Here is a 563,883-nt window from a genome sequence, read left to right as displayed (position 1 = left end):
TTTCTTACAGAGGCATTTTTGCCAACGCAATCAATAATAAAAGGTTACTCTGAACAATATTTACTTTGGCATGTAATAAATTTTAGTCTTCTGCGGGAACCATTTAAATACATATTGATGGCGATGAATAAGTTGGAATTTTGCAATGGCAACAAAACAACAAAAAAAATCCACAAAAGATATTCTAAAACGAATTAGGAAGTAAATTTAAGAAATGACTCTTCCAACAATTTATTAATAAATATGTATTGAAATATCAGTTGCAAAAGAAACTTAAAATGATTTATAACACTTCGGAATTATGCTATAAAAAGAGGAATATAAAAATAATGTAATTTAAAAGGACTGAAAAAGTGAAAATAAAATAGCATGTAACTAAGACTAATCTGTTTTAATTTAACATAACATATATTTTACCCTTCTGAGAAGTAGCAATCCTACTATAATATAATGATTCAATATTTTGATTCTTTGATATTATTTTTATTTTTATGTATTGATTATTTATTATTTGATTATGTATTGTTATCAAGTTTTTTCGGCTACAAAAAGCTTTATCTCAATGATGCTTTCAAAGTTTTAACTATTTTAAGAGAAAATCAAGCATAGAAAAGTCTCTTCAAAAGATTTCGTCATTTTATTACTAGCGGTATTTCTCTCATTTTGTAATCATCAATTTTATATTTAATAAACTTTTATTCCGTTTGGATGTCAAAGATAAGAATTGATACTAAAGGAAACCTCATTATAAAAACTATATTCGAACTCAAAAAGAGATTTCTTAAACTAATTTGGATTTTCCTTAAAAACTTGGAATTGAATAAGAATTTTGAATAGGGGTACTTTTATTTTTATTATATTCTTCATGCAGTTTAGGAAAGGTAATATTAGAATTTGATGTGAAAGAAAAAATCCAATGAAAATTCTTTTCGATCTTCTGAAAGTATGATAAGGGCTTTGGAACGGAAATTAAATGTATGCTTCAAAGAAACTGACATGATGTAACTTGGAATAGAGATTGTTCAGGTAAAAAAGTTTTAATAACTTTCCTTCTATAAAGCTGATGCTAATGTAAGTTATAGTAGGATACAAAAGCTAAGATTAGATACACAGAGAGAAGTCAAAAGAGATTCCCAAGTATGCAAAATAATTCAGACCCTTGTCACGCAGAAGAAAGTATTCTTTCCGGAACTTTCGACACTCTGTATACGTCAGTTCTTTGAATTTTTTTCGGTTCTCATCTTTCTCTCCCAAAGTTATTATTAAATAATTCAAAAAAATTTCCACAAAGCCTTTTCATATTAGTGTATTAAAACATAGAACGTTTTATTTAAATTATTTTCTTCTTTTCAAAATTTAACTTATTATTCTTTATAATAAATATTATGTAAACGTGAAATCAATGTTTCCTCAAACATACGGTTAGGTGGCGCCACTCGCATGGAATGAAGTTAAATTAAATTTCCTAATTAAGTTTTAAAAATATTAAAGTACTGAATTGTCGTTGAGATATTACGCAAGTGTATAAAATTTCAAATGCTCTCACACCAGAAAGTGAATGATTGTTATCTAATACTTGAATTATAGAGTCCTGTAATTATTATGTAATATTAGAATCCTTTTTTTATTATGTAATCCTGTAATTTTCTTCCTGTTCTTTCTTTATGGTTCATCAGCAGAAAACAATTAGTTTCTTCGAAACTAAAGAGCAGAAAATTTAATTTCGTGGAAGAAGATGAAACACATGCCTTTTTTGAAGTCTTTTTTATGAAAACTACTTTCAAGAGTTATAGCTACTTGCTTAAAAATTACGATATTTGATTGCAGAATCATTCATTAGTTAAACTGGCGACAAATTTTACTATATCAGATTTTTAAAGACTATTTATCTCAAATTTTGAAATATTGTTTCTTAACATATGAAGATTAGTATTATTTAGTATTATTAGTATCATTTTCACAACATATTCCAAGGAAATGTTTTTTCCTAGTACAGAAGTTGAATTGATACGTTTAACGTGAAAATTGTGGAAAACATATGTGGACCATTCAGTTTAATACCAATGACTGATGAAATGTTCATTTACTAGTAGAACAAAAACAACAAATGAAATCTATTAAGGTTAAGAAAACCTTTCGAAGATATTTTATCCAAATTAAAGAACAAGCAGAGTTATTCAAAAAAAGGAGCAGAACTAAAATATTTATTTCTCATGAACGATAACATATAGAAACACATATGATATATCACTGGGTAAAAGAAAGTTAAAAGCTTTATTTTATGCATTCAACGCGAGCTTCATTTGTTATGCAACACAAACATCGAATAGGAAGCTCACACATGAAGCAACTGCACTCTGGTTCATTGCAGTAATAATTCGAATTCGCAGATCTTGAAGTGTAGTTGTCATAAGAAATACATGCATGCTTTCATGCACTCTCACAGATCGGGTTATGTACAAAAGCAATTCGGACACCCTCAACATTTTTATATGACATGCGAGAGTGACTAGTGTTTTTCCCTTTGTATACGCAACCCTCTTCCACGAATTTTTATGACCAATATAAATCTGCTTGTGGTGAGATGGCTCTTTGTGAAACTTACATTGAAATGCATTGCACTCCAACAGTGGACAACTCTTTACATGCCGCAGCACAGTAAATACCTCCTCCTGAAACGTCACCATTTTTTAGTAAACAAACAGCAGCATTGCTTTTACTGGGATTATTCAAATATATAAAATAAAACTCTGAAATGTCCTCTATTCAGTTATGTATCGTGCATGTCTCTATTTATTGCTGTTCATTAGAAATAAATATTTTAAATCTGCTTCTTCTTTTTGAATAACGTTTGTATAAAAAGAAGGCATACTTTGGTGAATGCTGCTTTGATAAATATGGTGATCACATAAACGTTATTAAAGCCATAGATTCTATGTAAGTCATATCAGAAGTACCATTCCAAAGAGAGTGATTATCAAAAAGAAAATATTATCGTAGTTCAATATAGATCATCAGATTATACTAAAATGTAGGCTCAAGGAAAGTACAAAGGGGGTGAAGGCTGATATAGTTTTCATGAAATTATCTAGCACAAGTTTACATCAATTCTTATCAAGCAGTTGTTTTAAACTTTTACGCCTTTGTAACAAACCTTTAAGCAAAATTTGTGATTTTAATTCCTTAAAAGCTAAGTTATTTTTTGATAATATTTAACAAAAACATTTTTCCTCATTAAAAAGCATTTTTTTTTTTTTACAAATTAATTTGGAATTGAATTTTTCAGAGAGCAATTTTGCTTATAAATTTAAGTTTGAATTTATATTCATAACTTTTAAAGCACCTTTTATTTTTTTATTAAATATAAGACAGTAAATTTCATCTTATTAAAAAGAAAAAGAAATCATCCGAATGGCTTTTTAATGGAGGTTACTAACCCTAATAATGCATGCCAATACACATGCAACATTTATTTTGCTGCTTATACATTCTTCAGTTACAAGAAAATGGCATACTTGAGCGAATTAATTAAATAATACATAGAAAGACAGAAAAATCTTTAAAGGAGAAAAAAATGGTTATTAAAGCTTTTTTATGTATAATTAGTACCAAATGAATTATTAATTTAGTTTAGATTTCATTGCACTTTTTTCCATTACATAAAAATAAAAAATAAAAAAATGTCAGAAATGTTTATTAGTGCATAAAGAAAGCATGAAACATTTTTACGAATAAAATTAGAAGCTCCTTCAAATATTGCATTAATATAACTTGTTCCCCGCGAATTCCGAAAAAAGTGAGCGCTGAGAATGGAAAAAAAGCTTCAATTACATTTGAAGGGTCCACTTAATTTTAATTAAATAATGGCACTCACACTTAAAAAAAGAAGTTAAGTGCTTTTCCCAAAAAAATAAAAACGATCACAAGCCAAATTAAGTTTCGATTCCAATGAAAAAAAGGAAGAAAAACTGAAAATATGTTACCGGAATAATTCTGAATATTTTCCATAAATTTTAATTTCCTTTTAAAGCATTTTATTTGTCTTCATATATAATTGAGAATTCTCTTCTACAACACATCAAAAATAAAGTAAATCAAATTATAAGATCATATACACGGATTTAAGGGATTACAAATTGAATTAACTTACTTCACCGTAGTGTAGGTTTTTTTATGACAAATAAAAATTAATGAATTGAGCAGTTAAAATATGAATGAAAAAGTAAGCTTTTATACAAAAATAAGTAAATTTATTAAATACTTATATCTGAAAATTTTATGGATTTAATCCTGCATTTTAATTAACAAAAAGGGTTAAAGGATTTAGTTTAATTTATATCACAATTAACACAACCGAAAAATTAAGTAAATCCGAATCTGAATCTTTAGACCATTTATAAAACAGTGTAGCATTCAGTTTACACAATTTTCATTTCAGAGGGATTGAAATTTTATTTCCGTATAACTTTTTTGCTTTCGAAAATAGAGTGATAATTAGGTGTAGTATTATCTTGTACAAATAAATAACTTTTCTATTAAAGGATTTTCAGTAGCTGCAATTCTCAGTAGTTAATGGTTGAAATTAAATTCCACTGCTTTTGAACTTCAGCATATGAAACTTTGTTGGAAAATTACATTAGTTGTATGCTTTTCCAGCTCTGACTCCTATGACATCAGAAGCCTTGGAACTTCTATCTCTTGGAATAAGGAAACAAATTTTGATAGAATTGAACATATTATCAATGAAGAGACATGAAAAGAAAATCCTTATCCTCCCCAATAGATGTTAAGTTCTTTCGAAATGTAGTTATTATGGCAAATAGAATGTTTTTAATTTTTGTGAACAATTTTTAATAATAAATTAGTATCAGCAGAAGAATGACACTGTTCAAATTTTACATATTACTAACTCATGTTGTGACAAAATAAATTATCGATTAATATGAAGCGGAAAACTTTCATAACCGAAATGAAATCTACTATCTAGAAATACTTGAAATTTTACATGAATTGGAAACGTATATCAAAATTATCATCAATTAACGTTCCATTTACTTATTTGTTTTCAATTTGAAATTTTTAAAAAAGCACTGGACTTTGGTAAAAAGGACTTCATTGTCTTGAGTCTGTGGATGGAATGCAGACCGAATATTTATTGTACGTCATTGGGAGAATAAAACAGTCAAAAGATGATCATAAGAACGGCTTACATAAAAGAAAAGTCCTTTCAAATGGATTTTTATATTAGGAGCAAAAGGAAATAAATTTCATATTGAAAATATCTTTATGGTCTCTTTTTATATTTTTAAATGAGAATATCAATAAAAATATTGAAAACTGAAGAAAATATCAATGAAAATATTGAAAACTAAAGAAATATCAATGAAAATATTGAAAACTAAAGAAAATTCAAAATGAGAATATCAATGAAAATATTGAAAACTAAAGAAAATATCAAAATGAGAATATCAATGAAAATATTGAAAACTAAAGAAAATATCAAAATGAGAATATCAATGAAAATATTGAAAACTCAATGAACAGAGAAAATAACAATGAATGAAATGAACAATGAATGAACTCAAACAATGAAAATATTGAAAAACTTAAATGAGAATATCAATCAAAATATTGAAAACTGAAGAAAATATCAAAATGAGAATATCAATGAAAATATTGAAAATTCGTCGTACAAATATTCACAATCTTATTTTTTATTTGTTTGTTTGTCTTATAATAACAAAAACGATTTTTCTCATTTTCGGTGGGTTTCACGTCAGCTGAATAATTTTCTAGAATTTTGTGTGATTTGAAAAATGACGCTTACGGAAAACAATGCTTGCGTTACCTTCTAATTAACCTTTTCTGATATGCTCAGGTTAGTTTCTTTCTAATACAACAAAACCTGTAAATGTCCGTTGATATTTCGCTTTTGTTCCTCACACTACGCAATAAATAGAAAATGTGAAGAACCTGTCAAGTGCCACACCCAGGACCACGTTTTTTGGGTACCTTTTAATTTCTTTATACTGAGCTCCCGCTATTGACAGCTTTCTTTTTCTACCTGCCCGAATATCTCGGGTGAAGAAAGGACATTCAATAGACACGCTTTCGATTGGTGCTTCAAATAAGAACGGTGGAAATAGAATGGATAAGAAGAAGAACATTACTGCTGGATAAGAAGAAGAACATTACTGCTCAGATGTAAAAAGAAATGCCGTATTTTTCTCTGTACTGTTGTGAAAGGAAGAAAGCTTTTGATTGCGTCTCGAAATTATAAGCGAATAATTTTTCCTAAAAGTAACATATTTAAAGTAATTCGCTTATTTTAAAATTTAAGATGCTCTTCGTCAATAAAATTTTACATTTCTTCTTTAAAAAAAGTGATATTTTTGAATTTATTTTTTCTTTTTCGTGAATTTTAAACATTTCAGCTTTGGTATTTGCAACATTAAAGTTAAGCTACCATTGGTATTAGCTACATTAAAGTTAAGCGACATTCGGTGTTGGCTACATTCAAATTTGCTTGTCTTTATTACATTAAAAAATTAATATTAATATGTAAAGTATTTTCACAGTTTAAAAAAATAATTTTTTTTTATGTATTTGGAGGAATTGGGATTTAGATTGATTTTAACACATTTGGCAAATTTGCACCGTTTTCAAGGTAACTTTGCGAAGTGTGTGTGTGTGTGTGTGTGTGTGTGTGTGTGTGTGTGTGTGTGTGTGTGTGTGTGTGTGTGTGTGTGTGTGTGTGTGTGTGTGTGTGTGTGTGTGTGTGTGTGTGTGTGTGTGTGTGTGTGTGTGTGTGTGTGTGTGTGTGTGTGTGTGTGTGTGTGTGTGTGTGTGTGTGTGTGTGTGTGTGTGTGTGTGTGTGTGTGTGTGTGTGTGTGTGTGTGTGTGTGTGTGTGTGTGTGTGTGTGTGTGTGTGTGTGTGTGTGTGTGTGTGTGTGTGTGTGTGTGTGTGTGTGTGTGTGTGTGTGTGTGTGTGTGTGTGTGTGTGTGTGTGTGTGTGTGTGTGTGTGTGTGTGTGTGTGTGTGTGTGTGTGTGTGTGTGTGTGTGTGTGTGTGTGTGTGTGTGTGTGTGTGTGTGTGTGTGTGTGTGTGTGTGTGTGTGTGTGTGTGTGTTATTAGAATGTGAAACTGCCAATCGAGATTAAAAACATGATTTTGATATATTTTATACATTTTCAATTTACGAAGCAGTTGAGAAAAAAAAAATGACAAAATTCCCCCAATTATGAAAAGTTATTGGTACTAGTGATTAGCATTAGATTTTAATATAGCCTCCCTCGTCTTTAAAAGGAAATAGTTTAAATATTTATATATCCATTTTCTTATTGAATGAATTATTTCTTTTGAAAAAGCAAATGAATGTAAATACTGCGTAAAATTTTTCCTGATACTAATTTTCGGCTGAAGAAAATTTTATAATGAAAATTATAATTCATTCATTGACAAAATTATCATTAAAAACAAATATATAATTATCCTTTTTTAGCTATTCTTGAATTAATTCTGAAGAAATATTATTTATTTCATAATTACCATTTAAATTTTACTAGAAATATGATTTATTTTTCTAATGTGAATGACATATAAAGAAAGTAAAATGACATGCGAATTCGTCGGTTTTTGTGAAATTTGCTTTACATGCTTAGAATAAAGAAAGTAATAAATAAACTATAGAGTCCAAAATTTATTTATAAATAAGGATATGGATAAAAATGTTCTTATTATTATTCATTTTTTTTATTTCTCTGTCCGAAAATAAGCGTGAAATTAAAAATATGCGATTTTGGGATCATATTTTGATGACATCTATAAATACCAGTGATAAAAGATCGAATCAACCAGTAAAACGTCAAAGAGAAAGGAAACAGTTATAAATATGACCTATATTCTGTACTTGTGCAATGAAATAGTCTCCAAATCTTTTTTTTTTCTATATCTCGGGTTTTTTAATGTCAAATTCCTAAAATTTCATATAAGGAAGATTGTAAATATCAGAAATCATTTAAAAGAACACAGAATTTCCATTTAGAAAAATTGAACATATAAAAATATAGATAAATCAAGTTCCTTATGGAAATACAGCTTGCATATTTTTAAAGAAGATACATTACTAAATGAAATGACGCATTTTGTTTGATTTTTTTTACACATTTGTCAATTGCGAAAAGTAAGAAATGTTCAAATACTTCTTTGCCACACAGCCCCAGCTTTTACAACTCTTTCAAAAATTTCTTCCTTAATTGACCCTTTTTCTATTGGATTCCACAGAAGTAACTTTTCTCCTACATATAAAAAAAAAGAGAGAGGGTAGTTTTTTCGCATTATCGAAACTCTTTGAATGTCTGAAAAATGCTTTTAGTATTTTATTCTATAAACTAACAAAGAGAACATGATATATTTTTTTATTTATATTTCTTTACCACCTAATTAAAAAATTGCTCTTTGTTAGACGACTTTTTCTGTGAGATTCGACTAAAGATAAATTCATCCAAAGTTTTAGATCATATTTACTTATTATTAGTCTTTTATAATTCTTAAGATGGCTTTTGGGACAAACTTTGAATGAATTTTTTGCAAACATTACATTAGCAGGCAATTAAAACAACTTCTTTTCAATGAGACCGTTTATTCCTAGTTCCTTTACAAAACTAGGAATTAATGACATTCTTTTTTGCTTTTCCCCGGATGATAACAAAGACACGTAATTACAGATCCCCATGAAAACTCATCAAATCTTGTTCAATTCTCTTGAAGGCACTTAACGGAAATTCTTCTACGCACCTATTCATTGCTTTTCGGAATACGGATGTCCTTTTACAAACATTCTTTCGAGAAATGTTTCATTAAAAGAATAATAAATGTAATGCAATTAATCAGAGATGTGAGAACCATTGAGAAGGGACTTCAACAATGTCATTTGGCTCTGTTAAGTTGATGCATACTGTGAAGATTTGGATTAAGTTACCCTTTTATTAATGTATTGCGTTGGGCGATATTTTCTTTCACAAATAAGCTACCTATTCCAAAGGGGTTTGGAGAAAATGTATTCGATCAGAGCTTGCAGACGATAGATTATTTGTTGCAACCCGCAAGAGATTGAATAGACTCCTATCTTTTCTATTACAATAGAGTGGAAGATAAAATTAAATTGCTCCAGATTATTCAAGGTGACCTTCACTAGTTTTAATAGTTTATTTAAGTATTTCTGAAGCTGTATATTCATTTCTTGACATTTTCCTGCCATTTATATCACTATTCTTCTGGTCTCTTGAAAAGTAAAAAAGGGAGAAAACGAAAAGAAAGAGAGAAAAATACTGTAATTTTTCCTTCATGTTCAAAGATATCTAACAACTCTTAAGTCTTGTATCCTTATGAAACTAGTTAATAATCTATTACATTACAGAATTCATATAAACTTCGTGCACTAGATAATGAACTTAGCCAGAGAGACAATGGGTTTATTGTTTTTAATTTGGTCTTTAATATGTTTACTTCCAAAAGTTATTTAGTTTACCCTACTGCATAAGATGCCATTATCAAACAGGTTTGAATATTTTTTTATTCAATCAATTCTTGTTATTTATTAGAAGTGTTTTCTTTCGTTTTAGTTACATTTCAGCTCTCTTAGGGACCACGGTGGCCTGGTGGTAAAGTCTCGGCTTCGGAACCGGAGGGTTTCAGGTTCGAGATCCGACTCCACCGAATAACCGTCATGTAAGTGTGTCCAGTGCACGCCAAATCCGTTGGAGCCAAACGTCCTCCCACTGGTGTGACGTGGAAGCTTGGAGAGGGGGTGCCAGTCCAAGTGTCATTCTCATCATCTAACCGCGCTCAAAATTACGAGGTCCGTCCCAAAATAGCCTTAGTGTTGCTTTAAAACAAGACGTTAATATAACTAAACCAAACTAATTTAGCTCTCTTAGATAAAAAAAAAAATACTTAATCATCTTGTCCATTTCTTTTGAACAAATAGATAAGCTACATTTCATTTTAACAAGCTGTATATGTTCTTTCTTTCATTGGTTTTATGAAAAATTGCATATTTTTATTTTTCAATAATTCGCAAGGAATGAGATGAGATTCACGAAAGTAAGTGATCTTTCTATTTAAAGAGTAATAAGCATAAGAGCAATTGTAATATGTTTTGCATTTCATTCAAAGTACAATAATTTGTTATTCAAACGTCATTTTGGTGAAGAAATGCGTTCAAAGAGAGCTGCTGTCTAAAATTTTAAAATCTTTGAAGAAAATTCTTCCATTTATTAAGCCCAATATTGTTTCCAGGATAAGAATGTATCTAATGAAGCAAAGATAAAATAGATTAATAGAATAGGAAATCTATACTTTTTTATATATCGTTAGGAAAAAAATAATAACGAAAACTAAAAGCCTCAAAACAAATTTTCATTTATGGAAGCTTATAAGCAACTTCTTTGAGTGTGCAACTAAATATAATAAGGAAAATGCTCACTCTGCCATGCTACACGGAAATACCTCAATTTTTACTTTTAGCAAACTAGATGAGCTGTTCGAATTACTGTGCATCGGTTACTCAAAAATAAATCGATGAAGTGTCACAGACAATATCATCATTTGTGTGTAGAGAACATAAAAAATGAAAGAGCAATATATAAATGAAAATATTATCAAGCAATAAAAGTATATAAAAATAAATAAATACTATAAAATTCCTGAAAACTGGCCATTTACAATGTAAAAAAAGTGTTCAACTTTTCGGTCATCAACCGCACCTCAAGCTTTACGTTTGCGCACCAAAGAATCAGAAACAAATAAACTGGGCGTCTCTTTGATGGCGAAAACAAGATCCTACTCTCTGTTCACTTATCGTATACCAGTCTTTTGATATGACCTTAGAAAAAAAGTCTTATAATAGCACCTGTTCAAACGAACCTAAAATATATGTCTTTTAAGTGGTACCCTCATAATGCCGTGATGACTCTGATAGCAAAGCGAGTGTTTACATCAAGTGCAATGAAGCATCATTCCTTGATGAAAACCTCTTCTATACAGAATCCTTCATACAGCATCATGAGTATGTGGCTAAGAAGTTACCTGATAAATAAGCAGGTTCCTGCTTCTCAGGAGAATAAAATATTGGTGGTATATTCTTATTGCCTTCATCCCAATGACAGGTCATACCTCCTATGGGAGGTACTGGTGCATCGACAGGTAATTGCTGTTTTGTAACTGATCTTAAAAATTTAGTTTACTGTTCTCAGCAGTCGATCCTTCAAATACAACAAAAAGCTTGAGATTCCAAGGGGTGAGATGAAAAAATTACTCGTTTACAGACCCCATTGTGCATAAGCAACAAATTGTGAGTAATCATGAGTTTGCAATAGCATTCTTCTCTTCAAACGTCTGTGCCATTCATATCACAAAGAGATCCGTTTCTCACAATCTTTGAGACCACCACGTAATTCTCGGCTTACCGGAACTCGAGGGTTTCAGGTTCGAGACCCAGAGAAAAGTCATGTAAGCGGGTCCAGTGCACGCTGAATCAGCTGGAACCAAACGTCCTCCCACTGGTGTGGAAGGTTGGAGAAGGAGTGCCAGCTCAGGTGCCATCCTCATCATCTGACTGCGGTTCAAAATTACAAGGTCCGTCCCAAAATACTCCTAATGTTGCTTTAAAACGGGACGTTAATAGAACTAAACTAAACTTCTCACAATCTTTGATGCAGCATTGAAAAATCTGCTGCTCGAAATACACAGCATTATATACCACTCGCTCATTTTAATCAGCAGCTTCATTACAGGCATATCTGCTAAATCAGCATTTGCAGAATCTTTCGTCCTTTTCCTTCTGAGGATGATGTCGATCACGGGCGCTTCATAGGCTACCTTAATAATTCCTGTTTTAGTAACCACCTTTTTTTTTTTTTTTTTGTAAAGGTTGCACACACAGCAGCGAATCATTTTATCAAATAAAAGAAAATAGATTTGTAAAGTTAAACAACTTACTCAAGCAGTTTTGCTTACAAAACAAGATATTGCATTTATGGATAAGCAGTTGTGTTTTTAATTGGAATATTTCTTTTTTTTTTTTCATTGTTTTTATGCTATACAAAATGTTTTTTTTTATTATACGACATAATTTACTCAACTTAAAGCTCTGAGTCTCTCTCTTTAAGGAAATATAATTCGTAAAATTATAATTTAAAAGTTCGGTTATGCTTAATAAATGAGAAGAATTTTGATATCAATGCTTCAGGACAAAGGCAAATCTGTATTGTGTAATTCTGCTTAAGAGAAATATTTCTGTCTTTAAACAATGCTTCTTTATTGGAGTTCCATTTTCCTCTGCAAAAGTAATCTATTATTTACCCTTATTCAGTTCTAAAACTTGCACTCGAAATATCTTAAAGAATTGATCTAATCTTATTTTCCAAAGTCTCCAACGCCTATAAAATAGGTACAAGAAACTGAAATGAAACTTTCACGTCGGTATTATGAGGCAATGCGTGAAAATGTTCTTTTTGTGCTCTTTGATTCAAAATTACATTTGCTGAGCGTGAAACAGAAAGAGTCAAATCTTGGATCGAATTTCCTCAACCAAGCCTTTATAGTCGCCGTGAGTTCTAAATATAGCTCAACTTGAGAATATTTATTGTACAAAGAAGGTAAATGCTTGTATAGGATATAATGCGAAAGAGAAGAGAAAGACTTCATGAAAAATTTACATTTTCTCTTTCTGCAACTTAAATCGATTTTCAGTTGCAACTAATGGAAATTAGCTTAATCTTATTTATCATAATATACAATCTTAGAAAAAAAGCATAAATAAAAGAGCGTCAAATGATATCTTTTAGATAGAAATAATAGAGATAGATGAAACAAGATAAAAAAATAAATAAGAAAACATACTTTTTGATTGTTGTAGTGTCTCATTATTACTGTATTACATTAACGATCAAATTCTAGATTGTTAAAATCAATTATTAGATAAGATTGTTGCACTTTGGATTATTGTTTTTTTCGTAGAATGAAAAACAACAATTTACATTCTCATTTTAGTTTTAACCTATTTTATGTAACATTTATCCCACTTCAGTTCACTATTTGTAAACAGTCAGATAACTAAGATCACTTTTAAAATATTGTAATTGTATATTAAGGGATTTATGGCTTTGGATTATTAACTCCTTGTAATTTGAATCATACTGCTGTTAATACTTTCTCCTCTTGACTCCAGATGTGATGAGGAGGAAAAGATTCTAATATCAATTATACGTCATCGAGGTATTTAAAGAATGTTACAACATTGAAATTTTATTACAATTGACAAAAATATCATACTGCAAAATTATCAAATTTCTAACTACTAATTTTTCACCGTGTTTTGCCAGAAATAATCTAAACCCTTCTCCGGCTATTTTTTTTTTTTCCTTTCCCCTTGAAAAGTCGATTCTTATTATTTACCAGTGGAAATGTATATCTACTTATGAGGCAGCTCGTCCAAATTCATAAGACTTTGAATTCCTTTCTTCACCAATTCTTTCTTTGCCATTTTGTTTATACATTTTACTAAACAGAACTTGTCTTCCTTTTTTTTTCTAGTGACATGCCAAACATCATATTTGAATTACTAGACAACTCCTCCGAATTTATATGACTTCGAATTCCTTTCTTCGCCAATCTATTGTTCAACTTTGCCCTTTTGATTATACTGAACTTACTAAACAAAACTCGTCTTTTTTTTTTTTTTTTCAGGAATCTTTTTTTTTTCTAGTGACGTGTCAAACATCATATTTGAATTTCTAGACGACAACTCCAAATTCATAAAACTTCGAATTGCTTTCTTCGCCAATCTATTGTTCAGATTTTCCATTTTGATTATACAATCTAAAAAACATAACTGGTCTCTTCTTTTTTTCAGAAATCTTTTTTTAGCGACGTATCAAACATTGTATTTGAATTTCTCTTTGTCAGACTTCTTAAAAGCCTTCAAATGTTGAATAAATGTAAATTTCAAAACATTACATGACTCTCTAATTGAAAATTTCTCTTCACCTTCATCACATACAGCTTAATTTATTATTTTTTTATGTCTTCAGGATCTATATTTTTAAGATTCTTACTCCGTGCCAAGTAAGTGATATATATTTCCACCTCTGTGCAGAGAAAATTGAGTTTTTTTTTTTCTATCCTGCTCCCCCCCCCCTGTTTTACTCGAAAGTGAAGTTGAATTTTCCCCTTCTGCTTCTCCCTTCGGCCATCTGGAAGTTAATTTGAGTTGAGGAGATTTATCAGAATCTCACAGACAAATTTTTTGGCAATTACAGTGCTATCGCTGAGTATACTTCGAATATGAGAAAATAAAAGATAAATTAAGAGTTCAGGATTTAATATTGGAGGATACTCTCTGTTGGATGAGATAAACAATTTCTTTCATTTTAAGAACATATATTATTAAGAGTTACTTCTTAAACTATAATTCGTAAGGTTTTTCTGTGGCGCCTGTAAAGGGTGACGTTTTCCTCTTTTGTATATTATACTAAAACTCTTGTGAATAAATTTCTCTTGAGAAATGGCTAATAGCTCATGACACGTAAAAATAAGTTTCAGAATGACAACCCACAATTTCTGGGGGATATCAGGCAGTTTTACATTCTTCTTGATGCGACTCGGTGCTTGGCCATTCACCTCCCCTCCTAATGTTGAAAATGGTTCCCCGATTTTCAATTAGGATTCTTGACCAAGAAATTTTTGAACAAATGGTACTAGATTCGCTTTTGCCATTAACATGAAAATTCTGGAATTGGATATTTAGTTCAACTCCTTCAAACTAAACACAGAGACATAGTTGCAGAAATAAAGTTGAAATAAAAGAAATATTGTTACCAAACAAGAGTTAATATTCTTTCTAATTGTTCATCAATCGCAATGTCATGATTAATTGTAGAAATATAAACAAATCCCATATTCCTATAAAAAGTGCTCTTCATTGTAGAGCATAGATTTGATTATATAACAGAACTAAATTGTACCTAGAATAAAAACTATGTAAACCATCTAAAAGTTCCAAAAGGTGAAACTAGAGAAACTCAGAATTTTCTTGAGAATTTTCGAAGCAATATAAGCCTAAAAACTTAAAATACATATAATAATAAACTCTGCCATGTTGACTAGATCAAATTTTACAACCATGTTTTCACACTATTATGTGAATGCAACAGCTGTTGCTAGTTAACACGGGGTACATTGTTAAATTCGAATTTTAAATTAACCATCGACTGAATTTCACTTTTTTCTTGCTGTATAGTAACTAATTAGTTTAGTTACCTAGACGATCACTTAAGTGGTATGTTTTGATTTTTTCCGTAGTTATGAACATTGATAATCGGATTATGCTATATTCGACGAATTCTGTTTTGGATATAATTTATAATTGATGATGATGCTTTTTATACCTGTTATAAACAGCACTTATTCAAACTATAATCAATAAATTTAGCAACGACAATAAGTTTTAATATCTTTTTCTCCAACATGACGTAGTTTGATTATTAAGAAAGTTTTCCTCTTTGTTAAAGAGTTTTCTTAAGTCGACTGACTTGTAGGAAAAATATCTCGAACAATGCTTTTTAAGTAGAAGTAATTAATTAGAAAATTAATGAAAATTCCTTCTTTAACGTATTGTTAATTTCATTTCCAGTTGTTAAGTTCCTCTTAAGCATAACTAATTATCCTTCTGATTATCACAGAAGTAAAATAAAAACCGTCAAGGAAATTAAAAAGAATCGGATTTTAAAAAGATAATTTACGATTTTCTGCCATAAATAGTTTACAATATGACTAAATATTTTAAATACAGTACACTCCCGATTATCCGCGGAATTGGGTGGCGCGGCCACCGCGGATAACAAAAATCGCGGATAATCCGAAAAAAAGCTAAAAACGGGTATAGCAAAAAAGAAAACAGTCATCCCAACTTTAAAAAATTGTTTTATGTACAATAAAACATAAAATAAATAGCAGGGAATGTTTAACTAACGCTTAATATTTTAGTATATCACTCAAAACTAACCTAAAATGCATTTTGTTAATGAAAACAGAAAAGTGCTTTGTATTTACGAGAGGCGTCAAGGATACACAGAAAAATTAATACATATGTACTGTTTTAATACTGTAATGTATTATGTAATTACAAGAGCATAACTGTGAAACTGCACCTTTTTGAAAAAAATCAGTCAAAAAAAAAAAAAAAAAAAACTTTGTGCGGCAGGCGCGGATAATCCGCACCGCGGATAATCGGGAGTCTACTGTACAGTTTTATTGCACAAAATTTCTATGATTAGGAATTTAAGCTATTCTAGTTCGATGATATTAATTTCTTTAAAGCGCATTAAAATCTTGTTCGGCACAATTTAACAAGGCCTAATGACGCTTGACTCAACTTCATTTGTTTGTGATTAGGGATTAGTCAAAAGGATTTCTGAAGTATAAATATTAATATCTATGTTTTGATTGCATGTATACGAAACAGAGTACAGATACCATGAATAACTGAATGACAACTCGCTTTATTTATTGTATAGTTTGGTTGGAAAGGTATAATTAAGGCAAATAATAGATACGTTTCAGCTCTACGAAACTAAACCATAAAAGCCATACTGAGGTCCAATAAATCATGCATCAACAAAGTATTTTGTCGGTCTTTGGAGTTTTAGAACGGGGATCAAGTTCTGAAAAGTTTATCTATATCTCGAAACAATTTTAATTTTTGATACAACTCTCCTTGAAAATTTGAATTTATAAAGCCTCCATTCTTGATTTATAAAATAACCAACGATAGTTATTGTCATTTACGTACATTTACGTCCAAGAAACTAATGTTCTTGCGCAAAATTAATTAGATAATTCGAATTATAAATTTCTTTTCTGCGCATTTCGAATTATTTTATGATCAAATTTGAAAATGTTCGTTTAGAGGAAATATTAGGAAATATAAGAATAATGAAAAAATAATAAGCTCTTTGAATTTAATACTCATTATTGCTTCCCTGATATAGATATCATGTTTGAAATTCTCAAATTGTGATCGAATACTAGTAATTATCACATATAATAATCATCCCCAAAGCGATTACTTTCTGAAATTTGAAATTATAGAATTTCTCACTCTCAATCACAAATTTCACAATTTTTTTTTTTAATTTCAACACTAAAATAGATTTAACAACATGAATTCGTATCTCTTATTAACATGATTCTGTTTCAAATAATTATTTTCACACAAAAATTCGTGCTATAGTTATTCTCACTAAATTTTTATGTTCAAAATATGTGACCACAGATTTCCATATTCAACATGAAAAATTTTAACTAACAAATAATAAGTAGTTTATAATCATTGTCTCCAGACATCTCCTACTTTATCTACATCTCCAGACTTTACTCCTATAATCTACATCTCCAGACTTTGATCGAATTTGAAATGCAGGAATCATTTGTCCTTCCCTTCCATTATAAGCGAGTGTAAGTATTAATAAAAGGCTTCTCTCATTTCAGCTAACTATCCCCTTCTCATGATTACGCCTCGAAGGTAGATTTTCACCATTAGAATCGAAACTCTAGAGTTTGTGCGTCATTTCGTAGTCTGAATGAATATATCACGATGGAGAGATAACGCGAATTTATCCAATTATTTAATGGACTCCCTTACTTTTAAATTGTATAAATGAATGCACCTTTTTCTAAAAGTTTTTATTTCGTGAATTATAAAAGTAAAAAGATAAAATTGATTTCTGAAGTTCGAATTAAAATTGAGTTTCCTCTTTTATCAGTAAAATATTTATTTTATTTCACGTAATCTTTATATAAAAAATTTTTATTGGCCAATTAATCGATAAAGGGCAGTGATAATATTATCTCTTTAAATTAAGATGCGTTGGATTCTAAATTAGGATATGTGTGATTTAAATACTTTTTCTGTGTTCTGACACTGGAAACTTCGAAAACTCCACTCATGTGGAAAAAAAAACATTAATAAATTAATCATGCCGCCGATGCTCTTACTTTATTTCTTAAAGTGAAATAAATTTTGTAAAATGTACGACTTAAATAAAGTTAGCTTGTATAGAAATTTAGAATTTTGAGATGACTTTTTGCCATTATCGTAGTTAAGAATAATTTTGAAGTGAAACAGGAGATTTAAAAAAATCAACGAAGTCTTGATAAACAAATATATGAAACAAACGATTAAATGAATAAAACGTCATTAGAAATAATTAAATTCTATAAAGGAATTTAACAAAATACTTTTTTGAGCATGATAAAATCTGGGGTTTTTTTACTTTTTCTATGGCAGTACGAAATATACTTACCAACAAATTAATTTGCAAATGTGCATTGTAAATTATTTTACAATCTCTAATTAGGACTTCTATCTCTTCAGAGAAGAACTTAATAAACAGTTAACCGTAACAGTTTATAATAAACAGTTTGACCGTATAATATGATCTTCGCAATCAAATTAATTACTTTAATTACTTAGAGATAGGAACATAATATTTTAAACTTAAAAACAAGCTGTCATAAGCTCCAGGCAAATTTGTGATGAAACAAAAATCCATATATTTTAGTTTCTTATATCAAGCCATAACGAAATCTTCTGATTTCTTAGTTAAATATTTACTAATCTAATTCAAAAGGTCATATTAATTTAATTAATAAGCTATTTTCCTAAATTATTTTCTTAAATCAATCTCCTTCCCAACAGTTTCTTAATGCACCATTACTGGAAAAGCTTGGCCATTTTAAAGTTAATGTTAGTTATTTTTAGACAGAAATCGGAGAAATTCATGATCAAGAAATTAATAGAATGACAAACTCATATAATTTGTACTAGATTAAGACAGCTTTTACTCAATAGAGTGGCTTACGAAGATAACGGTGTATTTCATATTATTAAATATAAAACCTCTTTTCCTATTTTTGAGAAATTAAAGGTTGTTTTCTATTGTTACTCTTCGAGCTCATTTATGTTAAGGGTCTCTTATAAAATATTTTTCTCATTATACTAATACATACAATCATATTGCATACTTTGTATCATTATAATGAAATAACAATCATACTGCACACTTTGTATCATTATAATGATAGAAACTATAATACTGCACACTTTGTATCATTATAATGATACAAACAATCATATTGCATACTTTGTATCATAATAAGACACAAAGTATCTAATTAAAAAGATATTTTGCATCATTTATTGGTTCCAACTAAATTTTGCATTAATGTTTTGCATCTGCCGTCAATTTTCAGTTGCAGAATTTGATGAAAAGGAGAGGAATTTGATACAATTTGCTAAGTTCAAAAAGAAAAGTCTTTTCTCAAATAAAAGTAGTAAAATTAAATTATATGAAAAAAGAAAGAAAGATTGGAGAAATATATTCCTCAAATCAAATCAAAATCGTAGAAGGAAATCAGAAGAACGCATTTTATTTTTCATATAATTATTAAAGATGTCCACTAAAAGTTCGATCGTAAAAGCGCATCGAAGTCCTCAGAGATGATTTGTTCTCTTTTTTTTTACGAAATGTTTTCTCATTTTGACTTACTTCGCAAAAGGTAATAAAAGGCACTTTCTTTCACTTTTTGCTGTATTGGCTAAGAGGATTTATCAAGCGAAAGAATTCCCTGAGGTGCTTTAAGAACATTAAAGATATCGTTAGTTAAGTGAGAGAGATGTGGTGAAAATGCAATTTATTTTCTCTTTCAAGTGTTGTTCGCACCAACTAATCGCAGCTTTCCTAGGATTCTCGAACTGAAAATTGATGATAGTACTTTTGAAATTTTTGTCTTTCCGAGTTTAAAAATTCAAATGCCATAAATTATGAATATGCGCAAATTTGATCTTAAGTTTTATTTGCGATGCTATTGAAAATATGAGTATTAGAAAAGTCATCAAAGCTACATATTAATTAAAGAACATTTGCACATAGTTATTATTATAATATAAAATTCGAGACAATAAGTTCTAAGTGCATATTATTATCATAAGTTCATATTAACGTGAATTTATTCCAATAAAAAAAATAATTATACAGGGTGTTTATAAAGTCCCGGACCCATTTTGATGTTTAATAACTCGTAAAATAATAAAGATATAAACAAACTTATGGCATTTATTGATGGAATAACTCATATATTTTCCTTTTCAGGTTTGAATATTTTTACTTTTGTAAATATCGTCTGCACGTGTGGTTATTTTCAGATAATTTCATTTTCCAATCTAAATATCTGTACTTTTCTAAATATTGTCTGCTTATTAATTGCATTTTTCTCTCTTTTGTTTTTGGCAACTATTGCATTGTTATGTTTACTTTTGATGTGTTTGTTCTATGTAGTACTTTTGTATGTGATGTTTTATTCGAGTGGATATTAAGGAGAATGCGTACACCACAAGAGAAAGCACAGATTTTATGGTGGTTCATAGAAATGAAATCGATAGTGCAAGCACAGAGAAATTTCAGAAGAATTTACCAAATTCCTCCATCCAAAAACAGCATCTTACGGTGGAAAAAGAATTTTCTAGAAATTGGAAGTATCGGAGATAAGAAACGTTCCAGACGTCCTTGCACAAGTGATTTTGATGTTGAGCGTGTCAGAGAGACATTTTTACTCAATCCTAGAATATCTGTGAGATCAGCGGCAACAGAATTGGATATGCCAATTTCGATGGTGTACAAGGTTATTAAGAAAAAATTGACAGCATGCATACAAAGTTCAAATTGTTCAAGTTTTGGAACCGAACGATAGGCCTAGGAGGATGGCCTTTGCAACAGATATGCTAAGGAGGATAGAAGATGCTGCTGATTTTCTGAAGAGCATAATGCTCTCCGATGAAGCATCCTTTCATGTTTCTGGCATTGTTAATCGCCATAATGTGCGCAAATGGCTCTGTGGATGCCGACATGCTTGTCGCTACCTGGCGTGAAATTGACTATTGACTTGATATTCTCCGTGCGACGAAGGGGGCACACGTGGAAGTTCATTGACAAGGGTCATGAAACTTTTTGAGTCTATTTAACCATTTATGTTATTAATTTTAATCTATCATTATTATTTTATGTGTTATTAAACATCAAAATGGGTCCGGGACTTTATAAACACCCTGTATGATATTGCATAGTAATGTTATGCTAATTTATTATATAGCAGCAAGCTAACATTTAATTTATTTTCGATTTTATACTTCTAAAAAGTTACATCAAGCAGAAAGAAGTTTAGTATTCCTTAAACTTTTCTATGGTATACATCTTTCATGTAGTATCGTAAGAATTTGTTAAATTCCAAATTTATTTTTTACTTTCCGATGAATATTTTAAATTTTCAGGTCTAATAACTAGCATCAATATAGCTTAATCGATTACTGATATAAGAAAAATATATATAAAATACATATATATAAGAGTTGTTATTAATTGGTTTATATCTCCAACTAAAAAAAGATTTTAAATATAATACACGATTCTTTTTATGTTGTTTTGAGTCATTAAATCCATTGTAGAAAATAAGTACGAAATATTAATTTTTATATATTCCTATTACTTGTACTTAATTAAACCATCTCGACATACTAAAATTTTAACTAAAACTCTTTTGTGTCTGAAATATATCAGTTTCCTTATTGTTAAACAAGGAAGCTTTATATGGATAAGTAATTAGGATACGATTGCATGATGCAAGGAATATTTTGAAAAAATCCTATTTCCAAAGAATTTATTTATTATTTATTAATCTAAGAAATAAGTTGGATTATTTATTGATTTACATTAATACTTAGCTTAGATTAATTTATATTTCACTAACGCTATGCTAATAGATATTTGGTGATTCAATTGATAGGAAGCTTAAGGAGATAGTGACAAAGTGAATTGGTCAGATGATGTAATAAGTCACCTGACCTGGCACTACCTTCTCGACTATATAAATGGAGAGATTGCGCACAGGGCCATATTTAGCCAGCACCAACCGTCATGCATAATGGATGCTTGGAATTCAACCCCACAGAAGGGAAAGACTACAACTGACATCCATACCCTGCGTTTCAAACGCTGTATAAACTATTATTTTTCAATCATTTTTTAATACAAGCTGTGTATCTGCTTTATGTTTGTCTATTAATTTTTTTAAAAAAATAGGAAAAATAAAATAAAATATTAAAATATTTTTGGTCTGGATTATTATTATTATTATTGTTATTATTATTATTCTTTTTGCAAAAAAAAAACAAACTTATAATTGTTTTATGAATTAAATTTGTATAGTATCCTCAATTTTCAGCAAAAGAATTTTTTCAATTTTAAGCAACTATTTATGCCTTGAACAGTTTCAATCTTAAACGATAGATTTTTTTTCCTTATTGCTTTGTCAAAATTGTTTTAAAAAATAGAACTAATAGTATCGATAAAAAAAATTAGATTTCGTAATTTTTATTCAACAAACCATTTATTTTTGAAGGAACAAAAAATTCTTTACTTTATTTAAAACATTTTCCTAATTCGAATAAAACGTCTACGACTCAAGCAATTAATTAGCTATTAGATTAATTCGAATTAATTAATTACTAGATATTGGATTAATTTCAATTAACTGTTGGATGAATGAGCTATTGGCCATCAAACTGATTCTCTCTCTCTCTCTCTCTCTAATAAAAATAATAATAGTTTAATAAAATAGTAGGCAAATCTTTCGTTTACAACTCTTTTTCGTTTCATAGGCAACATAGTTTCTTAGATTTAGTCATAACTCAAGAAATAACCGAATTCTAAAAATTCTCTAAAGAAGGAAATAAGATTTGTTTTGGTGAAGAGCTCAAAAATTGTCACCTAAAAAGACAAATATTATTTGTAAAGACTAATTAAAAGAATTAAATTCTTACAGAAATGAATATTTTTTATCAAGAACAGGAGAAAGCTTAACTACTGCCCAATTCATTAACTGTAAATTAATGGAACTAAATTTTTTAAACCCCAAAAATAGACCCAGCGCTTTCTTAACATACAGTAAAACCGGAGAGCAATAACACGGATACTGTGGTCAACATAAAATAGCATGCATTATGAGCAATACCTTAAAGAGGTAAATCCCTCCTTCATATGTACAGTCTACTACCCCGCCACCACTGAACGAAGCAGTATCGACAGGATTTGTTGTGACTGACTGCTGTAGGTAAGTCCCTCCATCGGCAAAAGGCCTAAACCAGGTAACACATCCTATACTGTATCTCCAAAAGAACCAAGCATCTGCGGCAACTTCTCATCCACAATTTTGATATGCCTCCCCTTCCCGGGGAGGAGGAAGATTAACCTTTTTCTTTTTCTTTTGTTAGTCTTCCAATATCTATTGCTGTAACTTTTGTACTTAAAATGTAATCATGTTTACAAGATATTTTTTATTATTATTTCTGTGAAATTTCCAATTGAAATTATCATTTCAAACTCTCTCCAGTGGAGTGTGTTATGTCAAAAATTGTTCAGTTGGGGAACTCATGGATTAAAGATGCTTTTATAGCTGCTAAGTAAAGGATTCATTGATTTATCATAAGAAAATAGCTCCTGAGCTGTTTTGCAAAAATAACCATCTACAGCCCGTTTACATTTCATTTGCAACTGCTTGTTTATTATTACAGCCTTCGAATTTTAAATCTGATAAACCTTTGGATTGATATTCAATGCTATTTGCCTTTAAATTGCCTCTTTCGGGTAGAACTTTGTAGCTAGAATCAAAACCCCGCATCTTTTTTCTGATTTCTTCTTTTCAACGGATTTCTTTAAAATGGTTGAGTAATTCTAATCGCAATTAGCTATCCGGAATTTGTTGTGAAATGTAAATTTCTAGGAAAAATTTTTACTAGGAATAAATCCTCACAACCATTGGCTCTCTTCATTAGGACTCTTTCATTAGTCAAACACTCTCATTAGGACTACAGAACTTCAGCATCCACTGAAATTACTTTTAACAATTTTGCGTACTGTATTCGTTTAACAGTTCAATGATCAACAAAAAAATATTTTTAAAAAAAATTTAAGACATAAAAGTAAGAGAAGAAATGAATCTACAATCAAGACAAACGCAAATCGGGGCTGCTTTGCGAGTAACCCTCAAAGGCTTCCAAATTATCCGTAACTTCGTCATTTATCTTCAGACCAAAAGCAATCCTCTTTCCCTTTATTGAATTTAGAAGCACTAGAATTGGAGAAAGACCAAACCTGGCTAACTGATTCGCTCCCTCTTTTTCTACCCCCAAAGTTCAAATTTGTTCTCTTAAGGCCTTTTTTTTTTTTTTTTTTTTTTTTTTTGTTGTTGTTGTTTGGGGGTGGGGGGCATTTTTTACATTATCTGTTTACGAATTTCGATTTCAATTTTTATAGCATCGAGAGAAACATATCTGGTTTATTAAATATTCATTCTCTTCCGTTACTGGTCACACTCCGAAAAAAAATTACGTGGGTAATTTTCTTGAATGTTATTGAAATGAAATTCTTATCAGAAATTCGATTATTTTCAATTGCTACATATAGTAGATGCTTGCATGTATTTTAATCAACGACATCTATTGGTAAACATACGAAATATCTATATAAACGACAATGGTTTTGGGTTTTATTAATTTACTATTACTTTATTGTTATCATTGTGAAAGTTTTCCATTTAATATTATTGAGTTATTCAGTGTATAAAGACCCAAATCATGGAACGCTCCGAATTGCATTTTCGACATTCATTGCTTTGTTATGTTTGATTTGAAGAAATCTACTGCCGAAGCCCATCACTTTTAGAAACTTATGGTGCTGCTGCACATCCCAGTGATAGGTTTTGATTTCAACAATTTAAGAGTGGTGATTTCGAAGTCAATGACAAAAAATAGCCTGGAGGCCTAAAAAAAATTCGAAAACAGTTTCAAGACTTATTGGACGAAAATTGTGAAAAGTTGTAGAAAATGATGAAAATATTTTGATTGATATATATTGTACCAATTTTTCTCAATAAATGCCTTTTAAAGTGAAAAAAATAATCAAAATACATGCAAGCACCAAATATCAAAAATGATGAACATTGTAGATCATTTATTTCATATGTAATTTGATATTCTGCTTTGGACAAGCACTACCGAGCTGACGTGGTGCAGATGTGCAGATGAAGGGAGGGAGGTTCAGATGTAGGAAGGCTCTGATATTTTAGAACATCCCAATTTTTTATTGCCATTAACCACAAACAGTTACTCCGGCCCATCCGAAGGCCCCCGGATAAATCTGAATGGCCCTACTCTATGACAGCGTTAGTGGGAACTAAGGTTGAGTCCTAAGGACCATCACCAGGGGATAGCTGACCCCACACCATTTATGTACCCACCAAGGTGGCGAGAACCAACCACCTAACGAAAAGTTATTCATCCTCAGGTTTGAGGTTCCCTCCCATGAAATTAAAATTTTCTATTAAAAAAACTACAAGAAATTTATATATTGACTATTTAATGCAACAAACTTCGTATAAATGAAAATAACAATCTGCTTGCGAGTTACGTAGCTTAATATAGCGGAATTTTTTATTCTTTCTGTATTTTTGGAGACATTTCCGCAACCAAAATACTTTTCAAAGCTGTGTTATCTTCATTTAATAAAGGATATGTGACAAGTAACAGATTGATATAATATAATAAATGAAATCAAACTTTAAGTTATATTAAGAAAAATTCATTTCCGAATACTAAATATCTCTGATACAAGATTTACATAACTTAGAATGAGAAAAAATTATTGTATCCGTCATATTTTTAGTGAGACACGCATCATATAAATCTAGCAGAATCCGAGTAATTTTTTTTCCAATCACCCCTAACTCTGCTCGATACAGGTATAGAAAAAAAAAACTTGTACCTATATCGAGATATTTGATCTACTTTGTAAATAGGAAAGTGTAAATGGTTTTTTTTTATTATTATTTCGCATCAATAACTTATGCACAGAGTTGTGAAAGTTATCTGGGGTCCGAAAATAGATGGAATCATTTTATATCTTTGGAATTGGATTGGGAAAAATAGATTCGATTTGAGGACAATTTGGTTTTCAAATGATCTTCAGGAAATTCGTGAACCCAGATTTATGTGCATAAATATATAAACATTTGTAAACATCTGCCAGAAAGTCAAGCTTGAAAGGAAAACAACCGTGAGTTTTTATAGCTGAATCACGTGGATTTAATTAAGACTGAATGTTTGTTTTTTCAGGAACATTATATTATGTGCTTGCATGTATTTTGATCATTATTTCACTTTAAAAAGACATATATTGAGAAAAATTGGTACAATATATATCAAAGTACTTTCCATCCTTTTCTATAACTTTTTCCCATTTTCGTCCAGTAAGTCCTGCAATTGATTGTCTTCGAATTTTTTTGGTCCTCCAGGCCGTTCTTTGTCAATGACACCGAAATCACCACCCTTAAATCATTGAAACCAAACTCGACAATTGAGATATGTCAGAGCAGCATCACCAAAAGTTTCTAAAAGTGTCTGATGGGCTTTCGAAGCAGATTTCTTCAAATCAAACAAAAAAAAAGAGCAATGAATGTCGAAAATGCAATTTGGAGCGTTCCATGATTGGAGTCTTTATACACTGAATAACTCAATAATACTAAATGGAAAACTTTCAAAATGATAACAATAAAGTAAGAGTAAATTGGTAAAACCCAAAACCATTGTCGTTTACATAGATATTTCGCATGTTTACCTATAGAGGTCGCTGATTAAAATACATGCAAGTACTTAATACATACAATTCTTCAAGTGCGTGAGAAGAATTTGCATTTTATTCCCTAAAAAGGAAGGTGTGATTTTTTTATTCAATATTGGGCAAGTAATTCTAATATCTGCTTCAAAGGAATTTTCGGCTTGATTATATACGAGTGGAATTTCTCAACAGAAATAAAATCTGTCTATCTGTTTTGAAACACTTAATGTTTGTTTTCACTTGTCATAGGTGCAAAAACATCTAATGCCTGAATTGTTTTCTACAAGATATATGTTTAATCCGGAACAAGTCATCATCATTTTCAAATTCATTCTCAAAATCGTATTCAATATTTCTTGATGCTTACAAACTAATGCTGTTCTTGGCGTTTGCTTCGTTTAATGGAAAATAGCAGTTACTAGTAAAAAAATCCCAAACGAAAATTATCTGCATAATTTGAGTTAAAGTCTCTACTGCTATAGAACTGATAACTGATTAAAGATTATATGATCAACTTATGTTTGAATGTATTATAAAAGTGAGTGTTTGAATGTATTATAAAAGTGAGTGTTTGAATGTATTATAAATTATAAAGTATTATAAATGCCATCTATGAATTGCTTGAACTACCACGGAAACTTATTCAAAATTTGCAATTTGATAGGAATTTTATGATTGTATGAAAGTAAAATTCTACCCACTTGTTAGTTTCATATGAAATGTTTAAATCTGTTGCATACTTTACGTTCATAACTCAAATTGAACAAAAATTCGATCATCTTTGAGGAATATTTTGCATTATTATCTTAAATTCTCTATTATTTGCTATGAAAGAATCCTGATTGCAGTACAAACTTTTGTAATTAATATTGCTTTAATTTTTGTTCAAGAGCTTTGATAATTGTATGAGTATAGAAACTACATTGTCTGATCAAAAGTATTGGGAGACTTTCGGATTTACAAATCTTTTTTCTAGAAAGAACTTCTAAAAAAAGCGAACAACTCCTGAAAAGAATATGCACACATGAAAAGGATGCCTATTTTTTTAACGAGCATTTTACAATGAAGATTCAGTCATATGGGCATTTAGGGGACAGAGCACAGAAATTGATGAAGGAAGAAAAGTTTTGAATTTATCCCATTTCAATATGGTAATTATTTGAAATATGGTAATTTTCATAAAAGATCTTCTTTAATGTGAGAAATATCTATATGAATTTCCGTATACATAGCATGCAAATCTGAGAAGATGTAAAGGATTTATTAAAAAATCTAAATTTTACCTCATAGGTTTTGCCTATAATATACATAGTAGTTCTAAACCGAATTTAAACCTATTCATATATTAAAATTAAATATTTTAAATGTCCTAGGAAACATAAGTGTCTGTAGCAAATAATTTTTAACACGTATGTTCGAAACAAAATATGTACTTTTCTTTAAACTTCTAAGCCAATTATATTGGGCAACTTATATGAAAATTCCAAAAGAGATTCGGATAGATATTGCCATCGCAACGAGCTGAAATCCAATTGCTCTCCAGAAGAAACTAAGAAATGAGGGATTTTCCACAAACTGATATTTTTTTAAACCTGAATCTTTGAATATGCGAGTTGAAATGTATAAAAGTCAGAGATATGTTAAATACATATACTTCATATTTTTTAAAATATAAATACTTCATATTTTTAAACTAGGTACTTAATGTAAACTGCAGAAAACTAGGCTTCATTTATAGCAGTAACATTTATTACGTTATTCATATTATTAGCACAAGCATTAGAATTTTAATATTTTGTAACTTGCTATTCTCTACATAATTAAAAGCATCCGGATACCTTTATGCTTTTTTAATTCTACAGATGCGTCAATTTCCAATATGAAGAGAAAATTATTCAAAGAATAATTTATTCTTCATATTGGAAAGATTAATCTAATGTGCCTAATTCATCTCACAAACATTTGTGGTATTCTCAAAGTATTAGAAAACACAACAAACCTTTATGGGATGAATTAGAAAATCGAATTCGAGCTAGGCCACATCACCTATCTTCAGGAACACAGGTAACCAGTTTTCTTTTACAAGAATGATAAGTAATTCTAGCAGAAATATTCCAAAAATTTATGAGTAGCCTTTCGTATGGAATAGCACCGTCTTAGCAGGAAAAAGCCCCCACCTTATAGAATAAATAGAAATAATAAATAGAGATAAACTATAGATTTGCTTCCTCTAGGCTATTCAGAACTTGTGTCATTCCATATTTTAAGATTTAAGTTTCTATTCTGTAATTCTAAAAATCGAAAAAAATTCGTAAAATTTATCATTTGATAGGAACCGAAAGTTTCTCTTTTTACTTTAGGGACTTCACATGATTTTGTGTGGAAAATATGCACTTGCATTTCATTTTTGAAAAAGTTATGCAACTATTGAAACCAGGTTTTTTTTTTTTTTTTTTCTCTTTGGCAACTAAGCAATTTTTTTTTATTCCTGAAATTTATATAGGTTGAATGCTAACTAAAAAATCCATTACGTGGAATTATATAATAAATGCTCTACGCAAGCATTCTAATCTGTTCTGCTGTATTAAAACCGAAAATATTTATTTCCAGCCCAAAGCCTATCACTAAACTAGGCTCTTTTTGACTTTCCAATAATTTCATTTACTGTTGAAATTCAGATCGGTTTAAGGAATGAAATATAGCATCTACTTCCGAACTTACCAAGATAAATTCCATAAAAAAATGTTAAACTTTCACACATCTCTGTTCAAGTAAAAGCATAACTTTAAATGCTCGAAATACTTTTACCCCATAAAAATAGGCTTCACGCTTTTGATTTCCACTTACAGTCCAAATAATTCTGATTGCTAAAAAAGAAACCGAAAATAGACGCTTCTGAAACTTGTATGCAGGTAATTTGCCAGTAACAAAGAAAAAGTATTCCATTGATTCCGAAAATTCTTAGGAGGAATAACGAAATCATATTACTTTAATATAAACTACTTTTAAATAATAAGCATGGAAGACTTCACTTCAATGTTCACTTTCTTTTCATCTTAAATATAGCAATAGAGTGATTCTGTTGATCTTTGAAATTCTTGAAGGAAAAATGAAGCCTCTTGGGGATCATTTACATTGATCTTTGCCTTGCAACTAGAAGCAGGGATAAAGACAAAGTAATAAATGCACTAATTTTTCCTTTTTTCAGAGAAGACAATAAAAAAAAAATCACTTTCGAAATTAGGTGGATCGAAAAGAGGTTTACCCATGGCATATTGGGCTTGCTCAAAGTATCGACGAGATGCGTTTTTTAACTGTTGAGGATCCGCGTGCGTCTTGCCATCAGCATCTGTTGAGTGACGTAAAAGCTTGTTGCATCGATCTCGTGCCGGCAGAAAGACGCTGGCATCCGTTGGAGCAGGCACACCATCCAGCGGGCGGGCTTCCGCGTGCAACACTAAACTTGCGCTACCTCTTGTCACAACTAAGTTATTGTTTTGCAGATTTCAAGGGCTGCAGAATTTGTGGAGTGCCGTCTCTCTGAATGATACCGAACGGTATATCCGATGCAAACAAATAAGGTATTAACTAAGCACTTTTTATTTTATTTTTTTAAATTCTTAATTTTGGAAGGAAGAGTATAATCTTTTGCTGTAAGTTTTAAAATGTGTATTTATAAACTGGAATTTGTTTATTTATTGGTGTTTGAACTAATCAATTATTAAGATCTAAAGTGTTTGAGTGCTTGTATTTTGCAAAATGAATTTTATTGAAGAGTTCCAACCATATGCCCATGTTATAAAATTAATAAGATAGAACAAAGAACTTCTTTGAAAATTTCGAAGTTTCAGGAACCTAATATTTCATTTCTTTCTGCACATTTGAGAACTTCTCGTTCTAATTTAAATTAAAATAAGAGGTTTTTTTATTGCTTCTTTTTAATGTAATAAAGGCTAAAAATGTGTATTAAAATGTAATGAGTTTTTTTTATTATTATTACAAGATATTTCATAAATTCTATTTTTTTTAGGTCCATTTAGAAATGCTATTTTTTTTATAGATTTTAAGAAATATTGTATAATTTTTTTCCATGCTAATTATCAAAAATATTCGATTCACACAATTTCCTATTAAAGTAATAAAATTTTTTTAATGTTTCCTATTCCTTTCTTTAAGGGTTAACTAATTTTTCATTTTTTCTGTTAACTTAATGTAAAAAAAAAATTGAAGCTATTCAGGCATTTTAAATTTTTTTGAAAATGTGCAATTTGGAAAGTCAAGATTAATTCAAATGATCAACTTTTTTCAATGAAGGGAGACCTTGCTTTGTGTAAATAAAAAAATAAAATGATACTTTAACTTAATTTGGAAATGTAACACATTTATCAAACTTAATACCCCTCTTGCAACATATTGCAAGAGGGATATTAGGGGAATACTATTTTCGTTTTTATAATTTTGTATTTTGAAATAAAAAAAAAACATGCTGAAGAATACTAGTAATTAATATAGATAGTTTAAAAGAATGGCTTCAGTGTTCCGCATCAATAATATCTAGACATTTAGCAGTTTATAATTTCTTTTAATTCCACTCCTCAAGAAACGCAATTATTCAAAAAAAAAAATTCTGCACAATTCAAACATGCAGAAACAATTGTTGTAACGCTTTTTCTCCCACATTTCTAGAGCTTCTATAGGGAAAATCTTATTCGTAAATTATTTTTCAACATCCATCCCCCCTCCTTCCCATTCTGCATTTTTATTTCCATCCTCTACTTGGGATTTCAAATAGTATTGTATTCCAATACATTTTAATGGATATTGTTTCACTATAGAAAATATATTTCTCAAATGAAACTATAGTTATTTAATTGAATATTCAGAAAATGTATTGTGCCGAAAATTGCTTGTAAAAATTATTAGATTATGCTTGATAATAGCCTCCATGTAAGCTGCAAGTTTTCTAAGAAATAAGGTCTCAAATTTTTTCTTCATTTTATTAATGAAGACGAGCAAATTTGTTAAAATTTCAAAATGAGAATAACGCGATCCTTCATTAAATTTATTATAAATTGATTTTTTAATAAAAGGCAAATAAAGTAAAATTCTGGATAAATGATGGTTGTTGCTATCCCAGTAACTTAGCATTAAGTTCATTGAATAATGTATTTTTTCATGATTTATCGTGTTTTTACTAAAGAATCTATTGCTGTTCTAAAATACAGGGTATCAGAGAAATTTCGGACAGGCTACAAAATTATCTAAAACAAAAACTATAAGGTATAGAAACAAAAATATCTTTGTTTACTTATATTAAAACTACTGAAGTAAATAAATTTCAGTGTGAAATCCTTTGATTGAGTATACAATGCGCAATCAAAGGATCAAAACCAAGATCAAACCAATCAATGTTCAGTTTTACGCAATACATTTATAAGCGCATGAGGAGTTATAGCTTGAATAATAATTGTGATATATTGCATTAAACCCTGAGAATTTCTGCAAGGCACCTAATACACACAATCTTTTCACAACCTCACATGAGAAAATAATCTAAGGAAATTAAGTTTGAAAATTACTTTATACGACTGCTAAGTGAAATTTTCTCATCATCGAACAAGCATAACTCCATTTATTGATTTTTGAGAAGAAAAAAAACAATGCTGTGAAATAAAATATTATGAGCCATGATAATATAACGCGTCGAAGAAACGCCATCATTCCTAGTTAATTTTTTAAATAATTTTGTAAAGTATCCAAGAATTCTCTGACACCCTGTAGGTTATATTTTTATTGTGTTTACTTACAATTTTTTATTCTTTGTTTCTATATTGCTTTTTCAAGAAGAAATTAGAACCGTTAAAAGTTTTAATGATAACCTATATTTAACCTCACAGCGATTTTTCATTACATTTAGACAAATGGGGACTATAAATATACATCGAAAAGTATTTTAATAATAATTGTTTTCAGCAAAAAATTATAATTGTGAAATATATTCGATTTGACATAAGCATGAACTCCGATGCTGAATTATTTTATTGATTGACTGATTATTCTTATAAATTTTATGAAATTGTTTCAGGTCTGCAAACAAGCTATTAGGTTATAATTTTAAACCTTTCCAACTTCAGATTAAAGTTCAAATTTTAGGTTAGATGATAGAGAGCACAGCACAGCACAGGACTTTGAGCAGAGCAGATGTAAGGTTACCAAAATTGCACAAACTGTTTGTCTATCAAAATTTTAAATTTAAAAATATATTGCTAGAGGAAGAATGACGACTAAGCTACATACAATAGATTTTACTGAATCTTTTCACATGTAATTACTCCCAACGAATCAACTTGTCGCCGAAAACGGCTAGTGTACAATATATCACATCAATTCCGGTATTATTCTTAATAAATTTGCAAATCATTTTAACTTCCACATGTGATTTTTCCTCCTTTGTAATATATAAAACCTACAAATCAATTAAAAATCAATAGAGAACTGGAAAAAATTTAAGAATAAATTTAAACTGTCATAAACAAAATATTTATATTAAAACTTTAAAGTTATTGCATTACATTTATTTATTTTTAATTAACTATATACTAAAGATTTTGCTTTAAAAAAAATACACATTGAAATGTAAAACGATTTGGCATAAATTCCTTTTTAAGCATCAATCCCAATTTAATTTTCTCAGGTGCTATTTAATGCAGATTCTTTTTCTGTAACTCGATTCATAAATGAATACTTGCAAAGGACTTTCATATCAAAAATTTCCCTCTCTGTTTTGACAAAGTAATATTTAATAATTTATCTTCAACTTCTTGGACTGCAAAGTGTAGTTCATAACTTCAAGATTTGAAGTTTAATTCTGTAATTGTTATGCTAAATATAAATTTTAATCAGGACAGTATAGATAACCGAAAAGACAAATTTCATCTAAGTTTTCTAAAAAAATTCTTTACTTATAAATAGTACGAACAAAAAAAATGTAGGAATTTTTCATAAACATTTTAATTATAAATACTGTGATTAAATTCCTTCAACAAATTTTAAAGCCATTCCAGTTAGAATTAGTAATAACCCTAGTATGCTGGAAATCTCTTTTCTAATTAGACAATTTCATTTTTAATAACTCTTTGCTACAGTTTTTATTCCAAAATAGATTGCGCAGATTATCATTGGCTACGAAGTGATTTGTAACAAAGATATAACAGATTGATAAATATAGAATAAGAGACTCAAAATTTCTAAGGATATATCAATTTTATGCCAATAAATATTTTGAATCAAAAAAGTGTTAGTAAAATATCTGCGAAATTTGTTTTTTAGAAATAAACATTAATCAGTTAAACTCCATAACAGTTAAAAATAATGAAAATAATTTTGAACTTATGTACTTTTGCTTCGATATTGAAATATCTGAAAAATAGAATAAGATTTACTACATAAAAAAATTATTTTTGTACGAAAGCAAGAATAAGTATTAATAATGTACGTTTTTAAATCTTGAAAATACCGAGACCCATAAATTACTTACCAGTTAAAAATATACTTTAAAAAATTTTTGAGACACCTTTATAAATCAATTGCTCCAAAAGTTTAAATTTCGTGCATGGAAAATACGGAAACTATTTTTGATTCTTTTTTCATTGAAATTCCATATAATAATGAAAATCATTGTTGTTTGCGCCACTGATAATGTTCATTTTAAAGTGCATTTAAAATTTTTATGGTATAAACTACTTTTTAGAGAAGAAAGCTTTAAATTGCTAAATGAAATCCTGTATTAATTGCTTTTTAATCATTTCCCCCACACTCTTTTGTAACAACTCTGTATCAACAATCACTGGTAAAAGAATAAATACGTAAAAAGTGGGGCAAATGGTAGGGCAAAGATAAAATTTGATGAAATAGAATTTAAGTTAAATTTCCTTTAAATAAAACATAAAGGAAGTTCAGTTCATTTTAATATGAACATCTTGTTTGAAGAGAGAGCACCGTTGTTTCTTGTAGGTTATGAAAATTAAATCTTTTCGTTGTTTCTAAGTACGAAATTAAAACTAGTTGAACTAAGGCAATTGTCGATATAAAGGTACCTTGTTTAAACAACGTCTTATTGAAATTTTTTTGATCCGTGAATAATGTATGAATATTCGATGAAATACTGTGAATAATTCTTAAATTATTCACAGTATTTCATTCCTTTCATTTGTGTTTCTTCTAAGCAATGGTTTGACTTAAATCCAGAGCAATTAATTTTTCGTAAGAAGACTTTTTATAATCTTATTTATTGCTTTAACATTTTCTATACATTTTTATAAGGGAAAAATCAAACAAAAACAGGCTGATGATATTTTTAACATTATAAAACAAATTTAAGAAACCAAACTGCTTCAAAATTAAAATATTCTTTCATTGTTCTTGAGAAAAATACAAAAATTCAGAAGACATTTGTGCTGGATCCCGTAAAGATTTTTCTTTCTACTAAAAAATTACAAGGAATGCAAAGAGAATTAATTTTTATAATTCGAGTAAGATGCATTATTTTATACAAAACTGGAATAAAAATGGTGGTGATATATTGCGATGACACCTGGCGAACAGTACACTTATTCTGAAATTTGAGTTTCAATAATGTCTTTTTTTTTTAATCGAAGTGGAACAAGAATTATATAAGATGTGACTGAAAAACATTCATTCTGAAGTACATCATTGCCGTGTTTTCTCCTTTTATCAATTTGAAACAAAACTGAGCTTCAATGAAATCAATCCATTTCTATCTTATCTTTCACAAAACTTGCTCCCTTATTCATTTATCAGGAAATATTTTTCCCCAAAACCACATTTCTTTGTCTCAGAGCTGCGAGATAAAAAAGAAAACGAATCTTTCTTGATGAGTGTTTGCTGCTGATTCAATTTCTTTTTTATTTGAACTCCTTGAGATTTCATCCTTTGATGTACTTCAGAAAAAGACATTTTCATTGCAATAGCTTAAATATCCTCTCTTTTGAAGCAGGTTATTCTTGGAATCAATAAATCATTTCAAGTTCAAAGTATTCATATCCTCGATGCCCAATACTTAAGTCACGTTTTTGCATCACTTTAGCGACATCATTCATGGTGCGGTTCAAATAACTCTAATTTATACGTATTTAATTGGATAGGATCACTCGTCTGTAAATGATGAAATATTACAATCTGATGCAAAGAGCCTGGCGAGTTCAGGATATGAATTATATTCTGAAGCGCTGAAATGATGACTCAGACTCGAAGATCGATGCGCCCATTTAATGATGAAACAAAAGCCTTGAATATTGTATAACTTCTATGATCTGATAAATGAATTGAAAATGGAAATTACTATGAATTATAAGCCAATGAAACGAGATAAGAAAATTCTGGATATTTAATCAAAACGTAGGCGGATCAGTAGCTCCTTGAAGGTTCTTACTGGAAATTTGCTCTGAAAACGTTACAGTCAAGAATAGCAACGTATCGTTTCGAAACTAATTTTGAGAGTATAATTCTCATCTTGACAATCATAGAAAAGAAGTCATAGTTTAATTGTGTCTGTGTATATGATTTGCGTTGGCTATGTATATAGAGATGAATAAAACACCAGTGTTTACTCAAAAATGATACACTTTGACATATATATATGAAGTTATAAATGTCTGGAGCTGTAGCTACGCAATTTTAAAATATATGTGATCAGTTCTATCTCTAATTATTGAATGTATTGAATTCGATATCCATTATTCCTAAGATTTTGCTTCTTCTTACAATTCGTAGGGAATCTTCATATGGGGTAATTAACGAATTCTGGTATTTACCATTGTTCGCTTAATCTTCATTCTCTGAGGCTCAAATGTGTAGACAAATGTAGTCGTCACAAAAGCAAAATTGCACTAACTATATCATTTGCAATTCATAATTGATCAAATGAGACTTTTTAGTAATGGCATTGTGTTTGGTTTCGGTGTTAGTTTCACATTTCAAAAATAATCAATGGATTGATTTATTGGAATTTTATGAGGCAAAATCCAGGTTCGAAAATTCTGCATCAAACACATGGTATGATCAATGGAAAAAAATATGTTGATTTCACAGAATGTTTGAGACAATTTCTGAAAAGCTGCTTCAATAAAGAACTTCACAAAAATTCAATTTTTTTTATCATTATTTACCAAATGCTCGAGGATGATGACGAGAAAATAAAATCGTATATTTTATTAAAAATATATTTCATTCGCTTAAAAGCAAAACTCCACAAAACGAAATGTTCAGGGCGCTGGAGAAAGGATGCATGGCTGCAAATCACAGTTTAGTTATATTAACTTCCCCTTTTGAAGCAACACTAGGGCTATTTTGGGACAATCGTAAGTCTGAACCATGGCCAGATGAGGAGGACGACACCTGAGCTGGCAATCCATCTCCCAACTTCCACATCACACCAGCGGGAGGACGTTTGGTCCCGACAGATTCAGCGTGCATCAGACCCGTTTTCACGAAGGCTTTTCGGTGGAATCGGGTCTCGAATTTTAAACCCTTCAGTTCCAAATCCAGAATTTACCACCAGGCCACCATGGCCTTCAAATCACAGATATTTCTTTGAGATAATGACACAATTTTAGTTTCTGTATTTACACTGAAGATAGTAGTCTTAGAATACAATAAAAGTTGTAGTGTAAGATCACATTACGAAAATATACAAAGTTCAAATGCATCTCCAGCAACATATTAATGTTTCGCATCGTGACCATCTTCTTCAAAATGTACGATATTTCATTTGCCGATATTAAGATAAATATAACTACAATCAAGTTCTTCCAGTAATAACACGTTTTGTTTTAAAAAGAAACTAACGAAATTCATAGATAGTCGTTCAATTTCTCCCTGTTAATGGTTCTTTACATAAATTTCAGTATATTCCTTTTAAATAATCACAAAAAAAATTAAAACCCAGGGTAAAGTGATCGGAATAAAGATAAAAAAAAACATATGCCAGATTAAGGAAAAGAAAATGTACGAATCCTTTAATTGCAAATGAGTCATCGACGTAAATGGATTGACCAAAATACACAAAAATTAACGTCTTTTATTTTTAAGGTGACATGTTATTTCATGTTCAGTCCATGATTTTTATTTCTAATTAAAAATAAAATAAATTAAACATTTTTTTATCCAGATACTTCCAAAGCAAAGAAAGTAACTTTGTCAAAAGCATCAAAATAACAATTTGAAAATTAGAAACCTTTTATCAATAACATCAATTCTGTAGTTCTGAATACTATCTCTTCCTAAACATAAATATTTTATTAAGTTAAACTTTTACGTACACAACATTTATTTTCTACCAATATTTTTCTTCCACTCTGACTTTTCAAAAAAGCACTCGAAATAACTTTCTCCAATATTTGCTCTGATTTCTACTGAAGGAATGAGGTATTAAATCGATGCGAAAGCATTGCATTTCATCCCTGTTTGTAGAAACTGTATCTTTTTATAGTTTTGCCTCTCCTACGCTGTCAGAAACATTTTCTCCAAAGTTATATCCGCAAGTGGATTTCAAATACTCAAAAAAAAAAAACCTTTGTTTTACTCTGAATTATATTGAATTCAGTTGAGGGAAGACAAAATGGTTCATCTTTTTTCTTCTAGAGTTGAAGGGTACGATGTCTTTTTTTTTTTTTTTTTTTAATCGATGCACTAGGTATGGTTTTGGGTTTAAAAATATACAGGAGTAAGCTTCAACCGAAAAATGAAAAAATTCCAAACAAAAAGAATGCTACTGGTTTACTGACGAATAAAATTTAATGTCTGAATTTAATTGTTTATTTTTATCGAAAAAGAATAACATCAGCTTATATCTCCCGGAATCTTTTTAAATTATGCTTCTTGCAAAGGATTTTCTTACTTGTCTAAATCATTAAGATTTGCTTTTCGTTCTTTGTCCTCACAATTAGTTAATAACAATGAGTTAATGGCAGATTAAGATTCGTAGTAGAAAATGTAAGAAATTTGGTCGCACATTTTTCAATAAAATAGTTTTATGCAGGCTTCATTGAATGTATTATAACTTAAGCATCTTGGTCCTCTTGTACGCTGAGAATAGACATAAAATTTATGTATTTTAGATCCATAATTTTAGTCAGAAAAAATTTTTACTTAATTATTAACCCCTTCCTGTAAGATATAATAATGAAAAATTTTGCATGAAATAACAATTAATTTTTATTTAAGAAAACTTAGTTTATTTTATAATTCTTACATATTGTTAATTAAAATTATATTATTTATACTAGCCACCTTTGGCGATCAGCCGGTTCGCCAATCTTAATGCTCGTTAAAATATTAATAATTAACTATTTTATGTAATTCCTACTTTAATAGCTTCTTCATTAAAATATTTTAAAATTTCAAATTTCAATTCACTCAGAATATTATAAAGGCCTTCAGTCATAACGTAATCTGTAACTCTCCAATTTTCTGTTAGCTCCCGTAGAATTTATGCTTTAAAATAAAGTGGAAATGATTAATCTGCAATTAATATAATAATATTTTTTACTGAAACAAAGATTTTTTTTTTTTGTAATATGATTACTGAAAACAGAGTCACTGAGGATTTAAACCTTATGGGCACTAAAGAATATCTTTCTTAATTTATGTAATATCTCAAGAATTTGTCAACAAAGTTTTTTCAGATTCATCTTGAGCAGGTATATTAATTAACAATGTTTAATTTTAAATGCATCAAACACTAAGAAAATAAACAGAATCGTTTAAAATAATCGGTCGAAAACAGGTTAAAAAAATTACTTAAAAAACGATGAACATATATACAATTTAATTACAAAAGCATACAACTAACCTAAAAATAATTTAAATCGAGTCCGCTTCCGTTGAAATGTAAACAATCAGAATACAATGCGCATGCGTGAATTTTCAACGCCAGTTACGGTAACGCAAATGCGTGAATTCTACGCCAGTTGTGGTAACGCTATGTAGATTAGAAATTTTTAATTTCCTTTAATCTGTTTTATTTTAATTCAAAAGTACTTCAGAATGAATCTGAAAGATCGATTAATTAACAATGTTTAATTTTAAATGCATAAAACATTAAGAAAATAAATAGAATCGTTTGAAATAATCGGCCAAAAAATGTTAGCCCAAGCCTCATTGCTGTTGGGAAAAAAAAACTGAAGCCTTACTCATTTGGCGGTGGGGAAAATGAAAGGATATTTTTGGCTGGAAAGTTAGATTTTTAATTATTAATTAAAAACTAATTAAAATTTCAAAAAAAAGGGACCCCAGGTGCACATTCCCGACCTCCAAGGTATACATGTACCAAATTTGGTAGCTGTAGGTCAAATAGTCTTTTCTGTAGAGCGCCAACACACACACACACACACACACATTGAGCTTTATATATAAGTATAGATGGATATAATTGTAATTCTTGAGTTCAGATTCAACACTTTTTCATAAACTTCGAATTATTGCCTAATTTACGCTAGGCACCCTCGTAATTTTTTTTTATTTATTTCAGGCATATTATCTTATTTCCTTTCAAATCCATTCTTCTGATGTTATGTCTATGACTCCAGAGCGAGCATTCTCTAAAATCACTTGTTAGTCGGCAAGTGCGTTTTCGTCTTCTTACTAATAGTTTCATTATGAGTATCAAGTAAATGTATGCTTATTTCTTTTGATTTTTCTGAATCCCTCCAGTAACCTTGATCTTCATAGTGTGCACTACTCATATTCGTTACTGTTTTTAATTCACAGTGTGCTTTTCTTTATCAAGACAGATGTTCGCGCTAAATGTTTATAAGAATGAAATCCACCGACTAACAACATGCACAACAACAACAACATTGGTCCTAACTTCTACCAGGACAGTCTAACGGTAAACAATGCGGGATAGTGATCTGTGATATCGACAATATCGAGATGAGTAGAAATTTTAAATTCACTAGAAATTTTGTACCAAATTTGTTATTTCATTCAACAGTAAATTTAGTCGTATGACGAGTTTAGCTCGTCTTTGTGCTATATGACATGAAAAACCAATGACGAGTTATACTCGTCATTTTACTGGATGGGGTTAATAAAGGTTAGTAAAATTTCATGAAATTCCGTCGCATTTTGCTTGTATACAGAGAAGGGAAAAAAATCATAGTGGGTTCTAAGAAATGCCTCAAATGATTGATAATTTTCTAAACTTATGAAGTTTGATAGATAGTTTGTTAATCCTATCTCGTATTGCAACCAAGTAAACATTTCTTTCTATTCAACCATAATTTAGCAACTAAGTTGCTAATGGAACTTTTCCATTGCCAATACGAAGAGTTAAATTTCGCTGCATTTTCGCCTAAGTTGGAAGAGAGGGGAAAAAATATTTCTCGAGTGGTGGAAAATTTGCGAATTAGGAAGAAATAAAATGAATAAAATTGTTTGATATCGTCCGCATAAACTGTTGAATATCTTAAAGAAATCGATTGGTAATTTCCGGTTGCACATTTCTCCAACGTTAGCAAAAATGTGTACAATTACTTTAATACATATTTTAGATATCACCTAATCACTTTTATGTTCTTCATACATAGCCTTGCTAATGAATAACAGCAGTTCAATATGAATGCAGTAAAAAAAGTTATTTAGGTCTTTAAATATCAACATTTAGTATCTGTGTTTGTGGTAACACGTTGCAAACCCGAGATTCAATATTGCAGTATTATTTGTTTATTAAGAAACAAACACGGAAAGTTTTAAAAATTAAATGACCATTTAGAAACACTTCTACTATGGTTTCCTTTATTATGAAGTTAGACATGCAGCAGTGGTCCTATGTTAAACATAGGAAATACTTCACGGGGGATACAAAATACATGTTTTAATATTGAAACAAGTTGTTATCTCCGTAGAGAGCTTAAAATTATTGACCTTGTAAATGCATTTTTTTCCCCATTCTGAAAATTTGATGACAGGCAGGATATGACACTGGATGAAAGAAAACACATTAAACAAATTTTAAAACAGGCAATTGATTGAAAGTTTCAAACCTCAATTTTGATTCTACGGAATGCACAAAAATTATTCATTGGAAATGCTATAGATTTACCTCCTTGTTAGATTTTGTCCTCAGGCTGTTACAAGACATCAGAGATAATCAAACCAAATATTTATTCAGTTCTATCCCTGCAAAATTCAGCATAAGCTTTGGGGAAAAAATCTCATGTCTGTATAGAGAAGCAAATTGTATGCTTGGTTAATGGGGCTTATCCATATGCGTCGGCCGGAATTATTAATAGTATATTTAAAATATTCCTGTTGCACATAACGTTGAACTCGCACATATTGATCAATTTGACAACACTGTTTTGTTTGGTGTACGATAAAAAATTTTCTTTAATAGGAAAAATGAGTCATATGTTAATATCGTAATTTCTTTTCTTTAATGAGAAATAACACTCACCAAACGATAAAATCTTTCTTATTTACCCCCCCCTCCATCCCTTCTTCAATATTCTACCGGAATCTAATAATTCAAAGAACAGTGCTGATTAGAAGCATCGCGAAAAATATTCGATTTTATCCAGAGACGGTTTCGCCAAAATGACTCTTTTTGAAGATCAGTAATGCTCAAGTTCAACCATAAATCAGGCTTTCAAGTATAATAGAGTGAGCTATGAGAAATTAACCAATATTTTCCCTTTTTTTTTCGACATAATCATTCTAAAAATGATTTTCATCATTTTTTAATTAAATGTTTTATTTTTCTAACGATATCAGCTTCATTTATATGCAATTTATCTTTCAATTGTCATTAATTCTTAAGAAAATTTAATGTAGATGATTCTGGAACAAAGAAGTTTATAGGTACTACTTCGATAGGTAACATTAAAACTTTTAACTATTATAACACTATTTTTTTTATTGCAATAGATATATATTTAAAAAGCGTTTAACATATGATATTTTATACAAGTAATTTCTACCTTAAAAATATTATAAATGAAAGGATTTTAATCCCACGCCGGATATATCAAGTAGTTGCTTTTACAAACTTTAAATGTTCTCTGAAGAGAATATTCTGACCTAACTATTTAATTTTGCCTATGTCTCTTGTAAATTGCTATTGAAGGAAAACAATTATTTTCAAAGAACAATGTTAAATTTCCACTCCAGGCCTGATTGGCTGCGTTTGCGTTTAAATCTTGAAATGTTCTTACTGAATAACCGTGGAACCTTTAACATTACTAAATACAACAAATTATAATCTGGGCTATTTTATTAGATAAAAGTAATTTGCAAAGACAGAACTCAATAAATGACGTTTATGAACTTTTGGGTGTATTTCAACTCTTGAAAAACGTCATCTTTCATTTCTGATCGCCTCTACAATAATTTTACTTCTGATAATTATTTCTCAGATCTTTCGTTTTATAATTACTCTTCGAAGTAGAAGCGTCTTATTGCAAATACCACATTAGTTACTTTTCGGCATAATCTATGGATACCAATTAAAGAGCAGCGCAGGAATTCAATATTTCTGATTGCACAAATATTTATTCATGCAACAATCGTCTGCGAAATAATTTAGATGAAATTTTATCGATTGGTATTTTCTGCTACATGTTTATACTGTTTTCTTTCGGTCTGTTTCCAATGTTTAAATTTAGAAATAAATTCAGAACTCATTAACCTACAAAATCTGGAAATGCATCTATCGATTATTTATTACAATGATTGCTTCGAGAATTCTATTAAGCTCTGAGAAAGGGTTCTCGGCTTCTGTCGCCAAAGATTTCAATATTGTTGAAGAATCTTATTAAAACTTTTACATTGCGCCATTAGCATCTTGTATCACGATGTAGTTGCTTAGGTTATTATCACATTAAGTCTCTTAGATCTTCGTTGTCTAAGAGGATTTAAAAGCTTCCTCACTAATTATCGCTCCTGGAAATATGGAGATTTAATTTTGTTTAATAAGCACGAAAATACTTCTAGAAGCGAGTCAAAATGCTTGAATTATACAAATGATATTCTGTATTACAACTACAGAGACTTTATTGTAAGCATACATTGTATTGGTTTTCATTGAGCATACATTGTTGAGACTGAAGATGAAATAGGCTTTATAAAATATGTTGTAATTTTGTAGTTTTTCTTCTGTTTTAATATTGTAGTATAAACACTTTTTCAATTTACATGCATTATAACTTGAAGTAGAATGATTCAATTAAATTCAGGCTTATCAGTCTCATCAAATATTAAGTACTTGAATGTATTTTGATCATTTTTTCATTTTAAAAATGCATTTATTGAGAAAAATTGGTGCAATATACATCAATCAAAATATTTCCCATCATTTTCTGCAACTTTTTCCCATTTTCGTCCAATAAGTCTTGTAATTGATTGTCTTCAATTTTTTTTTTTTTTTTTTTTTTTTTTTTTTTTTTTTTTGTCCTCCAGTCTGTTTTTTGTCATTGACATCGAAATCACTACTCTTAAATCGTTGAAACCAAAATCGACAATTGGGATATGACGGAGCATCATCATAAGTTTTTAAAAGTGTGATAGGGTTCGGCAGCAGATTTCTTCAAATCAAACAAAAAAGCAATGAATGTCGAAAAGGCAATTTGAAGCGTTCCATGATTGGGTCTTTATACACTGAATAACTCAATAATACTAAATGGGAAAACTTTCAAAGTGATAAAAAATTAATAGCTAATTGGTAAAATTCAAACCCATTGTCGTTTATATAGATACTTCGCATGTTTACCAATCAATGCCACTGATTGAAATACATGAAAGCACCTAATAACATGGCTAATTTTCTTTAAAAAAAAACCATTCCATAGAAATAGCTTTACAGCCTAAATAGTAGATAAAATGAGGAAACAGGTTGAAACGAGTATTGATTATCTTGTACATTTTACCTTTCATACATTTTATATTTTGAATATCATGGGATCTAAAATTAATATTTATCATGGCTCCTGTGTGAAAATAGTTAAAAATAAATTGATGTATTGAATAATAATTAAGAGTTCTAAAACTGTTAAAATATTTTATTTTCATCAAGAACGATCAATAACTATACAAAATTTCATAACACAAGTACACGAGGAAGTGAGTAAAAAAACAGATTACAAATTTCACTTTTTACAAACAAAGCATGCGAAGTAAAAGCATACACATTTCAAATAAGCGAAGGACATCGTTTTGCAATTCCCTTGGGAGCCATTTTTCGGACGGATCGTCATTACCTGTAAGCTGTAACTCATATCACTGACTCTCCAACCCGCCCGAAGGCATAAGGATAAAAAATTATTGAATGACCTAACCGACGCAACAGCAACACTGGCGGGAACTGTGGTTTAGTTCTAAAGACCATCACCGGCCACGGCACAACCCTTCCCTAAGGAAGTACGTCTCTTCATCGATGGGAGGAGCCAGACACCGCCTTTTTGTGCACCCTCCAGGGTGGCGAGAACCAACCACCATGATGGAAGCTTTTCATCCTCATTTCGAGGTGCCCCTCCCGGGGGGAAACTGTAAACTGTAAATGAAACTCTTAATCTTAATTTTTCTTTTTGTCCCCCTTTTAAATTATTAAATCACTAAAAAGCAGTCATTTGATGGAATTGCATTTACTGGTTTCATTTGCTTCATTATGGAATTCATGCAATTCCATTATGTTGAATTAAATCTATTGCTACTCCAGAGGTGATTATGGATTACCCGATTACCGATTTTTACTTTCTCGTAAATTAAATATACAAAGAGAATGTATTGTAATCATCAAAAAATTCGAACTCGAGTCTTTGATAAATCTCCATATTGCAGACCTCCCTAAGTGGGGAAAAACACATTTTTGGAATTATGTCTATCTTTTCATCCGACTGTTTGTCAACAGGATAACTGAAAATCACATTGAGCTAGACGAATGAAATTTGGTATATGAACTTAAAGCCAAGGTTGTAAATTTCTGTCATAGTTTGAACGAAATCCATTCGGAGGAAATCTGGCTGGCTGTATATTACACTATTAATACAAAATTACTGTCTGTATATTACACCACTAATATATATTACACTATTAACTACAAAATGTTACAAGCATAAAATTTGGTACAAGTTTTACCATCTAAAGTGCAGATCCTCATCAAATTTTGAACCAAATCCTTCAAAGGGTTCACCTTCTGTCGGTCTGTACTTTCACAAGCATGTAAACGATGTCACCCAAAAACACAGAGATTTAAATATATGGAATTTAGTATGTTATTTTGTGACTACATTTGTAATTCTCTGCCAAAATTTGATTACATTAGGTCGAAAAGAAGGCTTCTTAAATATACTATTAGTGGTTGCATATTAACCTCATTCCAATGATTAATCGCCAAAAAAAAAAAAATCACCAACGATCGTACGCTTACAGACTCTTTCGTAATTATTGTTCGCAAGCGGCATATGGTTAATAATACCGAAGTACATTTTTTTAAATAAAAAAAAAAGGTATACGAAAAAGATTCGAGAATTTCCTACCCACTAGTTTGCTTTCAAATCCGGAATTGGAGAATTTGTGAAATTTTTTGACAGCTTGCTTGTTTGGTGTTATTATGACAGAACGTAGACTATCTATAAAGAAAATAGACTAAATACAATGCAAATTGTAAAATATTATATCTTCTCTTTTTAAAAAATGCATGGAGTTTTTCGCATCAAAAAGTTTCTCTTAAAATTCTAATTGCATAGATTATAAATAATTTTTGAATAGTTGGGCAGCTTTACCGTTAGGTGTTCTTTGACGACCGCCTTGGAGTATCGAATGCATTGTGAGGGGTATATCCGTCAAAGGAAACTGCCGTTTTTTCATCGAAACTTCGCCTTTGAGACATGAAAGAGACTGAACATTCGGAATCTGTTTGATTCCTGGTCGATTTTCGAGCCTTTCTTAAATTTTGAACAGGACTGAATAGAATTCGTTTGTCATCCATTGGGACTCGATCATTGTCATCTGACCAGTAGCATAACAAGGGCGAATGCCCTGGACGCCATTACCAGGGGACGAAGAATTCAAGTATCATTCAGTTGCATTCAGGAAAGGAAAAGTTTGCTTTTGAACTTTTATTCTATAGATTCTGAAAATTTCATCAGTTATTTTCAAGTTCGGAGAGCGTACAGAACAAGTTATTTTCAATGAGCACAGAAAAGTGAGAAATACTTCTATATATTTTCAGAGACGTATTAAAGTCTGTAGGAGTTTTAGGCAATTCAGATTTGGGAGTTCCTTTTTTGCTTTGCAAAACAGAATTTTTTTTAATTTTAATTTATTATCTATATTATAATTAGTAGTTTTTAAGTAACAAATATTATGAGAAACTAACAAAAAATAATTTAATTCTTTCTACCTTTAAGAGAGTTGGTTTCAGTATAAAAATAAAATCAACAATTACAAAAATTCACGGGGGAAAAAAGTTAAATGTAAGCATAACTAAGTAAACTTACATTATGGGAATCTCGCTTGTGCTTCACTGTGAATTTGTGATTCTCTCTTCACCAAAAGGAAACATTGTGCTCGTGCATCTTCCCATTGACATGAAATGTTGCTTCATCAATGAAAACTAAGTGATTGGCAAAATCAGCATTTTCAAAACACTGCATATCGGCACAAAATTCAAATAGCTTTTGTTTAACCAAATTATTCAGATTTTGTAACACTTGCACTTCGTTTGGAATCATTTTCAACTTCTATCTCGAAATTCTCCAGATGGTGGACTGAGAAATCTAGACTTCACGACTGCGTTGACTTTTCCAGGCTTCGTTGAATGACGACTTCTTGCGATACAGTCAGTCATTAAGGACTTGTATCTTTGCACAAAAAGCCAGTAGTTATACATTTTTCATGCCATTGATTGATAAATTTTCTAATAAGAACTTATTTTCCAAATCGTGATTGAAAATGCCATTGCACAACAGTGGCAGATTCCGTTTTTCCAAATTGAAGAACACACAAAGCGGCCATTTCGACTGATTATTCACATTACACACATGCTACTGCCTATGCGACTTCTGTCAAGGGCGAGACACAAACTTTAAGAGTGCATCTGCTTTACGATTCGCTAAGTTGATTCGTGTTTTTGATTGTTATTGTTTTACAACATCTGGAAAGTGTATACAATACACATCTGAGTACCCGGCCTAATGTGGCAGAAAGACTGGCTTGATAACAAAAAAGCCGGAGTTCTATGAATTCATTTCTTTGCCCACCAATACCAGAAGACAAAGTTTTTATCCAAAACTCACTGTTATAATACGTATTTTTTCACTTCTTATTGAGCACTAAGCCCTCCATTGATCTCAATGTGAACGCAGCCGCGGCCCGGTGAATCATAGAAGCAGTTGCTGGTAAAGTATCGACTTAAAATAGAAGGCTTTTTACAGGTAGTTTATATACTGCACTACACGTTTCAAGAATTTATTAGTGAAAAAATAAGTGAAAGGATACAAACTGTTAATATTTTAAAATAATTTCAGTAATACCTAAATTAAAATGCAGGAAACATAAACAAAGCACTAACATAAATCACAGACCTAATTCTTAAGAAAATTGGGTCAAACTGATTTCATTTTTCACTGATAAAGAATTATACCGATATGAAAAGGTAAACCTAAAAGAAGAGTCAAAACAAACAGTTCTTAGGTTTTGAAAAACTCTTTAATAGATGGCTTAATAGACGTCTTGCCTTACTCATTTAATTACGATAAAAGAAAACTAGGGCGGATAGTCGCGAACCGGATACTCCGGAGTGTACTGTACTTCTTTATTAATCACCCTGTATTTCAAAAATAAGAAAGAATCTCCGTCCTAACATAATAAATAATGTCGTTTGTAAATACTTCCTATTGAACCATTTTAAAATCTTATGGCATCCTTTCTGTGATGGGAATGCGATTTTGAAACTTTCATCTCCCTCACTTCACCTTTCAAGAAGGAGAAAATTTATCATTAACATTATTTTATTAAAATGAGCATTCAGTGAACTTTTCAGTCCTTAAAAAGTCGATATCAGCAACAGAAATCCCCTGTTGGTTGTAAAATTTACCAAATGCTAGCACAAATATAAATTTATACGTAAATTCTGGTGATAATGAAGAGTAAAATATTAGGTGAATAAACACTAATGGTGAAAATGGTGTGAGTTGCAAACATTCCTAAGGCTGTTATTCGATTCAATTATCGAATTGCAAAGTTTATAGGAGAAAAAACGGTTTTTCTCCCGTATTATGTAAAATTATTTTATAGCTATCATATTCATGGTTAGATGCTCTTACTTTTATTTAATACTAAATATTTCTCCAAGACATTTACTTGAAATCTTTTTTTTTTAATTAACATATTCTGAAAAACCTCATTTCGAATAAGATATAATGTACAAAATCTTGAGAAACAAAACATTTTTACATCCGCATTGAATAAACCTTCTTGTTATGATTTGAATAACAATGGATCAGGATGAACTTCAAACAAAGCTAAACACAAACAAAGAAAATCTCCAAGAATGTTTCAGAATTCTAAATGAAGCTGTGAAAGTTCTAGAAAAGGCTTAAAACAAAAAAGACAGAAATCGAAAGAATAAAAAAAAGAACTCGAGTAAAATATTCTCGATTGCTTTAAAACATAAGTGAAAGTTAGTTTGAATCAAGGCAATAATGAACTAACATCTGAAAATTCTAAACCGTTAAGACTAATTTAAAACCAAAGTTTTCTGGATCAAATCAGTGAGTCTTCTTTTCTGTTAACTCAGAAGATATAAGTTGAAACTTTAATTTCCGCGCTCTGCAGATATCTGTGTTTATTTTTTCACGAATCATAGAAAAGGTAATTTTATTTCAAAATCATATTTAGACATTAGTTCAGTTTCTAAAAAGTAGAAAAGTGAAACGGTTTTAGTAAAATTTAACATTACGTAAAAAAATTAATGAAACGCTTATTTTGACTGAAATTTGTCTTGAAATTGATGATCAGTAAGATCCGAAATCAAAACAAAACTAATTTGTTGATATTTTTCTTGATTATTTGTTAAATTCACATTGTTTAAAAATGAAGTATTTGGGTTGATTTCTGTTTCTTTAAAACTTTAAGTTGCCTTCCTTTAAATCTAGCTCGCGGTCTCCCTCGACATTTAAATTAATCTTACACGTAAGGTATTTACATTGCTTTAATGTAACCCTTAAAATATTTTGATAAGGGAAACTTAGGAGCATTTATTAATAGGAAGAAATTTTTTGGTTTTGTTTTGTTTTATATCGTATTTTATACTTTCAGTCACCGGCGATTGTCGAAGTCTCTACGGAAAATTTAACATCAGTCACCAGTCATTGAGGTTGCCCGAACGGAAAATTCAGAGTCAGTCATTAATAACTGACTTGGCACTTACCATGTTAATAATGACTTCATTAAAGTATTTCAAACTTATTTCAAAAACCTTGTCTTAATTTCTGAACAAAAAAGTTGTATGCCACAATTTTTATAATTACTTATTTTTAAACTGAAGCGATTTATTTGAAATACCGATAGATCATCAGACAGTACTTAACATGCTTACCCATCTGTCATGATGCACATAATCCCTCAAAATTTCTACCCATGGAAGATATTTTTTGCTTTAAAAGTAGCAATTGCATCCTTTAAAAACACGATGACTAAGAACGACATTGAAATCGATAACACCTGAAAATATTGGTTTTAAATTACAAATCAGAATGCAATTTCTTGCACTTTCCCTTTTGAAATTAAAGTTACAGAATCTATTGTATTTATTTACTTCTTTTGTTCGTCATATTTTCTTTTTAGAAGTGTATTGTTTTAATTTTATTTAAAAAATGAATTCTTTTTAAAGGTTTTAATGCTTGCTGAAATAGATTGTCCCAGAAAGATAGAAATGCCCATTAGCTTTTTACCTATTCATGATAAATTTACATTTTAATTTGCAATAGTGTCCAAAATAAGATAGGAAATAAGATTAAATTAATGAAATATTTCTGCTAACAAATTTTTAAACTATAAAGTTTTAAATATTTTTTTTCAATTCCTCAAAATAAAATTTGAAATTTAAAATATTTCCTCTTTATTACAACTAAATCAACGCAAGAAAACAGAATATTTATATTTTCAAAATTAACTAAATCATGCTTATCAGAATACTGACCGTTAAAAAAGGGGACCATAAATCAAACTACAAATCTAACTATCCCGAATATTGAAAACAAAAAATTTATCGCCTAAAAGATAGCCTTGAGAATTGTGCCTATATTTATAGTGTATCCAGGGAATTTCCCACGATAACATCACACTTTTTGTCACTGCATCGTCTTACATAATGATGCATGAAGTGAGATTGCCTATACTGAATCTCATTGAAAAAGAATCTGCTATCGCACACTTTGTAACAACTCTAATAAAAGTGTGTGTTTTTTCTCGTTTATATGTATTTTTGGCCAAAAGATGCAAGTACTTGTTTACATACATATGTTTTTAAATACATGTAAAGACTTACCATTTATTCTTATGTTTAATGCACAATTAATACCTGGCTTTTCATTAAAACACCCTTCAAAATTTCCAGCCAAGGTTTGTTTTTTATTGCTAATCTCTTTTGCTGGAGAACTATGTTCGATTTTCGGCATTTTGTTGTCAGTTCCTCCTGCTAGAGAATGCCAGTCCAACTTATCTGTACTGAAATCGGCGGCTGCTGATGACGTCAAAGGCTGTGAATGCGCTGTCTGGTGATGAAATGAAGAATCAGTTCCACCAAACTTGTAAAAAGTTACAGAATATTCTTTTTTCACTCACTCAATGCGTAAAAGTAGAAAGATTCTATCACAAGAAAACAGACATATTCCAGTAATTGTAGTCAACACACAACGATTTATTTGGAATGATTTTAAACCAAGGGTGGTTTTACTTTCTACCATGAACTTATTCATTTTATTTTAAACCAGCTGGTTCTCGGCTGTTTGCTGTCGAGAAGAAATAGTTTTGGAAATATTGTTTGAAATAGCTATCTTGTTTTATTAGGGATGATAAAAAGAACGATATTTATCTTCTTGTCGACAATGAATGCATTCAATGAAATTGAATGATGTACAGTGGCTCCCAAAATTGAGTATACACTATAGTCTTTCTTTTTTAATTTTATTCTTTTTGATCTTAACATTCCTATTTATGGCTAATATTTATAAGAACGACAAAATATACATTAACAAAAGTATTAGGCTAAAAAACAAAACGGAGAAATCAATAATATTTTTATTACAGTCATTTTTATGTCAAAGTTACAAATTCCAAAGTCACAAAATTGAGTATACGCCTTATAAAATATGCGACTTGACTACTATTATTTATTTTAAAATGAATAAGTAAAATAGTTTTGTTACTTTAATTGGCAATCATTGTTTTCCTAGTGAAAACAAACGTTTTGGTTATCATAATGAGCTCCAGAAATGAAACATATGCTGAAATTCGGAAACTTGTTATTCGATTATCTGAAGATGGTAAATCTCTAGGAGAAATTGCAAGAGAAATTCAACGCAGTCACGGATGCGTTCAAAAAATTATCCAGAAGTATAAAATGTATAGCCGAATTATTAATAAACCTGGAAGAGGAAGAAAAGAAATCCTCAATGTCACGACCAAGAGAAGAGTTATTCGAGAGGTAGCAAACAATCCTAAGGTGAATGCTACAAAAATTGCTACATTTACTTCAAGAACAATTGGAAAGTGTGTTTCTGAAGAAACAATTCAAAGAGTAATCTGAGAAGCAAATTATAATGGTTGCGTAGCCAGAACAAAACCATTCATTTCCAAAGTAAATGGAGAGAAAAGAATATTATTTGCTAAAAGTCATATTTCAAAACCTCTGGACTTCTGGAATCAAGTAATATTCAGTGACGAAGTTAGTTCAATGTTTTTGGTAGTGATGGTCGATGTTATGTTTGGAGAAAGCCCAATTTTGAGCTTCCTCCCCAAAACACCAATGCTTCTGTCAAGCATGGAGGTGGTTCACTTTTTGTATAGGACTGTGTGTCTGCAAAAGGAGTGGAAAATTTAGTATTCATTGATGAAATCATAGACAAAATAAAATATTTGGATATATTGAAGAACAATTTAAAACAAAGTGCCCAGAATTTGGGTTTAGGGTCAAGTTTTCTGTTTCAACAAGATAATGACCAGAAGCATACAACTAAAATAGTTAAGTTATGATTGTTGTATAATTGTAAATTGCAATTGCACACCCCTCCTCAATCTCCAGATCTCAATATGATTGAAAATTTGTGGGCACAATTAGGAAAATCGGTTCAAAAACACAATATTAGGGGCAAGGAACACTTAAAAAGAGTATTAGAAGAAGAATGGTCGAAAATATCCGGCCAAACAACTCAAATTCTTGTCAACTCAATGCCACACCGTTTACAAGCTATTCTAAATGCAGAAGGATATGCAACAAAATATTAATTTATCTTTTTCTCATTTTGTTTACAGATTTTGCTAGATGTACTCAATTTTGCGACTTTGGAATTTATAACTTTGCATAAAAATGACTGTAATAAAAATATTATTGATTCCTCCGTTTTGTTTTTTAGCCTAATATTTTTGTTAATGTATATTTTGTCATTCTTATAAATATTAGTCATAAATAGGAATGTTAAGATCAAAAAGAATAAAATTGAAGAAGAAAGAGTATAGTGTATACTCAGTTTTGGGAGCCACTGTGTAAAGGAGAAGTATAAATAATATTTATTCTATTATTTTATTTTATTATTCAAGTATACATTAGGGTAGACAATATTTTTTTGTTTTTCCGTCTTCAGCAAAAACAAATTCCCTGGCTGTCTGACTCGTGAGCATCCACCATACAATTCGTCATGTGAAAAATGTAGATTTTCTAGGCTCAAAGCAATAAGTTGGCAAAGTATTATAGCCATCGGATGAACGGTAAGGCAGAACATAAAATACAAAGAAGCAAAAATTCATTTTTATATATTAGCTATAATAATTGTACTATGCCTATAACCTTCGCACAAGTGCAAGCAATAAGTTGGCAAGGTTTTATCGCAATTAGAAGACCGGTACGACAGCGCTTAAAATACGAACAAACAAAAATTCATTTTTATATATTAGAAGATACTTCAAAGTTCCCAACATTCTACAGTATCCTTACGTGTTGCTATTGTTTTTGTTTGTGGGTGGCTGGGGGTGAAAATTCCATCTTATCAATTTCGGAATAGGCCAGTGACCCGGCAATATAAATTGGAACAAATTTATTAGTTAAGTTTTATTGCTTTAATCACTTCAGTCAGAGTTCATTATCACAATTCTACGTTTGCCCTCTCCGATGAAGTCAGCTTTAGCTGCAATGTGGGAAAGGTGAAGGGTTTTTTTTTTCTAAATTACTCGAAAGATGGGCATTTATTCCGAAAAGTAGTTTCCATAAAAGTTGTAGAGCATAAAAATTTGCTTGAAATTATTAAGAGGATGGTATATTTTTCTATCCAAAAGCGATTCTTATTAAAGTCGCGATTAATTTCCAATTAAAAAAAAAGCATTCGTCTTTCTTCCCAAGAAGCTCAGGTAGCAAGAGAAATTGTCTAAATTAAGATACGACGCAAAAATACTTTCTTTTATGTGCATTTATATATTAACGTTGGTGCACCAATACCAGAACGCTAGCGTGGTGTAAAAATTTAGAGAGAGGGCTCAAGATGAGATTGTGTCCTATTTAAACGAACATGTTTCAAAATTATAAATTCCATTCCAAAATAGCTTCCACGGAGCTTCTAAACAGAACATTAATATAACTATTGAACTAGTACTTCATATAGAACTAGTACCAGACCTGGCAAATATCCATGAATGTAGTATTAGTTTTATCCATGCAAAAAAATCACTTCCTTAAACCAAATATATGTAGTATATTTGAAAGGACACATTGAAAATGAGAAATAGGGTTAAGGGATTTTTCGTCTTTAATATTTCTTATAATTATATGTTATTGTTGCATAATTTCATCACAAACTATTCATCACCGCTAATAGCAATATACAGTCATAACCTTTCATGCGTGCTATTATTGAAGAGAAACGTATCCTTAATAATGATAAAAAATAATTAATAAAACATTTTCCAATTGTCACTTAAGGATGTAGTGGATAAAGAAAATGTGAAAAAACGAATGCGAGTATGGTTTTTTCAGTTCCAATCAATTCCTTAAAAAAAAGTGCTGCCATTAGCCAAAAAAAAATAATGTGTGTAATTTATATCTTTATCTAATAAAATTTTTCTTTTCTCGTAAATACAACCAATTGTGTACATTTCGATTACTGCAGAAAACAAAATACTTATCAACTATGCTTAGATATATTCCATACGAGGCAGATTTTTAGTCATAAAAAATCTTTATATTTACTGCTTACCTAATATTTTTAGAAATATATCGTTTATCAATATCGCTTTTTCCTGTAAGGAGCTTTTTCACTGCAATATTTTCTGAAAATCTCTTCGAAAAATAAAAATTACAATTTTAATCACATCAAAACATAGTAAAAAACTTAAATGTGCATTAAAAAAATCTTAATAAAAGAATGTATATTAGATTATAATGCACTTGAATCATTTTGAATTGTTGAAGTTTTGTAATGCTATAAAAATTAGTGCATTTTTTACCAATTAAATCAAAACCTAAGAGCACACTTCTCTGAATTTTTTTTAAATGAGGCATTAATGTACTACGATTACAGCGAAATTTCACAGCAGTTGCTTTAAATTCAGAAATTCAAATAGGAAAATTCAAATTGCTAAAATATTTTTCCAAGCGTTTTAAGCACCTTTCGCTTTTTCTAAGGTTTCTGAATTTTCTTGTAATTAATTTTCTTTCCCCTTTTCCTGTGAAAATGAAATTTACATAGCAAGATTAAGCGATGATTTTAGATTTTTTTTTTAATATCTTTCCTCATTATTTAAAATAAAAAGAAAATTTTCCACTCAATAACGTTCTTCCTGTTTCACAATAATTAGTCTTAGAAAAGATTTTTTTTTTCTCTCCAGAAAGATAAAAACATAAAAAGGTACTCTCAGTTCTCTTATGAAGAAAAGATCAAATTATTTTCAAGAAAGTTCCTGCTTTTTAAGCTTGCTGATTTTTAAATACAGTTGAGTCACTTATACAATATATTTTATTTTTCACTATTTATGGTTCTCTTTTATTTGAAAATTCACTGAAAAAGCTTCAGTGTTCTTTTTTGAAAAAATAACATCCTTCGATTCTTATTTGTAAAAATTATATCGCATTATGCATTATTAAAAAATATTATCAATGATATGCTGTAAACATTTTATTTTTCAATAAATAATACAGACATTTACTTTTTTTTGTCAGCGTAGTATATACTAAGTATGGTAATCGCCGAAAATGAAATCGAGATTTTGTCGAATCTCCACGTTTAAGTCTTCTCTGAATATGAACACATAATTAATTCCAAAACATTTCTTAGAATTAAGTGTGTTTTTCTATGAACACAATAATTCAAAAACACTTTCAGCTAGAATGACAAAATTTGCCATAGGTTCTCCATTCCAAAGTTGTTGATATCTAGGTTCATACAAAAATCGACTTTTTGAAAAACCGGTTTTCGAATTCAATATTTCAAAGACGGTTTTAGCCAATTTTCGAATTTTTGTCAAAAAAAAATAAATAGAATAGGCAAATATATTTAATTTATATAAAATAACAAAAAACGAAATCAATATCAAAGTCAAAATATTAAAAAAAAAATAATGAGGATTACATATACATATTACTTACAGAAAATAACGACAACTCAAAAATTTCAAATAATATTCATATTACTTTCACTTATTTTAATTTTTCCTAAGAAAATGTTATTTTGAAAAACATCAAATATCCGCTGAATGGTGACTAAGTCTTGTTCTTATTTTGGACACAATAGTGTCCTGAAATTGAAAATACTCGTTCACTAACTACTGAGCTTAGTTTTATAGTTATCATGGCATCAAATAACAAATCTAAGTTTTTTTGTTCTTTCATTCGTTGCCTCAAATAATGAAAATTAAACTTTCAGTGTCTTTGGATTTGTAAGTTTTTCTTCGGGCTCTTCAAGAAACTTATGAATTGATTTTTCCATGACTTCTTTTAAATAAGGATTACTCTGATGAGTAGATTCGATTTGTCCTCATCAGAATCAGTTTCCAAATAAGAATTTAGAAATATTTTAGACAATATCTTTCCAGATAACTTAATAATTACAGTTTTTTGAAGCAAAAGGAGGTACACTATATTTCTTCTCTGAACCAGAAATGTTTTGTGGATATTGCAAATACAGCAAAAGAATTACTAATTCTACTTGTCTTCTTTCTTGAATTCATTCTTCTAAAGCATATAATAATTTTAAACTTGCTTCAGTGTTTAAATTTTTTAGTTCATTTAACATAAGTTAATCATTAGTCATTTAGTTCATTAACAGAAATTAATTAAAGAAATCAAATAAGTTTAAAATTATTTTTTTCATAAAAATATTAATTGTTTAAACTGGTTTTCTTAATTTAAAAACCGGTTTTCTAATGTAACAAATTTACTTTAAAAAACCGGTTTTTTAAAACCGCGTTTGAAAAATTCATTCGAAGTCTGTCTGTTCGGCTTAACGAGTACAAGTGAACACGATAACTTCAAAATGTAAAGAGCTAGATAGATAAAGTTTGGTATACAGATTAAGCATCAATAACATAGATCCGCAACAGATTTGAAACAAAGACCGTCAAGAAACCGATGGTCTGAGTGTCTGTACTTTCAGAAACATGTAAATTCGATAGCTCAAAAACGTAATGACTTGAATAAGGGAAATTTGATTAGTGATCTTGTGGATACATTTGTCATTTTTTTTTATTTTAATTGGTTAGAAAAAGGCATTCAAAATATATATTCTATTTTCTGGTACTCGTATACTAACCGTTACTGATCGGTAAATATCACAAGTTAAATTCATGCTAAAGATCGATATTTCGTAACTGTTGCTAACCAGTAGCATGCAGTTGATACACAAGTACTGGTCTCCTTTATGATACTACAAACATACAATTCTCGAGTGTGAAAAGAAAAATTTAAGCACTCGTGGAGTCCAAGGATCGCAGTTTTATGAGGGGAATAACACTTATGCTAGAAAGTTAAGGCAGAACTTTTCCACCAGTTTTTGTATGAAAATTTCTTGCTCTCGGAAGGTATTATTACTCTCACTCCGAAAGAACAAAACTTTATTGAGGAGGATTTTATCATTACTTTGTCAAATTTAACTTCCAAAGTATCAAGCAATATCTCACCAATAAAATATTTTATAATTTGCTACAGAGTTTAAATAAGAATGTCTTTCGACGAAGAGATGGTATATTTTCTTCTACTGGTAAAATGTTTATGATACCACACTGGAAAACGTTACGAGTAACAAATATCTTTAGGAGACAATTTTCGATAGATCAAAATTGGTTCCAAAATTGAACTAAACTCAGTAATACGTCCATTAATATGGGGCAAGGGCTAAAAGAAATCGATTAAGGTTCTTATTCTTAAACTGTGATCTATGGACACTAGATAACTGTGCAGTAGAACTGCGAGGTGCATTAGGTACAGGCACACGTTAGATGCCCCGGACTCAAGGATGGCAAAATGATTTTAAGCTCAAAGAAAATGGCATTTTTTTTTTTTTTTTTTTTTGTAGCAATAGATTGGGATTTTTCAAAACTCTAGACTCACTTTCTCACAAAGCTAGCATTTCAATAATCAGATAAAATGATGCGGTTTCGTTTTCAATGATTATTGAATCTTTTAGTCATCATTAATAATAATGAATCATTTCAGTTTTTAGAAACTATCAACCAAAAAAAGCAATTATTAGGAAATTTAATTAAAAGTAAATATTTCCTGAACCAAAATTGTTAAAAGATGCATTGTATTTCGAGAACGCTAATGCTGCTACAACTAGTAAAACACAAATAAACTTAAACAAATTAGAAATAAATATTAAATTAAATGCAAAAAAGGAACAAAAAAGAAAAGATTAATTCAGTCTGAAGACTTATTCAAGGGTCACTCTCAGGAAGGGATTCAAACTAGAGATTTTTTTCTGTGGGGGATCCGACTTTCCCTCAAAAAAATTCCAAACTAATGATTTCTCGTGACCCGAAAATTAAAAGAAATTGAGGTTTTGGGGATAAAAATTAATATCATAAAATCAAAGACAAATTATACAATAATAATCAGAATATTATTTCAAAAATTTAAATTTAAGCAAAACCACATCAAAATTGAATCAAACCAAACTACAAAAAGACCATTTTATCATAAAACCAAAAAACATGAAAATCCCAAGAAATCGACAATAAATTACACAATAACAAGCAAAATATTATTTCAAAAATTTTGATCTAAGCAAGACCACAGCAAAATGGAATCAAACCAAACTACAAAGAAGATCATTTTATCATAAAACCAAAAAACATCAATAAAATATAAAAGCAAAGAACATACCAATTGAAAGTAAAAATTTCAAACACTTTGTGAAGAAAATAAATCTATCAGTGCAGAGTCACAACGTTAAATTAAATTAAATTAAATTAAATTTCCCGCGTTTAAAGCTGCACACGCTTGTAACATTTGGTGAAATGCCTCGTCACCATAAGAAATAAATTGAAGGATCTCAGCGCCATCTATTGAGTTAAAAAAAACCAAAATGAATAAACTAGCAGTGAAAAAATAGAATATGTTAGAAAACAGATAAACATTCTCTTATTAAAACTTTTACATTGCAAAAGTTTTGGGGAAAATTACTAGAAGTTAAGATTTTAATGAGATTGTTTGTTGCAAAATTACCAGAAGTTAAGTTTTTAATGAGTTTGTTTGTTGCTTCAATATAAGAAATTTTATATTAAAAATTTTTTTAATCCTGTTAAATTGTGAGAAAATCAAATTTTTGGAAGCTTTAGAGTTTAAATTAGAATGTTAATTACTAAGTTTAATTACTTTGTAGTTAAATTCATCCCTTTTAACGTAAATATCTTCTAAAGTTTTTCCATCAGAAATTTCTGTTTTTAAATCCTGATAAGTGGATGTTGATTTTCGTTCGTTTCACTTAAACTTAATCATTTGCACTCTGAAAAGTAGTTAGATGCATAACTATGCACTCAATACAAGAACTTGTTTATTGTTCCAAAAAATTAATTAATATATAATTGTTTTAAGTTGAATTTCCCCGAAAAATTAATCTACGTCTTTTTACCATTCTGTAGGCATTTTTAACAATCAAAATTGAAAAATAAATAAATAAAGAGTCAAAATGATGCACCATTTTGAATGGTGCCTGAGAAAAATAATCAGAGTGCTAAGGGTTAAATCTTCTGGATAACAATCAAGAACAACATTAGCATTATCCATGCTTAACAAAAGTAAGTCATCAATATATCTCCAACCGTATATTAAATTATTTTTAATTATTCTTTTCTCATAGTAATGTAGAAAAATATTGGCTAAAGCTCTTGAAAAAGCTGTTCCCATTGGAATTCCCTTTATTGGTTTATAAAAATTTATTCCATTAAAAACATAATTTTTGGAAATATTAAATTTACATAATTCGAGCCAGTTATTTTTTCTAATAATATCTCTATTTAAATATTCGTCATATATAAAAGACGATTACTATCAGGCAGGCATCTATTAACTTTTTATGAGGTAGATTTGTGTACAAATTTTCAAAATCATAAGTATTGAGTTTCTTAATATTGTTATCTTTTAGAAAATTCAGAGCTTTATGCTACAAGGGGTCAATATTTTGAACGAAAGTCAGACCCCTCACAGAAAAAATCGCTGGTTTGAATCCCTGCCTGAGGATGATCCTTGAAAAAGTCTCCCGGCTGGATTCATCTTTTCTTTCCTTTTGGTTCCTTTTTTGCATTTCACTTAATATTTATTTCTAATTTAGTTCAGTTTATAGAAATAATCTATTTTCAGCATTCGGCTAATTATTTTCGACAGTTGGCAGGATGGACGTGAGGAATCAAATATTTTACGATTCTCAGTAATTTATGTTTAAATTTCTTGTTTAAAATGCCGTCTCAGACTGCTTTTTTCTTGTTTCAAAAGATTAATAAATCGGTTCATTTTTGTCAAAATCAGATAATCAAGATACAGTTGCGAGGGGAAAGGAGTCATTCAACTTTATTCTGACGTCATTCATCATGAAATCATAAAAACGGTGTCACTCGAAAAAAATTAGAAACTTTTCAAAATCTTAAAGATTTTTTAATTAAAAATTTCATGAGGGGCTGTCAATATATTGAAATAAGAACAAGCTTCAAAATTTCTAATAGCAACACCCATTTTCCTCATCACATTTTAAAACTATATCAAAAGTTCTTCCCAGAAATCAAATTTCATTAGTTTAAGTATATTCGCTTCGAAATTATAAGCTAGCCAAATTTTTTCCCGCTATTGATAAAATTTTTGACTCTTATTTAAATCTTAAAAAAATAATACAGTAATCGACCTAAACTCTTTTTCTACGAAAATATAAAGTATTCTTTCGACATATTTTGTACAAATATTTATCATTAAAAAGTAATTTTTAATATGGGAAAAAAATTCAAAATTAAAGTCTAAAAAATATTTTGTACAAATATTTACCATTAAAAGGTAATTTTTAATAAGTGAAAAAAATTCAAAATTAAAGTCTGAAAATTCTTTAAAAGGCAACACACTTAAATTTGGGCATAAATCAAAAGACAAGGCAATTTCATGGGGTCTTACAAAATTTCAAATTACATTTGGGAGTAGATTTTCCGTTACATTAAGTTTTCTATATTGCGCTTAAAACGATGCATTTAAAGGCGCACTCACAAATTTCAAACTGTCAACAGCTTTTTATTTGATATTTAAATGCTACTAACGAAGCCAATATCCTTTTCCACATTATTGTACTCTAAGAAAATATTTTTAAAATTTCCTCAGTAGCAAGAAATATGAAATCAAAGCAAAAAAAAAAAAAGTACTTCACATTGCCAAAATATTTTATTAATAACTGCTGCGTTTAAATATGGAGGATAGTCTCTGCTCTTGGGGCAAATTAAAATTTTAATCATCGGCTCATATAAAGTCATTTCTACTAGAACACAAGAAATTACTGAAAAAGGAGAATTTTATTTCCTGATAAATACTATGTAGCGCAGTAACTATTTAACTTTACAAACATGCTAACCAAATTATTTTTCTTTATAATTAATACATAACGAATTCCATATTTTGTAACAAGAAAAGGGCCATTCGTGTTTGTTTAAATTTGTTGATGTTTGTTTATATATTCAATGTTTCTTACAAAAGTTTAAAAATTCATAAAATTAATCTGCCGTTATTGAAATTATTATAATGTCGTATATAATCGTAAATGTAATAAAAAAATCGGGTATCAAAATATTATCAGATAATGCATTTATTACTATCTTGGGGGGATGTAAAATACATCACTATTTTTTTTACTTCATATTTAAATGAAGGCAGAAGCAGATCAACTAAAATTCTTAAATAATAAATTTCAGTTTACTTGAATTTCGAAATGAATAAACATCTTGGAAAATTCAGTTTTATAAAAATTTCTCTTATAAGCAAAAATATTTTAAGATAAAAAGATTACACAAAATTTCAAATGAAGTTCATTTTTAAATTATTATTGTTTTAAAGTTTCGATACTTACAAAGAATACAAGAGATTATACATGACTTATTTATAAAATGTTTGCAGCTATTTTGTATTTAACCTCAATTATATGAATAATCATGAATTGTGAAATAATTCTGCTGTTCTTATATCGCTTTGAAAAGAATTTAAGCTTTTAAGAATGAGTGCAAAAATTAAGCATCTATCTATTCTCTAAGATATAATTATGTTGCTTTTGATAAATTACTTTTATAATTATTATTAGGATTTGTAACTCTTTTTTATTAATTTTATTATCCATTTAATATATTTGGTTGATGAATGTCAATTTAAATTAATTCATTTTGTTGTATTTAATCAAAAAAAGTTCTAATATATATGTTCAATTATTTAACTGTATACTTCTTAAAGACATGCTAGGAAATAATTATTCTCATTATATATATATATATAGTAAATGCAAATCCATGCTTTAACTCTTCCTTCAAGTACACCAACCCAGTTAAATTAAAACTAATGATCTCAAAAACTACAGCGTCTTTGATTCTATTTTGTAGAAGTAATACTGTGGAGGTGGTCACATTTCTTTTGGTATGTCTTAAGCAAACATTACATTATGATAGTATTGATCTAACAGTTTTGGTAGCATTCAAAATCCAATAATGTTCACGTTAAACATTCAAGAACATTTACAATTCTTTTCTTTTCGATTCTGCTTGAATTCTTTTTGTATTCCGTCTTTATTAGACTCTCGACAACTTTATGATGAGATGATAAAATGAGAAGATTCTTGAAACCTGAATCCTTTTGACATGTTATCATTGCTTTTTCTCTCTAAGGGTTCCTTCCCTATCTTTTATGTTGTTAAAGAATCCAGTTTTTTTCTGTTGACATCAGGAATAAAGTATTTGTCTGGTATCATCTTGAAAATACTTAATTCTGCTAGCTTTACTTCTTAATATGTAGCATAAGAAATTGAAAAGTGGAATTTCTATAATTAAAAATCACTTTTTTCATTAATAGGGCATTCGTAACATTTTATCATAACTCTTAAAATAATAAAAGTACCAATCCAAATTATAATTATTAGTTTTATAACTACATTCATTATTTTCTCTTTGGTCCAAGGAGCAAATTATTAGAGGAGTTTTAGAAACTGGATTCAGATATCTCCATTATTTTAAAACATTTTTTTAAATCGAAAGCAGATTTTTGTAAGAGAACTTTTTCTTCCCTTACCACCAGCATGCGGGCCCTTACCACCAGCTACTACATGAGAACTGGTAGACAGAATTAGGCTCTTGATAGTAAATTGGTTGAATTTTGTTGCTATAGGAAGTGTCTTGCAAAAAGACACTCCCTTAAAAAAGTTTTAAGAAAAAATATTACGAAACATTTGTTAACCCTTTAAAGGGCCAGTTTTTTCTTGTCATATTATGTTAAAATATTTTTAGGCTTGAAATTAGAATAAGAAAAAGGATTCATTTAGCTTATTAGATAAATTTAATTTGATTAATTAATTAATTTGGTTAATTAATAATTAAGTAACAAATCAAGACACATCCTTTTGTCTGAGATAAAGAACTGAAGCATCTAAGTTTCTGTTTACTAAAAAAAATTTTCAGAACTTATACCAACCTACATAATTTCATACAAAGATTGATAAATTTGGTGGGATGCATACTTCCCACGGCCTTAGAAAGGGTTAAATCATGGATCCAGAAAATTCAGGATTTCAACAAGAAAGTTATTGCAACATCTTTCACTAAAATCTGTATTTCAAATACATTCTTATAGTTCATTAATTCAGTCCTTCATATTCATAAGTTTTACATATTCACTAGCATGAAATTTGATGCAATGGTTAAGTAGACAATTTGATCTCTTTTTGCTAATTACGTTATCTCGTATGTTATCTGAACTTGTTAATCACCTTACGATTTCACTCTTCCATTCGGTTCGCCTACCCAAAATGCCCTTACAGTGTAGGCTCTCTGTAAATTCTGGTTTTGTGAGATTTTTACATGGATGTTTATGTAACTAATCACACCGAATACAGAGAAATTTCGATGTTCTCATTTAACTTAATTCTATGGATGCAAGGTTAAAGATGAAACCTTTAATATCCTGCAATTTTTGTTTTCTCAAGGATCTATTTTTATAAAAAAATTATATAGATTGAATATTATGTTGCTTAAATCTTACATGCATCAAATGCTTCACCGAGACTAAAACGTTTATGAAATCTATGGCTTTCTAAAAATAATATTTCTCTTTTGATAACTCATTAACTTGTTATATACTATGATGTTAAAAGCATCTGAATGCTTTTAATGTTTCATTTACTCCGCAAATGTGTGAATGATTAAAATAAGGAGGAAAATTACTAATATGGCGTGAATATCGTAAATGCTTGAATTACAAATCTCAGTATCGATTTTGAGCTAAACCACGATATTCCATTTCCAGCAATAAGCAAAATCTAGAAATCTGAAAATCATCTCCCGAAATTTTTACAATTTTTGCTTTTTTTTCCCGATATATAGTAATGGCCAAAATTATGGAAATCTTTTAGTAAACGTGCATTATTAACATTTTAATGGTTCATAACAGCAATAATATTTACAGAAATACCATAAATTCATACCATACCATATCATTTAAAAGATAATTTAACCAAGAATGTAATTCATTAAATCATGTTCTCTAATCAGCATTGTTTTTAAGTTATAGCGAAACAACCAGAAAAAAATTTACATATCTTGTTTCAATTGATAATAAATAGCTTTTGTTCATTTGAATGTAGCCAATGAGAACGATTGCTTAGACTTCCAATATTGCAGTAACTTGATTTTAATAGAATTCAGTATTTGATGCCATGTTTTGGGGCTAAAAAAATTCTGGGTTTTTTTTTTTTTTTCATTTCTCTCTCTTTCTCTCTCTCTCTCTCTTTCTGCCTGTGTGTGGGAGGGGTCACTTTTTCTTGTGTTCCTTCCATTTTGTAAGTTTTTATGTAATGTAAAGTTTTATGTAAAAAATAAAAGAAATGGTACAAAATGTTGATTGGTCACCCAAAAACCGATGAAAATTTGCATTAACAAGGAGTTACTTATAATGACATTAGTTTAAAAAATGGTGGAAATCTAACTAAAGGCAGTGTTTCTAAATCCATAAGGAAACTCAGTCACTACAAAGCCAAATGGGTAAAAGCAGGAAAAGCACCAAATGATGATAGAATAATTAAAAGAATGTGCCTACTTTATAGAAAAAAATCATATAGAAAAATTCAAAGGGAAATGGTGCAATGTAATGTGAAGTTAAGTGCACTGACCATCTGACGCTGATTCTAGGAATCTGATCTAAATGGAAAAATTCTAGTGAAAAAGAATTTTTTTAATTCGAAACAAAGTTGAAAAGATTCAACTGGATAAAACTCATTTTGAGTGAATAGCAAAGAATAGGACTGTGTGATTTGGTGTGACGAAACCAAAATCTCTCTAGTTGGTAGCGATAGCATAAAATATGTATGGAGAAGAATACGAGATTTCCATCCTAATTATATAGCACCTATTGTTAAACAAACAATTACTATTACGATCTGGGAATGTATGACAGCAATTGGAGTAGAATTTGTATGATTGATGGTAATATAAATACCCAAAAATACATAAACAAAATATTTATTCCAAAATTGCTGCTTTCCGCAAGTGATCATTTCCCAGATATTGAAGAATTTATATTTCAACTGAATTTAGCTTCATGCCATGTTGCCATACAGAAAAACGGGTTACAAGACAATCATATTTCAATGGTCTGGGGATAGTCTAGACCTTAAACGAATCGAAAATCTATGGAGCAGGCTAACAAAATTGATATATAGAAGCAACCCAGCTGTAAAACCCAATTAATTAAAGCGATAATATAATAGAGTATCAAATAATAATACCTGAGAAGCTAAAATCATTTATGAATTCCTTGGAATGGCCTTGCAAGTTGTAATTATTTTATTAAACTATTAATTAAATTACCCTTTAAATGATATCTCACTTTAATGTATTTCTCTTAATAAAATTGTTCCTTTGAACTATCAAATCTCAAAAATGTTCTTTCTCCAAAAGTTTCCTACAGTTTTGGCCACTATTATAAATGACAGCCATTAAAAGGTAGGATTCTACTGAAAAGCCTTAAGATATTTTCTTTAGAAAATATAGCTAAATAATTATGGTATAAAATATTAATTCAATGCTTTTCAGATAATTTTTTCATGAACAAAATAACAAATATCTATTAAAAACAATTTAAAAATAGCAACATAAAATTCTACAAAATAACAGTTTTAATCACAAGGACATTATATTATTAAATTTTAAATTTCCAATAAAAATTTATGTTTGTAAAATTTTGGGAAGTCTTTCTAATATTTAAGACTTTTGGCCTAATTCTCATTTGATTTCATAATCCTATTTAAGAAAAAATAATGCATTAAAAGTTATTTCACGCAAGTAAATAATTTGAAAATGCATTTTAAAAAATTCAGAATTGGCTTAATTAAAGTCAAGAAAACTTTTCTTCCATCATCTCAAAAGTCTAAGAAAATATTACTTAATGAAGATTACCAAAAGTGTTTGTCACCAATAAAAATAGAACAGCTTTCAAATGCTCTTCCATAGCCTTTTAACTAAGAAAACGATTTTATGAAACAGTAGATAGTCGCAGATCGACTGACAACCAAAAACTCCTTTGTGTTATATATTATTTTAATAATCCAATATTTATGTTCCATTTTAACCAAAAGATATCATTGAAAACTGCATATTTTCTTCGAAAACAAATCTGAAGAAAACTTGATATAAGATTTTCATCCTTATTCTAGAAGAGATATTTGATTTAAACTTACAAGCGAATATATTTAATATTTTCAAAAATTATTTTCATCACAATCAAATTTCAATAGACACGTGAACTAAGTACTTCTGTGAATATGTGATGGTAATTCCTCTAATTGGTTGAAAAGACGTTCATATGTAAAATTTCAATCTATTGTAAGGGAAAAAGCAAGTTGAGATATTGAAAATATTGTTATATATTGAAAAGTCTTGCACTTTTTTCAATGTGATTTGTTCATTCATCTTTAGTAATGTATATCATTAAGATTTTTCTGCAAATATTCACAATGATTATATTTTACTATTCCAGGAACATTCTTGACAACCATGACGATGAGTAACTTCAGTGACGTTTACGACAATCTAACATTTGACACGGTTCTACTTTTCAATGGAACTGAAAATAACAACTCCCAGGATGCAGCCTCAAACATTGTGTCCACTGCAGCCCTTTCGACAGTTCTTTCTCTGTTAATTTTGTTTACAATAATCGGTAATGTATCAGTGATAATTGCTATAACTCGTGAAAAGACTCTTCAAACGAAAGGCAATTGCTTGGTGCTGTCTCTCGCCGTTGCAGATCTTCTAGTTGCATGTTTGGTTATGCCCTTAGGAGCAGTATATGAAGTAAAACGAGAGTGGAACCTTGGCAAAGAATTGTGTGACATCTGGACATCTTGTGACGTGCTATGTTGCACAGCCTCAATTTTGCATCTAGTAGCTATCGCTGTGGACAGATACTGGGCAGTCACAGATATCGATTACGTTCGTCAAAGACAATCATGGCACGTGGGTCTTACAATAATAATTGTTTGGTTAGTTGCTCTTTCTGTGTCAGTCGCACCTCTTATTGGTTGGAAAGATGAGCACCACGAGGAAAGAGTGCTAAACGAAAAAAGATGTTTAATCAGTCAAGATCCTGGTTATCAACTTTTTGCTACTTGTGCTACGTTTTACGTTCCTTTAATAGTGATCCTGTTTTTGTATTGGAGAATATTTCGAGTGGCTCAAAAACGAATTCGTCGTAGACCAGGAACACGTGCAGAGTCCCGATTGGTATCTGCTACTGTCATGGCATCACTAGTCACTGAGATGACTTTAATTTCGACCACAACTTCTTCATCACACCCAAGTGAAGCAAGTCGATCTGAGGATTACTTATGGGATCAAAGCAAAGAACATGTTTTGAAAAAACGAAGAAGAGTTAACTTGAGATCAAAACGTGAAAGAAAAGCAGCTAGGACACTGACAGTTATAACCGGAGTTTTTGTTATTTGTTGGCTTCCTTTTTTCATTATGGCGTTACTTATGCCATTATGCGAAGACTGTCAACCAAGTAATGCCCTTTTTAGTTTTGCATTGTGGCTTGGTTATGCCAACTCTATGCTCAATCCAGTTATTTATACTGTTTTCAGCCCGGATTTTCGAATGGCTTTTAAGCAAATTTATTTAAATTCTTGCCGTTTTTAACCGAATGCACTTAGTGATTTAAATATCACTGTTATTAAAGTACAAATGCTTTTGTGCATACACTTTCTTACAGAATGGATTCAATGCAATGATCTGTGCAAATGGTTTAAAATTCTTGATAATTTTTTAAAAGAATTTTTTTTATATATATTAGTATAAAAAGATTTTTAAAAAGAACCAACGCGGGGCATTTCAATCCGTATAAGCATGATTTCCCTTTTCACAGTTATGAAGCTATTTGAAAAAAAATTGCCTCAGTCTAGTGTTTTTTTTTTTTTTTTTTTTTTTATGTTATCTTAAAAAAACTTCTTTTTAAAAAACTTATTTCATAAATAACTTCATCAAAAGTGGCACATCAATTTGCCTGTAAAATTTATAAAAACTTTTTAAACTATTGCATTCACTCTATAGGTAATAACAGAATTTTGCGAACAACATTTATTTATTTTTAATAAAATATACGATTATTCAACTATTATTTCTTAAATTTATCTATGGGTATTATCAAACCAATCATAGTCATCGGTCTCAAAGTGAGATTGCTTCAATAAGTCAATTTTATTACAATTAATTAAATCTGTTCAAGGCTTGCTTTTTAGCAAAGAACAACTATAAAATCAAACACTTTGTTTGGTAACTGAAAATCCTTTTTAACTAAAATAACTTGTTATTAAAATATGAGTTGTAAAAATTACAAAGTGGATAAACATTGTATTGTACTTCTTTTTGTGGAAACTATTGTGTATCTTCCTTGTACTGTTATCGCTGATTGTGTTTCTTCATATGTGTCTCTTTCCTGTTTAAAAGTTGCACTTTTTCTTTTTAGTTTTTGATGCAATTGAGAACTGTTTTCTGTAATAACTTGTGTATTTTTACAATATCATTGAAAAAAATTTGTGAACATAAACTTCATAAACTTGTCATCTATGCACATTTTAAAATTATATGCAGGCTTTTTTTTATATCATTGCGCATCTATTATGTGTAATTTAATAGTTGCATAGACACTAAACTTTTATGACAGGTGCACTACTGCATGCTATGGGGTTCATTAACCTGTACAGAAATAATTAAGAGGTGGTAAGGTCTATCAAGTACATGTCTAAAAAACACCCTTACTTGCGAGCTGCAACTGGTACATGCACATTTATGTACTGAATGTCCAAGATAATTTCGTATTACTGCACCACCGCGTTCTTCCTATGCAACATTCTAGTTTCAAATTGTTCTAATTGGTATTATTTTTTTACAAACTTACAAATAACACCCTTCATTAATCGCTAATCCAGCTTCAGGGCACAATCTTCTATCATGATCTAACGAACCAACACATAAAATTTGCACACAACCTGTCGAGGCATTATGTATGCAGCATTGACTAATGCTATTTTGATCAGTTCACAAAATATTAGTGCGACAATAAAATTGACATGCGTAGTTTTCCCAATAAATATACGCAATAATTCCCTAGGCTGGTGTTGAGATGATGTTTGCTAATGTGCACTGTCTGATATATTGCCGGAGGATCTACAGGAGCGTCAGTAACCTTCAGATCACTGAAACTACTTATGTTTCCATCATTCTTTTCTTTTTTGGAATCCATCGTTTTTCTACTTTTTCTGTAGTATTCTGCTTGTTGCTCTGGTCGAAAAAGAGAAAAAAACTCAACATCAAAATTTTGGCAAAGGTTAGGAAAAAAATATTCAGGACATTTATAAATGGTTGTGAAAAAGGCATACTTCTTAGTAAAATAAACTTTTTTATTATTTTGGTTCAGTTATTTATTGGACAGACTTCGCATACTTCACACTATAATAATTTTTCGAATAAATATAAAAGTTTTTTACGATAGATTTAGTTTCATCTTTAAAAAATAAAACAATTGCAATTTTTTATGAGTTTTCTTGCAACAGCGTTAAATGTAATTTTTAAACTTTGCTAAAATATTATGTTGTGAAATAATGCTCAGGTTGTCTGAGGAGGAGTAAATATCCGTATAGGCTTCTTTCGTTAATTAGGAGAGATAAATCTAAAACCAAAATTAACAAGCTTTGTATTTGGAATCAAAAATCAAGAATAGGTAACAATGTAGACTCAAAATGCATACTGGTACCCAAAAATCAGATTACAAACACAAAGCATGTAATATCCTAAATGTAATTGGTTTATTAAGACGTTTGAATACCGTTGCTAAATATTATGAGACATCTAATAATAAACTAAAAAATTAAAATGGAATAAATTTTTTCAAATATTTAAATGAGATTAAAAATGGCTAAAAGATGGTTTCAGAACCATCTGGTTAGGAAAGAGTGCAGCCACCATACATAGATTTTCAAGCCTTACAGAAAGTTATGATGTTTAAAATCAAGTTGCAAGTTTGTGGCGACAAATTCCATTCATCTAATAGAGAAAACTTTAATTCTGGAAAATATTGGGAGTACATTGATGCAATGCGATGGCTCTTCTTAAAGTATCCCATACATACTATGGGATTAGGATCTAATGAGTTGGCTAGTGTGTTTTCTCTGAAAAACCAGGAAATGGCCTCCTCCTCCAGAAAATCATCCACAGTTGGAATAAATCTGCCTGACCTTTTTGTCATCTGTAAAAATAATATCGTCGCAAACTGCTTCTCGGAAAACTATCATTAAGGTTCTGGGGCCTCATCTTTGTACAGTTGTGTAGTCATAGAACCCTCTCTATAGACATACACAGATATACGGCCGTCTAGTCTAACATGATTCCTCTTCACAGAAGAATTTCACTTTCACCAAAGCGAAGCACTTCTTTTTTATTCATGCGATGAAAGCGGACAATATATTCTCTCCAAATAAAGATTCTGCGGGAATAATTCCAAGAATGAAGTTCCTGGTTCTTCCAAAACTGCTTGTTTCTTGTTCTGTCTTGAAGGAAAGGCGTATTCCCAAATGTCTGGCATAAAAACTCTTCTCAGCTACAACGTGTTCCCAGTTTGCTTAGAAATTATTTTTTCAATAGCAACAGCGAGGTTCCAAGCGAGTTCTGCAATCTTTGACTCTCTATGCTGTCGCACATATAATAGCATGTATTAATTAGCTCAACGTAACTCTTGGGCGATATAGAATAGCCTTCTTGGTGATGATGCCAAGAATGACTTGAATGGGCAACATGACTTGAATGTTACTATTCGAGACAATCCTAAGCGTTGAGCGACGCCCGCTTGAGATCAATCAGTTCCAAGCCTACCGAATACTTTACGTCTTAATTCATGGTTTAAACGATTCTGTAAATTCATTTTTGATGCAATTAATTAATCATGAAACTTTTCTATTCAAAGTCACATTTTTATTGAAAAAATTCTAAATAAGAAAATTGTCCAGCTTTATGTTCTCTCGAATTGCGTGAGTTTTTAAAACATGTGAAAGGCATTTAAAATATCACAGATTATAAGGAGTATTTTGCTTAACATCAATCTCTAATTATAAATGACATCAATTTTTAAAATATTAATGATAGAATAATTTCAAAAAAATATGTGTTGTAGCTTAACTTTGGTCGCCAATGCACGTAAAAATAACATATCTGAAACCACTGAAATTTTATTATCGTTATCTAAGAAAGATTGTAGTACATGCAACTTAGAATAAACTGTTTACCAAATGTGAATTCAATTTTTAGTGTGTATGTGTTTTAAGATTTTAAGTGTGTGTTAAATGCACTCATATAGTGAACTGAAGAGATCTTAAATATGTGTATTTACCATTTTGTGAATATATTTATTGTAAACATTTCAAATTTGTAATTGCGCATTGACATGAAATTTCTGTTACTTCTCTGAATAAATCATGCACTTCCTTCGAGTGACTAAACAGCAGTTGTTCTTGCTTTCTTCTAAAATAAATTACCTCCATAAAATTGCCTATCTGTCTATCGCCTATCAATACCTAACGATATTGAATCAATAAAACTTTATCATCAAGTCAGATGAATAGTCTTTGTACTGCATCTTTTCAACTATAACTGCTGGGTACCAGAAAAATCTTTTAAAAATCATTTGAATTACATTAATACATATAAGTTAATATTTTAGAGAGATTTAGTAATTTAACGTAATATTCCATTCACTTTCATTGAAGAATATATTTCATAATGCATATTCAATGGTTCTAGTTTAGTTATATTGACGCCCTCTCTGGAAACAAAGCGCTGATTACTTTCGGGCAGATTTCAGAGTTTTAAAAAGAGGTCAAATAATGAAGACGACACTCCGATTCCAAAAATCATCACCACAAAAGCAAGAGAGCCCTTGATCCTAGATTTAACATTAGATCAGATTTAATATGCATGTGGTGAACATGTTCGGCGTATTTCGTGTAGAATTTGTATCCGAACCCGAAATCTTCCAGCTTCTCAACACAGAACAATAATGGAAGGCTATATCAACCTTACTCATTAAATGGAATTCACCATTTAATTTTATCGCAGTTGTCCTTCTAAAAAAATCGTTTGAGAAAAGGTCATCATTTTTCTTCTCTGTTTCTAACTGCAATACAATTTTATGATATAGATGATATTTTGAATTCGCGCATGTGTTCAGTTTGTGAAGTATATATCCATGAATCATGTATAGGTCTTGCGAAGCAACACAAAACCCTTTTTTATAAGCTCAGATTTGATATGTAAGCAGCGTTTCAGCCGTTTGCACTCTTGTAAACATTTTAGAATTATTTGGAATTTTTAGAATTTATATTCGCTTGTCAGATAAAAGTGAATAAATTATATTCGTAAAAATAATGACGTTTCATTTTTTATCAGTGATAGTCTTACTTAAATAAAGTAAAATTCAGTCGAAATGCATTTATTCAGAAAAATAGTAAAAGGCTGAATTGCTTTTACTTGCCATACTATTAAAAAAGCTGTTTTTACAAAATTTTAAATTTGAAAATGAAAATCAGAAATCTCATTTAAAAGAGATTAGATAATATTAATAACAGCCTATTTTTCACTTTTTTGCAACTGAAACCTTTTTCTTACCTTATTTCTCCTCACCTTACTTTTTACACAAATATTGTGAAAAGTCAAACTACATTAATGTGACACAAAGTAATGTTAGACAAAGTTACAACTTTAAATAACGAATACTATAATAAAGTGAAATAAAAAAGTACTTTTCTGATAGTCATCCTTCAAAGGAATTAGTTTCAGTATAAATGAATCTAAACTCAGTGGCGCGACAGCCCATGTGGGCCACGGCCTACAGTACCCATACCTGTTTTTTTGTTGTTGTTGTTGTTTTTACCGAGGGCCCAGGAGTGCAAGACATGTGTCCCAGCTAGACGGCCAGCCTAACGCGGAACCCCCAGTTTTTAGTTCCCAAGCATGGTTGGTTTTCAGTTTATCGACCCTTTGAAGGGATGAAAAGCTGCGTCGACCTTACCCAGCCCGAGGATGGAACCTCAGACCTGTGCGTTGGGAGCACGTAGCGCTACCACTACGCCATCGAGCTTCATTAGCTTCAGTATATCGCTTGAAAAATTTGACTTTAAAGAAATTTTAAATGAACTGGAAAAAATGTAAAGCCTTTTTAATCAATTAAAACTCACTTATACAAAATGTTCTAGGATTGTTGACTTTTGAATCAGTCTGCTCAACAATAGATAATCAAGAAGGCAAAGTAGGCAGCCTTTTAAGGGTTCCAAAATCTTGGAAACTCCCGAAACCTTGAGATTCTTTTTGCAGCAATTTCAGCGAAATCTAATTTTGTGCTTTCATTTGATTCACAAAGTCTATTTATTGCAACATATTCAATTTAAAATTAAGCAACATTTAAATTTCAGAAAATTATTCTTGAGATATTTTTCAAATTTTTTTCACATATTTTATTGATTCACAAGTCTGAAAATATGATAAATAAGACATTTGAGTATTTAGAATGCGAAATATGTTCATTATTTCTAGAATATGTTTTGCAATTTATTTAACATTTTGAGCAAAATCACTAAATGTTATGTCTTGAATTCACCTTTCTTAAATATGCTCGCAATTATAAGGTTTGTTATTTCAGTTTGTTGCAAAATTTCTTATTTAAAAGTTACTCATGCAGATATTAAATTAATGACTATAAAAAATATCTGGTTCTCGAAGTTTGGAAAAGAAATTCAAAGAAGAAAGTTGTATTGCCGAATATATTCTTTAATACATATCTTAATATAGCTCTAAGCCATCCAACTGCAAAATAAAGTGGACCACATTTATCTGCAAATGAAATGAAAAATATCTCAAAAATGGTGTTACGAATTACAGTATCAAAAGCGCTTACTCAAGAAAAACAAATCGAAAAGTGCCCATGTAATTGCTGCATTATCCTAACAGTCAAATCTTGCATAATAATAATACTCCGGTTTTCTCTAATAATTCCACCAACAAGTGATCAAAGCAATCCATGAAAGTAAGAATTCATATAAATCTTTATTCATTGTGTTGATTTCTTAGCTTACCAACCTAAAATAATTTTTTATAGAAAATATTTTGTAACTTGTTTAACATTTTATACAAAATTATTATAAAATATTCTGGATTCAGCTCTCTTAAATATGATCGGCAATTATAGTCGGTAAAATGTGACAACTGATTCATTCGTCACCATGGCGGTTATTCTGCCAAATGTAGTGCTAATTATGTGAATGGAAGACAACTGATTCAGATGTTTGACTTCTGCCGACGTGACGTCGTTTGCACCAATCGCATTGATTATTTTAAGCGAGCGATTAAAAACAGTCGGAAAAATATCACATCAAATTCACTTATCACCATGCCGGTTATTCCGGTAATGAAGTGCAAATATAGGCGGATGGACAACCACCGAATTAGATATTCAATATTCCGCTGACTTAACCGTTATTAACCATGTTGCCAAATTCGGGAAAAATTCGCATATTTCGAATGTTTACTATATAATAACCTGAAGATGGAACTTAATTATCAGATTCATTGACATGTAACTCTCTACACCTCCTTCAGAAACAATAAATTTTTTTATCGACGAAACTTTTAATTTCTCGCAGACGGAAAGACAACTGCCCTCTTTGCCCTTTTAGTGTCACCGCCTCTGCCCATACTCATTTAATTGTTTAGGAGATGAGATAACCATAACTGTTTTAAAATCATCAAACAAAAGATTATTTCTCTTGAAGGCCACTTCTGTCACGTCTTTTTCATAAAAATGAAATCAGAAATTAAGCCTGATAAAATAAATAATAAATTTACTTCCTTAACAGTTAAAAAATAGATATTTTTGTAATCCATGTTTAAAAATAAAATATAGTGAATAATTTGCTTATAATCGTTTTATTTAATTATATTTTTTCGTACTAAGCTCTATATGACGTTAAAAGCTTTGGATGTCATATTTTGACCTAACAGGACCAAACAGGAAACGAAAAAAAATTCATTCTATTAAAGTTCATAAAGCTGTTTTAATTATTAAGAAAATGATCAACTATATGTTTAAAAAATATGGAAAATGTTGCGATAAACACTAAAGGCAGTTGCTTCGTTGTTGCCTGTTGTCCTGGGATCCAATAGTTATGGCACTGTGGAAGAAAAATCTAAATCGAATAATTTTCCTTGTGCGAAGCCATTATTGCAAATACAAGCCCTAGACGACAGATAATAATTAATGATACGATTTTTTCCCCCCCTGAATCGTTGGTGCCTGGTTCGTTGTGATAACAATTTTAACGAACGGCTCATACAGGTATACGTGCTTTAGTTAGAATCTCAAGGGAAACATTCAGTTTCAATCTAAGAATATTATGTTTGGTTTTATTAACAAATAATTTTCTTAAAAGGAAATTTGTTAAATATATTTCTTTTAAGTTCCAAAAGTTAATTTATTTGCAGTAAAACTAAATTTGCTTGTGAATCTGAATAGAACTGTTATAAATCTATTGTTTAATGGGGGTTTTTTTACTTCGTTTGGATTTTAATTTTTTTTTAATTGAATAATTTGACATTATTTAGCGTGAAATGACTTTCAATTGCTTTTCTCTTATGAATGTTTTTTTTTGTTGTTTGTTTTACTGACTAACTTACCAAGTAAAATGCCATACATTAGCATCTAATTACAAAAAATTTTAAATTACAAACAATTTTAAACTTTAGGATCTAAATGAAACATCTTAAAAGCGATCTTAATTTTACTCTAATTTAAAAGATACTCTGTTTTAAATGCAACTGAAGTAAATTAGATTTTCATCGTAATAATTAGAATATTTATAAACATAGGTCTGTTTTAAATGTAAAAAAGTTACTGGAAATAGAATATAGTTTTTATAGTGAAAATGTTGTCAGAATTAGTGATTTAAACAAGATCAGATAATTAAAGGGAAAGAAAATAAGATTTTTTTTTTTAATTATTACAATATTAACAGGGAATTTTATTTTATTCTTTAATTTTTTATAAGAAACCGTGTTTTCGAATTTATCGAAATTAAAATCCAAGTATCATTCAAATTTTAGAACACTATTCGTTGGTGTTTCACTCACTGTAGCTGGCCTGCATATCACATTATACCTTATTAAAAACGTACAAACTCAAGAGCTTTCATACTCATATGCTAATTGGTGAAGATATTTTACGAGAGTGAGAACCATACAAGTAAAGAGTATGAAGTTATATAAATAAAAAAAGAAAATACCAACAGCGCCATCTTTTCTTTTGATACTGTAATTCGTAACACTATTCTTGTAATATTTTTCATATTCGCTTGCAGATAAATGTGGTCCACTTTATTTACAGTTGGCTAACTTACAGCTATATTAACATATGCAGAAACCCTTTGGCAATGCAACTTTCTTCTTAGAATTTTCTTTCTAAACTTCGAAAGTCAGATATTTTTTATAGTGATTAATTTAATATCTATATGAGTAATTTTTAAATAACAAATTTTACAACAAATTAAAATAACAAAACGTATAATTAATAATAAACGTATAATAGGCATATTTAAGAGAGGTGAATTCAAGATATCACTTTTGAAGTAATTTTCCTCAAAATGTTAAACAAATTACAAAATATTTTCTATAAAAAATTATTTTGGGTTCGTCGGCTAAGAAATCAACACAGTGGATGAAAATCTGTATGGATTGTTACTTTCATCGATTCGTTTGATCACTTGTTGGTAAAAATGTTAGAGAAAATTACCATATTATTATTATACAGTATACCCATTAAAATCCCTTGACACTATCTTAAATTGCTTAACTACTGCTCGGCCTACGGTGCCACCTGGAGGAAAACTGGAGAGTTAGAATTTATATCTCGAAAGCAGAACGAAATAGGTGAAAGAGTGATTTACAAAGATGTAGAGCACCATCGATTTAGTGCAAAAATTCACCTTATGGGCATTAATGAAAAGAAAAGAACGGTTAACACGCGCATTTGTTTTTTCGTGATTTCTTATACTGTAACTTCACAAAACTTGAAAGGAAGAAGTCTTGAATTACCTTTCAAGCGAAGCATGCACCCCAATGTGGCACAGTGGTATCGCTTGTGATCCCCAAACAAAAGAACTGAGGTTGAAACCCTCAGAGTTGCATCGTTGTAGTGATTGTTTTTATAAACAGGGCAGATAATATGTAGATTGTATAAAATAGTGTGTATCAACTCAACGCAACTTGCGCTCGGCGTTCAAACTTTTTGCAGTATACAAATACGTAAGAAACCTCATCTGAAACCTTCACCTGAGACAGTTTTAAAAGAGACATATTTTTGGGGTTGTAGTATGTTGATGTTGATGGCCATGGGGCGATTTTTCAAAGCTGAGAATTGTCAGATGGTTTTATTGTACTGTGAATGTGGACGTAAGGCACGATTAACCGCAAGATTATACCGGCAACGTTCTCCGCAGTCCCGCATTCTTCTCATCAAATCATCCTAACTCCCGTGAAACATTTAAGGGAGACAGGCTGCGTGACTAGTCGGGCTCGATCTGGCAGACCAGCTAAGGTAGGATGGTAAGTTCAATCGGTTGATGTATTAGCATAAGCCCTCGCATATCCGATATGCAGCACAAGAGAGAACAGTGAACACTGTGGCCTCTCAAAAAGTCAGGTTTGGAAAATCCTAAGTGAATTAGGCACTCATCCATATCGACCACCGCATCAACAAATTTTACTGGACAGGGATTCTGAGCGACACTACGCATGCTGCAATTTCGTCATAAATCAGACGCAGGTCCAGCCAACATTCTGCTTTGCACGGAATGGTATGTACAATAGGCAAAGGACCCATTACTGAGCGCTGGAAAATCCTAAATGATTTACTGATGTTGACATCAAATGTGATTTGCTATTAACGTTTGGTGTGCGATTTACAATAGCAAACTTATCAGTCCAATATTTTACGATCACGCGTTAACGGGTGCACGATATTTACAAATACTACAGAACGTAAAACACGATTTTGTAGAGAACTTGCGGTTGTTTAACCTGTTAATAGGCTATGACGAAATATTTCGTCATACACGAACTACTACTGTAATGGGCATGACGACATTTTTCGTCATGGAAATTTGCCTTAATATTTTGAACGCTGCGTTGTCCCCGTTGTGAAACAAGTTGAACAAAAGTTTATTCCCCAGTTAACAGGTTAATCTCATTAATCTACAGTTTCAACATGACGGCGCACCTGCTCACAAGACATCTCCAGTGAAACAGTACCTCATCAAGGAATTCGGGAACCAAATAATTGGGAGTGGCGGTCTCGAAGAATGGCCTCCACGTTCGCTTGATTTGATTCCACTGGATTCTTTCGTGTGAGGATATCTGAAACAGCAGCTGTATATGACCCCTCCACAAACATTACAGGAGTTTAAATGACACATTGAGGACGCTTGTGCTAACGTGTCACCCTCTATGCTCCAAAGTTTTCAATATGAAATTCAAACGAGGATCCAAATGTGCATTTCTGCTGACGGTGAGAAGTTTGAATATCGCAAATAAGGGTATATTGCTATAACTAGCTGTTTTTTCTCAGTTCGTTTTGTCACTTCAGAGTGTAGGAAATCATGAAAAACCAAATGCACGTTTTAACTGTTCTATTCTTCTCAATAATATCCACAATGTGAATTTTCGTACTAAGTCGATGATACTGTAAATCTTTGTAAATCCCTTTTTTCCCGTCTCTTTTTGTTTCCGTGATAGGAATGCTATCTCCGCAGTTTTCTACCAGGTGGTCCCTTAGTTAGGTTCGTTTAGTAGCGCATGGCTACTGTACTATACCTAGACACCAATTTTCTGAATATAGCAGCAGCCATTCCGAAGTTAAGAGAGTGGCAAGGGACTTTAGTGGGCATACCGTATAGGAATTGAATGCTAGGATAATGCAACGATTACACGGGAGCCTTTCGAATTGTTTTTCATAATTAAAGTTTTATTGAACCCATCAGAATAGGAAGAAAAAATTTTACTTTTTAACGCTCGTCAAAATCAAGGGAAAAACCTTTTATGTTGCTTGGAGAATTGAAGAGATTTGAATAAATTTTGCAGCATGTGAATATTTCCTCTCTTTGTTCACTATAATCTTACCTTTTAAAAAATTTATTGAAGTTACAGTTTCAGGAATTGAAAAATATAAGCTCATAAGTATGTGTATATATATATATATATTATAATCGAGAAATTATCCATTGGTAAACAATTCAACTTTTAAAAGAAAAGTTCTTTGAGAATTGATTTGATTGATTCCATTTCATATAGCTAAAATAGTCATATAGTTAATTTCATATAGCATAAACTAAATAAATTTTAATTCATTTAGTTTAAAATATCGGTCAATAATTAAGTTTTATAAGGTAATAATTATTTTCACATGTCTTAGCTACCATTTTATATTGTTATAAGATTTAAATATTAATGTGAAAATTTGTGTCCAATATCATTTTGTTTTATTTCATTTGATATTATGTTATCTATATATTTAAAATAATAACGAAAGCCAATGAATTAGCCATCCAGTCCCAACTATTGGTCCGATTTTGCCAATTTTTGTTTCATATGCAAAGTTATGTTCTCTAAGATATACCGTTAATAATCAGTTTTCCTCTTCCATCCTCCATTTGCGAAAGAAAATGGAAAAGCTTTATTTCACGGTATATTGTCTATGGGGAAAATCCACAACAAAGTTCCCTTTCACAACAATTGTATTAATTTCGAAGTTATTGGTGTCTTATTAATGCTTGCGACTCCTCGATACGTCATCAAAGGTTATCTAGCGCCTTCCCCTACATTTCGAGAGATATTGCAAAATAAAACTTTGACGTAGTCTTCAGCCGAAACAACTCAACCGATTTCGCCAATTTTTTAATCCTAATAAATTTGCTGCCTTCAACGTTAAATAATTATTTTCTGAAACTGAATCAAAAAAGCAACAAGATTTATTTTTCCTTTTGGATCATGAATAAAAATCATAGCAGTATTAAGCAACCCTTTGCCAATAGAATCGCTTTTGGAAGCCAAGGCCACTGACGATTCAGACGCTTCGCTCTCTGCAGGAAAATTTATTTTTTGATTATAAATACATTTGTCTTCACATAGTAAGATATTACGTTAATATTTTTGTTTTTGCAGTTTATGCAGAAAAAAGAACAGGGGCAATTATTAGAATGATTTGTTGATAGACAGCGATTACATACCTGGTTTAATTTAAAATTTTCCTTCCTTCCAGGAATTGAAAGATTTTTTAATTTATCATATTTATATAAGAGATGATAAAAAGTACATTCATTCATGACGCATATCCAGCATTTGGCCAACACCCTGTGCATTGCTGATTCCAGTGTGACTGTCAATCTGTTCTTGTAATGCTGTAGCCACATCTTCCACTGCCACAGCGAAACTGGTTTCCTTCCTCTACCCCGTTTCACGTCAAATGAACCGGTCTCTTCGAATTTAGCAATCATTTTTCGGAGACCATGTGTGGTTATTGAACCCGATTTTATGGATTTTAATGTCCGAAACTTCCTGATAGCTGTAAGTGCACATTCATCGTTCTTATAAAAAAGCTTCAAGAGCAGAGCACAATCCTTCATAGTCAGAATCATGATGAAGCATTCAGGCAAAGAGTTGCACTCTGCATTTTTATGGCAGCTATGTCTGTGGTGCGAATGCAACGTATAAGTACCCAATTCCACCGAAGAACCGTCGTGAAGCAGGTCTGGTGCACGGTAGGGCCAAACGTCCTCCTACTGGTCTGATGCAGAAGTTTGGAAAGGGGGTGCCAGCTCAGGTGTCTTTTTCGTCATCTGATCGTAGTTTGAGATTACGAGGTCCGTCCCCAAATATCCCTAGTGTTGCTTTAAAACGGGACATTAACATAATTAAACTAACTGAATTCTGCAGTTTAAAAAGCGTCTCTTCACTTCGTCCTTTTTTATTTTAAATCATTTAATGTATCAGCTATGTGTTTCCTTTTCTAATGCTTTCCACTATTTTGAGATAGCAAAACTTTGTCCATTTTTACGACATATTTAGAGCGGACATTTACCTGATAGTATAGAAGTTCTTTTATGATTTGAAAAAAAGTTTTTCGACCTCAAAATCTTTATTTAAGAAAAATTCCCTTTCAACTATAAACTGGCCATAGTATTGTATCATCAGAATCCTAATTACTTCCCACAATTTCTAATAAAAATTTTGACCTTTTCAAATTTTGATGAAAACATCAATTCGATTTTTGGATACTTCGAATTCCTCAAATTCTACTAAATTGCAAGCCATATCATTAAAAAAGTTGTTCAACCATTAAAATAGAATCATATTATTTTTCTAGCATGCGTTTGCAATTTAGAAGAACAAAAAGAATAGCTTTCATTTTGTTATAGCAGGGTCTGTTACACTATACTCCTTGGATATGAACACTAACACTTCTGCAAGTATTTAGTTGAAAAGAAAATTATCCAAAACTAGAAGATTGAAGGTGCATTCTAAGTTCTGACGTACATGTTTCAAATCTGTTAAATGTTTTTCCTAAAAATTTTTGATTTTTTTTTTTTTAAGAATTATCCCTAAAAAAATCTATTAACTCTTGTGATATCGATATTTGAATATTTAAATGAAAAATCAAATAAATACTATTTAAGAAGAATGTGAAAAATGATAGGATAATTTTTATCAATGATGAGAAAAAACTGTGTCTAACATATAGGATCTTTGCTGCATTTGGTGTTATAAATTGGCCTTTTTAACATATAACAAATTGCTGCTCATTTCGATTGCTCGCTGAACAATAGCTGCATTCTCTAAACACCTGGTTTTCCAAAAATTCTTAAGAAATTTTCCATTTTCTAAATATGTGAAGTATAATCTTCTCTTCTTGCTGGCGAACTTTTGAATAAAGAATACGCATTAGATAAAAAGAGGTTCATATATCCACACACTTATTAAGCAAGAAGAAAATAAATTCTTTTTAAATTTCATTGATCAATAAGTCAAAACTTTCCCATTTATTGATGAACTATCCATCGAGATAAACACAAATCTGTCTCAAATCCAATTTTTTCATAGTACAAAAGTCTCGTAAAATATCGTTGGCTATGGAATGACCCATTACTTCAATCTTCTTGTTTTTTTCCATTTCAAAACAGAAAGTGTAAATTCATTTGCCTTGCTTCCAAGAATTAGTTTAATGGTCATCGAGCATTAGACTATGCAGAGTGTTTTTGAATCCCACGTATAAACTTGGAGGAAAGGTACAAAACATCAACAGGAATCATAATCACAAAAGAAAGCAGGATCCCAAACGTGTAGGTGGTGCTGTAAGGGAGCTCTCGAAGTCACCACACGTGGGTCTCCCATTATAACTAGCAACTGAATGAAGTGACCATAAACCTTTCCACTAAAGCCGAATTAGCCGATATTCACTTCGTTTATAGTCTAGCTAATGGAAATGGGCGCGCTGCAATACGACTGTTTCTGAGAAAGATTTCCAACGAGGCAAATATCAAATTACCAAATATCATGTGCGTCAGAACTTGTGCAAATGTGAATTCTTCAGAATTCCAATGCAGAACACCGGACGGATGCGACTATCACAAATAATCGATTTCAAAGAGGGAATCTTGAATGATGTGGACCGAGCTCTCGGCACCAGTGTACATGCACTTGCCGCTGCAACAACTATATGGTATGTTTTGCACAGCGAAGACTTACATCTTCTTCATCTTTAAAGTGATCAAGTTCTTCAGGTGGAAAATCATCCACGGAGGTTTGCGTTTGTTCAGTGGTTTCTTCAAAAAAGGCATCCGACCAGCATTTCCCATATTCTGTTTGTTCACTGACAAAGCATTCTTTAAACGCAAGGGGGGGGGGGGTATTCCGATATTCAGAACACGCACATATGGATCGTAGACAATCCGCACAGAACCAGACCAGGTGCAGCACAACACCGCTTTCATATTAATATATAGGAGAGAATCGTGATTGACTGTTTGATCGGCCCATATATCCTACCAGGTCGAATGAACGCTCACAAGTACTCATCCCTTTTGAGGAGGTCCTTCTGGAATTGCCAACCGAGGTTCCTTCACAAGTTCGAAGCCGAATATAATTTCAATGCGATGGGGCTCCATCTCATTATGGAATTTCCGTACGTGACATATGGACAGGGCATTTGGTGGTAGATGGATAACTCCCGGAATCACCTGATTTATCGCCTATTGATTTTTATTTGTGAGATGCCATGAAGGCAACTGTCTACACAACGCCAGTAGATTCTGAAATGGACCTTATTGCAAGAATCGTCATCTCTGCTGCTATGATTTGCAAAACGATCGGTATTTTTGAAAGTGATCGCTAATCCATGCATCGTAACTGTCAATCGTGCATGAATGCCGATGGGCAGAATTTCGAATTCCGCCTCTTCCGCTTCTAACTATTGTACTATTGTGTGTTTGTGTAATAAAGCACGTTGTACTGATTTCTGTATTATGTCCTAGCATTGTTTTTATGTCACCTTACCACTTAAGGACGGCATTTGGAACCCTGCTTTCCTATGTGATTCCGATTCCTATTGGAGCTTTCTACATCCCCTCCTAGTTTGTTTGTGGAGTTCAGAAACAACACGCATATATTAAGATCAACCAGAATTTTAAATAGAATACATGAATATGTTGAACATATAAATGCATTCATACACGTGTTATACGAAAACTCTTTCCAAACTACAAAGGCCATTTCAGTTCTGCACCTACGAAGAAATAATATTATCTCCAACTACTATACCTGTTGAATATTCCTTCCTTCTGTGGTAATCATGCTTGCTGCATCCGCTTTCCCCTTCCTTCAAACGACACAGAGAAAAAATATTGGAGATTGACAGCTCTCTCATAGCAACACCTCTTTTCAGCTAGTGGAATTCTCAAAGGAAAACCAAGTGCAGTCGAATTCTTATGAAAAGGTCAAAATGTAGGGAAAAAATACATAACAGTTATTATATTGGTATAAGCTGTTGAGTTGGCACTTGAAAATAGGTTCAAAGTTTGGACCCGAATATGCTACCAGATAAGGGATGGAAGGAGTGATGTGAGAAAATTGGTGTTTTTCTCTTCAAATAAAGGGCTATTAAACCAAGGGGAAACATTTACTGATAAAAAAAATATCTGTATAATGAGCTATCGAATGTTAAGATAACTTAATTATATCAGGAATAAATTTTTAAAAAGATTAAATTAAAAAAAAATATTTCTATCAATTTGAGTGGATATTTTTTATAATTCCATCAAAATTATGTTAAACAGGAGGAAATGACGAGAAAAAATTTTAGATCGATATCTGCATTACTTTTCGAAAAAATCACTTTTTTCAAAACAAAAAAAAATTGTCGAAAAATTATTATGTTTCTAGGACTGAAAAAAAAAGCCCTATTCAAAAAATGTCGTTCTATAATTTCATATGTATAACATTTGTCAGAAAAAAGTGTAGAAAATAAGATCTAAAGCAGAAAAAAAAAATCTTACTTATTATCGGCTGGTTTTAGAAAAACAGTGTTGAAAAATAGTGTTATAGTCTGTGTATTTTCTGTAGGCGGTTCAAGGTAACATTTTCTATCTACCTCGTTACTAGTTTTCTGCCTCGCAACGCTGAGGCAGATAACAGTGTCACTCCTTTTTTTTACACAGCTTTTAAGGTATTCCCGAAACGTACTGGCGTGGAAAAAAACAAGTTTTGTCGAAACCATGGCAACGACGAAGGTGAAAGAGTGAAGAGTTGAGAAAACGAGTGTCCTTGTAACGCCTGCAAAAATTACACAGACTATAATAAACATTTAAATAATATTGTTTCCGAGCGTAACAGCCATCGGAAAATATGCTAGTCTAATAAATGTATCAAAATGCTAATTTTAAATTTAATTTTCACTTTTTTTTTAAATAAAAATTGCCTCGTAAAAAATTTCCTAGTTTTGTTTAAAACAGAAGGCCTGATTTTTAAATAAAAATCGTAGAGCAACATTTTTTATAATGTGTCCTTTTTTGTGTGTGTGGTTCACGAATCGAATTAATTGGTTGCAAATTTCTCTTATTTTTCAATGACTTTTCACGACCTAAAACCAGCTAAATACTTTTTTGGAGTCCCCAGTAGAACAAAAAAAAAAAAAAAAAATTCAGGGAATTTCCAAGGTTTTTAAATGACCCTAAAGAATCCTGACAGTACATTTTCGAATACCATATTTTAAAAAGAAAATAAATCAAAGATGATTCTTAGGGAATCTTACATTTCCATTTCCCATACCTTTTAAATTTTTCTTCAGTTCAATAAAATTTAGCAAACAATTGATAATAAGAGAATATATCCAAATACTAGCAAAAACTAATAAATGAAAATTTGTAAAATATTATTGTGGATGAGTAATATGGGTAAAGAGCAATATATATATATATATATATATATATATATATATATATATACAGTATGAATACTATAGTTAATCAAATGTCAAAAGACAGTAATATATTCCGAAAACAAATTATTACTAACTAAATTTTCTGGTATTTTTTTTTCGGTAGTAAAAAGATGAAAGAATTTTAGAATAGCTTCTAATTTAAATGAACGATGCAATTGAACTAGAAAGAAAAGTAAATGAAATTATTTCAGCACAAATCTGTATACAATATATATATATATTACTTCTTATTTTTAAGAATAAAATTATTTCTTAACAAAAGTAGAAACATAAAAATTTAAGCAGTTACACAAATTTTTTTTAATTAATATAGCAAAAATTGAATATTTTCTTATGAATAATCATTTTGGTTTTATATAGTTTTATCTATAGAATAATTGAAAAACGATATAAAAGTACATAAGAAACCATTATAAAAGAATTTTAACCTATTTCCACTGTGCAATGCCATAGCCAGGCGAGGGCAAACGGGCAGGAACGTAGATGCTCTAGGGGTAAGTCCAAAAGGGATTTGCTATGGCAATATATTTGCTTATATTTAACATGTTTAAGCACAAAAGTCAATAGTTCAGTTGGCAAGCGGTAAAAATTAAACATTATGAAGCAGGTGTCGTTTATTCTCAATATTCCACTGTTCCTATGATTTAACTTGCTATGTTCTTGGGAGGATAATCAATGTACTATTAGGTTACCTCATCATTAAAAAGAATAGTCAAATAATGGTGTGAAAATACTTCAGGTGGCAATGCAATCACCAAATTTTGGCATGAATTCAAAATATGGATTAAATCATTTCAAGATCTGAAATGAAAAAATTTCAAATACACAACTCTCTTGAAAGGATCTAAAAATCAAACTAGTATCTCTGGCAATGAATGATAAGTGAACCACTGCGATATACACTTTAATTCTATTTCAAATATTTAAAAAATTATAAAATGAAATTAAATATCAAAAACTGTCAATATCACTTAAAAATTTTGCAAAGTTTTGGAATAATTAAATAAAAATGTCATGCAAGCAGATGTTAAATATTTCAGTTCATTATATATGTTATTAACATTACATAAGAAAGATGTCAATAGGTGTTATTACTATAATCATCTTGACTCAAGATCTAATACACAAAAATATATGTGTAATTCTTAATGAATGAATGCTTGTAATTATAAAACAGTTTTAAAAAAATATCTTCAATGGCTTGGTTTGTAAATAACTGAAGACTACTTTATTCAGACAAGAGCGTATACAAGAGAAGAATTTTAATGTCATAAAGAATTATTGTAATATATTATACATATTTATACATCACATTCCTTCTGATGAGATGAGTAACAAGCATATAAGATAAATTAGCACAAATAAATAATTTAAATATATTTTTACATGCACTACTTTTAACACTTAAACATTTTTTTTAATAGCGCAAGTAAATTAAATAACCACAGTCAAACGAATGAGACACTTAATGAAAGTAAACTTTTCCTCAGGAAACCTAAATATACAGGGAATCCATACATTCTTCAGCGAATAACAAAATTAAATCGAAATAAAATTTTACACAGGATCAGATAATGATTTATATTGGCATAATCTTTCATTTAACAAACTTCATTTCTTCAAATTTTTGTGTATGACAACCGGAAAACTTGTTTGTTTATATAAAAAATTGACCATCATTAGCACAAGCCAGTAAAAGCATTCTTCAATTTCAAATAGCAGCATGTGGTGAGAAAACGATGTTCTTTCTCTGGTTATGGAAAATGAAACCTCCAAAAACGGTTCCAAGTCGATTCAGACATGAATTTAATAAACATCTGACGATAAAATTAAATCAGAACTATTTAAATCATCAATTAAAGGATGGTTTAAACAGTTATCAAAAGCAAGACATGCTTTGCATCAAAGAATAGCAGGCAGGCTAGACATCAATGAAGAAAATACTTCCATCATTAGAGAGTACTCAAGCACAGTCCCAATTAATCCCTTCACAAAGAAGGATTACCAAATCAACTATGTATATAGTTAGTTGTTCATGAACTGTTTGAACTTACTGTATATAAATTGCAGATTTGTCAATAAATGAGATATACTGACCAAGTAATTCATAAGGGATTTTCTTTAGACATTCTTAATCACATCAGTGATGATGATCAATTTTTTCAGAAAACGGTTTCAGTGACAAAGCAATATCATGTTTCTAAAGAGGTTAATTATCATAAATGCAAGATTCGGAAGTCAGAAAATCTATTTATTTATGGGATGTATATATGACATAACCCTAAAGTTAATATATGACGCTCACTAACTAATTATAAAGTGATTGGTCCCTTCTGTCACTAGGAGTATTAATTCGTTCAGATATTTGCGTGAATATTATAAATTGCATGCTGTACCTCAATTATATAAAATTCAGCCCAAAAGTTATTTTTCCAAAAGAGTGAGGCCTCCTCTAATTAAGTTATAAATGTGTGTTATTTCCTTGATGATATATTCTCAGATTGGTGGGCTGATAGAAATTGACCATTTTTAAAGCTTGCATGTTCTCTCAAAAGCCCACTAGCTGACTTCTTTTTCTAGAGATACCTAAAGAATGGAGTTTATGCTGCATAGGGTTCAGTATCAAAGATTTAAAAAATTGAATTGCTACAGAAACAACTACTGACTCTGCAAATACTTAACAATATCTGAAATAAAAGCAATAACAGGGTTAATATTCTCAAAGCAACTAATGGTGCTAGTGCTGAAGTATATTAATATTGAAAAAAAATTGAATTGCCAAATAAAATCCAGTGCATCTTTTTTCCTATCTCTTATTCTATGTTATTTATCACAGATCTGGGAGATCTGGGGAGTAATTTATAGACATTGTTTAGAAACAGAAGTCTAACATTTGCATTCCTTTGAAAAACTTTTCAATTATATTCAAATCATATTAGTGAAATCTGCTGTTTCTGGTTACATTTTCTTGTTTATTTGCCTAAAAAAGGTGAAAAAAAAACATTTAACTAAATTATTTTACACACAAATCATTCTGTTTCCTTACGACAATTAAGAGGAGTTACTTCTTTCCACCAAGAATATGGAAACAAATATTTTTGAATTTCAATTCCATCACGGGGTGCAGGTACAAAGACATCACCAAATGATATTGTAGGAATAGGTGAAGCTATGAGTTCTGGAGGGAAACAATTCAACTCTTCACAAGAATTTGGAGGAAGCATTCGGTGAATAAAGCCTACTCTTCTCATTTGGTTTGTAATAGAATCTTCTTCAAATACTGTAATAGTAGCAGAAGGAACTAATTCATTAAACCTAGAAATTCTGTAATAACCACCAGCAGAATTATATACGATATTTAAACTATGGCGCTTAAAAGTTCGAATTAGAAAACCCTCATCAATTGCGGCAACTTCCTTGTTTAATACACATAAATCTACACTATTTTGCCAAGGTAAAGGCCCTTTCACTTTTAAAGCCCCCCATAAACTGTTATAGCACAAAAAATATGTTAGCCTTAATTCTTCAAGAGGTTTTTGTACCATTTCCAAGAAATGTTCAACTTTTTTAAGTGCTTCTTTGGACATGAAACAATCTGTAACTTCTTGGCTATTATTCCAAAACACATACATGACAACAAAAAATATTATGATAGATGATAAGATTAAGAAACGTTTTTGCTGGAATCGAACTGTCTTCATCTCTATTCACCAAAGGAGTCACGCATGATGTAGAATCTGAAATCATAAATAAAGCATAAATTATAATTATAAAAAGTTGGAAATATATTACATCACTAACTTTTTTTAAAAAGAGCAACACTCAATATCAAATACTCTTTTTAAAAAATTAAATGCTATCTAAAAAACCAATTTAAATTTAAATTTATATTCCTGAATAAAAATAAATCCTTTTTCAAAAAGATGTGCAAATAAGTGCAATGAGCAAGTAGGAAGCATTATAAAAAAATGCATGAAGAATTTTGCTTCTCAAAAACTTATAATAAACCAACACTTATGAAGCAAGATGTGTCAGAAAATACTATCTATAGAATAAATAGTTCTTTTAACTCCTTTTCATAAAAATAGTGGTTACACAGAATAGTTTCAAAAGCAAATTTAAAATAAACAACAGAAAGTGTCTTATTTCAAATATTACTGATGCTTAATAAGTGTGGAATGTTTAAGTAGAGTTGAGACAAAATATATTAAACAGAATAATTTTTTGAAAAAAAGATGAGAACAATTAATTAAATTTATAAATGTCAGGAAAAAGATAATTTTATGATTAAAATTTTGCAAATAAAATTTACAGCTAAAATATGATCAAAAACTATAATTTAATTCCCATTAATAATATAGAGAATTTATGGCATATATCAATACACCTTGCTAAATAGCCCTGAATATTTTCAGAGTCAATTACAGTTCATAAACTCAAAAAAGAATGATGACACACACAAAAAAAGACTGCTTTTAACTTTAATATACCAAAATATTTACATTCAGAATAAAATGTTATATTTTATATATTTAAACATAAAATAAGTAGAATTTAATGTCTGTGTGCCAATTATGAACATTAATATAGGAATGTTGTTCTATACTTCAAAATGTGATTATTTTCCTATCTGGAAATTATTTATCTGAAAAGTTAATGTATAAAAAAAATAAAGAAAAAATTAATACATAAAATGCAAGAATAATTTCTTCATGTGAATATTAAGCTAAAATGATAAATAAAAAAAACAGTAAAAACAATTTATAAGAGAGTAGGAGAAAAGGGCAGGATGATAATGGAAAAGTATAAATTTCTGATTTCCTCTATGGTCTGGAATAGGCATCTAAGCTCTGCAATTCAAAATGTGACACAGAAATCCAAATTTTCACTATTTAACCTTTATTTTGTCACAAATTATTAGTTTTAGGTACCCATCATTATCACTTTTGGATGATTTTAACCAGTAGAGGAGTGATACTCTGTAAGAATAATGAGCAAATTTTTAGAGTTCATCCTGTTATACATGTTTTCTGTCAGATTTTTTTTTTTTTTCTTTTCAATTTGTTATTTTGAATTTACTATTTTATTTGATATTGAAACTGCTTATTGATTGTTCATATGGTTAGTTCAATTTTGTGGATTTTTCATACTTGCTATCCTTATTATTACAAGATAATGCATGATATCTCCACAAACATCTCTTCCTCCATCTTTCATTTTACCCCTAAGTTGATGAAACAAATGCCTTCTAGAGCATGTGCAAAAGCATGGAGAGTTTCTGTATCACACAGCAGATATAAATAGTTAAAAATACACTTCTGACTTCAATTCAGATTTTAATGAATAGCAGTAAGTTCCACTTGCAATCACATTGCTGTTGCAGAATGCGATTAACAAATAATTTCAATTTGTTATTGCAAGATAACGTCAAAGTTTATTTAAGAAACAGTCAAAAACACATTCTTGAAAAAAACTGAATGATATGCTGAAACTGCATTCCTTAATGGATAAACTACCACTGATTTTAATACATTTAAAAGTGATGGATAAATCGAGAGGTTTAATTTACAAATGCTAATAATCAATAAAATGTATAATGAAACATTATATTTAAAATCAAAGCTGTTTATTTCCTCCCATATCCTTAAGAAGCATAGATACACATATAATATGATTTAACATTGAAGCAGATAATTGTAATTTTTTTGAGAATGAGAAATGTACAAATGAGAAATGTTCCCCAATTATACAAATCATAAAACTAAATTATGAAATATATGAATTATGTAAACATACTAAAATTATGAACAAGAATCAAACATTCAAAAGTACTAACTGGTACTCAGATAAATTGTATGTTGAGTAATCATTCAATATATAACAATAATGTACAAATTCAAAATTCTAATATACTACTGTCCTTCTTAACCACCCATACATTTGACAGCTTTGATTGTTAAATAGTTATCAGCTTTAAAATTCACTGAAACAGGATTTATTATTTCTCTATAGCATAGCATTAAAATAAAAGTAACCTTTGTAGCTTTTGAATATTTCTTCCTAAATAAATAATAATAATAAATAAATAATTTGAAAGCAAACTGTGACAGAATAAAGAAGCTCTGAGCACCTGAATTATTCATAGTTTTGCATGATCATAACAGAAAATGAAATATGAAATTAATTGGGAATTAAAGTATCTATTATTCAATAATATATTTCAAAATATTAAATTTTATCTTTAAAAAGGTATACATGAAACAATGATAAAAATATATTTAGAGAATCCATGAATGATTAATGTTAAACTAGTTTATTCTCTAAGAATTTATGAAATCAAATAAAATATCTAATATGTTTTAAATAATAAATTTTTTAAAGAAATATTTAAAATACTTTCAAAAAAATTTTTAATGAAGATTTCACAAATCTATAAAATAGCATTATTTTTTAGTTCAGTAATACCAGAAATTCAAGCAATTGTTTGATTTATATAGGATTTCTACAAAATTCCGCAAAAGTATTTTAGAACTCATAAAAAAAATTATACATTTTTTATCAATACTCTCTGCTTCAAAATTAATTAATTCAGAAACTACTACTGTAAAACTTAAAAATAATTATTAAAATTTCAATTTATATTTAAATTAACTGAATTTCTGAATTTGAGTTTAAAAAAATTAAAAATGCTATCTTCAAAACTCAAGATATTAGTTCAAAATTAATATTTTCCAAATTTTTGCAGTAAAATTTCCAGAAGATATAAGCACAATATACATTTTCAAATCTTCAATATAAAGTGAAACATCACTACACACAAGGATTAAGCTTTTAAGATAAGGAAATACTGTATGTATTTGAAAAATAGAGGATTACATGATATTAAGTATATGAATCTCTACTTCTGTAAATATTGTGACATTAACTATAAAGAATTCTATTAACTTTAATGAAAGAAAATATTACATCATTGTGAATGTTTTTATTATTAGGGGAGAGTTGAGAGGAATGAAACATCCACATTTATGTTTAAATAAAAGATTAGAATCCATTCTAGTTTCTCCATAAGATAGAGCAGCTATAGCTCCTTGCTTAATCCTAATTGCCATACTAGCTATAATATTAGTTGCGTTTAAAACAGAAAGCCTGATTTTTATGCCTCAGAAGTAAATGCATATTCTTATTTTTTCAATTATTTTTTTTCCAGTCGTATTATTTGTAAAACAAAAATATTTTAAATGTACAATAAAAAAGATGTAGTATTTACAAATTAAAAGTCAAATTAAGCTTAAATGTAGCATGCTTTATGTGATATGCATTTTGAAAGAAAATTCTGCAGAGGGAGGAATGGGATATGCTCGATTACAGCACATAGCTTAATATTCTAAATAGCTTAATATGCTAAAGTTTTTAATTTTTCTTAATGTTTATTAAAATTAGCTGTTGGCATTCCACACTGCAATAGTGAGTTGATGATTTTATTATTATTAATATATATGGTAATATATATTATTATGTTATAAAAAGCAATAATATATAACAATAAAGAAAAGGCTGAGATTCCATTAACCAAAACAAAAAGCATAAAATAAAATTTCATTCTTTATCAAAAATTTACTTAAGAGAACCAGTGAATCTAAACATGTTTTTTTTTGTTGTTGTTGTTGTTAATAATTGCATGATATGTAGTATGAATATATAAAGTAGATCATTCAATATCATTTCACATAAAAAAAAATATATTATTTTTTACCTAAAATCATGTTTACCACTTAATTTCAGTTAAGGGAAATTCTACTGTAAATATAATAATACAATAAGCAATATAATAAATAACAAGCAATGAAAAAAATGAAACTAAATTATGAAAGTTATTTATTAAAGCTTTTGCCATTCTAAATTAAAAAGAATACTAATTTTATATTTATTATATAAAAATGCCACGAATATGGAAGAAAAAGCATCCAGAAAGAAAAAAATATATTAAATAATAACATATTGCAATCAGTGGAAATGAATGTAAAAGAAAAGTTTTTGAGATGGCAGTACCAATGAAGATTTCAAATCAGCTTTTGTTTCGGAAGTTCAAAACCATAAATCATTGAATGAAAAGCATATTAAAAATATAATATTTATAATTTTAATTTTCTCAAACCTTGTCCATACCTCCCTCATATGTATCCCATACCTTCCTCACCCTCATGTAAGGGAGGTGTGGGACAAAAACGTTACAATATTAAACTCAATATTGGTTTGTTTGTTTTTTTTTTCAAATAAAAGTTAATTATTTGTATTTTGCAGTTTTTATATTTTTTTAAAATAAATTAAAGAACATACTATTAGATTTTTATAAACTGCACTCTTAAATTCACTAAACTAGTAAATTCAATTATTTTTGTGAAATCTGTCCCACTCCTCCCAACTCTCTCCGATAACTAATTTAGTCTAATAAGTATTAAATAAAACTAACTCAACTTGAGATTTCTTAATTCAAAGAAAATGATCACTGTTAATAATAAGTCATTTTCATGTCAAATAAAGAATTTTATTGTAATATATTGAATAAAGAATATTATTGTAATATATTGAATAAAGAATATTATTGTAATATAATATTTTTGATTATTTTGATGGAGATAATATCACTAAAAATAGTTCTAATTACTCAGCAAACTGTGTGGCAGTTTGAAATTATATTTCTCCAACAAACATATACAGTCAAAAATTAATAAACACATTTAATACTACTTCATTTCAGGACTAATTTACAGAAATCTACTAATACCGCAGACAGTGGAATGAATTTACAGTTTCACTTACAAGCTTAAGCAAATTTGATATGTTTATAATATCCAGTTTGGAGAGCAGATTAAAATTCCTGCCCTTCTCAGGATATTGTCAATAATGCTCGCAGATGAATCTGAAGTGTCACTTTTTACCTACCTTTTATGCACTTATCGTTTTGTTTACTTACGATTTTTTTTTTTTTTGCCTTTCCATTTTATAATACATTTTTCTTTTTTGTCTTTGACTCATGATAAAGTAATATACGACATTTAATCCCATTACAAGGGTTTTTTGAAGAAACTGATGAATCAGATGTCAATCTTATCAAGTAGTAAACGAAAATACGATAATGGTAAAACAGAAGAAAACACTGCTGGCAGTTGTAGTAAAACATATAAATCTGTGAATAGTTTTCATAATCTGAAAACAAAGATAATTTAGAGGTGCTTGACCAATCATCTCTGATTCACTCAGCTGCATAAAAAATCACCAGGGTGCGTAGTTGGAAATTGTTGCAAAAATTGAATACTTTTAAGCACCTTAGCCAAATAAATGAAGCCCTTTTGTACATGTACACATACATAAACCTGCATATTTTCTAAGCATAGGTTATTTTTTGTTTTATAATAATGCATAGTTTTTATTGAAATTTTTTTAATTAATTTTAAATGTTTATTTTTGAAATTTTAATATTTATTTCTGCATTTGCACAATATCAGCACAATGCCTTCTATCGTAAATCAAATTATGTCTTTCTGGTTTCGACAAAAACAAAAAAAGGATCATAAAAATGAAAAAGCTGTCAATACCAAAAATTTAAGTGTACTTTTATAAGATTAACAATCAAGATCTGTGATCTTTATTTAAATAACGAATTACCAACTAATATAGATAGATACATCATTTCTGAAAATGTCATCATTGTTGTAGAAGCATAGTATGATCAAACAGTTTGTATTTTATTTTAGAAAGTGTAAATTTCCTCCTACACTAATTCACTACATTTAAAAAACTTAGTTGCAATCTTATACAGCTAACTAAGCATTCCAGAATGGACAAAATCATAAGACTGGCAAAATAGCCACAAAATTGGCGATAGATCAAATCATGTTCTAAATAAGCTTTTTAAATCATTTTTAATAGAAAAGAATAGCAGCATTTAGAAATGGTCAAACTATTACAAAAAATACCTTATTGCTTCTATCTTCTGAAATTTAGTAAAGGCCTTTTTTTTTTTTTTTAACATTTAAGGTATATTACTATGTCTGGGATGGATTTTTTGAAAAATATTCAAATGCATTTTTTGAATATTTGCATAAAAAAAGATTGGAGAAACATCTATAAACCAAATTATGTCAGTTAAGCAAAAAAAACTAGGGAAAAAGAAATGCTTTTTCTTAAAAAAGAGGTATAAGGCAAAACATCTTCTAATTTAGAAATTTATCAAATGATTTGCTTAAAATTTTGCAGCTAAAGATCTATATTATCTAGTTCCTGAACTAAAAAATACATTGTTTTTTTGTTTTTTGTTTTTTTTTTTTATCTTTTCTTTAAATATTGGGATTCAATTTATAAATAAGATTTTTTTTTTTTTTACATTGTGAAGAAATAAAACAATTATAAAATATTTCTTAATGAATAGATTACTTGCATTCTAGTTCACAAACTGTGAAACAAATCAAGGAATTTTTATAATAATTTGAACAAAAATTACATATTGGATTTTAATTTATGAAGATTTTCATATGAAATTTCTATCAAAGATTAGAATTTGAGAAAATACCATCTGAAGATGTAAAATAGAATTAAAATGTATATAAATGCAAGTATAAAAATCAATGTAACAAAATGGACTTAGAAACAAAATTCTTATGATTTTACAAAGAAACTTGTTCAAACATTAAGAATATTAAATAAAAAAATGAATAGTTTGGAAAAAATCAACTTTTTATGTAATCATTCACTTTAACATTCTAAAAATATAATAAAAACTTGTTTTTCATCTTATACATTTATATAAAATTTACTTCAGCTTTAAAAAAATTATTTTAAAAATATGATTATATATTTTGTGAAAAAAATGAATATAATTTAACTTCTAATTTCCTTAAATAACAGAAACAAATTCATGAAGTTAAAAATGAGCTAGCTCAGTAGTTAGAAGCAAAAGGAAAATAAAAAGTACTGATAGAAGCATTTCCTAAGAGTATTTTTTGAAGCCAGGGCAAGACAATATATTGGATTGCTTTGAAATTTAACAAAATTCATGAAATGAAGAATTTTATTCAATGAACAGTTTTAAAAATTTTAAAGTTTAAATTAAAGAAAAAATGAACTTTATTTTTCTTTTATCATGACATTAACAGGGATAAAATAATATGACTCAACGATTTGAAGAAACAATGATGTTGTTTTGAATTTCATTATAATAAAAATCATTATAATAATATATTATAATGTTACAAATTATGTCCAAAACTAATGGAAAAAATGAATTCATTCACACAAAATTTATTATAATTCAAAATAACTATTTTTCAAACCTTTAAAACAGTGTAAAAATAATTTTCACATGATGATGCTTTAATGTTACAGTGACAAAATATTAAAATTCTATTTTTATTTTTTTAATTAAACTTATAATTAAAATTCTGAAATATTCATATTTTTTTAATATATCTGAATGTTATGGAATCTGAATGTCAACAAGCATGGTACAGTAAGTATTTTTTACTGCCCCTTCCAGATAACTATTTCAATATTTCTATTTCTATTTCAACTATTTACTATTTCAACTTCCAGATACACATTCAATAAACGGCAATGCACATTGTTGAAGAAAAAGGAAGTGGGAATAAAGTCTTATGAGTGTTATCTTAATATGTACTGACATCTTTGGATTGCTTGTCCAAATTTTTCCCTTTTCTTAATATTCTTTCTTGATACATCTAATAAACAAGCTTTTACGATTATGCTTTCGAACTATCATTTCCAACGTGTGGAAAAACCAAAAGCTGTATTTGCACTTCTCATAAAAATTAAAGACTTTTTTCAAAATTAAGCACTTTTAAGGTGCTTAAAAATGATTTTCAAATTTAAGCACATTTCATGATGCTACGCACCCTGATCACGTACAGTTTGATTATCCAAAGATTTGCAGAAGAGGGATTTTTTTTTATTAAAGTTACAAGCATCAAAAACTTATTGACTAGTGAGAAAGAAGGGAAAAAAAATCTAAAATATTGAAAAAAAAAGAGAGAATACACATATAACAAAAAAATATATAGTGAAAAAGAAGTGTATGCTTCAGTCAATAGTGAAAGAAAAATCAATTACAATCTTTTCCCTAAAGTTAACCTGAAATATTTATGCAGTAGCTTCAATGATGACAAAATAATTGCGATAAATAAACAAATATTAGCACACCGTAAATACAAATTCTAAATGATGATATTTAAGTAATTTAATAAATGCTATAGATAAAGATACAAAATAAAATCATATGCATTACAGAAAAAAAGATACTTTTACATGAAATAAAAACTAATGACTTTTTGAATATTCATTACATTCAAGAAAGAAAGAAATTAACTCAACATTGTCTAAGAAGATGGCAGAAGGAAGGATTAAAAAGAATATTGAAATTATGCTGTGTAACCAGAAATAAAGGATACATTAATTCTCATTAGCATCACCTTGCATAGGATGCTCAGGAAATATCTGACAAAATTTCAAGAATTGGCAGAGAAAACCAAAATAAGTATTTCTTGTTGTGAATCAAACATTCAGAAATTGCATGTTTAAGAGATGGTAATCAAGGAAGAGGTGAAATGAAACATAGGTTAAACAACGTTTAACAGTTTAATGAGAACTGTTTATATAGATGATGCCATCACAAGCAACCATCAATACTAACTTCTCAATGTCAACACATAGATGATCATGCATTTTCATAGGTCTAGGTAGTCTTAAACATCTCCAATAGAATAAAACAGTCAAGTAACAAGGTCTTGTTCAGATTCCATAGGTATGTCGAATACATTTTTTTCTTTAATCACCCACAAAAAGAAACTGAAACCTGACAGTCATAAAGGTCAAGGAACCATTCCATCTCAACTTTTATCCAGTGGTTTATATATACGATGTCAAAGCAATTCCTAACATCAGTTAAAAAAAATGTGCAAGAGCAATATCATGCTGAATCAAATTCTTTATTGTATAAATGTAGGGATGTCAGCCAGCAATTTTAGGATTATCTTTAACAGGAAGTCAGCATTCTTGTCTCCGTCCAAGCAATGAGGAGGTAAAAAACTAGTTTATTTGATGGCCTCTACTTTGTTTGAATAGATTTAATAAATATTTCTATGTATAGTTATTTATGATTTATTCATCTATGGTTAGGCTTTCACTGCATGCTAAATTAATTTTACAAGTACAATTCAGTTTTTAACATAATACTTTAAATTACATTTCTTTCAGTGTGGTATTTAAGAATGTAGCTTTAATATTATTTTACAGGAAGCATGAAGCATATTATAAAAAAAAAATTACATCAAAAATGTTTCTATTGCATTATTTAGTAAAACTTTATATATATTCTGACAAGTTTTTTAAAATATATTTTTAAATTTAGTTCTGCACTTTTTAATGCAATGCTTTACTATTTCATTTCTTTTGTCATTTACAATATGGGAATTTAGTAAAGCTAATAATAGATTATTAACAAATATCACATTATTAATACTATTTTAATATTTTTGTAAAATAAAAATATTCTTAAAGGTACAATAAAAGAAATTTACTTAAAAAACTGTCTTCGTTTTCATTTATGCATTCATAAAATTTTGAAGATAAAATCAATTAGCAATAAGCTCACAAAATTCAGCATACGGCATTAGATGTAAAGGAATATGAACCAAACATAAAATCTGATTATCCTCTTATCTTCAATAATTTTTTAAAAAATAACTAATTGTAGGTGAAATACACTAAATTATTTAAAGAAAAAGAGTAAATAACAAAAAAAGAAATAAAATGAATTATTCTGCACCAAAACTTCCCACAATAATATCTATTTAGAACACATTCTATTTAGAATAAAAAAACAGAAATAATACATTAAAATTAAATTAGAAGCAATTCATAGGCTCTCCAAAAAAAAAAAAAAAAAAACATCTTTGTAGACAGTAATGTTTAACATTTAGCCAACAAAAAGTCATTGGCAAAAACAAAACTCATTCATTCATTTTTATTAACTCAAAATTTAAATAAAGGAACTTGGTGTGCATAAAATGAGTATTAGATCAAAAATGCAGAGAATTTTCTTCTCTTAATGACAGCAATTTCTTTTCATAGAATCAACACCAGAAATCCCAAATGAGGGAGACAAGAATACTTGATTCAATATTGATTTTTTCAGTTTACAGTAAAATAAATCATTCAAAGCAACAGATGAAAATAAATAAATAAAATTTTGTACTGAGATGAACGCCATAACTAAAATTCATTGAGAACTAGAAAGGAAGTTTTAAAAAATTTTTTTATCAAGTGATACAATTTAGATACCGAGATAACTAAAAAAGACTTACCAGAATTTCCAGCTCATCGCCAAGCATTACTGCCAAGTAGTACCCAAAGCGACCAAAATCGTGCAAATGTGGTAAATTCTCTTATTTGATCCTCTTGAAGAGTAAGAGCTTCTCTTGACCAACCGATTCTCTTGTTATGTGTTAACCAATTAGTGTACTGTAGCGCCTATTGCATCACTCAAAGTTCCATCAACAGTTAGAAACATTCGTTGATTAACGGTCGACAACAGCGTGACGAACGAAAAGGTCCAAACGAATGGTTCATCTAAATGAACGAACAGAGCCGCTCACCATTTTCTGAATATATCGTTTATTTGTTTGGATTTTGCAAATAGCGAATAGATGAAATGATCCTTGAACTCAGCCGAGGAAATTCACGCGAGATCGCGCGGGAGCATGATGTCAGAGAGAGGTAAAACTCAAAAATAAGAGGATGTAGAGGACTTTGTAGTGAACATTATTAAATCATAATCTATCTATGGTTTAAAGGTAGATTATAATATTATAATTACATTAATTATAATTAAATTAAAATTCATTTAGCAACAAACAAAATATGAAATCCAATTGCATAGTTTCTATTTGCCAATTTTTTTGAAGAACTTTGCCTATTCCTTAAATGAAACACTAAATTTATATAAATTATACAGATTTATAGTAAACACCTATCCGCAAGAACAATCTGGTTTAAGTCCATTATTTTTTGACAGCTGAAAGATTGTTTTGAACCTATTTTCAATTAATTCTAAGTATGATTTAACTATTTATATGATTAATTTAACATCAAAAACGATCTGGTAGCAGCCGTTCTTTTTTATTATTATTAATGTTAAATATTAATAGTAATTGTAGTTTCTATTGGAAATATTTTGAATTTACTTTCGATTATTTTTAAGCATGACAGAAATGTGAATGTATATGATTAATTAAAAATGTTATTGTGTGTTCATATTTATACTTTGTTAATGAATAAAATCCAGCATCAAAAGCCTTAATAATTTAATATTAGCAATTCGAAATATTTTCATTTATTAATAAAGGCAATTATAGTACACATTTGAAAAAGTATTATCTTTCAATCATTTACAAATATTGATTGCAAAATGCAAGGATCAAATAAAATAAATTATTGTTGCCCTGCCAGTATCAAAATGTTTGAATCTTCTGAAGGAAAATGTACAGCTCATTTTATGAATAAGCATGTGCGACATAGAAATGAACTCTTTCTTGTTACTCTTTCAACGAAACAGGAATAAATAATTACTGCTAAGATACCCCTGATGTTATCGTAGATGAAATACAAGATAGCGTATCTAATTCTAAACTGGAAAATCTACATCTCTCAACCTGGAGAGACTTATATAATATTGGAAAAATATACAATTTACAATCATTCAAGCAAAAGCGCATCAATAATGTTGTCAGTGCTGATGCCTGGGTCAGAGAAATTTGAAACATTGATAAGGATAATTATGTGTTATATTACAAACCACAAAATTGTGCAAGTGGGGGATTTTTAAAGTATGAAGATTTTGTTTTGATAATTGACAGAAGTGACAAAGTGAAATTTTAAAAAAATTTGTATCGGATATAATATGCATGGATGGAATGAGTAGTTACACCTTTGAAATGCTGACTTTGTTAATCGTAGATGATTTTACAAGAAAGGTTTTCGGCAGCATTTTGTATTTCAAATAGAATTATTGAGGACATGATGGCACTGTTTTTGTCCAAGCTCAAAGAAAATATAGAAGCCATAAAAGCAAATATTTTTATGTCTAATATGGGACATTCTTTCTATAATGCATGGCAGAAAGAGGTACATGCTCCAAAAAAACAATTGTTTTGCACTTGGCATGTTGACCAAGCATAGCGTAAAAACCTTAACAAAATTAAAGACATGCAAAAACAAGCTGAAGTATATAAGATCGTAAGAAGCCTTTTAACACAAAAAGATAGTGAAATGTTTGAAATACTCTTACAAAATGCAAGGATGTTTTGTCAAAAGATGTTGCAACAGCAGATTATTCCAAAATGTACACGTATTTGAATTGTTGTACGTCATGGACATATTGCTTTAGAATTCATCTCAGAATAAATACAAATATGCATCTAGAAAGGATGCATAAAACAATAAAATCCATTTACTTGAAGGGGAAGCATGTGAAAAGATTGGATAAAGCTGCACATGCCATTATGAATTTTATCAAGAATAAAATATTTGATAGAATAATTAGGCTGCATAAAGCGAAATTGCATTTAAAGAGCTTAGAAAAAGGCATAATCTGAGTTTGAGTTATCTATAGAGATATGTATTTACAATGATGGCTTCATTTTGCCATCATCAACTTATGAAGAATTATATAAAATTCAAAAAGTAAATCAAAATTGCAACTGTTCTGTCTGATGTAAAGATTGTGATTGTTGCATTCATAATTATATCTGTAGTTGCATTGATTCTGCAATCAGATGGAATATATGAAAGCATATTCGATACGTATGCATGTACAATAAGAAAATAAATAATGTTCCCAATGACGAAAATTTGATAACTGATGAAGCTGCAGAAACCTATAACCTTAATGAAAATATTGCATCAATTTCTTCTCCCAGACCAACCACTAAAACAAATAATTTAATGTTCAATGAATCGGATTTACTTGTAAAGCATGTAAGTAGCAATGAATCAGCGATACCTTCATTGCAACAACGAGAAAAACTGAGAGAATATTATAATAATATGATAGATTCCCTTGTTACTGTAAATTAAATCAAAGTTGCTCAAACACAAATTTCTTCAATGATGCCCATTGTGGAAGCTTTAAGATGTAATTCTAAACCACGTTCTTCTACTTTTTAAACCAAAAGTCATACTCCTGCCAATAAACATCTTGAGCAGCAGAGCTGCCTTTTTAATACAAGAAGGAAAAATTCCATCACAACAAATTGTCTATGTCCCTTCTATTAATGAATCTATAGCAACAGCTTTAAATCTTTTAAGGCAGAATACTTATTCAGCAAGCCAATAAAAAACTAATGTTGTAACTATCCAGCATAATTTTATATTAATATTTTGTTAATGCATTAAGTCCAGCATCAAAAGCCTTAATAATCTGAAATATTTTAAATATATTATCAGTTATTTATAAATAAAATTAGTATACAATTGAAGAACTATTATCTGTTTATGGTCATTTACAAATGTAATTAGTATTTTGTGAATTTGGAAAATTTTGAAACTGTTTCCAATTAATTATAAATATTATTGTAGTGCATATTCAAAATATTTTGAACTTACTTTTAATTCATTTTAAATGTGATTGTAGTATGTATTTGAAATATTTTAAATCTACTTTTGATTATTTCTAAATATGATGATAGCATGATTATATATGATTAATATAAAATGTTTTTAGCATTAATTGTTTTAATAATCTTTTCAAATCTTAATTTTAGTTGCATTTCAGAATTATATAAATATACATGTATGTTACAATTAATTGCTGTATTATCAATGTGCAGAACTTTTAAGTACTATATTATGGATGCAAGGATTGTAATCTGTGCCTGAAACCATGCTGCTACAATATTCAAGTCCTTTCAAATGTGTATAATTCGTGACCCATTTCTATTTGTGAAATTGTTCCTGTCTAGTAAGCAGGTATAAAATTAGATGCTAATTATAGCTAATATTTATCTTTATTTACAAAACTTCCTATGATTCCTCCATGTCACTTATTTTTTCAGATTATTAAACATGTAAGTTGTATTTAAAAAGTTTACTTTATTTACCTGAAATATTGTGCCCACATATCTTCACAAGTTTATATATGTTGATAATAAAATTTATGTATACAAATTTCTATAATATAGATGTGCATTTCATTGGAAGTTGATATAATACATTATTTGTAATTTTTAAGCAGTTGGTAAGCATGACATTGAATTTGAGCAAAGGATTATCATCATATGTATATGTAAATCCCACATCAAACTAGGAATTGAACGCATGTCTTGCATTTAGTTATGTAAACACATTTATTAAAACACATGATATAAATAAATTAAATTAATCTTGTTTTTTTCATTTCTGTAAGATTTTTAAATTGTATTTTCTATTGAGATATGCAAATTATTCAAGTATTTTTATTATTACTGAAGTCTAATACAATGGTCTTTTCATTAAAAGAATTTTTTCTTTGTGTAAATTTTAAAGAAAATTTCTTATTTTCAATCAAAGGTAAAAATCTTTATAAAAAATCTGTTATGGTGAATGAGAATATATATTTAAAATTACTTTTCTTTTTATTCTGTAACAGAAATGTTTTCATTGTATGCTGAAAAGAAAAGCACTGAAAACATTGTTTATAACATCTGAACAGAAAGTGAATATTATATATATATAATTTGCATTATTACTTCTTTTTAACTTAAAATTTTATATTTAATGTCTTTTAAAATACTATCATCATTTCATGTCATGAAGACTTATTTGTATATACATATAGTTAGTCATTTTCCAATAATAAAATTCCACTTCACTTTTTTTATGTGTGATTGATTTGATTTTTAATTCAAATACCAGCTTTTTTTTTTGTATAATGAAATTATTATAAAGGCCAGTTAAATATTCCTAATGTAATATGCACCCACACATATACACATTAAATGTTTAAATACAATTATGTAGATTAACCCTCTTAGAATTAATTCTGCCATAAATATTAGAGATTTGACAACCTTCAAGAATCAGAGGTTAAATTTATTAAACTATTTACTATGTTTACATTACATATTTATACTTTATTTACAATATATATAGTGTTATTTTGTGCAATCAGTTTCACTTACATTCTTCTTTAAGTATCCTTTAGGAATCATTTAAAAATAATCATTTAGGTATCATCAAACCAACTATTATTTAATTAAAAGGATATTTGACCCATGGATTCAATAATTTGTTTAAAATAGTTGCAAAAATAAAATCTTGCTCTTATTGCATTAAAAAAAATTTCATAAACTCCTCCCCTTTTTGCAGCAAAGATGTCAAACTGAAATGCTAGTTTGAACAAAATAAGTTGGATCTAAGTTTATATAGGGGATTTAAAAAAAAAAAAAAATACTTTTTAATGGAAATGTTAGTTAAAAATGTCATTAAAAAAACTAAGGACAAAAGTAATATCAATGCTTCCTTTCTTGCATGTGGAATCTTATTATCATTATTACTATCTCCAGGAATACAAATCTACAATGATTAATTTTAAAATAATACAAGGTGAATATCAGTAGTTCTGAATCTCACACAAAACATGTTTCATGTCATAAGCAAAAATAATTACTCGTGCCTATAAATACTTCCAAATATGGAAATAATTTCATATCTCTGTTGAGAGATATTTCTAAAATTCTAGCATTTCAACTTAACTGAATTTTACCTTAAAATCAGAACAGCATCATATTGATATACTGCATATGGTTAAATATCAATTCTGTGTGTATGGAGAAAATTGAGAGCAATGAATACAGCTGTACATCCAAGGACTTTCAAACCTCAAACTTGTTTCATATGCAGTTCTCAGCTCTAAAAAAATTTCTATATATTTTTGATGCCTAACAGTTTTTCTTGAAATTAATCTGTTAAAGACTGTAAATAGGGAATTTTAAAATTATAGTAAAAAAATTAATTAAAATTTTATTATATATTATGATTACTAGACCATTATTATATTTACTGCGATTCATACTTCTATTTTGAGGGATAAGATATGTGGTAGAGATGTAAGATTATTTAAGTACCATAGCTTTAACAACTATAATAATAAGATAATTAAAAATATTTTATCATGGACATAAATCATGAATATAAATTTATGTCTTAAGAGATTTAATTGAAATTAAATACAACCAATATCCTGACAAACCAGCCATGTGGGCAGACAGCTAATAAATAACAAAGTTGATAATTTTAAATTCTAATTCAATTTTTTTATTGGCTATATTGCTATACTAAACTTTGATGAACAAAATCATGACTTTTGGCATTTATATTTTATCTTCTACTAACACTAGTTATTTAGATGGGCTTGATTTTATAATGATCAAATTTTTATTATATCTTAGTATTTTAGAGTTCTAAAACATCATCATAAGATCCTATGATTTACAAACTTTTTCAGCAAATCAAAAAAATTAAAAATTATTTTTATTAATAAAAACTAGTATTTACATTTCACATCATAAAATCTCAATTTTATATGTTAGTAAATGTTTATATTTCAATCATAAACCATAATAGGTCAAAGAACACTCAAAAGGCATGGAGTTGACTATAACAAAAGTTTAATAAAATATTATTAAAGAAAAAGGGATCATTTTTTGAACATGAAAAATAAACAGTATTATTTCAAATTGTTAGTTTTTCACAATTCTTTTAATACAAGTATATTTAATATTTTCAATAAGCAATTATATAGAATATTTCTAATAATTAAATCATATGAAAATTTAAATTAGATAGTAATTGTTAACTTTTGTTCTCATTGAGATATGAATTAGGATCTCATTTTAAGTAACTTATTTAAAAAAAAAAAAAAAAAAAAAAAAAAAACTAAATTCAAAACTTAAAAGAAAAGGTAAAAAGAACCATCAAATTATGTTTGAACTAAAATACATTCTTATGGCAGGATAAGCAATTAACTGCTTCATAAGCATCAGTTTGATAATAACTGATTTAACACTAATTTAATAATGTGGCAGTCAAATGAAATATGAAATAAAATTCAATGATACAGATATCAAGTCTAAATATGTATGTATTAAAAATGTTTAATGTTATTTTATTGTTTTTCTGCAAAATGATAATTTGAATAACTTTTTTTAAAAAATTTAACACTATTTAATAGAGTTTAACAAAATTCATTTGAATTATGCAACAGATATATATGTATTTTAATATACAAACTTATTTCTTCATAATTACATTGCCAGATCTATGTAATTAGTAACATCAATTACTTAACTATAAGTGTTTAAAAATATTCCTTAAAATGTATACTGGCACTGAAGTACAGTAGACTCCCGATTATCCGCGGGCGGGTTATCCGCGATGCGGATTATCCGCGCCTGCCGCACAAAGTTTTTTTTTTTTTTTTTTTTTTTTTTTGACTGATTTTTTCAAAAAAGTGCAGTTTTACAGTTACGCTTTTGTAATTACATAATACATTACAGTATTAAAATAGTACATATGTATTAATTTTTCTGTGTATCCTTGACGCCTCCCGTAAATACAAAGCACTTTTCTGTTTTCATTAACAAACTGCATTTTAGGTTAGTTTTGAGTGATATACTAAAATATTAAGAGTTAGTTAAACATCCTGCTGTTTATTTTACGTTTTATTGTACATAAAACGATTTTTCAAAGTTAGAATGACTGTTTTCTTTTTTGCTATACCCGCTTTTAGCTTTTTTCGGATTATCCGCGGCGGCCGCGCCACCCAATTCCGCGGATAATCGGGAGTGTACTGTATATATAACAATACTTTAATCAAATCATATTTTTCTCTAAATAAATACAAAAACTTTCAGGGTTGCTTATTGATAATATAAAACAAAAAATACTTGTCTGTTATCACAAAGACTCCATCTAAACAAATAACATGGCACAACATTTGGTATTCCAGGATATGTTTGCAAGTAAATTGCACTGTTTTCAAATTAATTAAGGTATTTAATTAAATAATAAAAAATAAGCCAATAATTTGGTTGGCACAGACGAGAAATCTTTAATGTATTCTTTATTTGAGCCATAATTTTTTCTAGCATCATACTTTTCATATAAATAATGTCATAACTTTCATAGAAAAGAGCATTATAATCTATCAATACATTCTGTCTATAATTAACTGTAATAATCTGTCAATAATTAGGACAGTTCAATAACACTGTCCTAAAAATCAAAGGTATCTACATTTCAGAATTCCAAAGACACATTTCAAATTATTTTTGAATATGCAGCATTTAACAATACAGCTCAGGAATCTGACAGATAAATCATGTAGACTGAAAAAACTTCATTTTCCCAAGCGTTAGAAAATTCCTATGTTTCTCGCTATGAACAAAATTTTGGTACTGGCCCTAGAGCCTGGTGTGGGGTAGTTCCATCAACAAACAAATTTATCTTAACAGTGTTATTTAAGCTATTTACCTCTTAAGTGTAATTTAAAATGAATAGAGAGCAAATTCTAGCTTTATTATTATTTTGTCATTGAATGAAGTGGAAAAGAAAAAAAAAATTGACTAATTTGGATTTATCCAATTAATTAAAAAAAGAAAGGTGTTTGGAACTTTTTGCATGTTATTTGAAGATTAGAAGCAAGATATTCTTCAATTACTTCAGAATCTTGATGAAGGATTATATAGGCGTTTGAAGGATATCATTCAGCACAAAAATACCAAAATGAGGAATTGCATGCAGCCTGAAGAAATGCTGGCAATAACATTGAGATAAGAAAATAACTTTTGAAATCTATAAGGTGGAGTATTAAATTATATACAATCAGTATTATACTAATTATATAATTAATACCACCATTCAGTTGTGCTAATGGGTATTACTGACAGTAAATACTGTCTTTTTTTTTTTTTTTTTTTAATATTAGCAACTATGGAAAAGACTAACTGAACGATTTTTAGGTAAACTCAACTGGGAAAATCAATAGAATGTAGTTCAAAAAATCCTTCCAATAAGGAGTGCTTGTCAGGCACCGAAAGTTCCAGACTTTTTTGTTGGTAATACAGCATTTGGGCTGCATAAAAATTTGCTAAAGCCGTATGCTGGAACACATATTACAATCGAAAAAAGAATCTTCAAACATTGATTTGTCGAGTAAGAAGGTACACAGAATGCCCTTTTTGTATTCTCAGCAAAAAATGGTGAATATCCATCGATCTATTGATGTTCAACCTCAATTAGCCAATGATATTGTTAAAACCTGTATTATTCTTTGTAATTATGTTAGGAAGCGAGATGGATGCACGATCGAGGATACATTGCCAATTATAGGATTGAAAATATTCAAGGAAAGAATGTTACAAGAGGAGGCCTCAAAGCAAAAACATTCTATGTAGACATTTTGTTTCAAATACAGACATGGTTTCCTGGCATATGTTTAAAATATAAAAAAATTCTCATCGCTATGATATCAACGACAGATAACTATAAAACATGCTACTGTCTTATTTGAAAAAAGTATTCCGAGAAAAAACGTTTTCTTTCTATGATTCTTACTTACTTGTCAAATATTTTTGTTTTATTAGAATTAGTAAGTTAAAAACATAATGAAACTTTTTGTGAGAAAAAAAAAGGTGATACTACTACTTATTTTCCGATTATGTTTATATTTTTAGAAAGAAAAAAAAACCGTTTGCTAATTACAGCCAGCGCAGAAATAAAAAGTATCGATAATTAAATCCAGACACAATATTGCACTGTAAATAAAAATTCTATGGCACTAGAGAGTGTTACTATTGTCATTCTAGACTCTTAAAATCAGATTTTTTTTTTTTTTTTTTTTTTTTTTTTTTTTTTTATGAATCCCTCTTTCTTCTAGTAAGTTTACATAAAAAAAATATGGATTTACCGAAATAATTTCTCACTTTTTCTTCCAATAAATTAAAGTCGTTACAAATTTCATGTCAACCACTGCGTTTTGGTCTTTAAAAGCCCATAAAACAGGCTTTTCTTGGAATTAAAACAATTAAAATTTCATTATCAATATTTAACACACTTATGGTCGTAGTAGATAAAAATCTATTGATGCTAAAAAAAAATTGTGTTTCACGCAGGAAGGTAAAACTCACTATGGAGAATCAACTCTAGACATTAAAAAAACGCACTGTGTGTAAGTTTGCATTTGATTACATGCGCCAGTACTTGGACAGCGACGGTAAAAGGCAGCCGCCGTCTGCACAGCGTCCGCCAAAGGCAAATTAACCGCCGTGTATGTAATCAACCTACACTCCTATGAGCAAACCCTTTCCTTTTCGATCCCAGCCTCTTTTTCTGAGGCTTTGTTTGAAAATATTTGTTACTGGATTTTTTTTAATGATCCAGTAGCTTTTGACACACTCGCAATAAAATTTAATGCGCAGCAATCTAACGACATGGAGTAAGCTTCTTTTTTTATCACTAGCGCGGAAAGGCCCGCGCTTACTGGATATGATTTCATTGTCTTTGTAACAAGTCTTCGATGAGAGGCTTGAGGCTTTTCAGATTTCTTAAATTTAAATAAACTCATCTTTATTATAAATAGTAGTACTTCATCTGAAAGATTTATTTTTTATTTCCATGGTAAATCAATAGCAGTTTAGAAATTTTAACTTGTGTACTTCGGCTTCAACTAAAAGCCACATATGACTGTAAATAAAAAAATTTAATTACATTTTGTATTTTTAAAAGCAATTAATTCTTCTGATTAGGAAAAGGTCACATTTTGCCGCAGTTCAGCCCCTACACCAATGCGGGTATAGTTGACATTTGCTAGTGCTGAGAGGGCGCTAACAGCGATTCTATCTGCAGTAGTTAATAGGAATTGCTTTTATTCAATTAAAATAAGCTTACAAATTTAAAACACGTCGATGTTTTATTAGTTTTCCTTTGGCAATTATAAAGGATATTAATTCTCAACATTCTATTTTATTTTTAATCTTTTTGAATTGATAGACTTCTGAAACATTCCATATTATTTTTCCTCTACTACTATCAATCTCAAGACGAGTTAAAGTGTTAAGGCGCTATGGTCCTTCGCAAAACTAATGCAATTGTTTTAAAATTAGAAAAAAAAATAAGAACAAAACATTATTTTATAAGATCATTTTAAGATTCGAGAAATTAAATGATATAGCTAGCATATTTCCGGAACACTATTTTTCTATAAATGATCACTTAAAAAATTGGTTAAGTGTATGTAACATTATTTCTATTTTTGTGGTGCTAATTTCAATCTGTCTCAGAATTAAAAATCTTCCAAGTGATTCTACCATAAACATGTCCAACATTACAATTTCAAATTATGTTAAAATAACAAAATGCTATAATTTCAAGTTCCAATATGAATGTCGGTTAATATTTTATAACAGAATTGCAAAATCAAAGGTAATGCAAAATAATGCAATTGGCTTAGAGGCGCTCTTGTCGTCTCCGACCATTTCCTTCTCTTTGGACAGGCGCTGCAGCGCCTCTCGGTCTAGAAAGTTAATTCTAAATAATTTCCTGAAGAAATGTAGAGATTAATGCATCACCTCCGGAAGTATTTCCTATCAAAATAAACAAACAATACTAAAGCTTCACAATAACTTTACATGGTTTCGAATTCTTGATTAAGTTCGGTCAGAAAAATGGACTGAATCATATGCACTCGCATCGTATTAGATGCAGTTTAAGGTCGATAAATTTTGGATATCATTTAATAGAAAATAAAAGTAATTTAATATTTAACAATTTTTTAATAAATAAATGTCCCTGGTATAACCATACAAATCAATTACAATATTAATTCTTTTAAACTAGAAATTCTTCTGTAAGGCAAGATATTTTATTAATGACTTCTATCTGCAAACAAAAATGCCACTACAGTAGTGGTTCTTAACCTTTTTAAGCCGCTACCCAAATTTGAGAAATATGTTCATGTCGCGACCCAAAAAAAAGTCAAAATTTTTTCATTGCTTTATTTTAGATCGTATTTTTAAAAAATCTTCAATCCTACGATGAGGATTTTTTTTAACTTACAAATTTTTTATTTATTTTTTTAATAATAAAGATAAACAAAAGTACTTTTCGATCCAAGGAAAATTTAATTAATAATCAAGTGTTTTTAATAATTTTTATTGACCAAATTAAAATATATTTATAACTTTTTGAAAATAATTGACATTTTAACTTATTCCTAAAAAAAAGAAATATCAATGCATATGTTAAGTCTTTTAAATTTTAAATGCAAGTCATACAGTTTTAATGAGAACCTTCTGCTTGAATACATTTTCAAAGATCTTCAAACCTCGGTTGAATGCTTGTCAAGGAGTTGAATGCTTGTCACCTTATATCTATTTCAGGATTTAACTTGTTCCAGTAATTGTTTTTGATTACACACAGAGCCGAAAAACCAGCCTCACACATATATGTTGTTGCAAAGGGCAATAATACTTTTAGGGCTTCTTTAACAATTATTGGCTTTTCGGTTTTTAATTTTAACCAGAAAGCACTTTGTATTTCTATTAATTGTTCTTGAAATTGATTAATATTAACAAATTCCTCATGCAAATCACTTACATCAAAATTAAATGGCATTCAAATATTTGGAGCGCTTCTCTTGTACGCCCTCGCCAGCTTTGTTCCATTTAGTTCTCACCGTTATTATCATCACACGTACTTTTTTTGCTCTCGCTTTTTAATCAGCTGATATTTTTTGATCTTGTTAATCACATTCATTTTCGATTGTTGATATTTATTCAAGTCGTCATTTCTAAAATGTCTGAAATTTGGTGTATTACTAACTTTTTTGGTTTGACTCAGCGCGACCCAAGAAATATGCTTCGCGACCCAATTTTGGGTCGCGACCCATAGGTTAAGAACCGCTGCTCTACATAATTAAAAGCATCCGGATACCTTTATGCTTTTTTAATTCTACAGATGCGTCAATTTCCAATATGAAGAGAAAATTATTCAAAGAATACATCCAATAACTTATTACATTAAGGACATTTCCTTGTTCCATTAAACAATTATTTTCTCATTATCCAAATATAAGCAATGTAGATACATGAATAGGAGGAAAGATCGATAGTAAAATATATTGGTACAGAAATACTAATATAGATTAAAAAAAAACAACAACAATATTACTTTGTTGTCATGTTGCTGTTGAAATTTTAATTTAATGATTTCTCTGAAAGCTTTATTTAAGATTTCTAAAATAGCTCCCAAACCACTAATATAATTAGGAGTACTTGCATAGCTCGTAACTTGATAAATATTAGCAAAATCAGAACCAGAAACATAAAATAAAGCTATTAAATTATATTAATCGGTAACAAAAAACAACAACAATTTTACACGTTTATTTTTTATTATTATTATTATTATTATTTATAAAGATATTGCTTAGTGAACAAATGTAATATACATACATACACATACATTTCCTTTTATGAGAAAAGATTATAGCGATTTTGAAGAAAACGTATTCAGAAATATGAGAATATTCAAATATTAGTAAATACAAGAGGATATAGATTTTCTTATATCTTACCACCCTTTAAATGAATTTAATTCCTGTAATTATTTTTCTGATGAAATCAATATTACTTTTCCATTTAGAATAAAATTTACTATCATTTATTACAAAATATATAAAACATTGATAAAAAAAAAGTAGGCAAAATAGCAACGAATTATATACAAAAAAAGTACAGTTATAAAAGTGACCAGAGAACAAAAAGCTTCAAAAACATTCTTATTGTGCTTTCTCCTTTTTTTTTTTTTTTTTTTTTTCTTTTTCTTTTGGACCTCTATAATAGCAGAAGATCCCGAATTTTCATTGATCTCGAATATCTGGGATCAACAAATTCTGGCAACAAACAGTCAAAATAAAAGTAGGTCAATTTTTTTCTCCATTTTTTTGATGCCAAAATATTGGATCACGAATTATTTTCTCTGTTTTTTGCCCCTTCTCCGTCCACATTGCAAATAAACAAAAGAATCTTTGTGTAATATGCAGCTGGCTCTGCACTTGAAAATAATACTTATGGTTTTTATTTACAATTGTTGTTCCATCTTTGTTTAATTTCCAGAATGGGAATTTTTTTTGCTTTTATTGCCTCATCTGGAGAAATATTTTTGCAGGATGCTAAGTTTTGTCCCATTCGCTTTTTCCAATTTGCCGACGAGAACAATCTTGTCTTTTTACCTCTTCGATAATCCATATTCAGTTAATTTCCCCTCAATATTTCAAACATGTGAGTAAGAAAAATAAACGATTTGCAAATTTACAGATAGATATAATCATATACTTGAAAATAGTCTACTAAATTTGTTTACAAGGATGCAGTAGCATTCGCAGAAACAAGTATGGGTTGTGAAGACCACAGTTGTGATGGTAAACAAAATAAAAAGAAAGAAAGAAAGGAGGAAAGAAGAGAATGCTGAGGGGGAGATTTTAAGACCTAGTGAAGACCAGATAATAAATCAGATTGTAAAGGGTGGGTTTATAGTGTATTCCTCCGCGAATGGGAGGGGTTAAAGGAGCATTGGAGGGGAGTGCAAATTATTTTTCCAATTTTAGGACTAAAATACTGCTTTTACACATTTTTTTTAAAAAAAATTAAATATGCATCGGAAAGAAGATACCAATATTGATGTTGCTATTATGCTATTTTTATTTTATTTACGATAGAATTTTGTATAGAATTATTTAAATGTCCGAAGTTGAAATTTTGGGACTTTTAATAAATATTTAAAAATACTTTGAGAAATCCGAGAAAAAATTCGTTTGGCTGAAACCTGTATTTTTATTCTTTCTACTGATTGCAGTTGGCTTCATAAGAAAGAAACCGCAATAGCAAACTTAATAGTCTAAAAATATTTCTCCATAGGATAACATTACGTTTGAAAATTGTAGGTGGCGTGTATACGGCACCCTTAAGAACCGCTGCACTACAGGAATACGAATAAAAGGTGTAATCATTTTCTTCATCCAAGCACTTTTTAGAAATGTTTCCAGATTATTTACTAATCCAGTAAAGCGTGCGACCTCCCCGCGCAAGTGATAAAAAGGGAAGTTTAGTCGATGCCGTTAGTTTGTAGAGTATTACATTTTATTACTATCTGTCATTCCCAACATTCATCCCTATGTTTTGAGCGAATCCATCGCAAACCTTATTTTCACAGGTAGGAACGTTTCAGAGAGAGGGGCACCTGGTATAAGTGTCATTTATATGTCGAGTTGTATCACAACGCTTTTCCCGGTGGGTTGGAAATGAATGCTTTTTTTTTTTTTTTTTTTTTTTTTTTTTTCAAGACGATGTATTGACATATTAGCTTAAAACATATTTTTCTGTTCCGTAACCTTTCTAATTATTTAATGGATATTTAATACAAATTCCATTTACTCATATTTAAAAAATGATTCATTAATATAAATTCCGTTTCATCCTTTATTCCATTCTTATAAGCGTCCTTTGTACATTATTTCATTACAGCGAGTGCTGGATAAAAATAACATAGTGTTTGTTAATCGTTCAATGCAAACGAAAAATTTCAGGCTATTTATTTTCTTTTGGTGGCTTTAACTTGTTTTCTACTGTTTTATTATTATTATTATTATTTCTATTGCTGTTTTTATAGGGTTCCTAATATTAATGAACGTCGAAATTATTTAAAAGTGCTTTTTGCCTGACGAATATTTCCATTGATAAATCTTCAAAGCAGGCGATTTGCTGATTTTGGAAAAAAAAAATGTAATTGCAATGTCAATTTATATTCCTTTACAGAAACACTTCTGAATAATATAGAGACATATTGTTCATTAACATCTAATGTGCACTGTTTCTGCAAAAAAAAGTGCCTTTTAAAACTTTATATGATTGTATGAATACAATATCTTTGTTGTCAAAGAAAAATATTCTGCTAATGGTTATATTTCCCTTCACATTCCCAGAACAGCTTATGTCTTGTTTTTTGTTTTTTTTAATTATTCCTATGCTCAACATTTTTATTTGTTTTATTTTGTCTTAATATGTTACCATGAACTGAAATAAATAAATAAAATTGTATTCTGCTATTGCTAATTTAAGTTATGATGCGAGAGCATTTCAATTTTGTAAAATAAATTTTGATTTTACTGAAAGTTGGATTTTTAAATCATAGCTAATTACAAAATGCATTAATGAATTGAAACGTACAGAATATTTAAAAAAAATAGAATAAGCTTCTTGATATACACTTTATGTAGAAGTATTTTCTATAATATGATTAGAATTAAGAGTAGATGTTGAATCAGAATTTAAACTCAAACATTTTGCACTGATTCTCATTGTCCAACATAACAATTTCAAATTATGTTAAAATAACAAAATGCTATAATTTCAAGTTCTAATATGAATGTCGGTTAATATTTTATCACAGAATTGCAAAATCAAAGGTAATGCAAAATAATGCAATTGGCTTAGAGGCGCTCTTGTCGTCTCCGACCATTTCCTTCTCGTTGGACAAGCGCTGCAGCGCCTCTCGGTCTAGAAAGTTAATTCTAAATAATTTCCTGAAGAAATGTAGCGATTAATGCATCACCTCCGGAAGCATTTCCTATCAAAATAAACAAACAATACTAAAGCTTCACAATAACTTTACATGGTTTCGAATAAATTTTATGACATAAAAATCCCATTCCCAAAACTATCATGTTCTCATATCATAAATACATACACATTTAAGATACTGTCAGGGAATTTCATACGTTTTGCATTTATTTTTCTTTAGACAATTTCAGTTTTAAAACTTCTAAAAATAATTATGCAATGGAAAATTCTTTTTAAAAAGAAAAAAAAATATGTGTAAAATATTTTAATATTTCATACATAGTTTCATGGAGTCAATTTTAAAATGTACCAAGAGTTCAAAAATTAATTATTCCAAATTAATTATTCCATTCATTAAAATTTTACACTCTAAATTATAGCAAAATATAACAATTCAACAGACATATAAAAATTTCATATTAGTATTTCAATTTAGTTACATGTTAAGCAATTTGCTTTTTTATTATTTGATTATTGAAAGTTATTTAGTAAAATATTCTACATCCAAGCCATCTCATATTATGCAATGTCAATGTTTGTTGGACTAAGTCAGAGAAATATTCATATGTAAATGTTTTAAATTCTTATTTTTATAAATTATGAAAGTTGCATATATAATTCAGTAAATAAATAGCAGATTGTAGTTGCTATTTTTTTAATTGCTAACCACTTACCAAAAGAAATGTTTAGCAAGCATTCAGCTAAGTGAAGCCCTAAGGAAGGGGTGGCGAACCTTTATGGATCAGCGTGCCATTTTTTCTAAAGAAATGTCTAATGAGGTATAGACGTGCCGTCAAATAATTTTGGCCTGTGATTATTGGGAAGATAATAAAACTAAATACTCAAAACTCTTTATTAACTAAGAAAAAATACATTTTGCATTGTATAATAATAAAGGTTTTAGTTATACGAGTAATTCAAATTAAAGTAACGTTAATGTGATTTATGTTGTTGCAGATTAGATGACAAATAACTTATATTAAGATTGTAAGATGTTCAGAATGCACGCTGGAGTCATCTGTCAAACAGTTTCTAAGCGAGTCTTTAATGTTATTCCTCTCTGAAAATGTCTCTCAAGCAGAGATGAAAATATGCTTAAAATAGAATGAGCCAGCTTCTTCAAACAGTTAAATGTTTGAATCGAATTCCATGTTTGCAAAATTTCGTTACTGGCATTTTTATTTATGTTACTTGTTAACCTTTCTGTTTCAATCAATTCCAACTTTTTCCTAGTTTCAATAAATTTTTGAATCCATATTGAACTAGACTGGAAATCAATCAGTTGCATTTCATATTCTTCGATTTTCAGCTAATCGAAGTGGGAAAAATTCAGTTTATAAAATGAAACACATACAATCCGTTTTGCAAACCGTAAAATGCACACCGTTTTGATTGGCAGCGTACCCGAAATATTGTGTCGCGTGCGATCAATGGCACGAGTGCCATTGGTTCGCCATCCCTGCCCTAAGGATACCAATCTGTAAACATTCTTATTCTATTCTTTAACACTGTAACATCCCTATATTTTATGTGAATAAATATTTATCCTATATCTATAGCTGAGCATGCTCACTGATCCCTATGTTAACTGAGATTACATTACAAGTTCTATGCTTAGCAGCCATTCATACCTTGGTTTCCTTAATGATTTCCAAGCAAACCGAATGAAAACAAATAAATCATTTTGTTAACCATCTCTCAAAAATCAGCTGGTATATAAATATTTAAAACAACTTTTAATCAAAATACTTTCATTTATGTCTACTTTGTTTACTTGACTTTTGAGACTTGATACAACTTTGTGTCCACCAAAACTTATTTTGCGTTCATTTTTTTTAATCAAATAATAATATAAAATTATAGAAATATATTTCTGCTCTTGGGAAAGAACATATTTTTGTATAAATACTAATAAAAAATTTAAATGACTATTTTCATTGTATTCTTTTAATATATTTTATTAAAATTTGTATCAAATACTATTTAATACTATTTAAAGCTGTATTTCTTAACATTAATTTGATTTTTCCCTCATAAGGTAAGTAGCAGCATATTACTTAAAATTGTAAATATGTGAGCAGTTTAATTTTTTTTATTTTTGGATGCTGTTCATGTGATTTTCTACATGTCAGGTTTAAAAAAAGATGTGCAGGGTCAACAAAGTGAATGATTCTATAGAAAATAAAATCATTTCATTTATTGCTGTCTACAAATTAATAACAGTAAAATTTGGGCAATTTTATTCTTAACAACCTTCAATTTGTATCTAACATTTTTTTATATTGTTGTATTCAAAATATTACTGAAATTGGATATGTACAAAATAATATAAGTTCAACTGAAGTGGGGAAGTGTTTCTTATATAAAATTTGTGATGTATTTTTTAAAAAAAATTTTGTGGTTTGATTATACGATTTTGTGACTCAAGGCATATGTTATTCTAATATTGTGTATAAAAAAATCATCTATAGTGATATATGTTGTAATGTGATAAATGAAAAGCCAAACAAATATTTATATAAAAATGTACTGGTAATATCTGATCACTAAGATTTTATTTTAGAATTCCCAATAACTTTCCTGGCAAGATCCATTATATTAAAGCAACTTGTTCTGAATATTAAGGAAAATAATAGAATTCTATCAAAATTAGTAAAACTAATTAAACTGCGTTTTTTTTTTTTTTACATCATGAAAAACATTTTATTTTTTTCATATTACATATATAATATAGATCCAATATAAATCTGAAAAAAGAAACTATATAAGAAATTATTTATTCTTTGAGAGAAAGATTAGTTTTAAAAATATCACAAGTGTGTTTTATTATTGTTAGTATTATATAGCTAAGTGCAGATTTTTTTTTTTTTTCCTACTACTTCATTTGTTTATCTAATGAAAGACATTCACACTTATATTCAATTTTTTGTTGTATAATTTATTTACTAGTTATATGTTAGCCATTATTCATGGTCTAATATAGTACAAAATTCTTTTCATGCATTTTTTTTTTTTTGAATATATGTATGTGGGTGTGTTATACTCTTTTTTCTATGTTTAATATATTATTAGTATTAATAATATTTTTAAAACTGAAATATTGTCTTTTCTATGATATCAATTTAATTCTTTTTACTATTTGCTTTTTAACATTTATAAGTTTTTAAACATATTTTTATGCATCATTTGCATTAACTATAATAAAGGACAAAAAAATTGAATTATAAATATGTCTAACTGTATACTTCTAGTTTTAAAATATTGAAAATGCTACTAATTCTTTCTTATTTTGACACATTGTCCTTGTGATTTTTCTGCTTTAAGTACAAATCATTATGTGTTGTAAGATATAAAGTTTTTCATAAATTTTCTACTATACCTTTTTTTTTTTTTTTTCCTTTGTCTTTTATGACTTTCTGTAGTCTTTGATTATAAATTGCGCATGTTTGTTTTCATAATAAACTTAATACTAACACATATTACACTTATTATTGTATAGAAAATCATATATATATATATATATATATATATATATATATATATATCTTTCAAGTTAGCTATTAAGAGACCAATTTACATAAAATATATAATTGAAAATTTTAGAGATCTTTTATGCTGGCGAACCGGCTGGTCGCCAAAGACGGCTAGTTTCTAAATAAAGATGTTGCTTAGTGAACTATTATAATATACATACACACATATACATTTTTTCCCCTTTTATGAGTATAGATAATAGCGATTTAGAAGAAAACTGATTCAGAAACATGAGAATATTCAAATATTAGTAAATAAAAAACATAGATTTTCTTATATCTTACTTCTCTTTAAATGAATTTAATTCCTCTAATTATTTTTCTGATAAAATCGATATCATTTTTCTATTAATAATAGAATTAATTATCATTTATTGCGAGATATATGAATAAGATAAATGTATATACAAGATCTCATAAATGCACGATCAAATAGAGTTTTTACAAAAAAATACAAACAAAATAGCACTGATTTCTGAATTATATTATATTTATATATATATATAACGTACATTTATAAAAATATTCAAAAATATTCATTCAATACATATATAAATATATTTTCTCCTTTTCTTTCTTTTGGGCCTCTATAATCGCAGAAGGATCCCGAATTTTCATTGATCTACAAGTCCTATCAATAAACAGTCAAAATGAAAGAATCTCAATTTTTTCCCCATTTTTTTTACTGTCAAAAGTTTGGATTACAAATTATTTTTTCTGCCCTTTCTCCGTACCACTTTTTTTGTGTGTTATATGCAGCTGGCCCTGCACTTGAAAATAATATTTGTGATTTTTATTCATGGTTGTTTTTCCATCTTTAATTAATTTCCAAAATGGAAATTTTTTAGCTTTGATTGCCACATCTTTTTACTTTCATCATTTTACTTCTGCAATTCCATCATCACCAATTAGCCCGTCCGGAGATGTAGCTAAATATGCAAAATTTGAGTTTACCAAAAAACCGCAGCATTGGGCTTCCAAATTTTTTACCAAACTCTATAAAATTTGTTTCCAGGGGTGCGAGAGTATTTCCTGAAACAAGTGTGGATTGTGAAGGCGCAGATAACCACAGCTGTGATGGTAAACAAAACTATAAGCAGAAAGAAAATAATGCTGAGGGGGAGATTTTGACGTAGTGAAGACCAGATAATAAAAGTGACAGTCAATCAGATTGTAAAGGGAGGGTTTATAGTGTATTCCTCCGCGAATGGAAGGAGTTAAAAGAGCATTGGAGGGGAGTGCAAATTATTTTTCCAATTTTAGGACTAAAATACTGCTTTTACACATTTAAAAAAATTTAAATATGCATCGGAAAGAAGATACCAATACTGATGTTGCTACTTTGCTATTTTTATTTTATTTACGATAAAAAATTTTATAGAATTGTTTAAATGTGCGAAGTTGAAGTTTTGTGACTTTTAATAAATATTTAAAAATACTTTGAGAAGTCCGAGAAAAAATTCCTTTGGCAGAAGCCTGTGTTTTTATTCCTTCTACTGATTGCAGTTGACTTCATAAGAAAGAAACAGCAATAGCAAACATAATAGACTTAAAATATTTCTCCATAGGATAACATTACGTTTGAAAATTGTAGGTGGCGTGTATACGGCACCCTTAAACTCTTTGCATTTGTCTTTAATTATAGTTATGTATTGTTAAACTTCACAAAAAATATTGTATCATTTTGTCTATTGAAAGCTATAAAAATCAGTGATTTACTACTTCTTCTTACCTGTATTGCTATTAGTTGCTAATATTAAATTATCCATTTTTCAAACAAAATTAACTATGATAATCTTCGATGCATGAAATAAAACAAATGTAACCACATAACTCTGTCACTTATGTCGATGGAAATTAGTCTTATTCCACTTTCATAATCCTTTATTATGTAGTTTCTTTTATTATCCAATATTAAAATGAAAAGGTATTGCCAGTTTTTAAAATACTAAATATGAATCAAGTTAAAATTTAAAGAAATTATCCTAAAATTAATCGCAAATTGTGATATCTCCTTTCTTTTTCTATGGATTTGTACCACTTTCAAAATAAACAGTTCGTATATCGATTGCTTTGTTCATAATTAATAACAAGATGGGCTTTCAATAACATCTGATATTTCTTCAGATAAGGTAATGAGATCATAGGCATTCATTTTCTGGCTCTCCTTACACAAATATTCCATCGGCTAGCTAATTCGTATTACTTATCAAATAATGTTTCAAAATACAGGACTGCAAAAATATTCAAAGAATAATTTATATTGTATGACATTTTTTCATAATGCTTTAAATATTTATAGCAGTAAACATTATAAAAAAACAAGAATTCATTATCTTATATACAAAAGCAAAAATAATATTTAAAAAAATTTAATTAATTTATTTTATTTATTAATTTATTGTTTTGTTCCTTTAATTCATCCTTCATAAGAATTCAGGGCCCATTTTACAACTCTTAGCTCAAACAATCTTAAATAAAAGGAAATCTCGAGGAATTTTGTCGATGTAATATCGATTTCCTTCTCCCATCACAATTCATCTTAATTGTCATAATTTGCTAATATTATAATAAATCGCTTAAGAAGATTTAATTTGTGTGGATGAAAAATGGTAGAAAAGTACCGTAGGCTGTAGTCCCCGATTTAAATAAAATTTTCGCTGTAATATTCATTAATAAAATTACAGTACTCTTATTAAAGCAGCTAGTTCCAATTTAAAGTGATGAGGGCGCTTCGGTCTCTTATCGAACCTTGCATCATTGAAATTTTTAGTTCCCAAATAAATAAAGAAGATTAGTATCAGAGTAGCAGCTGTTAATAAACTGAAACAATTTGACACTAAAAAAACTAATACTAATTTTTCGAGTCCATTTAATTAAAATAGAAAACAACATCTACAATTTAGAAATAATAAACTTCATGATTGGGAAACGCAGAAAATGCATGAGAAAAGTAGTTGCATACTTTTTTTCGAGCAAGAACTTTGCAGATCATACTTTGAGCTGCAATACATGTTCATTGCGTGCATTGCGCTGAAAGTCACGACTCAAGCCAATACCTAAACATTGGAGCTGAAAATTTTGTACTCGAGTTACATACCACTATTAAAATTTAGTGTCTATTTGTTAATATTTATACAAAGCATTGATACTGTTCCTTCGGGTTGGTTAGCAGTGGCTGATTCAGACGGTGGTCCTTGTCCGCTTAACCGCGGCAATTCTTAGTCCGCTTTAAAACGGCAATACTCTGCTGCCTCGTGTAGCAACTCTCCGCGTCATGTAGATAACCTTCGTTATTTCAACATGACAAAAAGTTCTGGTTGTTTATCTCATATTCAATCGGAACTCAATTATTAAGATTTATCACAGCATACATGAAAATAACAAATAAAATGACAAAAAAAAAGAAAACACCCTACAAACCGTAGAATCAATAACCGCAGCTGACCAGCCTTTTGCTACAAAAAAGAAAATTTTTAAATTATTCTTAAAAATTACTGACTACTATATTTAAAATTCAAATTGCGTATTACAAGTTTGACATTAGAAATCAAAAACTTTACACATATCATTTTGTTTTGAAAAACCTATTATACAATTAAATTTTTCATTAAAATCTCTATAAAACTGTTATAAAAAATATTCATTTAATATTAATTATGATTCGTTTTCGTTTCTCTAAATATGTTCTCCGAATTAGCAAATGAAAGAATCACTGAAAAATAATTACTTAAAAACTGAAAGTAATCTGTTCGATAATATTTTATCTGTTTTCTTGAAAATTACTTCTTATTACTTTCTCATATACGAAGTATGTAACGAAGAAATACAATAATCGTCAAAACTAAATAATTAAGTAAATTAAGCGAATTTGAGATTTCGATGACGTCCCTGTTTCTAAGCTTTCGAATTTGATAAACGCATTTTTGGTATCATGTCTGTCTATCTGCGAACACGATATTTCGAAAAAATTTTGAGCTAGATGAATTGAATTTGGTACGGACATCCCGCCGTCCAAAAGAAAATTAATATTAATGATGACATGTTGGTAGTCAGTGTCCGTTATTTAATTTTTATGGTTTCCTGCACTACATTCCCAAGTTCTTATTTTGATTGAAAATTGTAAACATCAGCATGTATATTGCATTTATTGTCTTTTGATACTATAGAAATTTTATGCAAGATGGAGAGGAAATAGTTACTCTCGAAATCCTCTGCTCCTGCTATTCGAATCTTCTCGAGAATGTTGGGTTGAAATTATTTCAAAACTTTTATCATAGATGATTTAAATGAATAATTTTTTTTTAATTTCAAAAAAATTATTCTATCATCAGTATATATAATAATTTTCTTATCCTACAGTTGCTGTTGAATTTTCAACTATTTATATTATATTCTGACAGAATATTCATTTGTCCTTGAATATTTCAGTATTCCTCTATTTTCATAGATTTATTGTTGTTTTAATATTTCAAACTGCGATAAGAATTATAAGTTTCAGATAATTTTTCAGTCCAACCCAAATATTTAAAGAGTGGATAGAAATACAGCTTATTTTTAGTTCATGAACTAGATAATATATTTCTTGAGTTATAAATTTCTGAACTAATTGCTTCAGTTTGAAAAAATGGTCTTTTTTTCTAATTTTTAAATAATTTTTATTGTTCAACTGATATACTTTAGTTTTAAAGATTTTTTTCAATGTTTTTTATGCAAAAATTCAAAAATTTAAATTTTTTAGATCGTTTTTCAAAAAAAAAAAAAAAAAAAAAAAGTAAAATTCAGCGTGACTACGTATTACAAAATGCATGAGAAAATTAGTTACATACTTTTTTCGAGAAAGAAATTTGCAGATCAAACTTCGGACTGCAATACATGTTCGTTGCATGCATTATTCTGGAAACCACGACTCAAGCCAATACCTAAACACTGGAGCTGAAAATTTTGTACCCGAGCGTGCAAATTTGTTGAGGTCGAGTACAATTACAGATCGATTATAAATCTCAGAGAAATAGATAAACGATCGTACATTTAAAGTGTTCATTCATGAAAATATTAAAACACAATGGCCAGTCAATTTCGAGAAAATGGTCCTCAGACTTTTGGTAAAGCTTATATGCTAATAACTTGACTCCCATTCCGATGATTCCGATGGCATGGTTGTTTAGGTAACCGACTATTCTGCGGAAGATCAGGGTTCGAACCTGGCTAGGAATTTTTTTTTTTCTTTTTTAATAACTTTTATTCAATTCAAAAATTACAAATACTCTTAATTAATATGTTTTTAATTTTTTTCATCCAAAATAAATATTTATTATCAAAATACGTAATAATAAAATTAAAATTTTAAAAGAAAAAAAATTATAAATACAGATGCATCTTTTAAACAAAATAAAATTATTTAAATTTAATTAACTATTTACAGATAGTTTTAATTAATACGCTACTTATTTTTATGCAAGTTTAAATGTCTTATATTTTAATACCTAAGTTGTAATTTAATATTTAAAAAAATAGTAATAAATATAACATAAATGATGATAATTATTAATTATAAATAGTGGCATCGTTAAAAAATTATTCAATATTTCTAAAAAATTATCCTATATGCATTTATTTTCGATTATATACAAGAACCAGAATAACTATAGTAAAAACATTGGAAACAAAATATATTTCGACATCTTGCCCAACTGATAAATGATTATTGTCCACAAGAGCAAGGTTTCTTCAAGAGATCTATGAGAAAACAACTTCATTTGCATTTAAAAATATCTCTCTTTCATCAGAAAGTTTGGCAGCATACCATGCATACCTTATCATCTTATTAGAAATTGGTGATGACAATTGATGGTGTAGAATTGATTGAATTTTTACACTACTTTCGTAAGAATTTATTTCTTGATCATGTTCGATTAAATAAGAATTTTGTATACGCTTAATACGTTTTGAACCATCTGCCTAGACATTCAATAAATTAACACCTGCTCTCTACTATTTCTTTTCATTACTGCAGTTGGGGAACTTTGCTTACATATTCAACAAATATCAGCTGCTCCTTTCAATTTTTGATATAAATACAGCTTCGTTGAGTTAGAATTGATAATTTATTATTATTAAAATCCAAGAATATGAAAATTAATTGTTTGAAATTGATACAAGCAAGTTAAATTATCTGTAGCCATTAATGTTGCGTTTTAAATTATTTTTCCTTTAAACATTAAATTACAATTTAAGTATTAAAATAATAAACATTTATACTTGCATAAAAATAAGTAGCGTATTAATTCAAACTATCTGTAAATAGTTAATTAAATTTAAATAATTTTATTTTGTTTAAAAGATGCATCTGTATTTATAATTTTTTTTCTTTTAAAATTTTAATTTTATTATTATGTATTTTGATAATAAATATTTATTTTGGATGAAAAAAATTAAAAACGTATTAATTAAGAGTATTTGTACATTTTGAATTGAATAAAAGTTATTAAAAAAGAAAAAAAATCCTAGCCAGAATCGAACCTTGACCTTTCTTATAATAGTCAGTTACCTAAAGAACCATGCCATCGGGATTATCAGACCTTGAGTGAAGTTATCAGAATATAAGCTTTACCAAAAGTTTGAGGACCATTTTCTCGTAATTGATTGGCCATTGCGTTTTAATATTTTCATGAATGAACATTCTAAATGTATACTATCATTATACTAAATCTCATCCAGATCTCAGATTTCAACCCCGTGACCTCCCCTTGTTAGATTTGCAATTTTGTTTCAATTCTCTTCTGAGTTGTGTGTTTTCGTTGTTGTTGGGTTTTTTTTTTTTTTTTTCCAGAAACAATGACATGGATGCAAAAGGCGAAACTGGCAGGAAAATGGAAGGGGCTTAAGTCGAAAGAAGAAAGTGAAATACTCGGTTTGTAAAAATCTGGACGTACGTTATTCGGGGATAACGGCCTCTGTACCCATTTCAATCAATCAATTTTGAATGAAAATAAGTTGATGTTAATTTGGTAATATTATTTATGATGTAGCGAGATTTCGTTTAATAGTAAGTTTGCATTTCAGTTTTGTTGACACACGAATGACTAGCGTCTCAATCGCAACGTAATCCCTATGGGATGGGCGAATCCATCATGAACCGTACTTTTCACAGGTAGGTACGTTTGCCCGAGAGGGGCAGCAGGGATAAACGTTGGCTTTTAAATGTTGAGTTGTAGTTCAACGATTATCCTGGTTCAGTTGAATCGTTTTTCACTAGCGTCTCACTCGCAACGTTTATCCCTATGGGATGGGAGAATCCATCATAAACCGCACTTTTCACAAGTAGGCTCGTTTGAGTGAGAGGCACACCAGGGATAAGCGTTATCTTTTAAATGTTGAATTGTAGCTCACCACTTTTCCCGGTTCAGTTGAATCGTTTTTCGATGAGCATGCGGGGGAAACGTTGTCATTGCTTTTGTACGTGAATCGGGATCGGGTTTTTTTTTTATCTAATAAGTGTGCGTAATTAATCATAAATTTCCCTTAATTAATGTCTATTTTTAAATTGCCATTTCTTATCTTTGTAAGTGATGTTTTTGCTGTTAACAAATTTGTTCTTGTGATGCATTTCATAAACAGATCATATAAAATTTTTAGAAATGTATAAATTACATTGTAAATGTAGAGGTGATGTGATATTGATATTACAGTATATGACCTGTTTATATCCATGTATCTTCCATATATGTTACTTTTTTTATTTGGTTATTATATTACTATTGTGCTTTGTAGTTTTAAGCAAATGCATGTTAAATTTTTGTAACTTCTAAATAATTTAAGGTATAAACAGGAATTCACATCTGTAGTTATAATCAAATAACACATTTTATGAGTGGAAGATGTATATCCAAAACTTAATGATCTAAGTTACCTTTATTTTTTTTAAATGAGTAGAGCAACATTAACATAAATTTTAAAAAAATAATTTAATAATAATTTAGAGATTTTTTTTTTTTAAGTGCTCGCTGTAAAATCAAATTGATATCACAATTAACTACTCAGTGAAGGTATTTAGATCTTCCTCTCTCTTTATTTTCAATTATATCTAAATTAATTTATATCTTCAATTTATATCTAACTTAAATGAAGTTGACTAAACAAAACACAAAAGCTAAGCAATAGTATTCAAATCATAGTGGTATAATAAACATAGCATGTAGAGTAAGTAAGTATATATTGTAATTTTCATTGTATATCAAGGGAAGCCTTTCTTCAAGAATCAGTTTTCTGATCATGTATTCTGATTTTATTTAAAGTATTTTGAGATTTATTATTTTAATTTATTCAAAATTAATGTTTGAAATTTACCTTACTATATTCCAATATAGTGTAATATATTAAAAATTTCAAAAGTTTTTGAATAAAATTTTTGTTACTGCAAGTTATTCTCTTCATCTATACAAATAAAGCAAACTACTTTTTTACTTAACATATAAATCTCAATAAATGAGCTATAAAAACAAGAGGAACCTTTTTAATGCATGATATAAAACTATATTTCAATTCATGTTTTATTGGTAATTTAAGTTTTTTGTGACAAATTAATCATTTATAAACTTTAACATAATTGTAAATATACTTAAAATGTTTACACTTGATAAAGTTATTTATCAGCCTAATTAGTGTTATTTGAAAATAAGTTGCAGCTGTTAATGATTAAAGTTGCAAATAATTGTATTTTATAGTCATGTGTTTTTAAACATAGAACTATTTAAATCCAATTTTCTAATGACAATTCATATAAGGCTATATTCAGTTATATAAAATTATTTAAATGTAATTTTCTGCTAATGTATCGGAGGATATAGGTTTTATTAATAGTGTTTTTCTAGCTGTTAAGTCATTTTATGAAGAATTTCATGTCCATACTTGAACCTTTCCCAGTATGTTTCAAAATATAAAAAATAATGAAAGATTAATAACAATGGTTTTGTTGATTAAAAGTTAAGAATATTCATAACATTGCAGCCTGTCATTGAAACTCTGAATATAGAAAAAGAAAAAACCTCTACTTTAAAAAAATAAAATTACTACATTTTCCAATTAATAATTTAAACAGAAGTGACACTAATTAAAACAAAATGTTAGACATTGAACTAATATATTATACAAATATAGAAAGCTTGACTGTTCAGCATGGTTGTAATTTCAATATATATATAAACTGCCATTTTTCAATTGAATAATATACTTTTTGCAACATAGCCAAACATGGCTGTTGAATCAATCAATCCTAAACAAGAATGGCAATAAAGTAAATTTCCTTGTTTGGAAACAACTGTGAACTAAAGAACAGAATGGAACTAAATTGCATACGTAGACTGTGGAAGACACAGGGAACAAAATTTCACACAAAAAAGTTGACAGTACAGTATATTGCATAAATGGAAGAGCACCATATTGAAAATGTTCCACATGAACCTTGGGATCCTAATGTTTTAGTTTCAGAAGAGCTAAAATGTCTCTATTTGATTTTTTTTTTTTTTTTGTCTTTACTGGAATTTGGCTTCATTCTATTTATTAGTTTTAACTGTAAATGCTCTAAATAGGCAAAGTTATTTTATGGTCACCCTATAGTTTCATTATATAAATTTTTTGAAATGAGATAAAAGGAAGTTCTAAGAATTCATATAAGAAAAAGAAAAATTAGAGCAAATAAATTATATTTTGGGAAGAATTAATTTTACTTGCTAACTCTTGCAGCAGTTGTTTTTTTTCATGTTAAGGGGAATGAATATAATATCCTGATAAGTCTATAGTTAAGTAACAAACTAATGCTGGATTTTGAATGAAGCAATAACACTTGGAAAATAAAAATGTAACCAAATATCAAGTGCCACATTCTTATTGGTTTGACAATGTAATATAAATAATTAAATGGCGAACAAATGAATCAACATATGAATATATTTCTTATCAAGAGAACAAATTTTACTTAATTTGTCATAGTGCTGCATATTTACAAAATGCATAACCTGAAACATCCAAATTGCCAGCAAACAAAAATATTACTGAACAAAGGAAATTCACAATAAAAAAAGAAAAATACAAAACCAAACTAATTGTAATATAATGAATTTATTTCTTACTGAAATTTATCAGAGAAATATGTCATAAGTATCATTGATATTTAATATGTTTATTTGTACATTAATAAAATAAATTTCTCGGTTTCAACAATATATTCTTGCATAATTATTTACAGAAGATTTAATGCATTGTAAATTTCAACAATAGTATAAATATAAGAATTAAGGTATCACTAACAGGTAATGAATATTTATTTTGTTTTTAATTATGTTCAACTAGAAATTATTGCATGATTATTTAAAAAAAATGTTTAAAGGCATCTGTGTATTAGTAATCATATAAATAATTAAGCAGAATTTAATTACAATTATTGAATTGATAATTTTACTGAGAAAAAGAATTTTTTTTCCAAATTAATGAATATTTCTTTTAATTTGGATTCCAGTTAAATATAGAAATAACTAAAAAAATTTATACAAGTAATATAATAAATGAGTTTTTTTTATAGTTCTGTTTTATGGATTAGATAATACAAAGATATTTACATAAATACTACTGATGACTTACAACTCTACGCATTATTTGATTAAATACTGCATATCGTATTATGGCTCATGTATTAAAATTATACTAAATAATCTAGTGAATCTGCAGAACTACATCTTTCAAGAATTGAGAACGTGGTATTAGCTCAATGATAGTTAATAGATATTTTTAAGAAACTTTAATAATAATGATGTTCTATAAAGTATTCTATTTCAATCAACTTTTTTTATTATCATTATGGAATATAGCATAAGAAATAAAATACTTTTTTAACTTAATTTACACACAAATCTTAAATTTTCAGAGGATTTTTTTTATTCGATGGCAGTTTAATTTTTTATTGGTTTACTGTATCTAATTATTAAAAATTTTAGTTTTGCAGCTATATTGGAAACAAAGCATTTTGCAAAAGCATATAATATATTTCAGCATTTCATAAACTTAATTTATGGTATTTGACTTTTTGAGACTGAATAAACTTATGTAATAAAATATATTAAAAGACTACAATGAAAATTTTTTTTCCATTTTTTTTATTAGTATATATACAAAAATATGTTCTTTTCTATGAACAGAAATATACTTCTATAATTTTATATTATTACTTGATAAAAAAAAATGAACACACAATAAGCTTGGATGAACACAAAATACGAATGAAAGTATTTTGATTAAAACTTGTTTTAAATATTTATATACCAGCTGATTTTTGTGAGATGGTTAAGAAAATTATACATTTGTTTTCATTCTGTTTGCTTGGAAATCTTTACCGAAACCAAGGTATGAATGGCTGCTAAGCATAGAACTTGTAATGTACTCTAAGTTAACAAAGGAACCATTGAGCATGTTTATTTATAGATATAGGATAAATATTTATTCAAATAAAATGTAGGGATGTTACAGTGTTAAAGAACAAAATAAGAATATTTACAGATTGTTATCCTTAGATTTCGCTTAGCTGAATGATTATTTAACATTTCTTTTGATAAATCGTTAGCAATTAAAACAAAAATAGTAACTATCATCTGCTGTTTATTTACTGAATTATATATAAGTCTCATAATTTCTAAAAATGACAATGTAAAACATTTACATATGAATATTTCACTGAGTTAGCCCAACAAACATTGACACTGCATAATGTGAGATGTCTTGGATGTAGATTTTACTAAATAACTTTCGAAAATCAATTGATAAAAAAGCAAATTGCTCAGCAAGTAACTAAATTGAAATATTAATATTAAATTTTTATATGTCTATTGAATTGTTATATTTTGCTATAATTTAGGATGTAAAATGTTAATGAATGGAATTAATACTATCAAGAACAATGAATAAAGATACATATTAAATGAACAAACTGCATAGAAAAATGCTATGCAAAATTGTATACTTTATGAAGACTAAGAAAATAGATAATATAAAAAAGATATTTCAATTGAAAAATATGACTACCATAATTACAATCTGAGAATCAAAAATCAATAAAATACAGGAAGATGTAAGAAGGAATTATCTATCTAAGTAGTTGGAACACTATTATATTTTCTCACAAATCATAGTCTGTTCCTTTTTATAATTAAAAAAATGTTTAAGATTGAAATTGCAAATGTTTATACTGCAATACTGCAAATGTTTTAGAATAATCAATTTTTGAACACTTGGTACATTCCAAAATAGATCCCATGAAACTATTTATGAAATATTGCAATATTTTACATAGATTTTTTATATATATTTTTAAAAAGAATTTCCCATTTCATAGTTATTTTTAGAAATTTTATAACTGAAATTGTTTAAAGGAAAATAAATGCAAAACATATAAAGTTCTCTGATAGTGACTTAAATGTGTATGTATTTATGACATGAGAACATGATAGTTTTGGGAATGGGATTTTTATGCCATAAAAGTTAGCTAGCTATAAGTATTTTTAAATTGGAACTGCAGAAAATGCAAAATATCACTTCAAAATGTTTGAGTTTAAATTCTGATTCAACAACATCTACTCTTAATTCTAATCATATTATAAAAAATACTTCTACAGAAAGTTTATATCAAGAAGCTTATTCTATTAAATATACATATATATATTCTAGATGCTTCAATTCATCAATGCATTTTGTAACTAGCTATGATTTAAAAATACAACTTTCAATAAAACCAAATTTTATTTTATGTTCTCACATCATAAATTAAAATTAGCAATAGCAGAATATAATTTTATTTTTTCAGTTCATGATAACATGTAAAGACAAATAGAAATGTTGAGCTTAGAAATTATTAAAAAAATAGACATAAGCTGCTCTGGGACTGTCAAAAGAAATATAATCATTAGCAGAATATTTCTCTGACAACAAAAATACTGTATTCATACAATCATATAAAGTTTTAAAAGGCACTTTTTTTTTTTTTTCAGAAACAGTGCACATTAGATGTTAATAAAAAATATGTCTCCATATTATTCAGAAGTCTTCTGTAAAGGAATATAAGTTAAGACATTAATGTTAATTTAAAAAAAAAAAAAAAAAAAAAAAAAACATCAGTAAATCACCTGCTTTGAAGATGCATCAATGGAAACATTCGTTAGGCAAAAAGTACTTTTAAATAATTTCAAGATTCGTTATCAAGAAATTCAAAACCATCTAAAAACAGCAATAGAAATAATTTTAAAAAAAAGTGGAAAATAAGTAAAAGCCACCAGAAGAAAATAAATAGTTAAAAAATTTTCGTTAATTCAGTTTAATTAAAATGTATATTTAATTAAACTGAACAATTAACATTGTCATTTTTCTCGGGCATTCCCTGTAGTGAAATAATATACAAAAGAACACTTATAAAAGACGAAAAGGAATTTTTATTAAATAAGTACAAAGATTACTGCAAAAATATGTTTTAAGCTAACATGTCGACACATCGTTTGGAGAAAAAATACCATTCCTTCCCAAACCATAGGGAAAAGCTTTGTTACTTTGTAATATAACTCAACATATAAATGACAACACTTATCCCTGGTGCCCCTCTTACTCAAACGGAGCTATGAAAAGTACGGTTTGCGATGGATCCGTCTATCCCAAAGGGATAAAAGTAGTGATTGAGACGCTAGTTCAGCATCACACACGTACGCGACGTTGGTAACTAACAACCAAGTAACATTTCTTTTTTATGTTAGTAGTCTCACACTTGGGAGGACCCAAGGAGAGCCTACTGTCATGATAACGGAATTCCTATTGTTCAATCAACTACTCTATTAGTAATTTTATATGTAATTTTTCTTTCTATTAAAAGTGGTAGATTATTTTAAACTTAAATTGAGTAGATTTTAAAGTTTTGAGAACTAAACAAAAGTATTTTATACACCAACTCAAAATTTTATATCTTCACATATTTTAAACAATCATACTTTGATGATATTCTAGTCTTAATTTTGAAATAGTTATGTTTATTTATTTAAAAATATTTAGACTTAAATATTGTTGGGATGTTATTTCCTTTCAAATAGTATCTTTTTATGAAATGTAGCATAAAAAAATTCAAAATTATTGATTAGTTGGGGATTTTTTCGTCATCGGCGACTGTAGTATATATTAAAATATAATACAATTTTTCTTTTTAAATTCCCTGTTGGTATGGCGGCGCTGCGTAACCTCTCATGAAGGGATACTTCTTGTGTACAGTCGACCGAACGACCCTCCCGGTAGGAAAACTATCCAGACCGGTGACGAAGTTGTCCGTGTCAATCATCCTGGAGGAGGCGTGGCTATGCTTGAGGGTTCGTATAATAAGTAAAAGTGACGAAGTTGTCCTCTTTTCTGCGCATGCGTAAGGATTGAGGGTTCGTATATATCTTTATAAAATGTAAAAATAGGTCACTTCTTAAGTAAATAATACTTATTTTAACAAAAAAAAAAAAAAAATACCGGAAAGCGAGATGAAGCCAACAGTAGTTAAGCCAAATGGATGAGTGATATTATTGTGAATTTAATGAGGACTTTTTTTTCTTTTAAAAAAATAATTGGAAAGTCAGAATAAGTTGAAATTTTACACGCCGGGCAGAAGATTTCGATGATTTAATTCGAGATAGAAATTTTGATACTCAGTTTTTTCCAATTTAATTTATAATCATGTGATTAATTCAAACAATAAAATAACTCATAATCAATTAATTTTAACTTTTTAATGAAACTAAAAATAAATTCCTTAAATTTATAATTTCTTTTAAAAAATTAATGAATAACACATGCAAAAAAAAAAAAAAAAGCATAGATCGTCAAAGAAACAATTGAATGTCGACTTTTAATCAAAAATATCTAATATTTTTAACATCTACTTTGATAAAGTTTTATCTATTAAATTATTTATAGACAAGAAACAAAGTTTTTAAAACTAAAAATTTCAGCGAACTCCATTAGTTTAGAACAATATCTTTCGATGACAATAAATTAATATTTTTGATTATACTAATAATTATATGTATTATTTCAATACTTGTTTTGTAACTGACTCTTTAAATAGAAACATCAAACATTTTCATTTATTAATTACTGATTGTTACAATATTTGTTTAAAATAACGCTGAAAATGAAGGTAAACATATGAAAATGTAATCTGCAACATATTTTAAAACTCTCCAAATAAATAAATACTTCAAAATATTCTATTTTTCCAATAATTTTTAAAAACCAAGTTTTTGCTTCCGAAATATAAAAAATGTATTTCGGAATTATCCCAAAATTAGGACATTTACATTTGTGACTTTTTTGAGGACGAGGATGGGGGGGGGGGGGTATTTAGTAAGGAAACATTACAATGTCTTTCAGATAATCGGGTAAAAAGTAATTTTAAAGTAAAGGTAAAAGTATGGAAAGTTTGTAATACAATCTGAGTATTGGACTTAAGAATACTAGTAAACTATATAGACAGGGCCCTGGCTAATAAAAAACATTCTTTTAAATTAAATCTTATTTTGAAATTAAATAAGCCAGCTGGAGTGATCTTCCCAAAACTTCATCGTTATGCTTTAATAAGGGTGTCATCTCTTTCCCTATTCCCACATAAAATTGCGGATCTTGGATAAAGGCTTGTATTTTTATTATAATATTCGCAAAGAACGGTTATGAAATATAAATCTTTGGCGTAAATTTAGTGTTTTTACTGAATCTATCGAGTGATTTTCGACGGTTTTTTTAGAAGGATTACTCCATAGCATGCTGTTAATAGAAACCGAAAACTAAACTTGGGTTTGAGACGAATTTTTTCCAAAATCCATTGAAAACAAAATTTTATACAAAACTACAATTGTTGTCACAAATTCATAGAGTGCTTGTGAAAATTCTATTTTTAATATATGGAAAAACAGACGGTCAACCCCTTGACTGATTTGGTTTCGAATGAGATAGATATCTAAACATAAAATGTTAAATCTATGTACCAAATTTTATCCATCTAGCTCTATTCCTTTTATCATGTTAATTTATATTAGCGCAGCTGGACAGATAGACTATATCTGAATGGATTTCGATCAAAATTTGGTAGAAAACAAATTTGGTGTAAATATCATGAACCAAATTTCATTTGTCGAGCTCAAAGCGCTATTGAGTTATCGCGTTCCAGGACAAACAAACAAACAGTGAAACTTTATACCAATTTTTTTTCTTTTGTACTTATTGAGGTTTAAAACGAAGACATTCGTCAAAATCTCAAGTCAAATGTTTTAAAGATTATAATACTTACTCTTTATTTCGTTAATGAGAAAAAAAATTTTAATTAAAAAATAAATAAATATTTTATTGTTGTTGTTTTAATGTTGGCTATTTGTTTATTGCTAGTGTTTAAAACCTGATTTCGTAGGATTTTGTTTATGTTTGTGATGTACAAAGAATTATATTTTAGGTACTTTAATAAAACCTTATTATCTAACTCTTAACGCTTTTTTACTTATTATGTTCACCTGTACTCAAGTAGCCCTACAGACTTCCTAAGAATGGATTGCGTTCAAAATTTTAATGAAATCTTCAAATTTAGCATAAAATTCATGCACCAAATTTCGTACATGTAGCTCAAATCATTTTTCACTTATAATGTTCTCAAAACATGTTTTCAAACTCGGGAAGATCTGAAACATACACAGTAATCAAAATCATGACTTTCAATTTACTTAAATTTTATTTTATTTATTTATGTATTCTTTCGAGAATTATAATTGTATGTACTATCTACATGTACAAAATTTGGTGCATGGTTTTTATACTAAATTTGTAGATTTCTATCAAATTTTGAACGAAATTCATGCACAGGAAGTCTGTACGGCTATTTCTGTACAGATGAACACGATAAATACAAAACGTAGAGAGATAGATTATAAGATTTTATAGAAAGCACCTAAAATATAGTTCCACGTCATATTTTAAATAATATCTAAATGCGATAACTGAAATCAAAATAAATGAAATTTGGTAGGTAATTTTGTTACTAAAATTGCAATCCTGTTTTTCTGTTATATTTGGGATTCGGGGTACAATCGGTAGAAGAAACCGTTCCTAAAATACATACGCAGTTTGCATAGCTATATTAAGAAGTACAATGGTCACATTTACGGGGCTCTGAAGATAAAAATTTGAATACTCGTGATGTATACGACCTTTATTAAGGTCCATTTTTGTGGTAGGAGGAGGGATGATAACATCATTATTAGAGAGTATATGAAAAAGTTTCAGGGAGACTATTTCTGTTAACATTAAGTTTAGCTGCGTTTTTTATTTTTATTTTAAAGTTAAGATTGCAACTTAAAAAAATATTTTGATTAGTATGAATATTACAGTGAAAATCGACAAAATTCCTCGAATTACAATAAAATATCTCCATTTATATGATGTGGAAGTTTGAAGAAATCGTAATACTTGAAAACCACTGATAAGACTTTAAATTAATACTTTAAATTGCCTATATGCAAATATTTGTCTCTTCAGAAAAAAATTTCACTTTCCATTTGACAGGTTATGAAGAGAATATTTGCAAAGATGCGAATTTTAATTTTCTCATTTTTGGTTTTTAAAAATTTCAGTTGGTAAACTAGAAGACGTTGAAAAATTTTGTTTACTAAGCAATAAAGTAATAAAAAATACAGCTCTTCCGTCATTTTCCCACCAACTTTATAAAAATAGAGCTACGAAAATGAAAGAAGATGAGAGAGAATGTAAATAGTATGAATATTCTAAAGAATTGTCACAAGCAAGGCTTAGAAAATTTAAAGAATATTCATACTTCTAATTCAAAAACTGAGTGCATGACAATTTATTAAACTTGATTAGTTATTATTTTGAAAATTTTCTCCTTATTAAAATAAATAGCAATGAATATGTACGAAAATAAATGTATTTAGTATAGTCACTAAGTGCCTGAAAATAAATAAAATGACTGAAGTAATAAAAAGTATTACTATAACATTAAAATCTTGAAAAATTAAAGAATTGACTGGAAATAAAATTGATTTTACTGAAAGGTGCAGGTGAACACGATAATTCAAAACATAAAAAGCTAGATAGATGAATTGTGATAGAAAGATTCAGCACATAAAATATAGATACGTATCATATTTAGAACTGAGTCCATCAGGAAATTAACTATCTGTCTTTACTTTAACATACATATAAATGCAATACGTTAAGTCGCAACAATTTAAATAAATTTGATAGATTATTTTATTACTAAAATTGTAATCCTTTCTTTTTTATGTTATAATTCGAATTCTGGTTTCAATCGTTAGAAGAAATTATCTCCAAAAATGCATATACGGTTTCTCATTACTTTCATATACGGGCCTCTGAGAATAAAAATCTGAGTTTTCGTGATGTTTATGACTTTTTATGTTATATTTGGTGTCGATGAAAATTATTCAAGAAAACAAGTTTATATAGGTCGAAAAAGTAATTAATAAAGATGATTAACATAGTGTTAGTATCACGGAATTTTTCCATTACGGAAACAGATTTTTCAAAATTTTGGGCCCAATATGCCTTTATATATAAGTGAGTGTCAAATTCCATTCCGAAATTTTCAGTAGTTCTTGCGTTATAAATTAATTTTGTTTGCTTAAATTATGCAATAATTAAGTAATAGTTATTCAGTAACAGTTAATATTACTATGTGTTCCCTGTTTTAAATTCTTATATAAAGATAATTTTGAAATTAAAATTATTTTTCTGAAATTCTTATTCTATTGTAGACTTTATAAATAGAAAATTTTATTTTGCATAAAAAAAGTATTTTTACACAACCCTGTAGTTTTATCCTTTCACAACTATCTTAGTCATAACTTCAAGGTTAAATTTATTAAAATATTTGATGCGTTTAAATTATATGCTTATACTTTACAATACATATACGCACATATGATATTTTGCATTACCAGTTTTACCTACAATCTGCTTTAATCCTATGAGTCCTGACCGCCCCAGTCGATAGGCGCCTGAAGAAGGCGCCTATCGAATGGGGCGATATCGGGCGGGCAGGGCTCATAGGGTGAAATATTTCTTTGGAATCAACATTCAAAAATTTTAACTCGTACATAATAAAAAACAATGAAATATGTAATTAGCAGAAATCAAATTATCAGTATCAGTTAGGTGACATCAAATTATAGGTATCATCAAACCAACATTTATTTAATTAAAAGGATTCTTGATTCATGGATTCAATAATTTATTTGAAATATTTATACAAAATCTTGTTCCAATTGCATTGTAAAGTGATTAACTCTATCATAAATTCCACTCATTCTTTATAGCAAATATATCAAACTCATATTAAACAAGGTTTATATAGAAGACAAAAAAAAAAAAAAAAATTTCTGGAAATGTTGGCCTATTTTAAAAATGTCATATAAAAGAAGAAAGACAAACTGATATCAATGCTTCCTTCTTTGCACGAGGAATCTTCAACTACCCTCATTCCTATTTCAGGAAATAAGTTGTGAATAGTATTAATTTCAAAATGATACAAGGTGAATATCAGTAATTCTCTATCTGACAGTGAACTTATTTCATGTCAAGTGAAAATAAGTGCTCATATCTATAATTACTTCAGAAGGAAATAATTTTATATTTCAAGTTTCAAATCTGTCTGCGAAATATACATTCTATGTCTATGGAAAAAATTTTAAGAAATGAATAAAACTATGATTCCAAGGATTTTAAATCCTGAAACTTGTTCCATATACAACTCTCAGCCTTAAAATGTTTTTTCCCCCTGTATATTTCTGATACCATGCAGTTTCTACTGAACTTGATCTGTTAAAAGAGTTTAATTATGAATTTTAAAAATTACAGTAAAAATGTATTATTTACAATTTTATTATATAGTGTTATGGCCACTGGACCATTAACATATTTACTGTGGATCAGACTGTTGTTTTGAGGAATAAGATATGTGATAGCTTAAAAATGAATAATTTTTTTCACATTTTCTTCCCTCAAATTTCTAAAATCATTCAATAATATAATTATAAACTTGTATGATAAATGTATACTTGTATATTTCTAAAAATTCTCATCAAAAATGGTATTCAAAGCAAATAAAATTATTGTAATGATTATCACTACCACTGCTTTTGCCATACACAAAAATTGTTATTACTAATAATGTTCTATATTATTTAATGGTGTTTCTCATCCTGAGTGTTGAAAGAAATTAAAAAGTAATGAACATATATATATATATGCAGTCTCTTTCTTAGTGATTTTATTAAAATTTTATGTTATTAATATAAACATTTTTACAAGACAATTATTGATAGATGTGCTTATGAGAATATATTTTCTAAAATTAAGTCCCATTTCTGTTATTTGTTAGCATGTGTGCAGAAGTTTTCTCTTAATATTTCACCTTTCTTATTTCATGCCATACCATTTAGAATAGTACAGGCATATAAACTTAGTTACATTATACAGAAATAAAAGAGGAGTAATGATTTTTTGCCAATCTTCCTTGCATACTTTAGCAAAACATATACTGATATAAATCTTTAAATAAAGTATTTTATGGATTTTAAATTTAAAAAAAAAAGACACCTCTCATAATCATAAAGATACATTTCTTTCTTTTTTTTATTGGTTCTTTTATAATATATAACTAAGTATCATTTGATGTAAAGTAAACATTTTTTTCATTTAATATATTATATATTTACATACTATTAAAATTATTTTACTGTCAGATAAGGAGGAAACACAAGATTTATCACTTTTGATCCCTTTTTTTAAAAAAAAAAATAATATCTATTATAATAATAATAAAGATGAATGAATGTGTGTTAACTCTCTACAGCCCACATCATTTGACCTACAGTGTCAAATATGAGATATAATTGAAATTAAGTACAACCAATATCCTGACAAATCAGCCATGTTGGCAAAGACATCAAATAAATAATAAAGTTGACAATTTTAAATTCCAACATGATTTTTTTATTGGCTAATTTATTACTAAATTTAGATGAATAAAATCACACCTTTTGGCATTTATACTTTATTTACATGTACTTGATTTTACAATGATCAAATTCTTATTATACATTAATATTTAGAGTTCTAAAACATTATCATTTCAAATAATAAAATCTCAGTTTATATATCAGTAAATATTTATATTGCAATCATAAACATTAATAGGTCAAAGAAAACTCCAAAGGTATTGAGCTGACTATAACTATCAAATTAATAAAAGATATTTTAAGTTACAGAAATCCTTTTCTTGCATTTGTTCTTCTAAAAAATATGTTTCATATTTTATTTCATAGATACATGTTAAGAATTACATTTTCCTAGATTTAGTTTTTTTGTGAGAGTTAACCTATTAATTTCAGCTTTTGTTAACATGATAACAAAACATAGAAAGATCATTTTTTTTCATACAAGCATAATGCATTTTTGCATGTTATATGGCTTGTATGTGTGTGTGTATGTATGTACACAAACATATTGTTGAAACACATGTTTAAATTATTTAAGAACTGACTGAAGATTGAAAACAATTATTTTATGTTGTAGTAATATTCAAAGGTTATTGCCAAAAACAAAGACAACAACAACAAAAAAAATAAAATATCTAGAAATAAGATTAAGAAAGTGAATAAGGCTTTTAAGTTAGCTGTTAATTAATAAGTTTATAAATAACAAAAAAAATGCAACAATTTTAATAAAAAATGATTACATTTTTAATTCCTATAAGAGGATTATTTCAGATGCAAATGCAAAACACTTTTAATTGAATTTTCATTTCCTATTACTCAAAAAAATTTACAGTACATTTCAGCTTACATTAAATAAAGCTTTGCATATTTAAAAGGTTCTTGAACATCCATGAAAATTAGTTCTCCATTCCAATTTCAATGCAGAATTGATTACTTCAGCTGAATCTAAAATATTAAAAAGAAACTTTCCTAAAAGTTAAAAGCTTAAGAGAAAGCTAGAAAATATCTAGGCAATCACTTAAACCTAACCATTGGGAATGTTATTCCTTTATTAGAAGACAAAATAAATAAAATGGGATTTTTAATAATATAAGCAACAACATGAATAGTTAACAATTTTTTAAACCCTTCAAAGCACACATTTCAATATCTAGAATTCACACCATAATCTTTTAATTTATATTACAGATTTAAATTTCATATACTTACTAGGAAGTCAGGTTCTCCATTCTTACCCCAATGCAACATTGATAATTCGCATTTGATTGTTACTGAAACTGAAATAAGCAAGGAATTTTCCTAAAAGTTAAGAGCTTAAATAAAAGCCAGAAAATGTCTAGACAATCACCTAAACCTAACCATTAGGAATTTTATTAATTTAAAGTTAAAGTTAATGGTGTACAGTTCAATTCCCATTTTTTAAAAATTCCTAAAGAAATGTAGTGAGCATACAATGCTGAAAATGTGTATTCAAAACAAAACTAACATTTTAAAAATTTAAGCCTGCAGTTATTTGTACAAGCATTAATGCTCTAAAAGCAACTATATCAAAATTTTCAGTCAATGATAAATTGTTTAATTTTTGATACACATAGTAGCTAATATAAACACCACAATTAAAATCATCTATTTGTTTTACATGAGGTGGAAAAACAATCTGCCAGTGGCTATTTGAATTAAGCGAATTATTTAATACTGTACACCAACGGTTTATTAATGTTGAGGTATCCTTATCTGGCTTATAACAAAGTGGGTCAAAATATTCAAATATTTTATTTTTCAAATCAGCTATAATTAAAGTCCAATGGGAATTTAAATTTACAGGAATTATAAGAAAATCAAAATTTGCTATTTCTTGAATCCAAGGAAATTGAAGAATGTTTTTTTGATTAAAAATCAAAAGAGAGTGTAAAGATTCTACAGCTTTGAAATTTGTGAATCTTCTGGTTAATACAAAATTAAATGCATCAATGACTGAATCGTATAGCCAACCTTTTTTGAAATTTGACGATATTGATTTAAGATATTTTTCTTCTTTGATAGTAACAAATGGATCTAAAGATTTTAACATATAAAATGAAAGATCAATATTATTAATAGTTAATATTGTAGCAGTAGGATTTGTGACATTAAACTTATTAAATCTATGAAACACATCAATATTAACACATTCAGAATTTTTAACATTAAAGGATTTTAAATCTGTCTCTTGCTCAGAAAGATTATTAGGTTCATCAAGAAGTGCTTCATTTAATTTTTGCTTCTTATTGCAATTTTCACGGGTCGAGCAGTTCCTTTTTTTCTATGAGAAGTTTTAAAAAACTTAATCTGTAGATTAATTTTTTGATTAGGTGCAACATATAATTTAGGTGTAACAGAAGCCAGATTATTTTTAAGATTCAAAACCCCACGCATACCAGCTAATAAATTATTCAAACAACTAACTACATTATTTAACATGATTTTTTTAATCTGTGGAATTTCTATTAATTCTAATATTTCCGAACATAACTTTTTGCACTCTGCCTCCTTCAATCTGCATTTCTCATTAGTAGATAACATGTTGGGATTTAATTTTTCACTCAAAATATCAGAATTAATTGTAATACTATTTTCTTCATCAAATTTATAAAAATCATCAGTTGTGTACATATTAGGTTTGGCAGACATTAAATGAATTTTATGTATGTGCTTGCACAAATTGCTGCAGTCTTCACAAGAGCAATGATACAAATGACTGCACAATGCCGCACAATTAATATTTGTACATTTAAAGCTGCAATGATCCAATAAAATACAAGCATCTGCAATTTTTCTTACTACATATATCTTTCCTTTTACAGATTGAGATTTAACCTCCCAATGATTGTCATATTCAATGACATCTGTATTCTGAATCTTTACAGCCCTGTCATGTTTCTCTTTAACAGTTTTAGTGAACTTGGAATGAGTTGGAATATTATTAACAACATTACAAGAATATTTTAAAAATCGATCCTTTCCATTTCCAAAAGAGTTGAAACAAGATCATCTATTCGCCTATTATACTTACGCTCAAGATATATTGTTTTTAACTGATTGTGAAAAGATTCGCAATAATTGTTAGTATTAGTATTACCATGTTGAAATTGTCTAAAACAGGTTGCCCATAATTCTTTTCTCCCAGAATAATTTCTAACAAAATAATCAATAAAATTTTCACATTCATTTGAATTGCTGTCGATAAACATTAAAAGTTTATTTTCAAAATTTATTTCAGACACTTCCTTTATTATTTTTAATAACTCGTCTAACATTTTTTGACGGAGAAACTTATCACATACTTTTGAAGATAACTGCCTTTTCCAAGCGCGAAAAACGTGCCATTGGCATAGTAGATGCTTTATATTTGGACCAAATACAGAATTAAATACTTTAAAGGAATAACCATCATCATCAGTCATTACAGTATTTACATTCAGGTCAGGAATTCGACAATGTAAACTTAAAAATAAAGCAATTAAGGTATGGTAATCTAAATCATTAGTGATAAAATGTGCAACTGGATAACCTTGACCATACTCATCCTGAACATGCAGAGAAAGAAGATAAAAGTCATAAAAGTTTGTGCCATGAGTTGCATCAATACAAAGAATTTTATCTGAATGCTTAACTAACATATCTTTTTGTGCTTTAATCTGTAAACCTAATGCAAAAGAACTTTCATAGTTTTGCAAATTATCTAAATGTGCAGGGCCCCAAATTGTTTTCGACTTTTGCAATTTAAAAATTAAAATAGGATTGTATGGCTCTTTCCTTAATTCCTTTACTATATAAGAAACAGACATAGCATCATTGGCTGGCTGAATTGAATTGCATAAGCGCCTTAAATAATTCTGTATAGTTTTACGAGATATGAAGGCTTCCTTTGTAGGAAAAAAATTTCTATTATCTCGACATCCAACTTTCATCAGTACTTAAAAATATATATTATTATAAATTGCATATAAACAATAATATTCATACATACCTTTCGAGATGCATTATCTGAAGAAATGCATTTCTTTAAAAACCTACAGAAATAATTGGCCAAGCGAAGATCACCACTTTTATTAGGATGTAAACCATCTTTTCCCAGGAAACCAGACCAGGATGGCTTGTTAGAACTGCAAAAGATAAAAGCATCTTCATAATGGCACAACTTTTCTAAAGCTTTATTTACAGCTTCAATCTTATGGTTTAAGATTTTTATATGTTCAACAGTTTTCCAGTAATCGTTTTCAAAGTAATTAAAATCTCTAGGAATGATACTGGAGAAAATTCTTGCCTTTGGATTGACTCGTAAAATCTCATTAGCCAGTGACCTATACTTTTGAAGTATTATTTCTACACTATCAACTGATATGTTATTGGTGCCCACATGCACTAAAATCCAATCATAGTGTTTCTTTATTTTAGAAATTCTACTGGTTAACCTCTCAATGGTTGTTCCTCGGTAAAAAATAACATCCAAATCCTCAGATAAATGCGCTTCCAAGCGTTTAATCATCGAATCTCCAATCAAAAGAATATTCATTGTGACACAGTTATATATTCTAAACTGATTTCCTTATAACAAATGACTAATAGCAATAAATATCTGAATAATATGCACACAGATAAGCTAATCCAAGATCAAATAGAGCAAAGTCAATACAATACTGAGATATTTCCAAATTCTGCTAGCTACCACATAAATGATACACTTTCTACTGTAAGACAATAAATAACTAGTCACTAAAAAACATTTCTATACAATGTACTCAAAAAAATTTATGAATGACAATAAATAAAATGACAAAAGCACTAGTAAAATTCCTCTCACTATTTAACCCTAATTAACACTATAATTAAACAGAAAAATATGACAAACAATCAATGAGAAATAAATATTTAAGGCTATGCAATTAAATTTAGATACACTTATTACATGAAAAAACAAAATATCAAATAACACTCATCAAACTCCTCGTTTACTCTTAACCCTAATTAGCACTATCTTAAAAACAACAGTTTTAAGTAAACGAAAAAAATTATAACAAATTTTCTTAAAGAGATTAAATAAGAAAATAAATAAAAATAAGGCCTGTAAGAGTTTTCTTCAAAGTGAATCACTCGCTGACAATCGTTAATCCTTCTTTCCTCTTGAAACAAAGAACGAATACTAATGAATCGGCACACTCAGTGACAGAATGATTAACACGTTATGATGACGATAACAAACTGCGACTTCGTTTTATAACCTCGGTAGGACAACTCCGTCACTTTTGGCAGCGTGCCAATAGACTTACTACCGGGAGTAAAAACCCAGTCGACCATCCCGCCACCACTGAAAGTAGCAGTACCACGAAGGAATACTAATGGCTCGAGAGAAACACAGCGGGAATGTGACGAACGATTTTTTTTTTTTTTTCCTTCTTTTGCAGGTTAACAAGATAATGAGTAGAGGGGAAAGTTCCGATAATGAGACAAGTACGATTTGGGACGCATATTGTTTTTTTGTAGAGTTTGAGTGTTTGTCTGTTTCTTTTAAGGTCTTATTTAGCGATTTTTTTGCTTTTGCCTACTGCTTCAGCATCATCGCAGAAAGTGTAACTACTAACGGACTCATTACCTACGGAAAATGTGCGATATCATTTAAAGTGAGAAAAAAATTTTATAAACACTATAATTTATTAATTTTTCATGAAATTTTTTCAGGATATCAAAATGAAAGGAAACAATTGTATGTATTATGCAATTGTACATTTTATGCAATAGCTCTTTTACATCAGGATTTAGAAAATCGGCATTCCGTTAGTCTTCAGTATATCAAAGAAACTTCTTATTCCGAAGACGAATTTTTGAATTGGAAAATGAGAATTGAGAAGGGGACTAAGTCATCTTTTGTGCTTCGCAGAGGCAGCGATAGGAAAGGAGCAGGTAAAAAACTGCCATGTTAGATATGTCATCGCAGTGGATGCTTCAAACCTAAATGTGAAAATATTCATCGTCTAAATGATCCATCAAATCAGATTCCACTTGTTCTGTAATCATAAATATTTTATCACAAGTTGTTGATGGAATTATGGAAATAAATGTTCGTTATCAGTCTGCTCACATACGACATGAACAAGAAATTGGAAAGTTGCGACTGCATAAAAATGAAAGAACAAATCTTGCTGCAAGTTTACAGTTTGGCATTCCTATGGCCAAAATACTAGAAAAAACAAGGGAGAACTTTTTACCAACTACTAAAGAAAAGCCTCATTGCAAGAAAAGATCTGCACAATATAAGCAGAGACTTTGGAAATGGAAGAGGGACTGTTCAGCATCAGGACGATGCTACGTCTGTGGATATCCTTGTTAAAAAAAATGAGGGGCGAAATTAATAAACCGGTACTTATTTATAAAGCTGTTGGTGAGGTCTTAACAAATTATCCGTCAATTTATCAAGAAAACTTTTGGTTAGGTTTAATGAATGACGCTCAAGAAAGCTCTTTCAGTTTTCTGGGAATTTATGCATAATAAAGCCTGCCTTTTGTTAACATTTTCTTCAAGAATAGGAAGGGACATTCTCTTGACTGTTTTTGAGAATATTAAGAAAAGAATTCCAAATTTGCAAATTAGGATTTCGATGGCAGGTGTCAAATATAGCAACCTATATATTTAGCCACTCAATTAGTGTAGTATTATTTTCTTTAGTTTTGTTTTGAGTGGTAACAGTTTTTGTAATTTAAGCTTGTTTTGGTATTGTTTCTAAGTTTGCAGATAATGATTAGGTAGAATAAAGAAAATGAATGGTCAAAATGGTGAACATTTATTGTCGTATCTGACAGCAGATGATGCAAATGCATTTGTCAACGCATGGGAAAAAACATTTTCCAATAAACCAATCATCTACTTTGTACAAGGCATATAAACAAAAATTTTAACTGTAGCATTAATTTTAAAGTTAAAAATTCAGATAATAAAGGAATTATTAAAGTTCAAATGCAAGAAATTTTGACAGAAAGTGATGAAACTACATTTCAAGTACCGATGAAGAAATTTATTGAAAAGTTTGAAGAAGGAGAAAGTATATTCATCTAGTATTTTAGAAACACATATGAAAGCAGGACAAAAAAAGGGGTGGGGGAGGGGACATATTGCTGCAGAAAAGGACTATCCATCAATACAAATGCGAAACTTGAGCAATGGCACCGGCAAATAAAATATGAAGAAAGTGGTGGCACTGTGAGGAAACAGCTAGGCAAAATTATATCTGTAATTACAAATGCTGTTTCAAAAAAAATCCATTCCCATCTGATATCAAATGTTAAAGGGCAAGTTGACCCATAGGTTTGGGGCAATTCGAAAAAGCCACAATCAATTTTAAAAAAATGTTAGAAGATTATAGCTTTGTTCAGCTGAATGAAACTAGTTATTTTGTCACGAAACAAGTCGAGCCATTGAGTCGAGTTACTGAGTCTTGTAGCTGCAGTCTTAAATGTGATCAGTGCAGAATGCACTCGGCGCATACATTCAGTGTCATGCACCTGCACTGATTACTGTGTAAAATTTTTGATGTGTAAACACATAATTAAATTTGTTATAATTCTGGGGAAAATACCGATTTTAACTCTTTAACATCCAAGCACTTTTCAAGCGGCACTCTTTTTATCTTCCAGAATTTCTGAGCATCTCGCTGGGAAACATGGACTCTTCCAATCTCAGGGGCAGTTACTCTCCGTGGGCCGAAGTAATAAATCTGCCATCGTTCTACTTGGAGCAATTGCCTTGCTTTTTTCCGACAACGAGTTGCCTGTACTACCGGCCTAAGTGTTTCATTCTAATGCACTGATATTTTTTAGTGTGAAGCAAGTTTTATCCTAGATTTCCAAACCATTTAAATCATTGAAATAAAAACTGCCTTAATATAAATCCCAAAAACATCTTTATTTTTCATCTAATTTTCAACTGACTTTTAGAATATAAATTCATTTTTTTTTTGGAAAAATTAAATAATGCATCATATATTAGTATGTATTTTTTTTACATAATATATGACATACATAGTGCATATATCAATGCTTTAGGATATTTTTTACATAGTATAGATGTCAATGCAATTCAGCAATAGACGAAATAATGTTTTAAATCTTCATTTAATACTGAAATAAAAACATCCGTTGAATAAAAAAAATAAAAAAAAAAAAAAATGTGAAAACAGCACCTTGAAAGTCATTTCGAAAATAATACGCTCTTTTAACTCAGTTAAGAATTTTTTTTATCTTCAATATTACATTTTTTAAATATAAACTGTTATGTTCATTGAATTTTTGAATATAAAATATTGTTTTGAATTTCCGATCGTAATGCAAAGATATTTTTTAGATTAGTAAATTTTTAAAGAAGTAATACATTTTCTTTCCAAAAACTTACGAATTCTTATTTTTACTTAAATCATTGTAAAAGAATGCGAGATAAATATATATTCCAAAAATATCTTTATTTTGCAACTCAGTTTTACTTATCTTTTAAAATTTTTGTCAAACCAAGAGACTACATTGCGTCAAACGTTATATATCTCATCTATCAAAGCAATTCGGTAAATGAAATAACATGTTTTAAAAATTTCTTTTAATATGGACGTACAAAGAATTGTTCAATAAAATAAGGGAAAAAAATTACTCAGCGAAATATATTTCGCATATACATTCCTTCAGTTTTCAACCTTAACATTTTACTTTAGTTCATCATAAATATTACTTTTTTAGTATAAACCGTCATGCTAAATTTTTCAAGCTGAATTTCTGATTTTAAAATGTTATTTAAAGTTTTCTATTGTATTGTTAAGACAAGATCTTATTACATGAAATAAAATGAAATGTTGAACGAAAGTCCCATATTAAGTTTTCACAAATTTACGCATGAGTGAATCACGCGTGAATTTGTAGTAAATCATTTTTCGATCATTGAAATAAAAGTTGTGACAAATATCTACACAAAAATATCCTTATATTTCCACTTAATTTTATTAAACTTTTAAAATGTTATTAAAAATCTTTTGTCAATCGTAGATATTATGCCATATATTACTGCTTATTTTTTTTTTTATTTTTTTTTGTACATCAGTATAATTCAGAAAATAGACGAGATGATTTTAAAACTTCATTTTACAATGAAATAAGAAAAATAAATGAAATCTGAGAAAGTGTTTCAAACGATTAGCTAAAACATGCTTTCACCAACCATCATCTTCGCTTGACAGATTACTGTCGCTTTCATCAGTATCTGGTAAAGTTGTTTTAATTTTTTCATCAGTGAATTCACGTTTACTTTCATACATAATGTACAAATAATAAGCGCTTAAATAAAAAAATATTACTTTGATAATACAAAAACATATTCATAAAATAAAGAGTAGAAATTTAAAACTGAAGAGTAATTTTCAGAATAGCATTCGTACAAGGAACGCGGCATTTACATAACTTATCTCATTCTATGAAGGAGGGAAAAAACAATCTTTTTGGGGTCTTTTAATGCTATTTGAAAGCCGTAGTTTGTACTCGGCATCAAAAATTCCGACTGTCCTTTGATGATAGAATAAGATGCTGGGAATATAAAACCACTTCCCTCCACAGTAACAAGAGTCGCTGCCCATTTTGTGAGAAAATTGCGATGTGAATAGGCCGCAGTATCAGTGCTTTATATCATTACAATAGTCTTAATATTGAACAGAGCTATTATCTATTTACGATTCGCTAGGATTTATCACACCATTTACTGTTAGATTAAATTTTTTGTAGAGAATTATAGTTAATGAAAGTACCGCGGGATGATGAGCTCCCATCTGATTTAAAAGACGAGTGGTCTCATTAGTATTGCAAGTTTTCAGAAATGAGCAAAATTAAAGTCCCAAGATTTATTTTGGATTCAACCAACAAAGAAATTCCCGTTTTCTTCGATGTCAATCGGAAATCTTATGGAGCAGCTGTATATGTCAAATTGAAAAATTGTGAGCAAGTTTATGCAAATTTGATGACGTCTAAAAATAGAGTTGCAGAAGGGAAGAAAATTTCCTTGCGTCCTTTAGAATTACTGGATACACTGATTACCACAAGATTAGGAAATGAAACCAAAAAAGTTCATGTTCGTAAAGCATGAATTAATATCTTCTTTTGGTATGATTCAAAAGTTGCGTTATACTGGATTAAAGGATCTAGCAGAAAATGGAACTCATTCGCTCAAAATCATGTGAACAAAATCCAAGAACTGACTAACCAAGATTCTTGGTATTATTGTCCTACCAAAACCAACCCTGTTGATCTCCTGACGTTTGGAGTTACTGTTGCTTCCTTGATGAATAGCGACAAGTGGTAAATTTCTGCAGAATTTTTTATGGAGATACAAGTTTTCAGCCAGCATTCAGAGGTGGCGGTAGAGATTTGCCGCCGGGGGGGCAAGACAAATCCGACAGGGGGGGCAAACACCATATCTCTAATTTGGCATCAAAATAACTCTTAATAATTAATTTTACATTTAATTAAAGAAAATCAAGTATTATTTAATTAATTTTTATTCAGATGCTGATCCTTTTTTTCATTGTTAAAACTTTATAAAGGTATTTGTAAGAAAAAAGAAAAAAAAAAAAAAAACGGTTCTCACTTTCTTTTATTAACCGTCAAAAAATTGTCAATATTTGAGTCTATTTTTTATGAGACTCTTGAGATTTAATTTCTCTGCGATCTAATTTTAGAAAAAAATATAGTCATATTCTACTCTAGATTGTAGTATATAGATAGAAACACAGATTGTACCAGAATGACGTGTCATGCTAAATGGACAAATGCATACTCTTACTATTTTATATCAGAAGCTATATAAAATGAATGTTGAAACAAAAAGTTTTATAAAAGTAACTGTTTTCGAAATACAGAATAATAAATAAAAAATATTTGATGTTTTCCTCAAAAACAGATTTTTCTGTTTAGTCCCCTACCTAAAATATTTGTTAAGTAAGAATTGCAACAACGAGCAAGAATTAAGATGTGTTTCGAATCCGAGGAGAATAAGTGCGCGCACTCAATAAAAATTTACTATAGTTCGGACACGAACAATATAGAAAGCAGAAAGCATACAATATGTTGTTTTTTAAGAAGGCCGGAGAAATATTTTGTAAATATATGTACGAACTTACTATTTTATGTAAGATATGAAAAATATTCTTATGAAAAATGGACTGCTTAAACGTTAGATCCCCCTTGGATTTATTTTTATATATATATTTAGGCTTAAAAAATCAATGCATTTTATTTGAAAAAAAATTAGATCTTGAACATGAATTCACCTATCTTCATTTTTATTTATATACTTTCTGACTATTCTATGTATTATTAAGTACCTTCTTAATTCGAAGTTATTACAAGCTAATATTCCTACCAAAAGGTGAGTTTATCCCCTCAGTTGCATGCATAGGCTTTTTTTAACTTCATATACAATGGCGAGTCTAACTCGCGTATGGAATTATTTAATTTTTAATTTTAAATCTGCAATTAAGTGAAAGTATTAAGTAATTTAAAACGCTAAAATCACCTGAAAACGCATCATTACCTCAAATGGCCTTATATTTTTCTGGGGATTAAGATAACAATAATTATCCCAAATGAGATCTGCCATCTAATTAGGAAGTTAAATAAATTCGTATGTCAAGGGGTTAAAGTGTTATTTATGAATATTCCAAGAATAACTATTTTAATCATCTTTATTCAAAGTCTATTAAAAATTTAGGAGCAGCTGAAATTATTGCCGATAATAGTAATTGAAAGAAAAGTATATATAAATGATACGTTCTCCGATTACATAGTCATAATATTGAATGCAGAGCCTTAAGCATTTAGGTAATAATTTATTTAAAAAAATTAGTGCATACTTGGATAAACTCTTTTAGTGTAGCTAAAAAGCTACCATACCAAAAATATTTTTTTTTTGGCGTCAACTGCAGTCGGTAATATTTCTTTAGTGTAATAATTGTAGCCTGGTAAATTAGAATGCAAAAGAAAACAGATATTTTATTGTTGAATGGATTTAATTTACAATTATACAATTTACTTACTCCAGTGATTTATAGGGTGTTCATTAATTATTGTCGGGGTTTCCGTACCTCATAACTTTCGAATAAAAAATATTACGCAAAAACCGATTACATATTCGTAAATTACAACTCAAAGAATTTTATTAATGATATTAAAGTGTAAAGCTTGCACAATTTGCACTTTGTAGACATTCAGCTGAAGGCGATTATGTATTCGTAAATTCGCTGCACAAATTTTGACTCGAATTGAGGATGATGAAAATTACCTTCGGAAATGGTTCTTCAGCGACGAATCCACTTTTCATGCGTCAGAAAAAGTGAATAAACATAACTGTAGAATATGGGGCTCGGAAAACCCGCACGATTATCAAAAGTCAAAATTTGTTCAGCGAATTTAGGAATACATAATCGCCTTCAGCTGAATGCCTACAAAGTGCAAATTGTGCACGCGTTACACTTTAATATCATTAATAAAATTCTTTGAGTTGTAATTTACGAATACGTAATAGGTTTTTACGTAATATTTTTTATTCGAAAGTTATGAGGTACGGAAACCCCGACAATAATTAATGAACACCCTATATAATGAATTCACATAATTTGGTTACAGCAAAATAACTCTTCTTAGCATGCATTCTCACAAGAGTGTCAAAAAGAAAACAGTGTTTTTTTTTAAATTTAGTTTAACCAATAACTAGATTTTAGTCAGACAATTCTCATAGTGAAACGAATAAAATAAATTTATCAATTCGTTACGGAGGAAGTAATAATTATATGAATAAGGTGATGATTAATTTTAGAACTTGGATTTGAACTATGGAAAAAAAACTCTATCGTCCTATTCATGAATAATATAAAAGTTTCAATTTCTCTAATTCCACTGGCAAGTAATCGAAGTGCCCGGTGAAAACATTTTTTTTTTTTTTTTTTTCATAATCTATGATAAAATCTTAGCCGAAGGATAATCGGAAAAAATGTGACGCCTTATTCATTTGCCAGATTATTGACTATTCTGCTAAACATAGTATAAATTATATGCTGAATGAACATTATGACATTTAAATAAAATGACTGAGAATTTGGACTCGTCGACATCCCTTCGTATTGAATTCTTAGTCAACCGATCAACATTTTTTGACAAAATGAGACATGTCTTATGTTTTATACACATGTCGTCTTGTCGGTTATATTACCAAAAGTAGTGCAAATTAAAAGATTCATTTGAATCAAATGTCTGAAAATTCTGTGGATATATTTTTCGACATTCATCATATTTAGCTCATAGTCGGCCGCCCAAAAGTTATCGGCAGAATGCGGTATCTTATTCACTTGTCGGATATATTGCCAAATAATTTAAATTATAAGCTAAGTGAACGACAATACAATCAAATGTCCGAAAATCTGCAGATTTAACATCTTCGGCACTCACCGCATTGAGTTTAGTCGACCGATTGCTAGCAAAATGAGAATATCACCTTGTCAATATCTTATTCACTTGTTACCTTGTCGTTTATATTGCCACAAGTAGTACAATTACAAGCTTAAATAAAGACATTTGAATCAGATGTCTGAAAATCTGCGAACTTAACGTCTTCGACATCCATTGCATTCAGTTCTTAGTTTGGTGTATCAAAACTTGTCCGTAAAATACGGCATATTATTGACGTACCACTCTATCGATTATTGACCTACCCCCAATCGATTTTGCCAAATATAGCCAAACACTTTAACCATTACCTGGATATTTCGATTGTTTACAATATATTAACTTTAAGGTGGATTTTAAATAATCATATTGATAATGCTCAACTTTCTACAACCATTTTGAAATGGTGAACACTTTTGCCGACGAAACTCTGAATTTCTCGCCGACGGGGGGGCAAGAGGCTGCCGACAGGGGGGCAAGAGGCTGCCGACAGGGGGGCAATTGCCCCCCTTGCCCCCCTGCTACCGCCGCCTCTGCCAGCATTTCCTACCTGTGGTTCACGAAACTCATTGTCTGTCACCAAGCGAGAAAGAATTCTGTATGGACGACAGGAAACCTTTTAATGATACCTTTGATTTTTTGAGAGAACTATGATGATCTACGAGAACTCTGACATTTTCAATGAACTCTTATCTATTAGTAATAATTATGATAAAATAATTAATGTTCTTTTTTTATATTCTTAAATTTATGTATAACTGCAGAAATACTAATAAAAATGTTGGACCTCTTAAGCTTCAAGAAGTTGTAGCAGAAATGTTCTTTCTTTAATATGAGCAGAGGTACCTTTCAGGTAAAAAGAATATAAAAGATTTTTAAAATTTTGATCCCTTTTTTGATCAAAAAGGCATTCGTGTTGATGGATGGCTTAGAAAAGCATGTTTGTCATTTTCTCATAAACATCCAGCCATCTTGCCTGAGAATTGTAAGTCAAGTCAAATTTATTTTTCTAGTGTACATAAAAAAAATTATTGCATATTGGACATCGAAGACTACTAAATGTTGTACGTTTGAAATTTTGGCAACTAGGTGGCAGAGATTTAACACGAAAAACAGCACATCTTTGTGTGACATACTTCAAGTGTGAACCCGTCTTATTGTCACAGATAATGCGAAATCTGCCATATGAACGAGTAAATAAGTCGCCTCTATTCAGTGTAACTGAGTAAGATTTGTGTGGTCCATTTTTAATTGCTTATAAAAACCAAAGAAAGGGTATACTTAACACATTTCATGTATTTGTGTGTATATGTTTTGTCACCAAAACTATTCATTTTGAGATTTTGTCAGATTTAACTTCGAATACTTTGATTGCCCCTCTAAAACGTTTCATAGCTAGACTTGGTAAATGTTCAAAAATATTTACAGATAATACGAATAATTTTGTGAGAACTTATTGTCAATTGAAAAAGTTTAATAAATTACTTATTTTCCCTGACAAAAATATAGTCTCATATTTTACTTCTGACAGAATAAATTGTAATTTTATCCCTCCCAAGTTCCCTCACTTCGGTGGATTGTGGGAGGCGGAGGTAAAGTATGTAAAGCATCCTTTTAAAAGAATGATAAGAGATATACTAAAAAAAAGATATACTTCAGTAAGGTTCGCATATGAAAAGAGTTTGAAATAACAATATTACAAAGTGAAGGAATAACTTTCCACCGATAGATAATCTTCAGAAATAACTTAATCCATGAAAATTGGTAGAATTAAAATAAAAACAAAAAAAACATCTATTATATGACGTCATGTGTAAAAATGACGCTGCAGTGGACTGATTTCCTTCAGATGCGGTAAAAAAAAATTAATTTTCACAAACAATCCATGATACTGTGATAAAAAATTGAAAAGAACAATTTATAAAATATCGTTCAATCACATTAGGCGTAGGAAGCTCTCATATAGTAACAAATTACATTTGGGAATTATTGATAAGTCTATTAAAAAGAGACGCTGCGATCGCCTACGAAATTCGAAATAAATGCCTTTTTTCCCCTAATAATTAATTTAGATGAAAACATATATTTTTACATATATATATATATATATATATAAAATATATACATTTTTTTATGTAATAAATATCAAATAAATAAAGTTGCTACCCTTTATTTTTTATTCTATTTTTATATTACAAAAGGAAAAACTGACTGTGGTTTCTTTTTGACTCTTTTTATTTTCTAAATAAGGCGGACATTACAGTATCCAAACATTCAAATTTTGATGAAAGAAAAAGAACACGAGAAATTATTCTTGACAAATACGTCATTTTTGTTTTTCTTAATTTCGGTTTAAAAAAGGGAAGTTATTCAACTAAAACATTTGAAAACAGAAAAGAAATATATTCTTTCTTTATATACTGAGCACTTTTATGATAAACACATAATCATTAAACAAGATTTAAAAAATATTTTAGGTACTTTCATAAAATTCCATGAGCGGAGAATTACAAAAAGTATAACTTTGAAATGTGCTCTCATGATTATGCAAAACTCTACAGATATAAATTCAAAAAAATAAAACAGAATGTTTAAAATTTATTACTCTAATAATTACAGAGAGAAACTAATAAAAAACAAGAAAGTATTCATAATTTCGTAATCTTATTTTGGCTGAATTAACGCGGTTTATACTTAATCCTGTTTTTGAAGCTGATGTTATTGAATGTAAGAATGGTTGCTTTTAGCGTCCTCTACGATCTAGAAAAGTCGTGGAACTGACAGAAATTCAGCCTTATATTTTACTTCTGAGAGAGCAAATTGGAATTCTATCCCTCCCAAGCCCCCTCACTTTTGTGGATTGTAGGAAGTGGGGGTAAAATCTGTAAAACATCATTTAAAAAGAACGATAGGAGATATGCGCTTCACATACGAGGATTTTGGAATAATAATAATACAAATTAAAGGGATGCTTAACTCGAGACCCTTAATGACATCGACTCTAAAGATTTTTTTTCTTTTTTGCTTATAATTTTCACTATAATCGAAACTTACGCATTATTGTGAATAAAAAGAGTGATATTTATTAAATTTTCAAACTTATTAGGGTGTACATGGATCAGAAACATTAGATTGTTTGCAGTTTGTACATACCGCTTCAATTACTGAATGTTCTCGACATATATTTCTTTCACACTTCAAACACGTAGTTTTTGATTTCTTGTCCCTTTCTCTTGGACACAAGTAGCATCTACGGTAGCTTAATTTTTGCTTTTTTGCTTGTGGTTCATCCAGAAACTATTGTTGTTTTTGCCTTGATTTCATATGAGGTTCTGAAAGTGAAAACGCTAAATCCTTCAAGAAATCCCTCCTGTTTCTGAATTTTTCAGGTGGGGTTTTGGTCGATAACAGCAAGATCCTTGAATTTATTCCCGTAATGTTTAGAAGTGAAAAGAATATCACCATAGGCCACCGGTTAGATATTCTAGCAACAGAGTAAGATCCTCCCATTTCATCGACAACATCTACTGCTCCTTTCGTCATGTTATAGAATGTTATTACCTCCGGTTTTTTTAAATCTTCTGTACTTTCGTCAATGTGATTATCATCATGCATGGTTGACAGAAGATTTACACAATTGTTCTTTTTCGTCATGTAAGAAAGAATCATTATATTCTTTTGAAACCCGAAGAGAGTTGTATGCGCTTCTCTATTTTTATGCGAGGCAAATTCAGGTGGGATAACTTTTCTATTCTTACGTATTGTTCCAACAATAGAAATTTTTTGTTTTTGTAAAAATTTGGCTAATTCATAACTGGTATACCAATTATCTGTGGTGACATTTCTTCCAGAATTGTATAATGGAGCTAGCAAGCGTTTAGCTATTTCACAGGAACTGTTATCTGTCTGTAATTAAAATTTTAATACAAGAAATAAAATTATATAACTACGAAAATTTGGAGAAAATAATTCAAAATAATATTTTTTTAAAAAAATCAGAAGTTTTTAATAATTGATCGGCTAGCGTAACATTTACTAAACAATGGTTTCATCAATGTTATCGGCAGACATCCCGACACGCGCAGAACGGTTTGTTTGGTACCTGACACGTGACCGTGAATTGACCCCATTAATAAGGATGAGCTTAATAATCACTCATTTAACACTAATTTAATTATTCGGTAGTCCAATGAAACATCAAATATTTCAATAATACAGATATCAAGGCTAAATATGCATGTATTCAAAACTGTTTAATGTTATTTTATTGTTTTTCTGCAAATTAACGATATAAATAACTTAAAAAATTTAAATGACATTTCAATGGAATTTAACAAAATTCACTTGAATTAGGCAACAGAGATATATGTATTTTAATATACAAATTTATTTTTCATTCCTGAAATCGAAGTATTAGACTCGTATGTATCCATATTTCTTCATAATTACATTTCCAGATCTATGTATTTAATTGCTCCAATTACCCAACTATATGTGTTTCAAAATAATCCTTAAAAATGCATACTGGTGCTAAAATATATATAACATTAAATTGATCGAATCATATCTTTCTCTGAATAAATACAAAAACTTTCAAAAGCTACTTATTGATTATATATCTAAAAAAAATACTTGTATATTGTCATTTGTACCTAACTGCTCTACTTTTGCGTTAATTACGGTATTTAATTAAATAATAAAAAAAATAAACCAATGATTTCTTTAACACGGGTCAGAAGTCTTTAATATATTCTTTATTTGGACAGTAATTTTTTCCAACAGCTTCCTTTTCATAAAATGTCATAACTTTTATATAAAAGAGCGTTATTATGTTTTGTTCAATAACACCGTCCTAAAATCAATCTAAATTTCAGAATCAAAGGACACATTTCAAATCATTTTTGAATATGCTTGCCGCTTTAGCAATACAGCTGGGGAATCTGATGAAGAAATGACGTGGATTGAAAAAAACTCCATTTTCCCTAAACATCAGAAAATCCCTATGTTTTTCTCTATGAGCAAAATTTTGGTGCCGTCCTTAGTTAGTGTTTAATGCTAGTCCAAATAGCTATAATCCCTATTTTAGCGACAGACCACAATAGGCTGCTAAGCGCTAAACCTCTCTACAGCAACTAACTGGAACCGTGTTGCATCCGCTGTTAGTTAGAGGGAGAAAAAATACGTCCTGCGGTTAACGCTACTCTCTCAATTACTGTTTATAACACACCGTAACCGAGAGAAATTGAATTAAATTGAAATACGTATAACTATTACGATCAAATAAGACCTGATTTCGGATCATCGCTTTCATTTTATGGATTCGGATCGGAAGTCCGTTCTGGAGGGGATGATGCATTATTTTATTTTTAAGATTTTGGACCTTGCGGTGTAGGGAATTATTACTGCTTGCATTTGTTTTATAATTTTGGATATATTCTCTTCAGTTTGCTGTGCGAAATGAAAGAAGTATATGCTGTATATTTGGATTGGAACTTGAACTCCTGTTTTGGGTATGTACAATAAACGTAACCATAAGCAAAAATTTTCAATGGAACCAAAATAATGACAATCATTTTCAAAGTGGTTATATGAATGGATTATATTACTTTGTGAAAAATATCATTGAAAGCACTTGTTATTGAAATTCATATAAAAAGTAATAATTATAAATATTGAAATTAAATTTACTGTTGAAAAATACATGATGTTGAATTAAATATATCTCATAAAGTTCAGAATGATTAATACAAAAATAAATCTTGTATTTTTATTAAGTATGTGAGTATGACTTTGTACTTCGTGTAGATTAAAGAATTTCTGAAGTGACAGGAAAACCAATCGGATAACAAATGGATTTTATGAAGCAAGAAATCTGGTTGTTTTGAACAGAATGTGTAGTGTCATTGGAATTCTTTAAAAACTACTTATTTGTGATGATCTTTATATAAGGGCCTTAAAAGCACTTATTTTTTTTTTATCCAGGTGCATAAATTTTTTTTCTGTTGAAAAAAAAATCATTTCACCACGTTGCATTTATCCTATTATAGGAAGTATTTTCTTTGCAATGTCGATTCCTTCTTTGTTTAACAGATTTAATTCATTCATAGGCCAAAGTTTTTATCTCAATTTAAAGGACACACTGATAGATTGGGGAAAATATATCCTTTTTATTTACTTGATTCTTCTTTCATCTCCTTTTACAAAAGGGAAAATACTTTCTTTTTAGAAATAATTTTATGTATTCATGTCATGTTTTTAACAGTAACTTCAGCTCATCTTTTATTTTCTGCATGTGATTATTTGTTAGTTTTATTTCAACATCATTTAGTGACTTTACATTTGTGAATTATTTACATATATTTCTTTCAATTAATTTTTGTACAAAAGTTTAAAACTTTTTACCAATATGCTGGAAAATGTGCATTTGATTCATTACGAATTTCTAAAAGTGAATACACTTAATGATTTAAGGCTTACAAAAAGAAAAAGTAAGTAAAATGAACGTGATGCACAAAAGTGACTTGTAGGTCATTTGCAAAAAGATACCAAAAATAAATTAATGCTAATAAAACTCTTTTTAAATTTTTTTATACAAACTATTCAAAGTGAAAGAATTGTAATCACCAGAAATTCAAACATGAGATTTTGTCCTATCTCTGTGATTTAAATCTCCGAATAGGACATTTTTGGTATTATGCCTATCGGTGAATACAATGACTTGAAAAACACTTGGAGCAGGAATTTGAGTACAATTAAAGAGGATAACTTCAAAACACAAAGTGCTACATTGGTCAAATGTAGCACACAGTTTTAGCATCTAAAGTAATATCAAATCAAAATTTTGGAACTAAATCCATTAAGGAGTTGACTATCTGTCAGTAGGCATGTTCTTATGCATGTAAATACTGTATTAAAAAGAAACTTACATAAATGAAATTTTGTAAGTTATCTTGTTTCTAAGATTGTAACTCTGTCATAAATTTTGGACTTAATTGGCCAGACAAAAAGTTTTGGAGCATGCTTGGTTTCCTCCCCCCCCCCCTTTTTTTTTTCCTTCTATACTGGTCCTCTGAAAATAATAATCTATGTATTCATGGCATCACAGTCTTGTTTAAGATCTCTAATTTTTATGGCTGAAGGTGGGGAGATAACCTTCATTAGGAAGTATGGTATGAAGCAGTGTTAACACTCTCAACTGGTTTCACTTGTACTTCAGATGTATTGGTGGTGACCCACTTTTTCTTTTTTATGTATGTGATATATGTAAGTTAGTGAAACAACAGTTGTGCTTTTTAAAGTTTTGAAAGAAAAGTTCTCAGTTAAAATTATTTCTTCAGTAAATTGCTAATGTTAGTATGATTTTTCTAACAATGTATCTTGTTCTGCAATTGGTAAAGTGAATGCAGACATAAGAAAGGACAAATTATTGAAAGACTCGCATTCCACAAATTAATATCTGATAACATTATATGTTTTTCAGGTATGAATTATCAGTAGCTTGTTTTGAAAATATTGGAATGCATAATGAACTCAGTAAAAAACGTTGTTTGACAGAGAGTGAGTGTGAAAAATGATTTATATTTTGTGTTGTACATTTATCAGAAAAGATGAAAAATGGTGAAAAAATGGTTTTTTTTACAGATTTTCGAGTCAAATCACCTTTACTGGATTTTGATATTTTCATGTCAGATGAGATTTTTTTAAATTTTTTATTTCAAGATCATAAATGTAAAAAAAAAAAAAATGTGGAGAGTTTTGAAAAGAGGAGAGGATTTGGCATTAATTAATTAAAATACTGAAGTGGGAAATTTAAATGAACAATATGATGTTCCACAACATATAGTCTATGACCACATAAAGCAGTATGGGAGAATCCACTCAGTAAACATTATTAAAGAATTGAGAAAGTTAGCAGTATCAGCCCATTCAAAAGATTGCTTATTTTTGGGGAAACAAATTCCAAATGAAATGATTATTAATGATATTGAGAAAGATAGATTCTTGATCACTTTATGGAAAAAGAAATTTCTATTAGAAAATGAAATTACTGAAATTTAATATAAAGCTAATACTCTTACTTGTTCGACAAGCCAGAAACTTTTTATTACTAATGAAATTTATTAGTTGGGAAAGTTATTAATGAAAAAATTGAAAATGTTTGGGAAAATATCTAAAGAGAAACAATGTTTTATTTACATATTTAATAAAAGTTGTTACTTATGTTCTTAACCTTTTTCAAGGAGTTGGAATGTTAATGAAATAACAGTATAACCTTTTTTTCTCCTTATACTACTAACTGCAGTGTAATTAAATAATTTAAGATATGCTACAAAAGTCTTTTAATAAGGTTTTACAAGCAAAACTTGTATTAAAAAATATTCAGTGATTTCCTAATAAAATTTTACATGTATATTTGTATAAAATTGGACACTTACTTAGTTAATACCCAAATTAAAGTATTTCATTCAAACTTATACAGGATGGCCAGCTGACTGGGAATGATCAAAGAATTCCAGGAGTTCAGAAAAACTCGGGAAAATTTATTATAAATATAGAAACTTTTTTATATACCGGTAATTTTTATCAAACATAATAATTCGCTGATATATTTTCATAAATAGAATGAAACATCATTAGCAACTAATGAAAATGAAACTCTTACTCATAGTCTAAAACAGACTATGGAAGAGAAATATTAACCACCATATCTAATTTATTTGCATATATGTATAAATATATAATGTTTTTACTGAATGTTTTTGTTTGCTTTTTTCAGAACAAGTTATCAGCAAAATTAGTGAAAAGGGTTTTGCGTACTATGGGAAAAGGCAAGCCTAACTAAAGCCCAGTTCCTGTTACTGTTATGATTTTAAGCTTTAATGGGTCTCTTTTATTTAAAGAGATATAAATGGAGCTATCCCATCTTTTCCTGCCTTCAAACATCAAATCGATCATACTTTGTGTTAAGAGAGCTCAAGTATGAATTTGGGGTTTTAATATTCAAAATGTAAAATATTGAACTATTATTATAATTCCAAAAAAAATTATTTTAATTAAATAAGTATTTTGCAGTATTTTTTTCTCCTCTTTTCAGACATTTTTTTGTTGAATTATGAAGTATTGGATGTTATTGCTATTATTTATGTAAAACTTTATTTTATTTTATTTTTGAACATTATGAACATGAATTATTAAATTCTTTATATGAATTGATGGTAAGGATGGCATTAAAAGGGTATTATTTTATTTTAACATTTTTTTTAAAAAAATTTGTGTTTAAAATTTCCCATACATTCAACAAAATGCCCTATAATTTAAAAATAATATTAAATATGTGAAATTAATTTATTTGATACATTATAGGTACATGTGCCTCTTGTCATTTTTTCAAAAATTTTAAAAAAAGAGAAGGCATTATTTTTTCTTATAAGGTTTGGTGTATATGAAACTGTTTGTTACAAAAATTTACAAAATTCATTCATACTATCTTTTTTGAAATTTATACCTCTGAAACATTTTTTTTTCTTTAATGAAATTAAAAAAAAAAAAAAAAGGGCCAATTTTTCACTCCCCCCCCCCCCCATATTTTATAGGTTAAGTATTGAGTCAGCGTGCAGGCGAGTTTTTTTTAAATTATAGTTGATAAGCTAAAAGTCAATGCAATTTTAATTTCATTGAAGAATTTTTCTTATTTTGATGCTGAGATTTCATTTGTATTTGTCAACAATTTTTTTCTTTTTTTTCTTTTAGTAAAATTATTATTCAGTTCTGATTGGCATGTTGGTAAACAGTATGGATAGGGGAGACCCCTAAGGGAGGAAATAAATCATTTCATTCTTAAGCACTCCACCAATGTGCACATATTTTTATATTGCATTTTTGCTGGATGAATTTGACAAAGCGCTCTGAGATATGACTGGTTGGTTAAAAGACGGCTTAGATGGGCATGTATCTTCTAGTGTTGATTAATATATTTAAAAAAAAGAAAAAGAGGGGGGGGGGGTGCATAATTGAAACTTATCTGAAATTCAATAATTAAAAATGTTTATTGGGGGGGGGGTCTACAAAATAAATTTTATTTTACATTGATTTTGTATAAAAACTAGAACAATTTTAATAGTGAAGTGAAGAACATATTGTGCAATAATTGAAGAGAATAAAATAAAACAATATCATTCTTAAGACACTGGAAACATTCTTAAAATGTTAGGGAAATTTCTTTAAAAACCTGGAAAAGTCAAGGAAATTCAAACAGCAGAAATGCTGGCCACCCTGTTATCTATACTTATAATAAAGCTCAATGTATGTGTGTGTGTGTTGGCGCTCTACAGGCCAGGTCATTTGACATACAGCTATCAAATTTGGTACATGTATACCTTAGAGGTCGGGAATGTGCACCTGGGGTCCCTTTTTTTCAAATTTTAATTAGAATTTTAATTATTAATTAAAAACTAACTTTCCCGCCAAAAAAATCTTCCATTTTCCCCACCGCCAAAAGAGTAAGGCTTCAGTTTCTTTTTTCTCCCAACAGTAATGAGGCTAGGGTTAATATTTTTCGGTGGATTATTTTAAACGATTCTGTTTATTTTCTTAATGTTTTATGCATTTAAAATTAAACATTGTTAATTAATCCATGTTTCAGATTCATTCTGAAGTACTTTTGAATAAAGAATAAAGGAAATTAAAAATGTATAATATGCATAGCGTTACCCCAACTGGCGTAGAAAAATTCACGCATTTGCGTTAACGTAACTGGCGAAGAAAATTCACGCTTGCGCATTATGTTCTGATTGTTGTCATGACAACCAACGGATGCTTTAAATTATTTTTAGGTTAGTTGCATGCTTTTGTAGGTAAATTGTATTTATGTTAGTTATATATTTTTTGTATATGCTTATAGTTTTAAGTACATCGTTTTTTAAAAAGTTTTTTTTAACCTGTTTTCAATGATTTAAATTATTTTTAGGTTAATTGCATACTTTTGTAATTAAATTGTATTTATGTTAGTTATATATTTTTTGTATATGCTTATAGTTTTAAGTACATCGTTTTTTAAGTAGTTTTTTTAAACCTGTTTTCGACCGATTATTTTAAACAATTCATTTTATTTTCTTAGTGTTTGATGCATTTAAAATTAAACATTGTTAATGAATCGATCTGTTCATGATGAATCTGAGAAATTTTTGTTGACAAATTCTTGAGATATTACATAAGTTAAGAAAGATATTCTTTAGTGCCCATAAAGTTTAAACGCCCAGTGACTCTATTATCACTAATCATATTATTAAAAAAAATGCTTTGTTTCAGTAAAAAATATTATTATATTAATTGCAGATTAATCATTTACACTTTAATTTAAACCATAAATTCTACGAGGGGTAACAGAAAATTAGAGAGATACATATCACGTTATGACTGAAGGCCTTTATAATATTATGAGGGAATTATATGACTATCAAAATTTGAAGTTTTAAAATATTTTGCTGAAGAATCTATTAAAGTTGGAATTGCGTAAATTATTTAATGGTACGACCGGAGTTTAACCCCTGCTTGGCGCAATTTTTAAAAATCGCCAACAACGGCCTTGCGAAATGTTGAAAAGCAAAGGAGCAGATGTTCAATTATAGTGCATAATAAAGATTGCCAACTTTGGCGCGTTATCGCAACTTGGCGAAGAAGGGGGTTAAACTCCGGTTCAACCTATTTAATTATTAAAATTTAAACGAACATTAAGATTGGCGAACCGGCTGGTCGCCAAAGGCGGCTAGTAGTTCTATAATAAAATATATATATATATATATTTGATTAAGGTTGTTTCTTATTTTTTCTCTAAAAGTGCTTAAAAAGTATTTAGAAAGTGCTTGTTTTTTTAAATAAGTATGTACCCTGTTGAAACAATTTCATCAGCAAATGATTTATTATTATTTTAATATTCTCTTTCGAAAAATTAACCATTCTTCAGTCAGACTCTCTCGTTCTTTACTCTGTATTGAGTAAAGTGGATTGCAATTTGAAGCAATAGGTAGAAAAGCATATCTTTACCAAATGTTTCTAGAGTTTTTTTATTGGTCCTGCAACAATATAATGATCATTGCCGTATTGGAAATTAGCCTTGTTGCATATAGAAATGTATACTTCAGTAGCTCATGCAAATTGATTAGTTCTTGTTTCTAATTTCTAGATTCAAAAAATTTATTGTAGATTACAGTCATTTGTTCTACAAAATAACACTTTATTGATATGAAGGTTCTACTTCAATATTAATGAATCTGTCTGTTGTAATTAATCTGCCTGATTTCTTCCAATGTTAGAATTCTTTGAAATATTTTTTTAAACATGAAATAAAGGTGCAAACACAATTTTCAAAAAAACTTATTGTGTCTTTTTATTTACACAGTTTAATTCTATATTGTCATATCAACAAATAATCTTTGCCAAAAACTAGTTGGCAGAAATTCATTATAACATAGTTATAAGAGCGACCATGTGCGAGGGTTTATTCATCATTTGATTGTAAGAATGAACTTATTTATATCTCCTAAAAAAATTCAGTACCATTTTTTTTTTCTCAAGCAGCTGTTCATATAAAATTCTTTTGTATTCCATGCTACTTTTTTTCATTTAATGTGGAGTATATCTCTCATGCTTTTGAATATAGTTAAGCTGTTGTAAAATATATAGTTTGGTTACAATATTCCATGCAGTAATTAATTCGAACTGTGTTTCATAGGGATTGTCATCAATTAAGGCTTTTTGTTCTTTTTCCCATGTAGTGGAATCCCTCTTTGTAAATTAGATGCAGTAGATCTTATTTTTTATAAATGTACAAGTAAAAGTATAAAGTTTTCTTTTGGAATGAGAATAATGACATAGCACTGCATAAAATATTCTTTATTTGGCACAATACTCAGCATTTTTAGTAATATAAAACTGGTTATTACTTTTTAAATAAATGTTGCATACTAATTATTAAAGGTTGCTATCACATTTTTGAAATATAAATTTTCCTAGATTCAATTATATATAAGCAATATTTCCTTTATTTTTTTAAAAAATATTGTTGGGATGAAAGAAGAAAGCTAGTATTATTTATACATTCAATACAGACTAAAACACAAATTTTTTATTACTGTAAGTAATTACCTGAATAGGATTTCACATAAATTTATATATGATTCTATATATCTTTTCAAATTTAAGGGCGTTAAATGTATATTCGGTACTGTATATAAATAGAGCCAAGAAGGGATTGTTTGATAGAGAAATTCAAAAATATTGCATTGATTTAAAAAAAAAAAAAAAAAAAAAAAAAACCTCATAACTTCTTTTCTGTGACAATGATTCCATCACATCATCCAAACTCAGCATCTTTGCTCTCTAGCAGTAAAACTACTAAAGTTATATAAATGCATCACATACAACTTTCTTTGTGGCACTAACCAGTTACGTAACAAATTTATTATTTAAAAATCAGTATATGTACAGCATGGTTCAAAATTCTATATATAGATTGGAAAAGGAGATAGGAAAATATTAAATAGCCAAAATCTCAGAGAAATATTACCCAAAATGCTGTCCGCTCAAATGAGCTATAAAGTACTGTTTACCATCAAGCCTGTTGGATTTCATTGCTAGTTCTTTAAAGTTCCAATTGTATATGAAAAACTATAACAGTTAATTCATACTAAGATTCTAAATATATTCATCTCATTTCAAAATCTTTAATATTATTGCAAATATCCTTAAAATACCAGGTATTTTTTAAAAGGATTTGCTTGTCAATGCACTATCATTATGAATTATATAATTTTTTTTAATAATGTAAAACATTTGGGTAATTTTAAATTTATTGATATTACTAAAATGTCTATAGCATTTAGAGGTACTCCTTCTATAATAGGTGTTTTAACTGTTTGAATGTATTTAAGAAGTAATTGAAGAATTGAGTTTGTAAATTTATGTAATATTTTGTACTTGTCAAATCTCAAATATTATTTAATGATTGGCCCTGTTTTTCATAACAAACAAACTTATTTTAGTGAAAAAAAATGGTTAATTGAAGTTTTCTTTAAAGAAAGTAGAAAAATGCTTACTGCTTATAAGATAAATCAGTTATTATTATCCAAGTTACTTTGCTAAATCTCACTGTGCAAAAATTGTTGGCTTTTTAGCTTCTAGTAATGAAGATATAGATGTATAGCATAGGAAATATTGATATTTTTTATCCCCATTATGTAATTAATACTAATATTAGTAGTGGTGCAAAAACATTACTACATTTGAGAAATAAACTTGCATCATATGAACCTTGACCAAATCTAAAAGATATTCATTTAAGCATATTGATAAAATAAGGTTTTCCAAACTTTTTGAACTGTTGCATTTAGATGTTTGCAAACCTCTACCTTCAAACTCAGTTTTGGTCATTATTACTTTTTGACTATTACAAATGATCATTTATGGGTATGTAACAAATTTTCTCATGAAATGGGAAAAGTTTTATCCAATTTTACAAAATATCAAAAAAAAAAAGTTGAGAGTTTTACTAATTTTTAAATTATAGTATTAGAACAAATAGCAATCTTCTGCTTTGCAGAATTTGACAAATTTTTAAAAGATCAGAGAATTCATGCTGATTGAGCTCTCTATTCATACAAACACAATGTTGTTAGTGAATGCTTTATTTATACATTGATGAAGGCTATTCTTGAAGATAGTGTTCTTGGCAATGGTTTCTGAGTAAAAGCATTATGGTATTTCACCTATGTTTGAAATACAATGTTTTTACAAAAATAAATTTAAAGCATTTTCTGCTGAACTATTTGATTTTAAAAAAAACTATTAAATATACTTAAATTTTCAGTACAACAGCATATATAAATATCACCTGACAAATTCAAAGTATACTTTAGATGCATCCCAAAAAACGAATTGTGGTAGGTTATATCTTACAAATTTGTTTGAATTGTATTCGAATTCCTAATGGACAAAGCATGGCAGAAATGTGGCCTTTCAGAAAGCTAAGTATGCAGTAGAGCAGTTGCAAATCCTAAAAATTTTAATAAAAATCAATATTATCTTTCCTATCCAGAAATAGACAGTGAAATCTTAGATAATGAAAGTAAATATTGAAATAAAAAGGAAATAGAATGCAAAATAACAAAAGAGGTAGCTCCATAATCTATGATTGAAATAAAAATGGAAGATTTTGAGAGAGTGGAAAGTCTTCAAACCTTACTTAGCAAAGTTAATAGTTACATGATTAAGGGATACAGTATCTAGAAGAGACAAACTTGGAACTGATATTAGTTGTAAAGCTCAGGGAATCAATTTTAAATTTAGGTCAAAGAAAGTCATTGAATCATATTACAAAACTAGATACTACTTTATCTTTTTTTTTTTTTTTTTAATTCAGTGGGAAAACACATTTTCTGTTTTAATCAAAGAAAGAACAGAAGGTGACGAAGTTAGCTTAGGACCACTAAGGAAGATTGATGCTAATAATACAGAGACAAAATCAGTTAATATGGATATTCCACCTCATTATAACATGGCAATAAAATTTCAAAAAAAAAAAAAAAAATTGGCTAAAAGCTATAGAAAAAAGAAATTGATGTGGTGTGTATTAGAAAAGTACGGGAATTTATCCCTAAACCTGAGAATGTATAAATGTTGGACAGTAAGTAGATTTCTACAATTGAAAAGGATGAAAAAGATTAGAGATAAAGTGAACCTTAGTGCAATCAACAAAATGGAGAATATTATGAAGATGTGCTTAACCCTGTTGTAATTTTTTTTATTATTATAAGAATATTTTTCTGAATTTTAGAATGTTTCTAGAAATGGAAGCCCTGTCTGATTGCTTTAAAATGAGCTTGTTTATAAGCTTTTATATTTTATGAAACGCTCATAAGAATTTTATCGGTTTAGATAAAGCAAATCATTTATGTTTACTGAATTATGCACTTTATGATTTAAATGAGAGTACCTATGAATAGTTTTATGAAATTCATCTTGTTTTAGAAAACCTGAATTTTCAAACATTGGATTGAGTAAGTTGTGTATATGTGTGCAAAATTAACATATTACTTCAATATGTTTATAACATCATAATGTTTGGTAGAACTGAGCTACTCATTAATAATATAATACAACTTTTAAGTAAAAAAAGTCATATATTACTTGTTGAATTTCGGGAAACAGACAATAAGTTATTTATTCGCAAAAACGATAAAATTTGTAAAACAATTAAAAATTTTAAATTTAGATAATGTTTCTTGCCATTGCCCTGCATATTGTTCTTTCAAAGTTGCAGTGTCCAAGTGATAGTGAAGAAATGGTGGAAATAGAAAAATTACCAAATAAGATAATACATTGCCAATTCAACTAGGCCAGATATCTTGTGTGCTTTCAACATTTTAGGCCATTTCAATCATTATGGAACATCACTCTGGAAGCAGTTTTAAAGTTCTTAGAATATTTTAGTTACATCTAAAACAAAAGAACTATGAATCAATAAATTGAATCAACCAATCTATTTAAATAAATTCCTGTAGTCTTGCAAATCATATTTGTAACCACGATATTTGAATATCCATGGGAAGAATTATATTACTTATATATAATTTACCCATGACGTGGAAAACAAACAGAAGTATGTAATTTTATCTATACCAAAATATGAATACATGGCACTCTCACAAGTTTCAAAGAAATACTTTTTGTAATTGATTTTTCCAAAATCACTTATTGAGAACATTAATGATTTACTTTAAGTATTATTTTCTAAATAACTTTATATTTGAAAAAAAAATCCATCTAATGTATATTAGTGTTAAAACAGACTCGACATATGTTTTTGCCAAAGTCATGACAAAGACAAAATTTGAAGAATTCAACAACTAAATTTTCAGACAAACTATTTTTTGGTAATGTTTTAGTAATATATATATATAATATATATTTGTTATATCTGTGTTATGCTTTCAGGTCCCCGTCCGCCATGCTGCAATGTCATTGTTGTGACAGCACTTCAGCGAAACAACTTACAGATGGATGTAGTGTAAGATTTTTTAGTTACAAGTAAATTTAGGCATTGTATTTTTTAATTGTTTTATAATTTGAAAAATTATTAAAGATGGACCATTTATGTAGCCCTGTTAAATATGTACTGCCCTACAATTTTTTCCACATAGTTAATTTTTGTAAATTAGATTCAAATGGAACCTCCAGTATACCAAAGTTCTTATGTAAATGTGGGGAATTTCTTCTTTTATTTTGATTGGCTTAATTGGTTTCTTTTTGTAATTATAATTGCATAATTGGTTGTATGTGTGTATATATATATATGTAAGCATTATTTTATGTGAAGCCGAATGCAGTTTCGAAGACAGAGAAGTGACTCTCGATTTCGTGACATCGTTTTATTTCATCTTGGAGACGCAGACATTATATACAAGCGACGAGCACACACACAACACAGAACGACATAGAAAGAAATGAGAGAAAAACTCTTGAACATTTTATCCCTTGTCTTTTATAAAACCTGAGATATTGATAGGGAAAATATTTCTCTATAGTGCTGATATACAATGAGATTTTGATAGGGATTTTCGCAACACGCGCCGACGAAGCAGGGGAAACACAGGGATCTTTTATTGGCACGTCAGAAGTATTTTGTCCCTTCACTCGGAGTGTGGGAAAATGAGGCTTTTAGCCGATGCAGCAATTTTACAAAGCTTCTCTTGAATTAATTAAGTAGTGAAAGTGGAATTATATCAGGAAATAAGAGAATATTTTAGAATGAAGTTATTATGGGCTAAATTAAGATAAAACCTTGTAAATTTATTAAATTGAGATTAGAGTTTAAAATATCATTACATATATATTTTATTTTTACTACAGTTGGGAATGGAATTATGCAATGTATATGATATATCTGTCTAGTCAATGTTTTATCTTGCCTTGATGCGTGCCTTCTTACTATATGCTTTCTTTTTGGACTTCATCACTGGCATATTCAGACTGAAGTACATCATATACATTACTTAATTTTAAAAAGTGCCTTGAAAACAAAATTACATGTCTTAGTAATGTTAGAAATTTTCCTCTTTTTTTGAAATCATTCTTACTCTTTTATATATATTAGCCCTATTCTCAATGTTGCTCAGGTTAAAATTTTTATATTTTTCAATTGTGAAAAATTAACCACTTAGCTACTTTTAAACTTTCATGTAATTTGTCTTATACTTCATTATTTGTGAGCAAAATCGAAAATATGACATATATTTATAGCAAAGGATGAAGTTATCAGCTGTTGAAAGCTACTCTGATGTAAACATCTGATGCCAGAAAGTAAAATATTTAATGGTCATACTACACAGAATCCCTACACAAAATATTTCTATTCTTTATAACTTTATTTTGGTTTGAAATGAGACAGTCTGTTACATCAATGAAATTTAAAATCTTGTAACTTCTTGAAAAATTAGACTGTCCCAAATGATTTTTTTTAAATCCCTTAAGTTATAAATAAATAATTTTCAAAGAATGTTATAAAATTCAATTAAAGTTTCTGAGGCGCAGTTTAAATATGTATATGCAGCACGAAATATGAAAGCAATCATTTTGAACAATATATTTAAATCTCTATCAACTTTTAAAAACAAACAGTGAAATGTTGGCTCAATTTTGAAGTAACAAGAAGCCTTAAAATCATTTTAAGATGACATTTTTCAGTATCAGCAAGATATAGCAATTTTATTGAAATATCCCACTTTTCCATGTTTTAGCTATTTTAAATTCAGTTTGCTAAATAAAATTGCATATTCAACATTTCATTAATAATGCCATGTTGAATATGCAATATATAATAAAAAGTTAACTATTTAATTATCATGAAACCTTCCTAATTTCTCATAGTATTTATGAACAAAATTTGAAAAAAAAAAACTATCTAGCTTTTTAATTGGATATTAAAAATTGTATTTCAGGTTTATTTATGTAAATTTATGCTTTTTAGTTACAAGTTAAACTGTAAAAGATGCATAATGAAGATATTCTGAAAAAAAAAATTATCCTTGGTTTCGCAGTCTTAGTAGTAATCAAGAGCTAATACATTTGGCATTAGACGTTAAAAGTTTTCTAGGTGTCATTGCAATTAGTTTAGTTTAGAAGGCTTTGATTTTCAATCTAAAAAATATATATTTTCTTACACACAATTTAGACTTACTGATGCTACATTCTGTTCATCAGATTGTTTTTAGCTACGTTCTATTCTTCATGGAATAATTTTTCTTGCTTATTTCAGAGTATTTTTTTAAACAATTGCATCTATCTTTTTTTTTTTTTTTTCCTGCATCTTTTTATATTCTCTGTTGTACTTTCTTTGTTGAGGTTGCTGATTCCAGATCTTGTAATAACGTTCCTGTTTATCTATTTCAGGAAGCTTACAAGCTAAATAAGAAGATTTGGAAAAATACAGTCTGGAGTATTATGTAAAAGTCCACTTCCATTTTTCTTATTCAGGTAATTTAACTGTTATTAAAAAAACATGCTAAATTTTAAAGATGACTTAAGATGGGTAAATAGCTAAAATATCTTAGTCCCTTATTTTATTTAACCCTAAAGTTTGTACAATGTTATCACACTCAAAAGCAAGAAATATAGTGCTCTTTGAACAGATGTTTATTTCCTTAAATATTGCATCTAGGAACATATTTCCAGTTACAAAATTTTATTAAATAAGATTGTCAATTATTTGAGAACACCTTGGAAGTTGATAAAAAATTTTTAAAAATTGAATTTTTATATGACTCCATAGTGTAAAAGAGTCAGTTAATAAAAATGTTGTCTTACATTTATCTATGCACAGGTGTAGGTATTGATTCAATGCATATCTGGTTTTGAAAGCTTGAAAGGAGACCCTGAAATTTGTACTGCTGGAGGATTTACATACATAAATGTCTAATATACTGGTTCACTCTTTCTGTACAGATCTAAATAATACTTATATAAGTGTATAATAAATCTTTTTCATAAATGCAAAATACTTTATTTTTTTTACTTCCAAGATGCAGTGTTATATAAAAAAATTAATTCGCTGATGATTTATTTATTGCAGTGAAAGTTGGAATTGATTACATAAACTTTATTTCTCACTTTTTTTCTTACTCTTATACTTTTAAAACTTTATTCTGTTCTTTCAAGTGCTATAAATGAAAGTTATAAATTTCAGCTTATGTTTATACTGTAATAATTTCTAGAAGTAAAATTATAACCTGAAGATAACTGATCAATTTTAATTATTATGATATTATATTTTACATTTCAATTAGTTGTCTGTTGATAACGGGAAAAAAAACTAATTATTCTTTATAATATATAAAGATATTAAATATTTTTAAACATTTGTTAAACAAATATTGAAGAAACCAGTAGTGTCCTTTTCCAAATATTTTTTTTTTTTTTTTTTTTTTTAAATTTTAACTTAGAATGCAAATATAGACTAAGTCAAAATTTTATTATTATTAAGCTACTAAGTTTATTATTATTTTAATATTTGAAGTTTATTATACTATCTATTTCCCAATAATCGATAGCAGATGAGAGAATTTAATTTCATATGGTATTATATTCAAATTTGGAAAACTTGTCTACAAATTTGAATATAATCCTTTATGTTTAGAATATTCTCGGTCAATTTCTTAGCAGTATTCATTGTAAATATCAAACTGCGGATGATATGGAATAAATACCCAATTTAAAAGGTACAGTTGCTTTATTGATTATTTTAGAAATACCTACTGTAAAATATGAAATTGCCATGAAATAACCCAAATTATTTATTTAAAATATTTTAATATTTATATCTTATTTATTAAAAAAATATATAATCGAATCTATGTAGTCCTCTCGGCTTTTCCTTAAAAATTTCTATATAAAGAAAATTCGTTAAATAGAAATTGTAAATTAAGTTTAAAAAACGAAAGTAAAAAAAACAAAGACCGAGACTCATCTATCCACTTTACTACATTTTACATATAACCTAGCTTCTATAAGGAAATTTGGAATCCTGTTTTGTTGTGGTTTTTAAAAGGAATAAATTTTTCATAAAAATTTGTGCACTTTATTTATGTGCGCAACGTCGTCTCTAATATTTTCTTGAAATTTAGAGTATTGTATTAAATGTTGTTTCTATTTCTGCTTGTAGGGATTTTTAAAATCTCTGCATATCACCTTCGTCTCACGCTGTCTTATCTTCATTACATTTTGTAACATTTTATAATGTGTCATGCTATGTAGGATATTCAGTAATCATAATGTCCTTATGAATATAAAGAAAATTGGACTTTCTTCAGCAATTTTTATGGCTTTCATATGCGGTCATCATTACTTTAACCTATTTGGTCCAAACTTCGACAAATATAAATACGCGAAACTGTGTAGAAAAAAAATTGTCTTCCAAAAATTAGTTAGAAAAAAAACTTCGATAAATAAAAATTATCTTTATAAAAAAAGTTCCATTGCATAGAGATTTTATCATATAAATGATAACTATGAAATGCTTGAAATTATAATAATATTTAAAATAAAATTTTCTTTATGCTGTCCCATCAATGTATAAAATTTTAATTACAAAAAACTTTTCTTTGTCCTTTTGTTGATTTTTGTAGCAAAAAACATTTAATGTACCTTGTTTGGACACTGCTGGTTGATACTGCATTGTTAATATGTATAGTTGTCATTTATTGTATATTTTACCATCAATATAAATTAGACAGTATTGCAAAGTTGGGATATTAATTCAAATTTCCGTTTATCTTTTGAGTAGATCTATTACAATACAAATTCAGTTTAAGTAATAAACATGCAAAAAGTGATAATTTATAAATAAATGTATTCAATAACTACCTCTTGTGTCTGAAAGGTGTTACAGATTATCTATAGGTTATTATTAGGTTATGTGGGTAGAATTGATGGTGGGAGGTTATTATTTTCAGATAATTTTCTGCTTATTCTTGATTTCAATAAATATTTACTGTTTTACGTTTTATCTCTGGAATCTTAAATGTCTTTCAGATTAATTTTTTTAATATGTGTATGTAAATTCTTGCACACATTCTGCATGCAGTTTTTTAGATTTTTGAATATTAGTGTGAATGGAAGTTAACAAAATTTGCCGAACTTCAACAACTTTGCCGAACAGTTGATTAATAAAACAACATTGAGCTCGGATGAAAAAGTTTTTTAAAGGCAGAAATTTTAGTTATTTATATTTAGTTTGTTGGAGTGAATTCATTAAAACCTCTAAATTTAATGTTGAAGGATTCGTGCCATTTGTATCTGTAATAAAGAATGGTGTGTGAAGGGGAAGGGGAGAAACCTGAAGTTAATGGAATCTGTGATGCAGGATTGGCTATTATTCTGTGAAAGGTCATTCAACGTCTCATCCAATATTAAAAAAGTATTAATCGTAACGATTTTTTTATTATATCAGTTTGATGCAAATTTAATGATCTAACTAATATTAACACTGCAAGGAATTTCACAATCTAAAACTTTACAGTATTTACAGCAAAAATTTCTAACACAGCATACATATATATAAAAAAATCTATGTGATTCTTAGACAATAATAATAAATTTTTAAAAAATAGAAAATTAGACGGATGAAGAAAACTTATCTCGAGAAGTATCGTTTGAGAATTTTAGATGGGCTTAATAAACCAGTTCACCATAGTTGCAAGTGAATGTTATAATGAATGTAATGCGGCGATAAATAAAAGAAGTTTTATTCATCATATAGTAAAGATACATTAGTATATAGCTCATGAATTTATTATTTTAGGGTTATTAATTTTCATGATTAAAAGATCATCTGATAGAAAGATGGAGATGATGATGTGGTTCGTCCAATAAAGTTTTAGCACCCCCCAGAAATTGTTTTGAAATTTTGTCGTTCTTTTTTTAAATGTGTTTGATTATTTTTCTACATTGAGACTTCGATGTACAACATAAATGTAAAGAAATGATAAAAGAAAGAAAGAAAACAGAAAAAATAGGCAATAAGCGCTGAGTACTCTAATTGGCACCAGAAAACTAGCCCCAGAAGACAAGAAGGCTCTCTTATTGCGCGATAACTGCGTAATAGCGAGAGCCAAAAACTTTCTCTCATTAGATTTAGCGGAATCTGGGTTGATGTGATCACAGACTAAGCCTGCCGCACTGCCAGCTGCGTGATATAACTTTCTACCTCCCTCCATCCACCCCCCCTTTTTCCATGCAAAGCTTGCCTTTGCTTTCTTGCTTTTTTTCAATTAAATTATTATTTCGCTTTCACGCTGCCCTGACAGAATCGTCGAATGCAATACACGTTCATTTTGTTTTATTGGAAATCATTCATCGAAAAAAATCGGGGCCCCACCGTGATTAAGAATTAAAATAGTGTTTTGAACAATAATAGCGTTTGCACGTACTGAGAGTATACAAGTTTGTTTCCACGTGGCTGGCTGAGCTTCGACTGACGCCGTTATTAGGCAATGATCTCAATGATACCTATAAAAGAGGGGGGGGAAGGAAGTTGATTTATGAATAAAGAAATCCCCTTCAGACATGTTAAGAAAGAGCGGCGCGACTTCTGGGCGCTAGCGCCAGAAGTCGTGCTTCGAAGCTGAGGCTGGGTTCAAATGGATTTGTAAATCATCAGCTATAAACTTTTTTCTGCATCTAATGTAATATTTCTTTATGCGTGCATCTGTTATGTTTGTTTATATTAAGTTGCTCAAACAAAAAGTGAAACAAAGATAAATTAAACTATCAACTCTTAGCAATGCACATTGCATTACTGCTTCACCGGCCAAGATCGGAATGAAAAGAAGTAAGGAAGAAGTTTAAATGTAGCACTCGGTGGATTTGGATATATACGAAATTCATAGTATATATTGTAGTCTTGTGCAAAATATTGTTAATATAAGGTAAATAGATTTACTGTGACCTCACCTACTAGGTAACGGCTTTATAGAATAGCATGTAATAATTTCATAATTCATTCTATAAACTGCTTAATACTGTTAGATATAACTTTATCCACGTCAAGTAAATATCCCTCTGAGTGTCAAAAAAGAAAATTATCAGAAAAAAAAAAAAAAAGATAAACTTCAAGAAGTAACAAGTAGATAAGTTTTCTTGGCTATGAAGTAATTCTGGCAAAGAAATTGTTTCAACTTCAGAAATTACAATTCAAACTTCAACTGGAGAAGAAAGTTCAGCGCAAAGTACACCGTCTAGCAATAAAATTGTTGAAATGGTGAAATTTGTTGAGGAATCGTGTGTTTATACAAATGTGCCCGAATCAGAAAATAATGACGAAAATGACAATAACAAATATGATCAAGAGAGTATAAATTATCCTGGTTTATGGCCAAGTATTATAACTGATAAATTTAAAATGTTTTGTGTTAAAATCGGACCTGTGCAACACAAAGGAGTTGCTAAAATTGCTGAAGGTAGATCATTTTCCATTACATACTATAAAAAAAGGCCAAATGGTGAAATTCAACTTCGCAGCTGGTTAATTTATTCAAAGACCCAAGACTCCGTATTTTGTTTTTGTTGTATACTGTTTTCCAAAAGAAGAGGAAATCCAAACTACACGATTTATAGGTGGCTATAATAACTGGAGAAAGCTGTCAAATGTAATCCAAGATCATGAGCTCTCTAGTTGTCATTTTAATTCGATTATTGCTTGGAAAGAATTATTAAAACGACTAAATTTATGTTCGACTGTTGTTAAAACAAATCAAGTTACTGTAAGTAAGGAAACGGCAGGGCTCAAATTACTATTTCAAAGAATTGTAGATGCGATTCTATTGTTAGCGTGTAATAATCTTCCACTTTGAGGAACCCACGAAATAATAAGTAGGTCTAATAATGAAAATTTTTTAATTTTAATCGAATTAGTAACTAAATACGATCCTGTGCTAATGGATCATATAAACAAAATATTAAATTCTAAAAATAGAATTGTGCATGATTTAGCACATAAATCACAAAAACAAAATATTTCAGCGTTTGGAAATGAAGTCCTTAACAAAATTAAATGCGATATAAAAAGAGCCATGTACTATACTATCCAAATTGATTGTACTCCTGATATTTTCCATAAGGAACAAACTTCAAACATTATTAGATATGTAAATTTTGAAAAGATAAAGTTAACTATAAATAAGTCATTCATAGGGTTTATTGAAGTAACTGATCTGACTGGTGAAGAACTAGCAAAAACTCTATTGGAAAGATTAAGCGAACTTGATTTCGATATTATGAATTATAGAGGGTAAGCATATGGCAACGGTAGCAACATGAAAGGGAAATATAAAAGTGTAAGTCTAGAATACTTTCTTTAAATCCGCATGCAATTTATGTGCCTTGCCTATCACACTCCTTTAATTTATTAATTTATAATGCCGTTTCCAGCAGTATATATTGTAAAAATTTCTTTGAGATATTGCAAGGCTTATATTGCTTATTTTTACATCCACAAAAAGATGGGAAATTCTACAAAAGCATTTAAACCTTACTCTTAAACCATTATGCGACATTCGTTGGAAGCCAAAATAGATTCGGTTAAAGCTGTGTATACACAGTTTGAAGAAACTTATAATGCCCTAGAAGAATTTATTGATGTAACTAACGATAATACAGCGGTATCCGAAGTTAAAAGTTTATTAGATGCAATACAAGAAATGCCATTTATTTTATGGTTAATAGTATGGTTTGCAATATTGCCCAGAATTAACACTATCAATAAACTATTTCAAGCAAAAACAATTGCTCTTGACTCGACTTTCAATTTAGGCGATAAAATTAAAACTGAAATCCAAAATTTAAGAATAGCCCTAGTGTTGCTTCAAACGGGACGTTAATATAACCAAACCAAACCAAAATTTAAGAACAAATTTTAACACATTTTTAGTCGAAGCAAAAGTGCTAGCACATAATTTGAACATTTTAAAACATTTTCCTGTAAAATGAATTCGAAAAAGAAAGATTATATTCCGAATTAGCAGAAGACGGAGTTATAAAAAACCCGGTAGAGGAATTTAAGTGTTATTTTTTTTAACACTGTAGTTGATACTGTTATTGTACAAATAGAAGATAGATTTAAAAGTATACCAAAGATTATTTTTTATTTCAAATTAGCCACTGATATAAAATTTTTAGAAAAACATGAATTAGAGAAATGTTCCAAAAACTTTACACAGTTTTATAACAAAGATGTAGATGAAAACCTAATGCAGGAATTTCTTTGTGGCGAGATTTAATTTTGAATGAAAGAGAGATAAATATTGTACGAGACATATTGCAATACATACTAAATAATAATTATAATGAGTTATTTCTAAATGTATTAACTGTGTTAAAACTTTCTTTACGTTGCCAGTTACTACAGCAAGTGCTGAGCGCTCTTTCAGTAAATTAAAATTAATAATTAATTATCTTCGGTCAAGCATGTGTTCAGACCACTTAAATGCATTTGCTATATTAAGTATCGAAAAAGAAATTGCAAAAAATTGTAATTTTTCTGAAGTAATTGATGTATTAGCAAAAACAGAATCACGCATTAAATAAACATGCATTAATAATATGTGCTCGTTTTAGTCTGAACGCAGCATTTAAAACTTATTTCTTTAAAGAAGATTCATTTTCAAAATAACTCCACTGAACTATTTCTGATATTCTCGTTTCTTACTTTCTGCAACTTTCCTTTGCTTTCCGCAATTTTCTTTAACAGCTCTGTAGAGTATTTAACGGCGTGCACTCTAACACTCAATTGTTTTAAAAGGGTTGCTTGTGTTATTGACTCTTAAGGTAAATATAATGACGTGCCTTCAGATTGCTAATTAGTTGAATTTATGTAAAATTGCTCTTAAATGCAATCTTAACATATATCTATAAACATTACATATTTGTGCGTGTGTGAGTGTGTTATTGACTCTTAAGGTAAATATAATGATATGCCTTCAGATTGCTAATTAGTTGAATTTATGTAAAATTGCTCTTTAATGCAATCTTAATAACATATATTTATAAACATTACAGATTTGTGTGTGTGTGTATGATTTTGTAAAAAATATTCCGTAAATCCGAATAATATTGAAAGTTTGCATTTCCTCCAAGAAATAGCAAATGATTATAAACTTATATAAATGATTATAAAAACTTTGTAAAAGTGTTAGTAAACTTGTTATAAAGTGGTAGTAAAATGTGAGCAAGCATTTGTATGCTAGATCTATATTTTAGAAAATATGTAGTTTCAACAACAAATGATAGCTACAATTTGAATTATTTGATTTTGATAAGATAATTTGTATTATGTATTGTTTTTAAAGTTCTTCTCTGGGAAGAAAAATTCCACGCTTTTTTTAATTAATCTACCTTACATTTAAAATGATAAATCATATTCATATGGAGAGTGTTAATCCACTCAAAAAGCAGTAGAGTAAATCTATTTTGAAATGCTCATTATATTTGTAAATCATTATTTTTCAACCTTTAAAACAGTATATCATGCATTAAAAATATGATTAATTTTGATTGTGATCTGAATTGCAGCTGATGGACTCTATATCTTAAATAAGAAGAAAAAGCCGATACAGGAGAAAATTCAAACGAAGTTAGTTAAAATTCATTGGTGGTATGGTATATGGTTTTGACATATTCTAATCTATTTTCTCAAGAAATTTTATTTGATTTTTTTTTTTTTACTAAAAAATAATCTGATCTTCATGGCATTAATTTTGTGAAGGAGAATTATTCAGTGTCTGAAATGGTTGATTGTAATTATTACGGAATAACAATTAATATTATTTGTGTTTTTATTTAAGAAAGATTATCTGTTTCGGGCTATACCATGTTTTTTTTCTCTCAATTATAATTTCTATTGAATTTAAGTATAAAAATTTATACCTGCGAAACCAATATTTATAATAAACGGTATTTAATAATTAACATGTAATATATATATATATATATATATATATATATATATATATATATATATATATATATATATATATAATTTGTTAATTTCTGAAATTATTATTTCAAACAAATTTATGGGTGAAGATTATTTTCCCTTATTGTAGTAAACAAGGCTGAAAGATCTCTGAAGTCTATGTGCAATACCTCTTCAGTTTAGGAAAAGCTGTATAATTTTAAGGAATCTCCAGAATACAACAATTCATTGCAATATCTTTGTGTGTATAGGAATAATTTCAATTTATCTGCTTTCTAAAAATATTTTCAAATCGCCGAAACTTAGGCTTTACTTTTAACTTCTGCGATGTGCAGTTTCTTATTTCCTCATGATAATTCTCCATATGCTGAAACCAAAATGCTTTATCTGCAAAATTCCCTTCTCAACTTGTAGACGCTCTGAAAGCTTTCTGAAGATCCTCTTTATTCTGCTTTTTTGCCTTCGTATTCGGACTACCCTGGTAATTAGCCTCGGTTCTAGTAAAGAACTCCTAAAACTCATTTTTTAAAAAGTGAGCATTTTTTATAATTATATTGAATAAATAAAAGGCTTTAATTTAAGGAATTTCATGTCTACTTCTCTTTACCCAAGAAATATTATTATATTACATATATGCATATTTAAGTAAAATGTTTGAATCTCAAATTTATTTTTGCATGAGATTATTGATACTAATATATATTGATTTAAAGTTTATGTATGTTCATAATGTAATAGGACATTTTCACTCTTAGTTGTTGAAATACCATTCGATAAAGTCCCAGAACAGGTAGTTTTGTAGGAGATTCAGTTTTTGTAATGCACACTCTACTTCTCTCTACTTCCATTTCATTTCTATCTTCTCGCTACTTAGCTGTCATTTGCTTATGGCAAATCTCTTGACTGCCACTTAGGTTCTGATCTGGTCTCAAATGAATTCTAGTTCTTCTTAACTCACTTCCAGTGGATGTTTTAAGAGAAACAAACATGGTATATCCATTATTTTAAAGATTATTTCAGGTGTCCAGTTTCTGTTATCCATCGGGTTATAAGCAGTCTGCTTTGGTTTTAAGGGGGACAACTTTACTGTTGTGGTGTCATAACATTCTTTCTGCTTATTCTGGTTATCTTTTAAAGTATTTACTTATTATCTTTGGAATTTTCGCTCTAAGTGGAATTAGGATTTTTTTTTTCGGTAATATTGTTATTAATACTCTATCCATGAACATTTTGTATATGAAAGCAGGTTAAGTTTAGTGTCTTGTAGGTGGTGTCAAATTTGTCCAACACAACATGATTAGGATCTACTCCATTTGTAATTACTTTATATATAATTGCTTTGTTCCTGTGGCTCTTCCGACCATTTCATTTGCCTTTAAGTACTTAAATGTGGTTACTTGTTTAATATCATATGTTTTATTTAAATTGACTTATTATTTTACCATCAAATGCCTTTGTCATTTTGGCAGAATACCATGTGTTCGAAGTATTTGCTTCAATGCACTTATCGCTTACTCAACTGTCTTTAATGTCTGTTTTTTAATTTCAATAAATGTCGAATGATAGTCACATAGAAGATAGTCTGCTGATACATAAAATAAATGAAACTTCTTCCCATGAAAGCACAGAAGCAGTTTACATTGTGCAAAGATTTCCTTTATATTGACTTGCTGATAGTGTTAACATATTGAACAAAGATTAATCAACTTTTCGATGCACGTACAAATGCTCGGCGATTATATATTTCTAATCGTTTTATTAATGCAAAATGTTATCATTTGAAGCACTGAATGTATATTTTGCAAAATCTCTGCTTTCATTTTGGTCGGAGCAACTAATTTATTTCGTAAAAAAAATCAACTCTTTGTAACAGTATATTTATACTTCTTTTTTAGTCCCAAAATTGTTTAATTTTCTCTGAAATTTCTTCAAAAATTTCCAGCTATCTTTTTTCTATATATATTCTATTTAGAATCAACACAGGTTCTTCACTAGCGTTTTTCTTCAAAATTGTTGTCTTCTCATCAACTGTTTAGACTATCTGGATGATTGCTGTTCCAGTCTCCAAAGAGATTGTATTTTCATTGCATTCTAATGGATTTTTAGGTAAAACATCTGCAATATATAAGGTGTTTTTTTTAGTCTGGCATATGTCTTAATTGAAAATTATGTTTAAACAACTCCAAGACCATATGTTGCAAACTTATTGAGAGTTTATCAATTGGTTTTTACAGTGAACAACCTATCAGGGACTTGTGATTTGTCTCTATCACAAATTTAGTTCCATATACATAATGAAATTTTTTACGACTTATCATAATGACTAAGTTCTTTTCTATTTGACTATACCTGAGTTATGTTTCAGTTAATGAAGAAGATGTATATGCAGTAGTTTGCCCATCTTATAAAAAACAGCTTCTAGGGCATATTGACTGGCATCAACTGAAAGTCTTGACAGTTAGTTACAAGAAGTTAAAAATGGAAGAATTTTTAAATTAAGAATTTTTTCTTCAAAGACCTTTAGTTTATTTGAATTTCACATTAATTCTGTATTATTCCCTAATAACTTTCTTAATATCCTTATTCTATTTGATAAGTTTGGTATGAATTTACTCAAAAATGTGATACTGTTAAAGATTTTTGTAATTCATCTTTTTTAGGATTTCCTTAATCAGTTAAAGTTTGAATTTCGTCTTCCTTTATAGATTGGTCTTTTTTTTTTTTGTCAAATCAAAACCTAGATATTTAGCAAATTCTACTCTAATTTTGCTTTTCTTTTTAGATAGCTTTAACCATGTTTCCGGGTTATATCTAGGACAGACATTAACTTTGCATCATGTTCTCCAAGGGTTTTACCATGCACAAGAATATCATCTATGCAAATGAAATTTCCAGCGAAATCGGTAAATATATTTTCATTGAATATATTTTTTATTTATAAATTTCAGATGAGCTGGTTAAACTATATGGTGATCTGCAAAATTTGTAACGCCCAAAAAATATGGTAGTAGTTTACAATTTACAAGCTGTCAAAGGAATTTGTAAAAATTCTCAATATGCATTTGAAGGACTGAAATATTTAACTCCTTCTAGTTCTGAAGAAAGACTTAGTTGAGTTAATATGAGTGATGTTCCCTTTGATATAGCTATTTAAATTCCGAAAATCCGTGTAAACTTCTTTAATGGGTTTTTGTACAAAATTATTGGATGAACCCAATTTGTCAATTAGTCTTTTTCAAGAACTCCGTTTAAAACTATTTTATCTATTTCTGCTTTAATTTTTTTTAAGGACCCAGGTGTTACTCTTCATATAGAAATTTTTCTAATGTTTTTTTAGTACTTATATTTTCTTTTTACTCGGAATTAATACTATCAACAACCGAATCTGGTTTTTTTCGTTACTTTCGATTTCGTTATTATCAATGGTAACGTCATTATCTTTTTAAATTTTTAATTTATTTATTAAAAAGCACTCCTAAACTAATTTAATTTAAAATATTTGCAGCTTTTTTTTTTTTTTTTTTTTTTTTTTTTTGCCAAACACAAGACACTTTTTGAATGCATGAATCGTATTACACCACGAAAATCTACGCTTTACATCTGTTTTGACCCTTTTTTTTATTCTACATGATGTACGATGCTTTTTTTTTTCCGCTCTTACGAATGGTAATGATGATGATGTCGTATCCGCGTTACAACGGAAAGAGGAGTGCAGTAGCTTCTGAGGGTAAAGACCCTTGAGCACCCGAGGGCAGAAGTCTGACTTCTAGCTCATATGAAGATGACACTCGCTTGCATAACCCTTTTTTACAGGGGGGGGGTCTTTCAAACACCTCACAGATAGAAAAAAGGGTAAAGAACAACCATGCCCGAACCAGGACTCGAACCCGGGACGCCCAGATAACTAGGAAGACGCGCTACCCCTCGGCCAGGACCCGGCCTTACTTGTGGAAAACAAGGTATTTGAACCTGTCTTTCCCTTCACGGAATGAACGGCAGATGTTTTCTGGTGACTCATAATTTGAATTTGATGATTTCTAGAATTTTTGTTCTTCAGTATTGCACAGCCTGATCCAAACATTGATCCTTTGCAATCAGAAATTTTTCTTTAATAGCAGTATCATTAAAATCGATAATCAAGTGATCTCTTATTAAATCTTGTCTTAAGTCTTCTTGCGTTTCTAAGACTTTTAACATTAGTGACGGAAGAATCAACGCTTTCATTTTCTCTTTAAATGCAATTAAAGAATTTATATCTGGAAATAATGGTATTTTTCTTAGGTGAGAAATAATCATCGAAAATTTATGTATTAACGTTATGGTTTTTTCTGCGCCATAAACATTTAAACTGAGACTGTTATATATACATCCAGACATTCTTCTCCCTTTGTGATTAACTACTGGGCTACCTTTAGTGTTTCCCGCTAATCATTACTTGCATTTCTTCTAATTTTCCAGTAAGTTGCTTCCTAACTTAAGGTTAATGGCGACTTGGCTTTCAACTTAAATTATTAGAAAATCGTACTTGCATTATAATCTGCATAAATTCTAATGTAAGATTAAAATTAATCCCAAAGTTTTTTCCTTCTAACTGTGTATTACATACTATTTTTTTTTTATTGAAATAACTGTATATTGGGTTCTTTATTATCTAAAGGATTACATTTCTACTTTCCTATTGGTTTATTACACGAGGACATACACATGCTTAGAGGATTTACAAATGACTGGAATGTATCTACATGCAGGGGTGTTTGTGCTCCGGGGAAACCCCGGAATTCCGGGGATTTTGAACTTCGATACCCGGAAATTCCGGGGATCGTCGTTCAAAAGGAAGTAGGAATAATAATAAATTATTTATTTTGATCTGGGCGATTTTGTTTGCTTTGAAAGCAGAAAACGCAAGGTCAGCGTGTGTGGTGAAAACTTTTCCTTTCTTTCTCCAAAGGCAGTGATAATGCGTGAAAAGGGGGGGGGACTTTTTTGTTCTTTCCTTATTGCGAGTTATGACTCATTCCCCCGTTTCTCGGATATTCTCTTCTGGATTCTTTTCGGCAAGTAGGCGCGGCAGAAAAAAAAGGGAGAGACTTCGCGACCAGATGTGCGATCACGTGACTCTGGGTTCAAAGGTCTTATCTCTCCTGGCATGGCGCCAATAAGTAGAGAAGGGGGATTTTTCGCCGTATTAGCTATTTGTCATTGATCGCTTCGCAACTTTTTTTTCTCCGCTGTGTAAAATTTTCGTTTCATTTATTGATGCACGTGTAAATTTTTCGTTTCTCTTATTGAAATATTTTTTTATTTATGTACGCAAGAGAATTTCACTTTGAAATTTCAGCATATGAAACAGAAATTACCCCTTAAAAATTCATATCTAATTAGTTTTACAGCATTAGATTCAGAGCTAAGAGGTAAAACCAGTACAATATTAGCTTTTGAAAAATTATCATCTTTTATGTCCCATATTTTTAGTGATAATGAAAAGTCAAAAGTAGAAGCTGAAATAAGGTTATACCAGAGTGATATTGATATCACCAAAGAAATGCTCTACACATCTGATGAAAGTGGAAATCAAGTCAAGTGTACAATTGATAAATATTGGTCTAAAGTTTTTAATTTAAAAGATGATTTCACAAATGATTATAAGTATCCTACATTGGCTAAATTGGTCAAAGCCTGCCTTAGCTGCTTCCATGGCCCATTAGTGGAAAGTGCATTCAACTTAATGGATACACTTGTCACTGACTATAGAACCTCTCTTAAGATTGATTCCCTAGATGCAGTGCAGACTATTAAATATGATTTAATGGCTTCTAAAGAAACCTCATGTGAAAAATATGGCTAAAAAAATCCAATGACTGATCCAATTCACAAAGATCTCTTACTGAATATGAACAGAAGTTGGAAAACATATCAAGAGGACTTAAAAACATGTATTTCAGATGAGTCACCTATAAAAGTCTCTGAAAAACCTTCTACATTAGCAGAAAAGCAAACTGCTTCTACCTCTGCATGTGCAGTTCTCGAGGAAATTTCTTCAACTGTAAATGAGGAAAATAAAAGTCAATCTTCCTGCAATTATGAAGTTCACCACAAAAGAAAGACAAGCCCACAAACATCAGAAAATAAAAAAAAGCAGCAGAAATTAGATAATTTTTTTAAAGAATTAATTCAGGTAATTTAAAATATTTGCATAAAATGTAGTAGTTTATATGTTTGAAAATTTATGGTTATTAATTTTGCAAAAAAAGTAATTCATTGAACTTTTATAATTAGGTCATTCAATATTTCATAATTGTAATTTTTCATTTCTCTCCCCCCCCCCTTCTCGAAACTCCAAAATGCCAGTAGTAAGTCCGTAAAAGTTTCAGGGGATTTTTTGGGGTCCCACAAACACCCCTGTACATGTGAATATATCAAAAATTTATCCGAAATTACCGATTTTGGTTTTTAAAAGCATTATAACAATAACAGAAATTAAAATGAAATAAAGCCAATAAGTATGTGAGGAATTACAATAATTGACTGAAAAAAAGGAAATATCACGTATGCATTGTTGGAGAATAATATTCTTCTTCGGCTTTATTTTCCATCTTTCCACATCAGCCAGCTAAGAGTAAAATACATGTTTGAATTGTTAAAGAGAGATATAACAAAAAAAAAGATTTCTCGCCAGGAAAATCCTTATTTAGTTATATATATGCTTTAGTTTTGCAATTATTAATAAGTGCATTTTCAAATGATATGTCTATTTTATTAAATACTTTAAAGCGTTTTGATGTTGATCTTCTATTGGAACAAAAAGTGTAGTCATCCGTTCAGGAATCTGATAATAGACTTAAGCAGTTAAAAAAAAAACGAATTTATTTATTTTTGAACTTGCAACTCATCAAAAAAAGATATAAGCCTTTTATAGCAGCAAACATCAATTGTTGCAGAATAATTGTTCTTGCAATATTGGCAAAGTTCATGCTAACGTTTAAAAAAAAGAAATTACGGGAATTCAATAGCATTATTTCTTTATTGTTTATTTCTTTATTATTTTAGCTTTAAAATTTCAAGAAATGTTGAATGCTATCTCTAATTTTGTGTGATATACATATTTTTCTTCATTATTTATATTTTTCTGCCTCTAAATAAAGATAAATATATTTTCCAGCATGGCCGTTTTCATACAAGGAAAACCAATATTTTGAATCTGGAGGATCTATGTCTAGCTCATTTCCAGTCGAAATGCAATCATATTTTTGTTTTAATTTAAATTTTGTAAAAGGATTTTTAATTATTCAAGTATGATGCAAAAAATGTTTACTTTAAATTGATTAATTAAACTTACCTGTACATAGTTTATAGTTGTCATGAGTTTTGATTAAATATCTTTGCTTCATAAATTTAGCAAATGTATCCATCAAGATTGCACAATTTATTGTTAATGATGTTTTGTTTTTATTATTATTATTGGATTTAGTTTCAGTGTAGAATTTTTTTTTCCAATTTATATATGTATGGATTTAAATACAGTCTAATAATTGATATTATATTTTTTTTCTGGTTACTAATGTTTAATAATGTTGAATTTCTTTTGAAAGATTTTTTGCATAGTTTTTCATGTAATTTTTCCATTTATCTCATATTTTTATTGATAAATGATAATAAGTCAAATATTTTCTCTCATGCATAATTGAAAATACTAATATTTTTTTTTTAAATTCAGAGCTTTTATAATGATTATAAATATTTTTCAAAATAGCATGATCCTGTATTAAAAAAAATGCGATTAACTATAAATGTGTTCTTTAATTGTGTGCTTATTTTTGTTTTCATCACATTTAAATTAATGCTTGTTTTCTTAAAGAGATTGTGTGCAGATGCACAAGGTTGATATGTGCAAATCGTTAATTAATGACTTTTGCACACTCTTTGTAGGTTTATTGAAACTTAATTACTATTATCATCTATCGTAATGTAGCTTAAGGTCAATGTTTATTTCCAGTTGGGGGTTTTTTTCCCCATGACATCAATTCTACATGAAGTGACGTTAGCTAATGAACTGAATTTCAAGCTGGATTAATTTTCTGTTTGAAAGTTTGACTTTAAAATATCTTGTGTGACATTTTTCTTCCCAATATCAAGCTGATAATAAGCATTATGATTTATGAACTTACATTTTCCGATTTTGCAATTCTGCTTTTTCGACAATTATTTTTACTAGAAAAACTTGCCAAAGAATGATTGAGAAGACTCTTTTCGTTTAAATAAGAATTGACTGATAGATGATAATTCTCTTTGAGATAATTGCCATTTTTCCCTTGCAAAAATTGGTAATTAACCTTTAAGCCTCGTCTATGTCATGAAATTCTAGTGCGTAATTGATTTCATAGTGCCAATTTTTCAAAGCAAAGAAATAGATAAATAAGTGGTCATCTGTTTGCAAAATTAATGTATCTTGATTTATTTTGCATTTGCACTAAAGCTTTTGGCTTTTTTTTTTTTCTGAAAGAAGTAATTAATAACCAAACGGGAAAAGGTTTCTCATTTGTACAAATGAATGAAATGTATCTATTTTCCCCTTTAACATACAATAATAACTTAAATATGTAATAAATTATATTAAAATTTGTATGAAATATATGATTATGGAAGTTTAAATCTTGAATTTCTATTTTTCTGAACATGCATTCACCTTTTTTATATTTTCAACGTTATAAAAAAATCACGTTTACATTTGAACTAAATGCTGTGGGAATCATTAAAGATTTTTTTTATTCATATATTTAACATTTGATTTGTCCTCGAAAAACTGATAAAATGAATGGTTTGATAACGAAATTATAAACTTTATTTTTATTTCAACTAAATCTAATTATATTTATTTCAACAAATGAATATTTTGGTAGAATATATGTAAAACTGCAATTTATGATAAATAAGAATAAAAATAATTAATTTGATCCGAAATAATTCATGTGGTTTGTTTCGACTGAAGTGCAGTAAAAGACAGTGTAAAAAAAAGTTTTGAATGGTCGATATAGAAAAAACTGTCGATATTTTTATAGGCAAATGACTAATATTATGAATAATTACAGTTATGAAGTTATTAAGAAATTATTGTGGTAACAGCTTCCCGTTATTATTTTGGCAGTTCTAAAATTGTCTTAATATATAATAAAATCGGATTCATACTTCAAAAAAAACTGAATTTAAAAATTTGTGTAAAATGGATTACAAAAAATTTTTGAAAATATGAGTGTAAAATATATTATCTTTAAACTATTGAAAATTATGTATATATATTTTTTGACTATAGTAAGTTCTACCAACTACACCAAGTTCGACAATAACATTCTGTAGATTAAAAAATGCATCTAGTTATATACAGTCCTATTATTACAACCATATTATTTCTCTTCAGCACTCTACGTATATTTCTTTTTCTCTTCAAACGAACTCATCTATCTGAGGTAGAAAGTTATCAGAACCCCTTTACCCAGAAGTTATCAGAGCCCCAAATTATCAGAACCCTTTTATATTTCATTTCTTGGTATTTTTTTTTTTTTTTGAAGTTACTTAATTTAGTATCATTTAAAATTAACATAAATTTAAAAAAAATTCTTGATTATTTTCATTATATTCATGGTATGTTGATGCTTATAAAATTGGAGTGTAAGGTATTATCTACAAAATATGCATCGTTTCAGTTTTGACATTTTATTATTTCACAATTTCAATAATATAAGCATACATTTTAAATGTAACAAATATTTCATTGTGAAATGATTCCCTACTTATTCTCTCTATGACCCACTTTATTTTGTCCCTCTTTCCACAATAATACCACTAAGGTCACTGCGCTCAGGCATTGCTTAAGTCATGACCATAACGGTGGAACAGGCTTTTTTTTTTTTTTTTTTTAAACATTTATAACCGTTTCAAGAATTCATGTATATTTATTAACAATTCATCACTTGATAAGTATGAAGTATAACTGTACTTTTTAAAAGAAATGTTGAAAATAAATTAAGCTTCTAAGCATTATTGATATTCATTTAAACATGATTTAAAAAAAAAAATTTCTATGTTTTAGGTTAAGTTTAGTTAAATATACGAAGCAAGAAGTAAATATCAAATATAATTAAGCTGAAAATTAAAATGCAGTTTATTCAATTACTTAATCGTGTATGCAGCAAAATTATAATGTAGAATTTTACTAAGACAAGGTTGGTTGGGTGGTCGGTTGGTTTTTTCTGGCGCAAAAGCCATTTTCAGCCCTTTATAAAGTTATAAACAATTCCCTTTTCCTATTAAGTATTCATAAAGCAATTTTTTTTTCTAATCTTAGTCATTATTTTAAATTCACTTATCATTGTAATTCATTTCTGTCATACGTAATACTTAATTTGAACTATATCGATTAATTTACCAATTATCTTAGTTAAAATCCAATGATTTTTTTAAGAACTAAATTTAAATCTATTGGCAATTGAAAACTATATAGTTTGAATCTAATGATTGATAAAAATGAAAGTTCTTATCTTCAATACAAGACCTCTTTTAAAACAAGGCATTACTCGCTCCTTTCAAATTAACATTAATTAAAGCCATTGACTTTTTCCTACAGAAACTTATTCTATTCTCAAACAGATGATAATTGATCACCAGATGACATAGGTTTTTAATTCGCCAAATCGTGCTAAATATATAAATAAAAATACTTAACGTATGTGCATAAATGAGACTGAGCGCATCTGCTACTATCTGTTAAAGATAAATTTGTATGGATATAAACTATGTAAATAATAATTTGTAACTTCTTTCACCAGTCTTGGATTTCTCTCAATATTTTATTGTATAATATGAATTTTTGTTTATAAACTATACCTAGTTATTACCGTAAAATGAAATAATATGAAGGATTCAATTTCTTCCATGTATTTTAAAATTTTCTTTAAAAAATTATTTTTCTGGAAAACCAAATTAACTATCAGGATATCTATATGAAACTATAGTTTGTATACTTTAAATAAAAACTTTATATATATTTGATACATTTAAAGTTTCCTTTGAAGATATTATGATTCATTTTTTTCCCCCACATTTAGTTGAAATAGTTTATTTATCGAAATAAAAGGTTTGCTGACTTCAAAATTGCCAAAATTTGTTTGCAATCCAGTAAAATGTGAATTCTGATGTCATGTACATGGCCAGTTCGAATAGAAGCCGAGATTGATACAAAGTTATTTTGTGAGACATTGAACCAAATACAATAGAGTACCAAATTTCGTACAATAGAGTAATTTATTGCATTTTGCTATGTATTATATTGCATAAATTAATAAACTAAAAACCTAAGAAATATTTGAAACTGATAAATTATTTTTTTTTAATTTTATGAAGTTAGAATTTCATTTTAAAAGTTAAGTATTAAATAAATCAAATAACAAAAACAAGTACTTCATAAATTTATAAGGTACAACTTTATATACAAATTGCTAAAGTAAGTTTGCAATGTCTGACCTATGTTTCATTCAGTTATATATTTTATTACAAACTCTTATTCGGCAGATAAATTTCTAAGATGGTAAATCGTTCTTGACTAATCCTAGATCTCAAATAATTTTTTTACTTTCAATCTGAAGAAACTGTTTCTGGTAGATTCGAGCGATAAGTAATAAAATCAATGGAATTTTCAGAATAGTTAAAGAATTTTGTTATAGTGCAAATAAATTATTTTTAACTAGATAATGTAAAATTGTAAGCCTAAAAAGTGCAACTTGACGACAAACTTTGATTTTTTTAAATTAATAAATACCATCAATATTGTCAAGGAAAGTCACATTTATGTTTTTGCAACATTTGAGAAAATCGTCTTCATTGAGTTTTTGAATATTATTCAAATTGTATTTAATTTTAAAAAAACCATGATATCTCATGTTTGCAATAAATTCGAATTTTCTTAAAAGAAATAGTGGTACTTGAAATATTGCATGGTATTATTGAAATGCATGTATATTAGGTTGAATAAAAAAAGACGTTGCTATATCGCGGAAAAGTTAAAAATGAAACGAGGAAAAAAATTAATAAAATTTATTGGTATCTTTCGCATATGACTAAAAATCTTATAATGTGGCGAAAATTGACTATTTTTCTAATAATCTTTAAATTTTAAAAATTCTCTCTATCGTTTAAATATAACATTAGCAGTAACGTATTCAAGTTCTTTAGAATAATAAAATTTGTTTTATCAAAATAGATCAATAACTTCTGAACGTACATTCCTTTCAAAGTAAACAAAAAAAATTAATAATTTAACTGTGAATTTTTAGTTCCCTAATTATCGCCATTATCTTTACACATCATCTTGTGGATGAATTACGAAAGCTCGATGCATAGCAACAGGTTATTTAGATCTATAAAAATAGTTGGTTTTGGTGGTTAGTTGCAAAGCTTAACTTTAAAACTAGAACATCATTTATTTGGGGGGTAAGTGACGAATGCAAACGAACTGAGTAATAAAAACTAACAGATATTTAAGAAAACATTTAAGTTATTGAAACATTTTTATCTGCTTTAAATTTTTTTGCTTGGTATTTTACTTTTTCTTTTCACTAGATGACTTGTAAGTCTGCTTAATAGGAGAACTCGGGCATTTTGAATAATAATAAACTCACTTTCGCGATGCTTCTGAAACTTACCTTTTGGATTTAGAGGTATTGGGTACAAATATAAATAGGAGCCTTATCCTTTAATATTTTTTTTTCCTTATTGTTTGGTGGGTATGATTTTTCAATGAAGAAAAAAATTCGGGATATCTATGTGTGTATCTGAAAAGAAATCAATAGCGAAAATCGTATACTAAACTAATTTTAAACCAATAAAAATTCTTGTTAAAAGTTGTTTTTTTAAGGGCTTAACATTATTTGCAACCAGCGTAGTCGTCTGACATTTCTGACTGTTTTTCTCTTTGTGACTGGCTGACTTTGCTTTAAAATTGTTTAATGCCCAGTTCTCTGATGTGTTTTCTATCATTCAGCGTCATGATCATCATCGTATTTGCAGCAGTAAGGCAGGATTTTTTTCATTTTTAATATATTTATTTATTTGCATTCGTGTACAATGTCAATAGTTTCAAGTAAGTTTTTTGAAAGGTAACGAGTTGCTTCAATTGCTTTTAACATGTGTTTTGGGCTCTGTGAAGTATTTTCTGGTTTTGATATTTAGTGATTGTATCAAAAGACTTTAAAATAGGGATTTTTTTTAAAATTTATTTAAGTGCCATATGAGTGCTCGGTTGTGCTTGGTGCTGTAAGAGCAGGCCAGGTTCGTTTCTTAAATATATTTTGCTGATTGTACTGACATATTGAGTAGATACTCTGAGTACTTTCGAATTAGTGTAGGAAAGTGAGACCTGTAATCTCCAAATTCTCCTATAAATCACACTTCCAAATATACGGTGAGGGAAAAAAAAAAAAGGTAAAATGCCAATCAACAAATTCAAAATATACATAGATGTTTTAATCGCTTAAATGTTTTTTTTTTAATATCTGTTATTTTTATTAATTTCTGTTTTCTTTCCGTCTTTTCTTTGCTAACAAATTATGTTCTAGTTTTGGAGCTTAGTTTTTCGATGAGCCACATGAACAAAGAAAATAAATGAAATAAATATTTTTTTGCAGATCTAAATAATCTTTTGCCATGCGTATCCATCGAGCTATTGTGATTCATCCATAAGATAATGTATAAGGAATATGGTGATGATTAGGAACTAAAAATTACATAGTTAAGTATTTTACGATTATATTTGTTTACTTTGGAGGAAATGTGCGATCGGAAGTCATTGGCCTGTCTTGATAAAATAAATTTTATTATTTGTAAGAAAGTGAATATTTAACAACTAATGTTATATTAAAAAGACAGAGAAATTTTAAAATTAGTACAAAACAATCGATATATATATATATTACTGCATTTTACGATTTTTGAGCTTCCCATGAGAGCGGAAGTTATCAATAAATAATTTTCCTTGTTTTACTTCTTAATAATTCGTAATTTTCCCGATGTTTTTTGCTTACCCTAGTTATATTCCGATTAAAACGAAAAAGAATTAAAGGCATTATTCTGTTTCAAAAATCAATCAGTGTTACATATCCTTAAAAAACGCGGTGTCTTATGCGTTCGCAACCCTCTCCGATTGACCCTATGCATATGAATATAAAACTTGAATTTATCAAAATCAACAATTTGTTCGTAGATTGAATATTAGGTTATTCTTATATCGATGAGCAGATGAATCATACAGCTATTCTAAATATCTGCCAATTCTCTAGAGTGGCATAATGAATCAAGTTTTATGATGAAAGCGAATATTAACTAGCAAAAATAATGGCGTTAATTTTAAACAACTGTGTGGAAATCAGTTTCATGAAAATTTGTAATCTAATATATAGTAATCTAATACATAGTAATCCGATATTTGTAATCTAATATATAGAAATATGTAAACTGAAAAAAATCAACCCAGATTTTTTGCCATGCCTTATTTTTGTGCACAAGCATTGCTTTTATTATTTACCATATTATGACAATTTTTTAAATTATGCATAGTAAGTAAGCTTAGCCTATTAAAATAAGAAAATCTGGATGGAATTTCTGTTATTGATCTATCGTTAATGACAGTGCTAGTTAGGCGACACAGATTTTAAAAAATGCAGGCAATGTAAAGATGAAGAAAACTGTACTTCAGTTTTATTATTATTATTTTGTTAAGAATATAAAGGACATCACAGCCTCAAAACTATTTCTTATCTTGACTTTTACAGAAAAGAATTCAAAGTTATTAATGATGCTTTCATTTTATAAATCCAAATGATATTAACAACAACAAAATTCTCTTTCAGTCTTTTCAAAAAAATTTATCATTCGAACAAACGGGAATTCTTTGGGTTCAATCAATCATATTGATGAATATAAAATCAATGGTAGAATCTCATTCAAAAATTTCTTTAAAAAATTAGAATGCTTACATGTTGAATTACAAATGCTTCCAGTTTAAAGTGAAGTTTCTTGAATTTTATGGATATTTCAAACATAGCATTTAAATTATGAAATGTTTTATCTTGTGCTTTCTAACATCCGCCTTTCTTCAGTGTCTTGCGAAACATCAGTTAATTCATTGACATGGGTTTTCATTCAACTTCGAACAAACGTCGGCGATGAACGTTTGGATAGATTAATGTCCCTCTTTTCTTCTAAAGGCATAGTGAATAGACTTGACATTCGCTATTTTGTTAAAGGATTCTTTCACTTAAACCTCCAAAGTGTAAAGATATGGATAATTTTTTCTGAAATAAAATTTTCATGTGACATATTACTGTTTATGGCGAAAAAAAAAAAGATTTTTTTTTTTTCTGTGTGTTAATTTTGTTTAAATTGGTAATTTTTTCTAAATACTTTTCCGTCGTTCATTCTCGTATTATTTAATGAATTTTACTGTACATGGTATGGCAGTTAATTTTGCATATAATATAAATCTGCTATTTTTCAACTGAAAATATGCTTACTTGAAAATAATTTCATACATCAACGAATGCATAAGTATATTAGACATCATAACAATTTTTTTTTTTTTTTTTTGGTGAGAAAAACTTATCATTTAAGTATACTATTCTTAAGACAGAAGATAGAGTAACATATGACTGCGGCAATTGTTTGTTGCTTTTTCATAATTAACTTTCCGGTCTTCCATGAAATTCTGTTGTAGTAAGAATCGATAAAACAATTGTTTTCCTTATTTAATTCAGATTCTTTCACATAAGCAAAATCTGTGGATCTTTTTTTAAGTGCATAATGGCGCAAGTAATTTTTTATCAAAAAAATTCTGTTTGATATATAAAAATTTTGCTTCATATTCAGAAACTGTTTTTCGAATAAAAATCCAAGGTTCTTGCAAAAAGTTTGATGAATAGAAATTTTCGATATTTGGAGATTCGACTGTGTTCTACACTGTACTACGAATGAGTTTCTGTCCCCTACAGAACTGCTTACACAGAGCCGACCCTCTCTATGAAGGGGCCCAAGTGCAAAAAATCTTTTGGGGCCCTAATTTTTTTGCTAAGTAAAAAAAAAAAATGCATGCTTTTTTAATGCGTTTGTTTTTTCTATTAATTATTTCATGAAAATTATAATTTTTTGCAATTTCTTTTTCGATGCTTAATATATCAAGTACATTTAAGCGTTATGCAAACAAGCTTCACTGAAGGCAATTCTTTATTAATTTCAATTTGCTGAAAGAGCGCTCAGCATTTATTATAGCAACTGACAATTTAAAGAAAAGTTTTAACATAGTTAATACATTTAAAAATAAATCATTATAATTATTAATTAGTATATATTGCAATATGTGTTGAGTGTTATTTACATCTCTTTCATTCAAAATCAAATCCCGAAGCAAAACAATGATTTGGATTATGTTTTCATCTGCATCGTTATTATAAAACGTTACAAAGTTTTTGGAACAATTTTCTAACGCATGTTTTTCTTAAGTTTTTATATCAGTAATTAATTTGAAATACTTTTAAATCTGTCTTCTATCTGCACAATAACAGTATCAGTTACAGAGTTAAAAATAACGTTCAAATTATACAACAGATTTTTCTATAATTTCATCTTCTGCTGTTTCGAAATATAATTTTTCTCTTTTTCGAATTCGTTTTTCAGGAAAATGTTCTGAACGATTCAAATTACATGCTATCGCTTTTGCTTCGTCTAAAAATGCGTTAAATTTTGGATTTCAATTTTAATTGTATTAACTAAATTAAAAGCCCAGTCGCGAACAATTGTTTTTACTTGAAATAGTTTATAGATAGTGATAATTTTGGACAAAGTTGAAAACCGCACTATTAAACATAAAACAAATGTCATTTCTTATATTGAATCCGATAGAGTTTTAGCTTCGGATATCCTGTATTATTGTTGTTTGCATCAATAAATTCTTCTAGGGCATTACAAGTTTGTTCAAACTGTATATACACTGCTTTAACCGTATCTATTTTGGCTTCCCAACGAGTGTCGCATAATGGTTTAAGAGTAAGGTTTAAATGCTTTTGTAGAATTTCCCACCTTTTTGTAGATGCTGAAAATAAGCAATATAAACTTTTGTTATAATAGCTTTTGTGGAACTTGCTTCGCCAATTGAATCTTGAATTGCAACTTCTGAAGTCGAAGCAATTTCATTGCTAGAATTACTTCGTAGACAAGAAGACAGATATACTCGGAACTTTTTGAAATTTAGCTTTTCTTCTTTTATCTTTTCTTCTAATTTTCTTTTTTGAAACCGAGTCTTGACACACGGAGAGACACTTCCTTAGCATGGACATGATTAGATCTAACAATATTAAACATTTTATAGTATGAATGATTAAAGTAATATATGCAATTTAACCGAATAGGCGAGGTAAATGACTCAACTTTATGTTTATAATATTTGCACACTTGCACTAAACTGTAATATGTCTGTAAACTTCGTATATTTCAAAACCCATCTATTGTTCTAGTTAAATTTCATCCTCCTTTCTTCCCATCCCATTATTACCAATCATAACATTATTTTAGTTCTTGATCATGTTGAGATTCCGGAACCCCGGTGCATAGCATCCGCCACCCCACCCCAGATGGCCTGCTCTGTGCTTGCATTCTACATATAATAATTGTATAGTATGCATATTTTTAACAATTTAAAAAATTCTTAAAATGTTATGGAAAATTTTCTAAAGGAGAAAGTTATAAAATATTTATTCACTTCTCATGTATTATAAAAGAAGTGTTTATTAGTTCTCCATGAGCTCTATATTAGAGATTAAAGGCAAGAAGCGCTAAATCGCGTCAGAGGCACCAGGCTAAAAAGGGACCAGCCTTGAAATGATGATTTTTTTTAATATAATAATTGGTTTAATTTTTCTTGTAACTAAAATTCTTTTCCATTTAACACTTTCATACGCGACTATAATTTCAATCAAGAGATTTAAAAATAAGCTTCATTTCCATGATTTTCAGTTAATGAGAAATTATTATTAGTAATGGAACTAGTTCTGTATATAAGATTAATTTATTTCTTACAATTAATCGTCTATTTCGGACTACCACCATTTTAGAAATGAGGAACCAGTCACTCCCAGTTTCTATCCATTCTTTCTTACTCTTTTTTAAAAAAATACTTTTAAAAATCATTTAATACCCTTTATCATCTTTTCCCCGTACTATTTGTTTTAATTGTCAGGTCATTAAAATAAATGTAATATATCTTGTTAAAGACTGAAATATATTTATGCTTGTGGATTATGTTAAAGGGGAAAAGTGATCTGCATAGCGAAAACTTGAATAAGTTTGCAGAGCCAGCCTATTCAAAATTCGAACCACACACAGCTCGATGTGAAAAAATTAATAAGCTTCAGCTAATTTTTGATCTGCTTTTATTTTTAAAAAAATTGCTTTACGGAATTATTTGATAAAAGAACTCTGCTTTATAATAATAATGTAGAACTCGTTAAATTAATCGATAACTCGTTACAATAGAAATGTTAATTGATATATCTCTCTTTAGCAATTTTTTTCTTTAAAAAAATATATAACCAATACAGTAAGTTTTATTTTATTTATCGTTTTACTGTTGCATAATATTTTAGAATGCATATTTAATGCAATAATTTCCTCCAATTGCGCCCAATCCTAGAAGGAAATAAAATGCTGTTATTTTCATAAATTTTCGAAATATTTGTATTTGCTTGAATCTAGAGCTGTCTTTAAAGTTTTATTAAATTAAGTAGCACACACACAAAAAAAAAGTTTGGACGGAAATTTATCAATATAGATACTTCAGTGTTTAACAATGAGTTACAGCAATTTTCAATGATCATTATGGGCAATTTAAAAAAATCAGTTTTGTAAATGAAATACATAAAGCCGTAGATGTTTCATCATTAACATTTCTTATGTATTAATAATTTTCGAAAATATTCTACCTATAATAAATTCATCAGTAGTAGTACAGAGTTAGTAAGTAGTAGTAACAGAGTTACAAGTAGCAGTAAAGAGTTACAGTATTTTCATTCAATAGATTGTACTTTTTTATTTTTTTTGTATATATCATGTTCAACAAACATGGAATTTTCCAAAAACTGGAAAATAATTGCTGATTATTCTGAGTTTTGCTACAGAATGATTATAAAAATTATATTTCCTTTAAAAAGGTCTAAATTTTTGAATTTATATTCTTTTATTTTACAGTAGCGTTAAAATGAACCTCATTTTCTTTAATAGATTTAAGTATAAGGAAAATACATTTGTAATTTTAAATGAGACTACGTCTTTATGTGTTTTGAGGAATAATCTGGAATACTTTTTTTTTTCAGAATTTAATGTCAATATTTAATTATAAGCGCTTTGTTGAAAAAATTTTCCTTTCGTGTATAAAATCATTCTTCTGAAAAAAATTTTTAAATAATTAAAATAAGGAGAAAGAAAAAAACGATTCGTAACAGTTTGTCCAGAGAAAAAGGCAAATAAAAACTGAAGGTTGAATCGATTATGTAGCCATCAATATTTAAAGAATAAGTATGATATTAATAATATGATATTAAATAATGAACTTAATGCCATATTTTTAATTCGAGCTTTAATATATTTCATTATTTAATATTAAAGTAATTCTCTTTCTATTTTTATGTGTCATTGAATGTGATGCAGAAAATAAGAATTAAATATCTACTAGTATCCCAGAATAATTTTACTAAGAAGAACAAGAACCATTTTCTTTTCTATAACAAATCTTTTTAGTATTTATATGTGAGAATTTTGGATATAGTAAAAATGCACATGAAAAGGATTAAATTCAATGCGTTTTAATTATTAACAAAGATTGATTAAAATTATGAAACGTAATTATTATTTTGAAAAGAGAAATACAATGATTGAAAGCATGTAAATTGATCATTATTATTTTAATATAATGATAGGTAAGTGAAAATGTCCAAATACATGCTGTTGAGACTCTATTTAACGAAATCTTATCCACTTAAACACTTAATTATAGAGAAAAATGTTTCAATAGAAGTTTATAAGTAAATTATAAAACTTAAAAACATGGGCTGAAACTTAGTTTATGGACTTTAACACGTGTCCTAACTTAAAGTCTGCAATCCTGTTTTGTGCAGTTTATTATCAAGAACATACTTTTCATTGAACTTGAAGCGACATAATCTTAGTATGAATTTGTTGTTTGAAAATACTTCTAAGATTATTTAAAAATGAATAATTTATGTAACAACATTTGTAAATTTTTCTCAATAAAATCTGTAATTAAAAGTTAGAGTCCCAGTATCAATAGGTAGATCGGCAAGATCGCCGAAAAGACTAAGCCTTCTTTGGTAGCTTATGATCCACATTCATTCATGGCATAACTTGTTCGCTTGATTTTTGTTTTTCAGTGGTAGCAAATTAAAACATCGTCGATCGCTTTATGTGAAAAGATAAAATTTAGATCAAGAAGGACGACAAAATATATATTTGTCTCCTCAATGTTCATATCCAAGTTAGTGTCAGGAGAATGTTTCGACATTAAGTTAAAACTTTTTTTTTTTTTTTTTTTTTTTTTTTTGAGGAAATGACCAAATGTAAGTGGTTTGCAACTTTTGATTAAATTTTTTCGAATGTAATCAAAATTTAATCGTTTTTTGTTAGCATAGAAAGAGTAGTAATAAACTGGGTTTTTCCAAGTATTTTGATTACAAAAGAGTTCATGATAAAAATTATCATCATGACTAACGTATGTAGTCGTATATTTTATTCGAATACAGATAAACAGTTACTCACAAACAGGAGATATAACATACAATCTTTTTATTTTTACTAATTCCTTCAAAGCAAATTCTAGACTGGCTGTCTAGGTCTTAATGGCTGCGCTTTAATTTCTAACTTTCAGTGATGAAAGCTTTACAAGTTCGAAACCAAGAGAAGCAATTGGTTTGAAAAGGTATGTTTTGGCTATAGAAAAATTCTTTAACTTGTAATATGATCCGAAAAGTTAAAATAATCCTTGTACATAAAATAGACTTCGATGGTAAATATAAATGAAAGTTACGTATTGGATTTCTAGTTATAGAATCAAACCTTAAGAGGAAATAATATTCATTTAAAACATGCTTTCGTTTAAGCATGATTATAAAAGTTTTGAGTTTCAAAAACGGATTAAATCCTTAAAGGTTCAAAGTATTGGTTGCAAAAATTTAAATAAATGATCATGAAAATTTGCAGAAGTAAGTATGTGGACGGAAATATATTGATGTGAATATATTGAAATTAATTATGCGATAAATTTAAAAAAAGCCATTAAAATTAAAAAAAAAACTTTTTTTATAATAAACTAATGAAATTCAAAGCAAAAGAAGTAAAATTATTGATTCAGCTTGGTTCGGCACATGGCAAAACGAGTAATACCTTTTATATACTATACCTTGCCAAACAATTTCTAACTGTACCTGACCTATTGGAATGGACGTCGAGTTTCGAATCGCGAAATGGGGTTTGATTAAACAAGTGTACATTTTTGTCATAAGATTCATTATTTGAAGTTAATCAGTTACACAAAGTAGACAAGCAAGTACAAAGATGGAATAAAATGCAACATTTTATCATTTATCATATATTTGAAGCAAATTGCACATAGTCTTTGCAAGTCTTTTTGGATGAAATAAGCATTAAACATAAAATGAATTTTGGTAGTGAATATTATTGAAGGAAATTTTATATATTTGATAAAGCATTGGTCTATGCTTAAATAAATAATACTTGAGCTGAAATACAATTCAATTTAGCATTACTAACTTAAGTTGAAAATTTGAAAAAAAATAAGTCAATGTTGAAATGAAGTTTATTTCTCTAATTCAGAAGCAATTTTCTACCTAAAGCAGCCAACTTTAAAATAGTTCCGTGTTTTGTTATTTCCAAAACTGATAGGAAATCGAAATTTTGAAATGAATTTCATTATTTAAAAAAAAAAAAACTTATTGATACCTAAGAATTTCTGTAAATGATTGCTCTTATATTTTATTGATGGAATATTCTGTATTCGCTTTGGTCATAGGAAAAATTTGATCAAAAACCTACGGATATATGAATCATAGAAAAATTAATCAAACCTAGCTGATTATAGAAGAATGGATCCCTATAAAATTACTATCGTATATTAAAAAAATAGATCTTATAGGAATTAATATCTCTGAACCTGTTACCTTTTTATGTCTTTGAACGGAAATGAGATATGAATGATATCTCAAAATTTTCCTTAAAAGCAAATAAAAAAAAATTTCGGTAACAAGGGAAAATAATGAGTAAAATTTATTTATTTGTGAAATTCAAGATTTTTTTTTTTCTTTTCTGATTGCCAAATTAAATCTAAGCCCTTAAAAATGCTCTAATTTTTTCAAAGTCCAAAACAGAAGGATAAAAATAATCAATTCCTTGTCTTAGAAAAGTGTGTGGAGGGGGAGGGGAGATGGGAGTGTCTCGGTTCCACTATCGTCCGCCAACTGGTGTCAGACGTCAAGTGTCCCATAATCCCCTCTATTATCGTACTACTGTGCGATGAAGAATTAAAAACTATAACGATTCAACGCTATTGTATTTATCTCCCTGCTCCCCCCCCCAAAAAAAAAAACAGTCCACCATATTTATTTTGGTCAATTCAGATGTAGACATTATGCAATTTTTTTAATAACGTATTGAGAATTTTTATGCAGCTTCTAGATATTAAGCAGCGTTGCTTTTCAAAAATCACGAGCATTTATTACGAACAACAGAAAGGATAATTAAGAAGTATTTAAGGCGCAACGTAACATCGCCGTTCTGATATCACAATGTATTTGTCAAATTTGGAAAAACATTTTATTGATCAAAACACTTGCGTAGGTTAGCTATATTTGCCCTCAATTTGTTGCGTACCCTCCAACAACTATGGAATTTCCGTCGTTGCTACGGAAATTAGGTGAAAATTATGGAATTACTGATATATAATGAAAAACTATGGAAAACTACAAAATGTACTGAAGAAATAATAATCATCTGTTGTCCTTACTAGAAGTGGAATAAGACAAAGCAAATGAAGGGGGAGAAAAACACATTAAGAGTACCAAATGTGTATTCAAAAAGAACGCACATTTAGTTTACGCGATTTTATATCTTATTTAACGAAACACGTGAAGAAGAAATGATACAGTGAATAAAATGTTAGACACAAGTTCATACATTGTATTTTGATGTGAACTGTCGAATTAAAAAATAGTTTTTGGGTTTAAAAAATTGGTAGCCTAGTGTGGGAAACCAGTTCCTTAATTAAACGAATTCTTTTTTATTTTTTCTACTTTTAATTGTATTTTATAAAATGTTAATTGTTTTGAAGATAAGTGAAGCTACAAAAAATTCTGGTAATTTTTCTTTCATTAAAATTACTTTTTTGCCACAGTACATTAAAAATATTCAAGTGGTTCAAATTTAGCAATCTTCCTCTATTACCAATGCTGTTAAATATTTCACATTCATTAAATACCCTTTTCCCGAATCTTCACTCATAGCGTATTATGAAAATATTTTTAGTGGCTAGGGAAAAACACACACACACACACCACCAAAAGCCTGTCCAAGCAGGAATACAAAAACTCTGGAGTCACTCCTCATAACAAAAATGAATATGGGAGTTCGATACGACGTTAAGTTGAGCAGTGATGACTTAAGAAAAGCAAAAGGGCTTGCTATTTTAATAAAACAAAATTGTAAATGTTTAACAGATTGTGTTAATTTATTTGATCAACAAAATCCTGTTGTATGATTTTTTAAAAAAATTATTTCATTTATATATTTAATCAGTGATAAATGTATGTTGAATAATTTTGAATAATATTTGAAAATATTGTTTGACTGGTTAAAATTCTTAGGAAATATCTATTCTTCAATCAACTGTTGATATTACATTATGCGTAATATATTGATAAGAAATGCTACTGATGACTGGGAAACCAATGTTAATGCATGTTGTCACAAAATGCCTTATGTTTCTAGGGGTTCACGTTATTATATTGAAATAAAATATGCCAAAAAACCATATACAGCTACACATAGTATAAAAGCTTTTGCAAAGTCGTCAACTAATTAAAAATAATTTTATTAAGAACTGTTAGTTTTATTATATCTTGAGCTGGAACCCAAATGAAAACTGAATAAAGTGGAAGTGATTAATTAATCTTTTCAATGTAGTTGTTACTATTGATTAGATAATTCATGTCAGTCGGATCAGCGTCATAGCAACGGAAGATCAGGGGGATGGATAATTCTAGTGTCAAGTTTAAGGGACTTCGTGAAATCAAGGCTTTAATGTGCGTAAACTACTTTTAAAAATATGGTTAGAGGGCGATCAGATAATTTCAGGCGCAACTCACAGCTGCTAAGCAATTATGATGGCTAAAGTCGAACATATTTTATTATGCCCCGGGACTGCGTACCCTCGCTACGCCGGTTGTGCGTCAGATGAGCTCAGTCGCATTTGCGTCACTTATTAATTGGTGTCATTTGCGCTCAAACATTAAAATGGTTGTCATATTATAAAGTTTATCTTTATATATAAATTTTGGCGTATTGACAACGAACTACACATGATAATTAATCAATATTAGTGTGAGAATGACACTCCATGTCTCTGATAAAGGAATGGAGCTTCTGCGGAAAAAGGCTAATGACCGTAATGATTGCTCTTTTGAAGCAGATAATACCGCGTTATAGAAGAGTATTGAAAATAATGAATAAAATGAGATAAATTTACTTCTAAAAGTTTATTGATAAGGAATATATCTATAACTGCCGTATCGAACACATTTATAAAAATTATAATTTTGATGAGCATAATATTAATTAAGTCTAATAAACTAAAATATAATTTTTATAACGTTAAATTTATTTAACCGAATGAAACAAAATATACATGAATTTCTTACTTCTCTTTCTATTACTTTAATGAATTGAAAGCGCTAATTTATCATCTATCATTATTTAAATTGTGTTGAAAACTTCTAACTATTCTTTTTAAATATTTTAACGGTAAAATTATCAATTTTACCGTTATAAATATTTAAAAAAATTACAAACAATTAAATGAAAATCTGATTCATTACAGCTAGTGAAAAGTAATTAAATCAAGCAAACTCTTGTGCAATAATAATCAGCATCATTCATTAAATTTTCTGGAATCAAAATTATATAAGCTAAGAACTCTTTTGCAGGTTTGCCTCAAATATTTTCAAATGTTTTTTTAATAAATATGCCTTTTAATTATCTAAAAATATATTTGCCTTTTAATTTATTAGGATAATAATTAATTATTTGCTAAGAAAAAAAAGTCGGACTAAAGGATCGTTTAAATTTCAATTTAAAATATTTCTTTTCTTGATTAAACAAAAGCTGCGATTATGTTATCAAAGCATATTCTCTGCGACTTAACGTTTTCTATGCTCATGATGCTCTATGTACATTTTTCTTGAAATATAGATTTTTCCAATGCGCTCCTAAAAATTATTCAGTTGCCATGATTTTAAGAAATTTTTGGATTAAAGGCTAACTAAATATAAATTTATATTTTTTTGAAAATTAATACCGGAAATATGCTAATGAATGCATTATTTACTTTGAAGCTATTCAAGCAAGTTGCATTAAATTAAGTTTTTCTGCTTTACTTTTCTCTTTGCATTAGTTTTCCCCTTTACTTTCCTGAATTTCTTGTGAAAAGGAAAGAATTGTTGTATTTGGACCATCGAATAGAGTGGACTTTTATAGTAATCTCAATTCCATGAAATAATTAAATCGTAAAATGAGATTTATTTCACAGTTATATAAGCATGCTTTCTTCAGTGGGTTGATAAACTTAGGACCAAGCATGCTTGGGAACTAAACGCTAGGGGTTCCGCGTTAGACTGACCATCTAACCGGGGCATATGTCTTGCACCCCAGGGCCATGGGTCAAGAAACCAGATATGGGCACGTAAGCCTTGGCCCACATAGGGCTGTCGTGCTACTGAGTTTAGTTTTATAAGCATGCTTTCCGGAATAATTTTTTCTGGAAAGAGTTACGCAATTGTATTTAGGAGCAGGTGTTTATATTTAGATATCGTTATTCATATATTTTAAGAAAAAAAAATGGCAGTTTTTAAACCATCATTCGCTTCCTATCAAAATCAAGTTGCAAAATATGCTATATCCTGAGAGTGATAATTTTTTTTACTTCGATTAGCTGTCATAATTTTATTTATATACTTTAAAAATAAGGTTAGGTGAATAATTTGGATTTTATTGATAAGTTGCTTAAATTAGACTTCAAATCATTGCTTGCATTTGATGATCAAATCAAGGGGGCTGTTATCTCGCCCAAAAAGCTCACACATATTCAAATTTTATACTTGAGAAATGTCCTCTTTAGATCTCGATTTTCTTTAATTCTTTGCGATTCTTTTTTTCGTGAAATATACATAACGTATGAGAAATAATAAGACATTTTTTTGGAGTAACAGCACTATTGGTTATATAATTAGAATTTGTAAGATTTATGGTATTTGTTTAAAAAATATTCTTCATAAAAATGTGCGAAAATTGGCAGTAATTTTTTGTTTGTTTTATCAAAGTAATACATTACTTAAAATGAGTAGAATCCTAAAAGTCCATTATTTAGCTGTTACAAATCCCCCTCAGGCTAAAATCGGCTGTCTTCGAACAGCGGGCTTGCCCATGGCAAGTGCCATAAGAAGCAACAACAACAACAGCATAATACATGATTCTTCATAATGTAAGGAATTAAATTTTGAAAAATAATGATTGAGTTCATTTTGTCTCTTACTATTATTACTTTCATTTATTTAAATATCCAAATGATTAACTTCCTAAATAACTGAGGTCCTGTCTCTCTCTCTCTCTCTCTTTTAAATAATAATAATAAAAAAATGTAATCTTTAATCATTTAAAAGTAATGTTCAACGAATCCCATTTTCGAAAAAATTTCAATTATGCATATTTTTTTTAATTCAGTCTCTTTTTCATTATCAGTCTTATTTAAATATATATTAAGGCAATATTATTCTGTTAAAATGATATATTGGAAACTATTGAGTCTAACTTTTTGTTAATTTTATATTTATCACAATTATAAATGTTTGTTATTTTAAAATTTGATATATCTACAGTTTTTAGTGCCATCTTTCACAGATTATTTTAAATTCTTTTTGAACTGCAGTCAATCAGGAAAATAATTACATAAATGATTTTGTTTCCATATTTAATGCAAGTTACAGCCTTGCATGGTATAATATCCGAATATAATAACAGGCCAAGTAGTACTGAAGGAAAGGTTATATTTCCGTCTATGGAAATATATTGATAAAAATTTTGATATAAAAGAGTATTTACTTCAAAATAAAAATCTAATTTTTTAATATAATGACTAATTAAAGAAGGTGTAATAAATTTATAAATAAGGCAATTGTAGCATTCTAGTCAAAATTTTGCATTTAACACATTTTAGAAATGTTGTCTATCATATATTTGTAATATAATATATAATGTATTTTTTATACTTGGATGTTAAGAATATAAACAAACCAGTCATTTTTATTTATTAGAAACAACTCCCCTTAAAAAAGGACGTCTATTTAAAATAGATATTCACAAACCGATGGGAGAGTCAAACAAGTTTATATGTTATTTCTTCAAGTAGATAACCATCTATTCGTATTTTTCTTTGTTTGTTAAATTTTTATTTTTATATATATATATAAATTCTCATTTTGTGCAAAATATCTGTTTTAAATTATATATATGCAAGATTAAATCATATTCCTTTCTTCCACTATAATACATTTGATGTTTTTAGTGTGAATTATAAATAATTATTTTATTTTGATTGTTAAAAATTCCGAATATTCATGATAACATAACACAGCTTGTCTTACATTTAGAAATATAAAAAAAAAGTTGTTCCACTTTCCGTTGAAGACAGTATTTTCTAAATTATAAAAATTGGTATACAGTTATTCACTTCACATTATAATTCCTATATTGGAAGAATTTTCTGCATTCGATATATTTATTGATTATCTTAAAATAGATATTTTTAAAAGCTTGAATGGTGCTTGTTATTGTTGTTGCTTATCACCCTTGGATTGAACTCCAATTCAAACCAAGTTCAAGAGATTAGGGATAGAGGGGGGCAGTAGCTTCTGAAGGTATGGACTCCTAAACACCCGAGGGCAGAAGTCTGACTTTAGCTCATATGAAGATGACACTCACCTGCACAACCCCTTTTTACAGGGGGGCTCTTTCTCACAGATAGAACAAAGAATAAAGTACATCTAGGACTCGAATTTGGGACACCCAGATCACAGGGTAGAAGCGTTTTTCCTAGGCCAGGACGCCGGCTGAATGGTGCTTAAATTTATAATATGCAAGGATTCATATCTGTCAAAAATTCATATTCACATTGGAAAAAAAGAGGAGATATTTCCTCTTGATATGCTTTTGAGACGAATTCATCAGTCTCATAAACTTTTCGTGTAATTTTTTCTACATGTTTCTTAACGTCCATCTTAGCTTCCTCCGGCTTACAAAAATAAGTGATTCTGGGGAGAATACTGTTGTATCTTGTTTTCTAATGTTCTTTACACATTTCAGATTTTTCATTAGAGCAGCGGCATTTAATTACATTAAGGCTACTATGATATTTTCTATATTCATATTTATTATACATACATGATGACTTTACTTTTGATGCTTCGAAAGTTGCAGTGCTTAATTCTTATTTAAAATCATGTCAGAGCAAAGGAGAAAAAAAAAAAAAAAAGTAGACACATTGAACAACAAATCAAGAGGTAAAATTTCTAAGATGTTTCGCGTGTTCTTTAAGAAGCTGAATCAGTTTTACCGTGGGAAAAAGATAATTATTCCTTGAGAAATAACCCTCATTGTTCTATCATCGCTTATCAGAATGAGAAATAGGCATTCTCTGTAATTCCTCTAAATGATCACCAAGTTTTCCTGCCAAAGGTAATTAAACTCCAGTAAGAAAATGAGCGCAAGTAGGACTAGTTAATGAGTGAACGCATGTTTCACAATCCCGCTAAGCCTGTTGTATGACTTTCCCTTACTGATCTTAAAACTGTCAATCAATGGTCTTGTTTACTAGTCGGTTGTGTTACTGATAAGATTCAGTTCTATAAGAGATTACAATATTTTAAATGTTATCTAAAAGTGTCAGATTTTGCGAAATTTAACATAATGTTTTAACGCAGTTCTGAATACTTAATGATATGGTCTTTGATATTATGATTTGTAAGGAGAAAAAAGTTGCAAAAGCAATTTTTGATATATCATATGTAGTAAGAAAAACTTCCAAGTACGGATGTTACATTTCCATGAGATGGCGTGTTATATCAGTTTCAAAAAATCAATTTCCAGAGTAGAAGCGCTATTGCAAATGTAAACCATTTTGGTTATCATCTTAGATTTAATTTCAGTGTTGTTGCATTTTTTTAAAAATTGTACTCTTATAGAAATAAATTATTTATTCGCTATATAACTTTTCATTTTATATATGGAATATTGCAAGTACAGAGTGCATAAAAAGAGAAAGCCTGATGATGCAGAAATATATTAATATTTCGCTAACTGATCATTTGCTGCTGCAAAAATCTATAAGTGATATTAGCTGAATTCAAATTTAATTTTCTTCTAGATGCACCATTAAACAATAACCGAAATCTACTACTGGGAAATAAAACAGAATGGAAAAATTAATTAATACAGTAATATCTGTACTATATATTCTTCAGGAATTTAAATTTTTTGAAAGATCATTCTTATTTGTAAAATAAGCCGTTAAAATTCGTGATGAATGAAACTCTGGTAAAGCACTCTTCAACAATATATATCTACACTTTTACAATAAGATTTTACTCATAAACGATGCTTTTTTCCTATAAGGCTTATAAAACAAGAGATTTGATGAATTTACACTGAATCTAATCACTCGTTTTCCATATGTCAAACAATGTGATGAATTCCTATTTCTGAAGAATTCTGAATGGAATTAAATCTTCCAGGGCTCCATTTTCCCTCCAAATTTTCAAAACCCAATATTTTTTTTTTTTTTATCGATTTTGATTTCATTTTTATTCGGCAGTTTTAAGTAACAAATTTTGACAAACTACAATTTATTTCAAATCTATGTTAGATATCAGTTTTCATTTGTGTGTTCGTGAACATTATGGATAGAAAAGATCGCACTGTAAAAAAACAAGGCTTTTCATGTTATTATAAATTTATATCTAAAGTATATTATATATGATAATTGTATTTATTTCTTAAGCACTCTGTCAATGATCATAAGTTTTTCTACAACTTTCGTTAGTTAATCTGTGACAATCATTTCTAAGATATTATTAACAGGATAACAGACTTTAGACGGGCGCATCTTTTAGTCTTTAAGAAGAAAAAGACAATATATTTCTTCTTAATATATATGAAATTGCTTTTCGTTTCATGTATCATTTCTCTTTTAGATTAAAAAAATATATATATATATTATTCAGTATTTGCCGTTGAGTATACTTTCCAGCAAATAAGCCTTCATTGTAAACTGTTTCGGTTTTGAATTAGAGGGCATTTGAAGGTAACGCAACAGCTGTTGGAATTTCCTTTTATATTCTTTCCCTAACTGTTCGCTTCGGTTGAAAAGTGATTCTTCCTTCTCTCTGCACCTTCCCCCGTCTTTACAATTCCTTTACTCCCCTAGCCAGGAGAAAAAAAAAAAAAAAAACTGTAATAAAATAAACAGAAAATCGCCAGGTGAAGAAAGTCGTTTGTTGTAGGAGGAGAAAGGTCATGATAACATGAATACCATTGCTTCCGAAGCTCTGCTGAAAGAGTGGTTTTCGAGATCTTGAACTCTTATTTAATAGTACTTTCATTGGATACATTTCAAGTTCATGAATAACCGAAGAACGAATTAGGTCTTCGCACTTTTTAAAGTATAATTTTATTTTATGTTTCATATACCTAGTGCAGGTCATCACTTTGTTTTAATCTCTGTTTTTATATTATCTTTGAATACCTAATCTTTTACCTTTACACACGAAATTTGTTCGGTTAGAATGTATGCAAAAGTAGATTCGTACTATAATGTATTTAAAAAAAATTAAAAATTCAGGTTTTTTTTTTTTTTTTTGACGTTTAAGTCTTAAATATATATATATATATATTGCATGTACACTTTGTGAGATATCTGACTTGACCCCTTTGATATTAGATTATGAAAGAAAATTCTAAACATGTACTTGTAAGAATGCGATTTTCTAAAGAAAAAGAACAGAAACGAAGAAGTTCCAAGCAGTAGTGACAATAAGATACTTTTTAAATTTTTAACCAGTGGATGTTATACATTATAGTACGAATCTACTTTTGCATACATTCTAACCGAACAAATTTCATGTGTAAAAGTAAGATTAGCTATTCAAAGATAATATGGCTTTTATCGATTCTTATATTTTCTTACTATATGATAAAAAAAAAATTACTTCACAAAACGTATTATAAAGGCAAATACTTATCACGTTTTTTGTATGTAACAAAAAAAGCTATAGAAAATAAGCCAAGCTTTAAGTAAAGCCTTTCAGTTTATAATCGCAGTATTAAAAAATTTCAACAATGTTGTCATAGATATTAAATTATTCATATAAATAAAGTTAAAAAAAATACATATTTGCCTGTATTGCACATTTTAACGTATGTTTTTCTTTACCACTAAAATCATATTTGTGAAGCCTTGCTATAAAAAATGTGATGTCTCTAATGTGAGAATCCACAAATGCAATGTACTGAAACTCTGTTCATGCATGAGATTCCTGTGGGTCCCTCTCTATATACTGCATACTTTCATATTAAAGAAATATTCAAGAAATACTCGATTAATGGATGATCATGGCATCTCAGCGCATATTTGAATAGCTAATAACTTCATTGCTAGATCTTGTTGAAGACATTGAAATACAAATATTTGCTTTCCTCCATAGCTTGGCCGGAAGACTCCGCGTATGCAAACCCATGTGAGGCACCTATCATTCATGCTTTTTTTTACAAAAAAAAAAAAAAAAAAAAAAAAAAAAGAGAGAGAGAGAGAGAGAGAGAGAGAGAGGGGGAGATAAAAAAAGCAAAGAAATATCACTGTCGACCTCTTTCTGATGGGGTTCAGGGGAATAGCTGAAAACATCGCAGGAGATGTGGTTGATTGACAAACTGAATAACATCAAACAAAAGTTCCTAGTCTCTAAAGAGAGCTCGGACCTAACCTTCAGAAGGATACCCACATTCTTTCTATAAGCAAAATTTACACTGCCACCTCCCACCTCCTCTTAAAAAGTCTAAATACTGTTCCAAAACTGATATCTTCTTTAATTTGAATACTACTCGGATGTTGTAAACAATGATCTAATTAGACGTTTTGCGAAAAGACATACACACTCTGAGCTCAGATGTTCCGGATTTCAACGTTTATCCCGAAAAGTGACCTAACTAGATATGTGGAGCACACACACACACCCTCGGCAAAGGTGTAGGGTGAGCCCTTAAAATGTTTAACTCATATACATAATTGCTGAAATGTTTCATTCTTTGAGATATTTAATTCCTCTATTATGCTAGTAGTATATTTTGAAGGATTTTATCATTTAAAAGGAGTAAGTGAATATATATAAATATATTGGCATATTCGAAATTAATTCTTAAATGCATCGTCTTCAGAAGAAATTAGATTATCATGTATACGTTGTTTGTAAATGTATGTATTCAAATCAGCTCGCCACATTATGGTTGCAAGAGTTTTGCATAGTAATAAATCATCCATCATCTTGTCAATAGATATTTCGAAAGATAAACAATCCGTATTTAAAGCTGCTATATATTTTTGCATTTCTTTACTGAAAGATAAAAAAAAAAAAAAAAAAAAAAAAAAAAAAAAAAAAATCATATAATGTATCTTTTATTTAAAATATATCTTCTTTGCATTGTGAAATTTTTGTATGAATCAGACAAATTTTCTGTTACTACAATTCCAATTAATGCGTTTAAGATTACAATAATAAAATTCTGATTAATTTTCATTCTTATAAAATTTTATATAAGCGAATGTGAAAGGCATTTATTTATATAAATATCATGTGTCAAATCATGTAAACTGTTTATAGCAAAAAAATCATAGTTTTTATATTATATGTAATATTATTCGCCTTCGGCGATCAGTTGGTTCTTCAGGAATATTATCTTTAGTAATAATCAAATCCTTTAGATATAACTTCATTTCAATGATGCCGTGAAATCACTAGACATTAACGACCTGTTACTTCGTTCATTGTTTTCGTGAAACACTCTAATGGAGATCAGTCCCATGATATCATGGCGCTATTAAAAATGTAAATGTGTGGTTCATCCATCTTATAAATTTCGCGGTATTGTAACTGGTTTATTCGTCACCCAAACTACGCAGATACTAAACAAAAGCCTTATTCTTTAATTTTCAACAATGGAAGAAAATCGTGCAATCAAATAGTTGATGAAATAATGCAAACGGTTTGAATTTCATTGCAACAATCATTGCAATGTCATTGCATTAATCTATCTTTGGAAATTAAGCAAAAAAAAAAAAAAAAAAATGTTTTTAAAAAAATTACCAAAATTCAGCAAAAGTTCGTACGACTATTGTTATCAATAAAAAGACAATTTTTTAAATTTTTAAATAATGCAAAATTCACTTTTGTGCAATAACATTTATGAAAGTTATTGCGGGAAAACGCCAAAATTCAGCTTAGTTTTTAATTAAAATTTCAAAAACTCACTCTGAGATGCACATTCCCACTTTTCACATACGTGCTAAATTTGGTGGCTATAGTTTTAAATATCTAGTCTATAGAGTACTAACACAAACGCGCAGAGACACACACATTTATCTTTATTATTAGTAGGGATGCCAACCTCGTTTCACTCAGGTTGGAAATATGAATACTTTCTTAGTTAATGAAAAAATTTGAGGTATTATTTGAATAAACTTGATTTGTATACTCGATATTTGCACTGTTTCGTCACAAAACTTTCACAATAAAACAAGAGAAAATTCAAAGGAATTACGGTACAATAAAAATTCCAATGATGCATCATTAGAACTTGAGACTTTTTTCGAAACATATTTAACGTGTTTTATAATCGTGTTTCGAAAAGAAAAATCAGTCAATAAGTTTCTACTTTATTTGTGTGCGTATATAGACAATATTTCTATATTCAACTTAAGAAGATAACAATGTTAGCATTGAATTTTAAATAGAAAGCAAACTAATGAATGCGGAAGCAACGCAGGAATTATCCCTATTTTTACTTATATGTATTAAGTTAAAATTAATTTATATAGTCAAAATGACCTTGATAAAAAGTCAAGATATATAACTGTCCTTACTTATCCAGGGATGTCAAGTCATCTGATTCCTGCTTTGTTATTACTTCCTTCTTTTTAACTTCCTTTATTATGTTAGTATTCTAATACTAGTACCAGAAATTAAATATTAATTTCCCTATCTCTTATTTTTATTTAATTAATTTTACTTGCACCCACATTAACCCCTTTTAAAGATAGTGATTTCCTAACAAACCATGCTTGTTAGATTCTTTTTTTCCCCTTAGACAAGTGGTATTTTATGGTAGTCCATTAGAGAAAATAAAATTTCCTGATATCTAATGAAGACAAAAAATGACAGAACGAGTGCCAGTCAACATTCCCTTGAGGATTTATACACGAATAAAGTTAGTTTTCATGGAAATAAATATTTAAAGAGATTTAAATCATTATTCCGAAACAAACTTTTAAGTCCAAAACATACTCTTAAATTTATACCTAAAAATATTTTCAAAAATTTATTAAAATTACAAGAAAATATTGTTTGAAAATAAAACTTGTATCGCTGAAAAGTTTTTTTTATTATTATTTTAAAATAGTGTAAAAATAGATTTTGTGCAATAATATGTTCTAAAATCTGAGGAAAAATCCCCTCACCTGTGAGCACAAGGAGGAGGGGCCTGTGGAAGAATGGGGTCTCCCTTTTTCTGGCACAAGATTCTCCTTAAAAAGACGGCGAGAAAAAACTCCTCCTTTGAATTTCAAATGTTGAGTATGAAATAAAAGTACGCATGGTAAGGAAGTCGATTCGACCTTCCAATGACTTTCAAAATTGACTGTGAGTACTTACTTTGAAAAAGTACGCAATTCAGTTAAATGTGGAATTTCGAAAAATTGCATTTAGAAACTTAGTAATGTCATTTATTTCTTACTTTATTTATGTCATTGACTATTTTTATTGATTTTTGACATTTTTAGCATTTATTTGATATTTATTCTTGTCGATGTATGGAAAGTTCCGATTTCAGTAAAGGGTAGGAAATTCGAAACACATAATGAAAATCATCAGAAATAATATAGTTCAAAACATACGAATGGAAATTTTTTATGGATTAAACCAAGTAAACTTAAAATATATTCTTGCTGCATAACAGAACATTCTAATTTAAGTTTCACATTTTTTCTCTCTTGAGGAGGCATACTACATCAAGAGGCTTCCCGAAAACCCAAATTATATCATGACTATAAATGAATGATTTGTGATAATTTGAAAGTTTTGTCCATGCTTTCAGGTCAACAAAAAGGTTACTTTCAGTACTAATGTTACCTTTGTGAATGAGACACAAAGAACCATTGGCCACTTTGGAAAAAAACTCTCCACCAATGATTTTTTTCATTGCACATTTAAATGCAATTCTAAATTTATGTCATGACTTTTTCGTTTACAAAAACTATATCCCAAAGCATAAAAATTAATTTACTTTTTATGTTCTATTAAACTGACTAATGACAGCATTTATCTTGTTAAACTTCGATTAATATTTCCATGATCATGCTGCAACAAATTTAGGTAATTTTGTGTTGCAACCTGTGTTTCTATATATATACTACAAACTAGTATGAAATATAACCATATTTTTTAAATTAAATTTCAGCGCAATTAAATTTTAAAAGTCTCATCAAAAATAGACTCAAAGAATCTTCTGATGGTCAGTAAAAAAACACTCGGAACATTTGAAAAAAAATATTTTTGCAAATTTTTAACAATGGCAAAAAAAGATCAATATCTGAATGAAAATCATCTAAATGATACTTAACTTCCTTTAATTAAATGTAAAATTAATTATTATGAGTTATTTTGTAGCCAAATTAATCAAACTGTGCTTTTCCTCTATAGGATTTGCCTTGCCACAGCGGCAAACCCTGCCGCTGCCTCTGTGAGTATAAGTGCCAATTCCAATGCTTTGACCTTATTTAGGGTTAAGCATATATACCAATATACGATATAAACAAGAGGAACAGAAACACATTAATTTCGCACAGGGGCCGAATAGTTGCGGGCCGGACCTGATTTTATTTTTTATGTAAATCTGGTGTGTTAAATTTGCCTTTGAGGATTAAGTGCCCTCACTTTTGTGCGTAAGTCGGAGGAGCAATTTCTTGCTCCAGTGTCGTCTTCGGTGAGGGAGAGTTAACAAATTTGAATTGTCATCTAAATTGTAATGTTGTTTATGGAATTGTTTTTAGAGAAAGCCCTTTACGGTTATTGCTGGAGAAAAAGTGTTTATATGTCATCAATTAAGTATTGCACAAGACTAATAAATTTTACCTATTTTAAAATTAGTAACAAAATATGTTGTTATATCTTGAGAAAAGAAACTTATTTGGCCATTATAATAATATTATTAAGATAATTTAAAGATAAAGTTTGATGAATTTCATTTGTATTTGTCCAAAAGTTACTCAAAATGGATAAAAAACGCTTAAATTAGACTGTTTAAATCAAATTTTGTAATAAAGAAATAGGCTAGAAAGAAATAATAATCATCAGTATTCCTTACTAGAATTGGAACAAGACAGAGCAAATGAAGGGGAGAAAAACACATTAAAAGTACCAAATTAGTTTTCAAAAAGAATGTAAGTTTAATTTACGTGATTTTATATCTTATCTGAAGAAACATATGAAGAAGAAATGATACGGTGGATAAAATGTCGGACATAAGTTCATATATTGTATTTTTATGTGAATTGTAGAATTAAAAGTAGTTTTTGGGCTTTAAGAAATTGGTAACGTACTCTGGAAAACTAGTTCCTTAATTAAACGAGTTCTTTATTATTTTTTCTACTTTTAAGTGTATTTTATAAAAGATTAATTGTTTTGAAAATAAATGAAACTACAAAAAAATCTAGTCATTTTTCTTTTATTAAAACTACTTATTTGCTACATTATTTAAGTGGTCATTGAAAAATATTTAAGTGGTCCAAATTTGGAAATCTTCTTCTATTACCAAAGCTATTAATTATTTTACATTCTTTAATGATCATTCAGCAACAGACATTTTTGCCTTCTTTAGATTTTAAAAAACAAACAATTCAAAAAATATTGTTTCAGTTTCAATAAAAGTCAGAAGTAGGCGTCATAGTTTCTCGCTTGTTAAGAAGTTCGAACTCCCAATTCCTTTTATTGAAACTTAAATCCTGGAATTTATTAGGCAGGCTTACTGGTAAACATTAATGCTCTAAATAACCTCAAACCTTCCGTATTTCCTTCTCAAAATTATTACTGTTGATATGTATTTCAACAAGAAAAGTGGACCAACTGGTTCTAATGCCATTTTAACCAATTTACGTAGTGGTTGTATTTTATTCAACTTTTTTAATAAGATTTACAAACGCTCAAAAAAATAATAAAAAAATAAAAATATCGTTGTTTTTTTAATAGAAAATAAAATTATGCTAGAGGTTTCTCGTTCGCCCGCTCAATAATTGGTGGTAATTGCTCTTTTGAAAAATAAATGTTCCATAAACTTCAGAACTTTCTTTATTCATGACAGTTAGTACTTAGCCTAGAATATCTATTTCTAAGCTTTTTGATTGCTGTACACTTATGTTTAGAATGTGTTTCTAAATCTGTTGAAATCATTCTTATCCACCAGAGACAGCATATAGTTTACTCGTTTACTTGTTACTTGTTAAAATTAAAACTTAGTCTATTACTCTTGAAACTTTTTTGATTTCATAGGTAGATAAACATAAATGTTGAGGCATGGCATTTTGATCATTCTGATAAAAAATAAACAGCAAATACATACACCCAATACATCCACTGACATTCTAAAACCATAACGGAGGAAAAAGAGGTACTATTTCATTTACAAATGCAAAGAGCCGCTGAGCATTTTTAGAAGCCTCCCGAAAGAAAAAGGAGCTTTGAAATATCATTATAGACATTCCGCATCTGTAACAGATAAGAAACAGTAAACAAGTATTTTACCTTCCAGGTATATTCGAAAGTGCTTGTTTTTTTTACCAGGACCATGTTCCTGTTCCTTTTTTTTCCCATCAAATGATAATATAAAGGGGGGGGATACATACACATACCTCCATATCCCCCCGTTTAGATAAGGTTATTTGCGAAATTTGCCTCTGCAGTAAGGCAACTCAAAGCAAGTTTTGCCGTTTCCTTTCACGGTAAAAATAAATAAATGGCATTGATAATAATAATCATTCTGTTTACGAAGTATCAAAAACATTGCAATACAACAATTCCACCAAAAAATACTCTCTTAACAAAATAACTGTTAATGTGAACATATTGAAGACATGGCGTCGTCAGAAATCAATCATATCATGATTTTAATTCAGTGATATAGTAACATGGAAATGAAATGAAAAAAATATGTATATATATTGTGAAATATATATATATATATGTTGTAAAATTAATAAATTGAATCTAATAAATTCATCTAAAACAAAATCACCAGTGACTCGAGTTATTTTTACTTGAATGGTACTAAACCTCTGTCTTTTTCTGGCTTTAAATTCTTATATGCCATTCAATAATTATAGAGTAATGTTAACTACGTAATCTTTAAATAAATGCTTGATAATTATATATTAAATTGTAAAATGACTTATAAAAAAGTTAATTTACAAGAAAATATATAATGCAAGTGACTAGTTGTGTTGAAAGTATTATAAACATTAACCAGAAAATATCTGAGCAATCTCTTTTGGATTTCTGGCGTTTTTTCTAATTTATTGAATGCTTAATAAAAAGAGTCATATGCTTCGTAAAAATGACTAGGTATAAAATAGCATTTGCAAAATGATAATGAGATGCATAAAAATCATAATAACTAAAATCATATTAGGAATTATTAAATAAAATAAATATATTTTTATTAGAGTATAATCGATAAAAAAAGATAAAATCGATTCTTGTTTTGCAATTATCAAAATAAATTTATTATTAAATATCATTTATAATTCATCAAAATTTATTATCAAAATAAATTATTTCACAAAAAAACCACATATTGATGATGGCAGTATATAAGAAAAGTATGCCAAGAAACAGATAACAATAAGAACCTTTCTATTTTAATAGTGGAATTCAACTGCATAAAGGTATAAGCATGAAAAGCTTAAGAAATCGTATTTGGTTGCAATTTGAGTATCATCCCTATTGTACTTAATATAGCTATTTATCTTTGTAATGAAGACAGTTTTTGCCCCTCTATATATGTATATCTCTTAAAAGTAGAGATATTTCGATATCATTAAAGTTTGTGTTATTCTTTTATCTCTCGGAAATCATGACGTTACAGAAGAAAGAAGGCAATTTGAGTAAAGCAAAAATTATTTTTTTCAGTCCTTAACGAGGTGAAGAAATTCGATACTGCGAAACAATAAGGCGAAGTAAAAGAATCAGAAGACATATACGTAGTTAATATCTCACATTTAGGCTGGAATAATAATTATTGGTATAGGAAACAGTTTCTGGTTTTCTAGTATTCAAAATACGGTTATATAAGCAATTAGCGTTAAGGCGAGTACACATTTATGAATTGTTCATGAATTTCTCGCAGGTAATCAAAGAAATTATTTGAAACGTCAATCATCGCTTATTAGTCGCCGTTGCATGTAGTTGCAATTATGTTTTAAAGCGAGGAAAATTATTTGATTCCGCAATATTATCTGAAAGTATAATAGCTTCAAAATTCATTTTATTGCATTTTAAAATCCAAAATATTATCGTACAGTTTATGTACTATCGTACAGTTTCTTTTTATGCTGACAGAAGGTCCCAAAATAAATAAATAAAAAAAAGGTGTTCGTAAAATTTTTGCGGGGAAAAAAAAAAGCCTTGTTTAAATAAAGTAGTATTTTTAATGGATTACAAATGTACAAAAACAAACACATCTAAAGTTCTAGGTTTGAGGAAGAATTTATAAATATATAATCTGAATTATGAGTTTTCATTTTCAATGATTAATGCGCAATAGCAATATATGATATGAGTAGTGATATATGAGCTCTATAAGCAAAATTATTCTTTCGTCAAAGAATCATTTGGCGCAGTTTGACCGAGATTGGCCCTTGCGCCAAAAAATTCCAAACCAACCAAAGAATCATTTGCTTTCCATTTGTTGTTAAGGCTAATCATATTGATAGAAATAGTAATATGTTATTCCTGATTTCCATTTGCTTCTCTCACACTTATTTCTGCTAAATAATTTCTTAAATATCATTTAAAAATATTCATTAACTTATCTCAACCGCCTTTTATCTTAAACAGGTCATTAGGGTCCATCCTTGAAAGTGAAAAATTCCATTAAACGATGAAATATCTGGATTATATTATCATGGGAATTTGAAGATCTAAACACATTTGAGAAGCTGTACAAGGCTCAACCTACAGTACGGTGGAGAAATGAACCCTTCATAAATTTTGTTTGTTTAAGAATGAATTTTTCTTCTTTGGAAAGATACAAATATATCTAATAAACTGGTTCATTTAGAAAAGTTTTTTTTATTAAAGTGGTAAATTTTATATAGGCTGTCATTTTATTGTTGTGCCACGTTTCACCGTAAATATTCCTGCGAACAATATCTCAATTTCTCTAAATCATTGAAATCCGAAAAGGAAACAAAATCATGCAACTCTAATAAAAATTCTGTAATTTTTATGTACTGAAATTCTAAATTTTTATGTACTGGAGATTAGAGCTGTTCTCATAGCTTTATTAAATAGAAAGTGGCATTTTAGTTTCCCTGTTTTGATTGAAACTGGAAGAAATATTTCTGAAATTAAAAAAAAAAAATTCTGTTTCAAATTTAAACTAAAATGTAAAGATTTCAAGCAGTATTTTTTTCTCATTTGTTATCATTGCAAAACTTGTGCCTGTCTTTCACTGAATTATTTCCATAAATTCAGTTCAATAAAAATGAAATATCGAGTCCATGAACTGCAATTTTTGTTACAACAGTGCATCTAAAAGTCACTTTCAAACCACACCTAATTTAATATCTTCAGTTCACTTTTCAAGTAAAAGCAACACTAAATCAATAATCAGTTTAAATGTTTATAATACCAACAGTTATATTTTGAAATGTTATTAAAGTAATGAATATTTTGTTAAATTGGATTTCTCTTTTCTTTTATTCCTTAAATCTTAGTTTTTAAATAATCAGTAAAGATAAATTTTTATCTCAAAAGAGAATAAAAAATTCCATGTGAGAATCTGTTAAATAATTTGACAGCTGTTTGTGGCATAATATTATAATTTAATAATTAATTTATAAATATTTGTAATCATCTTCTTTTCAAGCAATGTACATGAATGGTCTATAATTTCAAATTTTATTGTTTCGCACCACGTTTAATATGAAGTATTTCAAAAGCTTAAAAAATAATTGTTTATTCTTTATTTTTAATATATAATCTAAATTTTTATGAATTTATTAATATATCATATTGCTGTTATATTTATGTATTTTTATTTTCATTTATTCAGTTTAAATTCCATGCAAATTGTTTTCCAAAACTTGTATTTCAATTCACTTACATTTAAGTGTAAAAATAATGGATTACTAAAAAATATCTTACTCTATATCTTTGCTATTTTGTAAAATAACCTGATAATGTTTTAGAATGAGTCAGATTTGTTACCAATCTTCAGTTAAAAAATGGTTTAAGGTAGAAATTATCCGAACTGTTTTCCTTATATGCAGGAATTAATGTTTCTGTTCTTTAAAAAGAAAAAAAAAAAAAAAAAAAAAAAAAGGAAAATAAAATAATTTTTAACAAACCGGTTCTTTAAAAAAATCCCAGAATTAAATCAAAACTGAGAACAAGTATTGATTAACTTGACTTGAATATTTAGTATTAAGTATCATATTCTTTTATATTTACACTGTCACTTCATGACGATACAATATTTAGAATCAGATTAATTTTTTTAAGCCTTATTCTTCACTGAATGTTATAAAAAAATAATAATTGCTTATTCAATTAAATACCCAAAGTATTTTTCCTAAGAAGATGTTATTTACATTCTCTTTTATACAAAGAGTTTTGAAGCTCTTTCAATAACATTCCTATGTTATGGCATTTCAAATGGCTTCAATTATCAATTTAGATTAAATAAACTAATTATGATATTACATAAGTTATCAATTTTAAAGCATAATTATATTCTACAAATATAAGCTATAATTATTAAAAGTATATTTTAAAGGAAAATTAAAGACAGGAATATATTTTATGATGTCTTCAGAGGGCTGTAAGAAATTCAGCCCCAGAGTCCCCTCAACAAGCTAAATACGCCTTTTCTGATAAATATTTACAGACAGGAAGGAACAGGGAATTTTATACATTTGCTTTAGTGATTCAGTTTCAATATTTCTGAATATTGTTTGTAAATAAATTATCGTTGCTTTTCTTGATTACGCAATAATTTATTTGATAATGAAGATTGTGGTCTGGATGAAATGACTTGAAGAAACATGTTGTCTTTTATGTGGTTTATTGGTAACATCAACAACAAAAGGCACATGACGCCATAGTGTAGTAGGCCTAGAGAACTACACATAAAACTTCTCGGGTGAGAGAGAAAGCCGAGATAACACTCCCCCCTAGTACAGGAGTCAAGTTTGCTTCTACTGGAAAAATAATATACTAAACAACAACAGGAAGACCGCGTGATACATGATTGGCAGCTAGCTCCGCCCAGGAAGATCACGTGGTTAACTATTATTCTTAACATGGTTATCAAGATTTTGTAGGAGGAACGCTGATAGTTTATTTGTATAAGAGAAAGAAAGCATAAAAAGGCAGAGCTAGATATATTTTTCATGCATTAAATACACAAAAAAAGAATAAAAGACTATTAAAGAAGAATTTATATATATATATATATATATATATATATATATATATATATATATATATATATATATATATTTACATTACCTGACACATTTTAAGATTTGAATAATGTAATTATCAACATGTAACCATTATACCTATTTTAAGAGAGTAGTACTTTAGAGTCTTAAAAGTGAAGTTTTTCAATTCTTAAATAAAGGTAATTCACTGAACTTTACTTCTAGTCAAGAATATCCAAAAACAATTTATGCTAAAAATAAAGTTTATGAAACTAACTTATTAAAATTATTAAAACTTTTTTTAAGAAAAAAAAATGCTATTGTAAAGTTTTAAAGGAAAGCAATTAATTCATTTGATTAAGTACAACTAAGTACAAAGGTGAAATAATTAAAATATGCAGCTTTTAATTTTTTCCATTGAATGTAATAAATGTTAATAAAAATGCTTAAGAGAAATTCGTTTACAATGAATCAATATTTGTTCTTCAATTGTTCAATAAATAGCATACAAATGGTTTTGTTATATACAGTTTTTATGAAAAAATCCTGTTTTTGACATATATATTAATAAAAGTTATTATGCTAAATGAATTTTATTAAAAATTCATTCCTATATCTCGAGGTTTACTATATTTTTATTTTCACTAAGTTTATTCTGAGAGAATTTTTAAATAACTATACATTCCTTCCTTAGCATCTAAGAGAAGCAATTTTAGAAAAAATTATAAATGTTTCCTTAGTTTTAAATGTATAAAAAATAATATGCAAAATAAATATCAAAATTAAAATTTGTATTTCATTTTTTATTATTAATTCTTCTATTAAATTATTATAATTTTTTTTCTAAAATTCTAAAGATGTTAAGAAAATGCTGTATTGATGATTTTCTTTATATTATCTGAAAGAAAAAAAAGGCTTATATCAGTTGAGAATTATTTTATACTTAATTAAAAGCAGAACTACATTTGTGTGTTTCTACATTCTATGAGAGTTTCAGAAGCTGACTATCTCCAAATAACTCAGTCAAAAAATTTCGAAACTGCCCAAATTGCTTGATAGAGTCAAAACTTGTCGCGATTCAATGAACTGGCTGTTTGCCCCTGTTTACTAACAGGAAATGATAATACCCAGGTCTTTCAGGATTGTGTGTGTGTGTGTGTGGGGGGGGGGGGTATATAAACATTTTCTTTTGCCATTTTCTCTGTATGTAAAGGCTCCAAATATAAGTAACGTAATGCTTCTTACCCAGCTGCTGCAATTTTATCTATATTTATTTAATTACCGTTGGGTAAATTTTCCAAGTCTTTTGATATCGGATTAAGTCTGTAAATGATTGACAACATTAGTCTATGAAAGATTTAAAAATATTAGAAAAATCTTTGCAATAATTATCTGAAATTAAAAAAGATAAACGATATTAATTTGAAAAGTTCTTTGAAGCATACTGGCGCTATGCCCATATTTGAGAAATTGATCGAGTTGGCTACAAGCTTGTCCTCTCCTTAATGATTTGCAGCAATATATGTGCATTCCGCATGGCTCATAATTCGTAGTGTTTTGCTATTGTATGAAATTTGTTTACGACGTAAGTGGGCTTGTGACAATTTCTGTGCAGTGTAGTACAAAGTTTAGTCGAAAAAGTTTTTCTTTCTTTCTTTTTCTTTTTTTCTTCTTTTTTTACATCCTGTTATTTAGGAGAATGTTACTTACCCACCAATCTGACGTCTTTTTTTGACAGCATTAACCCTCGGACTGTGGATTTTTAATAATCCTTATTTGGATGCAATATTTGCAAACAAATACAAATGTTTCTAAAACGAGGTGAGCCATTATTATATAATTCAAATCTATAAGAGTAAAAGATAAACACACTCTCCCAAGAAAATCGCGGGATGCATCAGAAAACAGATTGACTAATCCGTAAGAATACTTACGGTATAAGCTGTTGGAGAGTTAAAATTATATAGTAATTTACAAAAAGCTAAATTATTCATTTACATATAATTTACTCTTAATTAATTAAAAATATACAATTTTGTTTATTATTTAGCTTTTATGGTCTTTGACAAAAAGTATTCTGCATATAATAGAAAAATTTGCGAAAATTTGAGAGTGCTTGAAGAATTCTTGGACCACATTACACATTATACGATCAAAAATAACCGAACACTTTCGGATTCATTTTTTTTTTTTTTTTAATTTCCCCAGAGAGGCATGACGAATTGCCCTTGATTTTAGATCATGTAAAGAATATGCTGAATTTACAATCTTTGATAAAATTCCACCATGGCCACCAGAAATCGATGAAAAAGAAAATGATTTGCCTCACTCTGCTGTACAGAAAGTTTAAAGATATTTAAAGTTATATTATAAATTTCATCAATAGTTTTGTGTTATACTATGCAATATTTACGTAAATTTTCATAAAAATAGCATGCATGTTCGGGAAGATATAAGGGTTTACTTGAAAAATCACAAATTTTCCCCATCTTTCTTTTTATCTAAAACAAGAAGAATTTTCAACCAAATTATATGCAACTTACAAAATACATGACAATATTCCAGTGAACGTTATATTTGCATTTAAAGTAAATTCACTGAATATTCAAGCAGATATGAATATTTGTATTAAATAATTTTTAACTGTGCATGTGGAAAACAAAACAAAAATTTTCCATCATAATTTCAAAACCAAATAAATAGGATGAATAATATAAAAATTTCTGCTGAATTTCATTTAGATTCTGAAAGATATTGGCATTACGATGGGCTGAATGTCTGTCGCGCTTTAAGAGACGCTAAATAATGACAATTTTTCTACAAACTGATACTTTTTAAGCTTGAATCGTCTAGTAGTTAGAATTGCATAAATGTTAGAAATATGCCGATTACCCTTTCATCTTTATTAATTAAGTACATTATTTAAATTGCAATAAATTAGACATCATAAATAATAATGCATTTTATTGCATTATTCATATTACTTGCAGAAGCATTAGAATTGTAACTTTATTTAACTTGATATGTCATGATTCTATGCTGCTTACATTGCAGTAACAGTTTGAGGAACATCCATTATTGTTTCGAATGATCATACTTCTGTCCTCAAAGCTACGAATTATGCATAGCTGGTGTGTTGACAAGAATATGTAAGAATTCTTGTCGACACACCTGACAAGAATTCTGTGGAATTTGGATTCTAAGGTCTGCTTAGAATCCAAATTCCACAGAAACCTGCGGCTCGAATTGGAACATCGTATTCGAGCTTGACCACAGCATCCAACATCAGTGACAGAACTTACCAGTTTCTTTTTTTTTTTTTTTTCCCTTACAAGAATGGATAGCAACTACTGCAAAAACTAGTAGTAAATTTACCAGATTATCAAGTTACATAGTGTTCCAAAAGATTCAAATTAAAAAAATATTAATTTATGGGAAAATCGTTATCATTTAGTTTATCTTAAAGAGCAACTGAAATTCATCGCTGTACAATGCCAATATTTTTCAGAATCTAAGTAATATTCAATAGGAATTTGTATATAAGCCACCCTATTTATTTGGCTTTGAAATTATGAAAGTTGTTTGTTTCGCACATGCAGAGTTAAAAGTTAGTTACGATAAGTTCTCATATTTCTTCAAATATTCAAAGTATTTACTATGAATTTCAATATAATACTTCTCTAGTATATGGTCATGTATTTATAATAGATTTCGTATAATGTGGTGGAAAATTTCGCCTGTTTTAAGGAAAAAATATGAGAAAAAGTTTGATATTTTTAAAGAAAATTTTTATATTTTCCCAATATATGTGCTATTTTTATCTGAATTTTGTGAATAACAAACAAAACTAATGATGAAAGTTGCAAATTATAATAAGTGTTTTGCTGAACGAATGCATCCCAAACATTCTTTTTCATCAATTTCTAGTTGGTTACCTAAATGTCCTCGTGATAGAGTCTTTCCTATAAATTCTGAGTATCAGTATATTCTTTATGCGGTTGAAGTTCAAAGGCAGTTCATTTTGATTGTATTGAAAAATTCAAAAAAATATGTAAATCTAAAAGTATTTGGATACTTTTCATAAGAATGAGGTTATTTCGTTTAGGAAAGTTTGAGTTTCATTTTCTCGGATGATTCTCTACTTTTGGTATGTGCCTTAACAAATCAGAGATGTCGTATCATTGTTTTTCCCTGATTCCCAAATCACGTGTTGGGTCAATGGATTTAACTTGACTGGAGAAAAATTGTATATATTTATCGTATTATTTTATCTAAGATACCATGATCGTTCCTGGTGACCGAAATGCATTTCACCGCTATCAAATTTCCAAATAATCTAAAATGCGACATTTGGTGACCAAGTTTTGATAATATCAATTTCTTCGAGAGTTAAAGCAATAGATATCGCAGTTAAATGGGAGTATGCAGTGACATAATTAGGGTGGGGCAGGCAGCGGATTTGCCACGGACGCAGTTGACAGAGCATGGGGGAAAAAGGAATCGACTAACAAGCAGATTTTTTTTCAGCTCGTGTTCCCAAATTTTTTTTAATTAAAAGGTTTTCAACCTAGTATGGGCAATTTAATGACCAAAAGTCTCCCCTGGGGAAAAGAAGTTTTAAAACATTTGTGTCTAGAAGTGGGAGGAGAAAAGAGACGTTAAGTTGGAATCGATGAATTCCATTGGATTTTCTCAAGGTTTCTCACATTATGTCTAAAGACAAATTGCTATAGCTTCCATATTTATACTGACTTAATGCATGTATGATTCTTTTAAAGTTCGTGATGGATAACTAGCTAAAAATATTATTTTAATTTCAGAGAGAAAGAAATGCCTCCCTTTTTTGGCGTTGTGTAAAAAGAGTCCAACAGTTTTGAAAAAAGTAAGTTTACTTCATTTCGTTATATTTACTTGTTTTCAGAACTGAATATTTAAATATATTAGCTTAATTTGCATGCTGAAAATACAGTAGTCATTTATTTTAATTTTATTAATCTAAAACCAAACTCAATTTCACTGCGTAACGTATTCAGTTTCACTGCGTTTTCACGTAATAAAAAAGGCAAAAAGAGAAAGAAACACTGCATAATTCTTTGCAGATAAAATTTATCAGTCGATATTGATACTGAGATTAAGATAAATTAAAACAATTTCTGAAATGTTTACAAAGAATAAATAATTAGTAGACATTCAATTTCTTCTAAAATTTAAAGTGTTTCCTTTCAACACTGAATTAATTATAATCACCAATTATTTTGAATACTGACGAATACATTATAATTTGCCTTTACTGTCAAACCATTAATTTACCTAAATTTGGCAATCACTTTTTTGTGTATGGTTTTTATTATATTTAATACATGCACAATAATTTTAATATTAAAGAACTGTATGCCTTATGCCTTTCGGAATGAGATTTCTTTGGGAAAGTTGAAATTGTCTTCTTGTTGAAGTGAGTTTCATTTTCAGAGCACTTATTGACACAAAACTGATATTAAAAAGAATGCTTTTTAATTAAATTTCTTTAAAGTTGTAACATTTTTCTGTAGGAATGTACATTTTAACATGTGAAAGAACCAATTGAGAGAGTTAGTTTTAAAATTCGAAGTAGATCTCAATCGGATTTTCTATGCTCACAGTAGATTTTTTCCCACTAAATTGATTTCCAGAGTATTATAAAATAAATTCAGAGTTTCAATGAGATAAAAAAAAGACTGTGATTTACTCTTTGATATATATATAAAAAGCAGAAACAGAAAAAGTAATTGATTTTATGAAATTATTAACTTTGTGAAAAGATAAGAATTATGGCATTATAAAATTCTAAACACTTCAATATATATTTTTTTAAGTAATGTATGTCTTTTCATGTGCATGACTAATATTTATTAAAATAATATGGAAGTGTAATCTTATATGTCATGTCAAAATATTTTAGTTTAAATTCATTTTTCTATCAGCATTTTAAGTTTCTGTAATAACGTATTTTCTAATTTCATTCACTGAATTTAAAATTTGTCAGATAAAAGGTTATTAAATATTATTATTTATGAGTTTTGATAGACGATTTTAATAATGTATTTGAAAATTTTCTCTGTATTATAATATATATTAATATAATTACTATGGATTTTGTATTCGCAATTTTTTATTTAGGTATTTTATTTGAGTTAATAAAATATTTATTTCGGTATGTATAATTTTCTGTAATATCTATAGATAAAAAAAAAAGAATATATTTCTCTTTCATTTGTATTTGATTGTGTGAGTATTTTCAGATGGATTAATTAATCTGTACTCAATCAAAAGTTTTTATTCAAATATGATCTACATTTTGTTTTCTATCATCTTTGCATCAAAATTTTTTTTTAATTATTTTTTATTTGAACTTTATTTAAAGTGATCAGCCCTTTAACTGGTATATTTTCTATCTAATTACATGACACCTTTTATTTTAATCATGTTTTATCGTTTTAATTCAAATGAGAATCCGTACATTCTTGATATATTTATATATTCCACTTAATTTTTGTGTTTAGTTATAACATTTAAGAATAGTTTAATTGTTATTTACAAGTGTAAGAATACAATAAATCAAATGTACACATGGCGTGTTGCAAATTGATGAAAGGATTAACGTTACAATGCATAGCATTTTAATTGAAAGTTTAGCGCAATTTTATTAAAAGCTTTCGCAATTATTCATAAAATACGTTTTTTTTTAAATACATTTTTGTGAAATATTCTTAGCATTTCATTGTGAAAATATTTATTACGTGTAAATCATATTAGTTCAGAAATATTTTCTATATTAATATAATTTGGATTTAATTACCCTTTCAATCTTTGCATTCCTTGGGATAAAGTTTCAAAAAAATGATAGCTTAAAAAAATCTTTTATCAGTGTATTAAAAAGAAGAAAAAAAAAATCTTTTTCTAATGAAAAATCTGATAGTCAAAACAAAATTCATAAAATCTTTAGCCTCAAATCGAAAAGTTTTAAGTAAATTATAATCATCATCACATTTATAATTTGCGAGCAGCAGTGGTCTGGTCTAGGCTTCGGAACCGGTTTCAGGTTCGAGGCCCGATTCCACCGAAGAACGTCGTATAAGCTAGTCTGGTGCACATTAAATCCGTCGGGGCCAAACATCCTCCCGCTGCGGTATGGAATTTTGGAGAGGGGAGTGCTAGCTCAGGTGTCATCCTCGTCATCTGACCGCGGTTCAAAATTACGAGATCCGTCCTAAAATAGCACTGGTGTTGCTTTAAAAGCGGGACGTTAATAAAACTAAAACATTTATAATTTATTTAAATTTTTATGTATTGAATGTTTGGGACTTTTTTTGTTTCTTGAAATTCGTTATGGCTTAGTTGTCTTCTCCTATTACTTTTGTATTGTACGCTTTAGAAATTATTTTTTATTTTTTAATGTGCCTATAGAAACATTTTTTAAAAGTTTTTATATTTATAAATATCCAATTTCTAATCTTTATTTTTTTTATGATATTCACAGTGGTTTCTTAAAAAAAAGGGACTTAAAACATAAAACTTATTTGGGAATCAAATGCAGTGACGCTAGCCCTGCCACACTGTACGCAAATTACAATACCAAATCCGTTGATTTCTTTAAATTTATATCCATATTCTAAACATGCATCTAACATTTTATTTGAAGGAAATGATCTTCTGTTAATATTTTTGATTTCTAAATACGTAATCAATATATTTAATATTTTAATAGAATACTAAATATTCTCGTTCGCATTAGTATTATTTCTGTTTTGAGAATAAATTTCTTTTAATTATTATCTTTTTATAATATTTGCAACTTCTTTCTTTAATCAATTTCTTTTCAACAAAAGTATGAATGTTAAAACAAAGCCGTAAAAGAGGGGAATTCTAGTTGTAATACTCTAAGTAAAATTAAATTTTATTTACATCTATAATGTATTTTTATTTTCAATGCTTATCTCACGTTTTCTTCCTTATGAATCCATTGTGTCATATTTCTTTACAATAATGCTTGATTTTCGATAAAAGAAATTTTATTTCCTACTTTTACTACGTTAATAATACGGTGTTTAAAATCTTCATACATTAATTATAATCCGTTTGTCCGTTTTAGCCTTTAATATATTTCACATTTTTTAATAGCATAATAATCATAGAATCTAAAATTTAATATTTCTCAAATTAATACGCAACTGGTTTCCCTTCTGTAAAAAACGTATAAACTAAATCGATATATTAAATAATAATTTAAGCTTATAAAATAGCCAAGCCTTCCGGCCTAATGTGGCGGAACGACTGGCAGGATAACAAAAAAGCTAGATAGGCCGAAGTTCTATGAATTAATTTCTTTGCTTACCAATACCAGGAGATAAAATTTATATTCAAAACTCACTGTTATAATAGGTATTTTCTTACTGAGTACTAAGTCCTCCATTTATCTCAATGTGAACGCAGCTGCGGCCCGGTTAATCAGAAGCAGTTGCCAGAAACGTGTCGAGTTAAAATAGAAGGCTTTGTAATGTTAGTTTATATATGTTTATATACAGCACTGCACGTTTCAATAATTTATTAGAGAAAAAGTAAGTTAAAGGATATAAATTTTTCATTTTAACATAAATTCCTGTAATGCCCAATTTACATACAGGAAACATAAACAAAACATTAAAGTAAACCGTGAGCCTAATTCTTAAGAAAATTGGCTCAAACTGATTTTATTTTTCACTGACAAATGATTACACAGATATGAAAAGTAACCCTAAGATAAGAGTCAAAACTTACAGTTTTTAGGTTTTGAAAATGTCTTTAATAGAAGACTTAATAGACGCCTTGCCTTCCTCGTTTAACTATGCTAAAAGAAAACTAGGCCGGATAGTCGCGAACCGGATACTCAGGAGTATACTGTATTTAAATATTTAATTCTCATCGGAAGTACTCGAGGAATTAAGTTAAAAATGAATTATAAAATTTCCATTCAAAATTTTATTTTCTTACAAATATAAAATTTGCTGAGCAAATGCTTTTTTTTATTTCAGAAGAGAGAGGGACAAAGTTTTGGTAATTTCCCTGAGAAATAACGTTTTTATAAGAACGTCATCGGCTGTAATCTAATGAAAATCTAAGCAATATTTTTATTAACCAAGTTGCTATTGTTTAAATTAATAGATCTGAAACAAGAACAATCGTTTAATGGAATCATATTTGCTACTATTATTTGCTTAGTTATGTAACGCCTAACGTCCCGATATCCTAAATTAAATTATTTGCTATTCCAGAGGTTCCATGTGTTCCGGATGAATTTTGAATACCGATTTTTTTTTTTTTACTTTCAAATCCGGATTTACAGGATTGTGAAAATTTCTAAAATCTCGCATGTGCAAATGAGTTCTAACAGAACACAGAACACTCATAGAGATAATAGACTATATGTTGTGTAGACAATAAAATATTATTAAAAAAGGTATAGGAAGTTTTTTGCTTCAAAAAGTTTATCTCGATACTCTAGATTTTAGGAATGCTTTGTTAAATAGTTGGACATCTTGTCATACCAGGCTTTACCATTATATAATCCTGAACAAATGCCTAAGGGTACCACAATTGTGTGGTACTAGACCTTCAAGGGAGAGCGCCGTTTCAAACTGTCACCCTTCTGGCGTGAAAGAAAATGAAATCGCTGATTTCCTGGCAGATTTTAGCGCTATTTTAAAAGTTAAATAGGACTGAATTGAATGCGCTTGTCATCCTTTGTGGCTCGCTCGTCGTCATCTGACCAGTGGCATAACAAGAGTGACACATATGACACTGACAGTGGCATAACAGTGAGTGAGAGCGGCAAATGCCCTCGGCGGTATTACCAGGGGTCACAAAATTCAGGAATTAGTTCCTTGCATTTTGGGAAAAAAATCAATTTTTCCTTTGGGGAACAAAAAAAAAAAAAAAAAAAAAAAAAACTTTTATTCTGTAGATTCTTAAGACTTTTATTGACTATTCAGGCTCTGGAGAACATATAGAATGCAGTCCTTTTTCAAACTGGGTAACAATTCGAGCTAGATTTCTAAAAGAAAGAAAAAAGAAGAAGAAGGGGGGGGGGAAAAAAAAACCAGCCATTTTAAAAAAAAAATCTGATGAGCAAAACTCAATTTCTGATAAGCTACCGTGCTTTTTGAAGATTTGGGCTCGACGGAAGCAGTGGATATATACAGGATGATCCTCAGTTCTATTTTTTTTTTTTTTTAAATACATTGATGAACTCCAGAGATTGTCTCATGGTATCCATGGAGATGAAATGTCTTTGTCATATTGATTGGATATCAGTTTCTTTTGAAGTTCGTGACAAATAATTAGGAAAAAAGAATTATTCCTATTTTCAAAAAGCACGAAATGATTCTATGTATTTGCAGAAACGGATTAATCACTGTAAAGGTCCTTAGGCACTGGAAATTAGAGTTTAGTCCACTGTTTCCTTCCAAAGAAATATATATTTTTTTATTTTAACTTAATATCCATATATGCAGTTTTTAAGAAACAAATATTACGACAAATTTTAAAACAAAACATTTCATATTTTGATACCTACCGGGTATATATATATATATAACATATTTTGGTTGAAGCAGAATGCAGGTTTGACAAGCAGTGAAGAGACTTTGTATTTTTAATTTCGTTTTATTCTCTCTTGGGAGACAGGCATGATTTATTTACAAGAAGACGCAGCGCGGCACAAAAACAGAAGTAAAGAAGGAACGAAACAAATGATCACTAGTCTTATATAACATGGGATTTCCGGCCACGCGCCAATTCAATACATGTTTTGACCTTTGACACCTTGGCAAGGGCACCGAAGAGTTCACTTTTATTTGATACGTAGATTGATTGCGCAGTAAATTTTACACAGCTTCATACGTGGAATGATATTAGGAAATAAGAGAATATTTTACTATGGGCTAAATTAAGATAAAGTTTTGGAAATTAATTTGGTTAAATGAAGAGTTTAAAATATCATTACACACACACACACACACACACATGAACTTTTGTAATGCATTGAATGTTTATTCATTCATTGAATCCAATGAATGTTTTTTTCGATTACAGTTCCTTCTCTATACTTCGTATACGCTAAAGTAAAACTGAAATGTTGCATACTGTAGCAACCATAGGTAATGCTTACATTGCTATCGAATAATTCATTACTAATTGCAAAATTAATAATATTAAAGTACAAATATCATAAGAAAATAATATACAAATCTAAGCTTGTAACAAATTTTATATTATTGAAAAGCTTCCAAGTTTTTTTGAAAGTGTCAAAAGTTTGTATTAGCCGGCAAGAACTGAAAGTTTATCTATGTATTTTAAATCTGTTTGGAGAAATTAACTATCGTTTGCAAATTTTCTTGCAATTAATTGGAAAAAAATAACATTTTATAACAGAAAGTACGAATTTATCTTTTCACTTTTCAGTTATATTAGAGGGTAAAAATTGTCTGCTGTTCTTCATTAATATTGTTGCCAAGATCTTATCTGTTGCACATTTAAATATTTCAGTTATAACTATTAATTTAATTAAAAGAAAATTCACCATCAGCTGGAAAAAAAAATGTATTCTTTGGCATTTGGGTATTAATTGCTTGCTATTGGCAAAGTTTAGGCTTAAGCGCATATCATTGGCGAACATAGTCAAATGACTAATGTTATATCTTTGCCTATCTTTTTGGGGCGATTAATCAATATTTCTCTGTTAATAAAAGTGCCTATACTTGGATTAAAGCCGAGATTTTTTAATACAGTATACCCTCAATAATGCGGTAGACATCAAACCAAAGGACCGTCAAATTAACAAAAGCTCCGTTGAGGTGATCGTTTTTATATAATGTTGCCATTAAATCTTTCCCCTGCTTTATTTTATTTAGTTTGTTTGATTCAAGCTTTTAATTTTTACTGTACGTGCATTTAAACAATTTCAAACTATGGAAATAAAGGTAGAAATTTAATTTCCTTTTTTTTTTCCTTCAAAACTAGAAAAAATCAAAATTATGGCTTGAAAATCCCTTTTTAGCTCCTAACTTCGAAGCAATTGCAGCTATCGAAAAACTTTAAATACAAAAGTTGTTCGCCTTAATGAGGCGCTAATTCTGCTAATTTGAATTATTTTTCTATATTCAATATTAAGGAAGTTATAGTGAAATGAAAATTTGTATATGTATATATAAGTAGGACTCTAGGACGACCTATGTTTGCACCATACAATGAATGCCATTGCAATAGGTAGTTTTCCAATAAGAAATCTACATAAAATTTGTGTTCGGTGGTATGAACTTAATTCAGCCCTCTTTTCGATGATTGATTACGTAATGGTCGCAAGTGCCATACACACTTCTAAAATGGCCACACACACTTCTAAAATGGCAACCAGTTCATCGATCAATAGAAACTATTTTTTGTATGAGCTTTTCAAAATATCTCATGCTTCATAAGAAAGCTGCTAAGCTAGTCATTAAGTAAGTTTGTGACTTAATAACAGGTTTCCCGACCTAAAATTTTTTGTAGTATGAATCCCAATAAATCTTCTGTGAGCTGAAATTCTTTGCAAAAGGATCCCATCTGTCTACAAAGTATTTCTTACTGTGGTTAACTTCTCCTCAAATTTGTCTTTAAAAAATTATGAGGGTGAACCCCAAGTGCTTAACTCCAGTATAAGATACTTTAGCTACTCCTCGTAAGCATCCTTTTTGCATCGGAAAGTTTCAGGCAATATAAATCTGCCGTACTCTCAACGGAATCAAAGAATCAAGAAAATGAAAATATTGGCTATAAAAAAATGTATTTTTCAATTACATGTCTTCAAGAAAGCGAAAGACATTATAGACTGATTTATCGATAAATATATGGGATCATGTTGCATATGTAGAGTTTCCCTGTTTATTGGAGTGTCAAGGTTGTGAGGAGTGATTTGCTGTAAAGAAAAATTAACGAGCTCTCTTATGTGGGTTATCACTGATACTTACGAACCTGTTAGGAGCAAGTTTAATTTCGGATCGAAAATTCAAATTCTGAAACTTAAAATGATGCTACTTGCCACACTTTCCTTAAAGCTATTAAGATTAGTTAGTGCGCAAAAATTTGAAATGCAGTGCTCAGTGACATCACAAAAAGTATTTAGATGCAATAGATTAGCAATAACAATCAAATTTGATAGACTAAAAGATTCTTCAGTTGTTTAAGTCAGACGAGAAGGATCGAAATTCTGTTAATATTTTTACGAGCTATTTGATTTAGTAATTTGATAACCTTAGTAGGTGCATATTTTGGATAGAGAGTATTTCATTCTGTGCAACACATATCTATCTTTACAGTCTCAGTTTGAGAATCAGGAAAAGATGGCTTGTAGTTTTGTAGCTAGAGCAGTCGCACGTGGAAAAAAAAAAAAAAAAAAAAAAAGATTAGGAGGACTGAAAAATACCGGAAATAAATATATCTAAATAACACAGAAGGGAAAATAATCAGTAACTTGCTGTTTGAACAAAAAATCATTCGCTTAATAACACTGACAACTGAAAACAAGTACATATTGAAATCATTTATTTTTGGAGGAGAAATTATTTGTTTTTGTGCCCTTGTTTTTGAATCAATATATCGTCGTCAAGATTAACTCAAATTGCGTGCTCAGTTGACATTATTAATAGACCATATAGTCTTTCTTGAGTCACTGTCTATCGATTTCATGCCTTGTTCAATTTCTATTTGGAAAACTTCTTTTTGATCCTGGTAATTCTGCAAATATGCGCAACGCAAGAAATAAAGTTGGAACTAGATTTTCAAATTTTTGTTGGCTGTAATATGAGAGGATGTGAATTGTCGAAGCGTTTTTGGAAATTTGTCTAGATATTTCCTCAAATTTCATCAATATTCGGGAATTCTATGGTCTAAACTTAAATATTCTTTTAGCAACTTTTCTGATGATTTTTTTTTTACCATATTTATATATTTTTATGAAAACCAAAATTTCCAGAGAAATTATTTAATTTACATAGTTAAGTACCTTAAATTTAATAAAGAAGTTATTCTTTTTTTTCTGGGTCAAACAATCAGAATTCTTCAAAACAGGACGATAAAATAGTTACAGCAACACTCGTCTCACAAACTAACATTTTTTTCAAAATCCTTATTATTTCTTATACCTATCGTTATTATTTCTTATGCAAAATCTTACACTTTTGAAATAAATATGAGCAGTTGGTTACTGCTCATATTTATTTCAAAAAGTATAAGATTTTGCATTGTATAATTAAAGAATTTTAGCATTTTCAACGAACGATATTCGCTTCTACTTTTACAGTGCAATAAAACTTAAGTAATTTGAAGTTGGAGGGACAATAACAAAAATTCAATTTCTGAATAATCTAATCAACAAAAAGTAGGTTTAGAAACGAATACAGCTAGTGAAAAATGACAGCATATAATCTTAAAATGTGAGAAAAGGCTTATTTTTAACAGTTTTCATAAAACGTAATTAATAAATAACAGATAAATAATTTTGATAAATGAAGTTTTAATAATTATTAATCAATAATTTTTTATAATTTAAAAAATATTTTAAGAAATAAGCAGTTTATATGACTTTGACTGTAACAATTTAACAATAAAATTTCAAATTAAACAGCGCGAAGAAAAAAATTAAACACAGTGGACTCAAGTACGAACGCAATTAAGTATCGAAAACAGCTAAAATATAAGGATATATATATTTTTTTTCATTCCTACGATTTGGCTTTGAATTGGCTGAAATAGTTTGAAAATTATAGATGATATTTTATTATAGTAAAAACTTTGAATTAAAAACCGCTACAACTGTATTGTCATTTAACCTTACAAATAATAATCATGAAATATCTTTTCCAAAGATCACAAGCTCATGATAAAGCAAAGTTTCAGTGCTTCCATTTGACTTTTCCATCGTATTTCACAGACTGGTTTAAAATTTGTTTATGATTTCAAGTATTCCCACCAGAGAAGAAAGGCGGAATAATATACAGTGGAACTTCTCTAAACAAGCATAATTCCCTCCTGAATCTTACTCGTAATGCGATTTTTTTTTTTTTCATAGCAATCCAAGAAAAATTGGGCATTGCATTTCATTCCGAAAAAGTATATTCAAATAAATTTATAGTAATGTAATTATTTTATAAAACATGCTTTTTTTACAAGGAAATTCAAACAGACATTTGTCTTTGGCTATGCTACAAAATTGGCTAAAAAGAGAGCATTTTCTTTAAATAAATTGGTAGCTCACGTAGATGCTTCATTATTAAGGTGATGCTTCTCAACGCACGATGCAATAATTTCCCATGCTTTTTCTGCATCTTCCTTATTTCACTAGAATTTCGCTGTTCTTTTGCGTCTATCATTTCCTCCTATGTTGACTAAGTCTCCGTAGCTTTTTGCTGTGGAACAGTATACAGCTCCGCAAGTTCTTCGGTAGTTCTGACTGTGTTGTTCAACCAGATCATCACTGTCGTTGTTAACCACTTCTATCTCCATACTTTTGGCCAGAGACACAATGTCGGTTAAGGCTTCGCATGAACTTGTTCAAACTGTTCGCAATCGCATTCGACTATGCTATCGCGCCAAAACTTTTTCCATGTGAGTGCAAGGGTTTTCTTCAAACAAGCGTTCAACGCAAACTGATACAGGTAAATCAATCCTGCATATGACGTCACGGTGTCTCTTAAGCGAATCACTTTTTTACATTTTGATTTGTTCGTTATCAGAAGTGCTCATTAAGTGAGAGTTGACTCTGTATTCAAATGTTATATTTCATCAAACACATACGGAAACCTAAACTACTCGAAGTGGTCAGAGACGGCCTTCTCTATGAAAGAGCCCAGGGCAAGAAACCATTTGGGGCACTAAATTTTTTGCAAAGTAAAAAAAAAAAAAAAAAAAAAAAAAAAAACGAACATGTTTATTTAATGTGTGATTTTGTTTTTGCTATTAACTATTTCAGGAAAATTATAATTTTTTGTAATTTCTTTTTCGATGTTTAGTATAACTAGTGCATTTAAGCGTTATGCATACATGCTTGACTGAAGACAATTCTTTATTAATTTTAATTTGCTGAAAGAGCACTCAGTACTTGCTGTAGAAACTGGTAACGCAAAGAAAGTTTTAACACAGTTAATACATTTAGAAATAACTCATTATATTTATTATTTAGTATGTATTGCAATATGTCTCGTACATTATTTACATCTCTTTCATTCAAAATTAAATCTCACCGCAGAGAAATTCCCTGGATTAGGTTTTCATCTACATCCTTGTTATAAAACATTGCAAAATTTTTGGAACATTTTTCTAATATATGTTTTTCTAAAGTCTATCTGTGCAATAACAGTATCAGTTACAGAGTTAAAAAATAACATCTAAATTCCTCAACCGATGTTTTCTATAATTTCATCTTCTGCTGTTTCGAAATATAATTCTTCTCTTTTTCAAATTCGTTTTTCAGGAAAATGTTCCGAAAGAGTCAAATTACGTGCCATCGCTTTTACTTCTTTTAAAAATCAGTTAAATTTTGTTCTTAAATTTTGGATTTCTGTTTTAATTTTATTGTCTAAATTAAAAATCCAGTCGAGAACAATTGCTTTTACTTGAAATAATTTATTGATAGTGCTAATTTTAGACAATATTACAAACATAAAGTAATACTTAAACATAAAATAAATGTAATTTCTTGTATTGAATCCACTTTTAGCTTTGGATACCGCTTTATCATTGTTATTTACAAAAATAAATTTTTCTAGCGTATTACAAGTTTGTTCAAACAATATATATGCACTACTTTAACCGTATCTATTTTGGCTTCCAAACGAGTGTCGCATAATGGTTTAAAAGTGATGTTCAAATACTTTTGTAGATTTTTCCAACGTTTTGTACATGCAGAAAATAAGCAATATAAAAGTTTCAATATACAAAAAAAAAAAAAAAAAAAAAAAAAAAAAACATTACAATATATACTGCTAGAAGCAGTATTACAAATTAATAAATTAAAAGAGTGTCGTAGGAAAGGCACATAAATTGCATGGGGGTTTAGAGCAATTATTTTAGATTGTACACCTTTGTATTTCTCTTTCATATTGTTACCGTTGTCGTATATCTGTCCACTACACCATAATATCTAAATCAAGTTCGCTTAATATTTCCAACAGAGCTTTTGTTAATCCTTCTCTAGTCACATGAGTTACTTTAATAAACCCTATAAATGACTCATTATTACTTAATCTTTTCTCTTCAAAATTTAAATCTATACTTATATAAAGCTCAATGTGTGTGTGTATTGGCGCTCTACAGGAAAGACCGTTTAACCTACAGCTACCAAATTTGGTATATGTATACCTTGGAAGTCGGGAATGTGCATCTGGGGTCCCTTTTTTTGAATTTTTAATTAGAATTTTAATTATTAATTAAAAACTATCTTTCCCGCCAAAAAATCTTTTAATTTTCCCCACCGCCAAATGAGTAAGGCTTAAGTTATTTTCCCACGCTAATAAGGCTAGGCTTAAGATTTTTCGGCCGATTATTTTAAACGATTCGTTTTATTTTCTTAGTGTTTGATGCATTTAAAATTAAACATTGTTAATTAATCGATCTGGTCATGATGAATCTGAGAAAATTTTGTTGACAAATTCTTGAAATATTACATAAATTAAGAAAGATATTCTTTAGTGCCCATAAAGTTTAAACGCTCAGTGACTGTTTTCAGTAATCATATTATAAAAAAATACTTTGTTTCAGTAAAAAATATTATTATATTAATTGTAGATTAATCCTTTCCACTTTAATTTAAAGTATAAATTATACGGGAGCTAACAGAAAATTAGAGAGATACATATTACGTTATGACTGAAGGCCTTTATAATATTATGTGTGAATTATATGACAATCAAAATTTGATGTTTTAAAATATTTTGATGAAGAAGCTATTAAAGTAGGAATTGCATAAAATATTTAATTATTAAAATTTTAACGAACATTAAGATTGGCGAACCGGCTGGTCGCCAAAGGCGGCTAGTACCAAATAAAGACTGAAGTTTGTTTTTTATGGGAAATGTCAGAAATAGAATCCATTTGGATACCGTAATACGTGGCTACTTTGGTATCATTTTTAATTTTGTTAAGAACTTCATTTCCTAATGTGGGAATGATTTGTTTTGTGATGTATGTGCTAAATCACTCACAATTCTATTTTTGGAATTTTTCATTCTGTTTATATGATCCACAAGCACACATTCATATTTACTTAATAAGTCGATTAAACTTAAAAAATTACCATTCTTTGGCGTTTCTATTATTTCATGATTTCCTCGAAATGAAGATTATTAAATGTTAAAAATAGAATCTCATCTACAATTCTTGGAAATAGTAATTTAAGTTATTCCGTTTCCTTGTTTATATTAACTTGATTTGTTTTATCAATATTCGAACATAAATTTAGTTGTTTCTGTAATTCTTTCCAAGCAATAAATGAATTAAATGACAAATAGAACGCTCATGATCTTGAATTACAATTGATAACTTTCACCAGTTATTATAGATACCTATAAATCGTGTAGATTTTTCATTTTCTCTAGAAAATAATGTACATCAAAAACAAAATATCGAGTTTTGTGTTTTTGAATAAATCAACCAGCTGCGAAGCTGCATTTCACTATTTGACACTTTTTTTTAAAAAAGCAGTAAGTAGTGGAAAATGTCTGCCTTCAGCATTCTTAGCAAAACTTCAGCATTCTTTGTGCTGTACAGGTCGATTTTTAACACCAAACGCTTTAAACTTATCAATTATAATGCTTAGTCATAAACCTGAATCACTTATATGCACTTGATCACATTTGTTATTGTAATTTTCGTAGTTATTTTCTGATTCAATCATATTTTTATAAACATATAGTTCTTCAAAGAGTTTCACAGTTTCTACACTTTTATTGCAAGATTGTGTAGTTTGTGAGGAATTTTCTTCGTCAGTTGAAGCTTGAATAATAACTTCTGAAGCAATTTCATTGTCAGAATTACTTCATAGAAAGAAAACAGATATCTGGTGATAATCTGGATGACTCATAACTTTTTGGAATTTAACTTTTCTTCTTTTTTCTTTTCTGCTAATTTTCTTTTTTGAAATCAAGTCTTGACGAGTCACCCAGAGGGATACTTTCCTTGGCATGGACGTGATTAGATATAACAATATTAAGCGTTTTATAGTAAGAATTATCAAAGTAATGTAAGCGATTTAACCTAGTAGAGGACGTAAATGACCGTATTTTATGTTTATAATATGTTGCACACTTAATTGTAATATATCCGTAAACTTCGTATATTTCAAAACCCATTGATTGTTCCAGGTAAATTTCTTCCTCTTTTCTTTCCATCCCGTTTCCATTTGTAGATTCCCAACAAATTTTGAACAAAATTCATTGACAGGAAGTCTGTCCGACTGCCTGTAATATTACAAGTGAATTCGATGATTACAAAACGTAAAGAGCTAGGTCAATAAGATTTGGGACATAGGCTTAGCATCTAAAATGTGGATGATTCGCAAATTTTGAATCAAATCCGTCAAACAATTGACAGTCTATTAGTTTGTATTTTCGCATGCATGTAACTCATAAATTCAATGACTTAAATCAGTGAAATTTGGTTTGATATTTTGTGATTATAGTTGACATTTTATATCAAATTTTAGTGTCGATCGGCCGGCAAAAAAGTGCCAAAATTCATATTATCACGATAGATTCGTTAAAAATTCTAGATTCACGCCACAGATCTATGCTTCGTAATTATCGTTCATGAATGCTATGCAAGGTATTCGCTGCCTTACTCAGGGTGCCCAATTTTATGCGGTGGAATTAAGATATGACCTTTATTCAGATAATATGAATAAGTTTCGAAGAGACCACTTACGTTGGTTCCAAAAGGTTTCCACTACTACTGTACTATTACTACTATCCGATACTGTAACTAAATTAAGCATGGATTTTCTAATCGCATAATAAATGTAATTATTTTAGTAATTGTTAGAATGATGCGTGATTTTAATAGCTAAAAAATCTTTATTAATATATCAGATATAATTTTTTTTGTCAAAAATTTAATTTTTTAATAATTTTTCAACTCGTGAATGTTACCAGGAGTGGATTGAAGATTAGGTGAGCACCAAGAAACCCCAACAGAATAAAATTTTCCCCTCATTATATTATCACAGTAAGATCAGTTACCTCCTCGGTTTTATTTCAGTTCCATATGCTTCTCTGACAACTTATTCACTATTTTTTATTAATAAGCAAAGACAGATATATATACGAATCTTGAGAACATTATTCGATGAAAACAGATCTTCTAGTCCAATTATTTAAAGTACGGGGACGGGGTGACACAACGTTGACATCCAACTCCATATAGAATAACTAAAAAGATCATATTATCTTTCATGGATAAATTAGTCAATTATTATTCTTTTATTCAGAGATAAAGCAGCTTTAAGAAGGCTTCTTAAAGCTTTATTAGCTGTTTGATATTACTATGATATTGATTGAGAAGAACCCATAGTAAATTTCTTTTTTTAAGAAATCTACCTAGTGTAGGAAAGAAAATACGAGCAATAAAATCTCTAATGTGTAATCTAAGATGATGTGTCTTGAATAACGAACTATTATTCTATTTTTATCGGTTCTTGAGTCCGAAATGAGCTTATTTCGTCTCAAGTTAAAATTGCACAATAATGACCAACAGTTTTTTAAACTGCTTTCATACAAAAAAAAAAAAAAAAAAAAAATGACTAAATAAAATTTATTTAACATCTCATTGAATCGGAGTATAGGATTTAAAGATAAAGAATTAATAATAAGTTCATGAAAAGAAATAAAAGTTTACAAATTCCATGAAAGTTTCAAATATTTTCATATGCTGAAATTCAGCACCAACTTCACAGCCTCCTTTTTAAAAAATTAAATATTATTTTTGAATTTTTAAAAATGATTTGAGAAACGTTTCATTAATGTTCCATTCTAATCTTTTAATTTTTGCAATGGTTTTGATATACTATATTACTGAATTATTTTCTTAGAATTAATTCAAACAACGTGCCTAATTTTTAAAGTATATTTTCTTTAATAACAAAGCATATAAATTCCTGTGAAACTTAGCTGAGCGAATATTTTCAATGCCATTTTAAAATTAGAATAATTCAAAATCAATAATAACTTTAAATTTTGTATTACCAGTTGCTAATTCTATCTTGATAAAAAAAAATTTCATTTTGATTATTTTCAAAGTATGATCTAGAAATATATATATATATATATATATATATATATATATATATATATATATATATATATATATATATATATATATATATATATATATATATATATATATATATATATATATATATATATATATATATATATATATATATATATATATATATATATATATATATATTTCATTTCTGTATTTTCCACTTTTATTATTAAAATCAAAGATGTTATGTTTTTGTGAAAAAATATTTTCTAAAATCTAGTTTATGAGAAATATCTATTTATTCAATTTTCATTCTCTGAAATTAAATTGGTTAATTTTTATTTGTAAAATTCTTTAAAAGATGTGCCATTGGTGCCATTGTTTTAAAAATTAGCAAAGTATGAACCTCGAGCTTTCATTTGTAAATCATAGATGAAACATTGTTAAGTAATTATTTTTCCCGAATTCGATATTAATCATTTAGAACTAGCGGATCAGTAAAAATGACTGATCGATTTCAGGTAGAATCTAAGTCTATGTCGATCTCTGGAATTTTTAGTGTTAAAAAATAATCCAGGCGAATTGCACAAAAAAAATGGTAAAAACGCGTTCTTTTATCTTAATTAATGAATATTATTGATATTGTAAGCTAACATATATTATAGTTCTTATGTAAATGTTTATAAATTTGAAATGCATATGCGTTAATTTAAATGATTGAATTCGATGTATCTTAATTATCCAAACAGATTATTTAAACAAACAAATAAATATTGGAACAAGTGTAAAATGCAGTTATTATTAATAAAAATACAATTAAAATCTGTAAAACTTTTGAAAAGTATAGTTTAAAATGTGATACCTGACTTGTCGAAATGCATATGAATATAACGTTTAATGATTTTTTTAGGTATCCTCTAAAATACCAGCATTAGGGTGCTCTCAAGAAGCTTAAGGGCCATGGTGGCCTGGTGGTAAGGTCTCGGATTCGGAAGCGGAGGCTTTCAGATTCTAGACCCGATTCCACCGAAAAACCGTCGTATAAGTGGTTCTGCTGCACTTTACATCCGTCGGAGCCAATTGTCCTCCCGCTGACGTAGTGTGAGAGTTTGGAGAAGAGGTGGCAGCTCAGGTGTCGTCCTCGTCATTTTGCTGAGGCTCAGAACTACGAGGTCCGTCCCAAAATAGCCCTAGTGTTGCTTTAAAACAGGAAGTTAATATAACTAAACTCAACAAGCTTAATATGTACCTGGATGCCATTAATTTTTTTTCTTTCTATGAGCGTACAACAGTGTATATTTCAAAATGGAAAATGGTATTAAATTTTTTCATTATTATGTACATTAATGATTTAGGTGGTTACAATGATTTATTATGTCCACTTTCTAGCTGTGTTTAGTTGTATATTTCATTAGTTTTGTTTAATTTCAGGATAAAAATTACTTTGTTATTCAGTGATGTGTTATAATTTGCTTTAGATATTTATCTTGTAATTGGCATTATTACTATGCATTTATTATAATCTAAACAAAATTGATCAAAATAAAAAATAATTTTAGTTAAATCTCTGTTGTTGTTTTTTCCTTTAGAAAGCCATTTAGTCTAACGATTTTTGTGATACTTAAATCATTAACTTCATTAGTTGCAAAAATTCAGCACATTTACATTTCGTTTATGCATCAAAACTTAATTGAAACAGTAACATATTTTTTATTCACTGTTTTTTGCTCGCATTTTCCAATTTATTTCTTTGTTGTTTATCATCTCATTAGTTGTTATTTATCATCTCATTAGTTGTTGTTTATCATATTTCATTAATTATTAATTAGCTTTTATTACAAGTTAAATTTTAGAGCTCATTGGCATAAAGTTATCAGGCAGGTGGGGGAATATGCGAAATGTAGTCGAAGAAAAGGAGCGAACGGTATTTTGATATTTACTCTAGCAGCCATTTTATGTAGGCACGCTTCTGATTTAAAAGAGGAACACTGAAACATATGAAAGATGCTCACGTGTTTGCCCGTAGGGGCTTTATATCTCTTTGAAATCCACCAAGTCTTTGAGTGATGTTGACAATTAGTTTGCAAAAATTGCATTTTGTTTATATCTATTCACTGTAAAAATTTTTTTGTTTTTGTTTATGTCTATTCACTGTAAATGAATCAAATTTTTAACTATCAATTTTTAAATAAATAATTATATCTTTAAAACTGATGTTCTTGTAGAAATTTCCTATGCGGTTTGGATGCTAAAAAATGGAAGTTTATTTAGTAGATAAAATACGGAAATAGTATTTTGAAACTGGATTTATTAAATTTAAACACAGAGAACTGATGAATCTATGGCAATTTTTTATATGTTAGTCGCCTCCGGCGACCAGCTGGTTCGCTAGGAATATTAGTCATATTTGTTTTCAGGTTAGTTTAGTTTAGTTATATTAATTATATTATAGTTATTAGTTATATTAGTTATAGTTATTAGTTATATTAGTTATAGTTATTAGTTATATTAGTTATAGTTATTAGTTATATTAGTTATATTTAAAGACACACTAAGGCTATTTTGGGATGGACATCGGTATTTTGAACCATGGGCAGATGACGAGGAGGACACCTAAGATGGCACCCTCCTCTCCACACTTCAACACCACACCATATTTGTTTTCAGATAAATGATTTAGATATAACTTTATGTTTATCATTCCGCCAAATCATCCTATTTAAAAGTCTTGTTATTTTAATTGTCTTAATCTTCTTTTTATGTTTATTGTGTACTTGAACCTTTCGAATGGAGACAATCCCATAACATCATAGCACAATTAAAAACGTAATTGTCATCTATCTTCTAAATTTCGCAATACTATTATTTCGCTTTTTTTTTAATTTATCTTATAAACTACGCGAATATTAAAATTCTTCGTTAGCTTTCAGTATTGGTAGAAAATCAAGCGATTGAATATTTGATGAAACAATGACAACAGTTTGAATTTCGGGGTAATAATGTAATCTATAGTTGTGAAAATGATTTTTTTTAAAATTGCCAACACTTAGTAAAAATAAATTAGTATCACTAAAAATACAATTTTTTTTAATATTTTAAAACGGTATAAAATTTTCAAAATTTATTTTTGCACTGTAATACTTTCGGAAGTTATCGCGGATTAATGTTAAACTTCAAGTTAATTTTTAAATAATTAAAATTTCAAAAAAAAAAATCACTTCGAGGTACATACGTTGCAAATTTGGCAGCTGTTGGTCAAATGGTGTGGTCTGTTATTCTCTAATACTTTAGTCCTTTTGAAGGACTGGTATATATTTTTACACATTTTGTCAGTATGCTTGATGCACATCGGATTTTGAGAAGAAAAAAAAATAAATAAATAAATAAATAAATTTCAGAAATCCACTTTTATTTGATTTTGTGCACTTCGTTTTGTTCTGTTTAATAAACAATGTATGAAATAACTATTAAATTTGCACGAAGCTGAAATTATAGTTCAGTTTATTGGATTTCAGTAATTTTATATGCATCAAAAGTATAAATTTTATTACTACAGCACAACAAAATTGTACACGAGTCGCTTTTTCAATTAGTTTCCCTTAATCCAATACTTAGAAAACGTTTAATTTAGATCTGTGGCGTCTTAGCAAGGGTAACTAATGGTTTAATTTTGATAATTTTTTAAAATTCTTTTTATAATGACGGCTTAGACTGTCCTGATGATGTTGTAATTTTTAATTCAAAATTTAAATAAAATTAATATAATAAATTTTTATTAGATAATGCTGAGATAGAGTTATGTGTTGAGTGATTTTCACGTTGTGATTTCGTAACTTCGCGCTCTTGTGTTGGCGGTGTAAGAGGAGTATCGTGTTCTGGCAGCCCAGACGTAACGACCGGATCGGAAACAGCAAGGCGCCTTCGCAGTCGAGATAGAGTGCGAGCGTGTCCCGTGGAGTGTAGATGGTGCGCAGAGCGCATAGTTTCTTTGCATTATACTCTGCGGATTTTGGTACTTGTGCGTTCAATTGAAAGTCATTTATAGTGCGTGCTATGTGTATTGTGGTATGAATTTCAAAGACATAGGATAAAATCCTTTTTTACTTAGAGGTAAGTAAATTTTTTTTTAAATATAGTTTTTGTGTCCTTTTCCTAAGCAAATGTGTGGTGAAGAGTTCAAAAGTCGTTTTGTGCTTAGGAAAGATGTTATGAAAGAATTTATTTTTGTATTTTACCGAAAATCCAAATGTAAGTTTTAAATTTCCTGTACAGACATTAACTTCCCCTTTCTTCTTAAAAAACAGCAACTAAGATTGCTGAAAATATTATTTGGCTTTTGCATCAAAGACCTTAATTGTGAGCAAAAAGCACAGAATAATAGTTCTGTCGAATTATGAAATTTTTTTGACTGGAATGAATTTTTTAAAATTATTGTGCAGTTTTAACAATAAAACGAAAAATAAATAATATGAATAATTTAGGATATTTTGAAATTTCATTAAACGCATCTTTGAATTTTATAGGATTCTTTTTATTTTAAAAGATCAACAATAAAACTAATCCTTTTTTGAGCCATTTGATTAATTTGCAGTTCGTTTGAATACGTGGCGTGCAAGCGATTTCTCAACGATCGGTTTCCATTCCAATTATTTACAATTACGAATTTAGCATTATGATTTAGTTAATTAAAGAAATTTTATAAGCTGTCTGAAAGAAATATACTCGCAGACAATTATTTCCAACGAAAAAAATACAATCCAGAATTTAACTAATTTTCTTCATTCTAACTTTGAAATTCTTTTTTAAAAAGCGAAATGTAAGAGACAAAGAAATCGTATTTCGTGTGAAATTTCCAATCTTACTCATTTAAAAAAACGATATTAAAGCTGTTTCCTTTTTCCAATGTCAGATGGTCCAACAAACCCAGCCATCTTTAAAGACGTTTTCCCCTTCCCCCCCAGTCAGTTGCTTCCCTCCTTTCCCGCATTTCGCCTCACTCCCTCCTTCTCTTTTCCCACTCTTTTCTTTCTTGAAAATTTTTTCCGACCATTGGCATCATACGGGGTTTCTTCTGTAGCATCAAGGGCAGAACGTTGTTCGGTTATCTTCTCGCTCCACTGTGCAGCTAGACCAAAATCATAGTTTGAGTCGCCATTCTAAAGGACATATTAAATCCAATTTGTTCAGAGTAAAAGTGAGCTTGGGTACTGTTGCTTTGTGAGAAAGGGAGGGATGAGAGGAGGAAGTCATTTCACATTATGGATTACGTCATAACCTCCTTTGCCCTTTAGTTTAGTGGATCGAACATGTGAAGACGATTCCATTATTACGGGCTGTTTAAGATAAGAAAAATAATAATGCAGCAATAATTTAAAATCCATTGCGTTATAGATAATGACTTAAAAATATTACGAAACATTTTTATAAACGGTGAAATTACAACTTTCAATTTTGGGAAAAATACTACGAAATTCCATTATTTCCAATTTACGATGATTTTTACAATACCATCTTGTTATTAAATAAACGAAAGTTGTCAATATTGATTTCTTTTAAATTATATATTAAAAAATAATAAAGTTCCGTCAATGAGAAGAGAACAAAGCACTTTTTGGATTGCGATTAGCCAAAAATGCATTGTTTTTATTTTTTATAATTGACGTTTGTCTTGGAAAAACTAAATAGTTTTGTAATTGCCAAATAGGTTAGGATTTAAATCGAAGACGTTTTAATTTTATATTGGAAATTCAACAAAATTTATACTTTGAGAGTGTACTTATATTTGTATGGGAATTTTAACTGTATTTATTCCTTATTAATCTTTAACATAGTGGTCAGGATGTGCTTTGTAAATATCTCTTGTTGAAGCTTTATTTTTTGTTCTATACTTTTATTTTTTGATGAGTTTGAACTTCTAAATCAGTATTATTCCAATAACTTCTAATTAAATTTTTTAGTCGCGCACACTATTACGATAATTATTTACCACCTGCCAACTTTAGATCGAAGATTTCATGAATAAGAAGTCTGCATCCGTCCTGCTTATTCATTAACCAGCATGTCTTTATTAAACCATATCAGTTGACCTAGTCAAATTAATTATTGTCATGGTGTGTAGAACTCGAGTTGAATTCCCGCAGCTCTGAGCAAAGTACGAGAAAAAGTTGGCTTGCATTTATTTTTAAAAATTCATTTCTTGAGAAGTAGTTTTATTTGTAGAAAAATGTCTAGGTATTTCGTTATTGAAAAGTTAAATTTTATCTTTAGTTGGTACATAAGTTAATAACTTTCCTTTAACTGATATCAATATTTCGACAACTTCTGAAACATTTTCCTCGAAAATGAGTTTCCTTTAGTTATTGTGTAATGTTCAGAAAATAAAACTGAAATGTCGTTATTCGTGAAAACATCTATTAACCAAACAATTTCAATGCAGTGCTATGCGCAGCTGTATAGCAGCAAAATTTGTATGGATTCTTAATGCGAGACACGTTCATATAATAAAGGAAATACACACACACACACCAGTAAAACCTTTCAAGACTGTGGTTTATTTTTATATTGCAACTGAAGAGATGTCAAAGGAATGTATAAAAAAGCTATGAAGTATTTACTGTGATTTATTTAGGATGGAATAGGGACTGGGGGATATTTAATATATTAAATCAAGAGCTTCTTTAAGTGTAGAATCAGCCACAATTTCAAAAAATTGTTGTAGCTTAAGCGGTTGTTAAGATCTAAAAAATCTGCTCAATCTGCTATTCAGTCCGCTATTGCAAAATTTTAAAAAATATATATATATACATTTTTTATTGTTTTTTGATATTTAAAGAAATTGAGACTAATAATAAAGAGATTGCTTCTTTATATCTTATTTTGACTTTCTGGGTTTGAGAAATTTTAGCGTTTAATTTTTATAATTCTAGTTATTGAAACATCTCAGTTTCCTAGAATGTGATGCTTAATACTCAATGATTTGAAATATATATCATTCAATACGTTTCAGTAAATAGTAGGAAAATAGTATTCTCGTGGAAGGAGAATATCCCATAAATTTATTGGCTTTTTTAGCTCCAGGTGGATTTCTTAGTAGTTTTGGTGTTTGCACCCACATTAATTTAAGTAATCTGAAAATTAATTGTAAAATTTAGAATCGAATATAAATGTAATTATGCGACCATTATTTTTATTCCACTGTAAAAATGATGTTGAAAATATTTGTTACTACCTAAAAATGGCTGAAAGGAAAAAAGGTTTTATTATTACGAAACTTGCCCAATTTTCATTAAAACCTTTTTTGCTGGGGAAGACAAAGTTTTTATTTTTATTATATACGTAATATTTTCTTTTTGTAGAAAGTTATGTCGTTTTTTTTCTGCGAAAAATGTAAAATATTTTTAATTAAGAAATTTTCAATTTAAAATATGTTTCATGTCTTGATTCGCTCTTGTCGACGTCGTTAGTTTTTGTATTTCACTTCAGTCCGCATTATTCGTGTTATTATTGTGCAATTCAACCCCATTTTTTGTAAGCATTGTGTTTTGCTGTTTGATTTCCAAATTGTGTCAGTTGTGGTTTTCTTTCTTCATAGTTGAATCAAATTCTCCTCGCTGAATTCACCATAAGGTAGATGCTGCGACATCATTTCAGTCATATTTATATCAAATATTAAACGGGAATCATTATATCATTATCAGGAGTTATTTTATTAAATCATTCGTCATAGGATTGTACTATTAGGAAATGTTAACGGCAACAGTAGCAAAAAAAGTGCCTTGTCTTGATGAAAATAGTGATTTTTTTTTTTTTTTTCCTTTTGCTCTAGTGCTTGTCCATTTCTATTTGCTTGTCACTGAAAAAATAATTTTTGTTTTAATTATATGGAAAATTGGTTTTTATTTGACACGTGCGTTTCTACTGATTTTCTTACTACTAATGTATGTGAATAGGTTTTTTTTTTTTTTTTTTAAACTGAAAATTTGGTTTTAATTTTAGTTTTGTAAAAACAATTGCAAAGATACTACTCTACTTTACGTAATTTTGTACTTAATGATTAGTGTTTTCGATTAATACCAATATGGTGACCTGAATAATGTCACAACTTTTAAAATGTAGTTTACAATTAAAATAGCATGGAATTCGAAAAATAAACACAGGAAAAAAAAATCATTGTTGACCTGCAGAGCTGGGAAATTGAAATTTGAAATTATTTGCGCGATGCGCCAAGTTATTTCACCTGCGCAAACACAAAGCCGTGTATATACAGTCATGGTAGATCTATTTTTGCACAAAGGAAGAATTTAGGAACCCAGATGTTAAGGATAATAAATCCCAACCTCCCTCTTTTTTTGCCGAGTCCAGTACTGATTTCGGTTATGATTGGCCAGAGTTAAGAATGTAGTGTTTGGAAAGATCAGAGAAGCAGGAAAAAAAGTGACAGCAACACAAATATAAATCTCCATGTTTGACGTCACTGCTTAGTCAACTTATTTTATATTAGGAGATGATGAGTTGAGTATGTTAGTTCGATGCTTCGCTGTTCGGTCTACTCAAGTATACTTCAAACTTGGAAAGCATTTCTATCTCATGCTGTTATTGGCCATTTAATGAAAAAGAATGCCCTATCTTTTCTTGTAAAGAAAACATTTTACAAGTCGGAAGTTTTTTAAAATTATAATTAATATTTAAGTATTTATTTTGATGTATTTTCTTTGCAAATAATGATACGATTAAATCGTAACTTATTCAAAGGCACCTTTTGACAACGGTAGAAACATTTGATTTCCTTTTTTAAGTACCAAACAATATTTTGTCAGATAATTTCTGATCTTGAACTGGAATTTTAAAAAGTCAGTTTTTGTCTCTCTCATCTTGTTTTTATTATTTATTTGTTTTTTTAAATGAAAAGAATGATTTCTTTTCTTAACAATTATTTGCTCCATTTGATATGTGTTTACATGTAAGTTTCATAGTGTATACTTTTATATACATGAAAAAGTTTCATTTGATAAAAGAGGATTGCTACAAAGAGATCATAGCAATATTTTGTAGAAATAATTCTTTTATAGCTTATTTCCTACTTTGAATAATGCTTTGTGTCTTAATTTTTGGAACACAGATGTCTTTCAAAAGAATGGAATCCACCAACTCTTTATATGATGCACAAGCAACAAGTGAATCATGGAAACTTCCAAGCATTCCTTCGGAGCAGTAATATTTAATACTGCCATCTGCGTCTGGCTTGAATTTTACTGGGAAAAAAATCAATATTTACATTGCTCGAGTAACGCCATTCATTGTTTACGATACTTGAATTTCAGCCTTCCTTTTGAAAAACTAACATTTTTAAAAAATTAATAATCAAGACCAATTCTCTTCAAAAGAGTTGGGAAGAAAAATAAGGAGCCATTGTTGTCATGTTTATCTTCTCTTTCGGAACATCTAACTATTGCGCAGTCGCAAATTCCACCTGGGCGGAGCTACTTAGCAGCTGCTGTCCCTTGCTCCTGTCTAGAAAAATTGCTTTCACATCTGACAGCTGCACGGCGGAGTAAGTTCTTCTTCCAGTTATTTGTTTCCCTTTTTCCCGCTACTATTTTCTGTATTTTCTTTTTCCCATTTGATTTTCGCTGTTCTGATTCTCTTGAGCCTAATATCTGACCAAACCATTTGCCCATGGTCCAGGAGGCTCATTTGTACCCAAGAAATAACTTTTATGAACCTACCATGTTTCCTTTTCAGGACCTTCCCCGCCATATTTTCCTCTTCCCGGACAGCGACGTCCATTTGTCTAAGAGAAATCTATTTGACACTTCACAGCCCTCGTTGTTCCTCTTTCTTATAGGTACGTTTAGATAGTGCCTGTCTGAAATTTTGCATATTTCTTAAAGTGAAGGTCATCATATTAAGATATATTAATATAATCAATATTATGATATATTGACATTGGCTATTTTTAGTACCTGATTCGTATATGAATCATGCAGGTTGCCTACAATCGTGAATGTTATATGATTCAACATTGTGCCGTGTTCTAATAATAACTTATATTAGCTATGTTTTCCTAATATAAATAAGCTATAACGATATAAAACTACCCGGTTTGTCAATAGTTTACCTTATTTATTTATCTCTTTATTTATTTTTGGAAATATTGAATTTTCTCGAACTTTGCCTTCCTCTAAAAATTCTCGTTTTCCTTTCCTTTGCCTTTAATATATATGGTCATGTTGCTTCTCAAGTTTCTGCTTTTATTATTTGAGTGATTTTATTGAATATTATTCATACATACGAGGCACTTGCGTTTAAAATGGATTCCATAATTGGTTTGTTTTAGTTTTATGCATAAGAATGGTCAAAGAAATCTGGAGTGATTAAAAGCTGAATATATTTCAGAACGCACAGAATGAAAGCATTAAAGCATTTGTGATAAAAAAAAATTTTTCTTTAGTACATTTTTTTTGTCTGTTAATATTAATAGATAGCTGAATAAGTACGACGCAAAATGTGGTAAATAACTTTTTTTCTTTCAAAATTGTTTAGTTTCATTAATTTTTGCTCTTTTTGTCTACAGCATTCCAGAAAGACATAGCTGGAATATTTAATTTATGATTTTGTTATGATTTTTTGGTTAAAGGAAGTTCCATAGTTCACCAGGCAAGAAAACAATTAGGTTGTGTAAGTAATGCACCCGGACATGCTAACTCGATTTGAAGTTGAGTTTTCTGGAATAAGTATCGAATTTCAACGTTTCTTCAAAAATAATTTGCTTTAGTAAATTCGAAATACTTCCATTGTTTCATTGTGTATGTAAGCGATTTTAGTTTTTCTTTTCTTTGACCATTCTCAATGTTTTGTGTCTGCCGAATACAGAGTCAAACAAATAATAAAAAGAAAACGGACAATCAAATGCCTATTGTTAGGGAATTCATGGCATTCAGGAAACTGGGAGATTTTAAATTGTGTGAAGTTATACAAAACAAGAATTATCATCCCAGATATCTGAATTATCGTTATGTATACTAAACAAAATAACTTCTCATTGTTATGCAATCAAGTCATTATCAATCTATTAATTAAAATTAACTCATGCTTTAAATTTATTACCAGCCTTTTTGCTGCATGGAAATAAACTGTTTAAATTGTAAATAAGCATAAATTTCAGATGAAAAAAAAAAGATAACTATTTACACTTTTCTTATGTTCAAAAGTTCAATAAATTCATTTATTCTTCTTTCTGAAGATAAATTTATTTATTCTTATTGGATAAAGTGTTTGCACTTTGAATTAATTTTATCTTTAATGTCTAATAGGTTATATTGGTTTGGTAGTGGCTATGTGTTATAACTGCTTTGTGGCTAAGTAGTTGAACGTAGAGCATTGTTTGCTTTCTTTTTACATCTGTACCATTTTTTGCAGCGTGTGAATTTTCTGTGGAAAAATATTGTTGCAGTTTTAATTTTTTCCCTCACTTTTTTGATTTGAATTTTTATTCATATATCATCCTTATCTTTATTTTCAGTACCTAAATAAGAAAACCCATAATAAAAGCAGTTTGTCAGTTAAAAAAAGTTAAATGTTTGACATTGTACTTTAAATTAGTTACCCATCCTCTATTATTCTTTTGTGTCTACATCGGAGTAGGCGAATGTTTAATTTGCTAATCGAGTAAATTTACAGTTTCACTGCATTAATTATTTTGATTAATAATTATTTTTATCATTGATGCATTATGGTGTTTATAAACGATAACTAAGTTGTAGAACAGTAATTTATTAATATTAGAAGCAAATTTTAGTTAAATTAAGTGAATTTAATTGCTTTTTTCGAAAGTTGACATCCATTGCAAACAAACTTCAAATTTTCTGCTTCTCCTGTATTTCAGAGTTATTTTCATGCCGGAAAAAATTTATTAATTTATCCAGTCACTTGTAGAACTTTATTGTAATATAATTTGAAAAGTGTAAAATTCCGCTTTTCAAGATGAATTAAATGCTCTAGCGAAATTCATCAGGGCTTTGAATTTGAAAATATTCTATAAGTCGACCTGAAAATTATCCACTAAAGAACATAATTTTCACGATGTATGGTGCATAGGCCTAGCTTAATCTTATTTTTTAATTAATAAAAAATAACAGAGTTGAGATCTTATTTAAATTTTCTTAGCTTCGTAAGCATATTTTTTTGTTAGTTAGTACAGAGTCAATAAATTGCTTTAAAATAAAACAGAATCTTAAGGTGCTCAATTTTCAGTGGCAGTCTCTATAACTTAAGTTTAGATTATCTCTCAGATGTGAATAAATTAATAAATATATCCTAGATAATAGAAATTTCTTGATAAAACATGTGATTTCTATTCCCATTTTTTCGCCAATTGTGAGATATTTGTATTTTCCTTATTAAACATTTTTAGAGTGAGCAGAAATTTTTGGCAAGCAAAAAGGAGTTACTAGATATGTAGCACTGTTGTAAAGAGCTATTGCATTTTTTAAACTTTAAAACACATACAGATCAACTCTCTTAAATGTGTTTAATGAAATATTTTATTTAAAGTTCATTGCTTATTTGTATTGTGCTGAAAACTTTTTCGTATTTTAATATTTGTACGGATAAATTACGATAAGTCAAGAAATCTAGATTGTAAATTTCTTCCAACTGTAATTTTTATGTGATTTAATCCTGTTTGTTTGGACTCATATGAATGAGATAATTCTTAAATTTGTAATATCCTTTTTGTGCCGAAGTCGAGAGTAATAATTGATTATTTTATGCATTTAAAAATACTGCAGAACGATTTCATTAATTTTCTTAAGATTCCCTCTTCCTCCTCCATCCCGTCTGAGGGGTAAAAAAATAACTTCCCCCAAAACCTGTCACTTTAACCAAAAATAAATAAAATGAAGTCAAATGCATGAAACCGCTATCAAAAAATTTCTTGAAGGTTTAATTGATATGATTTCGTGGAGCAAATGTGTACGTCAGTGAGATTTTCAAACCTGTTTTTTGTTTTTTATTTTCTCCGTCGTAAACCAATTAAATGGAAGTAACTTGCGACACAGTAAAAAGATAAGTATTGCTGATTCGAAAGTATGTGTAGATTGAATCATGCGCAGCAGTCACCGACCTTGGTGCTGCAGATAGTTGTAAATCTATCCGAATATGATTGTGTGTAAATGTTTTATCATTTTTTTTTCTCCCTATTTGAAAGCTTTTGGCCAAAAATTGTGGTTATAGAGTTGAATGTTCATTCTTACAAGAACATAACCTAGATATAGAATGGAAACTTCGTTTTGAGAAGAGCGTTTTTTTAAATTTATTTATTTATTTTTTAATCTTTGTTCAAAAGGTTGTAATGAATTCGATTTGTTTCTTTCTCTGTTATGAATTAATTGTTGATGTTTGCACAATGACGATAATCATCATCTGTTTTCTTTATTCGACTTTCTTGTTAAATTGAGAAAAAAAAAGATGTGCTGACTAATATAATAAAACTTATCTCATAAAATTTTTGGTTTGTTCCATTTTTCCATACGCCAAAGTTGAAACTGAAATTTCGATTAACTTAAATATGTAGGAATTTATAGAAAAGTATTTTCCTTGTATTGGAACTTTTCTCGAATGCAGATGTACAGAAATGAAATCTGCTAGTTATAAGAGAATACTTAAAAAATGGAGATAGTGTAATGACTGCAGAAAAGAAATTTTTTTCAGTGTTTTGGCAGTTTCAAGATTTTTTTTTCATAAATTTTTCAGTATTTATATTATTTAATAATCCTATTTTTATAATGTGCATGTTTTGAATAAAAGGTGGCGTTTTAGAAACAGAAAACCATAGAAATGACTTTGAAAAATTAAAATTAGTTAATTAATTAATTTAATTGCAATATCCATGCTAGTAAACGTTATAAGGAGGCAAGTAATATTTTGCATTCTTAGAACATTTTTTTACAATTTCAAAACTGCTTCGTGTTATTTGAAAGGACATTTTCAGTTTCTTTTTTAGTTTAGTTCTCTTAAGTTAAAAACAAATTCTTGTTCAGATTGTTTAGTTACTTTTTTCGAATTATCTAAAAATTATATCAAATCGATTCATTTGAACAATGATTTTCGTAGCAAGACTAACCATTGAAAATGCTCGTTGCATTGTGCATACATTCTAATAAATGCATTAAGAATGGATTGACTACCATAATGCCATTTTTATGAATTGTTCTTTACTTGAATCAAGTTTCTCCGTACAACAATTATAATGTGACCATTAGTTTTACATTGTTTTAGAACATAGATGGCTGAGGTGCAGCTTTTTCTTATAAACGCTGCATTAAAAGATCGATCTATTACATTCTGACATAATAAATTTCATATAATATGCAGCCCAAAATTTTGTTATGATACGTCGAAACTCCGATGTAATTACATGCATTCTTTTAGATTCCGTTAAGGTAAATTTCATATCTGTTTGTTCAGCGCCAAAAGAAGGAGCAACGCATGCATCACGAGTTACAGTTGTTATGGTCGATTGCGGTCTTGTTTTGAGATGTATTGAACGACGATTTAGACCTTTTTAGTAACAAATGCCCTTATCTCCATATTTTGCATAATTTCTCATTCCAAAATCTAATTTCAAGCGAAAGTTATGCTTTTTTTTTTTTTTTCTTCTGATATCAATAATTTACTTCATAAAAGTATTCATTCCAAAACCAACTCCATCCAAAATGGCTGCTCCCGTAGTAACAGCAAACGATTTCAGGCGTTTCGCTATTAAAAGAGAAAAAGAAAGGGGGATTCGAACTTAAAGGATTTGATTTCGTGGATCGTGGCACGATTCTAATACGTCTCTCTCAAATACTGTGCTGCCTTTATTCATGTATGTCATTTAAATTAAACATGGTTAATCATGAAGAATTATTTGTTTTTGGTAACATTTACTGTAAAAATTATTTTATATCTCATTATGTCTCAGATTCGAATATTCCACCCTTTGAAGATAAATAAACTGTGTTAGCAATTGCTTTGACAGTTCTTGGATATGTTCATTTAAAAATATTCTTAATGAATGATAAAAATTTACAGCTGTAATTTTCACATGAAAAACTATTAAATATACTTAACGTCAGAATGTAGTTATTCTTGTTTTATGAAACTCTGAATGTAAAGTATGTTATGAATTATTAACATCAGTAGTCCGAAATTTTCATAATTTTAGGTCTTATTTATTCATTTGTATTGTAGTTCTTAAACTTGTTTTTGCACTAGTAAATTACCTGTTAAATTAACATAAAATTGGCTTTTTTCCTTTGTAATGTGAAGAAATAGCCTTTTAAATAATTTTGAAATAGGTTCTATTAATTATATTGTGAAATACTTCTCTGATTTAATCGCTATTTTCCCCTCCCCTTTTTTAAAGATATATATATATATATATATATTGCTAAGAATTGCTTGCAAATTAATAAGACAAATGCATTAATTTCAACTTTAATTTACGTTTATTGTTGATTCATTACTTAAAGTTAAAAGTGTCCTCCTTGTTTGAAGTAGTCTCCAGCCTTTAGAGTTGAAGAAAAAGAATTAAAATGCATTTAAAGTATTTTTTTCCTTTGAGAAATGATAAACTTTATTATAATTTTGCTAATTTTACAGCTTTTTATGTAATTTAGAGTCGGTTTGGATTGGCAAAGTAAATGTGAATATTTATATTAATCAATGCATAAATACAGTAGCAGTGTTTTGGTTGTAAAATTCAAAAAAAAAAAAAAAAAAAAAAAAGCATATATTACTTGCAATTGAACGGTTACATTTTTAAATATAGAATAAAATTCGTTTACAGAAAATTACCTAAAGCTCTCGAATTTTCGCAAAAATAAATAAAATTTATATATAATGTCCATACATTTTGTATAACTAATGAATAAAAAATAAATAACATAATCATTTTTTAAATATATTTTGAAGTAATAAATACAAATGTAGAATCTTACTTGTAACAAAAGTTTCAAAATTCTATTTAATTAAAAAAAATTTTTTTTCGGTTTTTACAATAACAGTTTTTTAATATTTAAACGATACATTTTATATTTTTATAAATAATCCTTCTGTTAATCGTCAATTATAATTACAACTACTCGGGAACTGATAATTCTCATTTGATAGTGGAATAACCTGTGAACTTATCTAGTGTTTACTGTATGGGATATTTTATCAGCTTTTGAATTATTTTGATCTTTCTTCCCTGAGAATATCTTATAAGAGGATGTTTATCTGAGCTTAAACAGGAATGAATGCTAGAAATTTGTTTGATATTGAAGAATGATACTTCCTTCAGGATGAATCACCTCTGTATAACTGTCATAATATCAACATCTATCTTGAAGGATTTCGGTAATTATGGTTTGGCCGAAAATATAGAATTAAAACCCCTCACTCCCCAAATAGTTTTGGTAGCATTGGCTGCCGAATCTGGTTAAAAGAAAATGAACGCTGTAACTTTTTACATAAAAAATAGTACATGTAAAATAAACTTAACATCTCTTTCATACTTCTAAAAAAAGCATTTCAATTCTTTAGTGGAAAGGTCACTCTCATTTCCCATCCCCACAGTTGCCTTTTGTTTCGTGATGGATGTCGTCGTGTAATTTTCTTCATGATCGCACACGGGAGACTGTAGGTAGGAGGGAGCGAGAGCACAGGTGCGAGCGAGTCAGTACGTTGATTGTCTGACGAGGGCCAAGGTCATTCCAATGGTTGGGAAGGAAATCCAGAGAGAACGCTATGTGGCTTGAGTTCATTCTCCCCATCCTTGATTACAAATGGAAACTAAGGGTAGTGATACTTTGCAATTTCTTCGCATTTCTGCATGCAGGGGAGACAGTGTGAAGGGTTCTTCTGGCTGATTGTGTCACTGTTTTTCCGAGATCTCTTTTCCATTCAGAAAAGGCATTCGGTTTTGACTATTGAAGCAGGCTATTAAAGATGGAACGAGACAAATGTATGGATCATTTCAGTTGAACGGAAGAATAAATGAGACGTGAATGAATCGAACGCAGTTTCTCTAGTATGCATACTATCATATTACTGTGTATGCATATTGTGTCTTACAGCATAATGTTGTTAAGTTTCGATTTTTACTGGCAAAATTGTTCCCTTCAGTATATTCATTCATTTGCCCGTCCGTTTTAGAAGAGAATGTATACTATGCTGTCGAGTTTTATTTTTGCTCTATCTTTTGCAGTATCACTAAATTTTGTTTGACAATTTTATTTTAGTTACCAGAGTAACTGTATAGTTTGTTAAAATGCAAAACCAGCTATCGGCAGGTTTTCAGGTGAATAATTTAAGTGCGCAGTGGAGTTGGTGTTGAAGAAGAAAGATACACCTTGAGCAGCACTCTGCAAGGTCACCAGTTTTTACCTTTTTAGGTCGTTCTAGTTCAGCTTGCCAAGAATATCAAATGCTGCTTTCTTCGAATTATCTATAAAAACATGATTTTGTTATATTGAGGACAAGATACAGTTGAATTTGCAGAACTTTTGAAGAACTGAAAAGTATGGTTATCGATTTTTCATTAAACCAATGAACAAATCAAATTTTCAAACCCGTTTATATTACTGTGTTTTTGCATTTTCTTATGCTTATTATTCTTATAATGTTTAGAATAGACCGTTTGTGACAGTTTAGTGAGAAATATTTTATAACGACCTCTTTATCTACTCTTCGACGTCTGAGTCTACAAAATTTATTCAAGGTCATCTACCCTGTCATCTTTTCTGAGTACATGCAAAAATGAAACGGGTTAATTTATTCTACCACATTTTTATTCGGAAATCATTGTCTTTTGTCTTCTTACGGAGATCTGGTCTTGAATGTATTCTACTACCCTTAAAAATAAATCTCTTTTGAAAATAGTCGCAAGGTTTCAAATATTGCTGGAAAATTTTGTAAATTGTTTCTATATTATCATTTTACTTATGAGATGAGTAATAAAAAAAGTTGTGCGTACATTTTTTCTGAACAATTTTCACAGAATATAATTTAAGTTTTGGCCTAAACTTTTCTCGCTTTAAATATTCTTTTTGATTGCCTTTATTCTTAACTGTCATTCCGAATTTTATTTTCTAGTATTTTTTTAAAAATTTTTTTGTAAAATTAATATTGATAAGTTTTTTTATTCCATTTTCTCAACCTTAGTAGTGTTAAGTTTTGGAGCGTTCATTGCTCTTTACAGTAGTCCTAATGTATCTGGTGATGTAGTAAGAATGCGAGTAAAATGTATATAATCAAAACCAGTTTTTTGTTTCATTTTTTTTTTCGAGAATTTAGTAGTGGATTTATACTTAATTTGTTTTGGCGGAGATAATAATTTTTATCTAAAAATTAGAATCAAAATATTATTTTGATAATGTGAAAAGTTGATTTGTACAATTTAAGATTTTGCTGCCGAAATATTAATATTCGCAGAAACTTTCATTTTTGGATACTCATTTTATATGTTTCTCCCTTATACATAATTGTATTTCTTCTTGTTGGCAATTTTAATGCTTTAATGACTGTTCTTAAATGACAGAATTATGCTTATTAAAAAAACAAAAAAAACTGCAAACATCCGCTGTATGCATTTTGTTATTGAATACCGTAATAAAGAAATGTTATATGGAGAATTTGCAGCACTTCCATTAGTTAATCCTGGGGAAAAAAGACATTTAATCACGAGATTTCTTTTTATCTAATACTTTAAGTGAGGGCCAGAAATGAATTTTTGCTGTGCATAAAGACAAAATACTCTGCAAAATCACGTATTTATTATCAATTAAAATTTTCCTGTTGTATAGAATATTCTTCTGTAATTTCGCTAATATTATATGTATTTCATGAAAGAAGTCACAAAAAATTAATGAAAACAGAGGGAACATTTTCGCACTTAAAATCTGTAGAAAATGTGTTAGATTGAGAACAGAAACTTTCCGCTATAAATGGACGTATGTATTGTCTTTAAGTTTTAGCTGCTATGTTTCAAATGTATCAACGATAAAAAAATTAAAACATATTTCGTTAATAAATAACAACATACTGTTACCATTCGATAAGCTTTTGTGTCCTTGACAATTCTGTTGGATAATTTAAACAGTAAAATAATTTTTTATTGTTTGGTTTTATAAGGGTATTTTTAAAATTTTGCAATACAATCAAGAAAGGAAAATGGAAAATATTCGTGATATAAAGAGATTACAATATTCTATCAAAATGTGCATGCAATGCGAACAAAATGGAGAAAGTATTAACATAATTTTTACCATCCCAAATTATGCATGCTTCTTACGTTGTTGGTCATGTCAATGTCATTTACAATGTCAGCTCTGCTATTGTAAATTTCGATTTCATTAAGCTCAGTTCTTGTGGCGTATATTTTTCTTTGCTAAATTCATTGATAAAGAGTACTCTATAGCAGCCACATTTTCATTCTGTAATTGCATTATTATAGTAAAGTATCCCCTTGCATTGCTACTGTTTGTCCACCATGAGAACACTTTTAGACAACCGTCTATGTTTACGGCGGGCGTTATAGAAACAGGTTTCAGTAGGGAAGATCCATTTTGAATGGGTGGAATCAGACGGAAGTCTGGGGTTTATTGTTTTTCTTGGCGTCAATTTGAAGCGATAAAAAAAAAAAAAAAACCTGTTGCTCATTCGTCTTCTCGCTTTAGCCGCAGTTGCTCGTGTCTTTATATTCGCTTAGCTTACATCTTTTATATTTTATTATTATTTTTATTCTTTGGTTAATATTAACTTCAATTCATTTTTTAATAATTTTTGTGTCTTTTAAATTTTAACATACTTTAAAAGGCTTTTTCAATTTAAGAAAGCAGATACTTTAAAATCAATCGCAAGCACTTAAAATTGTGCATAAGGTTGAACAGTTTTGCTCCGAAGAAGCTGTAGCAAAATCTTTGAAAGTTCCTCTTTCACACGCTATGAAAAGGACTTCTTAACGACTGGAGTGTCAGAATTTACTATTAGGAAAGTTTAAAATGCAGTTTTGAACTGGACAAAACGGAAGTTTTGGGAACACCTGGAAAGCACCGTAAAGGGCCTATTCATCGAATTATGAAATTGACGACTTCGACAAATGTGTAATTCGGCAAACAATTCAAGTCCAACAAAAGAAAGTGTCTTCTTTAAAAAAATTACTTCCCGTGTTGAGAGAGAAGTTAAATTTTCATAGGAAAAAGGAATCGTTGAGGAAAGTTTTACATACCATGAATTTTCGCTGGAAGAAATTCGCGAATAAAAGAAAATTTCTCATCGAAAGACTTGATATTGTGTTTTGGAGGAATGACTGCTTGCGAAAAATGAGACGGTACAGAAAAAGTAAATGCCTTATAGTTTGTATTGATGAAACGTGGGCCAACAGTAATTTAATATTTAGAAAAGTCTGTCAAAGTGATACAATTTCAGGAGCCGAAATAAATATTAATTCAAAAAATCGATTGCATTGTTGTGCATTCACAATATGAATATATTTCTTATAAAGTAAATTAATTGCTTAAAAAGATTTTCAAGTTTTATATGTATACAATATTTAAAAAATATGGATTTATATTATTTCTATTTATAACCAAAACTCAACATAAATATTATTTGAAGTGTGATAGATAATAGCAAATAATTAAATCAAAATGTTACAAGATAAATCTGTTTCTAAAGCATCATTATTGCTTTTTAATAATAAAAGTACAAAATCAACTATTTGTTTCATTTACATTCAGGGAATTCAGTCTTGTTTCTTGACTTCGTTGTGAATTTTTAATGATTTACATTAAGTGACGTTAGACATAAAATATTTATTTAGTTTTTCTATTTGATTTGCATTGTCCTTTGTATACATATGACAGGAATATCAGATATTTTCAATATTCCGAGTACGCAAATAATTTTCAGCTTAGTGAATTATTTTTTGAATTTGTTTTCAAAAATTAAATGCAATAATACCAAATATCGCCAATTTGAATGAATTTCGACCTCTGCGAAATGAACTCTTCCTACAGTAACATTTTTCTATAACGCCCGCCGTGAACGTAGACGGTTGTCTGGTAGTGTTCTCGGGGTGGGCGAACAATATAGTAAAGTATCCCCTTGCATTATTATAGTAAAAGTGTTGCATTATTATAGTAAAAGTGACTGTCATCAGAAGCATTGAAATTCCCACTCCAATAAAGAGTTCTGTTTCAATCACGGGAAGCAAACGAGACAAATTGGCTTCGTTGTGAAAGTTTCAAGTGCTTGTTAAATTCAATTTCTAGATCCCCTAAAACTGCTTGTTAAAAAATAATCCCAATTGTATAAACGTTAGTGAGCTTTATTTCTGGAATACATTAATAATGTCCTTATTTTCTTTTTCTTTGAGAAATGATAGTAAGAGGTAATATGATCCTTCATGAACGGTATTATTTTTATCATTGGAAAGCGAGGTCTGTTCGAAGTGTAAAAAAAGGTATACTAGTTCTTGTAATTGGATCTGTGAAATTTCACCTCAAGTTATTAGTTGCCTCAGTTTCCAAAAGTTTCATGTCACAATTAGTTTCTGGGATACTTTTTTGATCTCTGCCATCGAATGCTTACAGTTAAGTGTAAACAATGTTTCAAAAAAATATCTTAACGTGAAAGAATTTCTTTTGATGTTACGACATAGGAGATAAAAGTTTTAAAGGCTATATATTAATTTCAGAACGATTTAATTTGGATATCAAATTAATTGCAATCAAAACCAATCGATATATATTTTTTTCCAAAACGGAATTAAAACGTGTGTATTTAATTACAGACTTCATTAAGAAACATGAGTTAAATTATTGCAACAAAAAAGTCATTTTAATTTTTATATATGGGTCCAATGATGCAAGAAAGAAGTAATATACATGTTTACATAAATAAGACTTACTGCAAATAAAAAAAAAAAAGAAATGCTGCTATTATTTTAAATAATTTTTATTTATTTAAAAAATGGATTTTTTAAAAAAATGAAGTTAAAAATTAATTAAAAATATTGTCTGATGCTATAAGTATATTATGATACTAGATGATATTTATGTATATTAGCTAGTATTATGAAAGTATGTGCTACTATAATAAAAAGGAAATGCAAATTATTGCATTGTATTATGCGGAATTGCAAGATGAAATTTATTTTATCTAGGTAGACTGTTACTGGTAGATGTTAAAGAGTTGCTTTAATGACGTATTCAAAATATATCATTGATAAAAAATTAAAATTATATTGATTGCGATATGAAATTTGTAAGCTTGAAAACAGTGATCACATATTTCCAATTTGCTTTAAAAATTTAGTGCCTTAGCTTAAAGTCAATTATATCATTGTTTATCTCACGTTCGACATTAACCCATCTCTATTACAACTGTCTACAACTTTTGAATCAGTTTGCTGAATAACATGAAAGAAACTGCTTTCCTTATATTTAAAACAAAAAAGTATTAAGCTTTTTTTTTTGATAATTTATTATATGAAAATGTAGCTGAGAAAAACAAATTTCTTCTTTAGAAAAGTAAATTCTAATTCGTGTTGAGTTTTATTCAGAACTCAAAATAAATCTTGCTACCCCCCCACCCCCCCTAGAAAGATTAATGAAAGCAATTTATGGTACCAAACCGCTTAATATTACTTAACTTTCCTTCGCTGTGAGATATCCTTTATTTTTTGTTTGATAATAAAATTTTAAATATTTCTCTTTTTGATTGGAAAATTTGTATTAATTACAATGTACGATAAGTTTTTTTTTTTTTTTCATTTTTTTCATTTTGCTAAACGTTTTTATTGTTTTCAGTCATTTACTTAGTCATTACTTATTTTTTCCCTTCGTCTTTTGAATTACTGGCTGAATTCTTCCTTTCTAGTCTATTATACTTTCGCATCTTTTTCACTTTCCCGTCATTTAACATTTTTGAGTTCCAAAAAGACGCTGAATATGTTGCGTTTTCTGCCAGTAGCTTGTATGGCGTCAAGCATGGGAAACCAGATCAAGGGCAGAGAAGTCACCAACTTTAAAGGGCATGCCAAGGTTACCGGAAGGATCGCTTAGGGACCCTTAACCACCTGGCCCCTACTTTTTGTATTTTATTTGTTGAACATAATCCCCTACTGAAGGTGCAAGCACTATTCCCCTTCCACGATTCTATTCGCTCCCAAGTGCCCTTTCGAATAGATCTACAACAGGCGCTGGAGCAAATTCCCTTTACACGTGAGGTTTATGTTATTTGTAATTTTTTTTTTTTTCCCTTCCCCGTTGAGATTCGAATATTTTTTGTGTGTAAGTTTGATCCGTCGAGTCAAGGGCGTTCTTGCCGTGCAGTTAAGTCTCCTTTCTGTGGTTGCGAAACTGGCTGATATTTCGCAAAGTTGCTCCGTGATGGAAAAAACCTGAATATTGCGTACTGACCCATTCAGAAGACTGCTGTTAAAAGTCCGCCAAAGGGATCTTAAGAAATGCTTATAGCTCACAAGGTCAATAGTGCTTTTGTGGCTTGCATTTAGTGTAAATTCATTTTTCGCAGGGAAAACATATCTTGTCTCGCTCTGAATTTTATTTGTTAACTCAGTCAAATATAATTCATTGTAAAAGTAAATGACGCCTTAATGAACTAGCGAACATTTTAGAGCGGACAATGATTTTGTTCAACAAAAATTCTATATTTTTGAAGCTTATTCTTGCGTATTCATTGGAAGATAGGCATACTTTTAGCTCCTTTTTTTAGGTGCTTATTTTTAATTCTTAAAACCTTTTGTAGTGAGGTTTAATGCGCTGAATGGTATTGCTGAAGTATGCATTCAGCAATACCATTTTCTTTTGTTTGTTTTTGAATATGTAATAATTTCAAAATGATTAGGTTGCTTGTTAGTTTACAATATTCAATTCAGTGATTCTCAACCTTTTACAGAAACCTCTGCTATTGAAAGGTCATAAAAAATGCTTATTAAAACGAGAGTATTAATTGCAGTCGTCGATAAAATTATTCATTGTTTTGAAAAAAAATGCAAGAATTTTAAATGGTTTATTTTCTGATTTACTTCTTTGATACCTTATGTTATGTTCATCATTTAGGTAATTTTATTCCTCTCACACGTTAAAAGATTATCCAGATATGAGTGATTTATCGTTCTAAACATTGTATTAGGAGTTGCTATGTCATTTGACAAAGTGCAATTTTATTATGCTCCTCAAAGTGATATCTCAGTCGCTTGAAAAACTAACTGCGTATACCATGAAAACGTGCATCAGTGCCATTAGTGTGGGTGTGTCTGTCATTAAATCTTATATGAACAACAAAAAAACAAAAACTATTTTACGATCTGTTCAGTCTCTTTGAATAGAAAATGTGCCATATCGTTCAACTCTGGGCTATTATAATTAGAAAGCGAGATGCGACTGTTGTACGAAAATGTTTTAAAGCTCGCCTTAGCAATTCTTAGTTATTAAAAACATGAATTAAGTATCTTCTTCTAAATCTAAATTTACCATGAGTTATTAATGCTAAGTCGTCTCCAAGGATCTGAATAGACTCAATTGTCGTCCTTAAAATATAAAAGTGCATTTATGTAATACATTTATCGAAGTAAAATCCACCTGTGGATTTAAAATACACTCTAATTTCTTTATAAGCCCTTTTGTAAAACTTTATAAATTTAATGCAGTCAGTTATATATATACTAATTCAAAAGTTTTTACCCCTGAATTAATGTCATATGTGAACCATGTCCTTATGTCTAAACCTCTTTAAGTCTAGTCTGTATTTTGTCTACCATTTTTTAATATTATGTTCATTCCTCAACAGATAAAGCTTTTGAGTTCAGTATATTTATTAATCTATTTTTTGATTTTGATTTTCTACATGATCTTCAAATAATAAATTTCCTTGGTAATTAAATGTGGCAAGCTTTCTATTTTTGTAGCAATTTTCAATTCCCAATTTTATCATTATATTTTCATGTAAAGAAACGAGTTAATGTAATAGATGATCCATTAGATTTATTCATTTTTATCTCCTTGGTGATGAATTATTGGTGATGAACCAGCTTATAATTTTGTTGCTGTGTGCTTTTCTCTTCGCAAGTAAACTCCTCGTCTTAATAACATCGTTTGGATATCCAGTTCGTCATTCGTAGTACGCATTTTCACACCATTGGTTTCGGTTCCGTGTAAATACAGTAGACTCTTGTTGCTGTGCCATTCTGTTACTCTTGCAGTTCGATGTTTTTAGTTGGGTGAGGGAGCGTTAAACGGAAAATAAGCCATTACATGCGGATGTCATTGACCTTGGCGCGATGTAAACAGTAGGTTTCTGCTCAGATTTTGAACTATATTTTGCATTGGTTATTATAATATGGTATCATTTTCTGTGTAATATTGCATATTTTGTGTATTGTAGATCTTGCTTTGAAAATAATCTTTTTTAATGTATCTCAACTAATCCGACAGTCTTTTTTATTTAATATTTATTTGAATTACTATAAGTTACTGTGCTATCGATTTTTTTTAAAACTGTGTGGCATTAAAATGAAAATGCTACTTTTTTTATTTACTCCTTCATAATATTTTTATTCCATTGGGCGTTTCAAAGTACCTGTGAATTGACTTCTAGCTAAATTCGTGCCTGATTACCATATTTCTCATCTTCGGTTGAACTAAGTAATGCATCAATAATTATAACTTTCTTAAATAACATGTCTTAAAATACCTTGGTTATGAAGCTGCCTTGAAATTCAAGAGAATTTTTTTATAGATTATTTATCGATTTATACTTCCAAAATGTTTTTTTTTTCCTTCGATGGAAATGCTTGAATAGTGCATAAATTATAAGTGTTTACATTACGCTATTTAGTTGTATAAAAAATAGTACATCTCGGGGCTCTTGCGTTGCTAGAATGTTCAGTTATTTAGTTCATGGATGTTTTTTTCCTTTTTGCTGTTTGAATGTTTTTGCTTGTTCAGAGAGAGCACTGACGTCTCTCTCCACCATTTCACCTTTCATCCTTTGTGATTTTCTTGTTGGCACAGTGTCAGGGATCGATAACTTAGAATTCTACTTTCGAGTGACGCGAACTGTCTGTGGCGAGATAATTCATTACTTTGAAAGTAAAGAAAGAATTGTAATTGTTCTTTTATCGCTGCTTAAATACAGGCTCCAACGTAACTGCCTATGTCAGTGCCTAGAATGATGTCCATACAAATTTTTGGTTAGAAATGAATAAGCTAATTAACATTGAGAAAAATTGCAGTTAAATAGGGGGAAAACGCTTTTTTAGTTCAAATATATAAATACTTCAATATACAAATTTTAATCTATTGATGGACGCTATCAGATGCCTCATAATTTTTTTTCTTTTTCAAATTATATTACATTGCCCTTTAAGGACCATTTCTGCAACTTTGTTTCTTCTTTCCTGCATCCTCCTATGTTCCTTTTTTTGTTTCCTTGAAAAAAAAAATTTATTACTAATAGCTGGACCTTTTGAATTTCTCAGTCAGTAATGAATTGAAAGCATTAAGCTCCTCATTTATGTCTAATTTTGATCTGCTGCTGTAATTTCTAATTGTAGCACTCGATAAGTAGTACTCAATAAAGCTTTTTCTGTACAAAATCCCGTCATTTTATATTAACGTGTTTCTTTGACTTTCTGTAGGATTTAAGTTTTGTAGCAATGACCCGTTATTTCAAGAAAAACTTTGCATTAAAATTGAGAGATTTTCGCATCAAAATAATACCTTTTAGATTTTCGCATCAATACCTTTTACATAAAAAAAAAATCAAACAATTGAATTGAGAGCAAGTTGCAGGTACTTGCTGTTATTTTCTGAGTCAGCAAATCGCGGTTCTCGTTCAGTAACCTCTTTTCCTCCCCCCCTTTCCCCTTCCCTTGTTAGTTCCCCCTATTTACTCCCCTTCTTTGCTCCCTCAAATGTTTGGTCGAAAGTTGAAAGGACAATTGGCAATGTCATTCTAAGCTCTGAAAAGAGGGATCCTTTTTCCTGAACCCGATGCGATTTTGCCCTTTCCTGTCAAGTCAAATAGATTTTATTCCTTAATAAGTTTTGTAATTTCTAACGTCTGCCTTGAAGCGTTTGCAACTCCCGTCTCTGGTAAATTTGTATCATATGTGGTTGGTACAAATTTGTGGTTAGAGTAATAAATAATTGTTACATAAATAATTTTCTTCTTAAAATTATTTTTAATTACGCAGTTCAGAAAAATTAGCGGATATTTCACAATGATATTATATGAAGCATTAAAAAGCACTTGATTTTTTCAATGGATTTGTTAAGCGTTTTGCTTATTTCTTTATTATCTAATTAGATTTCACCTTTGGTTTCGGGAATATGCTGTCTTACTAATTCAATTAATAATCTATAGAATACTTTTGTGAATTATATGTAATTTTTGTATCAAATTATAGCTTCTTTCATTGTTTTAATTTCAATTTATTTGAAAAGTGGTAATTCTATATCGTATGATGCACGGGCACGGCGATTAAGGGATTAAACAAGATCATCAGGGTTACATCTTGTCATTTTCTAACTTCTTTTTTTTTTGATAATAATAATTATTATAAAATGCGTATCGCTTCATATTTATTTTGAAACTTTCAGTAATTTCTTAAGCAATGAATTTTCAAATGGAAATTAGAAGATCGATAATTGTATCAAATATTCGATTAATATAAAAGTGCTTCAAATTTCTAATTAAAAAGCCTAACATTAACGTTTATATTTATGTTCGAAATCTTTATCTTTTCATACATAAATATAAGCGGAAGATCTTAACAAAAAAAAAAACAAAAAAAAAAAACCCCATGATACCTAAAAGTTTATTAACAGATTAAAGATACATAATTTATAGACTAAAAAAACAATAAAATTAATAATTTTTTTTTTTAAATTTTAAAATGACTTGTGCCAAGAATAACTTTATTTTTGATTGTTAATGTTTTTGGGTTATCACTAAAGATAAAATTTGTTTGATTTTTATAAGATTAAGATTAAATTTCAAAAAAATCGCTCTGAATTTCACATTCCATCCTCCAATATATACCTATATTAAATTTAATAACTATGTCCAACAGTCTATTTGGTAAAACGGACAGACAGGTCTCTTACTTTGGAATATAAATTAAAAACTAAAACTTTATTTCTTTTAAATGTGATGTTTTTTCTGAAATTTTTATTTTTTAAACAGATAATTAAAATTTTATCTAAAAATTCTGCTGAAAATTTGGCACATATTTCAGTCAAAATACTACTTAGAAAATAAACTTTTATATTTATGTAATGATAATTCATTTGAAAATAGTGTAGCTTTGAGATGTTAGAGGAGGTTTTACTGATATTATCGCAATTTGTCCAGCTGGTAAGAAGATAGTTATTGTGCTTACTATATTTCATATACAAAATGAGAACCAATAAATTATTTATCTCTATTGGAATACAGATTAAGGGAAAAAAAAAAGCAACAGCATTGAAATTGAGCCTGTAAAGAGAGCCAGAAAAGATTAAATTTGTGATAGACTGTTCTTCAGATTATATTTTGAAGTTGATGTAACACGCCATCCCATAAAAGTATAACATCTGCACTTGGGCTTTCTAAGTTATTTATGGCATTTTAAAACTACCCATTTAGCAGTTATCCCCACTTTATAAGTCACTTCAACCCAACTAACCTCAATCAACTGTAACTTCAAGCGTAAGAAACTTTTTTTTCAAGTGACCGAAATAAAATACCGAATTAAATGAGTCAAGAAGAATTATGGGTAAAATTGAGGAAACTCAATAGCAAAATGAAAGCTGTTATAATTCAATAAAGTGACAGATTAATAGTTCAAATGTTAGTTATGTAAAATATTAAAGATATGATTATTGTTTCGACAGAGGTATAATATTTTATGATAAGAAATATCATTCATTCTTGAATTTTCTCCATACATATTTGTGTAAATTCATTGAAAAACAATTTTATTCTCTTAAAACACAATTGAGAAATTATTCAGATTATATTAAAAGTCATGTCATTTAGAAATGTATTAAAATCATGGCGAATTTCTCCAAATCTCACTCTTGTAGATAACTTTTAAAATGATGTAACCTCTTCCAGAAGTAATTTTTATCAGTAACACAACCGGCTTTCAAAAGACCATTAATGGAGAGTTTTATGACCGATATGGAAATATCCAGTTCGAAAGTCATACAATCCTGTTGATAGATAACCTTTGCTGAAATAGAAGACGACTTCACCCCCTCCCCCCACTTCTGTGGTAGTCGCTCAGAAATAATGGTGCGTTTCAAGTTTTAAAGTGTTGTAAAACAAGACTTCCAGGCTCCAAAAGGGATCGAGAGAACTTTCAAATCGATTCTTTATTATTTTTCATTAGATATGATTGAAAATACCATTTTTATATATTTATAAAAATTTATTAAACTATTGAATGATTTTTTTAGTCAATAGATTGATGCTTCAAATGCTTTCTTTTCCAGATATTCATAATTTGTCTTATAATTATCGAATATCAGAAATTACAAACCTAAACGCACTTACTCTAAGTGTGATTTGTGTACTGCTGTATTTAAGTCTGAAATATTCTTCGCTTCTTTTGGTATTTTTATTTTCAATAAAATTACGAATTTATTTATTTTATTAATAGAAATCATTGATGAAATTAAAGCGCTATCTTGGTAATTGTTTTTAATCTCTGAATCTATTATAAAAACAACGAAACAGTTTATTGGACTGTAACGTCAATGCTGAGCAGCTGTTGCACGTTATGGAAATAAAAGTATTTCATTTTACTGTTTTGTTTTATCTAATCTGCCAGAGATCAGATTTATTATTTCATAATCAGAAATAAAGGAAAAACCTTTATCAAACTTGTTTATTGAAATATTATGAAGGAGATTTTTCATTGTAAAATATTAAATCTGCAAAAGCCATGTAAGGAGTCTCGTTTATAAAGAAAATACACATGGCTTTATTATTATTTTTTATTTTTAAAAGTATGCGATTCCAATGTTAGGAAATGTTTTATGATGCATGTGTTTATCTGACAGATAAACTAATAATCGCTTATCTGTATATGAAGCACTCTTACACAATATGTTTAGCTGAGCTTTTAGTCTTTTTCTCTTTTAATTCGATTTGCTATCCTAGTTATGGAGAACGGAAATGCAAAATTGCGATTTTTAGTTTTAACCTGTATGAATCAATAGAATTCTCGCCATTATCTGGAGAACAAAAATTACTTTATTTCATTTGCCTAATAGAAGCAATATTTGTGGATTTGCTTTTTTACTTCTCAAAAGTTGCACAATACGTGGTCAATTACTGAAATCTGAACTTGATCAACGATGCGTGAAATCCTCATGGAAATAAAATTTGTAGTTGAAAAAATGAAAATTTCTTTCTGTTTTGTGCATTTTAGTGTTGATCGATTTTTTTTAATGCATTTATTCTTTCTGAATTATATATTTTTTTAATTGAGGCCCTCACAATTTATCACTGTTAAAATTTCTCAAACAAAATTCAAATAATTTTTTCTTTAAAAATGTTATAAAATTATATAAATTACGCTAATAATACTAAAAACTAATACAGAGTTGTATAATACGCATTTGAAACATTTTTGACTAACTTGTTTTAATGTGAGTGGAATATTTTGAAAATGCTACTGAATGCATGTTCAGTGACATTTAAATGAATTTTATATTTTTAGCAATGAATGAAGATGCTATAGGTATATTTAGCTCTTTTCTCGCCTCATTGTAAGTAAAGGTTTTAGTCGCAACTTGACATTTAAATAAAAATAACCTGCTGAGAAAAGCTATTGTATCATGAAAGCGTAAATCCATTTATAGAGAGAAAAAAAGTGCGAATTGGAAATATTGCCTATATGAATCCAAGCATAACAAAGCATTCTATTCATGGGCAGTCAAGAACAGGTGTCAACCGGTAACACGTGACTACCCAGTGGGCTGGACTGGTTTGGTGACATGGAACAAGAGATGCGTTGTTGCTTAGTGTTAGAACATCGGATATATCTGCGAGCACGTGTTGTCTAGAAAAATTTGCGGTAACATTGTGCTTGTTCTGGATTTATTATGGATCATGTATATAATTTGATGGTGGCATGAAATACCTGCGGAAATTGATCAGCACTTTTCTGTTAGATAATGCTTGATTTCCTATCTTTTTGATTCCTGGAATGCGATCACTATTAGCCAGAATTTGATGCTTGAAGCAAGTAACATTTTGAAATTTTTCTGAATTTGTATATGATAAATTGGATTTTCAGTGTTTTAAAAATTAATTTATTTAACCACATTAATAATTTCTGACTGTCGCGCGCTTTTGGTTTTTCTTATTGTCTTAATTACTTAAACTGTGTAAGGTTGATTTATCCTATCGTTTGAAAATCATATATGTCAAAAAAATGCCAATTCTTTTTTGAAAAAAAAAAAAAAAAATGCTGTTCTGAATACGTAAAATGTATTATTGAAAAAGGATACATTTTGAATACATAATTCTATTTTTTCAACAAGAATGTGTTTCCGAATGGTTCCCTTTCTGTCTTTTAAATGCCGAGAGCGTGTCATGTAGGTTTCCTGGTCATGGTCAACCAATTTAACTTCAAAAATCGTCCTTAAAATAAACATATCTGACAAATAAGAGTACTAACAAAATGCGATTCTATGGAAAATTCCCTACTTATTTATGATGCATAATTTCACACGTACACTTATGACCTATACACAGTGACTACCCCAAAATAGGGTGAAAATAATATGCATGTGTTTAAGAAATGTGAATAACGCCACCCCTAGAAATAAATCGTACTCTTGCTTACAACATTGTTTTTATATTTGCTTATATCTTTTTTCCCTCTAATGCAAACGTCTTTTTCTAATAACTCGGCATTTCTGCTGGATCGATAACGCGCAAATGATTTTTTTGTGTGCATGCAATATTTATTTTTTACATACGAAACAGCTTTTTTACAGCATAGTATTTAATCTAAAATGTGATAATATATATTTATACTGTATATATTAAATTTAGATATTATGTGTATGTCCATTTTTAACGATGGTTTATAATTTTTCTTTGTTGGAAGCAGCATATTCATATTGGTTTTTGCACCATTTAATTCTATTTATCAAGTGAAATGTGCTTATTAAAAGGATTAGCTTCGAATTGAAAATTCAGTTTTGCGTTTATAATTAAAATTTTAAGAATGACTGTCTGAATTAATAATTTTTGCAGAAAACTTAATTAATCTAAGATTTAAATAAGTTTTCATCAGATCTGAAATTATTTTACAATTGTAGAAATTCTCATGGAAATGCATGGCCAAAAGTGAAGGCAATTCTAAATATTTGTCAATTCATAGGAAATAACACTAAATGTATCAATCTTTTTAAAATTTTGATCTGCTAAGGGTAAACGGCTGTAGACTGATTGTGTTACAGAGCTTTGTTAAACTGTGAGGCAGTTCAAAATACATTGTCTGTCCTATATATATAAAATTGAAAATATGTAAAATATATGAATCGAGATTTGATTGCATTGATAGGAGATCTTATTTTCTAGTTTTCAGTAATTCTAAATTGTTATATTTCATTAGAGTTTGTTTCAATAAAAATCGTTGTTTAGGTGCGTGTTTTCAGTTCAATTGCTGATATAAAATGGCATTTGCAAATGACAGATTATAGGCGCCAGTTAAAGTGTTGTAAAACATATTGAGATTAATTATATTTAAAATGCGGATAGTTATTACTGAATAACTGTAAAAGTTCCAAAAGAATTATTTTAAAGAAGGTCATAATTCCTCTTGTATATAACTTCCCTGTTAAAAAAAAGTCTATTTTAAAGAAAAAGCGTGGTGAAATGAGTCTTGTGGAAGCTTTCCGGTGTCTAACCCGATTGAAACTTGGGTAGCGAAACAGCATGAGTCATCGACTTTAAGTACCCGGTGGAGAAACTTGTTGCTTTGTTTACGAACGTGTTTTGCGGGTCTAGAACCTCCCAATAGAATCTTTCTGGGGGAAAAAGTAATTTTTCAAATTTATTATTTTCGCAGAAGGGGCTACTATTTTCTATTCCTTAATCCTGTTTGTTATGTTTAAGAATTTTTCTAATATTTTTACGAAAGTTCGTTAGTTTTAACTCATCCGTATGTTTATTGCATATCTATCAAGATAAACAGTTGTTTGATTTGAACAGTTGATAAATCCGATCTTTAATTTATCTTATATTTGAAATATTTCATAAACATACCTTTCAACAGCTATGGAAATTAAATAAAAACTACGGAATTACGGATTAATAATAAAAAAAAAAAAACTACGAAAAGCTACAAAAAAACCCAGGTTATATATATGTGAAAAACTACAAAATATGCAGAAAATATTCTTTTTCCGAATCTTCGATCACAACAATACGGATAATGAAAATATTTGTAGCACGTTTAGGGAAAAAAAAAAAAAAAAGGAATGTTGTTCCAGCATGAATACAAAAATACTGTAGTCGTTCTTCATAACAAAAATGAATATGGGAGTTCGTTATGATGTTAAACTGAGCAATGATGACTAAAGAAATGCAAAAGTGCTTATTATTTAATAAAACAAAATTGTGAATATTTAACAGATAGTGTTAATTTATTTGGTGAACAAAATCCTGTTTTGTGATTTTTTTTTCCAAAAATTATTTCATTTATATATTTAGTCAATGATAAATGTATATTCAAAATTATCTAACAATTTTGAAAATATTGTTTTGACTGGTTAAAACTCTTTGAAAATATCTTCTCTTTAATAACTTATTGATATAATGTAATATATCGGTAAGAAGTGTTACTGACCGTGTAACCAAAGTTGAAATTGCAATTGAAACAAAGTGCTTTCTGTTTTAGGACCCATCTTTTACAAGAACGTTATTAACATTTTCGCCTACTTGTCCAACAGTAGTATAATTATTTTCTCTCTTACAATGATATCAAGATACACCCATCATATGAAATGACGTGCCTGACACGCGCATCGAATAACTGAATTTTAATTAAGCGAAAAGTATTAAGTAATTCAAAATGCAAAAATCACTTAGAAGCGGTTCAATATCTCCAATGCTCCTTATATTATTATAGAATTTAAGATAACTAACTAAACATGTCCAAAATAGGATGTCATCTAATTAGGAAGTTAAGTAAATTCATAGGTCAGTGGATTAATCTCTTTTGACATACTCAGAAAAATGTAGTTTTCAGTAATTGACCCGTGGTAACGCGGATGAACAAACCATGCCTGCTTTTGACTTGCTTGTCTGCGAATAGAAATAATCTTGCGGTTAGTTGTTCGTTAAAGAAAGAGAAGCGGCCAAAATGTCGGCATTATTGACGTGGAATCGTTTTTGTCATATAAAGGAGGAACTTTAAGGGTGTCTTTTCGATTTTACCCTCATATCGTATTTTTCAGAACTATCTTATCGTGATGACCGCCGTTTCCGTGAGAAGCGATTTCCGAACATCGTTCACGTGAATACACATGTTGATTGCGTGCTGTTCATTCTGCAGGGAGAAAGAAATGTAGCGTGCACATAGTGAGCATTTTTTAGGGCCAGTTCACTGAATTTCATTAAGTGTTTCTCTGAACAGTAGTATTTCGGTGCTTGTTATTCGGAAATATCTGAAAAGCTTATCAGAATTGCAAGTCAGATGATCAGAGAGTATGATTTGTCTGATGGCTTTTGTAACATATATTTTTGACGAATATTCTGAATTAGATGTTTTTTGCCTATTATGTTATCACTTTTCAATGAGAGAATTCTTCTAATTTTTCTCTAAATTTCTGTGCTGCTGTTTTTGTACTTTCTCTGTGAAGTTTAATCTGAACTGGAAATATTTGTGTAAAATATATATATTTATTTGAATCTAAACCACCTAAAGTAATTCGAATACATTCAGTGAAATAAGAAAGAAATCTCCCATTGCAAGATTGATGCTAGCTATTTCCATTATTGTTTAATTAAATAGTGCGATATTCAAATAAATATTATAGTTTATTATAGTCAATATTGTTTAAAGGAAGGATTGATCAGTCATCTCCTTGGTGGCACTTTTATTATCCTTGAAAAATTTTTGTGACCTTACTTTCATTCAAAAATTTTCTTGATTCGAAGTGCATATACTTGAAGGAAAGTAAAATAAATCCATAAAAAATTAAATGAAAACTAATTGTAGCCACTTAGTTGATTTAAGTGAAATGTTTTAAAATAAAATGTTGCATAACATTTTTAAAAGATAAGTTTATAAAATATTTGCTTTAACTAGTATTAAAGTAGCTAATATTTACTTTAACTAGTAACAATCCGAGGAATGTTCCCATGTGATCCACAATTTTACAAAACATATTCAGATTTTTACCGAATGCCCTTGAAGGGATTCTTCATTTATGGCTTTTAGTATTATTTCCTCCAACTTGCCTCCTTCCCAAATTTAAAAAAAGTATAATGATTCTTGTTGTACGAGCTTTTATAATATCGTTATAATAGATGCATAATGAAGTTAGAAAGAACCGATCTTCTAATAAATTATAATGAGAGTATTTCTTTAAAATATACACATAAAGAAATAAATATGGAATCTGAAATCATTTTTTATGCTATAGCAGGATAGACGTAATTGGTTTGAAAATAGACATTCTGAAAAATAAGTGTTGTTAGCTCCACCGATAATTTTGAGTTTACATGAAACAACATGACCGTCATCATATTTAGAAGTCTTTCATTTTTCATATTGTGCACAGTTTCTCTGTACTCGCATTTATGCTTAAACCTTTTGTGAAGAGGAAAAAAGTTTCAATTCTTACGTATTACTGCCAAAATTGGAATGACGCCTGTGCAGGCGAATTTATGAAGAGCATGATTGATTTGTATGTCAATCTATTTTTCATTTAAACTGGCAGGAGGACATTGATTTTTATCCTACATATTTATTTTATTCACAAACCTGTTTGAATAAGCATTTTAAGTCGCCGAGGAAGCTAAGGAAGTAGATGACTGAGAATTGCAAAATGCAACTTGCGCCGCTTGAGCGATCAACTTGGATCAAGAACCGTAGTAAGTGGGTTTTGCCTGTAGGCAATTTGCAATTTTGTGTTAGACAAAGAAGCACGGGAGCGTGTTCTTCGCCACGTTCTATAAGCAAAAACCTGATGACTAGAAGAAATAAGTTTCTTACCGCAGAAAATAGAGTCAGCTTTGTTATCAGTCTTAGTATATTTTTTAAAGCTATTCATAAAGTCAATTTTTTGTTGGGAGTGGTTGCTTGTCAGAAGTGTTTTCACACAGCTATTGGTGCTGTTTAACGAAACATGTATTGAGAAGGTCATTTGTCTTTGCCTACTTGGTTTTACTAATAATCAGTTTAAACCACACAGTTAGTGAAGATTTTGTGGATTTTGATTGAAATGGACGTTCTTTCAAGAACTTTACCCTTTCTGTTTGTAGGAAATTATCTGAAACAGGAAACAGTAATTCTTTAGTTTCTTTGTACTCAGAGATTTAAATAGCTGAAACGCCCTACCTCATCTGACCTTCACAACAGAAAAAAAAAAGCCGATGGTGGAAGTCAACAGCCGGGAACTGGAGCCAAAAATGAATGAGAGTAGAAGCAAGCTGTGGCTTGATCTGATTAGCAGTTAGGAATTCCTTTTAACCCTTCAATCGTCGAAAGAAGAAAAATACTCAAGAATATTTTTTCCGTTGCGATAATAAAGCCTTTTTTATCGCCAATTGTTACAGGAATAATTTTTTGAAAGAAGTCGATACTGCAGCCAGTGTTAATATATTCTTAAAGCTATTCAGTTGTTAAGGACAAAAACATTATTGCGCTCATGTTATACTTAAATAATTTGAAAATTAAGGATGAGTGATAAAAAATTAAAGTTTGATCTGTAATACAAATATTATTATACAATATACAAATAATGATCAACACATATTAAATACTATACTTCATTTTCAAATTACTTTGAAATAAAAAAAAATTATCAGTACGTTAGGTTTTAATTTAAATGTCATTTAATATTTTATATATGAGCCCTTACTTTGAACGAGATTAATGATTCGGTCTTTAATTTACAAGGTAAGCATATTAAATGTAATTTATTTCCAAATTAAAGCACACGTTAGAGATTCTTTTCACAGTTGGTCACATATATCATATTGAATAAACATTTCGACTTATCTATACCCAGAAATTCTCATTGATTTAATTCTGGTCAATTTGAATGTCAAACTCAAAGTATTTATATTTTCATTGCGGGAATAGCGCAGTTTTTCCAATAGAACAACGTATCTGTCTCAGTAATGGTTCCAAATGAGGGTGTACATGTAAATTTAGCTTCTTTGATACTCTTCTGAGCCCGTACTGAGCTTGTTGGTCCACCTGAATTTCACGAAGGTTCTGTGTTCCAAAACGAACACAGAACTTCCTTCTAGAACACTGAGAAAAGTATTTGGATTCTTTAAGCAAATCATGCTAATAAATTTTTTCTACTATTGATTAAAATCCTCCATATATTAAATTCAATATGGTAGATCTGAGCCTTCTAATGCGACGTCTGATATCCGAAAAATTAATATTATTCATTTCAGACGTGATTTTCCCCTTTTTTAAAAATCAAAGTATTCCCTTAATCCATGTTCTACGTAGCATTCAAAATAAAATCTATCATTTCGTGTCAGACAATAATTCAGAAAGTTTTCAGAAATTTTGTAAACAATTGCAGCGATAATGTAAAGTGAAGAAATCGAGAAGGAAAATATTTTGTCTTGCCTTAAAAACTTAAGATTGTAAAGATTAAGAAACAGGAAGATTATGATTTTTAAAAAAAACCCAGTATTGCAGTCATTTAATATAATTTTCTTTTCCAAATGTAAACACTTGGAGCTGTGATGCAAAACATATATTTGAATTTTTGAAATTATGCAACCATTCATGCAGTTTCTTTACATGTTTTTTCGATTTTCCTCAACTTATTTTGCTATTATGAAAGGATATTAAATTTTGCTCTTTTGCAGTATGTGATTATTGCAATTTGCTTAACTATTTTTAATTAAGTTGGCATATAATATGCAAAAAGTTCAATCTTTCTGAAAAATTCAAATGGATTCTTCATCGAATGCGGAGTGAAAGTAAAGCTGATTTTTCATGATAATTCCTCTCCTCATTAATGGATTGATAATACTACTCTACGCACGCAATTCCTTTTTTTTTTTTTTTTTTCTTTTTTCTTTTTTTTTTTTTTTTGCTCTTCTACTTGGGCAATCATTTACGAACATTTCATCCTAGTTTTTCGATTAACATCTTATTAAATTGTACCAATAGCCATACCCCCCACAATGCACTCCTAGCTTCCCTCTTTCCACCGCAATCTAATTGGCTAGATAGTAAAAAGTTAAGAGGAAGTCAGAATGAGCCAGAAATCCAATTTACCAATTCTAGCTGGTTTTTTGTATGATTTTGGAATGCCATAATTTCATTTGTATGTCTTAGACTGATTGTGAATGTACGGAGTAAGAAATCAACTATTTTATTGTGTATCAAGAGTGGCAAAATATAGTTAGTATTGCACTTTAACATGAATATTGCGAATTCTTAGGCCAAGTTTAACCAGAAAATGGTTCTTACGCCATTAAACTCCGACAACCAACCAATCTGCGAAATCTTAGCGCTACTGGAGAAGGTGGTTAGGTTTGAATTACTTGGAATTCGAATTTTGTTTGTTTTTTAATATTAACTTTCTGTTTAATATTAACAAGAATTAAATGTATTTCTACATGGAATTAGGATTTTTTAGTTTTTATTTATTGGGTTTTATATCTCAGAAAATCTAGTGCTACTGTTGGGCGAGAAGATATCGATGCTAAAATTCGAGTAGGATTTGAAAACAAACCCGGGCAACCTATTTCTATTTACGACATATGCGCAAGCGTGCCTGGCGATTATTGATCACGTTTCAGCATTGCGTCCTTCCTGTGTGACGTGTGGGCGTCCGTGATTTCGAAACCTTCAACTCTTTTGAGGGAAAGATACGAAGAACCCGGCCATCTTACGCAAACACTGCACCAATTGCCATAGCAACTGATCTCGCCCCCCTAAGTGCAGTCGGCTCGTGTATACATCGAACCGATCTGCGTCTTAGCGGTATTAGCAATGTTATTTTTGTTCCCCTGCTGTCGGCATGCCCCGGGGATTCAGGGAAAGAGGAAATTGCGTGGGCATGAAACTAATCATTAAACCTCTTTTCAGATCGAAGCGTCATCTGTTTGTGAATTCAAAGCCTCGTTAGATGTATTTATCAGTAAGCCGAAATGTCTGTTGCTGAAAGGAATTGGATTTCTCTTTGAAGAATTTCATTTTAGGTATATTTAAAAAAAAAATAATAATGTTGATTGCTTTGATTGAAGTGCATTCAAGTGAAAACAGACATACGATGTACCAAGTCTAATGATGAATTCGAAGTCTTATTCATTTGAGGACTGTAAACATTTTCACCAGCTGAAAACTTTTTTATTTACTTTACTTTTTTTTGATTGAGACGATTTATTTTTGCTTTGAACGGAATTGGGAAATGGAACGTAAATTTGCAGCACATTGAAAAGGCAATTTGTAGCATTCACGTCCACTATCATATCTCTAATGAGTCTCCCCCTTTTTTTTTCTTCTTCAATTCTTTGAAGCTCGTTCAATGTGAACGATATAATTAAATCGTAAGAAGTTTCCGAAATACGAACAGGTTTGATGAGAATATAGTTATACTTTATCATAGTTATACTTTTAAGTTTTTTTATATATTTTAAGACAATCTGAATATTTTCGCCATTTAGAGTTAAAAAAAAAATTATACCACAACAATACTGAATTTAAATACAGAAAAAATAAATTAAAGGAAGAGTTATTAATTCTATTTAACTTAAATTTGCATATTTATTTTCAAACCCATGGCTATTATATTGGCATGTTTATTATCTATGGCTATTTAAGTGCAACAAGTTTTGTATGCCTTCTCTGCCTGTTATTTAGTTAAAAAGATTGTCAAAATGTAAATAAAACTACTTTTCTGTTTTTTAGTAATTCGATAGAGATCAACAGTTCACTTTTTTGAAAACCAATAAAAATATTTTTGTTGAGCAGTTAATATATCTTTCGTGTTGATCGCAAGCTTCCTTTCCTATTAAATGAAATAACGATGATTATAAAAAAATGTTCGAAACTGGAAACATACACTTAAAAAAAAATATGCCTCTTGGTTTTTGTAGATCGTGTAACTTCCCTTTTCCTTAGACTTTATATATGTTTCTTTAACTTTTGATTTCTTGTAGATAATTACAAATCTCCGTCTTTATATCTAGTCTAAACGTTTATACTTTGTCTATCAGTGTTTAAAGAGAGAAGTCAAGAGTGTTGATAATTTTTTGTAAATTTTTTAGCCATCTTCGAGGTCAACGGTCTTTTGTTTTCAGGCCATCAATATTCACAGTTCAAGAAACGATACGTTGTGGTTCTTGATTTTCTGGTTTAATTCAGTCCCTAACTTTAGCTGAAATCAAATTAGTTTTTTTTTTTCTTCCCTTCTCTTCTTTCTTCTCTTTGCTCAAGACGGTGTCATAAGAGACGGCTACTCGAGGTTGGTAGTGTTCCACTGAGTTGTTTTTATTATACGGGTGAGTGAATGAACAAAATTATTTGCTTGTGTTAGCGGATTGAAAGTTAGCGAAGTTATGAATTCCATTTAAGAAAATAAGGATGATATTAGGAGGATATGATTGCACAAAAGAATGCATTGAAATTCGTTGAGATAAGTTTATTCTTGCATGCTAATATTGAAGAATTTACTGCTTTATAGAAGCATTGATTTAAGAATATTTTTATGCTACATTTGTACTTGTAATTTAAAACATCTTTATTAAGTAATGCAGTGATTCTGAGTTTTTTAAATTAAATTTTTTAAAAATCTGTGTTTATGTTATTATGCTAAATAAGTTGACAAATATTTGGTAATAGCAAAAGAAGATAATAGCAACAACAAGAGTCTTTGTTATTTAAGAAAATATACTTCATCAAAGTCAGTTTTATTGAACATTGTTTATTTATTCATGTATTCTCTTCTGTTATATTATTGCAAATGTCATACGCATAGTTAATCAAAAATATGTAATGAAAAATAATCTATTAAAATATCAGTTACAGGTAGGTGCATTAGATCTACAGATAAACTTTTGCTGGTACCTACGAATTAAAATATTATTTGCAGGTTTTTTTAAAAAAAAATTCAGTATTCTTCTGTAAAAATTATAAGATTTTCTTTCTTGGTATTTGTGTTTATGCATGAGATTATTAAAAGAAAGATTAATTTACTAGAATTTTCAATATTTAATTGGAAGCATGTAATATTTTTGGCTCTATTTAATTTATTCTTGGTTTCTTTATTTGGTTTCCAATACACTTGAATTTATAAGTTGGGGACAATATATTTACTAAATTTTATGGGATAAAATGAAACCTCCTGGCAAGTTAGAAATAAAAATTTCAATTTCCAATCTTAAATTTTCAATCTTAATGAGCTCTAGAAACTCAAAAGATAAAACAAAATATTTAAATTAGTCTTTGCTGCTATCGATCTAAAACCAATAGTTTGAATCTGCTTATATTGTCACGTGACAAAATGCTAATTTTTATTGAAAAAAAATTGCAAGATAAACTGATGTTGTAAAATTTAACGAGCCAAGTAAAAAATTAACAAGCCATAAAATTTAACTAAATAACCATTTATCGCTTACTATGAGGGAGTAATGAAGTTCCAATTTAAAAGTCAAAGATTCGGACCCAGTAAGTTACTGTTACTTTTTGCAGCTGCATAACTAATCTGTTTAAGTATTTGGATAATTTGTAACGGGATTTTTGTAAAATTCAATATTTTATTCGACTTTTTAAATTTAATTTATTATCAGACTTGTTGAAATGCATAAATATTTATTTCGGGGTCTTCAGAGTTATTTCCCCTGAAGAAAAATTGAACTGAATGTACTGTACTGTACTTATAACTAGCATGTTTCATCCAAAGATCTATACAATATCTGTAAATCATGTTATCCTAAAATAAACTTATCATTTAGTTCATTTGATAAACCTAATATGACGCATCCAGTTTAACTTTTCATCTTCACTGCGTATCAAAAAGTTGCTATTCGCAATGATTATATTTCTTTTATTGATTAAAAAAATGTTCTTTTTCTATATTTTTTCGTTAACATAATTCTAATTCTTACATTAAACTTTAAATTGTTTTTTTTTATTGTTCTAAATTTCTAATTTATAATCTGTTTATATTATAATCACCTCCGCTTTTTTTTTTTCTGTAAGAAGTCTAATCTAAATTATATGTTGTACTTTTTTTCAATTTATGATATATTTATCAATAAATGTAAAATGCTTCATCCCCTCGACATTCTGGATCTCTTCCCTTCGAAATTAGACACAGCGAGACCAACTCGTTTCATTATGGAATTATCGTATACACAAATGGGGAAATACAATTTCGAAATATTTTTTTCTGAATCGGAGTATAGGAATATACGAAGTTGAATTTATTTTCTCTATGGATTCGACTCTGTTTTTTTTCCTTGGCAATATTAATTCTGAAATCCTATCTCGAATATGCATTATAGATGTCTTCCTTTCTATTGATACAACCGAAAATTGGCACAGATGTACAATTATAGTGTAAAGATTGTATATCAAATTTCATTCATCTAAATTATTGCGTATTTGAACGGTCGCTTTCTTATTCACGTAAATATAAAGGATAAATGGTCTCCCCATTAAAGGATTTGATCCACATTTTAATACAGATCTAAAAGCAGGACGATAAAATTCTATCTAACCTGTTCGTTGCAATTTTCACTTATTATGTTCACATGTACATAAACGGATACAGACAGTCCAACCAAAATTTGATTAAAATGTACAATTTAAGTGCATTTCAACCAAATGTACAAAGGTGCAATTTGTCACGTTTTTGAATAATCGTGTTTTAGGACATTTTCTGTAGATTGATTACATTAAACCCTACAATCTATATTGTTTGAAATTCCTCTTAAATTTCAGACTTACGCTGCATACTTTTTAAACAAAATGAGTGTTGATTTCATAAATCCGACCTAAAATGCGTATAACATTTTGTAATGAAAGAAGTGGTATTTTAGATATTGGTTCTTCTTCCTTTGCATGTCTTTTAGCATTGGCAATCTGCCTATTCTATCAGTTAATTTTGCTTTCCTGAATGGTGGCCAAATTCACCATGATTTATAATCCAAGGATATATTTTCAAAGTAATGCCGTTCGTTGACATGACAATGTTTCTTTTTTCTGCTAAGCCTTGAAGGGTTTATTACTCCTCAATAGCACTATTCTGCTTAGACTAGATAGAAAGGGTTTGTTGCAAAATGATATGCAATATCTTTTTTTGGTTAAAAGACCCTGCTTTACTTTGTTTTCTGAAAGTAATAATTTTGTAATCAGGTTTTCATGTAATTGACTTTCAGAATATTTTCTCATATTGTATTCAACTGATAATTATATAATATTGTTTTTAATCCTCTCGAATTCTTCATCATTATATCCCTTATATTAATTAGTTATTTAACCCTATAGGAATTTTAAATAGCTATCGTATTTTTTTTTTTTTTTTGTATAGCATAAAATTCTTATTACTGCAAGGATTTTGAGCGACAACTTTCACGTATTTTCTTATGCATAGTGAAATATGTGTATAACAATGAAACATGTCTATAATGGTATTTTCTTTGGTCTCGGAAGAATTTCTGTTTACTTCATGTATTTTAACTTGCTTACAGTGATAATCAGTTTTTAGATGCAGTTTTCTATAAGGGCAATTTTTTCCCTCTTCTTTTTCCCAGAAAGCTAGTGCAGTACAATCCCGATTTTGTTTCTCCTTGGAAAATGAAACCCTATGGTCCAGACTGTGAGATAAAACGGAATTCGAGGAGAGAGCTTGAAACAGGATAGGGGCTGGTTCAAATGCGCTTCTGTCGCCGAACGGAAAACTGTTCGAATTCCCTTCTCCCCCCGTTTTTAGCACTTTAGACTGATTCCCCCTTCCCATGAAGGTCTTTACAGGGTGTTAAAGCTCTACATCTACGATGCCGTGGATTTGATATTTAAAAAATTTATTCATAATTTTGGAAATAGACCAAGGATTACAGTTAAGTTGATGATGCTAAAAGGTATAAAAATTCTCAATCGGCAATAGCTACTTTTTTTTTGGGGGGGGAGGAGGAAAAAAGGAAATATGTTGAAGGTCATGTGAAAAAAAATATTGTGGATAATAAGGGAACACGATTTATAGATGCTATAAATGATACAATTGCTACAGCTACCTGTAGATGTGTTTAACTAAATGTGAATTCAAACTTGTCAATTAATAGGCAATTGACTTCTGGGAAAAAAGAAAGAAAGAAAACAAAATTCGCGTCTTTTTCGATGCTTTTTCACGTTGAAGCGGACTAATCGAAAGTTACGTACTTTTGATGTCATGTTAATATTCTTCTGTTATAGTGATGCGATATTCTTTCCATTCCTTTTTTTAAAATTTGTAATAGCAGAAAAAATTGAATAAAGTCCCCGTTTGAATGGATAGTTTTAACTTTCTTGCGGTCCTTTGACCTCTGATTTGATCTTGTCTGGAGTGCAACCAAGTCAGGTTGGTTGGGGAAAACCGTACGAGACGTCCCCCCCCCCCCGCCCGAGCGTCCTGTTCCAAAGAAAGAGAAAAATGACCTCGAATGAGCAGGAAGTCCTTCACATTAGTAAAACTGAAAGGCAGAGAAGAATGAAAGTAAATTGCGCTTTCTTTTAAGACGTGTACACACTTTCTTGTCGGAATTTTTGGCAAATCGTTCACGAGCAGTGATTCCCCGACGTGGACAGGTTCTTCTTTTTATTTCCTCGCCATCTAAATCTTGTCGATTTTTCGGTGAATCTCATTTCAAATTTGGAGCATGTAATTCGATTTTCACCACAAATCTCCAATGAACCTGCAAGCTAAGAGAATTTAATATTTTACATATTGATTTTATTCCTCGTTTTTTAAATTTAATCATGCAGGTACTACTTAATCTTATTTAATCGTGCAAATTCATTTATACTTATATTGCACATTATTTCATTTTCGTTTTTTATTATAAAGAATTTTTGAAAAACGATATTAGTTTTATGCAATTAATTTCCAACTGTTATTCGACTTTGTGTTACACATATAACCAGCTGACTTTGGAAGCCAACTTGTCCAGTCGGAATATTGGCTTTCTTGGCTGTTAAATTATTAAATACGAATTCGCAAGCATTTATAATTTTTCTTTTGTTTTTTGATAATAATTGAAATGAAAATCGAAATTTGTACAAAAAGGAATTACTGTTTTTTTCTACTTGCTGTAGAAATAAAATATTTTAATACCGAATGTTTTAAACTGAATGTCAGCGCATGGCTGAATTTAAAGCAAAGAATTAGAAATGATATTAATGTGAGAAAAATTGTTAAATATCTACGTCTTTAAACATATTGAATGAAAAAATAATAATAAAGCAACTTGATAAAAAAAATCCTAAGTTTTCAAAAAGATATCAAGAAATAATATTAAAAAAATATTTAAACAGAATTAATTGTCAAAATTTTCTAAATAAAGTTTGTGATGAATAAAAATTTCCTTTCATTGTTTTAATAATAGTGTTTTAAACGAAAGGAAATTCGAATCACAATGATTGTAAAATTAAAATAAAAGTCAAAATTTGTAATTAGAATCCAAAGTGAAAATCCAATGTCCATGATCACATTATAAAAAAATATTAATTTGAAGTTGGCGCATGAAAATATTTCATAATTCGAAACTAATCGCGTAAAATTTAAAATCACTTAATTTAATGGGCTTGTTCAGTAATATTTAAAAATCGTATAATATCACATTACTGGTAAATGAAAATATGTTGTTGAATTTATAGAATCAAATCATCAAAGAAAGCGAATATTGTTAAAGAGAGCTTTAACAAATACTGTGATTTGATGAAACAGTAAAAATAATTTTATATTTATTGCAGTGATGAAAAATATTGTTGCAAATATAAATGTCTAAAATACTTTATTACTATGGTAAAATTGTGTGTTAATTTAAGTGATATCATTAGAAAGATAATTTTTTAAAATATTTATTGCGACTGTGTTCAGTGGAGGTGCTTAATGAATGACTTCCAAAAATCGGTGTCCTTTTAGATATTCATTAAAGATAACAACGAAGTTTAACTCGAAACTCCTTGGAAATTCCATTATCGTTGGAGTCCGTGCCTACACGCAAGTCCCCGTTCTTGGGGGTGACTGTTGACAAACAGGAAGTAAACAAGAGGAGGCAGCGCCATCTGTGAACAATCCGCAACAATATTTTAAAATGGCGTACAAATAATTTTTGCGAGATATTATTTTTGGAATACATCGTGATTTTTTTGGCGCTTAGACATAATTGCTTGAACCCATACCCTCGACTGACTGGTGATGATGAGTAATGCTTCACACTGGGCTCGCAGTGAAAATAATTTCTTCGAATGGCGCTTGAACAGCGCCCGTTTTTCTGCGGCGCCCGTTTGCGGGTTATCGCAAATTCGAAAAGGTCATCTGTTTTGTTTTTCCAGCTTGTTGCCATACTGGTGTAAATGAATCATCCTCTTCCATTGCACTATTATCAACTCTGTTTGGAATTCTCTAGTTTGTGTTATCAACGGTATAAAAATAGTTAAAGAAGTGCTTTAAATCTTTGTCACCATGCCAGTTTTTTTTCTTTTATATTTCTAAGAGAGAAATGTTTTGAAGCATCAAAACAGTCAATGAATCCGATCAGCATTGATTTAAGCACACAACCAGAATCTTACAAAAAGCAGATAGATCTCAAGAAAATGGCGGATGAGGAACGACGGAAAGCACAATTTTTTTAGAGGTCGGAAACCTTTTGCGGATAAAGAGCCAAGCTTGTTCAGAGCGGAAAAGCAACCGGATTTTTAGAATTTCCTTTGATAGTGAGTGCGCTTTTTTAGTTTTTGTTTTCAGATGCGTTTTTTGAGCCGGTTTTTCATTGGACAACAGTTCTGTTTATTTTTAATTTATAATTTGTGTATTTTTAATTATATTTAAGAATAATCGCTGAATATAGCTATTATTAATAATCTTATTGAATGCTTTTCATGTACTAGTTTGACATCGCCAGTGTCCCGGTGTAAAAATTAAAGCATTCTGACGTTTAAGATAATTGATATTCTTCAGAACTTTGAATAGTGGGGAAATGCATAAATTGCTACTATTTTTTTTCCCTCGAAATTATACACCTTTCTTTTATATTATTTATTTATTTTGTATCTCACTTTTTGCACCTTTTCACATTACTATAGCATTTGGGGTGAATACAGTATCTTTTCACTTAATTGTTCGATACTCTTTGAAGAAAATGCTATTGTTTCTTTTGCAGTCCACGCTAATTTCATCCCTGATGAGTGATTAATATGTTGATCGTCCCATTGCATCCAATGTTTTACATTTTATTTTCACTTTTGATTTAAAATTTATTTCCACATTGCTCTTTGAATTGCAGCGTTTTATGCATTCTCGTCGCATGCCTTTATCTTTTCTCCTTTTTTAAACATGTTTCTTCATTTCTCCGGTTTACATTCCGCTTATACTTTTTATTTTTGTTATATATATATATATATATATATATATATATATATATATATATATATAAATTATATAGACGTTTTAATTTTTTAATCGATTGACGCTTTAATTTTTCGTCGGAGGCTGAAATTAATGTGCATTTTCTCTAAACAGTATCTAACAATAACTTACAAATCAAATATTGAAATGTACTGAAAATAAGAAATTAAAAGAAGATGCATATCACCAAAGAAAAAGAACAGAACGGAATATCTACGATTTTCTTCGTGCGGACGAAAGGTGGACTTAGCCCACCGGATGTGTTATCACGTGTGTGTGAGTTGTTGCTAGGTGAGATCAAAAAAGTGTAGAAATCGAATGGCTAGTAGAGAGGCGAAACTAAATTCCTGTGTTAATTATTTGCTGAAAGATATATAATTTTTTTTTTGTTGTAAATAAATTCATTGGGTATATAAGTCCAAATACAATCTTGAACTCTCTTTTCATGTTTTCTGCCTTTCGTTACTGACTATGCTCATGATTTTAACAAAGAACTCTTAAAAACAGCTAAAAATTTATCATTATGTCTATTCAAGATGAAGTAGAATATAATTTTAGATTAATTCCTTTCCTTTTTATTTATCAGACGTTTTGTGTTTATATATGAGAGAAAAAAATATCTTTGCAAATTTTCAATCGAGCTCTCTGTTATTATGACCTACTGTATAAAAAATAATTATTGTAATTTTTTCGGATTTTTCAAGCAATTTTCAGAAGTCGCTATCAAAGCCAAAAATTTTTAAATTTCAGGGAAAAGTTAGAATTGAACCAACTTCAATTAGCAAACGTCTCATTATATTTTAAAAGAATTTTAATTTGTTACACATTAAACGTCCATGAAGCTAAAAATAATTACAGTTTGTTTATATAATTACTTTTAAGATGCTAAAACAGATTTTTTTTCTTTGAGTCCTGCTATTTGCTTCTAAATTGCTTTTCTAACAACATTCATTGTTTTACTTCTCGCTTTTTTGTGTGAAGTCTGGTGTGCATTTGCATCATAGCCTCTCCACGTTCTCGTTTTACTGCGTCGTTTACTACTCTTAATTAACCAATTATTGCTTTGCATTTCTTCTGGTATTCTGGCGCAGTTTAGTCAAGTATGGCTCTTGCGCCATAAAACGCAACTCAACCAATCTTCTGGGATTCTTCTTTCCAATCTATCCCGTCTTTTTGCAGAGATGGCATATCCAATAGTATATCTCATGATTTAAAAAATTCTCATCGTATTAATTGATACAAAATTATACTCTTTTTAAGGGCTACATCTAGATGAACCATTTCAAGGATTTATCATTTTCGTCCGTTTTTAAAGCATTAATCATTTTCTTTATCGTTTCTTGAGATAGTCGTCAGAAAACGAAAGGGTAACAAATTTCTCTGATGTGTACCCTAAGTGTCTAAGAAACTCGTTCATTGCATTTATAGAAATTTTATAATGAATACATTCATAATCTTTAGTTTTTCAGGGACTGCAAACTATTTTTTGAAGCAAAATAAGCAGTATTGCTTGGAACCAGCTATTGAAATAACATTTCACTACAAGCGAGTATCACATATTTCATATTCTTCTTGTTAAGGCAGTTTAAATTGATTTTTGAATAAATATTTATTGAGCGAATAATTTGCTTTTCCTAATCCATGAGGCACCATGCAGCCCCCCCCCCCGGAAATCTAAAGCGTATTTCTTTTTTGGGAATACGTACAAGAAATGTAATGATGAACTCTTAAAAGTATTTTATAATAATCTCGAGCCTGAAACTCCTCAAGTTGATTTTTGGCAAATTCATTTAATATTTGAGACACTGTTGATTACTTTTTCATGTATTGAGATATCAAATAGGCCTGTACGAAAATCATCTTGATCGATTGAACGTCAAGAATTCTTAACTCGTTTAAATGTTCGTTCAAGCCTTGTTGAAACCCAAATTAACATAGCGGTAACTATTGCTTCAAGCAGGATTTCGTGGCCATGTAACGGCAAGTAATCCAAAGCTGTTCATCTTTTGCTCAGTACATATTCTTTTTCGCAACCCAATGTTTACTGACGTTGTATCAAAACTCAAACATTTTATCTGATAATAATAATAAATAACTATGTTAACAGACGTTGAATCAAAACTCAAACATTTTATCTGATAAATAATTCCCTAAATTTCTTCTTCTTGTATAGCCTTGAATCGCTTCTCTTTGAAAGGTTTGATATCGGAAGTTATTGGTCAATGCCTTTTCCTGACGATTGATTCCTGATAAAGCAATGATTGGTTGACAATCAACAGTTTTACTACCTACAATATCTTCTAAAATGTTTCTTTTCTAATGTATAGTCAAAGGAAAATCAGTTGAGAACTCTTTTTTTTTAAACCTTGAGCTTTGCTTTTCATTCTCACTCGCTGAATAGACTTTGTTCACATTCTGCTCGCACTGATCACATCCTATATTTTAAAGTGTTATCAAATCAATAACCGCTTTTCTATAATTTTTTTTTCTGCATCGTGATTAGCAGCGACATTACTGTCCAGACTATTCTTCCTGTCCTTTTTTGAGGTTGATTACAAGATGAGTTTTTGTCATTCTTTAAAAAAATATTTCAATTTTATCTATAACCTATTTTTTTAATCTAATGGAAATTATAAACTTTTCCCAAATAGGAAATACATCATTATCCTTATAGCATGCGGGATCTTGAATACTTAAAATGAAATTCGTTTCTATAACTGCTGAAAACTCTTTTCGATGGCAATTTTGCTAGATGCAATTGACCAACAAAATGATATATCTATAGATTTTCTTGTTAAAATAAGTGATTTACTGTTTCATGCCATTAATAAAAAGTGTTATAAACTAAAATATATTCACATTTAAAATAGTATTTCAAACTATTTCACTATAATGATATTTAATATACTTTTGATTAGCCTTAACTTAAAACTCAAACATGGACGAAAAACACTAAGAATATGCTACATTCAGTGCTAGAATTAATTACGAAATGATCTTGAGTCAGATTCAGGTGGGGACCATGACAGTGATTTGCTGCAGTGTGTTTGGGCATGAACACTCTTATCTCAACATGAAACTGCAGTTGATAGAAATTCGTAGTGGAAAGAAATGAGAACAACGCCATTTGTCATGCCCAAACATGACGAAATGCATTCTCCTATAATCACCATCTTTTATTGATTATTATTTATGTATTTACAGATTTGATTAATTTTTGGAAAATTTCTTCTGTTTTCAAAATTTTAAAGCTTGATAGTGACCTCTAAAACATATTTTTAACTTTGGAATTTTTATAAAAATATTTTTTAGGTCATAGAACAAAATAGAAAGATGCCTAATAAAATTCATGAAGTTGATTTTTAACGGCTACCCTAGTTACTGAATATTTTAGCACAAATTTCTTATTTATCTATTTAACATCTAATTTATATTATTATAATTTTTTTATTTATATTGGTTTGTTTTATTAAAATTTTCCCGCTGAATACAAAGAGTAATTTTGTTGCTTCTAGAAATTAAAAAAAAAAAAAAGTGAAAGTTTGTCTTCGAAAAATTAATTTGCTACTTCTTACAATTATATACATTTTTTATTATGAAAATCGAAAAACGCCAAAATCGTGCACTGTATGGTTTTATGCTAATAGGGCAAAACCATCTACCAAAGGTAATTACATTATTAACAACGAGGGATTAAAACTTAAGAGTTTAAATAGAAGTAGCTTAAGGAATTTTCACTTATACCAAATATTTTACTGAAAATGTATTTCATTTTTAAATGCTTTAATCTGATTATTACAGTGATCTATAAATTTTACATTACAATAATTTCCTCTAATTACTCAACGGTTTAAAAAAATCCGCGTTTATAATATATAGGTATGCCTGCATTGCGTTTATTTACGATTATTAGGACCCTCTTTATACTATTACAATTATTATAGTGGCATGGCATGGCTAAGTACCTCCAAGGATATTACTATTGCCATCTTCTCATTATACTAAATTTTTTAAAACGAACATAAGTGTACTTACTATAGTAGAAGAGAGTAACTGGGTATGCGAGGCATCTGGGCATCCTGTTTGAATTTTTACTTTCTAGTATACGAAGAGAAAGCATTCTAATCGTCATAAAAATTTCTACATAATTTGTTTTTGACGAATCTCAACATGTCAAACCTCCCTGGTCCGAAAAACGTATTTTCGGAATTATGTATATGCCTTGTCTGAGTATCCATCTGTAAACACGATAACTCAAAAACGTTTTGAGCTAGACAGATAAAATTTTGCATATGGTCATTATTCCAAATTTGTAGATTTTTTTCAAATTGTGAGCGAAATTTATTCTGAGATTGTTTATTTATCCATCTGTCCGAATACAAGTTAACTCGATAACTGCAAATGAAGGGAACTAGATGGATGAAACTTGGCACTCGGATTTAATATCTTAAGTGCAGTCATGTATCAAATGGAGTAAAAATCCGTTAAAAGGTTGACTATCTGTCTGTTTATACTTTTGCATGTGTGTAAAAGCGATAATTCAAAAACGTAATGTTTTAAATAAATGAAATTTGGTATGCGATTTTTTCATTGCAATTGTAAATTTAATGTCATTTGGTTCGAAAAAAAAAGCGTTCAAAATACACATTCGGTTTTCAGGTACTTGTGTTTTAACTGTGTCCCAGCAACTAATTGCCAAAATTCACACGCTTATAGGTTCTTTAATAACTGCTATTCGCCAGTGAGATGTGGTTAATAACTCACAAGTTCTGGAGAGTATGTGTGTTTTCTATACTACTAAGCACATAACTCTCAGCTGCAGGACTTTGAACATAAAAACTGAACACCTGTGGCATACAAGGCCTTGCCCAAGGTTCACAGTTTTATGCGGGGATGGGATAACACATTTATTAGAGATAGCATATGAGAAAGTGTCGGGAAATATGGATTAAATAATGGATTTGAAATATGGATTAAAGAAGTTTCCAAACTATGTATTGGTAACATTTGATTCTCATCTTTCGTAAGCAACGGGTAGATTACCAGTTGCGCTAAAGCACTTTTTACTAAAGGAACTTACTTACTTTGTTATTTACTAAAGGAAAAAAAAAAAAATTCTGCTTATAATTTTATATTTAAGTCAATTAAATCTAGTCTTGGTGAGTAAAATTTTTTATTACTGCGATAAAAATAACGAAGTATATTGCATTCAGTGTATGTATTATCTTGTATTTTTTTTTTTTTTTTTCATTTTCGATATCTGCCCCTTTTAAATTATTTTATTTCAAGTTTACTCAGTTTTCTTTAACATGTATGGATCTCTGAAAGAAAAAAATATGCTCTGTGGGAATTGTTTTGAAGCTACTTTTTGATAAAAACATCCATTACTGAAACGAAATTCGATTTTATCTTTGTTTTTTCTTACATGAACTGTTTTGAATACCTGTTTCATCAGTATGTACTTTATGGCCAATACACCAATCAGAGGATTAACTTGTATTTTAAGGATAAAAATATATTTCAAGAATGTAACACGGCATGTTTTTTGCTTTTTAGCATTTCATAATTAATAAACATTTTTATTTTCCAGGTTCCTAAAAGTTGAAAAGATTGTCTTTTCTGACATAAGTGATTGAAGATCACTTCGAAGAGAAAAAGGTATTTTCTGGTAAAATTTCTTATTGGATGAGTGTCTTTTAAAAGACATATCTCTTATCTGACGGGATGTCATATCCTTTCAAGAAGAAGTTAAAGGATTATGGTAAGTCCACCTTTTATTATTTACGTTTTTTTATATGACTTGTATTGTTTCATATTTGTAGTAATGGAATTTTGTAATCAACTTTCCACTTACTTCCTGATGGGCTGGAGTTTGGAAATTTTGTACAAGCATGTATTCCTAGTGGCTTTAATATTTTCAGAATTCAATTATTAATGAATTTAATTGAAATTTTGATCTCATGCAAGGTGGCGCCATCTGATAGTGAAGTTAAGAGAAAATTGATTTCAAGATTCCATAATTTTTTATTATGAGGCATATTTTTAAATTGAGTATCGTTTTGAAATTAAAAAAAAAAAGGAAACAGAATTTTCTTACCAATTTTACTTTTATATGAAAGTCTGTGGCTCAGTCTCTTATTTCTACATAATTTCCGCCAATAGTAAGGCATTTGTCGTATCGTGCAACCAGTTTTTGAACCCGCTTTTCATAGAAGTCTGCAATTTTATTTGACACCCACTGCAACACGATCATTTTGACCTCGTCATTGTTCTAGCAAAGTCCACCCTAATGCTTTTTCAAATGCTAGAACATGTGGTAGTCACTGGGCGCAAGATCGGAACTGTACGGAGAGTGATGAAGTTGTTCCCAGCCAAATGCTGCGGTGAGATCACAAATTCGTTTAGCCGCATGTAAGTGGCCATTGTCATGATGTAAAACGAACCCCGTAATGCTCCATTTGAGCATGTGATGTCTTTTGTTTTGGATTGCACTGCGCAATTTCTTTAAAGTCTCGCAATACATCGCAGAATTTATTGTACCACCTTGAGGTAAAAAATTCACAAGGAACACCCCTTCCTGTCCTAAAACACAGTACGCACTATTTTCTTTACTGGAATTGTTTTCATGAAGTTTTCTCTACTGGGTAATGATGAATGCTGCCATTCCGTGGATTGCTGCTTCGTTTTTGGTGTAGTGTAAACCAAGTTTAATCGACGATGACAGTTTGGCTAAAAAAAATCATCACTTTCCTCTTCATGCCATTGAAGAAAGTTAAAATCACTACCTAAACGTTTGGTTTGTGCATTTCGGTACCCAGCGTGCATTTAGTTTTCGAGAATTTAAGCGTTCGTTTGTAATTTCATTCACAAAATTACGTAAACCCGAAGATATTCATCAGATAATGACAAAACTGTTAAGAGTAATCTGTTATGTTTATTTCTTCCCTCAAATTTCTGCCCCAAATCTTCAGAATTCACTGAAGCTTGCTTACTTCGTTCCTCATCATGAACATTCTTGCGCCCATCCTTGAAAGCTCCTTCCGGACGATTTCTCATAATATTTTCTCCTTAATCTCTAATCTGACGATGAATTTTAGCTGCTTTTCGATTTTTAGCCCTAAAAAAAATCGTATTTCACAGTAGGCGGGGTCATTTTAAATACTTGAAAACAAACATTAACACGGTTGAATGTTTCCGTAACATCTCTTATGGCTGGTCAACAGATGGAGGTAAACAGCCCCCACACGCGGAATACTGACCACAGAATTCAAGCTAGAATTTCAAAACGTTACTCACTTTAAAAACATGCCTTATTAATAAATTTTTAAAAAAAATCTTCATTTTTCTGTATTAATAAGTGTTTTTGAAATTGTTTTTATTTAATCTTGTTTGTGCTTGCATGATTTAAAATGCCAGTTGCTGGTGTTTTTACGACAAGGTGTTTTTTGTGTAAAAGTTGAGCATGCTATTGATTTTATTTTAAATCTCATTGCATGTATATCTGCATGCATGCATTTTGGAGTAGCTTTGTGTGATTTTTTTTTTGAATGTTCAGTATATTAGAGAGAGAGTGTGTGTGTGAGAGAGAGAAAGAGAGAGAGAAAAGCAGCATTTGTTTTTGTAATAATGAGCATGCTACACAAGCCCCCCCCCTCCCACTCTTAAAATTAGCTTTTTGATTTGCGATTCCCCCCCCCCACCCCACCTAACCCCGTGAAACTCAGTATTAAGTCTGTTCAGTTAGAGTTTGTTTTTCAACGTATCATAAATTGCATTTATAAAAATAAAAATAATTCTTAAATGCTCTTATTATTGTTATGCTAGCGACCCTTAAAAAACTAGCGACCTCTAGATTTTTTTTTAATAGAATGGATCAAGCTAGGATTAATTTGTAGTGCTAACTCTAAATTTTGCATTTTAATGTCTTTCCTTTTGGTGCAAATTACTAACCTGTATATCTGTCCGAAATTGTGATGACCAAATTAATTATTTTACATGACTAACCCTTATTTAAAGAAACATTTGTTTTAAAATTACGGACTGTGGTTTTGTTCAAACGTGGATTTGATATTTTATCTTTAATGAATACAAAATAAACAAGCAATTATATACATATCTTTAATATTAATACAGATGAATGTGTATGTGCCTTCTGGCGATCTACGGAACAAACTGTAGAATCTAGCTACCAAATTTGGCACAGATATACTTTTAATATTGGAGTTGGGCGCCTAGGAACCCCTTTTTCTTCAACTTTTGATTCAGTTTTTAAAATTTAAAAATTAAGTCATATTTCGAAGTTTCCGGCTAATAACTCCCGAAAGAATTATCACACAACAATCGTTTTTATACCATTTCATTGTACTAATATTTATCTTTCTAATATTACTGGTTTAAATATGATACGATGTTTAGTGTAGTTAATAATATTTTAGTTACCGTGATATACGGCCAAGGTCGTTGAAGGAGAAAGTTTTACGAACTCCCCACTCGTGACAAATGGTAGAATAATAAACAAACAGGCTGTAGAGGAAAGGGAAAGGAACGTAGAGAGGGCATTTCGTGGTTCACTCACTGCCAGAAAAGGCAGGGTTTTTTTTTTTTTTTTTTTTTTTAAATATGAAAATTGAGTTTTTTAATGAATATATTATTATTGATATTGAGCTTCATAACATGTGGCGTTTTGTGAAATTTTATAGCAAATTTTTAGTTTTATTTCAAACTATAAGTTAAACCGATCTCTCAACTAATTCAAATATGTTTCAATAAATATAATTCAATAAATATGTTTGTATTATAAATGTATAAATATTTAAACATTTTCGGAGTGTACAAAATTATCTTTTATTAGGATTAGGTTTTATAAGGATTATCACGGTTTTCTTTTTCTTTTAATTTTAAGTAATACCGTTACTTTTAATTCTATCGTTTTTGCTTGAAATCAGACTGTATTTCAAATTGCAACAATAGACTGTAAATTAATTATCTTTAAATAGACTGTAAAAGAATATTATCCATTATCCCTTTTCAAATACTGATTAAATTTTCTTGTTACTTGCTTTCAAACATTCTCGATCAATAGTAAGAACAGCAATATTTAAAATTATTGCATTATTGTAAAGTTTAACTTTAATTGTAAGTATAACAAGATTTTTACTAAAAGCATGCCTTCTATCGAAGTTTATTTAATTTAGAATAGTAAGTTGAATCTTCATATCTTAATCATGTTATTGTTTTCTTGTTCATAGATTAAATAGCAAAACAAATAAATAAAATAAATAAAAACACCCATTGCACTTCAATATATATATATATCAGTACACATAAACCTTAAAAATATTCAATGTCTTAAAACCTTAAAACGTTCAAATGCCCGAAAACTTTTTAAAACACTATTTTAGCATTAGCATTAGATGATCACTAAAACGGCTTGTAATATAACAGATTTAAAATGTATTTATTATTATTATTATTAGAGATAGCGATACTCACAAATAAAGTATGTGAAACTCTTATTTTTAAACATAATATTTAATAATTTAAAATATTTAAAGCAAACCGTATGTATGTATATGCGCCTCTGGGAAAGTCCCGACTGTTCATGGATAGTCAAAAAAAGTGGCAAGCATCTACAGCCGACAAATGTGTAAGCTCCCAGTCTTTTCTGAAGGTATTTGGTCGACCAATAGAAATGGAGGGTGTGCAAGAGGCCTTGGAACGGTTGTGAATGACACTCTTTTTTGCATCCTATGATCTAAAGATCTTATATTAAGAGGAAGAATGAGAGTTGTTTTTTCTGTTTGTGAAATCGGGCCATGTTAATACTTTTTTATGAATTTCCTAATTCAGCATTCAAACATACTATTAAAACTTTTAAAATAAACGTGAGAGAATTAATGTTTTATTTGCCATTTATTTTATTAACCTACTTAACTTTTTCACTGGCTTGCTTTGAATCTCGTAAATAGTAAATATCAATACATAAATCGTTGCGTTTTTTGTTTATTATCTAGTTATTTATTTTGCTGCCAAAATGATGCATTCATTGTTGGGTAAGCCGGAAAACTTCTTTCATTTGCTTCCCTTTTTTTTTGGAAGGGGGAGGGGGGCATTTTTTCCCTTAAGATTTCAATTAAGTTTTGTTTTTGACGTTAAAAGGAGTTTTGTTTCTTATTTTTATCGAGAAATATCTGCAGCTATCAATTACTAAATCTTCCTCGCCTAAAAGTACTAATATATTTGTTGCATAATATTTTATCACAAAAAAAAAAAAAAAAAACATTAGTCTTACTCTCGTTTTGAAGCGAGTTAAAAGTAGATGTGTTTGTTCCTGAATTCGGAAAAATCTGGTCTGAACACGCTTGTTTTCTAGAAGAAAATTGCATCGTTCGTGTACGTTTTTTGGTCAGTACAGTTGGTGCCAGTACAGTCATCGTTTGTGTACGTTTTTTGGTCAGTACAGTTGATGCCAGTACAGTCATCGTTTGTGTACGTTTTTTGGTCAGTACAGTTGATGCCAGTACAGTCATCGTTTGTGTACGTTTTTTGGTCAGTACAGTTGATGCCAGTACAGTCATCGTTTGTGTACGTTTTTTGGTCAGTACAGTTGATGCCAGTACAGTCATCGGTTGTGAAGTTTTTGTTCAGTACAGGTGAATTTCTAGATCCAGAATGAGTAGAAGCATTTTTGATCTTGCGAAATATTTTGCTCAACATACAATCATAGATTTATTATAGATAAATCAGGAGCGTATTTTGTCCTTACGGGTTGCGTATCATCTGACTTTAGATAATTGATTTATTTCAAATTATGGCTACCCCCCGCGTTATTTTAGTGATAGCAACTGAACGAATATTACAAAATGTTTACCTTCTTAGCTCAAGGCTGCCTTAAAATACATTTCTGAAAATTTTTTAAGTTGCATGAGGAAGGAACACTTGCCAGCAGTTTCGAGAATTTGTGTGATGGAACTCATTTTAAGAATTGTTGGCTCTGGATGAGCGTTTTCTGTCTGCTGTGATGACAATACACGAGTGGTAGTATTATGGTGTTATTAAAGTTAGAGAAAGGCAAATTATTTACCATTTTACGAATCAGGCAAAGACACGTGTGTAAAATCTATTGGATGGTTGACATTTAGAATTTATACGCTGTAAATGAATTCGGATTTGTGAACAGTTGTCCGTGTATAGACGTGTATAGCTCGTGACCAAAATGCACGATTTTGCTTTTTTCTTCCCTCTTACAAAACTTAAATCATCCCGAGTTTAAAAAAAAAATCCTTAAAGAATATGCTATTTTATGCAAACAACTCGTGATTACTTACTGTTTTTAGTAATTTGAAATTCGATATTGATTTTTTTTCTTTTTCATTTATTGCTGTTATATTGGTTATCGAATATATTTGAAAATTTAATTTAAATATCTAGTATTGTGAAAATTGGGAAAAGTTAGATGCGAAAAGAGTAGAAATTTATTTATTTAATAAAGCTCAAAGTTTATTTGTGTTTCTAAAAATACAGTATTGACCTGCCTGTAGTCCCCTTCGTGTACAAAACTACATTAAAATTAGAGAAAGCTGCTTTACAGAATTAAAATTTGTATCACTAAAAATCTCTTCCCCCTTTGAAATGGTGTAAAAACAGTCTTTGTTCAATAATATGCCCAGAAGTTTTTGAGGGAAAATGCTTAAATTCTGATTAATTTTTAATAGAAAATCTGGTTTAAAATTTTGAAGAATTCTTTTTTAATAAGCTCCTAATTCCAAAGAAGTATCTGCGTATCAAATTTGGTAGCTGTAGTTCCAAAGGTCTGACCTTAAGTGTGGTTTGAAGGGTGTTTTTATTACTATTGTCAAGCGTACAACAGGACCCAATTTGCGTATAGTATACCTGTGTACAAACATTATGGTGTTGCCAAAGAAATGGACTATTTTTTCCTATCTTTTCCTGAAAAATGAAAATAATTATCTAGGACGATTTATGAAATTTTTTCAGTCATAGGCGGAATAGCAATATTTTTGTTTGCAAGAAGGCCGGGAATAAAATACACATTTTAATCTGTCTTGGTCGGAGCTATTTTAAAGGATTTATATTATTTCAAATAAATAATTTTATTAAGCATAAATAATATAGATTAATATTTAGCACTTGTAGTTGAGGGTCAGATCACAATAGTTTCCATTAAAGTAATTGATAGGTGTAATATTTCTATTAAAATTAATCACTTACTTCCATGAAATCTGTATCTGAAAGATCATAATTTAATGTTTTTTTATAAATACATTTTATTCACTTATTCTTTATTTATTTATGGTTTGTCTAGAACATTTCTTCCAATTAAAATGTAAAAATATTCTGATAACATTTTCTCTCATACACACTAAAGCAATCAACCCACAAAAGAAAATACTCTTAACTGATAAAAACAAAATGAATATTATTCTTAGTGGAAAAGTAATAATCATTTACCGAGTGTTATATTTTCCTTTAAAAGTTGAGCATCAATTAATTTTTCACATAATAAATATATAATCATCAGAGACAATATATATTTAAATAACATGGAAAAAACGTAAGAACCTATCTCCCAGCCCTAACCACTGTTTCGATATTTACCAATTTTTGTTTCGTATGAAAGCTCATGATCATTAGATATGTCATCAGTTGTCGCCTAATCCCCATCACCCTCCATTTTCGATAGAAGTTGAAACAATACTACTTTCTCTACATTCTTTTCTGGGGAGAGGGCGACCCGCAGTAGAATTTTCCAACCACAACCATTATACCTATTTCAGAAATTTTCATTCCATATGAAATTTCATGATGCCTAGGTACATTATCATTATCTATATATCGGAAAAAAAGGCATCAGTACGTAGGTTCCTATCTTGCTTTATTTATTTTATTCTACATACGATAGAATTTTTTTCTAAACTTGTTCAAATGCTGAAATTGAAAATTTTGCTGTTTGTAATAAATATTTAAAAATACTTTAAGAAGTCGGAAAAAGAAGTACCTTTTTTCCGACTTCTTAAAGTATAGAACCTAGGTCAGAACTTGCGTTTTATTCTATCTATCAAATATACTTGAATGTAGTTAAAAAAAGAAAGGAAAGGAAACACAATAGCAAATGAGAAAAGCTCGGAAAAATTTTCTTCCTGGGATAACATTACATTCTAAATCGTAGGTGGCGTGTACACGACAACTCTAAATTATAAAAAGAATGGTACAATATAGGCCTCCTGCAGTCTTGCATTTGGAGAGGACACTAACCAGGATACTATGTTACATACCTTCAACTTGTTTCATTAGTTAAAATGAGTTAGCGATAAATAATTTAGCGGCCGACTAGACCTTGGAAAGAGGTGCTAAAATCAATATTTTTACAGTCTTTTATGAATTGAAATTTTTAAAGAAAATAAATGTAATTCAAAATTTACTGATGATATTAAATTAAATACCCTTTAGGTGGAAGAGTTAGTCGGTTTATCTTGGGTATCTTGCCGGTATCACGGGTAGGAACTGACTTTCCAATATGTCAAATTTTTTACAACCAAAGGAGAATTTTCCTATTCCTATTAATATTGAAAAACATAATTTTAAAAAAGAGTTGAGTGAATGGAATTGGGAGGGATGGTTCTGACAAAGTTTCTGAGTCGGAGAATATGTTTACAGGATTTTAATCTATTAACACATAAAAATACTTACGCTAATAATATGTTAGTCTGGGGGGTGCCGACCACTTCGTCTCTGCCCGTCCTCACTTCACCTGCCACCCACCTCACTCGCCTTAAGCCCTGTTCCCCTGGCCCGTGGTTTCACCCACCTCACCCGTCCTGAGCTTTGTTCCCATGGCTCGCGGCAAAGCTGACCATAAATCCGCCATTCTCCCCACCGTTGGAATGTTCCTGCACGTTGTAGTCCTTCTATGCCTGAAGTGGTCGAGGATTTAGAGGAGGGGTGGGTCGAAAATATTTGTAAAATGCAATAACAAAGGGCTATGCAGGCATTCAGATAGTCTGTTGATTATGCTGCGAGATTGTGAAGAGCAGTTGTGCAGTTCCCAAATCGCAGATTTGTTAGAAAATTCTCAGTTTGATGTAATTGATTATAGAGCAGGGATGGCGAACCAATGGCACACGACACAATATTTTGGGCACGCCACCAATGAAAACGGTTTGCATGTGACTTTATTTGATAAACTAAAATTTTCCTAATTCGATTTGTTGGAAATTGAATAATTTGAAATGCAACTGATTGATTTTCATTCATATTCAATGTGGATTCAAAAATTTATTGAAACAAAGAAAAAGTTGGAATTGATTGAAACAGAAAGATTAACAAGCAAAATAAGTAAAAATGCCAGGAACGAAATTTCTGCTATGGCTCATGCTATTTTAACCATATTTTCATCTACCTATGCCTGCGAGTCATTATTTTTAGAGATAAATAACATTATAGACTCGCTTTGAAACCGTTTGGCAGATGACTCCAATTCAGCATGCATTCTGATAAAAGTAACATCTTACAATCCCAATATAGGTTATTTGTCATCTAATCTGTAACAACAGAAGTCACACTACTGTTACTTTAATTTGAATTACGCGTATAACAAAAACATCTACAACTATACAGTGCAGAATGTATTTTTTCGTAGTAAATAAAGAGTTTTTGAGTTAATATTTAGCTTTATTATCTTTTCAATCACCGGTCAAAATTTTTTGACGGCACATCTGTCTATACCTCATTAAACATTTCTTTAGAAAAAATGGCACGTTGATCCATAAAGGCTCGCCACTCCTGTTATAGAATATAATATTAAAATTATTTGCGTATGGAATATAAAGTATTTTTTCAAGTGAAGCAAAAATATCTATTAATTGTATTTTAAATTATTTGTGTAATGCAAATTAATTTGAGCCTTCTATTTTCGTAATTTTATCATTAATTCTTTCGCTAATAAGGCAGATAATATTTTTTAAAAAACCGACGTTAACATGAAACCTGTTTTATAGTTGTGTTGTTTCTAATATAATTAGGAATGTAAATTATCTTTTTAGTGTATTGAAAGTGTAAAATTTCTTGCTGATATATTTCAAAATTGAATTTTAAATTAGTTACTCTCAATGTATCATTTAAATTGAGTCGAATTTCGCAGGCATAGTTTTCGGCTAAAAAACTTTCGAAGGTTTTTTTGAGACCAGAAACACACACATACAAAAATAAACACACACACACACACACACACACACACATACAAAAATAAACACACACACACACACACACACACACACACACACACACACACACACACACACACACACACACACACACACACACACACACACACACACACACACAAAGTACAAAACGAAACTTCTGCATACTTGATCGGAGCTTTCACACTAAATTTAAAATTATCAAATTATCAAACTCCTTTACAAAGTGGTTATCAATTTTGTTATCACAGGAAAATATAGCCTTTGCTTTATTGACTTTCAGTTTAATTTCTTTACTATTATATTAGATTCTTTTATTAAGGAGACCGTAGTTTATCTGGCCAGTAGCAGAGAAAATTATTTCATTTTCTCGAATAATGCTTATTATTTAAATATCTGTCTTAATAGTCAGGATACGAATAATAGGAAACTGCATATTATTACATGGTTTTTTTAACTGCATTGCATTAAGGAAAGAAATGTAAAATTTTTCGTATTTTGCATGGTAATACCCTCAGAAAATTTTTATTTTCTCTACTTGCTGAATGTATTGAGCTAAAATACACTTATAAATTTATTTTGAAAGTAGTGATAGAATAATTAAAAATTTATTCTGTGTCTTCAGTGTAATGCTTACATGTTGAATTACTAACCTTAAAAATTGCTTATATTTTGTAGATATTTCAAAAGTGGCATTTAAATTACACAATATTCTTCCTTTAAATTTCAAGTTGTTCGTAAATTCCCACTATAATCAGACGAATATATGTGATGAAATCTTGAATTAAATAATATGGGTTTTTTTCTTTAAAAGTCAATGACTGATTGGATATTTGTGATGTTGTAAACAAATGGCCTCAATTTCAGCGTCATTAAGAATATTAACCAAAATTTACTTATTATTCATGAAAATAAGTGTTAACTTGACAGAATTTTTTAAAAATATTTGTCAAACCTCTTGTTCCTCTTCTAATTGCTTTCTAAATTTTTTAATCACTTTTATGTACCTTCAATTAAAAATGAAGTCATTCAAAAATGACATTATTCTTCACAAAACGAACACGTTTGTAAATTAAATACCATGAAGATTTTTGTTTTAAATAAGTTTTTTTACTGATCCTCACGACACTCCTGGGTGTTCGGATTTGGTTTAATCTTGAATTCAAAAGTATACACGTAACGGAAACGGCAGCACTGGTCGAATGCCGATTGACCATCGGTGTCCTAGGGCGACCGTGGGCTGGACGCATCACGGGCCGCGGGAACAAGGTCAGTGAGGTTTAAACGAATTCAAGCATCGCGGTTCTTTAATGTGCTCAGAAAAAAGACATCTTTGGGGAAGGCAGGAAGAATAACTGAAATTTTAGGAAGACATTTTTGATGAAATTCAGAGGAGGGTGGGTTGGTGAGGTTTTTCCCCTTTTGTTGTTTGCGATCTTGTTTTGTCTGTTGCTTTATCTTATGTGTATGTGTCTCCCAGCTTCTGACAATTTTTTTTTTTGTTCAAAAATGAAGTGGGAATTTTTTTGTTTTTTGTAAGTTGTTAAAATTTCTGTATTGTTCTTTGTCTAATTGTGCGTTTGTCTCGTCTTGAAAATTTGGAATGATAATAAATTTAATTGTTCACTATTGTGTCAATTATCTGTTCCTCGCTTTATTTTCTGTGTTGTGATATTTATATTTTGATGTTGGTGTTGTCCATATCTATTTTCTTTCTTTCATTTCTTTCAGTTAATTGGTTGTGTTTTAAATATTAAACTTTTGTTGTTTGATGTGATGTTTGGTGTACTGTATAATTCTTGTTTGTGTGTTTTCTGCTTTATTAAGAAAGTGTTAAATTATTTGTATCTAGAATATGTTTAATTATCAATTAACTTTGTAATTCTATTTTTCTCAACCAAACTTTAATGTATATTCTTATGTACCGCCATTTTTTGGCGATGCTTGTAAGCCTTTCATTGAATAAAGTATCTTTTGAAATATTTCAGTGAATAAAGCATCTTTAAAGCCTGTCGTTGTTCTCTTCAAGACGACCTTCAAGGTCTTACACACTTTCAGGTAGGCGTGTCATCGTGGGATAGACAAAAAACAAAGAAAAATGCGTTTGGAATTACATAATTCTGTATGAAGCAGTATTTGTGTTTTCGTTTGGAATAAATGATTGCAAATACTGTATAAATACATTTTTAAAATTTTAATGCTTCATTGTGAGAAAGAACATATATTCATTTAGGTAATTCCATTCCGCCAATGTTAATATCTTGTACATAAAGTAGTTTTAGTTTAGTTCTTATTTAATTTACTAGTGTGTTTGTAAGTGTGTGCGTGTGTGTAATTTACCCAAACTAAAATATGTATGCGACTGGCTGTATACTTTTCTTGTGAATTAATAATAATTGTAGATTAAATCATAGTGTACCCCGAATCCGATGATGTCGAAAGAAAGGTAAGCTAGTTTTATTCTTACCTTATATGTTGTATATATATAATGTTGTTGTATAAGTCGGTACACACGATTTCTAAATTTCCTGTGTATTTATAGGAAGCGTGTTGCATTCCTTAACTTTTTTTTTTTATGAATCCTTTGATTTAATTGATAAGCTATATATCAGCACAGACCTATAGTAAATTCAAGCACCTGTATATTATTCCTATTGGATGTGGATACTGCGAGAGAGAATGTTATCTTTTAATTTACAAATACAAAAGAGGATTCTTATTATAAAATGAAGTGTCGCTGAAATACAAAATTCTTTGGCTAAATGAAGGAAAACTAATTATATTTGATATTGTATTTTTTCCTAAACACAGGCCAATTTATCCATTTTTTCTTTCGTATTTCCATTTTCATTGCCCCATCGAGATTCCTGAATTCTCGTCTCTCTATAAAGCGTTGCTTTCCCCCTCCCTCATCTCATTAATCCTAATTCTTAAAAACTTAAAATACTCTGTTCACGCATTTAGCGCATTAAATTAATAGCTGAAAGAAGTTCTTTTGTAGATTGTAAGTATAAACTTTTAGCAAACTTTACCGAGTCCATTCGTACAAAATGGGTAATTTTCTTTTCGGTCGGAACAGTCTTGTATTTAATTCGTTTCGCATGAATGATTTTTTGTTTCGTATGTATTTACAATGATCTTCTTGGCAATTTTTATGTACAAACACTGAAAAGACTGAAAGGAGATGCTTTCAAAATTTCTTTAATCCCAGTCTGATTCTGTATGATCCTGTTGAATGCCTCGAAGAAGCTCTGGCGTTGGATAGTGTTGGTGTGTATATGGGAGGAGGGGGGGGGGGTGTTAGTGCACGGATAGCTTCAAAGAACGCAATTTCTAAAAGTACCCCACACAACGGTTTTAATGCTATTTGTTGTGTTATTTACTCAAGGGTAATTATGGTATGACATCTTTATTTCGTTCTTAGCGTCGTCTCTTACTTCATTTTGAGTAAGTTCTACCATATGTATTTACGATACGAAAATAAAAATTGTAGTGGGAATTCTGATTTTTGTTATTCCTCCGACTAATTGATTAGGCTAATTTCTGTACAGTACCATATTGCATTTACAGGCTAAAATTTGACCCCCCCCTTCTTTAACTTGACATTCCATAATCGGAATAGTATGTTGACCAATTTCGATTTTATATGGCTGAATAGGTTTTTTGCATTAGAGCTCTAGGCATAGCCACCCTGTAATGAATGATTTTTTGGTAAAAATTTATTTTAGTTAAGAAATATTAATCGAAACATTTAAGGTTTACAATAAAGGATAACATAAGGATACAATAAATTTCCTTTGTTTATTTTGATTTCCCCAAACTGAATGATCATTAAATATAATTAAAATATTTTTTAATGAATAGCGCTCATTTTTAAAAGGGTCTCGTAATTGAACTTTAAAAATTTAATTTAAATATATGTCCAAGTTAAACTTTTACTCTTCTTTTTTTTATATACAATTTTTCATTTGGCGATTTTTCAAGAATTGCTTGAAGATTAAGAATATATGAAACTGGTGCAAAAAGAATGGAAAAACTTGCTATCCACTGGCTGAAGGTTAAAATAATAGCTTTTATCCGGAAATACAAGGAAAACTTCCCTCGCCTCCATTCCATTTTTTCCCTCTAATTTCGTAAGAAATGGAGGTAAGAGAATGAAAGAGGGTGGAAGACAATGCAATCGATGGGTTAGTTTAGTCATATGAACATTCCGTTTTAGGTTCCTTTGAGACGGACTTCGTAATTTTGAACCGCGGTCAGATGACAAGGACAACACCTGGTCCAATTGATGAGAGACTTAAAAGCAGTCAAAGTTAGGAGTTGAAAATAAATTTTTAGTTTCCAACAGCTACTGGACTATTACATTATGTATCAACGTTACTGTTTTTCCAATTTGATATCATAATCCTTAAAACTACTGTTTAGGAAAATGCAGATTTTTTTTTCCTGATTCAGAAAAACCTTGGAAGAATTAGTGGTAAACGATAATATTAAAATATTCCAGATGATATAAATTGAAAGATTGCCTTTATGAGTTATAACAGGGGATGAATTTGATGACTTTAGATGAATTTTGAAAAGATGAATTTGGCTACCTCTTATAAAGTTTGAAGAGCAGGTCGAAATGTTAAAGGAAGGGGAGTCCTTTACACCACTAAGTACGAGTGTATTATGTAAGGACAAAAATTCTCATTGCATATATAAGAAAAATATTTTGAAAGAATTGCATAATAGGCACTTGGTTATGATAAAAATGAAGGCAATAGTTTAAGTGTTTATCTGTTTTAAGAATATAGCTAGAGGTTATGAAGAAGTTGCTAGAAATTGTGCCGATTGCAATAGACAAAAATCCAATCCTACAAAAGCTTCAGTTCTTTATTGATGCAGGGTGTTTTTATTGGAAAAAACAGTTTTTGCACAGTGTTTCATTTTAGTTTTTCCTCGGGTTACCACAGAAATTTGCTTTTCAGTGACACTTTATTCTTTAGTTTCATTTTATATTTTTCATTATATATTCATATATATTTTTCATGAGAAGAATATTTTGTATTATTATATTAAAAATTAACATTCTTTCTCTCAGTATACACATGAGGTAAAAACAAAATTAGCACTAGGGCCTAGAGTCGCAGCAGCACGCTTCCTATAAGCACATATGAAATTTAGAAATCATGTACACCGTCTTGCACAATGCTATAAAGTAAGAATAAAATTAGCTTATCTTTTTTTCGTCGTCATCGGGCTCAGGGTACAATATAATTAAAAGTACAATAATTATTAAATAGCAAAATAAGAAATTGCCAGTCACATACACTTATTGTATTAGACACAAAACACATTCCTGTGTACACATACACATTAGGAGATTAAACAACAATTGAACTGAAACTACTTTATGTACAAGATATTAAATACAAAATTAATGAAACCTTCAAATAATGATCTAACAGAATGGAAGTTAAGCAATCTCTTAGGAGCTACATTATCGGTCAAAAAAGTGTAAAGTTCATATTTTTTTTACTCTTTAATCTATCCAAAAGTGAACCTTTTTTTCAGAAATTGTCACATAATGTTTATTTTTAGGTGTTTGTCTGATGCATAAACCATTAATGATTCAAAAAGCAAGAAATTTAATTGAAATTAATAATTTTATTATTTAATTTAAAAGAAGCAAAATTTAACAAGTTGATTTGTTGAAAATGTACAAAATTGCCAGCATCGATGAAAATATTAACAATTACGTATTGATATTTGGTATCTATGAGCTATAGAGTTAGAAGAGTTTTAATGAATGAGAGAGGGATCTTCTTCCATTCTTCCTATAAGACGACGCTTCAGCTCGGCCCATACCCCCTCGATAATTTTAAGGCTTGGGAACTGGTTTGCCCGATCAAGGAGGTCACATGACGATGCGGTAACCAGTTCTGGATATGTTTGGAGTAGTACTTAGGATCATTATCTTGCAGGAAACAGCTCTATTTGTCTCTATTCCAAAACCAGTCTGATTTGTCTTTACCTCAACATTTTCGTCCCATCTCGCTACTTAGTAGATTGAGTTAAGTGTACGAATCTGTTGCCTCTCAAACGCCTGAATCAATTTCTCAGCGACATCATCATTTCCGAACAATTCGGATAAAGGAATAATTTGTCGACGAATCACTATTCGTTTTACAGAATTGATTCACGATGGCTTTGTGAAATCCTAAACCACAGGTGCACTTTTGTCTTTGTTTAAATTTGGCATGAAGGCCTTTTATACAAGCTCATGCGACTTGATATTTCGGAGCAATTGATCAAAATTTTACGCTTGTACCCATCTTTTAATTTCAGAACACGAGGAAACAACATAATTAGTGGCTGCGCACAAGGAAATTAGCTCTCTCCAACGCTGCGTAATATTTATGTCAACGACATTCTAAAAACAGATAATTGTCATTTAGCAAATTTTCCAAACGATACCGCTGTTCTCACTCAATAAATGTTCTCTGTGTTCTCCTAAAACAATCCTAAAGTTTTTACAGCGCTGATTCATCGGCTGGAAAATAAATTCAACCTAAATAAATATGCGTGCCTCCTTTTCACTAAAAAATTGAAAATGCCCGATCTCAGCCCTATCTAAATTTTCGGTCCACCCATCCCTGGGTAAATGAGTATAAATACCAAAGGTTAATTTTAGACGCAAAATTTTCTTTAGTCGTATTAAAGCTGCCCTCACCCAAGCTACATTGACGAATGTTAAACTCAACAGCTTAATTGCTCTGTGGAGTGAACTATCGATTAGACTCAAACTTCTGCTTTACAAAGTAATTATAACACCTGCCATGATGTACGGTTCCCAAATATGGAGAGCCACTTCTGCCCATAACAGTTGCAGGTTTTTCAAAACAAACCATTGATGAAGATTGGTGATGCCCCCTGGTACCTTAAAAAGAAAGTACTACATGATGTCCACCAATTAAATATTTTGTTATTAATTTGATCATATTAAATAAATAATACCAAATTTCGTAACATTAGATCTTTATGCGCTTGCTCGTCCAAACTAGTTCAATTAATTTTAATCTTTCCTCTAAACTTATTAATAATCATTCAAAATTTTGATGTGGAGGTGCCCGTGACCACTTTGTCACACTGCGGAACTCCGAAACATTATGAAGTTCCCGTTGCGTTATTTTATAGAAATATAAGTGACGACCAAGAGAATTGCGTGCATTTGGATGCATCGTGTCTCAAGTATGTTTCAACTGAATCCACCTCAGGGAATCCATGCCAAGGCGAGAGACACATCCCCAAACCTTGATATTTCCACTCCCTGCTTTATTGTTGGAATCTGATACTTGGAGTCGAAACGAGTGCCTTGGAAACGACGTAACCACTATATTCCATCCGTACCAAACTTCATGTGTTTGCTTTCATCAATCCGAAGGAAAATTTCCCACTTTTCTTGCCCAGTGTTAGTGCGCTTTCACCCATTCCATGCGCCTTGCGATTATTCTTAGTGGTCAACGGTTTCCTAACGACACGTCTTCTATTCAGTCTAGTTGCTTGAAGCCTATGACTGATTGTATGAATAGATTATTTTGCGTTTTAAGGGTCACAAAGCTCGCTTGTAATGATCTATCGCATGTGAAAGACGAGACACTCCTTTCGAAAAAAACGTAGCACCAGGACGCCAACCCATTTCTTCAAGAACATCGGTATTCCACTCTCCGATATATTAAAATTTTTCCTGAAAATCTAGAAGAGTCCGACCTTGATCGTGTCCATTAACTATAGCTTCTTGTTGCTGAATAGTCAAATTACGGATGCCACAGCGAAAAATCATTATCATCAAAAATAGGGAAGTTTAATTAAGCAAAACTCAGAAATATCCTAAAATAAAACTGATAAATATAAAAGACATACTCCAAATGCGATAAAATTTCACATTTTTCAAAACGTTGTTAATTATTGCTATAGTTACTTGTAAGTAGGTTTACGGTACTTCCAAAAACGCAAAATTGTCATTTGATTTCGACTCAGCAGATTAAAATAATTTCTAGCAACATGAAGTAAAAAAACGTGAGCTTGTCACTTTTTTTACCGTTACTGTATTCAAAAATATGGGGTAACATACAGAAGAAATAGATTACATTCTTATTGCAGTATCGGATCGGAAAGCTCCAAATGCTTCAACTATTTGACCAGCTATGTTATTTCTAAAAAAAGATATTCGATCTCGACTATTCTTATTTGATCTCGAGAATACAAAATACGAAAGGGCATATTCGAATTCCGCGACAGGAAATTCGATATTGGAAAACGGGTGGCTCTAAGAGTTTACTGAGCAGCTAAATCAAAATGAGAGTTTGGTAAAATTGTGAATAGGCATGATGCACCTCCGATGTTTGAGGCTTTAGTTCCGATGTTTGAAGAAGTCTAGTTAAACGATATACTGACCAGGTGTGTCGAAGTATAAGAGAATGCGTTAATTACAACGTACATTGCAGATTTTCAACTACCGGTGTTGGAAATAAAACATCCTAGCTGAAAATGGTTTTTCTCAAGTTCCGAATGAGGAACAAGTTTCTCTTGAACGATTTTGTTCCACTCCACTAGAGTCAGCAGTTTATGTTCAGTACAGGAATCATTCATTGCCGTCATAAGGTCAGTCGATAATCAATGAGTAGTTTACCAAATCCGGTAAGTCCAATGCAGATTCCTAGACATTTCGGAAAAATCGTACGACCTTCCAAGAGTCATCTTTAAGGCCCACTGCATACATCAGATATGTATTAGGGAAGTCATCGGCGGTAAAATGACCAAAGAAACGATTAGTGGCTAAATGTACATTGATCATAGTTGAGCACCCCTTCCATGTTGAAAAGCGTCGGACAAGTCAGTCCTTTGTAACCCTTTTACTCTGAAGTTTCCCCAGAGATTAAAGAAAAAATGTGAACGAAACCGGAAATAAGTTTGCAGGCCCCAACAGCTTGTAGTGTACACACTAACAGCTTTCTCGACATTTTGTGACTTAATTTTTCTACACAAATCAGTTGTCTGTGCCGGAACTAAAGCCTTTTCTTATAGCTTGTGGTGCATCGTATTCGAGGTCGTACTTGGCCATCTCTGATCAATGGTGTCGTTTCCATGGTGTGTGCATCCATAAACTTCAGTGAACCCATAGTCGTACCGAGATTATTGCATTTAACACTAGGTTTACCATGAGTTGGCTTATACCTATTTCTACCAAAGGGAGCAAAATGACCCCATTAGCCATTTAGGGACAAAATGGCCCCTTTAGCCATTTAATTAGAAAAAAAATATAAATTTACCTATCTATTATGAAGGTAAAGTAGAAAAAACTTATATTTTCAATATTTTTTTTGAGGTATGGTGCGATGAAAAGGCAGTTCTTCTGTGTTTATTTGCTAAAAGAAGTGTTTATTTTCTAATCTAGATCTTCAAGGCTATCTATTCTTCTACCAAGACATTTAACCCACACATTTTTTTACTAACAATCTATAATAGCTTCTATCTGACTGACTTTCAACTTCGTCTTCTTGCTTCTTATATACACACATTTTACTAACACATACTTATTTCTATATTTATACCTATATCTATATGCGTCCTTATCAAGCCGTTGCATATTTAAATATAAATGTATGTATTCTTAATAATATTTATTCGAATGGTCAAAATGACCCCTTAGGTAAAAGTAGATAGACTATATTCATTTCTCTGAAACTAAAAAAAAAGGGGGGGGGAGAGATTTGCGATTATATGTATTATAAATGTAAGTAAAAATTAATTAAAATATTCTCTTAAAGTACTGCAATAATTTTCTTGATGAAAATTAACGAAAAGTTTTCTCAGAGGGGCCAAAATGATCCATTGGTAAACCTAGTGTTAAATTTCCCAGAGACCGAAATTTCTACTATGTAGCAACTTTTATCTTAGCACTTTTATTGTATGCTGTCAAAAAATTATCTTCCTATTTTCAATCGAAAATATTATACCTTTATATATATATTATTATACAAAATACCTAAAAACATCGTGAAGTTATCGCACGGTAGCTTGTGCTAATAGCACGTTTGTAAATTAGGTACCATGATTTTCTTTTTCTCACTTAGTAATGCTCATTGCTACAACCGACATTTTTATTTCTCGCACGTCAAATCTTTGACAGTTAATGAGAAGCGATTCACTCGGAAGTCATGAAAGGTGAAATACCAGTGGTGTCATTCACATAGCGAAGCGCCATTGGAACGAACTCTACTGGTCGGATACTGAGTGACCACAGATGTCCAAGTACGACAATACGCAAGCCGCACCACGACTTATTTTATTTAATAAGACAACTGCTACGTGGAAACTCTGCTACTACGTTTTATCATCTTACTGCAAAATGTGCTGTAGAATATCGAAACGGGTACGCGGATCGCTCTAACGCGTTCTTATGCTTTCTTATAACATTCAAATATTTTACCGACATACAGCAGGGAAGATCCGATTACCTCAAGTCTCCAAGCGCAATAACGAATTTTTGCACTCCCATCACTGGACGTGGAACAGAATTATGGCGAGATTTGTCTCACCATGGGATTTGGGAACAAGGCTTAAGTAGGGAGAAAATGTTGACTGTGAATCAAACCTGAGTGTGTGCGATAATTTTATGTTTTTTCTAGATTTTGAAGCAGATGAAAAGCCTACTTATAAAGAAGACATATTATGCTTTGTTAACCTACTGAGTGTGTACGATAATTTTATGTTTTTTCCTAGATATTGAAGCAGATGCATACCTACTTATAAAGATGTCATATTATGCTTTGTTAACCTACAGTAATGTGCAAATTAATTTAGGCAAAGTTTCTTTTAACAGTTTCGTATTATGACTTTGTGCAACATCTAGTTGAAAAACACACCAGCACCACCAGTGAACGTTTGCGTGAAATAAAGGATTTCGTCTTCTAGTTTTGAAATGTGTTTTTTGGAGTTCATCATTCCCTCAACTACTGCTGAACTGCCAAATTCTCTAGATGTAACATAAGTCCAAAACGCCTTCTTTTGAGTCTTAACTGCTCGATTAAATTGTTGCTTTCTGATGAGGTCTCCAGGGCTACGCTTGACAAACGTTGATATCAATACTTGCTCAGAAAGTGCGTCTTTCAGCTGAATACAACCTTATTTCAGTCTTGTGAAATCCAGGATTGATATTTCCTGATTCAGTATAAATGTTTCCTCTTCATTGCTGATTTTAATACCTGTTTTTGGGTTGGTATTCGCCCTGCTTTAGTAAGCCTTTGTCAAATTGTCAATGACTCAACACTCGCACCAGTAGCCAATAATTCTGTCTGAAGATCTCTACTTTTTTTTATGTGTGTGAGGTTGCGTTCAAACTTACTCTTCCGTTTTGGAAGAAATATCCCAAACTTATTTTGCTGATTAATAATCCTGAAAAACTGAACATCCTCACTGACATATAGGTATATTGACCTAGGATAACAATTCTAGTCCCATTCCTAGGAATGAGCCCCCCCCCCCCCCAATAGAGAATCAGACGACTCACAGTCGACCACTTCTAACTGAACCTGAAACACAAATGACATGAATATGTTTTGCGTATCATTATTTTTTGGTCAAACCAGTTTAGATTTGTCAAGGCCAACCTCCTTTTGTATCAGAATGTAGTTGAAACCGTTTTCAGGCAGGAAATCCCCGTGAAAAGAAGAATTATATAAAAAATGAAATTTGTCTCAATTAATTTGCACTTTAATATATGAGTGTTCTATGTCATTTACATATAAGTCAGTGTCCAAGTATGTATGTGTGTGTGTGTGTGTGTGTGTAATGTTCAGTGGATTTCTTATTTCAGGACCCAAAACAAAACACTTAAAAAAAGCAACATTATGAACGTATTCGCAGTAAGCATACGTTTTTAATGAGGAATGTTATTTAAACAGCTGCATTCTTACAAACCTGAAGTCAGCTCGCGGGCATGCCCTATCTCTTATGAATCTATTTCACCCAATTGTTGAAAATGGTATAGATTACTTTTTGAAAAACTGACAGATCGCTTGTTACGAAAATCAATATTTGCTTGCGGTTTAAGGACGAAATGATGTTTGAATGACATACTGTATGTCCACCAGGAGATCGCTTCCCGTCAAGTATCTATGTTTATGGCGGTCGCTAAAGAAACAGTTACTGCAGGAAGAGTTCATTTCGCGTAGGTAAAAGCTCCTTCAAGTTTCTTAAATTGGCTTGTTTAGCATCAAATTGGCGATATTTTGTATTATTACATTTAATTTTTGAAAATGAATTCAAAAAGTGATTCACTAAACTCACAATTATTTGAATACTCGGAATCTTGAAAATATCCGATATTCCTGCCATATGTACGAAAAGAAGAACGCAAATCAAATGGAGAAACGGAATAATTCGTATCTCTAACAATTGCGCAATAAGAAAACAATCAATTAAGAGATCTAAAGTAGAATCATACGTGACAAAAAAATCAATCGTCTTCATTTCATTTGTTTTAAATTTATGTAAGTAGTTAATATCAAATTCTCCGAAGTAAATGCGAGGTAATCTAATTGAATATAAAAACAATAGTTATCTATTTCCAATATGCATAAGCTTACTGGAACATAATTAACTTCAGAAAGTTTATATGTAAACGTACTCTGAATTTGAAAATAATTCAAGTGTTCGTTCAGGTGCTTGAAATTTTAAAGTCTCTCATTTCTTAAATTGAAAGGGCATGTCAAAATTTAAGAAACTAGAAAAAAATTCATAAATAATGAAATGCGGTTAATAATAACCAAAGAAAAGGTTAATAAAATATAAAAGAAATAAGCTAAAGACACTTGCAACTGTGGCTAAAGCGAGAAGACGAATGATCAACAGATTTTTTTTTTAATCGCTTCAAATTGACGCTAAGAAAGAAGGTAATCCCCAGACTTCCGTCCGATTCCTCCTATTCGAAATCTGAAACCTGTTTCTATAATGCCCGCCGTAAACATAGACATTTGGCTGGAAGTGTTCTCGTTGTGGATACACAATAACTGAGGATGATTGTATTAGATTAAATAGTTAAAATAATGTTTATTTTCTGCTTATTGTTAATATTTTCTTAATTATGATAAATGTATGCTATATGCTAATTTTGAACTGACGTCATTCATTTATGGTAAAGTGTTTCATTTGTAGTAATTTATTTCATGATGTAAATCTTTTCTTTTAATTGTACGGAATAGTTATAATACCTTACTCAGACTTATGTAGTGGCCGTTCTGGTATTTTATTGAAACGGTATGCACGTTATTTCAACTATAGGGAAAAGAAATCTATAAGAAAATAATAATACAAATTTAAACCACCAGAGGAAAAAGTTGTACATAGAGAATAAAACGCTTGCACATTTGAAATTCCGCACTATTTAATTGGATAATTTGTTCAATGAGTATTTTATTTGCGTCAATCACGTCTTCAAAGCTTGTTATGCCTTGTTTACAGCAACGTGAAATGTTGAAGAATTGCACCAACATGGTGTGCTATTCTTGCTTTCAACTCGGATGCAAACTTATGCTCGGATAAAGTCTTTCTTCCAAGACTTTTTAGGAATCCCCTCAACAGGATATCAGGGATTCAAGTGTGGAGAACGAGGATGTCAGACACAGAAAATGTCTCGAAGTTATAAAATCATCTCCAAAGTAGGCGCGAAGCAATTCCTTCACTTGTCGGGCAGTATGGGATGTTGATGTTTTTCTGTCTTGCATAAAGATAGTACCTAAATATTCGCGTTCTGGTAAGGTAGGAATGATTTGTTGCCGAAGAAGTTCGCAGTAACAGGCATCCTTGATGGAATACATTTAGTTCCCTTCTGGAGTGTTCTCCTCAAAGAAAAATTGGCCAAGAATGAAATTTGCTGTAAAACTACAGCGTACAATAATAAAATCCGAATGCAGAGGCTGTCCCTGCACAACGTTAGGGAAAGCAGTACTCCCTCTGCGACAGTCGAAGAGCTTTCATTGCTCCGCCAAGGGTAAAATGAGCTTCATATGACCACTAAATATTCAAAGGTCATTTGCTGTTTTGGTCGGAAACCAGTAATCGAAATCAATGAATGGTTTTTAGAGAGTGCAGTTTTTTCTTCATGTGGACATAGTATGAATATCATTTAAAAATAAAATCTTTTGTATCGTAGACCAAGGTAGAGACAAATCTCGTGACACCGCTCGAGTACTTGTCGAAAAATACTGAAAAGCGAGCCCTTTTTTTATCATAGCAATTGCGACTTCTTCTTGAATTTGAAATCCATTTCCGTCCTGTTCTTGGTTGCACATCTAACTTCCCAGTCTCTTCAAATTTAGCAATCTTCCTTTTCATTTGCCAATCTATAAAACGTCGATATTTTCTCAGTACCATGCTATCTAAACCTTTGCTACTGTTGTAATAAACGATTTGACTAATAAAACTCGATTTTTCATCTCTAAAAGCTTAGTGAAAAATGATTTTGTAGCACTGTCTACTGCCATTTTTTAACATTCCTAATTTGCATTAAAAATTTTTTACATTGCGTAAAAAAACCCTTTCTAGTAGTCAAAATTTAAACTGTTATTTTTTTGCAATTCCCTTTCATGATCCATAAAACGCATAATCCAAATTCAGTGAAATACTTCAACCAGAACGGGTTCTACATAGATCTGAGTAGGATCACTTTAATTATAACCCCTGTATTATTAATTATTATTAAGTGTTTGCATGTCAACATGGGTGCCATGCTTCAAGTGTACCATTTTGACATTGCTAATGAATTTCAAACGAGAGAGCAAAAACTTTTTGGGGGAATTGCAGGAAATGGTTGTCAATTTTATCTGCTAATCATTAGAGGGGTGGGGTAGGGGGGCTTCACATATAAATAGTTTGAAGAATTTTCAATCAGATTTTTTACTGAGATTCGGATCAGTATTTATACTGCGAAGGATTAAAAGTTTACTCTTTAGTTAGCTTTTTATAATTGATTGCAGATCTAATACTTCTTTGAAGTTTGTTTTTCACAAATAATTTTTAATGTTGAAAAAATATTATACTCTAGAGACCTCTTTACCCTTTCTCACACCATGGAAGTCTTCTTTTTTGAGATAAACTGTGCGAAAATGAAAGAAAAAAGGTCGTTTAATTAATCCAACATCAAATTTAACTTTATTAGGGTAATGAACTCAGGCTCTGCTTACAACGGTTTTCCTTACGTTTTTATTTAGAATATAAGTTTCTTAACTTTTCGATCTCTATGCAAAAGTTTTAGTTATAAGATTTACATATTTAATAATATTTATTTTCTTTGATCACAGTTTGCTTTGCTGTTGATGAGGCGTTCATATATTGTGATGTAGTGTTTATTGTTCTGTTTTATAGATCTTAAAACAACTTCCGTTAACGTCTTTCGCGCCATCACATTTTAGTACGCTTTTTACCACATTATACAAATAATAGATGCAGTATAAAATGTGTTAATTGAAATTATGGCATTACAGTAAGTAGTTTTTTTTCATCTTTCAGTGTTTTATTCTCCCTCCCTTACTTTTGTGATTCCTTAAAGGAACATTTTTCTTGTGTTATGTATCATAGTCCTAAAAGTTTTTGAAACTTTCATTAAATACTTATTTCTGTGAAAGGGCCGCCTGATTCTGATTATTATTGATATTTAAATTTGATTCAGAGATCATTTACAAAGCTTCATATTGAAAAATTGTGCAAGGTACAATTATTAAGTTATCAGTCCAAAATTTACAACAGATGTGCCATCACCCTATTTGCTTAAAAAGTTTTATAAACCTGTATGCACTAATCCAAAAGCAATATTTAAAAAAAAAAATTATAATACATAAATTATTGTTTAATCTTTTTGGTTTTATTTAAAGAGTGAGAGAGAAAAAAATAACCTTTTAATATTTATGTTCATTGTTCTTAGAAATATTCGAAAATTCTCTTTTGAATTCTGCAGAGTAAAGTAAATTCATAGGAAGTAAAAGGTAGTTTCAGTATTTTATAAATAACGCAACTTCCATTGGAAGTAGAGTTTTGTAAAATTTGTGTAAAGTAATCTGAAATATTTGATTTTATTACTAATTCTACCAACTGTTAAATAATCATCATAGCAAATATCGATTCGCATGATTGAAAAGCTTTCGGACCGAATTAGATCACGAAAATAATAAATTATTTACATTTACTTTGAAAAGCAAATGAATGAGGCTTGAAATTTAATAGATCGTATGCAGAACTTAAATTTCAGTCTTAATATACAATATATATGTATATCATATAATTATCGTCCTTGTGCTAACGTGGAGAAAACGATGTTTTCGTACTGTTCTTTTTCGCTTTATGATTTACTTTTTTTTCTTCTTTGTAATCCCCAGTATGTTTCCATTTTCGATTTACCTTGTTATATTATGCACATTTCGTTTATATTATTTATTTTGCGTCTCTTTTTCCTTCCTTCACTCAGCAGATTAAGAATTTTGTTAAATTCGAACCAAATTCAGAGTAGTAAAAAACTTATTCCTCCTAAAAGTCTCGTTGAATATTTCCGTGACCATGCTAAAACAAATTAAGGTGATTTAGTGCTTCAGCCTGTGTCTCGATCTCTTGGAATGGATTTTAAACATATTTTTTCTAGAATTAGATCTTTGTGCAGTTAAATCTTAAGAGTTTCATTAAAAATAGCCTCTAATATTAACAATTTTTTTATAATCGATAAAAGAAACTAACAACATTTTTGTTTACATCTTAATAAATTTTTAACAGTGGGGAAAAAAATTGGGACCAGTGGAAAAAACCTGTATTTGAATAAAAAAAATTAAGAGTGTATAACTTTTAATAACCTAATTAGTACTTAATTGGCTTTAGTTAAATGTAAAATGGATTATTATTATGAGCTATTTTGAAGCTAAATTAGAGAAATTTCTCTGCCCTCCTGTCGATTTATCTTGTCTTGTTGCCCCCTCCGTGATTAAAGCTCTGCCTCCGCCTCTGTGAATCGATAATTGCTTTTCTAAAACTATATAAGTACAAAATATTTTCTCACTGCCGCGTTTTCCTGCTTTCTGCCATCTTATTTTGTTCGCTACGCTGCTCGTCGCCGTGGCTTGGATAAAGATATCTAGACAAAAACTAAAAATCGGATCATTTCCTTGAATTCATAAAATAAAAAAACTCATCGACTTCTTCTTGAAATCATTGTTATATTATAGACCAGGGGTGGCGAACCTTTATGGATCAACGTGCTATTTTTTCTAAAGAAATGTTTAATGAGGTACATACGTGCCGCCAAATAGTTTTGATTTGGGATTATCAGGAAAATAATAAAACTAAATGCTAACAACTCAAAACTCTTTATTTACTACGAAAAGATGCATTTTGTACTGTATGGTAGTGAAGTTAAGCCATTGCACACAGAGTTGACTTCATCCAACAAAGCATCAAACTTTCGCTTATTTAAATCCTGCGACGATATTAGGTTGACTATTTTTGCAACTAACACTATTACATTATCAAAAGACATTAAACCATTCTTAGCACACAATGGTAGGAAATGTGAATATGCGCACCGCGACCGATCACTTGCATTTGTTCGTAATACTTCTTAGCGAACTTTGCTATTTTGAACTAAAATGCAAATCGGTTTGATCGGCGGCGTGCCCAAAATATTGTGTCGCGTGCCACTGGTTCGACATCCCTGTTATAGACTTTTTTTTCTTTCTTTTTTCTATTGATACTTTCAGAATATATAAAAATGAAGAGAAAAAAATTCTACAGTAGTTGAAGTCAGTATGCCCATGCTTGATTTAAAAAAAAAATGTTGTGTGTTTATCCGTGCTTTGTTTAGTTAATTGTGCATAACGTAACACAGTTAAAAATTCGTAACAAATTATTTCGCAGGCTTAGACCTTGTAACGTTTCAGTTACACATTAGGAATTTAGCAAGAGGAAATCATAGTTTATAGACATTAAGTAATAATGTTGTTGGCCAAGTCAGCCTGTTTTAAGAGTGATGTTTTTTGGGGGTTGTAAAGTATGGATATGCGTGTGTTGTTGATCTCGAGGCACTTGCTTAGGGAGGAAGGTTAAAGTCATTCGAGCCAGGCAAATCAAGGGAGAGAGAAATCCCTGGCTGGGCAATGGGCACAAAGCTCACATCCCTATATAATATGAAAAATGATTTTGAAAAAGCCAGAGGAAATTTCGTTCCGTAACTAGGAATGTTTGCTCTCTGTACTGTAGTAAGAGATTGCAGTTCTTTACAGTTACCTACAAAAAAAAAAGCACTCAGGTTTAAATGAAATGACTGCATGGAAAAAAAAAAAAAACATGAAAAATATTCAATATTAGGAAAGGAAAAACTTTGCCGAAAAACGAGAGCATTGGAGGGAAATCTAAATAAGGCCAAGACTCACCTAGGGTCTGTGAAAAGAAATTTAGAGGAGAAAAGCATTTGTTTAAAAGATGCATTTGAAGTTTTTAAAAAATACATAATGAAAAGCACAAAATTTTTCTGTAAAGAAAGATCAGCTCTGAACTATTTCTTGTAATGAAATACACTTGAGTTGACATTTTAAATTGCACTTTATTGCCGTATCCATATTTATGCTTTATCGCACTGGTGCATCTCCTGAATTCAATAGACCAATTATTTTGATTTGATAACACTTATTTCTTCAGTCAACTTTTCAAGTGGTTAAATTATATTATTTTTAATACTCAGTCGATCAGTTTTTTGAAGAATTTTTTTTTCAAGAAAATATATAAATAAATATGAGTTGGAGAAGAAACTGACCTGGCCTCTTGTAGAGCTGAGAAGAAAAAAATCAAACCAATTTTACTTATTTGCCTAAAAGTGTCTTAATTTCATGCTTTGGGATATCATATACATTTATCGATAACGTATTTTGGTGCACTTATAAGCTTTTTAAATACTTGTGCCTGATTGTTCCTGGTGTGCTAACGGCATAAAATGATTGTCTGGTATTGCTTTTCTTTCTGAAGTTTTATATATATATATATATATATATATATATATATATATATATATATATATAAATATTGAGGTCTGTGTATTATGAGTATTCGGCGGCACTGAAGTGTTGTTCATGGCTTTCTATTCGAAGAATTCGATATGCCCTTACAGCATCGTGAGAACTGTGTTACTTTTTACAACAGAAGATAAAGTTGAGTTTTGCCTATCGCCCTTCTTCAAATGTGTAAAGAGAGAGAAAATTTTACTGGTGAAAGAAAGACGAAGGTCCTCCCTCCTCTCATTCAAAAGACGAAAAAAATATTTTTATCTGTTTCACCTTGTTGAGTGGGTTAGGAATATGGTCATATATGGTTTTGTGAGAAACGAAAAATTTTCGAACATATTAAAATGCTGGGTATTCTCCCCCCCCCCCCCCCCAGTTGCGGCTTTAGAATTGTTTTTAGTCTTCAAGTTTGAATGTAATTAAGAAGTGAGTTGAAAGGAGAATTTTGTTTTAGAGACGTGCCATTTTTCGAAGCTTAATGACACACACACACAATTATATGATATGATGATTTGAAGAAGAAAGAGCTCTTTAAAGATTTTTATTACTCATGCTTTCAATGAAATAATCCAATTTTTGGTTTTTGTCAAGATGTCTTTGTCCAAGCCATCGCGAAAGCAGTGCAACGAACCGATAGGAAGGCAGAAAGCAGGAAAAAAGAAACTGTGAGAAAATGTATTTGAGTCGTATATAGTTTCAGAAAAGAATTTGTCAACTCAACGTTTTGATTGATTCCATGGAAAAATTTATAGCCCACTCAACTCAGACGCTACAATAAAACCAGAGTTCGAGCGATTAGGAAATTATTTTTAAGAAGGTAGATTAATTAGAAATTATTACACATGTATATCACGGTTAAAACGATCTATTCTGTAGAACGCCCCCAGATACACATAATTTCATTTTTATTCTTATCTGAAATAAAAGGTGAATACGACTGGAGATCTGCTGTCTCTTAAAGCTTTCTTTTCTTCACGCTACCGCCTTGGCACCATTAGCAGTTTTCCGAACTTCGGACCACCTCTATGCATATTTATGGATATTTTTCATCATCGTGCCAGCATTTATCATTATTTCTGTTGCACATTTTTGCAATTTCTTTTAATGCGTTTCTATATTAAATATTTTTTGCATAAGAAAATGCAGCTTTTTATTGCTTTTTTTTTTAATTCGCGACAATGATATTTGCTTATTTTACTAAATCTTCATAAGCAAATGGATTTTGAGATTTTAAATATATTCGCTGTATTAAAAAATCGTTTATGCCATGATAATTGGTTTACAAAGAAAGTTAATGGCATTTTTTCACTTCGAAATAATTTAATTCTGTAAAGTTATCCTTACTTATTTAACACAACATGGACAAATATATTTAGAGCCCAGCAATTGAATATCAAATCATTCTTTTGTTATTGAAAGTGAAATGTACTGAAAAGTATTCTTATGTGATATATGAAATAGTTTTTAAACACTGACGGGTAAAAATTTATAAGTAAGTGTATTTCTTAAGTACGATTATGTCCTGTTGTACTGCAAAATCTCGTGATATTATGTCTGTATCGATGGCATTGAGCACCTCCTTTCTCTAGCCAAGGCCTGCTGAAAATCTCTTGGCCGGTCTCAAGTAATTTTTAATTAGTTTCAGTTTGAGAAGACTCTTTCTCGCTGGCAATGGACATAGGACTGGTAAGTAATATTCTTAAGCATTGCGAAACTTACCTATGAAAAAATTAGTTGTTATATAACATAAAATCTTGTCTGCCAGCATCAATGTTATAAGTAAGATCTCGTCATGCAATTGCCTTTCATCTACATTTACTTAATTTTGACAATTAAACCTTTCTGCAGGTTTAAATAGCACTCTCTCGGATAATGTATTCATCATCGCTCATGGTTGTGGCCATCGTCCAGAAACTTTGGAAGAAATTTTTTAACTCAATGAGTTAATCTTCACTTCTATAAGAAAATTGTGTTTATTTATATTTAAGTAATAATTTCAGTTTATCCGGATTTTAAAAATAATTATTTTCTAATCGCTAGAATTCAAATTTCACTTGAAATTCTGAGTTATGCTAGTTCTTATTTTCCCACATTGTCTCTCTACACTCTGAAGCCAAAGTGTTTTCTAAGCAAAATTACCTTTTAAAGCTACATAAGTTTCGAATGTCTTCATACAGCCTCCCTTTACGTGTTTGCTGCCTTCTTATTTAGACTATGTTAATGCTCCGTTATTATTCTGACAAATTTTTAAAATGCTATGAAATAGAACAATTAAAATGCAAGTAAATAATAATGAAGAAACGAAATAAAAATGTGAGTTCAAGTTAACCACATCCGTTCTCCTTTCCCAAAAAAGCTATTTCGCATATAATATACCTAGTATGAGTTTCTGCTGAGAAATTTTATCCTTATTTATTTTTTTCAAACTTAACTTAAAAACTTAATTAAACTGAGAAATTTAATCCTATTTCTCTGCCAGCTCTTTTACATCAGTAATGACATTATATATAACTCGTTATCCCCCCCCCCCAAAAAAAAAAGATTGATTGATTCCCCTGTAAAAAAGATTGAAAAAGATTCCCCTGTAATGTTCTTTACTGACAAGACTGACTTTAGATAATTTTTAATGCTTTGTGACCAAGGAATGAAAGAATAAGAAACCTTAGTTTCATTGCAATACCAGAAGTAGTGTTTTTCCAAAGGCAGTTATTGCATAAATAATTAGAATAAGCTAAAAAATATTTTGCTTTTCATCTGATTTATGAAACAGTTGTTCAACTCTGATGGAGAAAAGTCTATTAGTAATTGCTTTCGTAAGTGCAGTTTTGTAGCCTTTTGTTTTGCAAAATCTCTTGAGATTGTATCTGTATCGTTGGCATTGAGCACTCCTGTTTCCAGCCAAGGTCGTTGAATTATATATGGCTGACCTCAAGTAGTTTTTAATTATTTCAGTTTCAGAAAACTCATTTCTCTACAGTGGACCCAGGAATGGTAAGTAAGATTCTTAACCCCTTCACATAAAATGACATGCCCGATACGTGCATCGAATTACTGAATTTGTAATTTTAAATCTGCAATTAAGTGAAAGCATTAAGTAATTTAAAATGCAAACATCATTTAGAAACCCTTCAATAACTCACATTTCCCTTTTATTATTATAGAAATTGAAATATCTTTAAATAGGATAGTTTAGGACAACCCTAATAGATGTCGTCCAATTAGAAAATTAAGTGGATTCTTAGGTCAAGGGGTTAAATATAAAAAAACATATTGATTAACTGAGAAATATAAAAGTTTTTATTCAACATCTGTGTTAAAAATAAGATCTCACTCTGTAGCTACTTTCATCAATAATATTCAATTTGGTCAATCAAATGTTTATTCTTTTATTTTTAATAAAATGTCTCTGAAAAAGAACTGATTATTTGCTTTAAAACCCTGTGAATGAAGTTGGATTAAACCTATCTTGTTCCAATAGGTTGATCGTCACCTGCATAATTTTTTAAATTTTGTATTGATATTATTTTGACTAACAATAAACATAGAAATTTTATTTCCAATTTCTCTGCCAGCTCCTTTGCATCAGTAATGATAATATTCAAACCATTATGCAGTCTTCTTAAAAAAAAAAAAAAAAAAAAAAAAAAAAAACGTTTGAAGCACTCTGTAAGTTGACATTTTCCCTGTGAATTTCTTTACCAGGCAAAATTGTTTTTAAATAATTTTTCATATTATGTGGCTAAGGTATAATGGAATAAGAAATCTTGGTTTTTTTTTTTTTTTTTTTTTTTTTTTTTTGCTATTCTGGGAACGGTATTTTTTCCACAGGCGTGAATTTTAGGATCAATTGTTGACTTGTATATTTCATCAAATACTTCTTTATTGTATTACAATGGTTAGAAAGCATCAGCTTTTCCACGAAAGGTTTAATTGTTCCATTTATTTATCGTTAGTCAAAATAATGCAAGGGTTGTTTTTTTCTTAAATTTTTAATAAGTTCTTCTTACTGAGAGCTTTTACTGCACCGCGCTGACTATCATCTCTTTAGGCCCATGTGGCTACATATGTCACATTGGCCTCTGGCTGGCCTTGAGCTTTAATTTTTAGGTAATGACTAATAGTTAAGATCATATTGTAAATAAATAACCCTCCTCCTAAATCATCAGAATCAGGTCTGACACTATTAGTTTCTATATCATATATTAGATTATTTGTTTTTTAATATATTTTATATATACATTTTGGTTTATTATTTTCTAATTCTTATATGAAGGTTTCGATTGATCTAAATTCATCTTAAATTATTAATTTCACTGGCATTTTAAAAATTTTGCTTTATTTGAAATTTTTATCTTAATTATGCCTTTGTCTGTGAACTAAGTTTCAGTTTTCCTTACAGGTTCTACAAGGAAACAACTTTATATCCAGGATAATGACTACCTCCTTATATCACTGGCTTGATAAGATCAGTATTTTGACTGAATAATGGTGATAGAACAGTTATGATGATATGGATATGTAATGTTGTTGATCATGAACAAGATGTCCTGTGCTTTCATTTTGAGACATATGCCATTAAAATCGTTTGGACCAAATTAGTCAATATGTAATAAAACAGAAGGATTCTCGGTTTTATTCTTCTTTTGAACTTAATATTTTTTTGACATTTTCATCATATAGTTAGTAGGATTTTACGAGTATTTTTTATTCACAGCTTGTATATTATTAAATATTATTTTAGAAATATATATATATATATATATTATTAACGAATGCATTGTTCATTTCATTTGGCATGATGCTGGCAATTTCGGGGGCGTTCCTGTTTTATAACCAGAGTTTTATTTCTCAGGAATGTCACATTTAAATACGAGTGATCAATGCAAAGGAGCGCAGAGTTATGTCACCAGTCACACATCACAAGGATATGTTAACACCGATCTTGAAGGTTATGCAAGAGCGCATCATGATGAAGGATATAGAGAAAATTTGTCATCTAGAGAAGTGAGGGAAAGTTTTTCATCTAGAGACGTGAGGGAAAGCTTCTTATCTAGAGAAGCGAGGGAAAGTTTCTCATCTAGAGACGTGAGGGAAAGTTTCTTATCTAGAGAAGCAAGGGAAAGTTTCTTATCTAGAGAAGCAAGGGAAAGTTTCTTATCTAGAGAAGTGAGAGAAAGTCTCGCATCTAGAGAAGCGAGTCTCTCATCCAGAGAAGCGAGGGAAAGTCTCGCATCTAGAGAAGCGAGTCTCGCATCTAGAGAAGCGATTCTCTCATCTAGAGAAGCGAGGGAAAGTCTCTCTAGAGAAGCGAGGGAAAGTCTCTCATCTAGAGAAGTGAGGGAAAGTTTCTCATCTAGAGAAGCGAGAGATATAAGGCATCGCCGTGACCTCAGCCAATATCGTGCTTTGAGTAGTGGGTCACGGCATCCAGAATATCCTGCTCAAGAGTCCATGAACCCAGCTACTGCTGCATCCCATCCTGCAGCTGTTGCATCGGCTGCAGCTGTTTATCCAAGAGTAGCCATTCTTCCTCAGCAAGGCAGGACTACAGGTCCACCTTCCCATTTCGAAACATTTGGTCTTTCCCCTCATATCCCTTTAAATCCACCTTCAGCAACATCTGGACATCATCCAGCAACTGTCCACTCTTCAACTTACAGACACTTACTTCCACCTCCTGCTTTATTACCTGCTCAGTTTAGTAGCGCTAGTGGGTCATCACACGTTGGGCTGGATGTTATGTGGCAGCAGAAACTCGGTACCAACCCCTGGTTACTTTCCCATTATGAAGATATGAGAGTAGAACGAGAACGGTCTCTCGCTCATGAGCGAGAGCGGTCAAGACCGCAAGAAAGGGATCGAAATATTGGACATGAGCGTGATCGAAGTATGGCTCATGAAAGATACGCCCAGGAGCGTCAGAGGAACATTGCTAATGAAAGAGTGTTAGCTCAGGAGAGGGAACGGACTGGGACCCATGAAAGAGAACGTAGTTTAGTCCATGATAGAGAACGGTAAGGTGTTTTTTCTGTCTATTGTCGTTAAATTAATTTTATTTTAGTGTAATAAGATTTTTTATTTGTACTTATCTTTGTTGTCAAGTGGGATTAAAGAGATAAAGGTAATTTAACTATATATGGTTAATTTTGAAAGATATTTTTTGGATGCAGTTAAATATTTATACTGTCCAGTTTATCTGATTAAGTTTAGAAATTGCCTGTATTTAATTGATGACAATTATCTTACTAATACATCTTTTTAACTTTTTTTTATGTAGCATACTTATGGGAAGGTAATGTAACATTTATTATATAGTTGTCAGTCAATACTTGCATGAATATATCGGATACTCAGTCTTAATCACATAAAAAATTCTTAAATTTGAATTACCCATTTTATGGATGTTTCTGTAATTGTTTGTGCTTTAAAAATTTGTCGTCTCCCTCCACAATATTTTCTTGTTTTTATTCCTTTTAAAGAAATCTACCTATTTGTTGAATTGCTTAGCTTTCTTTATTATTCAATGAAATTGAGTGGGAAGTCTCTGACTAATGTTCTTTGTCAATATTTATTAAAAATCGGAAGTAAATGAAAAAAAAAAAAAACCTTTCTCAGTGAACTGAAGAATACTAACTTTATTTTACTTAAATTGCCTATTTGGAGGAGGAGGAGGGAGAGGATAACACATTAAGCCCGTTTAAAACGTTTTGAAAATAATCCACACAAAATTTACATTGGTATTCATTAAAGTATAAACATAAAATAAACCAACCTTAAGCAAAAATAATTGAAATGTAAAATATGCAAAATTTGTAAAAAAGAAAAATAAATTAATAATAATATACAGGAAATACAGAAAAATATAAGAAAACTTATTTTTAGATGGTTAAGGAAGTTGATCGTAAGAATTTTATTGCAGTTTCTTTTATGTAACTTTTGTAAAGTATGTTAGTAAAGCATGCATGTATTTACCTCTTTACAGACAATTAACTTGTCGACGAATTTGATTCGAAATTTTATACAGATCTATATTTTAGATGCTAGAACTGTGTTCCAAATTTTATTCATCTAGCTTTTTAAATTCTTTAGTTGTGTTTACTTTTATTCTAGCAGACAGACAAACAAACAAACAATGAAAATTTCTGAATGGATTTCATTCAAAATTTTATCAAAGTCTACGAATTTGTTGTATAGACCAAATACAAAATTTCATCCGTTTAGCACGAAGCGTTTTTATCGTGTTCAACGTTATTAAAACAGTCATATTTCAACTCATTCGAGTTTACTTTCTTCGTAATTTTGTACAATGCAATGATGAGCTTCATATCCGCCCTCGATATCATTGTAAATAGAATTGTGAGTATTCTGGCTGAACAGATGTACTGCCTATTCACGTAGAACCCTGACATTGTGTGAGGGAAAAATTAATCACATTAAGGAACAGAATTAAATATTGGAATCTCTCAGAACCTTATAATCCTTAGCTTGGCTTTCAAAAACCAGAAAGACAATCTTTTTAGAGATAAATTTGCGTATTCATGTAAAACATGGAGTGTTGATTTTTAACAATAATTTCAGCCCATCGTTGCTTTTTTGCATGATTACTTTTCAGTTAGATTTCAATTTGTAGTGACTCTCTATTAATGAATTATTTAAATATTTTTACTTCAACTAATTTTTATGTAAAAGTTTAGACCTTTTTTCAATATGTATTATTTTATTTATTATAAACTTCCATAAGTAATACATAAATACACTGAATGATTCAAGGCTTCCAAAAATAAAAGTAAAGCAAATGTTTATGAAGTTTCAAAGTTACTTGTAAGACATTTCTTACTCCTGCCAATGGATATCAATAATAAATTAATGCGAATAAAATTCTTTTTTTACTTTTTTGAATACGGATTATCCAAAGAGAAATAACTGTTATCGCCGAAACATTCGAACTCGAGGTTTGCCCAGTTTCCATTCCAGACAGATATAATTCCAAAAACAACACATTTTTGGAATTATGTCTGTCTGTGAATACGATAAATGAAAAACGCTTAGACCTAGAATTTTTTAAATACTAAATTTGCAGATTTCTGTCAAATTTTGAACGAAATCCATTTCTATAAAGCCTTTTTGTTTGTTTGTTTGTCATAGTACAAATAAACAGGATAACGTCAAAACGCAAAGCGGTACATCTGTAAGATTTGTACATAATTTTAGCAACTAAAATATAGACCAATATTAAAATTTTGAACCAAATTCATCAATAAGTTGTATGTTCGCATGCATATAAACATTGTAATAATAATAATAATAGACTACAACAACTTAGATAAAAAAAAAAAAAAAGTTATCAAGTCATTTTGTTTCTAAAATTGTATCTCTGTCAGAAATTTTGGATTCAATTAACAATCAAAAAAATTTCGCTGCAAACATGCTTTTTTTTTTTTTTTTTTTTTTTAAATCTTTCTATTCTGAGACTGAAATTAGAAATCTGTGTATTCTTGGCATTAATGGCCTTGCCCAAGGTTCCTTATCATTATGCCAGTGGGAGGGGTGAACTGGGGCTGGTTTCACAGTACTGGTTCATTTGTAGAGCGCATTAAAACCATTTCTTCAAATGTATCAGAGTGGTGACCTACTTTTGCCCTTTTTTTTCACATAAGTTATCAAAACAACGATTTTATTTTTAAAAAGTTTTGAAAGAAAATTTCAGAGTTGAAATTATTTTTTCACTTAATTGTTAGTGCCAGATTGATTTTTCTGACAATATATTTTGTTCTGCATGTGATAAAATGAGTGCTGCCATAAAAAGGGACAAATTATTGAAAGTCTTACATTCTAAAAAAGAAGTATCCGATAAAATTATAAACTTTTCAAGCATGATTGTCAGTAACTTGTTTTTTAAATGTTCGAATGTATAATGAATAAATCTTCAGTAAATTTTAATCAGTAAGCGATTTTGTTTTGGAGAGAATTAAGTAAGTGTGAAAGAAAAGAAAAAAAAGCATGTTCTGTATTGTACTTTCGCAGAAAAGATAAAAAGGATGATGATGATGATGAAGATGCTACTGTCATGGAGTCTGTCAATTTCCTAATCAAATCAATTTTACTCGATTTCGACAAGTTTCGTGTCAGGAAAATGAGATTAAATCCTTTATTTGAAGATAATGAATTTAAACTGCAGATGATTTTGAAAATTATTTTCGTATTTTCTCTTGAACAAGCATTTGTTGAAAAAGGTTTCAGCCTTTATTAAATATTGAAGTGGGAAATTTGAATAAAAATCATGTTTCGCAATGTATAATCTATGACAACATAAAGCAATAGAACGGAATCCACTCAAAAAACATTATCAAAGAATTGTGAATGTTAGCAACATAAGCCAAGTCAAAATATCACCTATTTTTGGAGAAGCAGATGGCGAAAGAAATAGTTATCAATAACATAAAGGAAGTTAGACTCTGATTTCTTGATCTCTTTACGGGAAAAGAAATTTCTTTTAGAAAAGGAAATTGTTGAAATTGAATTTGAAGCTAATATACTTGTTCGACAAGCTAGGAACTTATCACTACTAACAAAATCTAATCAGTTGAAAAAAGTTATAACTGAATATGTTTGGAAAAATCGCTAAAAAAGAAACTACTTTTTATTTACATCTATACTTATATAAAGTTCAGTGTGTGTGTGTGTGTGTGTGTGTGTGTGTGTGTGTGTGTGTGTGTGTGTGTGTGTGTGTGTGTTGGCGCTTACAGGCCAGACCGTTCCACCTACAGCTACCAAATTTGGCACATGCATACCTTGGAGGTCGGGAATGTGCAACTGGGGTCCCTTTTTTTGAATTTTTAATTAGAATTTTAATTGTTAATTAAAAACTAACTTTCTTGCCAAAAAAAATCTTTTTATTTCCCTACTGCCAAATGAGTAAGGCTTCAGTTTTTTTTCCCACGCTATAGAGGATAGGCTTACCAAATTTTCGACCGCTTATTTCAAACGATTCTGTTTATTTTCTTAATGTTTGATGCATTTAAAATTAAACATTGTTAATTAATCGATCTTTCAGATTCATTATGAAGTACTTTTGAATTAAAATAAAACAGAATAAAGGAAATTAAAAATTTCTAATCTGCATAGCGTTAGCCCAACTGGCGTAAAAAAATCCACGCATTTGCGTTACCGTAACTGGCGTTGAAAATTCACGCATGCGCATCGTGTTCTGATTGTTGACAAAAATTTTCAACGGATGTTGGCTTGCTTTAAATTATTTTTAGGTTAGTTGTGTGCTTTTGTAATTAAATTGTATTTATGTTAGTTATATATTTTTTGTATATGCTTATAGTTTTCAGAACATCGGTTTTTAAGTAGTTTTTTTAACCTGTTTTCGACCGATTATTGTAAACGATTCTGTTTATTTTCTTAGTGTTTGATACATTTCAAATTAAACATTGTTAATTAATCGATCTGCTGATGATGAATCTGAGAAAATTTTGTTGACAAATTCTTGAGATATTACATAAATTAAGAAAGATATTCTTTAGTGCCCATAAGTTTTAAATGCTCAGTGACTCTGTTTTCAGTAATCATATTATTAAAAAAAATGCTTTGTTTTAGTAAAAAATATTATTATATTAATTGCAGATTAATCATTTCCACTTTAATTTAAAGTATAAATTCTACGGGAGCTAACAGAAAATTAGAGAGATACAGATTACGTTATGACTGAAAGTCTTTATAATATTATGAGTGAATTGAAATTTGAAAGTTTGAAATATTTTAATGAAGAAGCTATTAAAGTAGGAATTACATAAAATATTTAATTATTAAAATTTTGACGAAGCATTAAAATTGGCGAACCGGCTGGTCGCCAAAGGCGGCTAGTATTTAATAAAATGAGCTTGGTTTTTATATTCTAGCTTTGTTTACTTATGTTCTTAACCTTTTTTGGAGAGATTAGAATGTTAGTGAAGTGGTCCCCCCCCTTATACTACTAACTGTATTGTAATTAAATAATTTAAGATATAAGCTTTAATAAAATTTTTCAAATGGAGCTTACATAAAAATACATTTTTTTTTTAATATTCAATGTTCTTGAAAAATATTCAGTAATCCTTGGTAGTATTTTATGTTTGTATAAAATTGGGCATTTACTTAGTTAATATCCACTTTAATTTATTTCATAGAACTCATAGTTCTATATTAAAAATTGCAATGGTTCTTATTTTATTCTCTAAAGGTCCTTAAAAAGTACTTATTATTTCAGATAAATTAATCTACGCGCCTGGAAATGATACCTTTTTATTTTATGAGCATATAATAAAGTAGTGCGTTTCATTCAATAAATGTCAACCAGGTTTCCCCCCCCCCCCATGTTTTACCTGCAATTTAGTGTTCTATACAGATGTTTTTTGATTGCAAAAAATTTCATTATATGAAGACATGTTTATAGGATATATGAGTGGCACAGACACAGAATGCGAATCGCAGAGCAACTCTGTGAATGTGCATTAATTTATTCTGCATATTTTTAATTTGTTATTTTAGCACTGTGAAGTGCATAACAGAAATTCGTCACATATTTTATTGTTTCATATAAGAATAGAAATTTGAAAACTGATATAATTCTTTGAATAATTCACATAATTATAAGAATAATAACTATGTATGTAATTATGAAAATAATTATTCTGTAGGATGTCTGTAAAAAGTAATCAATTTAATAATTCGAAAAATTATGTTGGAACCTTTTTGATTAAACACAACAAAGTTAATTTAGTTAAACTGACAAAGAATTATCAATCAAATATATTAAATGGAATAATAAAGTCAATAAAAAGAAGTTAAAACTCGTAATAATATATCTAAATGTGATTTTTAAAAAAACAACATAATTCTGCTTAAAAGTTTGATAACAGATGTATTTTTAATTTTTGTATTCGTTCTTAAAAGTTTAACAACTCTAGGATGTAAGAACAGTGCTTAAACAGAATTATTGGACAAATCACAGATGTTCATATGATTGAGGTCAAATAAAAATGATTACAAATATTTTATAAACAAAAGCCACTTATAGTCTGTTGTCTTCACTGTATGTATAAAATATTTTAAAAAGTAATGACTTAAAAGTGAATTTGATTAGACTTTTTTTTTCCTTTTCCTCCTTATCAGAAGATACTCTTATGAAATTTTATTTTCCAAGAAGTTTATTTAATTCAAACTTCAATTAAACTGAAATTTATTATTTTAAAATTGTATTTGATCCGCTTCTGTCCTTCATTTAAATATTAAGTAAAAAGTGCCCAATTTTATAATGACAAAAATAATGGTAAATTAAAATTTTAATCAGTATTTCGTGAATGTTTGAAATAATTTGAAACTCTTCATTTTCACTCGCGAGGAAATAAATGTAAGATATATTTTGCATCCAAAAACTTAATCCTAAATAAATAATTTAATAATGTTTTGATTAAAGTCTTAATATTTCTTTGCCATTTAAGATTATATATAATATTATAATAATTTCAATTACGGCTGATTAATTTTTATGAAATTTCAGACTTTTGTAAGAAATATTGAGCACATAAACAAACATTTGTTAATTTAAATACTGATGACCTTTTTCTTGTTATAAAATATGGAGTTCGTTATGCATTGATTATAATGGGAAATAATTTGGTTAATATGTTTGTAAAATTAAATAGTTACAATCCTATAAACTATTTATTAGAAAATAAAATTCCCATTTTCAGTGATTTCTTATATTTTATAATCGATACTGTATGAGCCGACAAGTAAAAATTTTAATTTGCTTCCAAGATAGGCTAACCGTATTTTAAAGAGTGACTATTAATAAAACGTCATGGAAAAAGGAGGCATTTTGCAATATTTTGTTTGTATATTTGATTGCAAGACCGTATACCAAATTTCATCCGTCTAATTTAAAGCGGTTTTCAGTTATCTTTGTCAGAGACAAACAGACATAACTCCAAAAATGTGTTTTTTGAACTCGGGGCGGGGGGGGGGTCTAAACCGTAGAGATTCATCAAAATCTAATAGTTCGAATTTTTTGACGATTACAATACTTTCTGTGTACTTCATATACGAGAAAATAAAAATGAGTGTTACTTTTGGAAATTTTGAAATTTGTTCTTATTTCTATACTAGCCGTCTTTGGCGACCAGCCGGTTCGCCAATCTTAATGCACGTTAAAATTTTAATAATTAAATATTTTATGGAATTCCCATTTTAATTGCTTCTTCATTAAAATATTTTAAAACTTCAAATTTTAATAGTCATATAATTCACTCATAATATTATAAAGGCCTTCAGCCATAACGTAATATGTATCTCTCTAATTTTCTGTTCGCACCCGTAGAATTTATGCTTTAAATTAAAGTGGAAATAATTAAACTGCAATTAATATAATAATTTTTTTTCTTTTTCTTTTTTTTCTTTTTTTTTTTTTTTACTGAAACGAAGCATTTTTTTTAAATATGAGGACTGAAAACAGAGTCGCTGTGAATTTAAACCTTATGTCACTAAAGAATATTTTTCTTAATTTATATAATATCTCAAGAAGTTTTAAACAAAATTTTCTCAGATTCATCATGCATAGATCGATTAATTAATAATGTTTAGTTTTAAATGCATCAAACACTAAAAAAGTAAAGAGAATCGTTTGAAATAATCTGTTGAAAACATATTAACCCTTCAAAACCAAGTCCGTATCCGTTGAAAATAGTTGTCAACAATCAGAACACAATGCGCATGCGTGAATTTTCAACGCCAATAATGGTAACGCAAATGTGTGAATTTTCTACGCCAGTTCGGGTAAAGCTATACAGATAAAAAATTTTTAATTTCCTACATTCTGTTTTATTTTTATTCAAAAGTACTTCAGAGTGAATCTGAAAGATCGATTAATTAACAATGTTTAATTTTAAATGCATCAAACATTAAGAAAATAAACAGAATCGTTTGAAATAAGCTGCCGAAAATTTGGCAAGCCTATCCTCTTTAGCGTGGGAAAAAAAAAAGAAAAAAAAAAAAACTGAAGCCTTACTCATTTGGCGGTGGGGAAATAAAAAGATTTTTTTGGCAAGAAAGTTAGTTTTTAATTAACAATTAAAATTCTAATAAAAAATTCAAAAAAAAAAGGGACCCCAGGTGCATATTTCCGACCTCCAAGGTATACATGTACCAAATTTGGTAGCTGTAGGTCGAACGGTCTGGCCTGTAGAGCACCAACACACACACACACACACATTGAGCTTTATATAAGTATAGATATAGACGGCCCCTTATGGAAATTTTAATTCAGAAGTTAATTCCTCTCGAATAATACTTATTTTATGATTATACGTCGAAAAATACCAGAATAAAATTGTGGGTGGCTCCTCCCCCTCCTCCTCGCGTCTGTGCAACGTCGTTTACTGTTAGTGGAAATTATGATATTTATGACAGTGCAACATTTATTTTGTGTACAGTTACTCAAAGTTATTTAAGCAGAAAATCAAAATTTATAACTAATGTAATAACTAAATGAACTAATAAGAGATTTTACATCACCCTTCTCTTTCATAATTCATAGAAATTGTATTTTTACTAGTTTGATAGCAAGGCTAATAACATTTCTTTTAATCGATTTGCCTGCTCAGCTGAGTGATCTATTGGTGCTTGTATCCTAAATAGCTGCTTAGTCAGCCAGCCATTATGCGAAAACTATTGGGATGGTTCTCATGACGAATTTCTGTTAATCTTCTCCTACACCTCGTTTAAATATATACAGTGGCTCAAAAAATTGAGAGTAAACCTTACTTTTACTTGATAAATCCGACTTTCAATATAAATAAAACATTGCCGGGAAGTGCAGACATGTTTTTATTTTTACACATAAAAAATGGTTTAATTTAGAGTAAAAATAAAGAAAAATTAACCAAAAACTTCTAAATTGAAAAGTTTCAGAAGCATTTTAAATAAACATACGAAGAATTTTGCCTCAAAAAAATGGAGAATACATCAATGAAATTCTTGTAATATCACACATAAAAAGAACTTGTCTGTATTTAGTTGCATATCTTTTGGCTTTTATAATGGCCTCTAAACCTCGTGGTACCGATTCGACTAATTTTTGGTGGTATCTGAAGATATTTTACCCCATTCTTCTTGCGCCACTTGTTTTAAATGGGTTTTGTGTCTTATTTTGTGTTTTTGGACCACTGCTTCGAGTGTGGCCGACAGATATTCAATGGTATTGATGTCGGGGTACTGTGGTGGTGTGTGTAACTGCTGATTACAATATAAAAGACACCATATTTTGACGTATTCTGTTTGGAGTCGTTGTCCTATTGGAGAATGTAATTTCCATCTAAACCGAAATTTTTGGCACTTTCCTTTAGATTGCTGCGAAGTATATCCAAATAAACCATATCGTTTATAATGCCATCTATAAAAATTAAATTTCGTATCCCGGATGAAGCCATGCAACCTCAAATCATGACGGAGTCACCATGTTTAACTGTAGGGCGTAAATTTTTTGAATCCAAAGCAATATCAGACTTTCCCCATACTGAACCAATGCTGTCACTGCCAAAAATTTTGAGTTTTCTTTCATTACTAAATATAGCTTTCTTACAAAGGTTATTGATCTTCAAATGATCAGTTTTTTCAAACTTCAAATACTTTTTCTGAATGTGCAAGCTGATGAACGGTTTCTCTAACAATGCGATTTTCATATCCAGCTTGTCGAATGGTATTTAGCACAGTTTCAGTACTTATACTTCTGCCTGTGGTTTGAAAAGTTTCTGCAACAAGTTGGATGAACCATATGGTCGCAGCAATCTAAAGGAAAGTGTTAAAATTTTGGGATTAGATGGAAATTCCATTTTCCAGCAGGAAACGACCGCAAACAGAATGCACGTAACGTCAAAATATGGTGTCTTTTTCATTGTAAACAGCAGTTACACACACCACCACAGTACATCGACATCAATGCCATTGAATATTCGTGGGCCATACTCGAAAAAGTGGTTCAAAAACACAAAAATAGAAACAAAACTCATTTGAAACAAGTGTTGCAAAAATAATGGGTAAAATATCTTCAAATACCACCAAAAATTAGTCGAATCGGTACCACGACGTTTAGAGGCCATTATAAGAGCCAAAAGACATGCAACTTAATAGTGACACTTTGTTTCTATGCGTGATATTGCAAATATTTCATTGGTGTATTCTCAATTTTTTGAGGCAAAATTCTGCATATGTTTATTTAAAATGCTTCTGAAGTTTTTCAGTTTAAAAGTTTTTGGTTGATTTTTCTTTATTTTTACTCTAAATTAAATCACTTGTTATGTGTAAAAATAAAAACACGTTTGCACTTCCCGGTAGTGTGTTATTTATATTGAAAGTCGGATTTATCAAATAAAAGTAAGGTGCACTCTCAATTTTTTGAGCCATTGTATATGATAAATAATATAAGTTTTTAGACCATTTAGGACTCCCTAATGACGGAAAATCACCCATTAAATAAGTTCCGTTTCCTCGAACCTGCCTTCGATTGGTCTAAAATAATGAAATTCCAAAACTTCGTAACTGAACTAATTTTGATCTGAGCTTTATTTATTTCAAAATTTAGTATGTCAATTAATATTTTACTAAATATAATTAATATCGTCAAGATATTGTATAAAAATTTAGATTTCATTATTTTTTTCAGCAGTTCTTTTATTTATTGACTGCAGCAACTAAAAATATAATTCTTTTTGTCATTTAAATCATTTCCTTGAGCTGCTTATCTCTTACGATTTAAAAATTAGCTATTGGGCTATGAGGTGAATGCACACCGGATATAAACGATTTTAATTATTATTAGTTTATAAATTCTAAATCAATCGCAGAAAATCCGTATCTGTTTCAAAAGCATGCGAATTTAATTTCATAAACGACATTCATTTCATTGGAATAAAGAGATTTCCATAAGCAATTCTGCAGATAAGTATTCAAGAAGTTAATTCGAAAGTCATTCTTCATTAAATCTCATTCATAAAGAAGCTAAAAATGAAGCAAAAATGCTTCCACAACTTTTGATTTCAGTTTTTAATACTTTCAGATAAATGTGTAAATAAATGTTAAGTGCCAGCGCAATGAATTATAACCGTTGAAGCATTTTTAGAGTTTTTGTTCAATTCCAAAATTCGGAATGATTTGAAAGTTATTAATTTTTTTCTAGAAATTTTCTTTTCAGTGTATTTCTAGAAAAGTAAAAATATCGCTTTACTGAAGACTGATATTTTACTTAAGACTAAGTATTCTTTTAAACAAATGAAATATCAATATATTGACTAATATGCAATTATTTTAATGATGCATAAATTCAAAATCCATTCAAACTATTTGTATAAATCATTCATTTCCGAGTAAAACTTACAATGAATGTTTATGAATTTTAATATCACATAAATACCGAATGCCTGCTTAAATACTGAGTACAATATGAATGTCGTGAGAAATTAATAAGTCACAAGTTATGAGAAATTAATAAATAAAAAGCTAATTTCATCAAAAATCAATGTAAAAAATTTACAAATATAACTCATCAATTGCTTATGAAGTTGAAATGTGTACCTAAATTATTATCTATAAGTGATAGACCCTTTATAAATACTGTAATAACTGAGTGAAAGTATTGAAAAAGATAGGAACCTGACAAAATATACTTGATAAAGCTTTTATATTATTATAATATTTTCAAATGTATTAAAAATATTGTATTGTAATATTTTCTATACATTGTTTTTTTGCAAATTTAATTGTTTTACTACTATATTTTTATTTGACCTGCCTGCCTAATGATGGTATTTTTATTCACCACTGACCCTTGATCCAGTGACCTTAAGCATTTGCCTAATCAGAAAATTCAGAATTGCATGTGTCATCAAAAATAACATCGACTGGTTTTTTCGGGATGCATTTTGTCTTTGTTTTTTTAGCTTTGTACTGTTCATATCACCTGTCTGACAAAAACCACTCTGCAGATTTCATCAAGAAATTCATCCAGATATATAATGATCATAAATAGAAGAAAACTTACAGCCACATTCTAATCAGGGTGTCCAGCCAACCGGAAATCGCCAGGAAATTAGTTCCGAGAGTCAGAGGAGTCAAGGAAATTGATTCTAAAACTGATTTTTTTTATATATATATATATATATATATCAGTGTTTCTTATTGTACTTTACAATCCGTTTTTTTTTTTTTTTTTTTGTAAGTAGAATGAAATATTATTAGCTATCAATTAAAGTTAATCATTTACTAATACTCATAAAAAGAGGCCATCCACTTTACTATGTATATGCCAGATGTTGGAAGATTAGCTTTAAATTTCTGAGGAACCGAAATTTCAGCAATATAGCATCATCGGTACTGTATTTGAGGATTTCCTTCAATTCTAAAGAACAACTGTCGTACATTTAGTTTATCATGGGATTCATATTTAAATTGTGCTGACTGTTTTATTAATCAGTTCATTATTTGCCTTACTTTTATATTCGATGTGTTTATTTAAAATTTTGCTCCTTCACCCCGTTCTTTTGCACTGTATATGGTATTGCAATGGTAATCTGAATGGTATTAGAATTCGACAATTCATCGTTTTTAGATTGAGTCGCGGTTGAGGCTGTCTAGCATTAGCTAAAACAATTTAGATGCTGTAAAATTGATTAAATTAACATTTGGAACTACAATGAAAAAGAATGACTAACCACCATATCTCATTTATTGCATGTATACGTATATATAATATAATATTTCCACCGAAAGTTTTAATTTCCGTTCGCCCCCCCCCCCCCCCAAGATATCAAGATATCGACATAATAAGAAAAAGTGGCTTTGCTTTCTATGGGAAAAGGCAACCTAATTAAAGCTCAACTCAAATTACTGTTATGATTTCAAGCTTTAATGGCTCTTTTATTTAAAAGGAAAAATAGGTGTACTTTTTTTTTCCCCTTCCTTTGAATGACTAGCCTGTTGTATCACATATTACGAAAACGAAAGTATGAATTTTTGTATCAATATTCAAAGCTATTTTAAATTGGATATTAAATGTGGCCAATTATTATAATTACTGAACAGTTTAACTAAATAAATATTTTATTATTATTAGATTTATTTTTTTCACTTTGGAGATATTTTTGTTGACTTATGGATCGAACGGACAGTAATGAAATCGAATACTAATATTTTCTTATTTTTATACATTATGAATACGAATCTTTTAATACATTGTTTGTGTGCATACAAGGAATGGATGTTATTGCTAATGTTTTCATTTAACATTTTTTATTTATTTATTTTGCGTTTGTTTAAAATTCGTTCATTAATTTTTTATTTATTTTTTTTTTTTTTTTGCTCATATTTTCAGGAAAATGCTCCCTAATTTAAAAATATTAAACATAGGAAATAAATTTGTTTGATGCATTTTAAGTACGCATTTTTCTTACGTTTTAATGTACATGAAACCAATTGCCAAAAAATTGAAAAAAAATTCATTCATTCATGCTACCTTTTTTTTTTTGTAATTTACATTTAGAACATTTATTTTTATGCAATAAAGAAAAAAAAAGTTAGTGATAAGGACCAATTTTCCACTTTTTTCTGCATGTCACCTGTGAAACATTCGGTCAGTGAGCTAGTGTTTTTTTTTTTTTTTTTTTGCTATAGTTGGTGAGCTAAAGAATGGTGATGTTATTTCGTTATAATTGAATAATTTCTGTTATTTTGATACAGTGTTAACATTTTGTGTTAATAAATGATTTTTTCTGTTAATAGAATTATTATTCAGTTCTGATTTGTGTGTTGATAAACAGTATGGATAGGGGGAGACCCGCACTAGAAGGAATTAAATCATTTCATTCTTAAGCACTCTGTCACTGTGCACGTGCTTTTTTTACTGCATGTTTTGTGAGTAAATCTGACAGGCAGTTTTGAGATATGACTAGTTGGCTAAAAGTCAATCAAAGCATGCATCTTCAAGTACTAGTTAGTATATTAGCAAAAAAAAAAAAAAAAAGGAGCGGGATATTTACATAATTGAAGCTTATCTGAAATCCAATAAGTAAATTTGTTTTCTGAATTTTTAATTTGATTTTAGTTAAAATAGTAGAACAGTTTTTCACATAAAGTTAAGAACATATTGTGCAATAAATAAATAAAAGAAATTAAAGCTACATCATTCTGAAGATTTTAATCATATCCGGAAAAAAGTCAGGGAAATTTTCTTTTTATAAAACTTGGAGATATCGGGGGAAAGTGACAAAAATGATGGCCACTCTATTTCATACGGTGTAATGGGAAGTAACCATTTACAATGTTAATACGCGTTTTAGAGTCTATAATTGTACTTCTATCTGCTGTAAATGCATTATAAAATGATGACTTTGTTGACTTCCTCATTTTACCCTCGTTGAACCGAGAACCATTGGAAAAGGAGATAACTCCTATCTTTAAAGATCTGCAACATCGTCATCGTTCTTCTTTAAAGAGTTTCTTTGGAAAATAATTAGAATATAAAAACCGCTGTCTATTTGTTCAATTTTATAGCACTACTTATTGTGGCCAATGGGAATATTGCATTCTTTTTTTATTTTCCGATGCCCCCCCCCCCAATTATTTCGAGCCATGTTTTGCATTATTCGAATTTCTAGTGGTGGATCAGTGAACCCATTTCGGGAAAAGGAAAATGTACATGTCGCTTATTACCTGTAATGATCGGTATCAGACCTGTTCGTCTCTGCTTTGCTGTGATGCACAGAAATCAGTGTTCTGCCCTGCCCTTGGTTAACATTGATTCCTCTTCTTAGTGTCTGTCCACTAGAAATTTTCATGGAGTTACCTGATCAACTGCATGATAGCATACAAAACCAAAATTCTGCTTATAGTAAACTTCTATTTATGGTAAAATATCCCTTTTCCACAAACTGTTGTTTAGGGTAGTTAATTGCTAATGGAAGTGCATCTTGCGCACCAAAATGGGTGCATTTTGCTTTCTGAAAATGGTCTTTCACGTGAAATAATGGGATCATTTGCTGAGTGCAAAATAAATGAACATTCTGGTCACCATAATACTCCTCGTTAATTAGCTTCTTCAGTGAAGCCATATTAGAGTACAGCAGCAGCAAAACTATAGTAGGCCTATTCTTCTTTCTATGGTCAAGCTTATTTTTTAGATTTTTTTTCAGAAACAATCTTAAATAAGCTTTCTCGCCTACTATTTCCGTAGTTAGTTCTTCCATACCACTCCAGATATTAATGATCATCGCCTGTTCTGAGGAAGCACTGAAAATTCAGTTGAAACAGCTTGTGCCTGCAAATACTCTCTAATATCTCTGTTATAAACATGACTAGTTGACATTTTGTCAAGTGAAATAGGAACATAACACTACGAAACACATCCTTCAATTTACTTCCTGCTCTTATCTGGCTTATACATTCCATGTAGAAAATGAGTATGTGAAATCCTCAAAGTTTTAACAACAGCTACTCTTAACTGAGGATTGTACGACATCAAACTCACGATTTCTCGAACCCAAATATATAGATGTTGATCGAGTGTCTCCTAACAAATCTTAAAACTTTTCTGTAGACTATCTTTGGTGGCAAATTCCAGAGCTGTCTGTAACGTTGTTGGCATCGCCATTTGAAAAATTTATAAATGGGAAATATTTTAAACACATTTCAGAATTTATTGATTTTTAAACCGATTTCTATAATCCCCATCCATACTGCAATTGTTGACACTTCGAGATGGTCTCTTGTGAAACAGCTTGGATCAGACATCCACTTTATGTAGGAGGCAAGATGCAAACACATTCATTGGAATCGGACCTAGCTTGTTCAAGTCCTGAACAAAAGTTTACTGTAATGTGTTTCTTCTGCGCTTTCTTAAATGTCGGAAGCTGCGGAATACCTAGTTTGCCTACTTCTACAGTAGGAGAAGCTTATTTCGGACTTTTGTTACTCTTTGGGGCAGAAAGTGTTCGAAATGGTGTGTAGCATTTGATACTTCCCATGCAGTTGAAAGTATTTAAATCATCAAAAGTGGCCACTTAATAAGTTTTTGAAATTATCGCTAGGTAGGAAAATTTTGGTGTCTTGTGCCGTTAGCTAAATATTTTTCAATAATATTGCGCTGTTTATCCGCACGATTCTTTTTCACTGTCCTTTAAGGTGACCCCCCCCCCCTCCTCCATCGTCACGAAAGTATGCAACACTTTTTCGTGTGCGAATAATACTAAAAACAATGCAATCTGCATATTTTCCTTTCTTCCATCTGATTGTTACTGGTGTCAGTCTCGTCTCCAGATTATTGGCAATTATCCTTTCCATTTAGATAACTGCAAATCTCCTTTTCATTTCATCTGAAACTACTTTATTCTCAGAACGATCCTTTTTCCTTCTGGTTTTGTGGTTAATTTTTTTATAACTATTATCATGATAGATCGCACCAACTGCAAGCAAGTCCCCAGTAATGCTGATGCGATCCCTTAATGCATGAAGACGCAAAATATATCAACATTTCCATGCACCAGCACTCCATTCAGCAAAATGCCACTCTTCACAAGAGTTCCAGGGCTGTCGAAATTGCTTCTGTTCTTGATTCATTCTCACACTAAAATGACTTTCATCTATTAACTAAAGCCCAGCTCCTGTTAAAATGATTTTAAGCTTTGATAGGCCTCTTTTATTAAAAAACGATTTATAGAGAGCTATCTCTTCCCCCCCTTTTCTTCCTTGGAACGTCAAATCGATCGTTTACGAGGGCAAAAGTATGAATTTTGGGTATTAATACTCAAAACTAAATGTGGAATATTGACCCATTATTATAATTCAACAACAATATATTTTATTTATATAAGTATTTTACAATAATTATTTTTCCCCTCTTCTTGGAGATCTTTTTGTTGAATTATGAAGTATGTGACGTTATTACTATTATTTCCATAAAACATATTTTTTCTGTTATTTTTAAACATTATGAAACACGGATTACTAAATTCATCATATGAATAGTTGCTATGGACGGCATGAAATGGACATTATTGCTAATATTTTCTCTTGACATTTGTGTGTTAATTAATTTCTCGTGTTAAGATATTAAATACGATAAATTAATTTGTTTGATACTCTATTGGTACATATGCCTCTAGTAATTTTTTCAAAAAATTTTTAAAGAGAAGGGCAGCATTTTTCTTATATGGTTTGATGTATGTGAAATTGTTTGCCACAAACATTTACAAAATTCATTTATGCTGTTTTGAAATTTATACCTCTTAAACATTTTTCTTTTTATGCAGGTGTGAAAAATCGGTCCTTATCAATTTTTTTTCTCTCTATTTTACGGGTTAAGTATTGAGCCAGCTTGCAAGCGATTTTTTTTATTTTATTATTATAGTCGGTGAGCTAAATGTCAATGCAATTTTGATATCATTGAAGAATTTTTCTTATTTTGATGCAAAGATGCCACTTTAAATTTGTAAATGATTTTTTTTCTGTTAGTAAAATTAATGTTCAATTCTGATTGGCGTGTTGGTAAACAGTATGATAGACACCACTGGAAGGAAGCAAATCATTTCATTCTTAAGCACTCCGCCAATGAGCATATAGTTATATACTGCATTTTTCATTAGTAAATTTGAAAACAGTTCTGAGATATGGCTGGTTGGCTTAAAGTATTGGTTAATATATTTGCAAAAAAGGGAAGAGTTTTTCATAATTGAAGCTTATCTGAAATTCAGTAAGTGAAATAAATGTTTTTTTCTTCTTCTGAGAATTAATTTTTATTTTACATTGATTTTAGATAAAAGAGTATAAAAATTTTTCCAAACAGTTAAGAACATGTTCAATAATTAAAGAGAATGAAATAAAGCTACATCGTTCTGAAGATATTAGAAACATCAGAAATATGTCAGAGAAATTTCCTTTACAACCTGGAAATGTCAGGGAAAAATCAGAGAACAAATAGCAGAAATGCTGGCTACCTTGGTAATTTAATTAAACTAAATCAACGAAGTATCGAGCCTGTCAATGTTGCTTGTTTGGAACTTTCACCTGCAAACTTTCTCACCACTTCCTGCCGATTTGTGCCTAGTTTTATGCCCTTTTAGCTTAGCTGGGTTGGCGTCAGAAATAAAAATAAAAAATAATTATCAATCTTATGCTTTGTTATTGAAATTCTGCAATGCATATGTTTTTTTTTTCGGAGTTTCTTTAGCTCGCTGCTGCTGAAGTCTTTACTTCTAGCCACTTCATGCTAGCAAATTTCATGTCTGTAAACTTCTAAATGTAGCCCATCTTCATGTTTTGCTCGTCAGTAGTAAAATCTAATGGAGGAAATATTTAATAATTGTAAGCTGTAAGTTTGACTTTTATGATTCTGTATATCGATCGAATTTCTATACAGTATATGATTTTTTTTTTTTTTCCTTTAGTTAATTTATACCAAGAATAAAACTAAAGTAAGACTTTGCTGCATTGTTGTGTAATCATGTCCCAAAAGTTAGAATGAAAATGCCTCTTCTATTCAAAATGTTAATGTGAAATAACTAACATTTATGCTGCACTTTTATTCAGTAACAACTAACTTTTGTAATTAATGTGCATATCATTGTCTTTTATATTGGGCCGTGGTGGCATGGTGGTAAGGTCTCGGCTTCGGAACCAGAGGGTTTCAGGTTCGAGACCCGATTCCACCGAAGAACCGTCGTCTTCGGTGCACATTATATCACATTATAGCACATTCGGTGCACAAGTCTGGTGCACATTATATCCGTCGGGGCCAAGAGTCCCCCTGCTGGCGTGGTGTGGAAGTTTGTAGAGGAGGTTCCAGCTCAGGTTTCGTCCTCGTCATCTGACCGCGGTTCAGAATTACGAGATCCGTCTCAAGTAGCCCTAGTGTTGCTTTAAAACGGGACGTTAATATAACTAAGCATTAGTTTTTATAATTTCAACTGCTCCTTTTTATGTCTTAATATATTAAGACTTAAGGTAACTTCTCAAAGATTCTGCTGAGAAAATGGGGAAGGATGCTGAGTCTGAATTAAAAGGGGCTTTCTCTGTGTTAATAATTTAAATATATCTAATAATTGATGCATAAACAAATATCTGCTGAATGATAGTTTTTTTTTTAATTTTCTTTTTCTTTTTTCAATTTTTATGTTGCTAATTCAAAGTTTAACGGCAAGTAGATATGGTGTACCATTTAGCTTTCTGTATTATGCCACGAAAAAAAGATATTTTACAATGGGTTTAAAAGAAATTTGTTGCTATTGGTTTCTTCGTAAATATAATACTTTAAAAAACATTAGGTCAAAGTTAATTATTTTTATAATAAAGAATTAGGATTGAGTTTTTGAGTTGAGTAAGAATTTAAATCCCAAAATGCTGTTTATATGTCATATAATATACACACAGAGTGATTCAAGTTAAAGTATCCCTCTTTGGGACGTGCTAGAGATAGAACCAATCGATGTAACGCTTTCATATTTGGAGGATATACATTTCAGGCCATGGGAAATTATTTGATTAAATAAAATAAATAAGTTTAAAAAAACGCTAGATGAAATGTGGCGCTGCGATCAGTTTAAGATAATGCATATGAAACAGGGCACTAACATTAAAGGACAGAATATGAGGTATCTTTAATAAATTCCATTATTGCATTAGTAACGCACACATTTTGCTAGCTAGATGAAAATTCGAATATTCGACATTGCGAGCTGAACAAAATTTGCGTAATATGCGAACAAAAGGTGGTTCGTAACAGATAAAAAGCTGAGTGTGCAGGTTCTAAACATTCTTAGACCAAGACGGTGGTTCTCTCTTTGCTGGAACATGCGCTGCTACTAAAGTTGCTTCGCTTATACCGAGAGCAGAATTCTTTGTGTGCGGGTCCACTAACAAATTGAGCTCTGTGGCGAATGGTCAAACGTTTCGAGGAAACAGGCAGCTTTGCTGTTAAAGTAGGCTGTGGTCGTAAACACACGGATGCCGCAGGTGATTGAAGACCTCGCAATCTCTGTCGTTGAGCCTCTGTCATTTCGAACAGAGCAGGGACATCTAGTGCTCGCGCCGTACCAATGCAACTTGAGTTACCAAATACTGCAGTTTGGAGGCTCATGCGAATAGCATTCGACGCCTATCCGTATAAGATCCCTCCCTTGCAAAACAGTCGATAGCGATGTGTGTGAAATGTTCGCATTAAGTTTCTTAGCATGGATGGAGGTCGAACAGAATTGGCCGTGAAATATCCTATGGACCGATAAGGCTCTCTTTCACATGTGCGGGACAGTGAACACCCAAAACGGCCGTATCTGGTCCACTATGAATCCTCATCAGGTTCAACAAATGCCCTTGTATTCACCGCATGTTGCTGTTTGCATCGGCTTCACCATGATCTTTTTGATTAGGCTATTTTTCTTTGAGGAAGTCACTCCGCAGGGACCAAAACAACCTGTTCTGTAACCGCAGCATGTTATCGGGATATGTTCCATACTTTTATCATTCCAGAACTCCACCAGCGTGGATGCTTCACTGCAACAATTTTCCAACAAAATGATGCTCCTCCTGACATAGCACGCGTATAATTCAACAATTACTGCGACGTAATTTTACTGAGGTCGTGCATTTCTTACAAGATGGCCTCCACGTTCACCTGGCTTAACCCTTTGAGATTTTTGTTTTTGGGGTTACCTCAGAGATAATTTATCGAGGAAACAAAACATCTGGCGAATTTAAAGAACCAGATCCTCTTTCACTTACGCAACATCGAACCCGATCTGTTAACATGCCGCTGTAAATCATGTGATAACACGGTGTTACATGTTAGCCCTGAAGAAAGGTGTGCACATTGAAAACCATCTGAGAAATTTTTGTTTGCTGTTTTTGCTGTCTTTTGTTTGTTACTGCTATTGAAATTTCTATAGTAAGGAAAGTTTGTTTTGTGTAACAAAGTTCATTACATTTTTACCTCGAATTCTGTCCTTTATTGTCGGTGTCATGTTTTATATTCATTATCTTAAACTGATCGCAGCGCTTCATTTCACCTAGCGGCCTTTTTTGAACTTATTTTTTTATTACATTAATCAATTTCCCATTGCCTGAAATGTATATCCTCCAAATATGAAGGCGTTATGTCGACCGCCATTGCGTATATATATAATATGTAATATAATCAAATTTTTACCTTTATTATACTTGAAGCACACTGTCACATTTGATATAATGCATTCTATTTACCTATTGCAAAACCAAGAATTGCAAAATTGAAATATAGTTGTCTATTAGTCTTACGGAAATTGAAGAATAAGATGAATAGGAAGATTGAATAGATTGTGATTTTTGAAACCGTTACTTTCCTGGAATTTTCTTTCTGATTATCACATTTCATTTTTGGTGTGTTCTTTCCCTTCTTTCTTCCCTTGCAAGAGAAATTTCAGATTTAGTCCTATAATCTACCTGTTTTTAAATACCTGAGTTTAACGTAGTTTCAGAATATTATTTCCAACGGCCAGCTGATAGGTCAGATGATAAACTTCCTTTCTAGTTTTAAACCATAAAGATATGCAAAATCTCTGTTTACTTCATGAAATACTGATATGGATTGTAGACTTCCATAGCTTCTTTCATAATCTATATTCAAGGAAGACATAGTGCACAGACAAAGAGTGGCATCAATCTGAGATGTAGCTATATTATTTGAAGATTCGGTCTATACCACGTTAACTTACCTCAGAAGTTTTTCTTTAATATAAGATTGCAGTGCAAATGTTAGAACTGCACATTAATGTGATAAATAAGCCATTTATATTAAATGTCATTACACTTTTTGTTGTAATAGTTGCAATGCCTATGTTTGATGTTTTTTCCATGCATAGTTTTGAAATATGTGTTTCTTTTCCTTCTATTTTTGTTCAAAAACAGACGTCCATATTTCGATTGGATTTAATTAATAATAATGAATGTTAATTATTATATACTGTGTATAACTTTTTTATCTGTCAGAATTCGTGACAATTTTTTTTAAATAATGAAGAAAAAATTGTCGGAGGAGAAAGTATTGAATGAAATATGTATGTATATATTTGAAGAATACCGTTTAAAATATGTTAATGAAATATTTTAATGGAACAGATTTATACTCTTTGTATAGTTATAATAATTTTACTATTAAGTTATTTTTCAACTATTTTTCATTTTTTTTTTTTTGACGAAATGGAAGGAGAAAGAATCTATTTGGCTTATATAATGCTATACAGAAATGAATTATGACCCTTTTATAAATTAAAATTTGTAGTATATTTTATATTTCCACATTTAGAGAGCAGGAAAGAATTGAGCGCCAAAAGGAAGAGCGAGCGGCGCAGAGGGAACAAAGGGAGTGGCAGGAGCAGGAAAGATTTGACCGTGAAGAACGGGAACGAGCTCAGAGAGAGGCTGTACAGCAGCATTTTGAGGAGTCTCTTCGCCTGTTCCATAAGGTGATAATCACTATTTATTAAACTTAGAAACTTTTATTTATATTTTAATTGTAGACTTTTTGATTTGATGTTATAGTCATTTAATTATATTTTTAGCTCTGCTGTTATTTATTTAGAATATTCAATTTTACAAACTTTGAACATAGTGGTGAAAAGCAATCAATTCTTCCTCTCTATATAATATCTCTTGTTATTTATTATATTGTGAAAGATATTCTATGGTTATTTGGGGTTATTTTGTTCTCAATATTGTTTTATTGTTAAGCTTTAAAAAAAAAATCTAGTAATAATGAAAAGGGAATTTACAGATTTCTTAAAAATAATTTTTGGTTATCTTTTTTTAAACTGCAGTTTTAATAAAATGCTGTCCCCCCCTTTTTTTACATATTAATTCCAGCATTCAATTTGTAAATATTTATTTAAATGATTTCATGAAGCTTAATTCGAAGAAATGCATACCGATAGTAAAGCCAACCATCTAACTCTCCGACCCGCCCGAAGGCACACAGATTTAAACCATAAAACTGAATGACCGGACTGCCGCAACAGCAATATTGGCGGGAACTGTGGTTGAGTCCCAAGGGCCGTCACCAGCCACGGTACAACCCTCCCCGAAGGAAGTACGTCCCGTCATCGATGGGAGGAGTCAGATCCCCCACCTATTAGTGTACCCTCCAGGGTGGCGAGATCCAACCACCATACCGGAAGCATCTCATCCTCATTTCGAGGTGCCCCCCGGGGGTCATACCGATAGTAAAAATAAATTTTAAGATAAACTTGCTTAAACTTAAAAATTACTAATTTCTTAAGTTAAGTAAATTTCTAATTTCTTAAAGTCTAATGCAACATGTAAATCTTAAAAGTAAGATGGCTTATGAACCAGTCTCCCATTTATTATTTTGTAAACAGATGGAGCAATTGCTCATCCTTTTCCATATTATATGTAAGCAAACTTGCACTGTCAGGCACTGAGTTTCATTAGGTATAGGTTGATTCATTGGTATATTGGATTCTTGGAAGCAGCATTGTTTCTTGATTTTAAATTCGGTGTTCCTGCTGCTTCTAGCGATATCTCTTCTGTTTCTGATTGTGGCAACTATCTTTTCTAAATAGTTTGTAGGAATGCAGTCTGTCTGCTCTACCAGTAGTTTAGATCAGTATCTTCCTTTTGAAGAAGATTTAATAGTTCAGACTGTAGATGGTATTCTTTTAGAAGTTCGTTTCTTTTCAAAACCTTCATTCTGACTATTGTTATCCTTGTAATGTTTGCCTCAGAAAAATTCGTCTTTAATGTGGGGAAGCTCCAATGCAGACAGTGGTGTTGCGATGGTAAACAGCGACTGGGATATAGAATTTTTTGTGCTCCTTCCCCCTCCTCCGCCATCATATTTATAGAACTCTCCAGAAAATAAATATTGTAGCAAATGCTTTTATGCTTTTATTTAAATATTATAATATATTTATCGTATACTGCAGAATTTATCTTCAAAAAGAAGTTGGATAAAATAATATATAAGGTGCTTAGGAAAGATAATTAAAATAATGCATTTTAGGTCATTCAAAAATTTAAACTGTAATTTTGTTGAATAAACTTTAATTTCTTAATTGTTGAATTTCTTTAATCTGATATCATAAGTTAAACAAATTCCATTTAATAGTTTTAAATTTGCCATTTTCATTTATAAAAGGTCAAAATTTAAAATCATGCAAATATAGATTCTGTAGAATATTAGATTATATTAAAGAAATAATGGTTCATATTATATTAAATGATAAAATTTTGACCAAACATATTTTTCTAACTTTTTTGTTGGAAAATTAGTGAATTACTTCCTCAAAATAAATTTTGTCAAAAGTGTCTCTTTCAGTGCTAAGAAACGCAAGCACACTTAAAACACTCTTGTCCAACTGTTATTCATTGAAAAGTCAATATTAATTTTAGTTTGCTGAACAAACGCTTGTTACTAGTATTTGACACTGAATTTTTAAAAGTATCTGAAGTGTACTCTCAGATTTGGGAAAACATATTTACCAATGGGATGAACATCTTCCTTAATACGTGATGACATTTTACAGTCGCATAATTCTGTAGAAAGTCCAGATCCGTTTAAATCTGTGTTGTAAAATTTATTTAGATTTTTACAACTAATTTGTAGATTAATGTCCAAATATTCATTTAATAAATTTTCTGCATCCAACAAAATTTCAAAATTTGAATTAAGGCCACTCAGTCTAGTGAATTGTGATTTGGTTTCTGGTATAAAAGTATGAAACTTACTTTTCATGATGAAGTTAATTTCATCCTCAACAGAGTGACCAACATTTCTGTCAAAATCTCCTGGCATTTTTCATCGCTTTTTTGTACGAGTTTCAATGTCTATATCGCATTATTCATATATCAGGTGGAGAGTGAAAAAAAATTACATTTTGGCCTTTAGATGTTTTTTTTAAATCAAATGCAGAAAGATCGAAATGCAAATCAGGAATGGTTAAAAATGCCAGTAGTTAGTGCCTTAAAATCATTCTTCAGCATGCTTTTAGAGGTGAAAGATCAAGCTTTATTGGTCAAATCTTTTTATCAAAACTGCAGTAATGATTTAGCTGCACTGCAAAAAATATCGGCATTTTAAAGGCTTGCGGAAAGGGCATGCCAAAGAATAGATTGAAAAAATAATTACTAAATTTGAAAAGACTGAGGAGTTGGGTGTGCTCATAAAACGGGGACTGAAACGGGTTTCAAATGAAAATGCTCGCAATTGCTGTGCTTAAAAAAGTGCTGGCTTTCCAGTATTTTTCGACAAGTTTTACTCGAGCGGTGTCACGTGATTTGTCTCTGTCTTGGTCTACGGTACAAAAGATTTTTCGACTTATTTTTAAATGGTATAATACTAGGTCCACGTGAAGAAAAAGCTACATCCTCTAGATTTGGAGCAGTGCATTGATTTTGGTTACTGGTTTCCGGCCAGAATAACCTTTGACAGTGCATGGCCCTGGAACCTTTTTGTGGTCAGATGAGGCACATTTTCGTCTGTTTGGTTCTGCACATGATAATGTTGTGCATGAACAGCCTCTGTATTTTAATCGCATTATAGAATGGCGTGGTTTTACTGTTGATTCCATTCTTTCGAAGACATTTCGTCAGTCTACATCGTGAAACAAGCGGGGAAAAAAAAAAAAAAAAGATTTGTCCTTTCAATGATTTTGCTAAAGATTTCGATAGGAATTTCTTTGCCACGTGTCGACTTAGCCAAGAGAATCTTGGGTATCTTCGAAAGGTGTATGTGCTTATTAAGAGATTTTTAACCCTTTGCTGGGAGCTTGAGAATAAGCAATAGTAATCAGTTTTCTAGAGCGCGTATTAGAAATAATTAAATAAAAAAGTGGGAGTTGGATCAGGAAATAAAGAGTCCTTAGAATGAAGTTAACGTGAGCTAATTTAAGGTTAAATAATTAGGAAATTAATTGGGATTTAAATTAATTTAAGATATTATAATTTAGTGTCGAGTTCTTTTTTAGCGACTAAAGTTAGCCATATATATAATATAATAAAACATTCTTTTTCCCCTACTAAATTTAAAGATTGATTGCCACAGTTAACAATAACGCTTGATTTTTTAGCATTTTGACCTACAATTAATTAGAGGAATTTGACCAAATTTAAGTAGATTTTCTAGAATCAAGCTTTCAATTGAAGCTGCCTCTTTACTATGTTATTCATTAAACTCTAAAATGATTCTTTAATGGCAACATTTTTTTATATGAACAATGTCTACATATCCTATGACTTGTCACACACCAGAAACCAATGTCACATCAGGTGTCGAGTCAAGTTTATCAAATAATAGATCATAATATTTCTTTCTTTTGGTATTTGATTAGTTTTCTTACTGCAGTCATAAAACAGTGAATAAATTATCTTGAATCTGTTGTGACAAATAAGTCTTAGATCAGGCGTTTCTGTTATATGTTTAAAATACTTTACTGGTAGCGGAGCGATCGTATAGAGCAACAAGCGTGAGCAAAGATATCAGATTTCATACATTTGATTCTGACTGACACACATTGATACATTCATGCCAGCTTTACAGGATGATCACATATAAGGAGATTTGGGGTAACTAGAAATTTTATGCCAGCAAAAGTTCGTTTCACCATTGTTGTTTTTCAGATTGAATATTTGCTTCTAAAGCGGCATCGACTTTTATTTTATTTACTAATCTTTACTTCTTTCCAAGTTGTAAAGGATTTACGTTGACTAGAGCTACTTTCGTGGAAAATTAATTTTTCTTTTTCCTCTTTTTATTAAACTTGTTAGCTGTTGTGAAAGATACTTACATACTCAAATTAAATGAAAAAAAAAATGATACAGAAACAAAAATTATTTGCTGCAATATTTAAATGAGACGTCCCGTATTCATTAGCGAGTTGTCCAAACAACAACGCATTAGGCGTAGTTCCCAGTTCTTATCATGCTGAACAGTTTTGTTTTGAAATACATGTGGTTTGTGAGTGATCATTACTGTGCGAATGTGTAATTATATACCAGAAAATAGAAGGACTATGAATGTTCAGTGGAAAGTCACTGCACTGTAGGGCTCGGGAAAAGAAATTTTAAAAAATATATATAGAATATCTTTATTAGTAATTAAAACTTGTGAGCCGTTACTTCAATGTTTACTTAAATGGATTAAGACACGGCCCGAAGAATAGCAAATCAGATATTGAATTCATTTCTAAAGAATAAATGAATGAATGGGGACAAGAAAAACGAGTCGCACGCTTTTAGGTACATGCTGGTACCCGACGGCACAACGAATCAAAAGCATTAGTTCTTAAATTATGACGTCGTGCAAAGTATCCACATTAGGAGAAGAAACATTTTGCATGATGGTACATCTTTTGTTATAATTATTAACTTTCGGATATAAAATTGATTACCCTATTGTGAACAATTATATGATAACCTGGAAGCTCAGTTTTGAAAACTAATGTATAAATATCTTTTGGCTAGTGATATTTTTAATATATATATATATATATAATATAATATTATTTGTTGCGAAGCATGATGCAGTTTGAAGACAATGAAGATACTTTTAATTTCGTGACGTCGTTTTATTCATTTTGAAGAAGCAAGCATATGTACAAGCGACGAGCACACAGAACGACACAGAAAAGAATGAGGGAAGAGCTCTCGGACATTTTATCCCTGGTCTTATATAACCTATGATTTTGATAGGGAAAACATTTCTTCACAGTGCTAATGTATTATGAGATTTCGATAGGGATTTTCATTACAGGCGCCGAGAAGGTAGGGGAAACACAGGGAGATTTTAAAAAAGAATTTGCTTGATCAACGGTATGTTATCTCTTCACGCGTAGTGTGGGAAAGTTAGATTTTAGCTGATTCAACAATTTAACAAAGCTTCTCTTGAATTAATTAAGTAGAGACAGTGGAATTGGATCACGAAATAAGAGAATATTTTAGAATGAAGTTACTATGGGCTAAATTAAGATGAAGTTATTATGAAAATTAATTAAATTGAAATTAGAGTTAAAATATCATTACATATATATATATATATATATATATATATATATATATATATATATATATATATATATATATATATATATATATATATATATATATATATAATGCTGTGGAAATTATTGAACTTGAAAGATGTGGCATCGACAAACTAGTTGAAATTGTACTTTCCCATTAGAATATTTCTGGTATTATTAAAATTTAGTACTGTATTGAATTATTAAACAACAATTTATTTTTATCAATAGCAAAAGGCAATGGGTTGGACTCCACTGTCCACCAGCAAAAACATAGGAAAAGGACCAGAAATTAATTCAAGTGATCTGCAATCATCTGTACTTTGCAATGAAGACAGATTACGAGATCATGATAAAGAAAGGTAAATAAATTTGTAAATTCTAAATACATATTTGATTTCTAAATATCTGCATGTTATACAACTGTGTTCAAATTTTTGGGATTGTAAAATTTCTCTTGAGAAAGAATATAAGAGACTAAAGTTAATTTGTAATACAGGTATTTATAAAAAGTTAAACTGAATTGGAAATTGCAAGTACACTATTTGAATTCCTTAAAATTAGAAATTAATCAAAAAAACTGTAACCTCTTTATATTTTTTTTAGTATCATAATAATAAACTTAATTGATACCATTCCCAAACAATCCTAAGGTATTTTGAAGGAGATAATACTGATCAGCCACTCAATCACCATTAAACCTACTTATTTTTTTAATATTATTTACTCTTTATCATTATGAGCTATTTTTAAGGAAAAGTTTTACTTCCTATATCTTGAAAACATGTGAAACACAGCTTATTAATATGCACTTCATTTCATGATATAATTTTTTTTCATTATTTTAAATTTTATTTTTCTGATGTATATATATTTCTTTTTTTAATTACTTTAATTTGTAGCTTAACTTATCAAAATTAATCATAGATATTATTTAAAATGCATTTAATAGACAACCACTATGAGACATCTCAACATAGAAGAACCTGTTTTAATGAATATTTTAAATCAGTAGGATTTTTGTAACTTTTTGTGCTTATAAATATTAAAGAAACTCACAAGAAGAATATTTAAGTAGTCATCCCCATTTTATGTATAACTCAGTCTTTGTATCATCAGATTGTTTACTCTTTTTAAATCTTTGTTTCTATGTTTATACATTTATGCTCATATTTTTATTATACTTAAAATCGATCAAATATTATCATCAAATTGAATCTATTTTTATTTAAATTTTGAGTTTTCATTTAATATTTCAGAAAAAAATCTCTTTCAAAGTGAATATTTGAGTATAAATATTTTAATATTGAGTAACACTCTTTAATTAAAATGAAGTGAATAAATGAACTTGATTTGTTCCAACTTGTTTTTCAGGCCCCAATATATGGAAAGCAGTCAAGCTCATCGTGAACATGAAAGGTGGCTGGCCATGGTTCAGCAGCAAAGAAATGAACAGTCAGCTAATATGTCTCTCCAGAACTTTTCACCAGTGGAGGTAGCAATATCCTCTAATATATGCATTTTTATTTTATAAATTAAATATTATATATATTTCCGGGATACAGTTCATATTTCTTGTGTTTGTTGCATTTTATGCTTACAAATTTAATTCCTGCTTTGATTTATCCTCTAACTATGCATTTATTTGTTATTTTTAAGTATTAATATTGAAACATTTGAAACCCTTCAGAAGTCATTGAATGTCCCCCTGCCATAACTTGCACAATTGCTCCATTTATTGAGTAGCATAAAAAAAATAATAAATGGTAACACGTTCCTCTCTTTTCTTTGAAGTCGAGAGTTCCAAGGAATTCTTCGAAAACAGAAGCGCCTCAAATTCCTGGTCAAGGGTCATCTAAATCAAGTTTAGCCCAAAGTTCAATTGGTTCAATTCATCAACAATTAAAGAATGAAACTAATTTTAGTTTGTATGGATACCAACCCTTTCAGCATACTTACATAACCCATGCTCAACTTAAAGCAAGAGAAGAAACGAAAGGATCTGGCAGGTACTATTATTCTATGTGTATATATATGTGTATATTTGTCGAAGAATAAATGTTTATTGCATAGAACATTTTCATGAGAGAGTAAAATGTGTTTATCTTTTCAGTAAAATATTAACTTTTGCATTAGACAAGGAAAAATTGGTATACATCTTATTAAAATTACAAACAGAATAATTATGCCATTTTGTTAAAAAATCAAAATATTCCATTGGATTTTATTTTTGTAACATTTTATAAGGAAAAATTTCTGATAATTGTAGTTTATCTACAAAAAAAAAAAAAAAAAAAAAAAAAAATGTGGTGCTTTTGCTTGGAAAATGTAAAAAAAAAAAAAAAAAAAAAAAAAAAAACCCTCTAATTTTAAAATTTTAAAAATGTAATTTAAATACATTGGTTTTACTTCTTATTTTTGTAGTACTTAAAAGGGTTTTGAATATTTTGTGTGACTGCTCAACTGGAAATAGCCTTCATGAGATCAAAATTCAATTTTTGCATTATTTTTAGCGCTTATGACTTCAAACAGTAGATACATAACTCTTTTTGAATTAAAGGTATGGGTATACTTTATTAAAAAAATCACAAATTGTGACTGAAATTGAACTTGTATGATTTGGTATAGGATTACAAAGAATGTTTTGACAGATTTAAGATTTTATATGAATTTTTGCTCGTCATTTTTACTCTTATTTCTATAACTAATATCCACGAAAATTATCTTAGAGCATTTTAACTCAATCTGTGTGTGTATGTGTGAGTGGGAGCCTAAAAGTAGGTTATGATTTAGTGTATGTTTCTATTTTGTTTGCATTAAAATTTTTTTTTACAACTCCTGCTGCTTTTAAGTTTAATGTTTTGAACGTTACTTTTAGTAAGGTAAAACAATTATATTGTGGTATTAGGCTGTAAATTACGTTTTAAATATAAAATTATTTTTGCTGTAAACAAACAACAAAATTTTTCTCCTATAATTGTAAATGTTCCAAATATATGATTATAAATTATAGAACTAAATTGAGTTATTATAAATTATGAATATTTTCATTATTTGTATGAAAACACCGAAAAATGAAATAGCACAAAGTATAATTTTTATTCTTTAAAAATCTTAATCAGTTGAAAACAAACTTCCTTTTTTGATTTTTATATTTTCTTTGACTTACAAAAAAATTCTTTCAGTGCTCCTCAAGTGAGAGTATCAGGAAGTATGCCTATGAAAACAAGTTTACCCACGAAAGGTGAAAAGGAAAGTTTTGCTGAAAGACCTTTAACACCAAATCCAGGTCATACAGGAAGCCACACTTCTAAACATCAATTAAAAGTTGGACATTCTGGTCAGGAACGAGGTGGAATAATTTATCAACCTTTAGTTGGTAGTGGAGGTGCATTTAAGCCCTATGAATATTCGAGTAATAGTAGTAGTCCTGCACCTCCAGCACACCAAAATACCTCTCCTGCAGTTGGTCGGATTGGACCATCGCACTATCAGCAGGTGCAGGATCAACCTCAAAATCTGGTGAAAGGGGATATAAAAGCAGTGATGGATAAAATGAATATGGGTTCAAAATATGATCAAAGAGATTCTAAACCAGTTGTGTGTTCAACTAATACCTTACCGGCTCGTTTTTCCCCTCCCTATAGTACTTCTAAAAGTACATCTCCAGTTGCTAACTCTTCATATTCCTACAATCTCATTCAGCAAGGCTTGGTTCCCAATCCAATGTATATAGCTGCCACACACACCGGTAATGCAAATTCTAGTACACCTCCAGTATCTCTTGTACATTCTCAATCATCCTCTAAGGCATCTGCACGTCCAGGAAGCCCTGTTTTATCACAACAATACTCACATGCCAGCCCGAATTCAAGCATTTCTAGCAGCTCTCCAATATGTCGCCCAAATTCTGCACCATATACAATTCCACCTGGACGTATTGGCCGAAGTTATTCCCCTCTTAGTCCTTTTAGTTCACTTCCTGGAACTGTCAACTCTGGGAAGATAATCACACAGGACTCTCATCTATCCAATAGAGCCCATGTCACTGTCCAAATACCTAGCCATAGATCACCTTCTCCAGCTCATTTATATGGAGCGCAGTCAAATTCAGGTGCTCCCAATTCTCCTCATCAGCTATCACCCCGATTAGCATCTGTATCTAATCATCTCTCAGTTCATCTACCTGTATACAATTCATCTTCACCCTTACATTCTAAATCACAATCGGATAGTCTAGAGATGTCTGGCATTCCATTTGTGAAAAGAAAACTATTGAATGATATTGCATCTCAAAAGCACCAAAAATCAATCGATGATGGCTTACTTCCTCCACAGCTACTTCCACAAACACAGACTTCTTGTATGGATGCTTGTGAGACCCAGATTATTATTACTCCTCCTCAACTTGTGTCAAATGCTCCTATGTTATCTGAGCATCACTTAAGTACCGATACCTTTAATTTAAAATCCAATCCCCCTTCACCAGTAGTAGCATCTAATCTTACTTACAAACCAGAACCTGTAACACCTCCACCACCAATGCCCGATCTTCGGATTTCTCCAATGACTCAGTTTGAACCTCGTTCTGATGTAGATCATTCTTCTGATGCCCAAAATTATTTTAACAGTCTAATGAAATATAAGATTCCTAACAAAAAACCTGTGGACTCTGAGGATTCGGTAGACTTCTATAATAGTAGCCATGCATTGAATGTTTCTGATCGAACAGCCATTCTACCAAGTACATCAATGGATTCTAGTGAAGAACAGTTCTGTAATAGTTCTAATGCAACTGTTACTAACTCGTCTAATAGTACAAATTCTAACTTTAATAATAATATTTGTCACACAAAATTAAAGAAGGCTTGGTTACAAAGACATTCTGAAAATGAAGATAAAATTGATAATACTGTAGATGTTAACGTTGAACCACAATGTGATATAAAAAATGAGCTCCCAGAAACAATTCCTGAAGACCCTAAACCTGGGCCTTCCCAGTCAGTTGAAAATTCTATATGTGATAAAAATACGTCCAGTGATAACAAGATAGAAACTCCTAAACTAGAGCCTATATTGGAAGAAGATACTTCTAGTTCATTGTCAGATGCCGAGTGTGCTGCGAAAAGTGGAAAAAGAAAGAAAAATTCTAAAAATAAGAATTTATCAGTTATCATAAAGCGCCCCAAAACAGGAAATGGCCCTGACGATATCGGCGATGATCAGCCATCAACTTCTAAGAAACATAAAGATAAGAAAAAGAGCTCAAGATCTGATAAAGAATCTGGCCATCATCATGGACGTAAGAGAGGACGTAAGAGTAAAGGACGACATGAAGATTCTGACAAGAAAAAAGGCTGTAAGTAAAAAAAGACAATGATAATTTTTTAGCAGTAACATTATACATTTTTGAGATTGGAAGCGTATTATTTGTTTTATTTCTTAATGTTCTTTGTTGCTTCCAAGTTCTTCTAGAAGTAGTTACCTTTTGACCTCTGTAGATTGACGAAGTATTATTTTTAAAATTTGTACAATGTAAATATACAAATATTCAAAATTGTATGAATATTGTACAGATTTTCTGAGTAAATAGAAGCTAAGAGTAGTTACTATACTTGAAATATTTATGATGATATTAGAAATTGTGATGATATCCTGTTACTTCAATGATTAAATGTTACTAATTAAATGTCAACAAGTAAAAATGTTCTATGTGAATAACCAGATGTTAATAGTCATTAAACATCAATAATTATATACCATTTGGCTTTGTTACTTCTATCGTGCAATTCTCTCTCTTGCTAATCTTTGTTTCTATGCAGTAAGATCTTCTCTATACATAATAATCATGAACACTGAAATCAAAACTAATCATTTAAGTCGAATTGAAATAAATAGTAATCCACTAACAGATAAAGATGCAATATACTTGTGATGATATCCTGGTACTGATTACTGACATTATGACAGTGATGGATTGCGTTTGCTTGCAGGACAGTTTCAAATGATAACCAGGCATGGCGCATTTCCGCAGAAACTTGGATATATTTTTTTTTTATCGGGATTGAGATTCATTTGCTTTTTCTTATGCGACATTTCTAGAATATTTTTATTTTTTATTTTAATTTTATTGTAAATATATTTATAATATTTTTAATTTTTCGTATAAATTTATTCATTTGATTGTTTATTTAATCATACTTATTTTACTTTTTTGTTGTTTATGTTTAGCACAATTCATTGTTTTATGAAGACCAATTTTTTTGTTCCACGCCTGTGTTGTGTCTGGATAACGCAAATAATAATAATAATGTAAAATACAAGTGGGTTTTAGTACTTGGGCTTGATTGAAAGATTCAAGAATATAAAAACTTGTGAGCTTTTGTAAGTTAAATTAAAAATGAAACGAAATTTAATATGAATTGAAATTTTATGTTCTGAATAATAACACAAAGTGTTAATATTTTCATAACTTAATTTACCATTTAATTAATTAAATTAATGAAATATAAATTTTATACATGAAATACTCCATAGTTTCAAATTTGAGGAAAAGAAATTTTGAGATTTCTTGATAATGATTCCAAATAGAGGTGAATCATTAAAAATAATTAAAATGCATTTTGTGAATGAAAGAGTACCTATAAATATTTTTAAAATTTGTTTTCTCTCAAAATTAATGCTGTGCATTGTTTGGGAAATAATATATATCCACGAGAATTGTAATTCTAATTGACAAAGAGGCACTTTAATACAGTACATCATTGATATCACTTCATTTTTTAAAATAAATTTATATTAAATTTTTGGAACATAGATCCTCTAAGGCACAAAAATTAAAATACACACAGGCTATAAAAAATATTTTCAGAATTTAGGGCGGCAACAATCTATTTAAGAATAATTTGTATCGGATTGAGGGATAATATTACACTGAAAAAGTAATCAAATTGATTTTTGTTTCACTAGGATCATTCACTTATTATTTTCTATCTTGAAAAATTGAGATTGCAATTGGTAAAGTCAATATAATTTTTAGAAAAGTAACAAAATTTGATTGCAATTCATATAACTTATTTTGAAGAAAGAATTGTATTGTTTTTATTATTGTGATCGTCGAAGGCAAGATTCGATGACAAACTTAGATTTCATAAGATAAATCATTGCAATCAGCATCGACTTCCAAAGTCACATTTAGGTCTTTGTAACATTTCAGATCATCTTCAAGTAAGTTTGTGAATATTATCCAGACTATTTAAGAGGGCAATAATGATTTCTTATATTCGTGATAAATTTCGAATATTTCAAGAAAAGAAATAAAAACACTCTGGATTATGTAGTTAAGTAGTCGCCTCTACCTATGTGTAAACATAATAAAACGAAAAGCTGCCAACCATACGTACCTTGAGTTGGTGGGCTTGATATGTAAGGAAATCGCATAATTATATTCAAATGTATATATTCTCAAAAAGAAAAAAGCATTTGATTTGCAAAATCAGTTATCAAATCAGTACGAGGCAATCAGCAAAATCAGTACGGGCCACTTTATGCTCTCACACAGTTCTCTTCCCCTCGGACCGTCCCTGCAGTAAATTACAAAAGTTACTAATGTGCTCCCGATGGTCTTAGGAGACAAAGTGATGGAAAATGTTTATTTATGGCAAATTCTCTGAAAACATTTGAAGTTCATGTCTTCATCAGTTGTTAGTGTGACTAGATATCCAAATCTGAAAATGAGCCATGCATGAAGGTACAAATAGTTGTCGTTGGAATCATCTCTGGCTTCTGCTATCTAATTAAATATTATCTGTAATGATCATATGGAATTGATTGCCGTCGAAAGTAGGACCTAAAAAAATTTCCTGTATTGGGAAAAGCTTGCATCGGATAGAATAAATATGCAAAGTTATATTTTGGATGCTATGCTACTTTAGCTTGTTGAAATTTAACACAGCCCAAACCATAGGTTTTATATCCTTGCACATGCTTGGAAATGTGAATCACTTATCGGTTAAATAGATTGGGGCTGAAATGCCTGGGCTGGAAGGGAAAAAAGGTAGAATTTTAAAAATTAATTGCCGCATAATTTTAGGAACGAAAGGTCGGATCTGTTTTTGAGACATGTCGCGATATAAATGGATGTCCTCAAGAGGAAAATATTGCTTCTTATTAATAAAGAAAAATTTGGGGAATTTAAAATTTTTTGTATTTCCTCATCACTCAGTTAGTTGATCTGAAGCAAATTCTTTAAAATCAATTACCGTAGGTGATATTTCACCTATCTATATTCGAGGTAATGCATCAGCGATAGTATAATCAGAACTTTTAGGTGTCAAATGTTAGTGGAGAACTGCAAGATAAAATCCAAAATGGATTAATTGTTGAGAACTATATTTTTCAGAATGTTTATGAATTATTTAAACGTTTTTGGTTAGTAGAAATGACAGAAGTTTGTAAGTATACGTCTGAATTTTTTTACAGAGGAATAAATAGCAAATAGTCTACGGTATACCATTAAACATAATTGGGTACCCGGAATGAGATGCCTTAATAGCGGTGCCTTAGGAATTGAAGCCTTAAATGCAAGAGCTGCTTTGTTGTTCAGCTGTAATTCCCCTTATCTGTTAGCATTGTTTTTATGACTTTCAACAAATTTAAATAAGGATTCTAGGATGTCTACAGCTTTATCAATACAACATCTATAAAAAATGAAAAACCATCAATAGCGGCGCAATTAGGGCAATGTTGTATATTGGGGAAATTCTAAGATATAGATCGCTCGACCAGATTTGATTCCTCTGATAATCAACATCCTAAAAATTCTATAGTGATGACCAAACTCGGATCTCTCAACATTTTTACATAAACCATATTCCTTAAATTTTCAGAATAAGCTATTTAGATGTTCTAAGTGCTTGCTTGCACTTCCTGAAGCAACAATTAAATCGTCTACAAATGGTAAATTTCTAGTTATCTCCTCAATAAAACCCTGAAACATTGATGAAGCTATGTATTCTATATAATTCGCTAGTAAAATCTGCAATTCAGAGTACGGGGTGCTTTTCTTTTATTGTCTGCATGAAGTGCGCGATAATCGCCAACTAGTTTCCACTTGACAGAAATTTTATTTGTTACCATGTGCAAAGTGAAAGCATATGCGCTTTTGGAAGGTCTCATGTTACTGAATTGAATCATTCGCTGAAATTCGGCTATGGTAATTTTTAGCCTGTTTGGAGTTAACCTTTTGAGCTTATCTGTGCCTGGAAGACTTTTTGGTATTTATATGATGCCCAGTTTGACAGGTTCATTGCTCTTTTAATTTACTAACTTCAGAATATTTTAATAATAATTTACATTATTCATAGATATAGATTTTACAGAAAAAAATTGGAACATATAAACTAATTTGGCAGGCATATTTCAGTTGTTAATAAAATCAAAACAAGCGTTTATTTCGCAAATTAAGTGCAAATTGATACAAAAAAATCAGCACCTATAATATCACAGAAAACTTTACTGATAAATGATAAAAATTAAGAATAATTAAAATTTCTGCCTAAACTCAACTTTTTTCTGTGATGGAAATACGTTTACAGTAAAGCCATTTATGGAAGGAAACGTTTGAAGAACTGCCAGTTTCAGTTCGCTTTTATTAAGGACTTTTAAGCTGTCCGCATATACAGAGAGAAAAAACAAGTTTCAATTTTCGATGTACAGACAGCTTGAAATATATACAGAAGAGTTCACCATTGCTACTTTTCCCGCATCAGATTTGCTGTAAAGAGAAGAGCAAAATGCATTTTTTTGCCATGTCCTGAAAGTGACACCGGCAGAGTTTATTTTCTCACGATTTCGAATGGGAACGACTGTTGAGTTATGTTGGATACCAACTGCTGTCAGTGGCAGATTGGATCTGAAATTAGTAGTTATTAAGCAGCTACGGTAAGGGCTTTCACTTCTCCCCCCCAAAAATGTATATGTAATTAAAATCCATATATTAATATAAATTATTTCCCTTCTAAATATTGTTAGATATATTACTAATACAATATATAATTGTACATACGTTAAGAAATAGCGAATGTAAATGCAAATTAATATTTGATTGGTGTATAGTTTATTAATGTTCTGAAGCTATATTGTTATTTTGAGAATTAATTCATTTAAGCTTAAAATAAAGTGCACACTATCTACCAGTTTCAATATCTTTAAAGAATACTTCTAATTGTTGACGATTAGAAAATCAAAATACAGGAATATATTACATGCGGCTCACTACTTTAAAGACTAATCAACAAGCATTTTTGTTCTGTAGATGGTTTTTACAAATCAATCAATAATTATTTCTGCATCCAGATCATCTAATAATTACCTTTCAACTGAAAGCAATACTTAGGATTTTAAATTCTACTTAGAATGAATTTCTTAATCTATATTTAATGACCTGCTGTGAAAATGACCTTTCATTGTGCTAGTGCAATTAGAATTCATTAAATTCTCAATAGCATTTTAAATGGTCCCAGTTTAGTTGTCATGATGTTTTGTTCTTAATTTTGGCAATTTTTTTTAAATGTTTCATGTATAATTTTCATAATTGCTTTGCATAAATTTCATTATTTCATCAAATCGATAATTCTAATATTGCTTTTTTGTCAAAAACATGAATTGCTCAATTTGTTTTTAATTCTCTCGATATAAAAGTTTCTTTTTTTGCTATAAAATGCAGTCCGCTTTCATTGTTTCACTAGCTTTTTTGTTCCAATTTTTTTTCTTTCTTTATTCGTTTTTTCAAATTAATTCATTTTTTTTATATAGTTTAACTGCTATTTTGATGCATTTTGTTTTTAGTCATGCTTTTTATTTGCGTTTACCCTTATACAAGGATAATTTTCTGGTTATTATATTTTTAAGTTATTTGTTGCTAGCTACCTTTGGCAACTAGTTAGTTGACTCTTATTGATGATTGCTAAAATTTTCATTTAAGTATTTTATTTTATTTGATTTCTTTAACAAATCATTTTTGACTACAAATTTTGATGGACATGTAACATGTGCCTGTTTAGAAACCTCACATTTTTCCGTTTAATGTTCTTTGTATTTTCTTAATTTTCTATCATCGTACTCAAAATTCGAACTTAGTAAAATCTGAAAAGGAGATGACTAAAATCTAATTGGTGCAAACAATTTTTTTTTTCTTAAAAATGGGCACATGGTTTTAAAAAATCATGCTTACTTTTAAAGTTAAACTTCATTTTAATAAGTATAAGAAAATTTCAAAATGTTTTTTAAAGGCATACTTAAAACAAAAACCTACTCATCATGGGAGGAAAAAAAGTATTATAGTGGTTTTCCAAGGAACTGCTCGGTTTTAAATACACAATTTTTTATCTTCACAAACACAGCTACACTACAAAATTCATAAACACTTACTAATACAGTCACACATAGAAATTTATGTTAAAGAAAGTATGGTGGAGGGATTCCACGGTTTCCAGCCGAAAGCATTCGGCGTTAGCGCAAGGGTTGCGCATCGGGAAAAAGTCGACCTCAGGGTGCAGGTCTGCCGTTCAACTGGTTGTCTTCTGCAAAACTCCACAAGGGGGCGCTCTCTGCTCAAGGAGAAAAAGAGGTGCTACAGTATCTTCACACTTTTACTATCATTACAAATATCCTGGATGAAATATTTATAACAGAAATTGCAAATTAATTCTTCAAATATTTTTAGAAATCAACTAGAAATAGGCTAAGTACTTTGCAGCAATTAAATTGATATCGTATAAAAGATAATTTTTTAAATCTCAAGATGATCAGATTAATGGATGTCACAATAGAGTCAGATGGAAGAAAGTCAAAATTTTGTTTAATTTTTAATTAATTAAAATTTCAAAAAATGGTTATAAGATGCTCATTTTCGATTTACAATGTATATCTGTACCGAATTTGGTAGTTTTAGGTCCGAAGCAGAGGACCGGCGTCTTTACAGGGGAAAAACATTTTTACCCCCCCCCCCCGTTAAGAACCTATCGTCTAATGATGTGACCTATTGAGCGCCCATACATACACACTCATCTTTATTAGCAGTCGAGATAATATTAGAATATGGAGAAAAAATTATTTAATAAGTTCTTTTTATGCAGAACCAAAAAAAAAAAAAAAAAACCCATCATCATTGAATATTTTGATTTTCAGTCTGTTTTATTCTGTATAAAAAAAATTAATTCTGTTACTAATGCACTTTCAATTCCTTTTCATTTCGTGTAACTTATTCATTTCTTAGTCTTTTGTAATAGTTAATTTTTTGAACTTAGATTACATTACGTTGGCGAGTTTAAAGTTGATTGATATAATTAATATAATAAGATGGATAATTCAGCTGATTGCTGAAGGTGGCCTGTGTTTAGCATCACAAAAGCAAAGTAAAAATTGAGAAACAAAAATTTCATCTCACCTCTTCAATTTTTTTTTTTTTTTTTTTTTTTTTTTTTTTCTCCTGAAAGATATATAAACCTTAATCTCTGCTCACTAAAAATAGGAATACTACGTTCAAGTCGTTTGCCTCGAAATAATATCCAGAAATTTTTTCAATAAGATAGAGGCCCTTTTCACCTTTTCGACAACTTTATAAGCAGGATCAAATAAACCTCCCAAACACATAGATAAGACATGTCTGGTTCTTTTTTCCAAATGTGACGCTGGTCATCATTTTTTCGCCCCCATACATGAATGCAGAATTTTAGCGGTCCCAAGAATACTTTTTTCTTTTACTTTAGAAAGGCCAGTTAACTTGCCCATAAGTTTTATGACAGTAAAAGGCAGTTCTAAAAAAATAAGGGAAAAAAAACACGTTGTTTAATCATCTCTCACAAAGACAGCACATTTCCTGCAAAGAGAGGTAGCATCTCTTCCATCTCCTCGTAAGGAACCGACATTTGTAAAAATCCAAGAGAACAAACCTCAGAAGTGGCTTCCCGGTTTAATCTTTGAGGATCGCAAGCTTAGTAAATTCGCTTTGTAAAAAGGCATGGCGAAAATCACAACATCGACAGTTTCATTTCCACTCAAGTGATGTCTGTTTTCAAGCCTGCCTGCGATCCAGAAAATCTTTCCTGCAGTCACTTTGGACAAGACAGCTAAGTTGGGGAACATAATTCTACCCATCTATCCCATTTCGATCCAGTGTGTTTTTTCCGAACGAACTTTCTCCATCCATCCATCATCTTCGACGGCCTTGCTTCGAGAGGAAATTAAAGCACTACATAAAGAATTTGAAGATCTCCTTTGATCCTGATGTCAGTGGTGAACTGACCAAATTGCCAGCTTGACCGATGGAAAGTGGTCTCCTTACATATAAGGGATTATGTGCTCCCAGGATGTGTGTGAAAGTGAGAGAGGGAAGAACAGACAATTCCCCGAATTGTCTTTGTCTTTAGAAAAGCCTTTAATAAAGGTGCTTATTCGACATTTCCAGTATTAGAGGAAAATGTGTTCATTACAACTTTTGGAGGAAAATTACATATGTTGAACGATTAAGTAGAATTTTACTGACACAGAAAATATGAAAAATAAAAAAAATTGTTATACTCCTGATGTGTTTTTAGATTTGTAAACATTTTAAGACCTACACTCATACACATTTATTGAAAAATTATATAAGTAATAACATTGCAAGGGAAGTTAAATAAATACTTCCATATTGTTGAACAATATCATTTTACAATTAGAAACAATTTAATTTATATACATGATTTGCTAAAAATTTGGAAACTATGTAGTTAAAAAGGGATATGTAGTAACGTCAATGGGTCAATATTTTAATTATTAATTAACATTACATTAAATTATACCATTAAATCTATTTTCGAATAAATTCTGTTCAGTTGAGTTAATCAGGTATATAACATATAATAATCAAGCTGAAACAGTTTAAAAATAATTTCATCATTTAGTGGGAATTTTAATACGTTAAGCGCCACGCCAGTCACCAGTGACTTGGGACTGACTGAATTTTTCGTACAGACCGCGACAATCGCCAATGAATGACAGTATAAAATACGATACAAAGAAAAATTACATTTGCGCCTGAATTTTCCTTATCAAAATATTTTAATGGGTTTCATTAAAACATATGGTCCGCGGTGACCTGGTTGTAAGGTTTCATCTTCGAGACGGAGGGTTCCAGGTTCGAGGCCCGATTCCATCGAAGAACCGTCGTGTAAACGGGGGGGGGGCAGCTCAGGTGTCGTCCTCGTTATCTGACCGCGGCTCAGAATTACGAGACCCGTCCCAAAATAGCCATAATGTTGCTTTGAAACGGGACGTTAATATTACTACACACACACATACAGACTTAATTAAAACATGGAAGATATCAGGTGTGTTAGATGAACCTAAACATCGGGAATATCGATCGGGTTTGCGCGTGTAAAATCGGTCAGGGCCAAATATCATCCCGTTGGAATGGTGTTGAAGTTTGGTGAGGGGGGTACCAGCTCAGGTGTTGTCCTCGTCATGTGATCGCAGCTCAAAATTATGAGGCCCGCCCCAAAATAGCCCTAATGTTACTTTAAAACGGGACGATAATATAACCACACACACACACACATTCATTCATTAAAACACGGAAGACCGGTGTGTAAAATGAACCTAAATTTCGGGAATATCAATAGACTGCATGCCAAATGGAAAGGAAGGCAATATCAGCGTGGCGCTTAACGTGTTTTCCGGCTTTGTTTCTAACTGTTTGAATTATAAGTAAATCGATATCCAATTTTTGTAAAATATCACTTTCAGTAGGAATAATTGCAAGATTTGCCAACCTCACTGAGTTCATCGTGGATCTTGGGTAATTTTTTAATTATTTTTAGTTATGAACTGCAGCTAACGAGACTAGAATTGTTAATCAAATGCATAAAGAAATACAGAGTGCTCACAAAGTTTGCTTTCATAAAGAAATTTTATTCAAAAATATTACAAATGCAGGCATACTTCTACTTTTTTTCAATCCTTATTTCAAACAGTGCAACGAAAAGTGCATCTATCGTTATCAAATAACGAAACATGCACTGTTCGTTACTCTGGGAATATCTGGGCGATATTAAATTCCACTCTAGGTTTTCGTCAGCATATTTCTTGCTACCGATTATCGCATCCGTTATTCTTTCCTTTAATGTGTCCATATTGAAGACTGGTTTTGAAAACACTGTCTTTGACATACCCTCATAGAAAAAAGTCTAACGGAGTTAGGTCTGGAGAACTTGGGGGCCTTGTTGTAGTATCTTCTCTTCCCAAATCAGTTGGGAAACGTTGAATCCAGGAATTCAAGAACAGGAATTGCCTATTGTGGCAGAGCACCGTTCTCTTAATAAATTACCCTTAGTTGGTATTCTTTTAATTGATGCGCTACGAACAACTACAGCATATCCAAATAAACTGTTCCTGTAATGGAAGATTCCAGGGGAAAAAATGGAAAGTTCAATAACCATATTATGCATTAGATAACGCAAAACATTAATCTTCGTAGTGTCCCTTTCATGTTGAAACACAACGTGCAGGCTTTCAGAACCCCATATCCGAATATTGTTTTTATTCATCTTACCTGATTAATGGAAAGAAGCCTCAACCGAAAAATTTACACGTTTAAGGTAGTCATTACCATTATCAAAGCGGTGGAGAATCTCCACAGCAGAGGCTTGAGTGCTGCCATTTGGTTTTGCTAGGCTTGAACAGTTTGTACTTTATAAGCAATCATACGAAGTTTCTTGTGGGAAAACTGTGCTCTGAGTAACGTCAAATGCCCTTGAGGCACGACGAATTTGCTTGCGAGGACTTCGTGTAAACGTTTTACATAGAGGCTCCGTCGTCTCCTCACTCCCAGTTGGCCTGCCACTTCTTGGAAGATTATCAGCGCTGCCTATTATACCAACACTTGATGCTGTTAACACGCGGAAGGTGGTATCCATAAGCATTTTCAATTCTTTGCCCGTTAATGGGCGATTTACACTCATGAAGCAACAGATCGCACTGAGCCTTTTCTTTCATAAACGCCATTTTCAGTTACTAATGTTGGTGTCATTTACATGACTTCGGCTAATACTGCAGATAGGAAGGGGGATGAAGCTATTTGAAATAAGTTTCAAATTAAAATAAGGAAGATGTACGTATATATATGAAATATTTTTTTTTCTTAATAGCTTTTTTTTATCAGTGCAAGACTTAGTGTGCACTCTGTATATTTATTCTTCGCTAGGCTGCACAAAATTTTCTCAGTAAGATGTAAATCTTAGAAATACCGCCACTTAAATGTTTTTTCTTTCTGTAAAATTATCTTCACTTGCGATTTAAAAAAAATGCCCTGCACAAAAAACAGAAATATTGATTTCATTTTGAAAATTTTAACTACATTTTAATAATGATATTAACTGCCTGCTGCAGTTTTAGCCTTCTTAACTTTTAACTTACTCTAGCAAAGTCTTAATGACAGATATCTAAGTTTTGTTTCGCTAATTTAAGTTCTTTCCCACGTTCTTTTAATTTCGGAAAACTTCTTTTCCCGCGTGCTACAGAGACAAGGAATGTTAATAAAAGTACTAGATCTGCAGCAGTATTTTCGGATACAAAATAAGTTACTTTAGCATAAATAATTATATCACCCAAAGGTTTCACAGAATATGATAGCGTTCAGTTTTATTCTTCTTGCAATTTATATCCTATTCATTTTCGACAGAAATTATTAACTGACATGTGCAATAATTTTTTTTTTTTTTCATCTATATCCTTTAGTTTTAAAATATCAAAAATTGGACATTTTTGTTACGAGAATCCAAAAGCGCGAAACTTCATTCTGGTAATGCCCATAATACAGTTGAAAAAGCTTCTTTTAAATTTACTTTCCTCTTTTAAGGATTCATCCACAACTTCACAGTGAAATTGATTTTTTCCCCCTCTTTCTTTAATTTCAATGCTACTAAGAAATTCTGTACTACAATCAAAATTCTCTGCTATCTCTTTAGCAGCAATTTTCATGTGCTCATATCCAAATTGTCTATTTGTGCACTTTTTGTGTGGTTTCTTGTCTACATCAAACCTTGCAAATTGGTTTGATGTAGTCGTTCTATATCATTAGCAATCTGATGAATTGATTGTTACAAATTGTAATAGCTTTTTAGTTTAGATTTGTTTCAATTGAAATATCATGGTAAAAAATTGCACCACGCATATACGTATAATTTAATACTTTATGCCAACCATCTTACTTTAACTTTGTTTCCGCATCTCTGTTGACTCTGTTATTTCAAATGATGCATCACAAATTTCATAAAGCTAAAATTGTCAATGTTCTAATGTATCTACTCTGCTTGACCACCAATAAATCCTCGATGGTTTTAAAATTAATTAAAAAACACATTTTTTAATTTCTTACATTCTTTTTTCAAACCAGAAATAAAATGTGTAACAAGTTGTATCTATTGAAGATGTTCTATCATTTACTACTCGGTTTAAAGAATGGCATGTGCAGACTGCATAACTGCTCTCTATTATTTATCTAATTTTACACCTTTTCTTACCTCTTTCACATTAGCTCTGTTGTCATAGTTTTGTCTTATAAGCCATTTTAACTCAAAGCTCACAACCAACTTTTCCAATTTTTTTACAATAAGCTATGTTGAATCCTCTCTGGTTGCAGTATCACTAGTTTTAAAAAAATTCTTCAATTTCATAATTATTTTGAATGGAATTAAAAACAACTCATTATTGAGCACGTTATTAATAATGATTGCATCTGGTTTGTTATGTTAAGAATTTTACTAAAATTATGTTTCCTATGAATTTATCTCATAGTTTAGTAACAAACCATTTATCAGACTCATGTTGAATGTTCTAATATATAGACTCATGTTCTTAATCACACAAAACATTAACCTTCGCAGCGTCCCTTTCATGCGAACCACAACATGCGGGTTTTCAGAACCCCATATCCGAATATTGTTTTTATTCATCTTGCCTGATAAATGCAAAGCAGCCTCATCCGAAAAACGTACGCATCTGAGGTAGTCATTACCATTATCAAAGCGGTCGAGAATCTCTACAGTAAAGGCTTGAGTGCTGCCATTTAGTTTGAAGACTTAAACAGTTTGCATTTTATAAGGAAGCAAACGATGTTTCTGTAAAAAAAATTTGTTTGCTAGGACTAGCAAACGTTTCGCGTAGAGGCTTTGTCGTCTCATCATTCACGGTAGCCTTGCCACTTCTTGGAAGATCATCAGCCCTGCTTGTCTCAATAAATCTGTCATACCAACACTTGATGCTGTTAACATGCTGATGGTGGCATCCATAACCATTTTCGATTCTTGCCTGCTAATAGGCAATCTACTCTCGTGAAATCGCTGAATCCACTGAGTTTTTTCTTTCATAGATGCCATTTTCAGTTATTGAGGTTTAGACCATCTACATCACTTTGGCTAATACTGCACCTAGGAGGAGGGAAAAAAAAAACTATTTAAAATGAGGATTAAAATAAAAAGATTGAAGTATTTATATATCTGAAAGTATTTTTTAATAAATATTCGCTATCAATTCAAGACTGCACACCCTGTATGAATGTTAGCAAAGGAGGGAGTTAAATATTTGGCAACGATATAACTTAAGAGTTTCAACCTGCTTGTCTCAATAAATCTGTCATACCAACACTTGATGCTTTTAACATGCTGAGGGTGACATCCATAACCATTCACAATTCTTGTTTGCTTCCTAATCGGCGATCTATTCTCGTGAAATCGCAGAATCCTTTCTCTCTTGTGAAATCGCAGAATTTCCTTCATAGATGCCATTTTCAGTTATTGATGTTTAGGCCACCTACATCACTTTGGCTAATACTGCACCTAGAAGGAGGGGGAAAAAAACTTTTTAAAATAACTAAATAAAATTATTTAGTTAACTGGCGATGCTACATTTCTTCCAGAATTTTGTAAAAGACTTGCATACTGTTCATTTCAGTATCCCGAGACAACCTTTTTTTGGATGATTCTACCTCGCTAAGGGATGAGACGCGGAAGGATGAGGGCATTTTCGGGATTCTTTGTATTCTTTGAAGATTTCCACCCCATTAAATACTCTTTTCGTTCATTTTTTTTTCTTCTTTTCTTTCTTGCCCTGTTGTTTCTGACCGTACGTACTATTCTATTTTAATTCAAAATTGCGTAATGATCGTTTATATGGCTAGTTCAAGTGACAATAAAGCTTTCAGGAGTGGCACAAAGAATATTTTATATAATATCATTAAATGTGACCGAGATTATCTACAGTTAATTTCAAAATGTTTTTAAAAATTTCAATAAATAAAAAAAAAGAAGCGTTTTAACATAAAAAAATTGTTTTGTGATAAAATTAATTATCAACTTTTAAAAGCAGAAATCTTTAATCATAATTTAATGTTTAGACCCCTTACAATAAACTTAAAAAAATTGTTCAAAAATAGCAGTAAATAAAAAAATTAATCTAAAATATTTTATCATGAATTATTATCTTTTCCCCACAATATTACGAGTCATCCGCAGTTTTTATACTTTCTAAATCCGAGTTCACTTTATTGTAAAATCTAAACATCTCCTCTTTTCATCTTTCCTCTCACTGCTATTTTGACTAAATAAACGTATCCTGACGCATGCGCCAAAGCGTGGTGGGTTTTTGAATCCGTTAATAAACAGTAAATTTTATATATTTTTTTAATGTTGTTTTGATTTTTATTAGTTAATATTTCTTCCAGCTTTTGACGTGAGCTGATCTTGTTCATTACATTTATTAAGATCAGAAATATTCGAAAGAAAATTAAAAACATCTAAATGAGGAGATAAGAAATCAAACCTTTCTTTGAAAGATGAAATCGTAATATTAAACATTCCAAAAATAGCAATTTGCTTGAAAGTTCACTTCTTCGTTCTGTATAATCTAGTCTTCGCTTTCGGGGGGGGGGATTTAAATTTGTATCAAAATTTTAAAAAGTTCTTTATTTTCTACGAACATTTCATTGAAATCTTTTATCAGATCTATATTCATTCAGTAGCATGAGAAATGTTTAATTTTTGCGTGAAGAATATTGCTAACATTAACTTTATTCAGTATTCTGTATCGTAAAATTCTTATATGTATATAAAATTAAATTTTTTCCGCCTTAAATATGTGGCCTGATTTTTTTTACGGTACTATCAATTTTTTTTTTTTCATTTATTTTATTGAGTTCTTTAAATCCTATCCCACGGGGTTATTGCATCAATCTGGTTCGACCAAAAGTTCAAAAAAGATTTGAATGTTAAATATGAAACATACCATTATAAAACAGACTGTCGTTTAGTTAATGCAGGGTATGATATCCAAAATTGCATTTTGCTCGCCACTATGTTTACCATTCATGTTTGAACTATTGGCGTATCTTTGACATCGTAATTTAATAATACCTATACCATTTTTCTCCGAAACCATTAATAAGAATGTTAGTCCTTCACCGGTCATATCTGTTGCAGAACAAAATACTAAAAACCTTCCTTCAATATTCACTTCTATATTTTCTAAATTAAGATACCTCATATAGACTGCTATCTCTTCTTGATACCAGGATACAATTTTGTAAAGTTTAAAAATGCATAGCCTATTTGATCTTAAATAAAATTATTTCTTTTATATAAACATCTAATAACACATACGTAATAGTTTCATTTTGAATTTTATCTCCAAGATGATAGATCATATTGGGTTTTTTTAGCTCTTTTAATATGTACAGATATGATAGGGTCAAATTTTGCCCTATATATTATACAGATATTACCATATATATATCATTTCTATACAATTTTTAAAAATTACCAATGTTGTCGATTCTCGGATACGGAAACTCTCCCAGCTTTTGCGCATAAACACCACAACATGCCTTTGATGCCTATAACGGTAAGTGTTATTTTACCAATTTGGAAGACACGGTGGCTTTTGCACATGCACCAGGAGGTGTTTAGTTCGCCAAAATAGGGGAAGGGTGAAAGAAAGTGCGTCTAACGGGATGTGAGCCAAGGCCTAACAAAAAATTCCAAAGACGAGAATACCTCACTGCATATCGCCCCTTTGCGGAGTTAAATCGTCCGAAAGTGCTGGTCTTGGGATCCTGAAACGAACAGTATTTATTTTTCATAATTTATTACTGAAACCACGAAAGGCTAAGTTTTATTCAATTGAAAACTGAATGACAGAAATGCCATTTTTTTTACTTCCTTTTGGGTTGTTAAAATTGGAATCCAGGTTTTGATAATACCTTGGACCACTATTAAGGCTTGTACATGGGATGTTAATAATGGACTTGGTCATTAACCAGGATCATCAGGGATTGGCAAATACGTACCTATTGCAGCAATTACAGATTTTACCATTTATTTCTTCGGATGTTCCGATCAGCTCTATTGAAGGTGACGGTAATTCCTGGATTCTTTCAAGTTGCTAGGTTCCTGCGGTAATTCCAGTAGTAACCGAGGTATTGGTATTCTCTCGTTTTTAAAAACTGAGTAATTTTATGGTTTATGAAGTCTTCCTTTTGTTTTCTTTTTTTCAATAAATTCTTATATCCAGACAGTTTTTCTTCCGTCATCTGGGGAAAAAATAAAGACAGAAAAGGTGAAAGTAACAATAAAATAACTATTATAAGAACTATTGCATAAAATACTTTTCCTTAAAAACACTGAGAAAGGCACTGTTTGAAATATTTTATTTTACTTCTGAAATAGTATGTTTTAAACCATTACTGTGGAAAAAAAAAAAAAAAAAAAAAAAAAAAAAGAATTATTTGATATATACTAAATAGTTCACGGAAATGGTGATACTCTCTAGTTTATTAAAATAAATCAAATTTCAAAGGATGCATTTATGACACAATGATCTAATAATACATTTTCTGTATAACTAAAAATTAGGGAAAGGCACATTTTTAATTTTAGAGCATTTTTACTTCACTTCAAATCTCAGATATTTTGTATTCGACGGTACTTCATAATATGTCAGTCTTTTCTAGAAAAGGAAAAAAATTTAGCTTTTCAAAGTTCGCGCATTCTAAATTAAGTAATAGTAATTAATCAAATATTTATATTTTTCAACACATGATAATTTGATACTGATAGGGTTTCTGTTTTGAAATCTGATGATGTACTGGATATACTGCGTTAAAATCTTCATTTGAGATATAAAAGTATATTCAGCCTTACTCCATCTCATATACCGAGAATAAACACTGACAGAATTATATAAAAATACAGAGGGTTCACAAAGTCTTGCACTGAGAAACTATTACAGATATAGACATACTTTCTTTTATTTTGATCCTTATTTCAAATAGTTTTTTTTTTTTTTTTCCACACTTCAACATGTGCACCACATATGGACTTGTAATTTAATACTTTATGCTAATCATCTAGCTTTAACTTTATTTCTACGTTTCTTGACTTTTCTGTTATTTGAAATGATTCTATATTTTGCAAAGCTGAAATTGTAACACTTAATAATTTTAGAATTAATTATAAAACATTTTTTAATATTTTTCAATGCTTTTTTCAAATCAGAAATAAAATGTGTAACAAGTTGTGTATATAAGAAGATGTTCCCTTACTACTAGTTTTAAAGAATGGCATATGCATACTGTATTAGTAGTTTATTTTTCTTTTTTACACCTTTTCTTACTTCTTTCACATTAGCTCTGTTGTCATAGTTTTGTCTTATAAAACATTTTAATTCAAAGCTCGAAGCCTTTCTCTTCCAAATTTGTTACAATAAGCTATGTTGAATCCTCTCTGGTTGTATCGCTAGCTTAAAAAAATAAAGAATTCTTCAGTTTCATATTTATTTGGAATGGAATTAAAAACAACTCATTATTGAGCACCTTATTAATAATGATTGCATATGGGGGTTATCAAAAATATTTAGCAATTTTTTTGTTATGTTAAGAATTTTACTTAAAATTATGCTTCCAATCAAATTTATCAATTCATCCTGCATATTAGTTCTTAGACGAGTCACAGATCATTTATCAGACTCATGTTGAACGTTCCTGATATTTCTTCCATAAAAAGGATCAAAAACAGCAAATGTGCAAACTTTTAGGAAGCTTCTATTGCTATGTTGAAACAAAAGTTCAGCTGTTCCATGGAAAGCTGAGCACTGCGAGGCCAATAGTTTAAATATTGAGAGAATTTTGTTTGAACTCCTCTCCATATACATAATTCATTAATAATCAGCGTCAGTGACTTTTTCTGCTTTAATTGAATATCCAGTTCTTTCACTAAATTCTGAATTCACTAAATACATTTCAAATTTCATTTATACATTTATTCTAGTATGTTTTATAAAGGTGTTTATATTTGAGAGGCAAAAGAAACGCATATGTCAAAACAGCTGCTAGCTGTCAAATTGATAAATATTTCTTATCTTTTTATTATAGTATGTTATCCAGCTGATGCTTTGCAACTGAATTCTATCCTTATTTCGTCTATTCTGCATTAAAAGCATTATAAGCATCATCATATTTAATGCTTTTCAATGACCTCCCTCTGGTGTATGTTTGCGAGGTACTGTAAATTCTGATAAAAAATTTTATTACAGTATAGAACAGAAAAGGGAAAAATCAGCATAAAAGGTAGAGAATCGGAGAAGAAAACTAAGCTATCTTATGAAGGAATTCTTTGTCCAAACGCCTTTTTAAATGAACAGTAAGTATTCGTATCAACAGCAGGTGGTTTGAATTTGACAAATGAAAATTCAGTGCCTGTTCTATTGTTCCCAAAAGAAATTGAAAAATAACGCTACCGGAAGTTCATCAAAAACCAGGTAGGTAGCAGCAGCAGTGGCAGCTAGCAGATATTAAACGAAATTCCTTATAATCTTGCATTATGGAAACCTTTCTGGATTTCATCTGAAATCTGTCAAATATTGGTTGAGAGAGTCCGGGATTCGAGTTTTCTGTTAATAAAGGAAGGCATAGATTTTTGCTCTTGCATTATTCAGAAGTGTTGAGCAATAGTGAAGTTGTTGAGAGAAGCTGGTTCATTCACTCTGTTACAAATGATGCTGTTTTCTACTTTTGTTGTATATTATTTGATATTTTATTTGCTATTAATGACTGGCCGCCGAAAGTCTTTTCTGAAGAGAAATCTTGTAAGAGCTCTCACAATGCATGAAAAGTCTGTAAATCAGAAATTCTTTTTCTTTCTTACTTTTGAAGCAGTTCATATTTATATTGATTTCCGAATAATTTTCTTCTTTTTATGTTCCAAGAATTCACAGTACTTTACAAACATGTACCAGGAGGGTAGGTGGCAGAGAGGTCATTAAAAATTATTACATATGATAATGCTGTTAATGTAAGGTAGACCAAATAAAGATAGGATTAAGATGCAAAGCAGTAATATTTGTAGGTAATAGACCATAACAAAATAATAAAGAATGTGTGTCAAATTGACAGCCAGCAGCTGTTTTCTCAAAAGTAAAAATCTTTATAAAATATACCAGGATCAGCGAGTACAAATAAGATATGAAGTATATTAAATGAGCTAAAACCAGAAAAACATATGAACGGAAGAGAAGAAAGAAAATGCAAGAAAGATATAAAAATATGGAAATAATTAGGAATATATATAATATTAATAAATACAGTAGTTCACAAAAAGTTAGAAATCGCTCTTTAGAAATATAAAGTTTCAATTATAACAATTTTAATTCTTACAATTTCATGTTTGCTTTTAATTAAATTACTGGTTTATTGTTTATGAGACCCCCAAAAAAATTTTATTGCACATTTTATAAGTAATGGTGATTTTAAAATTTGCTAATGTATTTATTCTGGTTTTTTTTTTTAAGTTAAAAATAACATGAAATTTCTTAACTCTAAGCATTCTAAAATTCCACAATTATAATTCCACAAGTGGATGATTCTAATATGTTTACAGTCTGTGGAATATTTTAGATCATCAATTTTTTGACATACAAGCTATTCTTTTTATAAAAAGAAGTGTTTTTAACCGTGAATTAGTCAAAACTCACTGATAGTCGAAGAAGTAAATATCAAAGATAATCCTTCAAAAAATATTTGCATATAAATTGATTGAGAAATTTTTTAAAAAAATTCTTCAGAAAGGTTTCTTAATATAAATGAAAGATTGAAAAATACAGTGCCTACCTTCTGTTTCAGATGTAAACAATTTTTCCCCCTTGAAATGAAGATAAAAGAATTTTTGGAGATCTCAATTCTCTCACACCAAAAGAATGTATTGAGAAAAAATGCTTTATGTCACTGCGAACTGATGAAGAGATTTTCCTTAAGTCACAAAATGTCACTGTAAAAAAGTAGAAGAGTGGAAATTGACGTCGGTCTGCACTGTAGGTTCACTTCCACCAGTCTTTATTGTAAACTCAAAACTCTGTTGTCATACATACGTCAAGTTAATTGTCTATGTTAATTCCCGTTTCAGCTTTTATGAGTAGTCACCACAGCGTGGTCTGGTATATTACCAAAATAGCTTTGAGATGTCAGATTATATGTCTTCCAGAGAACATGACTGAAACCGAAATCAAGTGTACAGAAAGCTCTTACTCAGAGACCTACGATAAATCATCGAAAAAATATGGATTAATATAGAAAAGCCTTATGTAAATATAGAATTGTTTAAATTATAGTTTGATTTCTCAACATCACAACACAGTACGGCTTCGATCTTTCACGTTGCAACTTATGGCGACTTGACACCCGGGAAATGCTTCCCCAGCTGCTGTTGCTGGAGCTCATATGCCAGAAATAAATCCTTCTTCCTCGCTCTCGCCACCTAAACTACGTCAAGGCTATTGCTGGACTGTGATTGGTTGAGAGCCTAGAGACCTAAGATACGTCAGCACAGGTTTCTCGCAATGATTGGATATCCGCAGAGCCCCACATCCGAAAACAACATCGCGATCGATATTGCCTCCACGGGTTCTTAAAATTTACCCAGGTACTCTTCAATTCTGAGAAATTAGTCAAAAGATTCAATTTACTGTGATACTTGTCTAATTGGAACGTTTTTAACTCCAATTCACTGACAATTAAATCCAATTCACTGACATTTCTGGGGTCTCTTGAATTTCCTATAAAATTATAAAGATATTTTTTATATTTCGAATATATTTTGGTTAATTTAATGGGGGGGAAATTACACTTTTCTGGATTGGATTTATTCGTTATTTAGATTTATCCTTTCTTTGTGTCTTCAGTGACCCCCTGAGAGTAATTTTTAAATCCCTTAGTTCACTTAAATGATATTCACATTTGTTTTTTAAGCGATAGTGAGAACAAAATTTAAATAGACATTCTGTGACTGTCAGATTTCAAACCTTTATTTTTCTTTCTCCTTCACCTGAGTTTTCCTATTATCATGTATGAAACCTTAATATTTAAAATTGGATTCTGCGAAATCAGTAAAGCTATTACAATTTTTTTGTCATACTTAAGTCGGTCACTTTCTTGTATGTTATTCCTATATTTATATTGACACAAAAATTTTACTTAACAATCACCAAAACAAATATTCAGACACCCGAGAGGAATAAAACTTTATCAAATAAAAAATATAAAAACTACATATTGTGAAACGAATATCGTCTTTAAATCCTATTAGGTGTGGAAATACATATGGTACTGAAATAGTTTTCTTAAACTTAAAAATTAAAGTGTAAATAACGTTATTGTACTTTCACGGCATATTTTCAGTCCAAAAAAGTATTCAGGCAGTTACAAATTAATTAACAAAATAAAATTACTTTTACTGCTTGAAGGCACTATTTTAATATTTTATTGATCGATCCTGATTTTTTTATTACCTTTTTCCAATTTTCTTGGTATTTAATTGAATAATTGCTTCATATATGTGGATCAATATTTCTCCATGTTTCAATTAGTTTTTCTTTCGGGTTATTTTTGCTTTCAATATTACTTTCATGCACATTTGTTGTACATAAACTTATAAATGTTATATAAGATTAAGGATGGGACTTTGGGCTGGTGTTTTAATGAAAATAGCATAATGACAGAAATCTCATAACCTACAAAATAACGTGTATGCTTCGTATCGATGTCTATATAGAGTTTAAAATGTGCCGAAATTTCCCTTTTTTGAGCACTTTGTTTTATATTTCTTTTAAGAATATCTAAGTAATCATATTTTTTGATTTTGCTGTCAGTTAATTCTAGGTATCCTGTCCCAAAGGTACTCGTGCAGTCCTAGGCAAGTTGGTTACTTTCACCATGTTCCATTGAGCACGACGAAGATTTCTTGGTTTAAGATCAATGTTAGATTTCCTACTCTCTCTCTCTCACACACACACTCTCACTCTCTCTCCCTCCCTCCCCTCTCCCCCTTCTCTCCCCCCCCCTTTCTCGTGTGTGTGTTTTTAGCAGATTTGTGTAATAAATAAATTTACTAATAAACGGTTTCTTTCTAGCAACTCGAGCATGAAAATCTTGATTGCTCAGTATGTATCTTACAGTTTGCGGATGAGATGTTTACCTGAAACATTTTTTAGCTTCACAATTACCAAGATTCAAGATAATTTAACAGCACTTACCTTCGGATTGATAGTGAATTTTTTTAACAGACCACCTCTGCTTATGTGTGAAAATTACTTACCATCCTGTCCGTGCTTTATTTTCGATAGAGCCAATTTTCTTGCATTTAAAAATTATAATCAATACTTTTGATTTACTTATTTTTAAAATATCACGTATTTTTTAAATAGATTTTATATTTTTATAATGGTGTACAAGGAGTTTTTTTCATTTCTAATTTTTGGTTTCTTTCAATCGATGTTTCACGTTACAAAACACTTTCCTTTCTTATTATTACTACTGATTAAACTTGAAAGTGTGATGAGTTAGGGATTTGTTGCAATAATGGCTGTTATCCCGTGTTCACAAATGCAGAGTGTAAATAAGTTCATCAACATACACTAGGACTGATTAATCAAAGGATTACCGTACTTTAAAGCTAGTAAGCGTTTCATTTCTTTTGAATTATCGCCAAAAGACTTGAATTTCTCTCACTGTCTGAATACTTCTCTGATATTTGCTTTCACCTTATTGGTAATGAAATGTGCAAAAGTTATGTAATTATTTATTTTATTCATTTCCGTTTTCCAGAAATTATGTCTAGTAATACGTTTTATAAGACTTTACAAAAAGTTATAGTTATTCCCACAAATAACAGAAATAATTTTCAGTTTTTTTCGTTTGTGTGCGACTGGCTTAGAATACTAAATTCGAATCCCTCCCCCCCTATTTTTTTCGTCATAGTTGGTCAAATAATGTGCTTTTCTTTCCTTGTTTAATTTCTTCTAATTCACTTAAATATGGGTCAGTCACCCTTTTAATTTTTTTTTAATAGTAATGTCGTTATTAAGTTGGAAAGCAAATTTCATTTTTTTATACAGAATGCTGAAAGGACATTAATCCTCGAAATGAATTTAAATTTAATTCAAAAAGGAATTCTGATTTTTGTAATTATTATGAAAACGGAAAGCCAGCTAAAAAAAAAAAAAAATTCTTTTGCGCGTCAGTCAGAAATTTCACGAAATCAACGTTGTCTTATCTAATGTGGATGGAAAGATCGATTAACATGCCCGAACTCTTCCATATTATAAAAAGAAATTAAGAGAAAGTAGTAAAATTTACGGCTAATATAAGCTTGTTGCATACAAGAAAGGATAATGTCTTTTTTTAAAAAATGAAGATTCTGTTTAGGAAGCAATTTTACTTTCTTTGGACAAAATTTCAGGCGTCCTTGTCAACACAGATATTATTTAGGAAAATATTAGTTCATGTTTCTTGTTGTATGATGTTCCAGTTATCACTACAGTGGGAGATTTAGCAAAAGAATTGTGTACATCGGATGTCTTAGAAGTCATTGAAATGAAACGTTCTGAATTGAACGAAACGTAAAGCGAAACACATTTCCGTTTCAATTAAAATTTTTGGAATTATATTATCAGAAACAATTAAAATGTAGTTTACTCCTATCCACATTCAGTTATTTGTTGGTCGACCGTGATTGCACAAAATGCGTTAGTTTTTTGCATCCAATGAGCAGGAGTGGAGCCAATACTGCTAAAGATCTTGGGCTGTGAAAAAAATCACCCATATAAACTTCTAAATTTCGCCTTCTCGGATACAATGTTTTAAATTAATTTCATACATTTTAATTCACAATAGCTTTTTATTTATAATAATTTTGTTTTATAATTTATCTATTGTTTTATTTTAACCCTTTCTAAGGTCGTGGGAAGTATGCTTCCCACCGAATTTATCAATCTTTGTATGAAATTTTGTAGGTTGGCATTCTAACAAATTTTTTTAGAAAGACAGAAACTTAAATGCTTCAGTTCTTTATCTCACACAAAATGATGTGTCTTGATTTGTTACTTAATTATTAATTAACCAAATTAATTAATTAATCAAAATTATCTAATAAGCTAAATGAATCCCTTTTCTTATTCTAATTTCAAGCCTAAAAATTTTTAAACATAATATGACTAGAAAAAAATGGCCCTTTAAAGGGTTAATTACCAAGTTTATTAATCTTTGACAATTAATACTAAGTTAATAAAATTTATACCTGCAATTCGCAAATATAAATATTGATATTATTATCTAAATAGCTTATTATTCATTATATAAAAGAAAGTTTTTTTCCCTAGAAAAATGATTTTGATTATAATTATCGAATAAAATAAATATTATATTCAAAGACGTATTAAGATTAAAATGATAATTAATTTGATTATCATTTCAAAATACTAAAATATGATAAAGTAATAATGATAAAAACAAAAATCGCAAGATTTAAATCTTCGTGTATGTATAGTTGATGTATCTTTTCCTTTTTTCATTCTTCCTCTTAAAAGGCATAATCTAAGATAAAACTTTTTTTTTTTTCCTTTTTTAATCATTTAAAAATTTTAGAGACAGGGAATTATGAACACAAGGAGCGCATTTATAAAAAGTAATTCATAAAGTACTTTAAAACAAACGTAAGACTGATACCAAATTCTTATCATTTCGCTCAGATAATTAAAAAAAAAAGTTACACTAGATTACTTTTTTAACTAATTATTATAAATAAACAAATTTTCAGATACCTAAAATATTGTCTTTTAAAATGCCTCAAAGAACTATTGGAATAGAACATGATAAACGAAACTGAGTTCTGCTATATAAGGATATAAATTTCATTGACCATTTCAATTAATAAAAAACAACATGAAGTTCTAATATTTTTAGAAATATTTATTAATTATAATCAATACAAAAATTGCTTTTCAGTTTTTGATGCATTATGATCTTTTGATGCATTTTGTTGAATTGATGGTAAATAATAATAACTACTATTCACTGTCTTTCGAAGAAAAATATTGCATGTATTAATAAACTAATTATAAATTTATGAGATTGAGATAACTTTTTTTTTCTCTATAAAATATGTAATTATCTTAGATATATCAATGTTATTTTATTGTTCTTATTCTGCATCAATAGAATTATGCTATTTAAATTGTCTCCTGATTTTGTACTTCTGCAATAACTTTGTACTCTTTTCAAGAGAGAAAATTATCTCACTGCTGATGAGTACATTATGGAGAGAGTCAGCGAATTCTTCAAAATCATTCCGATTTTAGAAACCGCTGATGGTAGCACTCGCGGGACTTATATTTCAAGTAGGTTACTAAATATTTCTCTATCGCCTTTTATAAGCCATGATAACTGCTCTGACTCTCCGTGAAATACTACAGCATCTACATCACTTTGATAAATAGATCTTAATTTATCAAAAAAAAAAGTGTTCTTATCTTTTCTAGATATATTAAAATAAAAAAAATGAATATTTTTTATTCTAGATTGAATTATCGCGGCAAAATTGAGTACTGAATTTAAAGAAAGAGCAGCACGATGTATAAAATTTTGCATTCGGGCCGTGTTCTTTAACTTGTTCTTGAATATCCGAATATTTCTCTGCTGTTTTTGATGCATTGTCGAAACTTTGTTATCTACAACATTTAGTGCTTATATTATTTCTTTTACCGAGTGCAATTACTTTTTCTTCCAAATGTGATGACTTATTCTCTTGAATAGAAATCAAATGAAATATACTTCTTGGATTTAATGCTTTGTTTTCATTGGAATTATCAAATTAAACTCATTAATTTTATGGAAATCATTCAGTAATCTAATATCACAGTTATTGCCAAGGGAGGGAAATGAAAATCAAACATTAGGATTGAAACATTTTTTAAAATTTTAAACAATAAAGAAATTTTCTTAAAAATATTGAAAATTTTAATTTAAAAGAAAACAGCGAAATTATTATGTTGTTTTTTTTAATAAATAAATGAATGTGATGCTAAATTTGTATTTAGAAAAGTAATTCCATGAAATATTTTTGGTCAAATATTATTCAAATCTACAATGATATATTAAATAAAACTTAGTTTTTTGCTTTCCTTCGACAGTGGAAGGAAAATTTGTTTTCAAACGAGTATGTAAATTACACCATATTATTAAATGTAGACATAGAATGAATAAGACTTAAGGTACCTCAAAAATCTGTGAAACGTATATTGCACTGTTGTGCATCGCAGTCTTGTTCACAGGAAAAAATAAAATATCTCTACCTCATTTTGGAGAGAGAAAAAAAAAAAAAAAAATGAAAAAAATCCATTTGAAACGTAGAAGAATTAAGCTCTGACGAAAGCACGGGGGAAAAAATCAGACCAATAAATAATTTCAAAAGCAGAGAAATTCAAGAAGTTTATTAGATATAAAAACGCTAAAAAGTATAAAAATATGATATTATTAAATTAACAATATTGAGTAAAATCATTTGCATCAGTCATTGATTTCGGACGTTTGAAGCGCGAGTTTTCTTTTTCGTTGGAATCAGCGTAGCTAGTTTTGAAGGTTAGAAGATTTGGAGTTAGAAGATTTAGTTTAATCTCCCCCCCCCCCTTCTCTCTCTCTCTCAATTTTTTTTTTTTTAAAGAAATGTTTTACTCAAAATTTTTTATTTCTATATAAATTTCTTTAGAAGACTCATAGAGAGAGCAGAGCTAGAGAGGGTTCGCTTAGTTGGAATCCCCGATCAAATTTTAGCACTGTCCCGTACGTGTTTTAATTTGAACAATTCAACTCAATATATTGCACTCTGTAAAATAAGTAGTTTAGGCAGTAAATGTCGTAGATGACAAAGTTCCAACAATGCATTAAATATAGCTGGGAAATACCCGAGAGTTCATGCACGAATTAAAGAATACAGCCCAAATGAAAGTTTTATTCCTTATGCTGCTCTTTCTTTAAATTTAGTTCTTGATTTTTCTGCAGAGACCTGTAATGTAGCAATTAAATATTTTACGTTTGTACAAAAATGTCTTTTTTTTCTCCCCTGCATCCATTCGACGCTACCAAATATTGAATGGAAATCTGGAAATTTCGAAAATTCACAAATTATAATGAAACTATCTGATACAAGACGTTGGACGATGACTGATTGTTTTAAAGGTCATTTTAACAGTATAATAGGAGCTTTATCAGAAATAAAGGCATCAGAATTTTTTTAAAAAAATCTACTGCAACTGAAGATGTAGCTTTAATTTTAAAAAAATGTTTAAAAAAAAAAAAAAGAAGGAAGTTAGTAAGAAAAGTATAAAACGGTATTCATGATCGCAAATGGAAATGTCATTCATTGAGAATAAATGAAACAAATTAATTAGCATACAATCAGTTGAAAAGACACTTTTTCATAAAGGTTCCTTATTAAAATCATTAGAACATTTTATCGGTCAGCTCCGAAATGAATTTTGAAATGTAGAATAATTGACTAGATCCTTAACGACTTTAACTTTGAAGGATATTATTCTTCAAAGGCATACACGAAAGAAAATGTTTATTGAATTCGTCTTCTTCTCATGATTTATGACACTTTAATTGTAGAACGTTTTAGGAGGGGGAAAAAAAATTATGAGCGTAATTTAAAAGTGTTCAAAATATTTTTTATTATTTTTTTAATACGTCTAGCGAAGAAAAGAACATTTGTCTTGATAAACTAAAATCTCTTTATCAAAGTTACTACAGTATTTTACAACAAATTAGAGTAGTTCTTATTGCTTGTAAAAGGCCACAAAGAAAAATTTAGTAACTTAATTGAAACGTATAAAGCTTCGAAAGTGCTATCCTCTGCGTTTTCTTATGTTGAAATAATTTTGAAAATTTTGTTGATTCTCCTCATAATGAACTTATTAGCAGAAAGGTAATTTTCTATCTTGCAAAAGTAAACTTTTGTAGCAGAATATCTGATTAAATCATATGGCTTTAGTGTGCTTTGAACAAGAACAATTAAATAATATTTACATAACTAAAATAATTTAAGTATTTTCTTGAGAAAAATCTCAGAAAAAATTTATTTTGATTTCTTATTTTATTTCTAATTAGTTTATAAACACTTGTAATAATTTTACTTAATTTTAAATGTTATTATTTATCGCCACTTTCAACAGAGTATTCTAAAAACTGAAAAGCAATTTTTGCGTTGCTATTGATTTTGCGTTATAACTAATAAATTATTCTAAATGTATTAGAATATCATGTTATTTATTAATTGAAATGATCAAAGGCTTGAAATTTAATTTTTTTTATTTAACATAATTGAATTATGTTCTGTTCAATTGGTTCTTTGAGACGAATTTAAAAAGGTGATATTGTAGGTATCTAAAAATCGTTGTTTCTAATGGCACTTTTCAAAGACAGCCCACTGACTTTAGAAGTCAGTGGTTTTAAGGCAAGGGTGCGTCTCTTGTTTTTTCAGTAGCGCCATCTAGGGCCAAGAATTCAACTTAGCTGCACACACGTCACAACCCTTTTTACGGAGCGGACTTTATTCATGCATTTCATTCACAGATCGTAATTTAGACCTGAATCAGAGAACGATCACCCCTGATCCAGTACCCTCAGTGGTATTACTCCCGACATGGAGGACTTTGTAACCACGACAGATTTATATGCGCCAGCCACCACACACACGAAGAGTCTTCGGTCGACGAGATCCGAAATCGTAATCCTAGGGACGCGAACCCAACGCCATATCAGTTTATCATGATTACTAAACAAAGTAATTTATTTTTTGTCAACGGATTCTAAAATCCCCCACGTTTTTGCGCTTGCATTAGGATAGATTTAATTCGACAAAATAGGGGTAAGAGGAAAAATGAAGGAAGGAATGTTTACATTTTACATTAAATGTAAACATGTAATTTACATGTTAAATTACATTTAACATTCCGGAAATGCGCTCATCCTCACCACTTAATGAGATGCACAAAGATTAAGAAAATAATAACTTTCTCACCACTCCAGTCATCGTCAGTGGTTTAGTAAATACTTGCCGCCTTTTGGCGGTTAGTTGGTTCGCCTGAGATATTAGTTATATTTGATTCCAATTAAACCGTTTAGATATGTTTTCTATTCAGGTCTAAATTACGATCTGTAGATGAATGAATGAATTGCATATATGAAGTCCGTAAAAAGGGTTGTGACGCGTGATTGGCTAAGACGCATTCTTTGCCCTAGATGGCACTACTGAAAATCAAGAGACGCTCTCTCGGCTTAAAATCGCCGACTTCGTCAGCGGGCTTGTCAATGACAAGTGCCATTAGAAACAACAACAGATATATTTTCAAGTTCATGATTCCACCAAATTGTCAGACATTAAAGTCGTGTTATTTAAACTGTCTTATATACATTATATTCAATGTGTACATGAACTTTTCTAATGGTGATCAATCCATGACATCATAGCACTGCTATAAACATAAGTAAGAAATTCATCTGTCTTCTAAGTTTTGCGGTATTATAAATTCATTTGTTTACAAGACTCGTAAATTACACAGATACTAAACAAAATCCTTATTCTTTAACTTTAACCATTGGAAGAAAATCATGCAATCAGATAGTAAACAATGAAAAAGGTTTGAACTTAAATAATGAAAAAGGTCTGAACTTCGAAGCACTAATCTAATCTGTTATTAAAATCTAGGCAAAAACATATTTTTTAAAAATTGCCAAAATTTAAGGAAAATTTGCATGGTTATTAATTTATTATAATTAAAAAGGCATTTAAAATTTTGAAACGGTACAAAATCTATTTATGTGCAACAACATTTTCACAAGTTGTCGCAAAAAAAAAAAAAAAAAAAAAAAAAAAAAAAAAAAAATGCAGAATTTAGTTTAATTTATTAAAATATTTATTAAAATTTCAAAAAATTGCTTCGAAATGCATTTTTACCCTCCAAATTTGGTAGCTGTAGGTCAAACCATCTGGTCTGTAGAGCGTCAACACACACGTACACATTCGTCTTCAGAAATAGATGGCGCTTGAGGCTAGGGCTGCGGCGATTTCCGATTTATCGAAAGAAATGTGGAAAAATCGATTATTTTAATGCCAGCTTTTGAAAAATATGGATCTATCGAAAGCATGATCATGAATAATTGTTCACGATAACTCGCTATGCAATAAATCAATATTCACAATTAATTTGTGTTTTCGATTACGTTTCATTTATTGGTTAGTTTTTATTTTTCTTGCTTTTCATTCTTTTTCACCTTCATACAGAATTAATATTTCTATGAATACTGTCACATTCTAATATATAAAAATACTTGTTTTAAGCACGTCATTTTGGAATAAACTGCTTTCTGTCCCCTAATTGAATGATACCATTATGGAAAAATAATTGCGGTTATCAGAAGGCTGTAGCCTGATCTTTGTTTAATCGCTATATATTCATCTTCAGAAATAAAAGCAAAAAGGATTCATTCAGATTAGATTGAATTTTATTCTCAGCTCGCATTTTCGCACATAAGCGTACTCGCATAAAAAAAAAGAAAGAAAAGAAAAGAAATTCCGTTATACTTCCGCTTTCGCTTAGCAGCTCATGATAAATAGCGATGCAATAAATCGATATTCACAATTTACGTTTTCGATTTTGTTTTGGTTGTCGGTTAGTGTTTATTTTTTGTTGTTCTTCGTTCTTTTTCACCTTCATACAGAATTCTTGTTTATATTTCTATAAATACTGTCATATTCTAAAATTGCTCGTTTTAAACGCAGTGTTATAAATTGTAATATGCAGACATAGCTTTGGCATTGACACACTTTATTAAAAGGGTTTTAACAAAATTATTTTCTGACTAATTTTATTCAAAAGAAAACAAATATTTTTATTATATAAATTGAAATTTCTTTTTATTTGTAGTCGTTCTGATCAATCAATATTTTGCCATTTATAATTTATAATTATGATATGCGATATCGAAAAATATCGATATGTGGTGAACGGGATATCGCGATGATGAAGTTCCCTCATCAATCAGCCTTACTTGGGGCATGACATTTTTTCGCCACTTCATGATACTTCGTTTTAAAAAAATGATAAACGTACTATGTCTCCATAGCGTCCCATAAAACTTGCATTCGGCACATCTATATACACCCACCCTTCACCATCACTACCCTTGAACTGAACACGATGTAAATACTTAGTTTTTGCAGACGAAATCTCTATTTTCTGTGCACAGCAACTGCTAGAATATATCATTAAAAAGTTATAAAGACTATCAAAAATGTATATCTGTGTAGGACATATTTGAAATTGATACTTAATCCAGAAAAAGGTATCACAGATCTCTCCAATAAAAATATTCTTAATGAACCTAAAATTTCATTAGCTGATATTCACCTTTTGTGGGAAGAATCCATAACATATTTAAATATTCAGTTTTCAAAAGGAAATCAGCAAGGTTCGGTCATGAAATAATATTAGAAATAAAGCTATTAGAAGAATTAATGTATTGAAGGGAATCGCATTCAAACAATACGTTTCAGAGACAAGAGTTGTAATAATCCTCACAGATAATTGTATTTGGGTCTGTTTTTCTATGCGACACAAATTATCAACAAGTTTCCAGTATCTCATATGAAGGCATGCAAATCATCCAGACTAAAACACTTCGAATTGCATTTGGAGTTCCACACAATGGACTCTAAACAGTGTATTGTTCCAAATTGCTGATCCAGAAATTCCCAATGAAAAAATTAAAACATTTATACATTCAGTTCTTCATCAAACAATTTCCAATTAATTTCTTTATAACATGAACTCGAAGCAGTTTTATTTCATTCTCACCGAACCCGATACGATTCTTCTGGGGAAAAACTTCTCTTATTTAGGAATCAGTTGGGAACTAATCTTTGAATCAAATTCTGTAGAGTTTCCTAAAAGCTCATGCTCTAACGTTAAAATATTGCTTTCAGAATACATCTCTTCTGCATTCAAGTATTAGGGACACATTTAAGGAAATATTGCAAAGTGGTATCAAGCAACTAACCATTATAACCTAATTAACCTAAATATTAATGTGGAATACATATTTAAAAAAATCACCTTATTATTTGATTAAACCGAAAAAATATGAATTTAATTGAATAAGTCAAAATAAATTCTAATGCATGCAAATTAAAAGTGTATTTATAGTAATTTTTACCAAAATAAAATTGAATTCTCCGGCATTTGTTTTTCGAATCCATCGCATCAACTCACATTTTCACTGCGGACGCTTTGACAATATGCCGACTTCAAACAACCTTGCTATATCAGGCAAGCCATTGATTGTTCTTACCGACTTTCAATTCTGATAGCATTGCAAAATTTCCCCCCTAAATCTCTATCTGTTATCGCCAAGCTTACACACAAAATATATAATATATACAAAATAATTAAAAAATCTTAAACAAATAAACATATTCTCTACGACGTATTTCCGCTTAGGAAACTACATATGACTACTTGACTAATGGAGGGAGGGGGGGGGGGGTCGCATCAGATCAATTAAAAAAAATTGTTATTAGTTTAGTCGCTTAATAAATTTGTACAAAATTGTATGAATTAGTAAGTGTAAAAATAGTATTAACTCTTTATTTAGCATTATTACTTAGTTAATTCAGTATCCATCATCAAGTGTCTAGCAGGATTCACACGAGGCCAACTACTGGGCGCAATCGAAAGTCACACCTAGGGGGAATCGCGTGACTGAAATGGGACAGTAGCAAATAGTAATCCGGATGAGACAACCACGTGATGTTCACTTGATGGAGATCACGTGATGTTCCTGAGGTAGGCGTGGCCTTTCATTGCGCGCAATAGTTGGGCCCGTGTGAACGTTACTTCTGGTTAAATAATATGGGTACAAACGTTGATGCCACTCAGTCAAGATACAAAATAAAACAAATAAAAATCTACATGTTTAGAAGTTGATGAAATAAAAAAAATAACCTGAAATACATAATAAACATGTTTATTAAGTTAAAATGTATAGAAATGCTATACGAAATTAATCAAAAAGAGCTCATAATTCCAAAGACTGCAAGCTACCTAAATCCGCTTCTAATTGCCCTATTTTGGATCCCAGGACATTTTACGAATTCATGGAATGAAAAGGCGTATTAAGTCGCAAAATCAGTCACAGAATGTAGTTCATACGTTCACTGGATTGCATCGTTTCCCGCATAAAATGAAATATAAAGAATAAAAACATCTGAAAATTTTAGGCACAGCAAGTATTATGAAGAATTTGTAAGATATCAGAACTATCACCAAATAGACAAAGAAAAAGAACGTAAAATATTATTTGCTGAATGATTCTCAGCAATCCATTGCTAACACCAAAATTTTTAAATAAATTAAATTTCTTTGGATAACACAAAGTGTAATACTAATGAAAAAATTCTTAATTTAGAACGTAGTTTACTTCATTGCTCAAGATACTCATTCATTTGACGCTTTTTCTGGAATAAACTGAGTTTGAACGCATTAGCAAAATATTGAAAATGAACAAAAAAAAATTGAAATGAAATGAATCACATATTTTCCTTCCATTTTAACACTTCTTAGATTGAAATTTTGTGTAAGCAGGACTGACATCTTGTGCGACTAAAAATCCCACAAACCCATCAATTACTTGGGGTACACAACAATGTTTCAGAATTTTTAGAGAAGTTGATTGCTTTTGATTGAAGTGAACTCCATCTTTGTAAAATTAATTAATTGCTTTGAAACCAAAATTTTAAAATGATTTTTTTTTAAAGATTGAAAAGAAAGTTCATTTATAAACAATGTAAAAGTATTTCTTGTAAGATATTCAACCTAAAATTAAATAGAACAGGTAATTAGCATAAAAGAAATAACATTCCAAATATAAGTAATAAAGTTTAACTTCCACATTCAATTACATTTTCTCTAAATATTTACAAATAAAATAGCAATTCTTATTTAATATGCTTTCATTTAATTGTGCATTACTGTAAAAGTTTTGAATGTGCTGTCACTGTGATTTTATCATCACTGTTATCATTTATTTTCTTCGTTTTGTTATCAAGGCCTATACTGAAATTGTTTTGCAAATAGATGAAAAATTTATTCTTAAAGAAAGTCGTTATTTTGGAAGTTTGCCTCACTTCTTATATATTCTGATTACCTCGCTTCTAATATAACTTGAATTTTTTGTTTACATTATTAATATATGTCAAGATAAAAAAAAACATTTTGCAGATACATTCAAAACAATGTTTTTAATTAGTCATATTAAATTTCTCATTTAACTTTAATGAAATTTTTTCTTATAAAATTAAAATTCTTTTATATTAATAAAACTGGAGTGATGTATTTTTTAGGTTATAAAAATTTGTCAAATGCATTTACATTTGATGAGATGAATTTTTGATACTCTAAACACAAAAAAGACTGATTAACGGGAACCTTTTTATATTGGATTTGATGCTTCATGTTATACTGGATATTTAATATTATTAAACTTACCTTCACGATGTGGTAAACAATTTTATTATCACTGTGCATATCTACAAAAGTCGTTGCTTGGAAGTTAAGAATTTGAAGTTTTTTTTTTTTGTTACATTGTGGTGTTTTGTGTCTCTTGAGGTCTGTAGTTTTTTTTTTTTTTTTGGTTGCCATAGAATATTTATTTGCCTTTTCTTGAATAATGCTTATTTTTTTAAAAAAATATTTATTTCAATAATTATGATGTTTTAATAATTATAGAAAATTGTATGCCCATCTGTAAGATCTATTTTTAACTCTACTCTATCAAAGAAAGGGTTGTAGAATTTTTTTTTTCTCTAGGGAAGTGAAATGCACAGTGATACTTTCATTAAAATTATATTATTTTTATACTCTGGATGTACTGAGATAAAGTACATATATAAGTTTATCATTGAAATAGTGATAGAATGATAAGAATTCTCACTATGATGATGGATAATGCCATATGAATTCTTACTCGAATAAATTTATTCTTGACCTTCAGTGGCGCAGTATGGCCAGATATGGATTTCGTGTCGTAAAACACCACAAAACCGAACCAATCTTGACCTTCAGTATTTGAACTTACTGCAAAAATTGCTGCCATTTCTGTCTAAGAGAAATAATTATAATCATTTGAATAATTAAAAGTGATGGTAGATTCTTGATGAGATTTTTTTTTCCAGAAGAATTAAAATATTTACATGTTTAATTATAAATGCTTCTAAATTCAGTGAAAAGTGTTTGAATTTTGTAGATATTTCAAAAGTAGTACTTAAATGATTAAATGTTTTTACTTTCAAAATTTTATAACTGCATTTTTTTTTCTTCTGAGTCTTGTGAAAAGTAATTTAGTGCATTGAATTTTTTACAAGCATATTAAGCATATATCCTTTGAAAGATATAATGACATATATTTGCAAACAAAATGATCTCGATTAAAATTCCATACGATATAAAACTGTAGACCAACATTTGCTTTTAAATAAAGGCTCCTTAAGAACTATTATTATTTATAAAAATAAGTTGTATCTTGATCAAATTTGTTTTTTTTAATGTTATTTTTTTTTATTTTTAAACTATCATTTTTTTCTTTTCTTTTCTGAATACTTTTCAAGTCTTTTCGTTCTTCTATACTTGATTAATTTTTAAGCTCTTTGATCATAAATGATACAGTAATAGATTTTTTATGTATTATAAACTTTTACTTCTCAACATGATTACATTTATAAAGAAGAATATCTATATGTGTTTAGAATATATTTATATTTAGAATTTTTCTTTTTAAGTCAGTAACATTCATCACTCGATTTGGCATTTTTATCATTTCACACACACATGCACTAAAGTCATTCCTGTCAGTTTTGGTTGTAGAAGAGTGGAAGGTATTTATTTAAAAGATATGTCCACCAAGAATTCTCATTAAATAAGGCTAGGTTAGTTTATCAAAACTTTGACACCCTAATTTTTTTCCAAAGCACGTTTATTGACTGCAACATAAAATGAAATTCTAGGTAAAATCCTACTTTAGTGTGTCCCTTATTTCGCCACGGATGCCAGTAATGCAAAGGCGCCAATCAAGATGGCTGCCCACATAAACAATACTGTGAAATTATTACAATTACCTATAATTTTTATTAATATTATGTAATTTATCCATCATGATTGTTTTTATCTAAGAACACTTCTTGGTTGAAATGTAGTTTAGTGTGACCCCACCGAGTTTATCACCAACTCAACGAAAGGATCTTCTAACAACCCTAATACTGTTTTGTTTACTACCTTTTACAATGGTTGAGTTGTACATAAACTACAACTATTTTGTGAAAAATGTTAAATTAAAAATAATAAAATATCTATTAAAAATTTGAGCTTAGATCTGTATTATAATTAAAGAATTTTTTACTACTAGTAAGACACTGCAATGTTATTTTTAATGTGAATACGAACAGAAAATATTTATTCTTTTCAATTTTTAGCTGTCGGTATGAACTTTTAAGAAACCTAAATTCTTACTTTAAAAGTTTTCTGCAATGAATTCCTTGCAGTTCTCGTAATCCATTTTTGTGCTGTGATGATTCCCTTGATAATTTATTATGTCGGTAATTATACTAAAATGGATATCTGGTGAATGGGATGGCATGAAATATTTTGAACCTGCAGAATGGATGAAGAGTGAGTGGAATATATATATATTACGACTTGATGAAATTGGAAAAAAGATGCTTGTTTGGAATTTCGTATGGATAAAGTTTTGATTGCTTCTTCCTCCGTTCTGTCTTTTCTTTTGATTATGTACTGTTGATGTTATTCAAAAAGTTCTTATGTTCCATGTGCTAGCGAAGCTACTAAGTTCCCGCTGCTAGCAAAGCCGTAAGATTTTTTTTTAAAGTTAAAAAATTTTGCTCTCTACACAACAGACCGGCGCTGTCGGTCTGTAATAACTTCTTTATTTCAAAATTGTTAAGATAAGCAGCGATAGTGATCCTAAAGGGAAACTGAAAAATACAGTTCCTATCATTTTCTTAAATATAACTAAAGTTCAGAAGTAGTTGCATCCTAGAACTATTCTAAAGCAATAAACTTAAATCAAATCATCCAGACGAGGCGATGGTAAAGGATTGACGATTCTTTATTCGCATGCGAAAACGAAGGTTCTGCTCTTCCAGGAAATACGTGAAGTGCAAGCTAGCGCGAAGAACCGGAAGGAATGCATACGTCAGTGCGATCGTTATCTTAGCTAAGGCTGGCGCATGCGCAGAATGCAAGGAAAGCTTTGGCGCAAATTGGCGATAGCATTTCTCGCCACAATCCCAAAGATTAAAAAAATAAATAAAAATCTCAGATTAACCAATACTTATCAGTAAAGATTATAATTGTAATGCAGAAAGTGGTAACCGTAACTGTTTCACAGAAGTGTTTGTTTATTTCGTCCGCCACCTTTATCGGAAACTTGGTATCCTCGGCGCAGCAAGGGGCTCGCTAAACTATACTTTTACCACACTTTTGAATTTTTATGGGCCACAATTGCGGAATCTTTTTTGAATTCTGAAATAAAGAACTTTTGCAAACCGGCTGTGCCAGCCTACACTTTAAACAATAAAATTCGAACACGCGATGCCTTCGGCTTCTGAAGAAGACACCGGCAATAATTTTTTTACCTTAAAAAAAAAACTACTGCTTCGCTAGCTCATTAAACTCAAAGGTTCTGTGAATAACAAGATCAGAACAAGGAAAAACGAAAGCATTCGTTTCTAATAGCTTCGCTACTAGATGCTGATTCTTTTCTCCAGAAATTTAAAGGAATACATACACTTACTGATTCCTCATTTCAGCTGGAAATGATTTCCATTAAAAAACAAAACAAAAAAAACCAGAACTTTTCAGTGATGTGAATGTCGTTCTGTCGGTCCCTTATATATTTCTAAATGGAGATATTAAATTCGCAAATACAATATCCCTCATAATATTTGTGATCATACTATTTCTGATTATCCCAATCATCAGATTATTTAGCATTAATAGGCTTACCGAATAATCATGGGAAATTGACTAAAAAACAACAAATCGCAAAGAATTCTGTTAGAATGGCAAGATAATATTAAAATGAAAAACTGTTATATAAAGAAAGTCAAACGATTTAAAAAGCTGGAGCAGATGTTTTTAGTTTTTTATTTTCTGTTCTCACAAAATTCATAAGCAGACGATTTTAATTAGAATATCAGAATTCGGGAAGAACCCATTCTCATCCCATTTCAATCAACCACTAGGAAAATTATTCCATTTGCTTTTTTGGGTTACCATATTGGGGACAAACTAAGATTCAACCTAATTGTTTACGTCATTTACAGGTACATCATTAGAGTATATAAATTTTGTTCAATCCAAATAGTTAGAAATACCTATTCAATGAGGATTTATGTGCAACCTATATGTCTTATATTATTTATGCAATGCTTACATGTCTTATATTATTTTATGCGATGTATATTACTAAAAATATGAATGCATTATTATGATACTAATTTTATAATGATGGAAGGGACAATTTTTTTATTAATTTCTTAACTCTGTTGTTTATTTATTCTATGTATATTCAGAATAGAAAATGCTAATATGTCACAGTTATACAATAATTTAAAAAGTTCAGAAATCTATTCTAATAAATGAAAAAATTACTAAATTTTTGAAGTGAAAATCGTTTAATTTGGTTTTGGTTTGCTACTTTGGTACATATTCTATCTTGATTCGTTTTAAAGCTTAGCTACAATAAAGTTGACCTTTTTTAATGTATCTTTTTATTGTTTGTTATTAATAGATCTTATTTTATGTACTGATTTAGATTATTGAATATCACTAACAATTTACATGTAAGTTAATTAATGATTTGCTTTTTAAATTATCAGCATCAAAAGGTGTTGCTGTTAAACCTCCTGAAAAGCCATCAGTAGCTCAGCTAAAGAAAACAGGTGAACCATTTTTGCAGGATGGTCCATGTTGTGAAGTTGCTCCTCGTCTTCCTAAATGCAGAGAATGTCGCTTGACACCTCATCAGCGCAGTAAAAAAGATTCTAACATCTTCTGTCGATTTTATGCATATAGAAAGTAAGTATGCATTTCAAAGGAATCATCGTATTATGCTTAATACAAGAAGTTACATAATTTCATTATAAAGAGAATTGCAAAAGAAATATATTTTTTTAGTGTTGGGTATTTATTGTGAGCATGTCCTATCAAATACTATTTGCAAAGAATGGTTTACAAACACTCATACACCACGCAATGCAGATTTGGAAGCATTACTTGATGAAGATCCTTGCCAAACAAAACTGGAATTTGCTGCATTATCCTACCATGCATTTTGTAATGAGGCATGATTCAGGAACAAGGAAATTGTTTCCCATCTGAATTGTGGAAAAGCCATATGCAAACTGTTTTTCAAAGACAGTAAAAGAAAAAGGTTTTTTGCATTGTAATATTTCTGGTGATATAAAATGAGTTCATTGTGATAAACTTAGCTACTGAAAGCATGGATGCATCCTGGTGAAATGAGCCCATCATTGCCCCAAAAGGATATTCATGTTTGTAAATTAAAGCTGTGTATCTAGTGAGAATGAAAGGGTGTCAAAGATGAATGATACAAACAACAGTTGATCAGTTTGAATGAAACATTGGAGGACATATGTCCTAAATATGGCAAAAGACATGACAAGATTGTTTTCCAATATAACAGTGCTTGGCCATGTGTTGCCCTGTCAGTGAAAGAAATATTAAAATCATTTTCCTGGAATGTGTTGCCCCATTTGTCGTATTCACTAGATGATTCCCTTTCTGGAGAGTTGTTCATTTTCCTTACTTTTATCAAAAATTGGCTTAATGATTAGATTGATCTAAGCACCCCAATTTTTTCTGTGTGTATTTCATTTTTACTTGGAAGTTGGACAGTTGCTGTAGTCTCTGAAGGGAAATATTTTGAATAAATTGATATTTAATTTTTATAACTTCCATGTCTTTTTTTTTTTAACTTTTGAAAAGGGCTGAATTATACACCAAATATTTGCAGCTGATACTACAGAGGTTCTCTCATGATGCAGTTACTTTTTGCAGTTTCTTTTATGCAGTTACTAATGTGTGCAAACGGTTGCAAGCATTGTGGGAGTCGTAGAATGCTTGAAATAATAGTAATTAAGCTGATAGTTTGGATGGTGCAGTCTGTTTATTTAAATGGTAGTCTATTTATTTATTATCTCAAAATGGCTTCCTTTCTTAGAAATCAAAACTCCCCCCCCTTCAGTTAGATGGTGAGGCATCTATCACTTTGTGGTTTTTCTCATTTTTTTAGAATGCATGTACACTGTTATGGTGCACAACTTTAGACTGCTGAATTAAGTGCAATATTTTACTATGCCACACAACATATGCATGCTGATTTGGATGGCTTGATGTCATTTTTGGGGTGTTTAGCATCTGAACAATGTTTGGTTTAGCTAAAGCTGATTATGTTCTATGTTATGAATACAGCTAAATTGCCGCTGTTAATTTTCATCTTTAATATATTAAAATTTAGTATTATGTACCTTTTATTCATTATAATGCTACTTGATGAAATTCATAAGTATAATTTTGACAATTTTTGGCCCATCAATTCCTATTATCACATTTCTTTGCAATTTTTTTTTTTTTTTTTTTCCTTCATATGTTTGCTAAATGTTCAAATTCGTAAAATTTAGGCTGTATATTTATCTCAAATTTCAATATCGTTTCTATTTTTTGAATAAATATAATCTGCATGATGTCCAAAACTTAAGCCATGTGATTCACCTCTGCTTACTATTTGTTATATTGCTCAAATATTTCAGTTCAAAAATTGCTCTGTTTCTATGCCAAGTTTTTAAAAGTTTGTGGTGAAAGCCACTCTTTATTTAAGAAGCTTTAATTGTAACCTGTTCTTTCATATATATATATATATATATATATATATGCACTTTTTGGTTGAAATAAAAATATTTAATATTATTATTAGAAAAACCTGATTTATATTTTATGTAAGATAATCACTTTGCAACCCAAACATTTCATAATAATTTTTCTTTTGTTCTAAATTTTTGATTAATTACCTGATCTTCACTTCCTGTTACACTTAATGCAATAAACTGTTTCCAGACAGTTTTTCTTTCTTCCTCTCCATTCCAAACAGATTTTATTAAAACTCTGTGTGGGAACTTTTCTTAATTTCATCTCATATTAGATTCTATCGTATACATTAAGAAATACTGACTTCAGGATTTTCTTATTAACTCTCATTTCTCCATGGAGAAATGCCTACAAAAATTTTATTGTAAAGTCTAATACATTTCTGAACCTTTACTGAATCCTTCTTTGGCTGCTTGTTGGAGAAATTTTAACTAGTATTATTGAATATCTTTAATACATGTTGTCACTGTAAAATCTGTATCTCCTGCCAATTGATCTGTTTTTTGGAATTATTCCTAAAATAATTGTTGTATTATTATTTTTTAAAATCTTTTTTAAAGGTTTTTTTAAAACTGTACTCTTAAAAAAAATCCTATTTTGATATTTAAAGTGGCATCATCAGTACATAATTTGATAAAAAGAATATAAATTTGTAGCCAAGAAGAAATTTTAATTATATCCATTTTACATAATGTGGAGATTTGATTTTTAAAATACTGGTTGCATACAAAATCTTTTTTCTTTTCATCAAATTTTTTCATTGAATGCTATTTATCTCTTTCATCCCTGTCTATGCTGTTTTATATTCTGAAATTACTAGATTAAGTAAAAACAAAGCATAAAAATATCAAGAAGTATTAAATAAAAATGCAACTGTTGATATAAATATGAAATAAAAGTTATAATTAAATACAGTATTTAAAAAAACTTGTTGATAAGGGAAATAATCTTGTATCTATTCTTATACTGGTTAACTTTTTAATTTTGCTACTGAAATGTGACTTTTGATGTATTCTCTACAATTTACTATTGTGTAATTGAAATAGAAACCAAGCAATTGAAACCAACTCTTCATATTTGAATATAGAATTACATTTGTACTTTAACCCTTAATATTGCTATCTAAGAAATTATGCATAAATGTATGTTATTTCAGATTACGTTATGGAAAAAATGGAACTATTTTAAGTGCAGGCTTTTCAGAGCCATCAGATGCATTAGAAGAAGATCTCAAACTTTGGCTTCCACCAACAGATATAAGACCTCAAGAAAATGAAATTGAAATTTCAAAGTTTCTTCTAACTCATATTGGGGATCAGTTTTGTGATTTAGTTGAGATGGAAAGAGAAGCACAGAAAATGCATGCAGGCAGTGGTATGTTTCTATAATTTTTCTAGTGTTTCTAATATATTTATTGCAGTTATCTTTCAAAGATTTTTTCAACCTTTATAATGGTAACATTTACTTTTAAAAGATCTTTTTAAATTGAAACATATCATAATGTTAGACTTATTTCAGCAGCTTTTTTTATTGATTTTTGATATTTAATAATTGTTCTGAGTAATTATATTTTATAAATTCTTTTATTAATTATAAAAATTTATTGTATGTGAATCTTGATAAAATAATGCCTCTTTTTCAAGAACTTTAATAAAATTAATTTTACAGAAACTACAGTTACTTGGAAAAGAGTAGTTCAGGGAGTTCGTGAGATGTGTGATGTGTGTGAAGCAACTCTGTTTAATATCCATTGGGTTTGCCATAAATGTGGATTTGTTGTTTGCATTGACTGCTATAAATCAAGAAAAAGTGGGTTGCCTAAAGGTATACTCCCAAATATTCTTTTACTTAAATTTTAATATTTTCTGACTTGTAAATGTTTTGTAAACATATATATTGAATTTGAAAACTGAAGGAGGATCAGTTATCTGTCTTGAAAATGTATTCATATATGCATATGTTGAGCTGTTAAAGTGTTATGAAATTTCGTTTACAAATTTTAAGAGTTGTTCAGGCATACAGAAGTGCTAAGGGCATTGCGCCATTAGCCCCTTCAGGAACAGCATCTCGTCTACAGAAACTGCTCAGGTTCACTGTACAGGTCCACCGTCCTGTATTCACTGCTTGAAAATGGAGTGATTTATTTGAACTTTTAAACTCTACTTGATGATGCAAAGCTTCAAAGGATTTTCCAACAGTTCAATCATATGGCATTTGACCTTCATGTGTGGGTATTAGTTTCCGTTCTGCGCATCAGGATTTGATAGATTAATGAATGTCAGTGTGCATTTAATAAATATATATTTAAAAAATAGTTATGATTATCTTTATTTTTTTCTTTCATGGAAGTATTTTTAACTTGTTGCAGGTTTTATGATCTGCTTTGATATCCTATCTATTCTAGGAGCTTTGATATTCAAAATTTCTAGAATGTTTTATTAAATTTTTAAAATCTAGTATTTGCATTATGAACCTGATATGGAAACAATAGTTAACAATTGGGGAATGCCTGAATTCTTGACATTACTAAGTTATAGAAGACCAATAAACAGTAGCTTGAAAATGAAAACTAAAAAGAAATGCCTGTTGAAACATTTTAAAATGTATAATCTTTGAGGCAGTAAGGTAAAAATAAGTAATAATCCAATAAAAACTGAGGAACTTATCAAGTGAAATAAATTCTAGTTGAATAAATTCAAGCTAATAAGCAATAATTAAAGACATCTCATATTTTTTTTATTATTGCTTTTTAACTTGCCAGCTGGGCACATTAAAAATTTTAAAATGCCAAAAGATTTGACAAAATTTAGCTAAACTGTCGAAATATTGTAAGATGAGTATTAAACATTACTTATTCAACATAACAAGAACTGGAACTTAGGCAAAAGCATGCGAGTGATAAATGTGTTTAAAGAATGTAATATTTTTTCAGAAAAATGGAATTTTTCCAAAGTGCATTTAAATTCATTAGGAAAATTCATTAAATAAGTTATTGGTTATTCTAGTTAATTGTTTAAATTAATTAGAAAAATGGAATTTAAGTTAATTGAAAATTTATTAAAAATGGGAAAATGGAATGGGAAAAATTTTGAATTTTGCCAAGCTGTAAAAATAATTTTTGTATGCTATGTTACAAAGTTATAATGGAAAAATGTGAAAATAGTTAATCCATCATTTCACCCTTTTACGGGACATTTCAACTTTTTAATAACACAGTTAATCTTTGTAAATGGTAAGAAACTTGTATGCTAAATTTCATTATATTCTGTAGAGGAGTGTAGAATTGTATACAGTTCAAGCAAACAGCACAGGCATTCAGTTTTATATGCATATAGATAAATTGTGTGTATTTTAAGTTAGCTAGCATGTGCATATTTTAAAATATGCTGGCAATTCAAATTTATTTTTTGTCTTTGAAGGCCATTTACTTTGCTAAATTTATTTGCAAAAACTTTTTAATTTAACGTTTTTATGCGTTCTAGATTTAATTGTGAAACTTGAAAAGTATTCTAATCGAACAAAAATACTGCAGTAATGCTGCGAGCATACTTTAAAATCAATTTTGCTATTCAATGTCGGCTGTTAGTCACTATATATATGCAACGCTATAATAGTATAACGTATAATTGATCAAAATGTATAATATATCATGTCAAATTGTATTGAATTGTTAGGCTACAATTTTTATATTTTGCCGTGCATGAGGATTGATTTTCAGCTTTTTTTTTTTTTTTGTTGTTGTTGTTGTTAACATGGTGCTGGAAATGTGTGTGTGTATATATATATATATATATATATATATATTTTCAGATGAAACATCGTCAAAAGATCGGGATGATTACCATTGGTTATTGTGTTCAAATAGGCAACCACATGAACTGGAAAAGCTTATGCTGACTCAAATAATTGCTGGTACAGCATTGTGGGATGTTGGCAAAGCCTTGCACGAAATACGCCGAAAGTGGAATATTCCAACATACTGTAATTGTGGTTTGTACGATAACGATCAAGATAGCAAAAGTTCTACTAATGGCATATGCAAGGTAATTCTTAAGTATATTTTATTAGATTATATCTTTTATTTTTAGAAGTTAAATTTATCAATAAGGAAAGGTCACAAATACTTGTTGAACGAAGTTACGGGGTCCGCTCAAGTCGTCTGGATGTCACTGCCAAATTCCTCTCGATTTTGTTAAGGATGGTTAATTGAATGGCCTTGATGTCTGCTTTGTTCGTTAGAGGTGTTCGCCCAGACGGATTTTGTAGACAGGGAGGTTTTCTCAGTATACTCAAAGGATGTCCGAGATGCATCTGCCTAGAAACTATTAGCAGCAGAAACCTCTTTAGTATAATGACCCCTTAAGAATATGAACTATTATTACGATTTAAGAGAGGTTGATGGGAATTTTTCTTACTTTTGGAGAAAAAGCGTTCAGTATATAAGGCACTTGAATTAAAGTGATCTTATGAATGAGAAGGGTAATGCTAATTTTCAATTATCATGTTTGACTTCAAATATTTTAATATGTCTGTATATTTAGGTAGTATGCATTATTATTATTATGTATATGTATATTTATGTGGTATATCAATATTAAGCACATCTGAGTGGCAAAATTTCCAAAATTAAACTTATAGAAGAATGATTTAATCGCCACAATAGAAAAAAATTCCATTACACTGTATATCTAAAATAAGAGCATTAAAATTTGCTCTGACGTTGAATAATATACCAAACCGGAATCATAGGATTCAGATGAAAATATTTAGTGAGGCCCAACATAAGTATGATAAAGACAAACATTTATTTTTACAACAAAACGTGACATTTAAAAAATATATTACAGGACATAAGTGTAAAGTGACATATTGTTGTAATAGTGTCGACTTTTGCAGTGCATAAATTAATTTAGATACATCCTCAATAAATTAAATCCAATAAAAAATTTCCTCATCACTAGATTTTAAGTTAGTCCACTCTAACTATTTAAAAATTCTCACCAAAAAATACTCTTTTAAACAGTTTACCTCTATTTCATACTAGAAGGTAATATTTGGACATATTTAAATTATCATTTTATTATCAGAAGTTTAAATATTGACTTTTTTTTTTTTTTTTTTTTTTTTGTATCTGTTTCTAATCATAAATGTGTCAAACTCTATTTCAACTTAACAAGCATACAGGCTTAACAAACATACTTTTAAATAAGCATTAAATATATTTCAAGTTACTAGGATTCATATCTTCAAAAAAAAATTCTCACTTAATAAACAAATTTCTTCTAATTAACTCAGGAAATTTATCCAGAAGATTCATACAATATATGTTGTTTTATCAGAAGTTAACTTTTTATTCATCAATCAATAATTACTTTACAATCTAATTAATCTTAAAACTGAAACAGGGGGAAAAAATGAAATTCATTATTTAGAAATTTGATGGTCTGAATAAACTCTTCACATTTTAAAAATTATTCATGTTTGTTTTATGAATGGAGAATTCTGCTCACAGAAACTAAAACTATTGATTACTTATTTAAATAAATGAAATAAAAAGAAATTATTTTACAATTCAGACAATACAATGCAATTGCTGCTGTGTGGGTGTAGGGCTTGTCTAAGGAGACAACTGACAAGTAGGCAAGAATTCATCATATGTGCAAAGGACATGTGTGCCGTGAAACTCCCAGTAATAGTTGTCCGCCAGTGTTGGTAAAGGAGCGAGTCTTTAGGTGCAATATAAGGCATTAAATAAGGAGGTCTGCGACTAGTTCTAATCATGGGCAGTGAATTATTAGGAGACTGTGTAGGTGTAACAAAATCAGTATGTGGAACAAAGAATAACTGCTGCTTCTCCAAAATAGCGACCATATTCTCCTCGAATAATGTAACTGGAGTTATTTAAAATTTAGGGAGCCCAGGATGGATGATATCAATCTCAAGAAGGCTGTTAGTAGATTAAAAATGTAAGCCTAAGTGTTACTTTCTGAAGCTCTTCAAAGTCAAGGAAGAATCCCTACAAGCAATGAAAATTATTACTGTAGCTAACATAGTTTTTCGTCACAGAAAACTTTGGGAGTTTCGTGTGCATTCACATTTTATTTCAACCACAGATTTACATCATTACTGTCTTCAAGTTGGAAAATGCATTCAGGCTGAAAAAAATTGTCGCAATTTTCACTACCTGATCTCAAAAACTCAAACATGGACATTTAAGCTCAAAAACATGTCAAACATTCATAAAAAATAAATCGAATAAAAAAAAAATCTATCAAACCATCACAACAAACCTATAAAGAGATGAGACCTAAACAGTAAGCGGCACAGGTGTAGGAATTAAGAACCAAGATGCGGAGTAAGTGTTTTCATAACAGAAGGGAAAAAAGTGAAAAAAAGATTAGAAGAACAAACTTATTGAGAGTGGCTACAAACCTTCTCCCGTAAGAAAGATAATTGCATTTTCTCTTTAGGGAATATCTCTTGCACAGTGTTTCTCTGTCCTGACATCTTTGGTTTAAAAGGCCAGAGGAGAGAATTTCATAGACTTGTTTTAAAATACCCATTTTTTAAAAAAGATTAATACAGCTGTCACATGCAGCAAACTCTTAAACAGAATGCACAAACTGTCATATCACTGTTATAAATAAAATTCTGTCCTCATTGACATCTCAATACAATTTTTTTTTGTTACTTTACTTATAAAATGTGAAATATAAGAACGTAGTTAAGTGGAAAAAAATTCAACTCGTGTAAAAAATAAAAATTTCATTTTTTAAATTGAAGGTTTAGAGTAAAAAATTATTATATGTATAATAATTTTGTTCATTAATACAATATATTATTCTCGTAAAAATTCAAGATTTTTCATTTTTTAAAAAGCATTTTTATTTGACCTGATTACTTATTCTAGGTCTTTTACATATTTAATGTTAATAATTTCGTTTAAAAACCATTTTTACTAGAATTTTCATGCTACAGTTAGAAAGTTTGAAATGAAAGAAATTTTTGTTATATTGCCATTTATTTTAAATTTTTAAAGTAGTATATAAATTAGAATTTGATATCTAATAGAAGGAATATTTATCCAATGCTTAACAATAGTTTAAATGTGCAGTTTGTGTGTTACAATTTTTGAAATTGTATGGATAAAATATTTTGTATTTCCTTTTAAGTGTTTGCCATTTTCTGGCTGACACCTTTTCATGCCTGTGTGTGTGCATGTGCGCGTGTGTGTGTGAATGTACATACGCACATTTATGATTATATAATGGCGTAAGTTCTATTTTCTAGTGGACTTGATGATTGCTAAAATGATCCTTGCTGCATAAAAGCAGCTTAATGAAATTGTGCAGGTTTTGCAAAGTATTATGCTAAATGCTGTTTGCTAATATATACCTATATATTTTCCTTTTAGCTTATGAGTGCTGTGACAAAGTGCTTTTCTTCAGATAAAGATTCCTCACGAGAAGCAAATGGTTCTTCTGATTATCAGCGATCAAGTAAGCGAAGTAATAAGAGCTCTGTTAATGGTGTTATAAAACAGGAGGATGGTTTAGGTGGTTATAGCTCAGAGAGCGGTGGGTCTCCTCTGAGTTGGTTAGCAGATGTTGCTCTCAATTCCTCAAACAAAGCATCGGATGATCAGCGAGAAATCGATGATGAAGATAAATCTTCAGAAGATCAAGAAAGCAGTGCTGATGTTACTGGTGAAAGTGATGATGAAAAAAATGAAAATTTCTCGACATTAAGAGAGCTTTTAATCAGGCCAACAGGTAAAATGGGTGGCAAAAATTGTAGTGGCTCTTCAAGCTCTCAAAAAACACTGACTAGCACTTTAGATGAAGTCATATCATGTGTTATAGAACAAAAGGTTCGTAAATCAGATAAGAAGAATAATGAAAAACAGCTTCTTCATTTTACTCGGCGCTATCAGATGACTAAATCAGGTAGAGATTTACCACCAGTAAGGACATGCATGCTTACTGAAAGCTCTCTGTTGTATCCTGAGATTCCACATCTGTGGCTTGGGACTGGAAAAATATTGTTATTAAAAGACCCATTCCATACAGGAAACATGCAATTATTTCAAGAGCAGTGGAAAAGAGGCCAGGTAAATGGATTTTTATTTCCTAAAATTTTCATTGCACTTGATAATACTTCTGGCAAATTTAAAATTTTGCCTTTTAATTAATTTACTGAGTATTTATTGGACCAGTGGTACATGGGTATTCTTTTGTGGGGTGTAATACCAATTTGTGGTGTGTAATATTCAGACAAAAACATTACTCTCATTTTTCGTTTGAAAATTTGAATTAAAAAAAATTAGCCTAAACATCAGCTGATAATTCATATGAACATATATTTGTAGAACTTTCTTAGATTTATTTTTAAAAAAATGTATTTGCAAGCCAGTAATTAATACAACAAGAGCACTATAAAGTAATGAAAAACTATAGAAGTTGGTTAATTGAGAGTGAACAAGATCACAATAAAAACTCAAAGAAATATTTTATTAAAAAAAAACAGTAAAAAAAAGTAATGAAAAATTAAAATCGGGGGAAAAAATACAATTCTTACTATTTAAAAGTTTAAAAATTAAAATATTTGTTAAAAATTGTATTTACTTATTTTTAATGCATAAAACTTAAATTTATAAAAAAATTCAAAAATTGAAGTATTTAATTGTTGTTTTGATTGTACAGCAGTTTAAATGAACGAATTGACGAATTTGAATTTTAAAAAAATAATTGAATTAGTCAAAAAATTTCATTAAGAATGATTACCAATATTGTTTACTTTCTATTGTTACAATTCAATTAATTTCTTTTTCTTTTCTTTCTTTTTTCTTTGTTGCAGTTTATTGTAGTATTGTTTAAAAAAATATCTTTGTTTATATTCTGAATGAATAAATCGTCAAAATTGGCATTAGAACTTTATTCATCATTTACAATGTTTTAAATGATGCAATTTCTTATCCTTTCAATTTGGATCTCTTAATCTTCTTGGTTATTATTTTCAAAAAATATATTTTATGATGTGGTGGGCCGATGGCTTAGCTAATCCAATTAGAGCTTGCAATTAACTGAAATTGTAAAAATAAGTATGAAAGATTATGTAAATAGGAATTTGACTGAAATTTTAAAGATAGATATGTAATACTTATAATATATGATCAGAATCTGTGTGGGATAATATTTAGATCATTACATTGTAGCTAATTCTTAAAAAGAAAAAAAGCATTTGTACTTTTTCAATTATTATATGGGATATTCATTCTAATTGTGGTCCAATTAATAATACCTAAGTCATTAGAGCTTGGCATGTTGTTCCAGTCGGAGAAAGGCTTTAAGTGAGGTGAAGAATTATATTTTATGTTATGGTAATAAATGTTGCTTAAAAATAATTGCAAAAATTAAATTTTTTAATTGCAAAATTTTTAAAAGATAAATTTTTTACTAGTCTTATTGATCATATTTCATAAAATTTTGCTGACATATTGATGATTTTTAAAAAAAGTTCTACTGCTTTGTGACGGAAACTGACTGATTTATGAAGTTTTCAATATTGCTATTTTAAAACATTTCAGTGGGTAGCCTCAAAGAAAATCTGAAATTTTTAGGGTTTTTTTTTTGGGAGGGGGGGGGGTCTACCACAAAAAAACGAATATAAACCTATTGTTTAATTAATTGCATCATTTGTGTTATTTTTTCCCATTATTAAAGATTATGTGTTTTAAAAAATTGTTTTCTGTTGTGTTAACTCCAAAATACCTTTTCACTTACATGCAATCAGACTTTACACACTTTTTAGAATATGTTTCTCAGCTCGAATTCATTCAGTTAAGTTTTTTTGTTTTCATTCATTCATTTATTAAGCTTTTCATAGTGAAATATTTTCACTATGCTATTTACACTATGCTTCAAATTGTTTCTACATTTATAATATATTAATGGAAGATTTAATTTTCATTTGCTTTTTTACGGTTGCTTTTAAGTTTCACTTTAAATTTTGCTGCTGTGGCTCGGGTTTCTATTTTTTTAAACATTTAAAGTAAGACAAAAAGGGAAAATGTGGCCATGAGTATGCATTTAGCTTAAAATACCTAAAATTCATATTTTGTAAGCTGACATAGAAAAAAAAATTTTTTATGCATAAATCTCATTTGTCATAGAATTAATTTTTATCCATCTTAACGAACTTAAAAGGGAAATTTCTAATTGTTATGTATTCCTAATAAATAAAGCCTAATTCCATTGCAGACGAGCTGATTGTCAAAGACAGCTAGTTTTATGTAAATAACAAAATTAAATAATAGTTGCAAATTAATCAGATGAAATGAGTTATAAACAAAACTAGGACTTGTATTATGGTAAGAATGTAGATATATTCACATATGTAATAAAAATGTGAATATATTTCATTTGTATTATTTAACCTTTTCCTTTCTTGCTTTTTAATGCCCCCCCCCATGCCGGTTAGAAACCAGCAGATATAACATTTTCTTCCATAGGATCTTTGATATGCCCTTCTTGGTATCTTGATATAATCTTCTTGGACCTTTGGATATAGTTGTATACTGTTTGCTTGGACACATGAATAAGTTCTGCTTGATTTCGAGCTTTTGCAACACTTCCACTACTCTTGTTAAGCTCAGGAGCGAGTTTTCTTTCATCACGAGGCGTTAACTTTTTAGGTCTACCAGTCTTTTTTCTTATTTTGTTTCTGGTTGGATTTTTAATAAAGTTAGAAACTGTATTGGCGATCTCTCTAACACCTTTACCTTCATTTTTATATGCAACGATTTTACCTTTTTGAAAATCATGTAAGGGTATAACCTCCAGGCATTCTGAAATTAAAGCATCAGTGAAATTTTTAACAAAATACGTTTTCCTGTGAAAAAAGTTTAAAAAAAAACATATATTTACTCTTCCACTCGTGCATATTCCACCAAATAAAAAAATGTAGTAGGTGTTCCCCCTAATCATACAAAGAACAATTATCATATACGATTTATCTGTAATATGTGCATTCTGATTCTTGTTCTAAATATTTTATGCTTTTTATGAAGAAAAAGACATCGAGAATTTTTCAACAAAATATTTGTAATCCAGCTTTTATTCTGATAATGCCAAAAAGATATTTCATTAACATTCACATTGATACATTTCAGATTAAATACATTGATTTTATCTTATTAAAAAATTAGCTAATGGGTGTGAAAAAAATATTGGAAGTCACATTCTAAACACATGAATTTATCAGGCTTCATTGAAATGGGAGAATTTATTTTTCAAAATTTTCAGATTATATTTTAATTAGCAGAAGAAAAAAAATAGAAAATTGTCGTAGTCAAATTTTGTATTACAGAACTAAAAGTTACTTCTGAAAATGAAATTTAATGAATACTTTCTGACTTGAGCAGAAATTGCTTTTGGTTAAATTCATGATGAGAAAATATTTAAAATTTTAATTGTTAATTAGCTCAATTAGTCATTCTGATTTGAAGTAAAATGTTGCTTGAAAATTTCCACCAACATAAGTTTGTGTAAGAAGTAAGAAGCAATAATAATTTTCTCTGTTCTAAAATCTGTTGCATTTATTTTGCCTGTACTGCTGGCTGATAATTTCTGCTTCAAATACCAGCTAAGTTCTAGTGATAAAATTAGTAAGTGAAATAGCTTGTTGTAACTTTCAAATCATATTTTATAAAATTTTGTATTTTGTTTCACTTTAATACCTGCAAAGAGAGGGGAAATGATATAATGCAGTCAAATTATTTATTTACCTTTTCATAACTTTTAAATGTACTAATGCTGCTACAGAACTTAAAATTTTTGTATTAAATCTTTTAATGATTTTTTTAGAAATGGTGATAATTTTTTTTCTCCTAGAATTTATGAAAAATTCCATTAACAAAATACAAGCATTACAAGACTGATTTATGCAATATCTCTAATGTCTGTATTAGATAATTTAATGTTTATCTTGTTACTATAATTGTATAAAGACTACAAAAATGATAGAAAGTATTTATTCAAAACATACGATTTTAATGTATGTATGTAATGTATTATGACTTAAGTTGTTTATATTACAAAGTTATAATTTTATTTTCACACTAAATTGTTTTTAATAGCCTGTTATTGTTGCTGATGTTGGAAAAAATTTGGACCCTTCCTTATGGAGTCCTGAAAGCTTTCTCAAAGAATTTGGTGAAAGCAAGACAGATTTTTTAAATTGTGTTGGTGGGACTCTTATACAGGATCAGCCAATGAAGAAATTTTGGGAAGGCTTTGATAATCTTAATAGTAAGTGAATTTTTTTTTATTGTCTAAGATACCTGCGAGTAGTGCAGTCACTTTTTATTTCAGAATGGAATTGTGTTGGTTGAGGCAGTGTTGAAAAAACGTGGTTGCTTATGCTCTCACTAAACTCTGTTTTTTTAAAATTTTCATTTTTAAATTTGAAATTTAGCAAAGCACATATTTTGATAGTAATGTGGCCATTTTTATATATATATATATATATATATATATATATATATATATATATATATATATATATATATATATATATATAGAAGTTATTTCAACTAAAGTGTAAAAAAAAAAAAATGTAATGTTAAAAAGGCATATTTCCATTATTTTTATGATAAGAACTTCGGAATGTTTTAAAAATAATTCGAATATGAATTAAAAAATTTCTAAAACTCGTTCATTTCCTGAATTCTTCCAAATATCCATATGATAAAAAAGTTTCTAAACATTGCCATATACACTACAATAAGATGGGAAAAAATAATTTTTAAAACTGAAAGTTCATAAATTTTGAAGGAATTGCAGCATTCATGTGCCTAGTAACCTTATTTTTGTACAATTTAGGTTTGTGAAATATCTTGTAATTAATTTAAGCATCATAGATGTTTTAAGAAAATTCACCACATATTGAAGATTTATAAAATCCTATCAGATTTTATAGTATATTACATTCCTTCAATTAATTTACTGCATGAGAAGGGGGGGGGGTAATGAGATGAAAATAAAAATTACATCTCTAAAAGGCAAATTCCTTCACCCATAGAAAAAGTTAAAGACTAATTGAGCTTGACATGCTATTATAGAATTTTTGGCATAATTTTCAAGATAATAGAGCCCTTTATTTGGTAAAGGCTTAAACTAATACTGAGACCTCCTAGTGGCCAAATTATTCTCCGATTCTTTATTTAAGCTGATTTGATTGTTAAAGGTATCTCAATTATTTAGAAGCAATTTTACTTGATAAAACTTTTTAATTCTTTATTCTTCATGTGTCTTTTCAATATATTGAATTTAATGCTTTTTTATTCATCCAGAACCTGTACTACAAATGAAATTACTCAATCGGCAGAAAACATGTGAGCTAATTGGCATGCTAACCTTTATTTAAGCAGTTTTTAACTAATGAATATTGAAATATTGATTGGCAACTAAATTCATTCATTCTATATTTTTATCCTTTTAGAGAGAATCAAAGATGATGATGGGCAGTCTTTAATATTGAAACTTTTAAATTGGCCTCCTGCTGATGAATTTTCTAATATTTTGCCTTCAAGATATGAAGACTTAATGAAAAATCTTCCTCTGAGACAGTACACACACAGAGAAGGAATGTTTAATATGGCAAGTCGTCTTCCTGAATGTTTTATTCAACCTGATCTTGGTCCTAGAATGTATAATGCATATGGTAAGACATTGATCTAATATTTTTAAGAAAATTTTCATTTCAGAGATAATTGGCTTTACATGATCTTTTTAAAGGCATATATTGGAGAAATATAGGCAAACTCAGAGGTGGACTGCATCTGAAAAATGGTTGCCATGGGACAATGGGGACCATACATATCTACTCTCCTATCATTCAGTTTTTATAAAGAATAAATAAAATTTTGATAAGAAAAAATGCATGTTTTGAAATAAAAATGCTCTAATGTAATTTTTGTGATTATATATGAACTTAAAATGTAAATATATAAATAATTCAAATAGTTTGCATGCTCTAAAAGTACAAATTACTGAATAGATCTTCCTCAAACTTTACTCACGATTACTCAGAAGCATATGGAAGGGTCTAGTGAAGGTTTAAATGGAAGTGTTAATTTTTTTATTAGTTAAAAACTGTGTTTCAACAAATTGTCTGTAGTCCTGCCATTCCAATTTATTGAAAATATTGTAGATGTTTCAAAACATTGTTTATTTGCCTATGAGATGCTACTTGCAATACTTAAATTTTGTACCGGTTTTTTTATTTTTTTATTTTATTTTTTTTTATTTTCAATATCTTTGAAAAAAATCAGCCTTATGAAGTTAAAAAAAATTATTTGGTATTGTTTATAATTTTTTGCAAGATGCTATAAGATTTAAAATTGGTTGCTTCAAATTATAAACAAAATCCTTCTCCCTTAGCTTTCAACTATGGAAGAATATCATGCGTTTGAATATTTGTTGAAACAATTTGAATTTCATTGGAGCAATGAATTATATAGTTGAAAATTATACACATTTTTTTGAAATGCAGAAAAAAATTTGTTTTTAATAACACAAAATTGGTGTCATTAAAAGGAAATTTTTAAAATTATTTGAAGTAATGGTAAAATTATGTATTTTAAGAAATTATAATGGGAGAATTCCGAATTCTTCCTTAATTTTTATTTAAAACTCTAGTTAAAATTTCAGAAACAAATCTCTTTGAAGTGTACATTCTCATCTGTAAAAGTATGTCTATGACAAATTTGGAAACTTACTCAAACAGTTTGCTCTGTAGAGCGCCAACACGCTGATGCATACATTATTCTTTATTATTAACAAGGGTAAAAAAGATGGAGATATTTTTAACTCTAGAATCATTGGATACATAATTAGTAAGTAAAATAACAAATAAAAATGATTAATTTAATATAACCTATTTCTAATCTAAAAATCTCTATATGAATATATAGTATGTACCTACTATAGGTATTAACTGAAGTAAAAAATACCAAATGTGTGCACATTTTATGATCCAATCTTAAATAAATAACAATCCTAATATGGGAATTTTGACCAAACTGAAAAGAAAGTGAAAATTTTCTACATGTTTCTTTATATTGTTAAGTTGTAGTTGGATTTTAATGAGGCAAAAGCCAGGTATGGTTATGCTGCGTCAGACATATGGTGAATATATAAACATATGGTTATGTAGAATTACGGTGAAAAAATTGCGCCTAATTCATTTTAAGAAATGGTTAAGTATGTAAAAGCAATTGGCATACAATAAAACTAATCATATATGATGTAAAAAAAAAGCCAATCGATTGTAAAAAAAGGAAGGTATTAGAGTGAGGATTTTCTCCCACTAGATTGTTAAGAGATAAAATCATTGTATTTAAAAATGATCGACGTTGGAAGTAAAAAACTGGGCACTCGGTTAAAACTTTATATTGTTAAAGAATTTATCTTATAGTAAAAGATTAACAATTCGAACATGCAGAAGTGTATTATATTGTCTTCTCAAAAAGAATAAATTTAACAATGTCTCATTATTACAATATATTATACAAACATGAAATGTTTGCCAAACTATGCAAAAACAATACAAATGTCAGGGTTAGAAGAAAAAGAATATGAAATTTAGGAACTGTCACTGTAGAAATTAATAATACATTTACCTTTTTAATTGAGAAATGGAGAAAAGTTATTGCAATTTTTTTTTGTATCTACTGAGTAAGTAGATACAAAAATTAGTAGTAGACAAAAAAAATGTATAATATATTTATATATTCTTTGAAATTTTTTAATGAATTTTTATAAATTTATATTAATTTATTTTAAAAATTACACATACATCTGTGTACAAAAGTAATCTTGCCATTGAAGCGGTATGAGACGCGTTAGGATAGAACCTGGGACCTTTGGGTTAGCAGTCCAGTAACTATCCGATTTTACCAAAACAGCTGTCCGGGTAGAAGCGCTATTACTGGCTTATATGCAATTCACCATACCATACCCATGTAAAGCATTTGGAGTTCTAGATATCTATCCCATTAGAGTTAATGAAAAAATGTTCTTTCTGAGTATTTGTGCCAAATAGAGTTAATAATATCACATCTCAAAGGGGAATTTCATACACTTTGAAGTCTAGTTTTATTTTTGATTTTCTCAATCGATACAACTCTCATTAAGGTCCTTGGACAGAAAATGAGAATCTTGAATAAATGAAAAAAGCAAGAATAGTAATTTTATTATGCAGAAACCATCTCAAACATAAGATTAATAACTGAATTAAATCTGATTAAATATGAAAGAATGCATTATGAGGATAAATAAATGCTTATAAAATTATAATTGGATATTTTATTTTTATAAATTTATATTTTATCATTGAGAAAATAACTTCTCACACGTTTATTGTATAAAGAGTATTCCAGGTTGACGTACTGAATTTCTGACAATGCATTCTTTATAAATCTTTTTGCTAAAATAATAAGAGACTGAAATGTTTAATATTTGACTACATTCAGTGACAGTCTCATCAAAATTATGTATCAGTTTATTCCCTAAATTTTGTGAATGCACTTTTATGCAGTTGAAATTGGCAAGTGATTGGTCTCAAAAATTTTATTTTTTACATTTTTATCTAATACGAATATGGATTTGATTGAAATACTTTCAAATATTTGCAAGGAAGACAAGCTGCATGTGAAGATTTACTTTTTGAATTCCATTTTTGAAAGTCCGTTCTGTTGTAAAATTAGTTTCTAATAGTTTGATTAGAAGAATTTTTGAGCGAAGACTCTATTTTGCACTTTCTACGATATAATATTATCAAACATGCAAGTCAAAAACCTATAAAACTAAATAAAAACCTGAGTATACGGATTCCTCATTTTACAGACTTTGCTTTTCGTCGTCAAATTGTATGATTTTTTTTTTATCTCGCTTTTTTCTTTTTTATTTCATAAAACGAGCGAATTCGTTTATTACCAGACTGAAAGTGGCAAAGACTAACTACAAAGAGTAATATCTCACCCTATTCCCTGAAAGTAATGGAAATCTGGCTAATGATATCCCTGTCTTATCATGTTATGTATAGCCTAAAACTATTTGTTTATTTGGTTAAAAAGTGCGCTGGAAGCTTGGTTGAGCAGGGTTCTTACTTTTCTTTCTCTCATGCAGTCCCATATTGTCTTATGTATAAAAGGACCCACTTGCCCGCGATCAAGCCAGCAACCTGACCATTCTACCTCTGGGCAAATTCATGAATCTAGCATCAATAAGATTTATCTAAAATTATTTTTATTCCATATAGTATTACTTTTGAAGCATCAGTCATTTAGACAGTAATGGACAGCAGTTTCGTCGATGGTATCTTGCATATTAAGGATCGTGAATGAAATCATACATATTATGAATAAGAATTCAGGTTGAAAATTGTATTATGTTTTAAATAATTTATATGTTTTACCGCGTTTCATTTTCAACTTCGCCTTCTGAATTCTTTGTTTTTCCGTATATATTTATTATTATAATTAGTATTCGAAAATTTCAAAAATGTTGGAATAAAATTACACATTTATTTATTTTTCTTATTAATTATTGTCCTTTTAATACAAATAAATATAATTTATATTTGCGTTAATTAAATTATGTTGTTTATATACTGTTATCACAATCTTACAAAATTATACGAAGTTTGGACTTCGTATTATTTTGAATAATATAAATAGAAATATACATTTTCAATAATGTACGAGAACAGGTTTAAAAAACGAATTAGAATACATTCAGTGTTCATAAAATAGTTTATTAAACAGAATCGGAAATTATTTTTCTAGAACTATTTCTTTTTGAACTACTTCTAAACCCAATAAATTTAGCAGTTCTGGAATATTTTCTGAAACTATTTTTTTAATATCTAATATATTCCATACTGCAATTGAGAAATTTAGATTTATTTTAATTTTGAGGTTTTGCTAGTTTTACTTGGTTATTTCTTCTAGTTACTAGCTACTTTTTAAATCATTATTTATATGTGTTGATTTCACATAATTGGATTAATAAGAAATAATTCCTTTTCAAAGCATGTTTAGCTTTTCTAGATTCATTGAAAAATCATTAATCGTATGATATTAATCAATATGCTTTCATTAAAAGTCCCTAATTCTTTTGTTGGCGTATGGGATTCTTTTTGTTGGTACTTTAAAACTTCTGTTTAAAATGAAATGCAGTTGTTAGGTTATATAATTTCTTTGTTGTTGCAGGTATCAGTTCCTCATTTGGGAAAGGTTCCACTAATCTTCATCTTGATGTTAGTGATGCTGTAAATGTATTGGCCTATGTTGCCATTCCACGTGATGGAAAAGATGAACTTTCTTCTGGTACATACATACATTTATATATATTTGTTTAAATTTAATCAATCTCCAGTAATGGAGTTTTATGTGAATCACTTTCTTTCTTTTTTTGTTTTCTGTGAGTTGCTTTTTCCTATCATACATACATTTATATATATTTGTTTAAATTTAATCAATCTCCAGGTAATGGAGTTTTATGTGAATCACTTTCTTTCTTTTTTTGTTTTCTGTGAGTTGCTTTTTCCTATCTTTTATTTAATTTTCGTCCATATTAACTGCTTTAAACAATGGAGTTTCTCTATTTATAGCATTTAAAAATTATTGTCCTCGGAGTACCAACCTCCCTCATTAATATTAAAAAACATTTATTTAACAGTCTGAATTTCAATAGCATATTTGTTATGTTCAGTTGAATCTCTCTTAATCGGTAGCAACAGACCTTGCTCATACCTAAAAAGGGATTTTTTCACCTGGATAAATGAATCTGTTTCTAAAATTTACCTTTTCATATTTTATGATGTCATAGGCCAAAACTATTGCATATGAAGTCTGTTGATCATGTTCCCTGCTTTATCATCTAAAATTGTATAATAATATAGAAAATAGATATTATTTAAATTAAAAACACATATGCGTAGGTAGATTTTACAAAAACTAAAGCGACATTTAAAATATTTACCATACATATGAAAGTTGTGCTTATGTTAGTGTATGATTATATATAATTTGAAATGTTGGCCTTTTACAAGGTTGTAGTTCGATTATAAAAAATTATTGTGCATACAGTGTAGGTACATATTATATGCTAATAGTTAAGCTGTGACAAATTTTATGAAAGTCTGTCATTTGCTCTCTATTTTTTGCGAAATGCCTTAGCCTCTTCATCTTTCTGTGCCTACTTCTCATAATCTTTCTCCTTTCTCAGTATATGTTCAATTGTTTCATCTTCATCGAAAGAAAGTGTGACAGAAATGGAATTGTTAGCACCCATCCAAGCTTGTTCTCTTCATTAATCTTTTTTTTTTTTTTTTTTTACTTACTTTGTAAGCTTGAATTCACATTTAAATATATACTTTTAAAATACTGCTGTTTTTAATTCGTTGGTCAATAAGATTCGATTTATGAGAAATCTTTACATACTTATAGATACATTAGATGACAATCTGTTTTATTATCTAATATTTTTAAGTGTAGGCTTAACAAGTCTTTTTAGAGAATTTAATTATTATGTTTTAAATTCAACTTTTGGATTTTCTTTGTATAGAAGTTTTAAAAATACTGGAGGAATGTGGATGTGATTCATTGATGAAAAAACGAGCCAAAGAAAAAGGATCAAAACCAGGTGCTGTTTGGCATGTTTATAATTCCAGAGATGCTGATAAAATTCGCGATTTCCTGAATAAGGTATGTTACAAATAATTATCAGGGTTTTTTTTTTTTTTTTGTGTGTGTGTGTGTGTGTGTGTGTGCTTGTAATATAATACTTCGACATAGTTATATCGTCGGTAGATAAATAGTGAGGCTGATTTAATTCTATCTCAATATTGGCATTTTTCATGGTTTAAGATCCATTTTGTAAAAATTTAATTCATGTAAATTGTAGGTATGAGATTTAAGTAATCCACGCATGATGATATTTTTAAAAGTGACACAAACATGCATGCATGTATGCTTACAGTTAAAAAAAAAACCGTTTTAATGACAGTTTACTAGTGCAGAATTTTGAAAAAGCTCACAATGCTTACCGAACCAAGTGATTAATTTGAGATGGTTGGGGAAAAGGCGAGATACTATAACATTTAACAATGTGCATCTCGTATATACTTATGGATATCAAAACCTTATTTACTCATTCAACGAACCACTCCAAAATAAAGTGCTAACAAAAATGACTTAATATCAAATATTAGTGAATTACTTCAATCATAGAGTGTGTTAGCATAAGCCTACTTTTTAATAACTTGCCATGGTTAGTAAATTTTTAGTTATGTGTTAATATTATGCTTATAATAAAAATGAATTTATGTGCATTGGTGCTCTACAGGCCTGACCATTTGACCTATAACTACCAAGATTGACACATATATATTTGGAGGGTGAGAATGTGCATCTCGATGTTTTGAAAATTTAATTAAATTTTTAATTAACAATTAAATAAAATTTGTCGTTTTTCCCATGATAACTTCCAAAAATATTATAGTACAAAAATGATTTCTACATTTTAAAATTGAAAAAAAAAAAAATTTTTTTTCAGTGGCACCAATCTTTTTACTAAATAAACATTTCTTCTATATATAATCAAATTTTTTAAAAATGTGATTATATATAGAAGAAAGGAAAATATTAAATATATTTTCCTTAATGTTGGAACATATTAAATATATTTTCCAACAAGAATCGTAAGAATTCTAAACGATATTAAACATATCATGAACGATAATACAGAGGGGGGGGGGGAATTAAATTCTGGAAGAAAATCAAAGTTGTTGATAGAATTTACTATTAAAGTTGCAGATATGTTTTTGTTTTACAAATCGAACTATTATCCTGTTCTGAAGACAAATGACTATGGGCAAAGTACTTTTTTCATGTACTTTTCTTTATGATAAGGTGTGAAAATTTTGGGTTATGTTGTGTAAAATTTGTCTTGATATTTGATAAACTAGTATCATCACTCTCTAGTCATTTTTTCACCAAATGGGCCCTATGATGTTGAGTTTTGAAATCCATAGGAATGAATTTATGGTCAGTTGTACCCTTTAAAATATGTACAGGATTCCAAAATTTCACCTGCAAGCCTCATAGTAGTCAGACCTCCACATCCATATGGTTCTTTCTCAAATATTGAAGGACAGTTTGTGAGTTCTTCGTTCTCTCTAGATGAACATACTTTCAGAATTAGTGATTAGGCTGAATTGGAACTGATTTTTAGTTTGGAGCGTAAGACATACAGTGGGTAAAAAAAAGTTTCCGTACGGGAGACTAAAATAAAAATAAACTAGCATAATTTCTAATATTTGCTTTTTATCTTTGTAAACTACTTATATTATGGTTAATATGAATCTTTAAAAGTAGTTTCATAATAAATTTCCTTGTTTTACAAAACGCAGCAAGTCTTACAATTTTTAAGATAAATGACGAAGCTCCATGCAAAAAACGTTTCCGTACGTAATATGCAAATTCTTCCTGACGTGTTCTACAACTGGCCCGTAGTAAATATTTGAAATTTCATGGTTTGTCAGAGTGAAGAACACGACGTAGCAACAGTTATTTAATCTAGTTTATAGCTGCTCATATTAAAAAGGAAGTTCAGAAAGCCATTTGAGAGTTAGTGATTCAGTTTGGAAAAAATGAATTATTTACGGAAAAAAATCAGTGAAATCACTAACAAACCAAAGTCTACCCTGCAGTATATTATTGAAAGATACTGTGAGCTGTAAACGTTTGAGGATAGAGATCGGTCCGGAAGACCGACGAAGTTAAATCGCTTGTATAAAAGAAATATGTGTGAAGTGCAAGATAATATCGCGCATTAGTGCACCTCAATTTGTAGTTGATTTAACGGTTGGTTACAACATTAAAGTCTTACCACAAATGGTGAGAAATGTCATTAAAAAAAGGTTATAATGGACGTGCTGCCCGTAAGAAGCCTATTATCAATCTCCAACTGAAAAAAAGCCTTTCGAGTTTGCAAAGGAGCATGCAAACAAGTCTCTTCTTTTGGGGATTGGATTGGATTGGATTTGTGGTCGACATTCGAAAACTAAAAGTTTTTTAAAAATGCAGAAAAACTGTCCCATGGAACTCACTTTACTTTTCAATAGGACAACGATCCTAAGCACACCTCCGTGATTTGTCATGTCTTTATCATATTAAACAACTGCTTCTTAGTCCTCCCCAGTATCCCGATTTAACCCCTATACAACATTTATGGGAAGAAATTAGTTGTGAATTAAAAAGATAGGACACAAAGATCAAGGTTGAACTCAAAAGGACCATTTAAGACATTTGGAGCAGTATTTTACCGGAAACAACAACAACAACAACAACAAAAAAACTTTAGGTTGTAATACCACAACGTTTATGAGAAGTAATAAAGGCCAAAGGAAGGCCTACCGATCATCAAATGCAAGTTGGTCAGCAATGAAAAGATCTTTCATGTAATATGTAAATACCGTACGGAAACTTTTTTGCTCCTTATTAGTGGCATCTTCTGATTATTTCAATTTACGTGTTTAATTTTCTCGATAGTTTTTCTTTATAATATTCACAAATAATCAATGAAATTGTGTTAAATCAATTTCCAAATTTTCATTCTCATAACAAAATATTTTGTGGCAAAAATTTAACTTTCAGTAGCAGCCATAGCTGCGTAAGGAAACTTTTTTTACCCACTGTGTTTCCAGTTTCCTCAAAATTCTTGACCTCTATTATAATTCGGTTAATTGCTTTAATATTATAATTCGGTTAACTGGCGGTTAATTGTTTTCAAAATAGACCAACCAATTCTGATTTCACCAAATATTGGCAAACAAGAAGTTAGTTAGTTTGGGTTTTTTTTGGCGAAAGGGCCAGATTTGGCCATGCCGCTGGCAAACAAGAAAAGAATTTGTGCAGGTGTGTAGATAGATGAACTACAGAAATTGCAATGCATGCTTATGAAATCTGTTGTGCTAAATTTGCTGCCCACACATGCATGTTTACATTCAGTTCAAGAAACCTGTATTCTTATATACAAGCATGGTTTTATCAAGCAATACAAAAAATACACAAGTATCTTGAATTTGAATTTTGTATAAATATTGAATATAATATTTAAATTTTTAATAGGTTTCTGAAGAACAAGGTGTTAAATTGAATCCGCATCATGATCCTATACATAATCAAGAATGGTACTTAGATGAGAAATTACGAACTAGATTATATAAAGAATATGGTGTGGAACCATACACTATTGCACAATGCTTTGGTGATGCTATATTAATTCCAGCTGGATCTCCGCATCAAGTAAGTTCTGTCTTACTCATAGCATCGTCAATAATAATAATAAAAAAAAATAATTTCATAAATATATTGATTCTAACAAATTGTTCTATTTTCATGCAATTTCTTTACAAATGAATTGTTTTGAATCGTGTGTAATTTTTTTTCTTTGCAGGTTATAAACTTGCATAGTTGTGTGAAGGTGGCGGAAGATTTTGTGTCACCAGAAAGTGTTGGACACAGTTTTTTCCTTACTCAAGAGATACGAAATTTATCAGATTCTGTAATAAATATTGAAGACAGATTACAAGTATGTTATTTAATTTTTTTTTTTGTGTCCTTAAAGAAGTTATCTGCTTATTTGAAGTTGTATGTATAAGTAATATGCATATTACTTGAAAAACAGTAAGATACAATATATATATATATATATATATATATATGTGTGTGTGTGTGTGTGTGTGTGTGTGTGTGTGTGTGTGTGTGTGTGTGTGTAATTTAATCCAAATTAATTTCCAAAACTTTATCTTAATTTAGCCCATAGTAAAATATTCTCTTATTTCCTGATCTAATTCCACTTTCCTTTTAATTAATTCCTTTGTAAAAATAATGCGCCATCAGTATTGCGTATTCCATCGGCACGTGGCCGGAAATCCTATTTGATATAAGACTAGCGATCATTTGCTTCGCTCTTCTTTCTTTTGCTTTTGTGTCGCGCTGCATCTTCTTGTAAATAAATCATGACTGTCTCCCAAGAGAGAATAAAACGAAATTAAAAATACAAAGTCTCTTCACTATTTGTCAAACCTACAGTCTGCTTCAACCAAAAAATGTCACACACGCACACACACACACAAATTTGATTTTTTGATCATTTTTGGTGTAATGTGTTGTCAGCTGGTAATGAAGATACTCGTTAAAATTGGTTTTATTAAATGATTTTTCGATTGCCACTTAACCATGGCTCTGTATTTAATTTTGGATTATTTATTTCTCAAATTTGAGACATTATTAATTTCAAGGAATTGTTTATTTTAAAGTGGACAGGCATGCTCTCATACTAAATTTAAATTCTGTTGACAGAAACAAGAGCATAGACCAGCAGTTTTAAATTGTACAACAAATTTGCCGACAAGGATATAGAGTCGTCTATATCCGTATATTTATTTTGTAATATAATATAAAAAATGTAAATATTTGTCTATAGACACACATGTGTGTAGTCTTGTAATAAACAAAAATTCATGTACCCCAACATTAGCATAATGCCTGTTAAATATTTCTTCTTGAGTATACATAGTTTCATCAGTAAGTGACATTGATGCTTTGAAATCGGCCTATTTTCGGTACTATTAATTATAGTACATGCAGAGATCGTTCATTGCCATTTCTGTATTGTATTAATGGTACGATATCTATTAAGAAATATCTATTAGAAATATCTAATAAGAAATATCTATTTCTTAATAAAAGAACAATGTGAATGAATATCTCAGACATAGGAGAGGTGGCCATTAGTTAGAGAGCATTCAGAGAGGATTGTTCTTTTTAGTTTGGTATTCTTTTAAGATTTGGTGCAATTGTGTGTATCACAGCTTCTTCTAAGAGTTTTGGAAACTTATATGACTAACTTCATATGTGTTAACACTTAAAGCAATCACATTCATTAAGCTCCTGGTACAATCGTTGGAACGTTTGCTGCTCTAACAGCTGTCTGGTCTGAAATTTTTGTTTTACAACCTGTGAACAGAACATTCCTTTCAATTACCAGCTCATGCATTACAGATATAATTGCAAGCTTCAGATTAATATACATGCTGTTAAAATTCCTAGTGAGGAACAATGATTTAAACCATTGCAAAATACATCAACTGATTATTTATCATATGTTATAACAATTTTTTTCGAATATATACGTTCATTTTGACAGTAAATATAGCAACATTATCAAATAATTTTGCTCTTATAATATAAGGTTTTAAAAATAGGGCTCATCGTTTGCCTATAATCCCATTTAATAGTATATGATTGGTACAAAATTTGGCACTTTCAGACCATTTTGTATTGTTTAAAACTGTCTTAATTTTCAAAACTTAAAAACATTAAATGTGTTTGATTATGCATTAAGTTTTTAAAAATGATATTCATTGATGGTTTTTGAGAGTGTTTCAATTTAATAACCGACATCCATACAGTGTTCGTAAAGTCCATAGGCTGTTACAAGTTACATGAACAACTACACGTTCGACATCCAGAATTTTATAATTTGGCCCTATCGTATATAAAAGCAATTTTTTTTTTAATCTTCCTTTGCCTTGAGTAATGCAATTTGGACAAATGAATGTTGCCCCAATCGAGATAGAAATATTAATCCTCATAACTATCGCTTTTTTAACGGTAAAAATTTATTCATCATGCACGAGATTCATTATCAATGCTGATTTTCTCTAAATGTGTGGTGTGGCATTTTTAGACTTTTTTTTTTATGATATCCTATTTTTCTCAACAATATGCTGAATGGTGATCTATATATTCAATTAGTTTTGATTGTCATTATATATGAAAGAAGGGATGATTTGACTTTGGCTATAGCTGTAGATCTTTGTCATTGAATTTAAATAGACTTCTAAAGCTCAAGAGAAGTATTGTTAAAAGAATGGGACTTCGTATAGGTGTTGAAGATTGAACAAATTTTTAGGCATTTTAATTAATGTTTGCAATATATCTGATCATTTCTTAATATTTAACGAAAGTTTATTAATACTTTATTATTTTCTGATTCTGTACTTTTAATTATCTTTCATGATACATATATAATGAAAACTACAGCGAAAATTTCGGTCAAACACCGGTCAGACATATGGAAAAATGGTCTAAGTCAATAAATTAGCCTTTCAATATCTCAATAAATTTTACATATAGAAGGATAATTCTCTGTGTAATTATAGACGAGTGTTAGGAAAACATTTTATTCATTGATTTTTTTTCTCTCGCTAAAAATATAAATTTTGTAACTATTTATTATTCTATTCGATACAAGCCAAAATATTTTCATACATTTGAGTACATTATTTGATGAAACTTTGCAATTATCTAATTGTAATAGTGAAGGAAATAAAGCTTGTTCCACTTTTGGGGAGCACTTGTATACTATATAAATATTTTAAATTATTTTTCTGTTCTACCAGAGCAGCCACTAAACTACTAGTTCAGAATTCATGGGTGATAATGTACGGTCAGCAACGGTTGAGCAAAGTATTCGATTTCAGATTATTCATGTTTTTATATATGTTTATATGTTTTTTTTCATAAAGTAGATATGTTTTTCATTAATATGATATTAATTTCTGAATAAGTAGCTGTCATAGTGCCCTCTACTAAACGATTTTTCGGGGGAGGGATACCAGGGTGGCCAGCCAGTCTGGAAACCGGGAATCGTCTGGGAAATTTAATATAAATCAGGAATTTTTTTATAAGCCGGTTATTTTTATCGAACATGATAATTCGCGGGTATTTTTTCATAAGTAGAATGAAACATTGTTGGCAACAAATGAAAATCAAACATTTAGCGAAACAAAGGCCAACCGTGTTTCTCCCCATGCACCAGGCTGCGGAATATTTATATTTACATTTCTGAGGGTTCGAAATTTCAAATATATATTATCTCCAATGCTATATTTGGCAAGTTCCTTCAATTCTAAAGAACTCATGCACCTAGCTTTTAATGGATTCTGATTCAAATTATGCTGGCTGTTTTGTGTCGATTACCAAGTTTATTATTTGCTTTACTTTTATATTCTATATACTTATCTAATACTTATCTATACTTATCCTTACCCTAATTTTTGCATTATTTATGGTATTGCAGTGATAATTTGATGGTATTATAATTCATTAATTCATCGTTTTTTTTTATTAAATCGTAGTTGAGACTATGTTTAGCATTAGCCAAAATAGTTTAGGCACTGTAAAATTCGTTAAATTAACGATATATATTATATACAATTTTTCTCTAATTTTTTTTTTTCGGAACGTTAAGTTATTAACGTAATTAGCGAACTTGATTTTGTGTACTGTGGGAAAAGGCAGCCAAAATCCTGTTACTATTATGATTTTAAACTTTAATAGGTATCTTTTATTTAAAGATATATCCCCCCCCCCCTTTTCTTTCTTCAAACGTCAAATCGATCTTACTAACAATACAAACGTCAATTCATCATCGTATTACGAAAGCGAAAGTATTCGAAACTATTGAAAGTGGATATAAAATATTGACCCCTTGTTATAATTCCGAAATAATTTATTTTAAAAAAGTATTCTACAATAATATTTATTTCCATCACTTCTTGCAGATCTTTTTGTTAAAGTACGAAATATCGGACGTTATTGCTAATATTAACGTAAAATATTTTCTTTGTTTTTTTTTAAACGTTATGAATATGGTTTTACTAAATTCTTCATACGGACGATATGAAATGGACGTTATTGCTGATATTTTTTGAACAATTTTTTTATTTTGCGTTCTTTTAAAATTCCCCATACATTCAACAAAATGCTCTATAATTTAAAAATAATATTAATCACAAGAAATTTGTTTGGTAAATTATAGATACCCATTTCTCTTGTAAATTTCTCAAAATCTTTGTAAAGAGAAGAGCAGCATTTTTCTTATACATTTTGATGAATATGAAACTGTTTGGCACAAAAATTTACAAAATTCCTTCATACATTTTTTTAAAATTTTTACCTCTAAGACATTTTTCTATTTATGTTATAAAGAAAAAAAATGTTGACCAATTTTTCACTTATTTCTCTAATTACCTGTTAAGCATTCAACCTACATTCAGGCAATTTTTTAAAATTATAGTTGGTGAGGTGAAAGTCAATGCAATTTCATTTTGTATTTGTAAATGATTTTTTTTGTTAGTAAAATTATTGTTCAGTTTTGATTTGCGTGTTAATAAACTGTATGGACCAGTTACAACCCAGTGGAAGGAAATAATTTCATTTTTCAGCATGCTGTCAATGTGCATAGGTTTTTGTATTGCATTTTTCAAGAGTAAATTCGACAAGCACTTCCGAGTTATGACTAGTTGTCTAAAAGTCAGTCTAGATGGGGATGTATTTTCTAATGTTGGTTGATACATTTGAAAAAAGGAAGGAGTTTTTAATAAATGAATATGTTTTTTAGCATTACATTTTATTCTACGTTGTTTTTAGTTAAAAGAGCACAACATTTTTTAAATACAGTTAACAACATATAATTTAATAATAAAATAAAATAAAGCGACGTCGTTCTAAGGATATTAGATGCATCTGAAAAAAGTCGGGGAAATTTCTTTACCAAATTTGGGAATGTCATAGAAATTCAAACAGCAGAAATGATGGCTACCCTGGATACGGGAGAAGTATCGTTTAAGCTCTTACTTTGAATAATACAAATTTTAGACAGCAGCAGAATGTTCAGAGTAGGCTAATGTATTTTATATTCACTAATTCTAATAAATATGAACTGGATACATTAAATAGCATTTCATTACCAGCTATAAAATATGAAAGTCAAATTATACCAGCATTAGAAATATGTTGACATAACAATTTAATCAAATGAAGTGCAAATCAAATCTCCTTATTTCTGTCTTTTCTTAATTGTTTTTTTAATTTTGTTGTTAAAAGATTTCTTAAATAGTTTTCTGTAAATATTATTTTACCCTTATCAAATTAATAATTATTTTTTAAAAATAAGAAATAAAGTTAATGCAATACAAAAAGTTTTGAAGGGATTTGTTAAATTTTGCATTTGATCTTAATTGCTAGGATTTACCCATGTCATATTTTTTTTTTCTTTCAGATAAAGAATATAATATATCACGCTGTGAAAGATGCTTTGGCATTGTTGCAGTCCCATGACCCTGAAGATCCGAAGACGTGAACTTTTAGCGCGCACACCTGCCCACTCACACTCAAGAAAAAATCTTGGAACTGAAATTTTTTGCTTTCAGCGTGACATGAAAATGGGTTGAAAGATTTTTACATGAAATGGATTGAATTCTTCCTCATTCATAACCAAATCCTTCATGACCAAGGTAGTGGGTATTCAATTACTAAGAAAACGAATGAATGTAATAGATGCAAGCTTGCATAATAAAGTTCCTTCTTGTTAGCATTGCTTTAATAGGAGCTTCATACACTCTGAATTATAAAAACTTTTTCAGTGTTTTAAAATTTAAATATGGAATGTTTTCAATGAAACATGGAGATCATCTTGCCTTGGACACCCGTTCATCCTTTTGAAAACATCAGAAACTATTTCCTGCTAGGGAAAATTGCCAGTTAAATGAAATTAATTTATTGAAATATTATTTCATGAAGGATGAATATGTATTTATAGATGTCAGTGTTCAAATTTGTGCATGATTTGTTTGAAGGAGTTGTCATGTGCTCATTTTGCTTACCTCAAGATCTGCTATTATCTACATGCTTTGGAATTCTGAATTTTCTGAGGCATTCGTAAGATAATCATGAGCAAGATGCTTAACAAGAATGCCTTTCAAAATGTATGCATTTTATATCCATTGCATAAAACTTTATACATGTATTTGAGTAAATATCATAATTCCTTCATACACATCCAATGGATACTTTTATAGAAGGCATGGATATTGTATCTTACTTACTTAAGTAAACGTCTGTAAAGATACCAAAAAGCAGTGTTAGTTTGATTTAATGAAATTTAATCTTGTTGATATTTATCATATTTGCTGGATTTTAAGATCATATAAATTGTGCATTTTGATCAAAGGTGCTTGTTGCTAAGTAATGTATAGTCTTCTAAAGAAAATTTGTTATGCTCTTATCTTGAGAAAGACATTTATTTTAGGCTCATGTGATTTTAGTTATTTATTATAAAGTTATCTATGGGAGCAAGTGTTCAATATGTGCAATTATTTAATGTAATGCTCCTTATGGACAAATGAATTGATGTTTTTTGCAGCTGCATGTTGCTAGTATTTATATTAATTTTCCAGCAACAGCTTGGTTTACACCTTTTGATGCATTTTGTGCAAAAGATATTTCTCATTGGTATCATTTTAGTTCATTATGTACATATTTTATAACAATATTTTTATATTGGAAATGTTTTCTGTACAAATATGTATATGTCCATTTTCTTGTTTCTAATTTCATTATATATATAAGTATTGCTGATTCTTATTAAAGTGCCGATGTTGATATTTTGAGTAGTATGTTTTCTTTTCATTTATTTCTATTACTAACATCAAGACTTTTCACAGAACACTGACTCAGTACATAATTTTCCGTTTAATATTTTGGGTTAGCAAGTATATACAGAGCAAAACATCATTGTAAATATGCTAATAAATAATGCAATCCTTTTACGCATGACAATATCAATTCATGACTTGAATCGCTGATTTTTATTTAGATTCTCAGGGTATCACATTTTTATATAAATATTTTTCTATATATACCTAATTATGTGTTTAAAACCATTGATGATCTTTTCAAATAATAATGTTGCTTAAACTTAAAAGACCTGAAATGTTATTTACAAAAAAGGCTGGAAAATTATCCTTTAAACCGCATCTTTATTTTCTTCATAATTAGGTAGATTTTCCCGTCTTTTAGATATTTTTATTATGTGTTAAATCATAAACCGGAACTTGCACAGCATGCTATCTGCCCACTATGGAAAACAAGAAGAGCATGAGAATACATACAATCTTTTCATGTTTTCCATAAGTGAATTTTACCAAGAAATAGTTTATCAGCCTTTCTTCTAATGTGGCTGCTCACTGTTTGACAGTTAAAGTTACAGAAATTAGATTAAGAAACAAAAGCATAATCAACAGTTTGCTCAATTTGGAAGCGCTTTTTAAGTCTTGAAGTAGCAAAGAAAGAATTTTTAAAGCACAAATAAATTGAATTCATTACAATTTCCTGTTTCCTAAACCTCATGACTGTAGGGCTCTTTGATATTGTATATTCTGAGAAGATGGGAAAGTTTACTAAATACATAAAAATTTTAGACAAAATTGTTTGGTTAATACTCATGGCTTGTAGTAATATTCAAAATTAAAGAATATATTAAAATAGTTGCCTGAGAAAGAATTGTGCAGCTAATCTTTAATTTTTTTTTCCGATAGCATTTCTTGACCCGCGATTTTCATTAGAACAATATTTAGGGTCCATTTAGGCAGCCCAACTGCTATTCTAAGAGCTATAGTTTGTGTCTAATTGCAGGCTTTGGATTGGATTTGTGAATTTAATGGCTCAAGAGCCAGTTCTGACTATATTGCGCTAGACGTATGGTTAAAATATATGTCAAAATTGAATAAATATAATGTACTATGATAAATATGTTGGCATGTTGTCTTTTAAAGAGAAACAATGCTGGCTTTGTATTGAGTTTAGGAGAATTTATTGGCAATAGAGCTTGTATAATAAAACAGACTTGAAATGCTATTATTGATTATGTTTACGAGATCCGTTGTTTTAGGACCGTAAGTTTTATGCCCTGTAGATTTTAAAACATTAATTTTTCTAAGTGCTTTAACTCGTATATTTTTTAATATAACCCTGTTTTGATCCGTTTTGGAAGAATTGATGCCTAAATATTTAATATATTGTTTCCAAGGCAGAGGGAAACAAGCATATGTAATTCGAGGGGTTGATTGCAGTTTCTTTTTTGATAGATCAGCAATAGAGCATTTCTCGGGGCTGATTTTAAGTTTCTAATAATTACACCATTTGTGGATGTGTTCTATTGTATTATGCAGCTTTTTGGAAATGTAATCCAAAGATATAAGAGCACAAAAGATAAAAACGTCATCAGCGAAAACTGAGCATCCCACACCAACCTCAAGAGTTTCAAAGAAATCCGCAAGAAAAATTACAAAGAGTATGGGTGATACAACACTACCTTAAAGCAAACCTTTCTGAGAGGTTTTTCTCCTAGAAATAGAATTTCTCCAACGAACTTGGAAAAGTTCGGTTTTGGAGAAAATTGCGCATGACCTTTGCAATATTGCTTTTGATACCAAGCTGAAGGCACTTCACCACGAGGCCATCAATGTAAACCGAGTCATATGCACTCTTAAGATCTAGACTAATTCCGATAAAATATTTCTTTAGATTGTGGGCTTCTGTAACGGCTGTGTGGATTTTATATACGTCAATCTGATTGCCCCTGCAGGGAAAGAAACATTCACAAAAGGTGGAATTTTTCCTCTATTATTAAGTGATGGGTAATACGCTGAATCAAAATTCTTTGAAAAGTTTTTTAGAAAAAAGAAGTGAGAGATATTGGTCTATATGAAGTGATTTTTGTTTTGTCCTTATTAGGTTTAGGAACTGAAACAATAAATGTTTCCATTCCTCCGGAATAAAAGATGTTGTAAAAACCACTTGAAAGACGGATGTGATGTTTATTAGAACTGTGATGTTAAGATTTCTAATCCAATTTGCTGTAATACTCTCAACACCAGGTGGAATTCCGTGATTTTTTTAATAGCGTATCTAATTTTCTGTAGGTAAATAGGGGTATGCTCGATGCTACTGTCAGAAAAAAAAAAAAAAAAAAAAAAAAAAAAAAAAACAGCAAAAAGATTGCTTTGCCGAGATCGATTTGCGATAAAACGATTGTTATGCTGAATGAGATTTGAGATATTCAATTCTTGGTTTGAATGATTGTAAAACTTGCTGAGTATCGATTGTTGTTGTTTACTGGCGTAGGAGCCATATTTGGCTATGCTGCGCCAGTCAAATGGTAAAATGCAAGACCAGAAGATACATGTTATACTAAAATATCCAAAACATTTAAGCAGGGATTAAAAGAAAGCGAATTAAATATCACGTTACATAATAAAGTAACAAAACAAAGCATTCAAAATCAATGGAAAATTGAAAAATGTAAAATGTGCTTAATCCGATTATAAAAAAGGGATTTTAAAAAGCTAAAAATAATATTCGTGTGGTGTTTTTCACCCACCAAGTATCGCATATCTACAGACAATGAATTAAAATAATAATGACGATGACTGTCAAATGAACTACATTGAATCAAAATATGTAAAATGCGAAAATCAACATGATATCGAAGATAAACTGATGGTCTCTCGCCAAAAAGGAGATGGTGGTGAGTAAAGCGAGTATGTCCTATACGGAGTCGAGTCGGTTTGACTTCTAACTCGCGTATAGGAAAAGCAGGCCAGACATGAATGGAAGGTTTTACGGTATGCAATTTATTATGAATTTGTTTTTCTCATATTTCCTGCCAAGTAGAATTGGTTGATTGAGGTTCAATGGTGCAAGAGCCATGTTTAGCTAAACCGCGCCAATTAAATGGTAAAAATGGAAAGTATTTACAAACCGATGAATAATAGATCAATCGTATAAATGACATAAAATCCAAAATATGGAGAACTATATGGAAAATATAAAAAAAAATTCAAGAAATTGTTAAAAATATTTTAAAAAATCAAAAAGCAAATAATGATGTCAAAAGTCGGGATAAAAAATCATTGTAGTCTTTTGACATGATATTTCTTTGTGTGCTTGTTATGGACAACGGTACTTATTGTCTTGGTACTAAAGGTTTTAAAATTAACCCAATGGCATGGGCGGTTTTTTAATTTTTCTTTCACAATAAGATTATCGCTTGAAATAGGAGTTTTAAAGATTATTGTTGGTTGTTCTTGCAGATCAACAACAGTTGAAGTTACCTCAATAGTTTCGCTTGGGTCATAGTCTATAATGTCTTCAGCCATATAAGTCCCGATATCATAGTCACTTTTGTTGCTAGAATTAACGTCCATCGATATGAGTTCAGAAATCTAGGAAATTAGCAAAGAACCAGTTTTATGTATAGCTTTGGAATGATTTGCCGCATGTGCTGAAGCAGAAGAGTTGTTTACTTCTATAGTAGCAGAAGTCGAAACCCGCGAAGATGAGGTTAACCAAAATTTGGATTTTTCTGACATTGATTCATTTTGGTTTTCAACTGCGGACTTTAGGTTATATTATATTATATTATATTATATATATATAGTAACCAATCTTAAGTAAGGAAAAGTTTGAAAACGAAACAAAAACAGTTTCGAAATCACAACTAAAATTTTATAACCTATTTAAACTAAAACCAAAAAAGAACTTCATAGTATTTAGAGAGCGCAATTGCAGCTACTTCTAAAACACAGATGAATTGAAAAAGTATTAGAATCAAGTTAATAGGAAAAACAAAAAATTAAATTAAAATTAAACCAAAAAAATTATAAAAAATATAAAAAAAGAATCCGACCTGAAGACTTTTTCAAGGGTCACCCTGAGGCAGGGATTCAAAGAAAGGGATTTTTTCTGTGAGGAAATACAGACATTGTCTAATAATGATTCCTCGTGACCCGAAAATCCCCTGAAATTATGCTCAAGAGATATACCATTTTAACAGAAAGGAAATATAAAACAACAAATTAGAAGAAATTAACCACAACAAAGTAAAAATACAATAACAAAAATAACAATAAAAACAAAAAATAGCACTAAAATTAAAAACGAAAAGGCCAGTACATACCATCAACAGTCAAGGAAACTTTAAACTATCGATTGTGATTCCCTGTTTTTAAAAAACTAGCGGTAAATTATGTAAACAGATGTAGGCTCCCAGCGAAATCTATTGAGTGATCCAATATGCAAGGAAAGTTCTATTTTTATTTAAGCCAAAGGATTAATCCCAAACCATACCTTGTTTAATTAAAAAATTGACATTACAGTAATTTCTAGGAAATTCATTTTTAATTAAATTTTTAAGGAGGTTGTTTGATGCTTCAATATAAGAATTTTTATTATTGCAAACCCTTTTGATCCTGTTAACTTTTAAGAAAATTAGATTTTTGAAAATTTTAGAGTTTAGATTGGAATGGTAGTTACATAGTTTTGTTATTTTAAAGTTGAAATCATCCCTTTTATCGTATATACCAACTATTGTTTTATCATTAGCAATTTCGATTTTTAAATCCAGAAAGGTAGCCTCAAGTTGATTTTTATTTGTATCTTTTAGAATTAAATCTTTTGGATAGCAATTAGTAATAATATTAGTATTGCCGAAGTTAATCAAAAGTAGGTCATCAATATATCTCCACCCGTTTATTAAATTATATTTAATTATTTTTTTTTCTCATAGTAATGCAGGAAAATATTAGCTAAAGCACTTGAGAAAGCTGTTCCCATTGGAATGCCCTTGACTTGTTTATAAAAATTAATACCATTAAACACGTAATTTTCAGTAATATTAAAATTACATAACTGAAGCCAGTTATTTTTAGGAATGATATTTTCATTTAAATATTCGTCATATATAAAAGTGCAGACCTTTATTAATTTTTCATGAGGTAGATTAGTGTATAAATTTTCGAAATCAAAAGTATTAAGTTTATTAATGTTGTTATCTTTAAGAAAATCCAATACTTCTTTGTTACTAGAAATAATAAAGTTGTCTTCATTTTTTATTTTGTCCAGGATAATTTTTAAGTATTTAAAGAAATGTTTACCCGTATAGTAATTATAACTGCCAGTGCTACAGGTTACGAATCTGAATTTTAATGGATTTTTATGAAATTTAACTGTTGCGAATAAATAAGGATAGTTAAGAGAGCAAGTCTTAGTTTTGGTTTTTTTTGCGAAAGCTAGCATTCTTTTATCTAATTCCTTTTTCCCGGTGTTCTTTAACATATAAGTTGCATTAGAGTTATATTCATTAATTAAAAGTTCTTTATAATAATATTTACAAATTAAACAAATTATTTGCTGATTTATCTATTACTGTAATAACAAATTTTTCTTTTAAATTTTTTATTTCGTTTTTCAATGTTTTACTAAAATAAATCCCACGTTCTTTAGATCTGTCAAAATCAGTATTCATTTTTAGTTTAATTTCCTTTAAAATTCTCACTTTCCATTCCCCGAAACCTTCCGCAGGCCAATTGTATTTTCTAGATAATTTGGCAATAAAAACATCCAAATCATTACCAATAGAAATCAAAATTTTGTTATGTTTTATTTTTTCTCTTAATCTAAATTTTGTTCCTCTTCCCATCAAATCTCTTAAAGAGTTGGATTCAATAATTTTTAAATTACCTGTAATAATATGACCTTTATCAATATCTATAAAATCTTTATATTTTTCTTTGTTACAGTAACAATCTGTTTTATTTATTTTATCTAAATTTTTGCTATAGTAATTATAATTACAAATTTTTTTCTTTAAAATTGAAGTGTAACTAAACGCTATTGATACAGTTGTTTTATCTGCAAGAGGAAAAAATATATTATTATGTATAATTTTGGGTAATTTTAGATATTCGAAGTAAATATCCAAGAATTTAATCACACAGTATTCTTTGAAAACATTATTTTTATTATTAAAAAGTAAATCGTTTTTTCCAATGTTAAGTTTACATTTAATAAGATCTAGAATAATACATTTAGTGTACGAATTTTTAAACTCTAATTCCCCGAATTTATTATTTAAAAACCATTTCATTTTATTATTTCTATGACCAAAAATGTATTTCCTAATTTTGTGAATGTTTTCACTATTGTGTTCATATTTAAACATATTTAAAAATTTTCTAAATGAAGATAACTTTTCTAAAAGATTTAAAAGAGGTAAAGGGAAAGGAGGCAATTTTCAAATTATATTTGAGGAATTTCAAAATTACTGTAATCTGGAACACAATAGTGAAAACATTCACAAAATTAGGAGAAAAGTGGACAGGTCTCACCCGACTTCAATGTCCCATGTCAACCACTAGTTGAAAATGGAACTTCGAATAAAACAAAGGAAATAAGAGCAAACTCTTTTTACTTCAAAAATATCAGTACAAAATTATTCAAAATTCAAAAGTGCCTGCTCTCTCGACCGGCCAACCGCTAAGCAAGACAAAATTGACCTCACTCAGCACACCATGCTAACCTTCCAAAGCGTTTCTAATATCTGACTTGTTTCTAGAATCAATTTATGTGCCGGCGTCCTGGCATAGGGGTAGCGCTCTTCCTCGCGATCTGGGCATCCTGGGTGTTATCGTCGTCGTTTAAAAATGGATGTATAGTAATAGAAAATACGGATGACGTTATAGTTATTAAGGCTTTATTTTGTGCAACCGCTCTCAACGGGTTACAGCATTCGAATGTACACGATCACAATTGTTATAGGTGGCGCTTTTGCATGCCATGACTTAACATTCCTCCCGGCTTTGAAATATGCAAGATTTCAAAACACAATTATACAATTAGCTTACATTTGCTTAAACCAAATAAATAAACTATTCAGATGAAATATTTACAAGTGAACAATAAAATTGTAAAATGTATACAAATTGTATACTAAACATAATATAAATACAATTATTAAATACATACAATATACACAACTGTCCTTTTTAACTAATTTAATTTTCAAAGTTATCCTTTATTGGTAAGAGATAAATTTTTGAAGTAGGGCGTGTAAAAATATCTGTGTCAGTTTTTAATTTAAAAACTCTTACTCTGCCCTCATTTCCATAAATTATCTCTAAAATTCTAGCCATTGCCCATTTGCAAGGAGGCAAATCATTTTCCTTTAACAATACTAGACATCCGACCTTAACGTTATTTTTTTTTTGAACTGCCACTTATTTCTGTGCTGTAAGTGATTCAAATAGTCAATTTTCCAGCGTTTCCAAATTGTTTGAACACATTTGGTTGTATATTGCCAGCGCGACAACCTATTGTCAGAAATGTCCACAATTTCTGGTTCAGGTATTGAAGTAATTGGGCGTCCAATGATAAAGTGTCCAGAAGTTAAAACTTCATATTCATTAATATTATCTGATAATGGAATAAAGGGACGTGAATTAAGTATACCTTCAATCTGAATTACTATGGTTTCAAATTCTTCAATAGTTAATTTACTGTTGGCTAAAGTTCTATAAAGATGGTGTTTAAATGATTTTACTCCTGCCTCTCATAAGCCTCCGAAATTGGGAGAACGAGGGGAAAAAAATTTCCATTGGATTGATAGGAAATTGGCTAAAGTCTCATCAGTCTGACAAACTAGTTTTTTTAAGCGATTTAATTCTGAAGCTACACCCTTGAAATTAGATGCATTATCTGACATCAATGTTGCAATGCGGCCTCTACGGGCGCAGAGTCTCTTTAAAGTTGCAATGAAAGCTTCAGTCGTCGAATCTGTTACCATTTCTAGGTGAATAGCTTTAGTTGACAAACATACAAAATTAGCTACACAAACCTTTGAATATATTCCCTTTCTTTGGTTTTTAAACTTGATTTGAAAAGGGTCACAAAAATCTACACCAGAATTTAAAAATGGAGAACTTGGAGTTATTCTCTCTGAAGGTAAATTTCCCATTAACTGTTCTAACACCCTAGGCCTTTACCTAAAACATCTAATACAATCATGGACAATTTTCCTTGCAATACCTTTTACCATTTAAGGGCCAGAACTGTAATCTAATTTGATGTAACAAATCTTGTGCACATATATGTAGACATTTTTTATGTACATGCTCAAAAAGTAATTTAGTGAATGTATGCTTACTGGGTAAAATTATTTTATGTTTAGATTCAAACGGCAAGTCGGAATTTTTAAATCTACCGCCAACTCTAAGTAATCCTTTTTCATCTAAGAATGGACCTAAAGATCTTAACTTACTTGTTTTTGAAATATTTTTACCTTTATTTAGTGCATCTATTTCTGATTTAAATTCACTCAACTGTGCTACACTAGCTAAATATTCAGTACTTCTTTGCAGCTACTCAGTAGTTAAATATTTACTTATCTTTTTACGACACTCTTTAGCTTTAGCGTTGTTAATAAACCTGAAAATAAAGCTAACTATTCTAATTAATTTTATGAAATTATTTGTAATATTAACGAGTTCATCATAAAAATTTGAATGAAAGTCATTAATGTCCAGAGTCACAACACAATTTAGTTCATCAGCAAAAGCAAAATCTTGCATGGATTGATTATCTACTGGTTCATCAGTAAGTTCATTTGGACAAGAAAACCAAATTTTATTCCTTGAGTTTATCTGCACTGCATCCTTTAGAAATAATGTCAGCAGGATTGTTTTTGCTACTTACGTTTCCATTGGCAATCTGATGTGAGTGTTTGGATCTCTGCAACCCTATTGCTGACGAATGTTTTTAGCTTATAAGGCTCAGTCTTGATCTACGCCAAAACAATAGTAGAGTCTGTTCACAATGAGATGACATGAATGGGTAATTGCAGAATTGGAATTATCTTTTTCACTAATCTAGATAACAACAACGCGGCAGACAGTTCAAGTCGGGGAATGGTAAGTGACTTTAATGGAGCCACTCTGGATTTGCTGCACACTAGACTAGTTTTAAACTGTTCAGATTGGGTGAAACACTTTAAATAGACAACAGCAGCATAAGCACGTTCTGATGCGTCAGAAAATCCATGAGTCTCAACGCGAACTGCATCGAGAAGTAGAATGAACCTTTGAATTCTGAAGTTGTTTACTTCTGAGAGTTTTATGTAGAACCTTTTCCATTCTGTCATTGTATCAGATGGTAATTTTTCATTCCAGTCCAATTTTATCTTCCACAGTCCTTGGATAAATATTTTTGCCTTGGTAATGAGAGGGCCTAAAAGTCCAAGTGGATCATAAAGACTCGCTATTTCTGACAGCACTTCCGTTTTTGTAAAAGAGTCCTTAGGCTTGATCTTTACCTTATATGTAAAGCAATCTTCTTTTGGATCCCAAAACATACCTAATGTTTTAACAGAACTAACACCTTGTTCTTTCAAAAATGAATAGGATGTTGTAGACAGGTTTTGTAGTAAATTAGTTATTAGCGACCCATTTGTGAAGCTCAAATCCAGCTCTTCTCAGGAGTTCAAAAATCTGGGTTTAAAGATTTTTAGTATCTTTTAGCGTTGCATCCCCTGACAGAATATCATCCATGTAGAAATCAGAACAAATCACATCTGCAGCCTTAGGAAAGCCCTTTTTTTTCCTCATCTGCTAAAGCTCTTAAGGTCCTGGTAGTCAAAATTGGTGCAGAAACTGTTCCATAGGTTACTGTAGACAGTTTGTAAATCTTCACTAGAGCGTCAGCACTTGCTTTCCAGACAATACGCTGTAAATCTCTCTGAGTGGGGTCGATAAGTATTTGTCTGTACATTTTTTTAATATCTGCATTAAATGCATATCTGTGCTTTCTGAATCTACTTATTATGGAAAAAAGATCTTGTTGAATGATACCTCCATTTAGTAAGATGGAATTCAGAGAATATCCGCTTGTTGTTTTTGCACTAGCATCAAAAACCATTCTTAAGGGTGTTGACGTTTTCTCAGGTTTATATATCGCATGGTGGGGAATAGAATAGGTCACATTGCTATCAGCTTGAATTTTAATCTCCTCCATGTGTTCTAAACTCTCATATTCTCGCGTAAATTCCTTATATAAGGTTTCCATAGTATTATTTTTGTTTAATTTATTCCAGATACCATTTAGGCGCTTGATTGCATTTTCTTTGGAATTTCCTAGTAATGATTCGGCATTTTCCTTTATGGGTAACTGAACCATAAGTCTTCCCGTTTTATCTCTTTTATAGGTTTTAATAAAATGCTCTCATAATAAATTTCTTCTTCACTCTTTGTTATTTCTTTAACATTTCCCAGCAATGATTCCAATTCAAAAAAATTGCTTAACTGCTGCATCTAAATTTGGTTCACTTACGAGATAACAATTGGCTTGTTGAGGTAACTGAGGAAGAATGCCTGTAACTAAATGACCAAACTTTGTAATATTACATCTCCATTTTGCAGGCGAAGTTGTTCAGGTTTTAAAATCTCAAAAAATAGCTCACTTCCTAATAGTATATCAATTTGACCTGGTGTGTGGAAATTGAAATCAGCTAGTTCAATTGAAGAGGGAATATTTAATGCAGATATATTTAATTTCGATACAGGAATCACTTCGGTTATTTTAGGAAGAATAGAACATTTCACCATGTGTGAAAATGAATAATCTCGATTTGATACTTCAATGTTAGCAGCGTGTTTAATAAACTGCGTAGTTCCATTTATACCAGTTATACCTTGTTTTATAGATTTTAGTTTGATTCCCAATTTTCTAGCTACATCTTCTCGAAGAATACATAAAGTCGAAGCATTGTCTAAGAGCCCTCTTAATCGAACTCTGCGATCATCTGCAGTTTTCACATAAATAAGAAGAGTGTTTAATATAACCGATTTATTCCCTTCTATTGCCTGTTTAGTCTCTCTCGGATTCAATGTCAAAGCAGATACTCCGGTTAGTACGTTTAGTTTCGGTTTCGTTTCCGCATCTGTTTGATTTTCGCTCGCCCGTAGGGATGACGAATATTTTCAGAGTGGTTATTACGTAACCAATATCAAAAAGTCACAAATACAAGTGATCAATACTTTTCAAAGAGGGGTGTGATTCAAATCCTTGATATGATCTTACTGATGATATTTCGATTACAGGTTTTGGATCACGATAGAAAGAAATAATCGATACGATATCACTGAAATTTGCCGGAGCGGTGACTTTACTGGAAAGTGACAATCGATACGATCTGTCCAATGGAAGCTCTCAAAAGAAATCTGTGATTGGATTGAAAAGTGAACGGACCGGTTATTGGAATTATCGTATCGTATCATTGAATTGCATATCACTGAAATTTATCGGAGCGGTGATTTCACCGGAAAGAGCGAGGCTTCGCTGGAAAGTGCGAAGTCACCGCTCCACTTTACGGGAGTGACCGATATTCGTATTTGATGATGCACTATTCATACAGATCATTTTTAATTGCTCGTGACATGATTGACTTTGATTACATGTACTCTGTTTACTGCTGGCGCCATCTATTGGTAGAATATAGGACTAAAGTAAACGATTTAAAGAAATGACATATTTTTAACTCATCTTTTCCAGAAAATGGTTCACTCTAATAAATAAATAAAATAAATAGTTTTGAGAAAAAAAATAAAATTTAAGAAGTAAGCTGAAACAGATAAATTAATTCAATCACACGTTAATTAAATTAGTAAATTAAGTATTTATTACAATTCATAAATTTTATATTTAATATTAAGTAATAATTTTTAATTAATAATATGATTGAAATAACAGATATTTGGAACGCATATTTAAAAGTAACAATAGCAATATTATTTGTTATTCAAAAAATCGTGGATTATGCATCTCTACTCGCCCGTGCCCTTAAATATGAAGTGATAGAGTGAATTTCAGCTGATTCATCATGTATGGGTGAGATATGCCTTTTACCGCAACTTGGTATGTTGCAAGAATATTTTGATTTGCGTATCCCCGGATGAGGTTTAAGACAGTTGATGCATAATTTGTTATTCCTAACAAAGTTATTTCTGTCTTGGATAGACATTTTCAAAAATAACGCATCTAAATAGTGCGTGACAGTTTTTGCATAAAATACAAGCTTTAGCATTGGAATTTTTATTATTCACTATAAGTGTTTTCCCTCTTATGAATATGCTCGTATTTTGTGGATGTTCGTATTTACTCGGAATACGGTTAATACTTTCTAACAAAGAGCTTCGCTTTTCTAGAAATTTCATCAAATTTTCAAATGTAGAAATTTCTGTCGTATTTAGAGAAAGCTCGAATTGCTTCCTTGTCTCTTTGTCTACTTTCTGTAGAATTATGTTTACTAGCATTAAATCAGACAGCTTATTTTGTCCGAATTTAAGAACCTTTAACGCTCTGATGTTTTTATTAACACAGTCCATTAAAGCACACAGTTCTTTAGCAGATTCGCTACGAATTTTCTCAAAATTTATTATTTCTAGTATACGAGAGTCTGTCAATTGACGTTGATTTTCATAACGATCTCATAATGCTTTAAAGAGTGAGTGAAAGTTATCACTAGACGATTCTAATAATTTAGCTTCTCTTAAGCATGCACGGAGATAATACAGCTTTTGAGAATCATTTAATTGCTCATTGTTGCTAATTAAATTAACAAATAAATTTGCAAAATTGGCTATTTTTCCAGAAAATTCTGGTAATGGAATTTCCGGAAGTCGGATTTTAGTTACTGCATTATCCTTTGAAACAGGATTTATTTTCAATTCATCTTTAATTGAATTAAATAGCAATTTCAGACCTACCTCTGTTTCTTCAATCCGTATATTTATTTGATCAATATCTTCTAGGATGGTTTCTTTATCTTCCGATGTTTCAATACCACAATATTGTTCGGATATCTTGTCCACCTGTGTTTGCAATTGTCCAAGTTTCCTTAATTTCACTTCTAATTCCATTGCGTTAATGTCCTTGGAAGCTGACTTTTCGGCACTAAAAATTTCGATTCTTTTCAGAGTAGTTTTTATCGAGCCTTTCAGTTTATTTTCTGAAACCGCTTCTTCGTCATCACTTTTTTCAACTTTTTTATCCATGGTATTTGCTCCGGCTCGCTTTTGACCAATGTTATCGTCGATTAAAAATGGATGTATAGTAGTAGAAAATACGGATGACGTTATTGTTATTAAGGCTTTATTTTGTGCAACCGCTCTCAACGGGTTACAGCATTCGAATGTACACGATCACAAATGTTATAGGTGGCTCTCTTGCATGCTATGACGTAACACGGGTTCGAGTCCCGGTTCGGGCATGGTTGCTCTTCCTCTGTTCTATCTGTGAGTTGTGTGAATATGACCACCTGTAAAAAGGGGTCGTACAAGTGAATGAGTGATGCGTGAGTGGCAAAGTCGTACTTTTGGTCCTAGTTGGCGTTACTAAAATAAGAGACGCACCCCTATAGACTTAAATCGCTGTCTTCGTAACAGCTGGCTTGTCTAAGTGCCATAAGAAATAGCAACACAATTTATGTTGCCAGTTTTGAAAAAAAAAAATAAATTAAACTTTTTTTTTTTTTTTTTACTTCCATGGTTTGAAATTGTTTAAATGCAGGTGGAATAAAGATTAAAAGCTTGAATAAAACTAATTAAATAGAAATAAAAGAGGAGAAAGATTTAACGGCAACATTATTTAAGAACGATCAGCTTAAAAATTTTAAGAAACTGGGTATCGTTCAGTTCTTTATGTATCTTTTAAAAATGAACCGCGTTATTCCGGAGCTTTTGCTAATTTGATGGTTCTTTGGTTTGATGTCTGCCGCATTACTAAGACTTTACTATATTAAAAAAGACTCTAATAATAAGAAACAATCTTTATGACTTTAACACAAGTGCAGGCACTTTTATTAACCGATTAATAGTGATAAATAGTAAAAAAAAAAGGGGGGGGGGAGGGCAAACATATGTTAGTCTATTGACTATATTCGCCAAAACATGCGGTTAAGCCTAAAGTTTGCTAATGGCATGCATTTAGTATACAAATGCGGAAGTTTTTTTTAAATTCATGATAAATTTCTTTTTTCTCAAATTATTAAATATAATTGAAATATTTAAATGGACAACAATAAGATCTTAATTCCAATATTAATTAAGAAAAGGAGACGATTTTTTCACTCCAAGATAAATGAAAAATCAAACGATAAATTCGTACTTTCTATAATAAAGCGTTATTGCTTGCTTTTGATTAAAAAAATATTTGCAAACAATAGTTAATTTCTTTTAATATATTGAAAGTGATAAGCTTTCAGTTTTTGCTGACTAATACAAACTTTTGGCCCTTGCTAAAGACTTCAAAGCTTTCAAAAGTATAAACTTTGTAACAAGTCTAGATTTGTATATTATTTTTATAATATACATATCCTTTATTTTCAATAAATACTGAATTGTTCGATAGCAGTATAAACAATACATATGGCTGCCTCAATATGCAACTTCATTCATTCTTACTTTAACTTATACGAAGTACAGATAAGGTACTATAATCGTAAGAAAAATTAAATTCGAGATTTTGATGAAACTCTTTTTGGCATTATGGCTGTCGCGAGAACTAACAATTGGAGCTACATCTTTTTGGTACCAAACTAACAAGTTTTTATTTGACCACATGATAGTACATGTAGCTCCAAATTCCCCTAGGTTGGAGCTATATCCTCTTTGCAGCAAATCCTTCAATTATATTTAAGCAGATGCTTGATGCTTATAAATATTTTAATAACTAAGGAAATATAAAGTAACAGTTAAGAGCGTGGTCATTTATACTTGACAAAATGTTGATTTTATTCTAATATTTTATGATTTATAAATCTTGAATATTTTATAAATTTGTTTGTTGCTAGGTTAATATTTTTTAAGAGATCTGGAGATCTGCTTGCGGCACCCTCTTAGCCTATAACCCTAGGCAGTTGCCTAGTCGGAAACTCGCCACTGCTTCATAGATATCATTACTTTTGAAATTATTTATAATCTGATTTTTTCGCTGTGTTTTCGTTAGTTCTCATTCCTCTGTACGTTTCATTTGGTTCTTTTCATTCACCGATTTTCTTTCTTCCTAAAGTAAGGAAACAATAATAAAGTCATTTTTTAAAAAATGAACTAGGCTGGAAATCAGGAAATTTGCCGGCGGCTTAACACTGTGATATACATCGAATAGAGTTCGAGGTCCCTTAGATCTCACCTCCAACCCCTGTACGAAAACCTCCACAGTTTTGGGAGGGACTAATTGTGCAGAAAATAATCTGAAGGACAAGTTGGAACCAAATGATACGCATTTTGAATTTTCTGATTTTAGTAAAGACAAAGAGAGAAGGTTAAAAATTATTTTGGAAATGAATTTTAAGTTTATGAAAATACTTGGAAATTTTTCTGTGAAGAAAATCGGATTTGAGTTTATTTTGCGAAAAATTTCTAGTTTGCCAATACCTACAAGAATGTCAGATAAAATTGAATTATTCGGAGGATTATTAGAAAGAATTTGCCTCAGATTAATGAGTAAGCCATATATGATCCTTGTAATACCATTGGTTTAGATAAATCTAGCTGTCGACCTAAATTTAGTTTTTCCATGAAAATAATGAGTAATATTTGCCCCATCATTAAAGATTTTCAGTATGAATCACTTAAATTTGTTATTGTCAGTGCAATATATTTTTCAATTATGAACCTAATGAATTGTTTCAATTTATAATTTTGTAGAAAGAATTAACATATTCTATATATACCAAAATATTACCGTGGATGAGCTAATGTCTAAAATCAATCTTATGATGCAGGATGATAGTATTCATTGTTTAAATCATAATTAGGTTTTTTTTTTTTTTTTTTTTTTTTTCAGATTTCCCAGCATGCCTCATTTTTATACATATGTTTTGTCCATACTTATCAAATCGAATGTTTGAAATTATTCATTATTCTTTCAACTAATAATGTTATTTAAATTTATAACACAGCAAATAAAGTTGCAAATTTCAACAAAGAAGTTTTACATTCTAAGGAGTAAACAAATTTTCCAAATCTGTGCAATCAATCAATAAGTCAGAAGAGAAAAAAAATGAGTGCAGATTTTTTTTTTTAATTAGAACAATTCTTTTAGAAAGTACATTGTAAGAATATTAATTAACATCGCTTTCCGATATCCTGGACATCTGTTCTTTTGCCTTCTTCTCAGCCTCTTGTTGCATACTTTCTAACTTCTGTAAAGTGACAGATTTAAGTGGTATAAGCTTAGGTTTACTCAAAACAAATGACTGAAATTCTTGTTGAAAAAGTAAACCGGTTGTCGGCAAAATTTCTTTCAGGTATTCGTTTTTATCGCCCATTGTAGTATATCTATTAGAAATAAAATAATAATTAGAAGCAATTTTTTAAAGAATAATAATACACTGTTTTTAAAAGGCATGATTTTTTTTTAATAAAGCTTTTAGAAGTATAAATGCTTTCAGTGATTGGTATACATTCAATGGCGGATTTAGATATTTTCGACTCCAAACCAGCGCACATTATGAAACTTCTTTTTCAATAACTGGTCAATTTGGTTTCACATTTGTCAATTTTTACCTCGACAAATAAATGATAATTTTAATTATTTTTATTTTAGCAACTTTGAAAAAATATTTGATTTTATTTATTTAATATGTATACAATGAAAAAATATCCGTCGTAGTAAAATTTTAACACGTAACTATTATTATTAGTTAATTGTTTCTTTACTTATAAATAAAAGCACTTAGCTATTATGATAGATTATTAGAAAATCATAAATTTCAAACCTGTATAATACGACTTTGCATATAGTTGTTTTAAAACAAATATTGCTTTAAAATGAAATATAGCATTAAAAGAATGGAATATATTTTCATACGAAATTTCATGGTGTAACGGAAAAAGATGCCTTTTCGCAAACAAAAATTTATATTCGGCATTGTTTTATAAATATGAGTTTTCTTTAAATCAAGCTTTAACTGCAAGTGAAATAGCTATTTTTTCTTAGTATAAGAATTTATAACATCCTGACAGAATTCTCAATGCTGTCGGATTTCTTTACTATAATGTTAACCCTTAGCACTCTGATGACTCCTCTCAGACATCATTCAAGACGGTGCATCATTTTGACGCTTTATTTATTTTTCAATTTTGATTGTTAAAAATGCCTACAGAATGGTAAAAAAAAACGTTGATTAATTTTTCAGGGAAATTTAACTTAAAACAATTATATATTAATTTATTTTTTGGAACAATATACAAGTTCTTGTATTAAGTGCATAGTTATGGATCTAAATACTTTTCGGAGTGCAGCGGGTTAAAATTTGAGTCCAGGATTAAACAACAACAAGACAAAGAAGATATAATCAAACGAACTTTTATGTTTAAACTTTTACAATTTTAAAAACTTATGCATAAAAATTCATTTCCTATTTTTTTTCTCTAATTTTTTAATCCTCACCTCAAATTTTAAAATAGCAAAAAATTTTGTGATACAGTTGTTGTTTTCTCTTCTGGCTAGAATACGATGAAGTGGTCAAATTCGACCATAGAACAGGAAATTCATCAAGTACTCTAAATTCTATTGGTAATTTTTGTAAATGATCATAGCTAGCCATTCCAACTAAGTTTGACGATATTATAGAAATTCTCAGTTTGAAGGCAAAGATCGATACATATGATTTCATAATTATGAATCAAATCATAATCAACAGTTTCTATTTTCTCCAATTGGCTCTCTGCCTAAAAAACTAATATTTATTTAGCAATAGTTAAGTATATGAATAGGTAAACTTTGGGTATATATAAGTAAGCTTAGGATATTAGTTCATTTGAATTGTCATGCTTAATGTTAGGGTTATTCTATTAGGTAATTATAGCTAAGATTTGGCAGGTTTTGTCTGGGTCCGTAATAATGGAATAACATCATTTTAGTAATTAGAGAAAGGATTTTAAAAATTCCTTTTTAGTAAGCATCCTTCGCCGGATACGTAATTGCCTATGAAACTTGAAAGACGTCACACTTCATAGATATCGTGATGAATCAATCATGATGAGTTATATTTAACTTTTATAAATGCAGCAACAAATAAGATTCGACACAGTCGGAATGGAAATTGTAAATTTTCCGCTGAGCTAACTCACAATACGTAGAATTCTAGAAGATTTTATTTACAACCTTAAAATGCTAAGAACTAAAGTATTCCTAGATGGTGACCACCATTAAGATTTAGTAAAACTGCCACAGAATTGACGTCAGAATAATGTAATGGTTTAATAGAATACAAATTGTCTAATTAAATTTTTCAACTGCAAAAAAAAAAAAAAAAAAAAAAAAAAAGAGGGGAAAAAAAAGCAGTATTTAGAAACGGTCAGACTATAAAAAATTATCTTATCGCTTCTTACTTCTGAAGTTTAGAAGAAATACTTTTCTTTCAATATTTAAAATCTCTAAAATTTAGTATGCATAATTATATATTTTAGGAAGAAATGAAAATGATCACACAATTTCTGGTTTTAATAAATAATAGAAATAAATACATGAAGCTGAAAAGAGCTCAACATTGTATTTAGATGCAAAATGGAAAAAGTCAATTACCGTATTTTTTAAAGCCAGTTTGAGAAATTATACTGTATTGCCTCAACACTCACCAAATGAAGAATTTTTTCATTTTGTGTTATTATGAACAAATAAAAATTTATATTTCAAAATCATATTGAATTATATTTTGCATTATTTGCATTTTAAAAATAAATGAATGCCTTAGACGGTTAACAAGCTTTTTCCATTTTATTTTTTTAGATACATTTAGTTGTGCATTTAATAAGATGATAATTTTGCTAAATTTCAGGGTAAAAAAATACGCAGAAATTAATTCGTTATCAACTGTATGTGTTGCTTAAATATGTTCGTTATAATTAGCTAACTAATGTGAAGTTTTTGTGATTTTAATTAAATTCATGCTTCACCAAAATGGTTATTGCGATATTAATCTTCATTAAATCTTATATTTCTAAGAAAGCCATGTCAATTTGCTTAATGCTTTAAATAAAATGTGAAGTTTGAAAAGTTAAATAAAAACGTTAAAAAAAGTTAAGTTTTTTAAAGCGTTTAAAAAATTTAAATCATTAGTGTCATTAGCTGCCAAACATTCTGTACATTTTCATTTTGTGCATGCATCAAACTTGCCAAACAACATCTATACCATTGCCCCTTGGTCGCTACGCCACTAAGTAAAGCCCTGGCAAACATTCACAGCCAAGAACATCAAGTGTATGGAAGAATGCACTTAAACCCAATGAAGAAGCGAAGATAATTGTGAATAACTTTTCTGCAAATAGTCAACGATTTTTTTATATCAGATGTTTTTGACCGCAGACAATTATTAATCTTGAATAATCATTCATAGCACTCTATGGAAATTTATTTTCAATTTCTCTCTGAATATTGAATAGCAAAAACCAATGCTGGTCTTTAAAGTCATATTACTCTTCTATGACTAGATGATAAAAGAAAGGAAAAATTTTTTAGTGTTCAATTTCATTTTTAGGAAAAGTCAAGAATCAAAGTTATCCGTTCAACATATTCGCCAATTCTAAACAGTTGACTTTGAAATATTTAGAAATGAGTAGTAAAATTAGCGATCAAGTATTCTTAAAGTATGATTATAATTTTCTTATTCAATCAATTACTCCAAAACTGGTGATCCTTTAATGTTCAAGGGTCATAAAAATGCATGGACATAAAATTTCAACATGTACTCTTGGAAGTGCAGAATGAGGAATTTAGCATTCTGGATGATAGTTTATAATTTTTGTTTTACCTGAATAAAATGTTTTGGTTCCTTGAAAATCAGTAAAATATGTAACTCTTTTATTGGCTTCTAAATATTTCCATGTAATTCCTTTTTTTTATTTGCATAGTCACAAAAGCTTTTGCTTTGTTGATAATTTATCTAATTTCAAATAACATCATAATTTAAGGTTGTCTTTCATCTGTCTAATTTCAAAATTTAGATCATTTGAATACTCAGATCTCATATTATAAAAAAGGATGAATTTTATAAATGGGATAGGATTATAGCCTAATATCCTTCGTACTATATATCTATAAAATGCATGCTTGAATGCTTATAGAGGAAATAAAGTCAATTGTCTAAAATACTATAATATCCTGAAATGAATATATTTAAAATCCCTAAATTTTCCTTGAGAAAAATTTCTTGTAATGGTGACACTTAACTGTTATTTTTTTAAACATAAAATCGTATAAGTAATAGAGGAATAAAATATGCCTGATAGATGCATCTTGTAACTCCAAAATAGTGAAAATAGACCTTAATAAGTATTTTGCTCTTAATCCTTTTAACCCATTAATACTTGTATTAGTTTTGCTAAATATAGTTTGTTAAATGTTTAACTTATTATAGGCTCATGATAGTTAAAAAAAAAAAATGAAATGCACACAACTCATGTTAATTTTAAAATTACAATTAATCTTCATTTAAGGACACGGGTTTTCTAGTGAGAAAAAAAATTGTAAGGGAAGTAAAAAAACTTTGTAATAACATATAAATATAATAAATGTTTAGTTCAGTATTTTATTGACTTTTTAGACAAAACTAATTTCAAATTATTTGAACATTTAATAGAAATATAGATAACATACAATATTTTAAGTAAAAATTTTAATTTTGTGCAAAAAATTATTATTATTGATGAAAAGGACATATTTTACATAATTAACTGAAGCCAAATACTTGGTATAGACATTAAGCACATAAAAAGTATTTAAGTAAACATAGCTACAAAAATTATAAAAAATAAACAAAAAAATGTTACATTTAGATAGATATTTGATCTAACACAAAATGGACAATACATCATTACAGTTTTGGCAAAATAACATTTGTGGGTTTTGTCACCCAATTCTTTAATAAACAACATTTGGATTTACTTCCTTTAAAAAATACACCCTATGGAATCATATCAAACATCAAAAACTTAGCAGAGGATGATAGTTTTGATACAACTTTTTTCAACATGATTACTTACACATTTTTTCAGCAGGCTATGCTATTTCAGGGTAAAAATCTTTTGACAAACATCAATATTTATTTTTAATATCAATATTTATTTTTAATTTTATCTAAGATATAACAATTTATAACAAACCTGTTAATCATTCTATGTACAGCATATTTTAACCCTTAATGATATTGAATGCTTTGTCTAATTCCATTTGTATTTATCAAAAATTTCAATGAATATATTACTTTTAATTCAGAAACAGAAGTATGCATATTTTACCATTATACTAATGTGGTACTTATGCCACAAATTTTTTTAAAAAAAATGCTGCTAATGTGATATTTGTTATATTATTCCACCTGATTATTAGAATTTAATTTTTCTTAACAAATGGAAGATCATTGAAGGATACTTTTTTTCTACCTTTCTGGTTTTTTTTTCTTCTTAACATTTTAATAGACATCCCTCAATTCTATTATTTCTTATGATGTTAGAAGTACAAGACCTAGATTCTTTTAACATAGCTGAACACTTATAATTGTTGAAAAAGTCTTAATTCACATATTACATCTATATATATATAAAGACTTTAGAAATTCTTACATTAATTGGTTGAAATGTCCAGCTATAACTGAGGATAGCATTATAGGATCTCATTCCGAAAAAGAAAGTTTCAAGACAAAAAATTAATTTACTTTTGCATATTAATAGTATGCTCCAAAACAAAATATTATAATATATATAATTATTCGCCTAAGCTTAAGTTGTTCTACTTGGGGAAAAAGCCAACACATAAGTGAAAACACACACACACACAAAAAAAATGGTGATTGAAATCAAATCATAAAATGGTAAATAGTAACAAATACGTGGAAAATTGTAGGATTATTCAGCTGCTTCACTAAAACAATTATTCTAAAAATGGGTTATTTAGTATTTATTAAATGTCTTTAAATGAGGATATTAGGTATTAATGAGTTAATTCATTCAAATCTGTGTATTTATTACCAACCGGTTCTTCATTTGTTACTATTTCCAATTTCCACATTACTTTATTCACTTTTTTTCTTTATAGATTAGAATTTTTTTATTAAGTCAATTAGTTAAGTATCTTTATATTTTCTCTGGCATTTTTTAAAAATAAAATTAGAATGACAAGTTATATGAAATGTCACTTTATTTCAATTTTCAATGCAGTTCAGAAATAAGCATGACATGGCAATGAATAATAATGAATTTAAATGTGATTAAAAAAAAAGTAAAAGTGATAGAAATTATATTTGAAATATTTTACATCATTTTTTATTGCAAAAAATAGTTCATTCATTTTTTTTCTATAATTTTCTGGTATTAAAAGCCATTATGAATGCATTTGTATGTTGATAGTTATTAAGCACCATACACAATATCACACTAACTAAAAGATGTATCTGAAATCTGTAATTGAATCAATATATTCATACAAAAGGATATAAAATGCCAAAAGTGAATTTAATGCTAGAATCCAATTCACATCCTACAAGGGCAAAAGGACTTGATATAACATCATGTTGTACAGATAGTATGCAATCGAATCTAGGTGATATGGTTATTTTTTTGTTTGTCATGTTGCTGCAATGTCATGTAAACTGATTTCAATCAAATGAGCTAAAATTAAAGTTTTTGAAGCTGTTGTATAGACCAGCTATGGTTAATGGTTTATACTTTCATAGTAATGGTGAGTATTTCAAAAAGAGGGAAGAAGTGAATTTCTATATTAATCACTTGGTTAAGAATTATTTTACCAATATGCCAATTTTGAATAAAACTAAAACAGAAGCAAAAAAAAAAAAGTGGAAGTAAACAGAGATAAAACATTAAAAGATTTCTTTCGGCTTAAAGGATAATTTTTCCATTGTATATACATATATATGGGGGGGGGGGTAGATGTGCAAAATAAAAAAGCATTAAAAAGGCTACATTGAAAAGTGTGTTTTAAAACATAAAAAGTTACATTTAAGGATTTATATCTGTCCTAGAGGAAGAAATATATCCCAGACTAGACACTTGATAGAAGTAAAACCAGCAATATGATTAGTTCATTCAACAATTTTAAAGAGGCTCACAAGAAAATCTGATCCAATAGTATGCAGTTAATTAAAATAATTTCAGAAAAACAAAGCAGGCTATATTAAAATTTGAAGAAAAATGAGAAGAAGGGTTCACCACAAATATGTAATAGCAAATTTTTCTCTAAACATATATGTAACATGATAAATTATACTTCAAAATAAAAATTATAGGAAAATATAAATTGAAATAAAAATAATGATTATAATATCATTAGTATAAATATTTATCTGCTGCTCTCTTCAATAATGAGCAGATGTAAAAAATACCCCCCCCCCCCTTTTGGCCAATGTTATTATAGGATGACCAAAGTTGGAAAACACCAACTTCTGTTTTGGTGTCTTCCAAATGAGAAAGGTTATTTTAATGTTTAAATTGATTTATTTATCAAAGTGTGAATAAATTAATAAATAATATTTATATTGATTCATTATATTCTCCCTTCATGAACCAAATTGAAGGCTACTACTAATATTTTCTTCCAGCATTCCCTCCCCTCATTAGTGGAACACTATTTGTTTTAATCCAATTTTAGAGATTAGTTTTGATTGGAGCATTCATTAACATTATGGATACAGAAGATACCAATTGCAAGGAAACAAAACTTTCGATGTTTTTAAATATTTACATCTAAAATATACTGCAAATAATATAAATATGCTAAAGACTCTGCCTATGTGCATGAGATTTTTTATTACAATTTTCATTAGTTATATTTGTGACAATCACAAACATCATGGATAGAAAATATCCCATTGCCAGAAAGCAAAATTTCAAAAATTAATATATATTTACATCTAAAGTGTACTGCAAATAATATACATTTTTCTTTATTTACTAAGCATTCTGCTACTATGAACAATATTTTCTAAAATTTCCTTTAGATAATCTGTGACAATCAGACCTGAAGTACTGTTAACAGAATAACAGTATCTAGATGGACATATTTTCTGAAACTAATAAGAAACATTTAGAAAGAAATATGGAAGATGAACTTGTTTTCACTATACATACGAGCTGTTTCTGTTTAAAAAACAAACAAACAAAGTAATGATAAGATATCATGGAATGAATGTACAGTATTCAATAATATTCTCTCCAAAATTATCCTAGGACAAAGTGTTATTTGTCCCTTTCCACTCGAGATAATTATCTTTAAAATCTGAAATTAATACTCTAATATTTTACTTTTATAGCATCCCAGGATATCTTTACCTTCATTGTCCTTCACTCTCACACAACTATTCAAAATACAGTGAAAAACTAATTAAAATAGCTCTTTGCTCTAAAGCAAATAAGCATATAGACACACACAAAAGTCCATAAAATGATACTTTAAATAATGTATATTCATACTGAATTTACTCATTCACTTCATATTTCAAAAGAACAATTTTTAATTAAAAAATTAAGTTTAATTTTTAAGCTCAAATGATATCAAAATTTCCCATAAATTTACAAAATATACAAAACACATTTATTATTTTATAAGGAAAATAATTTAACATGTTACAACTAGTGTGAAATATAATTTTCAACAATGAGCTGAAAATGCAAACTTACCTTATTTTGAAAATAAACAAGTTACAAAAGCAGTCTGCTAATCCCAATAATTTCGAATGAGTGCTTTTCATGACTTTTCCAATTACCTCTCAGAATTCATTACATTTTGCAACATGATATTTTTAGTATATTATCAATTTTTTCTTTAAAATGAACAAACATAATCTATAGGGAAAAAAGTCTATATAAAGGACTTACAATTGTCAGAAAATATCTGCATACAAATGCACACTAAATATTCTAGAGAGAATAGAAGTACATTATAGTGGCAATATCAATTTAATTTTTATTAAAAGTATTTCTTGAACAATTCATTGAATATCAATAACAATTTCAGAAATATTACACACATTGTTTTAAAGTAATAATAAAAATTTAAAATTGCATCAAAAGTTATCAGAAAAAGTTAGCATACAGATGAAAAAAGTCTTCAAAAAATAACTTCCATGAACTGTCAGTTAAACTTTAATATTTGGTTGGATAATGTTTATGTCTCAGAAGCTCTGTCAATTGTTTAGGCATAGATTGGGCTAGTCTTAGGCTTCCTCAGATGAAATATTATTCCATTGTATCATACTCACTCTTTTCAGCACATCTTTCAATGTTATGTTAAGTTATGTTGTCAAATCTTGTGTTCCAATAAGTTCCATAAATGCTTGATGGGGCTTAAGTCTGACAATTGTGGAGCAGTATGCAACTGATTTTTGATATTGTACAACTGCCAGAGCTTTACGTTGTGGACAGTGTGTTTTGGATTGTTGTCTTGTTGAAACCAAAAGTCATCACCAAGGTTCAAATCTGGTGCACTCTGTTTCAAATTTTGCACCCCCAAATTATTACACCACCTTCAACGTGTCTAACTGTAGGCACAAGATTTTACTTCTCAAAAGCCTTACCTTGTTTTCTTCATACCAGTTTACGCCCTTTGATGCCAAAGATACAAAACTTGCTTTCATCAGAGAATATTACTTTTCCCCAAAATTCAGAAGGTTTACTTACATTCTCATTGGTAAAATTTTGCCTACTGACAGATGAAATTTGTGGCTTTCTACGAGCTATACAGCCATGATCGAAAGCCTTTTTCAGTATTTTCATGAGGAGATTTTTTAAATCTTTCTCTAATATCTATTACTATTTGAGATGCAGTAATCTTTGGATTTAAATGTACAGATTTCAGGATGTATCTCTTTTCTCTTAAAGTCAGCTTAGATGGGTGGCCACTAAGTGGCTTTGAGATAACAGATTTCGATGATTTGTAATTATTGATCACTCTTTGGATAGAAGAATGGATACTTCCAATTATCTTGCCAATTAATCGACAAGATTTACCCTCATTCCTTAGTCTTAAGATGATTTTCCTTTCTTCCGGAATAATCTCTTTTCTTTTAGAATCCATTTTAAGTGAAACACAATACATACTGTCTTTCAAAAATCTTCAAAATGCAATTTTAAATTTATCTAACAAAACTAAATATCTGTTTGCAAGTATCATATCAATAAAAACATATTTTTAAAATGTTATTTATTGTATTGCCACCAGAGTTAAAATGAATAAGCAGCAAAACATAAGTGCACATAATATTTCATTTCAAACAAGTTTATGGAGGCTAAAAATGAAGATTTGTTTGCAAATATCCTTTTAATTTGTATCTGTGTGCAAACTTTTTCTGATAACTTTTTGTACAATTTTAAATTATTATTATTATTACTTTAAAACAATTTGTGTTATATTTCTGAAATTGTTATTGATATTTAATGAATTGTTCGAAGAAATACTTTAAATAAAAATTAAATTAATATTGCCACTATAATGTATTTTATTCTCTCTAAAATGCTTGCTGTGCATTTGTATGCAGACATTTTCTGATAAATGTATATTTGGAAAGAGTACTCATTTATTCACAAAGATATCTGCATTTCTACTACCGAGTAGTAGAGACACATACCAAATGTTTCTAAAGTTTTACAATACAGATAAGTATCTGAAAATTACGAGTGTGCTCTTATACTAAATTCAAATAAACACATTTTACAAGATCAATGAATATTCGGCAGATTGTGACTAAATAACTTTTCTTTTACAGATTTATCAATCGAATTATAGTTTTCATTTTTCACTTAGGAACAAACAAATTTTGAAATAACCACTGACGAAATTACCGAAATTCTCTACAGAATGAAATATTACTTACTTCCAAGCTCTGGAAATTACAGATAGGCGGGAAAATATTACAGACTGTGTTTACTCGTTTATCTCAGCAGTGTATACAGCCAGAACTTTTCTGTTGCCATGGTTACACAGTTTTTGCTGCAAAAGCCTTGTGCTACGCAGGGTAAATTATTAATTAGATAACTGATTGACTAATATCCTAGAGTATATTTTGTCTACAAAGAATATCATATAAATATATAGAAAACTTTTTTTTTTCATTTTTTAGAAATTTGTGTTTTCTATAGAAAAAAAAGTCTTCAAATGCGATCCAAGTAATTTATAAATATTGTTCTTGAAACAGATTTTAAGTTATAAGCCGCTGTCTTATTTCATGAAATTGTGGAGTGTCCTAGGAGCCGAATTAGAGCAATGTGTTTCTTTGATTAAAGTTTTTTTTACAGTTCTGTGATCACTGTCGGAAATTTAGAGGACAAATTTTGTAATATTAGCTTCACTAGAAAGGTTTCGGAGGAAATCATTGTGACTTATAGGAAATTAACATTCACACTTTAAATAACTAAGCAAGAGTTAAATTTGAAGTGATTAGATTGGAATACTTGCTACAACGACGCGGAAATGTAACATTAATTTTAATAAGCGCCAGAAGATTAGGCAGGAAGTATGATAAGGACGTGGGTGGCTTTCGTGCTGTGTGCTCTCAAAGTTTGGTTTTTCCAATTAATTTTGTTCCCCTCAGCTTTTTGTTTTTATCTTCTGAACATTAGGTAAGCTTTTCTGCTCTAATTTCTTATATATATTTATTTATTCTATTCAAGAGCTGCAAAGTCTTCACTCTGTTAAACTGAATCACTCGAAACTTATTATTTCGGATTCTTCTCTTGATGTCATTTCAATAATACAGGTTTCGACTAGCATTAAAATGCATTCTACTTCGAATGAAAACTTCTTTAAGTGTGGAAAATCCACTAATGAACTCATTATTCGAATTGTCCAAAGACAATATGAAGAAACCAACAAAGAGGTTTCATCCAAAATCCTTCGTATAAACCCATTTCTTATCCAAGTCTACATTAAGCAACATATCAACTGGCACAGTAATAGTTTGAATATGAAATTCACATGGCAAGGAGAGATTATTTTCACGATTCAAATCTGAAGTTTAAATAAATTTCTTGCCCCCCCCCCCCCGTTTCGGCTGGTGTCATTTGGGAAAATGCGACTGATGGATTCCTAATATTCGATATTCCCACTCAAACTCTTCTTGAAGAACTAGCTGAGGAACTAACATGAAATAACGATGAAGAAATTATTGAAATGAGAAGTTTTGTTAAATCTAACTCGACTCGAGATTCTCTCCCTGTTCTCGTTACAATACTCGGCAGCTCATTTACAGAATCCATTAAGATTTGGTTTACAAACCGAAAAATCCAGAAGTTTATAGTTAAATCAAGGCAATGCATGAAATGCCACAGTTTCTTGCATGATGCAGAGGTGGCGTCAAGGGGGCAACCGCTTCCCCCCCCTCTGTCGGTGAGGGATTGAGAGATTCGTCTGCAAAAATCTTCACCACTTCAGGATGGATGTGGAGAGCTGCATATTCTCGAATGTAATTTAAAAACAAATTTAAAATTAATATGTTGAAATATTCAAGTAACGGTTAAATGATTTGACTATTTAAAAAAATAATCGATAGGGTGGTAGATCAGTAAAATGCCACATTTTGAGGACAATTTTTGTTCGGTCGACTATGAACGTAATATGATGGATGTCGAAGAAGTTAAATCCACAGATTTTTAGGCTTTGATTGAAATATCATTAATCAAACTTATAATTTGTTTTACTCTTGGCAGTATATCCGACAAGGTGAATAAGATATCGCATTCTGCGACAATTTCTGGAAGGCCAATTATGAACTAAATGTGATGTAAATCAGCAGATTTTAAACATCTGATTCAAATATCGTTCATTCGTTTTATAATTTGTGCTATGTTTTGTACCGATAAGGTGACAGATGAATGAGAAATATTGCATTTTGCCAAAAATTTCTGATCGGAGACTAAGAATTCAATGCGATGGATGCCGACTATGTTAAGTCCGCAGATTTTTAGACATCAGATTTAAATGTCGATCATCCAGCTTATAATTTGCTCTATATTTAGCAGAATAATTAATAAGCTGATAAGTGAATAAGACGACGCATTTTTGCCTACTAATCTTTGTCTTTCGGCTAAGGTATTATTATAGCTTACGAGAAAAAAATAATTATTTTCATCGAGTATTTCGATTAAATGCAAGTGGAGTTACATATACTTTTATATTATACATGGATAGGGCGATAGTTCTTTTCCCTAATTCAGAATTCAATGTATAACAGTTCTAAAATTAATCGTATTTTTTTCATCTATCTGCTACAACCTCTGGAAGGAATTTGGTAAATTTATTTTATTTATTTCACTGTGAGAATTCTTCGACTAAAATCTAGCTAATGGTTAAACTAAATTTAATAAAACACTCTTTTCTCTTGACACTCTTGTGCAATATGCATGCTAAGAAGAGTTACTTTCCTGTAGCCATATTATGTGAATTCATTATAAATCACCGGAATAAGTAAATTGTATAACTATGAATTAAATTTATTTAACGTTAAAAATCTGTTTTTTGCAATCTAATTTACAGGCTGCAATTACTATACTATAGAAGTATTACCTACTTCAATTGACTACAAAAAATAAATGTATGTAGTATGGAAGTTTTTCAGCTACACTAAAAGAACTTATCAAAGTGTGCACTAAATTTATTAAATAAATTACTACTTAAATTCTTCAGATTCTGCATTCACTATTAAAACTGTTATCCGAAAACGCATTAAAAAAATTTTTCTTTTTCATTTTTCTTTCAATTACTCATCGCGAGAAAATCTATATAATTGCAGATACTTCTAAATTTTTAATAGACTTTGGATAAAATTGACTTGATAAAATGATTAAAATAGTTATTCATAGATTATTTATAGATTACATATTAACCCCTTCACATACAAATTTACTTATTTTCCTAATTAGATGGCATATCTTATTTGGAACAAATCGGGAGTTCATATTTAAGATCTAAGTGTTTCTTTAATAAAATGCATTGATTTTTACTTTCTCGTATACGTATAGGGAATGTATAGTAATCGTCAAAAATTTTGAACTCGAGATTTTGACGAATCCCTGAATTCGAAAAGCATATTTTTAGAAAATACCTGTCTATCTGTTTGTGTCAAAGATAACTTAAAAAACTCGGAGCTGGACGGTTGAAATTTGATATGCCGTCTTTACATCAAATTTGCAGATTTCTATCAAATTTTGAGTAAGCTCTGCTCAGAGGAAGTCCGTTTGTCCGGCTGTTCGAATATAAGTTAACACGATAATTACAAAACGAAGAGTGATAGATCGATAAAATCCGGCACACAAATTTAACATTTATAGTATAAATTCCTGTCAAATTATGAGCCAAATCGAGTTATGGATTGGCAGTCTATCCGTGCACATTCAGAAACATGCAAGCTCGAGAATTCAAATGACTTAAATATATCAAATTTGCTATGTGATTTTGTGACTTCAAGTGCAGTTTTGTTTCAAATTTTGGTTTCAGTTAGTTGAGAAAAACGAGCCAAAAACACAAATTCGATTTTTGGATACTATTAGCGCATACCAGGGATCAACCGCTAAATAACTCGCCAAGGATGACACAACAGATTCAGTAAAAATGGTATATTTCGCCAAAATAGTATATTTCGTAACTCTTGTACGCTAAATGCCATTTAAGGCGTTCTCTGGCGTGACAAGTTTATTAGAAAGTGTAAGAGAAAGTTTAGAGCGAAAACTCCAGCTGGTTTTAATCTTAAATATACATTGAAAAATAAATACATGGGGAACCTAATGTTTTAATAGTCCATTTTTCACAAGTGCATTTTTCATATCGTATATAAAATAGTAAGTTTGTAATTATATTTACAAAATATTTTCTCCAACCTTCATAAGAAATAACAGATTTGTATTTTTTCAGAATTCTATATTGTTCGTGTCCGAACTATAGTAAATTTTTGTTGTGTGCGCGCTCTTATTCGCCTCAGATTCGAATTGCATCCGAATTCCTGCTCGTTGTTGCAGTTCTTATAAAAAAATTATTTTAGGTAGGGGACTATGCTAAAAAAATCGATTATTGGTTAAAATATCGATTTTTTAAAAATTTATTATTTTGAATTTCTTAAAACTTTCTGAATTTAGTTTCTACATTCATTTTATATAACTTCCATGGTAAGAACATACATTTATCCATTTAACATGACACGTATTTCTGGCACTATCTGCATTTCTATCTGTGCAATCTAGAATGAAATATTACTATTTTTTTCCAAAATTAGATCTTTAGGCGAATAAATCTCAAGAATCTCATAAAAAAATAAGACTCAAATATTAACAATCTTTTAATGGTCAATAAAAGAAACCGAGAAAAATTGAAATTTGCAGACATATTTTTCAAATATGTTTGAAAATTTTTGAAAATGAAAGGGCCAATATACGAATTAAAAAAAGCTAAATAATACTTCTTTTAATTAAATGTAATAACTAGTTATGGGTTATTTTGAAGCCAAATTAGAGAAATTGTGCTTGCCCCCCTGTCGGGATTTGTCTTGCCACCCAGTCGGCAAATCTCCGCCGCCTCCCCTGCTTGCATCCAACTAGAATTTGCAACAAACAAATCTATCATATGGGGTGAAACACATGATGCCCATTGTCAAATTCCCGAAAAGTGTATTAATTGTCAGTGTCCTCACTCAGCGATATTATAATCTTGTACCCATTGCCTTAGAGAATGCTAGAATTTAAATGTCGAAACCACCTAACGATTGGAGAGACCAGATGTCTCTTCCAACAATCCTCAAAGTCAAATTACTCCAATGCAGTCAAAGCAAATGTTTGTGAGAAATCGAGAAAATTGTAAACCAAAAAAAACTGAAGCTATAGTTAAAAATATCACGGAGAAATTAGAACAGCAAACAAATATGCTACTTGAAATTTTCCAAAAACTGTTGAAAAATTATTGCAAAATGTTGGCAGCATGTTTAATCATGGTGAATTAAACAAATTCCTTGGGAGAAGGAAAAAAAAAAAAAAAAGCAACGAAAGTTGTGGCTCCAAATACGAGCATTCCGATGCAATGGGATGCAGGTGGTCCTGCAAGTTGAATTTAAATAATGGTTTTCTTTTTCGGTGGGTTTTGCTCGCTTTTTCTTTTGTTAGGGTTTTTGCTTTTCGTTTTCCTTAACAATGGAGTTACCTACCCTTTTTTTCAAATTTCGGGTTCGAATTTACGAGCCTCCTTGTTTTTAAATCTACTTTTGCTTTTTGTCCTTTCCAAAGTTTCAAGCTGAGCTCAGTTTCTAATAATTTTTTTAAATGTCTTTTTTATGACCTTTCTGCAATGGAATTAAGGGGAAAAAGCCTTGACATACAAATTCTTCCATTTTCTACCTCTCCCTTTTGGGTTTTTTAGGAGACATTTCTTTCTGAAACAGAAATCTTTTCCTTTCCAAACAGAATTTTTTTTCGTACACACAGACAAAATAGACTGGGTAGCGGTCTTCTAATAGGCATCCCTGCTAATATGTCCGGCAGAATAATCCCCAGCAATATTAAAGAAGACTTGAATTTGGAACTTTTTGCTGTCAAATTACAATTCCAGAATACCGAATTTAACATTATTAATTTATATGCTCCACAAAGTTTTGATATTGATCAAACAAAGCACTTCTTTGACTTTGCCTACTTTCATCTTCTGCGATTTGCATCATACTGTTTGGGAGCATCCCGTTCATCAGCTCTGAGTAACAATTTCGTTGATCGGCAAACTTATTCGCATTACCTAATTCTTAATACAACTATTCCCACAGTCTCCTAAGAACTCAATCTATTTTAGATCTTGCTCTTTGTTCATCTGATATTCATAATCAAACAAACCTCTTGTTGTATAATGAACTCAACTTTCGATAGCGATCACAACCCTATAGTTTCCTGGTCAGTAATAGTAGAAAGTGTCAGTTGTAATTCTAAAAAAATATTTGGTCGAGGATCACTCAACAAACACTTGTAATCTTTAATAATGCCAACCAATGTTCCATAGAAGGAATTACGGTGAATGCAACTAAGATAATAACCCAAAATATTTCATTTAAACTATTGTCGCATAAGACTTATCTTCCTTGGTGGAATCTTTCTTGCCATAATTATGAAAAGCTCAATAAATACTTTAGAAAAAAAAATCAGAATCCTTTCTGTGACAAATTGGATGAAATACAAAAAATTTGTAAGTCTATTTCGTTTTCACATTAAAAAGACGTTGTTTTATTGATTCATTTCGTTGATCAACTACAGTAACGCCCATATTCATCAAACCGGTCGCTAAAAGGCATCAAAAGCAGCACATTCAAATGGAATTATTAGCCTAAATAACTATAAAGTTTTTTTTTATCATTGGAATTGAATAATATTAAAAGCTATTATTAATAATACTGTAATCATAATAAAATAATTATCGATAGTTTCTATTAACTAATTTTAATTAAAATTAATGAAAATGATATATTTCTTTTAATGAATTTTTTAAATAAAATAATTCTATTCTTTATGTATTTGGTATTATTCAATTTAATGTTACTTAGCTAGAATATTCAGCTAGAGTTTTCGATGGAAACGGCTAGTGCTTTTGACTTGTATTATCTGGTTTTAAGTGTTGGCTCCCTAAAAATTTAATTTTTCAACGATAGTATAATTACTGACGAATTTATTCATAAAATTAATTCAAAATTCTTTACTTAAAATTAAAAAAAAATTAGTTCTGACGAGATCTATATCCTAAATTTTTTTGTTCAATATCAAGAAGTTGACTTTTTTCCGTTTTTGGTGATACAGTACCAATAGGCAAACTCTAAATCTGCAAATAATTGCAATGAAAAAGAATGAATTTTCATTGAATAGTATAACTGAACTAATTACTTAAAAAATTTAGGCAATTTAGAGGGAGTTATTTAAATATGTTTTTACATGTATTCCATAGACGTAAGGGGCTAAGATAGGAATCCACAGCCTCCGAGCCCTATCGACATTAATTTCAACTTACCCGCCTGAAATCCGATTCCTTCTTATCCTCTTGTCAGTTGCATAACTTACCTTCCCCCAAATTTAAATTTCAGATGATATTTTTATTAGAAATGCGTAAAATTCAAATTTTTAATTTATTTTATTCTAATTTCCGAGTTTGATGCATTACTAGATAAACTTAAAATGATTCCTATTCATGTTTAATATCCTCCTAAAAAAAAAAAAAATCTAAAAGTATAAATGTTAATTTCTCTTACAGGAGGAAAGTTAATACAATTGAAATATCCGCAGCGAAAATTTTATCCTTTGGGACAATACCAGCAAATCAAACTACCCATTAATTATTCGTTACTATGCCACCCTTTAGACTTCTTTTTATACATACAAAAATGTTTTGGCAGTTCCTGACCTGCTTTTCCACTTGTTGCATACCAAAGATTCTTTATTAAAAAATATTGATTTTACATTTTTCCTAAATCTATTTATATTAATTTTGTTTTAGAAAGTTTGATAATTTTATTTTATCAAGGTTAATTAATGAAATGATTTCTGCGGTTGTAAATATGGATTTAGAGCAAAAGTTTTGAAATTCCATTGAATGTTTTTTTTTCTTTTACTAAAGCGTATGTTAAATAAAGCAGTTCGCCAATTCTTAAAAGAATATAAATATATTATGCATAGAAATTATCAGTTCAAATTAAACCGTCTGCTGTTATAGGGTATATGTTAATATATAAAAAATAAATTTGATGTAAATGTATAAATTCTGAAGACGGATTTCTAATTAAATAATTTTTAAAAATTTATTCATGAAAATTCGATACCTTTTTATACTTTTATCCCAAGGAATTTTAATTTATTTATAGAAAAAAAGAGGGTCAGTATGAGAAAAAGGTGCTTTGAATTATTTTTCATTTTGTAGGAAAGAAAAAAAAAACTATCCGTTAATTTTCTTATCTAAAAAAATAAGGTATATTAAATTGTTAATTTCTTACTGCCAGAACATTGAGCACAATAACCTACAAATTAAAAATTTTCAGTTTAAAAAGTCAAAAAAAAAAAAAAGTGCCATCTATTAGACTTTTAGATAACCGTTATTATTAAGAGGAAATTCAACTCATAAATCTGCCTTTTAAAAACCAAACACCATCTTTTAAAGGGATTAAAAAAAAAAAAAAAAAGAAGGCTAATGTGGATGATTATATCTTCACTTAAATCTAAGTTAAAAAAAACCCTATATCTACTTATAATTACTCGTAAAAAGAATATTTTTCGTTTAAATATTTCGAATAAACAATTAAGTAGCATAAAATTCCAAAAATATGTGTAAAATTTTAAGACGAAAGAAGGGGGATGCAAATTTGGTATCTGCCGTGTGCACCATATTCAGTAAGACGTATCTGCTTTTGCACATATCTGTAATTCTTTGTGCATACTATTACTTGAAATTGTATTAATTTTTAATAACATAAGTTTGAAATTGTAGACTGATTTTCCACTCTTCGGTCTATCCTAACCTGATATATAGAAATTTCTCTGTTTTAAAGAAACAAAACATTACTTTCTTTTAGGTTTCTGTATTTTCCACGACTCAAACCTTAGCAATGCTCCTGATAGATTAAATACAAAATTCATAAAATGTGTCATTCCTGTCTTATATGAAGTTAAAATAAAATTCATTTGACTGAATCATTTATTACTGAAGTAATATAATTTTCTATTTAATAATTTTATTATATAAAATTATAATATAAATATTAACTGTTGCTTCTCATTCTGTTTGTAAACCTGAATCCCTATAACTTTGAATAATGCGCAGTAAAATTGCACAACTTTTAGAACAAAGCAAATATTTTATGATAAACAAACCGAGGGAAATCCAAAGTTTATAATAAATGATTTTTCGTTTTAACACTAATCACATTTAAGAAAATATGAAAAAAAAAGATATTGCAGCAAATATTAAATCTTTGTCTTTAACGTTTAGACTTAACTTTTTATTAAAAAGTCCCTTTTGAATAAACACTAGGGCGGTTTTAAGATAGATCTCGTTGAAGCGCAGTAATTTTGAATCAAAGTCAGATGATAAGGGCTAAAACTTCCTCTCTCTACACTTTCACACCATACATGCGAGAGGGCGTTTAATATACATCTCAGTTATTTTTATACAGGCATTTTCAGTATGCGTAACAAATTTTGGTGGCTGGCTTCATTATTTATAAGCTTAACAATTCATTTCTAATCTAATAATTTAGGTATACAGGGTGTCTAAAAACCCTTGACCGCAGCTTTTATTGCTTAAATATTGATCACAGACATATACTGTAAATTACAAAGTTGCGTAAAAATAGGTGCAAAATGTTATGAAATCGATTAAAATGTTCAGGGATTAAACTTCAAAAAAATACAAAATTGAAATTTTTATATGGACCCTGTACAAAAAAATTCCCAGTGAGTAAAATGTGCCCCTTCCTCTAATAAGGTCATGTACAAAATTTCAGAATCTTATCATGAAAATTCTCAGATATGTTAAAACAAAGTTGAAGGGTCAATCACAAATTAAAAAGCAAATGTTTACAGCTTCAGTGCAGAAGACGCGACTCAGGAAAGCATCATAAGGAAATAAAATAAGCGTTATATCTTTAGTTTTAAATACGTTTAAAATCTTATATCATGAATTACAGAATATAACTTAAAAATAGCACAGTCCATGAACTTGTAAAAAAACTTATGTAATCTTTCCTTTAAGTTATTATTTTTACAAATTAATACTTTTGAACTAATCAATAGCAAAATTATTTATTTATTCAATCATTACTTTCTTTGTTAATTTGTGTACGACCCCTAAAACACGAACATCCGACATGATTTTTCCTCTTTGCGATCTCATATCCAGGCATCGAAGTGTTTTAATTCAGCATTTATGTAATTTCATATCTTTGAGACTTTTTGTGATAAATTGCTGAAATTTTGTACATGATCTTATTAGAGGATGGGGCACATTTTTCTCATTGGGATTTTTTTTTTTTTGTACGGGGTCCTTATAAAAATTTTAATTTTGTATTTTTTGAAGTTTAATCTCCTGAACATTTTAATCGATTTCATAACATTTACACCTTTTTTTACGCCATTTTGTAATTTACAGTATATGTCTATGATCAATATTTAAGGAATGAAAGCGGCGGTCGTTTTTGAGACACTCTGTATATAGGATTAATATTTGAATAGATGTTATACAAATTGCAAGTTAGAATGAAAGCTTTATCTCATTTGGGGAGAGAATGGGTCGTAAGGCATGGATAAGAGATGGCTTATCACTACTTTTTTAAGTGACATAGAATTATTGAGATAATGGGAATAGAGTGTAGATAAGACTCACTATTTTGGAAAAGAATTATCATTATTTCATAAATCGCATTTATTTTAACTACATTTCTGTGGTTGAGTATTTTAAATCGACGAATACCAAAAAGTCGTCATCAATAGTTAAGATATTCAGATCTTAGCGATTAATAATTATAAACCTACCTTAAAAATATGTTGCTTACACTGTTTAAAAACTTCCGATTCAAAAATGAAATCAGTTGTTCCAAAGTAAACATTTAAAATGAATCAAGTTTGAAATTTTACTCTCATATAAAATAATTTCCTTACATTTTAATTTATAAATGGTTTCTTCTGTGAAAATTTTTTGATAATGTTTAGATTTTTTAAGAATTGAATAAAAAGTATCAGCAATCAAGATTATTTATGATTTTTCAAATTTATCAAATATGTTTCAAATTCTTCATTTAAAGAATTAATTTTTTTATTTAGTAATTTAAGGTAATCTATGTTCAATGTACAACAATAAATAAATCTAGTAAATTTTTAAGCGCTCTGGTTTTAGGGGTGATTCTGGGCTATAACCCAATTAATCCTTGAATAAGACGTCCTTGCAGAACTTGCTGCCATCTAGGAACAGGAAAGTGTAATATAAATGCACGTGATGACATTTATTATTAATTAAAAACAAACCGAATCGGTGATATCGGTGAACTTAAGTTATATCGACTAGCATCGCAGGGCCAGAAAGTATTGGAGAATAATTTTCATTCTTTAGAGTGGTCTAGAGTGGATCTAAATAAAACGAAATTGGGATTAAGAAGAGCGATTTTACACTGGGTACTTGACATTTATTATATAAAACTTTAATATCCAATTTCACCAATAGATGGCGCATTAATACAAGCACTATTTGCTTATCCTGCTCAAATGATGATGCATTATCTATGTAACAGTAGATATCCAATGATATTTTTCTTTGAGGAAAAAGAAACCAATTTATGCACGAATATTGTACATTTATCTGAACATCATGCCTACGTTGCACGAAAATGCATAGTTAGCAAAGTAATTATATTAGACCCATCAAAATTCCGATGCAGTTCTAAGAAATTTCCGCCACTAGAAGCACTTACAAAGAGTTTTAATGTTTTTATTGCTATGCACAAAATGATCTACAAGTCTGAATGATTAGGTCAACTTTTTTTTATCACTCTCGCTCACACTACTTACCCAAAAATTGCCAGACAAGAAATGGATGAACGAAGTGAGAATTTTTTATTGAATACAAATTTTTACATAATTAATGATAAATGAATAATATGTAATAAACAAAATGTAAAAACACAAAAAAGCAATATAAAATAATCATATCAATTCATGAAAAATTAAAATGAAAAAGAATATCCAAATTTGGGATGGGGGGAAGGAGGAAGCTCAAAGACTTATAAAGTAAAGAAAGCGAGTAAAAAAGTTTGGAAAAAAAAACAAAAAACACCTGATCTTGAGATCTTGAAGAATCTTCACACTTCAGACCCCCACGAGTCCAGAAAGCACATTTTAGGCATTATATCTGTCTGTGAACACGGTAACTCAAAGTTTTGAGCTAGACGGATAAAATTTGGTATAAGGATTTATGGCTGAGTTTGTAGATTTTTACCAAATTTTGAACGAAATCCATTCAGAGCACGTCTGTCTGTCCGGTTATTTGGGTATTGAACTCGATAAATACAAAATGCAGAGCTAGGTAGATGAATTTTGGTATACAAGTTTTATTCCTAAAATATATAAATACTTATCGATTTTTGAATCAGACTGTCCGTCTGTTAGTCTGTTCTTTTTATGCATGTAAACACAATAACTTAAATCAATGAAATTCAGTATGTTATCTTGCGACCACAACTGTAGTTCCGTGTCAGTTTTAGGTTTCACTTGTTCCGCAAAAGGCATTCAAAATGCACTTTCACACGTCAGATTCAGTAAAAATGCAGGATTTCAGCTGAAGATCTTTAAATCATAATTATCATTCCTCAGTGCCATGCAAGGTATTCGTGGCCTTACTCAAGGTCCACAATTTTATTCGGGTATGATGGTGGATGAATACTTGATTGGAGAATATGCGAAAAACGTTCGGGGTGACCACTCTGCTGATTGCATATATAATGTTGTACGAACAATGATGAGGTGGATTTGTCAGCCTGGTGTGTACAAAATCAAGCATGTTCACTAATTATATAAAGAGGACAAAGATATTCGTACAGATTTGTGATTGAATTGTCATGAAGTATTCTACGGACTGACAGTAAGTTAGCGACATACGTTTTGAATTTATGGTAATGGAACTCCAGTCTGTATGGGGCAACTCGGATATGAGAATGAAAAATTTCCGGCATGTTGGTTGATTCTCCCTACTTCCATGGGTGCAGAAATGACCACCCATGGAAGTTGGGAGATACCTACGACTGACCGTGCTTGCCACGGGAAGGGTTGTACCATGGCTGATAAAGGCCCTTAGGATTTAAACTTAGTTTCCGCGAATGCTGTCATGACGGTCCGGTCACTCAGACTTATCTGCATGCCTCAAGGCGGTTCGGAATAAACGATGTGTGATTATGGCAGTGAAAAGTTCAGAAAAGTAACATTATATGTTGGCTACATTATTTTTAACTGTAACTGGATTGCAAACCATTTCTGACAACGGACGCCAGGAGGTTGAGGAAATTTGTAATCCCCGAACTTCTGTAGTATCTTCGCTTTCATACTGCATAATTTTTAAGACAGGATTTCAAAGGTTTACAAGTGATCAGCACAATTTTCAAAGAAATAATTATAGGGTTTCCTGAAAATGAGTCCTTGTCGTGTTCTTTGACAGATCTGAAGAATGACAGAAATCACCATGTTCTGAAGATTTTGGCAGATGGGAAATAGGGCATTGCGACGACAGTTATAGTGCTATCTATATGTAATATTTTAAAATTTTATTTAATCCTAATTAATTTCCAAAGTTTTATCTTAATTCAGCCCATATTAACCTCATTCCAAAATATTCTCTTATTTCCTGATCCAATCCCACTTTTTTTATTTAATTACTGCAATGGAAGCTCTGTAAAATTGTTGACATCGACAAATTCCCACACTTAGAATGAAGGGATAAAAATTTGTCGAGATAAGACATTCTTTTAAAAGACCCCTATAATTCCCTTACCAAAATCGACACGTGTAAAGAAATCCCTATCAAAATCTCACAGTATATAATCACGGGGATAAATCTTTCATTAGCTTTTCCTCATTTCGCTCTTGTGTAGTTCTGTGTCGGTGTGCTCGTCGCTTCTGCTAGTACATAAATCATGCCTCCCGGGATGAAATAAAACGAATTTAAAAATTCAAAGCGTCTATGTCTTCGGCCACAATTCTGCTTAAGAAATTATGTTTACATATATAATATAATATTACCAAGTGAGTTACTTATTATTTTTTTTTGGTTTTGTTTTATTGCAGAAGTGCGAAGCCTTCTGAAATGCGGAACTTATTCCTGTATTTAAGTTAAATACTGTAAAATGCAGTATTTTGAAGCCCGTGAAATAATTTCATATTTTTTTTTTAGATGAAAGACATTTCATTTCTTGTCCTGAATGATTATTTGGTGCCCCGTATAATTTCAGTTTATGTCAATCATACACCCAATCCGAAGAAACTTTAAAAGATATTCTATTCAAAGTCATAAAATAAAAGCAGTCAGAAAATTTGTAAAGAATAGTTGGCAATACAATGAAGAAAAAGAAATCACTTCTTATAAATCGGGACAATTTGATTCTTATTTTCCGGTTTGGAAAGATGGAAGGAAGAGTGATCCGTATTTTCGAAAGCAAGTAAGGAAATTGATATTTTTATTTACTTTTATTGTATTAAATTTTTGGATCAAGCATTTGTTGTAAGTATCGGCATTATATTATTTTGCCCTTTTCCATTAGAAAGCTTTTTTCCCACTGAATTGTTATAATTAATTCACAAATTATTTAACATTTTACAATTATAAATGTGCATTTCCAGCATTTTTTGAAACTTTCTCAAACCGAGATCTCACAAAAATGCAGAATGTTAACTTGAATTCATCTATAATATTTTGTTTTAATATTCGGTATAAACCCTTTTTCCCTGGAGACCTTCGGAAAAGTGCCTTTTTAAAATCTCATTTTTTTCGAGCAATTGAATCATCCAAAAATATTTCCGTACTTTCCCCCAAATTTTTAAGGAGTCTTCATAATTTGCTCGCTTTCTGCCGTAAAACAAAATGTTGCCAACTATTGTATGGTGTTAGTCGACGCCATTTTACAATATTAACAGTATGAAAATAATAGTTAAATACCTCCGTGCTGTTTGGTTTCCAACTAAATTATGGGAAGAGAAGCTAACAATCTAATCAACGACATTCTATATATAATATTTAGAAACTACTAATGATTAAATAATCAAACTGTTCTAATTAGAAACACCATCAAGGAAAGATAATGAATTGTCATTTGTAAGCAACTGTCCTGGTATCTTCCACGTAATCGATCCGTTGCCCTAGAGACTTTGCTCACAACAAACATTCCGATGAAGATCCGGAGGATTCTCTGACTCAGATCGAAAAAATGCCTGAAGAGGAGAACGTAAGAGTTGCGGTGCGGGTTCGACCATTCATATCCTTTATTCATTTCTTTGAATTATTTTTTTGCATGAAAAACTGAATACTTTCTATTCCTTTCTTCTCTAGTGAATAACAAGTAATATGTCTTGTAAAAACACTGAATATTTAGCATTATTCTGCTTTTATGCAGATTTTTTAATTTGTTTTATTGAAATTGTTATTGTTTCAGTGAATTTGTCATATTTTGCATGATTGAAATAACATGCTTTGTGGTTTTCAACAGCACATTTGAATGATAAATTTAGGCGTTTTATTACTCACCCCCCCCTTTAAATCATTCAAAGAACTATTAAGAGTAAATTCAAGAATAAGAGGATTTTATGATAAAATACCTCATTTGTTTTTAAATTTATTATATAAATTATAATAATCAACTGAACTTAATAAAACTTTCTCTGCATTTATATTTCCTTCTTTTTGTATTCTAGATTTTGTACTTTGAAAAAATCAATCTAAATTATTTTTTACCATTGAAATTATTATTAGATATTTTTGTTCTGAGACAGTGAGTTTCAACTACATACTTTACTGGTTAAGTTCATTTTTTAAAAGAACTATACTTTTCTTTTAAAGCATTCGCTACCTTTGCACGATTTCTGAAAATTTAAACGCGAAAGATTCTTATATAGATTTTTAATCATTTCAACAAAATTATTTAGTAAAGAAATGAGAATTTCTCCGTAAATGTTGATGAAAAATTCTGAAATCAAAATCGTAATCAAATGACTAAAATAAAATTATGGGAAGCTTGAAACTGCTTATGTATTTTAATTCAAACTGGGCATTTAGAAAAGGAGTTATCTTGAGTTCATTCTCCTATGCCTTGATTAATTTTGTTATTGTTAGGTTTTTAATTTTTTTTTTTCATGAGCATAGATAGTAGACATGTATGTAGATTTTTATTGAAATTAGTGAGTAAAATTTTACAAAGTAAATAAATATTTATGTGCTCAACTAAATAATATAGTTTCTTTTGTGTGACTATTAAGTATGTAATTGACTTTTGATGATTAATTGATAAATTATAATTCTTTGCTGCTTTATATTTCATTTCTGACATAAATTTATGAAGTCTGCATAACTATATCTTGTCAAATTCATCTCAACAAAGTAATAATTCTATTTCAATGATTTATAAAAGAATTTACAAATAATAAGAATAATATGCTTTTTTATTTTATTTTGTAACCATTTTACAATATTTATATTTTTGAAACTAATAACCCATATCTAATCTTTATATTTGTCATTATTCTAAAATATGTGTTTGCAAGTGGGGATAAAATAATATGTACTAATATACAGTTTTTTTCAGAATTAATTCATTGTATAAGAAAGTAAGAAATTCTTTACATAAATTATTTGATTTTTATTTAAAGTGTTAAGCATTAAATTTCACAAATATGTTCTATGTGAATAAGACAAATACTTATTATACTTTCCCGTTTCGTATTTAATTTTAATAAATTTTATTTCTTTTTTACTATATTTATTATAGAAATGAGTTTATGCATGGCAATTTTTTTTAGATATTTTTTACTTTTAATAGAGTAAAATAAGATCAAAAATGGATTAATTACTTTCTGATGAAGTTGATGTTAACACCTACAATAAAAATGGTTTGATTTAAAACTTATATTGCGATGAAATACGTAATAAGCTTACTAAATGGTATTAAACAATGCTCTCTCGATTGAATTTAACGTAACACCTTTTCTCTACCATTGAAGATTGTATAAGATTATTTGAAAAATTTTTAATTTTACTTCTTTAATATTCAGTACTAAGTTAAGGAATCCTAATGGATGAAATAATTTTTTTTTTTTTGCTCTTCAGTAATACATTAAAAATAATATTGGATAATAAAATCCAATGGAAAATGGATAATAATCTTTTGTGATGTTAATTCACTTTTTGTATCCATTATGAATCATTTGTCAGAAAACTCGATTGGAATGTCAGCTTTAAGCAGTGCATTAACAACCAGGTCAAACATGGTTTCAAATGCAGAAGATGAGTTTGCGTGCTGAACAATCCGATAAAATTTGTCACGAAAGCGAGCAACATGTGTCCGTTCATTCCAAGAATAATTCATAAAGATACTGTTGACAATAAACTGCTGACTTCACGGTAAAGGGCAATGCTTCCGTGATGAGCGGAAAGAATCTTTAAAAATAAATTATTCTATCTTAAAAGTATAAAGTAATCACGTTAGGTTTCGATATTTAATGTAAATTTCAATTTAAACTGTTTTAAAATTGTCAAATTATACATGATTTAACAGACAAACCGAAATAAAATTTTTACTATTAAAATAAAAGTGAATTGGAGCTTTCTATTGGACCTACAGTTATCAAATTGGACAAGAATATAATTTCGGAGGTAATTATGCGAAACGCAATGTATTTTTTGAAATGTAGCTAAAATCTTAATTTTAAGTTAAACATAAATTTGATATTTTCGAGAAATATTAAGGCTTAAAAACATTTGCGCCATTTAAAAATTAAAAAAAAATTGTCAAGCAATTTTTTCTCAAATTAATATTTTCAAATGTATTTTGCAACAATATTTTTCATTCCATTAATGAAATTCAAATCAGTTCATCGCTTGCCTTCCTTTCATCTCTAAAATGTGTTGTGATAAGTAAAAAAAGCCGAGATAAATTGTTCATTCGCAAACAATGTTAAAATATAGCTAAAATTTTACTTAATTTTAAATTAAACATAAATTTGATATTTTTTGAACGATATCTTTAACAAATATTAAGGCGCAAAAACAACTTTTGTGCAATTTAAAAATAAAAATAATAAATTTAATTGTCAAGCAAATTTTTCTCTAATTAAAAAATATTTTTAATTATATTGTGCAAAAATATTTTTCATTCCATTAATGAAATTCAAATCGTTTCAATCTCTTACCCTCATTTCTGTCTAAATAGTATCTAAAAAGAAATGTCTAAAGAATTGACTGAAAAGTGTTATAGTAAGAAAAGATGAGATAAATTGTCCATTCGTAAACAATGTTTTTTAGTATAAATATTTCTCTACTATGATAATAAAAGGAGCTTGAAAATATTCTTTTCTATTCAATTTCTTTTTTTTTCCTTCACGTTTGTTGTTTTCGTTGCAATATTTTTCTTACTTCATATTCTCAATTATTATATAAAATTATAGATCATTTTTGATAAAAAAGATTGTATAAAAATAAAACGAATTCTCGAATAATAAATTTTTATTTTTGATTACTTCGCTGAATTGCAGGAGTGATTGGTCGTTGGCGATGCTACATTAGATTTTCTTTTCTCTGTTAAAGGAAAGGATATAGTCGCGCGTAGGTGATACTGCTTTTTTAATTTCAGTTTGAAACTGTTTTTTAAATCTAATAATGTTGTTTTATCTACTTTACTTGGAAAAACCCCACATGATAACCTCTTACCCTTTTTAAAATTAATTGGCTTTTATTCACATTTTTAGTCTACCGTCCTTTCTTTTTTGAAAATTATCTATTATTAAATTTTATTCCACATTGTTTCCTGTACCAAGGAATTTCAAAGTTCTAACTTGAAAGAATTTTACCTAGTCTGGAGCAGCATGGCCAAATATATGCCCTTGTGCCAAAAAACCAAACCAAACCAAATCAGTTTCAAACTGATCTTCGAGTATCATTTCACAGGACCATTGTAAGTAAGCGGAGTTATTTATGGACTTAATATTCAGTACTCGCAAGAATTCGATGTTCTTTTATTTTTTATCAGTTTGTTTCAATTCATCTACCATGCCGCTTAGTGAACTGATTTTTTTTTTTTTAATTTTTCACTTTCGTATTGAAAATGTAAGATCACACACATGGCAGTGGGCAATAAGATACCTTAAATGGTAAGGAATAAATGTCTTTCCTAATTTATTTAAAAATACCTTTTTAAAGGAGATTCAAGCTAGTATTAGAAAATTTTATTGAAATAAAAGAAAGCAATTTGTGTATGTGAGGACTAATGTCGTTCTACATGATCGGAAGGACTAGGAAATTTCAAAAGTTGCAAATGAGAAATGTTTAATGTAAAAATTTATATCGCGTTTCTTTCATTTCTGCATTTTATTTTCCTATCACTGTTGACTGATTAATTGATTAATTAAGATCTAACTGTTGACTAATTAAGATCTAGAAAAGAGAACTACCTTGTTGTTTTTATGTAAATGTTTAAATTTATTTAACTGTTTTTGTATTAATTGAATTTTCTGAATTTCAAAATTTAAGAGATTACAGAACAGTAGTTAGGAAGCTGTACGAGGCTCCTAAAATAGTACAGTTTTAATGCCTATCATAATCTAAATTTCCCTTTGCATAGGTGAAGTAATAGTGACGAGTATGAACAACATAAATTTGATTGATATGAAACACAATCAATATTCCAGGCGAGCAAAAGTAGCAAATCAGTAATAAATCGAAAATTATAAATAATAATATATCGAATATGGCTTTTTATATGAATAAAAATAATATTGCAAAAAAATAAATTATCTTGTTATAAGAGTAAAAAAGTGAATCGACAAATGCATCTGCCATTTGGATACTCTATTGTAGCACAGCTTGTTGGAAGTATTCGAGCATTGAAACAACTGGTTAACATTTAGGATAAGTGACTACGTCCATTTTTTGTAACAATATCAAATATTGTTTTATTCATTATTCTTAATTTCTGAACAGTCTTTTTCATAAAACCGTTTTAATTTTGTTTTCTATAATTATTTTTTGGGATTTTCTCTTGCTTTTTATATTTGCAAAATACATGTTTCAAAGCTATTTTACATCTTTAAATGCAATTTTCTAAAAATTCTAAATATTGGCAAAATGTTCTTACGAAAAACACCTCAAATTAAAATCTCATGTATATTTTTTATAAGAATTTGGTAATAATTTCTCAATATAGAACTAGAGAATAAAAAAGTTGTTCATTAAAAAAAATATTCTATAGTTGTTCTATAGCTTCACAATGTGAAAAAAATAAATAAAATTGAAGATTAAAAGTTATTTATGAAATGAACCCTATTATTTAAAGATTGAATAAAAGGAATTCGATTTTTTAATCTTAAGAACTAGGAAATATATTTATTAAATTATCTTCAAGATTTTGTGCAAATCATTCCATAAACTTTTTAATTAGAAGGTTTTTGCTTTATATCTCTTTTTAGTTAAAACACTCACATTTTTACCATTTAAAAAAACTTTTGACATTTAACAGGATTCATTGATGTTTTTCCAATCTATTTTATGTAGAAATTAAAAAAAACAATTTTACATAGTTTAAAAAAAATCCAATTTCGAGCATAATCACATGCCTTAAGATAAACATGTTGCATATAAAATTTATTTTTAGATGTATGCTAGATTATATATTTTCATACAACGCAAGCACACGTAGGTTTTTTAATTATTTATCATGACATGACCTGAGATTTTTTTCACTATAAAATTTGTTACTATTTTATTTGTTGTGTATATACTAATTGTATCTATTATAATGGTGTTATTTTCCAAAACTTCGCAGTAAAAGCTGGACTCGGTTGATTTGTCTATACAATAGTGCTTCGGAATTTTAATAAATTATTATTCTACAATACTGCTAAAAAAACTTTTTGCATACCTCTGGATAAGCCCTCTCTTAAAATAAGACCGCTATAATCTTATTAAAATTGTTTGTACCTTTTGTATCAAAATTATAATTACATTCACGATGAAACGAGCGGTGCAATCATCACAAGAATGACGTTATAAGGACACTCGTTGTTTTATTTCAAAGATTTTTTTTTCTATTCTTAAACTATTTTATTATTTTTATTTCTTTTTTTAAACTCTTTCTTATTTTCATTAATATATTTGTAAAATAATCGCCTCTCAATCTATATTTCGAAGAAAATGATTCATTCTAATAAAATGAAACACACTCTCACTAAATAATTTTGTATTCTGCTCTTGCTTTATATGTCACATTTCACATAAAGTATATTAACTGCTTGTCTTAGACAAATAACATTATATACTTTTATATGGTGTAGGGATTCTTATCGCAGAAGAGTGCTCACACGGCAAATCACATTCCACAGAGTTACCTTTCTTTGGAAAAAATTTGTTAGATTATTGCTCAAATGAATAAAGTATATATAATTTAAACAAATCTAAACATTGTTGCATTTGAAAGAGAAGAAAAAGAAATATTCATTGAAATGATTTTTCTTGTAACATAATAATTGTATGATATATATTTTTAAGCTAGTGGTTTTTGTTCAGGAGAAAGACTAACGGAAATCTTTCGAAGTTTCGCAGAGTTTTTCGGGTCTCTCCTAAAATGTTCTCTTCTTTCTTCCTTTTCCACAAAATTTGCTTCGACATTTTCGACCCAAGAACTTCCGTTTTGCGACGTTCAACTGTCCCTTACATTTTATCTACCTGACAAAAGTCATGGGATCTGAAGATCCATAATAAATTACATTCTATCAAACCAACAATTGATTTGTGGTCTGTTCACCCTGTACGAGAAGTTGATGTCAAATTGACACGCCTCCGTACAGGACATACTCATTACACGCACAGGCATCTCATTTTTAGCGAGGCGGCACCAAAGTGCTCCACATGTCAAGTGGATTTTACTATAAATCACATTTTAATGGAATGCCAATCTTTTAATTCCTATCGTTTACACCTTTTTAAGTCATCAACTATACAAGACCTGTTGGGTGAGAAATTCCACCCAAACATTTTTAAATTTTTAAAAACCAATGGTTTTTATACTTACATCTAGTACTTTTTAACTTCTGCTCATGTTTGACTTTTTAGAACGCTTTATTTTAAAGTTTTTTCGTATCAGTGTTTCATTTAAATTTATTAACATACCTTTACATTAATTTTCTGCATTTTTATGTTGATACCTTTCGCTTTTATATTATAAATATGTGTGTTTTTATTGTCTGCCTTATTTTCTTACTATTAGCTTGGCACAGCATGACCAAACAAGGTTTTGAACAAGAAAAACCGAAACACCCAACCTTCTTTCTACGTTTAGGTCAATACCTAATAAAAAAAAATCAGTTTCTGCGCTTTAAAAAAATAATTCATTCCATTTCAAACAAGTTAAATTCGTTTTAGCTTATTCTTCAGTACCGTTTCTTCATTGGATCATTCAATTCTTCCTTCAGATTTTTTTTTTTTTTTTTTTTTTTTTTTTTTCCCTTCATATCTGAAAATCTATGTTACCAAGAGCTGTTGCAATTTGCCTTCATTTGTACCTGCGAGTTGGATGGAAATTCTATATAAAAGCGATTAAAATAATCCATATTTGCAACTCAGCTCTCAACAAATCATTACTATACTGAAAAATTCCTAAAAGTATGACAGGTGATTTATATTACAATTTTACTTTAGCAGAACAAGATATTCTGTAAAACTGGGCTATTTGTACGATCCGTCAAGAGAGCAAACGAGTACTACTCGCCAAATGCTGACATTGAAGTCAAAATTTTTTGTTGTTTTAGAAAAATAATTTTATGTAAACTTACAACTAATGTAAATATTGTTTACGCAAATGGCCGTCTTCATATTAAAATTTACATTTTTTTCAGATCTTTCCAATAGCCCTACCTAGTTTGCGTTACAATTCAAATTCTTAAGACTGAATTAACTTACAAAAATTGTCATTTCAAAAAAGCGAATGATGTTAAAATTCAAGCATCCTAATGTTAAATTAAGCTTGTATATCCCTTGATATAATATATCGGTTACAATAATTCTTACTTTACATTAAAAATCAAAACTGTGATTTTTGTTCAAATTTTAAATTAATATTTTATAATTATAATTATTTATTAAGCTGACATATTAAAAATTATTATACAGAAACACGTATACATTTTAATGCCAATCTAAAAAGCTACCACTGAAATACTGTTGGGCAATTTCTGCTCATTTTTCCTAAAATATCAAGCGGATTTTTAAAGCACTAAGTGTACATTCTTTCCGAGGCGGGGGGCAACGCAATTTAAAATATGAGCCAAAAAGAAATAAAATAGAATTTCAGACTAATAATTAAATATTTCTTAAAACATTTTTACATAATTATTTATGCAAAAAGCAAAGAAGCAGATTCTCTTTTACAAGCATTCGAAAAAGTTGTTTTATGCAGAGTGAATGAGAAAGAATGAAGACTGATTAGAGTTGCAAAAGGTTTAGAAAATACTTGCTTTTTTTTTATATAATAAGTTGCGTTGACGAAATAAGAAAGAATGTAGTTATAAAAACATAATTAAATAAAAAAAATATGATCTAATAAAATAAAGTAATACATCTCTGAATGGATTAACTAACTTTTGATACTGACTGTCAGTTTTAAAAATGAATTTCAAAGATGTAAAAATTTTCTTTTGTTAGCGAATCGTTTTTATTAAAAATAGCAAATGAATGTAAAATTTCCGCAACTGATATTTGTTTTTTTCCATTAGTCAAATATTTTGGCTTATGTTTTTGGGTGCAAAGCTAAAAGGCTTAATGAATTATCAACCTATGTAAAAGGCAAAGGAGACATTTATAAATTTTTTTCTTATTGATGCAAACCTCTAGATAATTTTTCTTGTATATCTCCAATTATTTTGCATCAACATTTCATATTTATGTATGAAGCAATGTATAGAACTAGTCTCTTACTCAAATGTAATTTAGATGCATAAATAAATCATATGACATGTTTTGTGTGATTTTAATGAATATTTTCTACATTGTGACCAGGTTTGATTTAGTTATATTAAAGTCCCTTATGATATCAATATCTGGTCTGTTTTGGGACGAACTTTATAAAATTTTGAAGATGACGAGCTGTCAGATGACGAGCGCTATTCTCTCAAAGCTTCCTCAATACATCAACGGAAGGCCGTATGGCCTACGACGATAGATATAGCATGCACCAGACCCGCTTTGAAGGCGGTTCTTTAGTGAGATTGAATTTCGAGTTTGCAGCCCTCCGACCCCAGGGCCAAGGTCGGGACCTTACCATTAGGCCACCGCGACTCCCTATACATTACAAGCATAATAAATGCTTTGATACTTTTTTCTGACCAATATCTTAGTTACTGGAATGAAATGAAATGAAAAACTAAAATTAAATCACAGATTTCATTTCTTATTTATTTTTACATCTCATCTTATTGCACCTAAACATATTGATTCCTTAACATTATCAAAATCAACGTGAGAAGCAGCGCAATGCCAAGTCTATTGTTCAAATGTCAGGGAACACTACATTCCTGACCAATCCAGATGATCCAAGTGACCCTGTTAAAAAATTTACTTATGATCATAGCTATTGGTCTCATGATGGATTTAAGGAACTCCCCAACGGATATTGCGCTCAAGATACATCTCATCCAAACGGAGCCAAATTCTGTGATCAGGTAAGTTTCATGCAATTTATTGCTGTAATTACAATTTTTGTTTCTCTAAAAGTCAAATTATTTCATCATTAAATCATTAATGCTCACATATACTCTACATCACTTACTTAGTACATTTCATGACAATTAAAAACAGTAAATAATAAAACAAGAAATCTTTTAAAAGCACGCTTTTATTATTGTAACAAAATACAAAAAAATAATCCCCCCCCCCCTCAAAAAAGAAAGGTCGAGGTCAAAATCCAATCACAAAAATGCGATCGCTGATTCTAAGCAAATAGAAATTCTGACCACATTCCTAATATTTTTCAATTTTTGTTGAATTTTCTTTTTATTTTCATCATGGCTCCCCCACCCCATAATGCTGTTTTCAGTTCCACATGTTTTAACGATTTCATTTTAAACTCCAGATTTTTGACAAATTTTTGCACATAAATAAAACAATAAAAATATGGTGTTAAAACTTTTTTTTACTATTTTCTTCTCTAAAGTTTTTAATATATTTGTTATAAATAATGAAAGGACTCTTTATGTAGAAACGAATTTCTTCCATGGACAGACAGAATAAAAAAAAACTGACTCTTTTAGACATAAATCTACAGATTTGGATAATTCTACGGTTTTTGTATATGAATAATTTGCTTTTAAACTTCGCAGACACCCGAAACGACATACAATTATTCTCTCTATGAAGTCTAAAATTTCATACAACTTAGGTGCAATGATTATATATCGAATTTTATTTATCTATCGTTTTTAAATGATTGTGTTCACTGTCAAACAGGCCGATTCCAAAAAAATTTTGGAGTCGCGAGATTCAATAACACTTCGAGGTAACATTTTGACTTTTAGAATACCTTCTCAATCCATATTCATAAATAATTCGTTTAAAAATGATTCTTAGCATTATAAATAAAAATTGAATACTCTCAGTCTTTCTAAACAATTCCAAACAATAAAAATGGCTCGCTTCTAAATAACGATAGAGAGACAAAAAATTCAACTCAATCCGGTGGAAGCATTCATTGGAATACGTTATAATTGCTTTATGTCATTTCTCTTGTTCACATGGTTTGGCGCAGCATAGTGGAAACCATGGCTCTTGTGCCAGAAAAATCCAAACAAATCCAAATCTAAAATCTCTTGTTCAGATGGTAACCCATCTCATATGAGAAGTAACTATTAATGCATATTCACATCTATGTCCTGTATGGGACTACAGATATTTTCTGAAATTACTTCATTTTATTGGTATATGTCATAGATAATTGTCTTAACGCCATCTATTCGTATAAAGACGAACGAATTGACGATACGCAGAGGAGCTGCTTCACATGGTATCGAAACAAACTACCACAGAGTTTTGGCCATGTGATTAAGTGAATTCACATAAGTATATTATCAGGTGCACAAACATAGTTTTATGCTTTCTTCTACATTGCATTCCAATTTTTTTCTTCAAATCATGCTTTATTAGAAAGTTTATTGGCATTTGTAATAGTGTGATTGTTTTGAATATCGCAATATTTTAAATTCTAGCTTATTGCGCAGCTGTTCAAATGCACATGAGCCTTGTTCGCAGTATAAAGAAAAATGTTATCTCAAGTAAAATAAAGATTAATTTCCAATGTTCACAAGAAATTGCAATAGAAAATCGCAATTCTCATCTATTGTACACCTACGATACAAATAATTTTACGAGCCTAAATGAATGTTTTGAGGTGGAAATATAATTTTAAGATGTTTCAAGTGATTTAATTTCAATTTTCAAACACTAAATCAATGAAAATACCTAGCTAGAAATGTCACTTCCTGTTTTTAAAAACTGAGCTGATCTTAAAATTCCGTTTAATGGGCTGAAGATATACATTAAGAAACAAATATTGAAGATAACTGTAAAGAGGAAACCGCCACCCTTCCATGGCATTTAGAGTGAAATGAACGGCCCTGCCGTGGCAACACATAACTTTGGAAAATGTGAGCGACGGATAACAGTCCCCAATTATGAAAACATGCACTTACACAAAGATAAATTGTCAGCGATGGGCCCAAAGAATAACGCTACCATTTCTATATTTTGTATTTGATGGTAGAGAGAACCAAACACCAAAATAGAAGTTTCTCATTCCAATATCTGAGATATGATATAAATAATGGAAATAAATACACAAAATATTGAAAAAATGTATCTGTTTTATCTTGTTACGAATGAAAAAATACAAGCTTTAAAAATTCTCGTTTTATTTTTACTGGGCAATTATATTGAAATTAATTTTCAAGAAATTTTATAATAATATGAATTCTCATGAAACTAAATGCAGCAACATCACTATGAAATTTACATGTGATATAAAACGACGGCAATTTCAATTTCTATAACATATCTTCGTTTCCTTATTTATCATACTTAAACAGTCCCATTTACATAAACATCTGTTTTATCCAGAAATGATTCCTACTCTGTATCTTGAGTGTTTGGAAAAACATGAATCTTAAGTGCTTGTATTAGTTTACACGCAAAATAAACTAAGTTTATTTGAGAGTCATTGAATAACAGACATTCTTAGAGGCAGAAGGCTAATCAAGGTTGTCCATAACAGCGTGCTGGAGCTAGCCTTCCCCATTTTTATACTAGATAGTCCCACCAGTATTTGAAATTAGGTGTCATCATAATGTATCTACAATTTAATCTCGCTATAAATTAACTGATATCTGTCTTATCTCAATTTTGAATTTCACTTATAATTATTCAGTTTAAAATAAATTATGTTGTTTAACAATACGAAGGTATCTTTCCTTGAACTTTGATATTTCTAGACTGAAACTGTAGTTTCTCTTTTAGTTTATGTTAGACTCATAGTTTTTAAATTACAGTTGTATATATTTTAGGAAAGAGTGTACAAAGACCTTGGACGAGGAGTTTTGCGAAATGCGTGGGAAGGATATAATTCGGCTCTTTTTGCTTATGGCCAAACTGGATCTGGGAAATCATGGTCTGTTATTGGCTATGGTGCTAACAAAGGTGATGAATTCAGTATTTTTTCAATGTGCCTTAATTTGAGATATAATTAAAATTCTTTCTATCGGAACAGCAATGGTAATTTAAAATGTTTTAAATTTCGATTACAATAATCAGTTGCTTCCTTAAATATTTTCTATGGCTGAATTCTGTTTAAAAAAGATCCTGTCAAAATCTGTTAAAAAAATGCCTATTTTCGTTTTAACTTCCATTGTATTTTGCTAGTGCTTTTGATGAAATTAAAAAAATAAAAATAACTAAGCGAATCTATTTGGATACGATAAAGATATAAATAACTATGTTCCTTCACAGTTGCTTTTCATTCTCTCTGTACTTCCACATTCGAAATCCAAGATTCATAGTGTATATGCTACTGTGAAAGACCGAAATGGGAGAATATCGACTTTCACTGATGAATGTCAACACATACCAAATACGTCAATGAAAGGCGAAATATTCGATTATAATCCGGTACATTTGGGCCATCACCGGTGAATGTCGACAAGCACAGATATGTAGCTTGGTAGCTTAGATTTTTTGGTAGAGGTCGAAAGGAGAAAGAGATAACCACAAGCTAAGATATATACTGCTAAAGTTTTGTTATTATATAAAAATGAGTTTAAGGGTTCTAATTCAAAAGTTGATAACTTAAAAAGTAATGGGAATTTTTTGAAACATTTTCTTGTGAATGATAAAGAATGTTAATACAATCTTTTTTAAACAACAACAAAAAAAAAAAAATATCTTTGAGATTTTTGAGTACTGGATCCCTTACTAATAAAGTGTGATTTAAAAACGCAGCATAAATAATTTTATTCTGGTTATTGTGGGAGGGGGGAGGGTATTTCTCCGTGAATCTAATGGCATGGTTGTAGCAGAAAAGGTTCACTAAGGTATGAATTCCAAGTTCTTTGTTGGCTAAACTTAAAATAAAAATCTTAATTCTTAACATTTATTTAAGTATGAGTGCTTCAATCATATTTAAGAAGGAAAGTAATATTGAGCTTCCCTTCTTCTCACGCTAAAATCTAAAGATACATGTCAAAAAAAAAAAAAAAAGCCCCGGGTTGCCTTTTAAATCTACCACGAGATTTAAATTCTCCGATTAGCCCTGCAGTGATTTGTCACTCCTCTCAGCAAGAGATGCGAAAAAGTTACGTCACCTTGGACGTTTTATCGCACCTGAAATACAGAGAAGAAAATGAAATCTCCGACATATTCAACATTTACCATAGTGCATGGTGTATGCCGACAATTGCCGGCGTAAATGAGAAATAAGGATATTTAGCAAATATTTTGGACATAACCAAGCGACTGTGTGAAAACTGACATTCACCTGTGAAAGTAGACATTCTCCAGATTTCGGTCTTTCACAGTAACGTATACAGGATGATCCAAAAAAAGAAACAACGTTTTAGTTCTCAAAGTATTGAATTTTGACATATACTTTCTATTACAAATTTTCATTAAATAAAGCTACAAATTTTATGGAAAAAAAATTTCGCTTCTATGAAGAATGATAGTAAAAAGTTTAAAAAAATTAATACGTTTTCTATAGAACAAAAGTTTACTTCTCTTATAATCCTCTATGCACACACAAAGCTTCTAAATACAAAATTTTCAGATGTATGCTAATTTTTAAATTTAGAGGGACTAATAACAAATTTAGATGAAAACATTTATTTCAGAAATGCCTGTTTATTCAATACTGAAAAACTGTCATATGCAAATATTTATTTTGTAGTAGGTAATCTAATTTACATGACTTGAAAGAAATTTTCTAGTAGTGCATAATGTTGTTAACTTTTATTAATCGACAGTTGTAACTTCAACTTTATAAGGAAGGGAAGATATTTTAGAGAAGTACTGGATTACCGAATAAGAAAATGAAATTATTTGTTCACAACTGAGGGCTTTCTAAAAGAACGATATATTTCTTAATAAGGAGCTTCTGGGAATGATGACAAATATTTGCTGTAGCTTATCATAATGTTGGCCTAGCTGTAGAAGAATTTAAGTTTTATTTTCTGAAACATTTAAAAAACAAGCGAGTATTTCAACTTAATAACCGGCATCCACACAGCATTCGTGAAGTCCATGGACTGTCACAACAGTTAGATGAACAACTGCATGATCGAAGTCTAGAATTTTACAGTTGGGTCGTACTTCAAGTAAAATCTCATCCTTTTTTTTCTACCGAAAAATGTAATTTGGACAAATGAATGTCGCTTTAATCACGAAAAAAACATTAAACTTCAAAATCATCACTTTTGGGACGGTAAATATCCAATCTTCGTACAAGAGATTCATCATCACAGGCAATTTTATATAAATATGTAACGTGGCAGTTTTAGAAGCTCTTTGGTTAGTTCCATTTTGTACAACAGTTACTAAATGGTTACTGACATATTTAGTTAGTTTTGATTGGCATTATGTCTGAAAAATAGGATGAATTGCCTTAGGCAATACTTGCTCCGAAGAACTTTGCCGACAAATTTAAAAACCCTTCTTTACGTCACAAGTGATGAACTCGATCTGATATGTGTCTGATATGAACAAGTTTTCAAGAACTTCAAGTAATGTATCATCTGGCCATTTTTTAAAATTGAGGCGGATTCCAATTCGGATGGAGAGCAATTAGTGAATTATATTTAGTGAATCATGTTATTTTCAAGGTAACAAAATGAAGTTAAGCGGATAATATTTTTTTTTTGTTGTAACTATAATTTGAGTATCAAGCAATTAGTTATTTGCTTCAGAATTTCTAGTCAGGGTCGATAGAGCCGAATTGTAACCAATGCCGAGCCATTTTCATTGTTTTCCGACCGCATAATGAAAATGTCTATCCATTATTTCATTTCTAAGCCGAAATATTTTATCTTCTGGTTTAGGAAGTAAAATCGTGTTGAGAATCGATGGGCGGATATTTTCGAATCAACTACATAATAGAGCAGACAATTATCTGGATCAAATGAGACTAGACCCTGTCCCTATAATAAAATATCCGGATAATTGAATAATGGACAAAAAAAAATTCTTTTTTAGAGGGAAAAAATGCAATCTGCCTTTAATGTAAAATATCCGAGGACAATAGGGTTACCTTGAGGTATGAATGTTAGTTTAAGCTTTTACAGAAAGACGATTATCCTGAAAAAAAGGCTAAGAAGATGTTACAGCAACTCATCGGACTGAATTTACCCAATAACCTTTCTTATGGATGAAGAAATCTGCATTTTCTTGGCCTTCAGAGATGCGTTCTTATTTTGATCACTTAAGTTTACCTTTTCTTTGTGTAGTTATTAAATAGAAGAAATGTAATGTACTATTGAACCAAATAAAATTTTTAATGCCCTTGAAAAATTTTATTGCGTATTTTTAAAAACATATATGGATCTTTATGGTTAATTAAAAAATTTAAATAGGAAAGATAACCATATAACCACGTGTTTTTCGTTTTTCCACCTCCATAACTATTACAGTTTGAAATAAAAATGGAAGTATCAGCTTCAGACACATTATTAATTTGATGACTAAAAAATAATGTTTACATTTTTTTTATGCTTACATACTGAATTAAAATATCACTTCTTGGAAATTTCAATCAAGGTCAATTGTTTCACTGTCTTTTCTGGTTTTCAATCAGGAAGGTTTTCTTTGTGGATATCTTCTTTTTCTTAGAAAGGCTATTCAGGGAATTGGAGTTCATATAGCATATCTAATGATTTGAAAGTTTTTTATCCATTGAGATCAGATATAAGAATCGACACTATTTGGCTCCATTTTAAGATCTCACAAGGGAATTGGCATGTGATGAAATAGGAGAAACTCAACTTTTTTGAAACCTGGAATTAGTCGTATCATATGGCATTAACTTGTTTGAAACAGTTAACATGATATTTGCCGCGTGATATGCCTATGATTCTCTCTACTATCTAATTAGACGACTATTTTCTACTGCGATAGCAAAGAAGGTTATCTAATTAGATGATTCGAATGTAGTAAATCGGGGCAGCGAAAGTGTTAAGGAAGAGTTACACGTACAGTGTCTAAATTTATTATGAAATGATGCATCTTATTCTCTAATCTCTATTAAAAATTCGTTACATTTTTTAAAGTAATAAGTGATCCCAATCAATACGTGGAAAAGACAATAATAATTACAACCAGCATTCCAAATGCGTGATGCATTATTTTCACATTTCGAAAGCACATTTTTTGATTACAAGCAGTTAGATTAAGTTTTAGGACAAAATTGGCTTATACGTTTAAATTTTTCAGATTTCGGAGTACTAAAATGAACTTTTATATTCATGTGAATAATTATACATCTAATTATTGTTCCGAGCACAAAGGGCCAAATAGGTGATGATGGTTTGACTGTAGATGTAAGAAATGACCATTTTATTAGATGATTGAACAGATTTTCCGATATATATGTATAAACTTTTCAATTCTGAATGAATATGAAACTAAGCAATCCGATATTTACATTAGGCTTACTTTGCGACGTCATTTGTAACCGGTGTTTGATGATAACTGTCACTATTAGCCAAACTTTGATCAGAAAATTTAGCTCACAACGGCAGGTTTGACGTGTTCACGTGAACAGCAGTTCTCCGATACGATTAGGTCTCGAATTAAAACCTATCATATGGCAATTGCGATCTTATTACAAATTTTAAAGTGAGATATTAGATAAAATTCTTTAACAGGTGTCTTCAAAAATATTGCCAAAAAATGTAACGTTTATCTTTAAGTTGTGGTGATACGATAAAGTTCCTGGCTTTAGGATATGAAAATCCAGAGTTCAAACCATATTTTCTTCCATGTAGTCACTTCCATGTAGCAAAGGGAAAGGCAAGAGAGGGTTAGATTCATTCATCCTCACCATGGTATTTTGTAGAAATCTGATATTTAATTTGAGAATTTAGGTGCGGTTCCCTTCATCAGAATCACAATGTCCGTGTCTAAAAGTTGAAGGAACTTCAATTTGATAAATCAACCCAAATTTTCTTATTGATTTATAAAATATTTTTGAATATGAGATGTTTGTTTAAACGATACCTGTTTATTTTCACGCAATGGACGATATTTTTTATTGAAGTTTTGAATCCACTGAATGTCTTTCATTCGATACTTTTCGTATTTCTTTACAGTAAAACGTAAGACAACAAACAAGAAAATATTGCATAAAATGTGAGGCTATGTGTGCAATATGACTGTAACATTACGTGAATTCACATCGTCATTTATGACAGATTATTACAAAATGAGTTGTTTATTCATCTCGTTTTGTTCCTTATAAGGTACAATGTATATCAAAAGTTATAAGGTTATCAAAAGTATAATTTGCTTATAAGGTACATTGATTATCAAAAGTAAAATCTGCTTTTAACTATGTTCTCTTGAAGTATAAGAAAGCACTTTTGAATATTTTATCAGATTTAATGTTTATTCCAATGTCATCAGTTATTTTTTTAATCTAATCTAAAATACTCGTAAATATTTTAGTCTAGTTGGCAATTAACCTTATAATGGATTGGCAATTAAATAATTACGGATTTCACGAATAGATTAAGATGATATTCTAGACATCTTTACGCATTCAAAAAGTTGAAACCGTATCTTGATGTTATAGTGTGTATTACAATTAGTACTCAGCAAAAATTTGGTTTTGATCGGCTGAGAAGTTTTTTGGCATTGACTAGAAAAAAATCTAAAGAGCATTATCATGCTTTACCTTTTCATTTCCATTCAAGAACAAACCAATACAAGCTCATAGAAAGTTATGTACTGTTTAGGAAGCTTAAATCAAAACTTAGTACAAAGGGCAGTGTCAAAATTTATTTGTTCTAGAGATTTTTCACTCAAAGATAAACAAAGCCTTGCATACCCGGTTGAAATTGGTGATGGCCAAATCAAGGCAATTATCAATGGAGATCGTCGTAAAATTATGAAATCGTATAGAATTTTTGTCTTCCACAAATACAAGGAAAACATTTTAAAATAACTTGAATAAAAAGAAAATAACACCTATATTTATCTCTCTATTCGAAATATTAAAATAATTAACTCATCGAAAAAACATAGTTTAACATATCGTATTGGCATCTGCAGTTTGCTCACGAAACGCAATGAAAATTAATTATTTTTAAAAATTTTAATTTGGAGATGTTTAAAAACGAAACTAGTATAAGATAAAATTCTAATATTAATTATAGAAAGATATTGCTCAAAGGATCTACAATTGAAATTTTTTTAATGAATTTGATTCATCGACTGAAGTTTTAGCATTTCACTCAATTTCATATCATTGTGTTGCAATCGGCCATTGCATTGCCTTTCGGTGCAATGCAATGATCATGTACGCATGTAATGCCTGTAGTTAGTTCTAGAATGCTATGTGAATATTTGTTAAAGCATTTTGAATTCGACTCGAAGAAAACGGGAACATGATATGGGAAGTTAGAGAAGTTTGTACGAGATAGGATTGTAGCACTGAGAGAGGAAAATATTTTTTTAGAAATATCGAAAAAAAAAAAAAAAATTCCAAGTGCCTCAACTGAGTACAGTTGCTGGAAGGGGTGGTTTTCTAAAGGCAATAATATTATAATATCAAAGTCTGGTCAACCCCTGCTGACTATTGAAAGGGGTAATTGACAAACTTATAAGATAGTCATTGTTGAAGCAAAATCGCGTTATCATAAATTCTGGAGTTCATCCGCAGACAATTAGGAATTGTTTCTTGAATTGTAACCTCCATTCGAGACGTCCTGAAACATGTTAGCTGCTTTCTTTTAAACATCACGAAAGTCGTTAATAAGATTTCATTATGCCATGAAATAGCTGACAGAAGGTTTGAATGGAATGTACTTGTATACTAGGACGAGGCAATTCTTGCTTCGGTTCTACTGATGGCCGGCGTAGTCAAGGAGGATCCATGATAGGATTTAGGCAAATTCTTTCGAACGTTGTGGTCAGTTTTGGATATTATGACTTAAGGAGGGACTTTGAATTGTAGCAGGATTTCCATCATTGTTATTCTGACTAACCTAATGATAGACCAAAGCATCAAAATTCTGATACAACCCATTATGATACTGGCCATGAATGGAAAGATAGCTTTATATCACAATTGCAGCTCGATGTACTGTTAGAGATATCAACACTTTTCCATGGATGTCTTTTTTACCATATCTATTGGAGATTAAAAATGAGTGAGACATTATTGAAAGTTAAGTTCTCTTATCCTTTCTCGTAACGACTGTTATTAATCTTACTGAAAAGTTGCAACAATCGTGAATAATTGTTCCGCAGAGTTGCAACAAAAGTTGCAACAATCGTGAATAATTGTTCCGTACAATTAGATGCATGTAAGTCTTTCAGTCTGAATTCAGTAAGGTGCCGACCGTAACTCGGAAGAACTTACTCAGAAGAAGTTCTATTACATTTTTTATGTTGCCAATTATGTGCTCTTTCATCTATACTTTTGAGAAAGCAGTAGCTTTTATATTTCAATATAATAAATTTATTTTCACTGATTGCTTGTAATTCCTTCCTGGTGAGGAGAATGTATTCAGATAAATACGAATTCTTGAATCCTTTAAAATTATTTATTAGTTGACATTAAATGTTAGAATTTTTTAAAATTGAAATTTAAGAATTATTTCCATTCTCGAGATATGCTACCAGATCGGAAAAAGCACGCCACAACTTATTTTTCAGCTGAAGAGACACCAACGTAAGTAGGTTTTCTTTCATTCGTTTGAAAATCTATGCTATAAATAATTTATTTTTCGTTAATACATCTGAATGATGTACGGTCTCTGGTTCAATTTCGTCCTTTTAGCTTCCTGGGCATACAGTTTCTGGGGTTTTATTAAAAATGTTTCCTTTTTTAAAAAAGTTAATACATCATCATAAGAAAATAACAACAAAGCAGCTTACACATTTCCAAATATATAGTGAATAAAATGTTTCAGAGAGAATTTTGCGAAATCAGCCGAAAAAAGTTTTAATTGCAGTTTTATCATTTTATAACAGTCGAAGTTTTCATCATGAAACGGCGTGATTTTCAATTTCTTTTGTGTGTGCATGATGCTTAACCTTGGAAGTAAAAAGCCATGTTCTTAGTGCAAAGAAATGAAATTATTCTATTAACGATCTCATTTAAAAGAATCACTGACTGGATTACAATGACTTAGAATAAATATATGTATTTTTTTGCGTGGAGCTTATTACACATATAACGAATTTAAATAATTTCTGCAATAGCAATTTCTCTTAAAATGAATTGAATAAATTATTTTTTTACTTGCGGTATAGATATCCACCTACAGTAAAATAAATAAATAAATGATTTTTGAAATTTTTTCTTTGTTACTTTAATAAACAAAGCCATTTGAAGAAAATCTCGTCTTGTTGATTGAATTTTTAATCAAGCTTGCACTTTTTTTCACAACCCATTTCATGATTAAAAAACAAAAATAAAACCAATTTTAACTGATAACGGGTAAAGTGGATTTTTTCAAACAATCAGTTTCAATTAAATGAGCAACGAGACCAACTTTTGTTCTGTTTTCAGGAATTGTACCAAAATTTTGTGAAGAAATGTTTAGAAGTATAGAAGACAAAAGACGATCGGGAGACACTACAGAATTTGAAGTGAGTAACATTTAAAATCTTCAGTTTTACTAAATTTTTAAGATCAACTGCATTACCATTAGAAATAGTACTGTTACTTCAATAAATAAATATCAAACTCTTTTTGTTAAAAGCAGACTTTTTATTAAGTTGAGATATAAGACTAGCAAAAATCCACTGTGGAAACAAATCTTAACACGCTCGTTGCCATGATACAAACCTGTGATTCGGATCATATATCTAATTAGATGATCCTTTCTTTGCTGTTCTGTTAACTGTAGTAGATAATGGACCATCTAATTAAATAGAAGGTTTGAAAGAATTAGATTCAAAGCTTGAATCACAGGTGATGCACGCAGCAGTCAACATGTTACATACCTCTATTGAGTTGGCCAAGTAAGGAAAGTCGAGGTCGGATCAGCATTTGGTGAAAAAGTTACGGATTTATATTTGCGTCTATTTTTTGACTAACCCTATTTAGAAATCTAGTTTAATAGATGCATACCTAAGCAAGAATTGTAATACATTTGTGTGATTTGAGTTAAAATTTATAGGTTGCCATAACCATTTTCGTTTCAAATGTTCAGATATATGAGGTTTTATATAAAATCTTCAATTAATTAGCGATATTCTGAAGTGGCCCAGCTGTATGAGAATTTAGATAATACCGTTTCGCCTTTTTTAAAAAAAATAATTCTTCGAAAATTTGTACTTCTTGACGCTTCAATTTGAAAGACAATGCACTCATATGCACTATCACACCTTCATAAATTCTCTTGGTTCTGAAATGAATCAAAAAAGATTTCCTAAACCTAGCTTTAGAGAAATAAAGCCATTAGCGGCTATATTACCTAATATAATTATTCCATCAAAATTCAAGAGCTTTTTGTTTTCTGTTATTTATATCATTGTCTTTTTAGGATGGTTTTAAGCTTTTTGATTGTGTGTATTTTGACAGCATTCAGGAAAGTATCGTTTTTTCAAAAATTATTTTCATTGATATTCGAATTATTTCAAACAGAAATAAATACGTTCTTTTCATAAAAGAAATAAAATTGTGTCCTTTTTTTTATTGCATTTTTTTTGCTTAATTGAAATAAAACCCAGTAAAAATACACTGATTGAGTAAAATAGGAAAATGTCAAGATTAATTTTACTGGTCTCATTACTTTAAGAAAAAAGTGTTAAATTTGAAAAGGAAAAATGAAAATATTCTTTTAAAATCAGGAGAGCAGATAATACTAATAACCCTGAGTTTTTCTTTTTTTTTTTTAATCATTACCCCAAACATGACAATTTTAATTTGAAATAAAAGCAACCGTATTGCCCATATGTATCTTATTATGGAATCTTGAAATAAATGTTTTCTCAAATTCACTATCAAATGGAATTCCTCGGACATGATAATGCCAAAACAAAACTGACGTCATTGTGACTAAAATTGGAAGGATATGAAATAAAATGTGAACCAAATTTGATTACATTTGATTAAGTAGATTTTCAAAACATTTCATGATATTTTGTAGTAACCATCCATACTGTGTGAGTTTTTTGATCATTTTTTTCTTTTTCGGAAGTTTTAAATAATCGACTTGTTTCATGATTTTGATTTTTTTTAAAAATCTTTTTTCTACAACGATCTGAATTGAAGGACAGAACATCTGGCCATTTTAAACATATTCGAATAATCATAAAGGATTTTTCCTTCCACCTAGATATGCTTCAAAACTAAATGACCAAACTGTCGCAGGTAACATACGAGAACTAAGAACCACACAAAGTAGATTCTATTACCAGCTCTCAATCAGCTAAGGAGTTTGTTTAGTTTAGTTATATTAACGTCCCGTTGTAAAGCAACAATAGGGCTCTTTTGGGACGGACCTCGTAATTTTAAACCGAGGTCAGATGACGAGGACGACACCTGAGCTGGCACCCCCCCCCTCTCCAAGCCACACCACAACAGATCAGCTAAGGAGGAGAAAGGTCTTAAGTAGGAATGTCCCGCTATCGATGACAGAACAGTTATCCAGTTAACACAATCATTATCGTGCCTTCAGGGTTACCATAAACATACTAATACAACTTCTCTTCCTCGTACTTTTGCTACTTCTCCTCTCCTTTAAAGTACTATACTCATAAAAAGTGCGGTAAGATTTCGATTCACACAAAGGCTTGCGATAACTACTTGCCGTTTCACAGTGTTTTTCACGAGTATTATGACAGCGCTATTATGCAAGGTTTACTGCAGAACAAAAGAAAATCTGCTGTTGTAAAAGAAAGTATTACGATTGATCATCAAAGGCATGGTGTATTTTATAAAAATAAATATTATAAGCAATATTTTTTTTTGCTGAAAGACTAATAAAAACATTTCAAATTTCAACTTTCTGTATTAGATGCATGAATTACTTACTCGAATATTTTTTTTGTTTTTCATGAATGATATATGAATAGAATTGATATCATCATTAAATAAAATCTGTAACTAAATACCGAGAGATATGATACATATTTCAGAATAAGTGAAAACAATATTTAATTTATTGTCTTGATTATTACTTTGCATTTGCTTCATATACCGACACAGACATTTGATCAAGTACATGATTTTATTGGCAAGCATACAGAGTTAAAAACACATTTACTATACTTTTCATAGCTAGTGCATCTACAAATGCTTATTTTAATTGTTTACTGCACTCATTAGAAAAAGCAATGCATTGGCAAGTATTTATAGATGTTTTATATTTACATAAGACCAGAACTTACTCTGAATTAATGGTTTATAAAATAATTTGTTTGATTTAAAGAACAACGCAGGGTCTGGCATTTAAGCTGCACTCAAATTTCAAAACAAATATGAGAGCTTATCAGTAAAATCTACCATCAATATTGCATAAAACTTAGAGCCTATTACGTATTATTAAAGTTTTATATGAAGTGCGCATAGCTGTATTCTTACGTAATTTTCAACGGTGAAACTAAACTTGAAATAATAGTGTCGACTTGTAATGAAGTGAAGTGGATACGCGCTATCAGTTAAGGCTGATCGTACATCAAATCTTGAAAGTAAACGATTTCATATCAACTGAGGCAAAGACAAAATAAAAAATAATAATAATGATAGTAAAAATTAGCAAAATTAATAAAATTGTACAGCGTATTTGATTGAGTGTAAAATGGCTCTTTACGTATACAGCAATTACTTAATTCGGAGTAATAAAATTGAAATCCTCATTAATTATGATAAGGCTGCAGTTATGATCATTTTCATATCTGCAGCTTGAAACGAATGATGAAGTGTTTCATTTTAAGAAGAATCAAAATTAATAATTGAGCAACAAATCTGTAAAATAACAAGATATCAAGAAGAATAAAATGAGAAATAAGTTATTTAATAATTATGTGACTGTATGTGTGTGTATGAAGTACCTATCATTGACAATAGAGTTCATTCATACTCCAGATTGAATTTTTGTTGCAGTATTTCAGGAATTGTGTATCTGCATACAAGGATAATCTGCTTCTCAGTTCATTAATATTACATGCTGTGCACTTGTTCACCTCCCCCTCATGTAATTGAATTGAATAAGGTCATAATCTGTTTCTTGTATCCGCAGTTTTCCCAAGACAGATTTTGCTCTGACGCCACATGACGTGCGGAGGTTCCCTAATACTTGAACTAAATAGAACTAAGATCACGGCGTCTAGAAATTCAGTAATTGTTGCTTGCAATATATTACAAGTGTTTATTCTGCGAATTTCCAATTGTAAATACTGATCTTATGAGATGGCTATTTCAAATTTTGCACCAAACGCTGGAAACACCATACCTAATGAAAAGTTTTTTAAAGGCATGAAGGACATATGTTGTGTCAAATAACATCCCACAGTTTCCTTCTCTGTCAGCTATCGAATTCGGCAGAACATTTCATTCAAATATACAAATTCAAACGTTCGGCTAAAGTTGTACTGCTCCGACTAACCGTGGAGAGTCGAGGACCTGAGCGGGAGTTTCAAGCCTATAGATGTAAAGAATATTTTTCTCATCGAAATGCTGTCGCTAAATGATTTGTTTATGTTTCAAATAAATTTCTGTCTTTCACATGAGCAGTAACTTCTGCTACTTCTCCAGAAGTTACTGCTCATGACAAGATGTTTTAAAGAGATAATGTGCATCATGAGTGCTTGTTTCGAGATTCCTATATTTGCTCTTTAAGTATGGATTATCTGCTGCTTTCCATAGAATACGTTGGTAGCTGTCTGTGGTAAGAATATTCGTAGAAATTAAATAATAATTTTAGAAGAATAGTTCTTAAAAACATTATATTAGCTTTTATCATCAAAATATTACTAAAAGCCTCTTTAAATCTTTCTGCTTATTGTCTAATATGGGTTAACCCTTTAAGAATCATAACACACATATCTCTACAAAATATCCATAGTACTTTTTCGAATTATCCTAACTGTTATTCAAAGACCCATTCTTCTAACAATTAGCGTTAAATTAATTTTTGGTACCAAAGGCAGAATGTTCTTTAAGGGTTAAAATAAGAATCTCCCTATATTCTTCAAGATTTTGCTAAATACACATTTTATAGCGTTATCTGTTACTGGCCTACGGACTGAGCAAAATTCGAGGTTTCCTAATGCGGAAGAACGAAAAAACTGTTAGTGTCATTTTTCTTCTACGCCTGGTTGAAAAATGGGTGGGGCCTTACCAACTGCACTTTGTACGCTTGGTTTAGCAGAGAAAAAACAAATGTAATTCTTTGAAATAAGCGTTCCATTGACTCCGCACTTACGGAATTGTAATGCTTAATTCGCCTATAACAAGTACAGTACAGTATATTACTCTCTCACTTTGCCTATCTTTATATTTTGAGCGTCTCAGCTCCGTGATCAGAATGAATGCTTAAATTGCTGAACTTTTCCGTCTCATTTTGAGGTAAATGATGAAATATGCAAACAAACCTTTTGAAATGAATAAAAGGCCTAAAAATACGATCATAAGCTAACTGTATTATGATAATTCAGCCTTTACGCATTTGAATAATGAAAACTGAATAAGCACTGAGAATTCTTTTATTTTTTATTTCAAAGTTCGTTCTTTATACTTAAATATGAATGAATGAATAAAAGAACAATTCTAGTGATTATATGGATGGAATTCCATGGAGCATAAAGGAAGTTGATTCAGATTTCCCATGATTAGCTAAATTTATTAATTAAGAATAATCACAGTATGTTGTTTTAATTTCAAGAGTGAATTAAATTATTATATTTAAAAGTTGCATACTTAAAGCACCTGAAGCCCACTCTTATTTCAAATTGAAATAGTAATGGTTGTCTTAATATCGGAAAAATGAAAGAACACATGGTTATTAATGCCATCATTCTTCCCTGTGTGTTTTTAATAGATTGTTTTCACTTGCGATTTTTACATCAAAATTTAAAAGTTCGTAGAAACAATCTTTTAAAAGTAATATGAACTGGTAAAAGTTATTCAGACACTTTCCTAATTTTTTCAATAAATCTATTTCTACTGAGTTTTTGTCCACTTAGAAAGAAAAGCAATGTTAGATAAATATAACTTCATTATTTTTATGAAGACAACTATTCCATTTCTATTGGAAATAAATTGAATGTAGATAAAAAAAAAAACAATTCCAACAAAAATTCAAAAAAATTAATAAAGATTAAAAACACTGATTACGTTTGAAACTGTCACATGAATTTCCAATAAATACAAAATTGTTATGGCTTTCAATGTGGGAGTATGAAAAAGCTTAGCCCATGGAGTTTGAATTTAGATTTGCGGGTCGTATACTATTATGAAAAAGTAAAGGTCGTTATACTCTCCTAGGGCTCCTTTTGGGTTCTTACCTTTGTAGAAGATCGTCATTTTTATCAGGGTTCAACTTTTTTCTCCGTAAAATTAATCATGGAAGGAAAAGCGATATCTATTGAGCTGACACATGCAAATAGGATTACATTTACCTTGGTGACAATATGAACTCGATTTGATTCTTATGCCTAATATATCCAGATTCTTATGTAGATTAAATTTACATTTCTTGATTCCAAAGTTAAGAATTCTCTCATGGGAATCAAAGAGGTCTTTCACAAACTAGACCTTTCAGTTAAATGATTTCTCATAATTTTATTTAGCTTCACTGTCCACTCAGATTCCATCCCCTATTTACACATTCGAACTAATTTCAGGAGCATCCCCTTACACATTCGAACTAATTCATTTTTGATGCTATTCTCTTTACTTTATCTGGAAATATTCATGTTGGTCATGATGAATGTAATAAGATATGCAGTATCAGCGAGTCAACTTTTATTTTTGTATCAATCCAGATTCTTGTTATGCCTTTAAGACACATTTTCTGCCTAGTTCAGACTTCCTAATTGTGTTTTCATCTAGGTAGGTAGGTAATGTCATTCTTAGGAACGTAATACTTGGGGCTGATTATGAAAGGATTACGTTGACACTAACCAGCTGTATCCTAAGCCCTTTCTTTGATTCCTCTCTTCTAATTTTACCGGTTAACATTCTGGCCTATATTTTGAAAAAGACCAGTAAGATAGAGAAAAATACGAATAAAAATTTTAAAATGCCCATGATTTTTTTAAAAGAACAACTACAGGTATTACGACCAGTATTTGCCTTATTACCTTGCAGCTAGATTTGTGCTATTTCTTGTGATTCATTTATGAATCATAAAAATGTTGGGAAAACTCATATATTATTAAGGAGCATTAAAATTCCTAACTTAATCAATAGTTAAATTTTTTTCAATTGAAAAATGACAAGAAAAATAAGAAAACTTACTAGATAAAACTAACAACGACTGCTCTGGAATGTAAATGCAGATTTCCTTTTCCCACGGTAAGGGTAATTTAGTTAATCCAGTACCATACACTATTTTTTAGCTCAAAGGTAATGTCATTTTAATCCAAGTTATTTGAGCAATCTTTTGGCACTCTCTTAAACTGGTACCGAAACGGTCAAGTTATCTTAAGTTTCAGAAGTTTAATTATTGATTATAATTTTAATTTTAAATAATGTATTGGTTTGAGAATGTATCGGTTTGTGAGATATTAATTATGCAGGATATAGTCTTCAAACCAGGCTTATAATAATTTGAGAAAAATTGAATTAAAAAAGCGCGTTTCGAACCATTGAATGAAATTCATATAATGAGTTCAAAGACATATAATGTAATATCTGCATTATGAAACCTTTAATATTCATAGAAGTACTTTTATGAAATAATTATGGAATTAACAATCTCGTCTGAAGAAAATCAATAAGCATTGCAACTAACTACAAATAGTTGTGAAATTACTGATTTTACAAGAAAAATGATTTCAGGAAGCTTCATATAAATTGATGTAATGGCCCTTGAACCTTGCCCCTGAAAAGAGCTCGAAATAACAAAAAAAGGAAGTAAGAAATCTTGTAAGGTGAAAACTGAAATGCATTTATTGAAATTAAAATAAGATTCTTTTTGTTAATACAAAATTAAAACGTAATCCATAAAAATATAATATTTCATATTAATTGATTCGAATTCTACCATTGGTTGAAAGTAAAATGGATTCAGAAAAATGTTGTGTAATTTTGGGTATTCTGAGTTCAAAATCTCTTTTAATATGAATACTTGTGATTTCGAAGTATCTCAGTTTTACTTGAAATAACCTTTCAGAGAATTTCCATCGCCCATAACAACCACTTTATTAGTCATTTGTAGCAAACTTCAAGAGAAGTTTATTTTATATTAATGAATGTTTCGTGTCGTATTCCTCCGAATGAATAATAAATATAAAGTCAATGTTACCATAAAGTGATGGATCATCCTTCTTCGAATATGGTGATTACTTTTCAACATAATTACCGCAAAACTTTTTAATATCAGAATTTTGTATTATTAACACAAATATGACGCTTTATAGTTTTAGCTTCCTTCTTTCACATGAATAGTAAATAAGGAATATTTATTTGCATGCAAGAACAAAACATAATTTGTTTTGTTTCGGCGGGGATATAAGCAAATGAAAGAAAATAAAAGAACTTTGCAACAAGTATAATTTTTGTTTGAAGAGCTTAAAAGAAAGTATTTTATAATTGTTAAACTCTGCTATATTGTTTCAAAGTAATGGTGCTTTTTTAAATTCTTTTAGGAACATTCTTTATGGAATATATGTAAAACATGATTTAAAAAGGCCGGTATAGAAGTTTTTTAATGATTTTTATTTTTCATAACTTCAAAGAAATAATCCAATTTTAAACTTTTGTTAAGACGTTTTTGTCAAAGTCATGGCGAGGGCAGTATAGAGAACGGAATGGGAAAGCAGGAAAGAGGGACCATAAGGACATACATATATTTTCAACTTATTATCAACTCGGCTTTTTGATTCTGTGGGAAAAATTTGCGTTATTAAGAAAACTTAATATTTTTAAATTTTTCATATTGTTTCAAGAATTGTTCCAATTTCAATGTGTTTGAAGGTTGCTTCGTAGCTGTCTGATTCAAATGAAATTTTGTACAATCTATTTTTTTAAAATTAAAACAACACTAGGGCATCAAATTTTTAATTTTCGGGAAATAACTTAATGCTAAAGGTCATCATATTATCTCAAAAATGAAAGAAGCTTTTATTTCTTTAAATATTGCAATTAGACATATACTTCCAATTACAAAATATCATTAAGTGGTAAATTCTATGAAAGCGTTTTCGCTTTTATTGAGGATGATAGTAAAAAGCTTTAGAAATGAATTTTTATAGGCCCCAAAGAGCAAAAATTTCATTTCGTTAAATGTTTCTCTTACATCCATCGATGTACACATAAAGTTTCATGTCTCTATGTACAAAATTTGTAGAGATGTGCGTATTTTGAAATTTAGAAGGATTAATCTAAGAAAGAAACTTTTATTTAAGAAATGCCATCGAAAAACTGTTATTTTTAAATATTTGTCTTGTAGTACATCATCCAATCATCATGACTTCAAAGAAATTTGCTAATCACGCATAACATTGTTAACTTTCATTGGTCAACCATTGTAACGTCGATTTAATAAAGAGGGGAAAAGATACTGAACATTTAAGATATCTCAGAGAAATACTGGAATATCGAACAAAAAAACAAAATTCTTTTCTCACACTGATTTGTTTTCTAAAATAATGAGATATTTCGGTAACAAAGAACGTTTAGATATGTTGCCCATTTCTGCTGTATGTAATCGTAATGCCTGTCTAGTTGTGGAAGAATACAAACGTCATTTTTGTGTGTACGTATAGAGAACGTATGTGAGCCTCTCGTTGAAATCAACTAATACTTGGAATCTTCAAAGCTTAATCTTTATAGTTTGAACTAAACAGCTGCTGTCTACTAGTTCAACAAATAGGGAATTTGCTGGTTGAATTTTACCTGTTTTTTTTTTTTTTTTGTAATCATCTTCGTATTTTATTCTATCAACTACTTTTGAAACTAATATTTTTCTAAATTTTTTTCCCTATATTTTTAGTAGCCCCTATACCAAATTTTGTCATTGCCGGCTGATAGATCCAGATACAGGCATCGTTGTGCAGTGCCAGTTTTTTTTATATAAAAATACTCTGTATATCTATTATATATAAATTAAAGTTGCAGTGTTCTCTGAATTTATGTTCTACAAATGCCTGCCTTTTCCTTTTTTTTACTTTCCCGCGTATCTAGTATAGATAGTATAGAGAAAGTATAGTAATCGTAAAAAAATTCGAATTCGAGATTTTGACGAATCTCCGTGTTTTAGACCATCCTAAGTTCGAAAAACACATTTTTGAAAAATGTCCGTCTGTTTGTCTGTGATAAAAATAACTCAAAAGTTATTTGAGTTAGACGGTTGAAATTTGGTGTACAGTCTTTGCACCAAATTCACAGATTTCAATCAAATTTTGAGTAAAATCTGTTCAGAGGAAGTTCGGCTTTTCGAATATAAATGAACTCGATAATTTCAAAACGAAGAGAGCTATATAGATAAAATTCGGTACATAGATTTAATATCTATAGTGTAGATACTTGTCAAATTTTGAGCCAAATTCAACGATGGATTGACTATCTGTCGGTCTGTACTTTCAGAAATAAGTAAACGTGATAATTAAGAAACGCAGTGACTTAAATACATCAAATTTGGTATGGGAATTTGTGACTATAAGTGCAGTTTGTTTTGCGCTAAATTTTTAGTTCAATCAGTTGAGAAAAAGGTGACTAAAACACAAATTCCATTTTTGGATATTATTAGCACATGCCAAGGATTAATCGCCAAAACCTCGCCAAGGATGACGCAATAGATTCAGTAAAAATGATAAATTCAAGCCAAAGGTTAATATTTAGTAATTAATATACGCTAAGCATTCTCTGGCATGACAAGTTCATTAGAGAGCATGCGAGAAAGTTCTGGAAAGACCACTCCCACTGGTTTCTCTATTTAATAAAGAAGGGAAAGAAGAAAGATCCTCGTTTTAGTAGTCTCTTTCTATATTTTCGAATTAGCTATTTAATGCGATGACATAAATAAAGAATGGAATATTACACTTACCTTAAATGCACATTTTTAAAATCTGAATTTATTTTTGTATTGACAGGTTCGACTGAGCATGTTAGAAATTTACAACGAAATAGTGAGAGACCTGCTGAATCCAACCGGGGACCGGAAAAGAGGCTTGAAAGTCCGGGAACACCCAAAGAAGGGATTTTATGGTAAGATTAATTTGTATCGTTTTGTGGCGGATTGGAATGAGCGAGGGTAGAACCTGGGATCTTGTCGTTCGCAGTCCAGTAACATGACCACGATACAAAAGCAATTGCTCGGGTAGCGTAGCTGTTAACTGGCTTATAAGCTTTCACCACAGTTTAAAAAAAGGAGTGAGCAATCGGAAATTTCTCATAAAATTATCATCCTACGTTCTATAAGCCGTTTGTCTCCCTTACAGAAATTTCGTTCTTGGAACAAAATTTTTTAGAAAACTTAAGTACACAACTAAAGATTATTATTATTATTGCATCAATGTTCTATTTGAAAGAAGATATTTAGAATTGCAAACATATAGAGCTCCAAATCTTATCTCTGAAAAAATACAAAAACAACATTAAAATATCACTATAATTAACGCTATTACAAGATATAAAAATTTTTTAAAGCATCTTTTTAACCCTTGCAATATCAAGAGGAAAATATATTTAATAAATTATATAAATATTAATAAATTTAGCATTAATCTATAATTTCATAACTTTACAAAAGCAACAATGCAATGCAACCCTGCTATTTAAAAAAAACCCTATTATTAAAAATCTCGCATTTATCGTAGAAATTCTAAATTTTAGAACTAAATCTGCTTTTTTAACCTCTCGTCAATTACATTCTTTTGCATCTTTTTAAGTAAAATCCTTATGAAATTAGAGGGGAAATAATTTGAACACAAAACAAATCTACCTAGTCCACGAGGAATTTTTGTCTAGCAAATTTCCTTACTATGTTTTCCTCTTGATATGTGATCAGAGATCAGAGAAGGGAAAGAAAAAAAACAGTGGAATATGAAAAAAAGTTTTTCATTTACATTGTATTGCAACAGAGGCAATAATGATTAAAAAAAAAGGCATTTTTCATGGCACGGTCGAGTTGGAATAGTTAAAGAAACTAATCCATTGGATGAGTGCAAACTTGATTGTTTCTAATCGATGCTAATTTTATGAAAGAACATTCTCTCATTCAGCTCATTGTTGAAATACTGAAGCCTTAATGAATCTTTTAATTAGTAATGAAAGTATTGAATTCTGCGTTAAAAAATGCGAGTTCCAAACTGTATCAACTCAGTAAAATTATCAAGAGTTGTATAAAATAAAGCTTGTCATGTGTTGTTCGTCGACGTACAAACTTAGATTGGCTTAGTATCGAATTTCGGATTAAAATACGTAGTTATTCGGTTTCATGGTATAGTCCATTTATTGATTTCATAATCATTTACTATATAGTGAGACATATAATGTCAGTCAACATTAAAAATAAGGAAATTATAAAAATCACCACTTTGAAATAACCAAACATCTAATGATAATTATATTTTTTGCAATAACTCTTCCTGAATAATCACTTATTTTTTTTCCTGCTTAAATTATCATTGATCATATAAGAATAAAATGTAATTCTAATTATTGGATGCATGATATAATATTCATTGTAGGAAAACAGCAGGAGATGAATGAAATGAAAGATTCATTCTTCTTCATGACTATCTTGCAATTTTTATAAGTGCCATTGAAGTTCTTCATTAGCATTCATGACAATGGAGCGATACTCTCCGAATAGAGAGGCAGGAAAAAGCATGGGAAGCTATTATGAGCTTATATAAGTTCAAAATGGAATTTCCCGACAATTTGGTTGAGCAAGAGTTTTGGTGATGTTGCATGTAGACTCTAAAAAGCGGGAGAAACAAAAACGAAAAAAAAAAAAAAAAAAAAAAAAATTGTACAGCTCAGAAGTTAAAAGTGAAATTTTAATTTAAGTGATTATAAAATTATTAATTTTAAGAAAGCGAATAAATTGAAATTATTACAATTTCCCCTTCTACAAACCTCATATGGCAACAGAACTTTTCTATCACAAGATTCTATGAAAACGGTACTGGTTATTAAACATGCATAAAATTTGAAAAGTGTTTTTGTCAAAGGCCATAAAATAAAATAAATATTCTATATGCAAAAATACAACGAAATAATTTCAAATGTAGTATAGATAAAGTAAATGGAGAAATAGTATAGATTTAAAGACAAATTTTTGTAAAATTTGTATGATATAGTCAATTATGTTGCAAGATGGTTGGTTGTAATATATTTTGTTATATTCCAAAATGATTATTGGTTTGTTGATGATTATATAGAGTATTCTTTTGAAAAAGTAACAACTTTTTATGTTCTAAAACAGCTTTTTTAAAGCTGTTCTTTACAATTCATAAATTGAAAAAAATTATTGACAAGTGGTTGGCACATACCAAACAAACTAAATGCAAATATATATTAAATGAAAATATGTGGTTTTAAAGCAAATTAATAGCTTCTCACAAAATCAGGAGCAACTTCTTCGGACACCGACGTCTTTCCGAATTCTCCTTCGACGCTTCTCACTGCTCTCCTCTCTTCTTCCTCCTCTCAAAACAAAAATACCACATTTTATTTCCATTAGATCTCCGTCTTTGATTTTCTCATTGGTGAACTTGAGTTCCCTATCACCCAATAGCTGTTCATCAATGCTTCCTCAATGGTCTCCAGTAGATCGTGGAAATGTCTGTTCAGGATCCATCTTTGTAGCTCACCTTACCCAAACACATGCTAATTATAATCAATTCATAGCTAACACTGGCTAAAGTCCACCTGACTTCGACACTTAATGACAACGGTTGCTGGTGATTGATCGTTTCTTGCAGATTTGAGAAGTTCCTTCATAAGGGAAAAAGTTTTAACATCTGGATGTTTAGACATTCTTCTCCCTTGTAGACATGATGGATCTATTTGAAACGACGAGACACACATCTGTGGCTTTTCACCTGGATACAAAAAATGACCACACACAATGACTCTATTAGTAAAAAGGATCCACATCTGGCGGTCCGTAGGTACTTTAGAGATTTATCAGACTAGAAATCTTCTGGGTCCGAAACGCAAGTCCAGTTATCTAATGATAGATACTGCGACAAGTTCTGATCCTTTACCGCTGCCACCAATTAACATAAGACTATAAATAAAAGAATTGTTTTGTTATGCTACTCTGTTATTTGATCTTTCAGGATCAAGATATTACAAAATAGAAGGGCACATTATGTCTCAGAAATAAAAGAAAATTTTTGATATAAATGTTGATTGATATAAATGTTTGATGGATTGATACAAATGTTTGATGTCAATGGCATCTTTTTGATTTAACGCCATTGACAAAGGTATCTTTATTCTTGAAAACAGTTCATAGAACTGGAATTTCCAACAAGTTTGAATAAAAGGAGCATGGGCATTGGTTTTATTTCTCACATTCTCTCAAAGAGAAACAATTCACAATGGAAATAACTGCACTGTTGCAGTGATATGTTTCCAAAAAGGTTTCATTAATTGATATTTTCTCCAAAGAAGAGATCTCGTCAGAATCAGCTCTCCAAGGAGAAATAATTTTGAGGTTTCCAGAGATGGCTGCTTTTCATAGATTGATTGCTTATTCATGACTCGATTCGAATTTTTCTGGATCATTGAAAATTTGAATTTTTTGAAGAACTTTATGTAGGTGGTTTCACCCAAATATTTGATTTATTAATTTCAGAATTTTTTTCAGAACATTCTAAAATAGTTTCATTTGATTCTTTTTTTTAACAGACTTATTCTCTGTGACAATTCTAAGTACGAAAATTTTATCTTTAGAGAAATGTGGAAATTTATGTTTTAGTTTTCAAAAATCTGCAAAAAATATATTTGTTTACCTTTGCCATTTTCAAACGTTTTATTTTAAATTTAAAATATTTTTTCTTTCTTTTCAAAAAAGCATTCTGCTAGGATCGTGCTTAGAGCATGGCAGCATGAAATATCTTGTTTAATTGATGGGATTGATAATGTGATTGTGTGATAATTGAGTGGGAACTTTTTTTCTTAAGAAGAATAGTACGTTGGGAAATTATCGCTTATAGTGTTGAGTAGATTCAGTTTTCAATGATGAAATAAGGTATAATCCTCATTAATTGTAACTACAAAGAAAATAAACATTTTTTTTCTCTTTAAAGGATAATAGTATAATTCTTCTTCCACTTTAGCAGCCTGAAGTAAAATTGATCTTAGAGATCTGAGGGAGCTAGTGCCTTTTTTTTTCCTTTTTCTCTCTCTTTTGTTTTCTTTTCTGAAATATAGATTAGATGCATTTTACATGCTGTAATGATGTACATAAATTAATACTTTGCATCAAATTAATTTTTTAAACCTGATAATATTTATGGAAATTTTTTAAACAATAATATTTTAAAATATGTTATCAACATTTTAAACATCTTTTAAATATGCAGCGCATTTATTTCAGAACACATCCGGTGCTTTCAGTCTTTAAAAGACAAACATTTTAAAAGACATTTTTCACAAAATTAATCACTCACATCTTTTTACTTTCTTAAAAATGATTGGTTTTTACCATTTGATCTAATTAAAAATACTTCACTTTTAAAGTTTTTTTTTACTGCTTTTTATCATATACCATAAACATTGACAAGGCATGACAAATGATAAGAGTTTATAATACAAAGTTTTAATTCATACCATAAGTTTGGAGGAACATAATCGAGAATGGTTTTTACGCCGCTAAACTCCACTAAATCAAATCAAATCTTTCATTTTAATTACAGAAATCTTTATTTTGTTTGGATTGCCTTTTGGTTTCGAATTAAATCCCATGAATTAAATTGAACAGGACAAATTAATTTTATCTAAGACTATACTTCGCAAATTCTACTAGATCTATTACAATTCATGATGTGAATTGAATTTATATCCATAAAATTTATCTATTGTCATGAAGACATATACTGGAGTACTTCAATTTCCGATGATTTTTAATACTTTTGAAAAGAAAGAGGACCATAATGAAAGTTATTTATTTTTTTGAATAATTTTTCTATACAAAATAAATAAATAAACTTAGAGTAGCCAGCCTCGACATTTGTTTGTTCAAATTTCCTTTCCACTGTATCTGCCAATTATCTGTTTTACACCTGGCGGGGATATCTCAAATGAGATCCTGCTCTTTGGTTTGTGGAAAAAAATATTTTTTTTTTGAAGAAATTAAAAAATGACAGATATATTTGCTGGATGTTTAGACTCGGTGATGTAATTTCGAATATATGTGACGCTATAAAGATTTACATCGAAATGGAATGAATCTGTACCAAAGATAAATGACGTACTGAAAAAGTCTCACGTATATTTTCTGTTTATGAAATATACATTTGTAACGTGTCGTTTAACCAGTTGTGCATATTTTAATTATCACTGAAGCTCATTGAAACATTTTTTCGTCTTTCAGCTGAAGGATTGCAGATGGCATTGGTTACTAGCTACAAAGAAATCGAACGTAAGTTAAATGAAGGTACAACTAACAGAAGTATTGCTTCAACAAACATGAATGCGACCAGCAGGTATAAACAAATATTTATTATTTAATAAAAAATACGTTATAAATAACGTTTCTATTTTCTTTTAATAGATCAAATGAAATTAATTGCATCATTGCTCTAAAAGTTGAGTTTCCACACTGATACCAGAAATGTATTTGTTTATTCATTTCTGATGACCTAAACCAAGGGTTCTTCTATTCTTGATCCTTTGCCATGCTGAAAACATTTATATAGCAATATTTAATAATAGCTTTTTTTTAATTCTTAAGTCTCTCAGCAATATTTTAATTATGATGTACTCATGCTGAAACTATTTATGTGCTGATTTATTTACAGTCGAGCTCACACAATCGTTGGAATCCATCTCACGCAAAAATCCCGGAAAAGCAATGGGCAGGAAACGGCGAAAAGTTCAATTGTTCATTTAGTGGATTTAGCTGGAAGGTAAGAACTATGAAAAAAATACTACTATTAAAAGAAATGAAAAATAGAATATTAAAGATAATTCAGAAGGCGTGTAAAAAAAAAACTTTTATCTGTCACATACATTTTTTGAGCAAGAAATATAAGAAATAAATCTCATAAATTGTTTAAAAAAGTATCGTTGATCATCATCATTATGAAGTAGTGGTCTGTATGTGGACGCTATGAAAAATATCATTGCGTCCACATACTATCAGTGTCAAAGATGTTTGATATCTTCTGTAAAGGAACTGTCATGGGACATTATGTACAATTCATCCAAAAACTCCATCGTCGCTTTCTATGTTCATCTTTTATCATGCATTTTATACATCTGCTTTGTTTTTGAGGAATAATTTGTTGAAGATAAAGGATTCCTCAGATATTAACGCTGAAATGAAAAATAGAATATTAAGGATAATTCAGAATGCGTATAAAATTTTTTTTCTCTGTAACAAACATTTTTTTTTGAGCAAGAAACATAATAAATAAATCTGAAAAAACTCATAAATTGTTTTAAAAAAGTATTGTTGACCATTGCGTCCGTCCACATACGGCGCCCACATACTATCAGGGTCAAAGATGTTTGATATTTTCTGTAAATGAACAGTCATGAGACACAAATCCAAAAACTCTATCGTTGCTTTCTCTGTTCATCTTTTATCCCGAATTTTATTCATTTGCTTTGTTTTTGAAGAATAATTTGTTGAAGATAAAGGATTCCTCAGAGATAAATCTCCCAAAATTTTATGCTTTCCGAGTAGAAATTTGAAACAACTTCCTACAAACAACAAAAACGCACGCTTTGTAATCCTTTCATTCTGTTCTAACTTCTGTTCTAGTTTCTTTTGATGTTCAGATACTATTTAATTCTTTGAATTTGATCTTCTAAAATCTTTGTAATTAATGAATTTTCTTAAAATAATATTTTACATATTTCTCAGTCTATCCCACTGCGTATCCAAAATTCCTTTAAGAAAATTTTGTATAACCTGTGATTGGAATATTCTTATCTCCAGAAAATTAAGATTTTCAGGATTATAAAAAGCATATAATTTTTATCTCGTTAGTAAATCTGAGGTTTTGATGGCATTTTTTCTCTTTTCAGTGATTTGTTTTTACATTTAAATTCATGGCGATTTTTTGGTATATTTTTATAAATAAACCAATCTGATATTAATTTATGGAAAGCTAAATCATTCTTGTTTTCAATCTGTTTTTTTTCAAATAGATGGAACTCTTACAAATCACATATTTTTTCATTTATTTCAGTGAGCGAGCTTCCAATACCGGTGCTACGGGAGATAGGCTGAAAGAAGGAGCCGCCATCAACCAGTCTCTGTCCTGCTTAGGAAACTGTATACACGCTTTAGCAGAGAGAGCGATGGGAAGGAATTCAAGAGGTATACAAATGAAGTGAATTTATTATAGCCTTACAAGATTATTGGATGAAATCAATTTCCAAGAATTATCTTTCCTTGTGAATATTTCAAAATAAAACTGTCAATTCTTTTTCCTAGTACCATTCAGAGATTCAGTACTGACACGACTTTTAATGAATGCTTTGGGAGGTAACAGCAGAACAATAATGGTAATTTTCAGTAAAAATGTTATTTTCTGTTTACATTTCATATTTATTCTTTTTTCAATAGAAATTATATTTCTAGATCGCAGCTATCAGTCCTGCGGATATCAACTACGAAGAAACTCTATCTACGCTTCGTTATGGTAAGCCTTATACAATTTTAGCATCACAAATACTACTTACTTTGTATTCTTAATTTAGAATGGATTTTTATTTATTACTAGCTGGTACACGGCTCGTTGCAGCCGCATTACATTACAAAATTTACCTTAGAAAATTTGTCTAACACTTTTCAGTAAAAACTGAGGCGAATAACTAAAGTTTAATGAGGTCATTGTTTGTACCATAATATTATCTGGTAATTCCTACGATGATAAAGCTTTTGGAAGAAAATCCTTAACCTTTTCATTAGGCATAACTTTGTAATTTTTTAATAAGAAAGGAGCTTAGATTTTGTTGCAATTTATTGCTGAGTTTAGTTTTTTCATGAACATCTTGAAATTTATTTAATAAACAATAAATCTGCATAAATACAGAATTTGGCTATCAATGGTACTTATTACAATCGATCTGGATTTTCATTTCAAATCCTTATCCAAGAATTTTTCTTAACCTGTAACATTCTTTACAAACAATGAAGTTTGGCAAGAGAAGCCTAAATATTTTAATACTGAAAAACTTTTTGAATTGCCTCCTAGAAACTAATTTGTATTTGCAAGAAAATAAATTAAATAGTTATTTAAACCAACAGTCTTCTGTTAGGTTTTTTTTTAATAATTAAATTTCTGTGTGCAAAGTTTTGTGAATTGAATTATTTACATTCTTTTCAATAAAATATAGATAGATTAAAAAATATATGCAGTACACTCCCGAGTATTCGGTTTAATGTGGCGGAAGGATAGGCCAGATAACAAAAAAGCCGGACAGGCCGTATTTCAATAAACTCATTTCTTTGCCTACCAATACCATCAGACAAAGTTTTTATATCGAAGCACACTGTTACAATATGTATTTCCTCACTTCTTATTGAGTACTAAGCCCTCCGTTTATCTCAAGCCACATAGAATGTGAATGGTTTTTCTTACTTTTATTCTACTAGCTTGGGTAAAACGCCACTTTTCAATTTCTTCCCCATCTTTTACCAGTCCCCAACTGTACTTTTCTTATCTCCTAACTCCGAAGTCATATCTTTTTCTGTTACACCAAATCTAGTTGCTGTAAAGAACGTGATTTCTCCTTCATATTCACTACAATTTTTTTCGATTATCGCCCATATCGAAATCTTCATCGTAGTACATTTAAAAATATTAAGCATACCCCAAGAACAATTTACTAATATTGTACGCACTGTGCAGTTATAATCAGGGACAGCAGCAACAATTGAGATCCGTTACACATTGACGAAACAATGAATAATCAGCAGCACACTGCTTTTTTTCTGTCACAACTTGTATTTTGCAGGACACGTAGGAATATCGTCGCAGACGCCTGCTTCCAATGCCTTGGTAATGTTGTCAATGCAAAGCCTTGCCTTCCACATTTCATTATGATTAAAGAAAACTAGGCTGGATAGTAAGGAAGCCAGATACTCGGGAGCCGGATACTCGGGAGTGTGCTGTACTAATTGGCATCAGATGCAAATGTTTTAGGACATTTTATAATGGCATAAGTGACTTATACTGATATTAATATTGTGAAAGGACTGTGAAGACGGAAGAATATTTTCGATATTATACAAAACTTTGTTGTTACTCAGAAGAATCAGTTTTTACCATCCCATTTAATTATCTTTTATCATTACTTTTCATATGCACTAGAAACAGTGAGGACAATCTTCCATTTCTAAATTTATTTTACAGCTGATCGAGCGAAACAAATCAAAACGGTTGCCATCGTAAACGAAGATCCTACGGAAAAGCTCATCAAAGAATTGCGGCAGGAAAACGAACGTCTCAAACGCATGCTGGATAAAGGAGCGATAGACGTTCCTTTGCAACCAGGAATGTCAGATGAAGGTAGTGTATGAACTTTCGAATGAAAGCTTACCATTCTAATTCGTCTGAAATTTCTATCGGTGAAAAAAAATAACAATATTTTATCCTTTATGTTTCGGTTGGCCTTCTTGAATTTGAAAAGGGACAGGAAAAAGCAATGCTCACAATGGTTTGTCGGAAAAATAGTAAACAAAATATCTTACTGAAAACATTTCATGGAATTTCTATGAAGGTTGATTTGAAATTTAATTATATTAATTGTCATTAACCCTTCTTTGCATGATGAGGGAAATTTCCATCATAACATTTAGTGAACAAAAAATTGTACTCAAAACGGGTATACTGCAAATTAGTTACTTCTGGCAATTTTTTTCAGGACTATTGCGTAGTAAGGAACGTAACTGGATGTCAAAATAATCCAATGTCACAGTCATTTTAAGGTTTTTGAACTTGTCATTCTGCTGTTTGTTGTGGTTGGAAGAAATAAATGTACGATTTCTTGAATAATTTTTATAACTAATCTGAGATTTGTTTTGCTAATAAAAGCAGTAACGAGTGGAGAAACATATTAGTGGAGAATAATGAGTGGATATTTCCATCATAATGTTTTTTAATTAGTTTATATTATGTATTTATACTAGGATTTTTTATACATTTTCCCTTCTTTCTAGAGCATGAACTATATCACCCTGATTTATTTCACACAAAAAAGAAAAAAATCGTTCAAACAAGGATTAATGAATATTTCATTTTCTAATTTATTGTTTTAATTTTTCATACATACTAGAGATTTCGAAAGTTTTTGCCTTCAATGGATAAATTTTCAGAAGCATATAAAATAAAGCTAAAACTAGACGAAGGAGCCTTTTTAAATTTTTATTTCTGATTGAAAAAGCTTTATAGATTAAATGAAATATTACTTTTTATAGGAAATGGCTTATTATTCAGTTCAGGAAATCTTAAACTTATTCGAATAATGTTTAAGGTGTATGTTCTCACTTGAAACTTCGAAAATTGTTCAAAATATCGAATATTTTTTATTGCTTGAAAATGTTCTCTGAGTCTTTAGCTTTCAAACGATACCAAGATCTAGTCAATATTCAGAATATTTCTCGAGTTATAATTATTTTTCTTAAGGTATTTTCACTAAAAACTCTAGTTTCGGTCTTTTTAAAACTTATTTTATGAAGAATAATATTTTTCCACTATGTTGTTTCATTCAAACAATCGTAACTCAACAGGAAATTAACCAAATACAATTATTTAATTTTCAAAATAATCTGTATGAAACAGTGGATGTTTTGTGCCTCAATAAAAACTATATTTATAGAAATAAATTTTTAATAGCTATTTAAAAGTTAAAATTACAGAAAAAATCTCGCTTTTTCTATTCATCGTTGATGAAAAAATTGTTAAAGACAATTATATATTTTTATAACTTGATTGAGGCAGATAACATGATGACTAATATTAGTCATAATTTTCACCTAGAATTGTGAGTCTGTACAAATTTGAATTTATGTTTCAAAAAATATGCTAATTAGCTCATTAAATATGATTTAATTAATTAATAATTAGTGCAATATGGTTTTTCTCACTGAAATTAGTTTAAACATATATTAATGACCTACTGTGAAAAATTGGATTTTTTAAATTAAAATTTTAAAAAAATCTTCTAGTGTGTACGTACACCTTAATGAAAATTTCCAAATTATTAGTTTGCTTTGGGTTTTAATTACTTTTAAATGCTGCTCGGAATGTATTAGCTATTTAACGTATCCAACTAAATTTCAAAAATGCCTTTTCCAGAAAAATTAAAAAAATTTTTTTTGATGGTTTGAAAATAAAGTTCAAACTTCGTAGATTCTAAAACAGACTTTCTTTTTAAATATGTAAGATAGAACTATAGATACAGTAGTTTGTAATCTGTAAAAGTGGTATTTTTAACCGAAAGTGAGTGATTTATTTTATTTTTAGCGTAAAATTCTCTAAAATAATATTTGATATATTTATATTAATTTTCTACCTCTCAGCCGTAGTTTGCTAATATTTGGCATTTCTGTTTAGAAAGCGTAAAAAGTACATTTGTTTCCAGTTCATTTGGATGAACTAATTTACAAATAGAATATCTAAATGCATTTCCTAAAGAATGAATAGTTCAAGTGATTGATTCAAGGGAAACATGATATCTCAAAATCAATTCAATACAATTTCATGAAATTTGGTATGCATGCATCCAAAACCTTTCGCGGATTTTAAGATAGCTTCTTTTAGACATGTTTTACAGACACTTTAAGTTCAAAAAATATACAAATTTTGACAAAAAAATCATTAGCTGCAATTTCAAATGCTCATATTTTTTTTACTTATTAAAGTAATTTTTATCTTGTGGCCTGTGACATTTTATGTAGTTTGAGCTATATATAGATAAAATAAAAATTAAATAAATTAAAAAAAAAAAATTCGTCTCCGAACCTAGTCGGATACCTCACGTCAAACAAGTTTAAAATAAGCATCTAAGTATGTAAAATCAAATTTTACATTATTTTTTTAATCTTATTTTATTTAATAAGGAGCTAAGGAAGATATTTTTTTCCCATATTAATCATTCTTAATCAGTTTCATTTTCATATTTTTCTTCGTTTCATTTTAGAGATAATAAAATTACGAAAAAAGTGGGAAGAAGAAATGTATGCTGCAATGGCTGAAAACGATCGGGATCTGATGCAGATGAAACAGTCTTATGATGATAAATTGAAACTAGCCAGGCAACAAAAAGGATTTGTAAGTTTTTGTCTTATTTTAGAATAATTTAATATCCTTTCTTTTCAATCTAAAAATACATTCTTTTTAATTGCGTAAATACAAATAAAGATTTATTTTGTCTTCAATTCAAAGTCAAAATACTTTATGTAAGAAATGCCTTTTGCAAAAATTCTTTTTAATATAGAAACTAATATAAACTTCGTGAAAAACTGAGCTCAAAGTAATTTTTAATACAATTTGATGATTGATTTTCCAATGACTTCTTAATTGCATTAACAACATATACAGTGATTTTCTTTTTTAAAAATTGAGTTTTATATGAAATATTTTTAATAAAAAAGAAAATATGAGAATATTTTTCATATTTCAAGAATAATTTTGATGAATTTCATTCGCAGGAATGGGATATAGCTAAAATAGAAAAAGAGAAGAAAGTCAGACCTCATTTCACAAACCTCAATTTTGATCCTATGCTATCTGGGAAAATTGTTCATTTGTTAAAGGCAGGAGAAAATATCGTTGGTAAAACAGACCAAGCTGATATACAACTTCTTGGGCCAAGGTAAGTCACTTCAATTTATTAAAACCATTGATGTTCAGTACACTCCCAAGTATCCGGCCTAATGTGGAGGAAGGGTTGGCCGGATAACAAAAAAAGTCGGACAAGCCAGAGTTCTATGAACTCATTTTTTTGCCAACCAATACCAGAAGTCAAAGTTTTTATATCAAAACTCACTGATATAACACGTATTATCTTACTTCTTAATGAGTACTAAGCCCTCCATTTATCTCAATGTGAAGCAGCCACGGCCCAATGAATCATAGAAGCAGTAGTCTGTAACGTGTTGAGTTCAAATATAAGGTTCTGTCCTGGTAGTTTATATATGTTTATCTACTGCACTGCACGTTTCAAGAATTTATTAGAGAAAAGTAAGTTAAAGGATATAAAGTGTTCATATTTTTATATAAATTCTGTTATCTTCACTGTGGTATACTTCAAAAAGCAGTACACACGCACACACACACACACGCCAAGAACAATTTACAAATGCTGTAGGTATAGCGCAGTTATAATTAGGAACAGTGGCAACAGCTGAAGTCCGTTACACACTAACGAAACAATGAAAAACCAGCAGAAAGTTGCTCTTTTCCTTTCACAACTTGTATTTTGCACACGACACGTAGGAGGATCGTAGCATACGCCCGCTTCTAATACCTTTGTAATGTTGCCAATGTAACACCTTGCCTTCCTCATTTAATTTCGATAAAAGAAAATTAGGCCTGATAGTAAGTAAGCTGGATAGTCGCGAACCGGATACTCGGGGGTGTACTATATTTTGAAATGCGTATTAAAGAGAAGAACAATATTTATTTGACCCCATGTTTATTTGAAATGGGCTTATTTTCAGATATGAAATTTTAAATGAGATTGATTAGATACTATTCTATTTTGCCAAATTTTAAATAATATATCTATCCGAATATTAAATTCTTTGTCTTGATTATTTTGTATAAAATTTGATCTTTCATGCTCTGAAATGCGGTTGCAATTTTAAAATTCAGTTGTGTGTCACAATGGATATCTGATTGGCATCTTTTGGTAGAGTGCTTATTTTTTGAGGTCTCTCCCAGGTGAATTTTTTAATGTGTTTTTCTGAATGAACATTATATTTTCTATATCATAGCATTCAAGAAAGGCATGCCATCATCAACTACTTGGAGCATGGAGGTGTGACTTTGGAGAAATATCAGAGTGAATGCAGAATTCTTTTAAATGGAGAACCTCTCGCTGCTCGAGCTCTTTTGTCTCATTGCGACAGGTAAAGACAATTTCATACTGAAACGAAGTAATAAAATAAAATGAGGAAAGTAATTAATACTCATAAATATCATGTTTGCTCCATTTTATAACTTGTTTGAACTATTTTTATATTAATCTGTTATTAATAATATTGATTTGTGTTCAAGAAAATAAAACAATTATTCCAAAACAATTTCCAATTTGCTTCAGCAAGAAATATTCCATATTACATCATAGTACTTTATTCTGCTTCATTATCAACCATTCTGCTCAAAAGATCAATTTAAAAATTAGAATAAGATAATTGTTAATTTTTATGTTAAGATCATGCCCTTATATTAGATGCTTGCATGTATTTTAATCAGTGACATCTATTGGTAAACATGCGAAGTATCTATATAAGCACCAACGGTTTTGGATTTTACCAATTTACTATTACTTTATTGTTATCATTTTGAATGTTTTCCATTTAGTATTATCGAGTTATTTAGTGTATAAAGACCCTAACCATGGAGTGTTCCAAATTGCATTTTCAATATTAATTGCTTTTTTTGTTTGATTTAAATAAATCTGCTACCGTAGCCCATCAGACACTTTTAGAAACTTATGGTAATGCTGCTCCATCATATCCCAATTGTCGGTTTTGGTTTCAACGATTTATGAGTGGTGATTTCGATGTCAATAACAAAGAACAACCTGAAGGAGGGGAAAAAAATGAAAACAATCAATTCCGAGGCTTATTGGACGAAAACGGGGAAAAGTTGTAGAAAACGAAGGAAAATATTTTGATATATTTGTACCAATTTTTCTCAATAAATGCCTTTTTAAAGTGAAAAAATTATCAAAATATATCCAAGCACTTAATATAATAAATTTGATGATCTTTCATAAGAACATACAAGTCATTGTCAGTAGACAGGAATCTTAAGATAAAAAAAAGTGGCAGGAGCAGAGGTTTTACAATGTTGTTAGATGAGAAAAATGACTTCGAAATACAAAACACCTCTAAAAGAGATGTAACTCAATTTGTACAACGCATGTCTGAAATACATTCGATATTACATATAAATTTAATAAGCTTTCGAAACAGTAAACTTTTCTTTCTCTCTCTTTTTTTTTTCTTTCAGAATTCTGTTTGGTACGACCCAGTTGTATGTATTTATTCACCCAGATCAGATGAAAAAGACGGGGAAAAAGTACCCTGAAGTGACATATGAAATGGCCCAAGAAGAAATTGCTTCGAAAGCTGGAATATCTGTTGATGACGATGAATCACTCGGTAGGCAAAAATGTTTTTCAAATTATGTTCGTGTTGCTGCTATATAATTTTATTATTCTTTTCAAAACAGAACCATTTCTGTAATATTATGAAAATGGAAAAGCTTAATACTTTTATTGGTGTTTCCGATGTGGTTGATGTTATTTTATAAATGTTTCAAATAGATCATGCCTTTTAATCTATTTGCTGTCATTTGTGAGAGATTTGGCAATGAATCTGCACCTCACTGGAATATAAAAATAAAATATAAAAACAAAATATTGTTCATAGGCGAGTATCTGACAGTAAGAAAACTCACATCCGCTTATTTATTTGGCTAACATGCACATACCTTCAATATCAGACAGTTGCCCGGAGAAAGATTTTGTTGCTTTCATTGCAGTCAGCAATTGTTCGGGTAAATCCTGGTCTAATGTCGGGTTTACATTCGGCTAGTTATAAGACAGCCAATAGGCAGTGCATGCGTAGAAAGGGATTGGTTTATGTTTGCCACAATTTCATGAGATAGATTCAGGCATTCCATGCTTGACTATAAATTGCCGCTTTGGCGTCCCTGCATTTTTTTTTCACTGCGTATCGTATTAAAATGATGGATATTTACACAAAGAAACATGGTAAAATAAAAAAAAGTCAATATACATAAATTTAGTAAACTATAGAAAAGAAATTGCAAATAAAATGAAAAAAAAATACACAACCTTGCATCAGAAAGAACAAAGAGCAAAAAATGTCCGAATTAATCTATGATAAGTGATCAATTTTTTCGCGCCAAAAAACCCGACAAATTCTACAAACGCATGCGCAGTGAGAAAAAAAAATACAATACAACAGCATGTTGTCCCGTCAGGATAATTACTTGCCATCGACCGAACATCATTTTTCAGCCTTTCTATGTATGCGCTGCCTACTAGTCGCCTTATAACTAACTGGCCGAGTGTAAACCCCTCATAAGCGTATTATGTATCACGCATGGTAGTTGTGATGCATCTCGAATCAGCGCTGTAAACGTATGGATTAATTTTTATTTTCAGCAGAATAATTGGAACGAAAAATGAAGGAAGAATTATCTTGGTGGTTGAAAGCTAATTTAATGAAGATATTTCTTACAAAACATAAATCTTATGAGAGTAATTCATTCTATATAATGGTACAATAAATAATCATTCTCTTGTGAAGTTTTCCTCCAGAGAATGCATCTATGTTGTTGAAGAGATTTGTAGAAAGAAAGAAAATGAGAATCCCTTTTTGCGTATCAAAAGCTTTATAAATAAACCTACATCTTTTCATTAGCGCCCAGAAAACAAATTTGAAGCACAATAATTCTCAAAAGAAGTATTTTATTTCAAATTGAAGTAAATGACAGCATCGTCAATTAGAAAATTCTAGAAATCCTTTTCATTAAATGATGTATTCTTAATACATGTAGCAAAGAATAGGATAGACACTGTTGATACATTGAAAAGTTAAAATGTCTGCAGGAACGTTAAAAAATATTACTGTGTACTGCAGAACTATAAAAAAATATTACTATCTGAATCCTATAAATCCAAAACATTTTCTGTTATTTGTAGACATTATGATAACAAACAGTCCCGTTTTAGCTGTTTATTCGAAGTTTGGTCAATGGATACTGAAAGATGAATGTTTTTTCGCTTATTTAAATTCATTTCGGTGTTCTTTGAATATATTTAATATTAAATTACTGTTAATGTAACATTTTTCAGTTTTAAATCTTTGTTTCAATATTATAGACAAGAAATGTTACTTCAAGAGCGAAAAGTGGGTTATTGGAATCAAAGCTATATTGCATGGACTGTTATGACTTTTAAATACCGGGTTAGCAAGAAATATGTTACCCACTTCAAAGAGGTCTAAAATGCGTTCTATTGGTCCAAATAAGAAAAAATTTGAACTATATATTATTCAGATGATGCGCTTTACATTTATTAACTTAAAAAATTCAGTGCAAAAATTCACCAATAGATGGCGCTGTAACAAAAATAACATTTATTTGGATATATTGAAAATGTGAAACATAATTTGCGTTACAGAGCATGTATATTACCATTTTCTTTCGATAAAAAGAAGGTGGATTCTGTACGAATATTAGTTTCTTCTCTGTTCATGCCGATGTTGCAAGAAAAAGCGCTACTGGTGAAACTGTTCTACCAGAACCAACAAAACTCCGTTGCAACTCTAAAGGAATTTCGTTGTATGAAACAGATACGAAGAGGTCCAATGTCTCCAAGTGCCCTACGCAAGATGATGCAGAAATTTAAAAAAACCAGGAAACTTGGCATTATTCCAGGTAGAGGACGAAAAAGAAAAATCCCGTCTTCCAGCGTCGAAAATGTTGCGATCGCGCTCGTTGAAGTCAGCAGTCAGTCGCCGAATAATAGTGTGAGTTTGCCAGTTGTTTCCCGTGTTCTGGATATGCCGTAATCAACTGTACGAAAAATCGTATGGCAGATTTTGCATTTTTATCCATACAAAATCAAGTTGCAGGACGGGGACTTAGAGATTCGTAAAACTTGTGCACTTCAGTTCCTTGCTCGAATGGCGGTTGACACAACTTAGCCATGGAACATTCTGTGACGTGATGAGGCCCACTTTTGCCTCAATGGGCAACTTAAAACCCATAACTGTCGAATTTGGTCAGAGAAAAACCCTCGGGGTGTTGTTCCTGAATAACACCCTCGTTATTCAGGAACAACCCTTGCATCCTGAAAAAGTGACAGTATGGTGTGGTTTACAGCTACCATTATCATTGGACCGCATTTCTTTGAAGAGATAATTCAAATGGAATCCAAACCTATTCCGTCACATGACAACGGTACCATGATATGCTGAGGGATTTTGTAACCCAATTCTTCTACAGCGTGGATGTCTTCAAGACATCATTTTCAAGCAAGATGGTGCACCACCTCATATTGATCGTCGTGTAAAGCGATTGTTAATACAGCATCTTACAGAAGCACGAGTTATCAGCCGTCATTTCCCAATAGCATGGTATCTTCGCCATCATATCGCCAAAGGCCATCATATCTACCAGATCTGAAGGACAACATTCGGCGCCATATTCTTAATATTCCTGCAGACTCGCTCCGGTCATCTATAGAAAATATGGTTTTCCGATTAGAGCATATTGTTGATAATGAAGGAGGACATATTGAGCAATTTTAATTTTACTTTATTAAACAATTATTGTTATTGTATGTGTGTGTTGTAATTGTTGTGTGTATTACAACGCCACCAAACGGCGAATTTTTGAACTTTTTTTATTTAATAAATGTAAAGCGCATTATCTCAATAATCTGTAGTTCAAATTTTATCACATTTGGATCAATAGAACGCATTTTAGAGCCCTCTGAAGTGGGTAACTTAATTCTTGCTAACCCTGTATATTAAGTTAACCATTGAGTTAACTGATTATTGAAATGAAATTCTTTATAGCATTGCTAATATGTCTGGAAATTTAGAACTAGCAAGACGGAATCTAACCTAATAAAACTGGAATAAATTTAATATTTTAATTTTTTTTCGTAATAGACACAGCCCTTCTAAACAAAGACCTTATCGAAGTTTTGCCCGGAGTGGAGGAAGCGAATGCCATTAGCGAAGAGTTGGATAAAAAAGTGAAATTCGAAATAATGCTTCTATCTCCACAATGGTTAGGAAAGACATCAGGAAAAACAGAGGTAAGAGCTCTATTCCATGATTCTTACTGAAAACGGAAAAAATTGCATACATTTGTTAGATACCCAACAGAAACACCATGCTACTCATGAGAAACGCGCTAAATTAAGATGTAACTGGAGATGTCTCTTCAAGTTCAAAAATCTAGTTAGCTTTGAAAGAGAAGGGTTAGCAAATTACAGACTCGGTGAAGAATATTGTTTCGAATCAGTAATATTGCTCTCTTGCGCAGTAAATGTCATTGTAAGGAAAGTAATTTTAAAGATATTTCTAATGGCTTCTAGGTCAATGACTCCTTGCCTTGGCGCCCATTTGGCGACAAAACTGTAGGTTCTCGAAAGTGTAGGAATTTTGGCGATATATCTATTAGAAGATAGAATTCGCAGACCCTTATAGAAGCTTCTGTACTTCAGACTACAGAAACCCGAGAGAAAGAGTTAATCAGTCCAATGAATTCTCACTTTGGCGTGTTGATCGCGGAGCGAGATCTCTAGTTGTTTCAATACTTTGCATTTTTGCTTTTATTTAAAGCGATTTGCTGTTGGCTATTATATCGTTAATTTCTGCAAATGTTGTCTTTGTGCACGCTTCGTCAGTGTTTTGTTCTCTCTAATGGAATAAAGCATCTTTATACGTTATCTATCTCGACAGATTTCTAATGCACACCAACCGGTCGAATTTTTTGTAACAGTTTTAACAATTTTTAATTTAATGGATCATAAATGAGCTTAAATGGGAAATGATGTAATTTACATTTATATATATATATATATATATATATATATATATATATATATATATATATATATACACACTGCAGGAATTACATGTCATTCTTGTAAAAGAGAGCTGAAAAGCATTGTCATTGATGTAAGTCATTGTGGTTTCTCTCAAACTTTGCATTTTATTTCATAAAATAAGAATTCTCCAGGATTGTAATACAGATTTTGAACAAATCATTCTGATTCCTAAGCAATCCACACCAGTGAACCTGCTCCTATTCATAAAACATGAGCTGTGCATGAGCTGTGATCTCAATTCCTTGAAACAATCGCGAGTTTAATGGTTCGTCGAATTCCAACTAGATCACATTGCCCAATAGGGCTTTGAAATTTTCGCTTGAAATTGTCAGGCCAAACTCTGCAGGAAATTCACAACTATTTAAATCCAATACTATAAATGCATTATATAATTCAATATTGTGTTAATATATTGCAAGTTCTTTAAATCGGATTAATTTGTATAACTCACAAAATTGTACTGAAAACGCACTTTCTACATTTCCCGAAGAAAGAAGTCTAAAACCACTCTAAATGAAGTTAAAAAAGTGAATATATAAACATGCTCTATTTAATTTTGAACAATAAGCATAACCAAAGTAATTCCGAAATTCTAGTGCTACCAATTATGTGTTAAAATGAGCTCACCATGTTTCTCGTTTTTCCAAGTCACGAAGTATTTTTTTAAAAATATCTGTTATTACCCAATATGTATTATAGAGAAATATTCTGTTTCTTTCTTTCTTATTGATTCCGACAGGTGTACGTGAAAATGCGCAACTTGGAAACTGGAGTCGAATTCACATGGCCGAAAGAAAAATTCTTGAATAGGATGTATGTGATGAAAGAGATGTATCAGAATTATGAAGCTGGTGAGGAGTGGGATGTTGAGGAAGTAAATATATTTTGTTTCATTTTTCTAAATGCAGCATTTTCTAAACAATTAAATTTGAAAAATTCTCTTTTAATCCTTTCTAACGATTAATGAAATGTTAATATGTAGATGGGAAATAATGACTTCTCTGAAATAGAAAAACATCAGTTTACACGTTTAATATCAATATATTATTTTTGTGAATACTTGTATTTTTTAACGAGACATAAAGTGTTGTCGAACTTAAACCTTTTCAAGTTAGTATTCTCTGTAGAGCGTGATACTAGTTATAATGATAAAAGATTTGGATAATACGTAAGTAATGCATTCGAAATTCATTTAAAAAATGATACAATAATCTGCCATAAAATGGCGCTGTAACTCTAATAAAACTTGCATCAAACGTTCAATAGGTTGCAAAGTCTCTTAGTACACCTTTCCGATCTGAGGACAGTTTATTCTATATCTGAAAGCAATAACTCTGCTTTCAGTCGTGCGAGATCTCAACGAATGCTGTCTGTTAAATTTTATAAGTTTGTTTCTGCTAAACCTGACATTTTAAAACTTTTGATTGCCAAAAGACCAAAGAAGTAAGATCACGTAGGTGAGGAGTAAATTGGTTAGAAAAGAGTGGCTGATCACCTGCGTAGTGGTGAAATCTTACCCTAATACCCCTAATACTTGTTGAACGACACGATGAATGTGGGAATAAAAATCGTGTCTCCGGTGAGGCAACGTTTCTCTGGTTCTCGGTGTCCAAACATTTCTAGCATGTCTTGATACTTTTTAAATTTACCTAACAACTTTCAAAGCCATTTGATGTTACTTTCTCAATAAATAAATATGTCTGAATAATAGACATTAATTGAAACCGCACCAGACCGTGACATTTAAGTACACATACATAATAGAATTGCGAAGGGCTCTTCAATTGGCAATTGTGGGTATTCATCTGTTCATTCTGGTGAGAGATGGTCTTATATCAGCATCAACTGGCATACATGCAAGGAACAGCAGAACAAATACTTACCTAACTTCTACTTCACCCGGACATACAGCAGTAGGAGACGATGAATTTTATGTAGATAATAACCAAGAAGCCCTCGCATGATTTTGCAGACGGTTGAATTAGCATTTGAACAACACGAGAAAAACGACACACTCACGATTACCATGTTGTGATTGGCTAGCTGCTTCAAATGATATATCCATATCCATCATTTCTGTAGCCTTGATCGAATTTTACTTTAAATTTGAGGTTTCATTAAACAGTATATCTATTATAAATGTTTACGGCTATTCAACGCAATTATTCGCGGCGTGTTTTTAGCCAGGTTGTCACAGAAGATGACATTCTTGCTCTCAACAAATTTGTTTTTGTTAAGTTTCAGAAATTTAAAAAAACGATAGCAATCGAGAAGAGCTTTGTTCTAATGCTTTTATCACTCTATAATCAAAATCTTTGTGAAATTCATGTTTTAAGGAGTTTGAATTAATATTCATGTTACATCATCTTATTTTATTTCAGAAAACACCTCATCTGAAAAAGTTCACTTGCACAACAAAGTTGCACAATTATCCAAAAACAAACTTTTTATTATGTTTCGGCATTCTAATGGATTGAAAATATTGCAAAAATAAAAGCTGAATGTCTCACAATTGGCTATTATTTAAACTTGTTCCTCGGAAGGAATTAATATTGTTTTCTAAAAATGCACCCTGATACGATTTAAAAAACTATCTTCGCAAATTTCATAAAACGAAATAACCTTCTTATTTTTGTAGAGTCGTGATCCTTTCATTGAAGATTTGGATACAGAAGTACAAATCGGAAATGTTCAAGTATTTCTGCAACCATTGGCATACATGGTAATTCTGATCTACTGTTATTGAAAAAAAAGTAAAAAAGGTATATCTACATCAACTTATTTTCAAATTCGTTTTCATTTAGGTAGAGCTGAAAGAACAACTTGAAATAGTTGACTACAAAGGGACAGAAGTTGGCATCATGAATGTATGTATGAGCATTTGTATTCATGCACTTCGACACAAGATGATGAGTCACTCATAATGTGTACCAAATAATGTGTTTAAGTAGGCCTCATACATAATATGATCAACTTTTAATCATTCATTACTTTTGAATGCTACATGTTTAAACATTTTTGGAAAATTAAAAAATTTTATGATTTAAACAGTTTTTTTACATTATGTTTAAATTAATTTGAACATGAGTCAATTTAAAAAGCTGAATTTGAAAAAAAATAAATATTATTTTCAAATTTTTCGTTCATAGAAATTGTTTAAATAAAATGAGCCAATACTAGAGAGTTTTCATTTATATAAGGAATTACATGTTTTATAATTTTAACTAATCATTCTAATTTTATTTTCTACACGTTTGAAAGTGGATTTGCAGTTTTAAAAAATGACTTATTAAATAATATTAGCCCATGAAACTATTATTTTAGCATGATACTAACGTATTTCATCTAAGGTGTTGTTTTACAAGGAGAAATCATTCATTAAATATTCTTGAAGTATATTTGTGAAAACTTACTTGAAAAGATGTATTGTAAACGCGACGATTGGTATTCTGAATGGAATGCATATTTCAAATGTAGAACACAAGAACAATCAGAGAATTTCAAATCCTTTTTCAATAAACATAGAAGAAAAGAAAACACCCTTTAATACTCGACATTTTAAAGGGTGATTTCTTTTCGAATGGAAGTCAGTTCATTATTACTTTTCATAACCTGGTGTTTTTGTAACATGAGCAGTATTGGCGCCAATAAGTCAGCAGAACGCTCCGCCTACTAAATTTGTAGCTCCACCAAGTGATGAAATCATATAACCTTTTGAGTGTATGTGAAAATACCAGAGAGAGGCTGTGTTGGGAGTGTTGAGAATAAAGGAACAGAGATACAGTCCAAGAGTTTGTGTTTCATTTTTATGTGATTGAGTTTTCTAAAAACTGAGCTATCGAGGGCGAAAACAAGCAGGTTATAAACATCTAGAAGATAAATCTGAAACTAGCACTGATTATTCCTATTTCCAATTTTTCATAATGGAACTTGAAATTTTGTAGAGAAGTTATATGTTCCGTTTTATGAAGTTTAATAAACAGTGCGTCTAAAGTACCATGCTATGAATAAACAAAATTTCTCTTTTGAAATTCAGCCATTTTAGATTTTAACCCTTCTTTGCATAATTTCTCTCTCTCTCTCTCTTTTTTTTTTTTTTTTTTTTTTTTGGAAATAAATCAGGATGATATAATCCATGCTCTAAATTAAAGGAAGAAGTTATATGTTCCGTTTTATGAAATTTAATAAACAGTGCGTCTAAAGTACCATGCTCTGAATAAACAAAATTTCTCTTTTGAAATTCAGCCATTTTAGATTTTAACCCTTCTTTGCATAATTTTTCTCTTTTTTTTTTTTTTTTTGGAAATAAATCAGGATGATATAATCCATGCTCTAAATTAAAGGAAAAGTGTTAAAAAAATCCTAGCATAAATACATGATATAAAATAATTTAAAAACAGTACGATGGAAATATCCATCATCAAGTAAATTTACATGTTGAGCTCAGTACAAAATACATAAAAAATGTCTTTGTATCATTTATATTCCTGCCGGTAATTAAAAAACAATTATTATTATTATTTAGACACAAATTAATTCCACATTTACTGCATAAGATTGTAGAATATCCTTTGCATTCCGGGTATTAGCGCCGGAGTGACCCACATACTTTAGGTCAATCTTCAATGCCCCTCTTTTCTACATTTCTCTACAAGAATATCAAAATAAACGTATAGTAAAAAACATTTTCGTCATGCATTAGAAGTGAAACAACTGCATAGTGATGTAAATTTCTTCACATGGTTTTAGGAAGATTATTTGGGGTATTCGATATAAATTGCACATAAAATAACAGAAACACAAAAAACAAACCATTTTTCCACTCATTATCGCTTTTATTAGCAAAAGCATATCAGATTAGTTATAAGAAATATTCAAGAAATCGTACGTTTCTTCCAATCACAACAAGCAGCGAAATGAAAAGTTCAAACCCGCTATAATGATTGTGACATTTGATTTTTTTTGACAGCTACGTTCCTCATTACGCAATAGTCGTGAAAAAAGTTGCCAGCTACAACCAATTTACAGTACACATGTTTTGAGTACATTTTTTTGTTCAATAATTGTTCTGATGGAAATTTCTATCATCATGCAAAGAAGGGTTAAGTTAACGTTATTTAAATCAACATAAGATTTAATGGCTAAATCGCTTATATAACTGGGGTCTTTTGCGCTGTGCAATCTTTTATTTTCCACATCAGATAGTCCACCGTCTATTAAATTAAAACAGCAGAACCAGGGGATCCTTGTTTGATTTCACCATGAAAAATGTAGATAATAAGCAGCCATTAAAAAAAAACATGAAAATCTTTTCTATTTAAAGAATGAAATTCTTAACTTCAATTTTCTTTCTATTCGAATTTTTTTACGAATTTAAAAAATAGTTTCTTTATTTCTTTCGTGATATTGATATATAAAATATAAAAGAAATTTAGACAGTAATATGAAATATATAATCTTGAAGTATTATTTGTCGATTGCAAATTGAATCAAAATATCCTTTTTTCTAAAGAAGTAAAGTTTTTAATGATATGACAAATGGAAACATATAATTGGTTATAATGTTTCAAACTGTGCATCATTTATCATACAGCCATATTAATAATATAAAAGCTTACTTTTAAAAGATCTGTATATAAATGATGCTAATACATTTGAGCAAAATTCATTTTCTAATTTCTGCCAGGATATTCTTGGCCGTTTCTGACGATTCATTTGATCGTATCTAAATGGCCAATTAATTTTATGGCAAGATTTATCACTTTCAGTATATTGAGGAATGAAATCAAAAGCTAACAATTTCTTGGATTCTGTTGGAATAGTTAGATTGCTGTTGAACCATTTTTAATTAGGTCAATCAATATTTAAATAAAACTTATTAACGCAGAAAAGACAAATTTTAAAGAATTTTTGAAAAGTTCTTTTTTCTTAAGACGTGTTTAAGAAAAATTCCTAACATAAAACTCATTACGATTTTCATTCCTTATAGATAGAAATTGTTCCTTGCACCCCTCAAGGAAAAGAATATACGGAACATGATGACATGTTTGTCGATAATCCAAATGAATTAATTGGAAAAGACTTGCATTTTATGGTTAAGCTTTTAGGCTGTCGTGGTTTACCATCCAGATTTAACGTAAGTATATCAGTGATTTTATACTTTATAAATCGCTTCATGCCTGATTTACCCTCAAAATTCTTAAAATTAGCAAATAATTCTGATTATGAATATAGTTGTGGAAAATCTTTATAAACCGATAATGAATAAAATAATAAATGGAAGAAAAAGACACACTGCCTGTGAGATTCGAAGAACAGCGTCTTAAGTCATTTGTCAGAGATGAGCAAATGAAAATGGGATAGCAAACGTTTGTCAAAAGCAGTAGGGAATTGGTTACAGTAGCAAAGCATAGGAAATAGTAGCGTTTCATTTAGTTGTGAGAAAAGTATGTTTACAATTATGTAGTACACTCCCGAGCATCCGGCCTAATGTGGCAGAAGGGTAGAACGGACAACAAAAAAGCTGGATAAGCCGGAGTTCTATGAATTCATTTCTTTGTCCACCACCAGAAGACAAAGTTTTTACCAAACCTCACTGTATATTACATATTTTTCACTTCTTATTGAGTATCCTTTTATCATAAGCAAAGTAGAATGTGAACGTGGCCCGGTGAATCACAGAAGTTGCCGGTTTTTGCCGTTACAACAGAGTCTATTCGCTGTATAGCGAATAGATGCAATTTCTCCTCCTTAGTTACTACAACTTGTTTTCGCTTATCACTCATTTTTAAATTTTCACTGCGGTGCACTTAAAAAAAGCATTAAGCATATCCGAAGAACTATTTACGAAAACTTTACGTACAGTTCAATTATAATCAGGAACAGCGGCAACTATTGAGGTCCGTTACACACTGACGAAACAATGAGCAGAACGCTGCTATTTTCCTGTTACAACTTGTATTTTGCGCACGACACATAGGAGGATCTTAGCTGACGCCCGCTTCCAATGCCTTGGCAATGTTGCAAATGCAAACCTTGCCTTTCTCGTTTAATTACGACAAAAGAAAACTAAGCCAGATAGTAAGGAAGCCGGACAATTGCTAGCCGGATACTCGGAAGTGTACTGTACTCCTTAGAGGCCAGAAAATTGAAAAGGAACCGAACAAGCTACTTAAATAATTTTATATCTAGAAAAGTGTTTGACTATTCATGCCATCCAATTACATATTATTGTGCAATAACATATTATTATTAAAATAATCTTGTCTTAAAAATTTTCTTCAGCTAAGTTCATTAGAGAAACTAAAAAGAAAATTAGATTCGAAAATGACTGAAGCATAAAGTAGCTACGTCAAAGACTAAATTAGCTTAATCAAGGATTTTTTTTTTTTTGCTTGGATTAATTTTTTCTCACCAAAATTAATTACTCTAGATCATTTATTTTATTGTATCAAAAATCGTTATTGATATATTCTGATTATTTTGTTATAACCATATATAATCTGGACATTGTTTAAAGTGGGTTTTTTTTTGTGAGAGAGAAAGAGAGAGAGTTGAAAAACGATTGATTTCTAAGAACGTATTGTCTTTTTAGTTACGCGAACGTTTGAAGGACACAAACTAGGGAAAGAGAAGTCAGTTAGAAAGGCTTATGAATACATATTATAGTTCAGTTTTAGTTTATAGAATAAGAAATTTATTAACATTAAGTTAAGAAACCACATATCATCGACAGATTTCTTTTAACGTATTCATTTGTTTTCTAATTGATGATTACTATTAAAAGATGCTAATTAGTATTAGTATACTTTAATTTTTCAGCTGTACCACCTTTTAATTTTTTTCAGGACATAACGTGCCGGTATAAAGTGTATCTTGATACGGAAGATAACGTCACAGAAGCAATTTCAGATACTTCAAATCCTGACTTCAATCATAAGAAAATATTCTCTTTTAGACGAGTAACTCAGTCCGTAAGTAGTTTGCTACCAAGTCCAAAAGTAATAGAATATGTAGTACGAAACAAACAGACCAACAAACCCCTCCCACGAACAAATAGATGTCACAATCTTTTCCCATATAATGTGGATATAGTGTGATTTTGGTTTTAGGTTATTATAGTCAGATTTAGTATGTTCATTTGAAATTTAACTTCCGTTGAAAAACAACCAAATTTATTTCATCACTCGCAACAAATGATTGAAGGGTTTTATGATCCCCGACTTGAAAAGTTGGTTTTATTATTAGGATTTTCCCATAAATGATTCAATTACTTTTACAGAATATCCGAGAAAATATAGTTTTATATAAAAGTATAGTGAAGATTTAATGTCTCTAAGTATGACTGATTCGTACTAAGTTGTCAAAAAACAAAATTCGTGCTCGTGAAAACAAAATGCTTAGTATAAAAAGTGTTTGATTATGGTCTCTTTAAAAGAATCTTTTGGTAGATTGGTAAATGAAATAAATAATATATAGACAATTAATAAGAATATAATATTTTTATATTCTCCTTAGATGAATTCTGAATTTTATTATCTAAGTTGTACAGAGTATTCATAATTGGATTGACAATTCGAAGAAGGAATTGAAACCACAACTGTTACTGATTTTTTAATCAAACTTTTATATGAGATTATTTACATTAATAATTTAATTAGTAGTTTTCATTCCTTTTTTACAGCTCACAATGATAACATGCATTACATTTACATCGCATGCATGCGATTAATGCTCATTTTTTGATGCTAGTTTATTTCTTCAAACTATTAATCTAATTAAAATCAACCAATGCAGAGCTGCGGCAAAACCATAAATTAAAAAATTGTCAAACTTGGTTGTTTTAATAAAAAGGATTAGATGCTTCAGAGCATTCTTGAATAATTGCAAATAAAAAATCTACTTTTCTAAGCTGTCACAAAGAAACACTTATACAAACTTAGATTAAATTTAGGATTTATTTTAACTGAATGTTATTTATTTCTGTCTTTAAAAGAACTCTTCATTTATTTTCAGCTCGTTGAATATTTGAAAGAAGGATATATTATGATTCAAGTTTGGGGAAAACAAACGACTAGGAAATCTGCAGTTACTCGAGCTCAAGGAAAGAATACAAAAGAAATGTTTCAAGCAGATTTGCTGAACAATGCTAATACGCTCATGAAGGGATTTAGAATGAACGGAAGGGTTTGTATTCATTCAAATTCTTAATTATAATTTCTGCTCAAAGGTATTCAATTGCTTCAAATGATTAAAATTAGCAATTAACTCAATTTCCTTCACAAAATTTCTTACATTTTATTTCAATTTAGAATATTCAAATTCAAAACTGGAATAAATTAATTGCTTAAAAGTAATGCACTATCCACGATATCTTGATATTAGGAAGCACTAGATTTGTAGATTGAAGCATTGATTCTTGGTTTATAGGAAGTATCTAATACATTTTCTTCAATGCGCTACAGGCATCAATGTTTCTATAATATGAATGCTCGTTAAAAAAACCCAAAAAACTCTTGAGTTTGACTATTACACAAAATTTTCACAGATGCAATGATTTAGTTGTCACTTCACAACTGTTTCTGGTGTAGCTAAGCCTTCAAACCTCCAAACAGATAGAAACTCGATGATCTTGTGGACTGGGGTTACAGAGTTCATCTTAAGGGATGGTATTCTGCAATGTCAAATGCACAATTTGCAATCTCGAGTTACTATGGTGCATTATAATGCTCAATGTAGTAAACTATAGCCTCTATGTAAGATAAGTTGGTGAAAAATAACAATGTTTCTTAGAAATGATTGTTCCACAGTACTATTAGTTTCAAGATCCCGAGACTATAAGTTTCAGACGATTTAACTCCACCAAAGGGTGATACACAGTTACGAAGTTTTGTGTGAGACCTTCGCCTTGATTTCCATTACAGTAAGCGTATTTTCTTTCGTCTTTTCCTTATTTTGACAAAATAAGCGTCTTCTGGTTCATGCGCAAAAGGGCGGAAGGTTTCCATATCTGAGAACTGATTGTAAATGACAGCTCTCAATCAATTCGCTTCTTTCAATGTAAATGTCTTAAAAGATTTCTTTAGTGGAATTGTATCCTTATCATACAATATGGCATGTCGAAAACAGCATGAAATGAAGATTAGGTATATTTGAGGTTTCTACTGACAAAATTTCATTACTCTAGTACAAAGAATTGTGCAACACTTTTTAAATGTACCACTTCATTTTATTAATTTTTTTTTGTTGCTAATAAGCTTGAAGGATTTGAAAGATATTTACATTGCATATCGAATACAGCTTATATTATAAAGGATAAAGGAAATTATTTTCTAGATGCACCTTTGTTTGGAAAAATATTTACAATGTTGCTTGTTTGGGAAAACATTTACAAGGCTTGCTTGTTTGGGAAAACATTTACCATGCTTGCTTGTTTGGGAAAACATTTACCATGCTTGCTTGTTTGGGAAAACATTTACCATGCTTGGCAAAAACAGTTTTTTCCATAGGATTGATGTGAAATAAGAGAATGCGTTCAATTCCGAAAAAAATATATAACACATTTATAATAACGTAATTTATTATTTGTAATACATGCTTCGTTTATAGGAAAATTGTCTAAAGACATTTGTTTTTGCATGCGTTTCAAAATGCGGTGAAAATGAGACATAGCATTATCGTTAAATACATCTATTTAACTCGCATAGTTACTGACTTATTAGGGTGAGGCATCTCAATGTACGATGTATCAGTTTTCCATACTTCTAGCGTATTCCTTTTTTAAATGGAAGGCGAATGAAGCAGTTATATCCTACTCTGTTGATGAAACTTCCACAACTCTTTGCTGGGGCACAGAATGCAGTTTCTAGCTATGCTTGTATTTATGCTCACATGTTATTGAAATACAGTGAGTGTAAAACGTTTTCGTATATTAAGAGCATAATTGAAAAACGATCCATTGATAAAAATTATACTTATAAATTCCACTTTAAGTAACTATAAATGTACAATGGAACATACTTTTAATATTTCTATGAGAAATTTGCATGAATGCAAATTTTGTACATGAGTGAATATTTATAAATTTAAAACAATCCATCATCTTGAGGTGTAAAAAGTATTCATATATCACACATATATTGGTCAATATATTCATAATATTTCAACTAATATCTTGAAGGGTACCCTTTAGCGAGAATAACTACCTTGAGTCTCCTCGGCATAGATTTCACCAAATTTGTGTTACTGAGCTAGATATGCTGCCCCATTCTTGATCAAGAGCTGATACGAAGTCATTTTTATCAAGAATGTCCCAAAAATTTTCAGTGGGGTTAAGGTACAGTGACTGAGGAGGAAAATTTCATGAACTTTGGGGTGTTATATAATATCCAGAACCTTATATTTAGGGTTGTATTCTTGGGATTATTAACATGCAGGAAAACTTAATCAACATTCAAGCCATTTTTGTTGAACTAAGTCCTAAATTTTTTTTCCGAATGTCACTATGAAGTTGATGATTCATTATGCTTTTAATACACACTATTTTACCAGCCCCGGATGAACTCATACAACCCCAAACAAGAAGGCTTCCACCACCATGTTTCACTGCTGGCAGTAGTGAATATTTAGGCTGCATTTCTGCATTGCGCTTCCTCCATACCATTCGATCGAAAGATGTTAAATTTGGTTTCTTCTGAAAAATTAATATTTTCCCCGAAATCTGGGCTTTTATTCACGCATTTCGTGGCGAAAGCTAATTGCAGGTTGTGATTCTTTTCATTCACAAAAAAATTCGCCTCACAACACAGCCATGGAAACCCTGTTTTTTGCATGCATTTCGAACTATACTTACGGAAATTGATGTTTCTTTGTTTTTTAATTCTGATTTTAACACTTACTTTGGTATCCTTCTTCAAGAAACGGGCCACAAACCGTCTGTCAAAGGATGCCAGAAAACATGGTCTTCCAGAACGCTTACTGTCTTTAACTGTTCCAATGGCGGCAAATTTTTGCATCATTGATTGCACCATTGAATGAGTTCTACAGATTAGAACAGAAATTTCGCTGTACGATTTACCATATTACGTTGTATGATTTAATACTATTAGCTTTAAAATCCGTTCTCTTTCGGAAACATTCGTTCTTTTACTTTTACGACCCATTGCGGAATTTCCAGTTTCTTATTGCATTAAAAATTCCATCTAAGTTCTTTTAAATAACAAGATGACGTCAGTCATCAGCGCCATCATAAAAACTAAACCAATCACAAAGTACCAACAAAAATTTGCATTTCTTTCAGTGTAGGAATGTTTCTTACACTACAATAAATCGCCAATTTTTAGTTTTTAGTAAATATCACCACTATTGTGATATTTTTTTGCTGATTTTTATAAGCATTTGCATTTGATAGAAGATATTTTGTCAGTTTATGATAATTTTATATTAATTTCAGCAAAATTAGAGTAGCAAAGCTAGCGTCTTTAAAGAGAGCACTCCTGTACGAATACTTTCTACACTCACTGTATTTTTCCCTCGTAATGCAATGCGAAACTATGGCGTTTACTCCAGTGTCTCTCGTTTGTTTTGGAAGCTTCAAACAACCATATATTTCACTGTTTTGCTTGTGGCGAATTGTGATGAGCGAGGATAGAACCTGGGACCTTGTGGTTCGCAGCCCAGTAACATGACCACGATACAAATGCAATTGCTCGTGCAGCGTAGCTGTTAACTGGCTTATAAGCTATCACTACATGCTTTTGAAAGAAAACGAAATGTTAAACACGAACTGATAGTCGTGATAAGGGCAAGATTCTGAATGTGACGTCACGATGTCGTCTTGCCATTCGGTTTTCGAAATTCGCTCGTTTAAGGGAATCATCTTTCTCTTGAATTTTGTCTTACTTATTATGCGAATCACTGCTTATGAGAAAGCTTAACGAGCATTGTTGCGATGACGAGGTTTGATCGAAATGTCTTGTTCGATTTTTGTAGCTCAGGTGAATTAAACTAATGCGTCTATTTAGATGACGATAGACGTGAGTGATAAACCAATATTTATCAGCTTCCTATATAAAGGGAAAAGCTTGGTAGTTATAGCGACGATGTACAGAATAGAAATTATAGAGTTTTGCAGTGTTCTTCCTTTTCGAATAACCGCAATTTGATTCAAATCATGCTTTATTTTTGATTCGCAATTTAATTCTTTACCAAATATTTTTCTTCATCAATGTAAAATAATTATGGGTGAATCTTGATAAAATCTTCGAGTGACTCTGCTTACTTGTAGTCATTTAATATTTTATGATGATTTATTAAATGCAAAGAAGAAAATCCTAGCTTATATATTTAAAGAACATTGCAAACATCATTTTTAAATATTTATTAATCCATAAATATCAAATTTTTATCATTTCTTTTTCAGGTTGTTGATCCTAACAAGCAAAGCATTATAGTCGAGCTTTTATTAATGAAGAAACAACAGCATCGGCAACAACAAAGATTAGTAAGTTCTCAAAAAGTGAAAAATATATTTATTCCTCAATTAAATAGCTAATGTGTATGGATATTTAATTTTTTAGGAAAAGCTAATCTTATTAAATAACTTAAAGAAGTATTTAGAAATTGATAATTGCATGAAATTATTTGTAATCAGATATAAGTCATGTATACTATCTGATCAAAAATACATTTCGAATTGACACGTTTTTTTCCTCTTCAAATTTCTTCTGAAAGCCTGAACAAATTCCCCTTTGAATTTCGAACATATAAAGGAAATGTTCAAACTCGCATTTTACAGTGAAGGGTCGATGAATATACATATATAACCTGTGTAAAATCTTCGGAGAATACTATGACGATTCGAAATGATATTGGTATTGCAGAGAGCTAAATTTCAGTTGCTTTCTAAGAGAAAATAAAAGAGGAAGTGTTTTCCAATTGATATTTTTTAAAACTTTAGTATAATTGAATTGGAGCTTATAAAGGTCAGAAATATGCTAAATAACCTTGCATACTTTTAAATTAAGGACATAATTTAAATTGCAGTATATTAGGCATCATAAATAACAATGTTGCTGTCGTCCCATTATTTGCAAAAACATTTACATCGTAAAAGTGAGTAACTTGAAATATACTACATGATTAAAAGCATTCATAAACTTTTAGGTAATGGGAAACGGCATCAAATTGCAGTGTTTCTTAACTCAATCAGAATTTTGTTTCATTTCATCGGATTTAGATAAATTTAAAATTGCTTTGTTTTACTTATCCTACAAATGTATCAGTTATTAATGTGAAGTTCGGCCATATTCTGTTGCAACGGCATCTACAACTCTATGAAGAAGACTATCCGTTAGTTTTTGGAATATTTCAGAAAGAATCACTGGCAATTGTTTTAAAAGAAAACTGGTAAGTTCCGTCACTAAAGTGGGGAAATATGATTTAACTGGAATTTGACGCTTCTGTTCTTCTTTCAAGAATTTATGGTATTCTCTTCATATTAGTGACTGATGCATCTGCAGAGGTAGCAAAAACAATTCTAATATTTGTACAAATGAAGGAAATAGTATAATAGATTTGAATTTAATATGAAGTTTAAACTGACCTATAAAACTTAGTGAAATCAGCCTCCTTATGGAAATGAACCTTCATAAACTGCCTAAAGACCTCTTTTTGATAGGATAGTAGATGCTTATAAACATTTCTTTTATAAGCTTATATAATGAACGTATCTATTGTAAGATAATCAGCGAGAGAACGAGATGAAAGTCAGAGCCTTTATCAACTAATTTGAATATTATATTTGATGTATTCCACTATTTAATGAGAATGGATGTGATTATGAATTCTCTTTCAGGAAAATATTCGCAGAATGATTGATTTAGCAGAAACCCATAAAAAGAAAAAGCTGCCGGTAAGCTTAGTGAAAGACTTGTATTCAACAACATCAGCCGATATAGCCGAAGAACTTCTCCAAAAAGTGCCTACAGGTAATTAAAAGGGTAGGTATGAAGAGAGTGGAAGGGTTGAGATATGTGAGGCCGACTAGAAAATAATCGTATTGTTTACATTACAACGGTGAGGCAGTGAAACCAAGAACAAACGGCATATGGTTGCACCAGGTGCCCCACCCTTAAGCATCTGCTTACGATTCAAACTTTTATATCGATCCGTCGATGGTAAACTTAGTTAGAAATGATTCTTTCATGTACGTCAGAAAAAATATGCTAAGTACTTAAAAGGAACAAAATATTAAGGTGAAATTCCTCTTTAAACATGGGAAAGCTGCAACTTCATTTTCTGTTATAATAATTATTGAGAGTTCTTTTCAATACATAAGTTTTTTAACTGGTTTTAAACATTTTAAAAGATAGAGAAAACGAAATTATGACAGCCTATATCCTGGATTAACAAGATTGACATCAGAAGGACTGTTTTCATTGATTAGGTATTTGAATATCAAATATTCATTCAATAATATTATGCAAGTGCCCTTATTTATCGACAGGAACGGATATGGAGAAAATATCTGTGGAAGAAAAAGTCTCTTTTTATCTTCAAGATAATAACCCACCCCATAATACAATACTTGTGAAAACGTGTATGGGATTCTCATCCGAGAGCTTCAGTCCTATTCAATTCAATCAACTCCGTGTGATTTTTAAAATTATTTTTTGTCACGCAAATTCTAAAAGGATCTAGATTTTAGATTGAAGATGTAGTGAAAGAAAAAGCGAAGGGAGTGCTTTCGGGCAAATGACCTGAACAGCGGAAAATTCATACGGAGTACGAGTAGGGATCGAGGAAAAAAAGGTTTTAAGGCTTTATTTTCTAGTCACAAGCATGCAGGACAGTCGAGTGGAATCAAATGATCCTTTCCACGTTAAGGAAATGAATTGCAATAAAGTTAAGTTATTCTTGCTTTGCAAGTGCTAAATTTTTATCGAATATCTTAGAAGACGAGCAATTGAAAGATAGCATTAGAATAAACCTCTAAAAAGTGTGTTAATAACATACCATTCATCTTTTTACTTAGATATTAGGATTAAATTATTTAAGGAAAGATGCGAATTTAATTAAAAATAATTCAGAATTTATGCAATGAATATCAATTGCATTCAATCGTTTTCTTGGAAACCAAATGAAAAAAGTTTGTATGATATACAATGACATTTTATTAGGAACCTAATTACTCATAATTCTAAAAAAGAAGAAGAAAAAATTTGATTTTGAATAAAGAAACGTATGGAATCAATAACTTTGGAGTATTTCAATGTATATAATATATACCAAAGTCTAATTACATATATACTCCATCTGCCAATAAGTAAATAGGCACCTGTGATATAAGAGAGAAACATAATTTATTCATATTCAGTAGTTGGTAGATCTTTCACCTGAGGCAATTACAGCCTTAACCCTTCGGGCATGCTTTCCACAAGTGTTTGGATAATGGACAGTGATATTTTCTTCTGCTTGACTTGGAGAAGACATGCAAGTTCTTTCACCAATTTTGGACGGTTGTTGCACCCCTTAATTCCTTGATCGAACTCGTTCCAGAGGTTTTCTATAGGATTCAAATCTGGACTTTGGTCAGGCCAGTAAAGTCATTTTACCCATTTGTCATCATACCAATCCATGGTAGACCTCATAACATGACAAGTGAAGTTGTCATCCTGGAAATAACAATGACTAAACCAATTGCCACAGCATAGGAAGTACATTCTTGTCTAGAATAGAGGAATAGGAGTTGACGTTGAGCTTATCATGAATTGTGATCAAGGGTGTCAGTCCATATCACGAGAAACATCCCCCGACCAAAATTCCACCTCCGCCAAATTTTTCTGTAGGCACACTGCATTCTAGAGAAAGGCGTTCTTCATGCATACGCCAAACCCAGACTCTGCCATCCGACTGCTAGAGATTGAACATTTATTTAACACTCCAAACAAGCTGTTTTTATTCATCTACCGTCCAATTTCGATGTGCCTTACACCATCTCAACCAAGCAGAGTATTTGGATTTTGTAATCAAAGGCTTATGGTCGGCCGTGTATCTATGGAAATCAAGCACATGTGTTTCCTTGCGGATGATATTTATCGAAACAATACTCCCGGATGCTTGTTAGAACTCTTGGAGTATACGGGGCATCGCTTTGGTGCGGTTTTTCAGAATTTCTTTGGATAGTACTCATCAGTCTCGACACTGTCTCATCAGTCAGACAATCACTACTCACCTTCCACTTCTTAATCACATAAGCCACTGTCGATTTATTAGATATATCCCTTAAGAATTGACCATTTCTATGATATCTGACAATTACGCCTATCTAGAAGTCAGACAGCTCCGAATTTCATGGCATCTTGCATGCGACTAATCCCAATTCTGTTTCCTACATGATATACTACTACAGAAGGCGTGACGTTGACCAGACCGCGGATATCCTCATTTGAGTGGGAGTCCAAATACTTATTGATAGATACTGAATGTCTAGTTCAAAATTTAGTGCATTTATTTATAGAGAAACATTTCAGGATTATTAAATGACAAATGCGACTGTGTATACCTTGTAGCTTTGAGTTAATATTTTCCATTTCAATAATGCATTTTTCACTTAACAATGTTTTTAGAAAGCATAAAATTTGTCTTTCATTTATGAAATAGCCTATAAAATTAAAGAATTTAATACATTAATAGAACAACGATTTTAATTTTTATATGCTGATGAAAGCAGAAAGATATATTAAACTAATAAAATACGAAATTCAGTTTCTTATGTAAGAAATAGATTATTTTATCAGAGAAAATGCAAAATATAAGCAACTGTTTCAAATAGCAGAGGAGTCGTTATTAACAATAGTTATCTTATAAGCAAGAATTAATTCCATTTAGGAATGAGGAATCAATTATTGAGGCTGAAGAAAACGTTTCGATCGATTACTGGAGGCTCAAAAAGTTAAAAAAAAAAAAAAAAAATCGATCGCCCTTTGTTAACCATGATTTAAAAATCCTTACAATCTCTCAATATTTTACGGTATTTGGTATTCTTTCAATTATTTTACTATTGAGTACTATTGTAAGCGGCGTAAGAGTATGCCATCATTTTTATTAGGTGCTTGCATGTATTTTAATCAGCGAAATCTATTGGTAAACATATGAAGTATCTATATAAACGACAATGGTTTTGGATTTTATCAATTTACTATTTCTTTATTGTTATCATTTTGAAAGTTTCCCATTTCTTATTATTGAGTTATTCATTGTATAAAGACCCCAATCATGGAACGCTCCAAATTGCATAATTTCAACATTCGTTGCTTCTTTGTTTGATTTGAAGAAATCTTCTGCCGAAGCCCATCAGATATTTTTAGAAACTTATGGTGATGCTGCTCCGTCATATCCCAATTGTCGGTTTTGGTCTCAACGATTTAAGAGTTAGCGATTTCGATGACAAAGAATGGCCTGGGGGAACAAAAAAAAGTGAAGACAATCGATTGCAAGACTTATTGGACGAACATGGGAAAAAGTGTAGAAAATATTTTGTTCTATATATATTGTACCAATTTTTCTCAGTAAATGCATTTTAAAATGAAAAAAATAAACAAAATACAAGCAAACACCTAATACGAACTTATGTTATTTAATATTGTATTAAAAATGCACTGATTGTATCATTTTCCTTTCTTTGCAGTAACTGATGACGCAGATGCAGAATCATCTATATGTATTGTTATATAACATCAAGCCTTATTAGTACAGTTTCATTTTATTCTAACAACTGAAATAAATTTTTATAGATCAGAAGATGAATTCTTACTTTGTAACTATAAATATGTAAATTCATTGAAAGAAAAAATATATACTTACGAAAAGATAATATTGAATCTTTAATTAGTATTTATCATTTTTTTGGGGGGGGGGAAATGTATATTTTAATAAGAAAGTCAAATATTATCTTTAACTTCCACTGATTAACCCTTTCTAGGGCCGTGGGAAGTATGCTTCCCACCAAATTTATCAATCTTTGTATGAAATTATGTAGGTTGGCATAAGTTCTGACAAATTTTTTTAGTAAGTCAGAAACTTAGATGCTTCAGTTCTTTATCTCAGACAAAAGGATGAGTTTTGATTTGTTACTTAATTATTAATTAACCAAATTAATTAATTAATCAAATTAAATTTGTCTAATAAGTTAAATGAATCCCTTTTCTTATTCTAATTTCAAGCCTAAAATATTTTAACATAATATGACTAGAAAAAAATGGCCCTTTAAAGGGTTAAAGTCGGAATTTGATAATATAATTAAGAGATGAAATCCTTCAAAGTGGTCTTGATCCGCATCAAAAATAAACTGTAATCAGTTCTATGAATTTATATGTCTATTTACTAATGTTCTTTCTTGTTAATCAGGTAGACTCCTAATAACACTGAAAACTTTATGAACACGGATCGGATTAACAGCAATGATGGAACAAGTGAAACTATTTTTTGTTTAAATCTCATTTTCTCAATATAACTAATTAGACTGAGATGAAATTCATGCTAAATAAACTTTAAACAATGAAAGATTTTGACATGGTTATTCATTTCCAAGAAATGAATTGCATTTTGATTTCTCTTTCATATTGTAGAATAAAGGGGACATTTTCCTAACGAATCATTTCTGCATTGTTTGTGAGCACAAACCCTGTGATCCTGTTAGAAAAAAGTAGAAGATTCTACGCAAGAAAAATCAGGAAACAGTTTACTTGACTAGTCATCCATTTATTCACATGGTTCCACACCTTATTTTTATACAATTCCCGATAAGCAATTCCATATCACGGTTACGAATATTTCTTACAATAAAAATAATTTTCTTCATAAACTATTAATTACACTAGAAACTCACTGGGTTTCAGCGTGATCGTTAAAATAAATTTGCTCTGCTTTCCCTCAAGAGCTACTCATCGCTCACACTCGCGTGAACTTCTACTCTTCTTGACTGCCAAGCAAACAAGCAATCTTTTCTGCATAAATTTCAAGACAACGGGAATGCGCTGCCATCTGGGGTTAGGAAGGGGAACTAATTCTCGACATATATAGCAATAGCATATGATTTTCTGTTGCATATAGGGGAAAACAAAATTATCTTTTGATTGAGAAAGAAACTGAGAGATAATTCACAACAGCTTCATTATTGCTGATAAACTAGTTACGATTGTTCATTGGCTGCTCTAAGAATTTTAATATTTATGAGCTCTAGGAATATAATGCTTATTTTTGTTATTCTTAATTTTAACTTAAAAATGTGAACAGCAAAAAAAAAAAAAAAAAAAAAAAAAAAAAAGAGAGAGTGAGAGAGAGAGAGAGATTGTATATTCTTAATTAAGGAAAAAACTGAAATATCAGAGCATATATTTGATGTATATACAAAGTAGAAACTTCAGAGTCAAATTTAATACATTTTGCATCAACTTTCCTGGAAATATCAAACGCTAACTTTTCGAATATTTTGATTTTTTTTAAAAAAAAATTTATGTGACTGAATTAACATTTTAAAAATCAAAATTCCATATTGAAATGTATTGCGTAAGATGTAATTTGAAAAATATTTCAATGAAGCGAGCGAAAAATGTACTACACTTACATGAAAGAATTACCTCTTAAGATGTGCGTGAATCTTTGAATAAATTTTCTTTAAAATGTTTTTCTGGATATCAGATGTCTGAATTTTACCTTTTTTTTGAAACCATAATTAGAACAATATCGTAAAAGATACTTCGAATGCTACGTAAACATAAAACTGTGAAATACATAATAATTGGAACATATTATATTTCTGCGCATAATAAATTCGGAATTTAAAAATTTTTTGAATGTGAAGCTCTCTGAAGTGCATGTGCATTTTAGAATAAATGAACTTGTTTTGAAAGAATTCAACCGCTTTTTGACTAATTAACGATATGCTATTGTCAGCGGAAGAAAAATAAAGTTACTCGTAAAGCTTCCCATGTGGTTATTAAAAGGAAATATATTTTTATTGGATGATAATTAAATGTCAAGGAATAATATCCTGTGGAGTGTGATTACAACGAAATATCGGAGATATATTCCAAGAAATATATTTCTTATTTTTCCTAGACGACCTATCTACTAAATGGAAAGGCGATGCTTGAGATAATATCTCAAAGCGAATATCGGTTATTCTTTCGTTCAAAATTTCCAATTAAGCAGTTATATGAATAATCTCTTTGGATTCTGATTTTGTTCATCTTAATCTTATTCATTTATCTGGAGAGTCTAGCAACGTGAACTGCTGTTGTACGAAGTTACAACCTTTTTGCCCTAAATTTTATGAGCAAAAAGTTTACTATATTTATTCTTGTAAAATCGGTCAGATTTTCTTTCATCCGAAATATCCAGTATAGCAGTTATTTGAATAATCTTTTTGGATTCTGATTTTATTCATCTTGATCTCTTTCATTAGTTTGGAGAGTCTAATGACATGAACTGCTGTTGTATACAGTTACAACCCTTTCATCTTAACTTTTATGAGAAAGGAATTTACAATATTTATTCCTGTAAAGTCGGTCAGATTTTACAACTATTTACGCTTAAAAGGAAAGAAAAGCCTTCTACGGATATAATAGCACCCTGGAAGTAATAAATACTGTGTAGTGTAATTATAATTGAAATATTGGAGTATATCGCTTGCATACCATGGCGCCAAAGACGAATGTCAAAACTGCATTCCCCTTTGCTATTTTTTAAACAATTCTTTTAAAACTTTATGCTCGAAAGTGCAAAGACTGAAAGACAAAAAAGAATACATAAATTGAACTACATTTTTGAATTCAGTTATTGGATATGGGAATTAAATACAAGAAGCTCTTGTACGCAAAAGGCATTACAAAAACACTTCACACACATAAAAAATATTAAAAAAACAAATAGTTTTACAAGTATTTAATAAAATTTTGCACAACTTTTATAAAAATAATTGCTAATATACTAAATATAAAACTTTCAAATTGATACGAAAGTTTTAATACATTAGATAAATACGAAACAAAGGTAAATCTCATTTATTTGGTACTGGAAAAATTTCGGATACAATGTGAGAAAGTAGCTTAATTTATTAAAAAAATCCAAGAAGGAGATTAATAGTAAAAACGTTTTACTTCACTTTTTGTGTCCATATAGATTCTGTATAGCAACTTTGAGACTGGAAGAAATCCAATGTTAACATGAATCAAATTGTACAACAGCTTTGATAACAAAATGGAATGAATAAGAATAGAATTTTATAAATTTAAATACAGTCATTTTAGACTGTAGAATACCGTAGTAAGATAAATCGGAATATGGAATTTTATGTGCCTTTGTAATTAAATTTTTAAAAACTAAAAATGTTAAATTTGATCATAGTATAATAATTTAAAAGTTTTTTTTCTGTCTTTCGTTATTTCAAAATTAATTGAACGCAAACGAATTAAACAAATTGAAATGTTTTTTGCCATAAAAAAGGGTGAGGTGATGTAAAATCTGACAATAAAGTTATTAGTCTATTTGTTGAAACAAAAGTGGAACAGGCTTCTAAATGCCGTAAATGTCAGTGTTAAATGCGTCAATTCAAATTTTATTGGTTTGATAACTTACATTCGATATTTTAGTTAAAAATTCAGTAAAATTGACGTGCTTAATCTGACGCATAATTTTGAGAAGGAGTCGCTGATTATTTCGTTTTCTTTCCTTTCTTATTAATGGAGTTAAGTAAAATATCTACATCATGTTTAAATTAACTTTTTGATAATACTTTTCCTTCATTGTAATGATCATGATAATAACCTTCTAAATTATCTTCAGCAATAATATACAAAAAAAGAGGTGAGAAAATGAAAAGGATTGTTGCATTTTTGATAAACATTTTGTTAGAAAAAGAAATATGTTACAATGAAATAAACCGAAGTTTTAAAATTTTAAAGGTTTCTTCTATTTGGCCGCGCAACTGCTAAAGTACATTTACATATATATATATATATAATCTATAATATTTGATTTTTATGAATTATTTTTTCTTGTAATTTCAGATTTTTTAAATATTCATTCGGTGTTAAGTCCCTTTTGATAATTACTTAATAAAACAATTTTACTTTATGTTATAGTTTAATACAGTATTTAAAATATTTCACATATAAAAAACTAATTAAAAATAAATATTAAGTTTAAATTAAAAAAAAATTGGGGAAAAAAAGCTAAACAAAATAAAATAAAATAATGGAATCATTGTATGTAAACTTTTTTTCCCTCCGTTCTATATTGATAGACATCTATTTAGAGAAATAACCGCCAGAAATTGGGAAAGAAAGTGCAATAAAAATACTGGAAATCCGCCCCTTTATGCTCGATTTAGAAACCTCGGAACAACTGAAACCCATTATTTTGTTTTGAATTTGGTTTAATAAATTGTTTAAAAATAATAAATATCGCGACACACGTTTCCCTTTGGTCTTATATTTTATTTATAAAATAATAACGCTATTATATTTATACAATATATATAAATGAACTACAAAGAAATATCTAAATAATATTGCCTACAAGAAAGATACTAAATAAAAATTTAAATTCAATTAATTTCCAGGAAGCTGACCAATAACAACAAAAGAAAATGTAATTAACCAGTCTGTTATTTAAAGCTCATTTGTCTGTTGATTGCCGATATACGGGGAAAAGAATTTTCAGTATATCAGCAAATAACCTGAATCGCCATAATTTTTTCTTCAACACATAGAAACAACTCGTTCGATATACAGCAAACGATTTAGTTTGTAATCATTCCCCATAATATGCAACACCTTCTTGGAGTAAATCAACGTCCAGCTATTTAAGTGGTTAATTATTCGCCAATCTTCGTCTGTCTTTCCCTACTGCCAGTTCTTTTTGTATTAAAACTTTTCTCCTCCATTAACCCTTATCCTCTCAATCAATCAGAACGACTAGCGATCATAATTGATTTATTGGGAGGTTGTTGTAGGATTTACAAGAAAAAAAAATGCAAAGTTTTTTTAAAAACAAATTGAGTAATAGATTGTTTTGAAAATGAATTTTAATAATACCATCTTTTATGTACCTCGTGAATTCAAGGAGCTTCTTAAAAACATATTTTAATAATCGAAATTAGCCTGTGATATTCAAAACATCATATATCACTAAAGGGGATTCATGAAAGGTCTCAACCTATTGGTTCTCAGTGAGAAAAATTTGAAGTCGTGCAGTTTTTCAAGCTAAAAAAAAAAAAAAAAAAAAAAAATCGAACATAAAAGACCGAGGGGAAAATAACTTAAAAAAAAAAAAAACTTTCTGACCAAGCAAACTTCCTCTCGTATCAAAGAAAAAGTAATGCTTACTCTGGAGCTGCTTCTAAAAGTGTTTTTTTCTTCTTTTTTCTTTCTCACTATTTTGTTTGTGGTTTCAAGTGCTTCCGCTTTCTTTTTTATATATATTTTTGTGGCTTTCGCATTTTTCTCTTTTCACTAGGATGCTTCTTTTTTTTTTCCAGCCGCACTCTTCTTCCCTCCCCCCTTTATAAGAAATAATTTTAATCTGCGATTCCCAGGGGAGCGCCCGTGGCATCAAACCACAATGTTGCAAAATCTTTTTCTAATTTTCAAATTCTTGCAGCTCAAGAAACTCTCCTTAAATATTCACATAAAGATTTTAAGTCAAAGAAAACTGTTAATCGCCAAGGCAAATCTTCAGATGGTAGAAGATAATTCCTCATTGTAATAAGTAGAAAACTTTCCAATCAATGCATCCCTTTATTGCTACCTCTTTTAAACACCAAAGTTCAAGCCATTCAAGTCAAGTCAAGTTGCCATCATTAACATTTACTTTCCGAATTTTTTTTTTCTCAACTGTCTAGTTCCAAAGCGTTGTCAATCAAATTTCTTAACCCGGCATCATTGTGGGTGATTTCAGCATTAAATACCCAACCTCCTATTTCAACGCCTGTCGATTTTTTATCATAGAAAATAGTATATGAATTCCATATCATAAACATCTTCTCTCCTTCTCAACTCATTTCCACATCGTCATCCTCATTACACTTCAACAGTTCATTCCAATCCTCTTGGCAGCGAATTTCTGAATTAAATTATTTAAAAAGTAATCCATATAATTTTGAGAAGAAAATTAATTGGACAAAAATCCAAAATTTTCTTCAAAAGCATCAACTTTCTGTCACACGTTATTCTTATAGTATTTTGAAAACTTCTGCAAATCAGTTTTCAATTCAAACAATTCAAATAACAAAATTCCCATTCATTCAACTTTTTACTGATGGAACAATTGTTGTAGTTTCATTTGGGTATAAAAAATATTCTATGTTTAGCCAGATGCTATTTCTGATATGTTTCCCTCATCTTATTTGGATTCAATATAAGAAAAATTCTCCATACATCTGCGAAACCTAATATCAAAATTGCAATTGCAACAGAATTTGTGGAAACTTATGTATTTTAGAAAGAATGTTTAAAATTTTTTAAGCCATTCATAAGAGAAATCATATTCCTACTGATAGCATAAGACTAGGCAGACTTTAGATACCATTGTCTCTTGTATTGTAAGACTCTACCATTGTAAGACTAGACGAAGCATAAGACTAGAATTTCAGATACCATCGTCTCCAACCTAACTTATCAAGAAAATCTAGACGACTACAGCATAAGACAAGAACTTCAGATACCATCGTCTCAAACCTAACTTATCAAGAAAATCGTTTTGTAAATCATTATTCATCTTCCTGCCGATAGCATAAGACTAGACGAAGCATGAGACTAGAACTTCAGATACCATCGTCTCCAACCTAACTTATCAAGAAAATCTAGACGACTATGGCTAGTTATTATAATAGCTAGACGACTATAGCATAAAACTAGAACTTCAGATACCATTGTCTCCAACCTAATTAACAAGAAAATCTTCTCGCAAATCATTATACCATATATAATCTGAAGAATTTCATTGTTTACAATCTATGCAGCGATCAACTTAACAATTGTTATCTACCTTTCTCTTTTAAAAAAAATTAACGAGCTGTTCAGGATACTCCTAATACGCCACTCGGATCAGACGAAATCATTGAAAAATTCATTGAATATCTATCTAATAAACAAGAAGACAGTTCATTAGCAATACACAAGAAAATTTTGAAAACATTCCTACAGAATGACAAATAGTAAAAATCATACCCATCTTAACATCTGGCAAGAATTATACTTGCAGTCACTACTAAAATAGTGGAACACTTGGTATGCATAGCAAGCAAAGTTATTTATAAAAATATTAATCTGATTAAATCAAAAATAAAATAGTCAAGAAATGCTTTAACACTTGGTATATAGCTTATAGGGAAAATTTTCTTAGTATTTAAGAAATACAATTTGATCTAGCCTTTTAAATAAAATTTAAGCGTTAACTATCGTCAAAAAAGAATTGGGTCATTTTTGAAATAAGAAATTTAAAAACTATATAGTGCATCAATAACATCTTTACTACCACTTTTTTAGACTATAATTTTAGGCATGAAATATCAGCAGAAAAGCTTGATATGGAACAATGTCGAGAAGCAAAGATATTTCGTTCGTTTAAATTTTAACAGGATAATGATCCAAAACATACTGTTGGTATTTGCAAGTTGTGTTCTCTACCATTATGTTAGTATCATTAAGATCCCTGTCCAGAGCCCAGAATTTGATTCCATTGAGCATGCATAGGATTACTTGCAGAAGAAAAAAAAAGCAATGAGCACAGTGTTTCTAACAAGCCAGAATTAAGAAAACATTTGCTCGCAGTATGGGTCAAAATCAAATGATCGTTTTACGCTAATTGATCAAATCCATGTTAAATCTACTACAAGAGGTAATAAAATGCAAGGATGACCTAACAAGATATTAACTATCGAGTTCATATTTTTTTTTCTTAATTCATTCGGCAGTGTCCCGATACATTTTAACCGATTTTCTGACTTGATTTCTTTTACTTTAAATTGTGATCATAATTGCATTAATATATAAATTTGTTTCAATACTACGATTTAAATTTATCAAAATGGGATATATTTCTTTTTTGTTTCATTTGTATGCTATATTTTATGATAAGATCATATGAACTTGTATTATGTCTCAATGTTTTTTGAATGACTGTATTAATGAATGAGAAATGGCGTCAGAATTTATTTCACCTTAACAGCTTAGTTGCAGAAGCCCTTGCAATATTGCATCCTGTTAGTATTTTTGCTTACCAACCACAACAATGAATCTTATTAACCGACAGTTTATTTGTTTTGAAAGGAATAGGATCATCCGACAACTTGGATGGTAAGGTCTCGCGTTCGGTAACAGAGGGTTCGAACCCTATTCCACAGAGAAACCACCATGTGAACGGATCTGGTGTACGTTAGATCCGGCGGGGCCAAATGTCCTCCCGCTGGTGTATTGCTGAAATGAGAAATGTCATCTCAGGTACCATCCTCATCATCTGACCGCGGTTCAAAATTAAGGGGGTTGGTTCCTAAATAGCTTCAGTGTTGCTTTAAATCAGGACTTTAATATAACTAAACTAAATTAAACCTCATTCCTTGCAAAACATGTCATTTCTTTTTGTCACAGGTAATCACAGAAACTACATACAAAAGCATCTCCATCGAATTCCTTCAGATACCAGACACTCCGGAATCACTAAAAACTAGCTTATTGATAACCTGACAGCCACAGACTCATATATTTCGAAATGAATATCATCGTGCGATCTCATTTATTATTTAAAGAAAAACCCGGAAACAGAAACATGAATTTCAGGAAATAATTCCAAACATTATGAAAGCTTTGTGCATCTCAATGGTAATCATTATTACTAAACCACCGGAAGTAATCGACAAGTACTCCACCCCCACACACCTTCAGCTTTAACCTTTTGCACTCGGAAAAGTAATTCGATGCATAATTATTCACCTAATACAAAGATTGTTTATTGCTTCGAATATAATATATATATAATTACATATAATTGTTTTAAGTTGAATTCACCCGTTTAATTAGTCTGCATCTTCTTACTACTCTGCAAGTAATTTTAACGAGCAAAAATAAATAAATAAATAAAATGTGAAAATAATGCAAAATGGACGTGATTCTAATCCATGTGCGAATCAAAACATATCTAACCGAAGCCAAGATATCTCAGTATTGTACTTCTTTGGAGTACTTACAAGAAACTTGTTACATTT

General features: G+C 29.8%; 5 protein-coding genes and 1 long non-coding RNA gene across 12 annotated transcripts; 4 read left to right on the top strand and 2 right to left on the bottom strand.

Annotated features, from left to right (window-relative positions):
- Positions 1–67,889: 67,889 nt before the first annotated feature.
- Positions 67,890–68,921, top strand: LOC129959789 (5-hydroxytryptamine receptor 2B-like; the record flags this gene model as incomplete). Its single annotated transcript, XM_056072682.1, has 1 exon — positions 67,890–68,921. A coding segment is annotated over one exon (1,032 nt), but the record flags the coding sequence as incomplete, so codon positions are not given.
- A 19,194-nt stretch (positions 68,922–88,115) lies between these two features.
- On the bottom strand, positions 88,116–101,618 carry LOC129960856 (uncharacterized). Of its 2 annotated transcripts, none has more exons than XM_056074557.1 (2): positions 99,566–100,130; positions 88,116–90,599 (listed from the first exon to the last, which is right to left on the bottom strand). In XM_056074557.1, the coding sequence occupies exon 2, from the start codon at positions 90,561–90,563 to the stop codon at positions 89,892–89,894; it is 672 nt and encodes a 223-aa protein (XP_055930532.1). In that variant the 5' UTR covers positions 90,564–90,599; positions 99,566–100,130; the 3' UTR covers positions 88,116–89,891. The 2 variants fall into 2 exon arrangements, with proteins under 2 accessions (XP_055930532.1, XP_055930531.1); XM_056074556.1 differs by lacking the exon at positions 99,566–100,130 and adding an exon at positions 101,238–101,618 and having other exon boundaries at positions 88,117–90,599.
- A 41,418-nt stretch (positions 101,619–143,036) lies between these two features.
- Positions 143,037–146,886, bottom strand: LOC129960676 (uncharacterized). Its single transcript, XM_056074237.1, has 2 exons — positions 146,210–146,886; positions 143,037–143,145 (listed from the first exon to the last, which is right to left on the bottom strand). Exons 1-2 carry the CDS (start codon positions 146,753–146,755, stop codon positions 143,131–143,133), a joined length of 561 nt encoding a protein of 186 aa, XP_055930212.1. The 5' UTR covers positions 146,756–146,886; the 3' UTR covers positions 143,037–143,130.
- A 14,012-nt stretch (positions 146,887–160,898) lies between these two features.
- LOC129960979 (uncharacterized) lies at positions 160,899–249,846 on the top strand. Of its 3 annotated transcripts, XR_008783736.1 has the most exons (7): positions 160,899–161,209; positions 172,689–172,761; positions 175,143–175,226; positions 183,315–183,375; positions 186,500–186,620; positions 231,940–232,001; positions 249,336–249,846. It is a non-coding gene; the product is annotated as an uncharacterized LOC129960979 (long non-coding RNA). The 3 variants fall into 3 exon arrangements; XR_008783737.1 differs by lacking the exons at positions 231,940–232,001; positions 249,336–249,846 and adding an exon at positions 224,529–224,783; XR_008783735.1 differs by lacking the exons at positions 231,940–232,001; positions 249,336–249,846 and adding an exon at positions 190,877–192,282 and having other exon boundaries at positions 160,901–161,209.
- Positions 249,847–252,370: 2,524 nt separating this feature from the next.
- On the top strand, positions 252,371–441,700 carry LOC129960978 (probable JmjC domain-containing histone demethylation protein 2C). Of its 3 annotated transcripts, XM_056074760.1 has the most exons (22): positions 252,371–252,535; positions 258,167–258,269; positions 301,892–302,062; positions 334,998–336,612; positions 336,876–336,890; positions 358,956–359,115; positions 364,915–365,045; positions 366,058–366,178; positions 366,478–366,692; positions 367,869–370,042; positions 409,050–409,248; positions 412,274–412,491; positions 412,786–412,941; positions 414,928–415,160; positions 418,532–419,227; positions 423,254–423,425; positions 424,618–424,839; positions 429,392–429,508; positions 430,749–430,888; positions 434,315–434,491; positions 434,643–434,777; positions 440,319–441,700. In XM_056074760.1, exons 4-22 carry the CDS (start codon positions 335,453–335,455, stop codon positions 440,397–440,399), a joined length of 6,522 nt encoding a protein of 2,173 aa, XP_055930735.1. In that variant the 5' UTR covers positions 252,371–252,535; positions 258,167–258,269; positions 301,892–302,062; positions 334,998–335,452; the 3' UTR covers positions 440,400–441,700. The 3 variants fall into 3 exon arrangements, with proteins under 3 accessions (XP_055930735.1, XP_055930734.1, XP_055930736.1); XM_056074759.1 differs by lacking the exon at positions 258,167–258,269; XM_056074761.1 differs by lacking the exons at positions 252,371–252,535; positions 258,167–258,269; positions 336,876–336,890.
- Positions 441,701–469,446: 27,746 nt separating this feature from the next.
- On the top strand, positions 469,447–554,418 carry LOC129960473 (kinesin-like protein KIF28). Of its 2 annotated transcripts, none has more exons than XM_056073936.1 (27): positions 469,447–469,557; positions 482,867–483,131; positions 483,750–483,945; positions 493,178–493,386; positions 496,276–496,408; positions 504,990–505,069; positions 515,687–515,801; positions 521,146–521,257; positions 521,573–521,680; positions 522,971–523,101; positions 523,219–523,289; positions 523,366–523,426; positions 525,143–525,298; positions 527,931–528,061; positions 528,442–528,605; positions 529,729–529,863; positions 530,972–531,123; positions 534,673–534,821; positions 536,359–536,493; positions 538,258–538,341; positions 538,424–538,486; positions 541,609–541,755; positions 543,467–543,592; positions 544,635–544,805; positions 549,040–549,120; positions 550,474–550,618; positions 554,308–554,418. In XM_056073936.1, exons 3-26 carry the CDS (start codon positions 483,897–483,899, stop codon positions 550,612–550,614), a joined length of 2,904 nt encoding a protein of 967 aa, XP_055929911.1. In that variant the 5' UTR covers positions 469,447–469,557; positions 482,867–483,131; positions 483,750–483,896; the 3' UTR covers positions 550,615–550,618; positions 554,308–554,418. The 2 variants fall into 2 exon arrangements, with proteins under 2 accessions (XP_055929911.1, XP_055929910.1); XM_056073935.1 differs by having other exon boundaries at positions 550,474–550,606; positions 554,308–554,415.
- The last annotated feature ends 9,465 nt before the right edge of the window (positions 554,419–563,883 follow it).

This window comes from Argiope bruennichi, chromosome X2, assembly GCF_947563725.1.
Source record: "Argiope bruennichi chromosome X2, qqArgBrue1.1, whole genome shotgun sequence".
Taxonomy (NCBI): Eukaryota; Metazoa; Arthropoda; class Arachnida; order Araneae; family Araneidae; genus Argiope; species Argiope bruennichi.
This window is presented reverse-complemented; position numbering and strand designations above follow the sequence as displayed.

Excerpts from the sequence above, each read along its gene's own strand:
- LOC129960473 (XM_056073935.1), top strand. The coding sequence starts at position 483,897 with ATGCCTGAAGAGGAGAACGTAAGAGTTGCGGTGCGGGTTCGACCATTC. Across the intron at positions 493,387-496,275 it reads GAGCCAAATTCTGTGATCAG|GAAAGAGTGTACAAAGACCT; the intron begins GTAAGTTTCATG and ends TATATATTTTAG. Across the intron at positions 544,806-549,039 it reads GATTTAGAATGAACGGAAGG|GTTGTTGATCCTAACAAGCA; the intron begins GTTTGTATTCAT and ends TTTCTTTTTCAG.
- LOC129960856 (XM_056074556.1), bottom strand. The coding sequence starts at position 90,563 with ATGAAGACAGTTCGATTCCAGCAAAAACGTTTCTTAATCTTATCATCT.
- LOC129960978 (XM_056074759.1), top strand. The coding sequence starts at position 335,453 with ATGTCACATTTAAATACGAGTGATCAATGCAAAGGAGCGCAGAGTTAT. Across the intron at positions 412,942-414,927 it reads AAAAAGTGGGTTGCCTAAAG|ATGAAACATCGTCAAAAGAT; the intron begins GTATACTCCCAA and ends ATATATTTTCAG. Across the intron at positions 419,228-423,253 it reads AGCAGTGGAAAAGAGGCCAG|CCTGTTATTGTTGCTGATGT; the intron begins GTAAATGGATTT and ends TGTTTTTAATAG.
- LOC129960676 (XM_056074237.1), bottom strand. The coding sequence starts at position 146,755 with ATGAATATTCTTTTGATTGGAGATTCGATGATTAAACGCTTGGAAGCG.